General features: G+C 43.0%; 4 protein-coding genes and 1 pseudogene across 11 annotated transcripts; 2 read left to right on the forward strand and 3 right to left on the reverse strand.

Annotated features, from left to right (window-relative positions):
* Window positions 1-61,318: 61,318 nt before the first annotated feature.
* On the reverse strand, window positions 61,319-354,637 carry CPQ (carboxypeptidase Q). Of its 7 annotated transcripts, none has more exons than XR_012666912.1 (10): window positions 354,355-354,631; window positions 310,051-310,506; window positions 289,367-289,574; window positions 251,792-251,999; window positions 179,340-179,451; window positions 150,330-150,421; window positions 126,597-126,798; window positions 80,541-80,697; window positions 72,950-73,222; window positions 61,319-61,649 (listed from the first exon to the last, which is right to left on the reverse strand). XR_012666912.1 is itself a non-coding variant. In XM_075125038.1 (10 exons), the coding sequence occupies exons 3-10, from the start codon at window positions 310,475-310,477 to the stop codon at window positions 74,106-74,108; spliced, it is 1,554 nt and encodes a 517-aa protein (XP_074981139.1). In that variant the 5' UTR covers window positions 310,478-310,506; window positions 329,116-329,245; window positions 354,355-354,637; the 3' UTR covers window positions 74,091-74,105. The 7 variants fall into 7 exon arrangements, 6 of the variants coding, with proteins under 6 accessions (XP_048697241.1, XP_074981139.1, XP_074981140.1 ...); XM_075125038.1 differs by lacking the exons at window positions 61,319-61,649; window positions 72,950-73,222 and adding exons at window positions 74,091-74,253; window positions 329,116-329,245 and having other exon boundaries at window positions 354,355-354,637; XM_075125039.1 differs by lacking the exons at window positions 61,319-61,649; window positions 72,950-73,222; window positions 354,355-354,631 and adding exons at window positions 74,091-74,253; window positions 329,116-329,245; window positions 354,257-354,346.
* Window positions 62,147-62,452, forward strand: LOC125632696 (protein transport protein Sec61 subunit gamma pseudogene; annotated as a pseudogene).
* LOC125632691 (uncharacterized) lies at window positions 322,314-324,143 on the forward strand. Its single transcript, XM_075124723.1, has 2 exons — window positions 322,314-322,995; window positions 323,584-324,143. Exons 1-2 carry the CDS (start codon window positions 322,413-322,415, stop codon window positions 323,667-323,669), a joined length of 669 nt encoding a protein of 222 aa, XP_074980824.1. The 5' UTR covers window positions 322,314-322,412; the 3' UTR covers window positions 323,670-324,143.
* An 11,359-nt stretch (window positions 354,638-365,996) lies between the features above and the next one.
* SDC2 (syndecan 2) lies at window positions 365,997-471,130 on the reverse strand. Of its 2 annotated transcripts, none has more exons than XM_048841298.2 (5): window positions 470,663-471,130; window positions 382,709-382,820; window positions 371,772-371,905; window positions 368,699-368,843; window positions 365,997-367,203 (listed from the first exon to the last, which is right to left on the reverse strand). In XM_048841298.2, exons 1-5 carry the CDS (start codon window positions 470,720-470,722, stop codon window positions 367,040-367,042), a joined length of 615 nt encoding a protein of 204 aa, XP_048697255.1. In that variant the 5' UTR covers window positions 470,723-471,130; the 3' UTR covers window positions 365,997-367,039. The 2 variants fall into 2 exon arrangements, with proteins under 2 accessions (XP_048697255.1, XP_074981142.1); XM_075125041.1 differs by lacking the exon at window positions 470,663-471,130 and adding an exon at window positions 446,086-446,105.
* On the reverse strand, window positions 431,136-433,191 carry LOC125632693 (uncharacterized). The gene is made up of 2 exons (XM_048841293.2): window positions 432,300-433,191; window positions 431,136-431,711 (listed from the first exon to the last, which is right to left on the reverse strand). The coding sequence occupies exons 1-2, from the start codon at window positions 432,859-432,861 to the stop codon at window positions 431,188-431,190; spliced, it is 1,086 nt and encodes a 361-aa protein (XP_048697250.2). The 5' UTR covers window positions 432,862-433,191; the 3' UTR covers window positions 431,136-431,187.
* Window positions 471,131-560,689: the final 89,559 nt, after the last annotated feature.

Below are 560,689 nucleotides of genomic sequence, written 5' to 3' on the forward strand. Positions count from 1 at the left end.
TCCCCAAATGGGAATGTTTTGATCTGGGGCTTTGTTTCATGCCCATCACTACATATAATTTTTAGGCAATGACAAATCTGGATTAGTATGTACCAGAGAGAGAAGGAGGCTGGCAATGAAGATAGATAGTTAGATTTAACTCCCCTTCTCCCGCCGAGTTCATTGTGAACATAATATTATACAAGCACATACCATATTTTGTTTTACATACACAATAACTGATACCTTGGCCTGGCTAGCTGCTAGCTGCAGTCAATTGTCATCTTGTTCTGGGGCGGGGAAATAGTTACTAATTAGCCTGCAGCTTACAGAAAAAAAGTTATTACACAGTTATCCCGCACTAGAAGTCCAGGAACATGGATTGTGTCTTGTATGTCATTAGACTGGTAGTTCTTAAGCTACCCGATGCTCGGACTGGTGTCCATACCAAAAAGAGAAAGCTTTGCAGCATGATGTATGTTTCATTTGGAACACAGTTTCAGATAATTACTGAGGGTCATGCCAATGCCAGTGTATTTTTATTTAGATGCTCCTTGTAATTCAAGGCCTTCAAAAAAGCCACGCATGTCTTTACTTCTATTTTTCCTGCTTTGTCTCAGTTTTCCTTTATTTAAGTTCTTCCCACCACCCCTCTGGTGAAATCAGTGTGATGTTTAGCCTCTGGCTCAGAAAGTGAGTGGGAGCATCCCCTTCACCGCCACTGCCGATTCAGTGAATCATCTGTCGGGCGTGCTACTCCTACTGCTGTATGAATGATGCAATGGAAGCATCCTCCTCCTTTTCAGATTCTTAACACTTCCCACATCTGGGACAGACACACCCTGGGGCTTGGGAACCTGCAGTGTTTCCCAGCAGCAAGTCTCCACAAGGGCAGCCCTGCTGCACAACCACCACCATGATTCAGGCCCACCACCCATCTTGTTCATGCATTCACATAGCGAAGATATTACCAAATACAGTCAAGAAAGTCAGACAGTGAGGAGTCAAGCCTCCCACCCTGATCAGCCTTTATGTAATTTGAGGTCAATTACTGTAAACTATCAATTTTTCAGGAATGATATTAATTCAACTGCTATATAAACCGAGCCCCTTGTTTCTTTGCAGTTACAATGCACAAGATTTCAAACACAAGTAATCCTAGATTTTTCTCTCCAGTGTTTTCCTTTTTCTTTTCTCCCAGAATTAATGGTTTCCAGCTGTGTATTCTCTGGATATGTTTCCTCACCAGCTTTTTCCATAATATGGTGCTGGCTCACTTCCAAGCCCCAGATGTGCTGTTTATTTACTCTGAAGCATCTGGCCTCCGACATGGTCCTGTCACTGCAACGTGGCAAACTGATGAAAAACTCAGCCTGGCAGCCAGTTATCAGGCAGTACTATACTGGCAAGCAATGAGAACATTTCAAAGGAGAAAGGAAAAGGGGAGTGGGATGGAAATGAGGAGGGAGCAGAGTTCATGTTTTTCTATGCTGTACTTTCTAAGGTTGCAGATGATTAGTGACATTCAAATTGGAAGCTAGGGATTCCACTCTTTTGTAAACAGAACCATGCAGACATTAAACCCCATAGAAACAGATCAGCCTGGCTGCTGGCCCTTAAACATCCTCTCTTATAGTCTCCCTGCGGCTTCACGGTAAAGCTGTATGCAATCCATTTCATGTTGTTGTACGTGTTATGTAAGATCACGCATTTTTAAAGACCTTTGAAAGGACTGCAGTCCCTGGAGTAAATTAAGAATGGTGTGTTAACCTTCCCGCTGAAGGTTGGACAATGTAAGAAAGGCCCTTTGGGATAAATATTTTCCATTAGCGTTTTATATATCAGGCTGCAAATATCCTTTTTACTATCACAGCATAATAACAATTCCCTTGTTTTGTTTTAAAAGGCAAAATACAAGGAAAAAAACCTCCAAAATACTCTTTAAAATGAAAATTCCAAGATGGCAATTACAGTAAGTATAAATAATTGTTTAAATGATAGCACCTCTGCTTTGGCTTACATGGTCCATTGCCTTAAAGCCAAGAATCTGAAATTGTATAAGCTGCAAGGCGGCCCTGAAGAGACAGATGTTGAAGCAGGTGTCAGTGGTTTTTTTAAGAAATGGAAGGAATCAGCCACAGGTGTTGAAGGCCAAGAAGTCAAAAGTTTATTAAACCCTGCATGGGAGAAAGAAGCCTGTCATTTACGCTTCAGAGCTGGAAGGGTGTGTGCTTGGGTGCTTTACAACTGTAGTAGGAAGCCAGGCAGGAGAGGCTGGGAAAGTTCTAAGCAGAAGTTCTGCAGTGAAGCAGAGAGAGAGAGAGAGAGAGAGAGAAAGGCAGGCCTTAAGGAGAATATCATTTTCCTTATTCTAATCATGTTTCTTGCTCAGTATTGGAAGAAAGCAATTCGTTCTGTGATTCTTTGCTGTTTGTCATATGGTGAGAGAAGTATTTCCAGTTTTGTCCTTTCCTTCATGCCCCGATCATTAATCTGTCTCCAAAGATGCTTCTGGCTAGAGAAAAGGTGCATGTACTCCTCCAGCAATACAGCTCTCTAGCTTAAGATCTGGTCTACACTACAGATCTATATCAGTGTGCCTATGGATTTTTCACACTCCCGTGCCATGTTGTTATTCTGACCTAATCCCCCTCCCCGCCCCCGCGTAGACAGTGCTATGTCTCCCACAGACATCGCTATCGCCGCTTGGGGACATGGATTAACCATGCCAACAGGAGAGCTTTCTCCCAGCAACTTAGCGCGTCCTCATTAAAATGCTACAGTTAGGCAGCTGCACTGATGCAGTGTTTTAAGTGTCGACGTGCAGTGTTCTACCCACCAGCCTCAAGTCACTCCCTCTTCTGTGTCCTGTTTGCTATGAATGTGGCCATATTGTGTATGCAAGGACATATACTGTAACTTTTAATTTTCCTGGAGTAACATTAGTTGTGTCAAAAGTTGAGGGAAAGTTTTCAGCACTTTGGTTCATGAGATTTTGTACCCGCAATATTAATTTTTTCCACAGATGTTTCAACTGGAAATGTTTCTTACTGAAACATCCACACACACCCAAAAAAGCCACAATTACTCAAAAATTCACACCTGCAGGGGAGTTTACAAAGGGAGGAAAAAGAGGAAGGGGTGAGCCCCTAAAGGCAGGAGGGCATGTTAGATTGAGCCCAGTGCTGGGAGCTAGGCAGATTTTGTGTAACTGATTCTCTCACACATTTTTTAGTTTTGGTTTTGCTGGAGCGGGGGACAAATAATTGACCCACCTCCAGCTAGAACTTTCTAGAAGTGCCCAAGGCATGTGACCCAAAGGGCCACACTCTGACACTGCTGCCCTGCAGACACGAGGCCTGCCCCGAGTGCCATGGCCCAGTTAGATCCTCTTCTTACAAAGTGTAGTGCAGTTCCAGAGCATGGGAAACCACAGACCTCAGACATGCTCCCTCCTTTGAGGCACAGTCTGAGATTCTTCCCCTTTATTAGATATGACTATACATGGCAGTGGGTTCACTGGAGCCTAATTTCTGGGAGGAAGATGATGCCTTCACTTAGTCCCTTCAGGGGAGAATGGGATTTCCCTAGCTAAGTGACGATCGGGGACAGTGCAGGGCTGAGTGGTCATGGTGTCAGGATACCAGCTGCTATCTCCCAAATGTATTTTTTCCACAATTAAAAGTTTGAAATAGGAAGAAGGAAGTTTGCAATCAAAGTCAGTCAAGCAACCAAGCACTACAGCTCTGGAGAAGCTCTGCCTTTCCTTCTTCTTTCCTCCATTCCTTGAGAGGAAGGTGCCATGTTCAGGAAGCAGGGGGCCTCTTCAACTCATCTAGTGCAAAGAGAAGGCTGGAAAAGAGTGGAATATTTTGTTTTCGGGAGGTCTCTGGCTCACCAGTAAGTCTACCAGTTTTTCATTACTTCCATGGCCAATATTGCAAGAGGCCAACTCTGGATGTGGCAGGTTAGCGGTCAGTGGCATGAGTGGAGCTTCCCTGTACGAAATTATCCACTGAAATGTTTCTACAGGTATGGGAACTGTTCCTTTCCTATGTTAAAACATGGCCCAATACCTCAGTCATCACAACAGCTATTCCCAGGGGTCACAAATTATTTTATGAATTAAACACAATCACAGTCTTCCTCTGCTGTAGGAGAGCTGTTTGATGTTTTGTCAAGCAACCTTTCAAGCTGTGCATTCAATATCTGTGGGAAATACAAGTACCACTTATGGGATTGCTTACACTTGGCTTTCCACTGTAGAAGAACAATAGCTATTTGCTTTTCCATTCACTCTGGTTCTGATCTATTGCTACAATAAAATGGCATAGCAGCATAAAAAAATTACATATTCAAATACATTTATTTGTATCGTAAGTCTTGAGAACTGAACTATGCTCACGAAAACTTAATAGATCAGCCAGTCTTTCATCTGGACCCAAAAGAAAGGGAATCTTTCCTTCACTGTCCATTTTCTTTTTGTCAAGAATCACTAAAGCAAATTTAAACAGATTTTTTAAATGGGCATAGGACCTCCAGGGTCATCAAGTCCCCTGCTACCACAGGCAAATATCAACTCTCTTAGTTCCTCTTCAGAAATAGATTGAGTGAAATTAAATCCTCTGTTCCTAGATAAAGGCCAACAAATTATCATTATGAGCAAGGTAATGGTTATTTATGCCAGTGAATTAGCAAACCTCTTTATACACCGAGTGACATCAATATGGGTGATTTACTCTGTCCAGCTAATTGGCTTTGATGCAGATGATGTGTCAGAAAGATGGGAAGGTGAAACTCACCCCCCTAAACCCAAAGCCAGAGCACAAAAGGGCAGGTGTTACTCCATCCTAAGGGAGGGAGAAATGGCCCTGGCCCCCAGTGTGCTGGATTTACATGCCCCTTGCCACGCCCCTTCACCGTTGTCAGCAATAGCCCATGTGGATCTTGGACTAGATCTGACATGATGCTGAGCCTTCTGGACCGGATCCAGCAAAGCACTTAAGCATGTGAGAAGTCCTATTGAAGTCAATGGTACTATTCATATGCTTCAAAAAATAAAGCACATGTTTAAGTGCTTAGCTGGATCAGGGCCAGAGTACAGCTCTCCTCCACAGCAGACAGGGTATATACAGGCACCCTTTCTGCACGTCTCCTGCACAGTTGGGGCTTGAGTGGCAGGAGAGCCCATGCAGGTCCTCTGCATCACGGGTTAGTATCACAGGTGACTATTGACATATGCATACTTTAGGAAATCTCCATTAACTGTATTACACCTTGCTGATAAATGAAAATGGTACAAAGTTACAAACCAAATCAATCAAATTAAACAAATGCTCATCTGGCCTAGAACTGTGTATAGATGTTCTAACAACGTGGTCATTAGTAATATCATTTGAGGCCATCATTCTATTGCAGCCAGAAAGGATTTGGGTTTTTATTACATTACCTCTTCATGGCTTGATTCAGTTTGGGGATAGGATGCTGTTGGCACAAGCCAGAATGTATGGTTCCCAGTGGTGGAAAATCTCCCCGGAGGTGGGTGGCATTGTTCTAAGGTTTCTTTGACTCTTCTAGGAAGCTTGAAGCCAATTAGCACAGCTAATCATGATTGCTGTTCAGGGATATATAATCAGAATGACTGGGGAATGTCTGATTCAGCACAACTCCTGTGCATGCTCCACCAAGCAGAGGTCTCCAGTGCAATTTAAAGCTGACTTCTCCTCACACAGTCCCTGGGGTGCAAACATTGCCTGCCTTCTCCCAGGGGTGAATTCAAATGGCATAGAGGGAGGCAAATTTTACCCCCTACTCTACCACAGGTGAGTTACTTTATATACCGTCACAGAGCTCTGACCTTGTCCCCAGGGGTCCCGCACTTCTAGGTGGTTTATGCTAGCCTCAGTGGCTCACTGCAACCCTCCACATAGCCCTTCTCTCTCTAGAGCCAGGGTTACAGTCTACCAAGCCCTTTTCATCATAAGCCAGCAAGGAGGTTGGTGAGAGAACTCCCACAGTCTCTGTTGTCCCTAGGGGCTTATTTCAGAATAGTTTAGCCTCCTGTCCTAACAGGGGCCTGTCTTCCCCTTCCAGGAGGTGTTTCTGTAGTGGCAGGTTAGGGGGGAACCCGGGCCCGCCCTCTATCCTGGGTTCCGGTCCAGGGACCCTAATGGTAGCAGCTGTTGGCTTTCACTGCCAGAGTTGCTACATTTCCCTGGGCCACTTTCCCACAGCTCTCCCGCTTCTCTCTTCTTCACCCTTACCTTAGGGCTCCCTTACTGATGGCTTGAGGGTGTCTTCATTAACCAGCCCTTCAGCTGCGCTTCGCTTCGGCTCCCAGGCTTTCCTCAGCCTGACTGGAGTGAGCCCTTTTATAGTATCAGAAGGGCCTTAATTAGACTCAGGTGTTCACATTACCTTAATGGCTTCACCTGACTTTTTGCAGGTTAATTGGAGTCAGGTGTTCTCATTAGCCTGGAGCAGCCCTTGCTCCGGTCAGTCAGGGAACAGAAAACTGCTAATCCAGTGGCCAGTATATCTGCCTTTGGCTACTCTGCTGTACCCAACTGGCCTGGGTCTATCATAATACATAAGCCTTTTCACTGAGTTTCTTTTTGATGGGTATATGCTCAGACACCATCTGTTCTCAGGGATTTCACTACTTCCTCTCATGTGGGTATAGAACTCACTGCCCCCTCATTATCTATCTTGCAAATCTCTCCCCACTTTGAACTCCCCCTTCAGGCTTCTTTTTTAAAGTTATGATCGCTGCTCACCTCCATATTTATCGTTTTCCCTCCCCCCATGGTGAGCTCCCTCTCTTTGCTCTTGTAGTGTGAAAGTTCATGCGGTTATTCTTAATTATGTTTGCTTTATATTCAATACGCTTTTGTACTTCTATATAGACCTCCCCTCCCAAAGTGCTTTCAGAGTATTCGATACACAAAAGAATATTGTATTATTGAAAACCATATGAACTTTTCATAAATCAGCTACCTTGCTAAGAAAAATATTTAGGTCTCTTTCTGGAATTTTCAGATACAATAATCTTAAAGAGATTAATTCATTTTGATAAGTCTCTTAGGATAGTTTCCCTGACCCATTCTAACTTTGGTACAATAGATAGCCTCCTTGCAGGGTCCTAGAGCCCATGCTTCAGCCTGAGCCTGGAAGTCTACACAGCAATGAAACAGCTCACAGTCCAAGCCACAAGCGCCCGAGACAGCTGGCACAGACCAGCCGCGGGTGTCTAGTTACTGTGTCGACATACTTTTTTCTGTGGCTCTGTGTTCGCCAATGGAAAAAGCAATTGAGGAAAAAGTTGTGGATGCCTTGACAAAAACACAGAGTAATATGCAGCTTTCATAGCATATTTTGGGTTTACCGATCTAATTTACACTAATAAAAGTCCTGGCCTCCACAACCATGGATTATAGCTTCAGCTGGAAGGGAAAGGGACAGTGGGGACAAAGAATCTTTGGTGTAAAGAAAGGCTAAGTCATATGGTTTGGCTATATCCAACAAAAAAGTAAGAGGTGAACTAAAGCTGCCAAAATTCAGACTGAAGGCCTGTTGGTTTTGTTACAGAAGGAAGTTGAGAACAAGGTCTGATTCAGCCGAAACTCACTCGTATTTGTTGCATTTGGTGAGAAAAACAATAAAAACGTTCAATTCGGGAACTGTTAGCAGAAGTTTTCGGTGCTAGCTGGAGCTACTGGCTGTAGGTATCGATCAGTCAGAATCAGTCCCACACAAAATATTATCCTACTGTACCTAAACTTGCAGGTCTTTCTCAAGCTGCTGGGAGTTTTGAGTACAAAATGAAGGCTTTCACTCATGAGCAAAGACAAGTGCTTAATGTGTGCATAGTCCAGGCAAAAACAACCACTCTTTTAACAACTAAAGGAAGGAGCTTACATCTTTCCTGTTATAGACAAAAGTTCAGGATAAACAAGATACATGTGACAATATTGTGAGATTTGGAACTAGAGCTTGTCGGAAAACTGACATTTTTCCCTTGAGAAATTATTTTAAAATGAAAAATTTTCATTCAACGTTTCTCTTTGATTTTTCCTGCCGGAGGTTTCAACTTGATTCAAAATGAAAATGTTCATTGCATTTCATCTTAAGAACTTTCTTTCTTTCTAACTCAAATCCCAACTCCAAGTATCAAAAGGCTGCTGGAGGGATCAACTCTGCCTGGGCCCAGATGGCCTCTCCCTTCCCAATATTGCTAACCCTAAACATTCAAAATTCAAGAGTCCAGTCCCAAAAAATCATGATTACCTTAAAATTGTGAGTTTTAGTTAAAAATAACAACAACAACCACCGCCATCAAACAGTACATTTTGGCCTCTTTTTATTTGCCTTCTGATTTTTGGGACTTGAGGGTCACTTTGGGTACTCAGGTCACATTCACAACCTCCTCTCTCCATGACAGCTAGAAATGTACAATTTTTTTAACAAGAGCTGAGATTCCCTTGGAATCACTTGACACGTTAAGAAAAATATAAAATATTGCTAGATTCATGATAAAAATCACAAGGGTTAGCAACACTGCTTTCCCATTGCCAGTATCTTCAGCGCATACTTGGATACTACTCATCAGTGCTGGGACCGTTTAAATGTAACCCTTTTGGGCTTTGTCAGCTCCTGGAATGCTGGACTGAGCTTCTAAGGGACCTATCTTATGGACTACAACAACAATGGCTTCAAAGCATCTGGACATCATTTCCCAGCCTACTTAGAGTCTGGGGCAGGGAGAGAATAAACTGGAAACCCCCTCAAAAGCCAAGAGGGAAACTACAAGAATACATCCTAGCATACTTAAGGAACCGGTTGAAGAGATTTCTGAACCATTAGCATTATTTTTAAGGATTCATAGAGGGTGGGCAAGATCCCAGAGGGCTGGAAAAGGGAAAATATAGTACCTAACTATAAACAGGGGAATAAGGACTACCCAGAGAATTATAGACCAGTCATCTTAATTTTGATATCCAGAAAGATAATGGAGCAAATAATCAAACAAGGGTAAGCACCCAGAACATAATAAGGTAATAAGTAATAGTCAATATGGATTTGTCAAGAACAAAATGTCAGCAAGTCTAGTATGCTTCTTTGACAGGGTAACAAGCCTTGTAGATGCGGGGAAAGCAGAGGTGAAAGTAAGCCAGTACGCCCTGGTACGGTGTACCGGTAAGAGCCGGTGCGCCGTACCAGGACCGGCTTTCCCAGAGGGCAATTTAAAGCCCTGGGGTAGCGGTGGCGGGGCCGTGGCAGGGATTTAAAGGGCCCCAGAGCTCCAGCCACTGCTACCCCCCCGGGGCCCTTTAAATCCCCACCTGAGCCCTGCTGCCCGAGCCCTGGGGTAGCTGTTGCGGGGCTCTGGTGGGGATTTAAAGGGCCCCGGAGCTCCAGCCGCCTCTACTGCCCCGGGACCCTTTAAATCCCCGCCTGAGGCCTGCTGCCTGAACCCTGGGGTAGCGGCAGCGGCGGGGGTCTGGTGGGGATTTAAAGGGCCCCGGAGCTCCAGCCCCCCGCTACCCTCCCGGGGCCCTTTAAATCCCCGTTTGAGCCCTGCTGCCGAAGCCCTGGGGTAGTGGTGGCAGGGCTTCAGGGGAGATTTAAAGGGATGGGGCAGTAGCAGCGGCTGGAGTCCCAAGCCCTTTAAGTCTCTGCCTGAGCCCTGCTGCCCGAGCCCTGGGGTAGGGGTCGGGGGGCTCTGGCGAGGATTTAAAGAGCCCCGGAGCTCCAGCAACCGCTACTGCCCCGGCCCTTTAAATCCCGGCCGGAGCCCTGCTGCCGAAGCCCTGGGGTAGCGGTGGTGGGGCTCCGGCAGGCATTTAAAGGGCCGGGGCGGTAGTGGCGGCTGGAGCCCTGGTGCCCTTTAAATCCCCGATGAAGCCCGGCCACCGCTACCCCAGGGTTCGGGCAGCAGGGCTCAGGTGGGGATTTAAAGGGCTCGGGGCTCCGGCAGCTGCTACCAGAGCAGAGCCCAGGCCCTTTAAAGCTCTGCCAGAGCCCAGAGCCCCAGGGTAGCAGTGGCAGCCAGGAGCCCCCAGGGCTCCTCAGTGATTTAAAGGGCCTGGGGCTCCATTGCAGTAGTGGCAGCTGGAGCCCTGGGCCCTTTAAATTGCCCCCGAGCCCCGGGGCTCCCAGCCACCTCTGCAGCTGGTAGCTCAGGGTGATTTAAAGGGCCCTGGGCTCCCAGCCGCCAGTACTGCAGCTGGAGCCCTGGCCCTTTAAATCAAGATTTAAAGGGCCCAGGGATTCAAGGCCCTGCCTCTTCTGGTTGAGGCCACACCTCTTCCAGTTGAGGCCACGCTCCCTGCTCAGGACTCCAGCGTACCGGTAAGTCCTCTAACTTACTTTCACCCCTGGGGGAAAGCAGCAGATGTCATATATATTGACTTCACTAAGACTTTTGATACTGTCACATATGACCTCATAAGCAACCTATGGAAATATTGCCTAGACAAACCTACAATAAAGTGGGTGCACAACTGGTTGGAAAACCATATTCAGAGAGTAGTTATCAATGGATAATAATCAAGCTAGAAGGGCATCTGGCCTGGATCTGGTTCTATACAATATCTTTATAAATGATTTCAGTAATGGCATGAAGAGTACACTTATAAAGTTCGTGGATGATACTGAGCTGAAAGGGGTTGCAAGCACTTTGGAGGACAGGATTAGAATTCAAAATGATCTTGAAAAACTGGAGAAATGGTCTGAAATAAATAGGATGAAATTCAATAAGGGCAAAGGCAAAGTACTCCACTTAGGAAGGAATAATCAATTGCATAAATACAGAATAGGAAATGACTGCCTAGGAAGGAGCATTGCAGAAAAGGATCTGGACGTTATAGTGGATCACAAATTAAATATCAGTCAACAGTGTACTGTAACACTGTTACAAAAAAAGAGATCATTCTGGGATGTATTAGCAGGAGTATTGTAAGAAAGAAACAAAAAGTAATTCTGCCACCGTACTGAGCACTAATAAGGTCTCAATAGGGAGTATTGTGTCCAGTTCTGGGCACCGCACTTCAGGAAAGATGTGGGCAAATTGCAGAAAGTCCAGAGAAGAGCAACAAAAATGACTAAATGTCTAGAAAGCATGACCTATGAAGTAAGATTGAAAAAAGTGGGTTTGTCTGAGTCTGGAGAAAAGACTGAGGGGGGACATAATAACAATCTTCAAGTATGAAAAAAGTAATTATAAAGAAGCTGTTGATAAATTGTTCTCCTTAACCATTGAGGACAGGACAAGAAGCAATGGGCTTAAATTGCAGCAAGGGAGATTTAGACTAGACATTAGGAAAAACTTCCTAACTGTCAGGGTAGTTAAGCACTGGAACAAATTGCATGGGAAGGTTGTGGAATCTCCATCACTGGAGGTTTTTAAGAATAGGTTAGACAAACACCTGTCAGGGATGGACTAGATAATATTTAGTCCTGCCTCCATGGAGGAAACTGGACTAGATGACCTATGGAGGTTCCTTCTGGCCCTGCACCAGTTTTTAGATAGAGGAGGGGACATCTGGTCAACTTGACCCCAGAGCTGTGGAGGGCACACAGGTAAGCAGACAGGTCAGTAAAAGTCACCTGAAAAGCAGCATGGGATAGCAGTTGGGGGACTGGCACAGTAGCTTGCAGCAATGTTGCATGCACACAAACAAAAGACCAAACAAGCTCAGTTCACATCAGACTTAGTTCACTTTCAGAGAGGACTTCAGAGTTCGAAATAAATATGGAATGAGTGCACTATAATGAATTGTGTAATGTGTACACAAGCATTTTCAAACTGGTTTAACTCAACTTAGTCCATTTTTAAACCCACATGTAGACAAGCTGTAAGATAAGAACATACAGAAATTAAGGAACACACTGATATGGTCAAAATCCAAGAGTTTTGGTTAATTTTCTATATTGTGGAGGGGTCTTGGTTAAGGTTGAAGTTTTCCCTCTTTCTCTGTCATGCTTTATCCTTCTACAGTATATTAAATTATCTGCATGCACAGAAAAAGCTCATTTTTAAAAAAAGTGTAGCAGTATTCTGTAATTTGAAAAAGCTGATAAGTGCTTTTGGAGAATTTAACAAGAAAGATCCCAATAAATTGTGATGATATTTCAATTATCTGAGTTGTGTGAGCAGCATCGTAAAATGTAAGTGTATTACGGAGCTGTGACAGGTTCCCCTCGGGGTGCCACCTGGAACTGGGGTACCACTGAGCCTAGGCTCCCTCTCACACTGTGCTGCTGTGAGAAGCTGCAGACCCACTCCTGGGCTTACACTTCCACCAACATTCACACAGGTAAGTACGCACCCAGCTGCAGTTAGATGAAGGCTCTCTGACCAGCCACTGCATGAACTAACAGTAGAGGGGCTACCAGCTTTCTAGCCTAGGACCCCAGAGCTGTATCATCCTGCCCTGGTCCAAACCCTGGCCAGTATGAATTTATTATCCAGTTCGCTCCCCCTCAATGTGGAGAGGAAATGCAACAGCCTGCTGAGCTAGAATTCCCAAGCACTTCACTGCAACTCACTGGTTTAGATTAAAACATAAAATAAGTTTATTAATTACAAAAAGATAGATTTTAAGTGATAGCAAATAGATCAAAGCAGATCACCTAGCAAATAAACAAAAATGCAAACTAATCTTACCATACTAGAAATATAGGATTTGAATTAACAATCTCTCATCCTGGCTGATGATACAAGCATATTTCAGATTCTTAGGGCACAAGCTACCTTTGCTTTGCAGCTTGGAATCCCCAGGTTTTTCATACACAGGCTAGAAATCCCATTAGCCTGGTCCAGCACTTCCCCCACTTTAGTCTTTGGTCCTCAGGTGTTTCCGGAAGTCCTCTTGTGTGGGGAGTGAAGAACAACAGATGATGTCACTCCCTGACTTATATAGCTTTAGCGTATGGGGGAATCCTTTGTCCCAAACTCAGTTTGTGGAAAAACACTGACATCCCAAAATGGAGTCCAGAGTCATGTGGCCTGGTTACATGCCCTTGCATACCTTGCTGAGTCATAGTGGCCATTACTTACAAACTGTCTGGAATGTTCACAGGAAGGTTAAGTTCTTCCAGGGTCCATTGTCTTTGCTGATGGGCCATCAACACTATCTAGCTTCTTCATTATTGTACCAGAAAGGCTAGTTGTGGGTGTCACCCAGCGTAAGCACAATTGAAATATATATACATAGTCAATATTCTTAACTTTAGATACAAAAATGATACATGCATGAAAATAGGATAATCATATTCAGCAAATCATAACTTTGCCAATGACACTTCACATGACTTGTCTTGTACAAAATGCATCATAATTATGCCATAATCATATCATAATAATGTCACTGTGAAGAATATGTCACAGGAGCCTTCTGAACTTTGCTGGGAATCACCACCTGAGAATGGTCAGGAATCTTATTCCTTAAGGTAGTTAAAAATAAGAGAACCCTGGGAGATCTAAATCTAGAAATAAATACAAAAGGCAAAGAAGACACCGAGTTTATTAGAACATATTGTTTCATAGAAATCTGAGATAAAATGGACCTCAAGAGGTCATCAAGTCCACCCCCTGCACCCAGGTAGGATTAAATATTTACCTGTACCATCCCTGACAGATGGTTGTCTAACCGGTTCTGAAACCCTACTCCCAGTGACAGGGATTCCACAACTTTCTTAGGTAACCTATTCCTGTACTTAACTATCCTTGGATTTAGAAAGTTTTTCCTAATATCTAATCTAAATCTCCTTTGCTGCAAACTAATCTGATTACTTCTTGTCTCATCGTTCATGTTTTCTAAGCTTCTTCATTTTGTTGAAGACTGAAGCTACCAGTGCCAATTTCCAGCATCTGGAATAATGTCCAAGAAATTCACAACTATTCTCAAATTAGTAGAGAGAAGGGAAGTTACCATATCTTGATAGGAGGAGGAGAGAGAGAGAGAACGAGAACATAACTGGGCCAATTTCTCCCCTCTTGAAAACTGAAGTCAATGGGCAGAATTTGGCCTGCCTTACAAACTCAATTCTGTATGTTATGAAAGGCTTGCTGTTCTGTATATGCCAAGTTCTTACTTAAATCTTCATTAACTGTGGGATACTGTGTGGAAAGGGTGAGTTTGGGCTGCAAAGTCAAATAGCATGAAGTTGACAGCCTATCAATTCATCAATCAGCAGACGAATAAAATCAGAGTGAAGTCTGTGTGCAAGTACTCTGATTTGAAAAATTTAATCCTGTTTTCCAAAACAAAAACACAGTGCTGGCCTTTTAAGAACAGAGAACTACCAGCTAGAAATCTGTCACCTAGCAACTGGACACTGATTTTTCCCTCTCTCCTGCAAGCCAGTTGATAGCTACCTGCTGGCTTTTCAGCTTTATCAACGTCTCAGCCTTTTTGCCTGTTAGCTAGCACAATTCATCTCTGGTTTAAGAGATGCATTGAAGTCAATGGAATTACCCAGGGACTGAATTTGACCCCCATTTCTGGATTCTGGGAGACTGTATTTTCAACAGTAAATAACCCACAGCATGTCTGGCATTCTTTTGTAGTTTTTCAATCTTGCTACCTTTACTGTAGGACATATATTAACTCCCAGGAGAAAATAAAATACAAGAAGTAAAGGGACTTCACACATCTAAAACATATAAAGCACTCTGAAAAGACCTTCAGCTTAACAAAGATAAGAGCAGCCAGGGATGCCTGGAGAAAGCAGACTATCAGTGTTATGCAAATTAGTTTGCTGGGAGATTGAAAGGAAGTCAAGATTATAATAAAACTGCAAAGTCTGCAAAAGAATTTCATTCTGGTTTATTACACTTCAGACTGCAGAATAAAATTCCCAACCAAGTAATGTTTACTTACAGAACTACAGGCTCCATCAGAAAAGAGACATACCCATATAGATGAAGTAAGCCCTATAATTATTAAGCATAGGGTTGCCAGGGGCCTGGAGCTAAAGCAGGCTCCTTGTCTGCCCTAGTTCTGTGCGGCTCCCAGAAGTGGCCATCATATCCTTGCAGTCCCTAGACTCATGGGAGACCAGGGAGGCTCCATGGCTCTGGAGCTCCCATTCACCAGGAACCGTGACCAATGGGAGCTGCAGGGGTGGTGCCTGCAGGTGCGACGGCAGTGTGCAGAGCCTCCCTGGCTGCCCATGCATCTAGGGGCTGCAGGGACCTGGCAGCCGCTTCCTGGGAGCTGCGGTAAGCACTGCCAGGACCCCCAGCCCCTTCCCAAGACCAGTGTCCCCTCCCACACCCAAAACCCCCTCCCCATGCCCACACCCCAAACCCCTGCCGCAGCCCCACCCCACTCCTGTATCCCAAACCCCTCACCTCTGGCCCCACCCGAATCCACACTCTCAGCTAGAGCTCACACCCCCCCCCCCCGCACTCCAACCCCCAGCTCCAGCATGGAGCTCCCTCCTTCACCCCAAACCCTTGATCCCCAGTGCCACCCCAGAGCCCACACCCTCAGCCAGAACCCACACCCACTCACACTCAGACCCCCTCATCCCCAGCCCAGAGCCCTGCACCCCAAACTCCTCATCCCCAGCCCCACCCCAGAGTCTGCACCTCCAGCCATAGTCCTCATACCCCCTACACCCCAACCCCCTATTCCAGCCCAGAGCCCTCTCCTGCAACCTGAACCCCTCATCCCCGGCCCCACCCCAGAGCCTACACTCCCAGCTGGAGCCCTCACTCCATTTCCACACCCCAACCTCCTGCCCCAGCCCAGTGAAAGTTAGTGAGGGTGGGGGAGAGCAAGCAACAGAGGGAGTGGGGATGAAGTGAGTGGGAGCAGGGCCTTGGAGAAGGAGCAGGGATGTTCAGTTTTGTGTGATTAGAAAGTTGGCAACCCTAATTAAGCAACAAATATCTATGTTAACATTAAAAGTGGTACTAAAGGCTGAGAAGCAAGGCACTTCAGAATTAAGGCTTCAGCCTTAGCTCATCCTGTCATTACTAAGGGCTTGGCTACATTTGCAAGTTAGAGCACATTAAAGCAGCCCTGGGCACCCTAGCTCCCTACCCGTCCACACTGGCAAGGCACGTAGAGCGCTCTGACTCCACAGCTAGAGCGCTCCTGGTACTTCACCTCGGCGAGAAGGTTAACACTTGGTGTGCCTTGGCTGCAACGCCTGGGCGTCAGTGTGAATGAGGTGTTGCATTACTGTGCTCTGATCAGCCTCTGGAAACATCCCATAATCCCCTTAAGTCAAGTGGCCCTAAGTCTGAGGGCATGGCTACACTTGCACTTTGAGTTAAACCAGCCTTCCTAGAGCGCAGTAGGGAAAGCGCTGCAATCTATCCACACTGACAGCTGCAAGCGCACTGGCATGGCCACATTAGCAGCTCATGCAATGGCCACAGAGAGCAGTGCATTGTGGTAGCTATCCCAGCATGCAAGTGGCTGCAACATGCTTTTCAAATGGGGGGTGGAGTGTGACAGGCAGTGTGTTGTGTGTATGTGGGGGGAGAAAGTGTGGGTTTTTGGGGGCACTGAGAGCATGTCAGCATACTGTCTTGTAAGTTCAGACAGCAGCAGACTCCCCCTCCCCCCGCCTCTGTCTCTCACACACAGCATTCCACAGTAACGGTTGCTTTGTCTCGGAGCAGATAAGCAGCCAGCTGTCAGAAACGGAGCTTTCAAAGGGCATATCTGCATTCCTGCAGCTGATTCCAAACAATGACAAGAGTGGCCACTTGACTTAAGGGGATTATGGGACATTTCCGGAGGCTGATCAGAGCACAGTAATGCAACACCTCATTCACACTGATGCCTGGGCGTTGCAGCCAAGGTGCAACAAGTGTTAATCTTCTTGCTGAGGTGGAGTACCTGGAGCACTCTAGCCGTGGGGTCAGAGCACTCTATGTGCCTTGCCAGTGTGAACGGGGAGTGAGCTAGGGCACCCGGGGCCACTTTAATGCGCTCTAACTCGCGAGTGTAGCCAAGCCCTGAGAGGTGCATGAGATCAATATTTCCTGTTATAGAGGAGGGAATTAGCTGTGTACCACCACTAAACACAATTCATCTGACTGCAATTCCATTCTAACTAGACCCCTTGTAGCAGGATATGCTACAGGCAGGGTATGCTGGGACAGGTCAACCTGGCTACTCGAGGAAGAAAGTGCTCATCATTATTCAACACAGTAAGAGTGGCAGAACCAGGCCCTAAGTGAGTACATCCCATGTACTGGTTTATTTCCCCCCTTTGTTCTTTATCTGCTGGTAGACAGTGTTGTGCTTATTATTTTGTAAACAGAGAGATACCTACGTGGTTAGTAATACTGCTAGGTGCTTTGTTTTCAAAACATAGAGCAGTGGCAGATGAAGAGCTAGATAGAGCAGTAGAATTACAGATTGGAAAACTGTAATGCATCAGCATTAACTAACTTCAGATCCATAGTATACTGGTGCAGGTCCACTGGTGTAGCGTCAATAGGGCTCTAGCATTTCTACTAACACATCATTTAACCACATTCACAGACCACAGAGTGGCTCCTGAATGGTCTAACCATGGAGTTAAACATCAGAGCGATTAAAATGCCCAAGTCCTATCTATACTGCTGATTCAGCTGCAGTGTAATTTAGTTACTATAGACAAGGCCAGAAAAGTTCCATGACTTGCCCAAGGCCACACAACAAGTCAGTGTCAAAGCCAGGATTACAACTGCTCCTAGTCCATTTTGTTCAATCCACTAGATTAAGATACCTCTCGTAACTGAACTGGTAAAAGAATCAGAGATTTACAACCTTGGCCCTACAATCTGAAGGACCGGCCGTTAGCTTTCTTGACTATGTTACATCTAGCAGTTTCTGTGGCACTTTAGTCCACTTGAGAGTACATGCTTTTGTTAAGGTTTTTCCATCAATTCTGCAGCCAGCTTTGCAAGCAACATTTTCATGCAAGTTACTTTTAACAGTCACAAAAACAACTAGCTTACTGTGTTTCTCAAAGATAGAAAAAAAAAAAGATTTCCATTTCCTGGCACACACAAATATCTTTTAATCACTGATTTGGGACCTGAGCATCAGTATGACATGCAATTTGCAGTTCCTGGAAATGCCATTTACATTTTTTTGTAGCAGGCTGAGAAAAATCAGCAGAAAGATAATTTCAACCCAAACACTAATTCAATGGGCATCCCCTGAGTACCTTCTGTCACTGATCATTCCTTTATTTTCTAGATGAAAATTTGAAACAGTGTTCTTTCTCAACAAAACCCTAAAAAGCTAATGCTTTTATTTTTTTAAGGGGAAAATGGATACAAATGCCTCTTTTGCTAATACAATTTGACTGTTGGGATTTCTGCAAATGTGTTATCACTTGTCTGGGTTATTGCTGCTGTTCTGTCCATCATATTCTTAAATTTCTTCAGCTTGCATTGTAAATACAAAGATAGCTATTGGTTAGATCACTTCTTGTCCATTATGCATGAATCACAAGACTATTTTCAACCATCTGCTTGCTCACATTTAATTAGATGCAAGCCCAAACTGGAATTTTGTATCTGAACACATTTGAGCTAGATACTTTTTCTGAATTTCAGCTCAAACTAGATCCACAAAAAAGGTCAATCTTTGCTTTTGTGGTTCAGAAGTGGAAATTAGAACTTTATCCTGACCCCACCAGCTCCCTCCTCCCAGGGCACTTGTGAGGACTGCAAGGGTAAAGGAGACTGGGAGGGGCCCCAAAAACAATTTCTCAGGCTTTTCAGAGGGTACTAGCTGACCATCCCCACCTCCAGCTCCCTCTTCTTTGTATCAGTGATAGTGGAGAGACCTCACCCTTCAAACTATAGTTCCACAATCCTCTTGTACTCAGAGGTGTCTTTACATATTGCTTAGAAATGTTCCCCACTAATGTCCCCCCAGTTCTGGGGGGGGGGGGGTAGGGCTACCATGCTAGTCTTCCTCTCCACAGAAGCTCATGTAGAGAGGAGGAAGAGGAGGATTGGCCACCGGCTGTTGGCCTAGGTCTATCATGCATTCATGATCCAAAGCCTATTCACTTCAGTGGGCTTTGAATCAGGCCCTTAGTTACCTTCCAATGGAAGAAAGACAAAAGGAAAAACAGGAAATGGTTCCTTTCGGGTTTTTTTTTTTTTTTTTTAATGTTTCCAGGCTGCATTCTGCCTGCAAACATTTTCTGGATGAAAATGCCCAAAACTTGGGATTCAACACTTCCAGAAAAAACCGTCTCTCTCAGAGTCTCTTGTTCTTCTGTCTAGGCAACCTTCCATTCATTTCACTGTGAATTCACTGTAATAGCGGTGCCGATGCCTTCATATACTACCCCCAGGACTTTGCTGATCTTTGGGGAAAATGTCCCTAAGAAGCCAGAAAACACAACAAGATAAGACTAAACGGAATGTTTTCTTCCCTGACACCTGAGCTTTGAATGTATCAGCAGCAAGTGGTTCCATTTCCAGTAATACCTTGAGCTCTCTGAAGATGGTGCCAATAAAGAGTAAAACAAAGTACACTTGGCCAGCAGAAAATAACTGGTTTCCTTTGCAAAACAGAGGCCGAAGTGTATGATTTCCCAGAGCCCTTGCTCTGCCCTTTATTCATGCCACACTCTGATTGAACTAAAAGGGATCCCCCAGGGATGCTGTTTTTAGTAAATGTAATTTATCGCCATTATGGACAGGCAGTCAGGCCATCAGAAGTGAGGTTGGGTGACATGATCTAGCAGTGTAAGGAGTCTTTGAGCCTCAAACAAAAGTACCCACCTGAACACTTCTGACAAGTTACAAGCGTCCATGTGATGTGTGTGATGATGGGTCTTGTTCTCTGATCCTAGTGCAGCAACCTTTGCAAAGCTTTCAGTTTTATACAATCAACACACTCACTAGTTGCTCACCCTCCATAAAGTCAGGAGCTGAGCTGGTTGAAAAATTTCCTACATAGCAATTTTCCATCAGAAAATGCTGAGTCTACAAAGTCAAAATGTTCTGCAGGAACAGATCGATTTCAACTAGGTTTCATTTCAGAAAAAAAAAATCAAAATATTCTGTTTCAAGGAGGAAGAAAATTAGCTAAATGAAGATACAGTAAGGGATAAAAGAGCAGCAGAAGATAAGAATATAGACAGCAATGATAAAGAAAGTAAAATATTGATTGGAGTAGCAGTCAGGTAGGTGTCACAATTAGTGAAAAGCCTATACCTAATCCAGCTAGAAAACTGGGTGAGATCCTAGGGAAACACATGAGATGCTTGTAGACAAATACAAGAAGCCTGGGCAATAAAAAGGTGGAACTGGAACTACTGGTGCAGGAGGTCAAACCAGATAGGGATTATAGAAACATGGTGGAACAGCACTCATGATTGTAATACAGGTATTGAAGGGTATATGCTGTTAGGAGGGAGAGAGAGAAATAAAGGGAAAGGTGAGGGGGAGGGGAGAGTAGCGGCCGAACAGCTGATTGGCAGCAGGTGGACAAACAGCTGATCGGCCAGGTGGCTGGTGGGTGCTGAGTATCCACTATATCTTTTCTGTGGGTGCTCCAGCCCCAGAGCACCCACAGAGTTGGTGCCTATGCTACTGATAATTGTGTCATGATGGGAAACTATAATTTTCTGGGTATAGATTGGAGATCTACTAATGTTGGTAGGGCCCAACTGTTCCTGGACATGATAGAAGGGAGCTTTCTTCATCAAACAGTCACTGAACCAACGAGAGGTAATGAAGTTTTAACCAAGTTACTTGGACTTGGTAAGTGGTGAGGACATCATGGAAGAGCTGGTTGTAAGAAATAACCTTGGAATGAGTGATTATGAGCTGATTCAGTGTAAATTAAATGGAAGGATAACCAAAACCAGGTTGTTAACTACAGTTTTGGATTGACTTTGAGGAATTAAGGGAATTAGTTAAAGAAATCAACTAGACTGAAGAACTCAAGGAATTAAATGTGGAGGATGTTTAGAATTTCTTTAACTCAAGTATACAAAAACTAGCTGCAATTTGCATCCCAAGTAAGGGGAAAAAACATGAAGGGAAAGGATCCAGACCCAACAGGATGAATAACCACCTCAAAAAAGAATCGCAAAACCTCAAGCTGACTTAGTTCTTGGAAGAATGAAGACTGTCCGCTGTGCAATATGGATGGAAGGAGATTAAAGATAATCTAAGTATGGCCCTCACACAAAATGAATATCTTGCCTCGATTTTCAATAAGACTGATAAGATTGAACACAAGCATGAAGGCAGCAGGACTGATGGAAATGAGAGTATAGAAATGGAAATTAACACATCTGAAGTGGAAGAAAATGAACTTAATGCACTCACTTTGGGGGGAGGGAAACCAGATCATTCCCATCCCAGAATATTGAAAGAACTGGTGCATGAGACTGCTACTCCATTTGCAAGGATTTATAACAATTCTATCTAGTTAGAGGTAGTTCCATATGGCTGAAGAATAGCTAACATCATATCTGTATGTAAGAAAAGGCAAAAAGTGATCTAGGCAAGTATAGACCCTTAGTCTGTCCTCAGTAGTATGCAAGGCTTTAGAACAAATTGTGAAGGAAAGACTAATTAAATTCAGAGGCAAACAGGAAAAAGGAGATGTACTGCAACATGGATTTACCAAAGGTAGATTGTGGCAGACTAACCTGATTTTCTTCTTTGAGAAAGTAACTGATTTATTAGGTAAGGGAAAATACAGTAGATCCAATATATTTGAATTTCAGGAAAGCATTTGGGACTTGGTACTACATCCATATGGGAAATTATTAATTAAAGAAGATGGGGATTAATAAAGAATTGTAAGGTGGGAAAAGAACAAGCTAAAGGGGAGCAGGCAACAGGTTTTGCTGAAAGTAAACTTTCAGATAGAGAGAAGATACTAGTGGAGTTTCTCAAGGATCAGTCTTGGGACCAATCTTATTCAAAAAATAAGAGTGTGTTAATGAAAAGGGGTTATGAAACCACATTGGGAGGCATTGTCAATACAGAGGAGAATTAGAATATTATTCAGGAAGATCTGAATGACCTTGAAGACTGGTGTGACAGAAATGGGATGAAATTCAATAGTGCAAAGTGCAAGGCCATTCATTTGTGGTCTTATAATACAAATTTCTGCTATAAAGCTGAGGGCTCATCAGTTGGAAACACCAGAGGAGGAGAGAGACCTGGGTCTCTTGGTCTATCACAGGACAACTATGAGCCACCAGTGTGATGCAGCTACCCAAAAGGCAAATGCAATCCTAGGATGTATCAGGCAAGGCATTTTCAATAAAGATAGAGAAGTACTAATGCCATTGTACAAGGCCCTGGTAAGATCTCATCTGAAATATTGTGTACAGTTCTGGTCACCCACGTTCAAGAAAGATTAATTCAAACTGGAATTGGTGTAGAGAAGGGCTATTAGGATGATCAGGGGAATGGAAGGCCTGTCTTATGAGAGGAGACTGGAAGAGCTTGGCTTCTTTAGCCTAGCAAAATGAATGCTGAGAGGGGATATGACTGCTCTTTCTCTATACATTAGGGGTATAAACACCAGGGTGGGTGAAGAGCTGTTTAAATTAAACGACTATGTTGGCACAAGAACAAATGGATATAAATTGGCCATGAAAAAATTCAGGCTTGAAATTAGAAGACGGTTTCTAACCACCTGAGGCGTGAGGTTCTTATTTCAGCCTCCCAACTGGAACTGTGGGGGCAAACGACTTAATTAGTTTTAAGAGAGAGATGGACAAATTTGTATATAGGATTGTAGGATGGGGTTACTGCTGTGATGATGCAGGGGGTAGGGCTTAGGAGCCCTGGGGATCCTTTCCAGTTTATATCTTATGTTTCTAAAATCTGATGCTTCAAGGCTAAAGCCAGTCACCTGCAGGGGCCAGGAAGGGATTCCCCTCCCCTTCCCATGTATTCTCGTATTTTGTTTATTTGTTTTTGTCTCCTTCCTTTGAAACATCAAGGATGGCCAGAGCTGGAGTGGGGTGTACCAAGGCTCTCAGGTGGCACCCAGCTTTCTCTCCGTCAAGTGCTTGGCTGGCTGGTTCCTGCTCACATGATCAGGGTCTAAGTGATCCTCATACTTTTTTCCCTATGTCAGATTGGCAGTGACCGAAGGGGTTTAGCCTTCCTCTGCAGCTTGTGGTGAGGGTCACTCGCTGGGATCATCTACATATATCTCACTTAATTTCCTGTCATTATGGGGGCCTTGGGCACTGGTGCACATTGGTTCTTCCTATTCTCTGCGTGTGACACAAAGTAGTTTAGTCTCCTAAAGGACGTAATAATTTGGTCCAATTTTGGTTCTTGGGTTTAGCGTGTGGGGTTTGGGAGTTGCCCTATGAGTGACATGAAGTCAGACTACATGATCTGATGGTCCCTTCTGACCTTGAACTCTATGCCTATGACTCTAAGAAGTGGTGTTGGTTATACACAGAGACTTCAAAAAGCTCTTGACACACATTCTGCATGCATTCATCTTTAAAGATGCATATAGAATGTATCCAGGAAGTGTGTGTCTCTATTTATTCTGCCTGACACTGCAAAGGCAATATGATTTTCAAATTGTCATGCACTCCCTTATGCTATATCTTCAAAAGTCAAAGTCCTTTGCCTACTGAATTTTCTGAATAAATAGGTGTTGGTGAAAATACCAAGGTATAGATTAAATCAATATGAATTTATTAGTCACACCTCAGAATCTGTTAGTGCAATCAGAGATATTGGCTTTTGAATAGCGGAAATGTTAAGTTGTGAACTAGAGACAATTCTGCTGTTACCATTGGAGAAGTAAACAGCAATATTTTCAAAACAAGTGTGACACTTTTAAAATTAAGTGTTTTTTTAACCCACAGGACCTCCGCTTATTAAAGGTTCAGCGTGCTCTTACAGTAAACATTACAGATTCTCTGCTGATAACCCCTTCTAATCAGCACATCTTTTTACAGCCGTATTCAAATTAGGGTCAACAATTCTCTTAATTATGTGGGTACTTTTCCTTAAGCCATAAGATAATGCTTCATTTACCCACTTTTTAGCTCTTAGCTATAAAGCGAATAGTCTCTTTGGATTACTCCACTCACATAAGATCTAAGAACAAATCCAAAACCATTCAGGAATACTACAGACGTAGCACTGGGGACTTGTTTTATTAGCCCTGGTCTACACTAGGACTTTAGGTCGAATTTAGCAGCGTTAAATCGATGTAAACCTGCACCCGTCCACACAATGAAGCCCTTTATTTCGACTTAAAGGGCTCTTAAAATCGATTTCCTTACTCCACCCCTGACAAGTGGATTAGCGCTTAAATCGACGTTGCCGGCTCGAATTTGGGGTACTGTGGACACAATTCGATGGTATTGGCCTCCGGGAGCTATCCCAGAGTGCTCCATTATGACCGCTCTGGACAGCACTCTCAACTCAGATGCACTGGCCAGGTAGACAGGAAAAGAACCGCGAACTTTTGAATCTCATTTCCTGTTTGGCCAGCGTGGCAAGCTGCAGGTGACCATGCAGAGCTCATCAGCACAGGTGACCATGATGGAGTCCCAGAATCGCAAAAGAGCTCCAGCATGGACCGAACAGGAGGTACAGGATCTGATCGCTGTTTTGGGAGAGGAATCCGTGCTATCAGAACTCCGTTCCAGTTTTCGAAATGCCAAAACCTTTGTGAAAATCTCCCAGGGCATGAAGGACAGAGGCCATAACAGGGACCCGAAGCAGTGCCGCGTGAAACTGAAGGAGCTGAGGCAAGCCTACCAGAAAACCAGAGAGGTGAACAGCCGCTCTGGGTCAGAGCCCCAAACATGCCGCTTCTATGATGAGCTGCATGCCATTTTAGGGGGTTCAGCCACCACTACCCCAGCCGTGTTGTTTGACTCCTTCAATGGAGATGGAGGCAATACGGAAGCAGGTTTTGGGGACGAAGAAGATGATGATGAGGAGGAGGTTGTAGATAGCTCACAGCAAGCAAGCGGAGAAACCGGTTTTCCCGACAGCCAGGAACTGTTTCTCACCCTAGACCTGGAGCCAGTACCCCCCGAACCCACCCAAGGCTGCCTCCTGGACCCAGCAGGCGGAGAAGGGACCTCTGGTGAGTGTACCTTTTAAAATACTATACACGCTTTAAAAGCAAGCATGTGAAAGGATTACTTTGCCCTGGCATTTGCGGTTCTCCTAGATGTAGTCCTAAAGCCTTTGCAAAAGGTTTCTGGGGAGGGCAGCCTTATTGCGTCCTTCTGGGTAGGACACTTTACCACTCCAGGCCAGTAACATGTACTCGGGAATCATTGTAGAACAAAGCATTGCAGTGTATGTTTGCTGGCATTCAAACAACATCCGTTCTTTATCTCTCTGTGTTATCCTCAGGAGAGTGAGATATAATTCATGGTCACCTGGTTGAAATAGAGTGCTTTTCTTCAGGGGACACTCAGAGGAGCCCATTCCTGCTGGGCTGTTTGCCTGTGGCTAAACAGAAATGTTCCCCGCTGTTAGCCACAGGGAGGGGGGAAGGTTGAGGGGGTAGTCACGCGGTGGGAGGAGGCAAAATGCGACCTTGTAACGAAAGCACATGTGCTATGTATGTAATGTTAACAGCAAGGTTTACCCTGAAAGAGTGTAGCCACTGTTTTATAAAATGTGTCTTTTTAAATACCGCTGTCCCTTTTTTTTTCTCCACCAGCTGCATGTGTTTCAATGATCACAGGATCTTCTCCTTCCCAGAGGCTAGTGAAGCTTAGAAAGAAAAAAAAAACGCACTCGCGATGAAATGTTCTCCGAGCTCATGCTGTCCTCCCACACTGACAGAGCACAGACGAATGCGTGGAGGCAAATAATGTCAGAGTGCAGGAAAGCACAAAATGACCGGGAGGAGAGGTGGCGGGCTGAAGAGAGTAAGTGGCGGGCTGAAGACAGGGCTGAAGCTCAAATGTGGCGGCAGCGTGATGAGAGGAGGCAGGATTCAATGCTGAGGCTGCTGCAGGACCAGTATGCTCCAGTGTATGATTGAGCTGCAGCAAAGGCAGCTGGAGCACAGACTGCCACTGCAGCCCCTCTGTAACCAACCGCCCTCCTCCCCAAGTTCCATAGCCTCCACACCCAGACGCCCAAGAACGCGGTGGGGGGGCCTCCGGCCAACCAGCCACTCCACCACAGAGGATTGCCCAAAAAAAAGAAGGCTGTCATTCAATAAATTTTAAAGTTGTAAACTTTTAAAGTGCTGTGCTTAAAGTGCTGTGTGGCATTTTCCTTCCCTCCTCCACCACCCCTCCTGGGCTACCTTGGTAGTCATCCCCCTATTTGTGTGATGAATGAATAAAGAATGCATGAATGTGAAGCAACAATGACTTTATTGCCTCTGCAAGCAGTGATTGAAGGGAGGAGGGGCGGGTGGTTAGCTTACAGGGAAGTAGAGTGAACCAAGGGGCGGGGGGTTTCATCAAGGAGAAACAAACAGAACTTTCACACCGTAGCCTGGCCAGTCATGAAACTGGTTTTCAAAGCTTCTCTGATGCGTACCGCGCCCTCCTGTGCTCTTCTAACCGCCCTGGTGTCTGGCTGCGCGTAACCAGCAGCCAGGCGATTTGCCTCAACCTCCCACCCCGCCATAAACGTCTCCCCCTTACTCTCACAGATATTGTGGAGCACACAGCAAGCAGTAATAACAGTGGGAATATTGGTTTCGCTGAAGTCTAAGCGAGTCAGTAAACTGCGCCAGCGCGCCTTTAAACGTCCAAATGCACATTCTACCACCATTCTGCACTTGCTCAGCCTGTAGTTGAACAGCTCCTGACTACTGTCCAGGCTGCCTGTGTACGGCTTCATGAGCCATGGCATTAAGGGGTAGGCTGGGTCCCCAAGGATACATATAGGCATTTCAACATCCCCAACAGTTATTTTCTGGTCTGGGAATAAAGTCCCTTCCTGCAGCTTTTGAAACAGACCAGAGTTCCTGAAGATGCGAGCATCATGCACCTTTCCCGGCAATCCCACGTTGATGTTGGTGAAACGTCCCTTGTGATCCACCAGAGCTTGCAGCACTATCGAAAAGTACCCCTTGCGGTTTATGTACTCGGCGGCTTGGTGCTCCGCTGTCAAGATAGGGATATGGGTTCCGTCTATAGCCCCACCACAGTTAGGGAATCCCATTGCAGTAAAGCCATCCACTATGACCTGCACATTTCCCAGGGTCACTACCCTTGATATCAGCAGATCTTTGATTGCGTGGGCTACTTGCATCACAGCAGCCCCCACAGTAGATTTGCCCACTCCAAATTGATTCCCAACTGACCGGTAGCTGTCTGGCGTTGCAAGCTTCCACAGGGCTATCGCCACTCGCTTCTCAACTGTGAGGGCTGCTCTCATCTTGGTATTCATGCGCCTCAGGGCAGGGGAAAGCAAGTCACAAAGTTCCATGAAAGTGCCCTTACGCATGCGAAAGTTTCGCAGCCACTGGGAATCGTCCCAGACCTGCAACACTATGCGGTCCCACCAGTTTGTGCTTGTTTCCCGAGCCCAGAATCGGCGTTCCACAGCATGAACCTGCCCCATTAGCACCATGATGCATGCATTGGCAGGGCCCATGCTTTCAGAGAAATCTGTGTCCATGTCGTGATCACTCACGTGACCGCGCTGACGTCGCCTCCTCGCCCGGTATCGCTTTGCCAGGTTCTGGTGCTGCATATACTGCTGGATAATGCGTGTGGTGTTTAATGTGCTCCTAATTGCCAAAGTGAGCTGAGCGGCCTCCATGCTTGCCTTGGTATGGCGTCTGCACAGAAAAAAGGCGCGGAACGATTGTCTGCCGTTGCTCTGACGGAGGGAGGGGCGACTGACGACACGGCTTACAGGGTTGGCTTCAGGGAGCTAAAATCAACAAAGGGGATGTCTTTACATCAAGGAGTATTTCAGGCAGGACTTCACGGAGGGTTCCAATAAGAAATGGTGCACCTAAGTTATCATTCTTATTGGAACAAGGAGGTTAGCCTGGCCTCTGATTGATACATGGCTAGATTTACCTCGCTGCACCTTCTCTGTGAGTGACTGCAGTGTGACCTAGAGGAATGAGTCCCCTAGACAGGGGAGGAGGCAAATGAGTACAAAACAAATCTGGTCTATTTCTTGTTTTGACCCACTCCATCTATCTTTTACATCTTTGGCTGGCAGCAGACGGTGCAGAAGGACTGCATGCTATCCACATCTCATGGCTGCTCGGCAGAAGATGGTACAGTACGACTGCTAGCCATCCTCATCTCTTGCCTGCCTGGCAGAAGATGGTACAACACGACTACTAGCAATCCTCATCTCTTGCCTGCCTGGCAGAAGATGGTACAGTACGACTGCTAGCAGTCCGTATCGCCTGCCCGCTCACCATAAGACGGTTCAATAGGACTGACTGCAGGACTAAAGAGAATGACCTGGTCAAGTCACTCCAAATTTAGTCCCTGCGCCCATGTCTGTCCAGGCGCTCCCAGCCGACGTGGCCAGGAGCACCTCGGACATGACGATGACGGCTACCAGTCGTACTGTACCGTCTGCTGCCACAAGGCAAGGGGTTGGCAAGGCAAGGCAGCATACTGTGTAGCAATGCAGTACCGCGTCTGCCAGCACCCAGGAGACATAGGGAGACGGTTACCTGAGCGGGCTCCATGCTTGCCGTGGTATGGCGTCTGCACAGGTAACTCAGGAAAAAAAGGCGCGAAACGATTGTCTGCCCTTGCTTTCACGGAGGGAGGGAGGGAACGGGGGGCCTGACGATATGTACCCAGAACCACCCGCGACAATGTTTTAGCCCCATCAGGCATTGGGATCTCAACCCAGAATTCCAATGGGCAGCGGAGACTGCGGGAACTGTGGGATAGCTACCCACAGTGCAACGCTCCAGAAGTCGACTCTAGCCTCGGTACTGTGGAAGCGCTCCGCCGAGTTAATGCACTTAGAGCATTTTCTGTGGGGACACACACACTCGAATATATAAAACCGATTTCTAAAAAACCGACTTCTATAAATTCGACCTTATTCCGTAGTGTAGACATACCCTTAGTATCTTGTAGTTGAGTTGAATTAGGAAGCAAATAGGGTATTATTTCCCAAAAGAAGGGAAAGGCATCTATATTTTAGCATACATTTGTTAGCTGCAACAACACCCACCACTGTACATAGAAAAGACCAGAAATAGGTTAGGGCAGGGGTCGGCAACCGATGGCACGCATGCCAAACACGGCATGCGAGTCGATTTTTAATGGCACGCTGCTGCCTGCCGGGTCCCAGCTGCCGGCCCCACTCAGCCTGCTGCCGAACCCAGGCCGGGACCCCGGCAGGCACCAGCAAGCCATTAAAAATCCTGCCCGCCCTGGCCCAGTCTTCTCCATGCCCCCCCCCCGCCTCCCCATGGGGGCAGGGTGAAGAAGCTTAGTTCTGCCGGCTACTGCTGCAGGGCAGGCAAGCTCCTCCTCCCCTGCCTCTTCCCCCAGTGTGCTGGGTTCCTGCCCCACCCCCTCTCTGCCACCGATCAGCTGATGGCCCTTGCGAGGGATGGGGAGAAGGGGAGCCACAGAGCGCTCACTGCTCCGGGGAGGAGGCGGAGAAGAGGTGGGGACGGGGCCTTGGGGAAGGGGTGTGGAATCAGGGCATATCCCCTCCAGCCCCCCGCTGTGAGCCACTCTGGGCAGGGGGCTGAGAGCAGGCCCAGCCCTCTGCCTGACCCCTGCACCCCCCCACACACTCCCAACCCCTTGCCCTGACCCCTGCACCCCCTCACACACTCCCAGCCTTCTGCCCTGACCCCTGCACACCCCACAACCCCAGCCCTGACTCCTGCATCCCCCTCACATGCCCCCAGCCCTCTGCCCTGATTCCTGCACCCGCCACACCCCGTGCCCTGCCTCTTGCACCCCCCACATTCCCACCCCCACCCTTAGCACCAAACAGGAGCTCCTGCACACACATCCCTACATTCCCACCAGCACCCCGTGCACCAAATGGGAGCCGCCCAGGTAAGCACTCCACACCCAAACCTCCTCCCCCAACCCTGAACCCCCTCCCTCATTCTAGCTCTTGGCCAGGCCCTACATCCCAACCCCAGCCTGCTCCTTCACCCCAGCCCTGTGCTCAGTGCACTTCCACCCTCAGCTCAGTGAAGAGAGAGAGAGGAAGGGAATGGGCTAGAACCAGGGAGAAAGTAGGTACCCACTCTGTGTGGGCAGGGCTGGGATCCCAGACTGGCAGTGGGCTTAGTGGCAGCGGGCTAAGCCGCTCAGCCCACTGCCGGTCTGGGGTCCCGGTTCAGCCTACGGCCGGTCTGGGATTCTGGCTGCCAGCCCTTTGCCAGCCGGGGTCCCGGCCACAGGCCCCGCTCAGCCTGCTGCCGGCCTAGGTGAATGGAACCCCAGGCTGGCAGCAGGCTGAGCGGGCCAGCGGCGTAAGATCAGCATTTTAATTTAATTTTAAATGAAGCTTCTTAAACATTTTGAAAACCTTGTTTACTTACATATGACAATAGGTTAGTTATATCATATATAGACTTAGAGAGAGAGACCTTCTTAAAAATGTTAAAATGTATTACTGGCATGTGAAACCTTAAATTAAAGTGAATAAATGAAGACTCGGCACACCACTTCTGAAAGGTTGCCGACCCCCAGGTTAGGGTCTCTCTGGTCGCTCGATTTCTGATCTCAAAGTGACTATCCTTCAACAAAAAAAACTTTGAAAACAGACTCCAACGAGAGACTGCTGAATTGGAATTAATTTGCAAATTGGATACAATTAACTTAGGCTTGAATAGAAACTGGGAGTGGTTGATTCATTATAAAAAGTAAGCTATTTCCCCTTGTTTATTCCTTCCCCCCCCACCTCACTGTTCCTCAGACGTTCTTGTTAAACCCTGGATTTGTGCTGGAAATGGCCCACCTTGATTATCATACACATTGTAAGGAGAGTGATCACTTTAGATGAGCTATTACCAGCAGGAGAGTGGGGTGGGGTGAGAGAAAACCTTTTGTAGTGATAAACACCCATTTTTTCATGGTCTGTGTGTATAAAAACATCTGCTGTATTTTCCACAGTATGCATCCGATGAAGTGAGCTGTAGCTCACAAAAGCTTATGCTCAAATAAATTGGTTAGTCTCTAAGGTGCCACAAGTACTCCTTTTCTTTTTACAGTAGAATGGTTGCTGTTATTTTCTCCCCACTTTCCACTCTTCAAGGGTCAAAAACATGCTGTATAGTTTTCTTCTAGTCTGTGCAATGTGATATTTTCTACACATTGCATTGTTGGATTCTACCTCCCCTACTTCATATCTTGTGATACAACTAACCAAGCAGAAGCTAAAATGGAGAGACAAACAAAACCAGTGTTTTCCGCATTCATGGGAGCAGAAACAGGACTTGATAATACAAGACATGGATATTCTGCAAACAAGCTAAAGATACTTGTAACATTTGGTCAGCATATACGATGTGCTACATTTGTTTAGTGCTTTACTGACACCATTTTCTCCTGAAAAATTACAAAGTCAAACATATGTCTCATTGTTCCCCTGCCCCAAGAGAGCAATTAACAATTAGTTTAGTCAGCCTTTTATTCCAACGGGGGAAATAAAATGTGACAAAACTAGATATTTTTTGGTCATTGACGAAAATCATATTGTCAGAGACTGGGACCTGGGCAGTCATGCCTAGTGGTTGGAGCAGGAGTTGATAGGCAGGAATTGGAATTGACAGTCAGAACTGGAGTCAAAGGCCAGATGCCAGAGCACAGGTCAGAACCAAAGTCAGAGGTCAGGAATCAGAGCTGAAAGTCAGAGCTGACTTACCTGGAGTGAGGCAAGAGAGGAAAGGCTGGAAAAAGGTGGGTAACAAGCAAGCACAGAAGCTATTGCAGCAGTGGGCAAATGCTTTGCGCAGCTGCCAAACCCCTACTGGTGGGCTTCAGAGCTGGTCTGCTGACTCTTCCAACCAATCAGGCAGCGTAGCCAATCAGGCAGCCTACTACAGGCCAGCTGCACTCATTAGGTTCCCTGGAAACTGGCTCTGCCGCAAGCCCTGATTCCTAATACTTATGTTAATTCCTTCTTACACATATAAAGATTCCCTATCCCCATTCATTGAATCTGTTGGGGGCTTTGGCACTAACTAATACGCAGGACACTGTTACAAGTAATTGCTGAAAATACAGTGCACAGTTTAAAGAGATCACGATTTCACCCCGACATTGCTGCCTCCGACAAAATGTAGAACTTGGCCAAGTGAGGACATATATATTGCAGACCACACTTTTTCCATTTACCACAACCCATAGTCTTTGAAGAAAGGATTGTGCTCTTGTTTGTTTGACTTTCTAACTCTGGGCCCCCTGAAGAATCAGATGTCAGGGGCTAAAAACTGCCAAAATATGCCTTTACTTTAGAGCTAAAATATGGCTTGGTTTCTAAAGCACACTCTTTAGCACAATGAAACTATCCGTGGCTCACTAAAGATGATGATTGCCAAGGAAAATATATTTATATGGGTTGAATCTGTTCAGACTCTTTCAACCAGCAGGTGTTCAGACACCTGTAGGCAAGTCATGCATTTTACCTGCTTTCCCAGCCTCAGGATAAGATTGTAATGACATTTGTCACAGAGCACAAAATAATCACTTTTAGACCCTTCACATCAGGTGGTTGCATCAATTCATGACAAAACCGCATCAGCATGTTCTGACCTATCATCATGTATTACCCTAATGCTATGACAAGAATAAGCAAAGTCACAGTGGGTTGCTGCACTGGGATAGAAAATCAGAAGGCCAGGTGTTTTTAACTTTACTGCTAAGCTTGCATGGCAGGAGGTGGAATCATGACAACTCAGAGTATTCCATGGAGCACGGGCAAAACTAAAACCCAAAGAAACAGAAGACAACTCTTAACGAGGGTTCTTCCTCAAGTTTTATTTGTGCAGGTGAGAATTGTTTATAAGAGGAGATTTAAATAGAGAAAGGAAAAAATCCCTAGCTTGAGGCTCAACTGGTTTTATGACCTTCCCCTGGGTAGCTGTGCAAAGGGTGGAGGAAGGTGAACTGGAGTTAAGCCCCTGTTCCTAGAGGGTGCTCCAGCACCTTTTGTTAGGGTGGCAACCCTCTCTCTAGTGTGTACTACTGCTTATGAGGTGCTGATGTCTAGAGGCATTGCTGCCAGAGTAGGAATTCCAAAAATGAGGTCACTCTTGGAGAAAATACTAACTGGCTAATGCTGTAATATACAAAGTAGTTGACTTCTCTGACTGTTCCTTTTTGATTCAGTAAGTAGGATGTTTGGATGGTCTCAATAATACTTAGTCCTGCCATGAGTGCAGGGGACTGGACTAGATGACCTCTCGAGGTCCCTTCCAGTCCTACGATGCTATGAGTCTATGATCTTCCTTGGCACTTGGCTTGGCTGCCTATTTCGGCACTTCTGGATATGTTTACACTGCAAAGAAAAATGAACAGCACTGAGTTTCAGAGCCCAGGTGAATTGACTTAGACTTGAGAGGCTAAAAGTAGCAGTGCAGACATTTGGGCTCAGGCGGAAGCCCAGGTTCTGAAACCCAGAGAGTGGGGAGGACCTTGGAGTGCAGGTTGATCCGGGTTGTTTCATGGAAGGCTTATATTTGGGCAGGAGCATAAAAGTTTTCTTCTGGCTCCCATGTATGGTCCTCAGGGCCATAGCCTTCCCACTCAATCAGGTATAAAAGTTTACCCAGCCAATGTTTAGAAACCAAGATCTCATGCACAATATACTTCCTCATGGCTTTGTATGTGCACTGGGTAGAGGAGGCAGTTGGGTCCTGTGTGGAAACAAAAATGCTCAGTGATGGGTTTCAGGAGGGATCTCTTGAGAGATTGTGGTAGGTGTAGTTCAACGGTCACTGGGTTAACTTGGCAATGAATTCAATAAGGGCCAAGGAACTGGAAGTCCAAAGTATGCAAAGGTCTGTTCAGGCGGAGGGCTGAGAGACACATTTTTTGTCCCAGGTACTAGGCAGGGCCCGGCTGACAATGTTTGTGTGCATGTTGCTTGTAGATGGCTTTCACTTTTTCCAGGTGGCCCCTTACCTAAGTTTCCTGTAAGCTGCGTGGCTGGGCGGCCGCCTAGCAGGTTATCAAGTGCCGCACAGTTCAGATATCCCTGCTCCCACTGCCATGTGCTACTCCTGCTCTCTGCCTTGGAGCTGCTCCCAGGAGCCTCCTGCTTGCTGTGCAGTGGGGGTGTGGGGGAGAGGGGTGGTGATGTTAGGGTGTCTCCACAGAGCAGAGGAGGGACACAACAGGGCTCAAGACGGGGGGAGCTTGCTGGCAGCTGCTGCTGTGTCTGAACTTGCCAATCTACTTAAAAGGACAATGTACTTAAAGTGGGGTCAGCGTACTTAAAGGGGCAACACGTGTCTCCGTCTCACACACACACACACACATGGTGTGTGTCTCTGTCACACACACACACACTGTCTTTCACACTCACCTCCCAACACACACTTTTGTTGTTGTTATTGTTATTTCTTTTTACTTCTTTCAAAGTGTATTTTAGTTTTTTGACTGGTCTATGCATTTCATAATTTTTATTCCTCTCTTATGCTTACATTTAATTCTTTGAATAGTGAGTTCTAAAATGCCTAACCTGTCCTGGCTGGAGTAATTATCCCTATGGTAACTCTTTAAAAATATATATATTATATCTAGGTTTTTGGTTTCTACTGGTGGCGCACATCCACACATTACCTCGATAATTTGTTGCACATAACAAAATTAATTCCACACATGGATGGAAAAAATTAGAGGAAACGCTGCTTTACTTCTTCCTGGATTTGATTAATCCTTTGCACTAAGTCTGAGGTGATTTGGTTAGGAGAGGTCAAAGGTAGCTGTTGGTGGAATCAGGGGTGGGACCCATACTTGGCAAAGAAGTGGCTTTTACCTAAGGATGCGTGATCTGTGTTATTGTACACAAACTCTACACAAGGTAATAGCAAGGACCAATCATTTTGGTGGTGGTGAATATAACATCATAGGCATTGCTGTAAAATATGACTGACTTCCATCTGGCAGTCCAAATGGGGGTGATAAGTGGAGGAGAGATCTGTCTGCGGAGGCGACACGTAGGGGAGGCATTTGGGTTCAAGAGTTCCCCAAGATTTCTGCTAGCACTGAGCTGCCCTTGCAGGGCTGCTCTGCTAGGCCTGTCAGTGGGAGAGTGAGAGGGGTTCTGTCCTTCTCCTGTGCCTCCCCCCAGCACATTTGGCCCCTGTCCTGTAAGCTGGGCTCAGGCGGGGAGTGGAAGGGGCGGGATGAGCTGCTTCTTGTGCCAGGTGAGGGTGGCTGCTTAGGGTCACTGAACAGTACAGTGTGGCTGCTGCCTGTTAGAACCTGTCTGGGGAGGTGGCAGCCACCCACCTCTTCCACTCCCCACCCAGGCCCAGCCGGGGACAGGGACCAAGCAAGCCAGAGCCCCTCCTCCTCTCTGCCACATTTTGGGCGGGGAATGGAGGGGACAAGCTGCTACTGCTTCCCCAACAGGCTCTATCTCAGGCAGCTACCACACTGCACAAAGGCAGTGTGACTCAGAGCTGGAGAGCATGGTGACCCTGGGCTGAGTGCAGGGTTGGGGATCGCTGGGGAAGGTGCTGGAAGCAGGTTCCCTGGCCTCTGCTTGACCAGAGGTAGGGGCATTGCCTGCGCCCCATGCCTCCTCTGCTGAGGTGTCCACAAGGGTGTGAGAGCTCCCAGGAGACACTGTAGAGCTGTTCTCCCCAGGCCAAAGCTGGCCCTGGCCTGGCCCAGAGGCACATGCTTCCTGCTCCTGTGGCCCCAGCCCCCTCATTCCAGTGCCGACGAGATTGGTTGCCCTGGCCCAGGATGGTGGGGCTGGAAGTTCCTCTCAAACACAACACGTGGGGCAGTCACTTGTCCCCCCTTTACATTGTGCCCCTCCCCAATATCAGCAGACCATGAGTCATCTCTGTCTGTCTGGACTCCCTGAAGACATAGTTCCTTGCACCAGAATTGGGCCAACTGTGACCCTCAATCAGAGGTGACACAATCTGGTAGGCCTTGAAGACTAATCCACATGGCTAATCCCCAGATGGGCTATCTGTTCAGCAAAGCATAAACCATTGCAGTGAATGAAATGGGTCATTTGGATGCCATCAAGATTGTCATAAACCCATTAGACCCTGGAAGCTCCATGATAAAATCAAATGCAATAGAGACCCAGGGTCAGGACAGGGTGTCTAAAGGCTGAAGTAGACTGCAGGGTTTGCGGCATGGTATCTTGCCTCCAGCACACCCATTGCAGGATGTAATGAAGGCTCTGGGCACATTTGGGGCCAAAAAGAAAGACCAGACGTCAGTGTCTGAGGCTTAGAGCAACACAGATGTCCTGCCAGGAGAGAGTCACGACATGGCTGTAAGGCTGCCATTCTCACCTATCCCAGAGGAACGTAAATGTGGTTATTCATGAAAGTGACCTCTTCCCAAGTATTGTGTGGTTTCCTGTCCATAGCAGCTAGTTTGTCAGGTGGAATTCTTAAGGCAGAGGGAGAATAGAGCAGTGTGACTGGGTCTTGATTAAAAGCAGCGTTCAGGAAGTTGCAGAGCTTGAGAATGTGGGCCAGTTCCTGGCTAGGTCACAGGGTTCAGTATCAAAGCTTCAGGACAAAACGTCAGCCTTGCTGTTTCTGGTTCCAGCATGATATGTGATAGTGAAGAATAGAGACCCTCGCAGCTGCCATTGGTTTATTGCCTTCTCCCTGCACAGATATTCCAGGGTTTTTTAATAAGTGTATACTTGAACCAGATAGTGAGCCCCTTCCAAATAACATTGCCACTCCTCAAAGGCCACCTTAGAATCATAGAATATCAGGGTTGGAAGGGACCTCAGGAGGTCATCTAGTCCAACCCCCTGCTCAAAAGCAGGACCAATCCCCAATTAAATCATCCCAGCCAGGGCTTTGTCAAGCCTGACCTTAAAAACTTCTAAGGAAGGAGATTCCACCACCTCCCTAGGCAACGCATTCCAGTGTTTCACCACCCTCCTAGTGAAAGAGTTTTTCCTAATATCCAACCTAAACCTCCCCCACTGCAACTTGAGACCATTACTCCTTGTCCTGTCCTCTTCCACCACTGAGAATAGTCTAGAACCATCCTCTCTGGAACCACCTCTCAGGTAGTTGAAAGCAGCTATCAAATCCCCCCTCATTCTTCTCTTCTGCCATGGCTAGGAGCTCCTTACCCAGGATCTCATACTTCATTTCAGCATGGGCAAACTTCCATGAATAATAGGCACACAGGTGTAATATTTGTTTGGGTCCATGTCACTGGGAGTCAATGGCCCCAATTGCCTTACTAGAGGCATGAGCTTCTACAAGAAAGGCTCATATGGCATCTGAGTGGCCAGTATGGATGTAGTGATAAAGGTGAGTTTCAGCTGATAAAATGTATGCTCGATTTTGGGGGGACCACTGGAACTGCATATTCTTCAAGAGCAGAGCAGTGAGGGGTCCAGTTTGCTTTAGGAAATGTGGGATAAACTACCAATAAAAGTTGGCAAACCCAAAAAATGTTGCAGGTTGTGGGTCATGCAGGGGGGTGATCCAGTCCAGTCCAGGATGGCCTGGACCTTGTGTGGATCCATCCTGAGTCCCTAGAAGAGCAGAATAAAGCCCAGAAATTCTGTGAAAGTGTGGTCAAACACGTATTTCTCATGTTTAGCATAGAGTCCATGTTGCGATTAACGCTCAAGGACCACTTGAACATGACCAGTGTGCGGCTCAAGATGTCTGAAAAGACCAGGATGTCATCTGCTATATAGTGGTCCAATATGTCCTGAAACACATTATTTATGAAGCGTTGGAAGGTAGCCAGGGCATAGGTCAGGCTGAACAGCATCACCAGGTATTTAAAATGACCATAGCGCATTCAGAAGGTGGTCTTCCATTCATCACCTTCCCTAATGCACACAAGGTTATAGGATCCCCAGAAGTCCAACTTAGTCAATATACAGGCAGCTCCTACGCTATCCAGTAGCTTGGGAATCAGGGACAGCAGGTACCGGTTCCTTACTGTTATTTGAATTAGGGCATGGTCAATGATACAGCACTGGAGACTGCCATCTTTTTTCTTAACAAAGAGGACTGGGGCCCCAGCCAGGAACGCTGATTTCCAGCTAGACCCTCAGGCCAGATTCTTCAGAAGGTATTCCTGGAGCACAGCCAGTTCAGGTGCAGACATGGCACCTGAATGGCACTTTGCTCTGTCTGTAATTCTATGGGGCACATGTAGGCTCAATGTGGAGGGAGGTTTTCCACATTCTTTGTTTCAAACACGTCTGCATAATCCAAGGGCAGGGTTAGGAGCTAATTATCATGAATAAGGTCGGATTGGAACTCTAGGAGATCGGAGCTGAGAGACATACCACAGGTCAGGACTCAGGATGCAGTCACTAGGAATCAGGCCAAGTCAGGATAACATGAGGTCAGGATCTGTTGATGGACCCAGAGGGTTGGAACCAGGAGGCAGTTACCAAGTGTCAGGACTAGACAGGGTACCAGGAAGTCTGGATCAGAGGACAGGAACAGGTAAACACCAGGCAAATAGTCTGGGGCAGGGCGGAGCTCAGTTATGCACACGACTTCCTGATTCCTCCTTTGGCTTAAATAGGGCTGAAGCCAATCAGAAGCTTAGATCTCACCTGATCAGAGTGTTGGGGCAGGGCTAGTGCCCTAGTTGGGCTTCATGGACCCCAGTCGCAGCTGCTGTCTGTGCGCTGCCAGGTGGGTGATTAGAGTGTGCTGCTTTCCAGAACCCCCACGTGCCCGGATTTAAGACCTGCAGGGCCTAACACTAGTGTCGTATACACGGGTTTAACACGGGTGTCATTAAGAGGTGAATCGGAACCACTTAAAACCCAACCAACCAATTTGATAGAGCGCTTAAATGACAATATTTTCTCCCATAAGCATGAGCAAATTACCCAGTCCAGGAACTACAGGGTTCAACAAGAAAAGCATCATCATATGTGTAAGAGATGCATTTTTTCTATCCGCCACCATGCAGAGTTTAAGTGAGAAACAAAATGGTGGTATTTATATATAAAGAGGCAAAATTTTATTTCCAAGTAAATACATTTTTATCTCTGGGCCTGTGCTGTCTGAGCTATATCAGAAATAAAATGTTGCTTTTTTTCTATCCTGAAAGGAAATACCAACATCATTGCCAAACCTCAAGAATAACATGATCCTGTATCCTGTACACAAGAAAAAGTTAGGCGAGCATAGCAGGGAACAAATTAAAGTAATGGATCTCCCAATCCTTTTGAAGTGGGTGCAGTCTGAAATTCTGAAAAGCTTTATGGGGTGCTGGGGTGGGTACTTTTTTCCTGTAAAATTGATAGCATGAGAGATTAAAGCAATTGGTTTAGTTTCCGAAGCCTTAATAGCTAACAAATATGGTAGTGTCTAATGAACTGTCCCCTAGCTATTTTTTTAGGTATCAGGACTGCCCACTATAAAGTTGCATCAGTTTCAGCTATAAGAACTTGTGATGGGGATAGAGCAGCAAATATAGGGCACCCCAGCCTCTTTTGTCTATCACATAGGAGGCGATAAACACATTGCCAGAGTTTTCGCCTATAGCTAATTTATATACTATTTCCTGAGGCCATCTCAAGTTGACGTGCTGATTTCTAAGCATTGAGTAAATAGACATGAAGCCCATCCCAGAAGATTTGTCATAGGTTCAGTTCCAGCTACAAATAGACCCAACCTACAATGTTTGGTTCTGGATCAGACTCCCCCATAGCTAAGTGACGTTCAGATTCACCAACAAGCGTTAAGCTTATTTCTTATTTTACCTGCGTCAGTTCACTATTCAATTTCCAGGCTATTTGGATCCAGCCCTGCTCCCACTGAATTTAGTCTGAATTTTGTCATTAACTTCAATGGTAGCAAGAGCCAGCATCAACAAGCCATGTTTGCAAAAGAAGCACTGATTTTTGGATTACTCAGTTTTTGGTTGCCCAACTTGAGACTTCTCAGGCCTGGTTTTCTAGAGATAAGCACTTGAATCTCCCATTGCTTCCAGTAAGAGCTGTGCACGTTCAGTGCCTCTGAACATCAGACCTGAGGGGTGTCACATTTTTGTCAACACTTTCTATAGTTTTGTACAATAGTAGAAGCTAGGCATTAAACAATGGAGGTACCCAAAATCAGAGACCACTTGTGAAAATGTTGGTCTTAGTCCCTCAAATTTGGAACAAATAGAAAGTCAATGGATTACTTTGTCTTGTACCAGATTTTCAATGAAAATATCCCAAATTTTTTAGATAGTGGAGTTAGTATAAATTCATGGCAGCAGATGAATTAATATGACTTGCCAAAGCAGATTTTACAGACTCAGAGTCCAAATTCAGCTAAATAAGCAAGAGTGTAACACTAAACAGTAACTACCCTGTTAGGAACCATTATATTCCAGCAGGTTTTTAAAAAAACACCATTTGCTTCTGTACAATTGCCTGATTACAGTACATTTTAAATAGATTTTTGGCAAGCAGCATCTACTTGGTAGCCAAATAAATGCAACAGACCGTGGCAACTGCTTCTTTCTGAAATGTACTGGACCCCACAGTTAGATCAGGACTCTGCAGTTTCTTTTGGACAGATGATGCAGTTTCAGCACTGACAGAGCAGTTCAAAGAACTAGAAAGTTACTGAGAATCTCAGCAGTTGTTAACAGGAACAGCTGGGTATCTGAGACAGGCTCTTCTGTCTGCTTTTCAGCCCTGCTTCCTGTGGAGCACTCAATTCTGCAAGGTGCCAAGCCCCTTCTGAGAGGGCCTGGGCACTTTCAAAGGGAGTTAAGAGAGCTCAACCCTTCACAGATCTGTCTTGGAGACAGATGTGTGACCCAGTGTGTAAATATGAACTTTTTTAAAGTGACCCCCCTTACTCCGCAGGGATAAAGAGAAAAAAACACCACGGCTGATTATTGCTGATTATTGTATGATGGGAACACATATTGGCCACACCAAGATCATGGCCCATTGTGTTAGGCATTGTACAAACTTACAAAAAGAGAGAGAGAATCCTTGCCCCAAAGAACTGAAACAGAGAAGACAAAAAAAATTATTTTCCCAATTTTTTTAAAGAGATTGGGAACTGAGGCATAGAGAGGCTAAGTGATTCACCCAATGTCATACTGAAGTCTGTGGCAGAGCCAGGATTTGAACTCAGATCCAGTGTCTTCACCACAACAATCGTCCTCCCTCTTGGTTTTCTTTTAATGCTAGACTATTACAGTAAGTTTATAATTACCTGGGAGTTTTTTGTTATGAATATTAATGAGATGGTTATATAAATGCATAATTGCAGATGGGATCAATTATTTATCATCCATCTACAAAGGACTTTAAAGAATAAAGTACATTAGGAAAATAATTGTTGAATAAGGGTGGGATTTCCTCTTCCCTTCCTTTTCAAGTTGCAGTTAATTATCTGGGAGGCTAGAATAGCTGCACTGTGTGATTTTAAGAAGCATGTTCAGTCAGTCACCTGGGTAAAATAAGGCTAACCCAGTTTCATATAAGAACATAAGAATGGCCCTACTGGGTCAGACCAAAGGTCCATCTAGTCCAGTATCCTGTCTTCCGACAGTGGCCAGTGCCAGGTGCCCCATACAAGTGTATTGTGACTGCTACCAGGATCAGAAAGGCATTATCTGTCCATGTACAGTACTGCAAAACTGGTGAGGTGACTGAGTATGTGTGGATGGGAGTTTGTGGTCCTCTGGAGCAAGGCATATTAGCCACTGCTGGACACAGAATATGTTCCTGGACACTGATCCAAGCCTGTGTAGCAAACCTAAGAGAACAGCAGTAGAGGAGAACCAAGCATCAAACCCAAGAATTTTTAAAAATTATTTTGCTGATTTTAATATTAAAAACTAAAAAGGTTAGAATGGTTAGGAAGTTGTGAAGCTCTTTGAAGCGGTTGTGAGCTGGCTTTATCGCTCTAGAGAAGTTTCTAAGATCCCTGAATGAGTAAGAAAGGAAGAAAGAGAAAGGATACATTTTAAAAATCTGGTCTTATTGTCAGATGTACATGCTAATTATAAACGACTGAAATAAGGGTGGATTTTCCCATGTGTATAACCTGATATTAAAAGTGAATAAATGTCATCATGTTCGAAGAGACGAAAGAAACATGTTAGTTATGAAGCCCCTTGTGAAACGATTGTCTTTACTGTTTATGCCATGTGAAGCCTCTAATTTGGATTGAATACTGAATGGTTTTCAGGCAGTGCCAGATACATCAGTGCCAGTTCAGCTTACAAAATGGCTTCTCCTGTCAAGTTTGTCCCAGTACAACGTGTTCTTTCACTTGAGCCCCAAGCTACTTGGCAGGCTTCAGGCATAACTCAGCCTGTCAGAGTTTCCTGCCATTATCCCATTCAGTGTCACACATGGGTCTAGCATTTATGTCATGAGATATAAAAGATGGTTTGAAGGATGTGAAATTACAGGTGCTGTTCGGTCTTGCAAATCATAAGCAGAGTTAAACTAATTTTACTAGCTACCTTTTCTAGTCAGTAGGAAAGCGGGGGACAGGCTGTAATCACCATGTCACCGCCTGAAGAAACCTTGCACATTTTTCACTCTGTTTTAAAACATACTGAGACTAGGTATAGTGTCTTTGTTTGGGGGGCTTTAGTTAACTAAGGGCGCGAACCTATAAGGTCTTTCTGAACTCCTCTCAGCTCTACGTGTTTTATGGACACTATAGTCAGAACAGCATGGAGGATTTTCCTCTCTTTTACTATATATTATTAAATACACAACAACTACATTTAAAGAATATTGAGATTGCAAAAGTCAAGGGAAGTTAGGAAATGCCTGAATTATGGTTGTCCATGCAACCTTAATTCTGCCCTCTTGTGAGCTATGATACAGGTTTTAATTACACGAACAGATACTATTTTTCCCCTACAGGACTCCCCTCTCATTCAGTGCACAGAAAGACAGTCTGAGCTCTGAGGATGACTCAGGGTTGTGTAGTAAAGGAAGCTGTTGAGTGTAGGACCTCTACCTCATTTGTTGCAGATATTGGAAAGCATGTGGTGAATGAAGCACCACATAGGGAATTGCAGGAAAGGAGAAGGTGGTCTCCTGGTTAAGGCAGCTGAATGCTGCTTTGAGAACCACATTCTATCCCTGCCTCTGCCACAGAGTTCCTATGTTATGCTGGGTAAACTGCTTAAACCAAACTTTTCATAGATGGTTAATAGTTGTGTGTCCTTCAGTGTATCAGTACCTGACTTGAGGCCCTGAGGTTCTGATTTGCAGAAGTCCTGAGCTCTCACAGCTGCAGCTGAAGTCAATGGGAGCTGTGTTTTGAACATATAAAGTGCTATAGGATGCCTCTGAAAAATCAAGTTCTCGGTGTCTCATTATTATTCATTATTTGTACTAGTGTAGCACCGAGGAGCCCCACTCTGGGCCTAGGACCCCCGTGTGCTCGGCACTGTACAGAGCCAGGACCAGCTCTAGGCACCAGCAAAGCAAGCACGTGCTTGGGGTGGCACAGTTCCAGGGGCGGCGTTCCGGCCACCCCCTTTTTTTTCCCTTGGGCAGTTGCGCTCTTGGAGCTTGGGACAGCAAATTTTTTGCTTGGGGGTGGCAAAAAACCTAGAGCTGGCCCTGTACAGAACAACACAGAAGAAAAAGACATTCCCTGCCCTGAAGAGCTTACAATCCAAGCATAAGACAAGAGACAACAGATGGATACAGACAGGGGAGCACAAAAAACCCAATGAGACAATATCTCAAAATTGGGCATCTAAAATTAGTGGGTACTTTTGACCATCTCTCACTCTGTGCTTCAGTTTCCCATCATTCACAGGCATGATGTGAAGATAAATCAATTAATGTCTGTGGGGCACTCAGGTACTATAGTGCTGAGCACCTTAGAAAAGCCCATAAGGAAATTAATAATTCTGTCTTCAGAGCAGGACTTGAATAGTGTCTAGTAAAAACCAGTATGTGACCATATAATTAAAGACTGTATCATAATGCATATGCACAAGAGGGACTTAATTAAGGTTGCACAACCAACTTTGAATCTGGCATTTCCTAACTTTTAAGTATTTGACTTTGCAAGCTTAACTTTCTTTTAACATAATTTATTTGTAATAACATATATGAAATGTAATCTAGTGGGAAATTCTGAGACAAAGTTGATTCTCTTTGTCATTAAAAAAAATGGAGCATAACCCTTTTCAAAATCTGGATTGCTGAGCTTTGATCCTCACTTTAAAAATAATGTAAAAGCCTAAAGTATCACATTCATTTATCTACAGCACTTTTTGTCTGGACACTTTGTGACTCTACTCTGTCTTCCTAGACCATCCATTTCTTACAGCTATCCTACTGTACAGACCTAACTTCCTAACTACCTGCTGAAGATGATCAGCCTCCAAACACAGAACTAGGCCTTTAAGTGCCTTACTCAATCATGTGTACCTTTTGCACTGAACTTTTCAAGTCACCCCTTTGCAAATTCCTCCTGTGGGATGGCACATGCCTGCACTGTGTAAACAAGAGGCCACCACTCAAGCAAAGGCAAAAACAAACTAGGGATTGGGAGAACTTCAGTCTACTTCTCCTCCCCACCTTTATGTAAATACTGCAATGGAAATGGTCCAAAGTTTGATTATTTTATGTGAACGAAGTGCTTTGATATTGGTGGGGATGGAGCTGGGTAGACAGCAAGTCTTGATCCTGGAAAACAACAAATCCATATGTTATCAAAATCTGCCTCTGGCCAGTCCAGCATAGGTCAAGCAGGAAACTGAAACTATGTGTTGATGTTTTAGGCATTTCTTAACACTGAGGTCTTTTAATACACTAAAATATTTGTGTCATGAGATATCAGGTTCAGTTCACTTTCTATTTTCTCACACTGTTTGAACACAGGAGAGGGTTTCCCGAATGACCGCCTGGAAGGTCGGCAGGAGTGTGCAAATGCCATCATTTCCTTGCAATGGTTGCATTGCTTTTTACTGGATTCGTGTTAAAGCCTAAAAGCAAGCCTTCTGCACGTTGCTTCAGTGTAATTAGACAGTAAAAGACATAGAAATATCTATGCCAGTGCAGCAGCCAACCCAAACACATCTGAACAGGCAACGTCCCTTTGTTCTTTCTTTATTGCGTAGACTCATTGAACAAAGTGGTAAACTAGGGCCGTGTCTACACTATCGCTTATGTCAGCAAAACTTATGTTGCTCAGGGGTGTAAAAAAACCACACCCCCTGAGCGACGTAAGTTTCGCTGGCATAAGTGGCAGTGTGTACAGCGCTGTGTTGGCGGGAGAGTTTCTCCTACTGACATAGCTGCCACTGCTCATTGAGGTGGTTTATTAAGTCGATGGGAGAGCTCTCGTCCATTGGCCATAGAGCTGCTACACGAGCGAGCTTACAGCAGAGCTGTGGTGCTGGGAGCTTGCTGGTGTAGACATGGCCTAAGCGTTATGTTGCCAATAAACACAGGACTGTTTAAGGTCGGTCATGACAGGATCTGCACAAAGGATTAATATGAATCTGACAAATCATGTTTGTAAAATATATTTATTCTGTCAGATTTCATGAGTGGTAGCTATTTCTCCAGTCAAGCTGAATGATAGCATTCAGCTCTCATACTTACTCTTCTTGACAGCTAACAAGATAAACATGTCAGCATGTGATTTGCCAAATACTATCCCATGGAATTCAGACAGAAGTTGCCAACAGAGCTAACTTTCAAAAAGAGGATCATGGCATTAAAAAAAATAGCTGGTAAACAAGTTTTCAATTATAGTGGCCAACAATAGAACACTCTGCTATTCATATAAGTTCAATAGAAGCTACGGACTGGACAGTGCTTGTCAGGTGCTTGGTGGCAATGAATTGAAAGGGCAGTATTGTCAGGCCTGACATTTTACTTATCTTTTATTGTAGTGCAATTCTTAATGGACAGTGATTTTGTGATCTTTATCACACTGGTCGTTATTTACAAATTAGGAACAATTTCTGTCCTCTAAGATGAAAGGGATCAGAACACAGGCACAAAAGATGGTGCACAAGCCACAAAACTGACAGAAAAATGGCTAGAGAACACTCTGTATAGTACTGAGGTGACTTGTTATTTGAAGATACATATTTTATTTTCAGCTTTTTGGAACCTTTAACAAGAGTAGGAACCACAATGGGCTTCAGAGTCCCAGACCTACATCTCATTCAATAATGATTTTCTGCCGCCCTTGCGTATGTTGCCTTGTCATTTCAGATGGAGCCAGTATTGTTTTTTGCTTTCTGTATGCACCTGTTGGGTAGCATTCATTTCCATAGCACCTTTTAGCATGAAGGATCTCAAAGCACATTGCAAACTATGGACCTGAGCCACTGACCACTGACATCAATGGAACAAAATCTAGGCCCTAGATGTATGTTATATAGGAATTATTTCATTCACCACTGAAATAAAGCCACCTGTGGAGTGGAATGTGACAGCATAACACAGCCGGAAGGGAAGTTGGAAATACAGAGTCTAACTGAAATTACATGGGGAATTTAGGTATGCAGAATTCTCCACGCTGGATTTTGGCCAGGACACTAGGGCTAATGCCCGTATTATTGCTAAAAGTGCCAAGGGGTAAAAGGTATCTAGACAGAGCGGGATTGGCCAGCACAGGAGGTTAGTAAACTGAAAGAGAGCTCCTCGCTTCTAAGCTGCCATAGCTTGCCAGTACAAAATGCAGCTCAGGCTGTTAGTCACCAAAAATCACTGCCAACTGATTGCTGTTTGGTGACCTACATGAAATGAGCTGATAGGCTCAGTTCAGTTCCTGCTGGATGTGTGAAGACTGGGATGACATCTGAAAATAAGTAGACAAAACTGACACAAATGTACGCTGAGCACAAGTTTCCAGCAGTAGGTAAAGATTATGCTAATTTAAAGCAAAGGGATATCCTGCCTTTTCCTGAGGAACCCATTGCCAAAAGCATCACTGCCATTAGCTATTAGCAACTTTCTTTGCTCTTTTGCTGGAGAGACCAAGGATTGTATGGGTATGTAGACTGAACTAGCGTCTTGCCCAGAGCTGGTCTCATTAGGCCAGGGAGAAACACACAGATAAGTTAAGGAGTACTTGTGGCACCTTAGAGACTAACCAATTTATTTGAGCATGAGCTTTCGTGAGCTACAGCTCACTTCATCGGATGCATACCGTGGAAACTGCAGCAGACTTTATATATACACAGAGAATATGAAACAATACCTCCTCCCACCCCACTGTCCTGCTGGTAATAGCTTATCTAAAGTGATCATCAGGTGGGCCATTTCCAGCACAAATCCAGGTTTTCTCACCCTCCACCCCCCCACACAAATTCACTCTTCTGCTGGTGCTAGCCCATCCAAAGTGACAACTCTTTACATAATCAAGTCGGGCTATTTCCTGCACAAATCCAGGTTTTCTCACATCCCCCCCCACCCCCATACACACACAAACTCACTCTCCTGCTGGTAATAGCTCATCCAAACTGACCACTCTCCAAGTTTAAATCCAAGTTAAACCAGAACATCTGGGGGAGGGGGGTAGGAAAAAACAAGAGGAAACAGGCTACCTTGCATAATGACTTAGCCACTCCCAGTCTCTATTTAAGCCTAAATTAATAGTATCCAATTTGCAAATGAATTCCAATTCAGCAGTTTCTCGCTGGAGTCTGGATTTGAAGTTTTTTTGTTTTAAGTTAGCGACCTTCATGTCTGTGATTGCGTGACCAGAGAGATTGAAGTGTTCTCCGACTGGTTTATGAATGTTATAATTCTTGACATCTGATTTGTGTCCATTTATTCTTTTACGTAGAGACTGTCCAGTTTGACCAATGTACATGGCAGAGGGGCATTGCTGGCACATTCAGGGTAGTGTCACTCAAGTCTCAACCACCAGCATCCCCTTGGATATATGTCATCAGGAGGCTTGTGATGAAGTCTAAAGTGCTACCAGAAGGAACATACATTTCTGTGTCATAGAGATACTTCCAGCTACATCAGATGGTGTCAGGGAAAGGGGCACTACTTGCAGGCTCCCCTAAAAAGCCCTGGTGGCAATGTGGGGCGGAGATTGACTCTTCTCTTATGGCTGCCCCCGAAAGACGCATTTTAAGATGAAGCTACAACTTTAATAGTTTTGTTAAAATAAATCCTTAAATAGCAACATACAACTGTACATTATACTAAAGAGGTGAAAAATTAGTAGGATAAATTATGATTTCGTTACTGCTCCACTATTCTCCAGGACACAACTTTCTGCTGGGCAACAATAACCTAAGCTTTTAGTCAGCCTGTAATAACAACCATCATTAATATTATTTATATAGCAACACGTGTGCCTGGCACTCTACAGACAACATAATAATATTGTTTGCCTTTCTAGAAGCATGCCTTCCAAGCATCTCAAAACACATTGCAAACAATCATGAATAAAATGTGACAACACCCTTGTGAGGCAAGTATTACCATCTTCTTCTAACAGAAGGGGAAATCCAGGCACAAAGAGGTTAAGTGACTTGCCTGAGGTCACACAGGAAAAATGCAACAGATGTGGGAACAGAATGCAGTCTCACTCATCTGTGTAAACCACGAAACCCATCCTAACCTCTTATGCCTCCTTCCTTATTGTAATGCCCAGCCCATGGCACTCCATCTATTTCTCATATGAATAGCAGATATCTGGGCACCAAGTACAAAATTAACTAAAAGAGTAACTTGTCCACAAAGCTCTCCCAGGCACCTCCATTCCTTGGGTCAGAGTGCCTCACTGACATACAGCCAACATTTTGACAAGGGGCTCCTTCAAAAAATGCCCACCTCTGCAGTGCTCACAGCATTCCCTGCAATACTCTCAACACCCTCCTCCCAGACACTCACTCATGAAAAATCCATCAATTCCACACTCTCTTCCCCTCTGTCCCTCCCAAATCTGTTCATTTCATACCTTTTCCCTCCTCGACTCATGAACCCTTCCAGCCTCTGACCCAGACAGCACCCCTTTACTCACCATGGTTCCCCTCTAGTACCTCACTGAGGCTCCTCTTGATGGCTCCCTTCCACATAGCAGCAGCAGCAGCTGGGGCAAGTGTCCTGTAGCCACTGCCTGCAGCAATTGTGGCAATCCTGGCTCTCCAGGAGCACAGGGGTTTGTGAAATGCAAGGAATGGGAAATCTCCTTACGCCCTCCTTCCATGCCATACACTTCCACAGGGTCAGACCCAGTCTGACCTTCCACACAGCGTCCTGTCTTTTTCTCTGGTCCGTCCTGTTATTTCTGTAGCCATTTACCAACCATAGAGTGGAAGCTGCTTCTCAACTTTTAACAGCAAATGTGTACAAGCTGCAGCCAGGCATCTCCCATCAGTCAACACACTGAAATAAATACCATTGGCAGAAACAGAAGGATGATGTATGCGGTGGGCAGCTATGCTTATCCCATGAAAAAAATGGAAACTTTCTGGGCCAGCGTGTTGTTTTCGCCTGATGTTGTTTTTGCCTGTTTAGCTTCTAAGCAATGCAGAAGATCTGCTAGGGAAATCTTGAATTTTTCCATCCTTGTGCAGACATGGATCTGTGAGTGTTGCGGGGAGGGAAGGGACAGAGGGGCGGGAGCGGGAAGCAATGCGGTGTGTTTGGAGACTGCAAATTTCAAACAGCTACTGTCACTTCTTAATAGTGCAGCACCATTCAGCCTTGGAGAATATTGTCACAGCTCTTGGGAGAAAGGTTTGAAGCCTCATTTACTTGAATAGGATAAGGATTTTACCCTATGCCCTTTAACTTGCATTCTCTTAGGCCTGGTCTACACTTAAAAGTTATGTCAACCTAGCTACGTTGCTCAGGGGTGTGAAAAACGCCAAGCCCCCGTGTGATGTAGTTCAGCTGACCTAACCCCAGGTGTAGACAGTGCTAGGGCAATGGAAGAATTCTTTCATCAACCTAGCTACCGCCTCTCAATAGGTTGTCACTAGAGCTGGTTGGGAAAGAGTGAACATTTCTGAAGAAATTTAACACTTTTGCAAAACATTTTGAGAAATTTTGAAATTTCAGTTTTTCGGGTTACCCTTTTCTTTTACTGAATGAAGTAGAATGAATGAGATCCAGGATTACCGTCTCTCTCTCTCTCTCTCACCTACACCCTCTCTTCACTTTTCCTTTTGCCACTCTAACCTTTTGAAAACTTCCTCAGCTTTTGAAAAGTTGCAGTTGGTGGGGGAGGGGAGTGGGGGAGGAAATGAAGAGAAAGAAAGAGAAGTGATCAAATAAAAAAAAATCCCCTAAACATCACTCAACCTATTACATTCAGTGAGAAAAGGAAAAAGGGAGAGGAGGACGGGAGAAGGGGGGGATTAAAAAAAACAGGAAACAAAATTTGAAAATATTGAAATTTGGGTTTGATTAAAAAACAGAAACTTGGGGATGGGGGAGGGGGGCGAGAAGAGAACAAAGACTTTTCCTGAATGTTTCTCTTTGGGGAAGAAAAAGACATGTTTCCTTGAAAAAGTGTTCGAGACAAAAATTTCAGCCAACACTAGCTGTCACACATTACCCATTTAAAAGAAAATTGTGTGTGTGTATAATACAGAGTATGTGGTGCTGAACTCAGATGTTCTCCCACAAGAATATGAGTCGATACAAGTTTCAATTTATTGTACATCTTCCCTCTCCTCCTTGCAAGAGTATTTCCCTAATGGGAAAACTTTCCTATGAACAAACCTCCTTCTTGAAATAACTTAACAAATAAAACCAAAAACTGGTTATGAAGAACACATGGAAATTTCAAACCGAAAAAGGATCTATTGTTATACCAATAAAATAAAAACCAGCAGGATCTTATTAAAGGGGAAAAGGCAAAATAGCGCATTTATTGTGAATACAGAAAGAATCATAGTAAGCAGTTAGTTATAGCTATAACATTCCATTCAATCTCATATTTATTCACACATTCATACACACACACACACACACAGGTTCTGCAAGGTTGTTATCATAGTTACCAGCCTTAGAGTTGCTCATGCCAAGCCACTGGCCAGGTGGCCTGGACATGAGGAGGGAGCAGGGCCTTGTCAGATGCTCATCTGATGCTCCTGGAAGTTGGTTTGCAGAATCAGACCCCAAAGTTCTCACTTTCTAGAGTCCATTTTTATAGGAATTTCTTCCTATGCCAGTCTATGGGAATTGCTTCATCATGCTGTTGCTGAATCAATCAGCAGATGGCACATTCCTGATGGCTCCATGCTGCCAGATGTTATCTTGTTCTTTGGTTCTCCCATTCTTGAGGTTGTTGGGCGGATTCCAGTCTGCCCTCCAGGGGTCCTCTGGTTGTTTGACGCCTTCTTCAGCCGATGGACACTGGATTCTTAGGCTGGCACCTCCCTGATCATCCAGTTATTATCCACACCAAGCATCCATCCACATACATCCTCTATGTCTATTTTAATCACAATTGTTAACAAAGCGAGATAAATACACAAAAGGGCGGGGACTCTCTGTGTCCTGTTTCTGTTGTTACAAAGTATCGCTTTGAGTTTCTCTCTGTGTGAGTAGTTGTTACAAAGTATTGGTTTGAGAACAGACTCAGTTTCAGGATGTACTAACACAATTAGCAACTTGCAAGTTTCACACAGAGAGCGAGAGAAACGTAAAAATAAGAGACCAAGAGACCTCTTAATTAGTGATACCCTGGGAATTTAAACTATGGGAAATCTAACTCATTTGTGATTTTAATACAGAACTTCTTTAATATGATCCAACACTATGTTGGTTGGAGAGCAATATATCCCCATAAGAGGAGATAATGAGTCTGACTGATGCATGGGAATTTAGATATTTTTTCCTAGAAAGACATTCCATAGCAATTTCACATTACAGACATGCACTGCATAGGTCACATAGTACATAATCTGAGGCTGTTATTGTACACCACGGTATCCCATCTCATCCTGGAAATAGTGTTAAAACCAGCGGTAGATATCCAGTATTTGATTATACCATCCTCCTAGCCAGTTCTCCTTGTGCTAGTTCACACAAAGTTGGTTGATTTTTTAAAAACTATATAAGGTATTGTGACCCTAAGGACTCCTCCATAACACCTGGTAAAGGATTCACTGTTCTATAACAGCAATTCTTATCAGGCCTGACCAACTCACTACACCGAACACACTGCTTTCATAGTATTTCTCTGTAAAGAACGTCATGGGAGATTTTAAATGAAAGCCAGGATCACGCTGGTCATTAATATTGTTGTGAAATTATGTACTGACACTATGTAAGGAGTTAGGTCTGTATAGTGGAAAATATGTTTTCCAGTCTGAATCAAAGCACGGTTCTCAAACAGCTTTTTGACAAAAGATGTATATTCATCTGTTTGCCTCGGTTCACATGTTAATTAAGCATTGTAGGCCAACACAATGGAAGCTTCTTTTGCATACAAAGTCAACACAAGGATGTGAAGGCAACATGAAGTCAGCACACCAGGGAATAAACTGGGAGTGGGGGGCAGGGTGGGTATCATCCTGACTCAAGACAAAAGAATGAATTTGGGGGGATATGAAGAGAAGGCAAAAGGACATCCCCTGATCCTTCACCAAGGAAGCAAAAAGGACAGCACTTCTTGCATTCATGAATGAAGGATCCCAGCCATCTGGATGGAGATGCTGGAAGATTGCTTTATGTGGAATAAACTACTTTAGACAAGGGTTTAGCATGTTAAAGTTAAGTTTTAGACTCTAGGTTAAATTTTTTGTGTTATATGTAACAATTTCTGTTTACATTATTAACCTAACTCAGTATCTCTTGAATCTTAACCTTTGACAATAAACATGACTGTTTTCACTATAAATATATCTCAGTGCTGTTATACTGGAGTTGAGCCTCAGTTGAATCAAACAAGCTAATGTGTATGCTGACCTCTAGGGGTTCAAACACCTGATAACTTCTGTGAATGTCGGGTGGTTAAGGTCTGGACATTGCAGGGAGCGCTCTGAGGACTATGGGGTCAGTCTATCACCAGTCTGCAAAGAGAGAATGAGGCCCGCAGAGGCCTGGAAGCCAGTGCTTGTGTTGCCAGAGGGTGTTGGTTTCAGGGTGCTGAGCTACACACTAGAGACCACTTCATACTAAGAGCAGGTAGCGGTGAGGTGCCTCATAAGCCTACGTGACCTTGGGTCACATTTCATTTTGTTTTGCTTTAAAAATAAAAGGACTTATCCTGAGGCTGTTACTCAGCTAATGTTCCCATAGGCAAAACTTTCACTGAAGTCAAACTAGGGAAATAGGATTGACCCCAAATTCTCATTTCAATGTATAAGCATAGGCTATATCATAACATGGTACATATAAGTATGAATATTATTATAATAAATCCCTTTTTGTATGAAAGATTGTATTTTTTGACAAATTTATACACATAGAGACAGTTAAGGTTGATCAGTCAATTTTATCCTTTGTGTGCTTTCTCCTTCATCAACATTACATTCATGTTAAATTTTCTGAGTGGAATTTATACACAAGTATATATGTAAATATTTAATAACGTTACAGTACCCAAAATTGTGCTAGGCGCCTCACAGACACACAAAATACTTGTGGCTTCTTCCTTGAAGTATTTAAGGAAGTTTAGTTTAGTTTAAGTTTAGTTAAGAGCTAGGATTTGTGTGTGTCTGTAAAAATTATAAACTTTATACACAGAGAGAAGAGGGAGAGCACTTGATATCTCTCTACAAACTTCCCCATCTGGTTTATTCAGAAAATTTGCACATGGATAATTGAAGCATGAATAATGTGAGAAAGTTCAACATTAGCTTGTTTTGTAGATCTCAGTAAATGCTACTGAAACAAAACAAAACAAAACAAAACAAAGAATAGTTTAAAAGAAATCAGTTGGGTACTTCAAAAGTTTTGAATGTTTAAAGGATTTTGAGAACTACTGAATTCTGGAGGCCTGCGTTAGAGAAAGGTTGGGGTTTGAGTGCTGTGGTTTAAGGATTATTACTAGCTATCTTATAAGAGGATCCAACCAAACTGGGGCTTTGTTGTGCTAGTTGTGTAAAAACGCATACTCTGGACAGTCCCTGCCCCAAGAGCTGTATTGGATGCTGGAGGTACTCAGCTCTAGAGGGGAGTGAATAACTGATTTTTGATTCCGGGGTCACCCAAAAAAAAAAAACCCCAAAGAATTTTGGGTTTGGTTTGAACCTAAAGTGAATTTTTTTAGTTTTTCTCACCAAAACGAAAAACTACGAAACATTTTCTGATTCAGGCCAAACAAAACATCTCATTTAACCTAAAATGATTTTTTTTTCAATTTTTCATTTCTTCTGGAGTCATTTTCACCCACCCTTTTTTAAAGTTAACTAATTTCAAAAGGAAATGTCATGTCACAACAAAAAGCCAAAATGTTTCATTTCAAAATAGCCAAAACAAACCATGCCACATTTTTCAATTTTTTTTCAGCCAAAAGTTTTTGCTAAACATGACCTAAATTCACAGATAGTTTTTGTGCCCTGAAAAATTGTAAATTTTTGGTGAATTTATTGTTGGCCACAAAAATGTCCCCTAGCTCTACTCTGCACCTTGCAGGTTCTCACAGTGCCTTTCATGATTAGATCCCATGTGTCTATTTCTGCCAGGCAGAATCAGGTCCTAAAATATGAAACACTATAATCATTCACTTTAGTTGCTCTCTTGTTTTCATTTAGGTGTCAGTTATTGCTCAAGCAAGTATTCAGTTTTAAAGCTTATATGTACCTGATGTTAAATATACTTGACTGGGAAACAAAGCCAACATTGCGGTCAAAAGGAAACTCTCATAAAAGGCTGTAGGTGAAGGTATCATCCTACCAGTCTAGATGATGATGTGGATGTTGTCAAACACTGTTTTACAGTGCACAACACTATCTTGATTTTAAAGTGAAAAGGAGAAATACAGGATAGGAACCTATTCAACTTAAACAGAATATCAGAGTCTATAGCTTTGGTGAAAAACATCAAATGTAGAAATAAACTGTTTTCTCTTCCCTTTGTATCTCCTCTTGTCTCTGCTCACAACTCCCCTCTCTCGGTCTATGGTGCCAGCCTCAAAGACCCACTTAGTTGCTTCTCCTACAAATGTCTCTGTGTTTGCTGCTACATTCTCTCTACATTGTCCCTTCCAAGAAACCAGTCCATTGATAGTGGCTCCGTTTTGTTGTAGTTGAGAATAGCTAATTATATTTATTAAAAATACAACATTTTGATGTTTTAGAATCATTGAAAGTTGTGCGATTGGTGGTCTTTGTAACTACAACTCTTTTGTCCCATGTCAATGTAGGCCTAGGGTTGCCACTCACCTGGGTTTTATCCGGTCAGTCCAGTTTTTGGCTTCTATGTATGGCTGCAATTTAGAGTTGCCAGGTGCCCAGTTTTTGATTGGAATGTCCAGTCAAAAAGGGAACCTGGCAGTGCCTGGCCAGATGTACTGACCGGACACCAAAAGCCCGGTTACCATGGGGTGGGGGGAGGTGCCAGGCCATTAATTCATGCCAGCCCCTGCTCAGCTGGGGCCACCTTCGACCTGCAGGAAGGCTCCTTGCCAGGCTGCAGCAGCTCCCATCCCAGCCCCGGAGCAAACGGAGTCCCATTGGTGGCGGGGGAAGGGAGGTGGAGACGATCCAATAAACAATGAGAGGAGGGGAGAATAGGAGTGAGCAATGGGGGTGGGTCCTGGGGAGAAAAGGCAGAAAAGGGGCATGGCCTCAAGGGAAGAGGCAGGGCAGGGGCAGGGCCTTGAGGGTCCGGTTACCAGCAGTTACAAAGGTGGCAACTATGTAGGCCAGGGTTTGGAAGTCAAGACTACTGTGCCTTTTAATACTTCTTTTCCACATTCAGTATCTATTCTCACAGACTCCGAAGAGTGCTGTAATATACATTAACAAGCTCAATCAGTTCTCGCCCAGAATATCTTTGCTATAACCAGAAATGCAGCTTGCTCCCCACGGCATTAGAACTATGTAATACTTCCCTTGTCCTTTGCTATAAACAGCATGAACCGTCATAGGATAAAACTAAGTAGGTTTCACTGTACTTGGCACCTCTCCTGAGTCTTCTGACTGAAGAGGTCTTCTCAGCCCAGTGTGTTTGAGGAGTGTTCATTTGTGCAGGAGGGGGTGTGATCTAGGTGGCAGGGAAGAGTTTGTTTAAAAACTTTGTTTGCTGTGTTGTTCTAGCTGTGCTGGCCCCAGGATATTAGAACAGAAATTGGTCCAATTAAAAAATATTACCTCACCTACCTTGTGTCTTTTAAAAGCCCTGCTGTTTCAAAACAACAATGCAAGTATTTTACTGGGTTTAGGCTTTTGTTTAAGCTTGTTTCACAAAATCTAAATTATGGGCCAATCTTGAATGATGGTGTCCAGTTGCTAAACTTCCCTGGGTGTGAAGCTGGTCATGGGAGAGTGATTCTGTAGTGCCAAAAGAGAAATGTTGGTGAGCATAGGCGCCAACTTCTGCGGGCGCCAGTGGGTGCTCGACCCCAACCCGCTCCGCCCCCGGGCCCGCCCTGACTCCGCCCCACCCCCATTCCAACCCCTTCCCCAACTCCACCCCATCCCTGCCCCATTGGACTCTTTCCCCAAATCCCTGCCCCGGTCCCACCTCTTCCCGTCTCCTCCCCTGAGCACACCGCATTCCTGCTCCTCCCCCGTCCCTCCCACAGCTTGTTATGCCACAAAGCAGCTGTTTTGTGGTGGCAAGCGCGGGGACACGGAATGCTCAGAGGAGGAGGCGGAGGTGAGGTGAGCTGGGGCGGGGTGGGGAGCTTGGCTGCTGGTGGGTGCAGAGCTCCCACCAATTTTTCCCCGTGGGTGCTCCAGCCCTGGAGCACCCACGGCGTTGGCGCCTATGTTGGTGAGGGAAATTATTCAGATTAGGAGGGGGCAACCTCTGTACTGTCTATATTTTTAAAACTGCCCAATTTTAACAGATGATCTGTTATGACAGTGATGACACCGTTTATCTCACAACTAATGGAAGGGCCAATTGCTGTCACTGTGCCCACATGGGGAGTGAAAACAGCACCTCTCCAACTGAAAAAACAAATCCCTTGGCAGGCAGCCAGTAAATCCATAGTTGCCATTGGGAGTTAGAGAGGGTAGCTCTTCATCCAGCAAATACTGTCTATATATTTCCCCTGAGCTCTGCAGAGATTTTCCATTTCTTATGTTGCATAGGCAGTTGTAAGTGCATCCCCTTGGGACCACACAAAGCTGTCAGCTCTTTTCCAGTCCTAACTAATTAAATGCATCATTTGGGTACCTTTGAAATGCAGGGCCTCTGGACCACACATTTGTTTTTAAAAGCCCTTTTCTGCCCAGATGGGCTGTTCACATTACAATACTTTTCGGACAGGGTTTAGATGAATAGGGTGGGAAAAGAATCTTTGAAAAAATTCTCCTGCCCCTCTCAGGTCATGTGATCCCTCTCCAATGACTCTAAGCTCAGCACTGCCAGAAACAGTTTGTTTCCTATTTGTGAATAAGACAGTTGTCTCAGTGGCTACGTCCACACTGCACACGACTAACTGCGGCACGTAAGGTATGTGTAGCTATATGCCACAGTGAAAAGCAGGTTGCATCCACATTGTGCTGTATACCTAGATGCATCAATGCGGGAAGGCAGCAGGATGCTACACTGCTAAAAATAGTAGTGTAGAAAGGGGAGCCATTTAGAGTCCATACCCACAGAGTTCATGCGTGTCTTTACTATACTCGCCTAAGCAGGGCCTCGCTGGCTATTTACACCTGTGCTCGGGGACATGTAGCATATCTACTCTCCACATCGCCATAAGGAATGTGCAGTGTAGAAAGACCCAGTATTATCAGACAATGTTCCCAGATCAAACACATACTTTTTCTTTCTGTAAATGGCCAGACAGTTCCATAGGCTGCAAACATCCAACTGGAAGGCAATTTGTCTAAGGGCTTGGCTACACAAGAACGTCACACTGGTTTAATTTAAATTGGCTTTACAATGATTAGTTAAACTAAACCACATGTAGATACATTTCAGTTTAAAAGTGACTTACTTCAGTTTAGTTAAAGGTGGTAAAGAATCTGGTTATGCTAATCAGATACTCTCATTCCAGGTTCAGTGACTACACAGGGTTTTGCACACCAGTTTATCAAATCAGTTTAAAACAGTGTTAAACTAGCGCAAGTTTTTGTGGAGACAAGGACTAATAGTTTGGACATCTGAATGTGGCAGCCAATATAGCAATTCCAGCTATGCGTATTCAAGATCTAAGTCTTGTTTTAATACACTGCCAACTAGAAATGCAACGTGACACATTTTCTCAACAAAACCTGCAGTTATACTGAACCTTTGAGTTTTATCACAAATTTCATACTTGTGCCATGTTCATCATAAGCTTTGCTTACCTTCAGGAGCCTTTAATTGAAACGGGGTCAATTTACAGCTTTGATACAAAATCATGTGGAAAATTCAGGTTTCCCCATAACTTCACCTTGAAAGCAGGTGAAATGTGGCAGTTTTAACTGAGTTTTGCTTGAAAAGTTTGTGGTGCTTCTTTGAGTCCAAAACTGCAAGTACAACTTGGAAGATATGTTCTGCCCCAGTTTACTGGTTGCTCCTTAAATCAAAGCACAGAGACTCACTAATTACCTACATAACACTGATCCTTCAGGACCACATCTGTATCTGCACATCTCCCAGATTTCTGTCCTGGCTGTTTCTGTTGCTGTCTCACCTAGGAAGGATTCTCTGGGGACCAGGTCTTCTTTGTTTTTTCCAAGTCCTAGTCAGCAATATTAAAGGGATGATCCAAGGCTATTTAAGTTCAAAGCGAAGGAAATCACATATGAAGAGAAACCTTTGCACAATTCCCGGCAAAGTGAAACCTCACGAGTTTTGCTGCTAACTAATGAAAAACATGCTAGCTCAGATCAGAACAAAACAAAACATTGACAACTTCAGAAATATGTTAAAGTTAATATTGAGGTTCCAGATAGTGTTATTGGAAAATGAAGACTGAGGGAAGACTCTTGCTCAAAACAGTTGGAGCTACCATGACTATCCTGGAAGTACTTGAATGGCTCTTTGCAAGGGGAAGCAAATCATACTTTAAAAACTTTTAAATGTAATTAGGTTTTATTGTGGGTTTTGGGTTTTTTTTTAACTTTTGTTTGCTTTGAGATCTTTGGACTTGGTGAGATTCTGCAGCCACATCTGAGAGAAACAATAAGAATTTGGAAATAAAATATTATCAAGGTGAATGACTGGATGTTATAAAACACCAATAAAACATCACAGTGAATGACTTTGCATTCCCAGGAATCCTATAGTCTATCTCAGTGGTTCTCAACCAGGGGTCTGAGGCCCCCCTGGGGGGCCGCAAGCAGATTTTAGGGGGTCACCAAGCAGTGCTAGCATTAGATGCACTGGGGCCCAAGGCAGAAAGCCAAACCCTGCCGCACGGGGTTGAAGCCTGCGCCCTGAGCCCACCATCTGGGACTGAAGCTGAAGCCTGATCAATGTAGCTTTGTGTGGGCCCCAGTGGCATAAGGCCCCAGACAATTGCCCTGCTTGCTACTCCTGAACGCTGGCCCTGGCTTTTATATGCAGAAATCCAGTTATTATGGCACGGGTGGGCTGTGGAGTTTTTATAGCACATTGGGGGGGTGTGACGTTTCACTCCATACTCTTTATGAAAATATGCTCATTATATGAATATGACATAACTGAGATATACTTTATGCAAGATGGCTCATATAAGATATCTTTGGAAAGGTTATAATTTACTGCATGTGATTATCCAATTTGTATGCATGTATCATTTCTGTATCTGAAGTTAGGAATATTGACCATGTATCTGTATTTCATATGTGCTGCTTTGGGTGTCACCTACAGCTAGCCCTGCAGGTACAACAATGAAAAGCCAAACAGGGCTGATGGCCCATTAGCAAAGACAATGGACTGTGAAAGAGCTTAGTCTTCCTGTGGATGCTCCAGACAGCCTGAGAGTAATGGCTGCCACAGGCCTGCAGAGACATGGTCAGGGTCACTTGATACTGGACCCACACCCCTCCATCAGTGTTTTTCTACTGGAAGACAAAGGGTTTCCTCCATACCCAAAATCTATATAAGGCCGGGAAGTGACATCATCGTGGTTCTCCTCTGCCTCACCACCCAAAGAGACACTGAAAAACACCTGGAAGCAAGAGCTGAACTGGGGGAGAAGGGTTGAGCCCAAGCTGGAAGGGCATCTGGCTTGTAATATAATACCTGAGGTCTCAAGCTGCAGGCCGGTGCAGCTGCCTTTCAAGACTTTCTGTAATCTGACAATATTTAGAGTGAGAAATTACTATTTGTAGCCAATTTCTTTAGTGAATCAAGCTTAGTTTGCGTGTTTTGTTTTACTTGCTTAGTAATCTACTTTGTTCAATTTGCTATCTCTTTAACCACTTAAAATCTGCCTTTTATAGTTAATAAAATTTGTTTTGTTATTAAACCCAATTTATGTAATTTCTAACTGGGGGTCTAGAAGTCATGCATCTCTCTCTTCACACTGAGGAAGAGGGTGAATTTTTGAGCTTGGGCTGTGCAGATTTTTCTATACAGTGCAAGACAACATACTTTTGGGTTTCTCTCTCTCATGAGTGCTGGGGGAGCCTTCTCACACAGAACTGATTTCAGTCTGTCTGCAGCTGGGTGTGTCTCTACCTGTGTGTGAGTGCTGCAAGAGGCCAGAGAGCCTAATTCAGTAAAACAGAGAGAGGGAATCCAGGCTGGTGGAGCAGGAGAGTCTCAGTTAAACCTCAGAACATCAGGTGGCATCCCAGATAGGGTGTCTAACCCGTCACGGGTGTCCTCAGAAAGAAAAATGTTGAGAACCCCTGGTCTGTCTGGCAGATTCTTTTCATTTCATGCATTACACAGGAAGACAGTGGTGGGTACTGTCCACTCTTCCTCAGCCAAGCTGTAACAAAATAAAGCTTTTGGTACAGCCAGTTCAAGAAAGCTCACGTGTAACCTGTGGGTGGGCTAGAGTTCACTTCATTACCCTTCTCCAGTGCCTAAAAAAAACCAAACCCAACTCCCATAGAAGCGTAGTTGGAGACCCAGACTTCAGGTTCTCAGGATTTTCAGCAAGAACTGCACAGGGTCAACCTCCCCACGTTCAAGTCCCAAAAGGAACTAAAGAAATGAATTTAATTAAATAACTTTAAAAAATCTTCTGATAAAGAAACAAATAATAATCTAATTTTTACAGCATGACATGGCTATTTTATAATCCATAGACATTATCTTCAGTTATACATAAACAGAAATAAAGAAAACAAATTAAAATCTGAACAGTTCAGTCCCCACAGAAATACAGGGAGAAGAAACTGAAAGTTCCCAAAAGCTTAGGTTTTGTACACCTAAGTCTCAGTTAGATTCTTTGATCACCAAATCTATACAGTCTGATGAGTCTAAAACAACATCTTCCCTCCACTTGCATGTAGGGATCTTCAGTTGGAATCCAGGCAGACTCTTCCTCTGCTGAAATCCCTGCTAGCCAGTCAGCTAACTCATTAACCAATCACTGCGTTACCTGGATAGATTTAAAGAAAACCTGGTTACAAGAAAATACAAAACTGAGAATAGCAAAATAGAAACGACTCTTCCCCCATTACTGCACTTAAAAAAAAGTTGGTGACTCCGACGAGTTGAGACAATTTAACTAGAACAGTTTGGCTAAAATCAAAACCTTTAAAGCGTACAGTTAAAATAGAAGAAATATTTTTCCCTGCCAATTTTCCCTGGCTATAATTAGCATTGCGCTGCTTCCCTGTTCGAGGGTTAACAATATCACTGATCTGCTGCAAAATGCATCAGAGTTAGGGACGACAGCCTGCTTCCTGCTCCTGGGCTCAGCTTCTCCCAGCTCACACAGGGCACGTGGCCCCCCGCGAAGCAGCTGCCCTGACTGTTTGCCCTCATGGAGTCTGACCCAACAGGGAACCTACTGGAGCAGACCCAAAACAACCACACCCAATTCCAAAAGCTTCTGGATATGGAGTGCTTAATCTGCCTGCGCGAGCAGTTCGCTTGGCCCCGGAGCCTCAGGCAATCATGGATCAAGCAATGCAATTTGTTGAGCTCAGCCGTCACTTTGTAAACGATTCCATCGGGCTTGTTAAAAGATGCACTAAGCCGGACAGAAAAGAATTCCAGAAGATTGCCATGGCAACAGCAATAGGTTTTGCGATAATGGGATTTATTGGTTTCTTTGTGAAATTGATCCATATCCCTATCAACAACGTCATTGTTGGTGGCTGAACACTCATCAAGATCTGTTACCTGAAGTTTGGAGTGATGGACAATGGGTGTGGGGGGGCTTTTTTGCTTACTAATATTCCATAAGTCTGTATCTTGTTTGTTGACTGCTATAAACCAGGCTAAGATTAAAAAAACAAACAAACAAACAACAATGACCCAGACACAGCTCACTCCTACCTCCCCCTGCCATGGGTCTCTTAAAGAGATATCTCCCTATTAGGCACATGGGTTACACAGGCACCTCCCTAGCCTGCCTAAACACAGGGAGAGAGGGTTTTTCCAATAAGGCCATTTGTGGGACATTGTGAGGGTGAAATTGTGACTCTGGTGGAATGATTCTGAACCTCTTGTGAAGGCTCTTGTTTTGTTGATGTAAGAGGATTGTAACCTTTTGCTTTACAGAGCATGCAACCACATCTTTCCCCAGATACAAAGTATCCAGAATGCAATAGCTTGAATTCTTGCAAATATGCCAGCTTTGCAGCATATCACTTCTACTTTTACAACTTCATACTGGTGTCTAGAAGAGTCATGTATTGATTTATAAGTTCTTTTTATTCACTGACATTAAGAGACTTTCAAAGGACTTGCTACATCATGTTTCTCTGATCTCCATTCTATTTCTGTTCCAAATCATCCTTTAAGATGCAAATTGGCTGGCTATTTAATTTGCTCTGAATTTAAAACTCAATGATAATGGGAACTAGAGCTTTCCTGCAGTGACATACTCCTGAGTCAAATTCACTGTTGGAGAAAGTGGGCACAATTCCACTGACAGGAATGGCATTGCTCTTACCATATGCCCCTCGTCTCTGGAACATATATTGCTTCACCCAGGAGAACTTTTACTTCATGATCTTTACTAAAGAGTAAACTGGAAAAGAATCTTTGCTGCCAATTTTCATTTTCAATCCTGTTATTTGTCTTATAGAATTGTACATCAAGCTTTGGGTTTTATAAAAAGTATAAAGCAGTTTATTAAGGGCTAGGATGTTTTTAAAGTTTGGTAGCTCTAAAATTTTGTCCAGAAGTAAAAAGGCAGAGAGGCACACTTTTAGTCCTGTAAGGCTTCTCTAGATATATTTAGTGAGATGCAAATAGTCCAGACAACTGAAAAGCACTGTCTATCTAGTCTCTCTGCAGGAGGGTTTTATTTCATACATTATTCACGGCTTGCTGCCGTGACACCACAAAGTTGGTGCCCTTGAAAAGGGAGAAAAGAGAGCAAAACACTTGTGGGTTTTTTTTAAATTTAATTGTGAGAGTTGCTGTACATTGTATAAATAAAGCATCATAATTTGGATTCATAGCAACATGATCTCTTTTCTGAAGGCAAAAGAAAGGCCAGATTTTTGGTGACTGAAACTTCTGGTTAGGCACACCGGGCACCAATTTCACACTACTGCTAACTTACAAGCTACCCAGCAGTGAGTGACAGCAAGCCCAGCCATAAACCTTATTACAAAGAAAAGCCTCAGTACAAAGAATAAGTAAATTGGCTCTTACTACTTAAGTCTGGCTAAATTGCAATTATCTAAATTAATGGTGACAATGTTTGAAGCCGTCTCCAAAAGGAAATGTTTGACAAAAATAATTCAAAGTGACAATTTGTTTTAAAAATACAGTTTTAGTTTCACCTAGACTAGTTTCCTGTAGCCAAGTTCTGATGCAATTCCCCTTCAGCAAAGAGATGCAATTAATATCATATATCAAGTGAAGAGCCATGGATTGGCATGTGAAAAGGCACATAACTGATATATTTGGTAGTTTGAAATGTAAGTTATCAGGAAATAGTCTTCCTTCAGTCATTGGCACCACTTCAGAATTTAACATTAACTTTATATAATGACAAATTCTCGTTGTCATTAATTGTGCCTAGTTAAAAAAAAATGAAATAAAAGCAGGATGAGTTTGTAATAAAAATAGGATACAGCAGGAAATCCTGCGATATATGACGAACCCTTAAGTGCTTTGTGAGGGATGATTCTTCATTCTATGTGCTAAAAGTTCAGTAACCACAGAGAACAGAGGTAGAGAGAAGGTGTGTCCTTGATTTCAGTTGCTGTACAGCATGGTGGACAAGGGTGGGACCTATTTTTATTTGCATAACTGTCTCCCTGTTCATTGTGGCAGAGCTCAGTATTGAGAAAACATGATGATTACCTGTGGATAAAGTCAAAATTGACACTTTAATAAACTTATTGTGCATATTTTTATTACACTAACTCTCACCCCTGAGGAAAACTTCAAAGTTAACATATTTCTCCTCTTTCTAAACCTAGGGGTTTTTGTCAGTAAAACATTTCAACATTTCTTTCTCTCTCTCTTTTTTCTTTTTTTTTTTGGTGGCTTTTCCCTAGGAGTTGCAGGGAAGAACTGTGGAAATCTCAACAATTTCAGTGTGCAGAGGTTCAGTGCAGGCCTATTTTTGAACAAATAGGAAATTCTCCACAGTTCCTACATTTTGTCTGGTTTGCAGTTAAATCCGTATCAAACCAACAAGCCGTACACAGTTTTCATCCCAAACTCTTAATCAGACCGGGCTGGCTGGATAGGAAAGGTGGGCCGATGTGTTGGAATTCAGCTCTCATTCACATTTGGGATAGAGTTCAATGTCAAGGGTGAATCGGATCTAGGGCTGAGGTCAAGATGATGCTGAGAACTCACAAGCTGCACTCTGAAGATCAGCTGTTACCATCAGGTCATGGCCCAAAGGTGGCAGAAATCTCGGGAGAACCGATAATTTACCAAGGTTTTGGCCACATCCAAATGTAAATAATAGCCCCCACCTAGCAATATTGTTAACCTATCCAACTATACTCTCAGCCCAGCAGAAGCAGCTGTTCTATGTCGGGGCCTCTCCTTCTGCCCCTCCACCCCCACGAACATGATACAGTTCTGTGGTGACCTAGAATCCTATTTTCGACGTCTCCGTCTCATGGAATATTTCCAAAAAACCTCTGAACAACATACTAATCCACAAAGGTCTCCCTGCCAACACTACAGAAAGAGGGATTCTAGATGGACTCCTCCTGAAGGTCGAAACAGCAGACTGGACTTCTACATAGAGTGCTTCCGCCGACGTGCACGGGCTGAAATTGTGGAAAAGCAGCATCACTTGCCCCATAACCTCAGCCATGCGGAACGCAATGCCATCCACAGCCTCAGAAACAACTCTGACATCATAATCAAAAAGGCTGACAAAGGAGGTGCTGTTGTCATCATGAATAGGTCGGAATATGAACAAGAGGCTGCTCGGCAGCTCTCCAACACGAGTTTCTACAAGCCATTACCCTATGATCCCACTGAGAGTTACCAAAAGCAACTACAGCATTTGCTCAAGAAACTTCCTGAAAAAGCACAAGATCAAATCCGCACAGACACACCCCTAGAACCCCGACCGGGGATATTCTATCTACTACCCAAGATCCATAAACCTGGAAATCCTGGGCGCCCCATCATCTCAGGCATTGGCACCCTGACAGCAGGATTGTCTGGCTATGTAGACTCCCTCCTCAGGCCCTACGCTACCAGCACTCCCAGCTACCTTCGAGACACCACTGACTTCCTGAGGAAACTTCAATCCATCGGTGATCTTCCTGATAACACCATCCTGGCTACTATGGATGTAGAAGCCCTCTACACCAACATTCCACACAAAGATGGACTACAAGCCGTCAAGAACACTATCCCCGATAATGTCACGGCTAACCTGGTGGCTGAACTTTGTGACTTTGTCCTTACCCATAACTATTTCACATTTGGGGACAATGTATACCTTCAGATCAGCGGCACTGCTATGGGTACCCGCATGGCCCCACAGTATGCCAACATTTTTATGGCTGATTTAGAACAACGCTTCCTCAGCTCTCGTCCCCTAAAGCCCCTACTCTACTTGCGCTATGTTGATGACATCTTCATCATCTGGACCCATGGAAAAGAAGCCCTTGAGGAATTCCACCATGATTTCAACAATTTCCATCCCACCACCAACCTCAGCCTGGTCCAGTCCACACAAGAGATCCACTTCCTGGACACTACAGTGCTAATAAACAATGGCCACATAAACACCACCCTATACCGGAAACCTACTGACCGCTATTCCTACCTGCATGCCTCCAGCTTTCACCCTGACCACACCACACGATCCATCGTCTACAGCCAAGCTCTTCGATACAACCGCATTTGCTCCAACCCCTCAGACAGAGACAAACACCTACAAGATCTCTGTCAAGCTTTCTTACAACTACAATACCCACCTGCAGAAGTAAAGAAACAGATTGATAGAGCCAGAAGAGTTCCCAGAAGTTACCTACTATAGGACAGGCCTAACAAAGAAAATAACAGAACGCCACTAGCCGTCACCTTCAGCCCCCAACTAAAACCCCTCCAACGCATTATTAAGGATCTACAACCTATCCTAAAGGATGACCCAACACTCTCACAAGTCTTGGGAGACAGGCCAGTCCTTGCCTACAGACAGCCCCGCAACCTGAAGCAAATACTCACCAACAACCACATACCACACAACAGAACCACTAACCCAGGAACTTATCCTTGCAACAAAGCCCGTTGCCAATTGTGCCCACATATCTATTCAGGGGACACCATCACAGGGCCTAATAACATCAGCCACACTATCAGAAGCTCGTTCACCTGCACATCCACCAATGTGATATATGCCATCATGTGCCAGCAATGCCCCTCTGCCATGTACATTGGTCAAACTGGACAGTCTCTACATAAAAGAATAAATGGACACAAATCAGATGTCAAGAATTATAACATTCATAAACCAGTCGGAGAACACTTCAATCTCTCTGGTCACGCAATCACAGACATGAAGGTCGCTATCTTAAAACAAAAAAACTTCAAATCCAGACTCCAGCGAGAAACTGCTGAATTGGAATTCATTTGCAAATTGGATACTATTAATTTAGGCTTAAATAGAGACTGGGAGTGGCTAAGTCATTATGCAAGGTAGCCTGTTTCCTCTTGTTTTTTCCTACCCCCCCCCCAGATGTTCTGGTTTAACTTGGATTTAAACTTGGAGAGTGGTCAGTTTGGATGAGCTATTACCAGCAGGAGAGTGAGTTTGTGTGTGTATGGGGGTGGGGGGGATGTGAGAAAACCTGGATTTGTGCAGGAAATAGCCCGACTTGATTATGTAAAGAGTTGTCACTTTGGATGGGCTAGCACCAGCAGGAGAGTGAATTTGTGTGGGGGGGTGGAGGGTGAGAAAACCTGGATTTGTGCTGGAAATGGCCCACCTGATGATCACTTTAGATAAGCTGTTACCAGCAGGACAGTGGGGTGGGAGGAGGTATTGTTTCATATTCTCTGTGTGTATATAAAGTCTGCTGCAGTTTCCACGGTAAACATCTGATGAAGTGAGCTGTAGCTCACGAAAGCTCATGCTCAAATAAATTGGTTAGTCTCTAAGGTGCCACAAGTACTCCTTTTCTTTTAGCCCCCTTTCAGTTTTGGATGAATCAAAACCAGAGAGCAGGTATGGGTTTAGGGATTGCCAAGACCACACAGCAAGACAGTGACAGAGCCAACATTATAACTCGGGAGTTCTTGGCTTATTGTCCCATGCTCAAACCACTTTAGACCAGGTTTATTTGTAAAAAAGAGATTTCTCAAAAAAGCAAATTTTTATAACACCTTAGCAAATTTAAATTAGGTTAGAAAGCTGGTAATTAATGGCAGCATCCATCTTTTTTCAGAACCCATGAGAAGAGGGAGTTTGCTATTTTTTAAAAATTGAAGATCGAATGATCGCTCTATGCACAGTATATATAATATTAAATGCTGTCTTTCCACATTTGTAAATATTTCTTAAGCAAATCACCTCTGTAAATCTGCCTGATGCTCATCTGGAGTTGACATCTCATTTGTGTATTTCCCAGACTTTTAGGGCAGTGTCATTGAAAAGAATTCCAAGCCTATTTTCAATTTTAGATCTTATCCTACAGTTATTTTAAACTGTGCTAATCATTTTTTCCAGAGAGGAAACAAAAAGGGGTTTGAGTTTGGGTGGGGGAGGGAAGGGAAATCTGTCATTTAATTTGACTGCATAATGCACATTTAAGAGAGACCTTTTTAAAGGTTTTAGTTTTACATTAAAAAATGACTCCAGCTGATGCAAAAACCTTATGCCTCTATTTTAAAGGATCATCTCCCACAGTGTCAATAAAAATTAGTATATGATAAACAATGCTTGTGTAACTGGGTATTTGCAAAGTCCGCAAAGTTTGCTGAACAGTGATGTCTTATTTAATCTTACACATCAAACAGATTTAGAAGCGTTACAGTGGCATCTCCCAGACTAAAGGCAGTAGAAGTATATATCATGGATGCCTGCTCTGTCCATTACTGTGCAGCTGTGGAAGAGATGGATAAAACTTTCATAGATATCTAACAAAGAACATGCAGCAAATGTTTACTTGGTTCTTTCACTTTAAAGATATTTCAAGAGCTCTATTGACAGCCATTGCCGTTCCTGCTTGTGTGGATGCAGCTCTGAAATGGCTGAGATATAGAACATGAAAATTATTTGACTTTAGTGATTTCGCAATGTGGTGACAACTCTATAAATTACAAAACTATTGCATGTTTAAAAGTTAGACAAGTGTTGTAGTTTTTAATAGAATTCAGGCTATCAGAAAAACAAACTAGCAAACCAAAACCAAAACCAGGGAGTCTTCCACCAGGGCCTGGAACTGCTGTTGCTTGTCCTGTGGGATGTCCTCCAAGAACTCTGCCAGCTTGGCATAATTATTAAAATCATACTTTGCCAGCAGAGCCTGGTAATTCAATATACAGAATTGCAGGGCTGCGGAGGAGTACAGCTTGTGATCCTTGAGTCCAGGTACTTCACCGCCTTATCTGGATAAGTGAAGGTAGAGAATCATCATCATAGAATCATAGAATATCAGGATTGGAAGGGACCTCAGGAGGTCATCTAGTCCAACCCTCTGCTCAAAGCAGGACCAATCCCCAACTAAATCATCCCAGCCAGGGCTTTGTCAAGCCTGACCTTAAAAATATCTAAGGAAGGAGATTCCACCACCTTCCTAGGTAACGCATTCCTGTGTTTCACCACCCTCCTAGTGAAAAAGTTTTTCCTAATATCCAACCTAAACCTCCCCCACTGTAACTTGAGACCATTACTCCTTGTTCTGTCATCTGCTACCACTGAGAACAGTCTAGATCCATCCTCTTTGGAACTCCCTTTCAGGTAGTTGAAAGCAGCTATCAAATCCCCCCTCATTCTTCTCTTCCGCAGACTAAACAATCCCAGTTCCCTCAGCCTCTCCTCGTAAGTCATGTGTTCCAGTCCCATAATCATTTTTGTTGCCCTCCGCTGGACTCTTTCCAATTTTTCCACATCCTTCTTGTAGCGTGGGGCCCAAAACTGGACACTGTACTCCAGATGAGGCCTCACCAATGTCGAATAGAGGGGAACAATCACGTCCCTCGATCTGCTGGCAATGCCCCTACATATACATCCCAAAATGCCATTGGCCCTCTTGGCAACAAGGGCACACTGTTGACTCATATCCAGCTTCTTGTTCACTGTAACCCCTAGGTCCTTTTCCGCAGAACTGCTGCCTAGCCATTCGGTCCCTAGTCTGTAGCGGTGCATGGGATTCTTCCGTCCTAAGTGCAGGACTCTGCACTTGTCCTTGTTGAACCTCATCAGATTTCTTTTGGCCCAATCCTCCAATTTGTCTAGGGCCCTCTGTATCCTATCCCTACCCTCCAGCGTATCTACCTCTCCTCCCAGTTTAGTGTCATCTGCACACTTGCTGAGGGTGCAATCCACACCATCCTCCAGATCATTTATGAAGATATTGAACAAAACCGGCCCCAGGACCGACCCTTGGGGCACTCCACTTGATACCGGCTGCCAACTAGACATGGAGCCATTGATCACGACCCATTGAGCCCGACAATCTAGCTAACTTTCTATCCACCTTATAGTCCATTCATCCAGCCCATACTTCCTTAACTTGCTGGCAAGAATACTGCAGGAGACGATGTCAAAAGCTTTGCTAAAGTCAAGGAACAACATGTCCACCACTTTCCCCTCATCCACAGAGCCAGTTATCTCATCATAGAAGGCAATTAGATTAGTCAGGCATGACTTGACCTTGGTGAATCCATGCTGACTGTTCCTGATCACTTTCCTCTCATCCAAGTGCTTCAGAATTGATTCCTTGAGGACCTGCTCCATGATTTTTCCAGGGACTGAGGTGAGGATGACTGGCCTGTAGTTCCCAGGATCCTCCTTCTTCCCTTTTTTAAAGATGGGCACTACATTAGCCTTTTTCCAGTCGTCCGGGACTTCCCCGGATCGCCATGAGTTTTCAAAGATAATGGCCAATGGCCCTGCAATCACATCCGTCAACTCCTTTAGCACTCTCGGATGCAGCGCATCCGGCCCCATGGATTTGTGCTCCTCCAGCTTTTCTAAATAGTCCCGAACCACTTCTTCCTCCACAGAGGGCTGGTCACCTCCTCCCCATGCTGTGCTGCCCAGTGCAATAGTCTGGGAGCTGACCTTGTTCATGAAGACAGAGGCAAAAAAAGCATTGAGTACTTTAGCTTTTTCCACATCCTCTGTCACTAGGTTGCCTCCCTCATTCGGTAAGGGGCCCACACTTTCCTTGACTTTCTTCTTGTTGATAACATACCTGAAGAAACCCTTCTTGTTACTCTTAACATTTCTTGCTAGCTGCAACTCCAGGTGGGATTTGGCCTTTCTGATTACACTCCTGCATCCCCGAGCAATATTTTTATACTCATCCCTGGTCATTTGTCCAATCTTCCACTTCTTCTAAGCTTCTTTTTTGTGGTTAAGATGAGCAAGGATTTCACTGTTAAGCCAAGCTGGTCGCCTGCCATATTTACTATTCTTTCTACACATCGGGATGGTTTGTCCCTGTAACCTCAATAAGGATTCTTTAAAATACAGCCAGCTCTCCTGGACTCCTTTCCCCCTCATGTTATTCTCCCAGGGGATCCTGCCCATCAGTTCCCTGAGGGAGTCAAAGTCTGTTTTTCTAAAGTCCAGGGTCCGTATTCGGCTGCTCTCCTTTCTTCCCTGTGTCAGGATCCTGAACTAGACCATCTCATGGTCACTGCCTCCTAGGTTCCCATCCACTTTTGCTTCCCCTACTAATTCTTCCCAGTTTGTGAGCAGCAGGTCAAGAAGAGCTCTGCCCCTAATTGGTTCCTCCAGCACTTGCACCAGGAAATTGTCCCCTACCCTTTCCAAAAACTTCCTGGATTGTCTGTGCACCACTGTATTGCTCTCCCAGCAGATATCAGGGTGATTGAAGTCTCCCATGAGAACCAGGGCCTGCGATCTAGTAACTTCTGTGAGTTGCCAGAAGGAAGCCTCATCCATCTCATCCCCCTGGTCCGGTGGTCTATAGCAGACTCCCACCACGACATCACCCTTGTTGCTCACGCTTCTAAACTTAATCCAGAGACACTCAGGTTTTTCTGCAGTTTCATACCTGAGCTCTGAGCAGTCATACTGCTCCCTTACATACAGTGCAACTCCCCCACCTTTTCTGCCCTGCCTGTTCTTCCTGAACAGTTTATATCCATCCATGACAGTACTCCAGTCATGTGAGTTATCCCACCAAGTCTCTGTTATTCCAATCACATCATAATTCCTTGACTGTGCCAGGACTTCCAGTTCTTCCTGATTGTTTCCCAGGCTTCTTGCATTTGTGTATAGGCACTTGAGATAACTCGCTGTTTGTCCCTCTTTCTCAGTATGAGGCAGGACCCCTGCCCTCTCGCGTGCTTCTGCTTGTGCTTCCTCCCGGTATCCCACTACCTCACTTACCTCAGGGCTTTGGTCTCCTACCCCCGGTGAATCTAGTTTAAAGCCCTCCTCACTAGGTTAGCCAGCCTGCTTGCGAAGATGCTCTTTCCTCTCTTTGTTAGGTGGAGCCTGTCTCTGCCTAGCACTCCTCCTTCTTGGAACACCATCCCATGGTCAAAGAATCCAAAGCCTTCTCTCCGACACCACCTGCGTAGCCATTCGTTGACTTCAACGATTCGACGGTCTCTGCCCAGGCCTTTTCCTTCCACGGGGAGGATGGACGAGAAGACCACTTGTGCCTCAAACTCCTTTATCCTTCTTCCCAGAGCCACGTAGTCAGCAGTGATCCGCTCAAGGTCATTCTTGGCAGTATCACTGGTGCCCACGTGGAGAAGCAGGAAGGGGGAGCGATCCGAGGGCTTGATGAGTCTCGGCAGTCTCTCCGTCACATCGTGAATCCTAGCTCCTGGCAAGCAGCAGACTTCTCAGTTTTCCTGGTCGGGGCGGCAGATAGATGACTCAGTCCCCCTGAGGAAAGAGTCCCTGACCACCACCACTCGCCTCCTTCTCTTGGGAGCGGTGGTCGTGGAACCCCCAACCCTAGGACAGTGCATCTCATGCCTTCCAATTGGCAGAGTCTCCTTCTGTTCCCTTCGCTCAGATGTATCATCTAGTCCACTCTCTGCATTAGTATCTGTGGAGAGGACATGAAAACGGTTACTTACCTGTATCTGTGTTGCTGGTACATGGGCGCCCCCCTTTCTTCTTCTGGAGGTCACATGCTGCCAAATTTCTTCACCGTCCTCCTGTCCCTGCTGCACAGCCTGCTCTGAATCTTCAGAACATTGTGCCCGTAGATGCATATCCTGACGTCTGCCCAGGAAATCTTCAGTTTCTCTTATGCAACGCAGGGTTGATACCTGTTGCTCCAGACCTTGAACCTTCTCTTCCAATATGGAGACCAGCTTGTACTTTGTACAGACAAGGTCGCTTTAGTCCTGTGGAAGAAAGACAAACATGGCACATCCAGTGCAGGTCACAACAGCTGAACAGTCCCCATCCATATTACCTTCCTTCTACGAGCTCACTCAGGAGTTGTAGTAGCTACTCAGAGAAGCTGGCAAGATGTAAGCCTCAGTGGGCGCTCCCCAGGCGAACTCCCAGGCAAACTCCTGTTAGCCGCTCTGCTGTTCGCTGCTCAGCTGGTTCACAGCTGACTGGCTTTTATACAGTCAGGCCCACTCAAGGCTCACCTGGAACAAAGCACTCCCTATTCACACTTTTCAAACCACCAATCAAGCACATGGTCAAACTGTCAAACTGTCCCCACAACAGGCATTCAGATACTCATCAACACAGCCTCCTTAATGCAACCCTTAGCGTACCTCCTCTCAGGCAGATCCCAGGCAAACTCCCTCTGTTAGCCGCTCTGCTGTTTGCTGCTCAGCTGGTTCGCAGCTGACTGGCTTTTATACAGATATATAGCAAATACTATATATTTATATATATAGAGGAGTGCTCACATGCCCATTCCATGGCCACATGCACTACCGAGGCTGGGGTGGGTTAGGAAAAAAGAAAGTCAGCCCCCGTAGATGGCACAAATTATCTACAGCAGAACTGGCGGTACCAGGTCGTGCTCTGGGTCCTCTTCCGGGTCCAAGCCAATTGGTTCTGGCAGAGGGGCCCAGGTGGAATGGCGCAAGACCATCAACAGTGGGTACAGCTGGTAATAAGGGTACCAGGTAGGCCATTGCTGCCAGGAGGTTGGGCCCTGAGGGAACTGGGGGCCCCCAGGGTATGGGTACCACCCCTGTGGGACTGGAGAGTACCCTGTCTGGTGTGGCAGATGCGCTTGGGAGTCTAAACTACGTCGGGAGACTAGGGAGAAGAACTGCTCTTCTGCCGAGAAGCCCGCAGAGTCCAAAGAAACCTCCAGTCGTGGTGGAGCTGTGAATGCAGACGGTGCCGTGACTGGCAGAGGTGGGTCCCAGCTGAGGAGGATCGGTGCATATGCTGGTGTAGGAGGCTAGAGAACAGAGAGAAGTGGTGAGGGGGGTACAGTAAGTCGAAGAGTGTCACCAGGAACAACAGTTCCACCCATCCCAGTGTCCAGGGCATGTCCCGCTGGCCACTGAACTGAGGGGGTGCGCAGAGCAGAGCCTGGTGTGTCCTGACAGGTCAGAGGGGCATGTCCCAGTGGCCTGTCTCGTTGCTCAATTGGCGCAGCGGCCGTCAGCGCCAGTGCCTCTCTTTTCCACTTGGCCTTGCCCCCTGCCTTAGGGAGTGAAGTGGTGGGGTTTGCACGTGACATCTCGCCCGAACGGGCGACGCTCGGCGAGGAAATGCCGTGAATCACAGTAATCTGCAACAGGGAGCTGCTGCAGCGTCAGTTGGAGTGCTTGCAGCTCTCCTTTGCCTTGTTGGTGGTGCCATTGGATCTGGGTGGGAGGTGGTGGGTGGTGAGGTGCATCTCTCCCAGGCAGTAGAGACAATGAGCATGCTCATTGCTCTCAGAGAACGAGCGAGGGCACAAGACACAATTTTTAAAGCCCGGAACGTGGGGCATAGACACACCCAACCAGGTCGGGGCAAGCCCTGTATGGCGTGACTAGCTAAACTAACTATGCTATTTACAGAACTAATAAAGAAAGAAATGGAACGAAATAACTATATACAAACAGACTATCATTCTCATAGAGACTACGAGCATGCAAAGAGAAGATTCTGACTACGACCATGCGGTAAGAGGGAATTGACGGGGCATCAGCCCACACGGCCTCTTATAACCTCGCATGCAGCATGAGGCAAGGTAAGATGCGTGTGCGCGTCAATGGACAACTGCTGCTAAAACTTCTGGCTCCGGCGCATGGCGTGCCTGCATACCCCCACATTTGGAATATGTAAAGGGACCATCACTTGAAGAAGAATATTACTTTTGGATTTTTTGGTTTGAAATGACTGTTTCAAAATTGCCTCCAATTAAAAAAAAATATGTTAACAAGTACTTGAAATTGAAACAAAATGTTTCATTTTGAGTCCAGCAAAATGGTTTGTTTGACCCGACATTAATTGTTTTTAACTTTTAAACTCTGAAATTTTCAGAAAAATTATTTTTGGGTCTACCCCACATGGGTTTTTTCTCCTTTCAGAATTGCCAGCCAACCAAAAAGTCAGTTATTCACACAGCTCTAGTTCTGACTTCTGTTTCCATTAGTGCCACTGGTTGAACTTAACACTATTATGAATTTATATTGCACTTTACAAAGTGTTTTCTAAGTCTCAAAACACACCTATGAGCTAGGTAGGTATAATTGTCACCTTTTTACACAAAGAAACTAAGGATCACATCAGGTGACTTGCCCAATATCACACAGAATCAGTGATAAGAACCAGGATTTGAAACCAAGTCTCCTGATTCTCAGCCTTATCTCTACCTAACCAACTCACAGCAATACTGCCTAGCAGGCAAAAATAGCCTCTAATTTTGTGCACCCAACTTTAGACAGTGTGGGCATGCTTGCATTTATTACGTTTGTGCAATGCTCCGTACACTTGATCGAGTCCTTTAATCATTACCATAAGATAAATGTTAAATAATTATAATAAATCTAAGACCCAGTATTGGTCAAACACTATGTAACTGAAATTTGTCTGAACTTCTGGAGAAATGCACGTTGAAGACTGTTTTGCCTACTGCGAAGGGATGCTAAACCAGCCAAGATAAAAAGCATTTCACAAAAATGGCACGAAGACACAATTGGCTGGTTCACTTTGTGCACAAAACTTTCTTTCCAGATCTACCATCAGCTCTGACATCACTTCATTTTTCATAGAAATGCTTCCAATTCTAGCCTGGAGAGGGGAAAAGAATTCAAGTGCCTTCTGCTTCAGGAAAGTCTTGAATTTTCCCAGTTCAGCCAAGAGAGTTGAGCTGTACACACCATTAATTTCTATGCAGAAAACAACGTTCACTTCAACCAGCAATTAGTGGCAACATTTCTATCTTGTGTAATGATGAGATTTTTATGCTAATCATTAAATAGCAGTAAATTAATCATTTGGGCATACTTAGATGGGATGTATATTTCATGAGACAGATAAAAATATCGAGATCAGTTTGATATTTACTCATGGTAAATGTAAGTGTCTCAGATCATTATGAGGGAAGCATACTAAACACATATGCAGCCAGAAACGTCTGTAGCGTAAATGCATAAGAATCAGAGCTTCACCTCTAATACTAGGAAATTACTGTCCTTCTCATCTTTGTTTAATTATTATAAGGGAGGTAAAAACCCTAGGGATCATACACTTAAATCATTCCAAGATACAGTATAAATTTCAAATATCACCATCACATGAAGGACAAAATCAGTAACCTGATTTCTCATCCTATAACTCCCTCCCTTTATAAACGGAAAATTTACCCACTTTGCATTAGGCATACATCTCAATTTGCATGATAGTCCAGTCAGACAAATGAATGATGGATCTGATTTGACCCTCCCCCACCCGCCCAAAAGAAAAGTCTGGAAGCTTTGACTCCTAACGGAAAGGAAGCAGGCCTGCATCTGTCCCCTCCTCTCAGTTGATGAAGGAGATTTGTAACACCTCAAATAAAATGTTTAAATTTTCTGACACTGTTTCACATATTTTTATTACATTTAAATACCTTCACTCTTTCTTGGATTCGACACAGGAAATGGCATCCCAGAGCAATTTTGGAGGTATTCTTGTTGACTTGACGGAAATTTACATCTGGTGCATTTATTTTATCATGTCATTATAATATTTACAAGAAGCCCTGACTTCCTATTTGTTGCCTGTACATGAAAAGATAAAAAGGTTTCCCCCCTCTTAATTTCTTGTCTCTGAAGGAAGTATGACAGGTGGTCCTCACTCAGAGATCAAAGGCAGTGTACAAGTTGAAATCAAGGCTGATTCACCCAGTCCTCTTACAGATATCTCTGAATCACCTGGATAGGTGATTGCAAATGCTTCCAAATAGAGAACTGAACAACCTATGTATAAATTTAATAGCTAACACCTAAAACATCATCACTACTAAAGAACGTAACTCCTACTTTGAGCGGGAATAAAGGCAAAATATTGAAGGGGAGCTACAAATACCCAATAGAAATGGAAAGAAAAATCTATACATAAATCATTTCATAATTTTTTTTACCACTGCCTGTAGGACCTTTGAAAGAGAGGCATTTGAAGATGCAGATTTAATCAGTTCTATAGTGTCTACTGAAAAACGTAAAAGTTTGTCAAAAAAAGCTGGCATGCAAATCTCCCCTGAAGAATATCCATTCCTCTCAGTCCATGAGACTGGTGGAAGGAGTGATATTATCTTCAGAAGTAATTTCCTTAGTTTTATAGGCTCTTCCATGGAAGCTATGATCTACCATGGAATCATAAATATAGGAGTTTTGCTCTCTCTGCATCTCTGATGGTATTTCATAAAGACTGTGGTGAATTTTCTCGTTGGTCCAGTTGTGTTCAGGTAAATGTGGGCTGCCCTTTTAACATCCAAGTTGTACTACAGATTCGCTTTTGGATGGACTAAGGAAGAAGGTGGGAAGAATAATCTCTATGTGAAATCTGGAATTGCACTTTGGTATGTATCTTGGAGCTGTGTGCAGAACAGCTTGGTCTGGGAGCCTAATACAATACGGCATTCAATGGAGCGCTCCCAACTCAGAAACTGCCAGTTGACATGATGGCAGCTAACGAACATGCGTTAATTGAAAAGAATACCTCTATCAATGGCTCAAATGGGGCAGAGGTTAAGGCTTGTAACACCAAGTTTACCCTTCCTGTTGGAAACCTATGCCTGAGGAACAAAGTCACTTTGACAGACCTTGATAGACAAAGATGTGGTGCCAAAGTTCATGTAAGGTCTCAAAAACAGGACAAAGATTTGAATTTAAAGACTGACGACAGCAAAAATCTCCCATTAGTGAGGACCACCACCCATGCACTCATCAAAGAAACAGTTCTCCTACTTTTAAACTACACTGCTCTTGAAAGCTGTAGAAATTTTGTGGTTAGTTTATTTCAACCATTTCTTTTAAAAAAAGAAGAGAGAATATCTATATACAGTGTCTGTATAGGATTAGTGAAACGCATATATTAGTTAAAAATCAATATAGGAACATTATCAGGGCTCTATTGTGGTAAATCTCAATAGCTGGAAGGAAATGGATAGCTCAGATAATTATCATTCGGATACCAGAATCTTCCCAAATAGCTCAACAGTTCAAATCCATCACAGGCCAATAACAACTGGAAGTTATTGCAGATTATTGTATTAGCAGGAGTGTTGTAAGCAAGACACGAGAAGTAATTCTTATGCTCTACTCTGTGCTGATTAGGCCTCAACTGGAGTATTGTGTCCAGTTCTGGGTGCCACATTTCAAGAAGGATATGGACAAATTGGAGAGAATCTAGAGAAGAGTGACAAAATAATTAAAGGTCTAGAAAACATGACCTATGAGGGAAGATTGAAAAAATTGCATTTGTTTAGTTTAGAAAAGAGAAGACTGAGGGGGACATGATAACAGTTTTCAAGTATGTAAAAGGTTGTCACAAGGAGGAGGCAGAAATTTTTTTTTTCTTAACCTCTGAGGATAGGACAAGAAGCAATGGGCTTAAATTGCAGCAAGAGAGATTTAGGTTGGACATTAAGAAAAACTTCCTAACTGTCAGGGTGGTTAATCACTGGAATAAATTGCCTAGGGAGGTTGTGGAATCTCCATGATTGGAGATTTTTAAAAGCGGGTTAGACAAACACTTGTCAGGGATGGTCTAGATAATACTTAGTCCTGCCATGAGTGCAGGGGACTGGACTAGATGGCCTCTTGAGGTCCCATCCAGTCCTATGATTCTATGATTAGTGGCAAGTTTAGTACCTGATGTGACATTTATTTTGTTTTCTTTAGCTATTTTCCGAGTTGTGTATATCAATAAACTTAGTAGGCATGCTGCAAAATTTAAAAGCTTAAACAATAATTAATATATGCCAAAAGAACATGAGAGGAAAACATGCCCTAGAATCTCTCACAATTCTGTCATCTCCTCTTCTAAAAAAAGAACCCCATGCCTCAACACAGTGGGTCTGGAAGGCCACCCAGGCTGGGCAAGAGAAAACCAATAGTGGATGAGGGAAGTCAATCCCCAAATTCACTTCTCATTCTCAGCTACCAGCCCTCTCCGGTTTAAACTCCAACCGCCATGATATTGCATGGGAACAGAGACAGCTCAAGGACTAGAAATGTTTAGAGCTGTACAGGTAAAAACCAACTCCTTAAATTTCACCCAGGTATCAGTTGGCAGGCAGTGAAGATCACAGAACACAGCTTTCCTTTGTCCTCTGCATGAAACGCTGTGTGTGGTGGGAGAGTGTAGCCATATAAAAATGTACTGCAGATACATACAGTGAAACCTGCATTAGAAAGAACAGGATACAGCCTTCTTTCCAAAAGAAAATGACCGAAAGCACTCGTGGCAACTGCTGTTACTTGGACATTCAGAGGCAGGTTGTGAAGCTTAAAACCAAATGGCCAACAAGCTCCTTCCAACCGGGGGGTACTGACAGAATTCCCACTATTCCTTCTGTTTCCCTTCCATGATGTAAGACTTGGCTTTTCCTAGATGAAGTGTGAATTGAACAACATTATCTCTCAGCACGTGTAAGATTTCATTACGTACTGTGTCTGAAGCCTCAGTAAGGGTGACCAGCATGATTTGAATGGATTTGGAAATTTTTAAAGCTATATTATTTTAGCCATTGCACCTTTAAGACATTAAGCAAATTGTAACATCAAGGGTTAGCCTGGCCTATAACCGCAACACAATGTAAACACTGTATTAGTTTAAAAAGCTATGGAAGCATGAGATCATTTTTAGTGCTAATGTCATACTAATATCGAAACTAAAAAAATCCTTCACACATTACATGTAAACACAGTAAAACTACTATTCTGATGCAACAGATTTATTCAGTGTATTTTCCTGCTATACAGGGTTACTTATTTACAGATGGCTATTCTGCCATAATTTTAGGAGACAGACATTAGACATTGATTAAAGGGTAAAAATACTTAACAGAAGAAACATGAAATAAAAATCACAAATGGAAGGCATTACATCAGTAAACAAGACCATGTAAAAGGAATGTGCTTTGAGGTCAGAGAACAAAAACAAAAATCAGCAAAAACCAGGATGGAAAAGGAATTTCCCACAGCTGTGGACCACATGCATTAGTGGACTGAAGAATATAAGTCTTCTTTCTTGTTTTTTTATTACCTTGGCAACATCTCTTCTATGTCAGCAATTACATAGGAGACAACAGTCCAAACAGCAGCACAGAGATTCATTTGGCTTGGATCCTGAACTGTCATTGTGTCCCCTTGAGTATGATGAAACCAGAAGTATTTACTGATGTCATCACGCAAACTGGCACCTACAGAGAAAAATGGGCAATTCCTTATTATGTGAATACATATATTTTAAGATGAACATAAACATGAATTTATTCCTGTGCTGGTCTTCATTAAATCCATATGCAACAGAGTAAGTTTTCATATGATAATTTCACTGAGCCATAGAACATGGGATTTTTCAGCATTTTAGTATAAACAAATTTTACATGTTAGCAGCCTTGTTATGAGTACAAGAAACAGCAAACATGTGAATTAACATAGAAGGGAAAGGCAGTAGTTCCCTTAATATCTCTGTTGCATCAGCAGTAGTATAAATGCATTTCTATATACAAAACACAGGAATCCAACTTAAGGAAATCCAGATAATTATTCCAAGTGTGGTGGTTTTTTAATTTTTTGTTTTTAATGTTGGTGAATTTGAAATAGACTGCTTCTTTTCCTGTGATGCTAACCATCATGTATTTATTAGTAAGGCTGCGAGTCTGTCACAGAGGTCACGGAAGTCATCCACTCAACTGCTTCACTTCAGGTTCCCTCCACCTAACCTTCAGACCCTCCTCCTTTCTCTTCTCCCCTGCTCTCTCCCCATGGCCTCCCATCCCTTCAATGAGCCTGTTCCATCCCCTTGTCTTGTCTTTCCATTTAGCTAATCATTTCCTATCGAAACCTCACACAATTTAAAAAAAACAAAACAAAACAAAACCATGGCTCTAAAATGATATTTGCCACCACCACATTGATTGCTCTTTTTGTATGTTGCATCCCTTTCCTTTTGTCTGATTCATCTATTTAGATTGTCTGTGCCCTGAAGAGCTTCCAACCTGCTACTCTGTGTTTGTACAGTACCTAGCACAGTGGGGCTTGATCTTGATTGGTCCTTAGGCACCATCATTAGTAATATTAGTACATCATACATCATTAGTAATAATAATGCTATAGTGACGGGTAGAAGAGGCCCCAATCAGAAATGCAGATAGAGCTTAGAGGCTGCGCTGAGATGCACTATAGGCAAACCTCAGATGGAAGGCCATTTGATTGTATAACCTTGTGAATACATTTCTCAGATGTTTATGTCTGAGCTCTGGAAACAGTCTATATCAAATGATGAGGGCTTCAATAAACTTTTTATTAATGTTTCTAAAGCTTTCTATTCTGATTTTGCTTCGTCTCAATGAAAGGTCTCATGCCTTTGTAGAGAATGAAAGCAAAATCTCTCCGCACAGTTCTATATTCCCAACTATTCTTGCTGAAATATGTATCTTTTGATCACATCCTATAATAATTCAGCACCTAGTCCAGTTCTCACTGAAGTTAATGGGAATCTTTCCATTGACTTTAATGGGAGTTGAATTAGGATGTCACTGAGTCTGATGAAATGAGCTCTGAATTTCTGTTATACATTTCTCATAAATGAGATTGTTTGTTCTCACTGCTATTTTAGAGTGTGAGGTGAGGGGAAGAAAAGGGAATGAATTTAATAATACTGTCAAACAGGAAGATCCTCTTTACAAGGTGACATAAGATACAAAAAGAAAAAATGCTAAAGCATGCTGTTATCTGGGTTTCCTTTTAACACGTTCCTTTGGCACTTGTGCCATATACATAGGCAGTATAAGTCAAATTTGCCGCTGACATCCAGTGTGATTCCACTGAAGTCAATGGGGCTGGGTGGGTAATAAGTGCTGAATATGGTCCTATAACTTTGTGCAGATTTATAGAAGTTTTTGATATACTCCAAGTACTTATTAAGATAAAAATATAAACACATGTTATTGTGGTAAATATATTAGCTGCTGAAAATACTTCACTAAAGATGCACTTGTAGTCAAACAGCTGTGGAAAATCCATTATATCTTTGTAAACAGATCTTTTCCAGGAACCAGGGTACAACTTACTTGCCTGGAAGGTATAATAGACATTCCACAAATAATTATTATGGGTTTATAGAATAGTGCTTTATCCTGGGTTTATGTAATAGTGTTTTCCTTAATTCAGAGAAAAATACCTTTCATCTTGTAAAGTATAACCCACATAAATGCTAAGATACGTTTAATTTTTTGTTTCTTTAAAAAAATCATAAAATGATAATACTCTGTCACCAAAACAATTAGACAAGTGGGCTTGCAGATAGTGTTTTTTTTAAAAGAGAACACAGAATATTGAGAATACAACACAAATTGCACTCACTGTACTGCTTTTTCTTTAATGGCTTATACTGTATATCATTAAAGTCAGGGATCAATTGCATCTTATAAGGTCAATGGAAAAACTCTAAGACAACAGCTATGTAAACAATTTTATACATAACTAGAAACACAAGAGAAAATCCATGTTCATGTCTGAGTGAAAGAAAAAACTTTCCAAGCTATGGGTCCAATACTCAGTTCTAGTTAAGGACTGCTTGCAAGTGCAAATGTAGCTCTAAGCCATCTTCATATCCTCCCTCCCCAAACCTGGGGCCATTCTAAATTCACACTATCGCTGCCAGTGACTCCAAAAGGCCTTTATGGCAGCCAGAGACTGATGTGGTGCAGGAATGTCTTGGTCACACTTCATGCATGAGGAGGGCATATGCTGCAGGAGGGCCTCTGGGCCACCATGCAGAGATAATCCTCCAGTGGCCAGGTAAACTGGCTTTAGGAACATTTTGGGCTGCTCCATCAGCACAAAGCCATCATGATATAGGCAAAGATCTGACCCCTTTAGTTCTACAAGATGTGCATTTGGATGTCTATAGATGTTATCCTTTTTTAATTAAAAAATCATCCTATAGAATTTTATAAAAGGGATGTACCGGTAATAATCTTAAATTCTATGCAATGATTCACAACATATGAAGATTTTAGTATAAAATGTTTTTCTGCACAACTTTTCCATATGGATATGATTACAAGGAATCCTGGAATCTCTTAATCTGTATTAACATAGCAGCTCTGTTATCAAGCTTTTCTGTTTGTCAAACAAAACCCACTCAGAAGTCACCAATCTCGCCACTTCAAACAGCTTGAAAGTAAAAAGAAATGAAGCTGAGAAAACCAGCTGGGCATAAATTCTCCATTTTCCTGTTTCTAACCCAATCTGTTGTTCCCTACAGAATTGACTGAAGTATTTCTTTAGATTATGGCATTATCTACTGAGCACATTAGACATTAACAAAGGGAAGGTCCTTAATGCAAGGAGTGTTTTCTAATGGTTAGAGAAAGAGACTTGGAATCAGGCCTCCTGTGTCCTGTTCTTTGACCTGCCAATAACTTGCCACTTGACATTGGGAAAAACACTTAATCTCTCTGGCTTCATGCTACCTATCTGTAAAAAGGATAGCAAACATGCCTTACAAGGGGTTTTGAAAAACTTAGAGTGCTTTGAGATCTTCATGTGGAAGATGCTATAGAAGTGCAAAGTATTATTTGCTGATCCTTTTCCAAAGGATGCTGATTTGCAAAGAAATACAGCTCACATTCAGGAGACAATTTCCCTTTTTCTGGACTTGCAGTCTGAGAAAGACACAGTCAGTACTGATTATGAGATGATTCATTCTGAAACAGATATGAATGCACTCTTATTAAACAAGATATTGAACTGGCCTCTTCAAAGACAGTTTAATTAAAAACAGAAGCAGCTCTGAAAAGGAAAGTTACTATACATCACATCTTTAGAAGTTTAATAGCACAAAAAACATGTGTAGAGTGTTCACTTGGCTCTTCTTTCCACTCTCCTCCATTTCTTACATATCAGAGAGCACTAACTTGATAGATCTCACTGCTGCTGAGTTTCCCGCTCTTACCTGTTCTCCTTCAGCATCAGTCCATCAGCCCTCTCCGCACTTACTCTGTCACTCAGCTTCTTGTCCATTCTCAGCCTTCTCCTCCCTGACCTCTCTTTCTCTTGATATGGCTGATGATTTCCTTCCTTCCTTCCTTCCCTCCTCTTTAACTTTTGCCCTTCCCTCACATCTGCTCTGCCAACTTCCAGCCCTGGCTCACCTGCAACATCCACTTCCTCTACTCCAGTTCTTACACTGCAGAGAGTCTCTGGCAGAAACCTTGTGACCAGGCTGGCTTCATTCACTACAAATTAGTTCTCTCCTCATTTGGTTCTACCTTCCTAGCCATAAAACCTCTATTTTTCCAACTTAATTGAATTCCATGCCCACAATCCCTGCTGCCTTTTTGCCACTTTTGATTTCATCCTCAAACCCTCCCCCCATCTCCTCCTTCCTTCACTGCTCTCTCTGCACGGGATTGCGCCAACTTCTTCCATGAGAAAATAGACAAAATACAATGTGCCCTTCTCTCTGCCTTTGACTTTCCTTCTCTTCCCCCTTCTCCTACCACAACTCCCTCCTTCTCCTCCCCTGTCAGAGATGCAGAAGTTTCTCAGCCGCTCTCCTTCTCTAACCCCTCCATTTGCCCCAGTGACTCTGTCCCGATCCATCTCTCCTCACCTCCCTCACTAGGCCAATTACCCTATCAAAGAAGGAAATTATGTTGATTTGGCATGATTTGTTCTTGACAAATCCATGTTGGCTATTACCTATCACCCTATTGTCCTCTTGGTGCTTACAAACTGATCATTTAATAATTTATTCCAGTATCCTGTATATCATAAGCTGCTTGTCTTCACTTCCAAGGCCCTTTATGGTCTACACCTGCCCTGTCTATCATCTTGCAGTCAGTATTGAAATGTCGACTCCTGCCTCCGATTGGCCCACAGTGCCGTCACCTCCATCACCTACTTGTTAAATATCCAAACAAGTGCTTTCATGCTTTCTCCCCTGCTGCCCCTCATGCTTGGGAGGAGCTCCCAGTAAATGCCACACAGTTAACTCATTATCTTCCTTCAGATCACTCTTGAATAGGAGAGGTTGCTCACCTTGCACAATAACTGGAGTTCCCTGCTGAGGGGTGCTCCATGTCAGGATGTGCACATATCTGTGATCTCTTGATCAAAAATTTTAATCAGCACTGTCCAAGGGTCAGTGCTTGAGCCCTAGACACCTCCATTCTCCAAAATGAGGACATATAGGGAGGGGTGGACTTGCTGCCACTCTAGTTCCTTCTCAACCACAAAGTCCAATGAGAGACTCTGAGGCAGAGGAGAGGGAGGACGGGTACTGGAGCATGATAAGGACACACATCTCAAAGAATTCCAGTAGCTGTACAAGGTAAGTAACCTCTCTGTCTTCTTTGAGTAGTGTTCATGTGGGTGCTCCACATCAGGAGGCACCCAAGCAGTACCTCCATCAAAGAGGAGGGTTCTGAGGAGGTGGATTCCGTACAGAACATAGAACAGCCTTGGTGAAAGCCATGTCAGCTCTGGAAGTAGTCACAAAAGATAAATGCTGGGAAAATGCGTGTACCAAAGACCAAGTGGCTGCCATGCAGATGTTCGAAATGGGTATGCTTTTCAGCAGGGTTGCTGAGGCAGATTGAGCCCTGGTGAAATAAGCAATGACTCCTGGAGGAGGGCAACCCCCTAACGTTTTGTAACAGGTTAATATGAATCATGCAACCCATTTGGACAGTCTTTGGGTGGAAATCACCTGACCTTTCATGCATTCTGCAACTGAGATGAAAAGCCTGGGTGAAGCCCTAAAGGGTCTAGTCCTATCTAGGCAGAAGGCAAGGGCTGTTCTTACATCCAGTGTGTGAAAGCTTGATTCTTCTCTTGAAGAGTGAGGCTGGGGATAAAACACCTGTACCTGAACCTCCTGGTTGATGTGGAATTCTGAGGAAACCTTGGGAAGAAAGTGAGGTTGCGGACATAGCATCATCTTGTCATGACAGAACACTGTGTACAGTGGATAAGGCTCCAAGTTCCCCTATCCTCATGGCCAAGCTGATGGCTATGAGGAATATAGTCTTAAGGGAATGGATGAAGGAGGGAACAGTTTGCCATAGGTTCAAATGGGGGTTTCCTCAGTGCGTTGAGAACTAAGTTGAGGTCCCAGGGTGGAGTTGATTCCTTACCAGCAGGCAAGAAGTTGAAGAGATCTTTGATAAACCTTGTCGTGGTTGGGTGGTCAAAAACTGAAAACCCCTCAATTTGGGAAGTGAAAAGCTGTCATAGCAACTAGGTGAACTTTGCTGGAACTCAACGATAATCCTGAGGCTTTTATATTGAACAGGTAATTGGGAATGTGTGTTAGATGAGAGACAAGAGGAGGTGTAGATTGGTGACTGCACCAAGTCTTGAAGCATTTCCACTGCTGGAGGTAAGTTTTCCTTGTTTTAGGTTTTCTGCTATGAAGCAGTACCATTTGTATGTCTCATTCTATATCAGAGAGCCATCTAGTAGCCACGCCATAAAGTGAAGTGCTGAAAGATTTGGATGAATGATCAATCCCAACTCCTGGGTGAGAAGAATCACCACTGGGGAAGGCAGATAGGCGGTCGGTGGAGACATGCGAACGCGCTCCAGGAACCACAATTCTCTCAGCCATGATAGTGCTATAAGGATGGCTCTAATTTTTCTTCTTTCAATTTGTTCAGAACCCTGAGCAGTAGGGGAGTCAGGGGATATGCGTATAGCAGTATGCAAGGCCAAGGAATGATTAGGGCACCTCCCATCCATGCCCTCCCCTCAAGCAAAATGGTCTGCATTTTGGATTGGATGGAGTTGCAAAGAGATTTATCAGTGGGTGTCTGAGGTAAGACATATCTCTCAGAATACCTCGTTGTTCAGTTCTCACTTGTGATCAATGCTGAAATATCTGGTGCAGGAATCCCGCACTGTATACTTTAGTCCTGGAAGATAAACCGTTGAGATCTGTATGTGGTGTGATATACACTAGTTAGATAGTTTTATGGATTAGGTACATAAGGACTGGGATCTTGCTCCTCCGGGATGATTCATATATTGCTGCTCTGTTGCTCAGCATTATTCTGATCAGGTGGTCCCTAGTGTGTGGTAGGAAGTGTTCACAAGCATAACCAACTGCTTTGAGCTCTAATATGTTGTTATGGAGGATAGCCTCCTAAGGGGTCCATCTTCCTTGAACTGTGAGGTCCTGGGAATATGTGTCCCAGCTTATTAAGGAGGGGTTTGTAATGCTGATTCTTGGGAGAGGAGGCTGCAGGAACAGAACTCCCAATCACACCATTTATGGTTCTTTCCACCAACTGAGAGAGGTGAATACCCTTCAAGGTACTGACTGACAACTGTTTGCATACACTGTGCTTAATGGGAGTATAAATGGGTCTCTGCTAGGCCTGAAGACTTTGAAAGTACAGTCTTGGTAAGGATGTCACAAACATACAGGCTGCCATATGGCCCAGAATTTGTAGGCAAACCTCTGCTGTAGTTCGTGGGATTTGTTGTATCTTTGAAACAAGTTGGACTTGGTGGTAAATCTGTCCTTGGGTGAGTACACCCTGGCAGTGGAGTCCAGAGTAGCCCTAATAAAGTCTATGTGCTGAGTGGGTACGAGGGTAGATTTTTCCATGTTGGGGTGGAGGCCAGTGAGTGGAAAAAAAGATAGGGTTTTGCTGGTTGCTGTCTGAGCCTCTAGAAATGAGCGCCCATTGTCAATTGTCCAGGTAGGGGAAGACAATTATTCCCGTTTGGTGAAGATGGGCCGCGGTGACCCATAGGACCTTAGTAAAGACCGTTTGTGTGGTGTAAAGGCTGAAGGCTAGGACATAATACTGGTAGTGGTTCTTGACTGCCACAAAACATAGGAATCATCTTTATGAGGGATGCATGGCGATATGGAAATAGGCATCCTGAAGGTCAAGGGAAATAAACCAATCTCCCAGATCCAGAGAGGGATTTTTCATTGCTCAGGTTACCACTCTGAACTGTTGAGCATGGATGAAAGTGTTCAAAGTTCTGAGGTCCACAAATGGTTTCCCCCCATCATTTATCTTTTGGAATAGGAACTATCAAGAATAGAGCCCTTTTCCAATATAGTCCAGTGGAACAGGTTTGATCACCCTCAGTGATAGGAGGGACTGTACCTCCTCACTCAAGAGATCCCTGTGAGAAGGGTCCCCAAAGAGGGACAAGGAAGGGACAACATAGGCCAGATGGGCCAATTAACCTATTAGGCTGCAAACCAGGGGATATTTAGGCTAAGAAGAAAGCTCTAATCAAGGACAGCTCTCTTGTGAGGGAACAGACGGGGCTTCTATAAAGGCAGGGAGCTGTAGCAGAAAGGAGGCTGCAGCGGTGAGGGCTGCTGTCACTGGGTCGAGGGAGACAAAGGGATTTGGACCCAAGAGCAGGGGTTTATCTAGAAGACCCAGGACATAGGGGTTTAGCTAGAAGAGTGGAGAATGTAAGCCTGGGATAGGCAAGGTAGGAAGTAGTCCAGGGGAGTGACAGGAAGGTTCATGGTAGTACTGACCTTAGCTGCTGGACATATGGACCCTGGGCTTGAACCCAGTGTAGGAGGTGGGCCTGGGTTCCCCTACCAGGCACAGAATGAGTGGCACAATCTGTGCAGTGAACTTGGAGACTGTCTGTTCTAGCCATGGAGGCAGTGGCAGAGCCATGGCAGTGGACTTAAGGATTGTCCGGGACAATGTGGAAGACTTTGATAGTACCCTAGAAGGGGAGGACTACTGCAACTTGGCTAGAGGGCTAAGCCATGAAGACGAGGAGCGTTAACTCCTGAGGAGCAAGAGAGGGGCCACAGAGTGAGAGAGTGAGATGACGGACCGAGGAACTGCGAGAAGAGGGCATCAGGCTGGCAGAGTTAATCCCCAGACATGGCCAGTGAGAAGAGGTACACAAAAAGCCTTGACAATAGTTAGTCTGATAGTGTGCTGATACCACAGGCTATTACACTGACCAATACTGTCTCACTGTTCCTTTGTATGCCCCATCAATCTGTATCCATCTGTTGTCTTTTGTCTTATACTGTGATTTCCTTAGGCAATAAGGCAATACAAATAATATCAAAGGAAACTATCTTGGGTACTTAAAACTCAGCGTGCATTTGCCATTCAACAATATATATGGTCTGCCCACTAATATACTAAACTCCCACTGTCTCCACCTTCAAGAAAACTCTTGAAACCCAGCTATTCCATTAAACTTTCAAACTGTAATGGATACTCCCCACACAGTGTATATTCTGTGTTGTTTGTATTGTATCTTCATGGTTCAGTACCTCTAGATTGTAAATAAGACCTGCTAGATGAAGGGTACTGATTTTCTACGGTACACTGGTGTGTCCATCTAAGTTGCTAAGCAAATGAACGATAAAGATTTATAAGCAGCTAATTATTATTTGTATTATAATAGTTCCCAGAGGAGCTCCATTATGTTAGGCACTGTACATATACATATTAAGAGACAGTCCCTGCATGGAAGTGTTTACAGTCTAAATAGGCATGAGGGAGAACAGGGGAAAGAGGTACACATAGGAGAAGTGACATCCTCAGTGTCGGATAGCAGGGGAGTGGTTGAGCCAGGAACAGAAACCAGAACTCCTGATTCCCAGGGCAGTGCCCTATTCAGCAGACCATGCTACCTTTCATTGCTTGCTTGCCCAAACAGTAAGCAAAAGTCTGAAGGACCTTGACAAAATCCCCCAAAATCTAAAGCTAAAATAAACCCTGTAAAGAACAACTTACAATGAGCTAAAGCTACTCCCCTCACATCTCCCAAACACCTTTATACAGATGGATCTAGAACATATTCACATCCATTCCCATAGCAGCAGAGGGAGCCTTTGGAAAGCTGGTAATTCAAGCACAAGGATTCAAAAAAAGCTAATTTTTGTTGATGAAGTTGCTTTCCCCACCATGCTGAACACATGCAGTTTTGTTATCCGGTAAACAAAGGATTATTTTAAAAAAACAACATGAAAATCTTTAGACCTGAACATCAACCTCAAGTTCTCCTTGACTTTAATGCCGCTACTCAGCGGAGAAGTGCAAACACTACTGAGTCCTAAAAGGAATGCAACTTTTGGGAAGTAAACCATGAGATATGTAGAAACATATGATACTGTACCTCTTTTAAACAGAGTACACAGCATAAGAATACATACATAAAGAGGAAACCTCAGCCTTGGCATAACTGTGCTGTGCACTGGGAAGCTCACAAGGTCCTGTGGAAAGGGAAATTTTCCTCCTCAGATCACAGAGCATGAGCACAGCCACTCCACATTGTGCTTGGCATTCCTACATGGACGAATACCTGGTGGATCCATTTAGTTGTAGATTCAATAGCCCCAAACTCCTGTGCGTTGGTGCACAGGAAGTTTTCAGGGGTGGACCCCATGTGCGTTCTTGGGCATCTGCAATTATGCAGGGAAGGGGAGATGTATGATTTGCCTTCAAAGGAATAAACTTTAAAGTGAAGAGTAAAAGGAAAAACTGATCTGTTAAAAGATCTGTACAGTAATAATGTCTTGGTTTTTTGACAAACAAGAATTTCACAAATATCAGCTCCCCTGAGGCAGCTACACTTTTAGAAGAATAGGTGTTTTCAGAGCTACTTTGGGTATAAAGTTATCCATTTTAAAATGGTATCTATTGTATTGCAAGTGATGTTTAGCATTTAGATTGCAAATGTAGGTGTTCCACAAATGGTTTTTGACCTGACTTTGGTTAATGCAATCATCAGAACAATTATTGTAATGAAAATCCACCTATTGTAGCTGATCCCTGAAAACATTATGTTGCATCCGATCAGCTGCTTCTTCCCTGGGATAAACCGTAGATCATTGCTGATTTTCATCTAATGAATTTAGGGTAAATTTTACAAATAAAGCAAAGGTGATGGAGGAAATTAATATTTGTTTGGAGAGGGGAAACAATGCCATTAGTTCTATCATTTAGTTTAAAATGCTGAAATTACAGGGTAAGGTGCTTGAGCATCACTGCTACAGACGATGAAATAGTTTCCAGCACAGAGCTTATACATAGTATCACGTCATGCTGTATTACCTCTTGAGTCATTTCTTTTGAAAGGCTTTAAAATTCATGATTTATACAGAAAAGTAAAAGGAAAGCATTCAGTCAATTGCTTCCTTGGCTAACTAAATGAGACCACAATGTAAGAGAGACAAAAACTGAAGTATGCATTATTTCTTGTTTTATTTGATGTATATGAGCGTTAATCCTGTGGATACACTAAACAGACTAAATTACAGTTCAGGATTATTGCAGTTACTTTTACAGCATATTAACCTTTCACTCATTGCTCCAGAGCCACAGTGGCAGCTGGGGAGACTTGCATTAAATTGTATGAAATCAGGTCTCAGGAAAGGAAGTGGTTCTGCTCTGTAGAACATAGGTTAACTGGAATCTAATACAACATATCTTAAACTGCTCCCAATTTACCAAAAGCAGATTAAGCTGCAACATTAAAAGTGTTCTGGAGGCCGTTTCTCCGCCCACCCTCTGGTTTTAAATCAGCACAGATTTAAAACCAAACCAAACCGGGGGGTACTCAATCTCAAACAGCACAGCTTGAAATGGGACCTCATGTTTGACCCACCATCTTCAGCCTGTTTCGTTATAAGAATACGGTGCAAAAAAATGCTTCAAAATGAAGACTTGGTGTGGAATGTTGTGAGGAGAAAAGGCAACGACTATGAAATAAAAACTAACAGTTTGTAAAGGTGCTGTGTAATTGCTGATCAGGGTAACAAATCCATCCCATCCCCCCTTCTCAACTAGTTTATCAACTACAGTCACTGTTTTAATGGTAGGAAATGTCAGTGTGACAAACAACTTTTCTCATGTATCTGAGTAAAGTGTTGTTACCAATGCCCCAAGTGAGCAAAGCACTTACAGAACTATGTGATGTAAGTAGTCCCACTGACTTCAATGGTACTGCTCACAAGCTTATGGCCCAGATTTTTAACAGTATTTAAGTGCCTACCTCCTATCTGAAATCAATGGGAATTAGGCACCTAAATGCCTTTAAAAATCTGTCCCTATGCTATGTCCTTAAATGCTGTGCTGGATAGGGGCCTGTACAAACCATCTTTCTGACTAACTGCTCTCCCAAAATTTAAATTTCTTTAATTTTTCAAAGTAATGACTGTCCTCACTAACTTGTTGCATCCTTATCTAAGACTAAACTGTAAGATACAACTGTACAGTGCTTTGCACAATTTCTGCCCCAAACTACACACTACTGAAATGGAAATTAAGAAGTATATTTTGTTACTCTGACTACATAATATACACCTGAGTTGTAAAACAATGGTGATTACTCTCCTAATATAAATATAAATATTTTGGATACTGCTGCCAAAATGCCTCATGCATCTGACCTCCCAACCAATGTGTGTTCAACTTACTAGTACATCACCAACAATTTTAACTGAGATATGCCTGAGCCACAAAGTTCAGATCGGGGTCCTATCTTGAGGTTCACGGCTCTTCAGATCTGGGGTTTGCTTCAGGCTCTCTTTAAAATAAGGCTGTGGGTCATTAATCTCTTTCTAAAAAGAAAAGGAGTACTTGTGGCACCTTAGAGACTAACCAATTTATTTGAGCATAAGCTTTCGTGAGCTACAGCTCACTTCATCGGATGCATACTGTTGAAAATACTGAAGACATTTTTATACACACAACCCATGAAAAAATGGGTGATTATCACTGTAAAAGGTTTTCTCTCCCCCCACCCCACTCTCCTCACCAGCAACCACATACCATACAACAGAACCACTAACCCAGGAACCTATCCTTGCAACAAAGCCCGTTGCCAACTGTGCCCACATATCTGTTCAGGGGACACCATCACAGGGCCTAATAACATCAGCCACACTATCAGTGGCTCGTTCACCTGCACATCTACCAATGTGATATATGCCATCATGTGCCAGCAATGCCCCTCTGCCATGTACATTGGTCAAACTGGACAGTCTCTACATAAAAGAATAAATGGACACAAATCAGATGTCAAGAATTATAACATTCATAAACCAGTTGGAGAACACTTCAATCTCTCTGGTCATGCGATTACAGACATGAAAGTTGCGATATTACAACAGAAAAACTTCAAATCCAGACTCCAGCGAGAGACTGCTGAATTGGAATTCATTTGCAAATTGGATACAATTAACTTAGGCTTGAACAGAGACTGGGAGTGGCTAAGTCATTATGCAAGGTAACCTATTTCCCCTTGTTTTTTCCTACCCCTCCCCCCCCCAGACGTTCTTGTTAAACCCTGGATTTGTGCTGGAAATGGCCCACCTTGATTATCATACACATTGTAAAGAGAGTGATCACTTTAGATAAGCTATTACCAACAGGAGAGTGGGTTTGTGTGTGTGGTGGGGGGGAAGAGGGGGGGAGAAAACCTGGATTTGTGCTGGAAATGGCTCACCTTGATTATTATACACATTGTAAGGAGAGTGATCACTTTACATAAGCTATTACCAGCAGGAGAGTGGGGTGGGGGGAGAGAAAACCTTTTGTAGTGATAATCACCCATTTTTTCATGGTTTGTGTGTATAAAAACGTCTTCTGTATTTTCCACAGTAAGCATCCGATGAAGTGAGCTGTAGCTCACGAAAGCTTATGCTCAAATAAATTGGTTAGTCTCTAAGGTGCCACAAGTACTCCTTTTCTTTTTGCAAATACAGACTAACATGGCTGTTACTCTATCCCTTTCTAAGACACAAGCCACAATTCTCTCAGTGGAGTTGAACAGACAGAAGTAGGCAGGTAGCAAGTGGTGGGTTCTAACTTCCTAAATATTCCTGAACTATAAAGTGTATATTTTTCTTCAGCTACATTTCAAAAAACCAGCATACTTCAATGGAAAAGGAATCTATATGCAATTAAAACTCCTCCTCCATCATTGTCGACAGATTGCATTAGCTTTTTTTGTTTACATTCATTCATGTAGCAACACTGAGCCAAATTAAGAAAGGGGGAAAGAAATGCAATTCAGTGAATTCGGTGAGGGCAAGGGGCGGGCTGTTTGAACTTCCTTACATCAGTTCTGAATTTGGATCACTGGATGTAGCTAGTTGCTGATTGCATATGAATTCCAAGTGATCTACATGAAAGAACAAGACTAACATTAGGAAAATAAACAGTAAGTAAAGCATCATTGCTAACTAAACTAATTCTTTCTGGATGCAAATTCAGGATGATATGTTCACTATCCTCTCATGACAGATGATACAGATGATACAAAACTACTCAAGATAGTTAAGTCCCAGGCAGACTGTGAAGAACTACAGAAGGATCTCTCAAAACTGGGTGACTGGGCAACAAAATTGCAGATGAAATTTAATGTTGATAAATGCAAAGTAATGCACATTGGAAAACATAATTCCAACTATACATATAAAATGATGGGGTCTAAATTAGCTGTTACCACTCAAGAAAGAGATCTTGGAGTCATTGTGGATAGTTTTCTGAAAACTTCCACTCAATGTGCAGCGGCAATCAAAAAAGTGAACAGAATGTTGGGAATCATTAAGAAAGGGATAGATAATAAGAAAAAAAATATCAAATTGCATATATCTAAATCCATGGTTCAACCACATCTTGAATACTGCATGCAGATATGGTCACCTCATCTCAAAAATGATATTTTGGAATTGGAAAAAAGGTTCAGAAAAGGGCAACAAAAATTATCAGGGGTATGGAATGGCTTCCTTATGAGAAGAGATTAATAAGACTGAGACTTTTCAGCTTGGAAAAGAGATGACTAAGGGGGGATATGATAGAGGTCTATAAAATCATGAGTGGTGTGAAGAAAGTAAATAAGAAAGTGTTATTTACTCCTTCTCGTAACACAATAACTAGGGGTCACCAAATGAAATAAATAGGCAGCAGGTTTAAAACAAACAAAAGGAAGTATTTTTTCACACAACGCACAGTCAGTCTGTGGAACTCCTTGTCAGAGGATGTATAATAGGGTTCAAAAAAGAACTAGAGAAATTCATGGAGGATGGGCTGGGATGGTGTCCCTCGCCTCTGTTTGCCAGAAGCTGGGAATGGGTGACAGGGGATGGATCACTTGATGATTACCTGTTCTGTTCATTCCCTCTGGGGCACCTGGCATTGGCTGTTGTTGGAAGACAGGATACTGGGCTAGATGGACTTTTGGTCTGACCCAGTATGGTCGCTCTTACATTCTTATGACACAGACTGGCTAAATTACCTGGAATTTTCAAAGACACATAGGGCAGTTAGGTGCCCAACTCCAACTGGCTTTCAGTGAGAGCTGGATACCTAATTCCCATTGGTGTCTTTGAAAATCTATCCCTAGATAAAGCATTACCAGCTCCTCTGTGATCATACAATTGTACAATTCAGGAAGCAATGCAAAAATATGTATTTGGCAACCTTTTTGGATAAAAATATCTTTAGCCTAATTTTGTATTTCATGTTAACATTGCTCTGTACAACCTTTATACAACTTTCATGAGCTGCTTGCTACAGGATAATTATGATGCAACTAAAGCAGATATTTTGATAATACAGGGCTATCTTGTGCAACACAGAGTAAACTAACCTTGCCTATTTTAAACATTTGCTACAGTCCCTATGATGTACTGTGACCCTGACAAAGTCTAGGATGTCATTTTTCACTGTGCAAGTCTAATTGGGATATTTCCCCATTTTTTATTTAAGAAAAAAATCTAATGTAAATAAATGTTGCTGAAAATTTTTAACTTTTGTTTACATAATATTTTATCTATGCACAATGCAAGGAAAAGCACAGTAGACTAATATTGACATCTGACGATGGGTAAGAATACCAAGTGATTCGATCTTTTATAGAAACTCACCATTGAATAATGATCTGTAGATTTTGATGGGGGATAGTAATTCAACACATTCTTTAAAAAAATCTTAATTTATGCATCACTGGACTTGGCTCCCACTGCAAAAAGTCATAATTCCAATAAGCAAGTCTCCATAATTAAGAGTCCAATTTGACTGGCATCTGGGAAATTCAACTTGATTGTTTAAATCTTAAGACACTGTGGGAAACAGGTTTGCAAGTAACAGATTGCATTTAACTCATTTCCCTCCATCTACTGTCCTCATCATCTGGCCTTCCCTCTCTTCTATTGTTTTTACTCTTTCCTGCATTATCCTCTTCTCCTGGTCCAATATTTTCAGTAATGCATCTGTTTTTCCCCTTTCTTCTTTCTTGCTGTTTCCTTCATTTCCTAATTTTCTTCCTCTCTTCCACTTCCTTGTAGCCTCTCTCCCCCTCTAGAATTTCCATTCTTGTTCTCTTCCCTCCCACCACCTGTTTTCTCTCCTCCTCATCTTTGCCCTTTCCCGGTTTTTAATTCTTGTCACACTGCATCCTCCTTCGCTTCTATCCTGTTCTTCTCTTCCTTTATCAAAAAGCAATGTGTTACTCCCTCACAATAATGGCACATTCTCATGAGATTTTTGTACTCAGAAAAACGTTCAAGTTTATTTAAGAACTTCTGGAGTTGTCTAATCCCAAGAGAAAAGTTCTTATTATACCTTGAGCTGTGAAATGAAACCTCACAGTTTACCTTCATTCCAAGGATTATTATGTACAGATCATAGAACTGTCTAACAAAACTATCTTTTCTGTGAAGCTTTATTTAGAAGGTCATAACAAGGCAACCTGTCAAACTGGGCCTGACAATCACACCACCTGAAATGTTTTGAGTTCCTTCATGTTTTTAAATCGTTTTGAGGACTGGGAAAGGCATAGAGATCGTTTTGGTTTTGTTGGTTAATGATCTCCTTTAGTCAATGAATGAAGATCATTGGCTAGCTGGGAAACTAGCAGAAGTCTTTGACAATATTAACTGTGAAGTATTTTTAACATAAGTGCAAACCTTGGCAGGGATGGCTGAAATTTTGCTTGAGTGGCTCCATTCTTCTCTTTTGGAGAGGAGTGAGAGATAAGTATGAGGCAATTGCTCATCTTCTGCAACGGCTCTCTCATGTGGGGTATCAGAGCTCTATCGTACCCAGTTTTCAGTGTGCATGTGAGACTGGTAGAGAACATAGTGAGAGGGTCTGGGCTCCTGTGGAGTCATCAATATACTGATGAGTCAGCTCTCCGTGGGATCCTCATGATGCATTTGCTCCACTTTCCTAATGCCTGGTCAAGACTGGGGTTTGGAGGAGAACTAGCTGGTTGAAGCTCAGTCTGGATGAAAAAAAGAAGTCATGTTGGTGGATTGGGGAGAAAAAAAATCAATCCAAAGAAATGGTGGATGGTATCTACCCATCCATTAAAAAGTATGCTTGCTCTTTGTTATTCAGGTTCACAATCTAGAAACCACATTGGATCCCCTGCTGTTTCTGGATGGTCAGACAGCAGTGTGCTGGATAAGACTTTTCATCATTTTCATTTGAAAAAGAAGTTGCAGCCCATGTCACTTCTAGTTTAGATTATTGCAGTGTATTCTCTGTGTGGAACTACCTTTCAAAGATTGCTCAGACATTCGCTGATACAAAATGTGATGCTATTTCACATATGCAGCTTATTGTACCTCAGACTGTATGGCTTCCAGTTTTTATTTTCAGATTGGACTTAATATTTTGACTTTGATATGGAAGGTCCTCTATGGTTTGCAGCCTAGGTATCTTTAGAGAGATGATCTCCCTCTTTGTATTTTAACCTGGCTGTTGAGATCAACTGAATATACAAACTGACAGTTCTTAAGTAGAATTTGCTTCCTTATTTGGCTCCCTAAATTTGAGCTTGACACTAAATTTTGAGACACAAATATATTTCTCAATCCAGCTGAGACCCTCTCTACTCAGTTCCCATCATTAAGAAAAGCCTGATTAAATAGACAGGCCTTACAAAATAGCCACAAGATCAATAAACTCAGGCTTCTCAGCCTGAGATGGAAAGCAAACTTCAGATAAGACATTTGCCTCCCCCCAGATGTGCAAATTTACAGAAATTTTGCATGCATGCACACACCGCTACATTTTAAATCCACACAGAAGTTGAAATAAATGAACTACCACAATCTGCCTTAATCAAGTGGAATACGCTGCCATAAAACCACAAGCTGCACTACCTGCCAATTAGCCTTTGAGTGCAATTTAAAGTGTTCATTTTGCCCTACAAAAACAAAACAATTGGGGAACACATTTTTAAGATTATATCCTTTGCCCAAGTAACTTTTCATACTTGTACTCCATCTCTTGAAGCTTTTAAGTCAAGACAGAATGTCTTTCTAAAAGATATGCTATAGCTCAAAACAGAAATCATGGGCTTGAGGCAAAAATTATTGGGTGAGGTTCCTCTGCCGGTGTTTATGCAAGAAGTGATGATCATACTGGTTTCCCTGGTCTTAACATGTATGAATATAGAATAATCTTGTCTGTTTCTCAGTTGAGCTCTGTTACGCTATTCTGCAAAATGTAAGATCACAGGAACTGACATACATGGAGCAGTCAAAGGCTGTCTGTCTGGTATTCTTTTTCCAACCATAGCTAATACTGAATGCCTAGAAAGAGAGGTAAAAACACTAACCTCTCTGCAAATTCAGATGTTAGAGAGTATGTCTGCACTGCAAGCGAAGGTGTGACTGTAGCAGGGGTTGGAATATTCATGCTAGCTTTAATTCTAGCTAGCACGGGTAATACTAGGAGAGAAGTAGTGGCAGGGACTAGCAACCAGAGTCCAAGCCCATTGGGGACCCTCGGTATGTATTCTGGTTGCTAGATCTTTAGTCCTATTGTTACCCGTACAAACTAGATTAAAGTTAGACCAGTCCACGTTACAGTCAAGCACATCTTCACCTGCAGTATAGACGTACCTAAGAAGTATTGATGCATTGCCTGGAGGACTGATAACAGTCTGAAGTCATGTGTCTTCAGGATCAAAAAACATACAAGGGAGAGTTCAAAAGAGTCACAGCATTAGAGCTAAGTGCAGTCAAATTGTTCCTGAGACTGCCCTCACTTCTCACAGTTGTCAGCGGAGTCCAGATCTGCAAATGTGGCTTTGGGCTTTCAAAACCCCAGCTCAGCAGAGGAGGCAATACCTACTTCAGTAATTAGGTTCTGTCACGCTCTGTATATCTAGGGCCCAGGGCTGATTTGGAAGTTGAAGAGGCACCCAGAGTGCTTTTAGAGCAATCTATTTTAGTGAATGTTGCAGTCAAATATCCTTTTCCTGAAACAGGGAAAGGACAATCACACTGTTTTCAGTTTCAGTTAATTTCAAAAGCATTGCAAACCAAAAGAAAAAGGATTGAACAGAGGGAGAAAGCAACTGACATGGAATAATGCTATCCAGGAAGAAATCCACTTATTGGATATTGCCCTATTTTTCTGAAGAGGGGACAAGTCGCATTCATCAAATTGCACATAAACCACGCTGCACAGGAAATGTGAGGAGGAGGAAGTTCTTTATACGGCTTGAAGAAGCTGAAAGGAAGCAATGCAGATCTGCAACAAGGAGTTATATCTAGTAGGCTCTATGTAGGGACACAAGGACTGGTGAGTAAGTGGGTGCAAGGAATCTTCCCCCAGCCCTTCATTCCTAGGCAAGGTTGAAACACAAATGGTGTGGGAAATGCTGACAGTTGTGGGCTAGTGACCCAACTGGAGGGGAGGGGCAGCGTTCCTTTTTGCCTAATAAACCCAGCAGAGCTGGCCCAGTGCATGGGGGCGGGGGAGACTTGCACTTCACTGTGTTACAAGGTATTTATTAGGTTTACAAGGTTTATTAAGCAAGGTATTTTTGCCTAATAAACCTACCAGAGCCTCAGAAAGAATGCCGGCTCAATTTCTCTGGGGATTTCAACTGCAGTGTGGCCCCTTCCAAATTCCACTCCCCTTATCACTAGTAGCTGAAAGCCATAATTTGGTTCAAGTGATATTAAGAAGTAGAGTTACTAAATAGGGTATTCTGAATAAAGAGTTTCCAAAAACATCAAGAACGCCATTATCAGAAAGACTGAAGTGATGCTTTTAAAGTGTCCACATCTGTTTCACAACTGAGACCTCAGAGAAGCTACTCCCCCACCTTGCAGCCTACACTAAAGAGAGAATTTAAGAAGAAAGCAGAGAAAATAAAAACTATGTTTCTTCACCATGCTATGGCTTTTCTCCCTACTCCCAACTACCCTGAAATAAAAGATGTACATGCAGAGTGTTCAGCACAATCAAACCATATCCAATTTATGTGTCCCAAACTATGATTATCCACAAACAGCTGTGCTATCCCTAGCCAGCAGCTTTTTGGTGGACGAGGGGAAACCCATCCACAATCATTAGGAAAGAGAAAGAGAAGCAGACTAATTAACTCTCCTCACTGCTTCCTGTTTAGCACTTACTATGAAAATGAGATGCATAATCTGTGATGTTTTCCAGATAAAATGTTTAGAACATGAAGGGCTCAGGATTGGTTGCACAGTGGAATCTGCAACACAAGTCTTGGACTGTTCAAGTACAAAACAGAAATTTTTGGAGCGGGCTTTAGATATTAATATATGAAATCCGCTAGACTTTTTGTCATGGAAAAAAACCGAATCATGAGTTAACTTTGTGGCCTTGTCTGTACTGGGGATTTTCACCACCAGAGGCCATCTATCCATGTAGCTGTACCTAACTCCTGCTTGAAACTCAAATAAACTGCACAAGTACAAATTGCAGCTTATAGCCGTTCTGCCTATGGTAGGGTTTGCATTGCTGCAACTACACTAGTGTCTAATCATCCCTAATGGTTTTAACTGTGGCACATCCCTAGCATAAACAGGGCCTGAGCTATCCTGTCAGATGGACTTGATTTGTTAAAGTCTGAGTGAGAGAAAAAGATAGATAATGGCTGGATAGACTTCAGCATTTTGCTTCCAATGAGATTTCTTCCAGTGACATACTTTGTACATAGAAGGGGTTTTAATTCTGCCCTTGAAATGTAAATGAAGGAATACTGCCAGCACAGACTTCGATTTCAAGCACATTCTGCTTTTATTGGAATCTGTGTATAATTTAGAAGCAAGGTTTCTACTGCTGCAGTGTCTCATTTGCTTGCAAATTCAGTTAGCATTTTAAGCATGTGGCAGAGATATCAATAAATAACCACATAACAACAGCTAGGCAGGTGGCCAGTAGGGATTACAGATATCACTAATGATTCTTGTTTATTCATAGCCTAAAACTGATAACAAACAAAAAGACCCTTTGGCTTGAAAGCAGATAGTTGTGCACATAGTTAGTCCATGTCACCATATAATACTGTCACAGTTACTCTCATCTTTTCCCTTCCATTTCTTTATCTGTGCATCTTGCCTTGAATTAGAGCCAGAACCTGCAATGGGGTCTTACCTACAGAGCCAGATGCAGGCACAGCTGCCCAGACAGAGCCAGCTGCAGGATAGGGGCCTTAAATTAGAAACTTCTGGGGGCAGGACTGGCTCTTACTGTGTGTTTATACAGTGCTGAGCACAATGGAGCCCCATTCCTGGAGCACTACCATTCATTTACATTTGAATAATATGAATGAAGGGCTGAGTGATGCACGTGTTGATTATTCAGAAGATAATCTTGTGGCAGTGTTTTTCTGATTTTTGAGTACAACATTTTAGTAAACTTTGGTGTTTCACTGAATGCATGCATGTTAGGTCCTTGGTTTACCCTGAATTAAAATGCCACTGACATCAGACTGAGATTGTGACTCAGAGCTGAGACTGAGTAATAATTTATTTCAAATTCAAAGGAAAATTCTAGTATTTTAAATAATATGCCTAATAGTCATTGGATCAGAAATCTGGATCTGATTGAACAAAATAGCAGTAGCCCAGTTCTTCCTTATTACTGCCTGCTGGTGCTGTTTGTATACACTGCCACTCTGCCTAAAGTTATGTTTTGTTCCTGGTCCCCCTTTAAGACAGAAGAGGATAATCTGATGGGGCTAGACAGTACCTACATTTGGGGTATTTACTCATATCTGCATCAACTCCTGGAGCGTACTTTGTGCATGTGTGGATTGGTTTGTTTAAATTAATTGTGTGCAATCACATTCCACCACTGTAGTAGTGAGAACAGCATTTGCACTGGGATCCTAAGAGAGGGGTGGCCTGGTGTTGAAAGGCAGTGCTGGGGAAGAAGGGGATTTTCCGTTGCGCCAGAATTCAATGATTATGATTTTTTTTCTGTTCTGAAATGGAACAAAAATGAACATGTGAGTGGTAGTAATAGGAGCCTGGTGAATCTGGCATCCAGCTGTTCAGCGGCAGTTTCCAACATACCGATGCAGATCCTGAGCTAGTGCAGAATTATCATAGCACTGTAGACTTCAATAATCCTATGACAATCTACAACAACTAAGGATGAAATTTTTTTTCCAGCTTTGCCTCAAAGACCCAGAAACGTTTACCCCTTCACATAGGCTGTCCTTAAGACACATGGGCCCTTTCAGATACATGGGCCAGGATGGTCCTCGGCATAAAACTTTCTAGTATTCTGCCAATCTCCACCAGAAAATTCTCTCCTTGTAAGAGTGCGACTTTAGCCACAATGGTGATTAAGTCCAGCAAAATACAATATGCCCACAAATTTGCCTGTCGTGATCTCCTTAGAAAGGCCCTTGATGATGCCACATCACCTCCTGACTCAGTTTCTGCAATACAGTCCAAATAGGTGTCAGCCAAATGATCAATTTCAGATCTCTGCCTTCGGTATCTACCACAATTTGATGGGGGACAATACCACAGTACAGTATAACAGAATACTCTGGCCTAAGTAGCAATCCCCTGCAGATAGAGAATGCCTCTGAAGTAGCTTGCAGTTCCCCTACAGGCATCAGCAAAAGCTTGAAGTTATTATATAGTCTTTGGAAACTTACAGAGTTGTTTGCAAATATCTTTCAAAAATAAATCCTGAAGGCTATGGTTATGCAGTGCACAATGCCAATCCAGTGAAGAACCTCCATATAAGAGCTGGAGAAATTGGTGAGTATAGAATCCAAATAGCAAAAGCTGGAGGCTGCCTTGACAGTTTCATTATTCAAAGAGATTGGAGTCACGGGTGGACCTGATCTGATGTTTAGCAAGAGCTAACGATTGTCCCAAAGAATAACTCATCCCACTGGGATGAGATGGAGGTGAGGTGAATTTTTTCCTGGTCTACCAGTACTGGCTTCGTGCTGTGCGACCCGAGCCATTAAGTCTTTCTCAGCTACTTCCTTCACCTGAGGTACGAGGCGCCGCCCGCATTGGCCATCATTTTCAGGGTTCTTATTGGACTTGTCCACCTCACATAATGTCCAAGGCGATATTTTGGACCAGCCTTCAGAGCTGATGGCATAGCTCCAATGAGCAATCCCCTCCACCACAATACAGGTTGGACTCTGGGGGAACGGCTAATTTAGACCCCATCATTTTGTATATATAGTTGGGATTATGTTTTCCAATGTGCATTACAGGTAGTCCTCGGACTTGCAACACAATTGTTTCCTGAAAATTGCGTCATAAGTCTAAACGTTGTAACTCGGAACCACAGTATGCTCCATTGCGGGACCAAGCATCGTAAAGTCGAAACCAATGGTCATAAGTCGAATCAGGGTGTCAATTCAAAAATGTCGTAAGTGCCGTTCGTCTTAAGTCCGACATTGCAAAATCAAGGACTGCCTGTACTTGACATTTTTCAACACTGAATTTCATCTGCCATTTTGTTGCCCAGTCATCCAGTTTTGTGAGATATCTTTGTAACTCTTTGGACTTAACTATCTTGACTAATTTTGTATTGTCTGCAAACTCTGTCACCTCACTGTTCAACCCTTCCCCAGATAATTTCGGAATATGCTGAACAGCACAGGTCCCAGTACAGATCCTTTGGGGACCCAGCTATTTATCTCTCCGTTATGAAAGACCATTTATTTCTACACTTTGTTTTCTGTCTTTCTGTTACTGACCCATGAGAGGACATTCCCTCTCATCCCATGACTGCTTAGTTTGCTTAAGAGCCTATGGTGTGGGACTTTATTAAAGGCTTTCTGAAAATCCAAGTACATTATATCCACTGGTTCATGCTTGTCCACATGTTTGTTGACCCCCTTAAAGAATTCTAACAGATTGGTGAGGCAGGATTTCCCTTTGCAAAAGCCATGTTGACTCTTCCCCAATGAATCATGTCCATGTATGTGTCTGATAATTCTATTCTTTACTGTAGTTTCAACCAATTTGCCTGGTACTGAAGTTAAACTTACTGGCCTGTAATTGCCAGGATCGCCTCTGGAGCCTTTTTTAAAAATCAGCATTACATTAGTTATCCTCCAGTCAACTAGTGCAGAGGGTGATTGCTCACGTTTAATATAATTAAATAGAACTAAACTCACTTATAAAATATAGTCCAGCCAGCTCACAACAGGAACAGGGTTTCCAAACTCTACACAGAGATTGAGACACCACTGTGTCACAGCACTGCTGCTGGCTCTGGGAGAGTGGCTTTGCGAGAAAATCAGTCTGAATCCGGTTTTCTGGCACTCTTCGGGGAGTATATGCAATATATTGTAGCTTCTTTATATATCTGTCTTTTGCTTTTGGACAGGTTTGTTTTCTCAGTATCCTCTATCACAGACTCTTAAGAGGCTATATTTAGAGTTCCATTTCGTGTCAATCACTAATTTCTTCACCTCCTCTTCACTAGACTTCATTGACTACATTCAGCCCTGGAGTAAATGGATGCAATGTTTGCTGACTTCAATGGAAATTGGGCCAGTTAATGCCAGGGCTGAACTAAGTCCAATAATTTAGTAGTTAAAGCTCTTTCCCTCTTTCAAGCACTTTACAGAAAAAGTAATCTTCACAACACCTCTGTGAGATAGATACTGTCCCCCATTTTACAGATCCATCAGGAAATGTAAAAAGACTTGGTGAAGAAAGGAGTTCATATCAGAGCTGGAATGATAATTCTGTAGTTCCTGGCTAGCAGTCTTGTGCTTAGACCACAAACTTCTCTTGATGGCTCTCTACTGCAGGTTACAGACTTTATTCTCATTTCCCCTCCATGACTTACAAGTTCCTGTGTAACTCTCCATAAAACTGTGCTCTGACTTGAAAAGCACGGTGATCCTGTCAGAAAGACTGCAGCAGCCTGAGAAAACTGACAGCTTGACATAGATTCATGTCTTAATTGGGATGGGAGAGGGTGTTCTTAACTCAGGTTACAGTAGTAGTGAAGATACTGCAACTTAATTCCGCCCCCCCCCCACTACTATTTTAACCCATGTTAGCAAACTCAGGTTAGCTACCCAGGTTAAGAACCCACTTTGTTTCAATGAAGAGATATCCTTAGATTCACCACCACAAGGACCAAATCCTTGGGGCCCAGGTCAAAAAGGGACCTGCCGCCAGTCCTGTGAAAATGAGCGAGTGAGTGAGGGTGGGGGAAAGCGAGTGATGGAGGCAGGGGGGGATGTTGTGAGTGGTGTGGGGCGGGGCCTCAGAGAAGGGGCGGGGCACGGGTGTTTGGTTTTGTGCGATTAGAATGTTGGCAACCCTAGGCTGCAATGCTCCAGTCTTCGAGAGTTCAAACAGAAGCTTTTAACTGTTTAGGACTTGCTGCAGACTCTCTCTGAAACCATTTTAAACTTGTTCCTCAGGGTCAGAAGCCCACTGCCCTCCCTAGGCTTCAGAGCCTTAGCTCCAGCCCAAGTCGCAACTCCAAAGCACTGTTTACATAGTTATTTTTAGAGCACTAACATGAGCTCTGCTAGCCTGAGTCTCTTGACCCAGGCTGGGAGACTCATTCCAAAATGGTATGTAGACACACCAATACAGCCCTCTATCAGGCCTGTTGGGAGGTAGCTAACTAGTCACAGGTGAATTGGATCCATTCCTTCTTAAATGGGCCAGTCGCCTGGTTTCACACTATTAAAAGGCTCGTTGTGCCTCTGTTCCCTTTGAGGTCTCTCTGAGTGCACCCCCTCAGTTCCCAGATCTTAAACCTAAAACTTAGATCGACCTACCCATGTTGCTTATGGCTCTGAAAAATTTCACACTCTGTGTGAGGTCTAACCTCCACTGCCAACACAGCTAGGTTGAGGGAAGAATTCTCCTGTCAACTAGCTACCACCTGTCAAGGGGGTGGATTTACTAGTGACAGAAGATCCCCTTCTGTTGTTATAGTAAATGGCTACATTGCAGTGTTGCAGCTGTGCTGCTGTAGCACTTGTAGTGAAGATATACCCTGAGACTGGAGCCTGGCCTACATCACCCTGTGTGTCAACTCTGCTTCCCAGCAGGTCTGACTGGATTCAGCACCTGTGGATCTTCCCGTCAGGAGTCTGTGACCAATGGTGTATATAGTGACCAGACAGTCTTCTCAAAACCAAAGAACTGTTTATTTTAAAACTACCTGCAGTCTATATGCATGTCTATCTTACTTAAAGGCTGTCCATCCCCTGATGGTAACCTGGGCAGGCCTAGCTTCTTCAGACATCCCAGCCTGTGCGTGTGCCTTAGTCTGGTTCCCCCAAGTTCCCTCCTATTTTGAGATGGAGAACCCCTTTTTATATTGCCATAGTCCTTTTGTTCTTCTGTGTCCCCAGGCTTTGGCACTTCCAGACCAAATTAGTCTTCAAAGCAAACAGTTAGGGCCCTGCCACTTACCAGCCCTGAGGTGTTTGCTGAGAAGTGGCTTATCTCGAGCCTCTCTTTTTCCTTCCTGCTTGCTTTTTCCTTACAGCCCCCATATAAACTAAACCAATATATGCATATAGTAAACACCCCAATAACTGGTCCTCATATTACTATATTATTATTACTGAGCAGCTCCACTTAAATCAGAAATAAAATGAAGGGGAAATGAGAGTGTATCATACAGTTGCTATGTATCTATTATTACTAATTCTTTGTATTACAATAGCACCTAGAGGCCCCAACTGAAATCAGGGCTCCATTATGCTAGGCACTGTACACACACAGCCCCAGTGAGCTTACAGTCGCTAAATAGACAAGACAGACGAAAGATGGAAGACCAGAAGGACACAGTTTGCAGATGGGGTATTGAGACAGATTGGTTAAGTGACTTGCCCAAGCTCCTAGAGGAAGTCTTTGATAAAACTGGACACAAATCTCCTGAATTCCAGTCCAGTGCCTTAACCACAACACCCTCCTTCTTCTCCAATTTCTATCTAAATTCTTATTTAGTACCCATCTGTGTTGGTTATGTGTATCTCTCTCCCTCTCTCTACCCTCCAGGTATCAGGATGGTGGTTTTTTGGGGGAGGCTAGGTTGAAGAAATCGGTTTAGCATTTTGTTCTGAAGAAGCCAAGGTTTGTGATCCTCCCAATATCTTCCTGAAGCGAGTTGTAAATTAGAGGCTAATCACTCTTACTGTTGACAGTTCTGCTGCAGTGGAATGCAGCTGCCAAAAGAGGTCGCAATTACAGAGGGTGAGGAGACCCATCAAGTAGCTTTGACCAACATAATGGAGGGCTTTGAAGATAAGGACCAACACATTAAAAGTGACCACATATTGAACCTGTGAAGAAAGAGCACTGGGATGATGTGCTCTTAGCCCTGGTCTACACTAGGACTTTAGGTCGAATTTAGCAGCGTTAAATCGATGTAAACCTGCACCCGTCCACACAATGAAGCCCTTTATTTCGACTTAAAGGGCTCTTAAAATCGATTTCCTTACTCCACCCCTGACAAGTGGATTAGCGCTTAAATCGACGTTGCCGGCTCGAATTTGGGGTACTGTGGACACAATTCGATGGTATTGGCCTCCGGGAGCTATCCCAGAGTGCTCCATTATGACCGCTCTGGGCAGCACTCTCAATTCAGATGCACTGGCCAGGTAGACAGGAAAAGAACCGCAAACTTTTGAATCTCATTTCCTGTTTGGCCAGCGTGGCAAGCTGCAGGTGACCATGCAGAGCTCATCAGCACAGGTGACCATGATGGAGTCCCAGAATCACAAAAGAGCTCCAGCATGGACCGAACGGGAGGTACGGGAATTGATCGCTGTTTGGGGAGAGGAATCCGTGCTATCAGAACTCCGTTCCAGTTTTCGAAATGCCAAAACCTTTGTCAAAATCTCCCAGGGCATGAAGGACAGAGGCCATAACAGGGACCCGAAGCAGTGCCGCGTGAAACTGAAGGAGCTGAGGCAAGCCTACCAGAAAACCAGAGAGGCGAACAGCCGCTCTGGGTCAGAGCCCCAAACATGCCGCTTCTATGATGAGCTGCATGCCATTTTAGGGGGTTCAGCCACCACTACCCCCGCCGTGTTGTTTGACTCCTTCAATGGAGATGGAGGCAATACGGAAGCAGGTTTTGGGGACGAAGAAGATGATGATGATGATGAGGTTGTAGATAGCTCACAGCAAGCAAGCGGAGAAACCGGTTTTCCCGACAGCCAGGAACTGTTTCTCACCCTAGACCTGGAGCCAGTACCCCCCGAACCCACCCAAGGCTGCCTCCTGGACCCAGCAGGTGGAGAAGGGACCTCTGGTGAGTGTACCTTTTAAAATACTATACATGGTTTAAAAGCAAGCATGTGAAAGGATTACTTTGCCCTGGCATTTGCGGTTCTCCTAGATGTAGTCCTAAAGCCTTTGCAAAAGGTTTCTGGGGAGGGCAGCCTTATTGCGTCCTTCTGGGTAGGACACTTTACCACTCCAGGCCAGTAACACGTACTCGGGAGTCATTGTAGAACAAAGCATTGCAGTGTATGTTTGCTGGCATTCAAACAACATCCGTTCTTTATCTCTCTGTGTTATCCTCAGGAGAGTGAGATATAATTCATGGTCACCTGGTTGAAATAGAGTGCTTTTCTTCAGGGGACACTCAGAGGAGCCCATTCCTGCTGGGCTGTTTGCCTGTGGCTAAACAGAAATGTTCCCCGCTGTTAGCCACAGGGAGGGGGGAAGGTTGAGGGGGTAGTCACACGGTGGGAGGAGGCAAAATGCAACCTTGTAACGAAAGCACGTGCTATGTATGTAATGTTAACAGCAAGGTTTACCCTGAAAGAGTGTAGCCACTGTTTTATAAAATGTGTCTTTTTAAATACCGCTGTCCCTTTTTTTTTCTCTACCAGCTGCATGTGTTTCAATGATCACAGGATCTTCTCCTTCCCAGAGGCTAGTGAAGCTTAGAAAGAAAAAAAAACGCACTCGCGATGAAATGTTCTCCGAGCTCATGCTGTCCTCCCACACTGACAGAGCACAGACGAATGCGTGGAGGCAAATAATGTCAGAGTGGAGGAAAGCACAAAATGACCGGGAGGAGAGGTGGCGGGCTGAAGAGAGTAAGTGGTGGGCTGAAGACAGGGCTGAAGCTCAAATGCGGGGGCGTGATGAGAGGAGGCAGGATTCAATGCTGAGGCTGCTGCAGGACCAAACCAGTATGCTCCAGTGTATGGTTGAGCTGCAGCAAAGGCAGCTGGAGCACAGACTGCCACTGCTGCCCCTCTGTAACCAACCGCCCTCCTCCCCAAGTTCCATAGCCTCCACACCCAGATGCCCAAGAACGCGGTGGGGGGGCCTCCGGCCAACCAGCCACTCCACCACAGAGGATTGCCCCAAAAAAAGAAGGCTGTCATTCAATAAATTTTAAAGTTGTAAACTTTTAAAGTGCTGTGCTTAAAGTGCTGTGTGGCATTTTTCTTCCCTCCTCCACCACCCCTCCTGGGCTACCTTGGTAGTCATCCCCCTATTTGTGTGATGAATGAATAAAGAATGCATGAATGTGAAGCAACAATGACTTTATTGCCTCTGCAAGCGGTGATTGAAGGGAGGAGGGGCGGGTGGTTAGCTTACAGGGAAGTAGAGTGAACCAAGGGGCGGGGGGTTTCATCAAGGAGAAACAAACAGAACTTTCACACCGTAGCCTGGCCAGTCATGAAACTGGTTTTCAAAGCTTCTCTGATGCGTACCGCGCCCTCCTGTGCTCTTCTAACCGCCCTGGTGTCTGGCTGCGTGTAACCAGCAGCCAGGCGATTTGCCTCAACCTCCCACCCCGCCATAAACGTCTCCCCCTTACTCTCACAGATATTGTGGAGCACACAGCAAGCAGTAATAACAGTGGGAATATTGGTTTCGCTGAGGTCTAAGCGAGTCAGTAAACTGCGCCAGCGCGCCTTTAAACGTCCAAATGCACATTCTACCACCATTCTGCACTTGCTCAGCCTGTAGTTGAACAGCTCCTGACTACTGTCCAGGCTGCCTGTGTACGGCGTCATGAGCCATGGCATTAAGGGGTAGGCTGGGTCCCCAAGGATACATATAGGCATTTCAACATCCCTAACAGTTATTTTCTGGTCTGGGAATAAAGTCCCTTCCTGCAGCTTTTGAAACAGACCAGAGTTCCTGAAGATGCGAGCATCATGCACCTTTCCCGGCCATCCCACGTTGATGTTGGTGAAACGTCCCTTGTGATCCACCAGAGCTTGCAGCACTATCGAAAAGTACCCCTTGCGGTTTATGTACTCGGCGGCTTGGTGCTCTGGTGTCAAGATAGGGATATGGGTTCCATCTATAGCCCCACCACAGTTAGGGAATCCCATTGCAGCAAAGCCATCCACTATGACCTGCACATTTCCCAGGGTCACTACCCTTGATATCAGCAGATCTTTGATTGCGTGGACTACTTGCATCACAGCAGCCCCCACAGTAGATTCGCCCACTCCAAATTGATTCCCAACTGACCGGTAGCTGTCTGGCGTTGCAAGCTTCCACAGGGCTATCGCCACTCGCTTCTCAACTGTGAGGGCTGCTCTCATCTTGGTATTCATGCGCCTCAGGGCAGGGGAAAGCAAGTCACAAAGTTCCATTGAAGTGCCCTTACGCATGCGAAAGTTTCGCAGCCACTGGGAATCGTCCCAGACCTGCAACACTATGCAGTCCCACCAGTCTGTGCTTGTTTCCCGAGCCCAGAATCGGCGTTCCACAGCATGAACCTGCCCCATTAGCACCATGATGCAAGCATTGGCAGGGCCCATGCTTTCAGAGAAATCTGTGTCCATGTCCTGATCACTCACGTGACCGCGCTGACGTCGCCTCCTCGCCCGGTATCGCTTTGCCAGGTTCTGGTGCTGCATATACTGCTGGATAATGCGTGTGGTGTTTAATGTGCTCCTAATTGCCAAAGTGAGCTGAGCGGCCTCCATGCTTGCCTTGGTATGGCGTCCGCACAGAAAAAAGGCGCGGAACGATTGTCTGCCGTTGCTCTGACGGAGGGAGGGGCGACTGACGACACGGCTTACAGGGTTGGCTTCAGGGAGCTAAAATCAACAAAGGGGGTGCCTGTACATCAAGGAGTATTTCAGGCAGGACTTCACGGAGGGTTCCAATAAGAAATGGTGCACCTAAGTTATCGTTCTTATTGGAACAAGGAGGTTAGCCTGGCCTCTGATTGATACATGGCTAGATTTACCTTGCTACACCTTCTCTGTGAGTGACTGCAGTGTGACCTAGAGGAATGAGTCCCCTAGACAGGGGAGGAGGCAAATGAGTACAAAACAAATCTGGTCTATTTCTTGTTTTGACCCACTCCATCTATCTTTTACATCTTTGGCTGGCAGCAGACGGTGCAGAAGGACTGCATGCCATCCACATCTCATGGCTGCTCGGCAGAAGATGGTACAGTACGACTGCTAGCAGTCCGTATCGCCTGCCCGCTCACCATAAGACGGTTCAATAGGACTGACTGCAGGCAGGACTAAAGAGAATGACCTGGTCAAGTCACTCCAAATTTAGTCCCTGCACCCATGTCTGCCCAGGCGCTCCCAGCCGACATGGCCAGGAGCACCTCGGACATGACGATGACGGCTACCAGTCGTACTGTACCGTCTGCTGCCACAAGGCAAGGGGTTGCTGCTACTGTGTAGCAATGCCGTACCGCGTCTGCCAGCACCCAGGAGACATAGGGTGACGGTTACCTGAGCGGGTTCCATGCTTGCAGTGGTATGGCGTCTGCACAGGTAACTCAGGAAAAAAGGCACGAAATGATTGTCTGCCCTTGCTTTCACGGAGGGAGGGAGGGAACGGGGGCCTGACGATATGTACCCAGAACCACCCGCGACAATGTTTTAGCCCCATCAGGCATTGGGATCTCAACCCAGAATTCCAATGGGCAGCGGAGACTGCGGGAACTGTGGGATAGCTACCCACAGTGCAACGCTCCGGAAGTCGACTCTAGCCTCGGTACTGTGGAAGCACTCCGCCGAGTTAATGCACTTAATGCACTTAGAGCATTTTCTGTGGGGACATACACACTCGAATATATAAAACCGATTTCTAAAAAAACGACTTCTATAAATTCGACCTTATTCCATAGTGTAGACATACCCTTAGGGTCCTTTGTTGCTCAGATCAGGGGCTGCTGTATAGTTTCAGACTGCAAGATCTTTATGGACTTGTAAGACAGATCTCTGCTCTAAGATGCCCAGCAAACTTTTGAGTGTTTAATAAATAATGAAAGTGACATGACAGTGGTTTCCAGTTTGATAGTTTTTTAGGAAGTGCTCCCTTTGGTGAGCAAAATTCCAGCAACAAAGGACACAGAAGCAATGGTCCTTGTAGATTTGGTCAATGTGACAAACTACTAATACCTAAACTGGGTAAAGTTTTTAACTCCCTTTTTCATTATATTCATCAATGAACTTTATTTCGGTAGAATATAATGGATCACTGAGGGAAAAAGTAGTACAAATACAGTATTACATATAGCCTAAATAATGAAAGAAAAGATACAGAAAACCTACAGCAAGTTTGTGTTGAGATTGTATCTTCCCATGGTATATAAAGAAATCTCTGCTCACTCAGTCAGAATTTAAGGCCAGAGGGACCATTAAATCATTTAGTTTGGCTTCCTGTATGTCACAGGTTATTACATTTCTTACAGTTACCTCTGTATTGAGCCCAATAACTTGTGTTTGGTTAAAGTATCTTCCAGAAAGGCATCCAGTCTTCATTTGAAGATCAAAAGATAGTTTGTTCCAATGGTTAGCACCCTCAATTAATATTGTGTCTTATTTTTTATTTGAATTTGTCTGGCTTCAGCTTCCAGCTGGAGGTTCTTGTGTCTTTCTCCACTAGATTAAAGAACCCTGGTATTTTCTCCCAATGTAGGAAGCTATAAACTGATCAGCCAGTCAAATTTCTTTTTCTACAAGAGAAACACACTGAGCTCTAAGTCTCTCGCCGTTAGGTATTTTCTCCAGGCCTTGAGCAATTTTTGTGGCTTTTTTTGTGAACCCTGTCCAAATTTTCAACATCCCTTTCAACATGTGGACACCAGAACTGTGATATTGATGTAAAAGCAATTTGTGCTCCAGAAATGAAATACTTCACTAATATGCCTTAACAATAATACCACAAGTATTAATAGGTAGCCGCTCTTAAAAAGTAGCCTTTCTGAATCCACAGACATTTATCTAGAAAAATTCAGCACTCCCAACTATTAATGCACCTAATTTCTTGTACAACAATATTCCAAAAGGGAACAATTAGAGAAAAGAAAATTAAAATAGTTACATTTAACTTCCATAATTTTCCATTTGGAAAATACTACTCTCTTTCTTCCCATCCCTAACTTTCTTAAGGAGCTTAAACTAAGACAGCTTTGTTTCATTTATTCCATCATTTGTGTTTCAGCTTCAATGAAGATGGAACAGTTCAGGGAATAAGGTTTGTTTTATTAACTTGTTACTTCTAAACGGCACATTGCCGCACATCAATACTCAACGTTGTGTTTTAATGTAGGACACTGCATGTTACTTTTTAAAATCAGCTAGCAGTTAATGATCACATATTAAATGAATAACCATTCCCACATAAAGAGTATAGTTTCCTGTATGCTGAACAGTAGAGCCACAATGTGTCTCAGGCTTGCTCTACACTATGGAGTTAGGTCATAGAATCCTAGAAACGTAGGACTGGAAGAAACCTCGAGAGGTCATCTAGTCCAGTCCCCTGCACTCAAGACAGGTCTAAGTATTAGTCAGGACTAAGTAAGGCCGCTTACATCAACCTAATTATGTCAGTGTACACACTGTACAGCCTTGCTCCTCCCAATGTAAGTGTCCTACTACACCGAAATAATAACAACTCCACCGCCACGAGAGGCGTAGGTGTTATGTCGATGTAGTTAGGGTGACTACTACTTCAGTTGTCAGCTGTCATTCTTGTCAGTTTCATGGCTCCATGTGAGAGCTGTGAAATTGACAAGAAAGAGAGGTGGGGGTGGGGGCTCCCTGCTCCCCGCCAGGCTGCTGCCCAGGCTCCCCACTCTCAGGCTGCATCTGCAAGACTCCCCACCAGGCTGTCCCCACGGTCCTAGCTCCCCACTCCCAGCCAGGCTGCTGTCCAGACTCCCCACTTCCTGCGGGGAGCTCGGCTGCACCGAGGCTCCCAGCTCCACACTCCCTGCTGGGAGCCTGGGTGCTGCCCTAAGGCTCCTGGCTTCCTGCTCCCCTGAGGCTACCAGCTCCCCACCAGGAACACAGCATCCACCAGGGCTCTCGGCTTCCCGCCAGGAGCACAGCAGTCACCCAGCGGGGAGCCAAGATCTGGACGTGGGGGCAGCTGTACTCCTGGCGGGGAGCCATAAGCTTCAGGGCAGCAGAGAGCCTCATGGCAGCATGGCTCCTGAGGGGGGGCGGGGGAGGAGGAAGCTGCGTTTGGAGCTGAGAGCACAGTCTCTCAGCACCTCCACACTGCCCCTCAAGTCAATGGAAGCACTCCTGGTGAGGATACACACCAATGACAGAAGAAGGGCAGTATGGACATGAACCATCACATTCATTACTGTGGTGGCTGTAAGTCAACCTAACATAGACACATAGACCCTCAAAGAGACACATCTGATCTTCCTTAAAGAGAGGGGTCTTCTGAGTATTAATCAATTGATGCCTTTGAAATGTTTTGAGACCTTCATGTGGTTAAGTGCTTAATGTGTTTAGCATTAAGTGTTTTTATTCTAATCCATGTCATATTTCCACAGCCCAAAACAAGGGAACAAGATGGAACATTTGGACTGGTATTCACAGAAGTAACAGTGACCACATAGCTAAAATAGAGGCAAATCCAGTAACAAAAAAGGATACGAGAACAATTGGAAACGACAACAGTCTTTAAATCTGTTAATTCTGCTTTTCACTGTTAAACCTAATGTGTCCATTTAATATTTATAAATATTCATATGAGATTCTTTAAGGGCTGCTTCCTCTCTTTAATAAGATAAATGGTATGTTATACCGTTGTTAAACCAGTGTGTTGTAGTTCCTTAGTCTATCGCCACCAAAGAAACACTACCAATTAAAATGCAGTGCAAGTGATTATAAAAAAGAGAAAAGCCATTAATAAAGCAGGAAAATCGAAGTAATGCAGCAACCATTTATAATTAAGCTTTCCACGCAGTTTAATTTTATAGTTTAACTCTTCCAGAAAGGGTGAATTTAACAGCACCGCTTTCTCTGTATTAATTAGGATTCTCAAATGTAGTACATTTGCACATAATAAAAGATAAAGCTCCCTTGATATTGAAAACCTCAAGTATATTTGAGATGGCTGAGAGTTAAAAGTAAGGAAGCATCTTTTTATATCAAATGTTTATGAGATTTACTTATAGATTTATATATTTTTAAGGCTAGAAGAAACCATTACAATCATCTAGTCTGACCAGCATAACACAGACCACAGAACCTCAGCCAGCAACTACTGCATCAAACCCCTTACTTCTGTGAGTGAGCCATGGCCAGCAAACAACTATTCCCATTTTGAAGAAGAGAAAAAGTAGCGATGTTTTGAAATTTGTTTTTATTCTGCATTGGAACAAAGACAAAACCTTTCGACATTATTTGAGAAAAAACATGAGTGAGAGAGACCAAGAATAGACAATAGCCCAGTGACAGGGCACTCATCTGGGATGTGAAAGACCCGGCAGAACAGGGAACTTGAATCTAGGTCTCCCATCTTGCAAGTGAATGCTCTAACTACCAGGCTATTAGTGGCGGCGGCGGCAGGGGTGGGTGGGAGGAGGGACAGCTCTCTCCTCTCCCTTTCTGCTCCTCTCTCCACAATCCTGGACCTGAGAAACCTTCCCTACACATTTTGATCTAAACTGAACTGGGGAGAGGGATCCTAGCGGGAAGGCTTTCCAGCTAGCACAGACTGCTGTAACCTTTTTGGTGAGAGAAAGCTTTTTGCTTATTAGCCTTGGTAAAGTTTAGGAATTAGCTGGCGTGTTTATCCTTTTATTTCTTTTGTAACCAATCCTGACTTATATGCAGCTATACTTGTAATTACTTAAAATCTGTCTTTGTTTAGTTAATACATTTGTTTTATTGTTTTGCCTAAACCAGTGTGTTTTGGTTGAAGTGCTTGGGAATCTCTACTTAGGTCAACAAGCCTGGCGCATAGTCATTACCCACTGTTGGAATGACAGATTGCCTATAAGCTTATACTCTCTAGGAGGGTCCTGCACAGTATAAGACACACATTTCTGGGGAGCAAGCCTGGGGCATATGCGGCTCTCGCCCTCTATGTAATTCATGGATGCCTGGGCATAGCATTCATGTATTCAGCTGGGAGTGACAGTACATGCTGGTGGCTGTGAGTGAGCAGAGTCTGGAAGTGTTTGCTGCTCATCAGGAAAGCAGAGTAAAAAGCATCCCAGGCTGGAGAATCAAGGAGACACAGCAGTCCAGAATGCACCCCAGGGAATGTCACAAGGATACAACAGCCTTTCTTATAGATAGGACAAGTTTTGAAAGGTTAATATAGACGTGATATTATGCTAAACAGTGAGCATTTTAATAATGCCCTATGAAGTAACCTACATCCACTTTTATAAAAGTTACAGTACATTTATTTCATTTAATTACAGCACAGTAATTCCTAATCCTAAAGCTTATTTTTTATGGGACAATGATAAATGAAAACCATAGATGAATTATTTTACAGGTTAATACTCATGGCTCTAAATTCAATCAAAAGATTTTAAATGGTTCTAATAGATGTAATAGTTATAGCAGGTTCTTTAAGTGCCAAGCAATTAAAATTGTTCTCTTAGCATACTGCTTTAATTTAATATCTCCCAAGTTACACAAAATTTGACTTCTGCTGAGAAACATGCTCATATACTACATTTTCCTCCTGTACCACAATAAAAGACATTAAAAGAGAGACTAGGTGACTCACAGAAGTTGATACATTGATGCCAAGATATGACAAATATATGCCACTTGTCTAAGATTTAGTTTTACTTGTAAAAATAAATGGTACCTAAAGATAGGCACCTAAATATGGCTACAGAGCCTAAGTCAGTGGCCCAGTGGGGTACTTCTGAATGTTTGGCTTCTTATTTAGGTGACAGACATGGGCTTATGAATCTAGTTTTTTTTTAAATCTTGGCCTTGATGTATGTGATCTATGTACCTGAGAGGAGTTGTTTTTAAACGGTTGGAGATTGTACATAAACTACTGCGTAACCCCAAACTGCCACATTATCACTCTAAGCAAGAGCTGCATCAGGATGTGTCTCAGATTCACTGAGGCCTGATCTACACTACTAAGTTAGGTTGATGTAAGTCACTCTGTATCGACCTAGTTGTACAAGTCTCTACACTCAAATTTGTCTCCTGTCGATATAAGCACCCTGTTATGGCAATACAGTTAAACACCCCCACTCCCCACCTCTGCCCAATGGCACTGAGCCACGGTCAAAGTACTGTGGTCGATGCAGTGCAAGTGTGAACACCATGTGACCTATGTCGACCCTGACAGTACTCCAGCAGCAGTCCCACAATGCCAGACACTGACTGCTCTTGTCACAATTGTGAACTCCACTGCCCAGGGGTCACAGAGACTGGAAGTCACCACTCCCTACACCCCACCTTTAAAAATTCCATGTACTTTTGAAATACTTGTCCCGATGCCCTGCTTGTAGAGCACAACTTGCAGCTCTCCCTTGTTGTGTGCAACTGCCCTGCTGACCATGCCAGCTACATACTTCAGATGCATTTCTGCCTAGAATAGACAGGAGGCATTGGATCTTCTGGGCCTGTGGGGAGAAGAGACTATGCAGGAACAGTTACGGACTAGCCATAGAAAGGTGGACATCTAACGACCAGACTGATGGGGGATTCAGGTGAAGGGGTATGACAGGGTGTGACGTTATTGACATGAACTGTGACCGTATAGATCATTGACGCAATCAAGGTCCTATAGTTGCACCAAATCTTGTACAAAGGAGGTCAAGTAAGGTGTCTATAGAAAGGTTGTAATTTTCTCATTATGATTATGCTGTCTGTATGTGTGTAAATTTTTTTAATTTGAAGTTATGAATATGGGCTATGTAGTGGTATCTCAATGTGTTTGCTTCTAAATTGCCTCAGTGAAGCATTTGGTCAGCTTCTTGAGAAAGGACTATTCTCAGTAAGTGCCCAATCAAGAAACACTTAACTGACAATGGACTTTGGGAGACGCCAATCCACATCTGAGCTTTTCTGGGAACGTTCAAACTAACATGTAAACAGTGGCGTTGGCCTGCAAAAAGCTGACTCATTCATGGACATGTGATTTGCCTAGGTGGCTACAAACTCGATCTTGTTGCTGTGACTTTGCACAGAAGAAGAAAGGGGTTTCCGCCCACAAGAGAGAGAATATAAAAGGCCCTTTCCATTTTCTCTTCAGCTGGCTCAAGAGATGGCCTCTCCACCCCAAAGAGATGCTGAAAGAAACTGGGACAAAGGGCTGTAACTACACGGATGTGAGTGATTGCTGGACCCAGGCCATAAACCACAACGTTGGTCTGAAAAGGATTGGTCCCAGACTAGGAAGGAATCTAGTCTGTGAAAGGAGCTTATTGGGACATCTCTGAGGGTGAGATTTACCTGTATTCAGTTTCTTAATGTATTAGGCTTAGACTTGCGTGTTTTGTTTTATTTTGCTTGGTAACTTACTTTGTTCTGTCTATTATTACTTGAAACCACTTAAATCCTACTTTTTATACTTAACAAAATCACTTTTGCTTATTAATTAACCCAGAGTAAGTAATTAATACCTGGAGGAGCAAACAGCTGTGCATATCTCTCTATCAGTGTTATAGAGAGCAGACAATTTATGAGTTTACCCTGTATAAGCTTTATACAGAGTAAAATGAATTCATTTGGGGTTTGGATCCCATTGGGAGCTGGATGTCTGGGTGCTAGAGACAGCAGAACTTGCTAAGCCATTTTCAGAGACAGCAGAACTTGCAGCTTTGGGGGCATCGGTCAGACCCTGGGTCTGTGCTGCGGTAGATTAGCGTATCTGGCTCAATAAGACAGGGTTCTGGAGGCCCAAACTGGCAGAGAAAACGGGCTCAGAGGTAGTCTGAGCACATCAGGTGACAGTCCCAAAGGGGTTTCTGTGATCGAACCTGTCACACAGGGATCAGGAGCAGTGCCAAGTGAAAGCAAAGAAACTGTGGCAGGCATACCAGAAGGCCAGGGAGGCCAACAGTCTGCAGCTTTTACAATGAGCTGCATGCCATACTTGATGGATTCCCCACCAGCAATCTGTCTTCCACAAAATCATTATGTCCCCTGCTGCTGTGTTTCTTCTAGCAGCTCTGCAAATAGTGGATGATCATTCATCCTGTGTTTGCAATGCTCATGACAACAGCGCAGCACTGTATGGGCTCCATGCTTCTGCCAGAGACAGTGGGCAGCAAAAGATGCTGCATGGGCTTGTGGAATTTAAAAAAAAAGGTGAGAAAATTATGGACTATAGATGGCATTGTGGGATGGAGAACTCGACCCCTTATTTCCAGTCATCCCTGATTACTTGTTTCTGCCCCACCCATGGATTGCCAACATTTCCCAAAAGATTGGATACAATGGTGAGTGGCAAACTGGGACACCTACTCATAGTGCACTGCACCGTGTATCAGCACAAGCACTCCTGGTGAGTATGGCATAGTGCTGATGCAAGGAGTTAAGTACGCACCTCATAAATGATATACTAACTCTGGCATCTTTACCCCAATGTAACTTGTGTTGAACCAAGTTTGTAGCATAGACATGACCTAATCCAGAATATAGAGGCCAACAGAAAGAATTGGGATAAACAAACTAGCAAATGGTATAATTGACTCAAATATCTATGTATAGAGCTTATTTCTGGCGACCGGTGATTGACATTTTTGGAGTTTAGCACACTTAGCTATGTGCTCCTGTGAAAGAAGGAGTCATTTTACTCCTGCTTAGTTGCTGGAGTTGATGTTCAGAGCGATAGTGTGTGACATCCTACATTGAATATTTTATTTTGCAATTTATGAAAATACTAAAAGTTAAAGGGGGATGCTGTTTTCTACATTTTTAAAGAAAGCTTTTATTTTCTGTTCCCTCTCCCCACCTTCAAAAAATCTCCCTTTCAAGTAAAACAATTCTTGCCTATGCCCAACTAAAGCACAGATGCTGCAGGCCTGTGCTCAGAGCTCTGACTCATGGAGTCACATGATTATATCAATCCTGGTTTTAATTCAAGTTTTTAGCCCTTGTAGTTACAAGGAAAAGCTTGACAACTAAATCTAAGTGTTGCCAATTCAGTGACAACCGCTTGTGTCTGCAGACAGCCTGAAGCAATAGCTGTGAGGGAGGGACAAACTTATGCATCTCTTCAAAGCGTTACCTCCAAAAGCCACGGCTATGGGGAGGACTCACCGATACCAACTCAGCACGGAACTCTGTATGTAGCAGGAAAAGAAGAGAACAATCGGCCTGGCCTGCCCACCCTCCCACCCACCCCTGCAAGCATACCCTGAGTTGCCGGGCGTAAGTGTAACCCACACACCTTCTGGATGTGGTATTCTGTCCCATCTAGTGGCACTGAGACCAGAAAAAGACAGAGACAGAAATAAGAAGGGAGTGCAGGAAGCACACACTGCCTCTCTCATATATCAGATACCTTGTTTTCTTGACTAAAATATTAGAACATCTGTCTAGTTAGGGTCAGTACATGTCTTTCCACCTGTTCAGAGACCAGACAAACCTGTTATAACACAACATGTGAAACAATATAGTATACTTGCAAGTGTTGACCAAGCCTCTTGGTAGAACACATGTGCTGTAATAAAAGGCATTATGTGTATATAGAGTTTAGAAATAAAGCTTAATTGAGAGAAAGCAGAAATGTGTAATAAAAATGACTGAAATAAAGGATTTTGGAAGACAATTGAATAATTAACAAACTAGTTCTTTAAGACGAACGGCCATCTCAAATCACTAGATCATCCTAAAATAGACTTTACAGCATTCAACTGCCTTTGTCTACCGCTTTATGAAAAAGCAACACAGTTATAAGACCACAAATGTTAGAAACACAATATTGTCTGATTTTACAAAGATCACATGATTGTAGAGATTTCTCATTCTTGGTTCAAATTATTCTCCAAATTGTTGAATATAAAGACCACTGCAGGAAAGCTCTCAAGCATTCAGAAGCTACATAATGTATTAAATTCCACTGCTGTGTTCTTCCACATAGATTCCACCTCTTGTACCACATAGGTGGTGTTTGGACGCTTAATTAATGTTTTTAGATCACTTCGCATATCTGTGGCACTTGACAGTAGTTAGCGCTATTATTACTACAAATACGGGTACTCTGTGAAGTTCCACAATTTAAGGGAAAGGATAAATGAGTGATACAATATTCAATCATACTCCCATGTAAAAGAAAATAGCTTAGACTCAGAGAAGCAGGAGTGCAGTAGTCTGAACCAGGAGTGGGTGGGAAACAAAAATCCTGTTTTGTGAAAAATTTTGCGGTTTCAGAATTTTTTTCATTCCAATGCTGAATGAAAATGAGATCTTTTGAAATTTTTGTGAAAAAATATGAAAGACACTCACCTCAGAATAGCCAGTAGTTTGGTGGCTGGGGCACTCACCTGTCATGTGGGAGACCTAAGTTCAAGTCCCTACTCTACCTGATTCAGAACTGCAGCTTGAACCCACGTCTCCTGTATCCCAGGTGAGTGCTCTGGTCTAGAGAGTCAATCCCACCTGTTGGAGAGATCTTTCTCTCCTATTTATTTGTATAATTAAATATTAATTGGGCCAGAGAGTTGGTCCCTTCTCTGAATTAGTAAACCTTCCAGACAAAAGAGCCAGCATTCTTTTGTGGATAAATTCCTGACTAGCTAAACCTAATCTAAACCTTCACCAGACGTAGTAATGAATGAATGTAAAAAGCACAAGTAGTAATGTTTTCACTGGGGTTTTCTGACTCAAAGGAGAAGGTGGATTTTAATACTGGGAACAGAAGCTACTCCTGAACTCTAATTAATACAGTAAGAAATTAAATTATAAGAAACTTAATTTTTTGGGTCACAAATTCGTATCGCTGACGTATTCCATGTTTTCTGTAATGCATTATGGAAACAAAATAGCCAAGTGTATTTTCAGAAAACTATGTAAATGAAATTGATAAAGTGTCAATACTTGACTGCTTGTTTCAATTGGATAACATCGGAAAAGCTGTTATAGTATGTTCAGATTGTTACAATATTGTCATATACCATAAGTGTTCATTTGAACAATGAGAATACTGCAGACAAAGCGTGAAGCTTGCAAGATGTTTAAAACATTCTCTCTGATACAGTATGATACAGTCTGAAGCAGCAGTTCTTTTAATGGAGTTAATTCTTTCAGTCCGTCTCTCAAGGGGAAAGCACCATACTTTGCATTGTGGGGGTACTTAGTGATTCGCTTAGCAGGAGGTTAAATGAAGCCAAGTTTCAGACAGCAAAGAAATAAACCAGCTCATGCTCCTAATGTTTAATGTTAAAGGTTAACTGAATTTCAATTGATGAAAATTGCTACGTAACAGCAAAGTTTAATTATTGAGTGGGTTAAATAGATTTGAATCTTAAGACCCTCCCCCCCCCCCATACAGTTTCTCTCATCATGCACCTCACAAACAGGTGAATTCCTCTATATTCCCAATGCTTCCCCTTCAGCCCCTCTGATGCTCCAATCACAGACAACAGCTGGGGTTCCAGATATTTCTACATACCCATTCACACCTCTGCAACCAGGGGCATGACCACAGATGTAGGTGGTAAAGGCTGTGTTAGGTGGCAGCGTTGGTGGTTGGGCACTGTCCCAATCTGTCAGGGACACATGGAAATAGACAATATGGGGTGGAGGGAGGAATTCATCAGCCAGTAACAACCCCATGGCTGAGGGAAAACTCTCCCTTTTCTTTACAGTGTATTGGTCCCTAGAAAAATCCATCTCTTTATAAAAAGGGATCTTTCTTCCCAAATATGCCAAAGCATATTTTACCATGACAGCATTTCTGCCCCTTTATATTTTCTAAACATGCACCAGATATACTGGGAAATTCTCATATGTCAATGACTACACAGATACACAGATCATCTAGATCTGAAGTCCAGGAGCAGTGGTACATATGCACAGACTTTCAGAAGAAAGGGAGATGAAGTGGCATGGTTATTGACCATTGGCAGCTCTTACCCATCCCCCAAGTTAGCATATGTTTATGCTGCTGTAAAATATATACAGTTAGAGCCTAGGATCAGGGATGTGTAAATTACAGGGTTACAACAGTTTGACATGCCACTTAGTAACTTGTGCATGGAACAGAAACATGAGCAGCTGGTGACCCGGCCCTTGGGGAGGCTAGCCCCCAGCCCCGCTCTTTCAGTCCGAGGCCTCTCCCCTTCTGCCCCGCCCTTCCCCGCAGAAGCCCAAAGCACACTGACCATGGGCCCCGGCGTCGGACAGCCAGGCAGCATGGTCACAGTGCCCCCTACCAGGAGCACCAGGTGGCGCAGATGCAGCGCCCCCAGCCCTGGAGCACCAGGTGGCCGAGTCAGAGCGCTGGGCGGGCAGCACGGCCCTTGTGCCAGCCTCCCCGAGTCCCCGCGGCACGTTGCCCAACCCCAGCCAGCCTGGGCCAGGGCAGAGTGCCGGGAATTGCAGGAGTAGGCCTGGGGGCGGAGCATGGGAGGGGCTACGCCAGGCTGTTCGGGGAAGCATAGCCTCCCCTAGAGTGACCGGATGTCGCAATACAATCGGAACTGTCCTAATATTTAACTCTTTGTCCTGACCAATGTGCGATCAGGATGCCATTTGTCCTGATATTGTAGGGTTGCCGGCTCCACGCAGCTCCCTCAAAGTGGTGACATCTCCCTCTGGGTCCTAGGTGCGGGGATAGCCAAGGGGGCTCTGCATGCTGCCCCTGCCATGAGCGCCAGCTGGAACCACAGCCAATGGGAGCTGCAGGGGCAGTGCCCTTCAGACGAGGCTCTGTACAGAGCGGCCTGGTCGCGCCTCTTTCTAGGACCCAGAGGGAGATATTGCTACTTCTGGGGAACCACCTGAGTTAAGTGCCTCCTAGAGCCCATACCCCACACCTCAACCCCTGCCCCAACCCTGAGCCCCCTCCTGCACCCAAACTCCCTCCCAGAGTCAGCACCCCAAACCCCCAGCTCCAGCCCTGAGACCCCCCCGCCTTGCGGTGGGGGCCGGACCTGGAGCTGTGCACCACCTACCTGCGGCTTGCGGAGGGGGCTGGAGCTGGGGTTGTGTGCCTGTGACCTGCAGCTTGTGGCGGGGGCCAGAGCTGTATGCCCCTGACCTGCGGCTTGCTGGGAGGGCCGGAGCCGGGCCCGCGACCTGCAGCTTGCAGCATCCCCTGCCCCCATGTGCGTCCCCCACCCCCATGGCTCCGGTGGGGGCTGTGAGCCTGTGGCTGTCCCCCCCATGTGTCCTGATATTTTACTCCTGTGCTCTGGTCACCCTAGCCTCCCATGAGTAGAAACAGTGCAACTAAGATCTGAGCCCTAAGCAAACAACATTTCCCCAAAGTAAGAGGCATATGCTCCACAGCCCACTGCAGTACCTATCAACCTTCCACAAGGTTAGGAGAAGAGAGAAGCCAGAAAGATTCCAAAACTATCTGACATGTATCATTCCCGTATCACAAATAGACAACAAAGTACTTTAGACGTAAACCAGCATAAAGAGAAAGCTTTTGTTTTGTTTTTAAATACCAAAACCAAAAACTCTTCTGCTATTATTCAAGTGTTGAAAACATGGTAAAAGCTCAGTTAGTCTCAGATCCTTCAAGCCTATAGCCTGGCTGTTAGGATGCTCACCTGGGAGAGGGGAGATCTGAGTTCAAGTCTCCGTTCCGGAGTTGAGATTCAAACCTGGGTCTCCCATATCTGGGCAAATGCCTTAACCACTGGCTAAAGTTATACAGGGACAGAATGGTACACACATGGCTAAAGGTTATAAGGGGACATACACACAGTTTGCTGGCCCTGAAAAACTTTTCCCCAGCTGAAGCTATCACGTCAAATTTGCAAATACTTTCTGTCAACCCGAAAATGCATTTTTTGGCAAATAAACTATTTGTCCAAAAAGTTTTGTCCTGCTCCAGTTTCAAGTCACAGTACTTTTGCAAAAAGATTGCTACTTGTACGAAGCTCAGAAGTGTCACTGAGAGTAAATGTAGAACCTATTTCTCAAATACATTTACAGGGTTTTGTCCTTCACTAGATTTTAGTGCATCATCACCTTTTGGTCTTTGAATGCTGAATCCCCACAGAATAAATTTATTGAAAACAATTAAATTTTTTAAATGAAATTAAATAAGAACAAGTGAGAAGTGGGCTGAATTTCAAAGGGATATTTTTGTTTTGGGGTCCTGTATTAGAATAAAGCTGAGGGAATTCTCTACTATTTTTAAACCACTGGTACAGGAAAGATTAATATAAATTGTAAAGCCTAAAAGAAGATTTTAGGCCTGTTGTCCCATGCATAATCTAAATCTTTATTAAACTGATGCTTAAACACACATTCTGTCCTAATTCTGTGGTTAGTCTTTAAATATTTACACATTTCCTCTCTAACAAATATTACTCAAGAAAAAGATTTTTTAAAAATGTTGTCAAACATCAAATAGAGCTACAACCAGAATTTAAGAAGTAACAGCATACAGAAACAACCAGGCCAACTCAGCCACTTTGTCTATGACTTCATCCAGCATTCTTACCTGGTACTCCATTTCTCACCCAATAATCAGTGTCTGTTTCACCACCATTTTCATAAATATTTGTAACATTGATAGGCTGCAGCAGCTGCATAATCTCCTTCAGGATGGCACGAGCTTTATCACTGCCTGTAAAAGCCAGGCCCATCGGCATGAAGGTACCTGAATCAGACTCCATGACGATGTCAAAGTTGGAGATGTTACCCTGAACACATAAGAAAAGAACATTTTAATATTTATTTGCAGACTATTTTTGTAAGAATCCAATATTTGCCATTAGCTACATGTTACTGACAGAGCATGCAATACCAAAAAATTAAAGAGAATGCAGACAAGATATATATATATATATATATGTATATGAACTATATAAAACAGAAAGCCTCATTCCTCGTATATGAATTGCTGATAAGTCTCTCCTTCCTGAGGAAACATAAAACATAAAACTGAATGCATCCGATGAAGTGAGCTGTAGCTCACAAAAGCTTATGCTCAAATAAATTTGTTAGTCTCTAAGGTGCCACAAGTACTCCTTTTCTTTTTGCGAATACAGACTAACACGGCTGCTACTCTGAAACCTGTCATAAAACAGAAGGCTTTCACAAAATAGCCCATCTGGTGGCACAAACTCATTGCACTACTAACTAGTCCTCTTAATAACCCGACCCTGATGAGACAGTTTAGAACTAGTTATACCTGAACTGTCTTGAAGGCATCTAACAGAACACACTCAATCCTCACAAGTTAGAGGTTTTGCTTCTATGCACATGTCTGGGAAATTCATGACAGCATAAGTAAGTGTTATTGGGCAGTGCTTCCCATGAATAATAGACCCATGCGAAATTGACTCACTGGTAACTATGAAAATGATCTCACACAAATATTACCAGCAATGAATGTTCAAAACCTGTCACCCTGGTGCCACAGGTTTCCTGAAGTTCAGCAACAGAATGTGTTGTGCATGCTCAATGTACTATTTTTAATTGCCTTATCTTGGTTCTTTCAAGATCTAAGTATTTCAGATGTGGCAAAAATAGGAGTTCCTAATTCAGGAATGGGTAGGCTAAAAGTTTTAAAAGAAAAGTCTTTGAGATATCTGAACACACGGAAGTGTCTGAAAAGCAACTTAAATAAAGACTAAGGGCTTGGCTACGCTTGCAGATGTAGAGCGCTGGGAGTTAAACCAGCCTTCAGAGACCGCAGCAAGGAAAACGCTGCCATGTGTTTACACTGTCAGCTGCAAGCGCACTGGCGTGGCCACGTTAGCAGCTCTTGCAATGCCACAAAGAGCAGTGCATTGTGGGAGCTATCCCAGTGTGCAAGCGGCTGCAGCGTGCTTTTCAAATGTGGGTGGGTGGGTGGAGCGTGACAGGGAATGTGTTGTGTGTATGTGGGGGGAGAGACAGTGTTTTTTGGGAGGCAGAGTGTGTGTCAGCATGCTGTCTTGTAAGTTCAGACAGCAGCAGACCCCCTTTTTCCCCCTGCCTCTCTCTCTGACACACACTCACAGCAGCAGCATTCCACAGTAATGGTTTGCTTTGTCCCGGAACAGATAAGCAGCCGGCCGTCAGAAACAGAGCTTTGAAAGGGGATATCCGCATGCCTGCAGCAGAGTTCAAAAGAATGAGACGAGTGGCCACGTGACTTCAGGGGATTATGGGACGTTTCTGGAGGCCAATCACAGCACACTAACGCAACACGTCGTCCACACTGACACCCGGGCGTTTCAGCTGGGGCGCAGCAAGTTCTATGCTTCTCGTGGAGGTGGATTACCAGGAGCGCTCCAGCTGCAGAGTCCAGGCGCTCTACGTGCCTTGCCAGCGTGGACACCTCAGGAGTTAGGGTGCCCGGGCCTGATTTAATGCGCTCTAACTTGCAAGTGTAGCCAAGCCCTAAGTCACCTCCCCAACTGTTGGACAACAAAATGGCTAAACAAATTAAGATATTTTTGAAAATAATTAACTTCTTGGCTGAGTTGAAAAGCCTGAAAGGTTTCATTCTAGAAAGGTAAAAAAGTTACAAGTAACTGGGAACAGAGAATTAGAATGGAAGTGTCCTCTCAGCCCTATCTCCAGTGCAATGGCATAGGTCATGGGTTCTCACTCTGGGGTCACGACAACCCTCCCTTTCCTTATGGCAAAATGAGAAGAAGGACCAGAAAGTGCATTCTGTTGCAACGTGCTAACAGCATTGGAAAGGCTGAAAACCATGGGTATAGTTGATAGAATGTGTAAGACACTAAGCTTTAAATTTCGGGCCGGGTTAGCTGCCAGAGATAGTATGAGAGAGTGTTCAGGACAGCATTAAAACATTTCAGTCCCCTGGGGCATGAACACAGATGTACAAGGTGTCACAGTTCCAGGGTGATTGCACCTGTATTCCCCCTCTGTGGTCTGCTCCAGGAGTGCCCAATCAGGTCTCAGGCCTTAAGCCATCAGCTGTCTCTGGTCCCACTCCTTTCTGACCAGAGTTTTAAGGCTGCACATCCCCCTGTCGTACACAGTGATATCCTCAGCAGCTCTCAGATGTATCCAGCCCCCTGCTCTTTACTTTCACTGCCAGAACAATGACAGGGTTTTTACCAGTGACCACACAGCTCTTAGAAAGCAAAGTACATTTATTTTTAAGGCAAAAGCGTCACAGAAAAAACATATAAAAATGATAAAAGGATGTAAATGCTCACTAAACATACCAGGACTCTCCCATCTTCTACATGGGAAGTCTGTTAGGTCAAAGTCTTTCCAATCCTTCTGCAAGGGTTGGAGCCACCCTACAACCAAAGGTCCTGTTTGCTGAACCAAAAGGAAGGCCCTGAGTCTGTTTAAACTCAGCCTTTTATACCAAAAGTCTTTCTTTATCCTCCAGCCTCCTGAAAACAGTTAAAACCAGACCCTCCTGCTCTTTCCCAGCAGGAGAAGCTTCAAAAGATGGAGAATCTACATAGCCAGGCTTGGGATTTTGCATTAATCACCTCTTAGTGATCCCAGATCCCGCTGGATCCCCCACCCCACCCCCAGTGATCCAAGATAGCACAGGAAACCACCCCTATTTCCACCCCAAAGTGAGCCAGGAAAACACAGATACATTTGTATTGGTACAAAGGACTATTCTACCAGCTCAAACTGTGCAGCTCATCTCAGTATAATGGCTTTTTGAGGCTTTCATGCTTTCTATGTACAATACAATATGGTCCCCAAAGATACCGCATGTGGCTGCAATATCTATCACACAAGAGTTGCCAGTTAAAAGACAATATTTGCTACAGTAACCACATTTCTCTCCTGTATTAGGTGTAGGAGGGAAAAATCTAGGTATCATTCATACCACCAAACTGGCAAATGCCAATGTTTTAATGCTGACCATTGTATCCTATTTGGCCTGGAACAGAAGCATTTCAAACACTGGCTCTTGAGCAGCTCCGCTGGATGCCTGTGAAGCATTGGCTATGTCTTCAAAACAATAACTCTGCTCAAAACAGTACTCATGTTTAGGGCCCTACCAAATTCATGGTCCACTTTGGTCAGCCATAGGATTTTTAAAATCATAAATATAATGATTTCAGCTATTTAAATCTGCAATTTCTCGGTGTTGAAATTGTAGGGGTCCTAACCCAAAAAGGAATGGGGGTGGGGGGGATGGCGCAAGGTTATTGTGTGTGGGGGGGGGAGGGGGGGAAGGTTGTGGTACAGTTATCCTTACTTCTGCACTGTGCTGGCGGCGTCACTGCCTTCAGAGCTGGGCAGCTGGAGAGCAACGGCTGATGGCCTGGTATGGTATTGCCACCCTCACTTCTGCGCTGCTGCCTGCAGAGCTGGGCCCTTGATCAGCAGCTGCCACTCATTGGCTGCCCAGCTCTGAAGGCAGCGACGCAGAAGTAAAGGGTGGCATGGTATCGTATTGCCACCCTTACTTCTGCACTGCTGCTGGCGGGGCACTGCCTTCAGAGCTGGGCATCTGGCCAACAGCCACCACTGTCCGGCCACCCAGATCTGAAGGCAGTGCAGAAGTAAGGATGACAATACCGCAACTCCCCTAAAATTACCTTGTGATACCACCCCCCGCCACAACTCCCTTTTGGGTCAGGACCCCCAATTTAAGAAATGCTGGTGACCCCCGTGAAATCTGTATCATATAGGATAAAAGCACACAAAAGAACAGATTTCATGAGGGGAGACCAGATTTCATGGTCTGTGACACGTTTTTCATGGCTGTGAATTTGGTAGGGCCCTACTCATGTTATAATGGGTTTCTAGTGCAGTAAGAGTGATCAATAGCATGTAAATGAATTGAGACAGACTATCTGTGGTTGGCAGAGTGAAGTGTTGGTGGGAATGGAAGAAAGGATATGGGGAAAAAGATTATCTGAAAAGCAAAATTGGCCACACCAAGCAAACTTCAATATATCAGCAACACGCGTGTGCAGAAAAGACCAGTTAACCATTGTAGAATTATTTTATAAGTAACAATATGGCATTCTTCAATTATTTTCTATTTATATAAATGTTCACATATGTTTTCAATATTAAACTGACAAATGAACCACCCACAGTACACAACACTGCCTTTTCCCTCCTCGTTTATATTGTAACTGTTTAAATATTAGCACATGCAGGAGGGGTATGAAAACAGAATGTCTTTGCACAGAGAAACCAGATCGGGATGGGGGTGGGGAGGAAGAAACAGGCCACAATGGTTAGAACTGCTCTTTCTCCTTTTTAAAGCATTTTGTCCATTAGAATGTAATGAGTAATTACAAGTATATGCATAGTGGATTTAGAAAACAACAGTAATGTAGGCTCCCCAAGAGGTGGTCTGGGCTGATTTCACCACACCAACTTTAGCATTTGTAATAAGATACTAAGGTTCCTACGTATGAGGGAAGAAATATGTTTCATGTAAGACTATCCTTTATTTCCTTTAGATGGTGCAGAGATAAGAGGCTGAGGCTGCATTTTGTTCTCATATGTAAACTGTTGACTATAACTGTAGGATTACAGAATAACTGTGGTCTCAGCTGTTCCCTCCACCTCTCCCTGTGCTAAAAATTTAATTCATATGCAAGCTTATTAAAAACTCAGGCCACTGAGATAATCACTTTTGTCAGGGACCAATGTATTTGCTGCAACTCGCAATAATGCAACATACTTAATGGTATAATTCTTACCATTGTACACAGCACAGAGGATTAAATGAAACACACTGGCCCTTGTTAATGGGAGTTGCCTGCTTAACTCTCTGCACACCAAGGACATTTATCCTTTACATTCCTGTGACTTGATCCTGTCCACAAACCATATTTAGTACAGGATGAATCTGCCACAAAAGAGGTAACTTTTTTCTGGCTTATTATGTCTATTTCTTACACTGAAACTTTGAAATGCATCAACGTAGAGTTTATTGCTTGCATATGCAAATAGACTGATCCCTGCCAGTATTTTCCCAACTTTATTTTTAAATATGTATTCCTATCAACCAAAGCTAAAACACATTTTAAGCATATATCCCCTCCTCCCTTTCAACCCATAAGGCAAGCAGCTAAAACCATGAAATCACAGCCAAGTCCTTTCAATCTATAAAAGGAACCAAAACATCTGGATCTCATGAGCCTATGAAGGTATTGATTCTGTCAGAAAGGTAACAAGCCCCACTAAGGCTAGGAACTGGGAATCTTAGTCAGCCAGGAAGCCAACTGTTTAGTTAAAAAAAACCTTAATACTTAACAGGGATAATGATGCTTGGTCAGGCATAAGACTCAAACCATGTTCCCAAAGTCTCATGACTTTGAGTCACTGAATTTCCTCTTTCAGAGCTGCAGCACTGGGAGACCAAAACTCCCAGATTAAACAGGGGTCGGGGGGACCAAGCTGTTCTAAAAGGCTTTGGCAGCATTTGGGCTATTTAAAATACACTTATCTCCTTTCTATAAATCTGAGAATCTTAAAGATAATTTGGAAAAAAGAAAGAAAGAGTCCAATGGCTTAGCTGTTATTGACTGGTTCTACCACCAGTCCGAATTAGAAGACTCACCGCTTCACAAGGAAAGCACTAAAATGTTCTTTTATGACAAAATATTGCCTTTGATTTGCAGGCTACATATATGTTCCAGTATATGGGACGTGATGTGAGTTTGGCAGTCTCCCTCAAGATTTCTGTTACTGAATTACGCTTAGCATTAGGAAACACCTACACTTGTATGTCAGGATTTGATCCTAAGCAATTTGGAGCTAAATATAGTATTGCAATAACCGTCTTATACCAGATATAGTCAAATGAAAATCACCTCAGTCAAGTAACTATATACAACACTACAGGCTTATTAGCCTGGTAACTAAGAGTACGGAAAATGTGGTAGGAAAATATGCTAAAAGCCTAAGTGTGTAACTTGCAGGTAAAAAAGAAAACAAGAAAATTAATTAGATTATTTTTAAAACTCATATATCACTATAATGTCAATTTGAGTTGCTATTTTTAGCCAAGCTCAGTTAATAAAGCAAAATGGCATACATGGAAACTGAAGAAAAAATTCAGAACAGCTGTTAGGAAGTAGAGATGAGCTGGTCTCAGAATACAGTAGCTGGCAACCACAAGTACAAAAGCACAATTCATACTCCAAAAAAGCGAGAACTGCAAAAGTACAGGAAAGTGTGACTGGGAAAATTTCCACACAAGTGACCCTGTTATTAAATGGGAGAACCTTACTGTGAGGCACTGTACAGGGAGGATTCTTTGCCCCTCTCAACAGTCAGGTGTTTTCTGTTGCACTTAGTTTGACCTATGTTTTGTACCTCTAGACCAGTGGTTCTCAACCTATTTATCACTGTGGGCCGCATATTGCCTGGGCCACAGATTAAGAACCACAGTGTGCTCCCCACCCCCTCCCACAGATCCCTACGTTCAGAGCTTCCCACCCAGAAATCCCTCCACGAAGTGGAGCCCTGGGCAGGGGGCTGGGTGGCAGGAACCCCGGACCCCTCTGTGCAGGTCCAGGCAGCAGCCCTGACCCTGGACCCGGCTGTGAGGTAGGGCAGCCAGGTGGCAGCCCAGATCCCGACCTCGTGGGGTTGGCAGCCCCAGACCCTGGACCCCACCGTGCGAGGATGGCTGACAGCCCCGGGCCCCAGACACCTGCTGTGTGGGGCTGGGCAGAAGACCTAACCTCAGATGCTGCGGGGCCAAGTGGCAGTCCCAAACCCGGACCTCTGCTGTACATGGCTAGACGGCAGCCCTAGACCCCTGCTGTGTGGGGCCAGCTGGCAGCCCTGATCCCAGCCCCCCAACGTGCTAGGCTGGGCAGCCCACACCCTGCTGCCCTGGGCAGCTAGGAACCCGGAACCTGCCGCACAACCCAACAGCCTTTAGCACCCAGCTGGTCTGCAGCTGTGTGCTAATTGGGCCACGTGGCCCACGGGACATGGGTTGAGAACTACTGCTCTAGATCAGCAGTTCTCAAACTATGGGCAGGCCTCCCCAGGGAGGCGTGAGCTGTGTGCCCTCTGAACCCCACAGTCCCAGCCTGGAACACCTTCCTGCACCCCAAATCCCTCATCCCCGACCCCACACCAGATCCTGCTCCCCCAGCTGAAGCCCTCACCCCCTACACCCCAAATCCCTCCCCAGCCTGGAGCCCCCTCCTGCACCCTGAACCCTTCATTTCTGGCCCCACCCCAGAACCCACCCCCCCGGCCCAGAGCCCATATCCCCTCCCAAACCCAAAACCCCTGCCTCATCTTGGAGCCCCCTCCCATATACCAAACCCCTTGGCTCCACCTTCCAGCCCAGAGCCCTCTCCTGCACTCCAGACCCCTCATTCCTGGCCCCATTCCAGAGCCTGTCCCCTCAGCTGGCACCCTCACCCCCTCCAATACCTCAATCCCCTGAGCCAGCCCAGTGAAAATGAGAGAGTGAGTGAGGGTGGGGAGAGTGAGCGACAGAGGGAGGGGGGATGGAGTGAGCAGGGGCAGGACCTCAGAGAAGGGGCGGGGCAGGGGGGAGGCCTCAGAGGAGAGCCAAGGAAGGGAGTGGGGCAAGGGTGTTCAGTTTTGTGTGAATAAAAAGTTGGCAACCCTAATCTTTCCTCCATAGAATTCAGTGACAAAACTCCCATTGACTTGAATAAGGTTCAGATTTCCCCTATAATCTTTTTCTTAATTATTACCATTTTGCTTGGTGAACACAAATTACCAATATGTCTATGTGTTTTGTAAGCGCACTATTGTTTCTCTCAGTTTGGCAACCCTCACAGACAATACAATTTGTTGTTATGTGTTTTGAGTGTCAGTCTCAATTGATATAAACGGCAAAAGGAAAAGGAGATAGCGTTAAGAACAGCAACATGCTACATACAGTAACCCTTGAGATTATCCATGGGCTTATTTGTGGCCATTTTTTCTCTTTTGACCATTTTAGTATAGTAGAGAGTTTTGCCAGTGAGAGATTTTTTTATTCAGACCTGGATACTTATTATACGCAAGCCCCTTTATTGTGCGGGAGTAGAAATAGTCAACATTTTCTGAATGTTATTTTTTCAATCACTGGCCTTTTTACAAACATTTTCTTCCAAAATACTGTCAACATTATTAATGTTTTTCAATGTAAAAAATTATGGCTTTTTCATGTTACCCCCAAATTTTTATTCAAAACATCGAACTGGTTACCAATTTTTTAAATTTCCTAAATCATGGGTTTTTAATCAATGAAAATTTTGGTAACATTTTAAATAATATTTTTAATAAAATTAATTGATTTTTTGGAACAATTGAAAACAAACAATACTTTAACATTTCCTAATCTTTTGCAAAAATAGACTTTCATTATTCAACCAGTTCTGCTCATGAGCCAATGCAGTAAAATGAAACTAAAGTATTGAGGAAAAACAAAGTAGGAGCAAATAGAACATGTGTTCCTTTCCAGCTCTGTCATCTCAGACCCCTTTCTACGGGTGGAGTCTGTCTATCCCTTTCTCTCTTCGTTAGCAAACAGACAAACTTTGGCTCTTTCCACAGTCTGTCCCCAACTTCAGGACAAAGGAGCTCTGAAGTAACTGTAAAGCAGCCCATGTCTCCCAGTGACAAGATGGTAGCCAAAGCTGTGGAAAAATCAATGGCAGAATCGGTTTTTCAAACATTGTAAATGCTTATCCGATGCACATCCCAGTAGTAGCTCTACATCACCCTGCTTGTAACTTGGGGCAGAAAGCCATCCATCCTCAAAAGCTGTCTCCGTGTTAACTCCAGTGAGCCTCTGGATGGGAGAGCAGGAGAGGAAGACTTGATGGTTCCTCCAAGGAGCCAGGGTGTGCTGGCAGCTGCAGACTGTGGAAGCTAAAGAGGGATCAACAGGCTGCTTGTACACACTTTGAGGCTGTCCTCCTTGCAGCTTAGGTTTATGAACAATAAACAAATTGAGCACATATTCCCTATTAAATGTTCATTATATTTATGTTCTACTGGGCAATGCTCTCCAGGGGCCAATAGATACAGTCTACTAGGTATTACTTATATTTTTAAGTGTTTGTCAGGGGTACCCAGGAAAGGGCACTCATATAGTTAGTACAAGTCCCACTAAAGTGGTACAATAAGAAGCCTATGAGACAGATTCTCCAGTCTGCCAAGTTTATCTTGAGGCACTTGTGTGCAAAGTGAATTTAAAGCATACATAGGCTTGCACTGGAGAATACCCCAGGTTTAGGTGGATTCTCTACGCGTCCAAAGCTAGCTGAGGTGGCTTCTGCTACCCAGAGTAAAGGGAGGGAAAAGGTGTATCGCAGCGTAGAGGAGTGGGGAGGTGGGGGAAGGGCAGGTCAGAGGAAAGGAGGGGAGGGAAGGAGGCACGGTGGAGCGAAGTTCTACTAAACCTGATTCCCCACTGGCTTTGAGTACCTGAGGGGCATTTTGCCAGCAATGTAAATTAAAACTGCCCACATGCTGCTTAATTTATGCTGGGACTATGCAGCTGAGAATCATACAGCCACGACTGGCTCCTTGTCAGTCCTCATTTGGGTACAGTGGAGAATCAATCTCTTTTTGTGTTTTATAAAAGCCTGCTTTTCCATTAATGTCTCCTTTGGAAAAAAAATCACAATTTAATATTAAGAAATGTATATTATAACTCACTAAAATCACTGTTATGCAAATATAATTGTTCATGTAATTATATCTACATTCAACTCATTAGCACAATAAGTGATAGTAATAAATATTAACTGTGATTGTAGAGAATTAAGTAGAAGTGGCTTTTTCTTTTTTGCATCTTTATGTGTGAGTTTCAGAGTAGCAGCCGTGTTAGTCTGTATTCGCAAAAAGAAAAGGAGTACTTGTGGCACCTTAGAGACTAACCAATTTATTTGAGCATAAGCTTTCGTGAGTTACAGCTCACTTCATCGATGTAGCTCACGAAAGCTTACGCTCAAATAAATTTGTTAGTCTCTAAGGTGCCACAAGTACTCCTTTTCTTTTTATGTGTGAGTATTTTTTCTTATCCGTTTCTTCCATTCTCATCCTGATGACTCACAAACGAATGCTTAAATAGAGATATCAAACTGATCTCCCTAATTCAGATCTCCATGTTACATTATTTGCCTAAAACATATAGGACAATATAAGTGAGAGGGAGGTCATACCATTGCCAAAATAAGCACTCAAGAAACAATTAGCTGAAGCCTGAGGCATAAAACCTATTTGTCTTTCATTCTTATCTTTTTTCCTCTCCTGCACTATTATCTTCTCCTTTACTGCAGCAGCCATGTATTGACAGAAAAAAACTCTTCCAATTAATTTTAAAAAAAGTCACCCTACCTGTTTTTACAGGTACAGAACCACAACAAACACACACTTCTATGCAACAAGATATGAAATAACATGCTCATTGCGAATCCATAGCACACACATCCTGCTTTCTTAATGAAAGGAAACATCTCGTAAGCAGGGGTTATTAGATTCCTAGAGTTTTCATCAAATACCTAAAAGGAGAAATCCTATTATCCTCATCTCAGCAGCAAGAGAGAGCAATCCTCCTTACTCTCAAGCCATATGATTCCCTTGTGAGCGTGCATGCAAATAAGGACCAAATTTTTGAAATTTTCTGTTAGCAGAAATAACCAAGTAGGGCAAAAGATGAAATCTTTTTTCTAGTAAGTACAAAAGTAAATCAAAATAAGTTGTTCCCATTAGTATCTTTGATACAGTTGAGTCTTAATCTAAACGTTACAACCATGCATTACGGGCTAAATAGTTTTACATTACTTAACTAGAGATAGCAATACTACTACAAAGAGTTATTGTAAGAAAATTTTCTTTAAGAGGATTTGAGTTAAATTTACACTTGATGTAATGCTTCCAATGATTTCAATGGAATTACAAGAGTATGAATTTGGCCTATTGTCTCTTAATTGTAATTTTCTGTATTTTCCAGTTGTAGAGATTGTATTCAGTGTTGTTGTAGCCAGGTTGGTCTAAGAGGATATTAGAGAGACAAGGTAGGTAGGAAAAACAATTATTTGTAAGCCCTTGTCTCTCTCACCAACACAGGTTAGTCCAATAAAAGATATGACCGCATCCACCTGGTCTCTCTAATTGCAGAGATACTTAGTTTCCCTTGGAGTTTTCCTCTATTCCTAAATAAATATGATTTGCCACTCATGTTTTCTTAAATTTATCTACAGAAAGAGCCACAATATGGGTGCTGATAACCCTTCTTATGACAAGTTCCTTCCTCTTAGCCTATGGAATTGGGAAAGAATAGCAGTATTTGTGATGTTTTGTGTTTTTAGAATTTTTTTTTATTATTTGTATAAAACCTAGGGGCTATACAATCAGGGCCCCAGTGCATTAGACACTGCACAAACACTAAACTCCAGTCCCTGCCCCGAAGATTTAGGGCCTGTGATGGGGTGCAACTTATCACTGTGCTGCCTCCTGCTGGCTGTCCAGGGAATTAGTGCTGCACCCTCTCTTGGTGGTGTCTCGCCCACTGTCACCTCCGTTCCTGGACCCACATCACTCCCAAGACCACGGCGTCCACGTCAGTGGCCCTGCCCTCCCACTGTGCCACACTCTATGTTCCCCTCCTTCCGGGGGGACCTGCAGTCTACTGTCCGGCCACTCCCTTCAGTGGCAAACTGCAGTCCACTGTCCAGTCACTTCCTTCAGTGGCTCCAGCACCCTCTTTGCCCTTGCATCAGGGCCTCAGTCTGCAGATCCCTGTAGCCTGCCTGGAGCTGCCTTTAGCTCTCTGGGTCTCTGCCTCAGTGCTCTGTCCAGGGTGCTTTCTGCCCTTTGCCTGCAAGGAAGCCAGTCCTCCTCCCTTCTCAAGCTCCAGAAAGTGATTGAAATGCTCTGTCCTGCATTCCTTCTTATATGTGCCAGACCAGCCCTGATTGGCTGCTCCTATAAGCCCTTCTGTGATTCGCTGCCTCCTGCACAGCCTCCCTAGGGCTGCTTTTAACTCCTTTTCTGCCAGTGTGGGACAGATGCCCCATCACAGGGCCTGATTCTCATTTACACCACAACTGCCAGAGTAAAGGGGCCTCAGTGAAAATGAAAATCCGGCTCTTTAAGATCTAGGAATCAGTCTCAACTTAAATGTAGCAACTAAAAGCAATGACCATTTCAGCTGGTAATACTTTTATGAGCAATGGTGCTGGTGATTCAGTATGCAGACATCTACCCTTTGAGTCAATACTGACCAAGTGCCTTAGTATGGTGTTGGTAGGGGACACTGCACTGTTGGAGGTATTGTTTTTCAGAGGCAACACCTGACCAGCTATATTCATATATTAAATATGCTGTGGCAGTTAACCCTGGTGTCCTGGCCAAAACCTTAGGGATGCTGTGATGGGACTTAGCCCTATCACCTATTAAAAATATTCAAAAGCCCTGAGGTATGAGGATGCACAGGGAGTAGCTTAGGCTCCTGTGAAGGAGGCCCTGAGGTAGGGTCAGTTAAGAATACTTTAGCAGAGCCCAAGAGGTATGGAAAAGTGGTTAGACCAGCAAAGAAAGGAGAAGCTTGGAGGATCTAGGGAGAAGCCAGAGAATCAAAGGGAGGCTGAGTTAAACACAAGCTGTGGGGAAGCAGCACATCGGGCTTGGAGGTAGGAAGTAGCCAAGGGAACCAGTAGCATATCTGAAAAAGCAGACCTAGCTCCTTAATACAGGGTCCCTAGGCCACAACTCAGAATAGAGGGTTCCCCTGAGGAAGGGGCATGCCAGCCCAAGAGAAGAAATATTGAACTAGGGTGGAACTGAAGACTGTCCCCAAAGGACAAGTCAAGGAATAGCTGGGGGTGCGGGGGGAGGCGCTTTTGTGTTAGGATGCTTTGTGAACTTTCAAGTTGGACCTTTCTGTTATTCTGGAAGGGGACTGAACTTTGTGAGACTCGGCCAGTAGAGTGAGTCACAGAAGACCCAGTGAGAGACATGGGCTTATAGGCGGTGCCAAAGACAAGGACCTCCAGTATCATCACACCCTGACACAAGAGGGCACGACAGGTGATGAGTACACTACTTTGCAGTCGCCATTAGGTCAGCGTGCAAAGGGAGTGAGAGACCCTCTCCATAGAGCACCAAATAGCCTGTACACCCCGTCATTAATGCATCTAGTGCGCAGATACTGCAATAATGGGTGCCACATAAATACTTAAGAGTGTTACAAATAAAACTGTACATAGGTCTATGAGTTACTTACTACTAAAACATTATCTCCCTAGTAGCTATATCATCTTTATTCTGTTGCTACATCAACTATGTCAGAACTGTACGATTCCCGCTATAGTAATGTCACCCTTCAAGGGTCTATCTGCCAGAAAATAAATATTCTTGGAACCGAAAACTAAATTGACAAAGCAAAAAAAGTAATCTATTCAATTCCATTTTATGCAGCTAAACTGTACATACAGAATCTTTAAAATCATACATCTACAGTACTTATACTTGTTCAGCTCTGTTATCTTCATTATTCTACCCTGCCACATGGGAATAGTGCATTTGCACTCACACAAACACATTTCAATTTCAAAGAAAACCATGTCCTGTTCTGTGCTGACTTACAGCACCTTTAAAATATTTCTTTTATTTGACTTTTAATCATAACCACCAAAAAGTAGTTCATGCTATCATAATCCTATTGCCCGAAATCAGCACAATAAATCATTAAAAGGTTAAGATATTTTTCATGCTCAAATAGAATGTACAGAATTAATCTGCTTTATTTGGTTACTATGTATAATGAGGATTTCTTGTAGCTAAATTATCAAGAAGGGGAAAAATAAATACAAATGAGGATATGATTCTTACTTATTTTTTCCAATTAAGTATTAAATGCATATTAGGTTAAACTGTGCAGTCTTCATAAAACAACATCCAGAGCTGAACCGCAGTGGCATAACAAAAATTAACATCATTTTTTCTGCCAAATTAAAAGTGAGTTAGGTATCATTCACCCCCTTTATTTACTAATTTGATTATTAAATGTAATCATTGATAATATTTCTCAATCTACACCTAAAACCAAACAAGACTAGCCACAGCAAACAAGCACAGACCTCTTGGCAAAGCATGGGAACAGAATGACATGATTCCATATAGTGGTAACATTTCTTTTTTAAGAGACTACTAGGCTAGCCCTGGCAGATCCTATTCTCTTTATAGAGTGAAAATGGGTGATAACTTCACCATCTGTTTTGGCAATGTTCCCTTTACCAGCATCATGCATACAGTACAGTGTGTCTGCTGTGTCTCCATCTCCTGCATACATAGATTTTTGTAAAGGATTTATATAAAAATCTTGTTATATAGTCTCCTGTTTTGTTACATCTTAGTCCATCTGAACACCGTAGTGTCAGTGATCAATCCAGCATTTAAGAGACACTATCCTCCTCCAATTATACCACAGCAAGCCTGTCCAAGTGTCCTCTTTGACATATCTACCAACTGAGGGCTTGTCTACATGGGGAGTTTAATTCACAGTAAGCTACTGTTTGTCAACAAAACTGTGTAGTTTAGACATGGCCTCACTCATGTTACTGAAGGTTAAACCACCCCCTTCCCATGTTGACAAGCCTTGAGAAGTCTAAAATGTCCTAATAGCGTTGATATAATAGGTGCGTAGGAATCCACATTATCCAATGCCTATTTTAAAGCATACTAGTAAAGAAGCAAATTGGGACCCACTCCCTCTGTTCCTTATATGGCACCATAGTGATGTTAACTCAAGCCACTATATCATTGCTTTCCACTACATACAATCTGATTTAATTCCATTTATTTTTTCACAGTGAATTTTTAATTCTGTGCCTCCCTCTCAAAATGAAACTTCCAGTTATTTGTTCTTTTAAGTTAAATAATGTTATGAGCTAAGTGAAACCTTGTTATGGGCTGAATTAAAACCTCATTCACATAGATGTGTGAATGAATCCCCCATTTAAGACAGCTGTAAGAGACAGTTAAGGGGCCACACCTCAAACAAAAATTTTTAGGATCTACCCAGAAAGTAGGTCAGTGGTGGTGGGTTCAGGTGTGAAGAGGCGGTGCGGAGGGGAGAGAACACACAGAAAACTGAAAAAGAGATAGACCGAAGGAGCTGCTGAAATCACAGTGGCTGACTAGAAGAAACCTGGGAAGTGGTTTTTGAGCAAGCTGAAAACAGTGCAAGTTGAAAAGAGTGCTCTTGGTGCTGTGAGCAAAAAGAAGCTGTTTCCTGCTATTTGATTCCTTCTGTGTTCAGAGACACAAGACTTTGTGCATTCTTTTTAAATAAACAAGACTTCATCAGAAAAAATACCAGACTCCATCTACTTCTACATTCCCTGAGCCCTGAAATTCAACTAGCTGCTGGGATCAAAAAGGGGCAGAGAGGTGTCAAGAGAGGGATCCAGCTTCCAGGGAGACAGAATGTGAGCTGGTATTCCTGTTGACCGAAAATGGAACAAATAATGGAGATGCTTGCAAAAATCAAATATGGCCAGTGGGATTTAAAACAAGATCTAAAACAAGAGCTGGTGAATTTTCAAAAGGAATTCAGACAAGACCTGCAACAAAAGCTGGAGATGTCCTGGAAAAGGCTCAGAGAGGATTTGTAGGCTGAGATGAGATCTATGTTGGAGCAACAACTACAAAGTACCTGGACAGATTGGGAAACCCAGCTGCAAAATACTCAGGCTGGGACAGTAAAATGGATTCATGAGGTGACCAGCAAATTATCTCAGTCATACACCAGAAAAACTGGAGACGAAGCACATTTCAACCAACTTGGAACTTGCTAACAGAGATGAGCTGCAGCAAGGACTTATGGAGCTAAAAACTCAGATACATAAGGAATTCAAAGAGTCGATGATCACAGTGGATGGCAGCTACCTGGATGATTAATTGAACCAATCAGATGACTAGGGTTAAGACTGGACATTAACAACAGTTTTCTACCTCCTTTGTTACTCACAGCGGCCCAGAGGGGAGAGGTCAGGCTGTCCCAGCTCAAATAATGCAAAATCCCACTCACTATCTTTAAGGGAAAAACTCCCTGGAGGTTATTTGGTTCAATTCAGTGTTCTACAGTAGCTCAAATGAATGGCTGGGAAGAAGGACTAAAACAGGAGGGGTTACTAGCAGCCAACGTTGGTGGCCCAGCTCTGACTGTACTGCAGAGCTTACCACCAGAAACGAGACTGAGTTATCCAGATCCAGTACAAGCCCTTGACATGCAATTTGGAGTTAGTCATCGATCTAAGCTGTCAGGGGCACAGCTAAAAACTAGAATGAGAGGACAGAAGAAAACCCACCTGAACTGGCTGACGACTGGCAGAGACTTGTGTTCCTGTCATACCCAGATACCACCAAGGCCTTTCAGGATAAACTAGCGCTAGACAGAGGACAGCAACAAAAATGATAAAAGGTTAAGAAAACTGGGCACATTTAGTCTTGAGAAAAGAAGACTGAGAGGGGACCTGACAACAGTCTTCGAATATGTTAAGAGCGGTTATAAAAAATATGGTGATCAATTGTTCTCTATGTGCAATGAAGGTAGGAAAACAAGTACTTGGCTTAATCTGCAGCAAGGGAGATTTAGGTTAGATATTAGGAAAAATGTTCTAACTACATGGGTAGTTAAGTTCTGGAACAGGCTTCCAAGAGAGGTTGTGGAATCTTGATCACTGGAAGTTTTTAAGAACAGGTTGGACAACACCTGTCAGGGTTGGTCTAGGTTTACTGGGAACTGCCTCAGTGCAGGAGGCTGGACTTGATGGCCTCTTGAGGTCCCTTCCAGCCCTACATTCTATGATTCTAACAGTTCTGTTAAAAGCTGGTTGTGACAGTCTGTACCTCTAAGTTCATTCCTTTTACAGACTCTGTTAAATTTTTTACAAGTTGCATTTTACCTTTTACTTCCTTGTAACCAATTCTGACTTGTATGCCTCATAATTTGTAGTCACTTAAAATCTGTCTTTCTCTAGTTAATAAATTTGTTTTGTTGTTTTATCTAAACCAGTGTGTTTAGATTGAAGTATTTAGGAAACGTCATTTGGGATAACAAGATTTGTGAATATCATTTTCTATTAATAAAATGACAGACTTTATATGAGCTTGTATTGTCCAGGAGGGTGCTGGGAAGTACAAGACGCATATTTCTGGGGGAAGTCTGAGACTGGGAGTTTGCTGGTGTTTCCCTGCAGTGTAATTCATGGGTGGCTGGCTATAGCACTCATACAGTATAGCTGGGAGTGATTTACATTACATACAGCAGACCAGTGTAAAAGGCACTGCAGGCTGGAGAACTGAGGGGACACAACTATCAGTCCATATTGTACCTGAGGTAATATCACGCTAGTACCCTCCCACAAGTGTCTAGAGAAAGCCTCCCTCCCAGTTCAGGAAACAAGCTGAAGGGGCAAAGCTTGGAGGTTCGAGGATCAGTCTCACAGTTTTTGTTTGTGACTGGACAGTTAAACAACAATAATGGGAGTTTGTCTATACAGTGTATAATAGGATCTGTGAGGTGTATAGGGATAGTTGATACAGGTTCAATCATAAAAGAGTTATTAGACCAGACATGATGAAAAGATAAGGGAATAGGGGATCCAGAACTGAACTAATTGGTCTCACATGGAGATAATGACTGGCACAACAGCACCCATCTAAAAATTGGGTTTGACAATTGGACCTTAAATTTAAGCAAGAAGTCTGGGTGGCTGAAATAGTGGATGAGCTAGTAATTGGCTTAGATTCCATTATGGCTGATAACTGTAATCCATGCCAGGAAAAGGGTCTTACAGATTCTGTCTGTGGAAATTCCCTTTAAAGATATGGCCCAGGTGGGACAAATGGTTTGTAGATAACTGGTTTGCAGTGAAAGGATTGTCCTGCTCCAGGGGCATAACCCATTACAACAGCTGCATGCTGTGGTAGCTTTCCAGCAAGGGAAAGATGGGGAGTGGCTGAAAACTGTTCTGAGAGCCAGAGTTTCAGGGGAATCTTAGCTGCTAAAGCTCTTGTGGATACGAAACAAGAATTAATCCCTGTTTGTTTGATTAATGTTTCTGACAAGCAGCAAATAGTAAAAAAAAAAAAAAGGACTGCAATCTCAAAATGTGAACCAATGGATCTGTTAAATCCTACCATAGAAGAAAACTGCAAGGGGAAAGGTGAGCTCCCAGAGTTTCTACTGTACTTGTTCCTGAGCAGTGCTGTACACTTAAATGGGGAACAGCAGAACAGTCTAAGAGTTTGTGGTTAAGAATCAGGAGTTGTTCTCTTGAGCCAATAAAGATATAGGTTGTACTGCACTGATTCAGCACAAGACTGATACTGTGGGAAACCAACCTATTGAACAGCCACCTCACCAGTTGCAAATAACAAAAAAGGGAAGAGATACTCCAGGCCATTGAGGAAATTTATCACGAAGGCATAACTGAGCCTTCAACCAGCTCCTGGGCCTCACCCATAGTGCTGGGTAAGAAAAAGGATGGCAGCACCCAATTCTGTGTGGACTATAAAAAATTAAATGAAATCACTTCAAAGGTTTCTTATCCATTACCACAAATAGATGATACCCAGGATGCAGTAGCAGTGTCAGTCTGGTTTTTCACAATGGATGTTAAAAGCGGGTATTGGCAAGCAGAGGTAGATCCAAACAACAGGGGGAAAAACTGCTTTCACAGCAGGACAAGGCTTATGGCTTAAAGCGATGGCTTTTGGCTTGTGCAACGCATAAGCCACATTTGAGAGGCTAACAGAGATGGTATTACGTTGCATGCCCTTCTCAGCCTGTTTGTTATACCCAGATGATATCCTGGTACATGCTAAAACCTTTGAACAAGAACTAAAATATTTACAAATGGCCTGTGATAAGCTGAAGAGGGACAATTTGAAACTGAACTCAAAGAAATGTAAGGTGTTCCAAAAAAAGTTAATCTACCCCAGACACACAATTAGTGAGGAGGGAATGTCCACTGACAAAAATAAAACTGAGGATGTAAAAAGCCAGACAACTTCCCAGACACTCACAGATGTGCAGAGTTTTATAGGCCTCTGCTCCTGTTACAAAAAGTCCATTTGTGGGTTTGCCAATATTGCAAAATACTGCATAGGTTGTGTGAGAAAGGGAAACCATTTCAGTGGTCAGCAGAGCAAAGATGTAGCATTTTGAGAGTTAAAAAAGGCTCTACTGACCGCTCCTGTTTTGGCCTATCTGTGTTTCAAACCCTTTTCATATTTGATACAGATGCTAGTAACTAAAGTCTGGGGGCAGTATTGGCACAAGACAACAAGGGGCTTGAGAGGGTGGGAGCTTACTATAGCAAAAATCTAAGTTCTCCTGAGAGAAATTACTGCACCACCAGAAAGGAACTCCTAACAGTGGTTGCATCTATAGAAAATTTTCATCATTGCTTGTATGGGATGAAGTTTCTGGGCAGGACAGGACAGGCTTCCTTGCAATGGCTCATTAGATTCAGGAATCCTGAGGGACAGCCTTTACTGTTGGCTGGAAAAATGTCAGGGTTAGGATTTCACAATCAGACAGTGGTTAGGTCATAAGCATGGTAATGCTGATGCCTTGTCCAAACAGCCTTGTTGGGAGGCTAATTGCAAACACTGTCCCAAGCAGGAGAGCAAGGAATTAGTTGCTCAAGGTAATGGATGTGGCTCTCTTTCTTGATTTTTCAGAAGTACCTATGTTCTTAATTCATCCCTGGAACAATGGGGATGGAGCTGCAGGAATGGACCCCAGAGCAGTTAAAACTTCCCCAAAGAAAGAATCCTCATACGGCGATACAGTGTGAGTGGAAAATCAACTGGCAAATGCAGCCAGCCTAGAATGCAGTGTCCCCTAACACCACCACAATAAAAGGTTTCTGGTCACACTGGGAAAACTTGGAATTTAAAGTTGAAATATTGTACAGAAGATGGGAGAAACCAGTGGGTGATGGATACAGGCACCAGCGGGTTGTCAGATACATTGAAAAAAAGAAGTTCTGAGGTTATGTCATGAGATCAAAACTGATGAACATTTTGAGGTTGCAAAAACCTTAGCCAAGCTAAGGGAGAATTTCTATTGGGTAAAGTTCAGGGAGAATGTAGAAAGCTGGTGCAGGAAATGTGATGCTCACATTGCAAAGAAAGGCACTGGGAGTACCCCTTTGCAGCAGTATCTTGTGGGGACACCAATGGACTGCATTGCCATTCATGTTCTTGGGCCCTTGCCTGAGACAGAGACAGCCAGTCATTATTTGCTGGTAGCTATGGACTATTCACAAAATGGCCTGAGACTTACTTAATAGGAAATTAAGAGGCTGTGACAGTAGCAGTAGTTCTAGTGAATTAATTCTTCACCAGATTTAGGGTCCAGGGGGAGGTACTCACTTTGAATCCAAAGTGTTTCAACAGTTTTGAGGGATTCGGGGAGCCACAAAACTCCACCATGCCTTTATATTCTGCATGTCTGGGGTGGTGCAAAAGGTTCAGTAGGACTTTGGGGTTTAGCTGGTAACCTTTGTAGAACAGCACCAAAGGGACTGGAACCAGTATATCCCATTCTTTCCGATGGCTTATAGAACAGCAATGAGATTACAGTGTGCCCCAGAACTCTTCATGTTTGGGCAGGAGCCAAGGAACCCAGCAAACCTTTTGTACGGAGTTTCTGAAGAGGAACAAAAGGAATTGAACCATTTGGACTACACAGAAACCCTATAATACAAAACTGAAAAACTTCACACCTTTGCTACGGAAAATTTTTGGATAGCCTCTGATAAAATGAAGAGACTCTATGATGTAAGGTCATATGGGGAAACTTTTAAAAGAGGGAACCTTATTTGGTGAAAGAAGGGTAGGAGCCCTAAGAAGGGTAGGAGCCTTGGGAGGGACCCTATACAGTAGTGACGCAAATAAAGAAAGGATGCAGTTGGGTCCCAGGACTAAACCCAAAGTTATCCATAAAGGCCATTTAAGGCGATATCAGGGGGACAGGATTTCAGCATGGCTGCTCCCTGAATCTGACAACTGAGGATGCTGAGGCTGGGAAAGTTGTGACCGTAATGAGTCTCCCCATTCTGACAGAAAAGAGCAGGAATTGTTCTTGGAACTGTTACAGCCACCAAGTTCCACAGAAACAACAGACATACCTCAGGAGCACAATTAAAAGAAGTTCAGGGAGAGAAAAGCCCCAAAGCCAGGTTTGGGTGGGAATCCAATCCTTTTCTGTTTGTGATGTGAAACTTTCTTGACAGAAAGACCCTGAACATATGTAATAGGTAAGTGTGTATCATTAGTAATTTGTTAAATTATTTCTTTTCTTTCTGTTTGGGATGGGTTATTGCGGGTCACCATTTTAGGCCTCATCGAGATGATGGGCAAAGCTCAGGTGGGGATTATTGTTATGAGATGGGTGAAACTTTGTTATAGGTTAAGTTAAAACCTCATTCAAACAGATATGCGAATGGGTCCCTCATTTAAGACAGTTGTAACAGACAGTTAAGGGGCTACATCTAAAACAAAGCCTAATAAAGTCCACCCAGGAGCTACCACCAGGTGAGTGGAGAGTTCGATAGGATATCGTGGCCAGGTGGAAGGGAGAGAACACTGAAGGTACATCTAAACTTAAAATGCTACTTCAGTATAGACACTCACTACGGCAAAGGGAGGGGTTCTCCTGTTGCTGTAGTTTATCGCCTCTCAAGGAGGTGGACTGCTAGGTCAACAGAATTCTTCCATCAACCTAGCGCTGTCTACATGGGGGATTAGGTCAGCATGGCTATGTCTCTCAGGGGTGTGTATTTTTCACATCCCTGAGAGACTTTGCTATGCCGATATAAGCTTTCCTGAGTAGACCAGCCCACAGAAAACTGAAAAAAAATGACAGAGTGAGGAACAGACTGAAGGAGCAACTGAAATCATAATGACTGTCTCCGGAAGAAACCTGGGGAGAGGTTTTTGGGCCAGGGTGCAGGCTGAAAAGAGTGCTCTCGGTGCTGTAAGCAAAAGAAGCTGTTTCCTGCTATTTAATTCCTGCATTCAGAGACACAGGACTTTGTACTTCTTGGTCAATAAATAAAACTGTATCAAAGAAAATACCAGACTCCATTAATTTCTGCTTCCAACGAGATCATCAATGGAATCCTGAAATTTTACTAGCACTTGGGTCAAAAAAGGAGCAACAATAACATCATAAACGCTCTGCCAGGAATTTTTATTGCAAGACATGGATTCTGAAAAAACCTGCTGTCATGGTAGAACAAAAACTTTAAACACATTTTTCTTCATCAATTTCTTGGCTTTGCATTGCAGGTTTAAGCATTGTTGAGATTAACTACTACCAAATAAGGGATCACAAAACACAGATAAAAATCAGGAGTTAGTTATATGATTACAGGGTTAGCTTCCTACAAAATGTTTATATTTTGAAAATTGTTGGCTCCAGGACAGTTTTATGAAGTTATCATTCATGTCATGCAATCCTTTGAAGAGACAACTGTGCACAGCTAATATGGAAATAATATTATGTGATATTTTCAGCCTAATTACCAGTCCTAAAAAGGAGTTTTATAATTTTACTTAGCATAAATCAAAAATAGCTAGTGATGGCATTTAAAATGTCCTTGATCCCATACAGTAAACAATAATTGGCAGAAAGCATTTTAGATCATACTCACCATTAAAATGTTATATATCTGTGCTTCCAAAGAGAGTTCTCTCTTTACTAGTTTATTCATTACATTTTAGTGGACTATGCAACATGCAGTGAAACAGAAATGTAAAGGGTAAATTAAATGGATTAATATTGACAAAGTGTATGGATTGCTCACCCCATTTGAGGGCAGGCAGTTAGCTGTTTTTTGAAAGCCACAGCAGATATCCTCATGAAATATTCGCTTCATAACAGCTTTGTGACATGGTATGGTACATCAAGTAAAGTACCTGCAGAGCTTATCATACCCATTAACTTTTGACCTTCAAATGAGAAGTCCCTACCATTTTTCCCTTTTGCAATCCAAATGAATGTCTGAGTCAGAGAGTTACATTAACAAACCAATGGAAGAGAAGCACAAGAGGATGGAACTTCCTTTTTTTCTAAAAGGACTATATTAAAACACAGAGTATTTCACAACATCTTGCACATAAAGTTGTGCCTATGTATCTGCAGGCAGAACTGGACCCTATATGGTTAGACGAAGAGTCTGACATTTTGAAAATCTAGTATTCTCAGTCAAAAAAGCAAATACTATAACATGGATCATTTTATTACATTGTTTACCTTGTGTAACTGGTAGTACTGCTCAGCACCCACCCCTCCTGGTTCTTCTGCAGTCCATAGCACCAACCGCAGAGTTCTCTTGGGGCGGAGCCCTAGGACATACAAAATTAAATATGGCTTTTAGTCCCAAACGTTCTATTTGTCTAAACAATTCATGTGTTGGCCTCCATTTCCCCAGGGCAGCTGCATATGAATTTCCATCAAACAGCCACCTTTGCTCTATGACCGCAACAAAAAGCGAGCATTAATACTTTTACTGCTGCAGAGTAGAAGATGTATAGCTGGGGCCACTATTAGTGTGGTAGCAGGGGAAGCTGCTGTGTGTTACAGCCATCTGTACAGGCCTGAACAACAGAGGCTCCATGGTCACTTCCTTACCTAGGTCTCTTACATGGCAACATGTACTACTTCCCCTGTCATTCCTGAAATCAATCAACTAATCATACCGCTTTCAGCGGACTTGCTGGTAAGGATCCTCATTACCGTCACCTTAATTGAAGATATGCTATCAGATTTGTATGAGAAACTCTAACGGTTTTAAGTACTAAAGGACAGTAGGATATAATTTTGCCATTCATTACACATTACTAAGAATGAAATAGCAGAGAGAGCTGTACTTCAGATCCTGATATACAACCAGCTGCTGAGCATATGCAAAGCTTTTTAAAGCAAGGAAAGTGCAGGACAATTCTGTGAGAGCAATGAGAAAGGAGAAGCAGAAAAGTAGAGTCTACCCTGCAAAAGAGGGTATTGCTGTAACAGATCCAGGCAGATATAAATTCTGGTCTTTGATTTATGGTTAATTAATTCAGTTAATTAAATCTGGTAAATCAGTTCATGAATGATTATATTTATTCTGTGCATCAACATTTAACACTTAAAAAAAAATGCTTAGAGCTCCCCTACAGTATAATTTTTAAGAATGGTCAAGAAAAGGCATAGGGGGAAGCCAGTTGTGAAAAAGTTATTGGAACGTAGTCATGCACATCTCTTTCACTAATTATAACCACCACCATCCATTTTTCCCCACCTGAAAGAAATCAGGAATACAAACAGATTTGACCCCCCCCCATTAAAGTTCACTTTCAACATAAATGAAGAGAAGCAAAAGGTTTGCTATTAGAAATAACACATTAGGGACCCTAATAATTGAAGACAGACAACAGAAACAAAATATGAAAAACTTACACTTTCCATTATTCTGTAATTCAGGAATTACAAACAATAGAATCCAGTAATTAAAACTACATTTTCTAAATGCAAGTCACCTGACTCTAAATGCAGAAGAACCCTCATTTTTTAAAAACAACCCCCCCCCCAAAGTAATTACAACACAGGATTAGTCTCCTTCCTATTTCAAATCAGCCAGATGGCCAATGATGTCATATTATGACAATAATATAGATATCACATTGAAGTTAGCAAGACTATGGCCACAAAATAACCAAATGTGGCAGCAGCTTGGTTAATAAAAAAGGCCACTCTAAGTCATAAATCATTATCTGGCCCCAAAACCACATCAGAAGAGTGTGTGTCATGTTCCAAAGGGTGCTGAAGGTTAAGACTTAAGTGACAATTAGATACGATATTTGAAAGGTTGTTTTTACTTAACTATCACATCACAAAATACTACACACGGAGGGCCAAGTCTTCGTCCACTGCATAAAGTGTATATAAAAGGGCTTTGTGCAAGGGTATCTCTTGATGGATGGCACCAGAATTTTCCCTCTCTCCCTAGGCCGTGGAGCACCAGCACAGCTGCTGCTATACCGCAGAGACTTGTAGTAGCCCCTGCTGCCACTAAAGTTGCACTACATGGGTGAAGGGTTTGGCCAGTAGCTTCATGTGGTCATGTTCAAACCTGCACCCCTCCAATGGCTCACCCCTCATACTGCTGTGGTATGAGCTACTGAGGTGTTCTGTTCCCTGGCATAAAAGGAGTATGAGACCCTAGTGTGTGGCCCCTTCTTAGGCCTGTCATTCCACCTCTCCAGTGCAGTGGAAGAATAGTAGCTACACTGAATCTGGGTCCTTTCACGCCTGGAAGTGGGGAGAAAGGATCTAGCACTGAAGGCCTAAGAGGTTGCTGGGAGACAAAGATTTGGTTTTGTGTTCTACTGAATTGTAAAGTACATGTTAAAAATATAAGCTATTCAGGTTTGGGTTTTTTAAAATACAGATGAGGTAATTTAAATTCCCTCATTATCAGACTGTAAAAAGTCAGACTGTAAAAAGATAACAAATATTTCTCTACCTGATATTCAAAAATAACTCTTGTGACCACAGACTATCAAACAAATCCAATATTCACAAGTTAGCAGAATTGCAAAGAAAACTGCTCTGTGCCTGCTGTTATTAAAAAGGAAATTATTTGTTTAAGGCACATTCTTGTTAATCAAGTTTACTATGGCTTAAATAAGGGTTTTGTTTTAAAACACTGCTTCCTAGTAAGGTATAATCCACCAGAACAGCAAGAGATTTTTTTTGTTGATTAAGGCACAATATCATCTAGTAAAAGTATTGGTAAAATGTAATTTAGCCTAGAAAACCATGTTCTGTGATGATTAGAGTACACTATATGGAGAACTGTATGGCAAACTTCAAGCCAATCACTGCTTTAGTGCACAGAACAAAAGCATAAATAAAATAATGTGTCTCTGCTTTTCCACCTAGATAAATGATAGAATATACACTTTAAATAATGACAGTAGAAAAAGAAGATTTTTTTATTTAGATGTTATATAAACATAAAATAGGTCACTCTTGCAATCTGTAGCTGGTTATAACATTATTTTCTTGATTTATTAATGCAATGATCCTATTGTGTCCTTACTGATGCCATGTATACCTAATACCGGTATGCAATTCAAATGAAAGTGGAGGAACCTGACATTTGTTCAAACCATACAAAGTCAATATTCCTCATTCTGAGAGATGTAACGCATCCAAATAAGACTGTCTAGCACTGGAAGAATGTGGGCGGATAAGACAAAGATGATATCCAAAAGGGGATGGAAGGCACCCAAAGTAATAAATAATCTCTGCTTAATCATGCATAATTAAGAACACATCCAAGGTAACCACAGAACCCTCCTCTAGGAACAGATTCATTCAAAAGTCAGCCAGGTTCCAATACAGCAGAAAATTAACTGCACTGTGTGGAATCTCACCTTTAACTAGGAAAAGTGTTCATTCACTCACATTTTGAACAAGTCCCTTGACTTTATTCAAACACATAGGGCCGGATTCTGATCACATGTTTCAATGGAGTTGTTCCTGATTTACCCCAATGAGAGTAAGAGAATAGCCCCATACTGTACAAATGCTTGTCACACAACCTGGTTACCACACTAGCTTGGTAAAATGTCACAAAAATGCATTTTACCTGGGGTGACCAGATGTCCTGATTTTATAGGAAAGTCCTGATATTTGGGGCTTTTTCTTATATAGGTGCCTATTGCCCCCCTTGTCCCGATTTTTCATACTTGCTATCTGGACACCCTATTTTACCCCTAGTTTCTATACCCACATTGCCCACTCTGGGCAAGAGAAATAATAGAGGGGCCAGGCCCTCAGGATAAATTTTAAAAGCCATTTCAATCTACCTCATTTTTAGGGTGACTAGAGCTAAGTTCCCTCCAACCTGCACAGCTGTGCAGCAGGCTATCAAGGGCCACGCAGGCGGGGAGAGGTGTCTCTCTCCGGCACTGGAGCTGCCCCGGTGGGGAGAGGTGCTCTCCTTTGGCCCTGGGCTGCTGAGATGAGAGAGTGCTTGGGGGAGTCCTCTCTCTTCACTGCAGCGCTGGGGCAGCCTCCATCCCAAACCCCTCATCCCTGGCCCCACCCCAGAGCCCACACCCTGCGCCAGACCCCACATCCCCCAATCCTCTGCCCTAGCTCTGAGCCCCCTTCCGCATCCCAAACCCCTCATCCTCAGCCCCGCTCCAGAGCCCACAACCCAACCATCTGTCCCAGCCCCTGAGCCCTCTCCCACACTCTGAACCACTCGACCCCACTCCCACCCCACATCACCTCCATATTGGTGCACATGGTGCAAATTCATTCCACATATGGATGTAAAAAAATTAGAGGAAACATTGGACTGGAGGTAGAGGTGTGTGTGAGTTTCATGCCACCACTTCTGTCCTATTACATCCTAGATGCCAATGCAGTTAGTCGGCATTCCTCAGCATCTTTTCATTGGACAGTACTTTACTGTAATCACCCCCAAACACTGCAGTATCACTAATGTAAGATGCAATCCTTATTGATGTCATGTTCTCTTATCTCACTTAAGCAATCCTAAAGCATGCACCAACTTCAGTGGGAACAAGATCAGACCTAATATCAAATAACCAAACCAAATGAGTACATGAGAACCATTAAAAACCTGCCCTGTAATCACATTGAAAGTGTTTGCTGGATATTCACAAAAGTTAGTTTTATAAGATTATCTTTGATCTGAGTGGCCTCCCACACTGCAACCAAATGCATTAATAGCAGTGTTTATGCCATAATTAATTGAAAAGTTGATTGCTAGAAATATGGAGACATGTATATATGCACTATTTGTTAATCTTGAGTTGCACCTGGATGCATTATATATCTTGATGTGCTTATTGTTACCCCATATATGTTATTACAACCCTGGATTAGTTCCCCAGGTGAAAATGCACCATGCTGCTGTACTGGACCGAAATCACGGATCCCATGTGCTCCTAGTTTGGTGGAGCTGAGCAGAGTTTAGGTGCTGGGCCTCTAGGTACAGACACCCTTCTTGGGAGTCCAATTGCCTAGACCTTGAAACTACTGCTTTTGCTCCAAGCCTCCCCAGTAGCTGCTACACTTTCACAGAGTTCTAGTCAAGCTGTGGACCCTGTGGTTTACAGTTTCCCTCTTCAGAGGCTACATGACAGTAAAAGCAAGTAATACAACGACTCTGCAGAGGAATGTTTAAACGCACATATACTTAGACAGCAAACGAGCCATACAGGTCTATGGAAAAACAACAAAACCTGCACACAAATCCCTGCCTCAGTTTCCCCAACAGCCATGTGGGATTTAGTTAGTCTCTCTTCCGGGGGTTCAGGATTTATCTTCTCCTCCTTCTCAGCCATGTCTGCTTCTGATCTTAGTCTTCTCCCCTTTCAAAATGGCCAGCGAGAGCACCTCCCTTTTATAAATTTCCAATCCTCCCCGCCCCCTCCCCCGGCCTCTGCCCTTGTCAGATGAATCTCCTCAGTGACTTCAAGTCCCTCATCAAGCAATTGCTTGGCTGGTTACAAGCTCGCTTAGGGTATGTCTACACTGGCAAGTTTCTGCGCAACAAGTTATACCTCTTTCATTAAAGCTCTGGAATTAAAGTGCTGTTGCGTGCCCACACTGTGCTCCTTGTGACCCTGGAGCGCATCCACATTAGCAGCTCTTGCAACGACAAAGAGAGCAGTGCATTGTGGTAGCTATCCCACTGTGCAACTGGCCGCAGGGTGCTTTGGGAAGGGTTTGCAATGCCTCATGGGGAAGGCACAGCGTCACATGATGCAGGTTTCCCAATCCCATAGTTCCATGGGCATCCTACTACATTGCCAGCTGCTTTTCAACTGAAGTGTGCGGGGGAGAGTGTGTGACAGGGAGTGTGTGTGTGTGTGTGTGGAGGGGGGGGAAGAGAGACAGTGTATTTCGGGGGACAGAGAGTGTGTCAGCATGCTGTCTTCTAAGGTCAGACAGTGGCAAGAAGCAACACACACACACACACACACACCCCTGCCTCAGGGTTCAACAGCACAAGCATTCCACATTAATGGTTTGCTTTGTGTCCAGGAGCACAATATGCAATGGCTGTCAGAAACAGAGCTTTGAAAGGGGAGAGGTGCCTGTCTCCCGGGAAGCCGAGTTCAAAACAATGAGCAGAGCAGCCACTTGAGGGATTATGGGACACTTCCGGAGGCCAATTGATTGCTTTCTGGGCTGTAACGTGTTTACACTGCCAATACAGCACTGGAGCCTCTGCGCTTTGAGGCTTACGACTATCGTCGAGGTGGTTTTTTTGCAACGCTGCAACTGGGGAGTTTCTGCGCAAAAGTGGCTTGGCAGTGTGTACATGTCAGGAGTTACACTGCAGAAAGCTGCTTTACTGCGCAGTAACTTGCCCGTGTAGACAGGCCTTAGTTGAATGGTTGCATGGGAGGCTGCTAGCTTGCCACTTATATGAGTTCATTCTATTGGTGAGGAGAGCACACTGATATTTCTCCCTCTCTTGCACAGCAAGCATAAGGGCCAGGCAGAATTACAGGCGGAAGTCAGCTGCACCTAATAAAAAAAGCATAGCAGCAGATGTACAGATTGTGCCTGGGAACTCTGGAAGCTGGGATGCCTCCCAGGGCTCCCTCTGGGGTATTGCAGCTCCACTACCGCCACAGGGCTCCGCCTAAATGGAACACTTGAGTCTCCACTGAATACCAAACTGGTACAAATTACACTACATGACTACTTACTCCACTGTTTAAGCTACTGCTGTATTTGTTACAGAAATTTCCATGGAGCCGCACTTGCTTACACCAGCTTCAAGTTTGGCCCACTGTTAAATTTAGCATTTTTTTCCATTAGTAGCCTACTGTCTGGGTCTGCTTTTATAAAGTACATTTACGTATCTGAAACAAGATACAAAATGTACAGCATGTTCCATTGTTGTTACTCATTAAATCCTTACTGCATCCTCTATGTTGTTCAGGTTTGTAGGGTGATCTGGTTTCATTAGAATAAAGAGATTCACTGGATGACACTAGCATTTAAAGGCCTGGCAGGCAACTTGAGACATCTTTGAAAAATGCCTGATGCCAATAAAAGAGGAAGATCTAAATTCTCTGTGTAGAAAACACAAAAAGAAATGTACGACTACATGCTTGGTTAACAGAAGCCTCAGAATTAGGTGCCAAATGCATTCGTAAGATTTGTGTATGTTCAGGCACCAACATGGTTTCCCTAAGTAAAATTAAATGGTACACTAAATATGATTTCCTATGGGGGTTCTCACTGTGATATTAATGAGTTGTTTTCATAGTAGTTTTCTCCTGATTCTACTCATTTACAAAGGTGTAAGTTAGGAAAAACTCCACTCATCACTAGTTTGAATTAGTTAAGCAAGATAGGTTTCAGAGTAACAGCCGTGTTAGTCCGTATTCGCAAAAAGAAAAGGAGTACTTGTGGCACCTTAGAGACTAACCAATTTATTTGAGCATGAGCTTTCGTGAGCTACAGCTCACTTCATCGGATGCATTTTTCCATGGTATGCATCCGATGAAGTGAGCTGTAGCTCACGAAAGCTCATGCTCAAATAAATTGGTTAGTCTCTAAGGTGCCACAAGTACTCCTTTTCTTTAAGCAAGATAATAATCTTACATAGCAAAAAGTCTGTGTCTCTAACACCAGCATACTATTTGCGTCTGTGTCCCATCATCACTCTACTGTTCCCCAGAGTTGACACCTATGTTCTCCTTGTCTAATGGTTTGTATCTAGTAGTTTGAGGGCCCATTTATTTTCTCCCAAACACATAGTGCTGAGGATTCAACACTATTAATTAATATGCTGTACATCGTGCCATTCCTCTAATTCAAACAGCCTAATACCAACAATTAAAATTAAGTGCCTGATGCACATCCGATGGAAGTTCCTATTTATATTTGTCAAATGATAGTGGCCCATTTTAAAAAGGAATCCTTTGATCCTGGGTATGAGTTTAGAATCTGAAGTTGAACACAACCTCTTGCTTACAACCAGTTAAGAATTCATTGCAGGTGCAGGAAGGCTAGGAAACTGTCCCTTTTATGAGAAAAATCTATTCACATTAGAATAAAAGAAAAGGAGTACTTGTGGCACCTTAGAGACTAACCAATTTATTTCAGCATAAGCTTTCGTGAGCTACAGCTGCTGTAGCTCACGAAAGCTTATGCTCAAATAAATTGGTTAGTCTCTAAGGTGCCACAAGTACTCCTTTTCTTTTTGCGAATATAGACTAACACGGCTGTTACTCTGAAACCTCACATTAGAATAGCATTCACCTGATTGAATGACAACTTTAGGAGAACAGATAGACAATATTCAACTAAGTTATACAACATATACAATTCTTTTGCATGGCAAGCCCCTACCCTATAACAAAACAGAAGCTTTCCATTGACAGTCAATAGAACTAAGCACCCTAGGTGTTTTTGGAAATCCCACCTGTTCTGATTTTAAAAAGTCTCTTTGCATAATTGTGCAGAAAATTAGCAGGTGGGAGAAAGAAGGATTTTTTTTCTTCAAAATTAAGGGAGAAATTTAAAGGGTTATTTAAAACCATTAAAAAGAGAAAGAACTTGATGGAAAAACACATTTACATATTCCTATCCTTTAAAGCCCAACTTTGGATTACCAATATCCCAGTTAAGTTAAAAACTGGGAAAGGAATATACCTTTTTGGGTTGAAAAATGTAGCATGCGTGTGTTTTTTAAAGTAGATCATACAAGTTGCTTTGTTTGTTGCTGCTTTTGCTTTGTTTGTGTGGGTTATTTTATTATATTTTATTTTTGTTATGTTCAGGCCCAAAAGCAGGAGTAGACAGTGTTGGAGAAGATATTAGTGATAGGAATCTAGCAAAGATGCAGTGAATTCTGAAGATGGTTTGAGGGAAGAGACTGAGGATTCTTGGACCTCAGGAACAAGGGAGGCTGTTGCAGTCGTATGGGTTAACTTGAAAAGAAGCAGAGTCATGAGTGGGAAAACCCCACCAAAGGTGTAGTAGGCAGAATGTAGAGGAGAAGAAGAGGGAAAGGAGGAAGTGAAAACTGAGATATAAGCAGTGCTGATGAGAGCTCTGGAAGTGAGGACAAAGTTTAAATGTGATCTGGGAAGAGTCCAGTGAAGGGATTATAATGTGTGTGTTCGGTGAGAGAGAGGAAATTACACTGTCAGAGTGATGGGACAGGAAGATTATTTCAGCTGAGCATTCTGGATACACTTCAGAAAGGAGGCTGGAAAGGAGGAGGCAGAGCATGAGATAAGGAAAGTACATGGAGTATGGACAGAACAGGAGGGTTGGATTTTAGAAGTCATGTAGAGGAAGAAGGGAAACTGCATTTGGTTACAGTGTGAATGTGGGAAGAGAAGGACAAGGAGAAATGGAGAATACTCCAAAGACTTTGAGCTCAGTGGCAAGCAGCGAGAGAGAGGGGGAACCATGAATTTGTCATTTGTTATAGAGAACAAAGGGAACAGAGATAGGGGAGGGTTTAGGAAGGAATCATGGGAAGCTTACTTTTGGCATGCTTAGTTTTGGAAAGTGATGGGATATCCAGGAGGAAATGTTAGAAAGGCAGCTCCTTATGCAAGACTGGACAGGACAAAGGAGTAGATTTGTGAGTAATCTGTAATCATGGTCAGTGGTGGATTAGCCACTGGGGCCCGTGCCCAAGGGCCCCAGCCAACTGGAGTGCCCCTGCGCCCTGACCTGCTCTGTCTGCCCGGCATTCCCCAGCAGGAGCGCTGGGCGAGCAGAGCAGAGCAAGCCCCTGCACCCCGACCCTCTCTCCTGGTGGCAGTGCTGGTGGGGGGAAAGACTGCAGGCGGAAGGGGTGGGGAGAAGCCCCCACTTGCTCTGGTCCAGGGCCCCACAAAACTGTAATCCACCCTGATCATGGTAGCTAAAGCCATGTGAATGAGATCACCTAGGGAGGGGGACTATTGGAAGAGAAATAGGGAATCAAGGACAGAGCCCTGAGATCTCACCTGAAGAGAAGGACACTGAATGAAAATGGTGGGAAGAACCAGAACAATGGAGTCACTGAAGCTAATGCTTATTTAAGGTGCTCTTTTTACAGTGACTACAGGGCCAGGTTAAGTGAGTGTTACAGAGCAATATACTGAGTAGCTGTGCCTTCCTATATCTGGGGTTTTAAACAGAGAACCAATTAGTGCAGTGCCTCAACAGCAATACAATTCACACCCTCAAATACTTCCTATTACTCTCTCTTCCTGACTAGTAGCCAGTGTACATTTAAAACAAACCCCCCCAAAGTAAAATTATACACATAAAAGACCGAAGTGCTGTTTCAGCCACCTCCCTGCCCCTATGGAAGGTCCAGGTTCCTGAGCAAACCGCAACAAGCAGAGAGACATTCTCCACCTGTGATGTTCATTTTTTTCCGCTTGAGTTATCTAATTTGGGGACTCCCGTCCTCTCTTCCAGCAGCAGATTATTAGAAATACAGGAAAGCATTGTAAAAGTCTTGTAGAGCAGAAAATACCATGTCCTCTCACTCTCGTTCCAACACTTTACGAAGAGTGGCTGGGATGTTAAAGTAGTCTCAGCTCTGCCTCTTGCCTCTGTTGTACTTTCTGTTTTTGAAAAGTAGATTGGAAAAGCAGCTCAGTCCACACTGCCTTTATCTTCCCTCAGTCTTGATGACACAGACACCTGTCTAGTGCTAGGCTAGGCTAGGCTATACTGAAAATGTATAAATAAAAAACACCAAACAATGAGAACAAGATGATGCAGTGACCTCATTCTGAATGGTTCTTTGCATTTCAGTAGCTCCATTGGGTTTTGCACTTCGAAAAGGCTGAATTTCCCTCTTGCACCAAGCTTTTAAGACTTTTTTTTTAAAATATAAATAAAGAGCCGTTCTTTCACTTGAAGCTAGTGAGTACATTTGAGTTTGCAGTGAAGAGGAAGCCATCAGAAGAAAGGACAATAAGCATATAGGGGTCTGTTTGCCTAAATTTACCAAAGCAGCAAAATACTTTATGGCAGGACCACAAATATAATCATTCCTTTAGTATACTGTATTAACATGGGAACTAAGTATTCTGTTATTTTCTAGATGTGCAGTTCAGCTTGGATGTTAAAATGAAAGCATGAAGTTACTTTCCACACTTAAAATAAGAGCAGCACAGGGAAAGATTTTTCCTATTTAGCAGATTCAAAAGTTACTTTCTCCTTATATAAAAAGCAGTCACATACCAAAAGATGCAACTTTTGGAGGGAGAGTCTGTCAGAACAAGGAGGTAATATCAGGGATGCAGATATTTTAATTAAAAAGTAACTATTGTAAAAGGTTTCAGAGTAGCAGCCGTGTTAGTCTGTATCCGCAAAAAGAAAAGGAGGACTTGTGGCACCTTAGAGACTAACAAATTTATTTGAGCATACGCTTTTGTGAGCTACAGCTCACTTCATTGGATGCATTCAGTGGAAAATACAGTGGGGAGATTTATATACACAGAGAACATGAAACAATAGGTGTTACCATACACACTGTAACGAGAACGATCAGGTAAGGTGAGCTATTACCAGCAGGAGAGTGGGGATGGGGGAGGGTGGGTGGAGCAGAGCAAGCAATCTAAAATTATGTTAGATGAAATAGAATATTGCACCAACAGAAAAGGAATTACTTCAGTAAGAAGCATTTTAAATAGATAGCTTCAGTCCTCATGTATTAAGTCAGCGAATATGAAATAAGAGAATAAGAATAAGAGAAATGTGAATTGACACACGGGCTACAGCAAACGGAACAGAAATCTATTCTATGTAATACTTCCTGACTTATAGTTTTCCAGACACATTAGCCAAGGCCATAATTCAGGAAACAATTTCAATTACAATTTTAAAAAGTCTTAAAGGGACACTGTCAACTCCCATTCTTGTGAGTTCCAAAAATTTTAATATAGGTAGGACCTTGCAGTTCATGCCCATGTTGTTTTTAAAACATTCTTTTCAAGTGTAGTTTTCTCTGGGTTTGTCCACACTAGGAAACAGGAGTTTAGTTTTACCAGTGCTGACCACGGTTGTCCTTGTTAACATTTACAGCTAATCCAATTGCTGAAACCGTGCTATTTCTCATTGTACACATGGTCTCTCACATGTGTATATATATTGCACCTGTCAGTGTAGTTTGTGTGGGTCACACAGCCAGTGAGCGCATGCAAGCTTTATACGCAGGGATCCTAGTTTTCCATAATAAACCCCCCATAATTCTCTGATTAAAACCCCCCCATAAAAATCCATGTTTTCCACGATTAAAATGAAACGCTGAACTTTAGTTCCCTAGCCATAGTATATATAGGTATCAGTTGAACACATTTTATTGATATATTTACAATTTTTAAGCAAGTTCAAGGCTTACCAGTGCCATCAATCATTATAATAAAATAAAATTAATAGAACTGCCATTTGTATTTGTCTACCTTCAAATGTCATTTACAGCCTTGCTGCATAAAGTACAGAACAGAACATTACCATCAATGTGAAATGTAGTCCTTGCCAAACTCAGTGACACTGTCTTTAAGGGTGATTTTTAACATTTTTAGAACCTTTTCATAACTTTAATTACTCATGTCTGGAGGCTGAAGTGAAATCTGAGCTGCATTAAAACACAACCCCCTATAGATTGTTCAGTAACCTCTATACACCAGAAGCAATTTATTGGAATATGTTTAGCTAGGTAAATTTAAAGTGCATTCAAAAATCAACTACAACAGGAGGAACACGCACTGAATAAGTGACACTGGTATTTTCAGTAAAATTTAGTTAATAGTTAATATATGTGTGACACTACACCCCATATTCATGCTAGTAATATTATGATATAATTATGCATAATTGTGATGCATTTTGTACAAGATGGGTCTTATAATGTGTCATTGGAAAAGTTATGATTCACTGAATATGATTATCCTATTTGCATGTGTCAAGGTTCCTTCCCCACTCTGAACTCTAGGGTACAGATGTGGGGACCTGCATGAAAACCCCCTAAGCTTATTTTTACCAGCTTAGGTGAAAACTTCCCCAAGGTACAAACTAATTTACCTTTTGCCTTTGTACTTTATCGCTGCCACCACCAAACGTCTAACAGATATATAACGGGGAAAGAGCCCGCTTGGAAACGTCTTTCCTCCCAAAATCCTCCCAAACCCTACACCCCCTTTCCTGGGGAAGGTTTGATAAAAATCCTCACCAATTTGCATAGGTGAACACAGACCCAAACCCTTGGATCTTAAGAACAATGAAAAAGCAATCAGGTTCTTAAAAGAAGAATTTTAATAGAAGAAAAAGTAGAAGAATCACCTCTGTAAAATCAGGATGGGAAATACCTTAAGGGTAATTAGATTAAAAACATAGAGAATCCCTCTAGGAAAAACCTTAAGTTACAAAAAGACACAAAAACAGGAATCTACATTCCATTCAGCACAGCGTATTTTCTCAGCCATTTAAAGAAAACAGAATCTAACACATATCTAGCTAGATTACTTACTAAGTTCTAAGACTTCATTCCTATTCTGTCCCCGGCAAAAGCATCACCCAGACAGAGTGAGCCTTTGTTTCTCCCCCCCTCCAGCTTTGAAAGTATCTTGTCTCCTCATTGGTCATTTTGGTCAGGTGCCAGCGAGGTTATCCTAGCTTCTTAATCCTTTACAGGTGAAAGGGTTTTTCCTCTGGCCAGGAGGGATTTTAAAGGGGTTTACCCTTCCCTTTATATTTATGTCAATTACTATTAGACAGAGGGGATTTGGGGATCCAAACCCATTCTCCTTCCATTGTATTATAGTTTAAATAAATTGCCAAAATAATTGAAACCAGTGTGATTATATTGTGTTATTTTGACAAATAAAATATGCAGAATTTTATAATATTCTACGCATCATTTCTAATTTCTTGGTGAAGAATTCCCCCAGGAGTAAATATAACTACTACTGTGAGTTATTGTGGGAGCACAGGACAGCACATGGAGTAATATGGTTGTATTAAATTGTATGCAGTTCACTCTGAAATTAGTATTCACCTACAGCTATCTGCCATGGATCCTATTTAGTTTCCTTGTGTAAGCCCATGCTCATATGTAAGACAGTATGCAGTACACCCTTTAAAGTTGATATTTTCTTTCTTAATTGTGTATATCAGTGGTTCCCAAACTTGTTCCACCTGACCAGTAACTGCACAAAATAAAGAGATCTGGTTTCCATTCCTACCTCTGCTACACACTTCCTATATGACTTTGAGCAAGTCACTTAGCCTCTCTGTGCCTCAGCTCCCAATCTGTAAAATGGGGATAACAGCACTGCTCTGCTGCACAGGGTGCTGTGAGGAAATAAATACATTAAAGGTTGTGAGGCACTCAGATACTGTGGAGATAGGGGCCATAAAAATACTTGACAGATAAATTTTATTATTTCATGGGCTCTTGTTAAGAGGTGCAGAGATACCTGGTTTACTTAGCAAATACTTTCAGAAAGTATATACAGTTAAAAGCTGCTTCAAGGATATGACAAACAGCACTTAACCTCATACTTAGAGCTCACTCAACTATTTTGTTATGAAGCTAGCCTTTTTTTAAATTTAGGAAATTGTTTACAAACTGATATGATTTTCTTTCAATATTTGTGTGAGGCCAGTGGATTCACAACTACTTTACATTGGTCCTTTGGCCATTCTCTAAGTATCTTTTTTAATCTTACCCTCAGGAATTTGATAACTCAACTGTTTCAGTTTTACCAGTCCTTCCACCTTCCCCTTCCCTCAGAAAAACCCAAAAAACAAAAAATAAAAAGACAAACTGGAGCTAACAAGCAAATCAGCCAAACACATATACACAATGAACAGCTGAGAATTTCTTTATAAATACAGAGCCTTCCCATAGCTAGCACATATAATTAGTGACAACAGCAGATGCAAGACCACAACTGTACCATGGCTAGGTTCTGTTAGATCAATGGAAAAGTTTACATAGTGTTATTATTCAAACAACTTTGTAATAATCAATGAAAGTGCCTCATTTTAACAGAATCAACAGTGTACAACAGCTCCATCATATAAACAATCAATCAATAAATTATTCTAAAATTCATAATCCAAAATGCTCACCTCCCTTTAAAACAGTCTCACTTTGCCATTGATATTGGAAAGCTAGTTTTTATACTCATACATATGATAATTTACAAAAAACCAACAAAGCAATGCTGAGATGTAGCTTTCTATATCTAGAGAGAGAACCAAGACAGCACATTAGGAATCTACAGTAAGCAATAGAACTTATGCATGTGCAAACAGACAAGTCAAATTATGCAGTGCTTTTATATCCTCTCTGGACTAGACTGAGATCACAAACTCATTTCATTGGGATCCAAGCTGGATATGAAGGCAGGTCTTCATGGTTCAAAAGTAGTGTTTGAACTCACTGTTCTATAGCTAGCCCCAAAGTTAAACCATATTCTGTGTGTTTCATTCTAAACAAAGCTCAGCTTGGTTCAATAATTTATTTGTCACATAATTTATGCATATAGAATTTTGCTGTCATTTATTGTGGAATATTCTGTTCTGTGCATCTGAATTTGTAAATCTTGCATTAACAAACAGGCATGGGAAGGTCAAATGCACACTATGTTGGTATAACAAGAACTTATGTAATGGCAAACCAGAACAGAGGTCACCAGCAAAGACTCTAATAATTCCCGACTGAGAAAAATAGGACTTTGCCACAAGTTTTACAGTAAACAAAAATGCCACCCAACCTACTACCCGAGGAAATCAAATATTTCAACGAGGAGTGAGCAATGCATTTCATTCTTGCATGAAAGGAAACCTACTGAACAAAAGTTATACGACATCACTAAGAACTTGCCCTTAGCAGATACAAAACAGTACACTCTAAAGGGCAAAGTCAGCAAATAAGAAACTTGATATTATTTGGGGTGGGGGGAAGGGGAGGGACTATACATGATTTTTTCAAGAATCAAACAAAAGATGACAAAAAACAATTTGAAAGTAACTAAGAATTCCCCCATAGAAAAACTGAAAATGATTTTACCCCTCCTTCTCCCCAAAAAACAAAATCAAAAACAAAAAATCCCCAAAGCCATAAGCTAAATTACTTTTAGTCACAGACTTTACTCTATTTAAATCTTCTTTCTGCGGCCAGGAAAACAAGAGAGAAAGGTTTCAAATAAGCAAAAGGAAAGATGCGCTTATTTATTTATTGAAGTGTCTGGCACTTGTCATCGTTGTAGTATATGAGTGGCTAATAGCATAACAGAACACTTAACATCCTTCTCCCCCCATTACTTAAAGCTGCCCTATACAGAGAGTATACACAATCTGATGGTTAGAGCCCCAGATAAGCAAAACACTTAAGGACTTAGACCCCTGGGACTTAGACCCCTGAATAAGAACAGAAGAAGATGCTTAAATTGTCTGCTGAATTGGGGCCAAAATGCAGAAGTATTTTACACAAGCTAGTTTTCACAGTTGTGATGCTATAGACCTTTTATGGGCCAACTTTGAGCGAATCCTAAAAGTACCATCCTTTTGCAAGTGAGGCACATAGATGTAAGCAGTGTCAGAATGAGCTCCAACCTGACATCTGGTGGTGAGGTGTGGCAAGTTGTGGAAAAGAACTTCAGGGGCCGATCTCATTTGCATAGGCACACCCACCCTGCCTAGAATGAGGCCATAGCTGCCCAAATGGTCACTTTGGCTGCTGTGGGATCCCCAGTGTCTCTGTTATTGGGGCAGGAAGAATAAATTGTTATTACCCTGATTATGGGAACTGTGCTTGGAACTGTACTTGGCCTTTTGTTATGATGGAGGGACTCACCATCAACTAAGTAGCACTCGCTAGGCAAGGGTCATGGGTTTTAAAACTCTGTGAATTGAGAGAGGCTGGGGACAAGTATTAATACTTGGTGGCATAGGCCCCTTGGTGAGGGCCTTACATGCTAATTGCACTTCCTCCTCTCTCCACTGTGGAATATCAGAGCTAATTTTGATTCCATTAGGAGTCTAGTTACAGGCTGCTGAGCTCACTTTGGGCTAATGGTGCACCAGCACTGAGGCTCCCCTACTACAAGCTGAATTCACCAAAGAGCTGAACTGACTAAGAGCTGAAATCACTGAGCGTTGTGTTAAGTAGTGGGGGAGCCTGAAGATATATTGTGGAGCAGTTTGCGGGATGGCTGGAGTGCCTTGTGGACAGGCTGGTGGAGCAGTTTGTAGGATGGCAGGAGCTGTTGGTGGGATGCAGAGCAGTTTGTGGACCGGCTGGTGGAGCAGTTCGTGGGACGGTGGGAGCTGCTTGTGGGCCATGGAGCGGAGCTGAGCGAAGGAGTTCGTGGGGCGGCTGGCGGAGCGAAGCGAAGGCCTATGGAGCTGTGGGGCGGTCAGCTTCAGATCATGTAAGGTGCCTCTTACCCCCGTCCCATCTCCACCCAGGTTGGGAGGTAAAGTTCTGCAGATAAACTTTCAAACTCTGGGGCTGCCCTGACGAGGGACAGAGACTTTTGGGTCACTGGACTTTTGGGACTTTGGGTGATTTCGGGTTGCTGGACTCAAGAACCAAAGGGAAAGGGGCATGCCCCAATTTGCTTGGGGTGGGTTTTTTTTGCTCATGGGTTGTGTTATGAATCCTGTTGGTGGTGTTTCCCCAACATAATGCCACTTTGTTTCTCTCTGTTATTAAAAGGCTTTTTGCTACACTCAGACTATGTGCTTGCGAGAGGGGAAGTATTGCCTCTTGGAGGCGCCCAGCGGGGGTGGTATATATTTGTCCCAGGTCACTGGGTGGGGGCTCGAGCCGGTTTGCATTGCGTTATTGAAATGGATCCCCTAGATATTGAACCCGGCCCTTGTTGCTGCCAACTCTGACGGGCAGAAGGGTTACATTTTTGGGGGCTCGTCCGGGATGCCTGGGTCAGTACCCCTCACAAGCACCTGTTGAGTGATCTACTACATTAGGATACAATTTATATATTTTTTGTTTGTGCTTATATTTTGAGGAAATTACTGTTTGTATAATGGCTAATATGTCAGGTTTGTTGGGCCCTGGCTCAGCAGCTTCTAGCTCAGAGGCTGCAGCCTCGGCTGATGATTGGACAAAAGCTCTGGGGCAAACATTGGAAGAGGTTGTGCTGTCCCATGCTGCGTCAAACTCTTGTCGTAAGTTAAGATTATTTGCTGGGGAGGAGGAGTTTGAACCCTGGTAGAGCATACCACTGAAATGCTGCAAGAGTGTGCCGTACCAGATGCAGAAAAGCGAAGATGCCTCATAGAGAGCTTTGGCGGCCCAGCATTAGATGTGATTCGCACCCTGAAGCTCATTGACTCTGGGGTAGTGTGAAGGACTGCCTAGAGGCCCTTGAACACAACTTTGGGAGCGTAGAGGGCCCTGAAGACAGCTACTGTAAGTTCCTTAATTCCCGACAACAAAAGGGCGAGAAGGCTTCAGCCTACATACAGAGACTGGAGAGACTGCTTCAGAGAGCTGTCATGAGGGGAGCAGTGACTGCTGAGCAGATGGATCGGACCAGACTGGCTCAAATTGTACGAGGAACTCAAGTATCAGAACCCGATTCTACTTCATCTCCAGCTTAGAGAACGACAGGAACATCCCCCAAGTTACTCCCAGCTGATAAAAGAGGTCAGAGAGGAGGAAGAAAGGCAGGCAGCCAGTGAATTTTGGGAAGCCCAAACATTGGATCCAGCCAGCACAACACCACTGCAAACGGCCAGTGTACTGATGGTGAGCACCAGAGAGGAACTTGCCCAACAAATGCAGGTCCTGACGGAACGGATAGCTGAGCTGCAAAGTACCGTTGACCGAGTTAAGACTTCCAGGAATAAGAAGCCTCAAACTGTGGCGATTGAGAAGCCCGCACTTAGAGCCACCATCCCACCCAGGCGAAGGGGGAAGGGTCAGTTCTTCTGCTACCGATGTGGTCAGGATGGACACAGTGCTGCCAAGTGCCATAATGAAGAAAACCCCTCCTTAGTGTATGGAAAGCTGAGGATCAGTTGGGAGAGATCCGGTAGCTGCCAGAGGGTCTGGGGACAGGGACCCGCCAGGTCTTCAGGATTTGAAGATTCCCCCAGAAAAGACTGTCCAGCTGGGATCCCCGCAGGACTGATAGGGCCTCAAGCAGAGGTCATGGTGAGGATTGAAGGGGTGCAGTGTAAAGCAGTGCTTGACACTGGATCTCAAGTGACTATTATATTTCAGTCATTCTACCAACAGATGCTTAGGCACCTGCCTATACAGCCACTGACTGGCCTTGGCCTGTGTGGCCTCAGCATGGATGAATATCCCTACCAAGGGTATGTCATAGTGCACCTGGAATTCCCAGAGGAGGTTGCTGGGGTAAGAGAAGAGGTAGACACAGCTGCCTTAATATGCCCTGACCCTAAAGGGACTTTTGATGTGTCTGTGCTGATAGGGACCAACTCCAGTCTCTTCAAGGTACTCACGGATTACTGCAGAAGGCGGGCTGGGGACCAGTACCTGAATACCCTGATGATCCATACGCTTTGTGCTGAAGCCAATAGGAAAATTGAGAGCGCTAAAAGGGACACATCTGAGCTACCGCTTGGGGCACTGAAGTACGCGGGCACGACCCCCTTAGTAGTGCCTGCAAGGACGCAGCAAGAAGTGCTTGTCATGAGTACCTGTCTGAAAGGCAGTAAATGGACGTTAGCAATGATAGAGCAGCCGATGGGAGGAGAGCTCCCTGAAGGAGTGCTGGTCCCCAGTGGAGTCATAACTCTACCTGCTGAAGCCCAGGAAAGGGTGACTATACTGATTGCTAATGAAACGAGTTGTGATGTTGTTGTGAAGCAAGGACAAAAGATAGCAGACCTCTTTGAGCCTGAGTCGATTGTAAAACCCCAGTGTGAAACTCAAGTTCCGACAATAGACCCAGCAAAGTTTGACTTTGGAGATTCACCAGTGTCCGAGGACTGGAAAGATCGCCTGAGGAAGAAACTTTGTGAAAGATCCAAGGTGTTCTCACTGCATGAGTGGGATGTGGGATGTGCAAAAGGAGTAGAGCACAATATCAGACTACATGACTCTCGACCTTTCAGGGAGAGATCTAGGAAGATTGCTCTCTCTGAGATGGAAAATGTGTGACATCATCTTCAGGAGCTGGCTGCGAATGGCATCATTACAGAGTCCCGCAGCCCATACGCCTCACCCATTGTGGTAGTCCGTAAAAAGAATGGGAAAATCCGGATGTGTATTGACTACCGCACCCTAAACAGCTGTACTGTGGTCGACCAGTACACTATGCCTCGAGTGCAAGATGTCTTAGACTGTTTGCTGGGAAGCCAGTGGTTCTGTGTTGGATCTTCGAAGTGGATACTACCAGATCCCTCTGGGAGAAGAAGATAAGGAGAAGACAGCCTTCATCTGCCCATGAGGGTTTTATCAGTTCGAACGCATGCCCCAAGGGATTTCTGGAGCACCTGCCACCTTTCAACGTCTCATGGAGAAAGTTGTGGGAGACATGAATTTACTGCAAGTGTTAGTTTATTTGGATGACCTGATTGTGTTTGGAAGAACCTTAGAGGAGCATGAAGAAAGACTTCTTAAAGTGCTTGATAGGTTGATATGGTCTGAAGCTTTCAATTGATAAATGCCAGTTCTGCAGAACCTCAGTGAAGTATGTGGGTCACATCGTGTCCCAAGAGGGTGTGAGTACTGATCCTGATAAAATAGAAGCACTCACTGCATGGCCGCATCCAAGTAACTACAGAGAACTCAAGACCTTTCTTGGATTTAGTGGCTACTACCGCAGATTTGTGAAAAACTATGCTACGATTGTAAAGCCTCTGAATGATCTTACCAGGGGACATCAGTCAAGCAAGAACAAATCTAAGTCCAAGAATAAGGGGAGGTCACCAAAGCATCCTGTGCAGAGACACTATGGCCCCTTTGAACCATTTGGGCCACGGTGGGATGAGAGATGTGAAAGGGCTTTTTGAGAAATCATTACTTGCCTAACTCATGCTCCAGTCCTAGTTTTTGCTGACCCAAGCAAACCATTTATCCTGCATACTGATGCCAGTTTGGAGGGTCTGGGAGCAGTCCTGTACCAGGAAGTGGAAGGCAAACGTAAACCTGTAGCCTTTGCCAGCCGAGGATTGTCTGATAGTGAAACTCGCTATCCCACCCACAAGCTGGAATTTTTGGCCTTGAAATGGGCCATCACTGAGAAATTTCGAGACTACTTGTATGGTGCTCAGTTCCAGGTGTGGACAGACAACAATCCACTGACGTATGTGTTAACAAGTGCTAAGCTGGATGCTACAGGGCAGAGATGGCTGGCTGCCTTGGCTAGCTATTAGTTCAGCATTCAGTACCGATCAGGGAGAAGCAATGTAGGTGCAGATGCATTGTCCAGGCGTCCGCAGGCTCCAGAAGTTGCTGTGATACCCACAGATGGAGTGAGAGCTATTTGCAGTGTGAGTCGCCGAGAGCCAGAGGCCCGTGAGAGCCTTCAGGGATGTGTTGCAGAAGCTTTGGGCCTGCCCCCTGAATGCATGCCTTCTGCTTCAGTGAACTATATTGCATTGGATCAATCTCCTTTGCCCATGCTCAATGAGGCTGACTGGCAAGAAGCCCAGAGGCAAGATATTGACATTTGTGATACACTACTTGCCAAAAGGGAGGGGCGAAGCCCAGTTGCGGTTGTCCCACCTAACCCGGAGGGTAAACTACTATTGAGAGAATGGACCAAACTAAAACTGATTCAGGAAGTGCTACACCGAATGACCAATGACCCTTTACAAAAACAACAAGCACAACTAGTACTGCCAAAAAAATACAGAGCCCTGGCCATGAGGGCCCAGCATGATGACTCTGGGCATTTAGGGATGGAGAGGACCCTGGAACTTATTCGTAGTAGGTTCTATTGGCCCCAAATGGCTGAAGATGTTCGCAGGAAATGTGAGACTTGCGCTCGATGTGTTCAAAGGAAAACTCTGCCCACGAGGGCTGCATATCTCAAGAACATCACCAGCAACAAACCTTTGGAATTGGTATGCATTGATTTCTTGTCTGTAGAGGTAGACAAGAGGAATGTTGGGAACATTCTAGTAGTGACTGACCACTTTACACAGTATGCACAAGCATATCCCACACGTGATCTGAGGGCCACCACCGTTGCTCGAGTATTGTGGGACAAATATTTCTCAGTCTATGGATTCCCGGCTCGGATACACTCTGATCAGGGGCGGAATTTTGAGAGTCACCTTCTGAAGGAGGTCCTGAAGATAGCAGGAATTAAAAAGTCTAGGACAATGCCTTATCACCCCCAAGGAGATCCTCAGCCAGAGAGGTTCAACTGAACCCTATTAGATATGTTGGGAACTTTGCGACCAGAGCAGAAGGCAACCTGGAGCCAGCATGTCGCATTTCTGGTGCATGCTTACAATGCCACAAAGAATGATGCTACGGGAGTCACCCCATATCTCTTGATGTTTGGGCGAGAACCAAGATTACCCATAGACTTGTGCTTTGGTGTATCAGAGGATGGAGATAGCTATGAAACTCATCAGCAATATGTATCCCGACTAAGATAAAAGCTGCAGGATGCTTATCGCTTAGCTACCGCTGCGGCTCGGAAGAACGCAGACCGCAACAAACATCGATATGATGCTAGAGTGCATTCGCAGGAGCTCCAGCCGGGGGACAGAGTCCTGCTGCGAAATTTGGGTATTGGTGGCAAACACAAGATAGCTGACAGATGGAAGGCAATACCTTACCTGGTGATGGAAAAGCTGGGAGATCTGCCGGTCTACAAGATCAAACCTGAAGATGGTCCAGGGCAAATAAAGACGGTGCATAGAAACCTTTTGCTCCCTGTGGGGGAATTGGTAAGCACCCCTTATGAGATGGGTCATGACAGGGCAGCTGGGCAGAACAGAGGTGCTAGACCAAAGCCGCCATCCAACACAGACAGCGTGCCCTGTGCAGCTAACTTACCCCTATTCTGCACATCTGAGAGTGAGTCTGAGGAGGAAGACACAACACTGGTGTATCCTGGGATGGAGACAAGATTTCAGTCTCGATCAGCTGAACCAAACGAGAGTTTTCCCTCTTCTGCCCTAAACCCCATGGCAGAATTATTTAGGCCCCTTTCTGACACCCCGGTGCTGCTGATGAGACCCCCCTGTGATGACACACACAGGTTATTGGACAATGGGGACAGACAGGTAGAGGATGTCTTGGGCACCTTGGACCCTCCAGCGTTAGAACTAGGAGTGCAGGGGCCTACGCCAGTAGCCGAGGGACACTCCAGGGAAGCCTCTCCATCCGTCACTCAAGAGGATGTTCCCCCTACCTCGGCAACAGAGATTCTCAATAGACGAGACAGGGTGATAAGACCAGTGAAACGGTTAACTTATGATGCACCTGGGGTGACTAGTGAGGAGCCAATACATTTAGCCCACAGGCTTCTGGAAGTTAAAGTGGGCTTCCTGAGGCCCTTTGGAGGAAACCAATGAATTGGTATAAAGGGAGTGTGATTTGTCGGGACGACAAATTCTCGGCTGGGGGGAGGATGTAAGCAGTGTCAGGATGAGCTCCAACCTGACATCTGGTGGTGAGGTGTGGCAAGTTGTGGAAAAGAACTTCAGGGGCCGATCTCATTTGCATAGGCACACCCACCCCGCCTAGAATGAGGCCATAGCTGCCCAAATGGTCACTTTGACTGCTGTGGGATCCCCAGTGTCTTTGTTATTGGGGCAGGAAGAATAAATTGTTATTACCCTGATTATGGGAACTGTGCTTGGAACTGTACTTGGCCTTTTGTTATGATGGAGGGACTCACCATCAACTAAGTAGCACTCGCTAGGCAAGGGTCATGGGTTTTAAAATTCTGTGAATTGAGAGAGGCTGGGGACAAGTATTAATACTTGGTAGCATGGGCCCCCTTGGTGAGGGCCTTACATGCTAATTGCACTTCCTCCTCTCTCCACTGTGGAATATCAGAGCTAATTTTGATTCCATTAGGAGTCTAGTTACAGGCTGCTGAGCTCACTTTGGGCTAATGGTGCACCAGCACTGAGGCTCCCCTACTACAAGCTGAATTCACCAAAGAGCTGAACTGACTAAGAGCTGAAATCATTGAGCATTGTGTTAAGTAGTGGGGGAGCCTGAAGATATATTGTGGAGCAGTTTGCAGGATGGCTGGAGTGCCTTGTGGACAGGCTGGTGGAGCAGTTTGTAGGACGGCGGGAGCTGCTGGTGGGACGCGGAGCAGTTTGTGGACCGGCTGGTGGAGCAGTTCGTGGGACGGTGGGAGCTGCTTGTGGGCCGTGGAGCGGAGCTGAGCGAAGGAGTTCGTGGGGCAGCTGGCGGAGCGAAGCGAAGGCCTATGGAACTGTGGGGCGGTCAGCTTCAGATCATGTAAGGTGCCTCTTACCCCCCGTTCCATCTCCACCCAGGGTGGGAGGTAAAGTTCTGCAGATAAACTTTCGAACTCTGGGGCTGCCCTGACCAGGGACAGAGACTTTTGGGTCATTGGACTTTTGGGACTTTGGGTGATTTTGGGTTGCTGGACTCAAGAACCAAAGGGAAAGGGGCATGCCCCAATTTGCTTGGGGTGGGTTTTTTTGCTCATGGGTTGTGTTATGAATCCTGTTGGTGGTGTTTCCCCAACATAATGCCACTTTGTTTCTCTCTGTTATTAAAAGGCTTTTTGCTACACTCAGACTATGTGCTTGCGAGAGGGGAAGTATTGCCTCTTGGAGGCGCCCAGCGGGGGTGGTATATATTTGTCCCAGGTCACTGGGTGGGGGCTCGAGCCGGTTTGCATTGTGTTATTGGAATGGATCCCCTAGATATTGAACCCGGCCCTTGTTGCTGCCAACTCTGACGGGCAGAAGGGTTACATACATAAAACTAAACAGCACTTTCTGAATCTGACAACAAACACATTTCCAACAGTTCTGAGGCTGAACCTGATTGAAGTAGTGTAAGGGCATTTCAGCAAAGGGGATTTTGTATTGTTTTATTTTCAAGCATCTTGAATGGTGGAACTACAGACACCATTTTGGAGTCACTTTTTCAGATGAGTACCCATGGGCACGGCTACTTTCATAATTTCCTTTTCTTTGCACTCAGAACTTCTGTTGTAGCGGAATGTCACAGTTTTCAAAGCACAGAAACACCATCTTTTACAAATGACAGCATTATACGGTTACAAGGTGGGCGAGATAATATCTTTTATTGGCCCAATTTCTGCTGCTGATAGAGACAAACTTTCAGGCTACACAGAGCTCTGCCTCAGGTTTGGGAAGAATGCTTAAGAGTCAGGCTATGTCTACATGGCACAGCTTACAGTGGCACAGCTGTGCTGCTAACGCCTTGTCGCTGTGAGATATACAGTGTAGCTGCTCTTTGTTGAGCTCTCTCCTGCTGAAAAAATAAAACCACCTCCAAGAGGACAGCTCTACAGTCCCTGAAATCTAACCACCAGACAGCGATCAAACCAGCAAACAAAGGGGGCACCATTGTAGTCCTCAACCATGATGACTGCGTGAATGCAGCCAACCAATAAGTCTCCCACACCACCTACTATAAAGAACTCAAAGAAGACCCCACACCACAATTTACCAAGGAATTTAAGGCTATCACCAAATCCTTCCCCAAACAATTCCAGGAGAAATTCTACTACCTCATCCCCCACAAGCCCACCCCAGTGACCTTCTACATGCTTCCCAAGATACACAGACAAGGGAACCCAAGCGACCCATTATATTGGGCCACAACACTCTTACTGAAGGAATACTAGGACTCATAGAAACCATTCTGTGATGGGATATACTCCCCACACTAGTCCTGAGAGGGCTAAATTAGGCCAGGTGGGCCCAATCACCCAATTAGGCAGCAAATGAGGAAGACTGAGGCTGAGTAGAGAGCCTTGATTACAAAGAAGCCCACCTGTGAGGGAACAGGTGGGGCTTTGATAAAGTCTGGGAGCTGATAACAGATGGAGGCAGCAGAGAAGTAGGCTCCAGTCACTCCCTGGGGGAAAGGATTGTGTGTTTGGAAACTACAGAGTGTAAGAACCCAGGAACTACAACCCAGATCTGCAGAGCCTGGGATGTCTGATATTCATGCAGTGCCACTGGAAGGCCATGCAGAAGGACAGCCAGGGAGCACTGTGGAAAGTAGGCACTGCAGGAAGTACCACCCACAAGACCCAGAGTGTCAGTACCCTGCGGCCCTCTGACTGGTCAAGTGTCCCTACTTAACCACAGGGGTTACTCCAGGAAGTTGTGTGGGCAGCCATACAGATCTTGGCTTGCTGCAATGCCAGACTTTGCCTGGTCTCCAGTCTCTCCCTTCAGCCTGACTTCAATCCAGACTCCTGCCTCCAATTCTAGCCCCGTACTGTCTCTGATATCCACTCTCCGACTTCAGCCTGACTCTGACCTTGATTCCTCCCTATCGATTCTAAGATGGTACTGCCTCTGATCTCCGACCCCATCCTGACTCTGACCCTGACTCTTGTTTATGGGACCTGGCCTTGCAATTCCTCCAACTCCTGCCCCAAAACTCCCATCCCTGGGGGGCAGACCTCCGCCCAGCTGTTACTGCTAGGCCTGACCACCTACACCCCGGTCCCTTACACAGAAGCAGGTAGTCTACAGTTACTCCCTGGAAGGAAGGACTTGGAAGGCTGGTAAACCCAGAGTGGGGAGGAAGCCAGACATGTAGGCAAGGCTCAGGGAAAGTGGCAGCAAGGTCCAGGAGAGAATAGACCTTGGCTGCTGATTAGAGGGACTCTGAGCTGGAACTCAGAGTAGAGGATGGGTCTGAGTTCCCGCACCAGAGGAAAACTGCCTGAATCTGTTCTTAAGAGACTGTTATACCCCAGAAGGGGAAACCTCTGAGTGACCTGGCCAGAGGGCCAAGTCACGAAGAGGCAGCAGCAGCTCCTGGAGCGAAAGAGGGGCTGCAGACAGAGAGAGAGGCAGAGAGATGGGGTGCAACCGCAGGAAGGGGCGTCGCTAATCCCCAGGACAGCTAAGAGGAGGCTCCATCCTAGCAGTGAGTAAAGCACCCCCACCACACACCCTCAAACCAGTCATCACACAAAGGGCTAGCTTCTTCCAGGACACAACCGACTTCCTCCACAAATTCTGCAACATAAACAACCTCCCTCAGAACACCATCCTATCCTTGCCACCATGGATGTCACTTCTCTTTGCACCAACATTCCTCACAATTACAGCATCGCTGCCTGCCCCAAATATTTAAAAGACAATGGACAAGCCTCAGAAATCCACCCCAAACACATCACCAAACTCATCCATTTTATCCTCACTCTCAACAATTTTACATTCAACAACAAACACTTTTGTACTAGGATGGCTCCCCAATATGCCAGGCGCTTCGTGGGCCACCTTGTAGAAGGATTTCTGGAAAAATGCACCACAAAACTAACGATATACCTGAGATATGTCGATGATATTTTCATCCTCTGGACAGATGACAAACTCCCTCAGATTTCCACCAAAATTTTAACCACCACCACCTGTCCATTAAACTCTCTCTGGAACATACCCATGCCAGCATCAAATCATGGTCTTAACAAAGAGACTGCATTTATGGCTTATTACAACGATCTGTAACCACTCACTCCCCTCTTTGTCCTATGACTACAGAGGTGTTAACACTTCACCCTGAATGGTCCCTTAGAATATGTTCAAACTACTTATGTTAAACTATCTGTTTGATAGTGCATTTAGCTGATACTAAGGCTTTGCCTACACTACAGAGTTTTGTCAAGGCAAGTTAAGCAGACAATCAAAAACTGGTATAATTACAACACCTGTGCATGTTCACACAATGCTCCTTTTGTTGGTGGAGCATGTCCACAGTTGGTACTCTAGCACTGACAGAGAGCAGTGCACTGTGGGTAGCTCCAATATGTTTGCATGGCACTGATGCGTGTCCCGTTCCTAGCCCGTATCCAACAAGCAAGAGAAAGCTGACTGTAGGTATTGAAGTTCCTACGGCTGGAGAAGAACTGGGATTGCACAGCCTCCTCTCTCCACAGTGCCAGCAGATCCAACAACTCAGGTGTGCTCCAAGTGGGAGAGCACTTGCTGTGTGGAGCCACCATGGTTAGCAGGGAAGATGCAATGTGAGCTGTCCACACTGAGCAAACAGGAAGTGGAATTTCAAAAATTCCTGGGCCTTTAAGTGGGGTACGGGAGCAGGGGCGCTGATGCCTGCATACCTGACTGTGGGGCAGCCAAGTTCAAACTGTTGACCAGAGTGGTCAGGATGGGCATTGTGGGACCACCTCCTGGAGGCCAATTATAGCGACATCCCCAAGCAGAGTGTCTACAGAGACACTTTGTTGATACAACTTTGCCGCAAAAAGCTCTATGCCTATCATTTTATTTTGTCGGCAAAGCAGGAGAATTTTGTTGGCAGAAGGAACATTGCAGTGTGTACAACTCCACTGTTTTGTCGATGAAAGCTGACTTTTTTGTCAACAAAACTTTGTAGTGCCTAAGTATCTTTCCCAGACCTGAGGAAGAGCTCCATGTAGCTCAAAAGCTTGTCTTTCTGACCATCAGAAGTTGGTCCCATAAAAGGTATTACCTCACTCACCTTGTCTCTCTAATATCCCGGGACTGACACAGCTACAACAACACTGTAAAGCACTATAGAGTTTCTCTCTGTCAATAGTTCATTCACTTTTTTACTATCTTTCCCAAAGCTTAGTGTCCAGGACAATCACAGCCAGACCCCATGAATGTTGTTCCTTCACTTTACCAGCAGTGGGACTGTAGGTTTTACTGTTCAGAATGGATCTGTCCCCCCACTTAAATGGTGCATACACAGTTAGAAAATTGTATTCTAATTATTTGAGCTGTCAAGCCAACAATATACATATCACAGAGTGTCCTTATTCTAACATACATTTATTTACAAACTTTCATTATATTTTGGTGATGGCTATGAATATTCAAAGCACTCTTTATGCACTCTTTTTTATTTTGGGAAGGTGACTAATTTGTTCAGTCTTCTGAAGAAGGTGGCATAAGAGGGAAATCTTTAGGAATATTTTTCTGGATGGTGACTATTTGTGCTCAGAATGGTAGAGCTGATGACTATCTTCAGTTTAAAAAAATTACACTGAGAGTCTTAGAACCTTACACATTAGAACATTTCTTTAAATAAATATTTACCAAGATCCTTAATAAGAGATAATGCTTCCCATGATATAAATGCTCCACCACCGTCATCCATGGCTCCCTGCCCAACATCCCAGCTGTCCAGATGTCCGCTGACCACTACAACCTAAAAATGCAATCAGAAAAGGACAGTTATATGAAAATATCAAACTAGATAAGTCATACAAGGTGCTTCTACCTATTGTGGTACAAGCATTCATGGGGTAGATATGCCCCATGTTGTCTAAAGATTTTCAGAGTTCTGCTTTTTAGTTTAAGACAAGCATAAATCGAGGACCCCAGTACTTGCCATACTGGCTCAGACCATTGGTTTAATCAAGTCTGGTGTCCTATATCTGCTAGTGACTAATAACTAATGCTAAGTGAAAGGTTTAGCCCCTCACTGCATGCCTAGTAATCTTTAGTGATCAATTTAAACTCTTAAGCATGAAAACCATGATTAACCTTATTTTAGGATGTGTAACTAGTAAATATGTACTTAGATTGTAGGGTCCCCCAGGCAGACACAGTGATTTTATAACACTTTTGTGCAATGCCAAGCACAGTGAGGCCATGGTCTATGATTGGAGCCCCTCCCTGCATGCTACCACAATATAAAACACCACCACCCATCTACCCCCATCACTGTGCCAACCTCCAGCACCATGTAGTTTCATAATTACACTAGTCAAATGGAAATTTTAAAATAAATAACATATGAGTTTAGAGTTTTAGGAAGACCCTTAAATTATTATAAGTAAATATTTGTCAATATTATCCAGTTCTTTCTGATCCTTATAACTAAAGTATTTAATTCTAATATACTATAGCTGTGAATATCTTAGGTTGGCTACACACTGCAGATGAAATCTACCCTACACAAAGCCTGAGTAACAGCTTTGAGCAGGAGACAATTGCTTTCAAACATTTCAACTGAAAAAGGTATCCACCAACATATTTAGAGATAGGGTATGCAGTACATGTGGTGACAATGACCATCAAAAAAAGTGTCGAGGGTCTCTGGTATGCAGACTTCATGAAGTAATACTGCAGCTAGATTGGCATAGGTTCATTACTGTCCACTGGATCAGTGATCTGCAAACTAAGAGGATTTTAGAGAAGAGATGTAAGAGCTCTGAAGGAGATGTTAACTGTCTAGAATGTCAAAAATTGTCTGTGCCACAACTTTAACATGGCCATAGCATTTTAACCAACAATTGGTTTTGGAAAGATAAATATTCACTCCTGGGAAATATAACTTCTGGCTGAAGTGAATTGAGTTTAAAGTTTAAAAACATATTGAAAACTGACTTAATAGATGTAATGCCTTAACTTCAGCAGTGAAAGAATGCCTCACTAACACAGGATGATGTTCCCTGGCAACAATCTCTACACAAGAGTCTGATAGGGAATTACTTCTCATTCCTCTGAAATAACATATATTGCAACAGCAGGAAACTTTGAATGAGACAATGGTATAATCCCTTTTGGATTACAGAATCTAATCACAAAGCATCTCTCCCAGCTTCAGAACATTACGCCAAAACAGGCTAAGGTTCAAGTGGATTGAGAAAGTCAGAGTGTTTTATGGATGAACTTTTACTTATACTAATGCCAAGAATAATTAAGTAAATGCAATCAGTGTACTTCTAAGAAATTTTACAGTATACAACTGACTTTTAACCAACTACTTCTACAGTAACCACTGTTATGGAGAGTCCCTCTAGGAATTCTCTCTGCACTGTTCAATGGTTATACACATGAACACACATTTATTTTGATTCGTAAAATATATTGTAAAAGGTGACCAAAGCTCTAGGCACTTTTGACATAAGTTACAAAAAATGTATAGCAACTCAAGCTATCAGCCAACCTCCACTGAGAGCTTCTCCAACCAAACAATCCCCAGGACTCTCACAAAAACACTATGCCCGGCCATCCTGATATATGCCCATCCAGACATATGGGTAAGGGTTACAGATGGAAACATTGCTGCAGGGAGTTCCCTTTTAAAATAATATGGCAGTCATTTGAAGTGGCTTAGGGGTCTGTGGATGCATTTGTGGACTAAGGTAGTTCAGGCTATCAAGAATGTATGATAAATGAATTTGTCACATACCTTTCCAATTTGTCACATAGCTGTCACCTCCACAGATGTGCTACATACTTTGTATATGTACATACATATAAAGATTTTTAAATTTGCACCAAATTTCCATATATAACTGTCTGCTGGTGCAGATAGAACGTAAGCATGATACAATGATATAAGTAATCTATTCAGTTTCACTAATAGAGAAACCACAAACATCTGTGTAAAATAGCACTGGACTACATGCGCCAATTCTATAAAGATATTTTTAGGATTAGATAGGTTTCCATGCAACATGACAGTCTGAGCTTTGGCTTTTCTGCAGTTTCACCATGAAGGAACTTTCTTTCTACCACAGAATCCTTATAAAGGGCAGTAGGGAAAGAGAAATGAAACACAGGAAATGTTATTCTATTTTCTTGCAGGCCAGCATTGTTGACTGATACCAGATGCCTATCAGTCATATACGGAATTCCTATAAATCAGGCTGCACTTAATATGAAAGCTAGGCAGAATCGCTATCTAGCCATACATCCATCAGAGCACTCTCCTTTTCCACGTCTGAGTGTCTTATGACACTACAAAACAATTCTCCATGCCATATTTGCTCAGACCTACTCCAGTCATTATGCAAAAATTGTTTGTAAGCAAAATGTCAACATCTCCAGTAGGAAGATAAGGTAAAAGCTTCCATTATGTGTGCCACTTTCAGACTCCTCTCAAGAAACCCTCTCTTGACACTGATACTCTTCCCAATTACCATCTTGTCTCAAATCTTTCCTTTTTGAGCAAGGTGTCTCTAATAGTTGTGGTAGAAGGGACTCTGCTGTTACCTGGAGTCATTAGTTTAGGCAATGTGGGTAACTATGCCTAAAGTTACGGTTGCTCAATCACTTGGCGTGAAGTTTTTCCATGCCTTGTGTCTGTTTCAGGCTGCCTTTTTTTTTTTTTTTTTTAAATTTCAGCTAAAAGTGCTCAGCGGTTTCTGAGAATGAGTCGAGGGGGAAATGTATTGTTTTGCCCATATTGAAATATTCTTACAGTTTCATTAAAATGCTCTAGAGCCTCCGTGATTTGGAACAGAGGCTTGAAATTAGGCAGGGGAGGGAGAGTGGCCTGATATCAGGGATGTGCCTTTTGCTGCCCCCATGAAAACTTCAGTTGACACATGTTCAGTAGAGACTTGTTAGAGTTGGAAAGCTAAATTCTCCAAACATTCTGTCTGCACTGAGCATGCTCCAGTATGGGGCTGCAGGACTTTCCTTGCGATGGCTGGCATGGCACCCTGACTGAAATGCAGCGGGTTGACTAGATGAGGAGAGAGCATGTATGGGTGGCTGGGATGAGGAGCCAAAGGTGGAAGTGGGGCAGGAAGGCCATAGGCAGACAGGTCGGTAACTGAGCCCTGGTCTACACTGGGGGGAGGGAAATCGATCTAAGTTACACAACATCAGCTACATAAATAACGTAGCTGAAGTAGAAGCTCTTAGATCGATTTACTGTGGTGTCTTCACTGCAGTGAATCAACGGCTGCCGCTCCCCCGTCAACTCCGCCTGTGTCTCTCACGGCGGTGGAGTAAAGGAGTCGATGGGAGAGTACTCGGAGGTCGATTTATCGTGTCTAGACTAGACGCGATAAATCGACCCCTGCTGGATTGATCGCTGCCTGCCGATCCTGGAGATCCTGGCCAGCTGCTCCCGGGAGCCTCCTGCTTGCTGTGCAGAGCAGAGTGGGAGGGGAATGCTGACGTCAGGGTACCCTCCTCCCCCCTCCTTTGCCCTTTTACCCTATCTCTGCACAGCAGGGGAGGGGGACATGACAGGGCTCAGGAGTGGGATGGAGGAAGCTTGCTGGCGGTTGCTGCTTGGCTGAACAAGCAGGCTTCAAACTGGTGAGTTCCAAACTACTTAAAAGGGCAGCATACTTAAAGGGACAACACATCTCTCTCTCTCACACACCACATTGTCTCTCTCCCTCTCACACACAACACACTGTCTCTCTCTCACACTTGCATGTTGTTGTTGTTGTTACTTCTTGATACTTCCTGCAATGCACATATATTCTCTGTAATTTTATTCTTTCAAAGTGTGTTATTTTAGTTTTTTGACTGGTCTATGCATTTCATAATTTTTATTTCTCTCTTATGCTTAAATTTAATTCTTTGAGTTTTAAGTTCTAAAATGCCTAACTTGTCCTGGCTGGAGTAATTATCCCTATGACAAATTTTTAAAAATAAATATTTCTATTATATCTAGGTTTTTTGTTTCTACTGGTGGCACACATCCATACATTACCTTGATATTGGTGCACATAATAAAATTCATTCTGCACATGGATGGAAAAAATTAGAGGGAACATTGGTCTGTAACCATTAGAGGTTACTCCTCTCAGAACCTGGAATAGAACTCAGGAGTCCCAAGTCTCTGCATGCCTCTGCTGTCAGCAAATAGACTGTGCCAGCAGGTTTCATAACTATATCTCATCCCCCTTTAGTGGCTGATCAATATACTCACTCAACTACTGCTGTCAGTGACTCTCATATCTTAAGAGGCAGAGGTCTGTGCTGTGAATCTAAAAGGTTCTAATCATGCTGATGTATCATCTTGGAGTCAATGGATGAAATCTGTAGTTTTTTCAGTTTGATTTTTAAAAAAAACCTAAGAAATTAGATACCAAAAGCTACAATAGAAGAATGTGATAGTTGCAAATTCAATCACTCATAACTTAGGAAGTACCAGAATTAAGGTTGCTTGTGCAACCTTAATTGTTGGTCCCCTTGTCGTATACACATTAAAATAAGGTCTTTAATTATATTACCATATTTTTCCCCACAGGAATCTTCCACAAGAAATCAGAAAATTTGCGAAGTAACTTCCATATTGGCACACCAAATGCAGTTTTTTTGTATGCAAAATATGCAGGTTCAATTTTTGAAGGCAGCTTGAGGCCATCTGAAAATTCAGATCACTAGATTCAATTCAAAAAAGTACTTAAAAATTTCTTTACCCCCATTTCAGAAGTCCTTCCCCCTTCCACAAATCAAACCAAACATGATACTACTGTATTTCATAGCTAGGACTTAAATATTGTTAAAACAACTCCTCAGATGGACTCTTTGCTACTTCCTCAGATGGAGGAACCCACTTACAAATTGTGTCTGTGTGTTTAAGAACATACATGCATAAAGTGTGTGTGTCATTATTTATTTGTGCCGTAGTGCCTAGGAGTCCTATTAATGGACCAGGATCCTATTTTGCTAGGTGTTGTACAAACAGAGAAGAAAAAGAGTGTCTTGTGTCCTGGGTAATTTGTCCACTCTGCCAGCATGGCCACCGTGAGCAGGCACGTTTCTGCAATTTATAAAACTCCAAGGATTCTCTTTGTTTTAGTAATCTACAAGTTTATGAGAAATACCAAAAGAGCAGGGACAGAACGTTATATGCATTACCAACAAAAAACTGATACATTTAGGCCCACCAGAGTCAACAAAGTCCTCTAATTAGTACAACATCTTCATATACATGGAGTACAAATGTGACACTGCTCTCAGACACTCTTTAGAATATATCATTTATAATATTAGTAGCTTTAAATATGGGAAACGCTGGAGTACTGTATTGAAATATAGTATATAGACAGTAGTATCCATGATCATCTCTCTCTCAAATTATTTCCTAATCTATTGGCTGTAATATAAAATATGGCCTCTGCTTATTTTGGGTTAGTTTACACTGTTGTCTTTTTATGCTTTTTTGTGCATAGACTTTTACCCTGCCCAAAAAAACAAAACTAAAGGTGGTCTACCCCATTGCGGCAACCCTCCTCAATCCATACAAAACAACTTCCTGTCACAATACCCTACATTCCTCATCTCCAGACCAGTTTTTAACTCTATTACAATAGTTCCTTATGTGTATAACGCAATGACATTTTGTAAATCAGTCAGCTGTCTATTCCATCAAAGGCCTTCCTGAAATCCAGATAAATTAGGTCTTTTCTTTCATCCTTCTCCAGCCTGATAATGTGCTTGAAAGACTTGAAGTGAATTTGTCAGGCATGTTCTTCCTTTCATGAAACCAATCTAACTGTTCCAAGAACAGAAGAGACATTGGTGGATGAAAGAAAAAACATCCGCTATTAGCAGACTGTTTCAGGAAATGCTGCATAATGATTGTGACCATTCAAACAGACAGCATATTTGCTTTTGAAAGCATGCAGCATTCTACACCATTACTATCAGTAGTTCTTAGCAAAGTTTGGAGAAGATTAATTTAATTTTAAACATCTTAAGGTGTAAGAGGAATTTTATGACTAGTATTGTTGTCCCTTTTTGACCCAAGTGGCTGGTCACATTTCGGGGCCTTGGGGATATTCCAGTTGAGAATAGAAATTTGTGGTAGTCAGGTATTTCTTTGATGCAGTTTTATTTACAAAGAATGTACAGAGTCCAGTGTCCCTGAACACAGAGGGAATCAAGAACTTAAGAGGAGTAGTTTCTTAGCTTATAGTCCCCAAGCCTCTTTTGCCAACAGAAAGCCCAAAACCTCATTCTCATTTTCTAGCTTTTTCCAGGGTCACACTGTGTTTGCTGCTGCTTGGCTTTCATAAAATCATAGAAGATTAGGATTGGAAGATACCTCAGGATGTCATCTAGTCCAACCCCCTGCTCAAAGCGGAACCAGCCCCAACTAAATCATCTCAGCCAGGGCTTTGTCTAACCCTTTCTTGCCTCCCCTTCTCTCTCTGTTCTTTTCTGAGCTTTTTATGTGTTTTTCCAATCCCCCATCCCCATCCTTCCACACACACACCTAATAACAATACCCAGTCGAACCCTTCCCTCTCCCAGCATGGTGCTAGTTTCTGGGCAGACTCAATTAGCATTTGTTTAGGTGTGCCCCTTTAATGGTCTCTTACAACTATCTTAAATGGAGGACTCGTTCACACATCAGTTTGAACAAGTTTTTAATTCAACCCATAGCAAGGTTTCATGCAGCTAACAACAATATGTTGCTAGTGGACAGCATTACATATATCACTAGATCATCATAACACAACATACTTGTCAAAACATACATGAGCTCATTTCTCCATTGCCTTACCTTGTGCAGAGTAATGTAATAAGCTACTACTAGAGAAAGACCTTGTCTAGACATATTTAAAACCTGGTTTATTCATCCACAATGTAATTCCATTGACTTCAGTGGATAAATTCAGCCCATAAAGGGTGGGTGTTTAGTTTTTAGTTTTGTTTTTTAACCTTGAGTTAATCAATTGCCAATTAACTCAAGGTAAATAACTCTTTTATAAAGGCCACCCTGGATATTCTTCACTTGTTTGTTACAGGCTTCAAACATTTGTGATTTACCCTGGGGGTCAGCCTAGGGTAAATCACAAATGTTTGTCGCCTGGAACAAATGTTTGGTGAGTGTCCACACTATGATTTACAAGGTGTTAACTAGCTTGAATTAATTAGCAGTTTACTCAAGTAAAAAAGTCTAATGAAGACATGCCCTAACTGTAAATCGAGAACATTAAAATTTTTAATTGATTTTATTTGTATCTAAAACAAATTTTCCTTCAAATTCAGTTTTCTGCTTTGGTCTCCAAATAATATGACTTCACCCTATAGCCCCTTTTATTAAATTTCACAAGCATTCAGAATGGCTTTCAAACAATCAGCCTAGCTGTCTTAACCAATTTGCAGTCCTACAGATACGGTGATGTTCAGAAAGAAAAAAATGCTTAAAATAAAAAAAACCCTGTCTATTCTATTTAATATCCAGTGTAATAAATCTCAGCTTCCAGGCTCCTGATTAAATGACATTTCTGTTCGTGAAACAGAAATGACACACTCGGTTGCACAAGAATCAAAAACCATTACTGCTAAGAAGCTGACTAACCTTCAAAGCATCTCTGTATCACAACATACATAAAACATTTTGTATGTTGAAGTTTAGAAAACATGAAGTGATTTGAAGTCTGGTGCTACCTGAAAGTATACTTTTCCCATAAAATATTGTAACTAAACCTCTTCTTAACCCTATTAAAAGAGAATCTCAAAAACACTGAGCTGATACCATTTGTGACAAATGGGAAGGTCTGGGAGAAAATTAATCTAAATTTGTCTAATTAGAAGCTGTTAGCCGATAAGGGACATGCAGTAAAGATAGGGTTGGCAGAATTTGATTTTTTAAAATATAATATTGACAGATATTTTGTTTAAGCATTTTAAATTTTTAAATCAATTTAAATTTTCATTGCTGTGGGAAATTATGGAGGGGGTCAGAAAATAATTATTTAGTGACACTAGGTGTTGAGCTTTCACCATCAAAACACAAATGGTCAACATCATGTATTACAATATACAAAGTAAGTATCCTTAGATCAAACTCTAAGTTCTGAAGCAGATTTTTCTTACTTTGCCTAATTGTAAATTTTGATTATCATCGACAGAAATATATTTTTTCTGTTGGTATATGGTGAAATTGATTTTTAATGACACTTACTGACAAAAATCTAATCCTTTCAAGCTTAAGTAAAGATAACAAGACAGAGACTAGATGGAATTTCTACTTAAAATTATTACCATTTTCCCATTAAATGATGGATTTTAAACCTCACCATTTCCATATGCTTAACATAGTTTAAAGTTTATAGTTGCCTAACTCAATATTTCCTAGAGCTCTCATGTTTCAGAAAGATTGGGTGGTGTGGGTGGCCTGTGATATACAGGAGGTCAGACTAGATGGTCTGGTGGTCCCCACTGGGCTTAAACTCTATGACATCAACACTGTTTTAAAGGTAATTTTTCCAAAAGGCATGACGTTTACACAGTTAACTCCATTTTAAATACCGCCTTGTCTGGGAATAGTATGAAGAATAACATCTTAGTAATAAACAACTAATCATAAAGGAAATATCACAGAAGTGAGACACTTTCTCTCATTCAGAAATGCCAGTAGCCACATATTACTCATGCTCCCAATTTAAGGATTAGCACAAGCAGAGTGTGATGAGTGTTCTGAGCTGGAGTGTTCTGATGAGTCATTTAAGGCAGTTACCCATGAGTCCCAAAGGTTCAGCCAATCCACAAACAATGGTGTAACTATGTGACACTCCCCCCCCCAAGGTACATATACAGGCTCCAAAAAAAAGCATCCTCAATCCAGTCTGCTCAATGTTGCTACCTTGTTGGGGATACGCCCAGCTGCCTGGTAGTTGTGATAGACTACTTCCGCTCCAGCCAGAGCCTGTTCCCTGCCCCTGATCCAGAGATGGACAGTTGTCCAGCCTGTCTTGACACAGAGACTCTGCAAATGCCCCCATGTAGAGGCAACAGTTATCCCTGAACTAATTTGCAAAAAGGCGCAACTACCACTTCGGTTTTAACTAAAGGTGACCAGGATTCCTGTTTTGATCAGCTCTAGTTAAGGGTAACCCGAGTGTCTGGGTCAATAATTTCTCTGTTAATCCCCAAAATTCTAAAAAAAAATTTCCTCTAGGGATATATATGATACCTTTCTCTCCTCCAGTCACACAAGTCACTGATGTGAATTTGCTCCAGGTTTGTGGTGACTACTAGCTGATTATGGATGCTTGGCTACTGTGTGTGGTCGCAAGTCTAATTCCTAGTGGACAGATGTTTATATCACACTCGTCACCCACATAGGCAGTCTAAGAAGAGAGGCAATAGACTTAATGGCCGTGGAGAATAAGCTAATCTTACATTCACAGACATGGTCCCTCCAAACCAGGGAGAAGGCACCGTGACAAGGTAGCATCCCTTGCAATGCCTCTGACCATACTGTTTATGCTTTGTGGATAGCAAGGGGCAAGGGTCAGCAGGGCTCTGGCCAGCTCTGCAAAGTGGGGTCCATGGAGGGAGCGCCACCTCCATCCCCGACTCACCTCAGCAGGCCACCACCTGTCTGGGGCTGTGTGCCGGTGGCTACTCCCCGAGGGCTCTGCTGGGCTCAGAGCTGCCCGGGCAGCTCTGACTGGCTGCGTGAACACTCAAAGTGGGGGCTGGGAGCTGAGGAGCAGCTGCAACCCTTGGCACCAACAGCAGATGGGGGAATGCCACGGCTTCCCATTCCATGGCACCACTAGCTAGAAGAGCAGCAGCCTCACACTGCCTGGCTCTGGCTTTCTGCCAAGGACCTGGCCAGAGGGCGGGGCCTGAGGGGCGCGGGGAGAGGAGGAGGTGGGGGTGGAGCTGCCCCCAGGACTACCCCACTTGGTAAGGCACTGCAGTTTGGGGGGGCACCTCCCCTTCCAACGCTCAAAGTTTCAGTCCCACATCGCTCCTGGCTGCAGCTGGGGGGGTTGCGGGGAGAGGGGAGCTTGGCAGGCTCCCCCCCTTCAGCCCCGCTTCTGGACTGGGTTTCAGCTGCGGGGCTCTGCAGACCCCGCGAAAGGGCTTGTGGATCCCCGATTGAGAACTGCTGTTCTAATCTACATGAAAGACCAAACTAATGGATCGGGGAGCATGAGCTGGTGGTGGCAATTCCCCAGGTGCAGCTTAGCTGGACCCAGGTATCAGTGACCTGGAGCATTATGAGATACAGTATCTCATTAAACTCTGTTAAATAGTTCTGAGAAACTGAACCAACAGCTTTGTGCTGGCAACTCACTAGTCTAACTCATCATTTTTGAGCTCCCTCCCTAACAACCCTGCATCTATAAAGCTCTTAAATATCTCAGTCAACTTAAACTTAACATTTGACAGATAGAAAAGCAGTACTTGTGGCACCTTAGAGACTAACCAATTTATTTGAGCATAAGCTTTCGTGAGCTACAGCTCACTTCATCAAATGCATTCAGTGGAAAATACAGAAGATGTTTGTTTTTATACAGACAAATCATGAAAAAAAGGGTGTTTATCACTACAAAAGGTTTTCTCTCCCCCCACCCCACTCTCCTGCTGGTAATAGCTTATGTGAAGTGATCACTCTCCTTACAATGTGTATGATAATCAAGGTGGGCCATTTCCAGCACAAATCCAGGGTTTAACAAGAACGTGGGGGGGGGGGGGTTTAGAAAAAAACAAGGGAAATAGGTTACCTTGCATAATGACTTAGCCACTCCCAGTCTCTATTCAAGCCTAAGTTAATTGTATCCAATTTGTAAATGAATTCCAATTCAGCAGTCTCTCGCTGGAGTCTGGATTTGAAGTTTTTCTGTTGTAATATCGCAACTTTCATGTCTGTAATCGTGTGACCAGAGAGATTGAAGTGTTCTCCGACTGGTTTGTGAATGTTATAATTCTTGACATCTGATTTGTGTCCATTTATTCTTTTACGTAGAGACTGTCCAGTTTGACCAATGTACATGGCAGAGGGGCATTGCTGGCACATGATGGCATATATCACATTGGTAGATGTGCAGGTGAACGAGCCTCTGATAGTGTGGCTGATGTTATTAGGCCCTGTGATGGTGTCCCCTGAATAGATATGTGGGCACAGTTGGCAACGGGCTTTGTTGCAAGGATAGGTTCCTCGGTTAGTGGATCTGTTATGTGGTTGCTGGTGAGTATTCGCTTCAGGTTGGGGGGCTGTCTGTAGGCAAGGACTGGCCTGTCTCCCAAGATTTGAGAGAGTATTGGGTCATCCTTCAGGATAGGTTGTAGAACTTTGATAATGCGTTGGAGGGGTTTTAGTTGGGGGCTGAAGGTGACGGCTAGTGGCGTTCTGTTATTTTCTTTGTTAGGCTTGTCCTGTAGTAGGTGACTTCTGGGAACTCTTCTGGCTCTGTCAATCTGTTTCTTCACTTCCGCAGGTGGGTACTGTCGTTGTAAGAATGCTTGATACAGATCTTGTAGGTGTTTGTCTCTGTCTGAGGGGTTGGAGCAAATGCGGTTGTATCGCAGAGCTTGGCTATAGACAATGGATCGTGTGGTGTGGTCAGGGTGAAAGCTGGAGGCACGTAGGTAGGAATAGCGGTCAGTAAGTTTCCGTTATAGGGTGGTGTTTATGTGACCATCGTTTATTAGCACTGTAGTGTCCAGGATCTCTTGTGTGGACTGGACCAGGCTGAGGTTGATGGTGGGATGGAAATTGTTGAAATCATGGTGGAATTCCTCAAGAGCTTCTTTTCCATGGGTCCAGATGATGAAGATGTCATCAATATAGCGCAAGTAGAGTAGGGGCGTTAGGGGACGAGAGCTGAGGAAGTGTTGTTCTAAGTCAGCCATAAAAATGTTGGCATACTGTGGGGCCATCCGGGTACCCATAGCAGTGCCGCTGATTTGAAGGTATACATTATCCCCAAATGTAAAATAGTTATGGGTAAGGACAAAGTCACAAAGTTCAGCCACCAGGTTAGCTGTGACATTATCGGGGATAGTGTTCTTGACGGCTTGTAGTCCATCTTTGTGTGGAATGTTGGTGTAGAGGGCTTCTACATCCATAGTGGCCAGGATGGTGTTATCAGGAAGATCACCGATGGATTGTAGTTTCCTCAGGAAGTCAGTGGTGTCTCGAAGGTAGCTGGGAGTGCTGGTAGCATAGGGCCTGAGGAGGGAGTCTACATAGCCAGACAATCCTGCTGTCAGGGTGCCAATGCCTGAGATGATGGGGTGCCCAGAATTTCCAGGTTTATGGATCTTGGGTAGTAGATAGAATATCTCAGGTCGGGGTTCCAGGGGTGTGTCTGTGCGGATTTGATCTTGTGCTTTTTTAGGGAGTTTCTTGAGCAAATGCTGTTCTTAACCTATCCAACTACACTCTTAGCCCAGCAGAAGCAGCTTTCCTGTCTTGGGGCCTCTCCTTCTTCCCCTCCACCCCCACGAACATGATACAGTTCTGTGGTGACCTAGAATCCTATTTTCAATGTCTCCGACTCAAGGAATATTTCCAACACACCTCTGAACAACATACTAATCCACAGAGACCTCCCTACCAACACTACAAAAAGAAGGATTCTAGGTGGACTCCTCCTGAAGGTCGAGACAGCAGACTGGACTTCTACATAGAGTGCTTTCGCCGACATGCACGGGTTGAAATTGTGGAAAAGCAGCATCACTTGCCCCACAACCTCAGCCGTACAGAACACAATGCCACCCACAGCCTCAGAAACAACTCTGACATCATAATCAAAAAGGCTGACAAAGGAGGTGCTGTTGTCATCATGAATAGGCCAGAATATGAACAAGAGGCTGCTCGGCAGCTCTCCAACACCACTTTCTACAAGCCATTACCCTCTGATCCCACTGAGAGTTACCAAAAGAAACTGATAAGAAAATGATAAACACCCATTTTTTCATAATTTTTGTGTATAAAAACAAACATCTTCCGTATTTTCCACAGTATGCATCCGACGAAGTGAGCTGCAGCTCACGAAAGCTTATGCTCAAATAAATTGGTTAGACTCTAAGGTGCCACAAGTACTGCTTTTCTTTTTGCGAATACAGACTAACAAGGCTGTTACTCTGAAACACTTCACAGATGAAGCTCCTTGTGTTTCCTCCCAAGCCCTGCCATTTCCCCCATTCCCTCACACTACTGACAACACCAGCATCCTTCCTAACTGGGAGCCATTTCACTTTGTCCTCTCTTGCTCCACAAATCGCTGCTGTAACCAAATTCTTATCATGTTTTTCATAGATTAATAGACTCTAAGGCCAGAAGAGACCATTGTGATAATCTTGTCTGTCCTTCCATATACCACAGGTCATAAACTTCCTCAAAATAATTCCTATGGCAGATCTTTTACATATCCATTACAGTGACGATCTCATTATCCATGTTGCTAAAGTTCTCATCCAGGCCTCATCATCTCCTCTTTGACTACAATCTCTTTTTCTCACCTTGCTTTCTCCCTGTAGGGAGGCGCATGCTGGGCTGCTCTGGTTTTGGCCCCTGTTGCCTTCTCCAATCAGTCAGGAATGCTTCAGCTTGATGCAACACCAGTGTTCTTTATTTACAGTTGTTTTCCCACCACCACTTTCCACCTATGTACAGGTTTTGCAGCCAACTGTGCCAAGTGCAGGCTTGGCCAGCAACAGACCAGAAGGCTCCCACCTCCCTCTGTGCCTAGCCTTTCTCAACCCCTGCTCCCCTTTCCCCTAGCTTCCTCTCAGCTTTTATAGCCCTGGCTAATAAGGCTGGCACGTGCTGCCTGTTACCAGGCAGACACGGGGCTATCCAACCAGCCCCAATCCATTCCCCTAGATTGGGGCTGGAGTGGCAGAGGCTGATTAAGTGCTTCTCACTCAGCACCCTGTCACACCCCCACATAACCTACTAAGGTCCTCTCAAAAAGCTGCTGGCTAAGATCAGCTTTCTTGGTTACTGCTGGCTATTGGGGATCACTGATATGTATTATTTTTTAAAATTAGTTATATTGACTTCCCCCCACCCCTTGTTCCTTTATATCAGTGGTTCTCAACTCTGGTCCACCGCTTGTTCAGGGAAAGCTCCGGAGCGCTGGGCCGGTTTGTTTACCTGTCGTGTCCGCAGGTTCGGCTGATCGCGGCTCCCACTGGCCGCGGTTCACCGCTCCAGGCCAATGGGGGCTGCAGAAAGCACGTGGGCCAAGGGACCACTGCTTTATATGTTGCTTCTCTCCTTACACTGTAAGCTCTTCACAGCAGGGACTGTGTCTTCACATCTGTTTTTGCAGGGTGCCTAGCACATTGTGGGCAGTACTAGAATGAAAATAATAATAATGGAAGCATCCCAATTTCATCTATTTCTAAGTCAGACATGACCAGTAACAGAAAATCACTGGCCATTTCAGAAGCATAAGAATCAAGCTTACATTTTCTGTTTCCAGTAGAATCAGGACCTACATAGTAATACTAAAGGCAAAGCAGTTTGTCAGAAAGCTTAGCAATTACTAAATAACTTAGCCCCTGTGCAGTCTTGTACTAAAGATTTCACAGTTGCCATTAGTGGTATTCCACTTTAAATAAAAGTCCAGTTATCCTATGATATATGGTTTTGAGTAACTGAATAGAGGCCAATATGTGTCAAAGTTATCTTATATGATAAAATATTTTAAATGGGAGCCCCTTTGTAATGAGGACATTGATTTCAGAATTAATAATCCACATTTTTTTTTAGTTCCACACTAAATGTTGTTGTCAGTGAAAGAAAGCCGTTAAGTAGTACAGAAATTAGGGACCAATTCTGGAAGGTGCCAAGTGCCTCCCTATGAGATCAGGCACTTAAGGTACAATTGCAGCTGTCTCTCTGGAATATTTTTACTGTGTAATCCAGTACTGAAGCGATCACAGGCCCCCAGTTCTACTTACAGTAGTCTTTATTGTGGTGCAGAATTATGTGTCTTAAAATTCAGTTCAAAACAACAAAGTTCAGGAAGCATTTGGAATTTTTGTTTTATAAATCAAAGTGAAAGCCCATGAAATGCTGCCATTTTCTATTTAGGGAAAAATACAAAACAGTCTCAATCACATTTTTATCTACTTACTAAACCACACTTTTAGGATCTCAACATAATTAAATTTTCAGCTGGAAATCCATAAAAGGTGAATATTCTTTCTTCCCCAGTAGTTTTCTTTATATAATATTTCTATAAATGACTACAGTACTTGTGAAATGTCTAGTGGATTGAACACAGGATTGGCAACCAGGTGTTTCTCATCTGGGGGGCCTTGGGTGAGATTGTTAACTATGCTGCCTCCATTGCCCCTTCTGTAAAAGTGGGATAATAATTTCTTAACATAAAGGGATACTTTGAAGAAAAATGTATGTTTGAAAATGCAGAATGAATATAAAAGTGCTAAAAAATGTAGATCTAAATTCCCTGCTGTTGTAAATTGAAGATAAGGGAACTGCACCGATTTACACCACCAGAGAACTAGGTACATTATTTTTAGTGTCTATCCACAGCCCTGGGAACTAAAGGCCTCTGCCTCGAGAGGCATATTAGGGGCAGCACTAGCAAGTAACACAGACAGGTTTTCCCACACTATCCCATCAACATACTTCAGCAACCCTGACTTGGAAAGATCCCCTTTAGATATGAGATGATGGTTCACTCTCCGTGTTAATTCAGTTTTGGGCATCTCTGCTTAAATACTGTGGTAAAGACATCAAGGTAAGAATCTAGACAGACAGACCAACCAAAGGTGTCAATTAGTGCCAAGTGTGAAGGTTTGGGTGATGTGGACAACTTATTTTCCTAGGCCATTAAAGAATTATCAAATAGTGATCACTTCTATCTACTGCCATTCTAGGTGGGATTTGAACTGCTGACCTTCAGTTGGAAGGTTCTAAATCCCATGATGAATCCCTGGAGTCACCTCATCTCCCAACATATTTTTTTTTCTTTTTACTTAATGCTGCTGCAGTAATAAATACCATAAATTAGTTACTACTTAATTTCTTTCCCCCCCAAACGCCACATGTGGGATGAGGCGTCCACACCACACAAGGCCTGAAGGGGTAAATTAGACCAATTACCCTATAGATTGCACCTGGAGGAAAGCCAGACAGGCTAATGAAGTCCAGCTTGGGGGAGGAGCTGGGCCTGGTATATAAAGCCAGGAAGCTGGCAACAGAAGGGGGTTTCAGGGAAGCAGTCTGCAGTCACTGTGTGGGAGAAGGAAGGTGTGTTTGGGACGACAGAGGGTAGTCTACAGTTACTCCCTGGGAGGAGGGAGTTTAGGCTGGCAAACCCAGACAAATGGAAAGGAGCAAGGAATAGGATAGTGCAGACCTTGGCTGCTGATGAGAGGACCTCTAAGTTGGAACCTGGAGTAGAGGGCAGGACTGGGTTCCCCTACCAGCCACTGGGGAATTGGCATAGACCAAGCAGTGGAGAGTGGACTGCCTGAGACAACTCATGCTGGAAAACGTTGATACCCTGGAAGGGAGGAACAGGCTGAGTAACCTGGCTGGGGGGCTGAATTGTGAAGAGGAGGCAGTGGCTCCTGGAGTGACAGAGGAGCCACAGATGGCGAAAGACAGAATATGGCAGAGGGTAACTGCAGGAAGGGGTGTCGGCCAGCAGAGCTAATCCCCAGTACTGCCAGGAGACGGCACCCTCCAGCGTTGAGTAGAGTGCCCCATCACAATATGCAATGTTAACTTCAGACAATTTTTAAATGTTGGCTGTTGATCAGTTTAAACATTCTGATAGCACCTATGTTAGTGATATCGAGTGCCATTACCTCCATCCTCAACAGCCTCCAAAAACCAATGTTATTTTAATACAGAGACTTATTCTGCCAGGACAGTTGGGTCCAACACAGATTGAGTTTTCTTAAATGAAGATTTTTGTAGTATACTTAAATTGCCATTCCTCTTCCATTTGTCCTTCATTTCATATCATGCTCTGTGGTAAAAGGGATTTAATTTTACCCCCAGGCTGTGTTCTCATGGGCTGTTATTGAAGCAATATTAATATTTGTACCTACAGTTTTCACAATTTAACACAGAAATATGCAAAACTGATACATATTGGATTAATTACCTTGAAGTGCACTGTTAGCTAAGAATATCAAGGGACCTTATTTGTTAAAATATTTTAATGCTCAGATGTTGAGTGTGACAATTACTTATCCTTTAAAATAAACTTTTGACAAGACTGAAAGCATAATGTTAAATATTAACACTTTTTTCCTGTATGATACTTTTTGCAACGCACTATTACATAAACACATTTGCAAGTTCAGAGTAAAGCTGGATAGCCATTTGATTTTATAAAGAATTAGCTATAAACTATCATTAGCTGAAGAATTTTACTTTTCCATACAAATGGAAAGTAAAATTTCCTAAAATAGGAGAAAAGCTAATAACATATAAAAATCAGAATGTTGAAGGTTTATAATTAAAAACCTCAATCATATCCTACAATAAAGTATATAAATATAATGTGTGTATTCCTTATAATATCTCTAGTCATGAATAATGTAACTATCAAATTTAAGGATAAATATCAGTCCATATTTCTACCTGCAATCTGAAATTAAAATAATTCAGAATAACTATGTACATTAGTGTGACCCTTTTTCTATTGTGATTGATACAGTATTATTTTAATACACTTATATTTTAAAGTATGTATTTTTATTACAGTATTTCTATTTTTCGTGTACAGCAACATTTTCCAAAAAGCGGCCACTGATTGTGGGCAGCTGAGTTCTTGGGTGTCCATCTTGAGACAAACTTGGGCCTGATTTTCAGAGGTGCCCAGTACAAGTGTCATATATTCTCTCTTGCTTATCAGATGGATCCTGAGTTACCAAGGGACAACGTGTATCTCCAAGCCTTGCTTACCCTCTCCTCCCTTCCACCCAGACTCTGCCCCCTTCACCTGCAGAGACCTCAGATCCAAGGAGCACCATCCATAATATCCAGGATGCCTGAGAGAGAACTTGTGCCAGAAAGATGGCTGACATCCCTACCATCTTCTGCACAGGAGGGTAAGATCCATGCGCAGTAAGTTCCCTTTATGCACGGATCTGGATGGGGAGGAATGTTGGATGACCTGAGATGACACTGCATTTCTTTCTTTAAACTAGGTAACACCTGAGGACACTGAAATATGGCTTTACACAAAAAAGAAACAGCTCTCCACCCTCACAAATATCCATGTTCATAGATTCGTGGCTTTTAAAGCTAGAAGGGACAAGTATGCTAATCTAGTCTGATCTGCTAAACACAGGGCAAAGAACCTCACTCAGTAATATCTGCACCAAGCCCACATTGACTGTTTAAGCTACAGCATATCTTAAAGGAAGGCATCCAGCCTTGATTTAAAAACTTCAAGTGACAGAGAATTCACCACATCCCAAAGCAAATTGTTTCAATAGTTAATTGCTCTCACTGCTAAAAACATGCACCTTATTTCTAATCTGAATTTATCGCTTCAGCTTCCAGTCATTGGATCTCATTATGCCTTTTCAAGTAGATTAAGGAACCGTCTACTATCAGAAATCTCTTCCCCATGTACACCTTTATCAAGTTGTCTTTAACCTTCTCTTGGGTAAACTAAATATATTGACTTTTTGAAGTCTCTCACCATAAAGGCAGGTTTTCCAGACCTCTGATCATTCTTTTAATTCTTTTCTGAACCTTTTCCAGTTTGTCAGCATCCTTTTTGAAGTGTGGACGCTAGAACTGAACACACTATTCTAGTAAAAGTCTCACAAATGCCATATGCAGAGGTAGTATCATTTCCCTACACCCATTTGATATTCCCTTGCTTATGTGTCTGAGAATTGTGTTTACCCCTGTAGCGCTAGCATCACATTGGGAACTCACACTTAACTCGTTTTCTACCGTGACCCCAAGTCATTTTCAGTGTCGCTGAATTACAGCATACAGTGTCTATTTGGTAAATGTGAATGACATTCTTTCTTCCTAGATATGTGACCGTACCTTTCGGTATGTCTACACTTCAGGCCGGAGGCTAAATTCCAGCTTGTGGAGACAAAGCTGAGCTAGCTCTGATTGAACTAGCACACTAAAAATAGAAGTGTAGCTATGGTGGTGAGTGGCTAACTGCCCTGACTACATGCCTGCTATCTTGACAGGACTGTACTCAGGGTGGCTAATCCCTCCTACTGCCAGAGCTACCCTCTATGGGTATAGGTACGTCTCCTTGATCTGGAAATTAGATCTCTAGCGCAAAGTGTAGACGTAGCTTTTGAGTCATAGCTGCCTAGTTACTGTCAAAAAACCAAAATCCTACTAGTGTCAGCTCTAAAAAAGTATATATATGGAGTAAGATGTATAGCATCCCATTCTCTTTCATGCATGAGTAAAACTGATAGCTCAGTTCCTATTTCCAAAGCTTTATTACTGGGGATGGTTAGAGCAAAGACAAAGAAGGAATAACACAACTTAATTTTCAGATGCCAGGTTCAACTACAGTAGCACTACTGATATAAAATTGCCTGTCCTGACAAACAAAGAGTACAAATTTGACATGGAAGTCACTGAGGGAGAATAACTATGAATGTTAAGGTGCTATTTTTCTCTCTCTCTAGCTGCTCTTTAATATACTGCTGAGATAAAACTACCCAAAAGCTTAAAATGCCTCATACAAAAGTTCACAATTATTTCTAGTTAAAAGTAAGTTTTTAAAAGTTTTGTGGAAGAAGTTAGGAAGTAGTAGAAATACTGAAGCAAAAGACTTCAGTAGGGTAAATGGAGTACTGCAGAAAATACTTTGTTGGGAAATTCTGCAGAAAATATTGACACAATCATTTATGTCACCCAGAGTTGTCCTGATTCACTGCCAGTACTATATATTCAGGGCAGCTCTTGAGACTTTGAGAGGAAGAAATATAGAAATTGCTGCTTGGGAACCGAGCCTTGACGCTCACATAGTGGCAGGCAGTGTTTCAGCATGTCATATGCTCTTACTCTGCGGATGTCACTACTGCAGCTGTGATGGAATACTGAACGCATCACAAAAACTTTAAAAAAGAAACTATAAGTTAGGTAGAATTGCCACAACCAAAACCTATATTTATTAGCTTACAGTGGAGTCTTCTAACAAGGAAAGAATCCCTCTCAAGAACTCTGGGGAAAGACTGAGAAACAAGAGCAGAGCTAAAGAGAAGACCTACAAACTGTGTCGTAAAAAAAGCTTTCAAGTAGTTATGAGAGAATTAACTTTCCTTTGGGAATAAAGATGAAGAATGATGAAAACTCAAAATACATTGAGCAGCAATTGTGCGGGCGATGGATGGAATACACATAGAGATTGTGTAATAACTGTAGTCACTCCATAGTTATATTGGTCTGTGACTTTCCATCAAAAACCTAATTTGGCTGCCTTGGTTATGTGCCTCACAACAGCTTCTTTAAGAGCTGCTGGAACCTGGCCCATACCCACATCCCCGTAGGGACACCTGACTATGTTGACGGACAATGGATGCTGTACTTCCCCATTGGCCTTCCCCAACCAGGAGGGACAAGGATCTAGCTCACAGGCTGTGACACTAAGCTGCCTCAGCACCTTTAACATCAAGGTGAAATTCTGAATTAATGTTAAACCGACAGACCAAGCGTTTGTCCCCCGAAAGACAGTTCTGCTTCCATGTCTCAGTCTAAATGAGAGAGGTTTTATCAGAAGACTAACAAAAAACTATTCACAACAATAAAAACTCAACTCAACAACCAAACAGAAACTGCAGAGATTAAAGTTTAAGGGCTTTCATCACTTCCTTGGGAAGTTACTCGATTATCAAATAAATCTTATCATTGAAAGTCTCATCCCTTCGCCTCCCCCAATGTTCAACTTAAAATTTCCTTTCAGTTAATTCAGCCCTTGAATTTTAGGCCTCAGCAAGTGAGGCAGGAAACACCTTGCAGTTCAGAAAGACGTGCATCTTCAGGTATTTGTTGTATTCACATTATACATTTTGTTTATCATGTTTTCAAATGATTCTGTTGTCACTTTATCTACATTCTACACTGTCAGCCACTGAAAGTACACAAAGGTAGGTAGGAAATACAAATTGGTTTATGAGGACTATATGGAAGCTCTCTCTTCAGAGGCTGCAGTTCCAATTTTTATATAACAAATGCTGGACATGAATAGAGGCTAAAGCCCTATCTATCTGCAGTAGTTATATGGCTCCCATTACCATAGTATCTCAGCATCTCACAATCTCTGATCTATTTTTCCTCCCAACACTCATGTGAAGTAGGGAAATGTTATGTCCCTCTCCATTTTACAGAGCTGCGAACAGAGGAGAAGCCAACAGAGGGAGGTTCCCTGGGGGGAGGTCCCACAGAGTTTTTGCCTTTCAGGCTTCTGTGAGCAGTAAATACAACATCTGAAGTGTCTCTTAGAAAGTGAGTGATCAGCTCTTGTGACCTGCATAGGATGTGCCATATTTGTCTTTCTCCCAGAGGATAGAAGTGACTTCATCCATACGAAGGTCTCCATATTGGAAGAAGAAAAGGAGTACTTGTGGCACCTTAGAGACTAACCAATTTATTTGAGCATGAGCTCAAATAAATTGGTTAGTCTCTAAGGTGCCACAAGTACTCCTTTTCTTTTTGCGAATACAGACTAACACGGCTGTTCCTCTGAAACCTGTCATATTGGAAGAGAAGGTTAAAGGACTGGAGACCCAAGTAGCAACCCTGCGTTGCATCAAAGAAAATAAAGACTTTCTGGATAGAAGTCAGTGTTTGGTACTGCAGGCACAGCATGCTGAAGAATCAGAGAGGGCAGAACAGGGAAGAGAATTGGCAGCATATGACCTCCAGAAGAAGAAAGAGGAGAACCCATGTACCTCCAATGCAAATAGAGGTAAGAAACCGTTTTCAGGCTCTCTGCACAGGTACTACGGTGGAGAATGGTTTGAAAGAGTCATCTGAGGGAAGGGATCAGAAGGAGACCCCATCGATCAGAAGGCATGGGATGCATTGTCCTAGGGATGGGGGTTCCACAACCACCACTCCCAAAAAAAGGTGGTGGTGGTCAGGGACTCCATCCTAGGGAGACTGAGTCATCCATCAGCCTTAGGAAACTTGAGAAGCGTGCTGCTTGCCTGGAGCTAGAATTCAGGACGTGACTGACTGTCTGCAAAGACTGATCAAGCCCTCGGACTGCTACCCCTTCCTGCTTCTCCACGTGGGCACTAATGATACTGCCAAGAATGACTCTATGTGGGTCACTGCAGACTATGTGGCTCTGGATAGAAGTATAAAGGAGTTTGAGGTGCCAGTCATGTTCTCGTCCATCCTCCCTGTTGAAGGAAAAGGCCCAGGTATGGATCATCGAACTATAGAAGAAAATGCGTGGTTACACAGATTGTGTCGGAGAGAGGGCTTTAGATTCTTCGCCCAAAGGATGTTGCTCCAGGAAGGATTGCTAAGAAGAGATGGGATCCAAGTAATGAAGAGAGAGAAGAGCATCTTCAGAGGCAGGCTTGCTAACCTAGTAAGAAGGGTTTTAAACTAGGTTTGCTGGGAGATGGAGACCTAAGCCCTGAGGTAAGTGGGGAAATGGGATACTGGGAGGAAACACAAGGAGGAGGGTACAACAGGGGAGGCCTCCTGATTCATACTGAGAAAGCAGGGCAATCAGCTAGTTATCTTAGGTGCTTGTACATGAACGCGAGAAGCCTGGGAAACAAGCATTGGAAGTTCTGGCACAGTCAAGGAATTATGATGTGACTGGAACAACAGAGACTTGGTGGGGTAACTCACATGACTGGAGCACTGTCATGGATGGGTATAAACTGTTCAGGAAGGATGGGAGGGGGAGAAAAGATGGAGGAGTTGCACTGTATGTAAGACAGTAGTATGGTTGCTCAGAGCTGCAGTATGAAACTGGAGAAAAGCCTGAGAGTCTTTGGGTTAAGCTTAGAGGCGAGAACAACAAGGGTGATGTCGTGGTGGGCATCTGCTATAGACCCCCAGACCGGGAGGATGAGGTAGACAAGGCTTTCTTCGGACACTTAACCGAAGTTCCAGATCACAGGCCCTGGTTCTCATGGGGGACTTCAATAATTCCTCCGCTGGGAGAGCAATAAAGCAGTGCACAGACAATCCAGGAAGTTTTTTGGAGAGTGTTGGGGACAACTTCCTACTGTAAGTGCTGGAGAAACCAACTAGGGGACACGCTCCTTTTGACCTGATGCTCACAAACAGGGAAGAATTGATAGGGGAAGTACAAGTGGCTGGCAACCTGGGCAGCAGTGACCATGAGATGGTAGAGTTCAGAATCCTGACAAAAGGAAGAAAAGAGAGCAGCAGAATACGGACCCTGGATTTCAGAAAAGCAGACTTTGACTCCCTCAGGAAACTGATGGGCAGCATCCCCTAGGAGGCAAATATGAGGGGGGAAGGAGTCCAGGAGAGCTGACTGTATTTTAAAGAAGCCTTATTGAGGGCACAGGAACAAACCATCCCGATGTGCAGAAAGAATAGCAAATATGGCAGGCTTAACAGAGAAATCTTCGGTGAGCTTAAACACAAAAAGGAAGCTTACAAGAAGTGGAAACTTGGACCGACTACTATGGAGGAGTATAAAGATATTGCTCAATCATGCAGGGGTGTAATCAGGAAGGCCAAAGCACAACTGGAGTTGCAGCTAGCAAATGATGTGAAGGGTTTCTACAGGTATGTTAGCAACAAGAAGGTGGTCAGGGAAAGTGTGGGACCCTTACTGAATGGGTGAGGCAAACTTGTGACAGATTATGTGGAAAAAGCTGAAGTACTCAATGCTTTTTTTGCCTCGGTCTTCACAGACATAGTCAGCTCCCAGACTGCTGCATTGGGCAGCACAGTATGGGGACGAGGTGAGCAGCCCTCAGTGGTGAAAGAGCAGGTTAAGGACTATTTAGAAAAGCTGGACATGCATAAGTCCATGGGGCCAGATGCAATGCATCCGAGGGTGCTGAGGGAGTTGGCTGATGTGATGGCAGAGCCATTGTCCATTATCTTTAAAATCTCGTGGTGATCAGGGGAGGTCCTGCACAATTGGAAAAAGGCAAATATAGTGCCCATCTTTAAAAAAGGGAAGAAGGAGAATCTGGGGAACTACAGAGTGGCGAGCCTCACCTCAGTTCCCAGAAAAATCATGGAGCAGGTCCTCAAGGAATTCATTTTGAAGCACTTGGAGGAGAGGAAAGTGATCAGGAACAGTCAACATGGATTCACCAAGGGCAAGTCATGCCTGACCAACCTGATTGCCTTCTATGATGAGACAACTGGGTCTGTGGACATGGGGAAAGTGATGTACGTAATATACCTTGACTTTAGCAAAGCTTTTGATATGGTCTCCCACAGGATTCTTGCCAGCAAGTTAAAAAAGTATGGATTGGATGACTGGACTATAAGATGGATAGAAAGCTGTCTAGATTGTTGGGCTCAATGGGTAGGGATCAACGGCTCAATGTCTAGTTGGCAGCCGGTATCAAGCGGAGTGCCCCAGGGGTCGGTCCTGAGGCCGGTCTTGTTCAACGTCTTCATTAATGATCTGGATGATGGGATGGTTTGCACCCTTGGCAAGTTCGTGGATGACACTAAGCTGGGGGAGAGGTACATATGCTGGAGGGTAGGGATAGGGTCCAGAGTGAACTAGACAAATTGCAGGATCGGGCCAAAAGAAATCTGAGGTTCAACAAGGACAAGTGCAGAGTCCTGCACTTAGGCCGGAAGAATCCCATGCACTGCTACAGGCTGGGGACCGACTGGCTAAGCGGCAGTTCTGCAGAAAAGGACCTGGGGATTACAGTGGACGAGAAGCTGGATATGAGTCAACAGTGTGCCCTTGTTGCCAGGAAGGCTAACGGCATACTGGGCTGCATTAGTAGAAGCATTGCCAGCAGATCAAGGGAAATGATTATTCCCCTCTGTTCTGCGCTGGTGAGGCTACCTCTGGAGTATTGCATCCAGTTTTGGGCCCCCCATTACAGAAAGGATGTGGAAAAATTTGGAGAGAGTCCAGTGGAGGGCAACAAAAATGATTTGGAGGTTGGGGCATATGACTTATGAGGAGAGGCTGAGGGAACTGGGCTTATTTAGTCTGCAGAAGAGACGAGTGAGGGGGGATTTGATTGCAGCCTTCAACTACCTGAAGGGGGTTCCAAAGAGGATGGAGCTAGGCTGTTCTCAGTGGTGGCAGATGACAGAACAAGAAGCAATCGTCTCAAGTTGCAGTTGGGGAGGTCTAGGTTAGATATCTGGAAAAACTATTTCATGAGGAGGGTGGTGAAGCACCGAAATGGGTTACCTAGGGAGGTGGTGGAATCTCCATCCTTAGAGGTTTTTCAAGCCTGGCTTGACAAAGGCCTGGCTGGGATGATTTAGTTGGGGTTGGTCCTGATTTGAGCAGGGGGTTGGACTGGATGATCTCCTGAGATCTCTTCCAACTCTTAACTTCTATGAGACTAAGGATGCATCCAAGATTATAAAGTCAGTTTGTGTCACAGAAGGGAACTGAACTCAAGTCTCTCAAATCCCAGGTCAGTGCCTTACACTGGATCATGCTTCCCCCATGAAGGAAGTTTGAAAATGTGACAGTGGGACTTACAGATTGCTGCAGGCTTAGGGTATTATTGCCTACTAAAAAAGTTTTAGACAGCACTGGAAATGAACTCTTCTGAGAGGATGAAGCACTATATTGTAAAACATAAATTATCAAGGCCTTAGGGGATAATTGGAATTCAGATAATCAGAAGCCAGACAGCAAGTTTTGTAATCTTCACCCAGTCTTGGGTCAAGATCCAAGGAGAGAAGGGGAACTCTGGGAATCTTGAAGGTCTGCTCCTGGAGAGTTTCTGAGCAACCCAGGAAAGGAGCTTGTCAGCCAAAATACCTCTTAAAACAGACCTTCAGTTAACTAGGGTTATATTGCATTTCCTGTAGCATATACGTACACGTTCAAGTCATTACATTTCTAGGCTATTTAATCTTTCAGAAGCAAATTTCTTATATTCAACCCTAAGGCTTCAAAAATCTGAATCAGTAACACCCTAACATATAAAGTAAGAAGCACGATTTTTCCAAAGTCTATAAACATAAGGAATGTGTACACACACACAAAGCACAGTACTATTTCTTGGGTGTTACAAGATTTAGGTTTCCCTATTGTGAAATTCATAGCAAATACATTTTTTTAATAAACCTGCAGCACTTTGAATTATATCTAGTCAAAATATTAAACTTTCTCATACTTGAAGAGGAAATATTGTGCTAGGTCACCTAGATCAGTACTAACAAAGTGCTAAAGAAAAATAAATACCCTACGTTAAATACTCTCTGATTATGCTTAAATAACCAATAACTATTTCTGAGAAGTATTTGTCCCAAACTATTATGCAATGAAAAATGGGTCATCAGTAAAGCAGCAACATCAAGTGTCAATATTCATGGCTTTATAGAAGATAACTTCTCCTCCTGTTCTTACATCTAGTAAGTGAGCCTTCTTAGATATTTGTAAAGGAATTTTCCTCCTATCAATTCTCTTTCACATTAGAAGCAAGGGTGAACCATGGCAAAAAATAATAATAATTAAAAAAAAATCAGTTTTCCCCTGAAGTATTTTCAGTAGAATTGAAACACATCAAAAACAATTATATTATTACCATATTTAAAGAATTTGTTAATGGTGACGTTAAGGTTAATGCCACATTATCAGTGATCTGAGTCACAATGGGCACACATTTATGTGAAAGGGATAAAAATTATACAATCAGATTTCAGCCCTAAATATTTTGGACCCAGATAATGGATTATAAAAAACAGAGTACTCGGAAAGGCACATGTGAGCTAAACATACTTCATTCTAATTGCCCCATTTTCAGTCATTTGTAACTTTTTCAAAAAGTTCTTAGCTGGTCAACATGATTTGCAGGGTTTGGAACTTGTTTTGCCTTGAAGTCATTTTCAGCCTCCCTCCCCCCTCCAGTTTAACACGCCACCTAAGATTTTTCTTCTATTTTATTTAGTTTCCATCACCACGGTGTCTGAATGCTTTCCAATAGTATGCAACTGTCATGTGGTGTTCTTCCGTTTCTATCCACAGGGGGGAAATTGTTGAAAAAAAGTTAACGACTACTATGCTTTGCACATTTCTATTAGTAAAGGCAAAGTCAAAGGCACTTTGCACTTGGAAGGGATGGTTGTTATTCTGGAATGATTCAGAGTTTTGGACCAGTCCCCAAGAAAGCTTCATCTCCTGCACAAGTTCTACCCTTGTATACACATCTCCATTATGCCAAAGGATAGCAGTTGTCAACCACACTACTTGTCCCAGAGCTTTAGGTCATCTTTTAAGTATCGCAGGCCTAGCTCATTGATAACCTTGAAAAGAACGGAGATCTTGATGCAATACTCTATGGGGAGCTGGCACAGTGAGTGGATGACAAATGTGATGTTTTTGTTTCTGAGGGTGGTATATTATTAGATTGGTTTTAATGTTTTTATCATGTTCTTATACATTTACAGAATTAAATTATAGCTCAAAGCCCCAAGAGCCTTGGCAGAGGATGCTTTATAAACTGAATTATTATTAGTTAGGTTTTATACTTGAAAATACCATGGAACATGTTAACCATACACACAAACAGGCCATTGTGCATCTACATGTTTTGTGGTTTTCTCTGTAGTTTCCCCTCTCACTCCAGACAGATGCACTATTCTAATATGAAGATTAAATCCAAACATACCACGGCCACACACTTAAATCACATAGTAGATGGCAAATCAACTAACATCGCCTGAACCCCAAAACTACAATGTGTAAACTTGAACAGAAAAAAAAAAAAGTTTTACAGATTGCTGCATAATTTAAATCTTCCAGGACATGGAGGGCTCAGAGCTAGAAGTGCATGTCTGCAGTAGACAATTGTGGATGGGAGCAACTTGCCTGTTATGAAAGGAGAAGCATAAGTGAGAGAGGACTGGAGGAATAATGTGTGGAAAAAATGATGCGAAAAAGTACACTAATGACAACTGAGTGAGAAGAGAAAGAAAGGCACGTTTTTTTCCTCAGGGCTACAGTGAAAGAAAGCATAAAAAAATCTGTGTCTGCTTAAAGCCTTTGAAGCTAGATTTAGGCCCTTCTACAATTTACTGAACCCTGTATAAACCTTGTATGCACTTCCAAATAACAGTTTAAATATGGTTTTGGCTAGCAAAGATGAACATAGCCAGACTGAATGCTGTTCAGAGTATTTATTATTTATTTCAGTTTCCAAAATGAGTTCTGGTTACATGTACATCAGTATACAAACAGCAGTTAGGATCAGTGTCCAACAATTAGACTCTCCACAAATTCCCAGAATTCTCCGGGCCACCACACAACAGACACCCAACTCCTCATACTCATTCCCTCCTTACAACAATTCATTCCTCCTCCACATGAGAGAAGCTTATATCTAAATTAGTTAAATCACACCTTAACCCCCACCCAGGCTAGCTGGACCAACTGTTTAAAACAATTTAGCTGCTTTAGCACAGTTCAGCAAACTGTTTCTGACAACACAGGTGAGGCTTTAATTAGGAGAAGTAGTAGTAACAGAGTATGTAAGCCACAAGGGCTTGGTTTGGTCTGCCAAGAAGAAAAAGTCGGAAAAAGACAAAAATAAGACAATTCCTACAATAAGTCATGACAAACACCAGATATAAGCCTGGTGAGAACAGATTCTCTCAGAAAGAGAGTCCTCACCCCCAGAAAGCTGCTCAAAGCATTCAGGTGAGTTAAATTCCACTGAAGCACAAGAGACTAAAGAATTTGATGGCTAAGAGCAAAACAGGTTAACTACAAAATATGAATACTTAGAAACGAGAGTCATCAAGGATGTATAGTATTCAAAGTGCAAGGCCAGGACATATTCAGCCAATTCCGAAAGATTGTTAAAGAAGTCTTATTTTTTAAATGCATTTTCTGCCTAAAGCTGATATTAATAATACCACCTAGCTTTTATTTAGTGCTTTTCATCCACAGATCTCAACACGCTTTACACAGGTTATCAATATCATTATGTAACTATTGTCCTACCACATATAATACAATTACATACATTGTATGTGGCCAATTACCAGGCATAGGGTATTCTCTTACAGATCGTACGTACAGACATTTTGGGAGTCCCTCGGTTTTTCATTAGTGCATTTTCTCCCAGCCTCTTCTAGGTCACGGAAACATCAGGCACTTCACTTTAAAAAGACATCTGCCTTGCTTGAAGGAGCCGCATACAAGATTACACTGTCAGACAAAAAGCAAAGCAGACACAAGGAAACAATACAGAACCAGCCTTAAGCACAAACAACTATTCAGGCAGGAGTCCTCACTTTTTGAGGCGCATGCATTAAGTAGATCATGGTGCACAGGTCCACGAGAGACGTTATTAAGGGAACAAGAGCAAACTATGACAATGCATAAGAAAGATAGGAAGTTCATAAGAAGGTACCCTGGCTTAACTTGGACATCTTCAATGACATGAAATTCAAAAAAGAGTCATAAAAGAAGTGGAAATTAGGTCAAATTACACAGGATGAATATTTTAAAAAAACCACCATGACCATGTAGAGACAAAATTGCAAAGATCAAGGCTCAAAATGAGATTAAACTAGCTAGGGACATAAAGAATAACAAGAAAGTATTTTACAAATACATGAGAAGCAAGAGGAAAACCAAGGACAGGGTAGGCCCATTACTATATGAGGAGGAAAAGACTAACGGAAAACACAGCAATAGTCAAACTGATAAATGTCTTTTTTGTTTGTTTTCACCAAAAAAGTTAGCAGTTATTCGACAATTAACATCATAAATATCAGTGTAAATGGGGTAGAATTTGAGATTAAAACAGGAAAAAACAAGTTAAGAACTACTTAAACAATCTACATGTCTTCAAGTCAGCAGGGCCTGATGAAATACATCCTAGAATACTAAAGGAACTGGCGGAAGAGATCTGAGTCATTCGTGATTATCTTTGAGAACTCATGGAAGGTGGGAGGGATCCCAGAGGACTGGAAAAAGCACATATAGTCTCTATCTATTAAAAGGAGAACAAGGACAACTGGGGAATTGCAGACCAGTCAGCTTAACTTTGGTACTGAGAAAGATAGTGGAACAAATAATCAAACAATCAGTTGGCAAGTACTTAGAAGATGATAAGATAAGTAACAGTCAACATGGATTTGTCAAGAAAAAATCATGTCAAACCAACCTAATATCCTTCTTTCACAGGGTAACAAGTCTTATGGATGAAGGGAAGCAGTAGATGCCAAATCTTGACTTTGGTAAGGCTCTTGATACTATCTCACGTGAAACTTCCCATAAACAAATTAGAGAAATATAGCCTAGATGAATCTACAATATGGTGGGTGCACAACTGCCTGGAAAACCATACTCAGAAAGAGTAGTTATCAATGGTTTACAATTGAGCTGGATGGGCATATCAAGTGGGATCCCACAGGGATCTGTCCTGGGTCTGGTTCTGTGCAATGTCTTCATAAATGATTTGGATAATGGCATATAGAATACATTTATAAGATTTGCAGATGATATCAAGCTGGAAGGGGTTGTAAGCTCTTTGGAGGCCAGAGTTAGAATTCAAAATGATATTGACAAACTGGAGAAATGGTCTGAATTAAATAGGATGAAATTCAATTAGGATAAATGCAACAGACTACACTTAGGAAGACATAATACTGGGCTAGATGGACCACTGATCTGACCCAGTATGGCCTAATGTTCTTATGTTCTAATAATCAACTGCACAAATACAATATGGGAAGTGACTTCCTCGGAAGGAGTACTGCAGAAAAGGATACGAGGGTTATAGTGGATCACAAACTAAATATGGATCAAAAATGTAAAACTGTTGCAAAAAAAGCAAACATCATTCTGGGATGTATTAGCAGGAGTGTTGTCAGCAAGGCACGAGAAGAAATTCTTTCACTCTATTCAGCACTGAAAAGGCCTCAACTGGAGAATTGCATCTAGTTCTAGATACCACACTTTGGGAAAGAAGTGGACAATTTGGAGAAAGTCCAGAGGAGAGCAACAAAATGATTAAAGGCATAGAAAATATGCCCTATGAGGAAAAAAATGAAAATATTGGGTTTGTTTAGTCTGGAAAAGTGAAGACTGAGGGGGGACATGATAACAGTCTTCAAGTACATAAAAGGTTATTATAAAGAGGAGGGTGATAAATTGTTCTCTTTAACCACTGAGGTCAAGACAACAAGCAATGGGCTTAATCATTGGAGGTTTTGAAGACTAGGTTAGACAAACACCTGTCAGGAATAGTCTAGATAATATATAGCCCTGCCTCAGCGGAGGGGACTGGACTAGATGACCTGTCGAGGTCCTTTCCAGTCCTACATTCTTATGATTTCTGCATATCATAAGGCTGCTCCCAAACAAGTAGAAGAAAGCTAAGCAAAGCACACTTTATCTGAAATGAACAAAGGAAAGACAGGATGTTCTACCCAAGTAACAGCAGGTTTAAATGACAAAAATGCCTCCAAGTTAGAGGTGGATAAGACCTATTATATCATTATTATCCATTACATCCAGTGCATCTGGTGCATTTTTGATGACATTTATCCTAAATTCTCCCTTTCTTAATTTCATTCCATTGCTCCTAGTATTTCCTGGTATCTCAAATAGTTACTTATTCTGCATACTCTTCTTTCCCCACAAAAAACTGTCTCCTAGCCACGCTATACATAACTAGCTACTTTTAATACTTCTTCACTGTCAGTCCCTCCAGTCCCCTCTTCATTTTTGTTACTTTCCTCCAAACTCCCTTCATTTGGCCTATACTATCCAAAGCTGAATGCAGTATATTTTGGATGAAGTCACATCAGAACCCCTGTAATGTACAATGATGGCTCAAGGGAATCTTGTACAGCTATTCTACGTTAGCTAGGAGAAAACTGACAAACTAAACATCTGGAAGCTCTTAAAAGCTCCGCGGCATAAAAGGGCACTGTGTATTTAGAATTTTGATCCAGCGGTAAATGAAGAGAGTCGTGCAAAGAACCAAGGAGAAGTATGCATCACAGGTTCTGTCTACACTAGCGACTGTACATGTGTCTCTGTATGTGGTTGTGCCATAGCTACCCTACTGTCCACTTCTAAACCCCAGAAGCACATAGAATCATAGAATACCAGGGTTGGAAGGGATCTCAGGAGGTCATCTAGTCCAACCCCCTGCTCAGAGGAGGACCAATCCCCAACTAAATCACCCCAGCCAGGGCTCTGTCAAGTCTGACCTTAAAAACTTCATAGGAAGGAGATTCCACCACCTCCTAGCGAACTCATTCCAATACTTCACCACCCTCCTAGTGAAAAAGTTTTTCCTAATATCCAATCTAAACCTCCCCCACTGCAACTTGAGACCATTACTCCTGGTTCTGTCAGCTGCTACCACTGAGAACATTTTTGAAGGCAAGTAGCAGGTGAGTAAGCTAGCACGCCTGAGGGGTGTGGGTAAGTACATTCCTCAGGCTATGGCCCTGTACCTGTGCCAGTGTGCAGCATGAATGGGGGCAAGAGTCGTATATCACATCTCAGGTTTCTATAGTCCTCCACCCCCAGTTCCACAATGCACTGAACCCTTTTCTTCCTTACCTTTACCCAAACTATAAAGGTCCCTGTCCCCCAATTTTCACCAGTATTAACGAGCTGTGCTGACCATATCAGAACAGCTTTCTGCTGCACTCTGTAGATCAATACAGGTGAACATAGATCCTGTTCTGAGAGTAGCCACCTGACCTGCCAACCACACCCCAAACATTAGTCCTGCAATAAGGAACAGTAGCAGAACCATATCACCATCCCATTGCTTCACGTCTTCCACCCAGTTTGGCACGGGGGAGACATGAGTGGCCAGCAGCAAATGTGGAAGGCAGGGAACTGTGCCAACAACACACAGTGACAGTGTGGACAAGGGTATACACAGCATAAATGGACACTTGACACAGGTATAAGGAATATACTCAAGCATGTAGGTAGACAAGTAACCAAGTATGCATGCCAGTATAGACAGAGCCACAGAGGTAAGCCAGGGAAGGCTGACTGTCCAGAGACCTTAAGATTCATATTGGCTGCAGGAAATGTTATGGCTCTTAAAAGTAGACCAACTGCTGTTGTGGAGGTTTTGGCCAATTAGTGAGATTGTTGGAATATATCAGCTCCCATTTTCCATCCTGCTCCTCTCCAAATACTGTGATTTCAAAAACGTCGTTTTTTTTCCTCTAAAGCTTTTCTAATATCTGCCTCTTCTTCTGAATTCCCATTGTTTACATTCTGGTTCATGGCCTTGATGTTCTCTCTCGATTACCATAATAACTTTCTTCTCCCTGGCCTCCCCAACACTTCATTTCAACAGGAAGCAGCAAATAACTTTTCTTTTCCATTGTCCCAAGCATATCAGCCCCATTTCTTAAATCTCCCTCGCTGATTATAAACTTTCAACTCTCCCACTTCTATTGACTAGCTTTCCAAACCTGATCTGCACATGACAGTGGGCTACTATTTCTCTTCTGCCCTGCTTTATTCATGTATTTGAAAATCCTGTACTTTCAAACTTTTTACATAGTAGGTTTTGCATCTTCCCCATTTGTGGTTAGCCTCTTCACTCATCTCTCACTTCTCATGCAAACTCTTCAGGCCAGGGAGTGTTTTTTTAATCTGTTTAAATGTCATAAAAACTTGCAACATTATACCAGTGATTATGTTTGCCTGCAAGTAGCCACGATGTTGAAGAGTGACGAGTTACTCACTCGTAGCTGAGACCACCATCCAAACTTTTTTGGTTGGGCCTCATAACCTATCAGATGCTAAGGATTTAAAGCAAAGATCAGTGTGTCTGGCTTGCAAGACTTTTGACACCTGAGCCTGAAGCCTTCAGGGCTTAAACTCCAACTAGTATAGAACTTTGCAGTGCATCTCCTCAGCAACATGGGCTACTATGAACTCATCAAAACCTGTCTTGTGCCATCTACACTGGCTTCCCATAGAATATCAGATCAAGTTCACTGTCTCAGTCCTTATCTTCAAGGCACTCCCTGACCAGATCCAGTATATAAAAGAATACTTGAAGCTCCAGGATGAAGACAGTAGTCAAACATGGTCCTCCAACACGATGGAACTCTCTACTATAAGCCTAAAGCTTATCTGTACAGATGATGGAACTTTCTCAAGGGCCAGTCCAAGACTGCGGAAAGAACTCCTTCAGAAACTAAGGACCATCACAAACCCCACCACCTTCAACTCAAAATGCAAGACGCACTTCTTTGGCCTTGCTTTCTATAACATAACATACAGTAACATTTACATACATTAAAAATACCCTACTAAAACAAGATACTCTACTGTACCACTTCTCCGCCTGGGAAAGGACAAACACCACATGACAGATGTGTAGTAAAATTTCTTAGTATGTTCCTGGATGGCACTCAGGTACTGCAATGATGAAAGTGGTATAAAAAATCATACAAAATAGGAACTACCAAGTACACTAATTGCTATGGTGTGTTCAAAATGGTGCTAGTTAAAACATGTTTGTTAACACAGTTTCTATCATAATGCATTTTCCCAGTGCAGACATGGCCTAAAGGCTCTTAGCTGTAAGCGGGAGTGATGTCTGATGAGAAATGCTGGTTTCTGACACAGGGCCACTCTCGTGAAGGGAGAGAAGTACCTTTCTCATCAAAGAATATCAAGACCATTTACCGAGGGAAGTTCTTCTCTCCCAGAGCAATGGCGGCAGAATCTGGCCCATAGAATGCAGAAAAGCTCGTCTTTCAAATATAATCTCTCCATGCCTGATTTTAAGTACGGACAGCGGGTAGAAAGTTTTCAGCAGTTACTACTACATGTAACTAGAATACTAAAAACAAAGACATTGTACCAAATATCTAATACTGTAGCTTTCAAAACTGATCAAACAGCACTTTTAAAACCAATATTTTTCCCATTATGCAAATGTCTATTGAAATGTTTAACTATGAAATATTCATCACAGATATGCACCTCCAGAAGGCCCAAATAAAGCTTTGAATATACAAACATGAGATTTTAGATATAGATATGTAATGTCTTGTTTATCCAGACTCAGAGTTGGTATTCATCACAATTTTATCAGAGAACTGATACTAGTATCAGAATTTTTTTTAAAAAGTTGTGCCTTAGTCCCATCCCTCCTAGTTAACACAAAGTTGGACACATATCTATTTTTCATATCGCTTCTCAAAAAATGTCTTATGCCCCCTGATCTTAACTTTGGAAGTTCTTGTTACCCACCCAAATTCGTAATCTTATTTTGAATTTTACTATGCTCTCAGCTTCAATAATATTTTGCAGCTATATATTTCACAGGTTAATTACAAGAATACATAGGAATACCTGATTTACCTTCCATGTATCATTTATCACAGGGTCACCCCCAACAATCCCTCAGTACCGAGGGATGTCATTGGCCATCATGCTGTGTAGTTGGACTAGGTATTTCTGGAGTTCCTCACACAGTCTTCCCTAGTCTTGACTAACTTAAATATTGTGTCATCTCCAAATTTTTCCACTTCACTGTTCAACTGATTTTTAAAGATAGGTACAGTAACTCCTCACTTAATGTTGTAGTTATGTTCCTGAAAAATGCGACGTTAAGTGAAACGATGTTAAGCGAATCCAATTTCCCCATAAGAATGAATATAAATGTGGGGATAGGTTCCATGGAAATTTTTTTTTGCCATACAGTACAGTACAATAGTTGGGAGGTGCCCTGTCTTAGCCCGCACAGGCACAGCCCACTGGCACTGGAGATGAGGCAGGCAAGGAGGCTGAAGGTGCTGTAGGCTAGGAGAAGCACGTTGTGCAGGAGCAGTGGCAGCTTCCCCTACTCTGCAAGCACCAGGGGCGGGGGGCTCAACCCTCAGCCTGCTCACTCCACCCCTTGCCCCAAACCCCCACCCTTAACCCACCTCTTCTTCCCCTCTCACTCCCTTTAGTCCGCATGCCATGTCCTTGCTCCTCCCCCCTCCCTCCCCTGCCTCCTGCCCGCAGCAATTGAGTGGCTTGCGGTGTTCGGGGGGGGGGGGGGAGGAGCGAGGACATGGCGTGCAGGCTCGCCCTCCCTCCCCTGCCTCCTGAACACTGCAAACCAGCTGATTGCCATGGGCAGGAGGCAGGGGAGGGAGGGGGGAGGCGCGCCACATCCTCGCTCCTCCCCTGTGCCCGCATCTATCAGCTGGCTTGCGGTGCTCAGGGGGCAGGAGGGTGGAGGGAGGAGCGAGGACTTGGCATGCAGCCTCCCCCGCCGCCTGCCGCGCCAATCAGCTGGTTTGCGGTGTTTGGGAGGCAGCGGGGGGAGGGGGAGCCTGCGCGCTGAGTCCTCACTCCTCCCCCCTCCCTCCTGAACGCCGCAAGCCAGCTGATTGCTGCGGGCAGGAGGCAGGGGGAGGAGGGGGAAGGCACTGATCTGCGGGGCCTGCCGGTGGGAGGGAGGTGCTGTGTGCTGGGGCCATAGGGGAGCTGATAGGGGGGCTGCCACTGTGGACAAAGCAGGCAGCCAAACGACGTTATAGAGAAGCATTGCACAACTTTAAATGGAGCATGTTCTGTAACTGAGCAGGAACATAAGATCGAAACAACGTTAAGCGAGAGGATGTTAAGTGTGGAGTTACTGTACAACATTTGCTGCACTCTAGTCCTCCTGTACAGAAACTTATTTTAATGAGATTGGATTTATTTTCCCAGCCTCAGCCACTACATTTAAGAAACTGTAGCCCTTTAATGTCTGTGTCCTTCCCAGTTTTCATAGTTAACTGATCCTCAGAGTTCACTGGAAAGCCATGTGACAAAAATATTCAGTACAATCCAGGAAACAAAGTGCCTGCTTGTAAAACATAGTGAAAACTCATCCAGGTTTTTTTAAATCAAAATATATTTGAGGTTTTAGAAATGTACTGACAGAACATAATGCTGAAAAAACATCAGAGAAGTCAAGACAAATAATTTTTTCACTTACTTTTGACTACTTTAACTGCTAGCTAGAGAGTGTAATTTGCTCTAAAACGTTTCAGTGCTGGATTCCCATATTCTGAGCAGCTTTCAGTCCCATGAACAAAGTAAAGTGGTCTCTGTTTTTTAACTGCAAAACTCAGTGATGTGGAGAACTTTGGCATCGCTACAAAGGACAGACAGAATGGATGCAGTCTAAACAGATATGGCTGTTTGGTTTCTGTTCCGGAACTGCTGAACATAGAAGTAAACTGTAGGGACCTTGTTTGTTTGCGCTAAATATCATAAGCCGAACTGCTTTGATGAAGAGTCCCACTTTCCTTCTACTGCAGAAACAAGCTCATAAAATGAAGTCTCAGTGTAACAGTTGTTAAATATCCTATACTTGCGAAAGTACATTAATTGCAATTACACACAAAAGCTAAACAGAAATAGGATTTTACACAATCCTCATCCAAAGCCAGAACTCTATCCACAGATATTCCATGGACTGCTCTCAGCACTGCCCAAAAGACAGAACTCTTTCCAGTCTGCTTTTGTACTGGGTTCCCTGAAATTTTTGGTCCATATCCTACTAACTGAGATAGTCAACATCTCTTTTAAGGAGAAAAATCTACCACCCACCAAAAGCACACCATAAATCCAGGCCGTGCTTAAAATACCAACACAATTTGCACCTCTACCTACCACCTAGTATTAATCTTCTGTTTCTGAGCAAGTTAATAGAGCAGCTCACAAAGGGTTATCTTCTACTCCATCTAGACCAGGGATTGGCAACCTTTGGTGCGCAGCCTGTCAGGGAAATCCGCTGATGGGCCAGGATGATCTGTTTACATGCAGCATCTGCAGGTTCAGACGATTGCAGCTCCCACTGGCCACGGTTCGCCATTCCAGGCCAATGGGGCCTGTGGGAAGTGGCGGCCAGCACACCCCTCGGCCTGCACCGCTTCCCACAGCCCCCATTGGCCTGGAACCTAGGGAGGTGGTAGAATCTCCTTCCTTAGAGGTTTTTAAGGTCAGGCTTGACAAAGCCCTGGCTGGGATGATTTAACTGGGAATTGGTCCTGCTTCGAGCAGGGGGTTGGACTAGATGACCTTCTGGGGTCCCTTCCAACCCTGATATTCTATGATTCTATGATTCTATGGAACGGCAAACCATGGCCAGTGGGAGCTGCGATCGGCCGAACCTGCGAATGCTGCAGGTAAACAAACCATCCCAACCCGCCAGCGGATTTCCCTGACAGACTACATGCCGAAGGTTGCCGATCCCTGATCTAGACATTGCCAGTATCCTGGGCCTCTCCTAATCAGGCTAGGACACGGAACAGAGATAGTGCTAATGACACTGATAGATCTCCTCTTGGCCCTGTGCTAAGGCCCCATTCACACACCTCTCCACACTACTTGACAGAGTTGACCATGGAAAACCGATATCCTGCCTCAGGGATGTGGCAGTGGTTAACAAGTGCACACTGAGGTGACTTCAAAACTCATTTCAGACTTCACCAGACAGTGGAAAGGGGCACCTGCCTGTCCACAAATCTCCTCACTTGTGGCACTCTTATCCTCCCCCATGTCCAACATCTGTATGAAAAAGAAATCTCACAGTAAGAGGATTTAGCGTTTAACAAACTGACAGATTGCCTTTCAATTAAAGGCAGCAACATTTTAAATAGTTCATTCAATTATAAAATATCATCTCGAGTAAAGCAAACAGCAACAGGTTTTTAACAGATCAGTTACAGCAAAAGGGATTCTCTCCAAGTTAATAAATCAGTAATTAATCATTCTGTTTACCTACTAACCACATTTCAGCCACACAAAATGCACGGAATAAAAATCATACGTTCTTTCCCCTCAATAAATTTTCCATGGGTATGCTGGTATCCATTTACCCCATAAAAAATCAGCTAGTGACAGGGCTGGCTTTTAGAAGAGTTACAGTATGTGGATGTAATTGCTTTCACTAAAAACCATCTCACACGTCACAGAGTATTCCTTTCAAATGATACCTAATAAATCAAACGAACATGATTCATGTTAGTTATGCATCTACTTTCAGTTGCAATATTTTTAGAGTCCACATATGCGAGATGAAGAAGTTGAAAATAATGCTATAGTCTTCATATCATAGGAAGACTCTTTATTCTAAACAAAAACAAAAAGCCAAAAACAAACAAAAAAGATACTTTCAACACTGCATTGTGTTTTTGAACATGCATTATGCTCAACATTGCAAACACTTCAATTTCACTTTCTAGACTCTCTCCCTACTTTGCAGGGTGGATTAAATGGATAATAGAAACACAGGAACAGTGATTTTCTCCTTCTTAAAAAGTAGGTCTGCCAGAGAGCCCACTGCATAGAATCATAGGCCTAGAAGGGACTTGAAAAGGTCATCTAGTCCTGTCCATTGTACTCATGGCAGGACTAAGTATTATAGACCATCCCTTACAGGTGTTTGTCTAACCTGCTCTTAAAAATCTCCAACGATGTGGACTCCACAACCCCCTAGGCAATGTATTTCAGTGTTTAACCACCCGGACAATTAGGAAGCTTTTCCTAATGTCCAACCTAAACCACCCTTGCTGTAATTTAAGCTCATTGCTTCTTGTCCTAGCCTCAGAGGTTAAGGAGAACAATCACAGAATCATAGAATATCAGGATTGGAAGGGACCTCAGGAGGTCATCTAGTCCAACCCCCTGCTCAAAGCAGAACCAATCCTGTTTCTCCCTCCTTGTAATGACCTTTTATGTATTTGAAAACTATCATCTAGACCTTTAATCATTTTTGTTGCTCTTCTCTGGACTTTCTCCAATTTGTCCACATTTTTCCTGAAATGTGTCCAGAAATTGGGTGAGGCCAGAAAACATCCTCAAAGCGTCAGATTGAATATAATAACTGGGTTTCAGGAGGCTGTGTTTAAAATCTATTGCTTTACCTGATGGGTCAAAGGTCATAGGTCTTTATTGGTCTTTAATACTAATCAATATTATACAATCATAGAACAGTCAAAAGATTTCTATTACTTGACTTAGGTAGTTATTTGTTAAACTCTTACCCACAATGGAGAATTTTTTTTAAACCACAGCAATATTACAGTTTATACCAAGGTTTTATATTTGAATCCAAGAGAGAAGTCAAAATGAACTCTTTGCTTACATGCTCATTCAGTATCTAAGGCTAAGTGCCTTAAATTCACTGTAAGTGTAGTGTCTCAATTACTAAAGATATAGTAAACAGAAAAAGAATTAGTGGCTAAATCCATGTCTGATTCAGTTACTGCACATTGTCCTCATCACATGCTGTTGAGTAAACAGCTTTACAGGCCAATACTAAACTGAGTTTGTAGAAATAATTTTGGTTATAAGTTACAGTTTAAAAACCCTCCAATAATGTCAACTTGTAAAGCATTCTGGAGGTTGGAGCAGCATCAGAAGTTCCGTAAGGTTAGAATTTCAAGGAAGAATGCGTTGGCCTGAGTTACTGGTCTATAAATGTGCTTTGGATCATTTCCAGCTCTGAACACACTCACCAAACATACTTATGATCGGATGGCCAGAAACAATGTAATCGCATACACTATGCTGTAACACTCAGAAACAACGAAGCACTCCAAGCCACAAAATTTCTTTTACAATTCTCTCATTGCTCTTGGAGTAACCAAATGGGTGAACTGCACAGCTTTCGGTGAATAGAAGCAATTCTATTTCAGTGCTAACCGTGTTTTCATGCAGACCTAAGATTTTATCAGAAGTGAGTTAACAGTGAGGTTGTGCAACAAAAGACCTCCAACTAGCAAGAAAAGATAGATTCACCTTTTACGGCATTAATTTTAAACAAAACTCTTTAAAGCAAAGTTTAGAATCCATCTTTTTAGCGACTGCTAAAGCCCACATCACTATAGTAACTAAATACCATTCAAGAACTTTTTTGAAAATAGAAATCTCTCTTCCCTATTCTTCTTTCCCAGAAGACAGTAGGAGAAATAAGTGATTTGCTTATAGACTTGTCTTGTTGGTGTGTGTGAGAGAGCTTGTGTGTAGACGTTATCGAGAGAAAGCTAAACCAAAGAAATGAGTTTGCTTGTGTGGTCTGGTCATTTTTCTTGTAGGAATGCACTCCACAGTCTATGTTAGCTCCTGTGAAAGTTCTGTCTTCTGCCCTCCACCTACTGATTGTCAGTTTACTTGTCCCAGATGTAAATGTGATGGAGGGCATGGCTGCAGATAAACTACAGATCTCTCAGGCTACAGCCATTTCCTTATAGGACGCTAAATACCAGAACAGAGACCTTGAATGGGATTCCATTCAGTGGGGAGTCAGTGCAGACAGAGCATTCGGATGGTGAGTTCATGGTGACCTGTGCTGCTAGGCAGATGGGCACTATGTCTTCTCCCAGATGAAGCTTTGTGAAGGTGTGTGGTTTAATTCCCAGCTGGGAGTTGCAATAATTATGTGGCTGTCACAAATATGTGGTTCACCATTTGACATAGATCTAGCCATTAGATGATGCACCATCTTCTGGTCAGCTGCAGACTGAAGAAACGGTTTACCTCTACCATGCATGTTTGGGCACTCAACAGAACTGAAGTCCAAAAGAACCACAAGGCTGTGGAATTACTTGATTTGAGGTCAAAGGTGGAAAATCTGAATAGGAGGTTTTGGGCTCAGATATTAGAGGATTCATTCATGTGGAAGATGACTTCCTCCAAGATGAAAACTTTTGTGAACTGTATACTATGTCAGATACCTCCATCTGTTCCTCTGGAATGGACAATGAGTTCACTAAGCCATGCACTGCGATTTTTTAACTGAAGTTTCTGAATAAGCCCCATTACTGCTGGGAGGACATAGAGGCACTGCTTCTGGGCACCTCCGATGGGAGCTGAGAATGCTCTGACTGGCTGTGGCCCTTCCTTGCTGTTGCTGCTCAGTGGCTCCCCCACTGGCCACCAGGTGAATCAAAGTGAAGAGCTCTGGCCGCTTTATAGTGAGTCACAGGCACATAATGGCTCTATATCCACTGTAGACTCCCCCAGAGCAGGGGAAAGATGTATCAGGGGACTTGCAGGTGGTTTCATTGACTATAAGGCCAGAAGAGAGGATCACATCATCTAGCCTGACCTCCTGTGAAACACAGCTCATAGAAAGAAAAGGAGTATTTGTGGCACCTTAAAGACTAACCAATTTATTTGAGAATAAGCTTTCGTGAGCTACGGCTCACTTCATCGGATGCATACTGTGGAAAATACAGAAGATGTTTTTATACACACAGACCGTGAAAAATGAGTGTTTATCACTACAAAAGGTTTTCTCTTCCCCCACCCCACTCTCCTGCTGGTAATAGCTTATCTAAAGTGATCACTCTCCTTACAATGTGTATGATAATCAAGGTGGGCCATTTCCAGCACAAATCCAGGTTCCCCCCCACCCCAGGCCCACCTTGATCATCATCGGGGAGAAAACCTGGATTTGTGCTGGAAATGGCCCACCTTGATTATCATACATATTGTAAGGAGAGTGACCACTTTAGATAAGCTATTACTAGCAGGAGAGTGGGGTGGTGGGAGAGAAAACCTTTTGTAGTGATAAACACCCATTTTTTCATGGTCTGTGTGTATAAAAACATCTTCTGTATTTTCCACAGTATGCATCCGATGAAGTGAGCTGTAACTCACGAAAGCTTATGCTCAAATAAATTGGTTAGTCTCTAAGGTGCCACAAGTACTCCTTTTCTTTTTGCAGATACAGACTAACACGGCTGTTACTCTGAAACGGATCATAGAGTTTCATTCACTTACCCTGGTTATTGACACCATAAACTTACATTTGGCTAAAGCACAACTTCCAGAAAGGTTTCCCTTACTGACCTAAAGACAAAGATGGCAAATCCATGACTTCCCTTGGTAGTTTGTTGCAATGGCTCACCACACTCATGTTAAAAATTTGTGTTAATTTCTAATTTGAAGTTGTCTGGCTTCAACTTGAAGCCATTGGTTTTTGTTACGGCTTTCTCTGCTAGATTAAAGAGCTCTTTGGTACTGGGTATTTTCTCCCATGAAGGTCATTTGCAAACTAATCAAATCACCTCTCAATCATCTTTTGATCAAACAAACAGACTGAGCTCTAGATCTCTCATTGTAAGGCATGTTTTCCAGCCCCTGAATCATTTTTGTGAGTGTTCTCTGCACCCTCTCCAATTTTCCAACATCCTCCTCAACATGTGGACATCAGAACGGGACACAGCACTCCCATTACTGCACACAGAGGCAAAACCACCTCCTTATTCCCACCCAATAAACTAAACCCCGGCCTATACATCCAAGGACCACAACAACCCTCCCTGTCAAACCATCGCACTGACTATCCACCAGGACTCCCAAATCCCTTCCATATCCAATACTTTTCAGGACAGTTCCCAACTGCAGGCATGGCCCGTACTCCCCATTCTCAGATTTTGCACTTGACTGTACTAAAAAAGCATTTTGTTCTAATGGGCTCAGCCTACCAAGTGATCCAGATCATACTGTATGGCTGCTCATCCTCACCATCTACGACTCTGCCAATCCTTATGCCATCCACAAATCCCACAAGCCATGACCCCATATTTACTTTCAGATCATTGATGTAAATATTGAATGGATTGGGCCTAGCATCTGATCCCTGCAAAACTCCACCAGAACGACTCTCTTCCATTCACAATCACTTTCCAAGATTTGCCAGCCAGCCAGTTCCTAATCCACTTAACATGTGCTTCTTTGATACTGCATAGCATCAATCCTCTCATCACAATATTGTGCAATACCAAGGCCAAGGATACCACATCCACGCAGCTACTTGAAATCTCATTCAAGAATGAAATCTGACCTGTCTGATAAGACCTGTCTTCCACAAACCACGCTGATTGGCATCAACTGTATTCCCATCCTCTAATTCTGCATCTCTTGAATCCTACATCAGCTTCTCTATCATCCTGCCCTGGATCAATGTCAGGCCAACCGGCCCACTGCCACACAGGACATCCTGCTTGCCCTCTCCAAACATTAGCACAACATTAGCACTCCTCCAGCCTTCTGGAATCTCCTTGGTATGCCAAGATTTATCACAAATCTATATCAGAAGGCTGTCTGGTCTGACACACATTCTAATAACATCATGGAATCATAGAATATCAGGGTTGGAAGGGACCTCAGGAGGTCATCTAGTCCAACCCCCTGCTCAAAGCAGAACCAATCCCCAATTAAATCATCCCAGCCAGGGCTTTGTCAAGCCTGACCTTAAAAACCTCTAAGGAAGGAGATTCTACCACCTCCCTAGGTAACGCATTCCAGTGTTTCACCACCCTCTTAGTGAAAAAGTTTTTCCTAATATCCAATCTAAACCTCCCCCACTGCAACTTGAGACCATTACTCCTTGTTCTGTCATCTGCTACCATTGAGAACAGTCTAGAGCCATCCTCTCTGGAACCCCCTTTCAGGTAGTTGAAAGCAGCTATCAAATCCCCCCTCATTCTTCTCTTCTGCAGGCTAAACAATCCCAGCTCCCTCAGCCTCTCCTCATAACTCATGTGTTCCAGACCCCTAATCATTTTTGTTGCCCTTCGCTGGACTCTCTCCAATTTATCCACATCCTTCTTGTAGTGTGGGGCCCAAAACTGGACACAGTACTCCAGATGAGGCCTCACCAATGTCGAATAGAGGGGAACGATCACGTCCCTCGATCTGCTCGCTATGCCCCTACTTATACATCCCAAAATGCCATTGGCCTTCTTGGCAACAAGGGCACACTGCTGACTCATATCCAGCTTCTCGTCCACTGTCACCCCTAGGTCCTTTTCCGCAGAATTGCTGCCTAGCCATTCGGTCCCTAGTCTGTAGCTGTGCATTGGGTTCTTCCATCCTAAGTGCAGGACTCTGCACTTATCCTTATTGAACCTCATCAGATTTCTTTTGGCCCAATCCTCCAATTTGTCTAGGTCCTTCTGTATCCTATCCCTCCCCTCCAGCGTATCTACCACTCCTCCCAGTTTAGTATCATCCGCAAATTTGCTGAGAGTGCAATCCACACCATCCTCCAGATCATTTATGAAGATATTGAACAAAACCGGCCCCAGGACCGACCCTTGGGGCACTCCACTTGATACCGGCTGCCAACTAGACATGGAGCCATTGATAACTACCCGTTGAGCCCGACAATCTAGCCAGCTTTCTACCCACCTTATAGTGCATTCATCCAGCCCATACTTCTTTAACTTGCTGACAAGAATACTGTGGGAGACTGTGTCAAAAGCTTTGCTAAAGTCAAGAAACAATACATCCACTGCTTTCCCTTCAACCACAGAACCAGTAATCTCATCATAAAAGGCGATTAGATTAGTCAGGCATGACCTTCCCTTGGTGAATCCATGCTGGCTGTTCCTGATCACTTTCCTCTCATGCAAGTGCTTCAGGATTGATTCTTTGAGGACCTGCTCCATGATTTTTCCAGGGACTGAGGTGAGGCTGACTGGCCTGTAGTTCCCAGGATCCTCCTTCTTCCCTTTTTTAAAGATTGGCACTACATTAGCCTTTTTCCAGTCATCCGGGACTTCCCCGGTTCGCCACGAGTTTTCAAAGATAATGACCAATGGCTCTGCAATCACAGCCGCCAATTCCTTCAGCACTCTCGGATGCAACTCGTCCGGCCCCATGGACTTGTGCATATCCAGCTTTTCTAAATAGTCCCTAACCACCTCTATCTCCACAGAGGGCTGGCCATCTCTTCCCCATTTTGTGATGCCCAAAGCTTTGCTAAAGTCAAGAAACAATACATCCACTGCTTTCCCTTCATCCACAGAACCAGTAATCTCATCATAAAAGGCGATTAGATTAGTCAGGCATGACCTTCCCTTGGTAAATCCATGCTGGCTGTTCCTGATCACATCATATAGAGGGAAATCACAATGTCACATAAAAGGTTAACACATGCATCTGACAAAGATATTAATAACCAGTGTGTTATTAATTTTCAAATGGTACCTCACAAGGCATATTTTGTACCAATATCTTTGCAGTAGTGTGTAGGGTGTGAATATAGGGGTGCCTGGGGTCACAGGGATAAATACTGTTCCCACCTAAATAAAATGCTCCAGTTTGGGATCTGGAAGGAGAAAGCCCTCTCATTTTTCCTTCCTACTTCCCCACCAGCTTCCTTCAATCCCTACCCAAATATTTGCAAAGTGAGGTCCAGATCAGTGTTCAAACTTTTCCACTCCAAAACTATGATCAACCTACATGTAAGAGTAACAGGTAGTGGAGGAGTGGTGGGGTGGGGAAATAAAGCTTGCAACCTAAAGCCCCACCTGTTATTTTGGGCATCAACTACTATTGATTCAGGTTGCGTGTGGAACACTAGGTGAGCCTACAGAATACATGCCCTTCTAGATCAAACAGCTGATCTAAAGAGGAACGGGTAAGTGGCATTTTTAGAAGTTTTATAACATTTTATATTCCTTTAGAAAAAACAAAAACACGCCTTTTGAAACAACACCCCATACTAAGAAAGAAAAAAGAAAAACAACACCCCATACCTCAGCCCTCTAGATACAGTTAATGTAGAAGGGCAGAGAGGTAAGCTCCAATACTTCAAAATGACACTTCTGTCATTCCTTCTGGGGCACTCAGCAGGACAGTACAAACTAACTAGGTTGAAATTAGTCATGTACTGAATACCTCTCCCTTCCCCTTGCTAGTCTGAGCTTTCAGCAAGTAGCTCTACTGTTAGCTTCTTTCTGAGAGGAGAAAAAAAATCTTTACAGGTCCTTTCAATCAATCAAAGAGCAGTTATTTTAAGTCTGTAATTAAACAAACGTGCTTTACATAGTTAACAAGGTGTGGCTCATATAGGTGTGGCATAGTTAACTTTACATAGTTAACAATGTGTGGCAAGTCAGCAATCAACTGGGAAGTAAAAATGTCTTTAGAAACAACATGTGGAGGATCTTCACCTCTGATTACCTTCGATCTTCCCTATAATTTATCCCTGCACATGGGGGTCTCCCCAGGACAAACAACCATGCTAGATGAAGACACATTCACTGTGTATACTGGGACTCGGCAGTGGCAGGGCAGGGTTTACATTTAGAGCATCATGAAAGGGAACCATTTCTTCCCTACCAAGAAGCATTGCTGCATGACAGGAAGAAGGCGGCAAAGATGAGAAAACTGACATGACACTACATAGTTTCCAGCAGCAAGTTGGCATGGATATTTCAATACAGCCATCTGGATTAAATTGAGCTGTGCATATTCATATATATTCATTCCTGGCATACATCATGACAGCTCCTTCAGGGCTGATAAAATGCAGTGGTTATTGAACTCTCCTGTTCAGTACACCACTTGGGAAAAAGAGATCCTCTCTCTCCCCAATGTCCAAATCCCTCTATGGCTTGGCTCTCAAAACATTTAAGACTATGGACCACCACGGTGGTCTCCAAGGATCATTGGGTCTTTCCAGACCATAGTTTGAGAACCACTGCTGTGTATGCAGACAGCAAGATTTTGTATTATAAGTCAAGAGAGATGTGAAAAAGAAGTCTGCACTACTTCAAACATGAATGTGATATTCCAGAACTGTGCAGTACAGAGAGTAGGGGAGTCTGGCGGTTTATGGTGGTGGGGAGATTGGGGAATAGGGTGCTGGAAGGCTGCCATCCCTACTGGGGCAAAGTTAAAGTTGTGGTCTGTTGTCTCTGGTATGGGGGTTGCTCTAGTGGTGAGATGTGTATCTCTGTGTGGAGGACTAAAAACATATGTCATGTTAAGATGTCTTAAGTTTTTATTTCTTTGCCTTTGTGATTTTGTATTTGGTATGTTACATATAGAATCACTTTAGCTCAAGGCATAATGTGGTGTTTTGTGTACTATGGTAGGAATAGGAAAAAGTTTCCAGTAACAACAGAACCAATGCACACCTTTGGCCAGAACTTGAAACGAACCTTTTGCCAGTTCAAAGAAAATGTTTGGATAGCTTTTCAGGATTATTTAATTCCCTACAAGAAAATCCATGAAAATATACTGGAAGAGAAGCTGTTTGCTTTTGCAACAACTATCACCTATCCCAGCCCACCAAAGTTTCCATTAAGCATCTAACTATGTGGGTGCTTACCTGAAATGTAATCTCTGCAACATTTTAGGTTTTCCCATCCGCTAATTTCTCTCTCATTTATCTTTATCAATATTTATATACATTCTTCAGCAACACCAATTTCAACCATAGAACAAAGGCTTTAAAAATCAAACTATATTTACACTGTACTGTAACCTGCATTATATTTATTTTTAAATGGCAGGCATGATGTTGGAGCTAATCCATGCCTCTGAGATACCATACAGATCTACAGATAAAATGCCAGAAAAAACAGGATTCCTAATGGGTATACTCAAAGTTCCTTAACTAAGTGGAGACAGTAATAGGTATCTAATTCAATAAGCCACAGTTTAATTGTTTAATCAGCTTCAGTTTTTGAATCTGTAAAATGGGGCTAATACTAATTATTTAGGTTAAGCCCCATGCCTGAGAGGGACTGTGATTTGGTGGGTTATGTAACAACATCAGAGCCAGGAGCCTATGACATTGTGCTGGTATATGACTGTGGGGAAATCCCTTAATGTCTCTGAGGCTCTATTTCCCCATATGTAAAATGTAAGTAACATTGATGACCTACTTCACAATTAAAAGAGGTTATGTAAAATGCTAGGTAAGTGCCAGTCAGTGCTAGGGGTGGGGTAAAAAACATTTCCCACAGACTCCCAAACCCATAAACCCCAAGAACATAAGAATGGTCCTAATGGGTCAGACCAAAGGTCCAACTAGCCCAGTATCCTGTCTTCCAACAGTGGCCAGTGCCAGGTGCCTCAGAGGGAATGAACAGAACAGGTAATCATCAAGTGATCCATCCCCAGTCTCCCGTTCCCATCTTCTGGCAAATAGAGGCTAGGGACTCCATCCCTGCTCATCTTGGCTAATAGCCATTGATGGACCTATCCTCCAGGAATTTATCTAGTTCTTTTTTTAACCCTGTTATGGTCTTGGACTTCACAACATCCTCTAGCAAGGAGTTCCACAGGCTGACTGTGAGCTGTGTGAAGAAATACTTCCTTTTATTTGTTTTAAACCTGCTGCCTATGAATTTCATTTGGTGACCCCTTGTTTTTGTGTTAAGAGAAGTAGTAAACACTTCCTTATCTACTTTTTCTAAACCAGTCATGATTTTATAGACCTCAATCATATCTCCTCTTAGCCGTCTCTTTTCCAAGCTGAAAAGTCCCAGTCGTATTAATCTCTCCTCATACAGAAGCTGTTCCATACCCCTAATAATTTTTATTGCCCTTTTCTGAATCTTTTCCAGTTCCAATATACATTTTTTGAGATGGGGTAACCACATCTGCACACAATATTCAAGATGTGGGTGTACCATGCATTTATATAGAGGCAATATGATATTTTCTGTCCTATTTTCTATCCCCATCTTAATTATTCCCAGCATTCTGTTCGCTTTTTTGACTGCCGCTGCACATTGAGTAGATGTTTTCAGAGAACTATCCACAGTGACTCAAGATCTCTTTCTTGAGTGACAACAGCTAATTTAGACTCCATTATTTTATAAGTATAGTTGGGATTTTGCTTTCCAATGTGCATTACTTTGCATTTATCAACATTTAATTTCATCTGCCATTTTGTTGCCCAGTCACCCAATTTTGAGAGATCCTTTGGTACCTCTTCACAGTCTGCCTGGGATTTAACTATCTTGAGTAATTTTGTATCATATGCAAATTTTGCCACCTCACTGTTTACCCCTTTTCCCAGATCATTTATGAATACGTTGAATAGGTCTGGTCCCAGAACAGACCCCTGGAGAAGACCACTCTTTACCTATCTCCATTCTGAAAACTGACCATTTATACCTACCCTTTGTTTCCTATCTTTTAACTAGTTACCAATCCTTTAGAGCACCTTCCCTCTTATCCCATGACAGCTTACTTTGCTTAAGAGCCTTTGGTGAGGGACCTTGTCAAAGGTTTTCTGAAAATCTAAGTACACTATATCCACAGGATCCCCCCTGTTCACAAGTTGGTTGACCCCCTCGAAGAATTCTAGTAGATTAGTGAGGCATGATTTCCCTTACAAAAGCCATGTTGACTCTTCCCCAACAAATTATGTTCATCTATGTGTCTGACAGTCTTTTTCTTTACTATAGTTTCAACCAGTTTGCCTGGTATGAAGTCAGGCTTACTGGTCTGTAAGTGCTGGGATCACCTCTGGAGCCCTTTTTACAATTGGTGTCACATTAGGTATCCTCCAGTCATTTTTTACAGAAGCTGATTTAAATGATAGGTTACAAAGTACAGTTAGTAGTTTTGCAGTTTCACATTTGAGTTCTTTCAGAACTCTTGGGCGAATACCGTCTGGTGCTGGTGACTTATTGCTGTTTAATTTATCAAGTTGTTCCAAAACCTCCTTTAATGATACCTCAATTTGGGACAGTTCCTCAGATCTGTCACCTAAAAAGAATGGCTCAGGTTTGGGAATCTCCCTCACATCCTCAGCTGTGAAGACTGATGCAAAGAATTCATTTCGTTTCTCCGCAATGGTCTTATCGTCCTTGAGTGCTCCTTTAGCACCTCAATCATCCAGTGGCCCCACTGGTTGTTTAGCAGGCTTCCTGCTTCTGATGTACTTAAAAGAAATTGCTATTACTTTTTGAGTCTTTGGCTAACTGTTCCTCAAATTCCTTTTTGGACTTCCTAATTGTATTTTTACATTTCATTTGCCAGTGTTTATGTTCCTTTTTATTTTCCTCACTAGGATTTAACTTCCACTTTTTAAAGGATGCCTTTTTGTCTCTCACTGCTTCTTTTACTTTGTTGTTTAGCCATGGTGGCACTTTTTTGGTTCTCTTACTATGTTTTTTAATTTGGGCTGTACATTTAAATTGAGCCTCTATTATGGTGTCTAAAAAGTTTCCACGCAGCTTGCAGAGATTTAACTTTTGGCACTGTACCCTTTAATTTCTGTTTAAATAACCTCATTTTTGTGTAGTTCTCCTTTCTGAAATTAAATGCTACAGTGTTGGGCTGCTGTGGTGTTTTTCCTGCCACAGGGATATTAAATTTAATTATATTATATGCACTATTACCAAGGGGTCCAGCTATATTCACCTCTTGGACCAGATCCTGTGCTCCACTTATGATTAAATCAAGAATTGCCTCTCCTCTAGTGGGTTCCAGGACCAGCTGCTCCAAGAAGCAGTCATTTAGGGTGGCAAGAAACTTTATCTCTGCATCCCGACCTGAGGTGACATGTATCCAGTCAATATGGCGATAACTCAAATCCCCCATTATTAATATTGAGTTTTTTATTTTAATAGCCTCTCTAATATCCCTGAGCATTTCACAGTCACTATCACCATCCTGGTCAGGTGGTTGGTAATATATCCCGACCGCTATATTCTTATTATTAGAGCATGGAATTTCTATCCATAGAGATTCTATGGTGCAGTTTGATTCATTTATGATTTTTATTTCATTTGATTCTACTCTTTCTTTCACACCAGCATGACCTGTTTTGTCCTTCCAATATGTTTTGTACCCTGGTATTACTGTATCCCATTGATTATCCTCATTCCACCAAGTTTCTGTGATGTCCATTATATCAATATCCTCACTTAATACAAGGCACTCTAGTTCACCCATTTTCTTATTTAGACTTCTAGCATTGGTATATAATCACGTTAAAAACTTGTCTCCTTTTAGCTATTTGCCATTGCACAATCTAATTGAATGAGATTGTAGGGAAAGCACCCCTGCACAGATTTGCCAAAATGTATTTAAAATACCATGGTAACTTTATCACCAATTTCAACCAGCCCTGCAGAAAAGCTATGGATATTATGACAATATATACACCTGAATTAAAATGATATTTTTATAAAGAAAGCAAGCCCATTACAAAACAATATACTTGTATTTATATATATACTAACAACATTGAAGCCATAAAAATGTTAATGTTAGCCCTTTTTATCCAGTATTGTATAGCTGCTCTTTCCTAAGCTATTTAGCTGCTAGAGGATCATCTCTAAAATAAATGCAATAAGAGACTCTCAGATTCATGGGGGAAGGTCACTTTTACATCTAGTTTTCCCAAGCTGGATAGGAGTTTCTTCACTGGAAACTCAAATAGAATTTTCTTTGTGCTTTAAGCACACACTTTAATTTATTGGGCAAAATCTCTTCTTCCCAGGATATTACTTTATTCTGAGGGATGCACAAATTATACATTTCCCCCGCTATATTTTATGGGATAAATCTTAAATAAGTGACTTTCATGGACAGTTTGTTATGGCCAAGATGTGTCTGCTCACAGAGCATGAGTAGATTTTTATAATAGTAAAGGTGCTGTTTAGATCATTAGAAAAACAAAGTTCTCTCTTTTCCATGCACACTTCCAAGAAACTTCAGAGTTGCAGCAATTACAGTACACTAGGGGGTTACACACTTCATAGCTTCTGTAGGCCAAGCACATTGTGTGAACCATGGTCTCTTTGCATCTCTCCATTGCACCCCACTAGTTCCCCGTGTCCAAATCTCACATCACCCTCTATTTCAGGGACTCAATGCAACCCATGCCAGGGGAACTGTGTTTCTTCCCCCCACCACATGCCAAGAGCACTGTGACACCCCCATTCCACCCAATACCAGGGTCCCCCAGTCTCCTCCCCACAAGGGTGTGAAGGGGGTGTTCATTCCACACAAGCCCTGAGCAGGTTAATGTGGGCCAGAAGGAGCCAATTAACCTTGTATGCGGCACACAAAAGGGAGTCAGGGCTTGATAAAGCCTAATTGCAGACAAAGCCCTGGTGGGGGAGGAGCTGGGCTAGGATTACAAAGTTAGGAAGTGAGAGCAGGAGGGGCTGTAGGGAAGGAACCTACAGTCACTCTCTAGAGGGAAAGAGAGTTGATCAGGAACAAGGAAGAAGTGAAGTGGGACAGTAAGCTCTGGGGTCCTCCCCTGGAGCGGTGAGTCCAGCAAGAGGCTGAGAATGCTGAGGTACCCATGGGGGCAGAGGAAGCTCTGATACTAAACCCAGAGGTAGATCAGAAATAGAGAGGAGGGGTAAGGAAGAGCCCAGGGAAAGAGCAACAGGGAGTGACTCTGAGCAGACCTGGATTGCTAGTCATAGGGTCCCTGGGCTGGAACCTGTGGTTGTGGGTGGGCCTGGGTTCCCCTACCAATCGCTGGGAAGTGGCACAAGACCTTGAGTGGAATGGAAGACATCTGAGGCAGGTAGTCTAGTGGGATTTTGATACCCCAGAACGGGAGACTGTACAGTGATCTGGCCAGAGGGCCAAGCCATAAAAAGGGAACATTTCAAGTCACAAAGAGAGAGAGGAGACAGTAATACCAGGGTACAAAATATATTGGAAGGACAGAACAGGTCGTGCTGGTCGGGGGGTGGCACAGTATGTGAAAGAAAGCGTTGAATCAAATGAAGTAAAAATCTTAAATGAACCAAACTGTACCATATAATCTCTATGGGTAATAATTCCATGCTCCAATAATAAGAATATAGTAGTAGGAATATATTACCGACCACCTGACCAGGATTGATAGTGACTGTGAAATGCTCAGGGAGATTAGAGAGGCTATAAAAATAGAATACTCAATAATAATGGGGGGATTTCAGTTACCGCCATATTGACTGGATACATGTCACCTCAGGATGGGATGCAGAGATAAAGTTTCTTGCCAACTTAAATGACTGCTTCTTGGAGCAGCTAGTCTTGGAACACACAAGACGAGAGGAAATTCTTTATTTAGTCATAAGTGCAGTACAGGATCTGGTCCAAGAGGTAAATATAGCTGGACCGCTTGGTAATAATGAGTATAATATAATTAAATTTAATATCCCTATGGTGGGGAAAACACCACAGCAGCAGTTAATTTCAGAAAGGGGGACTACACAAAAATGAGAAAGTTATTTAAACAGAAATTAAAGGGTACAGTGCCAAAGGTGAAATCCCTGCAAGCTGCAAGGAAACTTGTTAAAGACACCATAGCAGAGGCTCAACTTAAATGTATAGCCCAGATTAAAAAACATAGTAAGAGAACCAAGAAAGTGCCACTATGGCTAAACAACAAAGTAAAAGAAGCAGTGAGAGACAAAAAGGCATCCTTTAAAAAGTGGAAGTTAAATCCTAGAGAGGAAAACAGAAAGGAACATAAACTCTGGCAAATGAAGTGTAAAAATATAATTAGGAATGTCAAAAAAGAATCTGAAGTAGAGTTAGCGAAAGACTAAAAAAGTAATAGCAATTTTTTTTTTAAAGTGCATCAGAAGCAGGAAGCCTGCTAAACAACCAGTGGGGCCACTGCACGATTGAGATACTAAAGGAGCACTCAAGGATGATAAGGCCATTGAGGAGAAATTAAATGCATTTTTTACATCAGTTTTCATGGCTGAAGATCTGAGCGAAATTCCCAAACCTGAGCCATTCTTTTTAGGTGACAGATCTGAGGAACTGTCACAGTTTGAGGTATCAGAGGAGATTTTGAAACAAATTGATAAACTGGACAGTAATAAGTCACCAGCACCAGATGGTATTCACCCAAGAGTTCTGAAGGAACTCAAATATGAAACTGCAAAACTACTAACTGTACTTTGTAACCTATCATTTAAATCAGCTTCTGTAAAAAATGACTGGAGGATACCTAATGTGACACCAATTGTAAAAAGGGCTCCAGAGGTGATCCCGGCACTTACAGGCCAGTAAGCCTGACTTCAGTACCAGGCAAACTGGTTGAAACTATAGTAAAGAAAAAGACTGTCAGACACATAGATGAACATAATTTGTTGGGGAAGAGTCAACATGGCTTTTGTAAGGGAAATCATGCCTCACTAATCTACTAGAATTCTTCGAGGGACTCAACCAGCTTGTGAACAAGGGGGATCCTGTGGACATAGTGTACTTAGATTTTCAGAAAACCTTTGACAAGGTCCCTCACCAAAGGCTCTTAAGCAAAGTAAGCTGTCATGGGATAAGAGGGAAGGTGCTCTAAAGGATTGGTAACTAGTTAAAAGATAGGAAACAAAGGGTTGTATAAATGGTCAATTTTCAGAATGGAGAGAGGTAAAGAACGGTCTTTTCCAGGGGTCTGTTCTGGGACCAGACCTATTCAACATATTCATAAATGATCTGGGAAAAGGGGTAAACAGTGAGGTGGCAGAATCTGCAGATGATACTAAATTACTCAAGATAGTTAAATCCCAGGCAGACTGTGAAGAGCTACAAAAGGATCTCACACAACTTGGTGACTGGGCAACAAAATGGCAGATGAAATTATATGTTGATAAATGCAAAGTAATGCACATTGGAAAGCATAATCCCAACTATACTTATAAAATTATGGGGTCTAAATTAGCTCTTATCACTCAAGAAAGAGATCTTGGAGTCATTGTGGATAGTTCTCTGAAAACATCCACTCATGTGCAGCAGCAGTCAAAAAAGCAAATAGAATATTGGGAATAATTAAGGAAGAGATAGACAATAAGACAGAAAATATTATATTGCTTCTATATAAATGCTATATAAATGCTTGAATACTACGTGTAGATGTGGTTGCCCTATCCCAAAAAAGATATATTGGAATTGGAAAAGGTTCAGAAAAGGGCAACAAAAATAATTAGGGATATGGAACAGCTTCTGTATGAGGAGAGATTAATAAGACTGGGACTTTTCAGCTTGGAAAAGAGACGACTAAGGGGGGATATGATAGAGGTCTATAAAATCATGACTGGTGTGGAGAAAGTAAATAAGGAAATCTTATTTACTCCTTCTCCTAACACAAGAACAAGGGGTCACCAAATGAAATTCATAGGCAGCAGGTTTAAAACAAACAAACGTAAGTATTTTTTCACACAACACACAGTCAACCTGTGGAACTCCTTTCCAGAGGATGTTGTGAAGGCGAAGACTGTAACAGAGTTCAAAAAAGAACTAGATAAATTCCTGGAGGATAGGTCCATCAATGGCTATTAGCCAAGATGGGCATGGATGGAGTCCCTAGCCTCTGTTTGCCAGAAGATGGGAACGGGAGACTGGGGATGGATCACTTGATGATTACTTGTTCTGTTCATTCCCTCTGGGGCATCTGGCATTGGCCACTGTGGACCTTTGGTCTGACCAAGTATGGACGTTCTTATGATGACAGGGGGCACCATATGGGGTGATCTAGCTGCAAGGAAGTGAACCTGAAGTTAGTGCAGCCCTTTACATAGGGGCTTTGTGTGCCCATCACATGCCAAGGGCTCCTATCCTCCCCCTATGCCAAGGGTTCTGTATACATCCGCATTCCCCTCTTGTCCCCCCCTCATCCCTCCCTTCTCCAACATGGCAGGAGCTCTGTGTACACCCCCCTTCCCCGTTTTCACCTTCCCCAGGGGATCTTTGTGCTCCTCCAATACCAAGATCCCTCTTTCTCTCTGTGATCCTTATCCCCCCACATCGTCTCTGTCTGTCTCTCTCCATCTTCTTCTTTTCTTTTTAATCTATAGAAAACTACAGAGGTGGTTGAAGCTGCTGGCTCTGCTAGCCAGATGCCACGGACTCCATATGTCTCCCATTTTCCTCTTTTGGATTTTCCAATTTTTGCCAAAATCAATAAGGTTCTGCCATTGATATCTAGAACATTCTTTGAAGTTTTGGAATTTATTAGCTGGCGTTGATCTTTGCTCAGCCCCAAAAGAAAAGATACTGCCCTCGGTGCTCTAGTACAACTCCAGTGAAGCTTACTCAAAATTTACACTAATGTAAATGAGGAAAGAATTTGGCCAAAAGTACTGGGGATATTTTCTTTTGTTCTCTCCCAGGTCAAAACAGAAGCACTAGCTTCTCTTTATGATATTACATTCTCCATCTCAACCCTGGAATAAACTATACCACCCCTCCCCCCCCCCAACCCTTTCCGCGAGAGGCAGGAAAGGTTTATTTTTATTACTTTGTTTCTGTCACATGACATTATTTTTAAATCATGTACCTTACATAACTTTCATATAACCCAAAGTACTAGAATCACCAGTCTCTTGTGTAAGAGGAACAAACAAACTGTAGTCGTCTTTTCAGATAAACACTCTTTCCTTAAATCCAGCATCATTCTTACCCATATATATCTAAAACAGTGCTGACTTAACCAATGAAAACTGTGCTACATTTAGTGGATGGGAGCAGAATTCAATTATTTCTTCTTTTACAGGTCTTATTTTAAAGATTAAACCCCCCAAAATTAATGAATGAAAAGAAGTTTTTGGACTTGGGCTTGTTTCCAAAACCTACTTATAAGCTATAGCCTATTTTTATGTGGTATTACAGCAGCAGACTTCTAAAAATGCAGAGTACAGGCTAAGGAGACAGTGAAGCATCTTCTAAATATTGTGCCCGTTAAAATGAACAGCTCCCTGGAGCACTTTGGCATATAAGCAAAGCTCAATGGACACCAATCAGAAGACATGAAAAAGGATGGAATGGAGATCCAAAAAGTTAGGATGTCTGTGAATACAGATAAAAAATATGAGGAAGCAAAATTGTACCAGCACAATGAACCAACTGCTGTAAAAAGCCCTCATCAGACAAGACAAAATAAGAATAACTGTCAATAGTTCAAGGTCTCTTGCTTCCTTCTCACTCACACACACAATTAACTTGATCTGAACTCCTATTCCCAATTACTTGATAGAAAGGGAAAAACAAGAGTATTTCATGTTCTATGACAGGAAGAACAGCACATTGTGTCACAATTCTTCTTCTTCAAGGACATATGAGATTTGTCTGATTTCACAGATCATTTTGTTGCCAAGAAGTCAGATGATAGCTGCTTCCACATTTCAGACTGTAGCATATGCCCTAATCTACTGAACTGCACATCACAAAAGTAGGTCTCTAAACCTATCATTATATCTTACATCAACAAATTCCATTAGAATGCAGAAATGTTATTCCATTAAAAACCTTCTCTTGCAAGCAGCATATTAAACTGCTTTCCATTTGGCACAAGCAGGGATGAGTAAATCTTTGTCCAGTTGACATCACTGAAACCAAAAATTTAGCACCATGGTAATTAGCCCCAGACATACAATTTAAAAATAAAGCCCAGAATCCTAAATGATACAAAAGTACTAAGGCAACATAAATATTTTCCCTGCTGAGTTCAGATGTTTAACACAAGGAAAATGCTATTTCTATTTAACATTTTTAAGAGCTCCGGGGGAAAAAAACAAAAAGATCTTTGCAGCATTGACTCAACTCCACTTTCTAAATCAGTACAGGCTAGAGCACTCTGTTTCATGACATAATACTGTTCCATCTCCACCGCCGTGTGATAACGTATGCATGGTTAGATGGACTGTGACAGAGGGATTTTCTTTAGGCAATTTACACTTGAGTATTCGACAATGTTCTTGGTACTTGCCCTTTACAATGACCGTGGTTGAAAGCTCACAGACTGTGACAGATATCAGAGACAGCATTATGAAGACTGAATGTAGCTACGAATGCTTTTTATATATATAAAATGATGATAATGGGAGGGGTCTATAAAACATGGGTTGGGAGTTTGTCCAATGCATAGGAGAAGCAATTGAAAAGAACAAAATCAAACCAATACTGGTATTCCTCTTGTCAAAGTCACAGGAGCCCCATATTCTTTTGCAATATCATTTGCAAAAGAATATGGGGCTCTGGCTAGCCAAGTCCACAGGTTCCTGTGACTTTGACAAGAGGAATAGCAGTATTGGTTTGATTTTGTTCTTTTCAATTGCTTCTCCTATGCATCGTCAACCTCCCAACCCATGTTTTATAGACCCCTCCCACTATCATCTTTAAAAGAGATTTGAATACGGAGAGGTACTTCTTCCATGACTCCCATGTGTGGGGAAAAAGATGAATTAAAAAAAATCTCCTAGATAAAAAGTCTCTGGAACATGGATTCTCTTGATAACTGGTATCTTGCACAGTGAAAGCACACAGTCAGTGCTTACCACATAAGCTTATTATTATAGCCACTTGATTCTTTCTGTATGTGCATGTGGATATTTTAAGCTAATCTCTGACATTTGGCACTTATATTTCTGGCACTTATTTATTCAGGATGAAAGGTACTATATAAATATATAGTTACTGTTTTACACAGCATAATGTTCTGCTCTTTTCTCTTTGATGCCTCAGGCAAGGGTTACAGCAGCCAAATGCTGAACGACCTCACCTACTCCTGAATATCAGAATGCAAGAGGGACTTAGGATAATTTTATAAAATAAAAAAATCTTCAACGGTAGAGAAACAAAGCTTCTGTAATTGTTCTGTAGAACCTACATATGTTTGGAAAATCCCAATGTAATTCTGTCAAATGTTGTGTGGGAGTAGAAACAACAAAGGAATGGGTGGGAAGAAAAATATTACAGTGCATCTGCTTATGCGCTTACAATCAATCAGCAGGACTACAAGTCTATGCACTACTCAGATAAATTTGCTGGCCAAGAAAATAAATTCCTTCAAGGTTACATTTCAGATTCTAATGCCACAATTTTTGCAGCAGTTTGGTGTAATTTGGGAAAGGTAGGAGCTATACACTCTTCTAAACACTGGACAGTAGAGTGGAGGAGCAAAGCCCTAACAAGGAGCTGCAGGCGAAAATCTGACTTGCTTCAAAGAAAAAAAAAGAAATTGGGATGGGCAGATAGCTGAAATGTACACGTTATCAACTATGTCTGAAAGGAAGGATAAAGTCCAGAAAGCGCTTTGCCTTGTGGCAAACCTCCTGCATTTACAAGTTATCAGAGTGAAATGAAGTACAGCAGAATGACTGCAGCACTGAGCTCAATTCATTCTAACATTTAAGCTCTACTTGGTGTTGGGGATGGTCAGGGCCAGATTAACCTGTTGTGCGCTCGGCGCCAAACTTATTTGTGGGCCCCCCATGGGGGCAATGGGGCATGGGTCAGTCCACGGAGCGAGGGGCCAGCCAGGGGTAATGGGGCATGGCATGGCAGGGGCAGCCCCGCTCTGCCCAGCCCAGTGCGAGGGCACTATTTACAAACTGGCAGTTGCCAGACGCACAATGGCCCGCCGGGCTTTGTGCTACCAGCATGCCCCTTCCCCTCAGGGGTGGGCCCATGTCAGGCCACACAGCCCCCCTTCCCAACACCAGAACATCTCCCCCAATTTCTGATAGCCAGAGCCCCCCCCCCCCCTCCGGGACCCGCTATGCCCAGTGCCTTCCCAGACCCTGCCACAAATGCACAGCGCCCTGCACACCACCACAACTGCCCAGCACCCCACACAGAACCCCCACTCCTTAGTGCCACAAACCAAGAAATCTTCCCCGCCCCCTCACAGCCCAGCACCTCCCCCCAGGCTCTCCAGAGACCCACTCCCCCATGCCCTGCCTCCCGGCCACACTCATCGGCCCTGCTGGAACGTGACTGTGTCTGCCAGGCTGAGCTGCCAGTGCAGCCTGGGCTGGTCCCGGGGTGGGGAATTGCTCCAGCCCCTTGGGACTGGTGAGATCAGCCAGGCCAGGACCTGCCCCACCTGGGCTCCCTCGGGACCTACTTGCCTGGAGGGGCCCAGCCAAGCCCCCCAGCTCTGTCCCTTCCCCACCCCCGCAACTGGCTGAGACTAGCCAGGCTTCTGCACCAGTCCCAGGCGGCTCAGCTCCGGGGAGAAAGGTGGGTCCCCACAGGTGGTGGGAAGCAGAGACTGCCTGGAGCTGGCAGTGCACTGGAGTCTGGCCTGAAGGCAGAGAGAACTGGTGGGTGGGGCAGGGGGTGGAGAGGAGCCCTCGGTTGGCCAGTGGGCTGGCCGAGAGGAGCAAGTGGTGGGCGGGCAGCAGGGGAGCCAGCGGGCTGGTGGGGTGTCAGGGCGCAGTGCAGGCCGGGGCCCCTTCTGAGTTTGGGCCCGGCTCTGTGGCACCACTGGCGCCATTGTGAACCGGGCACTGGGGACGGTAGCTGTGAGGAAATCAGTTATGGCTCCTGATCCTGGCCCAGCATAACCCTGGCGTGAAAGTAACTAGTAACTGTTCTTTTGCCACTGTCCCTTAGGGATCTTATGCCAGTACAGCAGGGGTGGGGCAAACTTTTTGGCCTGAGGGCCACATCGGGGTTGTGCAACTGTATGGAGACCAGATAGGGAAGGCTGTGCCTCCCCAAACAGCCTGGCCTCCCCCCCATCTCCCCCCTCCCACTTCCTGCCCCCCCTCAGAACTCCCAACCCATCCAACTCCCTCCCCCCGTTCCTTGACCCCTGACTGCCCCCTCCCTAACCACCTCTTGGGACCCTCCCACCCTGCTCCCTGTCCCCTGACTGCCACGACCCCTATCCACACCCCTGACCGGCCCCCCGGGACTCCCATGCCTATCCAACCCGCCCTGTTCCCCATCCCCTGACCACACACCCCCCGAACCTTCACCCCTAACCGCCCCCCCAGAATCCCACCCCCTATCCAAGTCCCCCTGCTCCCTGTCCCCTGACTGCCCCACATCCAACCGCCCCCCCGCCCCTTACCATGCCGGAGCCAGCCATACCGCTGTGCTACCCGACAGGGGCAGCGGGCCAGAGCGGTGGCGTAGTTGCAGGGAAGGGGGGCAGCGGGGGAGGGGCCGGGGGCTAGTCTCCCCAGCCTGGAGCTCAAGGGCCGGGCAGGAAGGTCCTGTGGGCTGGATGTGGCCCGCGAGCTGTAGTTTGCCCACCTCTGCAGTAGAGGATCAGCATAGCAAAATTCTACTCTTCCACATACCCCAGCTTACTCCCGAGTAGTTTGTGCCAGTAGAAAATTCTCTTCAGCAAGGGGGAATTCTTCACTGACCATTTCCAGCCAGAATTCAGACACTTTGTACCATCTGACCATTACAAAATGGCCACAACCCATTGTTTGTTACACCAATATCTATAATACTGTTTGGAAAACACATGAAACAATATAAATGTTTTAATTATTATTGTCCCTTTACAGCATTAGCCACACTGAAACAAGTCAGTTAGCGTGTAGAACTGTTTCTTACAATGATGTAGATATGATGTTTCCAATATAAACTATTTAGGGACTCAGAAGCCATTCACAACTGCAGGGCAAACTTTGCACTAGTACTTACCCAGACGCATTCTTTTAAATGGTTTCAATTAGCTCTTGAATTTCAAATTGACAGTTTTGGTTTTAGATGTTTTTGCGAAGCTCTAGACCATGAAATTTATCGTACTTTTAAAGTCTGAAATTAACTAGGCCCCTTTGGCAGTTTGGAAAAAAATGTTTTTCAAGCAGCCAAGTTTACAAAATTAACTTCGGTACATCAACTGCTTGGTGTTTTTATTGTGACAACCCAACCTTCCTTTGAAATGAACTGTAGGCATTACTGTCATCACAAACCATCTTTTCCCCATAAGATCCATCATATTAAAAACACAAGAACATAAGAATGGCCATAGTGAGTCAGAACAATGGTCTATGTAGCGCAGTATCTTATCTTCTGACAGCAACCACCACCAGACACTTCAGAGAGAATGAACAGAACAGGGCAATTTATGGAGTGATCTATCCCGTCCTCTTGTTTCAGATTCTCCCTGTCAGACGTTTAGAGACACCCTGAGGGGTTTCATCCCTGATCATGTTGGCTGATAGCCATTGATGGACCAATCCTCATGAACTTAACTAATTCTTTTTTGAACCCATTTATACTTGTGGCCTTCACATCATCTCCCGGCAACAGGTTACACAGGTTGACTATGCATTGTATGAAGAAGTACTTACTTGTGGTTGTTTTAATCCTACTTGCCTATTAATTTATTGGGTGACCCTTGGTTCTTGTGTTATGAGAAGGTGTAAATAACACTTCCTGATTTACTTTCTCTACACCAGTCATAATTTTATAGATCTCTATCATATCCTCCCTTAGTTGTCTCCTTTCTAAACTCAAAGCCCAAATACACTGTATCAACTGGATCATAATTCTGTTCTTTACTATAATTTCAACCAAATTTGCCTGGTATTGAAGTTAGAGTTTTTTTGGCCTATAATTGCCAAGATTGCCCCTGGAGCCTTTTTTAAAAATTGGCATTACATTAGCTACCCTCCAGTCATCTGGCACAGCGGCTGATTTAAGCGACAGGTTACATATCACAGTTAATAGTTCTGCAATTTCATATTTGAGTTCCTTCAGAACTCTTGGGTGAATATCATCTGGTCCTAGTGACCTATTACTGTTTAATTTATCAATTTGTTCCAAAACCTCCTCTAATGACACCTCAATCTCAGACAGTTTCTCAGATTTGTCACCTAAGACAACCTCAGTGTGGAAATCTCCCTTACATCCTCTGCAGTGAAGACCTATACAAAGAATTTATTTAGCTTCTCTGCAACGGCCTTATCTTCCCTGAGTGCTCCGTTAGCACCTCAATCATCCAGTGGCCACACTGAGTGCTTGGCAGCCTTCCGGCTTCCAATGTATTAAAAAGAAAAATCTGCTGTTAGTTTGTGTGTCTTTTGCAAGTTGCTCTTCAATTTTTTTTTTTTTGCCTGCCTAGTTATATTTTTACACTGACTTGTCAGAGTTTATGTTCCTTTATATCTTCCTCAGTATGATTCGACTTTCAATTTTTAAAATGTCTTTTTGTGTTTGTGATGGATTGTTCTCCCCACACTTGCCCTGAAAGGGTTAAGGCAGGCCAGAGGGACCAATTGCCTAGTAGGTGGCACACTGGGGGGAATTAACACTATGAGAGAAGCCTTAATTAGAAGAAGCTCATCTGTACAGGAACAGGCAGGGCCTGTATAAGCCAGGAAGCTGGCAACAGAAGGGGGCTGCTGGGAAAGGCTGCAGTCACCCCGGGGAAGATGGAGGAATATTTGGAGACTGCAGGGACATGTAGCCAGTCAATATGTGGATAGATGAAATTTCTGTTTTTGTACTCTTTCTAATCAACCTGAACATTTCACAGTCACTGTCACCATCCTGATCAGGTGGTCGATAGTATATTCCGACTGCTATATTCTTATTATTCAAACATGGAATTTCTATCCATAGAGATTCTATGGTACAATTTGCTTCTTTTAAGATTTTTAGTATATTTGACCCTATGCTTTCTTCACAGATAGTGCCACTCCCCTACCAGCACAACCTACTCTCTCTGTCATTCATATATATTTTGTATCCTGATATTACTGTGTCCCATTGATTATCATTGTTCCACCAAGCTTCTGTGATGCCTATTATATCAATATCCTCATTTAATACTAGGCACTCAAGTTTACCCACCATAGTATTTAGACTTTTTGCATTTGTATAGAAGAGCTTATATCATTTGCCAATATTTAGTTGTCTGCCTTCATATTAATCCTGGTGACATGCCCAAGTCCCACAGAAATGAAAAAATAGGGGTACCATTCATTTCATTGGGAATTAACATGAACATAAATCTTAAAGTAAAAATTTAAAAAAACCCTGATTATATTAGCTCATTTAGTTACATTTTCATCTCTACTTCCTCTTGCTATTAGGCTGTTCCTTCTATGAAGTGATGAATTGGCACTTTCAAAAAGCCACACCTCCTTGTGATGACTGAAATTAACTGCCAAAGTCTTGTTAGAGGGAGGTAGGGGCAAAGTCTCAGTATACTGCTACAGGAAAGAGGCCCAAATGGCAGTGCTTAGAAACAGTGCTTACAAACATTTTGAATATGGTAACTGAATGAGAGGAGTGAGAAAGCCACAGTGCAAAAATTTAACAATGGAATCCACAGCTTCATGGCAACAGACTTGTAAAATGTCCTTACTCACATTTTTATCATATGCATGATTTGGTCTGATCAAATGGATTACTGGAAGCCACATCAAAGGGCTAATGGATAAACATTTTGTGAACATATTTAGAATTGATGACAGCCCATAAAACAATACCCTGAAGAGGAGGGTTATATACCTTCAGTGAACTACCCTGTTTTCAAAGGTTCCAGTCTTTACATGCATGCATTTATGTATGTGTATCAGATCCAAAACATGGACATTTTTCATGTTCTGTTATTCCCTGGAGTTTTTCCCAGTATTGCAAATTGCAGGAGAAGATTGTTTTTTTTAAGTAGGGAGAAGAGGAAGAATGCGTAAGTATATAAAATGCTATTTCCCTTGTGGAACAGACTCTGTTATATCAATCATTTATTGGGAAGGAACTTCATGTTCCAGTATCTTAGCATCACTGTAATTCAGGCCATTCCTAGGATTTGTCACTTAGAAAGTTCTGTCCAATCTAAAATTTGGCTAAGTGGAATAAAGTATTTATTAATACATTTTGTGCTTGTAATACTCAAAGTAGAGCCACACTTATTCTGTAAAAACAAAGGCGCAAAAAGGAGGGAGAAGCAGTCCTGCAACTGTTATGCATGGTCCTAAATAAGCGAATGATACCCTTCTGTTATGTTGTACAGTATTTATACTAGATCACAGAATTAGGAGCCATTTGAAATGTATATTCTCTGCACCGTACTCAGACAAGCATTTTTCTCCACTTATTAACTGGAAAATCAAGTAGAGTATGCACAAGTTATCAAAGGATGAGTATGTGGGAAAGTTATGAGTACTCTGCTTTGAAAACTTTTCAGTAGATTGACTATTTTGCATCTTCATGGTTAGGGAATTAATAACAGGCCTGTAAGTTTCCTGGATCACTTTTTTCCCCCTCTTAAAAATAGGAATTATATTAGCAATTCTCCAGTCATAGATTACGACCCCCAAGTTTACAGATTCATTAAAAATCTTTGCTACTGGACTTGCAATTTCATGTGCCAGTTCCTTTAATATTCTTAGATGGAGATTATCCGGTGCCCCTGATTTAGTCCCTGTAGTGAGGCGGTGTGGCTTCCCACCGCCCTGGAGAGGGACAAGCCCATCTGGGTGCCGGAGTGGGTGGAGCCAGGGAGCTCTGCGCTCGCCCCTCAGAGGGTCAGGCGGCGACCCGGAAGTATAAAAGCTTGTCCTCAGAATTCAGTGGGGGCCCAGCTGCCGGAGAGGCCAGACGCCTCCACCCTGGCCCACGGTGCATGCCAGGAGTTGCCGGACCTGCCCTGCAGTCGCTACCCGGAGGAGTTGCTGGGCCTGTCGCTTGCCAGCTGCCCTGAGGAACCCATGGTTCTGGACACCCCGGAGGACACCGCCTGGACCCAGGTACCCGAAGAGGGGGGATTAGGAAGTAGCCCAGGGACAGCCGACCCTAGTCTGGCTGTAACACTGCCAGAGCTCATGTCAGTGTCTGACACAGCAGTGGGTCTTCTGCCGCTGCTAGGGCCCCGGGCTGGGATGCATTGGAGTGGGAGGGCCTGCGTCCCCCCTGCCATCCAACTCGTCGGTGGCAGTCTCCCCCTCTCCCAGGTCCTTTAGAGGCCTGGGCCTGCTAACATTGAACTATTTGCTCAGCCCCTGTCTAAGGGCCGGAGCTACTGATTTTCTTGCCCCACCCTGACCCAGGGCTTGAGCCTATTTCTATATACTGTTTGCTACTGTTCAGCCCCTGCTGGAGGGCCTGAGCACCTGACTTATTGTTGCCCCGCCCTGACATAGGGCCCGGGTTTACGGTGCTTGTTTCAGTTGCCGCAAGGGCCGCCGAGGGAGACTCCCGCAGCCAGACTAATTTCCCCAAACATTATCTGTGTGTAGTGAGCCGGTGTGGCTCCCTGCCGCCCCGGAGAGAGTCGAGCCCCGGCTAGCCGCATTTGAGTCCCATTAAGCTCTTTGAGTTTGACTTCCATCTCAGATGCGGTCATTTCTACCGCCACACCCTCGTTTCTGTTAGCCACCCTGCTGTTACCCCTAAAATCTTCACTAGCCTCATTAAAAAACTGAGGCAAAGCATTTGTTTAGGTGTTGGGCCATGCCTAGATAATCTTTAATCTCCACCCCATCCTCAGTGCTTAGCAGTCCCATTCGTCTTTCCTTGTTTTCTTTTTATTTATATGGCTATAGAACCTCTTACTATTGGCTTTCATTCCCTTTGCAAGGTCCAACTCTGCATGGCTTTTGGCAGTTCTCACTTTACCCCCTATGTTTTCTGACCTCGAAGAGTAACTTTCCTTGCTGATTCCCCCCATCTTCCATTCCTTGTAGGCTTTCTGCTTTCTCTTAATCACCTGTTTCACAAGCTTGTTCACCCATCTTGGTCTGCAAATCTTCCCTATGAATTTTTTTCCCCTTGCTTGGGATGCAGGCTTCAGATAGCTTCTGCAACTTTGACTTAAAATAATTCCAAGCCTCCTCCACATTCAGATCCTTGAGTTTTTTCAGTCCAGTCCACTTTCCTAACTAATTCCCTTAATTTTTAATGTTAGCTCTTTTGAAATCAAGGACCTTGCTGTAGATCTATTTTTGTTTATCCTTCCATTTAGTTTAAACTGAATTAACTCCTGATCACTCAAACCAAGGTGGTCTTCTACAACCAGCTCTTCTATGAGGTCCTCACTACTCACTAATACCGAATCTAAAATGGCTTCACCTCTTGTTGGTTCAGTGACTATTTGGTGAAGAAATCTGCCAGCTATCACACCCAGGAAAATCTGGGCCCTACCGTTATTAGTAGCACTTGTCCTCCAAGCTATATCTGATAAATTAGTCTCCCATAATCACACAATTCCCAGTAGTATTGTTTTAATTAAAAACATTAAAGAGGTCTCCTATCCACATCCAAACCAGATTCTGGTTGTCTGTCATACACCACAAATACTATGTCAGGGGAACCTCTAGTAGCTTTCTTCCCCAAAGTGATTTTGGCCCAAACAGACTCTGTCTTATCCATTCTCGCAGCTTCATGTAATAATAGTAGATAAAATTTTCAAACCAGTATGATTTAGGTTTGTGGTGGCCCTTTAAAAAAAGCTACAAATCTTTTGAGAAGATTTAATAAGCTATTACCTGTAACTTCATTATATAATGGCTCAGGAGCACTATTACAGGTAAGGTGGCATCATATCATTTCCTTAAAAGTGGATTTGTCTAAGTCCTCTAAAATCAACAGGCTTCATTGTATTTCTTTGACATTTGGAGTGTCTCAGGAGGGTTCAGTGTAGAGTTGATGTTCCAAATGTGGAGTCATTTGAGCCAGGGGTTCTGGAGATAAAAGCTGCCAACTCCCCTAGCAATTTTTTAAAAAGTTTCTAGTTTGGTCAGAGCTAGAGATCAAACTATAGTAGTGATGCAGATCAAAAAGCTCTCAGTCTATCAAGTTTTACCCAAGGTAGTACATGGCACCCACTAAATATTTGGGGGACCCAAACTCAGAATGGTATTTAAGAAAATGTACATATATTACAGTGTGTAAGAGCCAATATGGAAAAAAGGCCAAAGGGTTTCCATTCCTGCTATTTTTTGCATTTTAAACTCAATTTTTATAAGTGCTCTAAAACAGTGGTTCTCAAAGCCGGTCCGCCACTTGTTCAGCACTTCCCTTGGCCTGCGCTGCTTCCTGCAGCCCCCTTTGGCCTGGAGCAGCGAACCGCGGCCACTGGGAGCCACGATCGGCCAAACCTGCGGACACGGCAGGTAAACAAACCAGTCCAGCACATCAAGGGCTTTCCCTGAACAAGCGGCGAACCAGCTTTGAGAACCACTGCTCTAAAATCCAAACAGTTACTCAGATTGCCTTGAAAATTGGGGTGCCTCATAGGGGTTTCTGGGTAGGGCTAGTGATTCAAATTTGAAGTCATTTGACCAAGGGATTCCTAAGTTATTGTGCCCCTCCAAAAAAACCAACCCTGTTTTCTTCTGTTGTCTTGTACTGTTAAACTGAGAGGTACTAATGACTGGATGAATCACAAACATCTTGATGGCTGTGAACTCACCCTTCAATTAACGTATCTAAGGATAAATTAATCACAATCCCCCATGTAAGACAAGAGTTTTGAACAGAGTGGCTAGAGGTGGCTGCACTTTGTGAATAATGGGTGGCAATTTCATTCTGGGGGAATGTAATCAAAGTGTTTGGGAGAAAAATTAGACATGTAAATGCTTCTTGAGAGGGGAGAATGTTAGGAGTTTAAGTGAAGGAGATATGGCACTCTTCAGCTCTGCCAGTGCACCCCAACCCCACTGTACCCCAACCTTCCTGCACACCAACCACCTGAAGCCCATCCTTCCTGCACCTCCAGGTCTGCCAGTGCACCTAGCCACCCTGCAGAAGCCCATCCTTCCTGCACCTCAAGGTCTGCCAGTGCACCCCAACCCCACTGCATCCCAACCTTCCTGCATGCCAACCTCCTGAAGCCCACCCTTCCTGCTCTTCTAGGTCTGCCAATGCACCCTAACCATCCTGCAGCAGCCCACCCTTCCTGCTCCTCTAGGTCTGCCAACGCACCCTAACCATCCTGCAGACCCACCCTAATTACATTTTCCTTTTTTTGTCCTTTTAATAGATGGAATCCTGTAGGTGAGAATGAATGGGTTGTAAGAGGAGGAAAAGAGCTTGTACTTTTCAGCAGTTGTGGGGTTGGCGAAGTAAAGGTACACGTGTTAATGGGCATATAGGGGCATTGCTGAGTTAAGATTGCTTGGGCAACCTTAACATCACATCTCCTGGTGTTCATAAATTTCAGTTTTGCTCAACTCAGTGTTCTGCAAAGGGGTATCATATTGCCAAGCAACCTTAACTTTATGTTAACATTTTTTCCCATTGCATTGTATTAAACTCTAGTCCATACCACAGCTACTGTTACCAAAATCTCTAATGTACAAACACTGATACACATTACAATGCACAACATCAGACTGGCTTTGCATCATGCAGTGATCTTCACAGACAAATACATACCTTAAATTTTCTACCTTAGGTGCCCAACTAGTTGCACATTTGCTAATGGTGGTGTTTTGAACGTCCCTGTTTACTGTTCAAAACATATGGCTTTAGAAGCTTTTATAATACTTATGTCACCCACTGTTGATTTCTCACTCAGGTTCAGAAGGCTAAATTTGCTATTGTTTTAATGCAAAACTTTAATTGAGACTTTGGCTCATAAAAACAGCACCTTTCTATTCCATTGAGTTTTTAATGCATTCCAAGATTCTTTTGCATGAAGTGCATCCTAAGAGTTTAATTCTACATTGCATTTGATTGCATGAATAGTTAGATGATTCCAGTTTTTACCAGAGTAACAATGTATCATTTGTATGGCAAAACATGCATTAACTTCCTGTGAAAAACAAGTACTGAAAACCCTCAATGTTCACTTGTTTTATTTTCTGTTTCTTGGGTTACATTTTAAAGGTGTATATGCCACCACTCCCATTAACATCAGCGGGGATCTTGTGGCTAAATCTCCACCAAAATCTTTGCTGCTCAGTTCAAGAAATTTCTCTTGTTGGGCTACTGAAAGAGACAAGTGAAGATAGCCACAGAGAATATACATGGGCCTTCTACTTTAAATCTTTTAGGTTAAAATTTTTTGATATTATAACGCTTGCAGTGAAATACTATAATTTTTATGTACATCAAGTATGATTCAGGAAGGATAAATACAATAGCTACTCAGAAGTGTTGCTAAAAAGTCACGTGACATAAATTAGGATACAGCTAACAATCTTAAGAGTTAAGACTTTGTTCAATAAGGTTGCATTTCATGTGGCTAAATTCATAACTGATGGCATATTAACCACTCAACCACAATGGTCATTGCAGAGTTTTCAGAAGCTTCACCATTTGGCAGGAAAAAGGGTTACACTAACTTCTCTCCAGGGTTCCTAGCTGTCATAATTCAAAGCCGTAGCTGAAACTATAACACTATTAAAGGACAAAACAGTATTAAAGCAAATAAAAATATGAAACAAGTATGATTTTTTAAAGGACTATGATAAAGATATAGTACTCCTATATTTAATTAAAATTAGAAAACTGAAGTTTAAAAAAGGATTCTGGCTTCGTAGCTTGATTTTAGCAGGGATTTCTAGTGCGGCCATAGTTAAAGGTTGCATCAGCATTTCCATTATAAATGTACAACCAAAAAGAGTATCCCATGATGTAACTTGGCATTAAAAGGCCCCATCTCAGGCACAAGTTTTCTACCACTACAAATTTGGTTTGGCTGATTTTAAGCTATAAAAACTGGAAATTAAAAAATAGAGAAAGTGGAAAAAAAATCTTGAGATAGTAGCTTTCAATTTCAAACCAGCAACATTTAAACTGAACTTGCAGCTAATTAGTTAGGTTCACCAGAACATTACTCTAGTTTTACACTGGAGTAACTCCACTGAAATACAGTGGTGATGAGAACCAATGAGATCATTAAAGGGCTAATTGTTTTTTATGTTAAAAACTAAGTTAATTCAATAGCTGATATTTATCTTTGCTTGGCTTTACAGCCTCTCTTCAAAGTATTTTGTACTTACAGAAGGACTTCATTTATTCACACTGACTAGAAGACCTAATGCAGATTACCAGATCAGTAAATGATCAAGGCAGTTCAAGGGCACTACATGGCCAAATATAGTTTGTTTGTTTTATTTTGACACCAACTAACTTGTCATTTAAAATACTGAAACTTATTTTACTAGCATTAGGATTTAACCTCTGTTAACATAGTTCTGTTTTGTTTTGTTTTTTTGTGAAAGGCAAATATCCACATAAGGAATGCACCCCTTTCATAAAGATGAACTTGTGACATAGCTGAAAATAAAGAGGATCAGTTCAAGTTCCATATTTTACCTGAGCTCTCTCACCTTAGAGCCCAGTAGTCCTTATGCAGGTGTACCACACTCTCCCTTACACCAAGGCTGAATTTGGCCTGCTGTTTTGAAAGCAAATAAAGCCAAGATGTACAGAGAGCAGTAGGCCGGCAAATGAAAGTTATTAGTTTTCAAATATGAGTCACTCTTTTTCCAGATTCACACTAACCTGTTCTGGGTACTTGCTCCCAACTATTTCTGCCACGGTGTTAAACGAAACAATATCGGTATAGGTCTTGGCTCCCATCTTCAGGGTCACAACAATCCTGGTGCCTCGGGATGACATCCGTGCCATCATTTCGGCATCTTCCACTGAAATGCAAGCTGTAGGAATCTTTGGCACATCAGATTGGTACCGCTGCCACCCAGTGTGAGGGCTACAACAACAAAAAAGACTGCGTTAGTTATCTAATTTTGCAGTTAATTTTAACTAGTCTAGGATTATTAACAGAGCACACTTTGTGTAATTAATTATTAGCAAATAAAACTATATTCACTGGCAGTTAAGGTTGCAGCAGGTTGAAATAAGAAGTTGAGGGAAAAGATTGATGTATTCCTTTCCACCTTCATATTGCCTACAACACTACTGATGACGCATGCCAACCCTCCTTAAGACTTTCACTTCCCCTCCAATAGATATCCAAAAGCTCTACATACTCCAACTCGATCAAACTTGTACTCTAACACAAAACTTTAACGGTAACCTCGTATACTTTTATAACCATTGTATCAATAGATCAGCACATCTGACTGTCTCACATTTGTTCGCTTGGGAAGTTATTCTGTCTTAACTAGTGTGGCCGAATTCAATTTAAATGACAAATGTTGGCTAACATTGATTTCAGCTGACACACTGAAATTGATGAAAAAAATCCATCTGTAAAGGTCAGGTGAGCACAGCTTTCTCAGAGCACCTTGTGCCTGCAGGGATCAGGTGTCACTGGCCCTGTGGCAGGGCAGGGAGTCCTCTGCAGGAGTGAGTGAATAGGGCTGTGACAGTAGCGCTGCAGAGGGCTCCTTGCACAACCACAGGGCCAGCAACTTCTGAACCCTGCAAGCACAAGGAAGGCTGTGGTCCTGGTGGGACAGAGCAGAGACCCCCAGCCAGGATTACAAGGAGGAGGAGCCCTAGACTGTGGGGGAGGCCATTCTACTGCAGAAGGGATCCCTATCCAGGCAGGAACTGTTCAGCAGCCGGGTGGCCTGCCCCACAGCTGAAGGCTTGTTCTTCTTTCAGCCTGGCTGGGGGTCTCTGCTGTGCCAGGTCAGGACCACAGACTCCCCACACCTTGTGTTCCAGTGTCTGGGGCCCCTCAGTCATGCAGGGAGCCCCTTGCAGGCCCACGGTCAATGCTGGGAACCCTTGGCCGCCACACTATCAGTACTGCCCTAACCCCAACCCTACCCCTTCTTAATTTCCCACAGTTGTAAAAGTAAAAAGTTTAACATTTAAAAAAATAATAAAATTTGATATTAATCATCAAAATTGCAAAGAAATAAAAAAAAAGTATTCTGCCAAGGCTAGACTTAACATTGCCAAGGTCACTGTGACCCAGGGACCCTTGATGCCAACCGGAAGAGGGCACATAGGGTTTTACAGGGATCCCCTGGGTCAGATATATGCATAATAGTTCACTGGAGGGTGTTGTGTGAGGTCACTACCAAGAGCCAGTAGCCCACTAGTTGTCAATCGTTCAGAAATGGATGTACGGATAATACTTATGGAGTTATGTACCTATACTAAAATTTGTGTGTTCCTAAAGTCTTGGAGTTAATGCAGGGCACCAGGTGATCTACCTTGGAAATGTTCCTTTCAGACAGGAGGTAGCAGACACCTATCTCCTGGTCTGGTCATTTGTGTATGGTATGTCTCACGATGCAGGTCTACTTGCATATTGAGCCAGAGAAGAAGAGGTTAAGAAATCTACAAGATGAAATCAACAACAAGCGGTGTCCTGTTTGTGAATAAAGACAAAGGATGGAACTTGTACATCTTGTGGAGGGAGCAAAGGAACATTCTGGGTCCTTCACCTAGGAGGCAAGCTGACAACGTGTCTCATGAAAGCAGGATCTCAATCAACCTGGCTGTAACACGCTGCAAGGATTTTGGTGAGCGTTACTCTACAAGATATGAGAGTATCTACCCAGTCTAGAATGAGTTATGATTTTCTTTTATCTGTAACCATTTGTTTCCAATACTTGCTATTACTTGGATCTCTCTATTTTACTTGCTATTACTTGGATCTCTGTACTTTCTTATGTAAACTTGTTTCACAGATCTAATTGCTGTGTGTTAAGTGGCCTGGGTATCTGAGGTAGAACTGGTAAGCTGGGGTGCACGGTTTCTTTGTAAGTAGTGAATCTGTGAATACTGTAAGTGTCCAGTGCACCAGGGGCTGAACACTCCAGGGGGATGCTCGGAGGTCTCAGGAGTTTGAATGTGCCTATTGCTAACCTGTAAGGTCGAGTACAGAGTACTCTAACCTGTAAGGTAGAGTACAGACACTGCACACCCAGATAACAGGGATATAAATAGCAGTGTAGAGAGTGAGGCACTGCTTAGGCGAGTACAGACACACCAGAACACAGCTCTCTATGTGCCCAAGCAGTGCCTCCCACATCTACAGTCAGCAATGTAGTGTCCGCTGCTGGAGCCTTTCCATTACACAGTGAAAGGCTCCAGATGTAGGCAAAGGCTCCGCAGCTCCCCACTGCTGGAGCCTTCCCCTGCCACAGTGAAAGACTCTGGCAGCATGGAGCATTCTACATGCCACCTCAAACGTAGACAAGGCTGTAGAGAGACAGTGAGGCCAGTGGGGGGCCTAGAGGGGACTGCTTGTATTGCTCGTGGAGCGTGGGAGCTGACCTCTGGCAGGCATAAACAAAGCTTCATCACATTAAGGGCAGGTAATAGCAAGGTGCCTGATAATCCCGAGTATCCATAGGAAGCACAAGTCACTGCTAAAGCTTTGCGTTTGAGTGGGTTCTTGGAGGATCGCTACTTGCTGACTACTATACCAGGAAGAAAAGTGGAAAGTATTCAGGACCACAAAAATAAGTGTTTCGTTTTCCAATCTTACAGAAAAGTGACAGACACTGAAATTTAAATTCACTATCTTATGTATTTATTTATGTCAACATCAGCGTGGAAAACAAGAACGTCTTTGAAGAGCAGTCATATGAGTGACTTCAGGGGAAATTAACACACTGAGACCATGAATAAATATGATGTCCGTCTCAGAAAACTTCAGAATCCAATCACAATCTGGAGTCCTGGGAAAATGAGTGTTTTAATAGACTCTAGGGAACTAAATAGCACATCCATGTCTCTCCTGAGCAGGAGAGAAGAAACTTCGCAAGTTTCAGCTCTGAGTTTCTACTCATTCTTTTATCAAAGAGAGCACTGAGGGGACATAGTTCCCATTATAAGACCTTGTTTCCAGTTGCTTATAAACTTGGCCATACTAACTATTTGGGATGAAATTTTCCATGCCGAGTGTGTGCCTTAGGGAGTGGTGGGTTGTTTTGGTTTTTGTGGAAAATTTCAGCCAAAATGGTTCACCATTTTCAACAAGACTAGTGAAAAGTACATAATTTTATCCCTGTTACGTTCTGGTGACTTTTTCTGTGAAGAACTCTAGTACCCCCACAAGTTGGAGCAGGGTCATAACCTTGGCAGCCAGATGGCCTATGTGTTACAGATCCCCATCCCTGAGAAAATGCACCCAAATTTGGCCAAATTATAAACTTTTTAAAAAATCACATGCTCAACAGAGTCCTATTACAACTTTACAGCTAAATTCCCCCCAAAATTCCATCGGCCGTGGACATGCTCCTGCCTGGGGCTGAGGCAGGACTTTCCCTTTAACTGCAGCTCTGGTCTGCTGGGGCCACCTCCAGGCACCCGATTTGACAGCAGAAAGACACTCTCTCTCCTGTGCTCTCAGTGCAAGCCCTGGTGGTACCAAGGCAGCATGGAGGAAGAAAGTACCTGATTCAAATGCAAAGGAGAGAAGAGCTGGAGGGAGGAACCGATTACAACAAGGAGCTTAGCAGTTATTGGGAGAAAGGAAAACCGGGATAGGCAGGGCAAGGAGATGGGTAAGGACACAAATGGAAGGGGGAAGAGACTGAGATGAGAAGGTTGGAGAGACTTGGTCTGGCTGGGCAAAGACATTGGAACTAGGAACCAGGGGGCCAGGAGAAGGGGAGACAGATGCGAAAAGGAACCAGAGTGCAGGAGAAAAACTAGGATTATTGGACAAGAAGATTGGGGCTGGGATGAGAAGTCTGAGAAGTAGAGACTGGGCATGGCTAGGGAAGGAAAGTGGGAATGGAACAAAGAGCCACATGTAGGGAAGACACATAACAAGGACAGGGTATGAATGGAACCAAAGATTCCTGAGTCTCACCATTCCTCTGCTGTCAGCAAATATCTCTGAAACTCAGTGGCAAAGTGTCATCCTCTTGGGGGGATGAGCTATACAATCTACTATTGCTATCAATTATTGCATTAGCTCACATGACAGAGGTGGTACGGTGGATGTAAAGGTTCCAAGTCTGCTGATGGTCCAAATGGATGTCAATATGATGCCACAGTTGGAATTTGTGTTTTCAGTTTGCTTTTTTTAAAACCCTAGGAAATTATACACAAAGTTAAAAGAACATTAAGGCTGCAGAGTCAGGCACTCAAACTTTTGCTTATTGTCCATGACCTGTCCATGACTTTTACTAAAAGTACCCATGACTAAATCATAGCCTTAATTATATATCACTGTATATGTTCAAGGTGCAGCTCCCATTGATTTCGGTTGCAGCTGTGAGTGCTCAGCAGTTCTGCAAATCAGAACCTAGGGTCGCATGTTAGGCACTCAGAAAATGAGGAACATACCATTAGTGACTGCCTGTAAAAAGCATTGTCTAACATTGTCATTGCCCAACATCACAAAGGAACTCTGTAGCAGAGGAATCCAGTTACCCAGGGCAGCATTCTACTGCTTCCAACAGGAGCTCATCCTTTCTGTGTCTGCAACCCGCTGCCTCATTCACTATACACCATCCAAATTCTGCAACAAATGAAGCAGAGGTCCTACAGACAACAACCCCCTTCAATACCCCACTCTGATTCATTCCCAGAGCACTATCCATCCTGTGCACTGAATGAGGAAGGGGACCTGTATGGGGAGAAAATAGTATGATCATGTAACGAAAGACTGTATCATAACGAATATGCACAAGGGGGCTGAATTAAGGTTGCACAGGCAATCTTAATTCTGCTATTCCTTAATTTTTGAGTGATAACTACGTAATCTTAATAATGTTCTTTTAATGTAGTGTTTTTGCATGTGTAATATAAAATGGTCTGGGAAAGATATCATTTTATTACATGGACTTCACTGAACACCTTCAAGTTAGACCTCCACATAAGTAGCAAAGCCTGGCTCTGGTCTTGGCAGAATGCTTGTCTCCTTCATTTTTCGTAAGCATCATATTAACAACATTATTGCAAATGGTAGCATGAACTCAACTCATTTATAAAGCAAAAGTAGTTCAACAAAAGATGTCAAATTAGACAAAAAAAATTACAAATTCTCACACAATACACCCTAAATATTGTATACAATGTAAGCAATAAAACTCTTTCACTTAGCTATCTGCTGACCAAATAATGCAAACACAAAAAACAAATTCTGGACTCATGTAACAAGGAATAGTTTCACTGAAGTGCCTGTTTACATCAGCGTTAAATTTGCTCAAAGTTTTCAAAAACCAGAATGAGACATCTTATCTTGTCTCATGCCATTGCTGATTTTTTAATAAACAAAACAGAACCAGGCAATAGAGTCATTATGGACCAAAACTGTACATCAGTAACTAGCGCTTTCAGCACTTTATATTTCAGATGTATTTGGGAATTCCCAAATTTCAAAGAAGCCATTTGAAGCAATGTGCAAAATACAATATGGATGCTTAGTGGTCCCTGTTTATAACTATTTGTCTCACAATTATACAATGCTGACTGGAATGACAAACATTAACATTGCAGTGAGACCCTGCCATGACTATTAGGCAGGACTCTGAAAAGGCTGAAAACTCTGAAGCTAACTCTTGTTTCTATGAACTTCCTAACTAGTAAGGTATGGTTGGAAGGACAGATTTTATTGCTGCTTTCAGACCAGATCATGGGCATACATACTGACCATTTACTGAGTAGTGTATTTTTTTTTTATGTTAAAAATGCCTCACTCTTGGAAATGTTAGTACTGTGTTTAGCAATTAAGCATAAAATTTGTAAGAGTTGAGTATGTTTACATTAAACTAATCTCACACTTTCACACATTTAGCAAGAATTCAGAAGAGAAATGCTACTTTCTCAAATTCTTCCAGACTGGATAAAAACACTAGAAAATACTATTGAGGAAAAAAATTCCAATGGCTAGGGAATTAACTTGATGACTTGGACAGATCTTTTCAATGTTTTTCATATAAGTCTATAAAAAAGCCTCTTGCAATCTAGACAACACTAATGAAACACACTACACTGATAACACTCTGCCTTTAGAACAAACATTTAAGGAACACCATCAATTTTAGAACGAACTAAAATAGTTTTAGTATTAGAAGTGTTGAGGCCCCCTTCTCCAACCAAATTTCTTTACCTTTCTAATCACATTTTCCTATTTCTTTTAAAATGTTTTTATGCCACAATGGGGATAAGAGACCTGCACAAATACGAGGGGAGACTGACTGTCTTTAGTGACTAAACACAAATTGTTGTAAAATGCACAATTATTGGTCCTCAGGATTTTTTGAGCTACAACAGTCTTCATTGTTACTTGTAACTATAGTGAGTACATCATTTTCAGACAGAACTGGGATTTGTAAGTTGATGGTGTCCTTTTCAATCAGTTTAGTAGCTTTCTCCTAAAGGGCTCAAAATACTATTCAAAAACTGTGGTCCTGATTCAGCAGAGTACGTTTCAATACTTTGCTGAATCAGACCCTACCATCCCAGTTCCGCAGCCCTATTCGGTCAAAACTCTGTATTCAGTTGAAAAGATTAAACTAAGTTAATAGCATTTTGCCTAAGTAATAACAGCAGTGTTGTGCCTATAGGCAAAGAGAGATACTTCACCCACCACTAAATTTCAGCCATCTGAGTGTGAGGCAGCACGATGTACAACAAGGAAGTAAGAACGTATTTTGGCCAAAGGTGCTTAGGTAAATCCCTGATCTTACAAGAAATTCCACAGGGTCTCATAGGTCCATGTAGAGCTAATGTGATTTCAATTTAAGTTCTCATCTGAAAAGATATACACAGTTACATTACAGGGGACCAGTGGTGCAAGCAGAATTCATTTCTTACCGGTACGCTGCACCAGCTAAAGTGGGGGCACGTGACCTCCCCACATGACTCCTCCTCACCCCACCCATAGCCTGGGGCCCCACACTCTCTTCCTCCCCTCCCATGATCCATCCCACGTTACCTGGGGAGGGCTCTGTCCTTCTTCCACTGTGCCAGAGACTTCTGAATAGCAGGGCTCTCCAGCACCGCAGCAGCAAAAGGAGCAGTCCCGCCCCGAGCCCTGTCCTCCTGCAGGGCTGCTATACAGACCCCAGACAAGACTCAGGAGACACAGCTGCTTGGAGGGGCTGTAGGCGGTACAGCTCCTCCTGTGTCTTTCCAGGACGGAGTACCGGCTATAAATATCTTACTGGTACGGCGTACTGGACTGTACCGCCCTTCTTGCATCACTGCATGGGGCTCAGTACTCTGGAATTATAGAAAGTTGGCAGAATCCAGATTGATGGCCAAAGAAGTCTATGTTTAATGTACTATACCATCCTCTCTGGGTAGGATATATTCATTTTGACTCATTAGCCCAGACCTTGCATAATTATTTCTGTTTTGTCCATTAGCATTCTGTAATGTCACAAAAATAATACATTTTAAAAGTATGAGCAGACACAAAAAACACATTTTCAAATTATAACAATTTTCAGCCACACTGCTAGAAATTATGTTTAATATTCTGTGGCATGTTTGGGGCTTTACTCAAGACGCTGATGATGAGAGTTTCCAAAAAATAACCGAGACAAAAGATAAGTCACAACTCCCCTTATATCTATTCACATTCTGAGAAAGCACGCAGTGCAACGAGTGATACAAAATCAAGAACAATTTCCAAACCCTCACATTTTAATGAATCCATTCACCTGGGTTTCCTGGCAGCATTGTTTCTTAGCACCAATAGGCATAAAAGCATACACTGCACTGTCATAATTCAGTTTTATCAGCACCTGTATTGATTTTTCTTCTACTGTGATTTCCCAAATGTTCAACTAAAAACTAAAAGCATATTTGTTTCTCCAATATAAATAGTGATTACATTTCCTTCAGATGCTCCATCCTAGAAGTTATTCTGTAAGCGTGACTAAAGTTTCTAGATGACAAATTAAGATGTATACATCCTCGAGCCTCATGGGTAGTCTAACATTTTCAGGTAAAGTTAAAGCTACATCCACAAGCTATTTTCTTCACTGTTAAAAAAATATTAGATGGTACTATTAGCTTTTTCAACTAACTTCTGTGTTGCTAAGAATTTTTTTTTTTTTAAAGCAGCAGAGTACACATAACAAGCTTAATTTGCTGTTGGCAGACAAGAAATCCCCTGGCAAGCAACTAGTTGGTATCAGACTCTGCTACTGTCTCAAAAAGTGCAAGTTATGGACTCGAAGCATCATCAACCTGAAAATGAGGCAATGCCCCAGTGCTGTATACTCCCAATCCTAGATCAAACATATTGTTAGACTGGAAAGTGTTAATGGCAACCATCAAGCAAATCTTTGATTAATAATCAATCACGGAGCTGGTTAAAGTCGATGGGTGTGCAAAGCATGCTTCATTCAGGTTAAATGGAAGGAGCAATTAAGCCCCTTTTATATAATGGTAGCTGAAAAAGCACAAGCCATCACCCAAGGCTCTGGGCTACCTGGCAAGATGTGTGCAGAGATGCATACATAAAACTAGAAGGGGACACTGATCATCTAGTCTTGTCTCCTGCATAACACAGGCCATTGGACTTCCGTGTATTAATTCCTGTTTGAACTAAAGCATATCCTCTAGAAAAACTTGATGTAAAAATGGTCAGTGATAGAGAATCCACCACAATCCTTGGTATATTGGTATATTGTGGTAAGAGCAAGAACCAACACAAGAAGGGTTTCCCTGGGACTGGCTGCAAATGCAGGGGTTATGGGATGGTTTAGCAAGCTGTGCATGTGAGGCAGAAAGCTGACAAAGTCAGGGAACAGGAGAGAAGTGAGTTGTGAGAATGGTCCTGAGAAGGAAAAGAGAGACTGAGCTTCCTGGAGCACAGAACTCACTGGAGAGGCAAGTTTGGAAGCTGGGAGCAAGAAAATGGTGTGCTGTTTGTTTCTGTTGTGTTCAGGGAAATGAGACTCTGGGTATGTTCTTTGTAAACAAACAAGATTGCACCACAGAAAATACCTGACTATCATCAATTTCTTCTCAAAATGGAAACAACATAGCAAGGCTATGAATATTGGCTAACTGCTGGAACCAAAGAGGTAACAGTATTAAACAAAACCAGACTAACACCAATTCTTGAAACTTCCTACTTGTAGGTGGGCAACACTCACCTTCAACTGATCCACTACCATATATCTTATCTTAGTTTATTATCCATCAGCAAGTCCAGTCAATGTGACAGTGCTCTCACCCAATGGAAAAATAGGAATTATTTTTGTAAGCGTCTATGGTACATTAACTCCTGCAGCACTTAGATACCACTATGATAGGTGCTTTATTGATAGATTACTGTAAGTCCTAAGATGTTAGATCTATCCAGTTAATTTCTTTTTTGTAGTTAGAATTAGTAAATGAAGGTAAGTGCATCTAGCAAGATTTGTCCTTTACAAACCCAATAAAAGTAATATAAAGTCATGCTTTTCACTCAGTATATGCATGAGAATCCTGAACAGTTGACAAGAATGAGCTAAGAAAAAACAAAAAATGAAAGAATTTTTAAACAAATCCAAACACATACCAATTATGAGATGCTTGAGGGTTAAGCAAACTAGCAGCGGAAATTCAGGAGGCTCTGACAATAATTTTCACTACATGAGTGTAAGGAAATGTAACTAGAAAAAGACAGACATGGCACATATCAAAAGGATGGTAGAAAGGAAAAAAACCCAAAAAGAACAAAACAAAAAAGAAAAAGAAACTGCCACTCAATTAGTCTGCTGTCCATTCCAGGTAAAATAGACCAATATGGAGTCACTAAAGGATGAGGAAAAACAGATGTGCTGCTGCAGTGCTCCTTGCAGAAGTCAGTTCTGACAATTTGTATTGGAGTTTTTGACCTTCCACAGCCCTGTTACTTGATTACTAATCCTTATCTCCAAGAGCAACCTAAAATGCCCAAGAAACAAGCTTCACAGAAACCGCTGTTTTAACTTCAATCAGATGCTGCCAAAGAAAATGCCTCTCAAGTCAAGGCCTTATAATACCATACCCTAGGTGGAAGGGTAGATGTGTCTTTATAAAAACTCCACTAAGATTGTAGAAGGAAACAAACTGACGACTGGAATGAACACTGGAATGTTTACAAGAATTTATTTTGGCCATTATACACACAACTATGTGAAAAACATTCAGATTGCAAAGTCAAGCACTCAGAAGTTAGGAAATGCCAGAATTAAGGTTGCCTGTACCCCTTCAATTCGGCTCCTTTCTGTATATGCCTTGTAATACAGTCTAATTACATGATCACATACTATTTTTTTTCGCAGGAACTTACCCTCATTCAATATGGCAGTCCCACAGAAATTAGTGATAAAATAGCTGGCCTAGAACTTTACACAAAGGGGCATGACAATTATTATTATTAGTGAGTTAATTTAAAAAAAATCTTGAGAAGAATAAATGGTAAGTTAGTTGCCTATTCCCATAGCAAGTACATCAGTTCTCATTGATGGGATCATACCCTTTTAGTGCCTGCAGTTCTCCATTACAGATCCTGCATTTTGTGAGGGATGGAAGGTGCAGAAAACAAACACATAGTAATGATAACCCAGAAAAGACCTAACCTAATATTGGGCAGGCATAGGGTGCATCAGTCAAAATAACAGAATTTCAACAAATTAAGCAGCAAAATCTGAAGTGTGGAATGCAAGAGAAGCAAAGAAGACCAACTTCCTGCCTGCAGGTTCTCTTCAGACTGCTCCAACCCACAGGCAGCCAATCTCAGTTCCTCCTACAGGCAAGACTAACTATCCAATCTGGGATAACCTTGTAAAAGGGAGCCCGCTCACCGGCTATATGCATCCCATGGAGAATGGCCTATGTTCTCCCCTACCCCAGAAACATGTCCTGGCTAGAATGGCCTAAGTGTCATATTATGCAACAATAGAGATAGCCAATTGTTCACATAAAAGCATTTTTCACTGAGAAATGTCCTTTTTAAAAAAAAACTTCAAAGATGTTCACGAAAAAAATAGAAAAAAATAATTGATTTCTTTTTTAGAACATTTGACAGAGATTCTGAGAGAAAAATTTTGCTTGCTAGTTGTGTGTGTGTGTGTGTGTGTGTGTGTGTGTGTGTGTGTGTGTGTGTTCAGTAGTCACCATTTCTCATGTGGGCTACAGGGGCAGCTTTTTCATTTATTTGTTAATTTTTCTAATTTACTGAAATTGGAGGTTGTTTCTACATTGGGTTTTGTCAAGTTTGATTTGTCAGCTTAGTGACAAAATGGGATTTTTACAAAGCCAAAAATCTTCATAACTGAAAAATACAATTTTTTAAAAAAATTGCTGAAATTGTAACAGACAAATTCAAAAACTAACAAAAATACTTTTGTATATTTTTGACTGGTCTCAATCAGTAGATCTGCTCTGTCTATACATACTGAGTCTTCTCTGCTGACTTCAGAGCACAAAAATAAGCTTTTACTATTTTTTATTCCCATTAGCACTACAGAACAGCTATGGGATTCCTTTCTTACATGTGCAGAGTTGCTAATAAATTCTAGTTGAAGGCCCCAATTTTGCCTCCATTTATAAACTTGTGAAGATGTTAATATGTTTATAATTGCTTCCTGGTTCCAAAACATGTGACATTTCCCCACAATGCACTTTGATTGCAGCAGATTACTGGTTGCTAAAATAAATAATAAGACTCTTGTACTACCATGTGCGAAGGTAATGGTTCCTGTTATCAGAGACCGATTACTCACGTTGTACTGCATGTTACATAACCCTTTCAAGATTATTTTGAACTAACATTTAATTGATGCAGTATCTGTGAAAGTATTTGGAAAATCCTAACAAACAGTATGAGATACTCAGGGCTAGATCTCATAGACCTTAAGCAGGCAAAAGTTTCATTTCAGAAAGAGTAGGGTATCAGTTCCTCTACCACATGGATGCCATTATGATTAAGATTTAGGAAGCATACATGTATCCAACACTATATGTTCATTAAAATTAGGCTCTGCCAATCAAATCTAACAGCATTGACATAATTATTGATTTACTAGACAAAGGGAATGCGGTGAATACATATTTGTATTTCTCTAAAGCATTTTCTTTAGTGCCACATAAATCAAAGAAATTAAAACCAGATAGATTTTTTTTTAAAAGCTACAGCATAGATTAGATATGGTTTGACAAACAAGGAGCAGAGAGCAATTATCAATGGTAAAGCTGCCAAATGGGAACCATATCACATGGAGTCAGTACTGGAACTGTAAGGACTGTTGTACCAGGGAGGAAGAAAAATCTGCACAACCCATTTCAGTCTTCAATATAAAATAGAAGTTCACATCAGCCATACTTCAAATAATACTTTCTGCATCTTATGGTCATTCGGATGATCTTCCAGCAGTGACTCCTTAAGGGAGTCAGTTAAGTAATACACCTGTTTGGCCTCCTCAGGCTCCTATCATGAAGTACCCAGTCTTCTTCCTCCTGAGTTTATATCTCTGCCACCTTCTGGGAATGCAGCTTCCTGCTGAAAGTTACCCTCCCTGGGTATACCAGCGGTGGGATACTGAAGGGAATGCTGCTGACAGACTTAACTGTCCAGCAGCTGTGAGGCTTCTGTCTGTACTTTTTGTTTGTTTAACTCTCGGCTTTCCAAGGCCTAATGCAGGATCCTTGTTTATATCTTCAGTGACTCCACACAGGAGAACAGATTAAAAAACCTGTGCGAACAAATGTAAGTCATACACCTCGAAGAAAGATAAACAGATCCCAACTGCGTGACATCTTCAGTGTCTGGATGGCAGAGAGTTTGACAAAAACTAACAACCAATAGGGCTAACAACATAAGAAAACTAAACATAAGCTAGCTAGAAGGCTTAACTATTATAGCACAGGGTCCTCAGTATCATCTTCATTTAACAAAGTTCACTACTATGGATAGGGGGCAACCATTACAAAAGCTCCAGAGATGGACAAATGGAGAGAGAAAACACAGCTTCCATCACATAGGGACACATTCCTATGTTCCCACATTCAGATCTGCACTGGGGTTGTGGATAACACCAGCCAATGGGGGGAAGGGTACAAGTGGTTTGGTCAAGGTTTCCTATAGTAAAGCATATAGACACTAACAGAGGGATATTTGGCATCTGAGTCCCCCTGTTGTGTGGTACAGTAACTCCTCACTTAACGTCCTCCCACTTAACGTTGTTTCAAAGTTAGGTCGCTGCTCAATTAGGGAACATGCTCGTTTAAACTCGTGTAATGCTCCCCTATAACGTCGTTTGGCTGCCTCTCTGTCCACTGCATGTAAGGTTTTGTGGAAGAGCAGCGACTTTACAAGGGAGCATTGCACAAGTTCCTCTTCTCTGCCTCCTCCCCGTCCCTCCCAGCGCTGTCTTTCCACTCCTCCCCTTCCCTCCCAGAAAGTCCTAAGCACCACCAAACAGCTGTTTGGCGGTGGGGAAGCACTGGGAGGGAGGGGGAGGAGTGGGGAAGTGCCATGTCTCCATTCCTCCCCCTCCCTCCCAGAAAGTCCTAAGCGCCACCAAACAACAAGCGCTTAGGACTTTCTGGGGAAGGGAAGGAGCGGGGATGCGGCGTGCTTCGGAGAAGAGGTGGAGTGGGGGTGGGAAGACGTGGGCCTGCAGTGGAGTGGGGACGGGAAGAGGCGGGCCTGGAGCATCCCCCAGCAAAGTCAGTGCCTGTTCTTCTCTGGGTAAGCTTCCACTGCTGCTGCGAAGGTGCTTCCTAGCATCCTTGCCTGCAGCGGGCTGTGCCTATGTGGGGTAAGCCAGGGGCACTTCCCAACCACAGTACAGTACAGTACTGTACAGTATATAATGCCTTTTGTCTGCCCCCAAAAAATTTCCTTGGAACCTAACCCCCCACATTTACATTAAATCTTATGGGAAAACTGGATTCGTTTAACATCATTTCACTTAAAGTTGCATTTTTCAGGAACATAACTACAAGGTTAAGTGAGGAATTACTGTACAGAGTATTGAGGGGAGTGTCAGATAAGGTATCCCACCCTCTTGAAAGATAGGAGAATGGGCCGCTTTCAAAGAGCTGAAAGGGAAGCAGATTAGTTTGGTGCCACTGAAGAAACTGACAGGAAAGGGGGTTACACTTCACTGAGAGTCAGATCCCTCCAATCAGAACAATTCAAAAGGTAAATAGAGGGTAAATGAGAGAAAAAGGGCTATGGAGGTCTGGTTGGTGGGGGTTTCTCTCTGAGGTGGAAAATGAATGGGGTTTTTCCTCTCCCCTCCTCCATTCACACTGAACACGATTCAGAGCAGCATTCACTGTCAGTGTTCCCTTCATAAGCTCTGCAGTGCAGATGCATAAACCCATGTTATGCAGAAACACACTCAGGAACAGTTTTAGCTAACATGGTTGGTACTGGAATGTGGGCAGGCCCAGGAGAGATATAATTATAGTCGAGAAACAGGAGACTCAGGGGGAACATGAGTGCAGTCTAAAAATCCTTAAAAGTAACAATATAAATGAAGGAAAGGAATTCTTCAGTCTCACAAGATGGCAGGAGAAAGAACAATATCCTAACACTGAAGGAAAAGGTTTAGGCTAGATAACAGGAAAAGTCCTTAAGAATAAGAACTGTGCAGTAGAACAGGCTACCAAGCATCCAAGGCATCATCACTGCAGATATTTAACAAGGGGAAGTACAGCCATTAGTGGGAATAATAGAGCAAATGTACAAAATATACACAAGACTAGATAATTCAGTGATCTTGTATGCCCTACTATTTATGGGTTTAATCCTGATTCTACTGACATCCAGGGAAAAATATTCATTGACTTCAGTGAAAGCAAAGATCAGATCTTATAAACTCTATGTTTCAATGAGCAGCTAGGAGGAAGAACACGTGTTTGAAGTTACAGGTTGGAAACTGAAGATCTAGTTCCACTAATAAATGGCCCTTCATGCCTACATTAATATCTAATATCTCACCAAGCAGTAAACAAAATAAAAACAGCAACCGGAACCTCATCCACGTAGGCTGCTTTGTTCTGTGAAAAGACAATCCAATTACAAATATCTTTGTTTTGTAAATGCATCCCTCATTGATATATGCTTTCATTTCTATGTAATATTAAACTCATTTTTGTTCTATTTAGCAAGAAAAAAATCTCAGCAAAATTCTCTATATTAAGGTAAAGAATCTACAGTATAAGAGAATGACGTATTCTAATAAAAAAACGTATTATATGAGTGTGTGCCATTAATTGCCCCTCAAAGAGCAAACTTCAGTTGATCCACATTAAGAGCACTAACTCAATTATTAGGTAAGGTAGAGTGAAATAAATGCTTGAATTATCATCAATATTTGCTTAAGGTGATATAAGTATTTAGCACTGCATGTTACATTTGACAAGCTTGTTCTTCAATAAAGAGATAAGTTATTCCGTGGTAATAGGCAGGGAAACTTCTGCAGTATATCTCACTAAAGTATATATGTTACCTCTAGATAAAATGATTGAATCTAGAAACTGCTTTTTTCTCTTCTATTGTCACTTTTCAAAGTCCAAACCTTGAAATCTACTGTAAATAAAAAAAGTTCCTTTTAGACACAAAACTTTTGTTTAAAGCCTATTATAGTATTACATTAACTTTCTTTATAATACTAGCATATCCTGAGCAGTGAGGAAGGATGGCAGGCAGAACAAAGTGAAAAAAAATATTCCGTCACCAGTCTGAACGAGCACCACATTCTCCCTTTCACTGAAAGAAGGCACCTAGTTTCATAGAACTATTGAAGTTTCCTTCTTGTCATTCTCTTGGGAGTTGGAGGACAGGATTTTGCTCCTAAAATTTTGACATTCTAAACTAGATGAAGCCCAGAGATTTCCCCAGATCAGCATAGTTGCTCCACTGAGCTTGTCTCCCTGGAGTTAGTACTATATGGGCTTAAGCAAAGACTGGGAAGAGCAGAAAGATTTTATAGTAAAAATGACAGAAAGGAGAAAGATTCATCAGGAATGTCCTGTGAATATGGTGGTGATCAATTCTAGATCTACAGAAGATAGGAAATTCCCTGCTAATAGCAGTTTCCATTGTGAATCAGGTTTGGGGACTTTCTGGAAAATGTGTTCAAAGCCTTCAGAACTAGGACATCATGAGAACTACAGTCTCTTTTGGGAACATTCAAAAGATATATAGAAAAAACCTGAAAGTTTCTTCTTCTAAGACAGACACTTTCTTCAATAGGTGGAAGTGGTAGACGCAGTCAGTAACTTCCACAACCTGAGCCACAGATGTCTCCTGAGTACTATGTTTGGGCCAGAAGCTCTAGAAATAAACCAAAAAGTCAATGCTTACCCGAAACAAGAGGTACAACAGCAGATATTTTCTGCAAGATGGATCCGAACTTCATTTTCAGCGATAAAGAATGTAGTTATGTAATCATTTGTCCATGATTAGAAACCCCTGCAAAGCATTTAGATGGTGCTTAAGCTATCAGGGCTAGAGAAAACATCTCAATATTTCATTTTAAGAAACACTCTGCTATAAGCAGCAGTCTCCAGTCTCCCTCTCACTAGGGAGACAACAGCAGCACTGATCTTAGGAAGGAGAAAGAGAGTTCAATTTCCTTTTCTTTACTAAGCAGATCTTTTGGATTTTCCTACTGAGTCTTCTGGCCTTATCCAGTCATTTCATCTCAGTGGCTATGGCTACACAAGGGGATGAAAATAAAGGAATCTAAATGCTTTCTAATTTTGCTGTCAGACTTGATTTTCATATTGTCTTTCTTTTCTCTTGATTTCTTTGCCTCAGGCTGAACGTCCAGTGTGCTAATAACCTATAACATGGTCTTGGAAGATTCAGAAGAAAACAACTTACCATGTACCTCATGCTACGAGCCCGCAAGCTCAGAGTCAGAAAGTTTCCCTTCCTCAAAAAGGAAAGAAGCCCTGCTGTTGGATAGGGAAGCCATTCTCTGGTGCTTTTTTTGTCTTTTTATAATTCTTTTAAAAGACTGATTGAAAAACTTCACCACAATTCTTTGTTCTTTCGTCCTTTTTAATCTTTGAGACCTTTAGAACCTTCAACATCAGTTGAAGGAGGAGAAGGACTTATATCAATCCTCCTCTTAAATTTTATTTGATTTATTTTTCTTTGTTAAGAGAGAGCAGGAAAAGACTGTCCAAATCAAAGAAATGTTCTTTCCATGCACTTGTTCATCCAACTTGCTGAAGAAAATGTTTTCTGAGGATGAGGTGGGCTAGTGATTTTCATTAGAATGTAAAATAGTGATCATCATCTTTATAAGCAGTATGTTCAAATCTAGCTAGTTTGGGCCCTGGAGCAGTGAAGCTGCATCAGCAGACACTAGCTTCGCAAGCAATCACCCAGGGTTATGGGCAGGCTGGTGCAGATTAGATTAAAGATAGCTCTGGTGTGTCTACCTGAGTTGCAATCACATCCCATCATTGCCATCTAGACATGCCCTACAGGAGCATGAAAAAAACTCCAAATCACGATAAGATTGTCAGATGTAGGTCAGATAGAGAAAGCCCAACCTGCCTAATAGAATTCTGATATAACAGAGTTGTGGAGGTGGAAGATAGAAAAACTGTACATTCTCTCTACATGACATGGGGGTCAGAGACTTCTGGTCTTGGGCTACTGCTAGGAAAATTTAAGTGAAGGAAAGAGTGTTCCAATGAGACAGTTACACACAGAGACACACTCAAGACAGCACCAGTTTAACATCAGGAGAACAAAGTGCTGCAGAACACTTCTCCAGCTAAACAACAAAAGCAAAAGGTGGAGCTTTCTTCTCCCCCGCTTATTCACTTCAGTGAGGTGCAAGACCTAAAGTCTCATGAAACAGTAGGCAGGGCAATTTTTACCTCCTGAAATTAAATACAAAAACTATGTTAATGGTACATTAGGGTTACAGATATACACTCATGCATAATATGAATAGGCAATTTATGAGGATATTTGACTGTCTACTTTAGAAGCTGCAACTTACAATTTTAGAAGCACAACTATATTTTACAAATAAATATCCATATGCAGAATTCATGTCTTGCTATCAAATAAAATCCATCACTGTAAAATATTCTGCACTATATACTTAAAAATACTTCATAGTAGAACTCACTAAATTATTCTCGGAAAATAATATTTGTTTGCAAATTTTGTTCATTTTCCTGTTCATAAACCTATTGTGATTTCTACAAGTCAGTCCTGAATGTATATCATTCACAAGTATTCATTAAATAGTTTATAGGGACAGTATGCAGCCTATGCTGTTCATTCAACTGTTTGTTTCATCTGTCCGTATGTATTATTTGTGGTGTGTGATTGCGTACAAGTCACATAACGTTGTTTCTACTCCATAATTGGATGACAAAATTTCAAAACTAGAGAACGCAAGTGGATCAAAGCATTTTTCATCTGAATTTGCTGATTTGTCAAACTTGAAATGTTTTGCAAGGACAGTTCAATTTCAACAAAGTTCTGACAGAAGAGAGACAGGTTTAAAAACCTGTCTGGTTTCCTGCCAGCTCACCCGCCTGGCTGCTTGACAGTCTGTCTCAGAGCTAGGGCTCCATTCCCTTTGCTCCTCCCCCACCCCAAATTAAGATTTTCTCCAGTCAAATCTTTGTACCATCAAGAAATTAATTCTCCTGACAAGAAAAAAATTGAAGTCTCTGAGATACAGTGCTGGCAAAGACTCTTGCATATCTTCTGGATAGAAAAGAAAATGAATGCTTATGTTAGAAATATTATTGAAGAGAAGCAGCCCGTGCTGCCAAAAATGAACAGGCACAAACTTGACAAACTTGGTCACATCAGGTACAGAGATGGAAATAACTTCAAGAAAGTTATCATGGAAGCAATAGTGGTAGGTCATTGTAGTAAGGGATGGACCAGCGAAGAGACGGATAAACGGTGTGTAGCAGATCATTGGGAGGTCAGCTACTGAGTGCTCGAAGCTACTGATGGATTGAGAAGGCTTTTGAAAATACTGCTCTGATGTATGTCACCAATAGTCAGACATGAATAAATGGATTTTACTTACTTGCTTACCCAGATCTAGTAGAGAATAACGAATGTATAGCACATGACAAACAGCATACTGCTGGTATGAATTTTTAGTCAAATGAACATTCAAGCCAAAATCCTTGAGTCTTTCAGGTTTCTTTCATGCCTCTATAACCCAGTAGTTGTCTGAAATGTGTCAAGCTGAACATTATGCTTTTAATCGTAGTTCAGGTTTTCTATAATCAGCTAGCTCTACATTATAACAGTTACCCACATTGCACATACTATTCACTATACAACAAAACGTGTCATGCGGATGAGTTAGTATTACTATGAGAGACTTAGCTTTTAGCTTTCTGATTTGTTTATTTAAGTTTATGACCTTTGTTGCATTAACTTTTTTCTTCATTTAATATACACTAGAGGGAGATTTTCAAAGGTACAAATGGGACTCCCCTTTCTGGCCTCTGAAAACCTTCATACAGAAGAAGCAATGCCTACAGGCTGCTATAGGCAATGATTTGCAATGTGGTTTGGGCCTAAGGGCCAGCGTGTGACACTTTTACCTTACCTAAGTGGTTCCACTGACTCAATGGGAAATTAGTGGAGTGAGGTACTACGCAATATAAGAAAAGGGTTAAAGGAATCCAGCCCTAAGCAAGTTTTACTGAAGAACAGTTATGCTTCTAACATTATAAATTGCAGCTGCATTCACTATTCCAAAAAGAAAAGGAGTATTTGTGGCACCTTAGAGACTAACCAATTTATTTGAGCATAAGCTTTCGTGAGCTACAGCTCACTTCATCGGATGCTGTAGCTCACGAAAGCTTATGCTCAAATAAATTGGCTAGTCTCTAAGGTGCCACAAGTACTCCTTTTCTTTTTACGAATACAGACTAACATGGCTGTTACTCTGAAACCTGTCACTATTCCAAGTAGCTATGCTAGTTTTCTCATGGGTATGTCTAGTCACAAAGCGTCTTTGGCAAGTTTGAAACAAAGAACTCTCTCTGACATTCTGGGCTGTACTATTTCTACTTTCCAGCACTATGAATTATGAAGAAAAGGAAGGAGCATCATATAGTTAGGGCCCTACGAAATTCACAATCCGTTCTCGGCAATTTCACAGTCATAAGATTTTAAAAATCGTAAATTTCATTATTTCAGCTATTTAAATCTGAAATGTCATGACGTTGTAACTGTAGGGATTCGGACCCAAAAAGGAGTTGGGGGGAGGGGCTCACAAGTTTATTGTAAGGGTGGGTTACGATATTGCTACCCTTACTTCTGCACAGCTGCTGGCTGCAGCACTGCCTTCAGAGCTGGTCAGCTGGTTGCCACCCTTACTTCTACGCTGCTGCCTGCAGACCTGGGCCCTCAGTCAGCAGCCACCACTCTCTGGTCGCCTAGTTCTGAAGGCAGCACAGAAGTAAGAATGGCAATAACATAACCACCTTAAAATAACCTTGCGACCCCCCCTGAAACTCCCTTTTGGGTCAGGACCCCCAATTTGAGAAAATGTCTCCCCCCTGAAATCTGTTTAGTATTGGGTAAAAGCACACAAAAGACCAGATTTCACAGGAGGAGACCAGATTTCACATCCCGTGACACATATTTCATGGCCATGAATTTGGTAGGGCCCGACATATAATGTTGTTACAGCCTTGGATCAGTGACCCTTTGTGGATGCTCACTAGGTTGCTGTAATAGACCCAAAACTTGGATCCCATTTGCTTCTAGGCTAGTGAGTTCTGGACAGATTCATCACTCCTCAAGCTCTGGGCTTCTAGGCAGAGTCTCGGAATCCAGATCCTCTATTTAGCACCCTTTCCTGAAATATGGGAACTATGCATTCCAACTGTATAGACTCTGAAGGAAATGCTGGCTCTCCCAAGCCTCGCCAGTAGCAATTGCATGTTCCCAAAAGTTCCAGTGCCAAGAACCCTCTAGATTATGGTTTCACCCTTTGGAGACTACATGACAGTTAAAGCAAGGAACACCCAGACCTTGCAAAGGAATTTCTAGACTAAATCACATTTTACTCATACACAAAGCACAAGAGATACACAGATCTCTGAAAAAAAAATCCTACATAAAAATCCCTCTCTAACCACGCTCTGAGCCTTTTGGGTTTTGGTCAGTCCTTTCAGAGTCCCAAGAGCTGCCGTCTGCTCCTGCCCAGTGAGAGAGAGCCCTTGCTAAGAGCAGATCCTCAATGGTTTCCCGTCCCTTGTCAGGTGATTTGCTTTTTGGTTACAGCTCATCTGAACAGTAGACTGGGAAAACTGGTTCCCCTGGGCTCATTGTTCGAGGTTGCTGCCATCTGAATGGAAGACCATCCAGGTTAATCATGACTGATTGCGCTCTATTGCTAACCCTCTATAGTAGGCACATAGAGTTGCTGCTAACACCTGAATATCCCAGTCCAAGATGCACTAGTGAAGGCACAGTGCAATTTACAATCAAAATGGTGTTTATAAAACAAAATAGAGTATGCAGATGGAGACATATACAGACACATGTTAATCTGTCACAAGCACCAATAATAATTATACTCAGCACTTATCATGGTTACTGTTGAAAGGCAATATATACCAACAGCACCCATGCAGTGACATCTGATTGCATGATTATTTCAGAGTTCAAATACAGAGAAATAATTGCACAATCTCAGATACTACCACACAGTAATATTTGATAAGTGTTGACTTTTTAATAACAACTCCTTTACCTCTTCAAACACTGCACAAACAGAAATTAATCCTTATAACATGCTTAAGTATTTACCCATTTTACAAACAAATTCCTGGATTTAATTCTCATGATCCTTCTAGTCTCTCTATACTACGTAGTCATTGCACCCGTGCAGATGGATGTAAAGTGCTACCAAAGCAGAATGATAACATTTCTACACCAGCTTTACAGAGCTGCAAATGTCTACATAAAGTGCAATGCAGTGAAGAATCAGGCCTATTGCACCTCCATTTATCCCCAAAGAGTCTTTTAACTCGGCCAGGATCTCCTTTGTCATCTCCTTACTTATGGATGTACCACTTCACACCACGCAAGCATGACACCCATATTTTGGTATGACAAAGGTGATGGCACTAGTCACTAAAAGGCACACATACTGTGGCAATGAGCAACACCGCAGTTCCTATATGTAAATAAAAGTTAAAACATGAGAGCATCACATAATATAAGCAAGTTTTATTTAAATTTTCAGAGTTGCCAGATGTAGCTGGATTTCTAGAACTCTGGTTAGTGTCAGCAATAGCAACAACTGCATGTATTAAAATCCCCAGCCCTGCAATGACAAAGCAAGGTGAAAGGAAGAAACAAGGTAGATGGGTTAGAAGCATTACACTAAATGAAAGAAGAAAAAAGTATAACTTTATGCCCAAATAAATGTTTAATGCCACAAATATCCTTTAACTTGTATCTTATTTTGGAAAGTATTAAATACTCTCAACAATTTTTCCTGGCACAACAGGTTTGTTAAAGTGCCATTTAAATGCTTGTATTTGATTTTAAAAAAAAGAAGCTCTACTTAGATAAGTCATTTCTATCTACAGGATTTCAATAAGCATGTTTATGCACACTACAGTAATACAATAAAAGTAAGTAAATTCACTTGCTCACACGCAACAATGATCCATTTAAGTTTCTTTCTCCTTAGCAGGTAGAGAGCTTAAATTTTGGCTGCCTGCCTTCGTATTGGAATTGAAGTCTACATTTTAGCTGTCAAGCTTCACTGAAATCTCTTCACCTGCTAGGAAATGGACCTGTGAAATTGAGCCTCTATCTGACTGCTGTAGAGGACAAAACACCACAACATGATTAAAGTACTATGTTGCACATGTAGGTTTCCTAAAGGGCTCGCAGTTGTTTGCACCGAAAAAAATCCAATTGCAGTATTATGTAGAAATGATTTTTTTTAAATTAGATATTCAAATGGAAAATCTTTTACTGGTATAAAGATTTGTGTTTTGGAAACTTGAAAAGTGTAAATATGATTTGGATTGTCTATACAATTAATCTTGGCTTTTTCCACTACAAACTGTACAATTCTTCTCAAACCCCAAGAGAATGAAACTCAAGATTATTTAATTAACCAAGAAACAGTGAAACAAGTTCACAGATGGATTAGAATATATCCAATTTCTCCAGATTTGGGAGCCTAGGGCAAAAGCAAAGAAGAATTGTGAAAAGGAAGAGAGAATAGGATTGTAGGAAATTAACATACATACAAAATCAGTTTAACAAAACAGGAGTAACCCCCAGCCCTTGCATGGCCCCAACATCCCACACCCTCACACACCAGCCACACCTGCTAAAGTCATTTGGTAGGCTGTCCAGCTGGTGTCCATAACATTGTCAGGTTTCAGTAGCCCAACAGACCACCCTTATGCGCTGAATGCGGCCTGTGGAAGGTAGTTCTAAAAAACAAAAACTCCTAGTAATTCTAGTTAGTTGAAATAATTTATTAATTAAAGAGACAGACACCTTACAAAAACAAAATATCACTCAAGTCTGCAAATTGTTTACCTACTATTTTAACAAGATAGGCCTATTACTATCCTTAAAAGACCAAAGATTTAAAAAAAAATTAAAAAGTTTGTTTTCTATGTGCATTGTATAACACAATACTTCACTGTAGTCAGATTCCTCTTTGCCATATGGCAGCATGCGAGACACCAACAAGACAGAAACCAATAAAACAACAAGCATGGTTGTACTACCACAAATACTGGCAAAAATGTAAGGGCTGATGTATTGTTTGGAACCATATTTTTTAGCCACTGGTTGAAACGCACTACATTCCAAATTTTCAAATTGAGTGTCCTTTTCAATTTCATCAGTCCTGCCCTGCTGTTCAAGTTAATCTTTAACTATTTACTTCCAAGCTTCTTTACTCAGTGTTTAAGCTTTTCTGTGTGAAAATGTTAACTCTCTTGTTGTGCATCTAAAAAAGCACTTACATCTGTTCTTTCTCCCTGGTGTTAAGCGAGACAAACATCTAGCTAAAGGATAAATTAGTAATCCTATTTACTTTTATGTGTCTAAAAATCTTTCAGTCTTCCTAGACAGGTGTCAGATACACAGTACAATCTTAGTTAAAGTCAAATGTCTAGGGAAAACTGTAATTTGTTCAGCTGAACATCAGTTTGCATGATAACTGCTAGACCACAACAGATGGTGTTACTGAAGAAAAAGTGATGACAAACCCAGTTCATGTTGTGTGTGTACTGTATTCTTGTTTATTTACCATGATGTTATTTATTACAGAAAACTAAACTGAGAGTTGCAAGTAAAAATGAAATGACAAGTTGAAGGTTTCATAAGAACGTTTACAATTAAGAGTAGGCTAGGTTTCAGATATTTAGTAACAGTCACAGTCTAGCCCACTGGACCTACTGCCTGTTGATCCAGGCCACTTGCTGGGTTACAGGGCCAGCCTTCTGCTTCAGAGTGGGAGCTTTGATACATGCTCTCTGTTTGGCTCTCAGAAGATACAGGAAATGGAGCCCCAGGTCAGAGCTCATACTCATTTACTCTGCCTCAGACCTGGAATTTTAGGAAAAGGAGGAAAATCCTCCCACCAACACATGCTCCCCCACAGGCCTGGAATCAGTCAAAATGCTGGAGAGGGGGGGCATCAAGAATGTATACAAAAGGGAGCTGGTGAATAACACCAGTGTTTGTATGTGACAGCAGGGGCAGGGCACCCGTACGTGCACCGAAAAAAATGGGAATTTTGAGAGAGATTGGGGATATGGAAAGAGAAGGAGGAAGAGAATGAAAACCATTCAGGAAGGAGGAAGAGAACATTACAGGGAAAGCAAGAGAATAAAGGGAGAAGGAAGGAATAATTAGGGTTTTAACTTTTACATCGTACCACCTGTAGCAGAAAAAACAGCAGAAACTAAAATGGAGTGAAGGGACAGAAAGGGGGAAAAGAAGAGAGAAAGCAACAGAGATAAAATAAAGTTAACTTGCTTTCATCTAATAACATTAAATGCTAAAACCAGAATGTTTGATACACAACTGAATGACCTATAAAACCTTTACCATAAACCTAAAATCTACCAGCACCATTTGCACATTTACACACACACACTCTCTCTCACTCACTCAGCTTTGGGTATACAGATTTCCTCCCTCTGCATCCAAGGTACTTCCTAGGCTACTTTTCATGTTGGGAGGAGGATGGCCAGCTAATCAAAATAGTTTCTGCTTGGGAATAGCAACAGGGTGCCAAATTTGGACAGAATAAGACTTAGAGGAACCTGGCTAGGAGAAAGTGTGCATATCAACAAGTTGTGGCCTGATGAAAAGATAGTACCTGGATTGCTCTATATTTTCCAGTGTGGCCCTGCTATGCACGTTAAAAACATAAGAACAACCATACTGGGTTAGACCAAAGGTCCACCTAGCCCAGTATCCTGTCTTCCAACAGTGGCCAATACCAGGTACCCCAGAGGGAATTAACTGAACAGGTAATCATCAAGTGATCCATCCCATTGCCCAATCCCAGCTTCTGGCAAACAGAGACTAGGGACACCATGTTACCAGCTTGCTTACTTAACTGTTGCAGCAAAAGACTTTGCATTGCTTTCAGGCTGTAGTGAACATTTTTAGAAGATTCATTTGGTTCTTAGCATTTAGCTGTCACATAGACCTTTCCATTTTTTGAATCCCTGAAAAGCACTCAGCTTTGTCCCCTACTAACTGCTCACAAAGGGATCATTAGATAAAGTTATGATACCATATAGTGTAAATCTCCTCTTCCTGCAGAAAAGAGGAATTTTTCTTTTAACTTTGTGCTTGATTTTTAACAACTAGCATAAATATCACTGAAACATTGCAACTGCTGAGAGATGTAGTTTATATAGATATATAGATGTAGTTTATATATATTTGTATTATGGAGATCATATTTTAAAACTTATATTTTCCTCAAGATTTGTAGATTACTATAAGTTACAAATTCTTTCTTAACCTTATTTTTAAGGAGTGTTTTTGCCACAAAATACCCACTGACAGCTGATAAATCCTGCATTAGGTTTCCTGTACACTCACTTTGCTGTACATGTTTATAATTTCTGAACCTTACATTAGTCTATTAATCATTGCACAGTCAAGCTACTCAAAGGGCAAAACAAGTAAACATTTGGTCTCTCCAAAAAGCCAAATACTGTTTATTGATTTAAGTCAATATTTGTTTACATGAAAAGGTTTATTTTTTTCCAATTTTTTTGTTACTGTTGGCCCAGGGTATCCACCTTTGAAAGTCTTCTGAAGTGTTGACAATTTGGTGATGAAAGTTGCTATAGGGAGAAAGGCTGATTGTTGGAGAGAGAGAGACTCAACGTTTTCACAAACAAAGTTTCCTACACATTGCAGCAATTTTCTACTAAGGTCAAGTCTAAGCCCCATCAAAAACAAGTTACAAAATCCCCTTTCATGAGATTATGATTTGGCCCTGATGCATTAGTGTGGGGATATGTTTGGATCCCTACTTTAGCGACAGAATTACCATGCAGTGTGGTAGTACACACCAAATAACCAACTGCAAGCTCATCCAAGAGGGAACCTGGCAGTGGCAAACAGTAACCACCGTTTCCTACCCACCCATTAACTGTCTCCCCAAAAAGCCACATGCATCCACTGCTGAAAGTAGAGCAGTGACAAACCCTTCTCCCCCACCCGCAAAAGTCCACCAGCCCTTGCTCAGTGGAACCCTTCAGGGGCGTGGGTTCGTTAACATCTGGAGCAGAGATCCCCCATCATGCAGTGCTTCCCTGCTTTTCTGGTCCCAGAGTTCAGTGCGGTTCTTGCCTTGGAATCTCTGTTCTCCATTCTATGTGCTAATGGGGATGCCTCCCTGTCCCATCTTCAGGGGGGAGGGATAGCTCAGTGGTTTGAGCATTGGCCTGCTAAACCCAGGGTTGTGAGTTCAATCCTTGAGGGGGCCATTTAGGAATCTGGGACAAAAATTGGGGATTGGTCCTGCTTTGAGCAGGGGGTTGGACTAGATGACCTCCTGAGGTCCCTTCCAACCCTGATATTCTATGATTCTATGACTATAAATCCTGCTCTGACAACAGCAATCTAGCAATTACTTGCCCTAAATGGACCAAGGATGAGCTGAGGAGCTGCAGAGAAAGAAAAACTGGAAAAATAAAAAGTTGATTTAACTCCACATTGGGATTTTACTGAGTCTGTCTTTATCTTGCTACTCTTTAATAAGGAGCCTTAGTAATCTTAAAGTGTTGCTCTACTGCAGAGTACTGATTTTAAACCCATGATTATTATTTTATGTTAATATTGCATTATCGCTTAAAAGCCACAGTGTTCTAGGCACTGTACAAACATATAATAAATGACAGCCCCTAGCTCAATGAACTTACAATATGAAAGACACAATTCTGCTTTGTGAATTGCTACTCCTCTATTCATCTGGGACAACTAAAATATTGCCACTATTCCAATCATCACGGAAGAAGCAAGCAAGTGGATTTTGTACATGGGCAAACAGATTTTCAGGATGACTTTGATAGGCTGCTATAATTCAATGTATTAGCCATTAATAAGTATATATATTTTAATATTCTGGGCCAAGATATAAATGTTCCAGCTGACAAAGTTAGTGAGATTAGCAGGGCATTGTATGAGTTGCATAAGTACAGGCCCGCCCTTTCAATACTGAGGAGAAATCTGTCACTGACTTTTCTCCTGTAGCCACCAGCCCTCCCAATGTGTTGCTCCCTTCACTGATGTAGCATTTCCCATTAATCAGTAAGGAAAAGCAATGCAACTTGAATGGACAATGGTCCTGACACTGATTGACAAGAGGTAATGCATCCAGCAGAGCTCATTCAGCATAGCTCATCAGGAGAATGGACAAAGAAAGGTGCAGGAGTTGGGTAAGAGAAAAAACAGAAGGAGGTGATGGAGACAGAAAATGCATCTTGGCCTGCACACTAACTCTTTTCAGTCACAGACAAGGAGAGCAGATTCAGGCATGAGGAAATGGCAGGAATGACAGGCTAGGCCCAAACCACCTACCTTCAAACAGGAAAATATATTTTAAAAAATAGCACTGAATGAAGAAAGAAAGAAGGGACAGCCTCATTCCTTTTCACATTCAAATGCCCAGTTGAAAAGGGACCCTGGTGGCTCTGGGCTGTTAAAAGTCTGGTTGGCGGCGCAGGCAGGCTCCCCACCCAGCTCCGTGCGACTCCCAGGAAGTTGCCGGCATCTCTCTCTGGGTCCAAAGCGGAAAGACAGCCACAGGGGTTCTGCATGCTGCTCCCACCCCCAGCAGCTTCCATAGGCCAGGAACCACAGCCAAATGGGAGCTGAGGGGGTGGTGTCTGCAGGCACGGGCAGCGCGCAGAGCCATGCGGTCGCACCTCCGCCTAGGAGCCGGAGGAAGAAGTTGCTGCTTCCTGGGAGCCGCCTGAGGTAAGCACCATGTATAGCCTACACCCGCTCTTATGCCCAACCCCATGCCCCAGCCCTGAGCCCCCTCCTGCACCCCAAACCCTGGCCCCACCCCTGAGACCCCAGAGCCCATATCCCCTCCCACACTCCAACCCCCTGTGTCAGCCCAGAGCCCACTTCCATGCCCCAACCCTCTGCCCCAGCCTGGAGCCTTCTCCTGCACCCCAAGCCTCTCATCTCTGCCCCACTCCAGAGCCCTCACCCCCTCTCATACCCCAACCTCCTGCCCCAGCCCGTATCCCTCTCCTGCACTCTGAACCCCTCATTTCTGGCCCCACCCCTGAGCCCACACCTTCTCTCATAGCCCAATCCCCTGCCCCAGCCTGGAGCCCTCTCCTGCACCCCAAACTCCTCATCTCTGACCCCACCCCAGAGCCCACACCCCCACTCAGAGCACTCACCCCTCTCACATCCCAACCGCCAGCCTGGAGCCCCCTCCTTCACCCTAAACCCCTCATCTCCAGCCCCACCCCAGAGCTCACAGCCGGAGCCCTCACCCACTCTCACACCCCAACCCCCTGCCCCAGCCCGGTGAAAATGAGCAAGTGAGTGAGGAATAGCGTGCAATGGGGGGGGGGGGGCGGATTGAGTGAGTGGGGGTGTGACCTCAGAGAAGGGGCGAGGCAAGGGGTGGGGCAAGAGTGTTCAGTTTTCTGCAAATAGAAAGTTGGCAACCCTAGATGTATCCCCCATTCTTTTGGTGTTCAACTGATACTCTTTGGAGAAATCAGATAAGATACTATTGAAGATATAATACTTGTTTTGCTATTGTTTTAAAAAAAAAGGAATGTGAAGTAAAATATTAAGTCAAATTACTATCTCTGTTAGCCATTTACTTAAGTTTTAACAATAGGTTCTGCTTAAAATGTATTTTCTAATATTATTTTAGTTATCATCATAGTGTCAGAGATTCCATGGTGATGGAGACAGTGAGTGTATTTAACTCATCATGAAGGACACACAGAGTTTATTTTCGAGGCGGCATTTTAAACAGAGTTTCATCATGTGACAGTATCCTGAATTAGCAGAGCTATAGCCAAGCTTTGCTCCTTGTATAGGGCATGAAGCTCAAAGACTCCAGCAGAGGAATGTCTAGCCATCTTCTGGTTTGCACTCATCAGTTTCTCTGTGGACAGCTGCTATAATAAAAAATCATGTTTGCACTTCTGTATTTATAACTGCCCAATCTTTGTGAAAAAAATGACAGGAACTATGATGTCAGCAGCATTTGTGCAGAAGACACGTATGCTAGCATTGGCCTTCTGGCATTTCTTGAGCTTTCTTTTTTTTTTTTTTTTTTGAAGTATCAGAAATGGTAGAGTCTGCATACTTCCTGTATCAGTGTGAATGAATGTGCAGAATGAGATCTCTTTTGATAAATTAGTTATTCATCCAATGAGCAACTAGATGGAGGAATAAGTGTATTATAATGTTTTGGGTACACCTCAGCCAAAAAGAAGCCAATGTTACAAACTGAAACTCTTCTCACTTTCATAAGTTTCAGGTAGCTCTTCAAGGAAGCCTTATGGAAAGGATTTAATAACTATAATATGAGTAGGCAAAACCTGCGTCCAACTTCAAATAAAGCCCCAATTGTGCAATTAGCTTCACGTAAGCTGAGTCAGTGAGGTTCTGCATGGGTTCAGAGGTCCATCTTCATGGTTCTCTGTGCAGGACTGGGATCTGGGCTGCATATTTAGAATTCAGCTCAGCTGTCAGACTGTGGGTCATCCAACCATCTGTAGATTTTACTCTACAAAGCATTTTCCAGGCAGCAAGCTCATCAATAATGTATTGATCTTTTTAAAATGTTATGCTTAAAGTCAAAATGTACCTGTCACCTTTTCTCTGTATGCCTCAATTTGCTTGCCTTGCAAGTGTTTCATCATGACTGTTGTGATGCCCTCTGAGCCTGTGTTTCAGTGTATTATTAGGTTTTGAGCTCGTCTTTAGGAACATCTGCCTCTCAGACAGTAAACAGCTCCACATGTATTGTGACAAATACTGCAACCACCTGTAGTATCTTTGGGGGAAAATACTGTATTACATTTATTAATGGTTTATATATCATTGCGAGCCAGTATTATATGCAACTCCCAGGGGCTGGTTTGCCACAGATTCTCCAGGAACTAAAAACAGGATGGGTGTATTTAGTAATGCAAATCACTCAGGCTGTAAACACCTCAAAAGAGGTACCACCCTCTGGGTGGTTTTGCATATACTGGTTCAAACAAGGTTTTCCAGAGACTAACAGACAAAGAAAGGGCTTTTTGTACAAATAGCCTGAGTTTAAACTGATTCAGTGCCTTCTTTCTGATCCAGCAAACAGATAGGACCTTCTATTCAAGGGGGCCTCCCAACCCTTGTGGAAGGGTGGGAAAGACTTTGGCCTACTAGAGCTCCCATAAAGCTTATGGGTGACCTCTGGTAAGCTTTTAGCATGTGTATAGCAACTTTTATTCTTTATCTGTTTTCTCTATAATGCTTTTTACCTTAAGAATAAATGTGCTTGCTTAGAAAGAGCTGTGCAGTCACTTGTAACAGCTGGCAATATAGTGGTCATAGCCCTCAAAGAAAGAACAATGCACAATAACTGGCTTTAGGCAGACTGGCTTGCTGGAGATACCACAGTGGAGGTCAGGGGGCTGTGCAGCCTTAAAACAATCAGCAGGGAGTGGTACAAAGGTCCTTGCCCACAGACAGGTGACCAACAGAGATCTGAGACCTGACTGGGCATTCCTGGAGTGGACCACAGAGGGGGATACAGGTGCAGTTACTCTGAAACTGTGACACATATCTCCTCTCTCTCTCTTTCTTAGCCTGAACAAATTCAAACATGGAAGCCTCTCACCAAATACCATGACTGGACACTGTACATTCAAATAACCCAACTGCTATGTAAGGTTACCATACAATGGTCCATATTAGCTCTACTGTGCCCTGGTGCTCAGTGCTTGCCATCCCACATATATTACAGATAATGTGGTTATTTTAAAAAAAAATTGTGGATAAATGTTTGACAAATTCAAATCACATTCCTCACAAACCTAATCAGAGGTTTCAGAGTAACAGCCGTGTTAGTCTGTATTCGCAAAAAGGAGTACTTGTGGCACCTTAGAGACTAACCAATTTATTTGAGCATAAGCTTTTGAAGTGAGCTGTAGCTCACGAAAGCTTATGCTCAAATAAATTGGTTAGTCTCTAAGGTGCCACAAGTCCTCCTTTTCTTTAAACCTAATGAGAACATAAAATATAATAGGCACTGGACATGATTCCAAAAAGTGGTGAGGATCTGCTAAATCAATATATTTTTGCCTGCTCCATCAACCTTAAAAAGTTCTCCAGAGGATACATAGTTTTCACATGGAATAAAATTTGGTGAAGGTAGGTCTGCATTTTCAGTTCTAGCATAGGTCATCTTTGATGGTTATCACAGCTGCTTACATAGCAGTCACTGGAACCTTCCTATTGTCACTGCAATTTAAGTGCATTCACGTTAGTTATTATTCTCTCACATCTCTATAATCTCTGTTAAGATCTATCACGGCACTTTTTTTCTTTTGAAACAAGTAGTATTTCATAATAAAGTTATTGGAATAATTCTGTCTTTATGCAAGTCATGTCTCATTTGTTTATACTTGTTTTAGTTTCCTTACCTTCTAACAAAATACTAGAGAGACAAGGTGGGTGAGGTAATATCTTTTATTGGACCAACGTCTGTTGGTGAAAGAGACAAGCTTTTGAGCTTTCACCAACAGAAGTTGGGCCAATAAAAGATATTACCTCACCCACCTTCTCCCACCAATATCCTGAGACTAACATTGCTACAACTCTGCAGACAAAATACTAGTCATTTATCACATTAGGAAAAAAAAACAAAACACACAGTGATTTTTCTAAGAGACAAATAAAAGCGGATGATCAAGCTGTTGAACGATGAAGGAAACGGAAATGTGCCTGATTTATATTGGTGTAACTGACAGCAGAATTTGACCTGATGTCTAGCATAGGTATGTGTTCCACACATGACCTTCTCTCAATGGGTTATTTAAACTTCTTTTTAAAAATATTTATTGTTTTATAGTATTAACAAGGATGGAAATGAGAGAATGGGAGCACTAAGCAAGAGAGAATATAAGAGAGATGAAGAGTATTGTAGGGCCTTGAAGGTAATTACAAGAAACTTGACTTTGATGCAGGAGAGAAGGGTGATGCAGTCAGACTGGTGAGATAAGATTATCTTAGTGGGTGCATTTTGTCTGAATGGGGAGGTGGGGCAGCTACTGAGTGACAAAGAAGAGGCTACAGAGATCCGGACTCAAGGGGAGGGTGTGGATCTGAATTTTAATTGCGTAGACAGAGAAAACAATTGGTCACAGAAAGATTTGGTAGGAAGAACTGGCAAGGTATGGACATTTCGTGAATGTGGGGCAACAAGAATGGGAGTGGAAGATGACCCCAGTTTACAAACCTGGGTGATAGGCAGGATTGTGGTGTGCATAAACAGTGACACAGAAGTGGAGGGGTGTTCCTTTCCTCCCGTTTTCTCTCGTGCTGAAGACAGCGTAAGTTGACCTCCTGTACTACTATTAAGTTACGGTGACTGCTTCAACATATATATACACACACAAACCTTATGCTGCCATCTTTATACATCACAAAGGAGCAGTAAAGGACACAGCACATGTAAATGCCTCTTAGCAGCCTAAAATCTTTTTCACTTAAAAATAAAATTGCTTCAGTATTACCAATGAAAAGTTTGTTAATGTACTGAAAGTTTAAATAAGGGGTGGGGTTTTTTGTACACACAGGTGAACATTTTAAAGAATAGAAGCCTGAAATTAAATTTCTAAATCCATATTTAGGCACCTAACAGTGGGATTTTCAAAAGCACTTAAGTGGGTTGAGAGCATAAGTCCCACTGACTTCAAACTGCAAACCTCACAAGAGGAGTGTAGCCGGGTTAAAACATTTCAGTTTTCTTGATTTGTAGAAGCAGAGTGTATTTGAAGATGGTGTTGGTTCCGAATATACCACAGGCTATTGGCTTATCAGTTTATGTTGTTTGTGACAGCTGTAAGCATGGAAACTTCAAAGACTACTCTATTGAGATGTGCCACACACTAGATACATAGCATATTCATAGGCTATTGAATCAATAAAGGGAGTGTGTATCTTCGTGTTCTGGATCACTGGGTGGGTCTACTGTGGTATCTGGCATTGCTGGAGTGTAATTACTACAAATTCCAATGCTGGTTATGCACATGCCCAATATCTTGAATCTTCAGTGTCAGGAGATAGCAGGATCGCAACCGCTGAACTAAACACCAGCTTTCTATGGGGATCACAGTGGGCTGCAGGAGGAAACTGTAGCCTAAGTCGCCAATCTGGAGGAAGAGGAACACATGTTTCCACTCTGAGAAAGTCTAGAGGCCTGAATAGGGGTGCCCTCAAGGAGGCCATAGAGGAGTTAAGGGTGCTGTTGCCCCAGAACTGACACACATGGTGGTAGCCATGTGATAATATAGTGTTTACCAGTGACCATCCAGCCTTCGTAAAGCAGAGTGGAAGATGTATTCAGAACAAACCCATTACAGAGAAAACATATCTTAAACAATGAACAGTATACACCAGAGGTGGGCAAACGAAGGCCCGCGGGCCACATCCAGCCCGTGGGACCGTCCTGCCCAGCCCTTGAGTACCACCCGGGGAGGCTAGCCCCTGGCCCATCCCCTGCTGTCCCCCCTCCCCCACAGCCTCAGCTCGCCACACCGCCAGCGCTCTGGCCTGCTACTCCTGCCAGGCAGTGCCACGGCGTGGCTAGCTCCGGCTGGGTGGTGGGGCTGCAAGGTCCTGCTGCTCTGAGTGGCATAGTAAGGGGGCGGGGAGCAGGGCTAAGAGGCAGGGAATCTGGGGGGCAGTCAGGGGACAGGGGGCGGTTGGATGGGGCGGAGGTTCTGGGGGGGGCGGTCAGGGGACTGAGAACGGGAGGGGGGTTGGATGGGTCGGGGATTCTGAGGGGGGCAGTCAGGGGCAGATAGGGGGCGTGGCCAGGCTGTTTGGGGAGGCCTTCCTTACCCGGCCTTCCATACAGTTTTGCAACCCCAATGTGTTTGCCCACCCCAGTCTAGACTCATGCTAAGCTTACCAGCTATTATCCGTCATGCGCATGAAACCCTGGCAGTTCTGTACACAAGTTTGTCAGTTCTTTGTTCCAGAGTGAGTCTGCCCTGAGCCAGACTCACACAGTTTTTGAGACCTTTTTCTCCCAGGCCTTCTGACCTAGGTAAAACCAATCTCTGCCACTTTCCCCAGGGACCAAAGCTTCAATGGGCAGGGTATCTGCATAACTGGCATTGGGAATTTGCAATAATTACCCCCTTCCTCCCCACAGTGATTCCACAGGAAACCCACTCAGAGAGCCAGGAACACAAAGATATATTACACTTATTGATACAATAGTCCATGAATTTCCTGTGTTCCCAAGGCATCAGGCACATCTCAATACATTAGTCTTTGAAGCTTCCATGTTGCCAAGATCTCACATCTGTCTCACCGTTCTCACAATTAAGGTGTTAATGAAGCTCGGGACTTGTCTTTCTAAGCACAGATGACCATTTTAAGTGTGAGCCTGTGATTTTTAGAAAAATTCAGGTAAAATCTGAAATTCTATTAACAATTAGGAAACTAAAGAAACAAGTACAAAGCATCCACTTAAGCACTTTAAGAAAAAAATCTATATGTTGGTAGAACTTTAGTAAGTCATGGGTTTTTTGGTTTTTTTTTAAAGTTAGTCAGATTGAGGATTATAAGACCTATTTATAGGAGACCAAAATAATTACACTAGTTGTGAACATTTACTTCATCCTCCTGATGTCACTTTAGGGTTATGTGATTGCCCATGAATATTAAAACAACATGCCTTTATTCTCCTTAAACATACAGAATTCTGTATTTCTTAAAATCACCTGACAATTTGCCTTATATTGCCACCAGAGAAGTATTGTATATTGGTTGATTTGAGAAAATTTATGGTAGCATCAGGGATGTGAAAAACTCTTAAAACTTTTTTAAGAGAAAAACTCTTAAAAGCGATCACACAAGATCTGGAGTGGTGATGAGGAAAACATGTTGAAAGCACTGGAGGCAGTTTGGAACAAATAGTTTCCAAACCAAACACCCGCGTGAAACTGGACAACTTCACACGTTACAACAAAGTGCCTGCCCGCAAAACCATATAAAGTAAAAGGTGAAATGTGAGTCAGTGTCCCTTCCACCCTCTCTCTCTCTCACACACACGCCCCCCACATCCACTGGTAGATCTCCCTCTGCTAGCTTGACGCTCACCAGGCTGCTGTGTTTGGGCCCTGTGCTTTAAGCCTCCTGAGTCTGAAAAAGAGAGTCCGAGCATGGTCTCTTACCAGGGTCTCCAAGCACACTGTCAGAGAGCAGATCCTCTGTTTTAGGATGGCCATACATCCCATTTTGGCTGGGACAGTCCCTTTTTTAAGCCCTGTCCCAGGCGTCCTGAAGTTGCCAAATGCCCACTTTTGCGAAAAAAAATTGGGGTTTGGGAAGAATGAGCATAGAGGCGAGTGGTGATGCCAGCCCCATGCAGAGGGAGGAGGGAGGCAGGGCTCAAGCAAGCAACGACGCCACCCCAGCCTCACACAGTGGGCAGGCAGGGCTCGGGCGAGCAGCAACGCCAGCCCCAGCATTTGGGAACTATGGTCACCATATCTGTCTAGCACCCCTTTCTAAGAGCTGAGGCCCTGTGGTTCAACTGCCTACACCCTCTGAGTAATGCTGGCTCCCCAGACTCCACAGTGGCTTAAGCACACCATCTCTCAACTGCTGCCCTGTGGGTGCTCCAGGTTCACAGTTTAACTCTTCTGGGATCCACAACAGCCTAAGCAGACAGATGCACAGACAGACTTTGCATAGGATTCTAAGGATAATTATCCTTTACTTAAGTAGTACAAGATATACCTTATACAAAATAATAAACACACCTGTTCACATTTCCCTGTCTCAGCTTTCTCGCCATGCTGGAGAGTTCTTTAGGTTTAGGGTGCTGGACTAGATGACCTCCTGAGGGCCCTTCCAACCCTGATATTCTATGATTCTAGGGTACAGTCCTCTCAGGAGTCCAGAATCACCCACTCCTGTAGTTCATGGCTTCTCCTCTGAATCATGGAGCCTCTCCCCCCGACTCTGACCCCTGCAATCCATGCCCATGCTTCCTCTAAAATGGTAGGTGAGAGACCCTTTCTTTTATAACCTTCTGTTTCCTTTAGCAGTAACATAACAATCAGGCTTATTAGGTGAGCAAAGTCCCCTACCAGGTGATCCCTTGTTCTGTGTCCCCCACCCCAGAGTTCAGACTTGAAAAACTGGCTTGCCCTAGGCAGCAGCCATCTCTTTGTCCAAGGATGCGGCATTTGAACGGACTATCACAGTTTAACAACCTTCTATTGTTAGCCCTGTGTCAGGTGCAAGAATTTCTCCTGTTAGCCACTGTGGGTTTTAGCTCAATATGGAGAAACAAAGACAGTTGAGAAGACAAAGGCAAGCCTTACAATCCAAAGAGAGTTTGCACCCTGACACGTACAGAGTTAATAATCTCAATCAGAATTCATCAGTGGTACCCTGTCAGATTCTCCAAATTGTCACGTACAGAGTAAGTAATAAGTTCCTACCTATTAATAGAAAAGGAAGCAATGGATCTGATAAGGGACGCCACCGCTCCAACTTTACCAGCTTCAACTGCTCCCAGTAATCTGTATTTGACAGTTTCTTCATAACTGACGAAAGGCTGGTTGTAAACAACAATCTTCCCCTTGGCATCTTGAGATCTTTTGTGCAATTCATCAAAAGACGTGACCACTAGGACTTCAGCAGTAATTCCTAGAGGAAAACACCACAGTAGTTTTAGATGTGTTATCCTATCACCATCCCCAAGCCACTTTGGCACATACAAAAATACACACCCTGTACAAAATGAAAACCTTGTACTGGAAAAGATTGCATGTAAAGTACTTCCTCAGAAGTTATTCAACATGTATAACCATGTCCTTCATATAAATCCTGCTATCAGCTGATGTTAAAATTGAAACTGAAGGCAAGAGGAGATGTGAGAAAAGACTTTTTCCAAATAGGCTTTAATGCATGAATGCAATTATTTAAAGTGCAAAAAAACATTTTGAAAGACTTTCTATGGCATTTATAAAACAAATATTTAATCTTCTCTTTTTCTTTTTGTGGATACAGACTAACAGGGCTGCTACTCTGAAACTAATCTTCTCTTGTAATTGTTCTGATATGTTGCTAAACAACTTAGTCTGAAATGGCCCACCTTGATTATCATACACATTTTAAAGAGAGTGGTCACTTTGGATGGGCTATTACCAGCAGGAGAGTGAGTTTGTGGGGGGGACGGGGGACGGAGGGTGAGAAAACCTGGATTTGTGCTGGAAATGGCCCAACTTGATTATCATACACATTGTAAGGAGAGTGATCACTTTAGATAAGCTATTACCAGCAGGAGAGTGGGGTGGGAGGAGGTATTGTTTCATGGTCTCTGTGTATATATAATGTCTTCTGCAGTTTCCACAGTATGCATCCGATGAAGTGAGCTGTAGCTCACGAAAGCTCATGCTCAAATAAATTGGTTAGTCTCAAAGGTGCCACAAGTACTCCTTTTCTTATCACACCCATGAAAGTACATAGTTTCGGAATGATTCACTTAGAAACTGATGCATTCCGTGAATCAAGCTTTTCACAAATGGTTAATGTGAATATTTACCATTCTTGAAGACAAACTGCTGTAAAACCCTTTGTAGTATATTTAAAATCAAAAACATTTCCCATGCTTAATTTACAGTACAAGTTAATTGCATCACAGAGGAAAATTTACCATATTTTTCAAATGAACTATTTTGTAAACATTTTGAATTTGCTATAATCTTATTGCCTTGTCTGAGGAAACAAAGGCATTTAAAAGTAAGCAGGTTCTCCCATACCACAGAAAGTTTCCCACATCTCAGAACATTCATTTGGAGATTACCCTTAGGCTTGAAAGGATTAGATTTTATCAGTAAATGTCGATTTCACAGCATGTATGCAAAGCCACGACAAAATATTTCCATCAGTAAGAACTGATATGTACAGCTAGGCAAAGAAAGAAAAATGGTGCTTGAAAATTTAGTCAAATCCAGTTATTAGACTTTTGGATTAGGTTTGTTACAAATGAACTAATGAACAAATAGTAAGAACGGGTATGATTTCTTGATTTAAGGATATTTACTTTGTATGTTTTGACATGCTATGTTGACAATTTGTGTTCATAACAGTTTTTATAAAGGTTTAATTATTTGCATTTCAACATCTAGTACCATTACATAAATGTCTGGCCCTCCCATAATTTCCCGTAACTGTGAAAATTAGGAAAAAAAGATCAAAATCTAAAAAAAAAATGCTTAAAAATAAACAGATACTATCTGTCAAAATTATTTTAAAAATTGAATTCTACCAAACCTAATGGATTTCATGGCTTTTGAGAAATCATTCACAAAATGACCACAATGCTTACGATCCAATCCTGTGGATTGGTTACAGCGATAAGTGGAAACTGTTTAACAACCAGAACCAGACTTTGCTGCTAAATATAGAAGCAGTATGGATGCCTGGAGTTTTAGTGCTGTACATTTGACCGAGAAGCCACAAAACACATCAGTAAAAATTGAAAGTAATAACAAATGCTTGGCCAGCTTGGTTTGTTCTGCAAAATTAAAAAAGAAGCTGGGTATCCTTGCAAGTCTTAAATAGCTTACCCTAAAACATTATTAAAATGTTATTTGGAAACGCGTTTAAGTTAATTGCATATGCTAAAGAATACTTAATGCTGTTATCTGATGCACACTGATATGACTCTCAATCTCTCTCTTGCTTTGTCTCTCAGCATCAATTTACCCGAGTTAAATGCTCAATTTATGGTTTTGGGGGTTTGTTTTTTTAAGGTCAAAACAGTATAAATTGCCTTCCACACATGAAAGAAAATGTTTCACATTTAAAAAGTCTGTTTCTTAAAATACACAGTTGTAAGAATGCAGCAAACAACTATTAAATAGAAAAAAAACCCAGGGGTTTTAGCTGCAGAATTACCCTCGTGTGAAACGTGAAAATTTTAATTGGATAGCTGTTCAAACTTCCAGCTTTACAAAAAGGGCCACAACAGGCCAAACCAAAGTATTACCTTCAAATTTTACTGAAGTTATAGTTGGCTTGAAGGTGAAGTGTACTGATAGGTTCCAGCAGCTTCTAATGAACAACAGGTTTAACTGTATACCTTAAGACAGGATCATTCTGAAGTCTGGAACTGTGCCACTGGAAATAAAGCCAGGTATCTGCAAAATTTCACTTTCCACTGGAAAAATCAAGGTCACAGCAGGCTGGTACTGCAATCCGCACTTCATATTAGCTTTTGTAACAGATGAGAGAAAATGACACCATCTAACTCACCCCAATGCTCCACTTAGATGCCATACCAAGCATTAGAATGACATGCAATATACTACTGATTGCTCATCAAGGGAAGCAAGGAATGGAACTGTTCTTGGCACTGCCTTATTGCATTCATGAACAAAAATACCATCTCTGGGTGTTGTTTTTTTTTGTTTTAAGGCAAGGTACTTGCTATCTCTAGCAATCTATAACTCCCCAAGCAAATTCATGCAGAATTACCTTTATGATCCTCAAAGAAGCTAGGTATCAAGGAGCTTTGTATTGTGGAGTCTTAATTTTTTATTCCCAAGAAAGAGAATGCAGAACGACAAACTTAATTCTCTAGCCTTATACTTCCACTTTTGATTGTTCCCAAATAGGTTTGCTTTATTTAGTCTTCGACAAAATAAAACAAAGGTTGCCTTTCCATGTTTAACTTAATGGCAGCATGATAAGCACCGAGAAGTCTGCTGCTTGCCGGGGGCTAAGATTCGCGATGTGACGGAGAGACTGCCGAGACTCATCAAGCCCTCGGATCGCTACCCCTTCCTGCTTCTCCACGTGGGCACCAATGATACTGCCAAGAATGACCTTGAGCGGATCACTGCGGACTATGTGGCTCTAGGAAGAAGGATAAAGGAGTTGGAGGCGCAAGTGGTGTTCTTGTCCATCCTCCCCATGGAAGGAAAAGGCCTGGGTAGGGACCGTCGAATCGTGGAAGTCAACGAATGGCTACGCAGGTGGTGTCGGAGAGAAGGCTTTGGATTCTTCGACCATGGGATGGTGTTCCAAGAAGGAGTGCTAGGCAGAGACGGGCTCCACTTAACGAAGAGAGGGAAGAGCATCTTCGCGAGCAGGCTGGCTAACCTAGTGAGGAGGGCTTTAAACTAGGTTCACCGGGGGAAGGAGACCAAAGCCCTGAGGTAAGTGGGAAAGCGGGATACCGGGAGGAAGCACAGGCAGGAATGTCTGTGAGGGGAGGGCTCCTGCCTCATACTGGGAATGAGGGGCGATCAACAGGTTATCTCAAGTGCTTATATACAAATGCACAAAGCCTTGGAAACAAGCAGGGAGAACTGGAGGTCCTGGTGATGTCAAAGAACTATGACGTGATCGGAATAACAGAGACTTGGTGGGATAACTCACATGACTGGAGTACTGTCATGGATGGATATAAACTGTTCAGGAAGGACAGGCAGGGCAGAAAAGGTGGGGGAGTAGCACTGTATGTAAGGGAGCAGTATGACTGCTCAGAGCTCCGGTACGAAACTGCAGAAAAACCTGAGTGTCTCTGGATTAAGTTTAGAAGTGTGTGCAACAAGAGTGATGTAGTGGTGGGAGTCTGCTATAGACCACCGGACCAGGGGGATGAGGTAGATGAGGCTTTCTTCCGGCAGCTCACGGAAGCTACTGGATCGCATGCCCTGATTCTCATGGGTGACTTTAATTTTCCTGATATCTGCTGGGAGAGCAATACAGCGGTGCATAGACAATCCAGAAAGTTTTTGGAAAGCGTAGGGGACAATTTCCTGGCGCAAGTGCTAGAGGAGCCAACTAGGGGGGGCGCTTTTCTTGACCTGCTGCTCACAAACCGGGTAGAATTAGTGGGGGAAGCAAAAGTGGATGGGAATCTGAGAGGCAGTGACCATGAGTTGGTTGAGTTCAGGATCCTGACACAGGGAAGAAAGGTAAGCAGCACGATACGGACCCTGGACTTCAGGAAAGCAGACTTCGACTCCCTCAGGGAACGGATGGCCAGGATCCCGTGGGGGACTAACTTGAAGGGGAAAGGAGTCCAGGAGAGCTGGCTGTATTTCAAGGAATCCCTGTTGAGGTCACAGGGACAAACCATCCCAATGAGTCGAAAGAATAGTAAATATGGCAGGCGACCAGCTTGGCTTAATGGTGAAATCTTAGCGGATCTTAAACATAAAAAAGAAGCTTACAAGAAGTGGAAGGTTGGACATATGACCAGGGAAGAGTATAAAAATATTGCTCGGGCATGTAGGAATGTTATCAGGAGGGCCAAATCGCACCTGGAGCTGCAGCTAGCCAGAGATGTCAAGAGTAACAAGAAGGGTTTCTTCAGGTATGTTGGCAACAAGAAGAAAGCCAAGGAATGTGTGGGCCCCTTACTGAATGAGGGAGGCAAACTAGTGACAGAGGATGTGGAAAAAGCTAATGTACTCAATGCTTTTTTTGCCTGTTTTCACTAACAAGGTCAGCTCCCAGACTGCTACGCTGGGCATCACAAAATGGGGAAGAGATGGACAGCCCTCTGTGGAGATAGAGGTGGTTAGGGACTATTTAGAAAAGCTGGACGTGCACAAGTCCATGGGGCCGGACGAGTTGCATCCGAGAGTGCTGAAGGAACTGGCGGCTGTGATTGCAGAGCCATTGGCCATTATCTTTGAAAACTCGTGGCGAACCGGGGAAGTCCCGGATGACTGGAAAAAGGCTAATGTAGTGCCAATCTTTAAAAAAGGGAAGAAGGAGGATCCTGGGAACTACAGGCCAGTCAGCCTCACTTCAGTCCCTGGAAAAATCATGGAGCAGGTCCTCAAAGAATCAATCCTGAAGCACTTGCATGAGAGGAAAGTGATCAGGAACAGCCAGCATGGATTCACCAAGGGAAGGTCATGCCTGACTAATCTAATCGCCTTCTATGATGAGATTACTGGTTCTGTGGATGAAGGGAAAGCAGTGGATGTATTGTTTCTTGACTTTAGCAAAGCTTTTGACACGGTCTCCCACAGTATTCTTGTCAGCAAGTTAAGGAAGTATGGGCTGGATGAATGCACTACAAGGTGGGTAGAAAGCTGGCTAGATTGTCGGGCTCAACGGGTAGTGATCAATGGCTCCATGTCTAGTTGGCAGCCGGTATCAAGTGGAGTGCCCCAAGGGTCGGTCCTGGGGCCGGTTTTGTTCAATATCTTCATAAATGATCTGGAGGATGGTGTGGATTGCACTCTCAGCAAATTTGCGGATGATACTAAACTGGGAGGAGTGGTAGATACGCTGGAGGGGAAGGATAGGATACAGAAGGACCTAGACAAATTGGAGGATTGGGCCAAAAGAAATCTGATGAGGTTCAATAAGGATAAGTGCAGGGTCCTGCACTTAGGACGGAAGAACCCAATGCACAGCTACAGACTAGGGACCGAATGGCTAGGCAGCAGTTCTGCAGAAAAGGACCTAGGGGTGACAGTGGACGAGAAGCTGGATATGAGTCAGCAGTGTGCCCTTGTTGCCAAGAAGGCCAATGGCATTTTGGGATGTATAAGTAGGGGCATAGCGAGCAGATCGAGGGATGTGATCGTTCCCCTCTATTCGACATTGGTGAGGCCTCATCTGGAGTACTGTGTCCAGTTTTGGGCCCCACACTTCAAGAAGGATGTGGATAAATTGGAGAGAGTCCAGCGAAGGGCAACAAAAATGATTAGGGGTCTGGAACACATGAGTTATGAGGAGAGGCTGAGGGAGCTGGGATTGTTTAGCCTGCAGAAGAGAAGAATGAGGGGGGATTTGATAGCTGCTTTCAACTACCTGAAAGGGGGTTCCAAAGAGGATGGCTCTAGACTGTTCTCAATGGTAGCAGATGACAGAACGAGGAGTAATGGTCTCAAGTTGCAGTGGGGGAGGTTTAGATTGGATATTAGGAAAAACTTTTTCACTAAGAGGGTGGTGAAACACTGGAATGCGTTACCTAGGGAGGTGGTAGAATCTCCTTCTTTAGAGGTTTTTAAGGTCAGGCTTGACAAAGCCCTGGCTGGGATGATTTAACTGGGAATTGGTCCTGCTTCGAGCAGGGGGTTGGACTAGATGACCTTCTGGGGTCCCTTCCAACCCTTATATTCTATGATTCTATGATTCTATCCATTACAATACTTTCCACAGTACAACCCAACTTCCCTCCTGAGTAGCTGCCAACTAATTCAGTGTCTCATTAGCATATTTAGATCACATTCTATAGCATATCAATTGTATCTATTAACGAAGTAATAGGAGCATTTCACTAAACAGAGACAATAGGGTTTCAGCTGTGAAGGTAACAATGAGACCAAAGGCCAAGTAGTTCATCCCAAAGAGGCTAAACCAAAGAGGAGCAAGTCTAGATTGCTGCCAGAAAAATGGGGTATTGCCTTACTGAAGCTTTGCATTCGTTGGTGATGAACTGTCCCCCATTCCTAAAATCTTAGTGTCTCACCACTCCATTTTCTTGGTTAATTTTTAAAGACATTCTTCAATCCATTTCTTATTCCTACCATTGCCCGTCACAGAAGTCAGATACAAGCTGCACTGTGGATAAGCTCAGACAAGCTATATGAGGAGGGCGCTGGACTGCTCATACTACAGAGGACAGATAAAGTAAAAACCACATGGGGGTGAAGAAGAGTGAGTGGCATTTTCAGAGACTGGCCAAGAAAAGGGAATAGATGGTACTGTGGGGCTGAGAAATGAGACATGTTTTCTCTGGATGAGGTTGAAGCCCCCCATGTTAGACACTGTTGGTGGGCGTTACACAGCACATGCCTATACAACAAGTGAAGGTGGGACTGTAACATGGGTAGACATACCCGCACTACATTTAATCTAAATAGGACGGGTAGCAATAGTGAAGATGTGGCAGCACAGGCTTCAGCATGGGCTAGCCACCCCAGTATAAGCCTGCTGGGGACCCTACATACATACTTGTCTTGCTAGCCCCCAGGGCCACAGAGGTTTTGGGAGACCCAGGGCAAAATCTGAAACAATCACACTCCAGAAAAACAAACAAACCTACTACTGAAGGGAGACACTGGGGCACGAGGGGGTTGGAAAGTGAGCCTGCCTGCAACCACCCCCCCGCAGCAGCTCCTATGGTGTGGACCCAGCTCCCTGGTTTAGGCATTGCAACCTGGCCCATGGGATTGCAGCACCACTCAGATTTGGCCTGGCTACCTCACCATCATGATGGAGAGACACTTGGGCCAAATTTGAATGAGTGCCATTGTGACCTGGCCCATGGGGTTGCAGCACCACTCAAGTTTGTACCAGGTCACAATGCTGCTCAGTTTGGGAGAGCCCACGACAAACTGCACTTTTTGCACCCCCCACCTGTGGGCGACACTAGTAACCAGTGCAGAAGCCCAAATCACCACATCTTCACTACTACTGTTACCTATTCTAGCTAGATTAAAGCTAGCATGGCTATGCCTACCCATGCTACAGTCGCACCTTCACTTGCAGTGCAGACATACCCTTAGTAAATTTCCACCAAGTACTCACTGTGAGGCAAATTACATAAATTGTAGGGCATACAGCTTTGGGGTGTGCCACTACCCAACCAAATCCACTCAAACTCACGAGGGGCTCAGGTGAAATAATAATTAGGGCCATGTTATATATGGGGGTGGGGGAAGATGAGGAAAGTGGAAAACAGTGGGAATAAGCAGACTGGAAACAATCTTCTACTGCAGGCCAACTTTTATACAAAAAGATTACATTGCACAAACGTAGGTTCATAACTAATGATAAAAGCCTGGCTAATACAAAAGTTTGCCACAGCACACAGGTAACTATAGTAGACTGTGCATTAACAAAGCCTCAAATCCTTGTTTAGTCCGGAAGGCTGATTAGAACTATTCATTCACAGGCCAGGAAAGGCTAAAAAACAAATCCTACCTGTAAATCTGATTTCTGCAAAGTTGTCATAACACCACATGTCTGACACCTGTCATGAAAATTCCATCTGGAGATTCAGCTTCCAGCACCCGCCTGCCAGATGTGACACTAGAAGCTGATCAGTTCAGATCGACATATGTAGAATTACCCCAAAAGACAATTTTACTCACCCCAAGGTTAAATCCTTTACCCATTTAAATCATTGTAGGGGTCAACACCTAGTACCCTGAACTGGACAGCTGTTTGTATCATCAATGAGTTTCAGATTACAGTAATAATGAAAGGTATGTTTATTCCCAATTATAGGAATTCAAGAATTCGCAAATCTCTACCAGGCAGCCTGATGGCAACTTCTGTATAGACAGACATTTTCTCACTTCCAACAGATCATTGATTCTAAGAGAAACTCCCTGGCAAGACAAGGTTGAGTTCACAGTGTGCTAAGCATCAGAACTGTCAGAGGTTTGTTGTTCTAGTTCGCTTCTACTCTCTTCAGAGTATTTATAATAATAAAAAAATACCTATTCTTACATATATACAGATTTAAAACCGTCCATTACAGTCAATCTAATTATGTATTCAAATAAGAGGTCAGCAGTATTGAAGTGAAATGGAATGTGTGTCTTTTTTAAATTGCCGGGACTGGCCAAGAAAATTGCCGGGGTTATTAATTTCCTAGTTACTCAATTAGGACCCAAAGCCTTTTCAATGAGAATTTTGTCATTGTCTTGAACAGGGACAGGCTGTTGGAGATCTACTTCCAGAAAACAAATGCAACCCTCATTGTTATGACAACATTTTAGCTAGAAGCAAGTGAGCTGCTCAAAACTGAAAACAATCCACAACTTCATCTATTTCAAACTCTGCTAATATGGGATTATGATTTCTTTTACAAATCACACCATGGAACAGCTATTCTGCTGATCTAGACACACAAAATCTCATTACCAAATAAATAAATTGACATACCAGCCAATTTTTGCTCAGAATGGGTGCCAAACTTCTAGGCCTAAGAAAGCAGCAGATTCCATCACCCAAGCCTGCATTAAACTTCCCTGTCCATTACACAGCTTTACTTACACCACATAACAAACAAAGGTAAACTATTGCCTGCAAACATCAATATATAAGCATTGATGTCATTGATACAAAAATCAATGACATCTAGCTCCAGGACTCAGAACTCCCACCCACTCCAGGACCAGAGCAAGGGCCACCCAGCCTGATGCACACACCACCACCCCAGCTGTGGAGGGCTAAGGGGAGAAAGAGTAAGGCCCCCATTCACCTTGGTCAGAGACAGCCATCAGAAGCTAAAAGACTCTCCCAGCAGGAGGAAGAGGAACAATGACAGGAACAATGAACAGCAGCAAAGTAAGGGCTGGAGGCTGTGAGGCCTAGCCAAAATCTTCACCATCAGTGATATCAGACTGTGCTTTCTTTAGTTTGGATTCAGAATTTTTTTTTTTCCTTCTCTGCTGCTTGCCTGTTTTCTGTGAGTCTTTCTCAGATTTCTCTCTGGCCCCATCCCAGCCCCCATGCTCCACACACACACACCACACAGAGCTGGCCCAATTCTCTTCACTCCCTCATCTTCCCAGCCTCCCTTCCATTCCACCCCCATCAGTGTACCCTTTCCCTTCCTTCTTTCCCCAACTCCAGTGCTCCTAGTTACATCCCATCTACCATCTCCCTCCTGCAGAGCTGGAAAACTAAAACCTGTCACTAGGATGATATTTGCCAGGAATCTGTTAGACATATCTCTGTATGTTGCACTCCTGTCCCTCAACCCATGTCTTATCTGTTCAGATTTTAAGATCCACCCTAGATTATAAACCCTTCAATGCAGGAATGTCTTCCTATATGTTTGCACAGTGCCTAGCACAATGGGGCCCTACTCCCAACTGGTGTCTTTGGATGCTGTTGTAATATAAATATAAAAAGTAATAAAAGAGCTCCTTTCCAGTGTAGTTTGCTGCACAGAAGGAACAGGAGAGAAGCTCTGCTTCTGAGTATATCCTAAACTAAGCAGGAGGAAAGCTGCTCTGCAATAGTCCTCAAAAGGTCCATGGTGGTTGGGCTCACCCTTGCACACCTTAGACAGGGAGTTTAGAAGGTGAGCCACTCAAATGGGCCTACTCCCAGGAGTTTCCTAAATTGGGTGGGGGAAAGGACCCTGCTTCTACTGAGCTTTGAGCTCTGCTGCACAGACACCTTCTTTTCTCAGCATTATTCCTATCTCAAATTTTAGACATAAAAGGACAGAGATATGTGTGATTCAGAGCTGAAATTTGACACTTTTTCACTATGATGCTTTCCAGCTGAAAGGGAAATCAGCTCAGCTATGCCAAAGAGCCCCACAGAACTGAGCAAGTCTTTCAGCAAATCTGGCCCAGGTTTCAGTCTTCCAAAGAAATAAGGCAAGTTAAACCTGATGTCAAACTGCTAGAAGAAGAAAAAAAAGTTTCACATCCTAGATTTTATCCTTCTGAAAACTATTACTATGTATTGCAATATAATTAATTATACTTACAATTAATCCTCAGAAACAGCTCTGCTAGGCCAACACAAAGAAATACGTATTGAGGATAGTTATATTACAAAGAGATGGAGGGAGTAAACATTTTAAGGGGGATGGGAGGAAGGAAGTGCAGACCAAAGTAGGAAAATGCAGTGAGGCAGAAGGCTTTTATCAGAGATTCTGTAAAATCAAAAGATGCTTTTGGAAAATGAGAGTTCACTTACCACCTGGAACAGCAAGAAGAATTACTTCATAAAAATAAAATTACATAGAAAGGGTATCCAAGAGGATATGAGGCTGTTTGGCTATGATGATGCATAGCTCACAGACTAAATGTACTGTACACATCTTTAAATAAGAAAAAAGAAAAAACCCTATGCATTATAAAAAAAGACTATTGTTTACATCTTCCAAAAATACTAGATCTTATTGTAGCAGTTTGGTTTAAGCAAATTCAGAGAACTGTGCTACATAATTATGGCTAGCATAGTTTTTAGTGGGTATTGAACCTGTCCCCAAACACAAGGCTTTGCACCAAGTAAGCCAAAAGAATAACGTTGTTAACTGTAAGTAACAGGGTGTTATTCACACTGGGTCACTACGCCATTGTCTTCAACAAGCTTGCTCTGCATGTCCGATGCTCACACAACCTGAAGTCTCATCTTGGTGGGATTTAGCAACAGAGTATGACTATCTATATAAAGATATTATGGACACCTGTAGGGATTGAACTAGAAATTGTCAGTACCCAAACTGCAGGCTTCTACTACTCGACCTAGAGTATGTGTGTCTATATGGTTACAGTTTGTTAGACATAAATGTAAAACTTTCCAAGTAAATTTTAATGTCAGAGAAAGAAAAGGAGTACTTGTGGCACCTTAGAGACTAACCAATTTATTTGAGCATAAGCTTTCATGAGCTACAGCTCACTTCATCGGATGCATGTTTTCTGACATCATTTGTGGTATCTACTTGTGGATCATGTCAGTACTCATACACTAAAGGAGACCTGCAAACATTATATTTAGAAAAAAACTAGAAAAAGTAGAATTATGATTTTTGATAACTGTAGGAAAAATGCGACTTTTTATTGTTAATCACTGCATAAAGTGGTGCATGAAATACCGGTATTACAAGATCAACATGAATTTATTGGTACCACTCCAGGTTTTTCTTTACAGTTCAGTGTCCACTTGGCCAGAAAAAATAAATGTGACATCTGGATATTTGATTTTAAAGATTTAAAGACACCACTTTGTGTGCTGTGCGCTATTCAATATTTAATTCACTGTTAATCACTCTTTCATTTGAGTTCTAAACCTCCAGATGGTTTTGAATACATTACATTTTCACAACACTTTGGAAGCTACATAGAAAAATTCACTAGAAAACCAGTACAATATTTGACTTTCCCTTGAAGCTTGACCAAAAAACTCCCCAACATTTACATCTTTAAATAACACAGATCTGCTAATTTAATACCCTCGTGTGAATTTACTGGAGTCAAATTAGGACTGTCCCAGTGAGGTGCAATAAGGTTTACGAAGGGTCCTTGCTAATGTAATCTCTCTTCAAAATTTTACATGTTGTTCACCCATTTGATTCCTTTGTTTGGAAAAACCAATAATTTTGTTGATTTGCTTATGAAGCTTAATGTTAAACAGACAATTTGTTTTTGCATAGCCGAATGTACTCACTCTTAATAGCATCACTACAGATGTCAACACAATTTTAAGAATAATAGGGCTATTCCCACTAAAGTAGGTAGCAAAACTGCCACTGACTTCAATAGGATCCAGATCAGAGCCAATAATTGTTTGTTAACAGTGTTTTTAAACAGCCACAATTGGTTTCTGCTAGGGCTGTCAAGCGATTAAAAAGATTAATTGCGATTAATCGCACTGTTAAACAATAACAGAATACCATTTATTTAAATATTTTTGGATGTTTTCTACATTTTTAAATATATTGATTTCAGTTACAACACAGAATACAAAGTGTACAGTGCTCACTTTATATTTATTTTTATTACTAATATTTGCACTGTAAAAAACTTAAGAAATAGTATATTTCAATTCACATAAGACAAGCACTGTAGTGCGATCTCTTTATAATGAAAGTTTCACTTACAAATGTAGAATTATATACAAAAAATAACTGCATTCAAAATAAAACAATGGAAAACTTTAGAACCTACAAGTCCACTCAGTCCTACTTCAGCCAATCGTTCAGACAAACAAGTTTGGTTACAATTTGCAGGAGATAATGCTGCCCACATCTTGTTTACAATGTCACCTGAAAGTGAGAACAGGCATTTGCATGGCACTGTTGTAGCTGGCATCGCAAGATATTTATGTGCCAGATGCGCTAAGGATTCATATGTCCCTTCATGCTTCAACCACCATTCCAGAATACATGCATCTATGCTGATGATGGGTTCTGCTCAATAACGATCCAAAGCAGAGCGGACCAACGCATGTTCATTTTCATCATCTGACTTAGATACCACCAGCAGAAGGTTGATTTTTGGTGGTTTGGGTTCTGTAGTTTCCGCATTGGAGTCTTGCTCTTTTAAGACTTCTGAAAGCATTCTCCACATCTCGTCACTCTCAGATTTTGAAGGGCACTTTAGATTCTTAAACCTTGGGTTGAGTGCTGTATCTATCCTTAGAAATCTCACATTGGTACCTTCTTTGCGTTTTGCAAATCTGCTTTGAAAGTTTTCTTAAAATGAACATGTGCTGGGTCATCAACCAAGACTGCTATAACATGACATAAATGGCAGAATGCGGGTAAAAAAGAACAGCAGACATACAATTCTCCCTCAAGGAGTTCAGTCACAAATTTAATTAATGCATTTTTTTTAACGACCATCATCAGCATGGAAGTATGTCCTCTGGAATGGCGGCCGAAGCAGGAAGGGGCATATGAATGTTTAGCATATCTGGCAAGTAAATACCTTGCAACACCGGCTACAAAAGTGCCATGCGAATGCCTGTTCTCACTTTCAGGTGACATTGTAAATAAGAAGCAGTCAGCAGTATCTCCCATAAAACAAACTTGTTTGTTTTAGCAATTGGCTAAACAAGAAGTAGACTTGTATGCTCTAAAGTTTTACATTATTTTGTTTTTGAGTGCAGTCATGTAACAAACAAACAAATCTACATTTGTTAGTTTCACTTTCATGACAAAGAGATTGCACTATAGTACTTGTATGAGATGAATTGAAAAATACTATTTCTTTTGCTAATCCTTTTTACAGTGCAAATATTTGTAATAAAAAAATAATAATATAATGTGAGCACTGTACACTTTGTATTCTGTGTTGTAATAGAAATCAATATATTTGAAAATGTAGAAAAACATCCAAAAATATTTAATAAATTTCAATTGGTATTTTATTGTTTAACAGTGCGGTTAATCAGAATTCATTTTTTATCGCAGTTAATTTTTTGAGTTAATCGTGTGAGTTAACTGCGATTAATCAACACCCCTAGTTTCTGCTAAAATATTATACCTTCCTCTCTTTATATTTCAGTTTCTTTGAAATAAAATAGAAATAGAAATCAGAAAATATTCCTCGCTATAGGAACTTTTTAAGTTAGGTTATATTTGGGGGCTTATTCTACTAGTCAGTGTCCCTCTAAAATGAGATGACAGAGTGAAGATACCTATCAGGAAAAATAAAATTCATTTTAACATACACAAATACGAGTTCTTTGATAGCTTCATGGTAGAACATCTGCTAAACTACTATTTTTACTCAATTATGGGATCCCCAAGGCAGCAATTATATCTATTTTCCTTCAAAGTTTTTAGGGTATAATCAGTACTACTGGAAATCAACACAGTCTCTATATAGAATCTGTATGTTTTGCCAATATTGAAGCACTGGAAATAAGATTGGGACAATTCCTAAATATGGTAATCCTCTAGCTTGTTAGCTCTTGGTAACATTCAATTTAAAATGCGAGCTCTGAACCCAGCCCTATGAGGTGCTGAGTATTTTCAACTCCTGCTGACCTCTTTGGGAGACTGTCAAGGTTCCTCCCCCACTCTGAACTCTAGGATACAGATGTGGGGACCTGCATGAAAAACCTCCTAAGCTTATCTTTACCAGCTTAGGTCAAAACTTCCCCAAGGTACAAAATATTCCACCCGTTGTCCTTGGACTGGCCGCTACCACCACCAAACTAATACTGGTTACTGGGGAAGAGCTGTTTGGACGCGTCCTTCCCCCCAAAATACTTCCCAAAACCTTGCACCCCACTTCCTGGACAAGGTTTGGTAAAAAGCCTCACCAATTTGCCTAGGTGACTACAGACCCAGACCCTTGGATCTTAGGAACAATGAACAATCCTCCCAACACTTGCACCCCCCTTTCCTGGGAAATGTTGGATAAAAAGCCTCACCAATTTGCATAGGTGACCACAGACCCAAACCCTTGGATCTGAGAACAATGAAAAAGCATTCAGTTTTCTTACAAGAAGACTTTTAATAAAAATAGAAGTAAATAGAAATAAAGAAATCCCCCCTGTAAAATCAGGATGGTAGATATCTTGCAGGGTAATTAGATTCAAAAACATAGAGAACCCCTCTAGGCAAAACCTTAAGTTACAAAAAAGATACACAGACAGAAATAGTTATTCTATTCAGCACAATTCTTTTCTCAGCCATTTAAAGAAATCATAATCTAACACATACCTAGCTAGATTACTTACTAAAAGTTCTAAGACTCCATTCCTGGTCTATCCCCGACAAAGACCAGCATATAGACAGACACACAGACCCTTTGTATCTCTCCCTCCTCCCAGCTTTTGAAAGTATCTTGTCTCCTCATTGGTCATTTTGGTCAGGTGCCAGCGAGGTTACCTTTAGCTTCTTAACCCTTTACAGGTGAGAGGAGCTTTCCCCTGGCCAGGAAGGATTTCAAAGGGGTTTACCCTTCCCTTTATATGTATGACAGAGACTCATAGGGATATTTTTTGGCCTGACTAATGCAGACATAAGAATCTCGGCATTATGGCTAGATCAAAGGAAAAGTGAAAACTAGGTCTCTGATGAACCTCCATTATTGAGCCCAGCCTTTCCTTGAAACTGAGCCCTGCAGACCAATGTCAGAATCACAGATTTCTCAAAGGAATTAAAGCACCTCAAAGGAATTAAAGGGAACTGTGTCAACTTGGGGGGAAAAACAACATTTTTCTCTGAAAGTTGGGACCTACTATTTGTTACAAGTACACCACTATTACTGAAATTGAAGAAGCTTACAAAATAATATGTTTCTGTATTGTTTCCAGGCTGCTTATTTTCTATTTCATGTCTAGTCAATTTTACTGTTCCCTATTTACTCTGACAAGGATGAAACTAACTGAGAAGACCCTTATAAAAATCAGCTTTGGAGCAGAAAAACCTTTATAAAAATAACAATAAAACATTTTAAAAATGAAAGGACAATTTAAGACTGTAAAACAATTTCCATTTTAACCTCCTAATAATTGCCTAAACATTTACCTTTGGGGATGAAATTTTCCCATCTTTACTTTTTGCTCAAAGGGGAATTCTTTCATTTGAGCAAAACACCTTAAAATCTTGGAGTACACAAAGTGAAAATACATTTGTTCTTTATTAAAGCATTCTAGCCTTCCCTCCCTACCTCTTTTTATTTTATTTATTTATTTAAAGAGGCTGAATTTGGAAACATGGCATCTTGACATAATACTTAGCTCAGGTAGTACAACACTGAAGTAGGTTAGCAGTAAGTGTAGCTATATTACTCATACAGAAAGAGTGTAAAAAAGTATGGAGATTGGAGTTCAAAAATGGTCTGATCCTTGCACCATCTTCCTTGGACAAAAAGGCTCTGCTTTCTTGACAAACTGCATCAGATCCTAAGTGAAAGTGCTCATTCCCCAGCAGGGCAAAATGTTGGGAATGCTCCAACATCAAATGAATTGTTCTATGCATTTCCTAAAAAAAGAGTCTTCAGACAAGCTATTCTGTAAAAGTTTGGAGAAAATCAACATTACACGGATTGGGAAGTTCTAATAGCTGAATCTGTAGGTTTACAGCAATGTCTCTTCCAAAGAGATGCTAAGCATGAAATTTGTGGATCTTTAAAATGCTCATTTCCATGAGCCAATAGCAATTCAATGCTAGAAGACTCAGATGTTTCTTCACGGACTTTTAGTTACTGTATTTCAAGCAAAGGATGAATTACTCCCACAACTTCTTGGATAAAATGAAAAGTCAATAATGCTGATGAATCTCTGAGGGGACTAATTAGAATATTTCACAACTGATTTACTGTAGCTCCTTCCTTCCTTCTTTTCTGGAAATTAGGACACAGGAAACAGCACTATCTGGGAGAGAGGGAGTAGGTCTGGGAAATGAATTGCCCAAGAGTCAGAAATGACAAACACCATCTTAGAAAACAGTCTGAAACCATTTAAGTTGACCTAACTTACATCGGCATACAGCCACCTCAGTCATTACATGTTACTTGTGCATGTTTCCACTTTGCTCCTTGTGTCAGTGGTGCACGTCCTCACCAGAAGTGCTTGTATCGATTGTACTGTCAGCATGGGGCATTGTGGGATGGCTCCTGAAAGGCAATTACAGTTGACCTAACTATCTCTACGCCACTCGTGGAGGTTATGAAGTCAGCATAGCGAGGCAGTTACTTCGGGGGGAGTGAACTTGCATAGTTAGGTCAACGTAAGTTGCCTTATTTCTACCTGACTCTGTAGTGTAGACCAGACCTGACAATATATTTTCAGTCTCAAGTTTGAAACTAAGGTGCTTGTTAGGGTGGGCACCTCTCTAAGCAGCAGTTTCTAAATCCCCTTGTTGGCTTGTGTTAGGAGCCCTGTGCAGTGGGGATTTCCCTTCCAGGCACCTCCTAAATTGTGCAGTTACTTCAACTATCCGAGACAGTGCAGGTCAGGCACTCACTAATACTTAGCAATTCTGCATATTTTCCCCAGTGTCAGAGCCCAAACAAACAGACTGATCTTGGGGTGACATAACGTTAGCTAAAGTTGGCTGGGTGCCCCCTTTCAGCCACCCCCTGGACTGCCGTGAGGGGAATCCAAGCCTCTGAGTCCCTAGGTGTTTTCAGCTTACAAAGCCTGAACAGAGCCCAGCCACTGCCCCAATCCCAGGGTCCCTAGGCACATTCCTATAATGCATAAATCACAACCCCTTAACTCCCTCCTGAGAGTTGGAACCGGCAGTCCAGCCACGTAGACCCTCTGGGCAAAATCCAGACTCCTCCAACTCCCCTGTACTTAAATACTCCAGTTCCCAGAACTCCACCCCAAAAGTTTGAAGCTTCTAGTTCATAGTTTACTTTCCTTTGGAGGCATGCAGTGATTATGAAGCACATGACTCACACTCAGAATCTTTGCTCAAGTCTAACACATTTGCTCCTTTACTTAATCAAATAATGCACAAGAGAATATAGATCACACTGAAAAATAAACCCTATACATCTCTCTGCTCATTTTCTTCCCCACACCATTCTTTGGGGGTGGGGGAGGGAGTCAGTGTCCCTTGGACTTTCCAGAGTACTTCTGCTTCACTGCATGGATTGAGGGCTACAATGTGGAGTCTTTTTCTCCCTAGGTCAGCCTGCTTCCTTTGCCCCTGACTATTCTGACTTCTTCTCTTGGGAGTCCTGAGGCCAACTGAGCACAGGAAAGCAAACAGCCCCTTCATGCCCACATCTAATGCAGGCCCCTACATGCAGGGTTGCTTCTCTCTACTTTTCAGCTAGAAAGAAAATGGCCAATAACCCCAGAAAGACCACGTCCTCCGGCTTTCTGACTCTCTCTCTTTGCCAGGTGACACTCTTGCCAGCTTCCTCATACATGCACAAATGGTGACTTTGTTGCCAAGCCGACCTCTCCCGACAAAACAGTTCTCCTGGCTGGGAGCCAGACTATTGTCTACAGCAATTACCTTTCAACAGTCAGAGCATTTGAAGTCAAATGAAGGAGAAGAACCTGATTAGAGGTAGAGCCCATTTAAAAAGGTGCAAACTTAGTGTCTCCCTGAAAAACTAGAGAAGTAAGACAAGGCAAGTGTAAATAACTGAGGAAGGCAAATTGTGCACAGACTAGTTTTCTTACTGAAGTGCTCCTCAGTGACTCTTGATTGAGAGTGGGAACATGGTTTTCATTTTCGTTTTCTTTCTAAGTAGCTTGGATGGGAAGTGGAATGGATGAAAGAAACCTAAAACACTGAATGAACTAAAACACCTAATGAATCTACACTAAAAAATATGTTTTACAAACACTAAGCCTTATAAATATTATGGGCTAGTTTGCTGATTTTACTAATGTTTCTTAATTGTTTTTTGTTTTAGACACAATTTTTTCCCTATTGTACGGTTGCCAACTTTCTAATTTCTGAAAACCAGACCTTCCCCCCCGCTCCACCTCTTCCCCCAGGCCCTGCCCCCAGCTTGCTCCTCTACCCCCTCCCACCATCTCTCACTGCACTCTCCCCACCCCCACTCCCAGCTGGGCTCCCTCTGCTCAGGGGGCTGGGACAGGACCTGCAGCCTGATGTGGAGCCTGCTGACTAACTGCCCATGAGATGAAGGTAGGAGGTGGCCCCAGCTGAGCAGGGGCTGGCGCAGGTTGATGACTCGGCATCTCCCTCCCCCATCTGTAACCAGACTTTTGATGTCTGATCAGTACATCTGACCGGACATTGTACAGGTCCCCTTTCAACCAGACTTTCTGGTCAAAAACTGGGCACCTGACAACCCTACTATCATCTCCCCTTCCCTTCCAAAATTGACAAATGTATAGTTGCAAGTTGTCCTGACACCAAACCATGACACTGATTCCATTTACATTTTAAATTTCCAATTTGTCCTGGGTCCCTTACTTGCATGCTGTAATATAAAATTTCCCAAGCAAAAATGAAATTGCTTTTACAATGTGTATTTCAGTAGTTCTCATCATGTGCTAGGCGCGCCATGAGCATACACATACCTCTCTCCTGCCAAGATGAGTTTACAGTTTGAGAAATAAAATCAGTCCTTATTAAAATGTACTGATCAGCTTTCATAACTAAGATTATTTTCACAGAGGATAATACTAAATAGCATAAAGTATTATGGAAAGAAGACTATATTAGGAACACACAACAGTTGCATATGGTAGGACTCCCTAGACAATGCTGCCCCATCCCTTCTGTCTGGATTAGAAAGCTGAGTTCACAAGGCATTAGCATTTGAGGCACCACGTTTAGTAAACTGATTTGAGGAAGTCTAAACTTCTCTAAATTACCAGAAGCACAATAGTCACTGAGGCAGACTACCATTTTGCCATTAATTGGCAATCATGGCAAAACCTCAAGCAGACAGGTACAGAAAGAGATGGCTTCTTTTGAGAACAGGCTACAGTTTTAGTGTTCAAAGAATAATAAATTAATAATAATAATAAAATCAGGCTAAATTTAAGGAGCTTATCAACTCCAGTTAAATACAGTGCAAGTTCCTAAGGTAACACCTCACACAGAAAGTTCCAGCAAAATAGTTCTCTCTGGCTCGCAGCATTTTTATGGCAGAAGGAGAGGACTAGCTTGTCTACTGACATGATTTGGGGGATTCTTTTCGTACCGTTATACATTTTGGTTTTTAAAAGCAACAGATAATAAAGTCAAAAGGTAGTAAAGTGTTACCTTCTGGAGGAGTTGCAACACTGCTTCCAAGTCCTAATATTGCAATGCTGTGGTTCCTTGGTGCCAACATCATAGCAGACTCTTCTCCCCTCTCCCAGTGAGGCACTTTTACAGGCTCCAGGTGGACATTTTCCACCCCATCCTCCTGCAGGACACGGAACATGTATTTGATAGCCATCTCTAGATTTTTGGAGCCGCTGAGTCTAGGTCCAATGGTGTCAACAAAATTTGCCAGTCTTTCATAGGATCTGTTCTGGGCATTGCCATTAACAGCAAGGTTGATAATAGCCTTGGCAATATCGGAATACCCAGCTATTTCTCTTTTAATTTCTTCGAATGTGTGTTGGTGGCAGTCATCCCTGATTAAAGGTTTCCCGGTGCATTGTGGTAAGAGATAGATGAAAACTATTAAGAATAGGAATTTCATTTTCCTTCCTTTTCTTTTACGCAGATGCCCTGTTGGAGGGGGGGAAAACACAATTTTAAATCATTCAGCTATCAGAAATACTCTTGTTATTTATCAAGCAGGCTAAGATAAAAACAAATCTGATCAAAGCAAACTCAAGTGGCAGAGAACTAAACTCAACTTAGAGACAGAATTATTGAAGACAAATGCAAAAAGATACTTAAGCAACTGGACACAAACTTTATTGCTGTTTTAAAAGACATTTCACCCACTGGAATGCAACATTTCTTTAAATAATAGTGTTCTGCACTAAATAAAAACTCAATGCTGCTTCCATTTAAGTCAATGGGATGTTTATCACTGACTCCACTGGAAGCAGGATTGGTCCCCACTGCTAACCCAACACAGGACAAAGTGCATTACTATTGTCAGAACACAATACATCTGGACAAAAAGTCTTCTGAATCTCTTGTGAATAAAATTGTTTCAGACCTACCAGCTCTATAAATCAATAATATGCACTTTATATAGTACTTTTAATATCAAGATTTCAAAGCAATTTACAAATGTTAAATAAATCCCAAAGCCACCATGAGATAAAAATTAATTTCCCCATTGCAGAGATGTGAGGTTAAACTGAGAAGTAGGTTTCCTAGCCAGTCACTTGGGGCCGGAATTTCTGATGTCAATGGGAGCAGGGGGTGCTCAGCACCTCTGAAAATCAGGCCCTATGTGACTAGTTCAAGGCTTCTCAGCCCACAAAACCCAAACTTCTACCCTTGAATAATATTTGACAATTCAGTAATCTGGAATGCATACCAGCCAGGTATCTGGTATGCACTATGCAGTACCCACATTCCTGTAATCTCTTATTGTAGTCTGAAGAATGATTATAAAATTATCAAAAGATTACTTCTCTTCTGATTAGGATGTTGAATATTGGCATTCTCTAGGCTGCCTGTCATAAATATAAAGGGAAGGGTAAACACCTTTAAAATCCCTCCTGGCCAGAGGAAAAACCCTTTCACCTGTAAAGGGTTAAGAAGCTAGGATAACCTCGCTGGCACCTGACCAAAATGACCAACGAGAAGACAAGATACTTTCAAAAGCTGGGGGGAGGGAGAAACAAAGCAGCTCTCTTTGTCTGTGTGATGCTTTTGCCGGGGACAGAACAGGAATGGAGTCTTAGAACTTAGTAAGTAATCTAGCTAGATATGCATTAGATTCTGATTCCTTTAAATGGCTGAGAAAATAAGCTGTGCTGAATGGAATGTACATTCCTGTTTTTGTGTCTTTTTGTAACTTAAGGTTTTGCCTAGAGGGATTCTCTATCTTTTGAATCTAATTACCCTGTAAGGTATTTACCATCCTGATTTGACAGAGGTGATTCTTTTACTTTTTCTTCTATTAAAATTCTTCTTAAGAATCTGATTGCTTTTTCATTGTTCTTAAGATCCAAGGGTTTGAGTCTGTGTTCACCTATGCAAATTGGTGAGGATTTTTATCAAGCCTTCCCTAGGAAGGGGGGGTAAGGGTTGGGAGGATTTTGGGGGGAAAGATGTTTCCAAACGGACTCTTTCCCAGTAATATACCAGTTAGACGTTTGGTGGTGGCAGCGATAAAGTCCAAGGGCAAAAGGTAAAATAGTTTGTACCCTGGGGAAGTTCTAACCTAAGCTGGTAAAAATAAGCTTAGGAGGTTTTCATGAAGGTCCCCATATCTGTACCCTAGAGTTCAGAGTGGGGAAGGAACTTTGACACTGCCAGTCAAATAACACTTAGAACATGGCTTCAGAGGGTGACCAGATATTTCACAATATAGCATCTCTATGTCTGAGTCCAGATATTTGCACAAATGTGATATTTGTTTTAGGTACCTATTTTTATCTTTGTTAAACCATATGCCATTAGCCACACTATCAGAGGCTCATTCACCTGCACATCTACCAATGTGATATATGCCATCACATGCCAGCAATGCCCCTCTGCCAGGTACATTGGCCAAACCAGACAGTCTCTACGTAAAAGAATAAATGGACAAATGTTGTACCAATAAAATAAAAACCAGCAGGATCTTATTAAAGGGAAAAAGGCAAAATACCACATTTACTGTGAATACAGAAAGAATCATAGTAAGCAGTTAGTTATAGTTATAACATTCCATTCAATCTCAAATTTATTCTCACATTCATTCATACAAACATATACACACACACACACACACACAGGTTCTGCAAGGTTGTTATCATAGTTACCAGCCTTAGAGTTGCTCATGCCAAGCCACTGGCCAGGTGGCCTGGACATGAGGAGGGAGCAGGGCCTTGTCAGATGCTCATCTGATGCTCCTGGAAGTTGGTTTGCAGAATCAGACCCCCCAAAGTTCTCACTTTTTAGAGTCTATTTTTATAGGAATTTCTTCCTATGCCAGTCTATGGGAATTGCTTCATCATGCTGTTGCTGAATCAATCAGCAGATAGCACATTCCTGACGGCTCCAAGATGTTATCTTGTTCTTTGGTTCTCCCATTCTTGAGGCTGTTGGGTGGATTCCAGTCTGCCCTCCGGGGGGTCCTCTGGTTATTTCCACTTGACGCCTTCTTCAGCCGATGGACACTGGATTCTTAGGCTGGCACCTCCCTGATCATTCAATTATCCACACCAAGCATCCATCCACATACATCCTCTATCTCTATTTTAATCACAATTGTTAATACAACAAAAGGGTGGGGAGTCTCTGGGTGTTGTTTCTGTTGTTAGAGTATTGCTTTGAGTCTCTCTCTCTGTGAATTGCTTTGAGAACAGACTCTGTCTTAGAATGTACTAACACAATTAGCAGCTTGCAAGTTTCACACATAGAGGGAGAGAAACAGTACCAAAAACCAAGAGACTTCTTAATTAGTAATACCCTGGAATTTAAACTATGGGGAATCAAACTCATTTGTGATTTTAATACAGAACTTCTTTAATATGATCCAACACACAAACCAGACGTCAGGAATTATAACATTCAAAAACCAGTCGGAGAACACTTCAATCTCTCTGGTCACTTGATTACAGACCTAAAAGTGGCAATTCTTCAACAAAAATACTTCAAAAACAGACTCCAACGAGAGACTGCTGAATTGGAATTAATTTGTAAACTGGACACCATTGCATGAGGCTTGAATAAAGACTGGGAGTGGATGTGTCATTATACAAAGTAAAACTATTTCCCCATGTTTATTCCCCTCCACTGTTCCTCACACGTTCTCATCAACTGCTGGAAATGGCCCACCTTGATAATCACTACAAAAGGTTTTTTTTTCTCTCCTGCTGGTAATAGCTCACCTTGCCTGATCACTCTCATTACAGTGTGTATGGTAACACCCATTGTTTCATGTTCTCTGTATATATAACATCTCCCCGCTGCATTTTCCACTGCATGCATCTGATGAAGTGAGCTGTAGCTCACGAAAGCTTATGCTCAAATAAATTTGTTAGTCTCTAAGGTGCCACAAGTACTCCTTTTCTTTCAACTATCTTCATTATTCCTACTTTAGATGTTCTCAACTGATTTTATCTCCATCAAGTTGTCAACCTCTTTAAAAAAGATTCATAGATTCATAGATACTAAGGTCAGAAGGGACCATTATGATCATCTAGTCCGACCTCCTGCACAACGCAGGCCACAGAATCTCACCCACCCACTCCTGCGAAAAACCTCTCACCTATGTCTGAGCTACTGAAGTCCTCAAATCGTGGTTTAAAGACTTCAAGGAGCAGAGAATCCTCCAGCAAATGACCCGTGTCCCATGCTACAGAGGAAGGCGAAAAACCTCCAGGGCCTCTTCCAATCTGCCCTGGAGGAAAATTCCTTCCCGACCCCAAATATGGCGATCAGCTAAACCCTGAGCATATGGGCAAGATTCACCAGCCAGATACTACAGAAAATTCTTTCCTGGGTAACTCAGATCCTACCCCATCTAACATCCCATTACAGGCCATTAGGCCTATTTACCACGAATATTTAAAGATCAATTAATTACCAAAATCATGTTATCCCATCATACCATCTCCTCCATAAACTTATTGAGTTTAATCTTAAAGCCAGATAGATCTTTTGCCCCCACTGCTTCCCTTGGAAGGCTATTCCAAAACTTCACTCCTCTGATGGTTAGAAACCTTCATCTAATTTCAAGTCTAAACTTCCCAATGACCAGTTTATATCCATTTGTTCTAAAATACAAGTAAGCTGACTCAGGAACTTCTGTAAGCATTTGAAAGGCTTGCAAGTTTCTTAGTTCTGTGGTTTTTGTTATAAAAGCATTGGAAGATAGAATATGTAAAACTCTTTATTCTTATACACAAGAAGCTAGAATTGTTACACTTTCCTTTGAATTTAAATTGAGCTTCTATCTGAATGCTAAATATTATGCTCTTAGATGTTAAACACTTTTAAAAAGTTTAATAATAAAAATTAAAACCCTTTAGATGGTCCTAAATCTACAGATGTTCAGAGACCTTTTTAAAAATAAGAATATGATGCCAATTAGTCCCTGAAGGGTTTGATATACTCCTTTCAAACATTTATGCACTCTTTATAACCAGTAGTAAGAAATTATATTGTTCACAGAGAAAAAAACATGTTTTTTAGAAAAACCTTAATTGTAAATGCAAAATGTAGTTTACTCTACAAAGGATGTTATTCTTGGTAATAATTGTTCTGTGCAGGGGTGAGGGACTAATTGAGTGAATGTTTGTAAAGTGCTTTGAAAATGAGAAAAAGGGCTCTATTGCCAAAGCATTATTTTAAGCTGTCCACATTATATTTTCAGGTATTCTTCACCTCTACAATTTAACAAATATTTCTGGACATGTGTACTATTAATTTTATCATCACTGACTTGAGAAATTTTTATGGACACATAGATACCTACGTGGATGTTACCAGTAAAAACAGCAGAATACTCAAATATACTGCTGTACAGGTTTTCAAAGCACTATAAAAACATTACTTTATTAATTCTCAATAGCCCTGTGCAGTAGGTAAATTTTCAGCAAGGCTCTATGACTTAATAGATTATAAATCCAGAAGGGATTGCTGTGATCATGTAGTCTGACCTCCAACACAGGCCATAGGACAACCCTGAATATATTCCTGTTGCTCAAAGTCATACAGCAATTCAGTGGTAGAAGTGATGGCTGTCAGACATACACCAAGCTAATACTCAGTTTTTAAAACCCTTAACAGCAAATGCCCAAACTATAATTAAGAACTCCTCAACCCTTTTTCTGAGCAAACATTTCTTGCAGTTGACCCTATGGTGATGTACTCACTTCTCCTCGACATCCATCTTGGTCCATTTCTCAGCACTTTTTTTTTTAAATCCATCTTAGAACTTTATCATTCCAAAGGTGCTTTTTAATCTGACTACTGCTGACCCCATATCTATTCTTTTTTCTACTCCTCATGCCCTGAACCCTTTCTTCTCCTTCATTAGTTTCACCATCTTTAAATGTATATTTATATTTCCACACAAAAATCTTTGTTTAGGTGAAGGTTGCAGGCACACTCTGGCTTGACTATAAGCTATTACCAGCAGGACAGTGGGGTGGGAGGAGGTATTGTTTCATATTCTCTGTGTATATATAAAGTCTGCTGCAGTTTCCACGGTATGCATCTGATGAAGTGAGCTGTAGCTCACGAAAGCTCATGCTCAAATAAATTGGTTAGTCTCTAAGGTGCCACAAGTACTCCTTTTCTTTTTGCGAATACAGACTAACACGGCTGTTACTCTGAAAACTGGCTTGACTGCATATTACCTTTCAAGAACCACAGAGTTAAGAACAACAGCAAGCCCTCTAAATATTAGATACCCAATACATTCAGGTGTTAAACTTACAAGAAACCTAGACCCCTTTAAAATTTGGAAATGCACAGCAGCCAAGGTATCCAAACTATAAAGATACTTTGATGTTTCTCAGGATCTTACTGCAGAATCATAGCCATCCAGAGCAGTCTCAGTGACCATAAAAACTACAATACCTTACTCTTATCATATAGCAACTATGAGGGGATATTCTCCTTCCCCATGTAGACCCTCTCTTTTCCACTCCCTCCAGGATGAGCACATTGGCATTCATATATCCACCACAGAGACAAAGGAAAGGGTTTAGGGCTCAAGGGGTCATCTTTCTCCCATATCGGGTCCTCTGTGGTAAGGAGACCACTAGATTGGGAGGGTCTGGCTTGGTAGCATGTTAGAAGGAAGTGGAGCAATAATTTCAGTAGTAAGTCAGTAAGCATTTAGGACACGTCTATCTTGCCTATTTGCTACTTAAAGAAAACATGTGTATACCTAAACAGATGGAAAAGTAGCATAGCCTGTGGACCTTGGAATCAAAGGGAATAAAAGAGGTCAGCTCACATCATTTTTGGGAGACTCAATTACTAGACTTTTAAAATTGAGACCCAGAAGAGGATCCATAATCTCTTCTGGGATGCTGACAGTGCAAAGGCCTTAGAGGCACAGAATGAAAGAGCAGAGGAGTTTGAGGATTACCTCAGGGCATTCAGAGAGGGAACTATAAAGGCAGAGGTACAGATTTAGTTATTATTATATGGTTACACTACAGCCAGAATACAGTATGTATTACAATACAGCCAGAAGCAGTATGTTTTTCCCATGTTCCTTCTCCTTGGACTGATCAACTACATGGTCCTAGCCACCCTCTGGTAGAGACATTAGTAATTTTCGCAGGACTGCTCTGTTCACTTTCCTCTGATTTTGCCAAGCTTATCATCCCCACAAACAAGTAAATGAGCTAATCTGATTTTCGCCATAAGCGGAAGTTCTGCAATGTGGAATAAGACACGGATTTAGTAGAGTTAGCATCAAGATTGGAGAGGTTTTGGGCAGGGAGGTTTAGTGTTTGCAAATCCCCTGAACAAAGCTGATGTAGTTAGGAGTTTTTATATGGGAAACACAGGTTTAAAAAAGTAATGTTTGCAAATGCATCTAGACACAAATTTTCAACTTACTGTATTTTTTTAGTTGGAAAACTGAACCCCTTAACTCAAAAATGCAGTCTTCACTAGGAGATTGCTGCTACAGTAACTCCCTGCTTAACGTTGTAGTTATGTTCCTGAAAAATGCTACTTTAAGTGAAATCATGTTAAGTGAATCCAATTTCCCCATAAGAATTAATGTAAATAGGCAGGGGTTAGGTTCCAGGGAAATTTTTTTCGCAAGACAAAAGACTATTTATACATACATACACATATACATACACACACACACACACACACATATATGCACAGTATAAGTTTTAAGCAAACAATTTAGTACTGTACACAGCAATGATGATTGTGAAGCTTGGTTGAAGTGGTGAAGTCAAAGGGTGGAAGAGGGCGGGATATTTCCCGGGGAATGCCTTACTGCTAAATGATGACCTAGCACTCGGCTAAGCCCTCAGGTTAACCCATTGTTGTTAATGGAGCCTCACATTCTACAGGGCAGCACGAATGGAGGGAGGGGAGACAGCATGGCAGACAGAGACAGAGACACACATGGGGTATGAGAGAGAGACACGCATAGCCTTTTTACCTTTTTACGTAGATCAGCAAGTTGAGACAGCAGCTGCTGCCAACAAGCTCCCTCCATCCTGATCCCTGTCGTGTCCCCCCATCTGTGTAGATGGGGGGCAGAAGCAGGGGGAAAGGGGGACACCCTGACATTAGCACCCCTCTTCCCCCCACCCCTGCACAGCAAGCAGGAGGCTCTGGGAAGCAGCTCCAAGGCAGAGGGCAGGAGCAGCACATGGCAGTGGGGGACGGGACAGCTGAACTGCGGGCAATTGTTAGCCTGCTGGGCGGCTGCCGCACAGGGAACTCAGGGGAGCAGGGAGCAGATGAGGGAGGCGGGGGCCGCTGCTGGTCCGCGCTGGTTCCAAGCCCCCATCACTAGCTCCAACGGGCTGCTCTTTCTGCAAGCAGTGGACAAACAAGGCCATAAGGGAGCGTTGCACAACTAATTGATCAGCAACGTAACAACCGGGACGACGTTAAGTGAGGAGTTACTGTACTGGTCCCACCCCAAGGGGAGCTCCATGCAGAATTGTATCTAGGTCCCAGAATTCCTCTTGAAGCTTCCCAATGCACAACGGGAGCACATGTGCGGCTAAAGGCTTTTGCAAATGCAGCATACTCCCCATCATATGACCCAGCAATTCCATTGACCATGCGTGGCAGAGGTCTAGCTCACGGCTCTGCTTCCTCCCTTTGGGAGGAGCATAAGAATAATGATTGAAACTTGTTCAAGGGTGCAAGGATCACAGCGAGGCTTATAATGCTCTCCTGGAGCAGCCCAGCAGGATGTAGTCAGTCGTTAGTACATTGTAGGAATCACTCATTACTTGACAAAGTAACATCATACTCTGTTATACTACAATACACCAAGCACTCTGCTCCTTATGCAGAAGGAGAAGAGAGCATCTGTTGTCTCAGTCCACGGAAAATGAAATTCAGCATTTCAGTGAATCGGCTGGGAAAATAACGTGCTGATCCTTACATAATCCACTAGTCAGATATTAATCAGATTTAGCAAACGAAAACAACTGTACCAAAGAGATTAACAGTCATAGGACTTAATGATTACTCAGCATATTTAATCAATCATTTGAAAACAAAAATCAGCACTTTGTTAGAACGTAGGCTACAAAATGAGACACTAAAAAGCAAAGCAAGTGTTCAGCAAGTACATGCTTCCAACAGGGAGTTCGAATAGGGTGTTAGAACCAACTTGCAGACTCTTCACTACAGAAAAACAAAGGTAAGATGAGAAACTAGGGAGATTTAAAAAAATAGAAACATGAAGACTTGTCCATAAGGTGCATTGATGTGCACCACTTGGGGTGTAAATTCTAGTGTGCACCAGCACATTGTGCACCAACTGTACCTGTGGACCCTGCTGGTACGTATTAAAAGTTCCCTAGTGCAAAGCCATTTCTTTGCCAATTACAAATTTCATCCCCGCTTTCATCCAGACTTCCCTGTGGACTCTCCAGCTCCTGCAGCATATAGCTGGGTTAAACACCTACTGCAGGACACACCCGGCTTTGCGGTGGGGGACAAGGTCTACCCGAAATGTAAAATCCAAGCGCCCGTCAGCAAAATTGGATCACTAGTATAATGGTCCCTTCCCAATAATTAAATAAATCAACCCACTACCTTTAAGTTATAGCTTCCAGAATCTGAAAATCCACCCCACCTTCCATGGCCCTCTCCTGACACCACACACAGAAAACCCATTTCCGGACTGCTTCAACCCGCTGCCTGCACTGGTAACTGTCCAGGCCAGGAAAAGTATATAGTCAAGCAGATTCTATACTCCCATGGGTGCAGGGCAAGCTATTCTACTTGACAGACTGGCAAGGCTAGAGTCCAGATGAACAATCTTGGGAACCTGAGAACATTCATGCCCCAGACCTAGGGTTACCAGGTGTCCGGTTTTTGACTGGAACTCCTGGTCAGAAAGGGACCCTGGCGGCTCCAGTCAGCACTGCTGACTGGGCCCTTAATAGTGCGGTCGGCAGCACAGCGGGGCTACGCATAGGGGCATAGGAGCCGGAGGGGGGACATGCCGCTGTTTCCAGGAGCCACACGGAGCCATGGCAAGCAGGGAGCCTGCCTTAGCCCCAAGTGCCGGCTCCACAGCTCCCATTGACCAGGAACCATGGCCAATGGGAGCTGTGGGGGCGGCGCCTGCGGACGGGACAGCACATAGAGCCGCCTGGCTACACCTCCACATAGAAGCCAGAGGGGGGGACATGCTGCTGCTTCTGGGAGTTATTTGAGGTAATCACCACCCAGAGCCTGCACCCCTGACCTCCTCCCGCACCCCGACCCCCTGCTCCAACCCTAATCCCCCTCCTGCCCTCAGAACTCCCCGATCCCAGCCCGGAGCACCCTCCTGCACCCCAAAACCTTCATCCCTAGCCCCACCACTGAGCCCACACCCCCAACTAGAGCCCTCACCCCCCCTACACCCCAATCTCCTGCCCCAGCCTGGAGCCCTCTTCCCCCACTCTGAACCCCCCAGCCCGAAGCCCTCACCTGCACTCCAGATCCCTCATCCCCAGCCCCACCCCAGAGCCCGCTCCCCCAGCTGGAGCCCTCACCCCCCCTGAACCCCAATCCGCTGCCCCAGCCCACAGCCCCCTCCCACACCCTGAACCCCTCATTTTAGCCCCACCCCAGAGCCTGCACCCCATTCTGCACCTCAATCCCTGAGCCAGCATGGTGAAAATGAGCGAGTGAGGGTGAGGAAAGCAAGCGACAGAGGGAGAGGGGATGGAGTGAGCTGGGGGACAGGTCCTCAGAGAAGGAGTGGGGCAAGGGTGTTCAGTTTTGTGCGAGCAGAAAGTTGGCAACCCTACCCAGACATACGATGGGTTTTCCACCAGGCCCATCCTGACAGGCTGGATCCAAGGGCCCCTGGAAGGCACCCCATAAGGAGTGGGGTACTGTCACCCAGATGCAGCTCATTGCCCTCAGCTAATTCAGCAAATTAACCCGGCTCCTGATTGCCCGAAGACTCCATCAGGCACCTTCTTAAACTCTGCAGCAGCCCTGTGTCCCTGGCTGCCCAATAGCATTCCATGCCTGCAGCTGTGTCTCTGGTCCTGCTTTTTGCTCCTGGCCCTTGCTCAAGAACTCTGCTCCAGCTGATACTCTGGCTCTGACCCTCTGATCCTGATTCCTGGCTCTCAGCTCCAGCTAATCCCCTGTGCATGGTAATGCAGCTCCTGATTGGGCTCTGGTCACCTCTGCTCCAACCACGAGGCCAGCCTCCTGCTATGACCATTAGGCAAGACCACCCACAGCCTGGTGCATAACACAGAGAGAAAACTTAAAAGAATAAGTGTCTGAGAAACTCTTCTATTCTACTGTGGTAAGGTTTCCCAAAATCCCAGTTGAAAAAAAATACAGACAGAAAGAACACAGTTCACAAGGGTCATGGTTATGGGAAATGAGGAAAGGAAACAATAGGTTTAGGATAATAACCACTTAATTGCTAAAGGTCTTCTAAATCTGTGAAGTATTGTTTCCCCAACTATGTAGAGTGTGATTGTCCTCCAAGGAATGCAGGAAATCACATATCTTGAAATACATGAGTTGGTTAGGATAACATCAGATTACACTAAATAGCCCCAGGCTTAGGAGAAATGTTCAGCGCAGTTTTGCCTTTCCACTTCAGTATACATTATACAATGGTACTTTAAATACAGGTATAAAAAGGTTACATTCTTCAACTGGGTAGCAAGCAACTGTACCTGTAACACTTCTTCTAGGCAGTCTCCAAACTCAGATCCCAAATCCTTTTTAAACACTTCATTTCCTATAATGTCCACAGTAGTCATTTTCATTGCCTACAAAGAATACTTAAAAAAACAGAGATGTCTCATACATTTAATGACACGTAAGAGAAAGTCTGTTGTGACAGCTGTGGAGTAAGATGGTTTGAAAGTTAGTTAGATTTGCAATATTAGAAGGAGATTTCCCCTTTAAAAAGTCACAGGGTTCTTCCATCACATGGAAAGAGAAAGCAGCATAAAAGCTTAAGCCCTGGTCTACACTAGGACTTTAGGTCGAATTTAGCAGCGTTAAATCGATGTAAACCTGCACCCGTCCACACAATGAAGCCCTTTATTTCGACTTAAAGGGCTCTTAAAATCGATTTCCTTACTCCACCCCTGACAAGTGGATTAGCGCTTAAATCGACGTTGCCGGCTCGAATTTGGGGTACTGTGGACACAATTCGATGGTATTGGCCTCCGGGAGCTATCCCGGAGTACTCCATTATGACCGCTCTGGACAGCACTCTCAACTCAGATGCACTGGCCAAGTAGACAGGAAAAGAACCGCGAACTTTTGAATCTCATTTCCTGTTTGGCCAGCGTGGCAAGCTGCAGGTGACCATGCAGAGCTCATCAGCACAGGTGACCATGATGGAGTCCCAGAATCGCAAAAGAGCTCCAGCATGGACCGAACGGGAGGTACGGGATCTGATCGCTGTTTGGGGAGAGGAATCCGTGCTATCAGAACTCCGTTCCAGTTTTCAAAATGCCAAAACCTTTGTGAAAATCTCCCAGGGCATGAAGGACAGAGGCCATAACAGGGACCCGAAGCAGTGCTGCGTGAAACTGAAGGAGCTGAGGCAAGCCTACCAGAAAACCAGAGAGGCGAACAGCCGCTCTGGGTCAGAGCCCCAAACATACCGCTTCTATGATGAGCTGCATGCCATTTTAGGGGGTTCAGCCACCACTACCCCAGCTGTGTTGTTTGACTCCTTCAATGGAGATGGAGGCAATACGGAAGCAGGTTTTGGGGACGAAGAAGATGATGATGAGGAGGAGGTTGTAGATAGCTCACAGCAAGCAAGCGGAGAAACCGGTTTTCCCGACAGCCAGGAACTGTTTCTCACCCTAGACCTGGAGCCAGTACCCCCCGAACCCACCCAAGGCTGCCTCCTGGACCCAGCAGGCGGAGAAGGGACCTCTGGTGAGTGTACCTTTTAAAATACTATACACGCTTTAAAAGCAAGCATGTGAAAGGATTACTTTGCCCTGGCATTTGCGGTTCTCCTAGATGTAGTCCTAAAGCCTTTGCAAAAGGTTTCTGGGGAGGGCAGCCTTATTGCGTCCTTCATGGTAGGACACTTTACCACTCCAGGCCAGTAACACGTACTCGGGAATCATTGTAGAACAAAGCATTGCAGTGTATGTTTGCTGGCATTCAAACAACATCCGTTCTTTATCTCTCTGTGTTATCCTCAGGAGAGTGAGATATAATTCATGGTCACCTGGTTGAAATAGAGTGCTTTTCTTCAGGGGACACTCAGAGGAGCCCATTCCTGCTGGGCTGTTTGCCTGTGGCTAAACAGAAATGTTCCCCGCTGTTAGCCACAGGGAGGGGGGAAGGTTGAGGGGGTAGTCACACGGTGGGAGGAGGCAAAATGCGACCTTGTAAAGAAAGCACATGTGCTATGTATGTAATGTTAACAGCAAGGTTTACCCTGAAAGAGTGTAGCCACTGATTTATAAAATGTGTCTTTTTAAATACCGCTGTCCCTTTTTTTTTCTCCACCAGCTGCATGTGTTTCAATGATCACAGGATCTTCTCCTTCCCAGAGGCTAGTGAAGCTTAGAAAGAAAAAAAAAATGCACTCGCGATGAAATGTTCTCCGAGCTCATGCTGTCCTCCCACACTGACAGAGCACAGACGAATGCGTGGAGGCAAATAATGTCAGAGTGCAGGAAAGCACAAAATGACCGGGAGGAGAGGTGGCGGGCTGAAGAGAGTAAGTGGCGGGCTGAAGAGAGTAAGTGGCGGGCTGAAGACAGGGCTGAAGCTCAAATGTGGCGGCAGCGTGATGAGAGGAGGCAGGATTCAATGCTGAGGCTGCTGCAGGACCAAACCAGTATGCTCCAGTGTATGGTTGAGCTGCAGCAAAGGCAGCTGGAGCACAGACTGCCACTGCAGCCCCTCTGTAACCAACCGCCCTCCTCCCCAAGTTCCATAGCCTCCACACCCAGACGCCCAAGAATGTGGGGGGGGGGCCTCCGGCCAACCAGCCACTCCACCACAGAGGATTGCCCAAAAAAAAGAAGGCTGTCATTCAATAAATTTTAAAGTTGTAAACTTTTAAAGTGCTGTGCTTAAAGTGCTGTGTGGCATTTTCCTTCCCTCCTCCACCACCCCTCCTGGGCTACCTTGGTAGTCATCCCCCTATTTGTGTGATGAATGAATAAAGAATGCATGAATGTGAAGCAACAATGACTTTATTGCCTCTGCAAGCGGTGATTGAAGGGAGGAGGGGCGGGTGGTTAGCTTACAGGGAAGTAGAGTGAACCAAGGGACGGGGGGTTTCATCAAGGAGAAACAAACAGAACTTTCACACCGTAGCCTGGCCAGTCATGAAACTGGTTTTCAAAGCTTCTCTGATGCGTACCGCGCCCTCCTGTGATCTTCTAACCGCCCTGGTGTCTGGCTGCGCGTAACCAGCAGCCAGGCGATTTACCTCAACCTCCCACCCTGCCATAAACGTCTCCCCCTTACTCTCACAGATATTGTGGAGCACAGAGCAAGCAGTAATAACAGTGGGAATATTGGTTTCGCTGAGGTCTAAGCGAGTCAGTAAACTGCGCCAGCGACCCTTTAAACGTCCAAATGCACATTCTACCACCATTCTGCACTTGCTCAGCCTATAGTTGAACAGCTCCTGACTACTGTCCAGGCTGCCTGTGTACGGCTTCATGAGCCATGGCATTAAGGGGTAGGCTGGGTCACCAAGGATACATATAGGCATTTCAACATCCCCAACAGTTATTTTCTGGTCTGGGAATAAAGTCCCTTCCTGCAGCTTTTGAAACAGACCAGAGTTCCTGAAGATGCGAGCATCATGCACCTTTCCCGGCCATCCCACGTTGATGTTGGTGAAACGTCCCTTGTGATCCACCAGAGCTTGCAGCACTATCGAAAAGTACCCCTTGCGGTTTATGTACTCGGCGGCTTGGTGCTCCGGTGCCAAGATAGGGATATGGGTTCCGTCTATAGCCCCACCACAGTTAGGGAATCCCATTGCAGCAAAGCCATCCACTATGACCTGCACATTTCCCAGGGTCACTACCCTTGGTATCAGCAGCTCAGTGATAGCGTTGGCTACTTGCATCACAGCAGCCCCCACAGTAGATTTGCCCACTCCAAATTGATTCCCAACTGACCGGTAGCTGTCTGGCGTTGCAAGCTTCCACAGGGCTATCGCCACTCGCTTCTCAACTGTGAGGGCTGCTCTCATCTTGGTATTCATGCGCCTCAGGGCAGGGGAAAGCAAGTCACAAAGTTCCATGAAAGTGCCCTTACACATGCGAAAGTTTCGCAGCCACTGGGAATCGTCCCAGACCTGCAACACTATGCGGTCCCACCAGTCTGTGCTTGTTTCCCGAGCCCAGAATCGGCGTTCCACAGCATGAACCTGCCCCATTAGCACCATGATGCATGCATTGGCAGGGCCCATGCTTTCAGAGAAATCTGTGTCCATGTCCTGATCACTCACGTGACCGCGCTGACGTCGCCTCCTCGCCCAGTATCGCTTTGCCAGGTTCTGGTGCTGCATATACTGCTGGATAATGCGTGTGGTGTTTAATGTGCTCCTAATTGCCAAAGTGAGCTGAGCGGCCTCCATGCTTGCCTTGGTATGGCGTCCGCACAGAAAAAAGGCGCGGAACGATTGTCTGCCGTTGCTCTGACGGAGGGAGGGGCGACTGACGACACGGCTTACAGGGTTGGCTTCAGGGAGCTAAAATCAACAAAGGGGGTGTCTTTACATCAAGGAGTATTTCAGGCAGGACTTCACGGAGGGTTCCAATAAGAAATGGTGCACCTAAGTTATCGTTCTTATTGGAACAAGGAGGTTAGCCTGGCCTCTGATTGATACATGGCTAGATTTACCTCGCTGCACCTTCTCTTTGAGTGACTGCAGTGTGACCTAGAGGAATGAGTCCCCTAGACGGGGAGGAGGCAAACGAGTACAAAACAAATCTGGTCTATTTCTTGTTTTGATCCACTCCATCTATCTTTTACATCTTTGGCTGGCAGCAGACGGTGCAGAAGGACTGCATGCCATCCACATCTCATGGCTGCTCGGCAGAAGATGGTACAGTACGACTGCTAGCCATCCTCATCTCTTGCCTGCCTGGCAGAAGATGGTACAGTACGACTGCTAGCAGTCCGTATCGCCTGCCCGCTCACCATAAGACGGTTCAATAGGACTGACTGCAGGACTAAAGAGAATGACCTGGTCAAGTCACTCCAAATTTAGTCCCTGCGCCCATGTCTGCCCAGGCGCTCCCAGCCGACGTGGCCAGGAGCACCTCGGACATGACGATGACGGCTACCAGTCATACTGTACCGTCTGCTGCCACAAGGCAAGGGGTTGCTGCTACTGTGTAGCAATGCCGTACCGCGTCTGCCAGCACCCAGGAGACATAGGGTGACGGTTACCTGAGGGGGCTCCATGCTTGCCGTGGTATGGCGTCTGCACAGGTAACTCAGGAAAAAAGGCGCGAAACGATTGTCTGCCCTTGCTTTCACGGAGGGAGGGAGGGAACGGGGGCCTGACGATATGTACCCAGAACCACCCGCGACAATGTTTTAGCCCCATCAGGCATTGGGATCTCAACCCAGAATTCCAATGGGCAGTGGAGACTGCGGGAACTGTGGGATAGCTACCCACAGTGCAACGCTCCGGAAGTCGACTCTAGCCTCGGTACTGTGGAAGCGCTCCGCCGAGTTAATGCACTTAATGCACTTAGAGCATTTTCTGTGGGGACACACACACTCGAATATATAAAACCGATTTCTAAAAAACCGACTTCTATAAATTCGACCTTATTCCGTAGTGTAGACATACCCTTAGAAACCTGAAATGTGAAGTAGTAAAACAGATATTTCTCCAGGATTGCTCTCCAGTGTTGCCAAGATTTGCAAATGAAACATCGTCCTAGATAATAATCAGTTAAGGCTCTTGGCTCTGGGAACCCACCCAGCCAAAGTTAAAATTATGACTTGAACTACAGAGTCCTTCTCATTAACTTTTTTGCATCTAGAACTTGGGGAGGGAAGGAAACTGGATACAACTCGGAAGTCTTACTATATGTGGACCTTGAAGCCTGACACAGCAGATATAGGGCCAGCTCTTGAGCTGGTGTGTACCAGCATAGCTCCATTGACTTCAACAGAACCATGCTGATTTAAAACAGCTCAGGATCTGGCCTGTAGGTTGTTGGGTTTTTTAAGTATTCTCTGTAGGCAATGAAAATGACTACTGTGGACATTATAGGAAATGAAGTGTTTAAAAAGGATTTGGGATCTGAGTTTGGAGACTGCCTAGAAGAAGTGTTACAGGTACTGTTGCTTGCTACCCAGTTGAAGAATGTAACCTTTTTATACCTGTATTTAAAGTACCATTGTATAATGTATACTGAAGTGGAAAGGCAAAACTGCGCTAAACTTTTCAACAGAAAGCCTCAGGCTCTCAGTATGATACTTTGATGTCATTTCACTCATGAGCTGCTACTAAAACAGTTGACAACAAGCCTGGAAAATCACACCATGAAATAACAGCAATGGTCAGTCTGCAATTTGTCCAAGAAACAGTGAAGGCCAAGACAAAAAAAAAAGAGAAAATGGACAACAGTTAATCAAAGAGCAATGCTTAAACCAAACAAAAGCTGAGATAAAATAGCAGAAATAACTGTCAGTGAAGTATCCAAGATTAAAAATCCTTGCCAAGGAAAAATGTCATTCTTTTGGATTAGAGGCACAAGACCAAGATGTGAGTCAAGTGGGAATCTCAAATAAGGAAGTAACTGAATGAAACACATTCAATGGGAGGAGGAGATTTGTAAAGCAATAACCCTAAAAGAGGCACAATGATGTGAATGTTACAATGGATATGACTAATAGTAGATACAAGCTAGTGGTATGAAAAGGCAACCATAAAATCAGTGGAGTTTTGGATAGCATACACAAATACATCACATTACAGAGTAGGGAGGAAACATTTTCTCTCTCTCCCATGTTGGCAAACACCCCTCAAACTGTGAATTCAGCTTTGGGCGAAATCTCTATACTAACAAGATATTTACAAACTTAAGGGAAGTCACAGAAATAAAATTACAGAGTGGATTTGAAGGAACTGATTTTTGAGAAAAGACAAAAGGATGCATGTATATTATAGGGTGAGATGACCGAGAGTGACCTCTTATATTTAGGGCATATCACACTTTCCATTATAAAAAAATTCTTGCAACTTTTTGTCTGAGAATCTCTAGTACCTTTATTGATTAGAGCAGGCCTGGGAATACATGCACACCTTTCATTTCTCCATGACATCCAGTTTGGGTTTGGTTGAGCTATAAACTGTTAAGAATTATCATTTACCTTCTCTTGTTTGAGTTTCTCAGGAAACTTTTGGCAGCAGGGAAAAATAATCAACATTCGAAAGAGCGGAGCCCACCTCACAACAAAACCAGCAGACAATGCACTGCAAACACGAAGCTGCTGGAGCAGAGGCAATGGGTAGGGACATGGGAAGGGTGTGAGGTGGCCAGATATGTGGGTAGACTTTGCAGCCTTTTCCACAGGAAGACAAAAGCCATCTTGTACAACTGACCAAATAATAGCATCTCACAAAGACCTTCTCCCTCATAACTCCCTCCTGTGGTTTTTACCTCAGGACAGGATGATCTGGACCATGGCCAAGGATGTGATCAATTGAGAGAAAAGAAGAGGCTAAAGGTTGGAGTTTTGGGGACTCAAAGACTAAGAGAATTTACACTTAAGAGGCAAAGGGACCAATACTAAGAGATCAAATTCTGAACTAGCTACACTGCTTCATCATTCAGCCACACTGAAAACAAGGTCAAACAAAATGTCTTGTATCCTGTATTTGCTAGTTAAGATGTACTCCTCCAGCTCTGATGCCAAATATTTTGATTTCAAGGATTCCACTCTAAGACTAGCAGAGCAAATCTGGCTGAATAAAGGGAAACCTACATGCCAAGATAAAGCTGAAAACAGGAACGGTAATCTATGGAGCAACTGATCAACAAATCTCACCTGGATAATGCAAGTCTCTGAGGTTGAGGGGTGAAAGTTCTGTTGGGATTTTACCAAGTTTCCTCAACAGCAGTCAATATGGGGCTGTGACTTTATCCGTCAGACTCCTGCACGGGCTGGTCTGCTAACCCTGTGGAATTATGGAAGCTGAATACAATCAGTTTGCCAAATCATGCAGCAGTTACAAAGACATTTCTTGGAGCTCCTCCAAGGAGCATTCCACCAGAGAGGCTGTTCAGCTTTGCTGAAGATAGGTACACTCAACATTGCAGCATACTTTTGACAGAAAATGCCAAGACTCTCTTTAATGCAATTTGCCAATAGTTATATTTCAGTGCTAAGGGAGAGTATTTTCTACTAAAGCTTTTTACCAAAAATAAGAATTGGACAAGTGAAGTACTGCAAAGGGAAAGGATCTAAATTACTTTCTTTTTTTTAAAAAAAAGTGCTAATACATACTGTTCAGTGGACGAAGTTCTTTTCTGGTGTAACTTCACTGACTTCAACGAAATTACACGGGTGGATAATTTGACTTAATAGTCATAAAGCACTCTTATAATATACTACATCTTTCTAAGGCCACAATCCTACAAAGCATTTCACCAGCTGCTTAATTTTGCTCACTGGAGTATAAATCACTGAAATCAATAGAACAAGAACTAAGTTATTTGTAAATGCTTTGAAAGAACAGGCCCATAAGATTAACACCAAAATTTTCAAAAGCATCCAGTGATTTTGGCTGCCTCAGGTGAGATACATAGAGATTGATTTTTCAGACTTGTGGAGCATCCACAGTCCCAAATGAAGTTAATGGGCGCTGCAGATTATTCAGCATCTCTGAAAAGCATTAGAGATTTCAACACAATGCTACAACAAACTTTACAGCTCAAAATATTAGTTGATCTGATCATTATTCGACTAAGACTGCTATCTTCTTTTTGTTGTTGAAACTTCAGAAAAAATAGGTTAATCACATTCCTAGGGTGCTTACATGCAACTGACTATGCAAAGTTGAAAAGTTTGCTGATTCCTGGTTTAAAATATTGCTGCACTTATTGGGGAAATTGGTATCTGGTCTTTTATTTCTTTGTCATAAGATATGCCTTCAGGGCCTCTCTTTCCACCCCCAACACAAGTGGTGGATTGACAAGCACCAACTGTACGAAAAGAACATAAGTTAAATTATTTCCTATTGTGTTGGAGATCTTCTCTCCAGCAACTATATACAAGCTTGTTAATTAGCATTATGGATAAAAAAGGATATTTATTTCAATTATGTGTGCTATCAGTTATGAGGTTTATGACAAGGGCAGAATGCTGCTATGTAAACAACATATTCTGATATAGTAATACTAACAATAATATCAACTTATGTGTATCGTATTAGTTGGGCCAATATTCCCCTTTTTGTTATACTGCAACATACCAAGCTAAAGAAAAGTTTTTAAAAACCTAGATGGAAGAACTGGAGAGCAGGTACTGTATTGACAAGAATCACATACAATAAAGAAATATATTTAAGGTGTTTATAAATAGCCTGAAGATAGTTCTTCAGCCCATTTAAAGAAACAAGCTTTTGAAACAAGGTCCCTTTCTTTTTGGTGCTGAACTTAACTCCAACAGCACTTGTCAGCAAACCCTATTCCCAAAGGATAAGTTTTCACCATGTAGTGGACCTTTCATTATTCTGATCAGTGTCTACCAAGAACAGAGAGGGGTTTTTTGATTTTTGATTTTTAAAGTGGAGGGCTCTAGATTGTCTATGTATTCAGTCACTGAAGAGAGTTTTCGTTTCCTTCACTACCGCACAGACCAAAAATGAACCGAACAGAATCATTTGCATTTTTGTAGGAGAAGGGAATTCAGTTAGTACTCAAGATACCTAATATTATTAATTATTATTTGTAATCTATTACCACCTAGAGGTCCCAGCCGAGATCAGGGCCCCATTGTGCTCAGCATGTCATAAACATATAGGCTATGTCAACACTTCAATTAGAGGTGTGACTGCAGCATGTGTAGACATACACATTATTCTAGCTGTGATCTAGTTAGCCTGAATAACAATAGCAGTGAAGACTCAGCAGCAGGGCAACAGCACCGGCCAGAATACATACCCAGGTCGGCTTGTACAGCCTGTGCTACCGTGACTGAATTGTGACTGCAGCACAGATCTATATGGAGAGACAGTCCCTGCCACAAAGAGCTGACAATCTAATTAGACAAAAGAAAGGTTGGGAAGAGAGAGGCACACAAGTGACTTGCCTAAGGTCACATAGCAGGTCAGTGGAAGAATAGCTCAGTCATCATGTCCATTCAGTCTTTGGCTTGTCTAATGAGATTGCTAGCATACTGCCTGTTGTGATGGTGGTTTTTTGTGATAGGGCCACTTACAACTGGAGTCAGAACACCAAGAATCAGGGTAACTGCACTTTTATTCCCCCTTCGGGGTCCACCAAGGGCACCCGCTTTAGGCTCCCAGCTCTAACTGTCACCTCTCTTGGACAGAGACCCACGTCTCACTCCCTCCTGACTGGCGTTTTAAGGCTGCACTGTTCTCTAGATTATAATGCAATATGTCCAGCAAGCCACACTTCCTCAACAGACCAGCGTCTATACTTTGCCTACTCTCCAAAGGCTAGAACCAGTGTGTTGCCCACAGTTATAAGCTACTATCTGGCCTTTTCTGAGCAAGCACATTTATTCTTCAGGTAAAAGCATTACAGGAAAAGCATATAAAAACCTACTTGCTTGCTAAAAAGCTCACCAGAGGTCACCCATCAATCTCACAGGGCCCTAGTAGGTCAAGTCTTTCCAATCCTTCCACAAGGATTGGGGCCCCTCCTTGTGCAGAAAGTACATTTCCTGCATCAGAAAGAAGGCCCTGAGTCAGTTAAACTCAGGCTCTTGATCCAAAAGCCCTTTCTTTTTCAGTTGGTCTCTAAGAATCCAGTCTGAACCAGTATATGTAAGCCTCTCCAGGGGGCGGTGTCAGGAATCAGAGCCTACAGCAGAGCCAGCTCTGGCCAACCTAACGAGCACAACTGGCTTGTAGTAGGCAGCCTGAGTGGTTGTGCTGCCTGATTGATTGGAATATCATTAGCAGACCAGCTCTTACGCCCAGTAACAGTTCAGTTGCTGCTTAAAGCATTCACCTATGGCTGCGACAGTTCCTGTGCCTTCTCGTCCACAGCCCTGCTCCTGTCTTGGACACAGCCATGCTCCTGCCTTGCCTCACTCCATGTAATCCGGTTCTGACCCGCAGCTCTGATTCCTAACCTTTGACTTCAGCTCTGGCATCTGGTCTCGAACTCCAGTTCTGACCCTAGGCTCTGACTCCCGTCTCCCAACTCTCACTGTGACCCTTGGCTTGGCTCTGATTCAGGCTCTGACCTAGGCCCCGATTTCTGTTCTAACCACTAGGCCTGACACCCACTCTGACCATTAGGTATGACTCCTCCAACCACTAGACATGACTGCCCATGTCCCAGTCATGTGACAGGCAGTACTTCTCTGAAGGTGTTAGAACCTGAATGAATTTGCCTAATCACCTCCCACTGTTAGTTGTAAAACACAAACCATTCATTTAAATCAATGGATCCCAAAGATAGATATTGTAACCTCACGCAGTATCGCATTCCGCAGGTTACACACAATCCCTGCCCACAGTAATACATAAACTTAATAAAATAAGGTATTTCAAAGACATTGCAGGAAATTGCCATATTTGTCACAATATGGACACTCACAACTGGAAAATGAAGTAACACTACCAAATGTCAACCAGATATTAACAACTTTAGTGACTACTGTCTGTGGCAAGAGTCAGACCAGCCATTTACATGTCATGATTCGAGACCCCATTCCTAAACTCCTAAGTCATGCAATCGCTCTTCTGAAAAGCGTTTTTAAAAATTGACTTTCATATTCTGAGTTGTAAAATGTAATTATTTTGTTCCAAGCTTTAACTCTACTCTTGTATTTTTCTAGTAAGAAAAATCTTCAAGGCAATTATTTTTAAATGTAAACTGTAGCCACTCATTATATATCCCAGTAATAAACATCTCTAAATCTTTGTTCTCAAGGAATATTTGCTCACACATGGAAATGAACTAAGGTAACATTTAAAATTAAGTTTAAGCATTGCTTGTTTTCAAACATGATGCCTCTGTGCTATGTAAGCCTTTGGAGAGTAAGCTTGAAACCACTAAAATATTAGGGGCCAGGAATGAGAAGGGGAACACAAAAAATTATTCACAAATGAATGCATATTATGCAGAGTAGAATACACATAAAATGTCTATGAATCCCAGGTATCAGACTGAAAAAGCAGAGTTAGAAATGACAGACCCTTATCTAGAGTAACCCTGATGTAACAGTATAATCCTGAGTAGATTTAAACAGAGTTAAGGTTCCAAGACACTTAATAGAGGATTGCTCTTATTTATTACTTAGTGCACAATAGCACCAGCCATGAGAAGTAATTGAATTATCATTTTTACAAGTTTAAATCTCATTTATGTGCGAGACATACAAGATATTTAATTAAACAATATAGCATTATGCTAATCATTTCAAGTATTATATTAGTATCATACACGTCATACATACTATATTGTCTACTGAAAACTAAAACCAATAAGATACTATTATATTGGATTATCTACAAAGATAAACACAAAATGTACTTACAATACTGTTTTGTCAATTTAATCATACTTCCTGTTGCTCTTAACTGGTGTCCTATTGCACAAGACTTCCAAAACGCTTGACAAACAGCAAGATCCTATGAATACCTTTTCTTTCAGACTTTCCTCAAAGGAAAAATCTTTTAGAAATATATATAAAAATGGTACAAAAATAGTCTCTTATTAAATATTGTTAATACAGATCAACTGTTATAGCAGAAATACATCTCTTAACAATTTACTTTAACACAAAAACAGGTACCAACAAAAGCTTTTCAATCAATGTAGGAATAGCTACAATCCCCAAAAAGTTTAGCTTTAGTCCACCAAGGAAGAGTTTTCCAAAATTCTAAGAATATTCACCAGGGCGTGGCTAATTTTGTAAACTATGAAACAATCTTCTCTCAATAGATTCATTGATTGAACCTCATGGTATTTAAAAAAAATAATAACCAAAATCAGTCCTTAAAAATGTTCACAATTTCCTTGTCCCAGCTGCCAAATTATCCATTTGTTTCATGGTCTTAATAGGACAAGGCTAGAACTGTACTCAGGTCATAAACATTATGGGAGGATACTGCTCTTGGCAAGTAAAAGCTGTTTATAGGATTACATATGCCATCTTGAGCCATATATCTTACAACACTGGTGACAGCACTAAGGATTGTGAAAGTGTATATAGAAAGCCCTCTCTCCCTCCCCAAATATATGCTAGCCCTTTCCCTCCATCTTTTCAGTAACAGATATGTTCTACCATTAAACATGACCAGTAGTATTCCTCAAGATAAACTAAGTTAAACCAAGTACAATAGGAAAGAAAACAGCAAGGGGAAAAAATGTTCATCCCCAATGCCTAAGGCCATTTCTACACTACGAAAGTACTCCGATTTTACAGAAGTCGATTTTTAGGAACAGATTGTATAAAGTAGAGTGCATGCGTCCACACTAAGGACATTAATTCGGTGGTGTGCATCCACAGTACTGTGGCAAGCGTCGACATTCCGAGCGGTGCACTGTGGGTAGCTATCCCACAGTTCCCGCTGCCCATTGGAAGTCTGGGCTGAGCTCCCAATGCCTGATGGGGCCAAAAATTTGTTGCAAGTGGTTATGGGTAAATGTCATCAGTCAACCCTCCCTCCCTCCGTGAAAGCAACAGCAGAAAATCATTTTGCGCCCTTTTCCCTGGATTGCCCGAGCAGACGCCATAGCACGGCAAGCATGGAGCCCGTTCAGCTCACCGCAGCAGTTATGACCATTGTAAACACCTTGCGCATTATCATGCAGTTTATGCAGAACCAGAACCTGAAAAACCAGGTGAGGAGGCGATGGCAGCACGGTGATGAGGACATGAACACAAATTTCTCTAAAACCGCAGTCCCCGGCAATTTGGAGATTGTGGTGTTACTGGGGCAGGTTAATGCCGTGGAACACCGATACTGGGCCTGGGAAACAAGCACAGACTGGTGGGATTGCATAGTGTTGCAGGTTTGGGATGATTCCCGGTAGCTCTGAAACTTTCGCAAGCGTCAGGGCACTTTCATGGAACTTTGTGACTTGCTTTCCCCTGCCCTGAAGCGCAAGAATACCAAGATGAGAGCAGCCCGCACAGTTCACAAGCGAGTGGCAATAGCTTGCAATGCCAGACAGCTCGGTAATCAATTTGCAGTGGGCAAATCTACTGTGGGGGTTGCTGTGATGCAAGTAGCCAACGCAATCATTGAGCTGCTGCTATCAAAGGTAGTGACTCTGGGAAATGTGCAGGTCATACTGGATGGCTTTGCTGCAATGGGATTCCCTAACTGTGGTGGGGCTATAGATGGAACGCATATCCCTATCTTGGCCCTAGACCACCAGGGCAGCTAGTACATAAACCGCAAGGGGTACTTTTCAATGGTGCTGCAAGCACTGGTGGATCACAAGGGACGTTTCACCAGCATCAACGTGGGATGGCCAGGAAAGGTTCATGACGCGCACGTCTTCAGGAACTCTGGTCTGTTTAGATGGCTGCAGGAAGGGATTTACTTCCCAGACCAGAAAAGAACTGTTGGGGATGTTGAAATGCCTATAGTTATCCTTGGGGACCCAGCCTACCCCTTAATGCCCTGGCTCATGAAGCCGTACACAGGCACCCTGGACAGTAGTAAGGAGCTGTTCAACTATAGGCTGAGCAAGTGCAGAATGGTGGTAGAGTGTGCATTTGGACGTTAAAAGGGTCGCTGGCGCAGTTTACTGACTCGCTCAGACCTCAGCGAAATCAATATTCCCATTGTTATTGCTGCTTGCTGTGTGCTCCACAATCTCTGTGAGAGTAAGCGGGAGACATTTATGGCGGGGTGGGAGGTTGAGGCAAATCGTCTGGCAGCTGAATATGCGCAGCCAGACACCAGGGCGGTTAGAAGAGCACAACAGAAAGTGCTGCGCATCAGAGAAGCTTTGAAAACCAGTTTCATGACTGGCCAGGGTACTGTGTGACACTTCTGTTTGTTTCTCCTTGATGAAAACCTGCCCCCTTGGTTGCCTCTAAATTCCCTATAAGCCACCCGCCCTCCCCCATTCAATCACAGCTTGCTTGCAAAGGAAATAAAGTCAGTATCGTTTAAAAAACATGTATTCTTTATTAATTAATTATAAAAATAGGGAGATAACTCACAAGGTAGCCCGGGTGGGGTGTGGGAGGAGGGAAGGAAAAGGCCACTTCAAAACTTGTTGAATGACAGCCTTCTGTTGCTTGGGCTGTCCACTGGGGTGGAGTGGTTGGGTACCCAGAGCCTCCCCCCCCTCCGCATTCTTGGGCGTCTGGGTGAGGATGCTCTGGAACTTCGGGAGGAAGGAGGGCCGTTAAACGGGGGCTGCAGTGGCAGTCTGTGATCCTGCTGCCATTCATGAACCTCCACCAGATGCCGGAGCATGTCCATTTGATCCTGCAGTAGGCCCAGCGTTGCCTCATGCCTCCTCTGATCTTCCTGCCACCACCTCTCTTCACATTCATTGGCCACTTTCCTGTACTCTGCTATTGTGTCCCTCCACACATTCTGCTGAGCTCTGTCAGTGCTGGACGACTGCATGAGCTCAGAGAACATTTCATCGTGCGTGCGTTTTTTTCGCTGCCTTACCTGAGATAGCCTTTGGGACGGAGGCCTGAAACATTTACAGCTGCTGGAGGAAAAAAAGGGAGTGAAGTATTTAAAAAGATACATTTTACAGAACAATGGCTATACTCTTTCACAGTGAACACCACTATTCACATTACAAAGCACATGTAGGGGGAGGGATAGCTCAGTGGTTTGCGCTTGGCCTGCTAAACCCAGGGTTGTGAGCTCAATCCTTGAGGGGGCCATTTAGGGATCTGGGACAAAAATTGGGGATTGGTCCTGCTTTGAACAGGGGGCTGAATTTGATGACCTCATGAGGTCCCTTCCAACCCTGACAATCTATGATTCTATGTGATTTTGGTACAAGGTCGCATTTTGCATCTTATATTGAGTGCCTGCGGCTTTGGTGTTAGAGATCACACACGCAGTGCCAGGCAACAGAATTCGGCTTGCAGGCAGCCATGGTAAGCCATACTCTTTTGGCTTCTGCAACCTTCATAACAGCAGCGCCCTCCCATACCAAGCAAAGCACATTGAGTTGGCCATTTAGTGCTGTGGTTTTCCTGTTAACGTGCAGCAGCAGAAACCAAACTAACCTCCCCTCCCCCATCCAATTCCCTGGGATAATTGCTTTACTCCTCACCCCACTGCGTAGCTGGTATCAGGGAAAATCCCTGCTAGCCAAACGCAAACAGCTCAGCACCAATGCCCAGCCCCCCCCACCACCACCACCACGTGGCTAACTGCGGGGAGGATTTCTTTTCAGCCACAGGCAAACAGCCCAGTAGGAACGGGCACCTCTGAATGTCCCCTTAATTAAATTCCCCTATTTCAACCAGGTTACCATGAACGATATCACTCTCCTGAGGATAACACAGAGAGATAAAGAACGGATGTTGCTTGAATGCCAGCAAACACCGGGACCATAGGCTGCCAGGCTTTGTCATGCAATGATACCAGATTACTTTCTACTAGCATGGCGTGATAAAGTGTCCTACCATGAAGACGGAATAAAGCTGCTCTCCACAGAAACCTTCTGCAAAGGCTTTTAGAGTACCTCCAGGAGAGCTTCATGGAGATGTCCCTGGAGGACTTCCACTCCATCCCCAGACATGTTAACAGACTTTTCCAGTAGCTGTACTGGCCACAAATGCATCCCAAGTCCTCAGGGCTACTTAATCATTAAAAAACGCTTGCTTTTAAAACATGTATTATATTTAAAAAGGTACACTCACCAGAGGTCCCTTCTCTGGCTTGGTTGGGTTGGGAGGGTATTTCAGTCAGGGTGATAAAAAGATCCTGGCTGTCAGGGAGAATGGGGTGCTGTGTGCTCTCCTCAAGCTCATCCTCCTCATCTTCCCTGTCCGCAAAATCCTCAGGCATGGTGGAGAGTACCCCATCATCGGAGTCCACGGACAGGGGTGGGGTAGCAGTGGCAGCCCCCCTTAGAATTGCATGCAGCTCAGCGTAGAAGCGGCATGTCTGGGGCTCTGTCCCGGAGCATCCGTCTGATCCTTTGGTTTTCTGGTACACTTGTCTGAGCTCCTTAAGTTTCACACGGCACTGTGTTGTGTCCCTGCTGTAGCCTCTGTCCGTCATGGCCTCGGAGATTTTTTGAAATGTTTTGGGATTTTGTCTTTTGGAACGTAGTTCTGAAAGCACGGATTCCTCTCCCCATACAGTGATCAGATCCAGTACCTCCCGTTCGATCCATGCTGAAGCTCTTTTTCGATTCTGGGACTGCATGGTCACCTGTGCTGATGAGCTCGCCTGGCCAAACAGGAAATGAGATTCAAAACTTCCCGGGGCTTTTCCTGTACACCTGGCCAGTGCATCCGAGTTCAGAGTGCTGTCCAGAGCGGTCACAATGGTGCACTGTGGGCGAATACCGTTGAATTGCATTCACACTAACCCTAATTTGAAACGGTGATGTCGATTTCAGCACTAATCCCCTTGTCGGGGAGGCTCTTAATCGGTTTTAAGAGCCCTTTATGTCGACAAAAATGGTTTCGTTGTGTGGACGGGTGCAGAGTTAATTCGATTTAACGCTGCTAAATCTGACATAAACTTGTAGCGTACACCAGGCCTAAGTGCTGCTCTGGAGCTTCAGCTGTCTTTAACGTACCCTCTTAAGTATTTCCAGTTACTAGAGTTTACGTTAATCAGACTTCCCAGGCCTGTTGGCCCATGACCATTAAGGGAATAAAAGTTTTAGACTCAATTCCCTCTGGACACTTCTCTTCAAGTTAGTTACACACTATTGGTGATTTTGAGAAATTGCTCATCTGCTCATCAGACTGGAACTGCATGAACACCCACCCCCTCAGTAAGTCGGTGGGGTATGAGATCTCTACTGCAGAGGAATAGTGAAACTTTTTGGCTATCAACATGCAGGCAAAATGCAACCTCTACCTTGCCAATTGCCATCATCAAACCCAAATAATGCAGCTTCCATGCTTTTTTCAGTTTCTTGCTGAGATAAGAGTTTGGATGACCAAAAGCTGACTAAAACTCAATCCAAAAAAAGGGGGAGTTGATGCAGGAAGGTTGGGAGAAACATCAGAAGGGTACGTGAACAATCCTTCATTCAAGAGGTTTACAGCCTTAGACTGCTGATAGTTACATGAGAGCCTTACCCACTTTCGATTGCTCCTAGATTCACAGGTGGACGAAAGCTCCTTTTCTTTTTCTGATAATGCAGAACATTATGGGGAACATTTATCTCTGGCTGTGGACTTCACCACATTTATCCATGCTTTTGAGACATCTAGATTAGATTAACTCTACGTGGAGCAATCCTTTGAGAAGCCAGTGCAGGATACGAATGCAGTTTGGTCAAGTTAACTGTATTTCGGCCTCTCTCTCTGATAACAACACTGACTTCCTGTTTGCCAAACAGTGCAATTCCAGGTGGCAACAATGATCTATAAAGGCCTATACAGAGCGGGTCCTGGCTACCCGAGATTACCTCATTCCATGTTTACCACTGCAAGTGGAGCTCAAAATCCCTACATGTGAACTTCTGGAGGTTACGCAGCCTCACTGGGGTGCTCTCAACTCTGAAGTTGACTTTCCCCATTTGGTGCAGAGCTCAAAGCCTTGTCTACATGGCAGTACTGTTTGCTTCCAATGGGTACAGCTGAGCTGGTGCTGAACGTGGTTGCTTGTGGAGACGCTTGCAGCCAACTGTTTTAGCTGCCCATACTGCTGATGCCCATTGTCACCAATGAATACTTTTCATACTGTAGAGAAGGATGAAGCGAGCTCACTTTTATACCTTCTCAGGCTTTTGTCAAAGGATATAGAAGAGTATAAGGGGCAGTGTTGCTTTTATGGTACAATTGAGGCTGGGGGTGGGAAGTTAGACACCATCCACCCTAGTTAATATTATTTGTGTGGGTTTTTAAAATATGGTATATGTACACATAGTTTTATCTATAAAACAAATAACAGTCTTCCAACACACTTTTACAAAACTCCCATTCAACAATTATCAGTTGCAGCGTGAATTCCGGAACTTCAGAAACCAAAATTCTAGACAATTCAATTTCAGCACCAACACACAGAGAAAGAGCATACGAGAAGTCCCAGTTTCCCCAGCCTTGCACAAACAAAAGGAGGACAACATTTATTTCAAGGAACATAAAGTGAGGTATAAAACAAAAATTAAAAATGAAATGTAGTCTTCCGTCTGGCATTAATTATAGGCTGGGTTAATAGCATGACTTATTATTAAGGGTGTCTGGCATGTCCATTATAGACCTTACTTTCAGTATTATAACTTTCCCAAACATTTACCATTTGGGATCAGATTTCCCAGACTGGGGATCTGCTTCAGACACAGTTCTTTGGGAAAAGTTTAGAGAAAGCAGTTTGGCTGTTCTTGAGAACAAAAACAACATTTTTCCAATGTTAAAAATTTCAGGTGACTACCTTTGAAAAGCTGTAACATGCATGTAATTTTAGAGAAAAGGACTTGAAATTTGGCAGGGGGTGGCCCTTCTGTCAGGGATATGCCTTTTGTTTTCCCCATGAAAATCCACCCACATTTAGCCAAGCTTTAAGCCTTTGAAAAATCATAGCTTGAACATATTTAGGAGAGACTTGCTGAAGCTTTGCAGCTTCATTCCCCTGAACTTTTCCTACATTTCAGCTCTTAGCTAGTGTGCGCTATGCTTGGGCTGGGCACCAGAACGGAGAGCAGGGAGCCTGTCTCTTCTGTGCCCTCAGTGCCTCTCCTTCCCACTCTGGGCTCAAGTAGCATGGAGGAAGAAGATGCCTGATTTGACTGCAGAGGGAACAAAAGGCAGACCAGGAGGGGATCCAAAGAAAGAAATAGTATCCTTACCCATGGTCAAGAATCCCATTCTGTAACTGGAAACCTGAACCAGTCTAGGTACCTGTATTGTCCACAGCCTGGCAGATCCAGGTAGCGAATGGGTCATGAGGCAGCAGGGACTGAATAATGGACATTAGGCTCTCATTTACCATTCTGTTGGGAAAGCTGGATGGTTGAAGGACTGTCAAAAGAGGATCTGTGTGGGATTCAATGTACTCATCTTTGCGGGCTGAGATCCACCCTTCCATTTCTAACACTCAGGTGGTAAGTCATGACAAACTCACATCAGGGGACAAATAGTGACCAATCTGATGCTGATTTAAGTTTCAGGCTGTACAGAGATATTCCAAGTTCTTGTGGACAGTAAGGACTTGAACTGGGAACCAGGTTCCTTCCAGAAGGTGATGTCATTCTTCAAAGGCTGTCTTGATACCCCATATGTCATACTTCCTTTCTGCCAGAGTTAATTTCATGAATAAAAAGCATGTGGGTGGAGCGGATTATGTGGACCCGTTTGTTGCGTCTGTACAGCTGTCAAACTTTGCAGTGCAATCCAGACCAGTGAGGGCTTGTGTCACCACCTGCCTTAGAATCATAGGACTGTTAGGGACCTCAAGAGGTCATCTAGTCCAGTGCTCTGGACTCATGGCAGGATTAAGTAACCTTAGATGCATTGTAACCTTGTAAACCTTGGTGCCTTAAAATATTCTGCTGCTGTAACTCCCTTGTCCGGATGTTCCCAGCCAGCATACAAGCATGCACTGTGTGTCTATGTGATAAGCAGCTCTGGTCCAGCAACCTGCTTGTTACTGTCACCGGGAGCTCCACTCACTCCTTGTCTGGCACCTCCTCCTGGTCACTCGGGGGATTAGCTCTCGAGGTCAATACACCCTTCCTGCGTATGCACACCATCACTCCATCTCTCTCTCTGGTCTGCAGGCCCCATCCTGTTCCAAGAACCACAATCTCCTCTTCATGACTCAGTCCTCTGGCCAGGTCACTCAGCGTTCATCCCAGCTCTGGGGTACAGTCCTTTAGTACTCTGTCACTCCCACAGTGACCCAGGCAGTCTTCCAGTTCACTGCCCTGCCAGTGCCACTTCTCCAGTGGAGGATAGGGGAACCTGTGCCTGTCCTCTACTCCAGATTCCAGTCCAGGGACCCTCAACCCAGCAGTTCTGGGCTCTACTCTCCCAACCCTCACTGATCTTTCCCCAGAGGAGCTATCAGGTAGGAAAACCCCTTGATAAAATGTCAGTAAAAGTTGGCAAAACAGGAATCACTGTACCTCCCACAGGCCCCTCAGAGCTGTCCACTCAGAGACAGTAGATATCTTATGTGGATCCATAGTCAGCCCTTCAGGTGACATAATGTACCCCAGGAACTGATTGTGCTCTGACTGAAATCACATTTCTCTAACTTATCAGTAAGACGGTTCTGTTGGAGGCTTTCCAAGACATGGCACATGTTAGTCATGGAGGACCTGGTTCGCTGAGAAGAAAGGATATCAAGGCAAATCATGATGAACGAATCCAACATGTTTCTAAATGTATCAAGGCCACTGCACAATCCGAAGAGTATTACCAAGTACTCGAAGTGCCCATAACAGCAGAAGGCAGTCTTCCACTCATCCCCTTCCCAAATACAGACCAGTTTTAAGCTCCACAGATGTCCAGCTTCATAAAGATCTTAGCAGAACAAAGTCTCTCAAATTGCTCACTGATGAGTGAAAGTATATCAATTCTGGATGGTTATCTTATTCAAGGTTCAATAGTCTATCCATGGGCACAAGGAGCCATCTTTTTGGCCTTAAAAAAAAAACTAGGGCTCCTGCTAGGGCCATAGATGTGCAGGTGAACCCCCTTTCCAGATTCTCTTGAAGGTATTCTTGGAGCACCTGCAGCTCAGGCTCTGAGAGGGAATAGGTACATCCAAAAGGAACCTCAGCTCCTGGCTGAAGGTCAATAGGGCAATCATAGTGGCAATAAATCAGTCGTCTTCTTATTGAAGACATCTGCCCGATTCCTGTACTTGGTTAGTACAGCTGGGGCCACCAGTGGAGCTGCAGCTGTGGACAGAGGTTCTGCTGACTTGATCCTCCTCTATTCCGAGATCCCCAGGGGTGTTGGGTTTCTTTGGGTTTAAACTACAAATGGCCTCCATCACAGAACTGAGTTCAAGGAAAAAAGAATGCTGGCAAAATGCCAAGCAAAAACAGACCATGTCTATTCCCTAGTGAATAGACGGAGCACGTCTAGTGAGCCATGAGATGCCAAAAGTGACTGGGAAATGCAGGGAGCAAACTAAGCCAAACTGAAAGGTTTCAAAATGACCCTGAAGGGTTGTGACTTCCAAGGGCGCTATCTCTTGCATGACAAGCCAGATGAGAGGAGGGCCCCATCAACAGATTCCACAAGGTCAGGAACAGCCTTGCTGTGTGTCAGGATCCCTTGTGCCCAGGCAAACTTCAAGTCCATAAAGTTCCTAGAGAAGCCGGAATCGACCAGCACTTCTAGACTGACCTTCTGCATGGTCAGACAAAACGGAAGCTGGAGGGACGTTGGCCACTGGTGGATGTTATAAGAGCTCCTGTAGACAGGTACGTGCTCTGCATACTAAAATGAGGGAAGGAAAACTGGTCTCGCCCAGACTCCTCTAGTGTGGCTGGTATGTTTCTGATCAAGATGTGAATCGGGCCTTCCATGAGCAGAATGAAATGTAATTTCCTAATTGTCCACAATACGGACAGGGATACCTCCCACCCCACCCACCGTTGAGACTTCTCCCCTTCAGAAAGGGTGCCTAGGCCATATCGACCTGCATGGGTTCAGTCTGTGAGGTGGGCACAGGAGATTGATTGTCAAAACCTGCATGACTCAGAGCACCATCTTTCTTTCTTGGTGGTATTTGTCAATTTGAATTCACAGATCAATGAAAGGCAGATATTAATGTACAGTGTCATGGGATGCATCACTTGCTGCTTGTCTGCCACCTCCTCCTGGTCGCTCTGGGGATTAGTTCTTGAGGCAGACACCCCTTCCTGGGGTCACACACCATCACACCCTCTCTCTCAGGTCTGCAGCTCCTCTCTCATCCCAGGAACCGCAGCGTCCTCTTCATGACTCAGCCCTCCAGCTACATCATTCAGCTTTTTCCCCTTCTGGGGTATATCAAAGGCTTTCCTTCAGCACTCCTAAGCAGCCTTCCCATCACTGCATCAGGTACCACTCCAGTAGCTGGTAGGGGAACCTGGGCCCGCCCTCTACTTCAGGTTCCAGTCCAGGGACCCTCAACCCAGCAGTTCTGGGCTTTAATCTCCCAGCCCTCTCTGCTCTTTCCCTGGACTGCTTCCTACCACTCCTGGTTCCCCTTCTTACTCTGGATGGGCCAGCTCCAAACCCTCCCTTCCTCTTCTCAGGGAGTGACTGCCCTTTCCCAGCAGCAGCTCCTGCCTGTTGCCAGCTTCCTGGCTTTATAGGCCCCATCTATTCCTGCACAGCTGAACCTGCTTGCAATCAATTCCCTGCTCCTTCCTCCAGATGCAGCTTGTGGAGTTTATAGGCCTACCTGGCCACCTTAACCCCTTCCAGTCCTGTGTGGGTGGACACCCTATCACACACAGATCAGTAAAAACGACCAGGCCAGCCAGAGCCCCTATCTGAGCCATCTCATCCTTAACATTATCATTAAGACTATGCCAAAAATGACGGCACTGAGCGTAATTATCGGCTATCCCTTAGGGTCCGGACTTCAAAACTCTGCCCTGCAAAAGTGGTTCGGGTCACCAAAAATCACCAACATGGCTTGGACAAATTCCTCAAACTGCTTCAAAAGGGGACTGGACTTTTCCAGGACTGGGGAGGCCCAGGGCAATGCCCCCTCTGTCTGTAAGCTGATAAACGCTGCCTTGGTCTTGTTGGTGGGAAATGTCTGCAGGCACATTAGGAACAGGAGATGACACTGGTTTAGAAACCCACAGAATGTCCCCCAGTCACCATAAAGCTTGTTGGGTAAAGGTCTCTTCAAGTTCTCGGTAGGTCTGGGTCACAGGTGACACAGCTTGAATTTGCAAGGTGGCATTATGCACCTGCAGGGCATTGATCTGAGTCTGTAGATTCTTCAAGGTGTCCACTAGCTCTGCCAAAGAGATGTTGGCTTTAATGAGGTCCATCCTAGCAGCTAACCCAGGTTCTTTTGGGCTGCTCAAACTGTCAGCACTGGGGCATTGGCAGTCATGCCTAGTGGTTGGAGTTGGAGTCAGGAGTCAAGAATCAGAGGCAGGAATCAGGAGAGGAGCCAGGGGTCAAGCAGAGCTAGAGCTGGGAGTCAGAAGCAAGCAGGGCTAGAGCAGACTGAAGCAAAACTGTGAGCAAGGCTGGCCCAAGATTGATCACATCTGTGGGTATACACATAGAGCTGCCATTGACCTGCCCCTGGGCTTAAAAGCAATCCTCCTGGCTCCCTGGAGACAATCAGGTGGGCCAACCAATCAGGTGATCCTACTGCAACCCAGCTGAGCTCCTTAATTTGCCAGGAGCCTGGGCTGACTAGTCCTCAGGCTCAGCTGAAGGGAGCTCACTCCTGACACAACCCTGCTGATATGACCCATATGGATGTCAATAGGATGACACTTGATGGAATTTGTTTTTTTCAGTTTGCTTTTTTAAAAAGCGGAGTGTTACCTAAAAACTAAACCCAAAACACTATGTTGTTAGAACATTATTAAGGCTGCAAAGTCAAGCACCCAAAAGTTAGGAAATGTCAGAAATAAAGTTGTCTTATTTATTGCACACTATTCAAACCCTGCTCTGAAGACAGAATTATTTATTTCCTTGTGGACTTTTCTCATCACAGGTGCTTATTACCATAGTATCTGAGTACTGATAACAATTTTCTCAGCACTCCTATGAGGTAAATTGGAATCATCCCCAATTTACACAGGAAGAACTGAGGCACAGAGAAATTAAGGCCAAACTTATCAAGTGTCCACTAATTTTTGGGTCCCTAACGTGAGTCACCCAAAGCCCTGATTTTTCAGAGCACTTGGCACTATATAGCCCTTTATATGTTCAAAGCACAGCTGCCATTAATTACTTCAGTTGCAGTTGTCAATCCTCAGCATTTCTGAAAATCAGGTCCCAGGTGTCTCAAGTTGGGCACCCAGAAAATGAGAAACATACAATTAGTGACCATCTGTAAAAAGCCTGGTTTAAGTGACCTGCCCAACATCAGAGAGGAACTCTGCAGCAGAGGCAGAGATAGAAGCCAGTTCTCCAGGGCATCCTTCAATTGCCTTAACCATGAAATCATTGTCCTCATCACAGGGCTAGTAGCATCTGACCCCCTTCTGGTCTCACTCAGCACACCCTCTCTTGTGTCAGGCCTTGTGCCTTTATCTATTCCAGGATAAATTCTGCATTTCTCCTACTCTTAGACCAGGTCTTAGGCTACACTGCAGTACCCTGTATATCAATCACGCTTATCCTGCAAGTTTGACTGGGTTTAGTATCTGTGGTTCTTCCCTTCAGGAGTTTGTGATCAGTCGTGTGCATAGTGACCAGACAGTCTTCTTACAACCAAAGTATTGTTGATTTTAACAGTAAGTACAAAGCATTTCAAGAAAAGGGATTTTAAAACAACATACATGCATGTCTATCTTACCTAAAGGCTTACCCTCCCTTACTGGTAGTCTAAACACGCCAAGCTTCTTCAGACACTCCAGAGGACCCTGTGTCTCCATCTGGTCCCCCTCAAACAACATCCCTCCACCACCTGAGAGTGTTCTTTTTTAAACTGCCAGTCCTTTTAAACTTCTGGATCCCAGGCCTTGGCCCCACAGGTCAATCAGTTCTGCAAATCGGCTGGAGCCAAGAGGTAGAGCCATGTGGTCACACCTCTGCTTAGGAGCTGGAGGGAGATACCGGCAGCTTCCTGGGAGCCGCCTGAGCTAAGCGCCACCTGCAGCCTGCACCCCCTCCTGCACCCCAATCCCCTGCCTGGAGCCCCCTCCTGCACCCCAAACCCTGGGCCCAGCCCAGAGCCCACACCCCAACTCCCTACCCCAGTCCGGAGCCCTCTCCTGCACCCTGAACCCCTCATTTCTGGCCACACTCTAGAGCCCAAACCCCCCAGCCCAGAGCCCGTACCCCATACCACACACCAACTCCCTGCCTCAGCCCAGAAACCTCTCCTACACCCCAAACCCGTCATCTCTGGCCCCACCCCAGAGCCAGTACCCACAACTCTTACCCTCACCCTTACGCCCCCCACACACACTCCAAACCCCTGCCCAATCCCGGACCCCCCTCCCAGACCCTGAACCCCTCATTTCTGGCCCTGCCCCAGAGCCCACACCCCCAGCCCAGAGCCTGTACCCCCTCCCGCACCCCAACCTCCTACCACATACCAGATCCCCCTCCCACACCCTAAACCCCTCATTTCTGGCCCCACCCTGGAGCCTGCACCCCCAGTCCAGAGCCCGTGCCCTGTCCCACACTCCAACCCCCTTCCCCAGCCTGGAGCCCTTTTGTGCACCCCAAACCCTTCATCTCCAGCCCCAGCTGGAGCCCTCACCCCCTCCCGCACCCCTGCCCCAGCCCAGAGCCCTCTCCTGCATGCCAAACTCCTCATCTCTCGCCCCACCCCAGAGCCCGTACCCACAGCCAGAGCTCTCACCGCCACTCCCCCCCCACACACACACCCCAACCTCCTGCCCCAAACCAGGGAAAATGAGCGAGTGTGGGGGAGAGCAAGCAACAGAGGAAGTGGCCTCAGGAAAGGGGCGGGGCAAGGGATGGGGCAAGGGCAAACACATTTCACAAAGTGATCACTCCATATCTGAGCTCTCAGATCTTGCCCTTAAAGAAAACCTGCACAGCTTCAAAAGATAAGCCGGGGAACTTACATTCAAAATTCTGCTGGACACTAAAAAAATTCACTTAACAGAGACATTGTGGCTCATTACAGAAACTTGTAATATACCCTGCTGCTTCCTAACCCTGAATTGTCCACTTCCTTTTATGTGGCATCTGTGAAACCCTCATGCTTAATATGTCCCATCATAAATTTAGCACAGGCCCTCTGGTTATCTTCTCCAGACCTGAGGAAAGCTTGTCCCTTTCACCACAGAAGTGGGTCCAATAAAAGATGTTACCTCGCCTACGTTGTCTCTCTCTTTACACTCCATCTATGACAGTATAGTAGAAAACCTGTTGCAACCTGTTCTTGTCTGTCTTGGTACTTTATTTTTATGTTGTTAACAATAGTTTGAATACCAAGGAACTAGCCAAGGCAATCCAAAGATTTGGCGTGAATTTGCAAACTTCTGCTGGCCAAGACTTGGGTCTGTCTATATTTGACACAAACCTCATCTGCAAAACAGTGTCCAACCAGCTTTAAAGAACTGTATCCTGGGCAATACTCATGGCTGTCATCTAAGCCACAGCAGACACAACACTGGAAGAAATTAGTTTAAGTTTTCAAGAGACCAACAATACATAACTGACATTTTATGAAGTGGACGCTTTTTATTCAGATTATAAAGTTATTTCTGAAGAACCTGAGACAATAGACCACCCTAGGAATAAATTCCAATAAGAGCCTGTATTCTAACCCGAACACCACCCAATCAAAATCTGACCAGCCTTTTTCACCCTAGCTTTACACCTACATGCTGCTAAGACTATTAGTAAGTCCTCCATCCCAACACATGGACTCAGTCTTGCTCATGGTCATACCGAGAGCTGCACATTACACAGGTGCTATACCATATCATGTGTTCCTGGAAGTACATTTGTGGAGATACAAATCTCAGGGTGTTAAAAGAAAGAAATTAAAGTGGGGAGGGGGAAAGAGAGTAGGAAAGCATAACACACACACTTTCCCTTTGCTGAGGATCTGTGAATTATTATAACAGGCAGGCAGGCACATCAGGCTTGACTTTCAGAGGTATTAGAGTCTAATAATTAGACATTCACAACTCCAGGTGAAATCAATGGAAACTGCACACGTTCGCTACCTTTGAAAAATCAGGCCCATAGTAACCAGGCAGTGGGAATGTTGCTTTTCATTTTTCCAAAAGTGCTACTGATTTTGAGTGCCTCAGTTTTTGGGTGGCCAACTGAAGATACCTGGGGCCTGATTTTCAGAAGTATTATTTACGGCTCCTATTAACTTCAACTGGCATTACGAATGGTACCTAAGCACTTCCAAAAATCTGGAGATCCTTTAGGGCACGTTGAATTAAAAAATAAATAAAAAAAAAAAAAAAAACCCCACAGTGGTTGCATTTCAAAATTTTGCCTTTAATCTTTCTCAAAAGTGTAGGAACATGCTCTCCTTTGAAAATAGGTTATTTTTTGCTTCACAAAAGACCACTGGTTTTCCAATTATTCTCCTTGAAGTACAAAAAGTATCCAAACTGTATAATGCGTTCTTAGAACGTGGGTCACTCTGTATCAGTCACAGGTTTTGAATCATTCTATGATGTGCATTTATATCCAAGAGCTGCACCTTAGCTTTCCACTATCCTGATGTCACTTCTCTCTTCTTCTCCATTCTATACTTGTCTCTCTTTTGCATAGTTCTCAAAAAGGAAATCTTTGAGCATGGTAGCAGGCCCCTTAAGCGAAATGGGGTCCAGCACTCCTGTTCCAGTCTGAGGGGAGCACGGCTGCCCTGAGAGGTAGAAATGAGAGACAGCCCAAAGATAAGGGGAGTTCAGAACCCACAGAAGGAGCTGCAACATGAGCTCACTGAGAAAAGCAGAACTGAGAGCTTCATGAAGGAGACACAGGTAAGAACTCCCTTGTGAGCAGGGGAGCCAGATAAGGCCACTTAAAGCAGAAGACAGGAGAACAGTTAGGGTGGGTCTCCTACAAACTTCCCCAGGCCAGAGAGAGCTGAAGGCTGAAAGCAACAGCAGCAGATGCCTGCTGGCTCTCTGAGCCAGAGAGCTGGATCTGGAGGGCCAGAGAATGCTATGATCTGGTGAACGATAGAAGGGTAAGCTGGGGGACAGCTAGAGCCGGGCCTGGAAAGGAAACAAGGTGGAGAAACACCCCAGCTACAGTGTCTGGGGTGAGGCACAGTGAGAGAGTTGTGGTGAGCAATGCTGAAGCTATACTGGGTATGCTGGGGCTTGAAAGATTGAATGTACTGCTGGGGCTGTGCTAGCAATATTTGCACCAAACCACCAAAACAACTGAACAGGTGAAAGAGGCAACAGAGTGGCACAAACTGATAGCAGGCACTGAGTGCCCGGTACCATTTTTACCATATGAGCCATATGGAGCCACAGGTGAACAGAAGACTTGTTGGTAGAACCATTTCAGCTGCGGGCTGGTAAGAGCAACCACCGAAGCCATTCAGCCAAATAATCACACAGTGTCCCATGAACAGGAGCCCTTTAAGTGCTTTTTAAAAAAATGGCACCAGGTGGTGACTGAGCAGAACCCTAAGTGCAGCCTGGCCCAACAGCACAGAGACCTGTGGAGAAGCCAAAGGAAGGATGGGGTGCAAAGGACTCTGCAGCACTAATGCACCCCCAGACAGTGCCAGGTTTACAATGGCGTCAGTGGCTCCATGAAGCTGGGCCCATGCTCAGAAGGGGCCCTGGCCTGCTCTGCTTGCACTGTGCCCTGAGAACCCACCAGCTCCCCCACCCCACCCACCACTTGCTTCTCTAGGCTCGCCCACCAGCTGGCCGAGGGCTCCTCTCCACCCCCTGCCCCACCCGCCGGCTTCTTGCTGGCAAGTTAAAGTAGTATGGATCGGATGAATGGACTATAAAGTGGATAGAAAGCTGGCTAGTTCGTCGGGCTCAACGGGCAGTGATCAACGGCTTGATGTCTAGTTGGCAGCCGGTATCAATTGGAGTGCACCGGGGTTGGCCCTGGGTAGTGTTCCCGCTAATTTTTCCCGCCCATGTGCGGAATTAATTTGGTTAATTTGGTGATACGTGAGGGTTGGGGTGCAGGGGTGTGAGGGCTCCAGCTGGGGGTGAAGGCTCTGGGGTGGGGCTGGGGATGAGGGGTTTGGTGCGGGAGCGAGCTCCCGTGAGGCGAGGACTCCCCCCAGCTCTCTCTCCCTGAAGCAACACCTGGGCTGTGAGGGAGAGGTACCTCTCCCTGCTGCGGCAGCTCTGGGGTTGGGGCTGCAGGATAGGCGCCCCTGCCCTGGCCCCAGCAGGTCTGGGCTGGGGCTGGGTTTGGGCCAGGAAGGGGTGCTCCAGCTGCACCTGGGTCCAGGCCGCACTGCCCTGGCCACATCTGGGGCCAGGCCAGGCCAGGCCACGCCAGGTGCACCTAGGTCCAGGCAGGGCCACTCTGGCCGTGCCTGGGTCCATGCCGCCCTGGCTATGGCTAGGGCTGGGATGGGCCACACTGCTTCGGCCATACCTGGGCCTGGATCTGGGCCGGGCCAAGCTGCCCAGGCCACACCTGGGTCCATGCTGCCCTGGCCGCACCTTGGATCCATGCTTGGATCTGGGCTGGGCCAGGCCACTTCTGGGTCTGCACCGCCCCAAGCCACACCTGGGTCCGGATCAGGCCGCTCCAGCCACGCCTGGCTCTGGGCCGCTCCTGGGTCCACGCCATGGCTGGGGCTGGGCCGCCCTGGCCGGGCCGGGCACCCTGGCCATGGCAGGTTGGGGCCGGGGGAGGGGCGCCCTGGCCGTGGCAGGTTGGGGGCCTGGCTAGGTTGGGGCTGGGAGAGGGGGAGGGGCGCCCCTCCCCCAGCCGGTACCTGGCCACAGCAGGTCTCCAGGAGGGTTCCCTGAGCACCCGTGCGGTGCTAAATAGGCTGCTACGTGTTGCGCAGCTTACAGGGAACTTAGGTCTTGGGGTTAGTTTTGTTCAACATCTTCATTAATGATCTGCATGATGGGAGGATTGTATTCTCAGCATGTTCGCGGATGACGCTAAGCTCGGGGGGGAGGTAGATATGCTGGAGGGTAGGGATAGGGTCCAGAGTGACCTAGACAAATTGGAGGATTGGGCCAAAAGAAAACTGATGAGGCTCAACAAGGACAAGTGCAGAGTCCTGCAATTAGTATGGAAGAATCCCGTGCACTGCTACAGGCTGGGGACCAACTGGCTAAGCGGCAGTTCTGCAGAAAAGGACCTGGGGATTACAGTGGGTGAGAAGCTGGATACGAGTCAACAGCGTGTCCTTGTTGTCAAGAAGGCTAACGGCATATTGGACTGCATTAGTAAGAGCACTGCCAGCAGATCGAAAGAAGTGATTATTCCCCTCTATTCCACATTGGTGAGGCCACATCTGGAGTATTGTGTCCAGTTTTGGGCCCCTCACGACAGAAAGGATGTGGACAAATTGGAGAGTCCAGCGGAGGGCAACAAAAATGATTAGGGGGCTGGGGCACATGACTTATGAGCAGAGGCTGAGGGAACTCGGCTTATTTAGTCTGCAGAAGAGAAGAGTGAGGGAGGATTTGATATCAGCCTTCAACTATCTGAAGGGGGATTCCAAAGAGAATGAAGCTAGTCTGTTCTCAGTGGTAGCAGATGACAGAACGAGGAGTAATGGTCTCAAGTTGCAGAGGGGGAGGTCTAGGTTGCATATCAGGAAAAACTATTTCACTAGAAGGGTGATGAAGCAGTGGAATGGTTTACCTATGGAGGTGGTGGAATCTCCATCCATAGACATTTTTAAGGCCCAGATTGACAAACCCCTGGCTAGGATGATTTAGTTGGGGTTGGTCCTGCTCTGAGCAGGGGTTGGACTAGATGACCTCCTGAGGTCTATTCCAACCCTAATCTTCTGATTCTCTTTGCCCCCTGGCCAGACCCCAGTGCACTTCCGGTGCCGGAAGTCTCTGCTTCCCACCTCCTGTGCGGCCCCACCTGCCTCCCTGGAGCTGAGCCGCCTGGGACTGGTGCAGAAGCCTGCCCAGTCTCAGCCAGTTGATGGGGGGCAGTGTGGGGAGCTTGTCTGGGCCCCTCTAGGCAAGTGGGTGCTGAGGGAGGCTGGCTGGGGCAGGCCCCAGCCTGGCTGATTGTGCCACTCCCGGGGGCCCAGAGTGATTCTCCGCCCCAGGACCAGCCCTGACTGCACTGGCAGCTCAGCCCAGCAGACACAGCCGCCTCCCAGCAGGGCCAATGAGTGTGGCCACGAGGCAGGGCATGGAGGAGTGGGTCTCTGGGGAGGTGCTGGGTTGTGAGGGGGCAGGGAAGATCTGTGTGTTGGGGCACTAGGCAGTGGGGGTTCAGAGTGGGGTGCTGGACAGTTGTGGTGGGGCTGTGAGCAATGGGGCACTGGACAGGGGTGGTGGTGTGCAGGGCGCTGTGCATTTGTGGCAGATCGGGGGGGGCCGGCGCACTGGGCAGGACCGAGGGGGCTCCAGCCATAGGGAACCAGGAGGTGGGGGGGAGCGTTCCAGTGTTGGGGGAGGAGGTTGTGTGGCTCGGCATGGCCTGTCCCGTGAGGGAAAGGGGCATGCTGGCAGCACAGGGCTGGGCAGGCCACTGTGCATCTGGCAACTGCCAATTAGTAGATAGTGCCCTCGCACTGGGCTGGGCAGAGCGGGGCCACCCCTGCCATGCCATGCCCCAGGCCAGCTCCTTGCTCTGGGGGCTGGCCCCACCGCACCATGCTCCATTGCCCCCATGGGGGCCCACAAACATGTTTGGCACCAGGCCCACAAACGGTTAATGCGGCCCCGCCCCAGGCAGGCAGTGCCCCCTGCCCCAGCACCGCTAAGGGAGCACAGACAAGCAGCAGGGCAACCGCTGGGCGCCCACGCAGCCCTGGGAAGGGGGGGTCCCCTAGCGCCAATGCAGGCACCACTGGTGGCTCTGCCCGTCACGGGGAGGCGGGGGGCAGCGCTCCCGGGACAGCACTGGGGCCCGGGCCCACAGCCCCGGCAGCGGCAGAGGCCAGCGACGACCCCTGGGGCCGAGCAGGCAGGCCGAGCCCCGCGCCGGCTTCTGCAGCAGCAGCAGCAGCCCGGCCTCCCCCGCAAGCTGCAGCAACAGCAGCCGGAGGAGAGAGAAGCGGCTCACGCACCTTCCCCGCGCAGACCCACCGCTCCCAGAGCCCCGCAGCCGCTCAGCCCGACGCGCTGGCTCGGAGAGGAGCCCGCCGCTGCAGGCGGCGCCACCTACCCTGCAGATCAAAGCGCGGCGGGATGGAGCCGCTCGGCGCTAACTAGAGCTTCCCGCGCCCCGCTGCGCTTCCTCATCCGGCCGGGCTCAGAGCCGGGCCCGCCCAGAGCGCCAGGCGCAGCCGCTGCGAGGCCCGCCGGGGGTGTCCGGCAGACCTTGCCCGGCCGCGAGAGCCGACGCTAAGGGAGGGCGAAGAGAGAAGCAGCCGTCTCCGCCCTGGGTGGGGGCCCGCTCCCCTCTCCGGCTCCAGCTCGGCCGCCTCTCCTTCGGGGCCTGCCCGCACACGGCCCGGCCCGGGGAGCAGGCTCCTCACATGCCCCACTGCTTGCCGCTACTCCGGCTTCTGCCGCAGGCTGCTGCCCTTCCACTAGCTGTGAGGGGCTCGGCTGGGCGAGCAGGAAGCTCTTCCCCAGTGCTTAATTTGTGCCAGGGCTGGGCCCCGGCACCGCCAGCTTTGGCCGTTCGTAGCCCCGGCACCTCTGGGCTTGCTGCATTGGTTATGAATGGAAAAAAATTGCTTGAGCCCTAGGCACCACTTTCATTACAGATTAAGCACTGGTCTAAAGTCACATTCTCTGCTGGTGCCCTTCCATTGACTCCTGTAGAGTTCACCAAGAACATGGGCGATGGGTGTCACAGGCCAGGGCAGCTAAGCCTCCCCTGACCTATGCCGTGGCCCCACCCATGTTGCACCCTGAGGGTCTACCTGAAGCTGGTGGGGGCTTAGCTCCAGCTGGCAGCCCTGAGCTTAGGCACCAGTGCTGGGGTCAGTGGTGGTAGGGGGGGGTTGAGCTGGTGGCTGGGGCCAGCCTGGCACTTGGGGGGGGGGGGGCAGTAGCTCAGCCCAGTGCTGGGGCCAGTGGCTTGGCCTGGTGCTAGGGCTGGGCTGGCTTAGGGCTTTGGTGGGCGGGACCGCCCAGAAGTGGGAGCTCACCTACCGCCTATGCCAGGAGGGAGTTTGGCCTTTGAAATATTTTTTTTTTTTGCCTGGGTTGTTACAGATTCTAAGGCCAGACCATTGTGATCAGCTAGTCCAACCTCCTGCATCACACAAGCCGCAGCACTTCCTTGATTGTAAACTTGGCACTGACAGGGAGTCCACCACAACCCATGGTGATTTGTTCCAATGGTTAATTACCTTCACGGTTAAAAATGGCTATGGTATTTATTACTGGATGAAGGGAGTTGCTGGAATGGCCTAGTTCAATAACTGTAGTTTTGAAAGGTCAGTGAACACCTATATCAACGGAGAGATGCTCCTTTTAATGGAATTAGCACGTATGTCAGAAGACGTTACATCAGAATTCCCTATGTAATAAGCTCCTCTGCATTCATATCCTGCTTGCAAAATCTTTCAGTAATGATAATAGAATATAAGTGGTTGATTGTTGCCAGGGTGCTCTGAACAGTCTTTGCATTGGTTCTCTCTGACAACTATGATGTACAGCCACAGTTCATTATGCTATGGCCTAGTGTACACAAAGTTGCATTGGTTTAACTAAATGTGGGTGTTTTTAAACAGATTTGCTTATACTGATGCAGCTTGTGTGTTTAGAGCAATGGATCTCAACCATGGGTTTATGCATCTTTGGGGTACACAGAGGTCTTCCAGGCAGTACATCAACTCATCTAGATATTTGCCTAGTTTTACAACAAGCTACATAAAAAGCACTAGTGAAGTCAGTACAAACTAAAATTTCCTACAGCCAATGACTTGTTTATACTGCTCTATCACTATACACTGAAATGTAAGTACAATGTTTATATTCCAGTTGATTTATCTTATAATTACATGGTAAAAATAAGAAAGTAAGCAATTTTTCAGTAATAGTATGCTGTGACATTTTGAATTTGTCTGATTTTGTGAACAAGTAATTTTTAAGTTATGTATAACTTGGGGGTATTCAAGACAAATCAGACTACTAAAAGGGGTACAGTAGTCTGGAAAGGTGAGAGCCACTGGTGTAGACAAGATCTTAGAAGACAAACCTAGGCCTTGATCCTGCAAATACTTTGGTATGTGTTTAAGCACGAGTAGTTCCAATGTAATCATTGAGACTACCCCCATGCTTAAAGATAAGCACATGCCCAAGTGTTTGTAGGATCAGAGCCTTAGAAAGCAATTTTATGACAGTCCAATACATAATGGTGAAGAACTTCCCTCTACAATCCAACATTATGCTCTGATTCCCATAAATTGTATCATCTAGTTGGAATGGAAGTAATGCTAATGAGCCTCACTGAAGTGTGTTTTGAGGAGGGATTTGAAAGAGGAGAAGGTATTACTATAAAAAGTCACTCCATCTCTGCCAGACTGGCCCCTCCACCTGGTTATTTTGTTTGTATTTATTGTAATACGTTGTGTCTTCCTCAATATATGGAACATTGCACATAAACAGCATACATTAATACATCTCTCACATTTAAATTGTCACAGTTTTTGAGAATTCTGTTTAGGCAAAGGAAGTAACTGTTTTAATCAAAATGTTACGAAACTAACCTGTTGTCGTGACTCTTGTCCGTCTTGTTTGTTTCCTGTGGTTTCTGAGTATTCATTGCATATCCTGCCCAAGAAGTTTTGTGTCACACATTGCTGCTGGTCCAGTGTCTCTTAGTGGTGAGTATAGATAGTGATTAGTGAGATCATAAATGTCCTATTGCAACTCAAACAACAAAATATTCTCTGAGAGAGTGATTGTAGCGCGCACACACAGCACTTTAAAATTAACTGCCAGTGAACGATTTCCTTCTTTCCTTCCAATTAAAGGTGAGATGTGGGGCAGTTCTGCCTGAGGGATTTTATGTATGCAGTGTTGTAGCCCTGTCAGTCCCAGGATATTAGAGAGACAAGGTGGGTGAGGTTATATCTTTTATTGGACCAACTTCTTTTGGTGAGAGAGACAATCTTTTGAGCTACACAGCTCTTTTTCAGGTCTGGGAAATGTACTCAGAGTGTCACGCTAAATACAAGGTAGAACAGATTGTTTAGCATAAGTAGTTAACACATATTTCAAAGGACCATTTAAGGTGAAGTGGCCTGTTAACACCCTCCAGTCATGGGTGGGCGAGGGGGAGGAGAAAGGGAAGGGGTGTGTGGAAGGCAGTTGTGGGGGGACTGATAGTAGGTTATAGATTGTTGTAATAAACCACAAATCCAGTGTCTCTATTCAATCCATGATGTTTAGTGTCTAGCTAAGTAAATTTATGTAAATTGCCTTCTAACTATATTACAATCCTGTGATTTTCATCACCAGTTTTAGGATTTGGAGGGGCTTCAACACAGTTATTCTTGATGGGATCTTATCACCTCACTTTCTCCGTTCATTCTTCTACTAATTCCCTCAACCTCTTTTTCCTTCTTTCTCCATTCACCTTTGCTGGCCTAACACTTTCTTTTAGTCCTTTCATAATCAAAGAGTTAATGGAAAGGAGTGATGGTGGATCTCCTTTTTTTCCCTTGCCACCATGTGATCAGAAGAAAGGAGAAGTTGCGTCCATTCTCAGAGGGCCAGAGAACATACTGACCTTCCCTGTGCTAGCTTTGAGTAAGTGTTTGCACCACAAGCAGATGTCACCAACCAATAGACTCAACAACAGAACCTACAGTTTTATGAAATTGTTTTGTTGTTTTCTCTCAACCATGGGTTGAAATCCACACCAACTTCCTTCAATCACCACCACACAAAAATCTGTCCCTGGGCTCGAAACACACAAATAACCTACCAGTCCCAAAGAAGTTATTCCCATTCCGCCAATCCCATATATCAGGGTTCTCAAACTGGGGGTTGGGAGGTTATTACATGGGGAGTCACGAGCTGCCAGCCTCCAGCCCAAACCCTACTTTGCCTCCAGCATTTATAATGGTGTTAAATATATAAAAAAGTGTTTTTAATCTATAAGGGGGGGGTCGCACTCAGAGGCTTGCTATGTGAAAAGGGTCACCACTACAAAAGTTTGAGAACCACTGCCATATATATTTTTCTATATTTTGCACTGTCCCTTGCTAAATATATTATGATACGCTCTTTTTCTCCCTTTGCAGTTATAAGACTTGATTGTCTCCTCTGCACATCTAGGGATCATAACTGTTAAAGAAGGGAAGGATGGGTGTTATGGTTAAAGCACCAGAGTGGGATTCAGGAGACCCGCATTTAATTCTTGGCTCTGTCACAGACTTCTTGTATGACACGGGCAACTCTCCTAGGTCCCAGTTCTACAAATACTTACACCTGTGCTTAAGGCCTTGTCTACACTGCAACGTTTTGTCACCAAAAGGCAGGAGAGGAGACCCCTGGTAAGTGGTTTTGCTTTGTGAATTGCGGAGGTGGGTTGAGGGCACAGAAATGTACAAACCTGGCTACGTTTCTGTTTGCTGACATTTCCCTGTGCAGCTAAGTAGCATGGCAGAACAGGGTGTTGATGCACACCGAGATTTCACAGGAATCCTCCAGAGAGATCTCTAGGAAACTTTCCTTGAGGTACTCGACAATCCTTCAGAGGCATCCCCTACGCCCTGGTGGAGTGTCTCTGTAGACAAGAAAGCACCTGAGACAGAGCAACGAAGAAGTTTTCCAGGAGATGCTGCAGTGCTCAGATGCAGAAAAGAGGGAACACAGGCAGTGTAGGGAAAATGGAAAGGCAGGACAAAAGAAAATGAGGCCTTCCTTAGGAATGCAACTAAGGGGATGATTAAAGTTATGGAGCAGCAAACTGAGATGCTGAAGTCCCTTATAATGCTCCAGACAGAGCAGATGTGTGCTTGCCCTCCCCTTCAGCACATTCAGAACTCTTTCCCATATCCTCCCAAAACTCTACCCATTCATTCCTTTCCACTTTCTGGGACTTCTCACTTTCCTGTTCATCCCACCGGACACCTTTTCAAATGATAGCTGGTCTTACTCACAGCTCTGAAAGTCAGCCCTTTGCTGGTGCCTCCACTCCTGCCCACCCAAGCATTTGTGTGTGTGTGGTGTAGTTTTTTATGCAACAAAAGCAAAGTTTTTTGAATGATAAGCAATCTTTGTTTCCTGCGAATTGTGATAGTAGGTGGCAGCAACAAACAAACAAGTAAGAGTAAGCAGGATAGGCTTGGACAGATTTCCCATTTGCTAGCTAGCCCTGCGTAGAAAGATAATCCCTATTTTTTAATAAATTATTTACCATTTGTTCCACAGTGTCTCCAAAAGTTCTCCTGGGTTCAATGTATTTCAATGGCATTAAAAGATGTTTCCCCGTTTTCCTCTTCAAAGGTCTCTATGTAAAGCATTTCCTACGGTTGGCAGATACTTATGTGTATATATAGACAGACCCATAAGTAACTGAGCTTTCCGATTTTATTTCCTTCTGTCAGTCTTTGCAGTTTCAATTCAGTCAGAAGAGAGAAATTTCTAAAGTTCCCAACAAATGCTGGCATTCAGCTACTACTGGAATTTAAAGAAAGCACTGGAGCTCTGCCCTCGCTTAAGGCCTTGTGCTTCCTTCCCTTCATGCAACACCATGGAGAACACACATCCTAACAGTGCACAAGATTGGTGCAAAGGGGGGCAGAAGGGGAGTATGAAAGAAAGCATAGTGGAACTAAGGCACCAGCAAACCAGCATGATTTTATACACCATGAGTGGTGAACCCTAATAGAAGTGGAGGTTTACACAGATCTGGGATGGGGGTGCAGCTTAGAGAATGAGGATCTGGTAGAAGAATTAATTTTGAGCCCCTGCACCATGAGGGGAGAACTCTGACAGAAGGGAAGAAGGTTCACATAGATCCAAGAAAGGGTTGCAGACCTGAGTGTGAAGAACTGGATAAAAGACTGCTCTGCTGGAGTTTCATTTTCTTTGCCCAAAAGGCTAACACATATTACTAGCAAAGGGAGACTGAGTCACCAGAAGCAATTCCTTCACAGTTGGATTTTTAAAAAACCCAACAAAATATTAAGCTGCCTGACTTCAGGGCTGATCTGTTAGTTTCAGAAGGAAGCTTGCTCATTTTGTCCACTTTTCTTTCTTTCTAGAATGAACTCTCTTTCTTTAGTTTTGTAGTAATAGAAATCATAAGGATGAAAGACAAAAAGCAAACTTTAAATTTTTCTTCGAGGGAGGGCTGAGAGTAGAAACAAGTGTGTGTCAAAAAGTTTTCACAGGAACTTTGAACCAAGACTATTGCTGCACTTCCTGTGCTTCAAACATTTTAAAGTATCGTCATATTTTCCCAGGAGAATACTACAATCATGGAAAAGATAATACCATTTAGTGTACAAGTTGTTAAATCAACTTTGTTCACTTTTTTTTTTTTAAGAGATAAAGACAAGTTTTAATACCACTGTTGTGACACAACAGACGAAACACAAAAAATAATCTGTTCCCATTTCTCCTAAATATCCTCCTAGAGCTCTTAAAAGCTGTTGTGTTTAGAGAGACACTTCCATTCCACCAAGGAATACTAAAAAGAATGCACCAAGGTTTGTTTATACCCTCAGACCGCAAGGGGACTCATGGAGTGGGAGGATAGGGAAAAATTCTGTTTCCGAGTTAACAGCAAGCTCAGTTTCCCACAACAAGAGAAGCCCCAAGCTGCTATTGGATTACAATTGCTGTCTGGTGGAAATTATTGTTCTATATACTTCCATGTTAGATGCACTTTATTTTTTGTTTAATCCAAAAATGTCCTTGGCACACAGCAAAGTAACAAAAGATCTATGAGAAAAAAAATCACAGAACACCCACATTAGAAATTTTAGAGCATTAAAATCACACCCTACAGTGAATTTAGGGTCTATTTATGTAAAACAAACAATTAGATGTATTGTAATATTTTTCCTGGATTTTTTTTTTTAGAACAAACATTCCTACTTCTTCTCATTCAGTGTTGGAAGTGAGTTGTCAGAACTAGGGGCCACGTCAATTTATTCAGCTTGACCTTTGGTCAAGAGAGGTTGTGGACTTCAACCCTGGCCTACTTACAACAATTTCCAACCACAACATGCTGTCACTTTACTTCAAAATCTCCAAACTCCATAGGCTACTCTGTAAACAAGTATTATTTCAAAGGAATTAGTGTTTAAGCCAAACATGCCCAAGCTAATGCAAACTCTAGAAAGTAGGAGAACAACAAGATATGGAATACCTCATAACCATACCTAATGCCCCATAATCCCTCCCATGCGTATGATAAAAGGTACAAGAGATGCAAGTCCACAGCATGTTTGCTCTCAGAGATTGGGCCTGTTTCTGTGCAAATCCGGGAGAGCGAGTAGCTTAAAGAAGTTAAGGTTGGGATCTGCAGCAGACAACAACTCCTCTGGCCTTCTACATAGCAACTCCCTGGATTAATGATCCTCTAAGGTACGCAGCACTAACATCAGCCCACTCTCCTGCATAAATATTGTCTTCATTAAGTACCAGGGAAGGAAAGTCACTGCAGTTTGACAGCAACTCCAAATACTGAATGCTTTGTAACTTCCAGTGGAGAACATAGGCTGTCAGGACTTCGTCTCCCTTTGTCTTTCCTCCTACTTGCCCAAAATTCCAGTTTTGGGATCATTCTCACACCACCTTTAAAAGCTAAACTCTGTCATACCAAATACAGAGGAGAGTTAGATGCCCATGTTTTCCATAAATCCTTTCTTCTGTATGCTTCGAAACCACCAGCTGAATCATTTCACTTCTCCGTCCTCCAATCCATATCAGGTAATCCTCCACACCCACCCACACTTTCTTTCCGACATGAAAAGGTGGGGGTTGGGGGGGATGATTGCCATCTCAGTTGCACATATCTCCAGGATTGAGCTCAGCAGGTCTGGCTGCATGCTGGAAGAGGGAGTGGAGACTGCGGGAGGTTGGGAACAAGGCAAGGGGACATGTTTCTTCTCCAGCCCCACAGAGCGGATGCAGAAAAGATACTGTTTAGGCCTGCATTATTTCTTCAGCTGAGGAAATCTCACTGAGAATCTGTTCAAGTGGGGTGGCTGGGACAGGGTCTCCCTGCCCACACCCCTCACAACCCCTGGAATGGGCCTCATGGCCTTCGCCCCAAACCTGGTGATCCACAGGAATCAATAGGAAACCAGATACCTCAGTATCGGCTCTGGCCCCTTGGGGCCCTTTCCAGCTCTGGGCAATGCATCTCTATTGGAGCCATGGCTGGTCACGGGACCTGCCCAGTTACAGGGGGAAAGGGCACTCATCCTGTCAGTTTGTTTTTACTGAAAAAATGCTCCGTGGGCCAGAGGAGAATTGGAGCAATACAATGCTACCATTAAACTAATTCTACAGTATCCAGCCATGGTTTGCCAGTAAATCTGTTTTCTATCAGTTGCCTATAATGCATGGGTGGGAATTAAAATTGTAGCAAAATTAATTTAATGGAAAGTTCATTTAAAAATAGAAGGGACAACCAAGTTGTAAAGCATGAATACATTCAAGTTTTGGAGTCCCCGTTTTACTTGTTGTTGAAACCAACAGAAAAAAGTTACTTGCATTTACAGGAAGTTTTAATAACTCAGTTTGGTCAAGCATAGGTAAGTGAAATAACTGATTACAAATTTAAGAAAAATAATTTTCCTGTTTGCTTAATTCCCCCTGGACACCTCTACATAATATGAATAAGAGTTCCCTGTCACAGAACTGCTAGTTAGTATTTAGAGATGCTTGTTCTTTCCCCAACCCCTACTCCCCTGCTCTCTTAGGCCCAATCTACACTATAGTTAGGTCAATATAAGGCAGCTTACGCTGACCTAATTCTGCAGCATCTACACTAAAACACAGCTCCCACCAATGTAATTTGCCCAATACACTGACTTAACTCTGCCTCGGTGAGAGTTGTAGCACTTAGGTCAATGTAGTTAAGTCGATGCAGTGTCAGTGTAGACAGTGCACTGCTTACATCAACTGTTGCTGCTTTTCAGAAGCCATCCCACAATGCCTCACACTGACAGTTAAATTAGTGCAAATGCTCCTGGTGAGGATTTAATTATTGTGGTTGCTGTACGTCAGCATAACTTAGGTTGACTTAATTTTGTAGTGTATACAATATACATTCCATATACAATACTGTTCTAGCACAATCCTTCCAATACCAACAGGTTATATTTGACAGGAATATTTTTCTAAATTCTTCCTTTTCTTAGACAAAATGGTTTCTGCACTCCAAAGAATCAGAAGCTTTGTTTAAAAAATAAAAATTCTGTTTAAGCAGAACTCCCTATTGATTTCAATGGGAGTTCTGTTAAAAACTGATGGTAAGATATGACCTAAAGTAATGAATCAAATACCTACCAGCAGTTAAATGGTAAGTAATTTTTCTGAAACTAGAAGAACATTTTACATGTTCTTTCTTATCCAATTACTTTTTTTTTTTTACTATGACACTCACCAAAAAGAGAAAAACTTAAAAATATGGAATGGCAAAATGTATGGAGAAGCAGAGGTTCCAAGATATCAACAGTTTGAAGTATAACTAATATTCTTTCATAAAAGAAATGACATGAGATGGACACTTAAGTTAATGACATAGGACTTCATCTGCAAAACTATAAGAAGGAAGCAAGGTCTTTATAGTCAAGACTGAGTCACAATAAAACTGCATTGAGACAAGCACTATAACTTATCAGTCACAAGGAAATGCTGTATCAGATTGCTAAGGAGTTTCACAGTTGCTACAAAAGCACTAGTGGGGGCCAGCCAAAAGGCCTTAGAAGAAGCCAACCCATATATAGAGATGCCACTGCTGGAGAGGGTGGTGTGGGGGTGGGGGAACTGTTCCATAGCTTGACATCTGAGTCTAGCAGCTGCCAAGCAACATTCCTTAGGAGCCGGAGTGCTGGCTGCAGTGCTAGAACACATCCAGGAGGAGAACAAAGGACAGCAAACTGAAGACACTTGGAAATTTCGGTCTAAGAGAAGACTGAAATGGTGCACAGATGCCAATTTCCTTTTTAATACCATTGCTAGAAAACAGATGTTGTTGACAGAAGCCTGATCTCTAGATTTATGAATGAAAACTAAACTGTTTGTAATCAAGATGAGAGCTTTGTTAGAATTTCGTTCTAATAGCACAGTGCGGCATTGGCAGTGGAAAGGAGGAAAGGTCAGATTGTGACTCAAGGCAATAAATAATGTTGTTATTTTCATTCCCACTGCAGATTGCTTTGTTAAACAAATGACATTTCAGGAGGGTTTGGGGCTCTGTTAAACTGCCCACACAGTTACAAGCTTTCCAAATTCCGCTGCATATTATGGGCTGTGTTTGAAGGGGTGATGTCTAGGGGAAAGAAGAGAACTCAAATAGTCATTGCTGCTGGTTGTAAACAAATCGGAGATATGCATAATAGAGAACTTGTGTAGAACCATTTTAACAGAAATAATGAACATCTATGTTATATATGCTAAAATGCTGTATACAATATTTACAGTAGCTGGAAAGCAAAGGATCTGAAATTCAGAAGTGAAAGGTTGGTTACTCAAGCAGTTTAATAATGATCTGCTTAGGAAGAAAAAGTAGACAACCTGTCACGCATTTAATGTTTACCACTAAACTAAATAGCATTCACTGCACCTTTAAGAAAACTCAATCTACTGAAAGTAATACGGGCTTGGAGAAGACTGGATGCCAGACTATACAAATGAAATATTAGTGTAGGCACGACAGACTTGATTTTGGCACTTTAACAAATATTTTATTTTACAGCAGTGGCACAGCCTTTGCCTGAAATTTCCTTTTCTTGGCACAGTTGTTTCAAGCAGTTATTTTATTGACTGAATTTCACTAAATATTGCACAATGAGATATACCTGTTAAATACTGACCCTGGTTTTAATTGGTGAAGATCTATGGCTTCAGAAAATCTACCAGGAAGTGTAAGCAGTTAAAAAGCAACGATTATAGTGCAGAATAATTTTAATTTTTCCTAAATGACCACTGAACTTGGGGCAGCAGCAAATAGAAGTTATGAGATTCTTTTCTCTGGAGACCTCCGATATTGTATATACAAAGATATATACTTGTGAGAAGTAGTTCAGCTCAATCTTCTGCCCACCTAGTTTTGAAATTAAGAAATCAGAAAAGAAAAAATTAACAGACCTGAGGACGGAGCCTAACATAGGCAAGCATGCTGCTGTCATCTCCATATGTCTATCGGTTGCACAGCTATTTGAATCCTAACCAACAGAGCCCTTTCTCTTCTACTTGGAACATGTCTGTCTTCTCATATAAAGATATTCCACTTCTCAATTCTCCTTCTGGAGTCTGAGTTGAATCAAGCTGAGGTCCTCCAAAGGTGGAATAAAAGAACGAATAAAGAATAATATCCATAATAAATGAAACTCTACGTACTCCTTTGAGTTTTACAACCTGAAATTAACATTTGCAGAAAGTCTATGTCTGTGCCAATGCTGCCATTGAATATAATGCAAAGATTGAAATCCTCATAATTAAACAGGCAAGTTCCAAGCATGTACACGAAGAAACATTGAGCGTTTTCCCTGCCACTTCTGAATCTCTGTTCAAAGCATGAGTTTCATCAATACCTTTTTTCTGGTCTTGGCTTCCAGATAACATCCTCCAAGATTTAATAGGCATAATTTGTGATATTAAACATAACCAAGTAGGAATAAGATGAAAAAAGTACAAAAGTATATAACTATGACATTTCAGTATTAGGCCACATGATTTATTCAGTAGTGTTTATGTTCCCAAATTACAGTTTATGTCTATCCATGTAAGACTACAAAAGTTACCATTAGAACTGGCTGTGCTTATAAAATACCAACATTTTCTTTTACTGTTATATATTCATTAACACCAGTCTGCGACGAGTTACATAGAATCATAGGCACTTCAAAGGCTTTAAAAGACGTTTACAACTTAAATGTATTTTTAAGAACAAAAATTGATTTTTAAACCCCTACTTATAACTTCAGATTGCAAGAAATTAACAAATACAGTGGCCATAGATATCTGCAGCAACTTCTCAGAATACTGTTAGAGTCTTTGGGTTTGCTTAGGCTTGTCAGTAGCTTACTTCAAATCTTCCTTAAAGATTTGTTTAGTAAGGATATGACTATACAGTTTGTAGTAATAATCCAATTTTACACATTAATTTGCTGTTACAATTTCACTGAAGCTACAGTTACATTGAGAAACAATGCAAAGTGTAAAATTGATATTCGGACACAAATTTATACAAAGTGAAGATTAACGTTTACATAGCTGAAAAATTACATATACACTAAAAGTTACTGTTATCTGAATTATCCGAAGACAAATTGCACCATGACAACTACAAAAAGGCATTTTTTTGGAAACAGATAAATTAATGAAATAAAAACTAACTTGTAAGATCAATCTGAGTCATGCTGACAAAAATTAAACAACTTTCATTGAGCCATAGGATAAAACAATCATTTTCATTATTTTATATTTATGCATAAAGTTTTAAAAATGATTCAGTGAACATCAATGGTTTTATAAAATAATGCTTTACCACTGTTATTCACAGAACACGGCAAATGTTAAGTTTTCATTTTACATTTTTTTTAAAGGAATACATGAAAAGTTTTAAATACAATGGGATTTTATCATAAAGGTGCCATAATGGCTCTTTAAAGAAAAAAAGATCTTCATTATTCTATGCAAAAGCTTTATTTAAAAGAGTTCAGTGATCTCATAAATAGAGACACTAAGTAGGAATTTTATGCATAAAACTCCTTAGTAGGTGCCTTTTGATAGGCAGCACTGGATGGTTTACGTTCACCAAGGTCGTAGCTGCCTTCATCCTTCTTCCTCATGCGATATACCAACAGCAAGATAAGGAAAATTGCGAAGAGAAAACCAATAACTCCACCAGCAATAACAGCTGCAATAAAATGAATAAACATTCACAATATGCCAAAATAAGACCCGTAGCTCCAAATTTGTTTTCCAATATAGCAAACAACTAGTAAATATTTTGTATCCTTTTAAAATTTAAAAAACTGGCTCCAATTAAGTCACAATCTTGATTGGCTTTTTTAGAAATCATTGTAAATAGATTTTTAAACAGAAAAACATTTCAGTAGTTTTGTTTAAAAGTCAAAGACACAATACGGCCCATAGTTCTAAAGGAATTAAAAAGTACAGCTCAAAGTAGTAATATTTTTAGTTAACAAAAAGTTAATAATGCTCCCAGAGCATAGCAACAACATGATCAAATGTAACTATAAAATCTTAGCTGCTTCTGAACTTACTTTTAACAAAGGGAAGTAACTTTTCTAACACTGAAATTACATATAATTTATTCTTGATTACTACTCTGTTTTACCAAGGAAGAAATTGATTCATGCCACGTCTCCTTCAGTCTGTTACACCATGACCTAAGCCTAAAATACATTTCTTGATGATAAACATTGTATCCCTTTCATGTAGCCCAAAAATGAGGACATTTGTCATGTATTTGCCAGCGTGCACAAACTAACAATTCAAACTACACTTATCAAAATGAATATTTCCACTGGATATGCTATGTCAATGCTAGTTTTCTTTTATCCAAACCCCTTGAGCTTCAGGGAAATTCAGATCCAGAATTTTGTGGCTTGAGCTCACGTCCATGGCTCAAACACCATCCCCTTTTTGGTATATGCCACAAAAATAAATGCACTTTCAGAACAGTTTGGATGCCAAATTTCAACCGTTAGTAGGATTTCACAATTATAAATTCCTGGAAATCAGTGCCGATTATAAGAAAAACAGTACAGCTATACTAGTGTGACACTATCTGGTGCTGCTCTGCTATAAGCTACACAAAATGAGGGGCCAGCTTGTCTCTCCCTGGTCCACACATGGAGATAACCCTCCATACACAGACATCCCTGCTTCTCAGTGGAAAGAGAGGTTGGAGCTTCCTCCAGGACATCATCTCCCCTGCCCCCCAAACAGCACTCAAGAAGGATAGAGCCTGCCAGGAGGAGGGACTGAAGGTCAGGCAGGTTGGGCACAGATCTATGCCCTACAAGTTATCATGGAAACCCAAGTTCAAATTGCAATTCTCCCTTCCTGGGTTGTGAAAGCTAAGAATCCCCAGGAGGAAGCACTGAACTTCTGGGGGATGGAATACCTTGCAAATAATCAGCAAAAGGGTAGGCTATAGATTAAATAACTCTGGGTGAAGCCCATCTAATTCTTCACAAAGGAATACTGGCTGCTCTGCAGAAACATATAATCCTCAGGGACCCCACAGCAATGTGGAGGGTAATACCTTGGGCACAATATGAATTTTGATGTTTATATTATTCTGCAGGTAGCATCTTTGTATTTTCTACATTTTTTTTCATATTACCTTGTGATAAAAGAGGCCCTAACTAGCTGCTCCTTACCTGCAAGTACTTCTGTTCTCTGAAAGAGGTTTTCTGAGTGCTTCTCAGTAAATACGTCAGTGTCATCACCTGGGTCGTTCTTATTTTTGTTAGCGTTAGAGTTAGTCTTGTGAATTTTCTCTTTGTCATCAATTTCTTCAGGTGACTATAGTACATTTAAAAAAGCAATGATCACATTTCAAAAATGTACCATTCTGCACTTTAAATGGTACTTCTTTAGCCTACATAGTCAGAAAATCGTATCTAAACATGCACATTCCAACACAAAAACAAAGTAGAGAAGCAGTAGTAAATTTATATAAAACTGATACAGTCATCATTTTGTTGAAACATGAAACCTATACCTATAAGATCTGTGCAATTATATTTTCCACATCTGTAAAAGTGCATTGAGTTAAGTCACAAGATGAAAAGTCCTAAATGCCCACAGAATTACTAAACATAAAAAACTAAAGTCAATGAAAACGCTACATCTGTTCAGTGGTCACATCACGGTGAGATCAGCATTCAGCATCTATATTGCTTTGATTCTCAGACATCATTCTCCTGGACAGGTTATCCCTGATGAAACCGATCAGCAACAAAAATGCAGTTTCACTGAAAAGCCAGTTAGGAGGGACAGCTAACCGCAGGGAAGGTAGAGTAAAAATACAGCAGGATTTACAGACAGTACAGAATTTGGCAGAAATCAATACAGTGTGATTTAATAAAGATAGATGAATGTGCTTTACATGGGGAGAGAGAATATTATCCACATGTATGAAACAAGAGACTGAAAGTTAGCAAACATAAAATGGATTATATGCTGATAAACAAAGTAATCATGGGTGTGTAAATACTAGCCCCCCCAGCATTATAATAGTGATAATATTGTAATAAAATGTATCAAAGATATTACATGCAAGACCAAAGAATTATTAGTCGTCTTTGTAGAACACCTGTGAGGTTACATCTGACATACTACAGGCAGTTTGAGGTTCCACCTTGAAGTTAGAATTTAAAAGAGGCAACTAGTAACGAAAGGTGTAGAAAACATGATTTATGAAGAGAGAACAGAGTCTGTACAGTCTAGAGAAAAGACTGAGTCTTTATGATAATCCCTCACGTATTACATAGGCTAGTAAGAAGGAAGTAGTAGTCAAAGCACATTTTTACAAAAGCAGGAAAGGTCTAAAATGAGGCAAGAGGACAGAATAATTAGTAATCACTATCATAGTGAGGTCAATGAAACTTCATTAAGACCACCATGGAGTCACCATTCCTGGAGACTGACTCAACAAACAAGATTATTATATATTTATTACTTGTATTACCATAGCACCTAAGAGGCCTAGTCATGGACCACTGAGCTAATGTGATTCTGCAGAAAGCTATGAGTAATACTCTTCAAGGATACAGAAAGACAGACTAGATCATTCAAGAGGACCTTGTTTTCAGAGCATTCAAATAATACCAAGCCTCAACTCCTGATAATTAGTGGTACTGTGAGACACCCCTTTTTCACTGAGTGATAAGGGAGCAAATTTTAATCTTTCCCTCAGATTTAGAAGTCTGTCAGCTAGTTTGTCTTTGGAATGGATCTATAACCTGAAACAGCAGCACATAAAGATCAGTCTTCTCTATTCCACACTTATACACCAATAAAGGAAGATCAAGCTTTTGGTCCTCTTCTCTGAGCCCCTTCACAGAGCTATCTTTCCCTTCCCTGCTTTTCTCTGTATCACGCAGTCTCCATGTAAATACTTTAATAGTAAGTGCAATTATCTCTTTCCAAGAGTATTTTCCACATTGCTTTCAATATTTTTTAAATTTTATTGTCCATACACAAAACACCCAAGCACAGAAATAAGCTATTAAAACATTAGCAAAATCTTTTCAAAGTACAGAAACTAATTGAACTGGTTATTTTATCGTTTTCCTAACAGCTGTATATGTGATTAGCTCTTCTTTTTTGAAAGAAACATTCATACTCAAAGCTTCTGCCCCATGGTTTAATAAGCACTGGATTCAGCATGCCCAAGCATACCTATTAACAATGGTTTTAATAATCTTATTTTTGCATGACCTTCTTTATATTTTATTTTACTTTTTTCCTCCCTCTATACAAAGAATAATAGATAGTGTCCTTATGTAAACTGACAGGCTGACAGCCCTCACAACCAAAGGGAAAGATGCTCAAAAGTGTCTAGACATACCTTGAAAAGGGTCTGATATGCAGAGCACGTGCCCTCTGTAAATCAGATCCTCTTCAACATGTCAAGTTAGGCACCCAAATCACGAGCCAGTTTGGAAAATATTGAGACTCTCCAGCCACAGAAGATGTATAGGATGGGCAGCAACAGCACAAACTTCCCCATAGTACTAGGCCAACAAGTCTCGGATGTAAAAGACCATCTCTAAGCACGAAGGAGCAGTTCTTGTCACAAGCATTCAATCCTGGCATCTCTGGTACTTCTTTCAGCACGTGTCTCGCTTATAATAGTGGTTCTGTGATGTGAATACCTGTCAACTATTGTTTTACCCATTGTCATCTACATTGTTTTCTACCTGTGTGCCAATGGAACTGGTGAATGACATAGTAAGCACTGCAAAATACCATGTTAGAATTTTAAGGATGGCATTTTCCTCAAGAGAAACCTGGAGAAAAGCACAAAAGGTACCACAAAAACGAACAAAATTATCCTTTTTATGGGCGAGTGAGGGGAGGCAGCTTAATACATGGCTTATTTAGCAACCCTTTCGGAGACGTAATAAGGTTAAGACTATATTTCATGTTCACATATACCTATGTGTTCATGAGAAGATGTGCTGTCCTGGTTTTGATACTCTTCTTGGAAGTGAAATCCAGAGTTGGTACACTGGCTCTATACTGGGAATTAGAAGCTCTATGGCCAGCTCTACATTTGATTTAACAGAGTGTAGTAATATTAGGTAAGGTTTTTATGATTATTATAGGCATAACCATTCACCAAGTATGTTTTCAAATAACCTTTTAAGGCATACAGAATTATGTTTGATTAAAACCATGTAAAAAGTATTACTCTGCTGCAGTAAAAAGAAATTGCCCACAAACCTTGGTTTGTGCAGGAATCTTGGTCTGTGTTTTCAGTGTAGTTGTCTCAGCTTTAGGCGCATCACTAGTTGATGGTATCTTTGGAAGTGTTCTAGACGTTGCTATCACGGTGTTACCTTCATCTTCTTCAGCTCCTAAAACAAAACAATGATGTTCAGGAAATCTCTGCATGAAAATCATCCGTATGCATTACATTTTGACTGTAGTAGAGTTCCGATCAATAAAAATAAATGATGCTCTGCCCACGATTATTCATAAAAACCTTGCTTTGCCACAAAACATTTGAGATAAACGGCTACAATCCACTGTAGTTACCAAAATGTTTCTGCCATTCTCTATGTCAGTTACCAGGCTTTTAGAGTTTAAAACCCTCTGAATATTTTTTTAAAAGAAAAGAAGAGAGCTTTCAGAATACAGATATAGAATATAAGATGTAAAGGTCTGAATGAGAAGAAAGGTCATCCCAGAATGACTTCTTGGCAGATAGATGAACTGACTGACAACCTGAAAGTCAGACGGAAGTTTGGATCCCATGACCAAGAACTATCTGGTTTCAGCATTGTAAGGAACGGGTTCATACCACACAGTAATTAAGTACAAGGGTATTGGATTCAAGAAAAGCAAAAGTGAAGGAATTAAAAAAAATAAATTCTAACTTGCAATGTAGTATATTAAAATCCACCACTCTGAAAGAACGTTAAGGGAATTCTAAAACAACATCTTAATTAAGGCATAGACAATTCCTCTGAAAAAGACTGCATGAAATATGTTGTCAATATGGGGCTTCATGAAGGACTGGTCAAATATTTGAAAACAATACCCTGTAAAGAAAAAGAAGAGGGGAAAAGCATCCAATAAGAAAAGGTATCCACGCTTACCTAAAAATTTCCCTGCTTAAAATAATACGGTCCATAGATACACTACAATAAGTACTTCAGCCCTCTTGCATCTTAAGGGCAGAATCAGGCCTGTAATACACGGGCAGCAGGGGATTGTCCCACCCCCAGAATGTCCCTCCAGTTAAGAAAACTTCCGTAGCTAAATTAATTCCAATTCTACTTACTTAAAATTACAGAATGTGATAAATACACTTTGAGAAATACATTCCTACTAAATTCCACCTGACAACAAACCCAAATCCTCGAATATCAATTTTCATCTCTATTCTGGATGATCCATTTGTCTCCAGCGTAGGCTGGATTTTTGGACCTTATTACTGAAAAAGAAAGGAATTTTTCAGGTAAGCATTGATGTATTTTCATAATCTTCTTTGTGCTAAGGTCCGCAGATCTGTTATGATAGTATTTTCGTAGCTGAGTGCCTCCAGGGTGGGAAGCAGGATCGTCCTTTAAATATGGACACCCAAAACAAGGTAGATTATATAAAAATATCATCTTCTTCTCTCCCTAGTACTATGGCCTGGAGAAGACTTCTGCCAAGAGAAAGGGACGTTGACTAAGATTGGATGGTCAATATGCATAATTTGGTTACCTAGTTGCTGTCTAGCAGATCTCAATACAGGAAACATGATTCTTTTGCTTTGAGACTGTCAGTGCTCCTAAGGAGTGAACTTTCATGCTTAACTGGAGGACTATTTCCTGATTTTACTTATGGAATTAATGTTAGGATACCTGTGAGGACTACTTGTCTGAATTAACAGTACAATACTGGGCCTCATTAGAGAAAGCTCCCAAATTCAACTACCCCTCCCCCCATCTGATTGGAAATAGCAGCCATCAGGCGGCCTACTCTAATGGATAGGAAGTATGACAACACTGTCTGCCTGGGTTTCATCTGGGTAGTGCACTAAAGGAACAGAATGAAGTTATTCTCTGTGACCTGAGAGGGATGGAATAAGGTTGATGCCCTAAGGAATCCAACAGTGGTCCGGATGTGCTTCCCATTCTAGGAGGGATGTATCAATCACCAGAGTCTTGGTGGGGAGAATTAAGGGAATAGTACTCCCCCTTTCCAGTTCAGTGAGGAAAGGGCTTTGGGAGGAATTTGCATAGATACGGCATACGAGATGATGTCCGCTTGGTAGTTCACCAACTTCAGCAAGTTTTACATACAACGTAGATGTAGTCTGGCATGCTGCATGATGAACGTACAGGAAGCCACACATTCAAAGAGACTTGAGCAAATTCTCACCAACGTGCATAGTTGATTTGGCAGCTGGCAGATGAGAGCGGTCATGCGTTTAAATCTGTCTTGTGACAGGTAAGCTCTGGCTGTCGTGGAGTCTGTCACTGCCCCTATAAACTCTAATCTATGTGTAGGGTTGTGACCATGGTGCCTGGATGAGCCACGCTGAAGATGCCAACTCAGGGCAGACTGCAAGAAATAGGACAGACGATATCCAAGACTGGTGATTTATTCTATAATTAGATTTACCAAGCCAATAACAAAGCAGCTTCTGTAATACCACACTGGTTAACCAGAAGCCAATTACAGTCCCCTTTAGGCAATCCAGCCTTTGGCACCTATCTAAACATCCAAGTATAATACAGTGACGGGTTAGTAAAAACCTTATTTGCCATACTTAAATTTCTACCAATCCCAAAGGACCAGATACATTGCGCACCAGGTCAATGAATATTTCAGAGCTCACCCAAATACATACTTTCTGCCAATCCTTATTAACTAAACCTAAGATTTATTAATAAAAGAAAAGCGAGTTATATATGGTTAAGAGATTAATATACATACAAATACAAAAGTCCTTAGGTCAGTTTCATAGCAGAGATGGTGAGGTTGCTGATTTGTAAGAGTCTTTCTGGAATCAATTCTGAAGGTTAGAATCTAATAGGCAGTCCAGGTATACAGTTTGTTAAAGTTCTTCCATGAGAATTCCAGGGTGATCCAGGGTTCACCTGGAGGCCTCAGTTTTTAGGGTTTAGACCTTCCCTGTTAAAGTTTAAGATGACCTGAGATGAAAAGGATCATGCCCAAAGCTTCCTTTATAGTTGAAGCAAGCTGGGTGCTCACAGGTAACTCTACCATGTGGGCTTTGATGAAAGTGAACTGACAGTTTGATCTCTATTCAATGGGTTCTTTCTCAAACAATACAGTTAACAATAGCCATTCAAACTATTAAGACAGTTCACAAGTAGTTTACTGTGGGGAATTACAAGCTTCCAGGAGAGATTAGGACAATAATATTCTGACACCACAAGTTCCATATAAATAATAATATCCCCTTTTGATCTCCAAGTCAATAGAATACAGTAATGAAGCATTACAAGACAGGAACAGGATTTAGCATCTATAGGCTAATTAGATCACATTATTAGATTTCTAATAGGATGCAGGTAAAAAGACATATTTAGCACTTACTCTTCGATTCTCGAACAATACAGGCAAACATGTTAAAGATTCTAGTCTACTCAACAGGGCTTTGATGACTATCTACAAGAAATGGCCTTGATAAACTACTGCAATATCATTTTGATATGTTCTTAAGGGTTTCTTTACAGGTCAGCCAGCTTGCTGACTGTTTAACCTTCACTGGCCCAGCGTTACAGGGGTAAAAAGATTTCTCTGTGTAGATCTTCAGCCCTAACTTGAAGAGTCTGAGAATTTGATGACCCGAACCTCCACTTGCTAAGGTGACTTTACTCAAATCAGCCAATTGTGGAGGTATTGGTACACTATTAGCTCTTGTTTTTGGAGATGAGCTACCACCATTACTAGGCATTTGATGAAAACTCCTGATGTAGCTGATACTCCAAAGGGTAGTACCTTGTGTGGTGATAATGTGCTTGTCCCACCAGTAACCTCAGGGACTTCCTGTGAGCAGCATGGACAGAGACATGGAAGTAAGTATCTTGCAGGTTGAGAGTTGCAAACCAGTCCTGTGTGTTAACGATGGAATTATGGAGGCAAAGGTTACCACTTTGAACCTGAAGCAACAAAAAAAGGCATGAAGTCTCCACAAGTCCAGGATAGGGCACCATCCCCCTTTTTCTTTGGGATTAGGAAATAGTTGAAATAGAAACTGTACGGGAATCCCTCCCATACTGTAGTGGAACTTCTTCTACTGCCCTTAAAGTGAGAAGGGATTCCACCTCTTGAAGCAAAGTCTCTTGTGAGGGGGGACCCCTGAATAGAGACAGGGAAGCAGGAGGGGAGGGTATGAAACTAAAGAGTTTCCCACAGAAAGTGTAGAACTCAGCAGTCTGATATTATGAAATTCCACACTTCCTGAAAGAAACAGAGGTGGTGCCCAAATGGGGGGGGAAGGAGAATTGAAGGTTCTGTAGACTGGTAGTGCACAACCCTCAACCAGCCTGACAAAAGGGGTGCTTGGAAGTGGTCACAGCATGAGAGATCACTGATGTAGAGGCCTGAAGTCTTCTCCTTTGAACGCATTGACATCTCTTCGGAGGCTCGGTGGACCTCTAGTGGTAGAAAGTACTGGGGGGATGGTCTCTGCCTGGAACATGAAGGTCTTCCGTGCTTCCTTCTAGGAGCTGCTATAAATACTCCTTGTGAATGCAGAATAGCCTGGGAGTCCTTCAGTGAGTGGAGAGAGTCAAACATCTTTCAGTTAAAAAAAGTTCAGAGCCCTCAAAGGGGAAGTCTTCAATCGGATACCTGATGCCAGGATGTTCTCCTCAGGACAATGAAGGTTGCCATGAACCACAGTGCATCTGAGGAGGCCTGCAGACACATTTTAGCTATCTACTGCCCCTCAGAAATCAGGGACTTGAACTCCTCAGGCTCTAGAGGCAGCCTGTCGGCAAACTCAGCTTTTCTGCCAGTTGAGATACTCATACTTTGCAAAGAGCGCTTGGTAGCTAGCAATTCTTAATCTGAAACTGGCGGATGGACCACTCCTGCTGCCAGGGCTTTTCTTTAGCTCTTTATCTTTTGGTGTCAACTTTGTTTCCTTCTTGAGCTGCTTCAAGGGAACTTGGCATGGTGTGGGTTTTAGAACTGGTCGGAAAATGCTGGAGTTATTGTAGTGAAATGTGTTGCCAAATCTATTACAGATGCAATGAAAATTTTGCCAAAATACAAGCAGATTATCCACTGGAAACCTGCTAGCATTTTAGGGTCTGCTGCTCCAGCAGGAAGCCTGCTAGCCCTCTGGACCCCAATCTGCAACCAGGGCTCTATGGGAGCAGGAAGCCTGAGGTCTGTCCATTCTCATCTTGTTCACCACCTTTAATGTTAGGGGCACTGGGAGAAATGTATACAAAAGTCCTTTCATCCAAGTTAAGAGGAAGGCATCTTCTCGTGTGTGAAGGCCCTTTCACCCCTTGAACAAAACTTCTTGTTGGTGATGGTGGTGAAGAGGTTCACCTCTGGAATCCTCAAGGTCACAAATATATGGCTGAAAGTCCTAGAATCCACCTCCCACTCATAATCCTTGGACAGTCACCTGCGGAGAGAGTCAGCACTGACGTTCTGAATGCCTGGAAAATGTCTTGCCAAAATGAGGATATGATTAACTATGCACCAATTCCATAGCTGTATGGCTTCAGCACTAAGAGAAGGGCATATTGCTGCCTCTTGTCAATTTATGTAAAACATGGAAGCTATGTCATCTGTCATAATTTTGATAGAGTTGCCCTTGATTAAAGCAAGAAAGTGAAGGCATTCCTGTCTGCCCTGAGCTTCATAAGGCTGATGTGCAGACCTGGGCCAACAGTCTGCTCTGAACAGTGAGAGTCCCTATATGTGTCCCCCCACCTTCAGCCCAATGAAGATACATCTGTTATGGTAATGGTTGGGAGTGGCTGAATAAAGGGGATGCCTGCACAGATGTTGCAAGAATCCTTCCACCAGTTGAGGGAATCTTTCATATGAAACTTGTCTGTCTAGACCGTTCTGTCTAGACTTGTTTGGTAGATAGAGACTGTTTTTGGTCACCCATGGAAACAATTAAGGCATAACCTTGCATGACTTGTTACAAAGCTGCAAGCTGTCACGTACTCCAAATGTTGGAGACATTTTCTCATGAAGGTCTGTGGGCTCATTTGAATCCTCAGATCAGAATCTGATAGTGTCATGAACCTGTCCATGGGAAGGTAGGCCCTGGCTGTTATAGCATCTAGGGATGCCTCTATGGATTCTATTCTCTGCACAGGAAGCAACATAGACTTCTCAATTTTGGAGGTTGAGACCTAGCCTGAGGAACAGGGTCACGGCTGTCAGTATAGTTGAAAGAACCTGGTCATAAGACTGTTCCTTCATCAGCCAACTGTTGAGGTATGTAAAGACTATCACCACTGCACGAAGAGGTGGTGACCACTGCCCAAACTTTAGAAAATACTCTCAGAGCAGAGGTAAGCCCAAATGGGAGAACCCAGTATTGGAACTGATCCTGACCTATCACAAAATGAAGGAAACATATCAGAGCTGGGTGAATTACAATATGGAAATACACATCCTGCAGATCAAGGGCTGAAAACCAAGCCCCTAGCTCCAATGAAGGGACTACAGCTGCAAGAGTGAGCATCCTAAACTTTTGTGCTCTCATAAAGTTGTTTAGCTCTAAAACAGGGTTTGATTTTCTGTGTCAACAAGTGATTGTAAGAGGGGTCCCTGAAGAAAGACAGGGAAATGGGTGGGGTGGACGAAGGGAAGCAAAAAGAATAGAGTAGCCTGATTTTATAATCTCCAAGACTCAGTAATAATTTGCTCAAGAAGGAAGGTGGAGAACTGTTGCACCTGGAAGCCCAAAAAGTAAAGACAATTCAGACCCTCGACCAGCCTGTCAAAACTGGTGTTTTGACAATGATGAAGGCTGTGTGATTAGGCCAGATATAGGGGTTGATCTCTTTCTCTGGAATCTAGTTTTTTTCCTTAGGGGCACTGTACATCTTTGAAACACAGGGAGCTGGATTGGGGGGGCGGGGATTTCTGGGCTGTTTGGGATCTACTATATCTCAGTTTGTTTACAGCTCTGTAGATCCCAAGAGGTTTCAAGGTGGCCCTGGAGTCCTTCAAAGTATGTAGAGACTTGGCCACAATGAGTTTCAAGCTATCAAAGGGAAGGTACTCAACTGTACTTTTGGATCTCCCTGGGGAACACAGAGAGCTGGACCAAAGATGCCTGCCGCATGACAACTGGCAGTACCAGCAGCATCCATAGAAGCCTGTAAGAACATTCTAGTGAGCAGCTAGCCTTCTGCTATAATGGTCTGAAAATGCTCATGATGCTCAGTTAGAAGGTGTTCAATAAATGACTGAAACTTAAGAGCCGTTCGTGTGATTATACTATCCCATTAGAGCCTAGTAATTAGCAATCCTAAACTGCAGGGTCACTAAGGAGTAGCTCTTGTGTCCAAAAAGGTCAAGGCATTTTTGGGCTTTGTCATACAGCATTGACTAAGTGTGATGCTGCCTTCCATGTTCATTGACAACTTCTATGACCAATAAGTTAGGAGAAGGGTGGGAAAATAATTCAGAATCCTTGAATGGGATACAGTATTTTTATCAGCCCGCTGATAAGTGCGTGGTACCATTGCTGGAATTTGCCAGATAGTCTTGGCAGTATCCAAAAGTGCCTCATTAAATGGGCAGGGTAACTTGAGCAGACAATGCTGCCTGTAAAATATCCAGCAGCTTGTGTTATGACTCCTTGACCTCTTCAAAGGGTATCTGTAAAGAATCTGCCACCTATTTTACCAAGTCTTGAACTGCTTAAAGTCATTAGCCAGAGAGAGTGGGAGAGTCATGACAGTGTCATCAGGGGCAGATGAGATATCGGTCTGCAGCCTGAGCTCCAGCTCCTCAAATGTTTCCTCCTACTGTTCAGGTAACTGAGGAGAAAGAGATGGGAAGGGGACTGTCAGTCTCTGCAGTTCCAGCAAGCGAGGCTAGAATCTCTAGAGAATTGTTGACAATATGGTTACTGAGGGGAACCACATGGAATAAGGGGTGGCATCTATGGCTGCTCATACACCCAGGAAGGCCTTCATAATGTCTCCCCCAAGCATCTTCTCTTTCTTTGTAGCTGTCAGAAAGAGGTGAACAGGAGAACCTGGTCAGATATTTGAGAGATGTGCTCCTCATCATCATCCACAGGAAGAGCTTCACCAGAAAGTGGTGGTGAATCAGGCAGTAGCAGAGAAAGGTGCAGTTGTGGTAACTGTGCAGATCTCAGTACCAAAAAGGGCTTAGTACCCCTCAATAGGGGAGACTCCAGTTCCTCTGACAGGAAGTTCCTACATTCCAGTGGTACCAGATGAACTAATGGTATCAAGGTGAAGGTCTATTTAGGCAGGCCTCTGGAAGAGGAAGCAGATGGTATAATTTGAGGCAAAAATAGGCTGAGGTGGCCACTTAGCTCTCTGAGGTACAAAGGGCCCCACTATGTTGGGTACTGGAGGCTGGAGTGTGTCTGTCAGTACTGGTTTGCTGAGAGCAGACTGTCTCTCCCTAATGCCTTGATCATGTCCTGACATTATCAAAGATGTTTTAGCTACTGGAGTGTGGCTGGAACCATGGCTTTTAGAGGAGCCCAGAGACTTGGCTGTGCCATCACTCCCAGGGGAGCCTGGAGACTCAATGGTACTGGGCTGAGAACCCAAAGGCTCAGAGATAGTCAACTTATGAGGAGACTTCAGTCTTTTTGGTGAGGGTTCTTTATGAGGCGATCCAGAGTTCCTTTTCTTAGAGCCCCTTTCAGAGATCTCTAAAGTTTTTACTTTAGAAGGTCTACGGGAATGTTAAGCTGAGGATGTAGGAAGCTGAGGAAGAAACATTTGAATCCTGGTGATCTTGGCATACTTCCCCACGAAGGGGGTGGGGACAGAGAATTGAAAGGACAAACAAAAAATCCTCAAAAACAATGCTCTATAAAAACTAACACTAACTATAAAACACCAAACTAATCTAATCTCTAATGCTAACATACTAGCCCAGGCACGCTTGACCGACAAAAGCAGTTATACTGAGTATTCCACCTCAGGCCAAGGTGGCTGAAAAGGAACAGAGAGCAATTTACCCGCACAGCCCTCTGTAACCTTAGTGCAGTGCAGGAGGATGTGTAGAGTGCATGCATGGGATGAACAGGCACTGCCACTGAAAATCTCCGATTAAAGGTGCCCGGCATGCACGCGCAGCCAAGGTGGAGTATCCACAGGGCCACCACTCAAAGAACTTTTCAGCACCATGGAGAGCAACAACAACTTCGACTCTGTTGTAATCTGCAGATCCCCTGGTACTGTGTATGATCTCAGAACAGAGACAGCGTGCTAAAATAAGTGGTGCAGAGGTTCATAATGTCCAAGTAATCAACACCAAATGTGATGGTGCTATAGCACATGGTGACAAATGAGATGTCAGTAACGGAGGTAATTATATTCAGTGTCCAAGACAATATTGGAAGTCCAGTATTGTGCTCCTTCAGGCCTCCAGTGGTACCCATTTCAGTCCCTGAAGTCCACTCTTCTTGGGTTGATCAGTTGAAGGGAATCTGTCCTTGTGGTTTTCAGAGGAACATGCTGCCCTACTAGAATCCATAGTAGGACAGGTTTAGAAGTAGCAATTCAGGAGCTAGCTGATCTGGAGCTCACTAGGTATTTTCTGGACTTGGCCCCACTGGTCCAGGAAAGGGTCTTGCCCATCCAGCGCTGATGTGGGTTGCATAGACCTGTCTAGTAAGGACAAGGGGTGGGGGGGAAGGTGTATATGCATGCCCAGAGGAATCAGAATGTCTATGCCCTGGTCTTTCAGCACTGATCTGCTAGGCTGCAATCTGTGAAGCTGAGCATGGGAACCATGCACTGAAGTTCTGCCCTGTTGCACTCTGAGGGTGAAGAGAGGAAACAGCACCCTCCTAAGTACTAGCCTCTGCTGAATCAGGGAGCAAGCCACATGCCAGGCAATGCACACAGCCATTTGACTGGTCTTCACTAAGTCACACACATTATTACTTACGGGTATAATAGTGTGTGTGTGCGCACAGCTAAGTGGCTGGTTTTTGATTTACTGAGGATTTCAGTAAAACGTGGACTCTAATAAACTTTCCCCATATAATGAACCAGCACAGGGCAGCTTTCATTGGGTCATATTTTCTAGTATTAGTACTTACTTTCTTCTCTGCAATTTTTGGACTACTTATCTTTAATCACATGCACTTATTAAAATATTTATATTTTATATGATATTTATATTATATTAAAATGGTTTGCAGTACTGTTGAAGCCATGTTGGTCCCAGGATATTAGAGAGCCATGGTGGGTGAGATAGTATCTTTTATTGGACCATCTTCTGTTGGTGAAAGAGACACACTTTGAGCTTACACAGAGCACTTCTGGCCACACAGTCTCTCTGTAATGCAAATGTAATTCATACAATATAACCTTCCTTGCCTACATTTGATTACATCTGTCCAAAAGGCCTCAAAACAGACCTGTCAGTCTGTACCTGCAACTTTATAAGGAGAAATTACATCAGAAAAAGCTATCAGATTTGTATGGCAATATCTAGACTTCTATTAAAAAGATGTAAATAGATTTATTAACAACATTTATCTAAATGTGTGTGTGTGTGTGTACAAGAAAAATAAGACTGGATTAAACTAGTATCCTGCTAGAAACATTTAATATCAAAGATTAGGATACCCAATTAGGATTCAAATCTGCCCATGGGGGAGAGAACACCTGCCCAAATCTCTACTTTCTAAACTCTAGAAAGCTCAGCACACTATAGACAAGATACAGGGAAATTCAGTAAAATGATATAGCTATTGGACAAATTGAGTAGTAAAAGCATAAGAACACAAAATTAAAATATAAGGGATAAATCTGGAGAGATGCTCAGCACAATGCATGTATAGAGCCAAGTGCCCTGGACTCCCAACTAAAGCAATAATTTCAAGGTGATGAATAGCTTTCAGGTTTAGACAGACATTCTTGTACTTTCCGAAGAAGAAAAAAACGTTACAATGAGATGAAAAAATGTAAAGAGACATGTCTTACCTGAGCCGGACCCAGAAGAATAATCGTCGTCGTCAATTGGATAGACACCTGATGCTTCTTCAACAGAGCTGTTGTCGAGATACAGGTCTTTATCAGAGGTCAACTCTGCTCTCTGGAAAATAGGTAAGAACGAACCATTAAAAAGGTAGTTACTTATATAATGCAATGTTTTCCTCACTTTTATTCTTATTTCCAAAGCTGATGGTACGCTGTATATATTCCCAGAATTGTAGAAGTGTAGGACTGGAAGGGACCTCAATAGATCATCTAGTCCAGTCTCCTGTACTCAAGGCAGGACTACGTAATAACTAGACCATTCCTGATAGGTGTCTGTCTAACCTGTTCTTAAAAACTTCCAGTAATAGAGATTCCACAACCTCCCTAGGTTAGAAAGGTTTCCAGTTAGAAAGACAGGTTAAAGTCAGCAAGATGAATTGCACCTAGAAATATTGAGTAAGACAGGGTTGTTCATGGAGCATTATGATATTTGTGGTTAGACAAGAACTGTGCCTACAGAATTATGCTCAGACAAGAGGCTCTGATTCCTTAAGTACCATGTCTTTCTTAAATACTGGCTCCATCAGAATACCCATTGTCTCAGTTTTCTTGAGGTCTTCCATCAACTTTCGTTATCTTTTCCAATCCTAGATGTAATGTCTCCTCACCAAAACTGATCAGGTGGTAAAATGGCTTTGATGATGAAACAAAGTACCAGTAACTTTTTTTAGGTTGACTATAAACCCCAGATTGTGAAACATTTCCACCACTTTGTACACAGCTGTTTGTGCTAGCAAAAGAGCTTTTCTGATCATTTAGAAAAGTTGCTTACTGCTAATACTACTAGCACTTCTGTGAAGACGCCAAGACAGAAAGGAAGCAAAACGTTGATTGCCAATTACAAACTGAAATTACACCTCACTGTGAATCAGTGGAAAGCATTATGCACAAAGGCGTAATGCAAACCTAAGTCATGTAGTTTAATTCCAGAGTCTGTTGCTCCAGTCTGCGCCCTAAAGTTTTCTTTTGGCGTTTATTTTAGGCCTAACGATAATTATCTAGCCATTTGAGTCCAAAAGTACTTGATTGATCCCTCTTGAACTACTGAGGAACAGAAAGCAAAAAGCAGGCACACTGCTGTGCTTTTCTATTCTGCTGGAAGCCAAAAATCTTTTAATATTCTAGTACAAATTTTTCCAGGCCTGTTTTTGGAAAACTGTGCAGCATACATTTTGGAGTTTTATTTATTTAATTTAAGGAGACTTTTGGCAACTGATTCCCCTTCCACTCTACCAAGCACCCTTTTGGCACGGTTACCTACTTTGTTACAAACTGTTCTTCAGTTTGAGCTAAAATATCAGAATCCGCCTCCTAGAGGAAAGTGCAAAGGCCAGCCTGACATGGCACAAAGATCCTTTTAGAGCAGGAGGAATCAAAACCTTGGCCTCTGTGCCTGCTCTTTCCTGGATGAAAATGCACCTAAAATTTGAGAATGTGAGCCAATCTAGCTCTTCTCAGGATTCTTTTTACTAGGTGGGCTTATTTAGCTAAATTCTACATGAGGAAACATATCCTCTGATGAATGTTCAGAGGCTCTAGAGCTACCTGACAATTCTTCTGGAGGATCTAGGCTAGAAGAGTGCTATCTTACTTTTATTCCAGGCAGGAGGAGAGGAGTCGTACTGGACTCAAACAAGAACCATGGATTGCAACTTTTATCTGTGGAATTTGCAAATTAATTTGTGCTTAAATACAGCTTGTAGAAGACCTATTCTCAGCAGCCACTTTAATTAAATGGCATTTACTTAAAGCTGCACCAGCCAAGTGTATAAGCTGGAGGAAACAGTATGTCCTACAACCACAACTTCCTTTGCTCTAAGATGTCTCTGGGAAAGTCACCAGACTGCCATTATCCTAGATGGGGGGGCGGGGAATAAGAATCAGTTGAAGCTGCCTTTCATATAAAGGAACAAGTCTCTGTCACAAGACAGACACACATACTGCTACTGATATGATTGCCGAAGAGGAACAGATCAGTTTTCATATGTCTTTCTTTTTGATTTTTCAGCCATACCACTCTATTAAATACAAAAACCATGCAGCACAATGTAACGATTGACAACATTCGACAGTGTGAGTAGCAGAATGGAGAACGAGTAGCAAAAAGGAGAATGAGAAACAATGGAAGGTTCAGCTCATCCAAACTCCAAAGCATCTTGAAAAACATCAGCCTGTCCTGCCTGTTCTGGCTCCTGCTAGGGACAGCTTGAGTGATAATCCAGCTGTCCATAGACAGAAGCCACCATGCATAAAAGACCGTTCTTCGATCTTAGAGAAAAGTGGCAGCATATTTCAAGAGAAAGTGCTGCCAATGACTATGACTAAGCAGCAACAAATCCTGCAGCAGAAAATATACACAATATTATTAAAAAAAAAATAATCAGAAAGTACAAAAATCCAGCAGCATCAAATTGAGAATACTTAAAGATTTACCTGTAACTTTATTACATGGCAAATGTTGCCATACAAATTGGTTTCTTTTCAAAACAATCAGGTGAGAAAAACAAAACACAACACTAGAGAGGATGGGAACTGGTTTGTATAAAATAAGAAACAACCCAAACTTGTGCCCAGAACTTTTAACGTTAGAAAAAGCGTGGGTAACTTATTTTTCATTTTTTATTCCCCACTTCATTTCCTGGTTCTGGCTGAAATCAGAAGCAAAAATAGTTCAATTCTGCAAGAAAAGCTGTTCTGCTAATGCTTCCAGTCTCACTGGAAGCAGGAAATATTGAAAGTCAATCACAAAAGCTTATTCTGATGAGATTTCCTGCCCAATTTTGCAGACCCCATCCAATGTTATATAAAACACTCAAACATTTGAGTGCTTTGCCAACCAAATCTTCTAATTACCATATGGCTTCCCCCACCTCCTGGAATAATATTTTGGCTGCCAATATTTTGAGGACTAGTACAGCTAGAAGCTAACGCTTTATACCATCTGAATGCAGAGAAGATGGAAAAAAGCAAGATAGTATTAAGCAGCAATTTTAACTTCATTATATTTTATTCTGCTAGTGCTAGAAATGCCAATCTAAAGCACCTTATAAATACTCAGCATTGTGGCAGGGTATACAAACCCCACCCCAGGCCAGACAGGGTTAAAGGACAGCACTGGGGCCAGGTAGCCCCACCCCTTCAGCCCTGCAGAGCACTTGAAAAAGGAGCAGTCATGCTCAGAAGTGGGGCGGCTGGGGAGGAGGACAGACCTGCCCTTAAGGCTCCTGACAAGAGCACTGGAGAAGCCTCCCTGAAGGAGTAAGGCAATTTGCTGAGCACGGCTGTGGCTGACAGTTCGGTTACCTTTTGATTTTCTTCTTCACGTTATCTGGGACTGAAAGCGAGGAGAGAAAAGCAGCGATGGGAAGTGACCCTGGGAGTGTAATTCAGAGGGCACTTTCAGCGGCCAGAGAGGTGGAGTGGGTGGAACTGGGCTCCCCTACCACTGCCCCCATGACAGGAGGGGCTCACACAGCCTATCCACCACACTTCTGAATAGAAGACCAGGACCCACCAGAAGGGGGTACTAAGTACACTAATCACTGGGCCACCTAATTCACCAAGGACTCTATTATAAGCACCTTGATATTCGAGTGTTTGTGGATGAGCACCAATACCTTCACAACAAGTAAGCTTTTGAAAGTACTGGTTCTGGACCAGCTCACTCAAAGAAAAAAATGGTTTCCCGTAATAATACTACACGCTGTATGAAGAGCTTTAGGTTTCAGGGAGTCCCGACTAGTTTACTTCAAATTCTGTGATGTGTGGGCCTGCAACTTGTTTTGGATGAGGAAAGAGATTCTTGATCCAGCTATTGTTTCCCATTCAAACAATTCTTCTCTAATATAAAACTTTGGCAGGCCATTACCCTAGTGTTAACTTGGGGCCCTAGGATCTCAGGTCAAGGGAACACAGTGCATCAGATTTTCTAAAAGTGGACTGGCTATCTGTAGGAAGAGGAAATGCAGAGCGGGATAGGGTCACTCACTTGACCACCATAACATAAATGGTTTCCTCTGATCACATAGCTACCTATATAGTTATATGCATCATGCTCAGAATTCAAACACAGAAAACATTATTTTTAAATTTCAATACCTAGCAAAAAAAGTATAGCAACTAACATCAAGGTTAGACTTAGCGAAAATAGAACTTATCCTTAAAGCTAAAATAATTTTTCCAGGGGCTGATATGCCTTAGATACTTCATGTGACCAAAATGAATGTCAAGTGCAGAAGCAGCAATCACCTCACAGTTTTGTTTCATGTAGCGAAGGCCTCTTATTGCGGAGTTGTACTATCCAAATCTCACTAGTCCTTTAAAAGTTTGGCCTTTGTAGTAACTATTTCCTTGGCTAATATTTGAAACAATTGTTGACTCCTGACCTGATCAAGGAGGGTTTGCAATTTTGGGTAAAATATAATCTATCTGCTAAGCATGCTTACAGAAATAATGGAAATTATTGACGCTATAGAAGCAAGTAGAAGAACCAAAATGTATGTATGAAAAATAGGCCTGGCTACAGGTCTTTAGCATTAAGTGTTAAGGGCCTAGACTGAGGCCTGGTAGAAACTGGCAGTTGCTATAAGATAGCATGGACATGTTGCTTGACCAAAGGTTACAGAATGATGAACTTGACTTAAGGAAATAAAATTTAGCAATATGTATGTTGTGTTTGTTTCAAAATGCATCTGGTGCTTAACAGGCAAACCACAAACAAACAGACGGTAGCGTTTTAGGGGCTTTTGCAAGAAGAACTCACTGCCTGCTTTGGTGTACTATTGGAAAAGGGACTGACAAAGGTTTGGGTTAACGGTCAGAAATGTCAACCATAACACTTCCCGGAATACCAGATCTGAATCCGGGGCTGTGACTTGACTTGACCAGACCAGTTATGATCCCAGATGTATGTGGGTGGAATCGGAAGAGGTGTATAAAAAGATTGTCAAGACCAGCTGTGACACTGAGATGGTGACACAGAACCACCAGGTAGGAAGCCTGGCCCAGCACCTTCCTCTTGGGGGTGATCTCTTCTTAATTTTACTTCCATCTTTGTTTCTAGTGGTCTCCATAAAGTGGTAAGTACACGCAGTAAGAATGAACAATCCAGAAAACCATTTTATTGTACTCATCTTATTCTTATACTTATCTACATTTTTTATTATTTCACTTATATTTGTCTGTATTCAGTAAAGTTCAAAGCTTGTGTGCATGCACTGCACCAACTTCATCTTCTTAATTAATGAAGTAGCTGCGTGAATAAATAGCTTGTTTGTGAAGCGGACATTTTCTGTAATAGTTTTTATGAATCCCATGTGCACCTCAGTTTCCCTCTATACTTTGCATTGCTATCCAGTGGAGTGGGGGGCAGAGAAGGACTAAGTTTGCTCTCAGGGCAGACTAAGAGACATACGTGTGCGCGCTTGTGTGTCCGTCCATTCATCTGTCCTCACTGTCTGGGTGGAATGAATAGAGTTGTTAAAGAATTAGTTGAAACCGACCCAGATCAACACAGAGACCTGAGACACAATGCAAGCTCAAATGACTAATGAATGAACTTAACAGTGGGAAGCACCAGCCGGGGGGGTTGTGAACACAGCATGGGCCGGCCTGGGCAATAAAGGACTGAGCTATGACCAGGAGAGGATAGAGTTGCTTGGGCTCTGGCAGAAGTTTGCAGCTCTCATCTGGGACTGACTAAAGAAGTCACAGAGAGACAGAGCTTGACATGGAATCCACTACAGCAGAGGTTCTCAAAACTGTGGTCTGTGGACCATCAGTGGTCCGCAAGCTCCATTCAGGTGGTCTGGGTTCCCTCTAAGGTGCGCACCTGGGCAGCTGCACACGAGAGAATGAAGGGCCACTCACCTAATTAGTAGAGCTGCACAGACATGGCTCCACTAATTAGGTGCCTGGACCCTGGAGAAGACGCACATGCAAGGTGACTTGACTTGATCAGTTATGATCCCAGATGTATGTGGGTGGAATGGGAAGAGGTGTATAAAAAGGTTGTCAAGACTTGGGGGGGAATAGAAGGTAGGTGGGAAGGGGCTGTGGGGTGAGAAGGGCGGGGGGGGGGGGAGAATTTGGGACGTGCAGGGCTGCAGCGGCCAGAGAAAGAGACGACTTTCCCCAGCTCCAGGGCTGTGGCTGAGGGGGAGAGATGGCCCTCCTTCCCAGCCTCAGCTCTGTGGCGGGGGAGACCGCCCAGTCTTTCCCAGCCCCAGCTCGGGGCTGCTGCAGCAGGGGCAAGAGAGCACAAAAAACGTTAATTATTATTAAGGGTTTTCTTAATATAGCACTTTTATCCAAAGCGCTTTACAATAGTTAGCTAACGGTACAGACAACATTTGGAAAGATCATTAAGTGGTCCGCTGAGACCCTCAGCAATTTTCAAGTGGTCCGCGGAAAAAAAAGTTTGAGAACCACTGCCCTACAACTTGGCTGGTGGTTTGCTCTGGCTTAACCAGAATGGGCTATGCTTTAACCTTTCTTTCTCAATGCTAACCTCAGGACTTCCAATGCTGTGTGTTCCAGCTGACTAATAAATCCTACTGTTTTGAAAGCACTGGTTGGGTGTCACTCCAAACACTTGCTTGGATGCATTAGTCCCTGAAGAGCCTGCAAGTCTCTGCCAGGAGTCTGTCTCAACTGGGCTTGCTGAGTAGAGCTCACAGAGTAAAGCCGGCTGAATCCAGAGACTCCAGTCTAGGAAGCGGTAAGGCTGCAGGTCCTACCCTGAAGGAGAAGTGGGACCCCTTGGAGGCCTGCCACACTGAAAGAGCTGTTCCAAGGGACTGTTTAAAAGCTGAGGCATAGCCCAGATCCTGTGGATCCATGACACTTATTTGTGACAGGTGCACTTTGCACCCTACATTGATCCCAGGCTACACAATAGACATGTTACTTATATGCAACAACAACATTTCCAGAACTATTAAATGGCAACGATACTTGGCAAGGATGTTCCTTTTATAAGATCTTTATTCTAGCCCTGAAGCCACAGAAAATGCTCATTAAATCCCGATTGTGATCCCATCCATCAGTTGTTACCCCCACTTACGTTTATATTCCAAGGATATATGCTACAAAACCCTGTGTCCTAAATAATTAAACACATTACAAGCCAATGATCATTGGAGCTCAGTCTGGTTATTGAATAAACTGGAACACATCTAAAACTAGTCAATGTACCATAGATTAACATAATTCATGTACTAGATCAGTGGTGAGCAACCTGCAGCCATGAGACATTTCTTTACATTGACAGTCTGAAGGAGCGGCCGCCCGCAGCTCCCAGTGATTCGCTGTTCCCGGCCAATGGGAACTGCGGACCGTGGATGTAAACAAACTGTCTCGTGGCCCACGAGTGTATTATCTTGATGGGCCGCATGCGGCCAGCAGGCTACAGATTGCCCACCACTGTACTAGATACTTCTGTTCCAAATACATGTTGAGTTTGTAAATCTGAAAGTAGTTAGTTCGTTATAAATCATTAAAAATTATTTTATTGGAATAAATAAATAGAAACATAAAAATAAATTATTTTATTTTATTGGAATCAGATTGTGGCAGATAAGTATTTGATAAAAATGCTCTCCCTGTCCCCGATACAAAGAAGAGAAAGTAAAAACAGGGTTTTCTAGTTCATTGTTTCTCTTGTAGAACACTTATTTATCAAAATTAGGGCTGTAAAGTTTGAAAAAAAGCTCTTCAGAGCAATAGAAAGAAGATGAAAGGAGGATAAAGAGACATTAGAAATGAAAAACATTTCCTACTTATCCTAATAGACATTCACTTCTACAATACTGGTGTTGCAGACAGTTTTCCCCATGTATTGGAGGTAGGCAATAGCTCTATTTGACTGCTAGTGTCTTAGAACATTTAAAGCACGTTGGACTTTGAGTGCTATGGCAATAAGCAAGTATGACACATGGTGGGAAAAACTATTATTTACAGATGCACTCAAATTTCTGTTCTTTTTTGGTATAACTATGGGATATAGAATTTGAAGTTTGCAGCAACATTAATTAATGATATATTGTTGCTCCTCTTCGCAGACTGAAGTGTTTTATATGTAATCCCATATGACCACGGTCAAAACAGCTTGAAGAAGTGATGTTATGTCACAGTTTCCAAGTCACACACACTAGAAAGATGCAGGCATTATAGTCATAGTACAGTTAGAAATATGTCATTGTGTGTGAGAAAAATAAAAATGACGACAGACTTTAGGCCATCGGGGTCTGTCCTCTACACGCTTGTATACAATAAGTTATTTTGTGAAACCAATTGAAACTTAGATACTGTGCATTTCCTGGTATTTGGGAGAGACACAGGGAACATGCTCATCTGAAAAAGAAGGCCATTACAGAAAAACTGTCCCTGCACTTTAAGGAGCTCCCTTAATGCCTAACGTTCTACAATCCATATCCAATGAGTAGTTACAAAGCAGCTTTTGATTAGAAAAGTGTTTTGTTTACTAGCCATATTTAGGCAAATGATTATACCTTGCATTTGTATCAAATGCATGATTTTGAACCATTGAAGAGGTGCTGTCCTTTAAAAGTAACTTCGTCCTATCCATATAGATGTCTTTATTTCCTTGAAATGTTGATGGCACTATAGCTGGCTCAGGCAAAAGGGAGAGGAATACTACAGAAAATGAAAAGGAGTACTTGTGGCACCTTAGAGACTAACCAATTTATTTGAGCATGAGCTTTCGTGAGCTACAGCTCACTTCATCGGATGCAATGATCTTCTTCTAAGATCTTTGCTCCAGACACAGTGACATTTATTGAGCATTCACTCTCCTCCACATTGTGGAGCAGAGGCAACAAAGGCCCAGGACATCTGTCTGAAAAATGTCTCTTCTAAAGGGGATGAATAGCCCTCAAAAATCTAATTAGAATTCATTTCTTCATCTTCCAAACATTTTGTAGTACCACTTGAACATAAAGTATTGACAGATTTTAAGCTCCTTAAGACAGGGACATCTTGGAATGTATTGCACTGTGCTTAGCACAATGGGGTTTTGATTCTGACGGGGGGCAGGGGGGAAGCATCTTTGGGTTTTTATTGCAATATTTTACTAATAAGATAAACAAGGTATTTAAGTACGCCATACGGAGATTCCACTTTTTTCCCCTTGGTCAAGCTGTTCGCCCTCCCTACATAACTGGGCAAGCACTGGAATAGCTACAATAAGGCTGCTCTGGGGAACAAACAGTCTGCAGAATTGTGGTCATAGTAAGATATTCTTTTCATAGCAGTGAGCCAAAGATTTGACAGGTACAGGTCTTACAGTAATAGACATTTGCCCATATCATATAGAAGCTTGCACCTGCACTTACTGTACCCCTGCTGCAGTTATTATCCACCAGTTTTACCTAATAAATGCGTTATAAACGCCCTAATAAAACTTCTCAATGCCCAATTAATTTTCTGTGCCAGCACTACGCCATATCTCTGTGCAAAGAGTGAAACACTGACTGAGTGAAAGCGACACAAACTAGTACTAAATTTTTTAGGCTGCCTCTCAGTTCTTCTGATTAGACAAGAAGTTTTGACTTAACAGAGTGAAGAGCTTATTTTAAAAGTGCTTTAAAATGGAGGCCATTTGCAGCTCTTCCTTATGTAAGCAATGAAACAATAATAACTCAGCATTTGTATGTCCATCAGCCCTAGACCTGTAACTCTTGTATTTGCCTGTGGCAATGAGCACGCAGCCTTGGTGCTGAAAGAAGTATTTTGGACTAAAGGCTTGTTTGGCTCTCTCGTCCAGAGTTACTATATTGTCTAGAAAATATGCCAGAAAGATTATTCACGCTAGTTGTTTCTAATATAGAACTTCCTGATGCTGCATAAAAACTATAGCTTCGAGCCCTGAATCACTCACTGCAGATAAAGAAACAGTATGACTGTCTCTGGCTGCTGAAAAAAAAAATTTGGAGCCCAAAATAAACAGAATTACTGAAAGCCAGTTCCACTCCAGGTGGTAAAAGGAAAAGACTTAAAGATGTAGGAGTCAGATTGGAAATATAAAAACTGGACCACATCTCTAAATGCAGTCTGAATGATCACAAAACCGTGTGTAAACAGGTATCTCTGTTTTATTTTTATGAAATATATAGAAAAAAGAACAGAACCAGTTGCCAGATTGTTTTTAGGAACTAGAAGTATAGTTGATAAAGGCATAATTAATACAGAACAAAAACATGACTGCACCGAAGTTTCTTCAATCTGATGGCTCAAATTAAAAACACAGCAACAAAAGGATCTTGGGCACTTAAGGTGAAATTTTTCAAAGGCAAAAAGGGCATTAGGGCACCTCACTGTCCTTTGTGCCTTTGAAAATCTCCCCATAATGTATAAGTTCTATATAGTACCTTATATAATGACAGGCCTTAAAGAGATAATATTTATCCATCCTTATATGACAATTACTTTTCTCATATGAAAGTTCACAGATCCTGAAAGTAGGTTTTTGACCTGTTTGCAGTTTTGGGAGCAGAACTAGATCTGCATCGAAGACAGAAAGGGGCACCCCCTCCAACCACTAACGATCTGCCCAGTATGAGGTAACTTCCATTGTTAAAGCTACTGTGTTCCAACATAGCAAGGAACCAAAACAGCTAGAAGGGAAGCTGTGTGTCACTTAGATTTAAAGGGCATCTCTACACTTGCCATTTAAAGCTGAAAAAGTCCTTTTTTTGTGTGCAAAAACCATGGGAGCATCTACACTTGCTTGTAAGGTAACTCCCTTCTCTTCATGTGCTAATATATATTTATGCCTATATCTGTAATTTTCACTTTATCCATCTGAAGAAGTGGGTTTTTTACTCATGAAAGCTTATGCCCAAATAAATCTGTTAGTCTTTAAGGTGCCACCGGACTCCTCCTTACATTTGCCAATGACTTTTTGTGGTAAAACTCAGAAGTTTCACCGCAAAAAGAAAACCACCTCCACGAGAGGCGTACAGCTCTTACTGGTAATGCTTTTGCGGTGATGTGCAAGTGAAGACACGTTCTTCCTGTTTACACAGCTTTTAGCCTCCGGAAGATATTCCACAGTGCCTAGGTGACCGCTCTGGCCAGCAGCTCTGCTGCTCTGATGCCAGGTAAACAGACATCCACCCTTCCACCGTAAAGCCCCCAGAACTTTGAAACTTCCCTTCCTGTTTTCTAGGCAAGTGCTCACTTATCATTTGACCCCTATTCCATGGAGCAAACGATCCCCTGTTTGGAGCAATGCTGAGCTACTGGAGCTGATCAGTGTTTGGGGAGAGGAGGCTGGACAGGGACCCAACATGCCCCGCGATCACACACACACCCCTTCCCACAAGACCTATCATCAAAATAGAGATCTGCACTGTGGGATAGCTGCCCTCAGTGCGCTGCTCTCATCAGCGATGGAAGCGCTGCAAATGTAAACGCACTCTGACGCCTGTGGAAGCATGTGAGAACACAAACCAGTACTTTTCTTTTCCCTATCACCGGTGAAACTGACAGAGCAAAAACTCTGCAAGTGTAGACATAGCCTAAGTTGCTGAAGAGAATGCAAACAGGCTCTACTTCGGTTCAGGAATCTGATCTCTTGTTCTAAAGTCAATTTGACCAGGATGGACGAGATCCTAGGGCCTTCCTAGTAGAAGGAAGGAAGCAATCAGGTAAGAACGGACAAGTTTTTCTGTTCTCCTGCACAGATCCTAGCAATGGGATTTGTCATCACTAAGACTTCAAGAACAGACAGTGTCCTTCTCGAAGGCCATGTCTCCATGGGAATACTCAGGAAATTTAAGGCAAATCAGCTAAAGATGTGAAATCAATGCACCTAAAGATAAAGCATGTTAAACCCCCAAGGGATGCTCTCATTCAGGAATAAAGTGGACTTAATTCTCTGTAACAGATTATACACGGGTTGATGGCTGTTCTCATGTTTGTTCTCTTCTGGCAGTTGCTGAAGCTAGGCAAATTTGATCAGCTATTGAATAACCTTTCTGGTCTCTATGCCCAATTTGGTGTTTGCCTATCTGACAATCATTGACTGGCTGGCCTGAGACCCTGTATATGGATCTGGCTGTGTGTTGCAGAAGATGCTCCATACATACATTCAATTATGTGGAATTTGCAAGAGAAGCAAACCTTTGCCTTCCCAGTTTTTTCAGTGCTTGTCTGCCATTATTACCCACTATAAAATGCTGTTGCACCTCAGGGAAAGAGGCTCATCTTCCAGCTGGGGAACCTCTAGGAAAAAGTCCCACAGCCTACCTACACAACTAGGCAAATAAAAACTGATTGGATTATAGTATTCAGAATATTTTTTTAACATTTTATTATTATTATTGAAAACAACTATAAGTTTTTCAACTTTCTGTGGTGGGAAATCTTGAAAAGCTTGCAACAGCTAAAGAGGCAGAAATTAATTGGTTTGCTTGGGTGTGTGGGGGTGTGCGTGTCACTTTTTCCCTTATTAGCTAGGTATGTAGACCCACAGGTTAAGATCAATTAGCCTTCCTATGCAAAATAAAAATTACCTGTGTGTGCTAGAGGGAAACAGCAATGCAATATATTAACTGAAATAGATCACATTGTTGAGCTGTTGATGTAAAATACATGTTAATACATTTCTTCATACTTCTAGTGATTCTGCACTGACAGGATTTTTTTAAAATCACAACAACAGAGCCTAGAATTGAGTACTATAGCTTAGTTGTCTCTTTTACCTTGTAAACTAAGGTTGCTTTTCAGCCAAGCATACAACACAACAATTATAGCATTCCATGTAAAAGCAGAACTTTAACATTAAGTTTCCCTGACAATCCTGGAATTAAAATGCTCCGAGCCCCTGCAGTACTTTCATTCAAAGCCATCATCAATCAGTGTTGAGAAAAGTTTATTCTTCAACTGTGCCTTTGACAAGGCTGGAGTATGAGCAGTCCTCTTTGAAGAAGCTAGAACAGGGAAGCTACTTTACAGAGATTAACTGTAATTCAGTTTCCGAAGTGTTACTCCAGTTTGAAATTTTAAAGGACAAGTTGCACTCTGAATGGTTTCAGCAGCCAGCTACCAAGACAACAATATGCGTCAGATTGATTTGCCTCACTTAGCATAGCAATTTTCTGCACATTTTCCAAAAAGCACTGATGAGTTTCACCCCAAAATAGAAAAACACACCATGCAAATTGTTGTCACATATCAAAAATGCTAATCAGATTTTAAAATGTAGATCAGCCCTTGTGCACACAGGAAAAATCGAAGGTGCAGATGTGACCCAGACACTAATTTAATACCTTTTAAAGTACTGAATGAAGATGCTAACATCTCTTTATAGTACCAAAGTGCCCATCTGAGACCAGGGAGAGGGGCAGGCAATTTTCTATATATAACTCAAATGCACATACCTGCCTTCAGTTAGTGGGTTTGAATGTAATGTGCATCAATTTTTCTACCCTCCTCTGGCTTTGCTGATCCTTTTTATATCATTCAGAAGAACACTTATATTTCCTTACTGCTCTAGAGAATGTGGCTGAATGATTAAAGCTGCCAGGGTAACCTCTTTGGCATGCATGCCAATAACTCCCCACCTAATAGCCTTTCCTCTGCCTCACCGCCCTGCTCCACTGGCGATTACTACAATACCTTGGAGTGGTCAAATTACAGGGCAGCCCCCATGGAAACCTATTTGGAACTGCTGAAGCTCATACCAAAGAATGATGTTTTTAATACAGATTGTTCTTTTTAAAGCCTTACAAAAGCAGCTGTAATCAATCGTACTGGGGCACTGCAAAAAATTACCGTTTTCAAAGCCCTGTATTGATTCTTTTCCGGTTCATGGTTTTCAAGAAAATAACCCCATGCAAAGAACCATGAATCAATTTTCCAGACTACGCTAACATGAAACAATCCAAATTAAAAGATATTTTTGTAAAGAGAGAAATAACAGAAAAACCCACATATCAGCTACAAAAATCCCAGTTACATCCCTTCACGTAAGTGGGGGAAAAAAATAAAGCCAGAGTAGCTGAACAAATTCACTAATTAAATACTGATTAAATCTCAGTGGTCATTGTAAAAACTGTGTATTGTCAAAGGATATGCCAGATTCGGCTTTGAAAGTTTGCATTTCTAATTCTTAATTTGTAGCACAATAGGAAAATTTGTTTACCTGAAAGTTTCCTTTCTTTGAGTAGTAAGATCCACAGATCCATTACAATGGGTACTTAAGTCTGTTTGCAGTTTGTGACAGAATCAGGACTGGCATGCACCAACAACAGGGGAAAGTCCATTCCCTGAAGTTCCCCTCACTCAAGAAAACTTTCACAGACAGATTAATTCCACTTTGTTTTCCTACATTAAAGTTAGCTAACACCATTTATAAAGAAAAAAAAACAATTTCTCCTACTGCAGAGCATGGGGTAATTTCCCCTAACTAAATAAAGTTGAATCTTTGGATATCAACTGGATAGTTGTATTCTTGATGATCCATTTTTCTCCAGGGTAGACTGGACCCTGTGGACCTTATTACTTGAATAACCATCTAAATACAGAAAGAAAAACATCCCTTGTCTTCTAAGAAAAGCTGCCACTGTGGATAGACATTCTGTAAAGACTTGGTGCGTAGCAGTGAGTGCAAAGGGGAGGACCATGTATCAGAAATGGTCCTACCCTATGGTTACACAAAGATACTTCCTGTGTGATGATCTTGTCAAAACATGAAAGTAAGTTTCCTTCAGACTGAGATGCGCAAGCCAATCTAGATAGGAAAGAGAGGGTTAATGGATCCTAGGCTTTACATTCTGAAGCAAAACTTCCAGATGTACAGCTTCCTCAGATGTAGGACTGGACAAAGACCTTCATCTTTCTTTGGAATTAGGAAACAGCAGAAGCAGAAACCCCAATTTCTGAGTTTTTCTGGAACCTCCTCTTCTACTGCTCTCTCCTCAAGTAGATAATTGATTTCCATTCTTAACACAGACACGTGAGAGGGGACCCTGAAAAGGGCGGAAAGGGGAGGTCAGTTTGGAGGGAGGGTTTCAAACTCAATCTTTTATAGTGCCAAAAACCCATCTGTACGTGTGATCTTTTGCCACTCTCTGTAAACAGGGTAAAAATAATCTCCAATAGTTAGAAAAACAGAATTCAAAGTTGGTTTGTTACTCTCAAAGGTCACAACAAACCTGAGGCCTAACTGCTGGTAAAGAAGTAGTAGAAGATGAATTCTTGTGTCTTATCTTGAATGTAAAGGGGCATTGTTGCTGAAAAGCAGTGGACTGATGTTGACGTTGCTGCCAGTAGTGTTGTCTGCCTTTGTTGAAATCCAAAGATAAAGAATAAGGTGGACAATATTGCCATTGCTACCTAAAGGTTGGTAGAAGAATTCTCCTCTTAAAAGGCTGCAATAGACCCAAAGATCTAGCTGTTTCTCGTGTCTTATTTTCTCTAAGTCTTCATCCATTTTAGAACTAAGAAGTCCATACCCTTCTTCAGTCTTTGACCTTGTTTTGGGGGGGAAGGGAGAAGGAGCGTAACCATGCTTGTCTTCTGAGACTTACCTCTGCAGCTATCTATTCTGAAGATGCATCAGATACATCTAAGGTGCACTCAGCATGCGCTTAGCAACATTCTGCAGCCTATAATATTGCAAGTCAGAGGTCACTCTGCAGCACCCCTCTTCGGGGCCCTCTAAGAATTCATGGTTCAAAGGTGGTTCAAACAATTCCCACAAGGGGTCCCATTTAATTAGTCCTCTGATACATACTCTGGCCCTCTAGGCCCAAGTAGTTCAGTCGCTCATGCTTGATTAACCCAAAACTTCACAAAACACAAACTCAGAGTCTTCATCCCAGCTAACCTTGACAGTCTCTCCCCTGCTTGGACAAGGTCTCTCCGAGGCCTCTGCACTTGGAGAACTCTCTCCCGATTCTTCAGCCTTCCCCCCGGTTAACTCAGAACCCTGCAGGAGCTTCTTGCTCCCTTCGGTGTCTACAGACCCTAGCTGCAGTTTACTGCTCTTTTTATACTGGGACCATCTCACTGAACCCAAGTGTAGCTTGTCCTGTAATCAGGGTTAGAATCATAGAACCACAGGGTAAGAAGGGGCCACAAGGGTCATCCAGTCTAAACCAGTGGTTCTCAAGCAAAGGTATGCGTATCTCCAATAGTACGCAGGTCTTCCAGGGGGTACATCAACTCATATAGATATTTGCCTAGTTTTACTAGAAAAGTCAATACAAACCAAAATGTCATATGACTCATTTATACTGCTCTATATACTATACACTGAAATGTAAATACAATATTTATATTCCAATTGATTTATTTTATAATTATATGGTAAAAATGAGAAAGTGAGCAATCGAGCAACTGTGCTACGGCACTTTTGTATTTTTATGTCTGATTTTGTATGCAAGTAGTTTTTAAGTGAGGTGTAACTTGAAGGTATGCAATACAAATCAGATTCTTGAAAGGGGTACAGTAGTCTAAAAAGGTTGAGAGCTACTAGTCTAAACCATCCAAGACAGGTTGCTATCCAGCCTCTTTTTGAAAACCTCCAGTGAAGGAGCTTCCACAACTTCCCAAGGCAGTTTGTTCTATTGTCCTACTGTTCTTACGTTAGGAAGTTTTTCCTGACATTTAATCTCAAACTGCTATGCTGTAGTCTGAACCCACTGCCTCTTGTCCCACCATCTGAGGCAAGAGAGGACAACTTTTCTCCATTTTTTAAGGCAGCCTTTCAAGTATCCAAAGACCACTATTATGTCCCACCTTAATCTCCTCTTTTCCAAACTAAACATACCCAGTTCCTCCCAGCCTTTGCTCATATAGTTTGCATTCCATCCCTTTGATCGTCTTTGTTGCTCACCTCTGAATCCTTTCCAGATTCTCTACATTCTTTTTATATACTGATGACCAAAATTGGACACAGTAATCCAGCTAAGGCATAACCAGCGCTGAGTAAAGAGGTACTATCACCTCTCATGACTTGCATGCTATGCAATTTGACATCATTCTACTAACAGTTTACTTTTTGTTTGTGGTTGTTTAACCAGTTATGATGGTTCTACTGAGCCCACATTTCTCCAGCTTACTTATGAGAATATCACGTGGGATGTGTCAAAAGCTTTGCTAAAGTCCAAGTATATTATGTCCACTGCATTCCCCCTATCCACCAAACCAGTTGCCTTGTCAAAGAAGGAAATCAAGCTGGTTTGGCATGATTTGTTCTTGGTAAATCCATGCTGGCTGCTAGTAATCACCCCTTCATCCTCCCACTATTTGCAAACTGAATGTTTTATACACGATGGCTTGCCCCTTGGGCTGGAGAGCCATCGTGTTACAGCCTCCTTAATAAGGGCATTAATCAGTCCGCCGTGCTCATCCGGAGATTCTTGGTAAAAAGTGAAATCTTGTCCCACAGGTGAAACTGCCTTGAAGACTATGTAATTAGCTATCCTCACATTTAAAAAAGATAAAGAAATTAATTTTCCTCCCAAAAAATTGAATTTCCCCTCCCACCCTTGTCACTGGGAGTGGAACAAATATTCCATTCTTGGTCGATGCATTGTTACAACCACTATCAGAAAATTAGAGGGAGGAAGTATGTGGACACAAGAAGACTCCTCATATGGAATCTGATAACGCTTATCCAACATTTAGCCGTTGGTTGACAGGAAGATGGATTAGTCCCTCAGATTTTTCTGGCTTCCAGAGACCCTCCAGAACTGGCTGAGAAATGTTAAGGTATTTCCAAGGATGCCAGAGATAGAATGAGGATTTTTCCTCCAGTGAAACAGAAGGTAGTTTTAAAGTAGAAACTATTCTGATGAGTAACTTGTGTAACTGGATGCAATCCTCAGGATGGCACCCACGTTTTAATTGGGAGAGGAGCAACCTATGGATTCCTGGCCCTGATGCAAGATGTCTTGTATCAGCATAAGGGACTCCTCTTTTGGTATTAGGTCTGTTGGCATAGGAATCCGAGTGCCCCAGATCCACAGAAACATCCCTGCGTCAATGCAGAACAGAGGTTGTAGCTTTTGAAGGACGCTGATATGGAAACCCTGGACTTGGCCAGTTTGGCTACTCCTGCCAACTTTCCTAGATAATGTCAGTTAGCAGGATACATGTATTTAGAATAGCCCATCTCGAAAGAAAAGCCCTGAGGAAGCTGAGGCTCTGGATAAATGGGTGGATCCGGCTCCTCCTCTGAATGCAGATCTGAGCTGGGATCTGACAAGGAAATAACTGGGAATACTGCTGAGGTAGAGATCAACAACAGCAACAAGGAGATAGAGTTCTCCTAGGGGTCCTGAGGAGGTGGAGATAACGTGACCAAGGACTGATGGTGAGAAATCAGCTTTGTGTTTCTTTTGCAAGGAAGAGAACATTGTGACAGATCCTTATCCAATCATCTTTTTTCTGGTTTTGGTGAAGAACTGAGAGGATTCGAGGGATGTGGTTCCGCATGTACCTGTGCGTAACCACATTACGTGGTATCTGTGGCAACAGAATACTCAGATCTGCCTATTTCTCATGAACCTCCCAGAGTGGATGATCCACTGATAGTTTCTGGGGAGGGATTTTTTTTTATTTGGTTTTTTAAGATCTCTGATCTTCATGTTCACAAACCAAAGGATCCGATGGGTCACCAGAATGGGAAACAATCCCAAGCACCAAAAGATGTTGTCTTTGCCTTCTTTTTTCTTGGGACTGAAAATCCCAGTTCCGCAGAGCCCTCAGGCATAGACTGTCTGTTGTCCAAGCTTGTTTCACTTATCATCAGTACCTTCTGGGAACTGAGCCCAAGGCTTTTGCTACTGAATACTCAGTCTTTTTGGATCCGGAGCTCAGTGCCAAGGCCAATAGTTTGGAACCAGAAGGCTTCCAGAAACCAGAATGTCCCAGAGACAATTCAGAACTTTATCTCCCTTTTCAGAAGCCTCAGAAACCTTGCCTCTGGAGGTTTTACGTGATGAGACTTCTTGCAGAAGGAGGTCTGGAGTCCAGCAGATAGAAGAGAAGCACTCCCCTTCCTGTTGCACTAAGAATTTTAGGTGCTAAGCATGGGCATCTGTTGTGGGGTGTATAAAGCCCACACTGGAACTGCAGGGGTTAAAGAGCAACTCTGGGTCCAGGTGACACCACCCATCCCCACCTGCAGAGCATTTTCCACCTGGAGGTGGAGCTTAAAAGGGAGCCAAACAGCTCAGAAAGGGGCTGATAGGACAAGGAGAGAGACCTAACCTGAGAGCTCCCGGAGAAGGGTGCTGCAGAAGCCTTTCCCCAGGGAGGAAGAGCTTGCCTGCTGAGCCCAGAGGGGCTGAAGGTTCAATTACTCTCATTTTCTTTACTACTTTGTGCCGCACTGGAAGACTTTAGCAGGGGAGACAGTCATAGGAAGTAGCCCAGGGAGGCAGCCTTAAGCGTGCCTGGGTGCTAGACAGCGTTGCCTCTTCCAGGGCCCTGGGCCGGAGCCTGGCGGAGTGTGAGGCCCCGGGCTCCCCTACAAACCACCCATTACAAAAGAACACAACCTCCCCTGCCCTGTTTCCAGACTCCTTGCACCTGTGGAGAAGCGAGGGGAGGGTAAAGAATTTTTAAACTCCACAACTTGGACTTGAGACCCGCAGGTGTCAATAGACGGATGAAAGTTCATACCTCCTCCTCCCGTAGCCCCAGTGGGAGGGCAGAAGAGCCAATATCTTCCTTGAGATTCTGTGACCCCAGAAAGGAATAAAGCTAATTGGTAACCTGACTGGAGGGTTGATTCAACACCCACAAAACAGCAGACTGCCCTGGGGCAGGACAGTGTCCAAGAGAGACAGAGGAAAGGAAAGTGCAAATCTAGTGCCCTAACCACTAGACAATCCCACCAGCAAACACCGCCCATCACCACACCTGATGCTGGGAAAACTGACAGGACACCGTCTTTTAAATCAGTGTTTCTTGATCTTCAGATCCGCCATCGCTAATTTACTAATTGTAAAACTCAACACTAACTCTATTAACAATTAACTATTAAAAGAGTAAGGGACTTATCTAACTTGCTGACGCTCTTGAATCCAAAGGCGGTTCACATCCATTTGTGGTCAGCAGTTTGAAGGAACTGAGGCAGCAACTGCTGCTGGGCTCCCTTTCATAGTCCTGCCCTCAGAATGTGCTTGAATGCTGAAGGAAAGAATGTGGGGTGCGTGTGAGCGCCTGAATAGGCATTTCTACGAGAAGGCTGCACCATTCAATGGCACCACGCGTAACATATCCCAACAGCGGGAATATGCAGAGGACACTCAAAGAAGAAAGGAAATTTTGAGGTAAGCATAGATAAATTTACCTATTCTTCTTATGCAAGGTTCACTGATCTGCTACAGTAGGATTTTCATGCAGTCTATCTCCAAGGTAGGAAGCAGGATCATCTTTTAGACATATAAAACAAGGGGAAATATATATCCTCAATCTTTCCCTAGTGCTGAGGCATGGAAAAGACTTATACTGAAAAAAAGGCATTGGCTGAAGACTGGATAACTAACGTAGCATTTGGCAAATGTATGTATTGATGGCTATGTGGCCACTTAGCTGATCTCTTTATAAGAGCTATGACTTCTCTGCCCCAACATTGTCAGTTCTCCTGCAGATCGGATTTTTGACAAAAGAAAGAATATTTCTTAAATTTACTTTGGAAACACATGGTATAACAGTTCTGAGGAGTACTTGTCTGAATTAAATGTACAATACCAGGTTTCATCTGAGAAAACTTCATAACTACTATTTCCAATCAGAAAACTTTACCAGAGTGTACTTCCATGGATAATAAGTATTAAACCACTGTAGGAGGTGTCATTGGGATAGTGCTGGGGGGGCAAGAATGAGGTTCCAAGCTCTATAACCTTGTGGGGATGGAATCAGGGTAGTTGCCCTATGGAAGCATTCAATGTTGAGATTTGTCCAAGCAAAAAGGTCAATTCACTGTAGTATAATATTTTCAGCATGTTCAAGAAAAGCAACTTTTGTACAATCTCATACACTTACATTAGAGCTTTCCTGGAGGAATTCAAGGCTGTGCTTCATTTGTTTAATGTGTTAGTTGAACCTTGGACTTTGCTTCAGCCAGCAGAATTTGTTGACTTCTTTTTCGACTCCATTAGAGTGATAATCACTTCATCCAAGTATCTTATTTTGAACCTGTCTGGTGCTGGATAGAAGACTGGTTTTTGGAACAGCAGACCTCCTTTGTGAAGTAGAGACACTGAAAGGTCCAATGCGAGGTGTAACCAGCCCTTGAACTAATACACTGAAGACAAATCCTAGGCCTACGTTTGACTTCCCTGGCATCATATGCACGTATTTACCATGAGTCCAAGATACTCCAGGAACCCCATCATTATGCATTCCAGCTTGTGTTCTCTATTCAGAATCCTGGTCAGCAGAATTTTCCAGGAGTGAATTTCCATTTTCCTTAAACCCATTATTAATACTACCACAATCCAGGAAGAGTCCCAAAGTGATAGCTGGGGACAACAGGCCACTAGATGGGGCATAGCAATCCGCAGTGGTAACTGGGGAAAACAAGCCAATACTGAGCTTTAAGTATGGCAAGAAATCCCCATTCTTCTATTATGATATCTTCCCAGGAAACACAAGGAGGGATAAATAGCTATTAGCTTATCTAAGGCAGCTGCAGACCTCCCAAACTTAGTTTCACTCAGCCTGAAAGAGCCTATCCTCTTTATTTTTTGGTTTTGGTTTTTTTTTATTGTGTGAGAGAGCACGAATACACACACAAACACACACACACACACACAAGCCCATGCTGTTGCATGAGTGTAATTCATAAAGTCAAAATGGCTGAGAACTTAAAAACTGAAACGTAACAGACCACAAATACCAGTGATGACTGAACCCAGTGAAATTCTAAACAAAGATCTCTCAATCATGCTTGTGGCTCTTTCCATCATTTCATGCTAACTCAACAGACAGTATAGGCTTTAGAGTGATGTCTGGTGTTATTGTGTGTGCTAACTGTGTTGCTGGACTGTGCTCATTTGAGGGCAGGAAGGGGTGTACTGAGATAGTTGTGTCAATCTGTGCGGGTGGCAAATGAGGGAGTGTGTGCTGTGGTAAGGGGCTGTGTGTGTTTGGGGTTACTGTGTATGCTGGTTGTGTTGTTGTAGGAGTGGTTGTGTTGATGTGTGTATAGTCGGGTTGTGCAAGGAAATCTGTGTTGATTTGTGCAGATGGCAGTTGAGCACATGGATGTGGCAGATGGCTCAAGTAATCTACAATCTGTGCAGTCACCCTCACACAACTAATGACACTGTTGCATGAAAATCAGCTACAGAGGAATGACGGTGATTGGCTGAGTTACTTCTAATATAACAATGGTCTAGAGAGCACAGACACTTGCCTTATTGCAACTGTACATCACACAGGTGTAATTCTGGAAGTCAAAATAGCTAAGAACTTAAAAACTGGATAGTAACAGCCCATGAAATCCAGTGATGATTCAATGCTGTGATATTCCGAACAAAAAGAGCCTTCAACCATGCTTTTGGAGCTGTTCCATCGCTTCACACTTGCACATAATAGGCTTCAGAGTGACTATCCTGGAATCTTATTATATAGATTATTTGATCTCCTACCTCTCGTTCAGACAACTGCCTTTATTCCCCTACAGAGGAAGAATTCCCTATTTCTTCTTTGTGTGGGCATACACACCCGAAGGAACCAGCACAAATATTTACCTTGGTGCTTTCTGCATTAATCTGCTATACTGCACTCCAAGAAGGTAAGCAGGAAAACCAGAAGCTGAGTATTTTCTTGCTGCACTCTCTGAAGGTGAGCAGGGAAAAACATGCTGATTTTATTTATTTCCCCTTTGTTCCTAAGATCCTGCTTTGGAGTGGGGGGAGCAAAATTGGATTCAGACATTGCTCCAAAAATATTTCAAGTGCTAGTGTTCCCATGCCTTCAAAGAGGCTGGACATAGTGCCTCCCCTACCGAATTCCCAGGGAAGGTACCTCGGTGTAGGATGGGCACAGACTCTATTCTTTCTATTGTATAGGGTCCACCTGGGCCAAATGGGTCTGTGTTTCTCCTAGAGACTGCCTATCAGTAGGGATCACCTGGGGTGGGAGGCACAGGTTGTACAGGTGGCAGCAGGGGAAAAGAGCTGGGCCCAAAGGCCCCTTACTGCACTCTCTGATATTATCAGTGTTCATGCTGTATCAAGTGCCAAAGGAGAGGCAGTACAGGAAGAAGTGTCTGGGCTCCACAGTCAGAGGCTGCAGGTGCAGGCTACAGGGACTGAGGTGCGATCCTCCACCTGGCGCCCTGCCCTCTTGGCTTCACAGTCCTCATTGAGATTGGGAGGATGGGCTGCCTGCCCTGGAGCAGGCAACTCTAATTCTGCCTGGCTCCTTTCCAGCCAGGAAGCTGCAAACACCTCAGAAGAAGAGGGTGAGGGGACAATCTTCCCAAATGGCAAACACAGCCCTGGGACACAGCTAGGAATTGGATGGACACGTCACTGAGCCAAACCATTAAGTCAGAAATTTGAATTAAAGTTTGGGATTTCCCTCTGAAAAAGCTTTGCAGCAGAGAAGACCTCTGGCACTGGGGAGGCAGAGAAAATGGAGGGAGCTCCAGGGGGCACAGCACTGCTCTGCTACCAGTGACTGATAGATCTGGTTTCACTGGGATTATACAAAGGAAAACATTTTGACACATTAAAGTAAAATTTGAAAGCTGAGGTCAATGCAATTCGGCATATTCAATTTAAGATTATTGGGCTAATAGCAAAGTTACTTACCACCTACGATGAGTGGTCCCTTCTAATCAGAGTTAATGAAAATATTGATAAGCACGTTTCTATATTTAATTTTAGAGAAAATAATGTATAGCCAAACTAAAGAGTGAGCACTTTTTTCAAGTTTATTCCCTGAATTAATGAAACTCAAGATAGTTATATTGTATTTTGTTTCAGAGTAACAGCCGTGTTAGTCTGTATTCGCAAAAAGAAAAGGAGTACTTGTGGCACCTTAGAGACTAACCAATTTATTTGAGCATGAGCTTTCGTGAGCTACAGCTCACTTCATCGGATGCATACCGTGGAAACTGCAGCAGACTTTATATATATACACAGAGAATATGAAACAATACCTCCTCCCACCCACTGTCCTGCTGGTAATAGCTTATCTAAAGTGATCATCAGGTTGGGCCATTTCCAGCACAAATCCAGGTTTTCTCACCCTCCACCCCCCCACACAAATTCACTCTCCTGCTGGTGATAGCCCATCCAAAGTGACAACTCTTTACACAATGTGCATGATAATCAAGTCGGGCTATTTCCTGCACAAATCCAGGTTTTCTCACATCCCCCCCACCCCCATACACACACAAACTCACTCTCCTGCTGGTAATAGCTCATCCAAACTGACCACTCTCCAAGTTTAAATCCAAGTTAAACCAGAATATCTGGGGGGGGGGTAGGAAAAAACAAGAGGAAACAGGCTACCTTGCATAATGACTTAGCCACTCCCAGTCTCTATTTAAGCCTAAATTAATAGTATCCAATTTGCAAATGAATTCCAATTCAGCAGTTTCTCGCTGGAGTCTGGATTTGAAGTTTTTTTGTTTTAAGATAGCGACCTTCATGTCTGTGATTGCGTGACCAGAGAGATTGAAGTGTTCTCCGACTGGTTTATGAATGTTATAATTCTTGACATCTGATTTGTGTCCATTTATTCTTTTACGTAGAGACTGTCCAGTTTGACCAATGTACATGGCAGAGGGGCATTGCTGGCACATGATGGCATATATCACATTGAGCCCTCTGAGGCTCGTTCACCTGCACATCCACCAATGTGATATATGCCATCATGTGCCAGCAATGCCCCTCTGCCATGTACATTGGTCAAACTGGACAGTCTCTACGTAAAAGAATAAATGGACACAAATCAGATGTCAAGAATTATAACATTCATAAACCAGTCGGAGAACACTTCAATCTCTCTGGTCACGCAATCACAGACATGAAGGTCGCTATCTTAAAACAAAAAAACTTCAAATCCAGACTCCAGCGAGAAACTGCTGAATTGGAATTCATTTGCAAATTGGATACTATTAATTTAGGCTTAAATAGAGACTGGGAGTGGCTAAGTCATTATGCAAGGTAGCCTGTTTCCTCTTGTTTTTTCCTACCCCCCCCCCAGATATTCTGGTTTAACTTGGATTTAAACTTGGAGAGTGGTCAGTTTGGATGAGCTATTACCAGCAGGAGAGTGAGTTTGTGTGTGTATGGGGGTGGGGGGGATGTGAGAAAACCTGGATTTGTGCAGGAAATAGCCCGACTTGATTATCATGCACATTGTGTAAAGAGTTGTCACTTTGGATGGGCTATCACCAGCAGGAGAGTGAATTTGTGTGGGGGGGGGTGGAGGGTGAGAAAACCTGGATTTGTGCTGGAAATGGCCCACCTGATGATCACTTTAGATAAGCTATTACCAGCAGGACAGTGGGTGGGAGGAGGTATTGTTTCATATTCTCTGTGTATATATATAAAGTCTGCTGCAGTTTCCACGGTATGCATCCGATGAAGTGAGCTGTAGCTCACGAAAGCTCATGCTCAAATAAATTGGTTAGTCTCTAAGGTGCCACAAGTACTCCTTTTCTTATTGTATTTTGTGTATCCATATTGCATTTGGCTTTAAGAAAGGTTATCCAGATAAAAAAAGTCAACTGACAGCATATTCAACAATTGTACATTAGGGTGTAAAGTAAACACAACAACAACTTCAAATTTTAATTTTATTTAATAACTATTAGAGAACTTTAATTTTTCCAGGGTTCAAAACTCGGGCTTCTGTTGAAGGGATAAACAATTCAGTAGTTATATACCCAGCTCCAAGTTATCTGAAAATATTTCACACAAGGTGTTTCAGCACTACCAATGCAAGGTCTGTGTGTTATGCACAGCCAATCAACAGTAACTGATCAAGGGACTAAATCTTTTTAAAGCCTAGATGTCTACAACCCTCCTGGAGCTGTTACACATTGAGGATTTCACAGCATTATTGATCTGGTCAGCCTTTTTATCCTTAGTAAGTTATTTTAGTCAACTTTCTGTGAGCAAGGAAATCTCTTTGTTAGGCTTTGTCTAGATCACTGCACAAACCCTGCTTACACTACAACACAAAACAGGTAACTTATTCAGGGGCAACAAGAAAGAGGTCTGTTGGCATTCATTTCTTGCCTACAGTTTTCAATCCTTCTCTTCTCTACAGATCATTGCAAAATTGCGGTTAGAAATATGGCTGAATATCAAAGCTACCTATCCTGTCTAACTTTTGTGTGGATGAAAGTTCTGTGTAAATAATACATCACACAGAACATTCAGTTAGACAGAAATTATATGACTAAACCAACATATGGCCTTCTCTATCACTCTGAACATTTTTGTCTTTTAGGCAATTCTTTACACTGTAGAGAAGCAAAGCATTATCTGGTACTTGCATTACACACAAAATAGGCAAATGCACTACCAGAATGGTAAGGAAAAAAATGCACTGCATCTCACACTTAAAACAATTATTCTTTGTTTTGTTTTAAAAAATTTTTTTATAGTATAAGCTCTTCAGTTTGGGGAATGTGCCTGGTATCAAAAAACAAGCTTGCACCCAACATATACTGCCATACATTCCACAGCAACTTTCCTGGATTTGTGCAGCTCAATCATGAAACTAGAGGCAAAGTGCTGGTGTATGATTCTAGCCTTCAGGTTACTTACAAACTGAAGCCTGTCTACACTACAAAATTAAGTCAATCTAAGTTAGGTTGACTTACAGCCACCACAGGAATTACTGCAGTGCTTCAGGTCCACACTACCCCCTCTGTCGGTGATGCGCATCCCCACTAGGAGCGCTTCCACTAACTTAACTGTGTGAGGCATTGTGGGGCGCTGACAGCTGGAGGACACCCCCCACACTTCCAGAGCTATGGGAGAAAAAGAGGGCATAGGATAATCAAAACACTTGGGGGGGGGGAAGAGAGAGAGAGAGAGCGCGAGCAAGTGTGTGTGTGTGTGTCAGTCACCCCTGGGGCTGACTGCCAAGCTGTGAGCCAGGCGCAGGGCTCAATTTCAGAGCAGGAAGCCTATCAACAGTGAAACTGACATTCTTATCAGTTTCATGGGTGCTATTATTTCGCATTTGGTCTCCAGCTCTGGCTCTCAGCCCCAGGCAGGGCTCACAACTGGAGTCCCATCCCGTCCCCCCCGCCCCAGCTGACAGCTGGAGCTCAAATGTGAAATAACTGCAGCTGTAAAACTGACAAAAATGTCAATTTCACAGCTGGTAGGCTCCTTGTGAAATTGAGCCCAGTGCTGGGCTCATGGCTGGGGCTGTCAGCCCTGGGGCAGGGGGGAGTTCCAGCTGTGAGCCCTGAGGCTGTCAGCCCTAGGGTGGGGAATTCCTGCTGTCAGCTCGGGCTGTCAGCGCTTGATGCGGGAGGGCTCCAGCTGTAGTCCTGTCACCCGGCTGACAGCCCAACTCAGGCGATCAGTGCCAGGGGAGAGGGTGGCTGACTGACAACAGGGGATGTAAATAACAGAGTGTCTACATGGGCACTGCATCGCCCTAATTACATCGACCTAAGCGCTACACCTCTCGTGGCGGTGGAGTTATTAAGACAATGTAGTGGGCAACCTAGATCAGTGGGAGCACCACTGTAGTATAGACACTGACAGAGTTAGGTCAGCATAAGCTGCTTTACCTCAGTCTAGCTTTGTAGTGTAGACCAGGCCTGACAATCAATTAGCTTAGGCCCCTGGTTTTGCAGCCTGCAAAAACCTACATATTTTGTTTTCAAAACAAATACTAAAATTGTACTTTTACTCAGAAAAATGACTATGTTCAAACGATACCCTCTTACCGAAAAGAGCAGTATTAAGTTGCCTCTGCGGAGTAAGAAACATACCCAATTTTGGTGACAAAAGTAAGTTTATACTACTTGTTACTCTGTTAATATAGTTAACCTGGATTCTAGTCTGATTTCTGTATCAGACTTGTTAACTAAGTTCTAACTATAAGATCAAATTATGCCTTCAGTTCCACCTGTGCAACCCCCAACAAAATACGGTTGGGCAAAGGTAACAGAAGGCTGAAGTGTCCTTGCAGAATTACTACTACTGGCAATGACCCACAATCCAGCTTTCCAGGTTAAATCTGCAGCACTTTCAGTCTGGGAGAGAGGGGTAGAAGCCATCTCCCTACTCAAACTCATCAAACACACACACACACACTCTCCAAGTGTTTTGATTATCCTATGCCCTCTTTTTCTCCCCTAGCTCTGCTTCATAAATCTGGGAGGTAATTTACATTTGTTAGCTTTCAAACAGAGCTTTCAAACAAAACACAGGATTATTTACTGTACTGCTTTTGTCCAAAGCTGTTGCAATGAATATTAAAATGCCATCCTTAAATGTATATCAATCAGGAATTTAGCTCATAACATTCCAGAGGGAAAAACAAATTGTACACTGAAGGCATTAGAAAGCTGTTTTATGTCCTGCCTATATTGCTTGACTAATATGATCATTTACATTTTTCAAAGTGTAACTAGTCGAAATGGAATGAGCAATCACGGTTTCACCAGCCTAAGCATCAAGGATCTAAACTATTCAATCGACCAACTCAAACAGAATAAGACAGTTACCGGTTTCATAACTGATGTTCTTTGAGATGTGTTGCTCATGTCCATTCCATATTAGGTGTGTGTGCTTGCCACATGCACAGTTGCCTGAAGATTTTCCCTCAGTGGTATCCGTAGGGGACCTGCTCTGGTGCCCCCTGGAGCAGTGCGCAAATGTTTCCTCCAACCTCAGTTCCTTCTTGCTGGAAACTCCAAGAGTGGGGAAGGAGGGCAAGTCATGGAACGGACATGAGCAACACATCTCGAAGAATACCAGTTATGGAAAAGGTAACTTTCTTTTTTCTTCGCGTGCTTGCTCATGTCCATTCCATATTAGATGACTCCCAAGCAGTGCCAACGGAGGCGGGTAGGAATTCACGGATGTGTAGTTTGCAACACAGCTCTGCCAAACCCTTCATTGTCTCTGGCTTGCTGAGTGGTGGCGTAGTGCACTGTGAATGTGTGAACTGAAGATCATGCCGCAGCTCCGCAAATGTCCTGGATGGGAATGTGGGCCAGGAAGGCAGCTGAGGATGCCTGAGCTCTGGTCGAGTGGGCTCTCACAATCAGAGACAGCGGGACCTGTGCCAGCTTGTAAAAGGTCCAGACGCAGGAGGTGATCCAGTTGGAAATTCTCTGCAATGACACCGGAAGGCTCTTCATCCTGTCCGCTGTTGCAACAAAGAGCTGGGTCAACCTGCAGAAGAGCTTGGTATGCTCCAGGTAAAACACCAGAGCATGTCTAACGTCCAGGGCATGCAGCCTTCTTTCCTCCCCAGTAGTGTGCGGCTTAGGACAAAACATGGGGAGGAAGATGTCCTGGTTAACATGGAAGGAAGACACCACCTTTGGCAGAAAGGCTAGAGGGGGTCACAGTTGAACTTTATCCTTGTAGAACACTGTATACAGTTGGGGTGTAGGAGATGTCCGTGATCCTGCGAGAGCAGATCCGGTCGATCAGGACTGGGCCAGGGAGCGGCTACTGCCAGGTCCATCAACGTTTCAAACCAACGTTGGCGCAGTCTCGGGGCGACCATGACGACTTGGGTCTTGTCTCTCTTGACCTTTGACAGGGCTCTGCTGATGAGCGAGATCGGCGGGAACGCGTACATCAGCAGGGCCAGTGCAAGGAGGTTTCACGCCCTAGGTGAAACTTCCACCTTGTGCCGCCCCCTACCCCCCACCTCCCCAGCCCGGGGAGCCCCCCCCCGCAGCACCTCCCCACCACCCAATCCCTCCCTCCCTCCCCTCGGCCCGGGGAGCCCCCCCTGCGGCAGCTCCCCGCCCCAGCTCACCTCTGCTCTGCCTCCTCCCTGAGCACGCTGCTGCTTCTCCCGCCTCCCAGGCTTGTGCCGCCAATCAGCTATTTGGCGTGCAAGACTGGGAGGGAGAGAAGCAGGGCGGGGTGGGGCTCAGGGGAGGAGGCAGAGAAGAGGTAAGATGGGGCGGGGAGCGGTTCCCCTGTGTGCCGCCCCCCATCCCCTCTTTACTTGCTGCAGGTGGCCCTCCCCGCGCCCCCCCCCCCCGCCCAGCTTACCTTCACTCCACCACCACCCCCAACCACTTGGTGCCCTAAGCGACCGCCTAGTTCACCTAGTGGTTGCACAGGCCCTGTACATCAGACCCCCCCGACCATTACAGGAGGAAGGTGTCTGAGAGGGAGTCTTTGCCCATGCCTTGTAGGGAACAGAAGCGATGACATTTCCTGCTCTTTCTGGTGGTGAACAGGTCCACTTGGGGAGTTCCCCACCTCTGAAAAAGGCCCAGGCTACCTCTGGATGGAGTGACGACTCGTAGTGAGAGGAAAAGGATCTGCTGAGGCTATCTGCCAGTGTGTTCCTGATGCTGGGGAGGTGACAGGCCACCAGTTGGATCACGTGGTCAGTGCAGAAATCCCAGAGGTCAGAGTGCTGCTTGGCAGAGGTGCCGACAAGCGTGCTCCCCCTGCCTGTTGACATAGAACATCTAGGTCATATTGTCCATCAACACTCTCACCACCTCTCCTGCCAGGTGCGGTAGAAAGACGCCACAGGCCAAGCATACCGCTCTGAGCTCCTTGACATTTATGCGCAACGTAATCTCCTCCGGGGACCACATGCCCTAGGTCTGGAGGCCTCCGTGATGCACTCCCCAGCAAAGGTCCAAGGTGTCTGATATCAGCTTAACCAAGTGACAAGGGCTGTTGAATGGAACTCCTTCCAGGATTGATCTACCATTGTAGCGAGGTAAGTATCATCAGTGGGATGGTAACAACCTTTTCCAGGTGATCTCCGGACTGGGAATAGACCGTTGCCAGCCACTGCTGTAAGGGCCGCATCCTGAGCCTGGCATGCTGTACATACATGCTGCCACGTGGCCCAGCAGGCACAGCCAAACCCTGGCCATGGTAAGGGGGAACGCGGAGATTCTCGCAGTGAGGTCCACCATTGTCTGGAACCTCTCCTGCAGTAGGAACGCTCTGGCGCAAGTGGAGTTGAGCACCGCTCCGATGAACCCTATCCTCTGCACCAGAACGAACATTGACTTTTTGTCATTTACCAGCAAGCCCAAGGATCAGCACATGGCCTGTAGCACCGCGACATCCCTTTGAACTTGGGACTTGAGCGGCCTTTGACGAGCCAGTTGGATACCTCGACATCTGAGGAAAGCGACTACTACCGACATGCACTGAGTGAACACCCTCAGTGCTGTTGCGAGGCCGAATGGGAGGACTGCAAACTGACAGTGGTTGAGTCCCACCATGAAACATAGAAAGCATCTGTGACCTTGAAAGACTGCTAAATGGAAATATGCATCCTTCAAGTCGAGGGTGGCATACCAGTCTCCCGGATCCAGGGAGGGGATGATGGAGGCCAGGAGACCATGCTGAACTTCAGCTTCTTTAGGTATTTGTTGAGCTCTTGCAGGTCCAGGATGGGCCATAGACCGCCCTTGGCCTTCGGGATTAAAAAGTACCAGGAATAGAACCTCTTGTTCCTGTACTTGCGAGGAACCTTTTCCACCGCACCCAGCTGCAACCCTTCTACCTCCTGTGCAAGAAGTCTCTTGTGAGAGGGGTCCCTGAAGACAGACAGGGAAGGGTAGTTGTAGGGGGGGTAGAAAGAAACTGGAGAGTGTAATCCTGTGCTGCAGTATTGACGACCCAGCGATCTGAAGTTATAGTGGTCCAAGCAGGGGGGAAAAAAGAAAGGTGGTTGGAAAACAGAGGGAAAGATGAATCCAGGGTATAGTATGGTAGGTCGCCCTCAAGCACACCCTTAAAACACTCGCTTGCCCCCCTGCTTATTGTGGGTTGAGCCTGATTGGGCAGAGGGTGGAGGTGGGTGGTTCGGACAGCATTTGTAGCCCCTACTCTTCTTAGGGGGCAGCTCCTGCTGGGGTTGGCTCCCTTGCCCCTGGGATGGTTGCAGTCTGAACCGCTTATGGACTGGACCAAGGATGTGCAGCCCTAGAGCTTTCAGGGTAGTGCAGAAGTCTTTCAGTCCATGCAGCTTACTGTCCATCTGCTCTGCAAACAGGGCCTGGCAGTCGAAGGGGAGGTCCTGCCTCGACTGCTGAACCTCAGTCGACAGACCCGAGAGGAGCACCCAGGATGCCCTCCATATGGAAATGGCCGAAATCATCGGTTGAGCCGCGGAGTCTGCTGCATCTTCGAGAATCTCCTGGATCGCCGCGGTGCCTCAACCTGTTTGATAGAGACAAGTCCCTTGCACGGGCCCTCTGGGATCTTTGGTGATCGGCGTTGGTAGACCAGTGAGCTACGCCTCGCGTTGCTCGACCGGTGCCAGGACCTAGAGCGGGACCGGGAGCCAGAGCGGGCCGGTCGACAGGAGGATCTCCCCGACCGTGGGGATTTGCATCTCGGTGACAGGTGCTGGCAGGCAGGTGACCAGTGGCTCCGTTCAACCGATTGGTTGTGTGATCAGTGCAGAGGCATTGGAGATGGATGCTCATGCTGGGGGGCACGTGCCCCCACATGTCTGCACCAGGTTACCGGCAAGCCTCGCCTCAAATCCCACTGCTGGTCCCCAGGGTCCAGAGACTGAAGGCGGCTTCTCTAAACCTGCCTCCCTACTTCCGAGGCATGATGGCTCCGTGCGGGTGAGTGCTGGCGGGATGTCCCCCGTGATGGGAAATGATGCCGCTGAGGCGTGGACACGCAGAACAGTCCCAAGGCTGGTTTACCCCTGGACTTGGGTTCAGTCGGAGCTGGTGTGGACAGCACTGGCAGCGTAGGATCTTCTGCCCTGCCTGCAGGGCCTCGGGCATTGACGGGACTTCTAGCTGACGGAGGCTCTCGTCACTGTCCGGTGTGGCAGGCACAGTACAGGAGGGGCTAGACCGCCCGACTTGAGCTGGGGCCCGACTCCCTGACGGAGGTGTTGAACCGCCCAGCATGGGTCTTGGCTCTCCTCCAGCCATCTCCTTTCCCTTAAGGGAAGTGAGAGATCTTCCCCTTGCGGTCGTCTTGGGCTTCTTGGCCAGGGATCGGTGCCGGCTCATAGGCAGCGATGGTGGGGCACTCCGCACCAAGGCTGCAGTGCTCGAGACCCAGCCAGATCTCTGCTCCAGTGCCGGGGTCAGCACCAACTCCATCAGGAGTGCCCTGAGACAGATGTCTCTCTCCTCCTTTGTTTGGGGTTTGAACAATTTACAGATGCAACACTTGTCGCTTGTGTCTTTCGCCTAGACACCTTAAACAACTAACATGTGGGTTGCTGATGGGCATAGGCCGCTTAGAATGATCACATGGCTGAAAGCCTGGGGACCAGGGCATGCCCCGTGGCTAGGCAGAGTCCCATCTAGGACCAACTAACTAGAACTAACATTAAGGGTAACTGCTAACTATATACAAATACTTTACAGGAAAACACACTTGAGAGACACACTGAACAAAGCGAAAAGCTAGCCAAAGCAGCAGACATTCCAGCACTATCGCTGGTGGCAAGAAGGAACTGAGAGTGGGGGGAGCCAGCAGCATCCCTTATACCATAGCATGTGCACGCCGCTTCAGGGAGCGCCAGAGCTGGTCCCCTACAGATACTACTGAAGGAAAAACTTCTGGCACCGGTGTATGTGGGGAGCACACACACCTAATAATGGAATGGCAAGCACTCAAAGAAGAAACAGAAGTTATTAGACATACACATAAACCTGTTCAGCTGAGAATCTACACAAAGATCAACAACAAATAAAACAAGGAAAGTTCCAAACCAAACTACACAAGGCTGTAACCTAAGGGATCTGTTAACAGACACTGTACAAGAGCTTAGACTTGACACAGTTTCATTGAATATCTTGCATAGCAGACTTTAAAAAAAAAAAAACACACACGCATGTGCACACACTTACTTTGTGGTATACACATGCATATGTATATTTAAGAACCTGAAATTATTTTGTTCTTAAACATCAAATGGGAGCAAGACAGCATTAACGTGAGTGGAACACTTAAACCTAATATTCCAAGTGTGTAAGTGAAATATATTGATAAATACACATATTCCACATATATACAATACATATACACTATATATATTTATTTATTTGATAAAGCTAACCTTCTATGTAGGTTCTAACATTGTGCCATTGCACCATGGTATATCTAACATAGTAAATCCTTTGAGCTGGGCAGGAATAGAGCCCCACCTAGAAGAGCATAGCAGAATTTTTTTTCCAGAAGTTAAAGACAGACCAACCTCATGATAAAATGAACAAAATTAGATTTTTGCTAAGAGCTCCTTGACAAGTTAGATCAGTTTGTTATGTTTGAGTATTAAACTTGTCACAGCAGGTTAGGTCTCCACAAGCCGTGTAGATAAAATGCTCTTCATATTATCGGATTTTTTTAAAAAAATATCCGCAATATTCTACAATTGGCTACCATGTTCTAAGAGACACTTATTCATCCAACATCTTTGACAGATGCCCATAACAATTCACTACTACCAACTGCCTGCAAAACTGCAGAAACATTTTCATATTCTGCTTTAAAAAGAAAATTAATGAATGAAGCAGAACAAATCCAACAAGAAGAGGATGGAGAAAATGAAGCACTCTTTGCTGAAAATAAAATTCATTTGAGTAGTTAGGGTCCTTTCAAAAAGTCGCACAGAGGTTTTTTTCTGCTTCAATATAATAATCTTAACCTTCTTTTTAAAGCGAAGGACACTGATATGGTGAAGTTATCAAAGCACTTTATTCTTCAAAATAAAAATAAAGCCTATATCAGACTTATACTGCACATATTTATTTCATCAGGCTTTAATGGTGATAAAGAATAGCATTTCTTTTACCAAAAAATGGTCTCCATAAACTGAAGTCCAAGTTAATGCTTCCAGCTGAACTTTGCTGAAGTTATTCATTTAACTTAATGGCAGAGCACCATCCCTTTAGAAAGATAAAGATCCTGATTCTAATCCCAGCAGTCATTTTCTTTTCTCCATTAATTATGTGTATGCACACATATGCTCACATTACAATCCCCTGGGGAAACATGTGATGGTCTCAAAGCACAGATTACTGGTTATGGCTCAAATATAGCAGGTTATGTAACTAAAACCCTTAACCAGCTTCTATTTTATTCTTTTAAAATTAGTTTGAGAAAAAAAGAATTATCAGGAAAAATTACACTAACAATTTATTTGAATCCAAGAATAATGCAACCAAGCTGCAGTACATACTTTAATTTGTCAACAATCCCATCTGCTCAGAATCTACTATGAATCTTCAAAGTAAGAACTTGCTCTTTAACTTTTACCCAAATTTTTCTTCATTAGTTTATTTATATTTTTAAAAGTGAAAGCAACATTCTTAAGTCTAACATTCTTCCCAGCTTGGAATCCAGTATGAAAGTTATTTCAACTTCCAAAATACTGTGCAGCAGTAGGGAAAAGGTTAAGTATATTGAATCTCCTACGGAGTCTAATACAGCAGAAGCCACCTGTCACTCTCACAGCAACTGCTGAGAGAGTGGCACAATGTAATGCACAATAGGCCAGAAGAGTCTAGGTCTAAAAATGGAATAGAATGGCAACAGGGTGCTAAAATAGGTATTATGGGCAAGCCACTGACTGCCTGCCTTTAAAACAAGAATGAACAATTCTCTGTCCACATTATTTGTCCACTAAAGCTGGTTAAACAAAAAAAAAAAAATTCACCATGAAAGTCACATTTGTCATAGAAAGTTTTCCAACCAACTCTACTTGCTATTTTTTTTTAAAGTTGGAAGAGATGGGAAATCTAATTGTGTGACAATTACTTTTATTTATCAGTTTTCTAATGAAATGCTAGCAAGGAAGTTTCATAGAATCATAGAAGCTCAGGGTTGGAAGGGACCTCAGGAGGTCATCTAGTCCAACCCCCTGCTCAAAGCAGGACCAATCCCCAATTTTTGCCCCCGATCCCTAAATGGCCCCCTCAAGGATTGAACTCACAACCCTGGGTTTAGCAGGCCAATGTATTGAGCACATACAAATTGGAGGTTAACTTGTCCTAACTCAGTTTCCAATGTCTCTGCAGTGGAGGGGGAAATCGCTTACTAACCTGTTCCATTACTGTTGTTCAAGATGTGTGGCACATATCCATTACACTTCAGGTGTGTGCAAGCCCAGTGCAGATGCTGTTGCACTGGTCGCACATACATCTGAAGTGGAATGGGCATATGCAATCACTCAAAGAAGACATCCCACTTGAAAAATTAAGCAGATCCTATTTTGCATACTGCATCTGAGTACGGAGATAGAAGACAGAACTATTTAATTTTTGCCTCCTATTACACATGTAATTCAGTTGAAGTAAAGATGAAATAAATGTCACCTTGCACCCAGCCACAAAATGCTGTCTGTTTCACAAAAAGAAAAGGAGTACTTGTGGCACCTTAGAGACTACCCAATTTATTTGAGCATGAGCTTTCGTGAGCTACAGCTCACTAAAGCTGTAGCTCACGAAAGCTCATGCTCAAATAAATTGGTTAGTCTCTAAGGTGCCACAAGTACTCCTTTTCTTTTTGCGAATACAGACTAACACGGCTGTTCCTCTGAAACCTGTCTGTTTCACAATTACAGAAGTGCCACCATATTTCTTCAAAGTTGTTTTCTACTTATGGATCTTTGTGTTGCTTTACAGTTTGTGTGGCAGCAAGAGGCTACAGATTATATGGGCTTTGTCAGTATATGCTCTTGGGAAGAAACATAATCCTCCCCCAGCCAGAAACAATTCCAAAAGCCCAGATCTAAAAGTGAGGGGCAACGGGATTTCTCCATCCAGTTCAAAAGTAAACTCCATATTCATATTGCTCGCTGCCATTCTGAGACTTCACAAAGTAAGAGGCATTTGCTACCAAGACTAAACTGCATTTTAAAGTTTTTACTACTACTAATATATGACACTTTACAAGTAGAAAAGTAAGCAGCAGTATTCCTGTTTAAATGATAGGGAAACTAAGAGCCAAATTCAAATGGGAGTCCACATGACTAAACTGGCATAACTTATACCTTCTTCCAGTTCCCTTTGTGTTAGACTCAGCTTGCTGGGAATTTGAGTCTCAGTGCACGTATTTACTCTTTGCAGAGGAGCCAAAACTGAGCAATATAGCAAGAAAAGCAACAAAAACAAAGTTTATAATAGTACAAATTAAAAGTCGGCTATCCCCTTGTTTAAAACTTACACCCTTTTCTAGCCCAGCAGTGTTGAAGTTAAATCAATTTAGACTCCTTTACTGATCCAAAACGAGCACCGCCTTGTACATCACCTCTGAACTTGGCCTACAAAGGGAAATGACTTGCCCAACTTCATAAAATGGATCAGGGACAGAGCTAGGAGTAGAACTCAGGTCTCCTGACTCATTCCCACACTTAATCCACTGTGACTGCTAGACCAGGCTGCTGGAGGCCGTCTTCTTGCTGAAACGTGATGTCATTTGTGCCACTATGCAACAGTGCGGGAACCAAATGATCGAAACCATAAAAGCTGCTTTTCCACCAGTCTAGTATAAAAGTGCTTAACATCAAATAGTGTTTAATACTTAAAATAAAATATCTGCAATTGCTGATTTATAACCAGGAAGTATTCAGTCCTTGTGCTGAACTTTCTATTGCTTCCCTGCCAACACCTGGTGAAGTTTCAACGACATATATTTCTCTTCTTCTGCAGGCACTTAGTATTACTTAGAGGAAAGTCAAAACAGATGCAATTTTCTCATTGACACTCAGGCTGACACATATCAACTCCTGGGGTCATGTTTTCCAAGCAGGATACAGTAGTATATGCACCACGAAACCCCTCATTTACGCAGGCAATGGCTCATGTAACTACTCATTGTGTGCAAAATGACTCAAATGAATACATCTGGGTTTATGCAAGTGCTACTTGTACACATTTTTATGGTGCACCATTATGCCGTGCTTTGAAAGTGATCATTTAGAAGACAGATGAAAATTTGGGAATTATGTTGTGATCTTGTGCCGTCTATACAATGGTAGTTTTTAGACTTGAAACAATACCATGAAATGCTATGGCGTTTAGAATTTTCTCCAGACTTCTTACTCAAAGTTGAAATGACTCGGGGATTACAACTGTCATCTTCTAGATTTAAGGGCTTACTTATGATTTCTCTTTTATTTTGACACACTTATCCTTGTGACATGCTAACATTTCAACAAAAATAGATCTGCAGTATAAAATAATTTTACCACAGTTTACTCCTGAATAGCTACTTACTCTGTGGACTTCCATATCACTGGGCCGAGCAAAACAGAGCCAGTTTTCCTTTAAATGGGTTAACGCTAGGAAGCGGATGTCACTGTTCTAGTTAAGTCATGGGACTCACATTGGAATTATGCCAGAGCTCAGGACAGCTTGCTTCCAAAGGAGCCATGGCACCATATTATGAGCGGTCAGACTCAGCTAACCTTCTGCCAGCTAAACTATAACACTGCATAAATCATCCTCCCCTTCTATACATGGGGTGGGTTACAGAGCAGATTAATACAAAAACGTCAACTGTCTACTATGTATCTGAAGGTATAATATAGTGGAGTGATGTTGGCTATACACTTACAATGTGATAATGGATTTTGTGAGCAACATACGCAAGAGTCCCCATAATCTAGAGCCCTACTGACAAAAAAATCAGTGGCAAACCCACCATTCACTTCAACGTAGCCAGTCCTTAGTGCTAATGTGCAACACAAAAAAACCCAGACAAAAGACTCAAGTGAAATCCAGTTTCTATGCTCCTAGGGCTGCTTATAGTTCACATGATTTACTCCCTCCTTTCAGCAGAAGTGGAACACACATCTAAGAATGCATTTTAAGACATCTCAAGGCATTACTGAATAAATATACTATCTACTGCTGAGTATCAGTAACTTCCATTTCAGTTACACAGGATCGGTTAAAACTAAAACCTGTGGGGAAGGAGGGGGAAATTAGGTGACAGAAACAAAACCCTAGTAGTACTGTTACTATGCCCTTTCACCTGACCCGTTCGCATTCATTATCCTTGAGACTGCTCGGAATATCAGGATCTGCTTAAGGATTTTGTTGCTTTTAATATTTAGAAACCTCACTTGGTTTATAATTTTAATATAAATCAAACTTACAAATTAATTAATTTTTAAAATTGCAATGAATAACCTCCGCCTGACGTATGAGGAAGGTCTGTAAACGAACAGGGTGGTTACCCTATTGTTTGATCAGAATATGGACCATTTATCATGGACACCAACAGCACACTATAGTTGCCACAGAAATGGCACACTTTCCTTGCAACATAACCACACATTCGTGTAAATACTTTATAAATATTTTTCACTTGCCATTCTGAAACTGACACTCCAGGCACAGGTTATCTGGCTCTGAGCTTTTACAGACTCTCACTGTCAATCCAAATAAAATACTGTACAGTCCTTGCTTAGCCTCATTATGTCTACAGAAGTCTAGAACCCTCTTTAGCTGTAGGGAATGGCAAGCATCAAACACACTCCTGGCCCTTTACTACATATGAACCAATGGTTAATGAATTGAGTAGTCAGTCAAATTTTAAGCGAAATAATCAAGTACACAAATACAGATTAAGATATTGAGTGAAAAATGTAAAGACAAATTCCGTCAGGTCTCATATGAGGGTTGAAATAGAGTGGCATATGTACACTTCAGACATCCAACTAAGCTTGACATCTGAAGCGGAGCAATTACTGTGGCCACAGAAAAGAAATCTCAGCATCCTAGTGCTGACATAAGCTGTACTTTAAAAAAAAAAAAAAAAAAAAAAAGCTTCAGAATACAGCCCTGTATTTTTGTAATTGATGGTTACACAGTAACTGACCCCCGTTCATCTGTAATGACATATTATAACCAGACTATAGTTGGATCATCACTGAACTTGGAAAGTGGCACTCATTTCTCTGGCAGCTTTTTAAATATGAAAAGATGTAATTATGGTATAATTCCTAACGATTACCTTCAAAAACAGAAGGTGGTAACATTTGTGGTTGTGTGATCACATATGCCCACTGCAACTAATTCAGCTATGTAGTGTGCAAGCACGCAGATACCACTGCGATGTCTGCACTGCAAGTACTTACACATAGATGTCCAATTCAATACGTTAAAAATTAGTGGTAAAGCACTGTCTGGGGGAAAAAAAAAAAGTTTCCTACACCTAAAAACACTTTTTACCTACCACTTTGCTACTTACATACTCTTTGGTGGTTGCTATGAAAGTTCCTTCGTGGTAATGTTCTTAGCAAGTATAATGTACCCTCCAATTGCTATATCCAATATAGTTATTCAATGAATAACCAAGAATACTACTCTGAGCACACAAAAGAATGCCCCAAACAAACCATTAGGAAGGTCAAGAAGTGGCACCTAGAGGAAATAAAATTCTTATGCATGGTTTTAAAAGTAAATAAAGAATGCATAGAATATCAGGGTTGGAAGGGACCTCAGGAGGTCATCTAGTCCAACCCCCTGCTCAAAGCAGGACCAATCCCCAATTAAATCATCCCAGCCAGGGCTTTGTCAAGCCTGACCTTAAAAACTTCTAAGGAAAGAGATTCTACCACCTCCCTAGGTAACGCATTCCAGTGTTTCACCACCCTCTTAGTGAAGAAGTTTTTCCTAATATCCAACCTAAACCTTCCCCCACTGCAACTTGAGACCATTACTCCTTGTCCTGTCCTCTTCTACCACTGAGAATAGTCTAGAACCATCCTCTCTGGAACCACCTCTCAGGTAGTTGAAAGCAGCTATCAAATCCCCCCTCATTCTTCTCTTCTGCAGACTAAACAATCCCAGCTCCCTCAGCCTCTCCTCATAAGTCATGTGTTCCAGACCCCTAATCATTTTTGTTGCCCTTCGCTGGACTCTCTCCAATTTATCCACATCCTTCTTGTAGTGTGGGGCCCAAAACTGGACACAGTACTCCAGATGAGGCCTCACCAATGTCGAATAGAGGGGGACGATCACGTCCCTCGATCTGCTTGCTATGCCCCTACTTATACATCCCAAAATGCCATTGGCCTTCTTGGCAACAAGGGCACACTGCTGACTCATATCCAGCTTCTCGTCCACTGTCACCCCTAGGTCCTTTTCCGCAGAACTGCTGCCTAGCCATTCGGTCCCTAGTCTGTAGCTGTGCATTGGGTTCTTCCATCCTAAGTGCAGGACCCTGCACTTACCCTTATTGAACCTCATCAGATTTCTTTTGGCCCAATCCTCCAATTTGTCTAGGTCCCTCTGTATCCTATCCCTGCCCTCCAAGGTATCTACCACTCCTCCCAGTTTAGTATCATCCGCAAATTTGCTGAGAGTGCAATCCACACCATCCTCCAGGAAGGCAAGAGAAAGTAGCTGCATTATAAAGCCCATACTGCAATTTCATCTACATTAGAATCCACAAAATGAAGACTATTTAGGTTTATACTATATAGGAAAGGATGTTATGTTATGTAATCCCTGAGGACTGTATAAACAAATTTAGCATTCTAATATGTAAAGAGCTTGAAATATAATCAAAGGATTAAAATTCAACATCCCATTTCTATTATGCAATGAACCATAAACCAGTCAATCACGCAAAATCTGCATGAAGAAAATTCCTTTTTCCATGGAAATGTCACCTTATTTCAGAGATCAATAAAGGTAATAAGCTTGACCTCTAAATGTGAGTTAAACAACTTCTTCAACACATGGAACATAGTTTACATCAGAAATCTCCCAGATGTGAAATGAGAAACTGATGGAGTTTGCTGGTGGTCAGAAGCATCAAACCAAGTTGTGCTACAGGAATCTGCTACAACTGAATGTGCTGATTCTCATAATTTTATACGTGCTACCTACTTGTGTTACTACTTACAAAATCCCTGATAGACAATAAATATGTAAAACTTTGGTAAGATGTGACAGACCCATTTCCCCCTTAAGGACAGTACGATCTAATGGTCAGTCCACCTTACCACCTGGCATGGCTCTTTCAGAGCTGAAAGATCCAATTATAGACACAAAGACTTGGGAGATACTGGGAGAGAGGAAGTGGTCCCGGGGAACAAACAGGGAGGAAACCCTGGTTTGGGGCCAGGAGCCTTGCAGAGAAAGCAGGGCAATACTCCCCTTTCTCCCAACTCATCCCCAATTGGTCGGGAGTATGGGAACAGTATAAATGCCGTTTCCTCCCTCATAGCGGGGCAGATGCCTGCAGACAATGAAAAGGGTAAGAAGGCTCCTGCGGTGCCCTGAGCTAGCAGGGAGCAAACGCAAGCAGGGGCAGGCTGTCAAACCACAGGCTCTGAGCCTGAGGACTAACTGGGGCCAGGTGAAGGAGACAAACTGCAACCCAGCTTCAAGAGGAGGGCTAGGGACGCCTGCCATAAGTCAAAGATACAGAGACTGAGAGGTAGTCTTAAGACAATTAGCATTTGAATTACCCAGCTCCAGGAGACATGCAGGGGCTCTTGCCATAAAGAGAGGCATAAAGGCTGAGAAGATAGCCCTGAGGAGACTGGGAGCAGAGCTTAGAGGGCAGGAACGCTGAAAGCCACAAGCTTTAAAGTCAAGTATCAGGAGTGCTTAAAAATGGAGTCACTGGCTTCCTGAGAAGGGAAACTGAGACAGGGAACATGCACAATGCCACACTGACTCAGCAGGGGCGCTACAGAGGAGGCATGCCCTATGACGTAAGAGCATAAAGAATTACATACATATCAATTACAGGAGAACAGAGGGGTTGACTGAATGCCAGCCCTTAAGAGTGAGGTGTGTTTGCCCTCTTTGAAATAGGATATCCTCACCTGTCATTAGCTGTGTTTCTTTTATCCCACTCCATGAATGGAAAATGAATAAAACAAGGTTTTGTAATTGGCATTGGCCTGCAAGAATCCCACTAGGCTAAGTTCCCCTCACTTCTTCCAATCACCTAGAAAGCCCTTTACCATTTACAAGCAGCATGATCCCAGCTGTGCTCATGCACCACAGACCTACCTATGCAACACCAGCAGCTACAGGACAATGAGCATACACACCCTTGTCAGCCCCAAAGTGTTGCTGGAAAGAGGGATCCACTATGTACAGCATGCACACAGGCAGAACTGCATTGTGTGTAAATGTTGGTCGTTAGACCCTGAGGAAAGAATCTATGGAGTTAGAGAATATGGGGGGAGGGTAGAGAGCAAAAGGGTCTTCTGACAACCGGACCAGCCACTAGCTAGTTAAAAGACACCCTGCCTACCAGACCTCAGACAAAATATGAAAAAATCCTGCAAATGAGTAAATTCCAAGTCAAGGCTGACATGCCATCATATTAAAAAAACACACATTATGGTGACTTTTTAAAGAACATTCGTAAATACACGAATTAAGAATATTGTGTCAACCTTTCCTCTAATGTTGAGTAACTCAGGAGTGGAAGGGCAAGTTTCTGAGTAGATTATGTGGAGTCACTCAATAAGTCCTCAAGAATACTGTCCAAGATGCTAAAGAAAATACTAAAGACAGCCCCCTGAAGATTTTATATCAAAACTTCACCCCCCTTTTTAAGAACAGAGAAAATGCATGTAGACAAATAAAACTTCTACACCAGTAAAGCCTAAAACGATTTGTGCCCTTCACGTATATCATGCAAAGCATAATCATATAACTTCTTTTTCCAATGCTCGTCATGTTATGACAACCAATTTTGAAGAAGTTTATCCTACATGTTCAATAATTGGTTAAATAATTTAAACAGCCATGTGTTTATGAACAATTAAAAAGGGATACTGTCAGCATGAAATCTAATCAATTAAAAAATATACATAAAAGCACTTGACAGGAAGTACACTTGTCTGGGAGACCTCTTGCCAATGCTCAAGAAGAGCTGGGGGTAGCTTGAAAGCTTGCCTTCGGACCAACAGAAGTTGGTCCAATAAAAGATATTACCTCACCCACCTAGTCTCTCTAATATCCTGGGACCAACACAGGTAGAACAACACTGCATATTTAGATTGTAAGTACTTTACAATGAGCTCTTATGTGCGGTGCAAATTAACAGGAATCATTTTCATTTCTACATCTCTAAAAACAGATAGCACTAGAAATATCTACACTAGCATAGATTATACTACCCAATAATAGTGCACAGCGCTATACAACCTTCATACGGGTTGGGACCCATATGTGCCACTATATTAGAAATAAGATAACAATAATCCATTGTGTGATTACAATATACTTTCCGTGTATCTAAGTTTATAGAAAATGAATGACTGATATTTTGTATTTGGAAAAAAAACCAGTATATGACTGTATAATGAAACCCTAAAGCATAAGAAACATACACAAAAGAGGACAGTCAAGGTGTAGAATGCCATTTCATGATATGTGGGTGCTCCACTTTGCAACCTTAAATTTTGCAGCAGTTATAAGAGGTCATGGTCACACAAGATAACAATGAGCCAATTCCATGGAAGACATTGAATCACAGGATCATAGGACTGAAATCTTGAATTTGATCCCCATATTAAACAGGGAACCAGTGAAAAGAGCTAACTACTGGGGTGCAGTACTCTCAGTGACTATTGTGAATCAACAATACTCCTCCAAGTTTGCAGCATTTCATACCCAAGTACAGAGAATTAAAAATAAAATTCAGCCTGGTTATCTGGCACGCACAGGACGCAGATCATCCAAGATACTGGCAATATATAGATGGAGGTCAGAAGAAATTCTTGGTGAGCTTCTGAAGACGCTTGGCTCAGGAATGGAAAGTTTAATATTAGATGGTACCTGCAGAGGTCAGGTGTGCTGTGGAATGGTTTTTAACTACTGGCTAGATTATGTTATGCTTTGATAATGGAGCAGGGGTAAGTTTCAGTCTTCTAAACAAGGTGCTGAGGAACTCCGCTAGTAAATCACAAAACAAACCCTAGCATGGTATTTTAAGGTAGAAGCATATTCCAAGGCACTCAGAATTCATAACAATGCTTTTGTTCTCATACTACAGGCCAGACATTTCAGACCATGGCTGCACTAAAACCTTAACAGGAAAGGTTACCCAGTTCCTTCCTTCCCAGTTCTTGCAAACACCTAACAGACATTTTTCTTAAACATAAACCATCACCTACTAACCAAGTACACCATGATAATCCATAGATTTGCATAAGCAGCATAAGAATTACCGCACGACCGAACTACTACATTTTACATTTATTTCTACTAAAAACAGACTTGTTGCTGTATTGTAATGATTATAAAGTGCAAAAAGGGCATAAAGGGCAAAAAGGATTTTAAAATAAGTAGCCTTTTATCCATATCATGTATGAAATAGAAAAATGGGTCCCCAGAATATTAATTCCTATGTAGTCTTCAGATGTTGATTAAGTTAAGACAGATGCAGTTCACTTTTATATCAGGAATATGTAAGACTCTCGGTATCTTTAACTCAGTAAAGCTATTAAAGCTTGCTACTTAATATGCATTTATAACGCCGACAGACCAGGGTAATCGGTGGGTAGGATTGAACCTAGGACCTCTGAAGCTTAGGGTATGTCTACACTACGGAATAAGGTCGAATTTATAGAAGTCGGTTTTTTAGAAATCGGTTTTATATATTCGAGTGTGTGTGTCCCCACAGAAAATGCTCTAAGTGCATTAACTCGGCGGAGCGCTTCCACAGTACCGAGGCTAGAGTCGACTTCCGGAGCGTTGCACTGTGGGTAGCTATCCCACAGTTCCCGCAGTCTCCGCTGCCCATTGGAATTCTGGGTTGAGATCCCAATGCCTGATGGGGCTAAAACATTGTCGCGGGTGGTTCTGGGTACATATCGTCAGGCCCCCGTTCCCTCCCTCCCTCCGTGAAAGCAAGGGCAGACAATCGTTTCGCACCTTTTTTCCTGAGTTACCTGTGCAGACGCCATACCACGGCAAGCATGGAGCCCGCTCAGGTAACCGTCACCCTATGTCTCCTGGGTGCTGGCAGACGCAGTACGGCATTGCTACACAGTAGCAGCAACCCCTTGCCTTGTGGCAGCAGACGGTACAGTACGACTGGTAGACGTCATCGTCATGTCCAAGGTGCTCCTGGCCACGTTGGCTGGGAGCGCCTGGGCAGACATGGGCGCAGGGACTAAATTTGGAGTGACTTGACCAGGTCATTCTCTTTAGTCCTGCAGTCAGTCCTATTGAACCGTCTTATGGTGAGCGGGCAGGTGATACGGACTGCTAGCAGTCGTACTGTACCATCTTCTGCCGAGCAGCCATGAGATGTGGATGGCATGCAGTCCTTCTGCACCGTCTGCTGCCAGCCAAAGATGTAAAAGATAGATGGAGTGGATCAAAACAAGAAACAGACCAGATTTGTTTTGTACTCATTTGCTTCCTCCCCTCCCCTGTCTAGGGGACTCATTCTTCTAGATCACACTGCAGTCACTCACAGAGAAGGTGCAGCGAGGTAAATCTAGCCATGTATCAATCAGAGGCCAGGCTAACCTTCTTGTTCCAATAAGGACGATAACTTAGGTGCACCATTTCTTATTGGAACCCTCCATGAAGTCCTGCCTGAAATACTCCTTGATGTATAGGCACCCCCTTTGTTGATTTTAGCTCCCTGAAGCCAACCCTGTAAGCCATGTCGTCAGTCGCCCCTCCCTCCGTCAGAGCAACGGCAGACAATCGTTCCGCGCCTTTTTTCTGTGCGGACGCCATACCAAGGCAAGCATGGAGGCCGCTCAGCTCACTTTGGCAATTAGGAGCACATTAAACACCACACGCATTATCCAGCAGTATATGCAGCACCAGAACCTGGCAAAGCGATACTGGGCGAGGAGGCGACGTCAGCGCGGTCACGTGAGTGATCAGGACATGGACACAGATTTCTCTGAAAGCATGGGCCCTGCCAATGCATGCATCATGGTGCTAATGGGGCAGGTTCATGCTGTGGAACGCCGATTCTGGGCTCGGGAAACAAGCACAGACTGGTGGGACCGCATAGTGTTGCGGGTCTGGGACGATTCCCAGTGGCTGCGAAACTTTCGCATGCGTAAGGGCACTTTCATGGAACTTTGTGACTTGCTTTCCCCTGCCCTGAGGCGCATGAATACCAAGATGAGAGCAGCCCTCACAGTTGAGAAGCGAGTGGCGATAGCCCTGTGGAAGCTTGCAACGCCAGACAGCTACCGGTCAGTTGGGAATCAATTTGGAGTGGGCAAATCTACTGTGGGGGCTGCTGTGATGCAAGTAGCCCACGCAATCAAAGATCTGCTGATATCAAGGGTAGTGACCCTGGGAAATGTGCAGGTCATAGTGGATGGCTTTGCTGCAATGGGATTCCCTAACTGTGGTGGGGCTATAGATGGAACCCATATCCCTATCTTGGCACCGGAGCACCAAGCCGCCGAGTACATAAACCGCAAGGGGTACTTTTCGATAGTGCTGCAAGCTCTGGTGGATCACAAGGGACGTTTCACCAACATCAACGTGGGATGGCCGGGAAAGGTGCATGATGCTCGCAACTTCAGGAACTCTGGTCTGTTTCAAAAGCTGCAGGAAGGGACTTTATTCCCAGACCAGAAAATAACTGTTGGGGATGTTGAAATGCCTATATGTATCCTTGGGGACCCAGCCTACCCCTTAATGCCATGGCTCATGAAGCCGTACACAGGCAGCCTGGACAGTAGTCAGGAGCTGTTCAACTACAGGCTGAGCAAGTGCAGAATGGTGGTAGAATGTGCATTTGGACGTTTAAAGGCGCGCTGGCGCAGTTTACTGACTCGCTTAGACCTCAGCGAAACCAATATTCCCACTGTTATTACTGCTTGCTGTGTGCTCCACAATATCTGTGAGAGTAAGGGGGAGATGTTTATGGCGGGGTGGGAGGTTGAGGCAAATCGCCTGGCTGCTGGTTACGCGCAGCCAGACACCAGGGCGGTTAGAAGAGCACAGGAGGGCGCGGTACGCATCAGAGAAGCTTTGAAAACCAGTTTCATGACTGGCCAGGCTACGGTGTGAAAGTTCTGTTTGTTTCTCCTTGATGAAACCCCCCGCCCCTTGGTTCACTCTACTTCCCTGTAAGCTAACCACCCGCCCCTCCTCCCTTCAATCAGAGGCAATAAAGTCATTATTGCTTCACATTCATGCATTCTTTATTCATTCATCACACAAATAGGGGGATGGCTACCAAGGTAGCCCAGGAGGGGTGGTGGAGGAGGGCAGGAAAATGCCACACAGCACTTTAAGCACAGCACTTTAAAAGTTTACAACTTTAAAATTTATTGAATGACAGCCTTCTTTTTTTTGGGCAATCCTCTGTGGTGGAGTGGCTGGTTGGCCGGAGGCCCCCCCCCCGCATTCTTGGGCGTCTGGGTGTGGAGGCTATGGAACTTGGGGAGGAGGGCGGTTGGTTACAGAGGGGCTGCAGTGGCAGTCTGTGCTCCAGCTGCCTTTGCTGCAGCTCAACCATACACTGGAGCATACTGGTTTGGTCCACCAGCAGCCTCAGCATTGAATCCTGCCTCCTCTCATCACGCTGCCGCCACATTTGAGCTTCAGCCCTGTCTTCAGCCCGCCACTTACTCTCTTCAGCCCGCCACCTCTCCTCCCGGTCATTTTGTGCTTTCCTGCACTCTGACATTATTTGCCTCCACGCATTCGTCTGTGCTCTGTCAGTGTGGGAGGACAGCATGAGCTCGGAGAACATTTCATCGCGAGTGCGTTTTTTTTTTTTCTTTCTAAGCTTCACTAGCCTCTGGGAAGGAGAAGATCCTGTGATCATTGAAACACATGCAGCTGGTGGAGAAAAAAAAAGGGACAGCAGTATTTAAAAAGACACATTTTATAAAACAGTGGCTACACTCTTTCAGGGTAAACCTTGCTGTTAACATTACATACATAGCACATGTGCTTTCGTTACAAGGTCGCATTTTGCCTCCTCCCACCGCGTGACTACCCCCTCAACCTTCCCCCCTCCCTGTGGCTAACAGCAGGGAACATTTCTGTTTAGCCACAGGCAAACAGCCCAGCAGGAATGGGCTCCTCTGAGTGTCCCCTGAAGAAAAGCACTCTATTTCAACCAGGTGACCATGAATTAGATCTCACTCTCCTGAGGATAACACAGAGAGATAAAGAACGGATGTTGTTTGAATGCCAGCAAACATACACTGCAATGCTTTGTTCTACAATGATTCCCGAGTACGTGTTACTGGCCTGGAGTGGTAAAGTGTCCTACCATGAAGGACGCAATAAGGCTGCCCTCCCCAGAAACCTTTTGCAAAGGCTTTAGGACTACATCTAGGAGAACCGCAAATGCCAGGGCAAAGTAATCCTTTCACATGCTTGCTTTTAAAGCGTGTATAGTATTTTAAAAGGTACACTCACCAGAGGTCCCTTCTCCGCCTGCTGGGTCCAGGAGGCAGCCTTGGGTGGGTTCGGGGGGTACTGGCTCCAGGTCTAGGGTGAGAAACAGTTCCTGGCTGTCGGGAAAACCGGTTTCTCCGCTTGCTTGCTGTGAGCTATCATCTTCTTCGTCCCCAAAACCTGCTTCCGTATTGCCTCCATCTCCATTGAAGGAGTCAAACAACACGGCTGGGGTAGTGGTGGCTGAACCCCCTAAAATGGCATGCAGCTCATCATAGAAGCGGCATGTTTGGGGCTCTGACCCAGAGCGGCTGTTCACCTCTCTGGTTTTCTGGTAGGCTTGCCTCAGCTCCTTCAGTTTCACGCGGCACTGCTTCGGGTCCCTGTTATGGCCTCTGTCCTTCATGCCCTGGGAGATTTTCACAAAGGTTTTGGCATTTCGAAAACTGGAACGGAGTTCTGATAGCACGGATTCCTCTCCCCAAACAGCGATCAGATCCTGTACCTCCCGTTCGGTCCATGCTGGAGCTCTTTTGCGATTCTGGGACTCCATCATGGTCACCTGTGCTGATGAGCTCTGCATGGTCACCTGCAGCTTGCCACGCTGGCCAAACAGGAAATGAGATTCAAAAGTTTGCGGTTCTTTTCCTGTCTACCTGGCCAGTGCATCTGAGTTGAGAGTGCTGTCCAGAGCGGTCATAATGGAGCACTCTGGGATAGCTCCCGGAGGCCAATACCATCGAATTGTGTCCACAGTACCCCAAATTCGAGCCGGCAACGTCGATTTAAGCGCTAATCCACTTGTCAGGGGTGGAGTAAGGAAATCGATTTTAAGAGCCCTTTAAGTCGAAATAAAGGGCTTCATTGTGTGGACGGGTGCAGGTTTACATCGATTTAAAGCTGCTAAATTCGACCTAAAGTCCTAGTGTAGACCAGGGCTTAGTGTATGAGCCTCCACTGCAAAAGCTAAAAGCCACATGGCTCCTAGCCAAGGCTGTACCAGATTCATCAATCTCTAGGTGGTCTAGTCAGCATTTCTGAAATGCGGCCACCAGGGACTTTTCTTGCAGCCACAGCCTCTGGAGCTGGGGAGGAGGGGCAAAGTTGTGCCCCTTCCCCCTCCTTGTTGCTCCGCCTTGGTGTTGATTACTGTGGCTGCCAGCAGGGGTTGGGCCCTGCCCCACTCCGGAGACACCTGGAGCACAACGCTGGAGGAGCAGGCACCCAGTGAGTTCCCCACCTTCCCAGGCTTTGGGATTCAGCCCTGGGATGGCCGCGGGGGGGGGGGTGGGGGGGCTGGCTTGGGCCGTGGGGTTTTGGGCTCCAGTCCCAGACTCCGGCCGTGTGGCAGCAGACCCCAGCGGCAGGGCTTCAGGCTCTAGCCCCCCGGCTGGTTCCCCTGGCCCACCCCCACCTAGGGCTTAATTTGTCCCCAGGCTTGCCAGGGCTGAGTAAGTCTGCTGTGAAAAGTGATACTTGTATGGTTGTTAATATCACTTTTCCAAAACAGACTTACTAGCTAGCCATAAATAAATTACAATGATTTGGACATGTATGTGCGCATATTTATTGGTTTTTCCCCAAAGCAAAGTATGCATTTTAGGAAGAAGTGTGAGAGCGGCCACCAGCAAGAGTTGATGGCCGCACTCTCCACCAAAAAAATGTCTTGAGAACCGCTACGTGCCACTAAAAGGGGACAGAGCACCACACCCAGCAGGCATAGAATTGTGTAAATGTGTAACCTTTTCTACCTATACATTTACTGTCCTTTGGTTTTCACAAAAAGATACAAGTGAAAAATTCTCACACAGGTTTAAGGATCAGAATGTTTTTACTAATTAAAAAAGTGAATGAACTCTAAAATTTCCGTGTAATTTCATGTTACAGAAGTTATAAGCAAAACAGTTAGAAATTAAAAGGAGTTTATATAAAGTCACGAGCATATTGCACCATGGCCTACATTAGTGCTTTGTCCTTTAAAAAAAAGGAATCCATATTTTCCAGTTACATCTTGGTCTTTTTGAAAAAGAGCAGAGAACTTTAGATCTATAAAATGTATATACCGGGGTGGGCAAACTATGGCCCCCAGGCCACATCCAGCCTGTCAGACCTTTTAATCAGACCCTCGAGCTCCATTGCCCCGCTCTGGCACTCCAGCCGGGGAGTGGGGCTGGGGGCTTGCCCCACTCCACTCACCCAGTGGTCCCGCCAGGGAGCGGGGGCTTGCCCTGCTCTGGCACTCCCACGGGGGAGGGGGTCAGGACCTGCGTGACAGGCGTGAGGGCACGCACATTACTCTGGCTGCACAACCCAAACATGCCTCACACGCCATCAGAGCCTGGAATGTGCAAGCCCGTGTGCCTACTACTTGTTGGCTTAGGTGACACTGATGTTTCCATTGTTAATTTCCTAAGTATTCTTGGCCCGCCATACAATTTCTATACCCAGATGTGGCCCTCAGGCCAAAAAGTTTGCCCACCCATGGTACATACTGTACCTATAAATGTTTTTATCCCTTAACATATAGGCATGAACTCACACAGTAGGAGTTTGTTAGAATAGTACTGTTTCAAGGAGTAGTGTCTCTTTAAGGAGGATTCACAGCACTTAAACTAAGACACTTGCTTTAGTAAAAGGTAAATGAGAGTGTACATCCAAATATGCTTCACATCCAAGTTATATACTTTTTGGCCCGATCCTGTAAGGTTCCCAGTATCTGACATGCTTCTTAGCAAGCACACCCATTCACCAAAACTCTTGAGTGGAAGCAGAAGGTGCTCTGCACCTCACAAGAGGCACCAAGCACCTTGTAGGATCAGCTCTTTTAATTATAGGATCTTTACTATCAAGTAAATTCTAATGGATATGACTATTTACAAGCAGGGAAATGGCTTTTTTTTTTAAATAGCTTTCCTTTATTTGGCTGGCAACTTTTAAAAAGTTTTTGAAACTGAGTTTAAAAAAAAAATTATTCTGATGCATTTTCAGAAAGGTAACAAAGCAAACTAACATTTTGTTGCCTAAATCTGTTGCTGATGTAAGCATGAGTACTGTATTTGTGGAAACACTTAACTGAAGATTATTTTTCTAGGTATTTGTAATAAAGCCCTCCTTGTGGGCATCTGACCCGTAAGTCACTTACAACGTGTGTGTGTATAAACTTCTCCCTTGTTATCAGCCAGTTTGGGTTGTGAAAAATCTTGTATTGATCAGTGTTTGGGAGAGAAAAGGGGAGAATAAAGTCTCAACAAGTTTTAGGCTTTTTAACATATTCCAGTAAGGTTACATTTTACCTAACCCTGTGTTTTCCTGATGCCACAAAACGCAACTTTTTCCTAATGTGATAGATGTTAACTGTGGAATTGGAAAATAGTGGGACGCCTTAAGTTGTAATAGCATACTAAATTTTAACAGAAGACAAAAATTATAAAAGGAATAAGCCTTAGAAAAATATTAACCACGGTACAGTGAAAATCCGTGTTTGTTAAACAATCCAATCAGGAATGTCTAACAATTACTTTATTATGAGGTTTAAAGTAAAACTGAACACCCGGCTCAAGAGAATCTTTGTTTAAAAATTAAACAAATAAACTGAAGTACAATAAGCCGTTGTGATTTAAAGACAATATAATGAAGTACTGTAATAAAAAAGTAGAATTATGGTTCCTTCTCCTTATCATTTGCGGTTCCTTTAAAAAGATAAACTATTAGAGCGCCTAATCTATTATGAGGGACTGCAGCAATTCCTGCCAAATGCACAAGCTGTTCAGAAGATGACAGAAGTTGATATAACCCAACTTATCTGAACAACTTCCTATTAGCAATATCACTTCCTAAAAGGAAGACAAAGTTACTGAACTCTTAGCTACAGCAAGGATTCATTATGTGGAACAAACATGAGTTTACGAGAACATTTTTGGTTTTCGAAAGAATAATAAACTCTAGCTGCTTTTTTAAAAAATCAGAACGAATTTATGCTACTCACTAGAAATTTCTATAATGACTTTATAGCATATTATAGATTTTGCAAAATATTTGTTTGAGTAACTAAAATGAAATTGGTTATCAAATTGCTGGGGGTGGGGGGTATTTTAATGTCTCCATTTATTTCTGGTAGTATTATCCCTTTCAACTTTTTTTTTTTTTTAAAAACCTCAATATTCACCTTAAATCTTGTTGTCAAAGACTGTATTTTTACCTTTTCACATCACAGCTTTATAGTTGGTAAAGTTAGAGTATCAAGTTTTAGCAAAGAGCACATAACACTGAGCTCTTAGTATTCACATCTCTTGAAACTCAGATTACCAAGAAAAATGCTCTCCCCTTATAAGCTCTTTATTATGAAATAGCTATTCATAGATTCCTGAAATACCTACAATTCTTTTCATTCAGTACCAAGAAACTCTTATAAGCTTAATGAATTGAACAAACATTATACCCTAACAAAGACAAGATGCTTCAAGAAACAGGAGGAATTTTCATTCAATATTTCACACAAGTGAAAAATCACTGAGAAAAGTTAAAAACACATGAAAGAAATATATGTAAAGGGTAGAGAAGGTAGGCTGTCTTTACGAAGTTACAGAAATATAGTTAAGAATGTGTGTCAATTACTACTATTGAAAGTTATTGCAATTTCCCTGATCACACATATTTTCATAACTATTTTATGCACGCTCAGTGGTAAGGCAAGCACACCCCGGCAAAGCCTTTTGTGGGAACCCTTTCTAAAGTAGGATGTAGTTGCCTGCAGGTGGAGACTTTGTATTTTCAATGAAAAAAAATGTGTCTTTTAAATACGGTTCAAAGAAGGTATTGTTTGAACTGCTTTTACATTTCTTAAAACAGGCAGTCCATAGGCTGAAACATCAACTGAAGTCCCCTTACATATCTTAACCTGCTCTTCCAGAAAAGCTGTAAAATATATTTATCACACACACCTACATACTTAGTGTAGTAACTGTACTAACATCCACCTGGAAATTAGATTTTCAAGACTCATGAAGCACGACCTCCTTGATCAGGCTGAAACAATTCCGCTGTTGACATTTAAGTCAGATAGAACACAGCAGACCATCAAGCCTCCTCCATTTCTTTCAACTCCAAGACATCACCACCCTCTTTCCTTCCCAGGGAAGGCACTTTCAGAAGAGGTCTAGACCTACAAAATCAAGTGCGGATGAGCTCAGTAGGAACCATGTAAGGTGCTGGGAACCCTTCCAGAGTGGGCCCAAAATGGGCTATATAACTTGGATCTGAAGCACTTGCTGATCTTTTACTAAAGTAAATGCTAGCCAATTGCTAATGGTGATATCTGTGGAACAGCCTTTCAAAGGGATGTGGCAGATATCTCACCACTTTAAGATCTTTGAAATTGGGCTGGATGGGGAAGGAAAAAAAATACACTGGAAAATATATAATAGGGCGCAATCCTCTTTTGCCAAGGAGATGGACTAGATGACCCAAAAGGTTTTTCTGATCTCAAAATTTTATGAAATAACTGCTAATTCTAAGAGGACTGGCACCAGACTGAGCAACTACAAGAAAAAATCCTGAAACTGTAGAAAGAAGGTCTTTCACAGCTATTATTGGCTGAGAGGATAAATTATGGTGAAAACCTTATTACATGGAAAGTCAGCCACCTGGGGGTTCAAACTCTTAGAAGCCAGATCTATTTTTAATCACATTCATCTGCCGGACCTTAAATCAGAGAGAGAACAGTCCAAAGTTTTTTGTGGATCCTTTGGAATGAGACATAACTTATACTGGCTTAAGGTACAAACTAAGAGTGTGTATCTACAAAACTTTGTCAGTCCTCCATTTCTGGGGTGGAATACAGTGTCTGGTGAACAGGGAACAAGAAAGATTAGGATTGAGCAGGAGAGACCATTAGCTCCAAGCCCCTCCCACAACTCAAACTGTAAAGGGAGCTGCTGTATTCAAGGCAACCAAATAGATGTACAGACACAGGTCTACCTTAGGGTGCCATTGCCCCAGTTAGACCACAGTATTAAGCACTGAGTAACTCAGTAACAAAGTAACAGTAAATCCAGAAATTTCTGTTATTTACTAATATATTAATTCATATCTGGCTACAGTTTGATATGGAGAACTGCTGGGGGGAGGAGCAAGATTCATAAAAATGTTTTGTTGAAATGTTTTCTTTAAAATGTTGTAACAGCCCTCCTATACAGATCAAATAAATTTTGTGCTTATGTTTTAAACATGAAAGTGCAATTTCACCATATTGGAGGGGGACATATCCAGTCAGTGTCACTTTTAGTGCTCTAAGCCAGTGGGTCTCAACCTTTCCAGACTACTGTACCCCTTTCAGGAGTCTGAAGCCCATGCCCCACCACCCAGGACCAAGGTATGTAACTTAGCTTAGCAAGGTCCTATGTGGCATGGAGAATTACAGGGCAGGCACAGCCTGAGACAATATTCCACAGCTTAAAGGTGTTTATTCCATGCCTTGTGATCACAGAAAAGGTTATACTCATTACACTAGCCATATGGCTGTGCCGAAGACAACTGCTATAAACTGGATAATCTTCATTGCTTATGCATCCAAGAGAAAGACCTTGCACCACCTTTTGATGTGCAGACAAACAGAAGAAATCACAGCAGTAAAACTGCTGATGATATGTTATTAACTATTTATTAGTGCTACTCAGCTACCAGCACTTTTTCTGGGCAAAGGATTAAGCCAGTGCTTCCCAAAATGGTGTGAGAGATTGGCAGGAGGAACAGAATGACCAGCCAAGAGACACTGGCAAGCTTGAAACTTGTTTTCCAGCACCTCAACTCTTCTGTTTGTTTTGTTTGCTTGCTTGCTGATTTTGTTTAAATCGAGCCTAACTGTTATGGTTATCAAGAAATCTTTGACAACATGATCAAAGTGTAAACCAATGCAGCAATGCTGGCTTGAGTTTGCAGAAAGCCTGAAACAATAGCTCTGAGGTCTGAGCTACCAAATTCAATTCAGTGGGCACTAAACACAAGTGCCTGTGAAAATACAAATCCATGATGGGAACTCCTACCTCAATACCCACAGCTAAATGATGAACAGGTACATTAGCTGAAAATTTCTCATAAAATGGTCTGAATAGTTCACAATGGTCACATTTAAAAGACATCACACTAGGTTTAGGTTTTCTACAACGTACTCCATGTAAATATTCTACTACATATGCTAAAAGTCCTGTCCCCTTCCTTGCAACACAGCAGAAAATTTAAAAATGCTCTAGTTACACACTAATTTTTCCTCTCTAAAGCCTGTCACTAATTCATCTCCAACCTACTGTAGCAAACACCAGTCTCATCTTTGTTCTTCAGTTATCACTACAGACACTGCATGCCAGGTCCCAAGCTGGTGAAGTGTCGCTCCATTGAATTCATTGTAGAGGGAACACACATGCAAAAGTCAGTTTATTTTTCACCTCCTTTTAGGCATATTATTACCATCTTCAGAAGTATTAGAGTGGGTGACCATCTTTTCATTGGAAGTCTGAAGGATTCCTTCTCTGCTCACATCATTCTTTTCCTAAGTCTTACTGCTCCTTAATTATTTCAACAGGAACACACTTTGTACAGCATGCTGAATGCTACAAGTAGCATTGTAATCTCATTCCCTAATTTATTAATTTTAACACTGACAGTGAAAGTCCATGGCATCTTCAGAATGGCAGAGTTATTACAGGTAGATAAGATGGGGTGATAGATGGCTTCAAGTACCGGGAATAAGATAAACTGCTTTCTGACCCAAGGTAGTGCTGAACAAAAGGGCCAATAACCAAGACCTTAAGTGGCCGCAGAATCAACCCTTAGCCATGGAACTGTACTGTACTCTAGAATTTAAGACTGAGCTCTAAAAAAGTGACATTTCTAGAATTTCCAGCTGCAAAGTCTCAAAAACACTAACTGAATGTAAATCAAAGAAAGCATGATCTTCCTGAGCCTGAAACAGGCCAACAGTCTGAAACTGACCCCATTTCTCTCACTAGAATGAGGACTTTCAAGTGTATTGGCAACAATTTTTTTTTCACTTGTGCCATCTGTGATGACTTAGATGGGTAAAAACCTCCTGATTCTAAAGAACTGTTAAAAATATAAGTCTGATGAGCACGTCTTCACATTCTCAGCTTGTTACTCACAATATGAATTTTTATTTAGGTACTGGGTAATGTTATCATAAAAACACTGTGCACAGTTTTAGGTAGAATACAGAGGATGGTAGCGTTGATCATGTGTAAGTTAAGCACGTCTTTGCACAATGCGGAGTCCCAGTGGGACTATTCACCATAAAGTTAAGCAGGTACATTAGTCTTTGGAGGTCAAGGCCCAGGTTTTAATTTTTAAAGATTCATGATGTTCAAAAGATACCAGGTTTTCTACATTTAATTTTAATTAAAAAATTAATCTTTGCAATTTAATTCCCTCACACATTTACTCAAGTAGTCATGGTGTGTATACATTAACTCCTTTTAACACGTGCTCTTCCTACTTACAGGATCTAAACTGAACTAAACTAGATTATAAAGTATCACAGAAAGTGAAAATAAAGCAGTTGTAAGTGGAACACAGAATTCATTTAAGTTTAACAGTACTGTATTCCCCCAGCTTCCCAGTAACACACATGCTGTATGTTTTTACTACACATTGAACAAGTTGAAAAGCCTTGTGTATGTTTTCAATATACTTCTACTACAAGATTCCACAGAACTCTTAATAAAAGTTGACAATCACACACACAACCCCCCCCCCAAAAAAAAAAAAGGTTAAAGGAGGTTAACTGCTCCTTGCTGCTGATTTAAGGCAAATACCAGAGTGGGCTTCTTTCTAGGCTGCTGGTGTTTACATACTTAACACTAATGACTATCAGTGAGCATTTCCATACTGTCCAAAGTGGATACCCAAAGACAAATTTTAACCACCCGCTGACTCATTCTTCCTTCCTATTCTCGTGTTGTAAAAAGGTTACCTTTTCTTGCCTACTGAATAACCCTTGCTTCTCTTACTGGTATTAGCATGAGTGTCTCCTCATTTGTCAACAGTTAATCAGCCTTTCTGAAAGCCCAAGTGCACTATATCCACTGCATCACTTTTGACCACAGGTTTGTGAACCCTCTCAAAGAATTCTAACAGATTGGTGAGGCATAATTTCCCTTTTAAAAAGCTATGTGGACTCTTCCCAACATATTGTGTTCAAAGATATCTGATAATTCTGTTCGTTAGTAGAATTTCAACCAATTTGCCTGCTACTGGAGTTAGGCTTAATGGCCTGTAATTGCCAGATCACCTCTGGAGCCTTCTTCTTAAAATTGGTGTTACATTAGCTATCCATGAGTCATCTGGTACAGAGGCTGATTTCAATGATAATTTACCTATTACTTTTAGGTAATTCTGCAATTTCATCTTTGAGTTCCTTCAGAACTCCCAGGTGAATACCATCTGGTCCTGGTAACTTACAGTTTAATTTATCAAAGTAACCTTCTAAAACCTTCTCTGTTGACAACTCAATCTGAGACAGTTCCTCAAGTTTGTCACCTAAGAAGAACAGCTGAGTTGTGGCAATCTCCCTCACATCTTCTGCAGTGAAGACCGATGCAAAGAATCCATTTGGTGTCTCTGCAATGGCCTGGTCTTCCTTGAGTGCTCCTTTAGCACGTTGATTGTCCGGTGGCTCCACTCTTTGTTTAGCATGCTTCCTGCTTTTGATGTACTTAAAATCATTTTTGCTGTTAGTTTTTGTATCTTCAGCTAGTTCCTCTTCAATTATACTTTTACCCATAAGCTGCCAGAATTTGTGCACCTTCTTATCCTCACTAGGATTTGACTTCCAAATGTTAAAGGATGCCTTTTTGCCTCTAACAGCCTCCATTACTCGGCTGTTTAGCCATGCTGGCATTCTTTTGGTCCTCCTGATTGTCTTTTCTGATTTGGGGTATACATTTAGTCTCAGCTTCTATTATGGTGTTGTTAAATAGACCCCATACTGCTTTGCAGGCATTTAACCCTTGTCCTTTTAATCTGTCTAACAAGTGTCCTCATTCTTGTCTAGTTCCCCTTTTCAAATGTAAATGTTACTCTGGTGAAGTTTTTTCGTATTATCCCCCCCACAAGGATTTTAAGTTTAATTACGCCATGGTCACGAGTACCAAGTGGTTCATCTTTGGTCTACTTAGGACTAAATCAAGAATTGTCTTTCCCACTGTAGGTGTTAGGACTAGCTGCTCCAAAAAGCAGCAATTTATGGAATCTAGAAATTTTGTCTCTACATCACACCCTGAGTTGACATTTACCCAGTCAATATAACGATAGCTGAAGTCACCCATTATTATTGAGCTTTCTGCTTTTGTAGCCTACCTATCCTCCCTGAGCATTTCACAATCTGCACCATCCTGATCAGGTGGTCGGTAGTATAAACAGTAGAACCTCAGAGTTACGAACACATCGGAAATGGAGGTTGTTAATAACTCTGAACAAAACCTTATGGTGGTTCTTTCAAAAGTTTACCACTGAAAATTGGCTTAACACAGCTTTGAAACTTTACTATGCAGAAGAAAAATGCTGCTTTCCCTTTATTTTTTTTAGTAGTTTACGTTTAACACAGTATTGTACTATACTTGCTTTTTTTTTTTTTAATATATATTTGTCTCTGCTGCTGCCGCCTGATTGTGTACTTCCAGTTCCAAATGAGGTATGTGGTTGACTGGTCAGTTCGTAACTCTGAGATTCTACTGTATACTCTTTTTTTAAATCAAGCATTCTAAATGGAGATGAGACCTGTTATATCTCTCCTCTCAAGGTGCTCAGATACTATAGCCATGGGCACTGCAAAAATGCTCTGAATAAGATTAATTAATGCATCTCAGATACAAATATGTAATAACAGCGAGCAAAGCTGACTTTTTTTTTTTTTTTTTTAAGAGGACCACCCTGTCAATGACACTTTATGAACATCTGTTAAATCTTTCTTTCATTGGAGTGAATTTCAACAGACTCAAGGTCCATAAATCCGCAAATGCACAGGCCATTCAAAAAACAGTAAGACGGTATTTGGATTTCCAAGTGTTGCCTTCTTCACTGAGACGCCACTAAAATATACTCTGCCATTCTTTATATATCATGCTTGAAATCTATTCCCCGCCACCACCATTCATTTCCCTCTTCTCCCCCAACAAAAGGCATGAAAATAGATTTTCACATAGAAAGGCTACTGCTAGGAAACTATCAGCTGCCCTTTGTCACAAATAGATGGAACTACATTAAATTAGAAGCCACAAAAATAAAGTGAAAGGATTCTTCTGTTTTACAGTATGAGTCATCTTTTCAACTGCCTACGGTGCATTCTGTTATCAGTTAAAATGGCATTAAATGTTCCTGCAGTACAGAGCAGAGCAAAATAGTTTATTCTCCAGTCAAATAGGAGACAGGTAAAATCTAGTCAACTGGCAGCAGCTGTCCTGCTCAAATTGTCCTAGTGTGGGGAAAAGAAATAAAAAAAGGTATTCACTGAGTTCAAAACTCACTGTGCTGAGGACTCCCTACGGTGTTGTTGTATTTTCTTCGTTCATTTAGATTAATTTGGGGCTCAAGAAAGGTATCGGGTCAACAACCCTAAAACGAGGTGATACAGTGCAAATTCCCTTGTACTATACTGGCTATAATGGGATCTAAAGGGACCTCTGCTCCTACCTCTGAGGAGTAGGAAACTCTCTTGCTATGATTAATAAATCAAATATTTCTGCCTACAAGAAAACCAAATGTTTTTGTAATATGAACACACAAAACTGAACAGTGCCCACCAACTCATACAGGTACAGCCCCTGCATGTGGTGACTCTTGGTTATGGAAGATAGTCCAAATTGTTTTTACCTGCCATTAAGAAAGCTCTTGAGCCATCCAAGAGCATCACAATGTCAAATTAAGCACTGAATAGGAAAAAATTCAAGAGGAGTGCAAGGAGGGGTTATCTTTGTGATTCTTTTTCCTCCATTGCAATAGCAGAACTTTTCAAAACTGATTTAAAATTATTTCAAAAGGTTAGGTGGTGCAACCTCTTACAGAGGAACTATTTTCTCAGTTTGCCTAATCATTAAGGCCTGCCCCTGCAACTGACAGTACCCAGGCAGACTGCTGTGCCCAGGTAGGGCCACACTGACCTCAACGAAGTCCTGCCTGGGCACAGCTGTCTGCCCATGCTTTGTACACCACAGGATTGGGGCCTACTTTGATTTTTGCTGTATTCCTTGCTGTTAGAAGTTCCAGAGCTTATTTTAGGAGTATGTGTTAGCTTCTATCAAAGACATGTACATCACACTAGCTCAGTAAATGAAAGTAATTCAAATGTCAGACCGTATCTGTGACCTTAACTATGCTGGTCCTTTTTCTCATTGGCAAACTGACAAAGTTCTAGGACTTAAACAATAAAATATGACTGATATTTATTCACAGCGAGAAGTATCACACACGTAACAGAGATAGACAAATCTGCAAGTACCAAAATTACACTTAGTGATTACTGTAAATAAAAAGGGCGGTAAGAGTCAAAGAAGCTGACTAAACGGAATTATAAGATATCCAGCCAGGAAATGATTGAAATAGAAAGGAAATTACATCACGAAACATGCAATAAAGAAGAGAATTTTTCAGTAGGATTTTATTTATTTGAGTTTAAAGACTACTGCAAGGATGTACATCTCTTCACCCATTTACTGCACAACATATCCACTACTGCCAAGTTCTTCTATTTCAAGTTTTAAATGTTTTTTTAAATAATTAGTAAAAAGAAAATCTTAATTTCTCTAAACTGAAGTAATTAAGGAAAAGTATATAAATGTAGATTCCACACATATTTCCAAACGTTTGTCAACAAACACAAGAGAGCAAATGTTTCTTGTACATTTTCAATAGTGAATTATCCACACAAGTAGAGTATTTCCCCCAAGTTACAATAATCAAACCCTAGTGATTCATTGCCTACATTCTAATTTCCTTAATCACTTCACATCTGTGAAGTGAACATGAAGTTTGGACAAAGGAAGGAGATTTTTTCTGCTCTATGTGAATTTAGTGTTTTTGTAACAGAATTCCATGTCAGGATAATTAGGTCACCACTTTTTAAACCTCAAAAGGGTGAAAGTGAAACAAAACAAAACAAAAAACCCCACACAATTAAGCTTGGTAGGCTTTCTGACTTATGCTAAAGGGACACACTATTCCACTTGAAATGTAGTCAGCTAAGAAAAAAAATTGACAATTTCATCTGTTTCTTAGGCCCCCTGCCACTTTCTGTGGTTTTACAAGCATGTTCCTGTTTTTATGGTGGTGTTCTTTCCTTTCTTGCTACATTATAGATCCAAACAAATCAGAAAGGTCTATACTGAAACAATGAAACGGATTATGAGAAAACACAGTCAAGTGCCCAAAGCAAACAATGAAAAAATAGAGAAAACTACTTATCAAATGATCATCCGAGGGGTTACTTGCAGCAATATCAGGTAAGAATTTTTTCAGGCAGAAAAGAGACTTTCAAGATGCTGTTTTTTAATAGGAACAGACAAGCCTGCTAGCTGATATATTTTACTATTAAAGGGAATACACATTTTACTGCAGTGAATTAATTAAACCACTATGTAAATTAGCCTTACTACACCCTAAAATATATTTACTCACTCTTAATGGCATCTTATTAGGTGGGACACCATCTAGCCAATCCTCTTTTCTTGATACAGGGAAGCTCTTTAATTTGAAGTTCCAAAACACTAGTGTTAACACGGGGGTTAACCGTGCTGCCTTTACTCACCATTGTAAGCACTCATTCTCTGGAATGGTTCCGCTGAAGCAAGCCAATGGGCCTACTTTCACGAGTAAGTGTTCCCCTACACCTGTAAAGGCTCCTGAATCCAACCTACAGTAGCTTTAAAAAAATAAATAAATAAAAAGACATTTACTCAATTTAAAGTGAGAGGCTGTTTCCCAATCATCAATTAAAACTTCGGGTTTTGTCAAGGAGATATGAAAGCAACATTTTCAGTTAAAGGATTTAACAGCCTACAATTTGGAGCTTTGGCATGATAATAGTATTTTATCCATTAATTCCTTCTAGACTAGCATACCAGTCACCTGAATTATGTTAAATATTTTAAAGACATATTATTGTTCTACAAAAAGCACGTACTAGATTAGAACATGAAAAGACTTTCTCCTAGAACTATGAAATTTCATATACTGGGCTGAATTCTCTCCTTATATCAACAATGCAACTCGCTGAAGTCACTGAGATTTACATGGATGTAACCGAGCAGAGAATATGGCTCACTTCCCTTAGTAGAGTATTCCCATCCCATAAGCACAATGAAAAGGAAAGATTTTGTTTGGATCCCGGTAGAGAAATATTTTTCACATATATTATTTGCCTTGTGCTGCTCAATGTGTGTGCCCTGTTGGGCATGGCAACCGCAAATTTCTCCTGAGTAGAGCTGCCATTCTTCTAATAAGCCTATCTATTGAATGGCTAATATCCTGAGGACATTTAGCTCAGGGTAATACGGTGAAGTGTGTTTCTGCATGAGAAGGGAGCTATACCTCTGGATGATTCTTGCTACTTCCTTGCTTGCTGATAAAATCACAATATGAAGCAAAGTCCGATCAGTACGGGTTTGCAGGAAGTAATTTTTTTTTTTATTAGAGTATCTATATCTCCAGCTGTTTGGCATGCTCCGTTCTCTCAATTTTCCTTGGGTCATTTTGTTCCTGACTGTTTCCACTGGTGTGCAGGCTCTCTCCAAGTAAAACACCAACCAATATGACAGTAATGTCTTCATCCCACTTTCACCTAAGGAGCAGAAGTGTGTGTCGTTCCCCCTCCCCTTCACCCCCCAAAAATGCCCTACATTTCAGAACAGCTGTACAGGACAAGAGACTAAACTAACATTTGCACTTGAGGAGAAAGGATTCCATAGTCTTATGTGACTGATTAAATAGAACTGAAAAATCAATCCCCTCTCAAACATTTTGATTTCACCCTAGATGAATAAAGCATGAGCCTCCTGCTAGTCGAGATTCAAAATAAGATCTGCAATGAAATTCTGTAATATTCACAAGAGTTTGACAGTGCCCTTATCTCACTCAGCTAAGCAGAAAAGCAACACCCCACCCCACCTGCCACCATCTACATGATTAGCCTACCCAGATTTTGGGTCCAGTTATAGTGCAGAGGCTGCTCTGCTCTGCAAATACTCCCCCAGGTAGCAAGTGGGCTAAGAGTGGATGGAGTCTTGCGTCAATCCCCAATCATAGAAGATTAGAGTTGGAGGAGAGCTCAGGAGGTCATCTAATCCAACCCCCTGCTCAAAGCAGGACCAACCCCAACTAAATCATCCCAGCCAGGGCTTTGTCAAGCCTGACCTTAAAAATCCCTAAGGATGGAGATTCCACCATCTCCCTAGGTAACCATTCCAGTGCTTCACCACCCTCCTAGTGAAATAGTGTTTCCTAATATCCAACCTAGACCTCCCCCACTGCAACTTGAGACCATTGCTCCTGGTTCTGTCATATGCCACCAATGAGAACAGCCTAGCTCCATCCTCTTTAGAACCCCTCTTCAGGTAGTTGAATGTCTGGCCAGAGTAGCTACCCAGATGTGAGATGGGGAAGAGGCAAAATGCACCCATTTAAAGGGCTACAGTAACTCTCTTCCCAGAAATTCCACTATAAAAAAAAAATCCAATATGCAACTACTTTACATCTGAGTTCCAATTCATCTTCACTTTCTATAGAACCTAAATCAATTATACAGATGAATCCATTTAAGAAAAAAACGTTTTCAGTGTAGTCTTTTGTTATTTAACAATTTCCCTTTGCTATAATCAAGTTTTATGTTCACTTTGTTGAACACTCTGCTAACAGGTACGTTTCATGTACATGTATCCAGTACTGATGCCTTCAAATCTAGAAACATCCATGTGTACCCAATAGGGCTGTCAAGTGTTGTGTATTACCCTCAATATACCATCAAAGCACTTGCAATAAGAAAAGACTTACAGGCTATCATTGTGTAGGCTATGAATGTGGGTTAACAATAGCATGCATTCCATTTTGTCTATGGCTCTGAATACCAGTTCACAGCATACTCCAAAGCCACCATTAAAATATACTGTATGCTGTGAATGCATGTTAACCACAGTATGAATTATGCATTTTCTATTTTTATTGTGTTCAGATGGTCATGTGCGGTTGAAGACATAAGCCCTGGTGTAATCTCTAAGAGCAAAAAAGACTTAAAATATAAATGCAAGCCTCAGGGTGAGAGGAATGAATGAATTGTAATGGGTAGCCAATTTTAAACAGGTGGTTTGGTTTAACTATTAACTTTTGCTGTACGTAGTGCCTCATTCTAAGGACAATCAAAGCTACATATTGATGCAGTTTACAAAACAAATAAAATCTGGATGGTGAAAAGTAGTGAGAACTAAGTAAATTATAACTACATTCTTCAAAATTATTTGTAATGATCAAAGTTTAATAAATATACAATAGTCACCATCAAAACCACAACACCTACAAAACAGTTGTTTAGGAGATAGAAAAGGGGAATAATTGCAATATCTAAAATATGATTATGTTGCAAGTGCTGACTTTTTGAAAAACAGTGACCATTATATAATAAACACTTTAGTCATTCTATGTAGTTAATTGACTAGAACAGCAGTGCTCAAACTGTGGGTCAGGACCCCAAAGTGGGTTGCGACCCTGTTTTAATGGGGTCACCAGGGCTGTCAGACTTGCTGGGGCCAAAGCCCAAGCCCAAGCCTCATCGCCCAGGACCGAAGTTGAAGCCCAAGGGCTTCAGCGCTGGGTGGCAGGGCTCAGGTTACAGGCCCCCTGCCTGGTGCTGAAGCCCTTGGGCTTGGACCTCGCCTCCTTCCCCTTCCACCTGGGGTGGTGGGGCTTAGGCTTTAATCCCCCCTCCTGGGGCCGTGTAGTAATTTTTGTTATCAGAAGGGGGTCTCTCTACAATGAAGTTAGAGAACCCCTGGACTAGAAGAATCTTTAACTAACAGCTATAAAGATCAAACTGCTCTATACTGTATAGTTTAACAGGATATGTGGAGATGAAGGAAACCCAAATTGAATTTTCAGTAGCTGAACACTACATCTTGTACAATTCTCTAATTTTCCCCCCTTGAATACATAACAGTTGTTTCTTAGCTATTTTAAAGAGTGGGCGGAGGTGAGAGAAAGATTTCACTACGCCAAGTTATCCGTACCCTTACATACAGGGAGTACAACAGAGGGATTGAGCATCCATAAATCCCAAGGACTTGCTCTAACACTTCAGGAATGCAATGGAAGCTGCAGGTGCTCAGTCTCAGGATCAGGCTCAGCACAGGAAGTCCCTGAATTGCTAAAAGTGTTTAATAGGATACTTCTTTGCATTCTAAATGTGAACTCCAATAACCTGGTTTCATTTTGAAGGGAAATTTATGTTCAAGAAATCCTGTCTCATGCAACCATCCAAGTTACCAGCAAACAGTTGCCTTAAATAAATGAATGAATGAAACCACACTCTTTAAAATGCCAGGAAAATTGTACTGGTAACCTTGGGAATATGCTCGCGTAAGACAAGGGGTGCCAGATAGAGACCAACATTTGTACAACTCCTTAAAAAGTCTGGCTGGTTTTGACAACAGTTCAACAAAAATTCTGACAAAAAAGTATTCTAGGGTAAAACAGATCCATAAACAAATGCTTTACTAAATGAGACCACGCTTTGGCATAAGGTGGTTTTTTTTCCCCTATACATTTGTTTCACTGGAAGCCACAAAAACAAAGTAGTTTGGTCTACAGCCACTTGCTTCATTCTACATCCAGAGAACAATAAAAAAGCAAGAGAAGGTTTTCTGTATGTGGGTCCTTGCATCTTTTAGTCTTGGAGAAAACTTCTCTCTCGGAAACCATATAATATTTAGTAAGCATTAAGACAACTGAAGCCATCAAAAATATCACCACTAGCTTAGGTAACACTAATATTAAAACGCTACATATCGCTGGCATGTTTTAAGTAGTTCTCACCAATTTCTTTCTTGTGCTTTTACTAGATTAACTGTAAAGAATATCAGTTGATCATAATGTAATTTTGATAGGAAGGATAAGATTGAGCTATAGCTCACGAAAGTTTATGCTCAAATAAATTTGTTAATCTCTAAGGTGCCAAAAGTCCTCCTTTTCCTTTTGCGGATACAGACTAACACGGCTGCTACTCTGAACGCATTCATATGTGTGTGACTGAAGTAAACAATGTATATTTTCAAAAAGGTTTGCAGAACTTTATCTACTTATGAAGTGATGGCTTACAAAATAAAAGGAGAACCCAGGAGAGATCTTTATTAAACCTCAACTAAAGATCTCTCCCCTGGGTTCTCCTTTTATCAGTGACATCACATTAGCAGATAACACAGGTACAGTACATGATGTATCATTGCCCAAGGAGACTATAAACAGAAGTTCAGTTATCTGTTTTACCTACTTTCAGGCATGATGTTTTCCAAGTATTATATCTGATTGTCAGAGGTTAAGTCATTGAAACAGTGTCCTAGACAATCTTATTTTTTTAAAAAATCCCACAGCTACAATTTCTGTTTGCAGCTGGATCACTCCAAAACTACATTATGATCAACTGAACTAATCACCTTTTCAGTTTTGTCAGGTAAAGTAAACATTAGGTTTCCCTCATGAAAAGCAGATAAATGCCCACTATCTATATGGGGGCTTGCTCAGCCTTCAGGTCATCCTAGAAAATGCAATCTGTATGATCAATAAATCCATCCCACTGAGATTAGGTTTAACTAACAATACTGAATATCCAGTTTGCATTACTATCAAATTTTCTTTAAATTTAAAGGAATCAATTTCTGAATACATTTTTTAAAAAAACCTTAAAAAAAACCTATAAAAATTAATTCTGAATGTTTAGACCTAAAGCAGATCTTTTTTTAATGAAACGTTCAGAAATCCAGTTTTAAACCATTTTTTTTGTAGTTTATACATTCACGGATTTGAAATCTGGGGAAGCAATTATTTCATCAGTTCAATGGATGATCCATTTCAATCCTCACTGTGAATGAACTGAATTCACATCTGCTACGAGGATTTGTCCTTGAAGAGCTACACAGCTTCTGTCTGCTGGGAGAATACTAGGATACCCACATCTCCATCCAAACTCAAAGTGACAAGCAAGGAAAAGGAAAAATTCCAACCTCAGGCAAAAAGCAGCAGGTGGGAAGTATTTTTCATTTATGTAAAACTATGCAGGGAGATTGCTTCCTAACTGACGCTGCACCTAGAAGAATCTCATTTACTATTTTCAAATGTTGATAGCTAATATTTACTATAATAAAGCATTCAGAATGGATAGCCCAAACTATGTCCAAGTCCCTGAAATTAAATTATCTCACTGAAAAGTGCACAAGTGTATAAAAAAAAAATCATAGATTCATAGTAAGCTCAAGTATATACAGAATACTTCCTGAAGCAGTTAATCCCTGTCTGTTTATAATAAGAGATACACAGCGGATGAGATAATATCTTTTATTGGACCAAGATATCACCTCATCCACCTTGTCTCTCTAATATCCTGGGACCAACACAGCTACATCACCACTCTAATTTCCATCTCTTATTATAGAAGTACATTATGCAGAAATATATTCATTGTGGAGTCAGATTTGCTAAATGCTAAAACTTTGCTTTCCCCAACTTAATGATCCAGCACAACCTGTTGCCCTATTCCTCACACTGAAATTAAGTAGTTCTCTCCTACCATCTAACTTAGGAGTGGGCAAACTATGGCCCGCAGGCTGCATCTGGCCTGCCAGCCATTTTAAGCGGCCCTCGAGCTCCCCCTAGGGAGCGGGGTCTGGGGCTTGCCCTGTTCCGGCACTCCAGCCATGGAGCTGGGTCAGGGCCGCTCCACGTGGCTCCCAGAAGCCGTGGTATGGCCCCCCTCTGGTGCTCCAACGGGAGTTGCAGGAGTGGTGCCTGCGGATAGGGCAGCATGCAGAGCCACCTGGCCGTGCCTCTGCATAGGAGCCAGAGAAGGGACATGACACTGTTTCCGGGAGCCACTTAAGGTAAGCACCACCCAGAGCCTGCATCCCCCCCCGAGCATCTCCCCATGCCCCAACCCCAGCCCTGATCCCTCTCCCTCCTCCCCCTCTCTGACCCCTCAATCCCAGCCTGGAGCACCCTCCTCCACCCCAAACTCCTCATCCCCAACCCCACCCCAGAGCTCACACCCCCAGCCGGAGCCTGCACCCCTTTCCACACCAGCCCCAATCCCCCTCCCACCCTCCAAACCGCTTGGTCCCAGCCCAGAACACCCTCCTACACCCCAAACTCCTCATTCCCAGCCCCACCCCAGAGCCCACACCCCCACAGAGAGCCTTCACCCCCTCCCACACTCCAACCCCAATTTTGTGAGCATTTATGGCCCGCCATACAATTTCTATTCCCAGATGTGGTCCTCGGGCCAAAAGTTTGCCCACCCCATACATAACTGATGCACGTAGTTTCTGATTTGCATATATCCTCAACTTGGTTGTGTGACTTAAGTGCCATATCTTGTATACTCCTACATAAAATCCAGTATTAACTCTGTACCCATCTTTCACAGTAGTGCTGTTGACCCTATAGTTAAACCTTAGTAACAGCTTCCATTATAAAGCTATTTTTTCTAGGATTTGGATGGCTCAGGGGACTGGTAATTTGATATGAAGCAATTCATCTCTAGGTTACTCATCTGAATTAGCTCAGGTCACCACTCCCACTTGCTTTACAGGGTCTTAGTCCAATTCGTAATCAATCACAAAAAACCCAACATGATCACTAGTTGCACCAGCCTACAAATACTGAAAAAAATGGATCAAAATTTAGAGTTATGACACAATTTCTTACCTTAGGTCAAGCTACTGGCCCTCATCTACTGCTCTACCCACTTCCAAGGCCTGTTTCCCACGTGGTAAATCCTCACTTTTGCCTAGTTCTCTCTTCTTCCCCTCTTGCCCAACACCACCCAAGTTTCTTACTGCGCTCCTCTATTCCCATATACTACTCGCACTTAACAGTAGCATGGTCTTCTAGCACCATATGGCAGAGTTCAACTAGTGTTTTCCTCTGACTGGATTTGGGAGAAGACAGGTTTAAAATGCTTGACCGGTCTGGTGTACATCCCCATGTCACAAGTGTGCAATCCAAGATGAACCCTGCAATTGTTACAGTTGTTGTCAGTCTCAGAAGAGAGGCCAAGGATAGAAAAGACATGGACACTGAACTGCCCTCTCACCCCTAGACGTGGTTCCATTAGAACAATGCTGGGTTCCACTGACAGAGCTGTGCTAACTTGTACTGTTGATACGTGTTGTGGACAAAGTGTGTTTCAGTTTCCAGGGTGATAGAACAGAGATGTATTTTAATTTTTTATTTTCAGGCTGCCAAACACCCAATAAAAAGCAGCTATAGGGAAATGGGTCAGAATGACATCTGTGATCTATCAGAGACCTATGGGAACACACTAAGGACAGACCAATAGTTGTTTTCAGCATTAGGCTCCTTACCAAAATACATATTTACTTGTTAGACCATGACGCCACCAAGAGAGACATTCCGTTCTTTCGGGAAATACCACCCATTTTACAGCTTCCCCAAAAAGTATTTCCTTTTACTTATTGTGGATTTTTTCCAAACTATCAGTAAAACAAGCATGATATGAACATCAAACATACAAAGAGTTTCACAGTAAACCACCACAACAGTTTCTCAATCACAGCTTTCTTTCCCTAAGCGTGCTCTCTCTCTCTCTATTTTATTATTTTTCTAATAGAAGTGGAACTGGAAGAAAAAGTGTCCCTCCACTTCTAGAAAAAATAAAGAGTTAATTCTGGAGCAAATATTCATCATGGGGCAAGCCACCTGTTCATTTTTAGTTCAGACTCAACAAAAACAGCATCATCTACTAAATATTCAGCATTCAGACTCTTCTGCTACTGCCAATTCCTAAAAACCAACAAAAAATTCCAGAGGAAAGAAAAATATTCCTATTTAACTCCTCTCCCCTTCATTTCTCTTGTGTTTGTTTCCTCCCACCTTGGAAAAAATTAACACCTCCCAAGAAAAGCCAGCCTTGCAACAGGACGATTTAATCACACGGTAAGTAAACTAAAAGTTTCCAAAGGCAGCAATGTACTGTACTCACACTGTATTCATAGGGATTAAAACACCTCACCATCCATTCCTAGAAAAAGCTTGAGATAAATATTTCCTGCTATAAAAGTATTGGTGCTGCTTTTACAGTCTTTAAACTGGCTTCCTAATCATCTTCAGAGAATGTTTGTTGCTGGCTAACCTGCCTTTAGCAGAGCAGAACTCCTTAGATACAAAAGCTCCGTTTCAGATGTTGCAACTTCTGCACTACTATAGCTCCAGAAGTAGCATCCTCGCTTTCATGGTAGCATACCTTCTCATCTAGTGTCTCAACCGTTCTGTCTTAGGTGCTACTGCAAAAGGCTAAATTGGATGTTTATAACAACTACATGTTTGAAAGCCAGGGAACTTGGAGTTCATAGTCTATTAAGACCTTGACTCTGATCTGGTACCCCTGCACTCTCTCTGCCTAATAGGAATAACATTTCTCAATTGTGAAGTAGCTCTTTGGGAATATTTCACATTCTCGATCAGAAATGAAATGAGAGGTCATGTGGTCTTCCACAAATTGACTGGAGAAGGGTCTGTGGCCAATATGAGGCAAGGATCTGAATTCTATTGGAAATATAGATGGAGTATGGTAGTCATGAATAAGGAGGATGACAGGGTCAGAGTTAAGGCTCTGCAGAAAAATATGAACCTCAGATTTTTCCTGGTTTTGCAACATGTTTTATTAACTAAACCATTCCATTATTTTAAACTAATGTATTTTAAAATGATAATATATTAACTATAGTTTGTCTAAAATTCCTTCTTTCTGAAAGTATTTTAAACACATTGATGCATGATAATAAAATGCCTTGATTTAAACTTACTGCTACAAGCTTCTCGCTCTGGCAAGTTTGACTGGCAAAACTTGTTAGGCTAGGAGGGGGAATGGTGCATAGGATGTGACAGGGAACAAATTACATTGTGGGGGGTTGAGGAAGAAACAGTGACAACACTGAAAGAGTTAAACTTGCTGAAAAATGAATGAGAAGATTGTGGTAGCTCACCTCCATTCCCTGATAGATTCAGTCCTTCACACACACAAGTTTTCCAGTTCGGCCTTCCTTCCTCTAATTTTTTCTTTCGCTCTCTGACTGCGATAGACTTTCCAAGGAGAACAGGAGGAAGATCTTCCTTTCTTTGAAGAAAGCTGGAGTTCAACTACCTGTGCTTGCTATTGAAGTGAGCAGCTGGTGACCAAAAACAGAGTTTACGGCTGCACCTCCCTTTCTACTCAACTGTGGCGTTCCAACTGAAACTTCACAGTGAACAGGTTCAGTTCCCAAGGACTTAAAAAAGCCACAAGAGCAAAGTGTGCACCCATTTAATCATCATCATTAAAGGGGTATTCCCTATTAAGTGATTTGTACAAAAATATAAAGGCATATGGTATGCCTTTAAAAATCTACTGCACATAATGGGCACTGTAGGCTCAGACATGTAATTATAGCTTAAAGATCTATGGACCCTCAAATAGGATTGTTCCTCAAATAAGCGTCCTTTAGAGCAGTGTGTCAATCCTATCTTGGATTGCGCCTCCCAGTTTTTACCCTTGAATTCCAAGTGTGTCTTTTTAGGCAGCTAAAGTAGAAACTGTCACTTAAGAGTAAGTGTAAGTATCTGTGAGGGGTCTGAGGGTTAATAAGTTGCTCATGATGCAGGGTGTGCATAAGCAAGCTCTCAGATAGCAGCTGCTGAGCTGAGGATAATCCTTCAAGAGTTCTGCCACAGAACCCTTCTTTCTACCCTAGTGAAATTGCTTGGCTGCAAGCCTGTGGTGGTAGGACTGTATCTTCCAGACACATTACGCTAGTGACTGGTGTGGAATTGACTCAGAGAAAGTCAGGATCTTTTTAGATTTGTTCTGTAGTGCACATGCATGTTTATATAGGCTGTCATGGTAGAGTAACAGTCATTTTTTCCTTGCAGAATCCATGGAAAAAAGGATAACCAATGAAAAACTGAAGTAATAAACTGCACTACCATGCTGCCAATATTGAAGCACTGTGATTAAAATAATTTGCAGGCGATTCTACGTTTGTTTGGGGTTTGTGTTTTGTCTCCCCCCCCCCCCCCATCTTGCAATAGTAACTGTGATTAAAGTGAATTTACAATTAGGTTAGTGTCGAATAGTAGGCACCCTTAACTTGCTATTTCTTGCTTTAATCAATTTTTATTTACACTGTGCCTTCTACCTTGAAATCACAGTTACTGTTTTTATCCTTTACACAGTCAAGTTCAGTCAGACTATGTTTCGAAGGGCACCCAATGTGTTGTGCATCATTTGAAAAATGTCATCTCTACCAAAACATTGCACCTGGCCCCCAAAAAGTCATTATTCAGTAAATCCTAAGAGTTGAGATAAACCCAGAGCTGGCTCTGCACACTAGTTTTCCAAAAGTTTTTCAGGGGAGGGGACAGTGATGGAGGGTTAAGGTGTTCAAATCTTGTTGGGACCCATCTCTGGTTAAAAATTTGCTTAACAGGATTTAACACTATCAAATATCCATGCTTGTCAAGCTGGAAGAGGAGAAAGACTGAAGACATTCTGAAACAGGGTTAAGGTATCTGGTAGAGCACTGTAAACTCCCTCCTATCAGTCCCATGAATATTACAGAGCTGGCACAGTAAGGAGCAGCCTTGAATTCTGGTAGTGATTAGTTTGGCAGAAGTAGGGAGCAGCTCACAGCTCCCCACAGCCAAACCATAGAGCAATGGCATTTTGTGATTATGGTATCCTAAGTAAGCACATTTTCAAAAATGGGAGAGCACAGGAACTGGATATGAAGCAGCACCAAAGTGTAAACAGTAATTAAGTATTTATATTGCCTTACTAACTATAAACTGTGGATTACTGGTCATTCCTAAACCAAGGCAATGCACCACAATAAAGCTGAGGCTATGATGGAAAATTTTGTGATAATTTTCCAACAGCCTGGCAGCTAGACTGCGCTAGCAACAGTACCAATGCTAGCTTAGACAGGGTTTAGGAGTCTGGGATTTTGGTGTTTATTTTGAAACATCTTGAAACAAATACAGGAGCTACACCAACTCTGGCACTGATTCAACTGTGCCGTTGTTGAAAAGTGGGACAAAATTTTCTAGACATAGCCTAACTGAGCAATATTTAGAGACATAATCAAATCACATCTGTTGTTAATTATTTAGCAAGAAATCAAAAAAATTAAAGCATGTGCAACAAAACTAAGAAAAGGGGACCCTATTCTGCAAATAATTAACATTTCAGAATTTGGTGCTTTTGCGTCAGTGGAAAATGAAGTAACCATTATTTTAACTACTTACCATTTTTCAGAGAGACTCATTAAAATAAAGAGCAACATGACAACATTAAAAAACCTCCTCCTCATGTATGTACCACACTTCAGGTTCAGCTTCCATTCACAAAAGTCTCAAGCAAACAAGTCTCTCATAATAAAGGCTAATTGACAACTGCAGAGTACAAAATAAGAGACTGCCTCTACTTAATTGAAGGTCATTCCTGTTAAGCTGTATGCTATATTTAACACTAGCTTTGTAATGGCTGCTTCTGTTCAAATGCTCTGCGGGGGTGCGGGGGGTGTAAGAAATGAAGAATCTACCATCAAAAACTTTTGCAACAAATTAGCAGGACAAGGCAGGCTTGCGCACTTCCTCAACAAAACTAGGTCAGGACTGCTTTGAATGGGTCCATTTGAAGACTATACCAGACTTCAGATCAAATACCTTTTAGTGGATTAGAACTAACAGTTTAAGAGGTGAATTTATATACCACTAATTATTACTAGTATTATATATTGCTGCCTGCTTCTCCACCTGTGGACAATTAAATGGCCTATTTTCTAAGTTCTCCAGAATAAGTCACTGGATCAAAGAGTAGTATTTATTTCAGATTCCAACAAAGGGGGAAAAAACATAATTCAAGAAGCAGCATTTCAGCTAAAAGAGTGAGTGAAACCTACCACAGAAAAACTGGAAAATTAGTTAAATGCCCTCTGTATATGTGAGAAGAATATGTATGTAACATATACTTATATACTCTAAAAAAAACTACACATCAAGATTGTGGTAAACAGTTCAAAGCCAGGAAATGTCAAAATTAAAGATACACATGTCACCTTATCTCTGCTCCCTGTGCGCAGTCTTTAATTATATGATCAAATCCTATTATTTCTGCAGGATCCCTGCCTCACTTACCACACAGTTTGGAAAAGTATCAAGTGAAAAAAACTGAGATTTGGAGAATCCCTTCTTCATTCAGTGTCAAAATTCTGTTCTGAGTAATCTTCAAGGATATCCCCACATAAAGCACACTTCAGTAGCCCAATTTAGGTCTGTTCCCAGATACCTAAAGTACCAAGTTATATATTACATTATCTTCCCAACTAAGCCTCATCCTTCATGCCAACCACTAACAAGTATGGACAATAGGCCATATATTCCAATTACCTTGTTCCACTCATGCATTACAGACCCCAATATGACAAATGCACACATGCTTAACCTCACAAACAAGTCGTCCCTCTGACTTGTGCACATACACAAGCGTTTACAAGATCAGGATCACAGCCATTAGTCTTAACCTTCAAGTGATAGACCTTGGTCTTCATTCCTCCCAATATCCATGCATAGAGATTCACGTCTGCACAGAATAGCTATGGACAGCTTTTGTTAATTCTTTGCCCCAAATACACCAATGACAGTTAATAAATAAATTATACCGACAGACAGACAAAACAGGTGGGTTTTTAACAGGGATTATGATTGTAGAAAAAAGTGTTTTTAGAGCAAAGTATAATTTATATTAGAATTGTTTTATAAAAACAATGATCATTACAAAGTCAAGCTATTCAGAATTAAGATCTAAAATTTCTTAGAATTCTGATTTTTAAAGTAGGAAAATTCACAGTTAAATTCACCAAGAGAACCTTAGCTATTTCTACACACACAAGGTCTACCACTGGTTAGCACTTTGGGTTTGTTTTTGTTTTGTTTTTTGGCACATCCCCTGGCGCTACCGGCTAACACAGCTGTAGAGGTTTTAGGTTGGGTTCCCAATTCAATTGTGTTAGCTAACTTGGTTAAGCTAACTCAGCAGAAATAAAGCTTTTACATTTTTTATTTATTTATTTAGGCTGTACAGATCCATAGAGAAATCCTGAGGAAACAAAAACAAACTACTGAACAACCCTATCTCAGAACAGTTTCATCTCAGGAACCACAAAAACTGGAATGTGTTACTCTTAAATCATATAGTAGTTGTGCCAACTCCAGCCTTCTTTACAGCCATAGTCTGCAGAAAGATGTACTTTACAAATTCCTGGCTGAACAAACAGCATTTCCTGAAAGTGGTCATTTCTCACTCTTCTTTGAGATTCCATGCACCAAATGTCACTACATGCACAGCTAGTATATCAATATATAAAATTCTAACACTTACAAGAAAGGGCAAAGGTTGGTGCGGTAAAGGAAAATCATACTGAGCATTGAGTCATTTATGCATTAAATTAGTCCTCTTAGTTTCAATACTCTTCTTGTAAAACTGGAGAAGTACTAAGTTAAGAAGTCTCCAAGTTAGATTTGCACAGCCATAGACTACAAAGGTCCAAAGTGGTTACAGGGAGCTTAAAAAATAAAACCAACTGATGATGGGAAGGTGGCAGAGTATGGCCACTGTACCAGCTCAAGATGTTCACAGGCACGAGTGTACTTTAATCACAGAAAAGATACTTCAACATCTTATAAAGAAGGTATTGAGTGGCTGCGTTCACTAAAGGCCAGGGTCTGACACACTTGTGTTCATTAACTTACTCCACTGAATTGAATGGGACTATTCATGAAATAAGGTGCTCCATCAGTAAGCATACAAGAATCTGACCCTATGCAGTCATTGCAGCTTCCTGATGAAGTTTGAGAAGTATAATTCAAAATTATAATCCAGTTATCCAGCTACAGACATTCATCACCAGAAAAGAAAGATCATGATCTCCTAGCCGGACGGGAGGGATGGGGGCAGAACAGCAGTATTAGTTAAGAGCGATATCTGGGAATCCAGCAGCAGCCAAGGATACAAGAAGATTTTCTGCATTTGAACCACAGCAATAAAAGATGGTCATACCCCCAGAGCATTACTGTGGGGTAAGTGATATTTTCAGCTTGGCAGTAGTGTAAAACAGAGTGATCTCACATATCATTTAGGTCCTGATCCTACAGTGGCATTCACACAAGCAGAGCTTCATGTACGTGAGTGGAGACTGGCGTAAGTACAGGGGTTTGCCCACGAACATGTCAGTACAGCATCTGAGCCTTCGTGACGCCATATGTAGAAGTATCTTACATTGTGGAAAACAGTATTGTCCTTGAAATATGTATTGTCAATGGTCTCAAACAACCACCAGTAAGACACACTGTGTGATTTACCCAGCCCTACTCCACCGGTACAGGCCCAGGTGCCCACAGTAACCCTAGTACATTACTATTCTTAGGTGATACGGTGCTGTGAATGGAGTACTGTGGTGATCGTGTTTAGTTTTTAAAATGGTACCCATTGTATGAAGCTCTCATTGCTTCTCCTTTAACCTCAATCCCTGCAGAGTCTTCAACAGTTCCCAGGGAGGATCCAAATATTATAGAGTAGGTTGGAGATTAGGTACAGGATGTACATAGTTAGATCAGAGCAATCAGACCAGCAGAGTCCAGTTACGCTTTTTCAATCAACCAGGCAGTGTCAGGTACAGCCATAAGAAACTACACTCTAAACGTGATTCTGAGGTGTTTCGTTAGCCAGAGGTTCACCTATTTATATACCTAGGCATCGATACCACGTTCACCAGTGTGTAATTGAAACACTTATCCTGTCACTACAGTTCAGAAGGGCAGAGGTGATGTTGAAGAAGGGGGTAACTCTACAGCATTCTCCCATCGGCATACTTACTCCACCTCTTCGAGAGGCTCTCCTGACGACATAGTGCCAGGGTAGATAGCGCTTAGGTTGCTGTAACTTGCATCGATCGGGGGTTGTCTTTTGCACATCCTTAAGTAATGCAAGTTAGATCGACTTAAGCAGTAGTGTAGACCTGCCCTAAGAGAAGAAGCATGAACTCGACAGGACTGGATAACATTTTAAACATACAATTAAATAGGACTTTTTAATATATATTGTAATTTAATCAAAACTTTAAAAGTATCTCATAAAAGATTCTCAAAATTACCCTCTGTGTATAGTGTATTTAGCTTGTGGAATTAAAGGAAAGATGCTCATGCTGTCTCTAACTTCCAGGAATGCTAGAGGTAAGAGTTTTGAAGACCAAAAGCAATTTTTTTAAAGCAGGTTTTTTCCAGGCTTATTTAACTAGCTGTCTTTCCAATGTTCTGTGGGGGATTTCTGTGGTACTTTAAAGATCTACTACATTTCTAAAAACAAAAACAGCTTCCAACTTTGAGCCACAAGTGGGAGTGTAACAAACAGCCAGTTCAACACTCAACAATATAAAACACTCTCTGGAATATATCATTTCTGCAGAAACATGGCAGCTTCATTATAAACCACTCAATGTTACAGTCAAAAACATAGCTTTATTGCTGAGAAATAACCAAATAACATGCTGAGGAAATTGTAAACAATCCCACTGAAGACCAGAGACTGGAAGCTGCATATGACATTTTAATACAATAGACAGATATAAAACGTTCACTGAGTTATTAAAGCAGCAGCAACACCCAACCTCATCCCCAACATTCTGTACTAATCTACCTTGGGACAGACAATGTTTTCTTCTGTTCCCTCCCTCCCCTTTTAAATGTATTCTCCATATACATTATCTGCTGCGACTGCATTTTTGGAGAACTTTTTACCATCAACTTTATGTAAGCAATCTATTCATGTCACTAATTTTTTATATGCATCTATCCTACTCCTGGACTCTTCCTCTCCTTGCTGCAAAAAAATTTACACTGATAACTTTCACCATTGATACAAGAGACCCATATGTATTCCCACTTCAATAAAATCATAGAATATGTTTCATGTCCCTAATCCACAGGAAATTCACAAAGTGTAATGTACACCCAGCAATGTTAGCTTGGCCCATTGAGGCATACAAAGTATTTTGCATTACTGTTTATGATGCTAAATGTGTGCCTCAAAATGCATGTGCAGTGTGGCAGATTTAATGTTAGTGTGAGAAGCTTAAATTTTGGATTCCTGACTTATGGTATGTTTACATTACACTGAATTAATTTTTTCCTATACCTTCTTTGAAGGATTTTTTGTTTTTCAAATACCAGAAAAACCCATCAAACTGACGTATTTATAACTCCATATTTGACTGTGGGATCACACAATATGGAAACGTACCAAAAATGGTCTGACATTAAATGAAAAGGGATGTTTATGGTTTGGAAACAATTTACGGAACACTCTGAACCAGGGAGCTCTCCATCCAAAAAGGAGTAGGATTGCTTAACTGAGCAAAAGGAAAATCCACACTTTGAATGATGGTCCACGGCCTGCAAGCACTCTCTTGTAATTTGCCTCTACAGTCTCCCATCTGAATACTGATCAAGCCCAACCAAGCTCAGCTTTTAAAGTCAGATGAGATAAAGCACATTCAGACCAGCACAAACCTCGATTGAGGTGTTCCATTCAGCCAGAAGTTACCTATTTATCTAGCTAGGCATTTATATCATGCTCACCACTGTCAAATCTGAACACCTACCCGTCACTAAAACTCAGGCAGCAGAAGGAGGCAGACTGACCTACAAAACAGATTCCCCGTGGAAGGAGAGGAAGATTGAAAAAGACCTCTGGAAAACTGTTCTTACATTGATGAAGGACCCATTTTGTTGATTTGTTTGCGGATGCAGGTTTGGGGAGGGTACCAAAAGTATTCTTCACTTAGGATGCCAATGCCCTTAAAGCCAGGCTGGTCAAGCATCCAGATGCTCTCTGAAAAGGGCTACAACTCCCATAATTTATCAATTGGCAGTATTTTTTAAATTACATTAGCCCATTAGCTTAACATTTCTGAATTGTCTTGCAAGTGAGAAGTTAAGGATGGTTATTAGATACACGAAAAGATCTGAAAGACTACAAGCAACCCTCAATTATATACATACTCCTCCAGAAAATGTTTTTCACAAACCTATGAAACTATGAAATAATAGCAACAAGAACATTTGACACATCACATAATATTTAAAATACAGGTGGTACTAGACTTGTGGTTAGTGGATTGGAATGCTCATGGATATTTTGGTTCAATTCCTGGCTCTACCACAGAACTTTGGTTTTATCTTGGGCAAATCACTTAATCGTGCTGCGCCTTTAGAGAGTACAGAGTGTTTATTTGTTTTCATGCACATAATGCAAAAGATAGAACAGATTTTATCTAAACTTCCCAAAATAAATTCACCTTTGGGCTGAAACAATTTAGCCTAAAAGGGAAATTTGAGTAAATTGTGTATAGCACTAAAATAGGGATTTAGAATGAAATGCCCAACTCACACTTGTGTTAAACATTGCTTATGTGGCATTATAATAGCTTATTTCCTGACAAGGACAAATTCCACAGATTCATCACTGCACTATTAGTCATTATTTCACTCTAAATGAACCCACTGCTCCAGATCCAGACAAAAATAATTCACTCAGTGTAAGTATGTCCTCCAGTACAATGGTTTTCCCACTGCTGTTGCAGAGCACACACATTTCAGGTTGCTGCCTGTAATATCTTTTGATATTATCTCTCAGGACCATGCTATTCAAAAAAATAAATAAATAAAACCACTCAAAATAGAGATGGTTATTGTTACAGGGTCCGTCATTAATGCACTCTTTTTATTCAAAAGACTTCAAATCATGTTTCAATCTGAACAAGAGAAATCATGTTCTCAGATCAGTAATGCAATGTAATCTATGCATAAATTACCAGATCTGTAAAGATTACCACTTGTTTTGTAAGCATGAACTAAAGAGAACTAAACAAAATCTGTTCACAGAACAGCCTAAAGTAATTCTCCCATATTTGCTACAAACAGGAAACCATGTCATGCCACTCTAGTAATGTGACTTGAACCAAGACCAAATTGCTCACTTATTGCTTGCTGCAGTTAAGACAAGAGGCACAGCATAAAAGACATCTTTATGGCTTAGATACAAGCAATGTCTTACAGGGGTCTAGAATAAGCTTTCCATTCTCAAAAAATAACATCTCTCTGTTAAAAAAATATAGTCAGTCAAATCTAGTAAGATTACAAAAAGGTGCTTTTCCAGAACTAGACAAGCACTCTTTGTTCAAAGTCTGAGCCTCAATAAAGCTAGTAATTCTTTGCCATAAGGAAAATGTTTGAACTAGTGAATGAATGGCAAAAGTCAATTTGGAAGGATAATCTGATTAATAAATGCCATCCATATGCCACTGCTGCTGTTTTAAGACAATTGGTGATGGAGAGAGAGGCATACAAAAAATCCGTTCAATATATCAATTAGTTCCTAAGGTCTCCTGCTTGTCCCTTTAAGAGGCTCCTCTGCATGCCCAAGATTCCCTGCTTTACAAGTTACACACAACATTTAAGGTAGCAATCCTCTTCTGATGAAGGACTGGATCATGGATGTCTTTTGAATCCCTCAGATGTCTCTCCTCTTAATTAGCTGGAGGAGGTCTTTGCTGATCGGTATAAAGAAATGATCTCTAATCAAGAAGGAATCTGTCAGGAGCCAGGCAGGGCATTAAAAGGCAATGGTATTAGATTTATGTTTAATGGACTGTTAAAAAGTGAGAAATATCCAATGTTCAGAGACACTAAAAACCACAGGAAAACAGGATGCAAAACACAAGCTGGGGATTTAAAAAATCCACACCTCTACTATCCAGTCTGGCCTTGTTTTGGTCATCTTGAGTTTTAGTGATATACACATATAACTGGGGGGAAAGGCAGAAAGTGTTATATAAATCCATGGTACACCCACATCTTGAATACTGCATGAAGATGTGGTTGCCCCATCTCAAAAAAGATATATTGGAATTGGAAAAGGTTCAGAAAAGGGCAACAAAATGATTAGGGGTATGGAACAGCTGTCATATGAGAAGAGATTAATAAGACTCGGACTTTTCAGCATTGAAGAGAGACAACTAACTGGGGGGATATGATAGAGATCTATACAATCACGACAGGTGTGGAGAAAGTAAATAAGGAAGTCTTATTGACTCCTTCTCATAACACAAGAACTAGGGGTCACCAATGAAATTAATAGGCAGCAGGTTTAAAACGAACAAAAGGAAGTATGTCTTCACACAACACACAGTTAACCTGCGGAACAACTTGCTGGAGGATGTTGTGGGGGCCAGGACTGTAGCAGAGTTCAAAAAAGAACTAGATACATTCATGGAGGATAGGTCCATCAATAGCTATTAGCCAGGATGGGCAGGGATGGTGTCCCTAGCCTCTCTTTGTCAGAAGCTGGGAATGGGCAATAGGGATGGATCACTTGATGACTACCTGTTCTGTTCATTCCTCTGAAGCACCTGGCATTGGCCACGGTCAGAAGACAGGATAATGGGCTAGATGGATCTTTGGTCTGACCCACTATGGCCATCATTATGAGGTCTAGATCCATACAAGGCAGATTTGCTCTTCAGTGGTGTGAGGAAGATCCATGCAAGTCAAAGTCCATCTTCATCACACCATTTGAAGCAACTAGCCAGCCCAAACCCACCACAGCAGGCAGCCAAGCCACAGTAACACCTCTGCCTCTATGTCCAAGCATCATCCAATTGTGGGACCAGATCCCAAAACACCAAGGAGTTTATCTTAATCTGTCCCTGAATATTAGGCTCTCATCTACTTTCTAATAATTATCTATTCAGTGACTACAGTTTAGAGAGACATAAAAGACGTCTCAGCCCCTAAGGACTTCCAAGTATTAAATTAGATGCAATGCTGGCTTAATGGCTACCATGTTCAAAATGGAAATTGGTTTATGACCAAAGGCCAAATAGTCAACTGGTTTCAATATTTTTTAAGTTTAAAAACCATGTATTGAACTAGGAAAGCCTGGAGGTTTAGCTCAGCCCAAACTACCCTCTGACAAATGAAAATATTTCCAAGTACATGACGGTGCTAAAAATATATTAAAAATACACACCAGCATAAGTCTGCCAAAGCACAGCCAGTATCAAAGTGGTTCAATAATTTCAGATATTTAAAATACCTTGTTAAACATACATGGATGAAGGACTGGGATGGGTCTAGTCGGAAATGTAGCTAAAGTAAGAAAGAGCAGCTTTGACACACTATGTTAGCATGCAACAGATACTTAACAAGACACTATAAGGAAATACTCCAGCCTCTGGTTTGGAGTAAATAGCTCACGAAAGCTCATGCTCAAATAAACTGGTTAGTCTCTAAGGTGCCACAAGTACTCCTTTTCTTTTTGCGGTCCACCCAATGTGTCTTTACAGTCTATGTATGTACATTGGGAAAAGCAAAATTTAAAAGTAACCTTTGTTTAGAAATGCAGTGAGATACTCCGAGTAGCCCAGCAGATTAAACTAAATTTACTGAAAATGGACACTCTCCAGATAAACCTAACATGTGACTCATTACTTCATTTTTTCCTCTCCCCTCTCACTCAGATATCTGTCTCCAAAGTCCATATCATTCCTTCTTCTCAATTCAACACCAAACAGCCCAAAACTCGTGGGCAACCAGGACACAACAAGTCAATACAGGAAAAGATTTTAGATTCAAGCTCTTAAGAGGTCAAATATTTTTCAAATAATACTGGATACTGCCCTGATATTTGTCCTTCTAATGGCTGAAACACACTGTGTCAAAGTCTGTTCTGTATGTCTACTTCACAGCAATCAGACTAGAAAGAGGGAAAACACATTGCAGAGATTACTAAATTCATGTTGATATATCATTGTACAGTGTTATTTTGTACTAAAAACTAAAGACCAATCATGTGCATCTTTGGGCTTTTTGTAATAAACCACAGGGCAGAGATTCAAAACATACTGTTAATTTCTAGTGAAGAGCAAACAGAATCACTCCTTTTTAAATTTATCTCCATAAAAAAGGAATGCTAAAGGTTCTTGTGTATTCTTGTCTCTTTTTTTTCAGAAAGCTACTAGAATAAGACTTACAAACAACTACTGGACAGTGCCCCCTGAGAACTGATAGACTTTTAAACATCCATATAAATTCCTCTTATCTCCAAGATTCCTTTATTTTATTAAGAACTATGTTTATAAAATCCTCCTCTATCTTTTCCTAAAGATAGCTCTAAGAAAAAACTTAACTAGAGAGGACAGTACATACTTACAGCCAGATACTAGAAACACAGTGAAAGAGCAATTAGTCCTCCTTTACTTATACAATAGTTTCACAACTTTCTTCCAGCTGCAAAGGCACTGCACTAAAGGCAAGCCGCCAGCACTGCTCCCCTAGATACTTTATGCTGCACTTCCATTAACCCATAAACCAAGCAGCACTGATACATTCCCACAAACTGGCCTCATGGCTCACAGCGGAAGAAGGCAATAGTCCTAAGGCAAAACATAAAACTTAATACTTTACTAATTGCTGTGGCATTTTAATGGTTACCACACCATCACAGAACTTCACAGCTATGGAACTTCTAGAAGCAATTATAGCTGTAAAATTTAAATAGAAAGTATTAAAATATACTGTACCTCATTAAAGACTTGCTATAATGAACTGAATCAAATTTTTATTTTTCATAATACAAACTAAAATCACTAGTTATGCTGGATTGCATTTTTTAGTTATTTTAAAAAAGTATTAGCCTTAAATGGCTTTCATGAACAACCAGCTGACCACTAAACAAGAGATCCTTTATTGTGTTCATATTTAAATAATATCTAAAACACTTTCAAAAGATATTGCACTTGAGTAAGATTGTTAACCACAGTGGAGCAGCAGTTCATTGTAATTGAATTAAATTGTCAGGGTACCTTAATTTCATATTGAGAAATGTTAAAGATCCTAAAAATCCTGAGTCACCTTCCCTCAGAGAATTTCAAAGCACTTTACAAGCATTAGTGAAAAAGCCTCAAATGCTAGTAAGGTATTATTATCCCCATTTTATGGAGAAAGAAAGTAAGACACAGAAGGTAAGTGACTCTTTCCCTACAAGGGATTCAAATCCTTGCAGCTGACTTAATTAACTAGAGGGCCAAAGTTAGTGAAAATACATTTGTGATTTTTGAAAGCATACACAGCAACATTAGACTAAGCTTCTCAGAGAAAAACATCTGTAAAGTGTTATCAGCGGAAGAGTCATCCTTAAATCTCTCCATGTTTTGAGGAGGCTCCACTTGTATGTTTCTCTCACAGAGGAGCTCTTGTTTTCCCTGACTGTGATTTTAGATACCAGATTGCCTGGAATGTTTCTCAAGGGTAAATACTCGTTCTACACTAGGAAGCTCTTTTTTCAAAGTATAAAATAGTCTGACAAGCTCAAATTCTCAATTTTATTTAAAAAATCCTTAAATGAAACGAGGCAAGCTGAGATTAACAACATCACTTTATGTGCTAAAGAAATGAGGGTAAAAGACCAACTTTTCTGAGCTATTGATTTTTTTTTCCAGTAGTTGTGATGCAAGTGTTACACAGAAAGCTGCACAGGGAATACAGAATGCAAGCAAATCCCTCCAGGGAGTCATGTTGACTCCAAATTTCACAAACTTGAGAACATTACTTCTAGCCTCAAAGTAAGGGGGGAGGGAGGAGAGAACACAAACATGCCTCATGGGAGCATTTTTTGTAGTCTTCTTTTACCTCAAAAGTTATAACTTAATTAGGTCATATGGTAGATAGTGGAGATACAAAATGCAGCCCTCTTGGGCAAGTAAGTGCTGTAGCTGAATCCGTCAACTCACAAGGGCATTTTCAGGAACAGGGATATGAGTTATTTTGTAAGGCAACAATTCCCTTCACTGCAGAGGAAAGAATGAGAGGCAGGACAGTCTATTGGAGAGCAAATCAGAAAACACATACCGTTCTTAAACCAGAGCACAGGAGTCAACTGAGTACCAAACTCCTACTACTTAGGTGGGAGAAGGAGGGAGGAAAAGCAGGAGACAGCAGTGCAACCACTTAAAGACCAAAAGTCTTCCACTGCCCTGAGCACCATTGTTACAGCCCAGAGGAATCCCTGGTGGTTTCTACAGCTAAAAAGCTGTTAGTGACTGGAAAACAAGCAGGAAAGAGCACAAGCCAGACATATTTTCTACATTCTAACTGTGCCAACAAATGCCCCTCTCCGCGCCACCAAAATGTATTAACCAGAAGGCAATCATTTTTGCAAGTCACAAACCTCCAAAAATACAGCTTCTGAGAGAAAGTACTGTCCTATCATTATACACAGCGAGGTTAATCTAAATGCAAGACGATTTTCAAACTTATTTTTAGTGCAAGGCTGTGTGAATTCTGAGCCCCGTCCCACCACGTTCGCCTCCAGTCCGCCAACAACGCTGCGGCAGCAGAGCCCGCAAAAACACCAAACTTTATCTTCTAGGGTGCGACGGTCACACCAAGAAGAGTCAAGTCTCTCATACACACACAACTCCCCCCCCCCCTCCCCGCCACGGGCTGGCCCAGGCTGTGTTTTTGTTGTTAAGAAAAAAAAGTCTCCAGCTCCCACCAGATGTCTGTCGGAATCATAATGTACAGCCCCGCGCAAAGGGGGAAAACACCCCTTGGGCAGATCATCGAAGTGACTTCGGCAGTCTCCTGCCCAGCAGAGGTAGCAGCAGCTCGTCCTGCCGCCCCTTTCCTGAGACAGTATGGAAGAAGCGGGTTTCTCCCCAAGGCAGCCTTGAGGCTGCTCTGCCTCCACACCCCCCACCAAAAGTCTCCCACCAGAATGGGGGGGGGGGGGTATTACTGCACAATCTCCCTCTCCCCCAGGACTTTGTCTAGTCACGGCAAAGACTCAACAGGAGCGGGGAATCGCTGCACCTCGGCAGAGTAACTCCTGCCCCCCTCGGAACGACACTGTGCCCGGCGGGGATACAGGCTTGTTTGTCTGCAGCTTTCCCGGGAAAGCCACCCAGGGCTGGTGCTGCCACCCGCAGGGGAACCCCGTCCCCCACTCCCACCCAACTTACCGACTCCCCGGACACGTAGGCCACCAAGCCACAAGTGAGCAGTATCCACGCGCTCCGCATTATTCCCGGGGTGCAGGCGAGGCAGCTGCCGCTTCAGGCAAAACCCAGCCGCCGAGCAACCCCCGGCTGCTTCGCCACCACCAGAGCCCGCAGCACCAGCAGCAGGGACCCCGGGCGCTCCCTCCCTCCCGCGGCCGCCTCTGGCGCCGCCGCTTCTCACTTGTTGGCTGCCTGCAGGCAGGAATCCCACGGGACCCGGGGCGGAGTTGGTCGGTCTCCCTCCTGCCCGGGGTGGATTTTATTCTCCCTGACACCGTTTCAGCTGCATCAATAAATGAGGGAGCAAAAGTTTGGGAGCGCGGAGGCAGCGGCTGGGAGAGCAGAGCTCTGTGCAGGTCCCTCTCTGCTCCCTTCTCCCTCAGTCCAGAGCCTGCCTCCGCCTCTGCGTGTGAGAGGAGGCAGCAGTGCGACTCCTAGTTAAACCCAGGAGAAATTCCTGCAGGATTACAGCACCGATTGGCAGCTCAGGCAGCCAGTGGGAGGAGGGAGGATTTGCAGCAGCTCTCTTTTCTCCTTACACACATCCAAGCAACTTTTGGTTTTGGTGCCCTCCCCCCTTCTATTTTTTGCCCCCTTTAATACAAATGAAAAGCATTTGCAACGCCACGGGGCAACCGAGGGGGAAATGTTCAGCACGTTTTTGCTTTGAAGCGTGAGAATTGGGCCGATTCCCAATAATAAACTTGGAAAGATTTTTTTTTTATAACTTTGCAATCTGACTTTTTTTTATGCTTTCAGATCCTTGTTTGGAGCGGTGATCTCCCTTACCCCATCCCTCATTACATGTTACAGTATGTTAACATAATGGCATGCAGTATTGCCAACTCCATTCCAACATCATGAGACTGGCTAAAAAAACCCAAGATTGTTGAAGACTAGCATCTAGAGGTCGTTTTATTTGCTCTTTGGGGTTCAGATTGTCAAACTTTTCTGTATGACTGAGGGCTAGAAATTTACTTTAACAAAAATGAAATCTGAGCTTCAGGTGTAATCATACAAAATCCAGGAGCTGGGGCTTTAAAAAGGACAAATAGTACAGTGAGCTCCACCATAAATATTGCAACACCTGGCACCCTATGAATACATACTTTGACTAGACAGTATCCATGAACTGTAATGGACCTGTAATTGTAATGGGATACCTGTAAATGTAATGGAATGTAATTTGGATACCAACTGGGAAAGCATACGGTTTCACCCCCTTCTACAAATTGCCCCATGTGACTTAATTCAGGAACTAATGGTTGACATTCTGTGGCCTGTATTATGCAGGAGGTCAGATTATCTGATCATAATGATCCCTTCTGCCTTAAAAATCTCTAAAGACTCGGAATGGTGGAGAAGAAAGCTCAGTGAGGTTCTCCTTGCAGAGTTTTCCACAAATCCTGTGTCTCCTCCCCACACTCTATGGTTTGGATGCTGAGGGCATAATAATTTTATTAAGATGATGTTAAAATAAAAAGAAAATGGTACAGAGTTTAAGCATAGAAGTTTCTGGTTATCAGGGAATAAGGTACAGATTATCAAGGGGTGCGAAGTTCGTTTTAGGAACAAGTGGCATAAGAAATACATAATCTGCAATATCCCCGATTGGGGGTAAAAGGTTAACGGGTCAAAGTACAGACATTGAGATATGGGGGTATGTTGTTCATATAATGGCTATGTTCAGGTGTGGAGTATAATGAGTGGATACCATGATGAGGATGGATTTACCCTCATTTGGTGAGATTTAATGTTCAGTGAGTTTATGGTTCCAGTTCATATGGTGTAATGGAAAAAGTCTCTCGGTCCCTTTTTCGTAGTGGATGCACGATGTCGTACCGGCTCACACCTCCTGGTACTGTCGGTGGCCGGTGAAAGTGTTCGATGTAGATGTCCCTGGACCATCAGATGGTGTCCGAGACCATGAGGCGCCGCATGAGCCATGCATAGCATCGACCGATCCCACAGGTCCGCAGCACACGCTCGTTGCAGGGGTCCCAAGCGCCCAGAGCTCCGACGATCAGGGCGTCCATCTGCACCTCGTAGCCCTTCGCTCTCAGGGTGTCGGCCAGGGCGGGAGTATTTTTCCAGCTTACGAGCTTGGGCTTCGCGGAAGGCCGGGGTCCTGTTCTCAAAGGAGACCGTGACGTCGACGAGGATGGTCTTTCTCTGGGCCTCATCGGTGACTACCATGTCAGGTCGCAACTGTCTGTCAGTACCGAGGATGGCGCAGTTTACAGTGATCTCCCCCAGGCGCGGTGAGATGGCTTTCACCAGGTGGTTCTGGGTGGCATCATGGCGCAGCTGCCAGGCTCTGGAGTGGGGCTTGCAGCTGCACAGGACTTGGGGCAGGGTCTCGTTGAGTAGCCATATTTCCTGCAACGCTTGTCTCGGTTCCTGTGGTGGACAGTTCCGTGTCTACACTGCAACAAAACCCCGGAAGAATCAAGTCTTGGAGCCCAGTTCAACTGAGTCACTACTCCCTGGTCTCATGGCTTTCCTTGAGCATATCCCCTACCAGCGCAAAAGTTCACACAGTACAAATGTAACCGCTGCCCCTCCCCCACCAAATCCCTTCCTCACACATAGATCCACAGAGAAGCCCCTGTGGCAGGAACTGAGGCAATTGGGCTGTGGGCGACTCCCTTCCATACCAACCGAGCAGAGTAACTGTCACATCCCCTCCATGTGTGTGGATATGATCCTGAGACAACATAATAGTAATAATACTCATCTAAATACTGATTTTCAGAACATATCTTGTCACCACTTTTTACATAGCACTCCCTTCTGAAATCCACTTTGGCCTTTTTTATTTTTTTTACATCTTCAGAGCTTTGCGCTGTACAATCATTAACCAATCAATGGAGAGTTCTGAATAAAAACTGATTGCATAATATATCACTTCATCTTCAAAGCACACGGTAAACATTAAGGCCCTGATCTGGTGATGTAATGTGGGTGGGCAGGCCCCTGCAACTGCATGAAGCCAATGGGTTCTGTACAGATGGAGGGGTCCACTCAGAGTTCTTGGCTGGACTGTGGTATAACTATTAATAATTTCAACAACCCTGTGAGGTAGGTCAGTATTATCCTTTACAATTGAGGAAAGTGAGGCAGAGGGTTTAAGGCTCCCATCCTGCGAGCTGATCCACACAGCCAAACCCATACACCTATGCAGAGTTCCATTGACGGTGCAGCAAATGTCCATCGGCACGGATCAGCTTGCAGGATCGAGGCCTGAATGATTTGCACAAGATGAAAGAGGAGCTACAATTAAAGTACAGGACTGTTAGGTATTTTCTCTGGTTCCTTAGTAATGGCTGTACATTATGTTTAAATGGTAAAAGCAGTATACAACATTAAAAACAAAAACAACATAGAGGGAAGAGCAAGAAAGAAAACCCATGTGCAGGAAGTGCCATAAGGAATCTGAGTATTGTTTAAAAAAAACCAAAAAACGTTACTATGGTGGGTTATTTTAGCCTTCATGTGCATATGTTTTAAACACAAAAAAAACTTCATTTGCATTTTTGTTCCAATCCTTCTTGCTCAGGGATTTACCTATTCTGTTCTAAAATCCACTCCAGACCAAAACAAAGGCTACTGTTGACTAAGGCCTTTATCTTGCAAGGAGCTCCTCATGGCAGATCCCTGCAGTAATGGGGCTCCTCCTTGGCCCCAAGTGTCTATCAATAGAGTCTAGTACAGATTTGGGGCCTAAAACTTAGCATTTGTGGCCCCAAATCTGCAAACATTTATGTACATGCTTAAGTTTACACACACATGTAATCCCACTGAAGTCAAGCATAAAGTTAAACATGTGCATAAGTGTTTGCAGGATTGGGGCTCAAGATTGCAGATATAAAATAATTTTGTAAAAAAATGAAAGGGGGGTAAAAGTGACTGTAAATAAAAAGAAAAGAAATAGTCCTTTTGAGTCACAGCAAAAATATGTCCTGAGAGTCACTTGCTGCCTTCCAGCATTCCTAACACTATCCTGTCCAGAGCTCCATCCATATTGCAACAAAAACATTTATATGTGTGGCCCTATTCCACAACAGCTGTGCTACATAATCATAGCCAATTGTGCCTGCACCTGCTCCTGTTGTCGCCCTGATTTTATAGGGACAGAGGCAAGAGGGAGGCCCAGCACGAAGCAGAAACAAAGTGTTTTTCACCCAAAGGAAGTGTGTAATAAGAACTACAATGGGAGAGTAACCAGAGACAGGCAACATAACAGAGCTGCCAAGAAAAAGCTGCAGGCCTGGGACACTTGGGATCCAAACCTCAGTCATTAATCACTGTGTTGCCTTTGTGTTAAAAACAGTTCACCCACTCCTCTTTTAGGCCCCTTAGCATCTGTATTATCGTAGCAAGGGTAATGGTCAAACCAGGTTATTATAACATGGTTTGGATGGCTAATAGGGACAAGGGCAAATCATGTTAAAGACATTTTTAAAATGTGCTTAGCCCAGGTAGACTACAGCAAGGTGTTTTCAAATCTGATTGTAGACTAAAGATAAGGCCAATACACCAACCCTTACGAAGATCTAAATCTGAACTTCATTGTTTGGGTGGGTGGAGATCTTTCTCTCTCATCTATATATATATATGGGGAACAAACCCCTGAATTTGGGGAAAGTTTGGCCATGAACCCTGGATTCATGGCTTGGAATCATTCACATTGGCCAGTCAAAATATGGTACAACCAAAGCAACTACTAATCTGCCTAAACCAGGCTAAAGTGCAGTTGTTTGATAGTGTAGACATGGGTTTGAAGGACTTTTCCTTTAGGATGTAAAGTGGTTTCTCTTGTATTTCAGTGAATAGTCATGGTTAGAGACAGATGGCATAAAGAGTGGGACTGTGAAAAGACACACAAGGCTTTGGAGGAAGTTGGTGAAAGACTTAGATCAATGGTTCCCAAATTGTAACACTTGCTAGGACTCCGCAGAGAGCTATCTGGTTACCTGGTTCTGGCATAGCTTCAGCCGCTGAATCACATTTAAATATAGCTTTTAAAAGTCACTAAGTATTCTCCTAATATTAATTTTTCATGTGGTCAACTGCTGCAGTTGCCACAGGTGTGTTATACAATTATAAATGGGAGGGGAGGAGATGCGTACAAGTCTGAATGGGAAAGGAACTGCCAACAGTACAATCTATCTATTAAGATGTAGCCAACACTATAAAAAAGCTGGAGAATGCCAGGTTGAAAGCATCTGGAGAAGTATAGAGAGCAGATCTGAAAGCCTCACAGCAGCAATAAAAGAGGCGGTGCAGAGTAGTTGGTTGCAGCCAACATTTGTTGTATAAATGATCGGTGCCTTTACTTCCGCTGGGAATGGAAAAGAGTTGGCATCACATTAAAAGTAATAAGAGGTCATAAGTTCTCCTGGATAACTTATACAAAGAGGAATAAAGTATGAGACAAGAAACAAAGTAGATGATTTTTTTTTGAGCCAATGTGAGTAATTAATTATCTGAAGTAAACTGATTAAAAATACCCCTGCTGTTATCTGACCCTCCGTGAGTGGAACTTCTCAATACAATCCAAGAATTATTATAACAGAATTCAGTACAACCCAGGAATTAGTATAACATTGTGAAATTTACCCAGTCCCATGCTTTTATTATAAGACCACAAAAATAGTCCTTCTCTATGAACATATGAATAACGCTAAAGGTGTTCAAGGACTATAATGTTCTTTTGGCTTCCTTATAAGCATGAAACCTAAGCAGTGGTGAGCTGGAGCAGGTTTGCACTGATTCGCATGAACTGGTTGTTAAATTTTGAAGCAGATTTAGAACCGGTTGTTAACCCGCTTCCCTGCAAGGGGGCACTGAGGCTTTGATAGGCTCCGGCGGAGAAGTGATGTAATTCCTCGTCCGGCCGCTGGGGGCGCTGTGCTGCGGGAGCCATGTGGGCTGCCGCCTGGCCCTGGACATGAGCCCTGGTGCGGCTGCTGCTCCCCCGACCCCTGGCCCTGGGGCTCCCGCTGCTGCCTGGTGGGTCCCCGGCTGCTCTGCTGGGCTTGGGCTGCGTCCTGCTCCTCGGGCCACTCCGAGCCACTCTCCCCATGAGCACCCACCACCCTGCCCACAGCCAGCCCCTGCCTCCAGCCACCCCCACACACCCCCGACTGCAGCCAGCCCCTGCCGCACCCCCTGCCCTGTCTCCAGCCAACCCCTGCCGCACGCAACCCCTGCCCTGTCTCCAGCCCGTGCCACATCCCCTGCCTACAGCCAGCCCCTGCCGCACCCCCTGCCCTGCCCTGTCTCCAGCCAACTCCTGCCGCACGCACCGCCTGCCCTGCCCTGTCTCCAGCCAGCCCCGCACCCCCTGCCTGCAGCCAGCCCCTGCCACACCCCTGCCCTGTATCCAGCCAACCCCTGCCGCACACACCCCCTGCCCTGTCTCCAGCCAACCCCTGCCGCACGCACCCCCCGCCCGAAGCTAGCCAGCTCCACACCCCCCATCTCCAGCCAACCCCTGCCACACCCCCCTGCAGCCCTGCCCAAAGCCAGCCAGCCCCACACCCCCTGTCTGCAGCCAGCCCTGCCTGCATCTAGCCCGTACCTCCAGTCAGCCCCGGGACAGGAAGCAGCTGGGACCCACACATGTGCACACCCTAGGGTGACTAGACAACAAGTGTGAAAAATCAGGACAGGGGGTGGGGGGTAATAGACGCCTATATAAGAAAAAGATCCCAAAATCAGGACATCTGGTCACCCTAGCACACCCCCAGGGCGTGGTGGGGACCCACACATGTGAAACGGAGCTCATTTCTATTTCAGGCCCATCTTTTTAAAAAAGAACTTTAGGTAGGGTTAACATACATCCGTATTTTCCCGGACATGTCATACTCTTTGGTTCTTAAATCACCATCCGGGAGGAATTTTTAAATTTTAAAATTTCCTCCCGGGAAAATAGAGACGTATGGTAACCCTACTGGTACAAAAAATACATACTGTGCACATCCCTTAAATCAGAACTTTTTATAGGGAACCGGTTGTTAAGATTTTGGCAGCTCATCACTGAACCTAAGTATCAGGGGGAAAAAAAGAGAACAGATGGATACAATAAGCAGACTGCGGGGGGAAGGCACAAGGAAACAATCAGACAAAACCTGACAGCATGAAAAGCAGTGGTCACTTCAGACCAGCTCCCTAACTGTCCATTTTTTTAAAGGCATCATGGCAAAAGAGAGTTTCAAGGAAGACTATGAGGTGGTTTTGTTTTTACAGGGAGCTCCCCTCATGCTTAGGGGGGCAACATGGGAGAAAATTCAGAGGTGCTCCTATGAAATTTAACAAATAAACTATGAAGGCCAGCATCAATGGCAGAGCAGAGGCAAGAGTCAACATCTCAGTAGTGTACAAGAGAAAAGTAGGGTGGGTTTAGGCTATGAAGAACCTTAAATGAAGATGAATAGTTTGTGTTTGATGTGGTAGAGAAGGGTGATCCAGTTGCAAAATGCAAAGAGAATTAACATACCAGCTAGTAAATGCAACAGAATATGCCCATCCCATCCCACCCCCACAACCCAAAGCCCCATGCCCTCAGTCCTCCTCAGATAGATGGTTTTGGCAGCATGCCTTGAAGATCAGCAAATTCAGGTCTACTTAAGAACAAAGATGTTACTTAAGTGTTTGTCATCATGTATTTACTTTTAGGTATGTGAATAGTCCTGTTGACTAAAGAAACCACATACTTAAGTGTTTTGTTAGACGGGGGACAAAGTTGGGGAAGCTAATGCTTTAAGTGATATAACTGAAATTTTGAAATACTGTCCTATACGCAGCAGAAGGGTCATGAATACATACTCTCAGGGCATTAGGAAGATTAGAAAGTTGTTGGGCCTGTGATGAGGGTGGCATCAAAACTATTCACTAATCCAGATACAAAGATCGCACTAAAACCCCTATTTGCAAACCATGCTTAATTCCATTCGGATTAGGAAAAACATTTAAATGTATTTCAATTAAGCACATATGTAAGTGCTTTGCTAAATCAGGGCCTAAGTGTTCCATTGGAGACTCTAGTAAAATAAAACAGAAATAGTGAAAGTAGTATCCCGGTGGCCATAGTTACCAAAAATCATGAAGCATAGAAAGTAAACTTTATCTTCCAGACTATGAAACTGGATAGTCAATACCACAGAACTTAAATGCATCAGTTCAGTTTATCTTCCAAACAGAGTAAATTTTACCCATTCTGCCTGGGTAGAACCAATGCTATTAGGCTTTAATTTTTATAACCACAAAATGTTCCCTTAAAATACAAGAGAATTCTTTGTTTCTGAACATTTAATTTAGAACCACTGCTCAATGTTTGCTAAGAAATTAGCATACCTCCTCATACACGACAATCCCTACAAATGAAACATTGTTGGTTCAGCTTATTATTATGGAAGATTGTATCATGGATATTGTTTGCCTGTACCACATCAAAGAAAATACAGGAGGGCTTGGCTGAAAGACCTTTTCTTTCAGGTGCACTGCTGAAATTAATGAAAATCAATTAGCTACAGCAGTCAAATGTAGGTCTAACTCAATAATGGAAGTAATAACAGAGCTATCTATTCACAATTCCTGATGAACATAAGTAATTCCCATTCACTCTAAGAAGTGTCGGATTCACAAATTATAGGTGGAACTGATAAGGCTACCTATAGTTAAAGTTGCCAGATAGTTTGCATTAAAAGACCCTATTATCAGTTGCTTTTAATTTTGCCAAACTTTAACCATTCCGGCTAAAATTCATCAGGCTGATTTCTTTTTCTTCAGAGTTTCAGCTAAAATGGATCCGCTGTGACCAAGAATGAGATTAGGGAAAAAAAATTAATATGCGCAAAACAATGTATATTCTTCCAGCCACTTTCAGAAGTTTTAACACCTTCAGGCTTTGGAGCAGGGATTTGAAATTCAGCAGGGAGGGTGGCCCTGGCATTGGGAATGTGCCTTTTGCCATTCCTGTTAAACTTCATCCTTATTTGGCTAAATTATAATTCTCAAAACAAAACAAAACAAAAGTCACAGCTCATAAATCCCCAGTAGAGACTTGTTAAAATTTGGCAGCTAAATTGTCCAAAGATTCTAATTTTATTGAGCATGCTTCCGTCGAGAGCTGCAGGGATAGAACAGTACTTTAACCTGAAACTGCTCCTCTTGGCAGCTGAGGGCTGCTGTGGAGCTGGGCACAGGAACTAGAGCAGGGAGACTGTCTCTCCTGTTATCTCAGTGCTTCCACTGATGGTGCCCAGGCAGTGAGAGGAGGAAGAGGTAGTCTGGTTAGAATGCAGGGATAGGGGGCTTTCAGGTGCCAGAAGGTGGACAGCATCCAGGGGAGGGGCATAGATTGGAGCAGAAGGATGGTAATTTTACTAATAATAAACACATAAATAATGATATCACCTCACCCAGTGGTGCTGGAGCAATTTGCATAATGGGGTGCTGAGAGCCATTGAACCAAATTATAAACCCTGTATATGATGGAAACCACTTCAAGCCAGGGGGTGCTACTGTAACCCCGCTTCCCTAGTTCCAGCACCTATGACCTCACCTCAGAGAGGGACTATGAAAATAAATGCATTCATGGTTGTGAAGCACTCAGATACTCTAGTGATGACAGCCTAAAAATTGCTCATGAGGAAATTTATTAATTTGTATTCAATGCAGGGTTTGGCTGGCATACAGTAAATGGGCTTGAAGTCCACTGATTGAATGAGGAAGATAAAAATATATATTGAATAACTACCCATTCACTAAATGAAGCAGGGGATCCTGAGGAAAATATAGAATGATCATGTAATTAAAGACTGTATGAAGCAAAAGGAAGGATTTTCACACAACACACAGTCAACCTGTGGAACTCCTTGCCAGAGGATGTTGTAAAGGCCAAGACTATAACAGGGTTCAAAAAAGAGCTAGATAAGTTCCTGGAGGATAGGTCCATCAATAGCTATTAGCCAGTTTGGGCAGGGATGGTGTCCCTAGCCTCTGTTCGCCAGAAGCTGGGAACAGATTACAGGTGATGGATCACTTGTTCATTCCCTCTGGGGCACCTGGCATTGGCCACTGTCAGAAGACAGGATACTGGGCTAGATGGACCTTTGGTCTGACCCAGTATGGCCATTCGTATGTTCTTATGTAAGGATTGACTGTACCTATCATTTAGCACTATTACAAACTAGTCAGATTAGAGATTTGATGTACTGATTAACGCCAAACCCTATTAAGCATTGGGTAGAGATAGAACAAAGTTATTGTCGTGTAATCAACTTCCACATGATCCCCTGGATAAAGAAATCTTAGAGGTCATCATTAATATAAATCATCCTTTTATGAAAGGAACAATAGAAATTTGGAATAATTTATTCAGAAAGCTAAGCCCATCCCCAGCACTTCTCAGGTCTACAGTAAAGAATATAGAATTTTTAACTCCACAATAAGCCTGAGAGTTTGGACATTTGGGAACGTACAGGTTTATCAACATTTGGCCAACTGTTTAGAGACCATCCATTTAGATCACTTCATGGAAAACAACAACTTGCAAAAGACATCAAAATTCCAGGATACTAATATCTACAATTGAAACATTTTTCAAGACACCTCGGAGAAAAGGCAAACCTATGCAGAAAATTGATATAATTTGAGAAACTACTGAGTATATCCATGAAACACAAAGGCTTACCTGCCACTATACAAAATAATCTCTAACTGTTATTTAGAGGAAATAATTATGTTCATAAACAGAAAGTTGACATAGGCATAGACTTAAGGAATGGGAAAATATATGGAGCAATGGTCCTCATACCTCAATAAAAACCATTAATAAAACTACATTAAGGTTCTTTAACAATGGTTAAAATTACACAAATGTATGGTATAAGGATGGGCAAATTCTGGAGAGAAGGTAATCAAATGGGAGGATTTCTTCATATATGGTGGACATGCCCCCCCAAATAAGGCATTTTGGAAAGCCATTGGCGAGTCCATAAGGATGATAACCAGGTGTCAGCTGTCAATAACCCCATAGGACTTTTATTAATATGCCTGAAAACTCTTGTTGTATGAAAGCCATAAAGAACTGATCACTGATCTCCTAGTTGCTCCTAGAATTATCACAGCAAGGTAGAGGAGAGGAGAGAAGAAGAGAAGAGAGGAGAGACTCCTAAAACTGTTGACGGATGTAAAAAAGTTTGGAAAATTCTGGTATTAGAAAAATTAACTCATCAACTCAGAGTTCTATAGGGGAGAAGGGAACAAAAAAAGATACTGTATCTACTTAGAGATATGGTAGAACTAATTGGAGTTTGCTGGAAAGGGGCATCCATTGCCTGCAAACCTGATAGTTTGAGAACTTCTTTTTAATACTAAGGAAGAGAGAGAACCCTTCATCAATAGTCAAAGTTAATCTCTTAATTCTGAGTTTAAAATTAGAGGAAACCTTAATACTTGTAGAGTTTTGATGGGACAACTAATAAACAGGTTACACATCTAAATTTGAGAAACAGAATTGTAGACCTAAACTTGAGATAATGAAAGACTTTAACCAACACTATCAGCAACAAGACAGAAGAGGAAGATAAACATTAGAAAAGCATCAATGACAATATGATATCAAGACCACAAAGTTGAAGAAAGTGACTGGTAGCAACTTCCACTCTATACAGACATTTTGAAATGAAAGAATGCTGAAGACATTCCTGACACTGACCAATTCTTTACTGACAGTAACGTGGGCATTACTTAATTATGTGAAATACTCCAAGCAAAGGACAGACAAAATGAGTTCAAGGTATATAATTAAATAGTGATAGAAGTTACAGTTATAATTCTCCTCTCACTGTGTAGACCAGGAGTAATTCCATTGGAATCAGTACAGTTCACTGGTGTATAATGGTGTAAGAGGAAAATCAGGCCCACTGTTCTCAGAAAAGCTCAGTGATAAGACTTTAATTGCTAAAATGAAAATGCCATCAAAAGGGTTTTAAGTTCTTTGCAGGATCCAAGAGACAAGCTCATTAAATACCCTATCATACAGGGAATTAGTTCCACATTTGTGAATACAGAGAAGGCAAATACTGAAGTATAGCTAAATGGATGAGCATTCTGTAAGCCTATATTTCAGAAGGTCCAATTTCTCTGGGAATGAGCCCCATACGCTACATCCAGAGAGGCAGAACTAATCACCTAAAATAAATCACCTGAACCTTAGTCCATCTCATATTGAATCCAAGCAAACCCCATTTTTTAAGTTTTGGAAAAGTTTACTTTACTCCTCTTCTTTCCTTTCACATCCTAGGTATGACTGGGTCCAAAGAAGAAAAGCTTATTTACCATTAGAACAGCTTCTTGGACAGTGTTTTCAACTGGATCAGCAACAGGAAGTACTGGAAATTTTGCAAAAAAATCCTGGCATGAAAATGAAATGTTGGCTCCACTGAAGTCCCATTGATTTGTAATGAAACCAGGATTTCACCCATAGTCTTACAATATTTCTCTCCCAGTTTTGCAGATCCCAGAAGTTTGGACAGGATTCACCAAGTGTTTGAAGCTTTGATGCTTATTCAAACCAATGCTAAAGAGCCTCTAGAAATTTTCTCATCATTAAACCCATCCCCAGGGCATGGAAGGCTGAGTAATGCACAAGAGAGAATATCAGAGAAATCACTGGGGGACAAGGGTGACCATGAAAATTACTCAAAGTTCTGAATATAAAATGGTTTTTCCTGGGTCTGGTACTATTCAATACTTACATTAATGACTTTTATAATGGAGCGGAGAGTATGCCTATAAAATTTGCAGATGACAAGTGGGGAGGGGTTGATAGCATTTTGGCAGACAAGATTAGAATTCAAAAAGATCTTGACACATTGGAGATGGTCATGATGAAATTCAATAAAGGTGTGCAAAGTACTACACTACGAACAAAAATAAAGTCAATGCACAGCTACAAAATGGGGAATATCTACCTAGGCAGTAGTACCGCTGAATAGCGTCTCAAGGTTATAGTGGATCACAGATTGAACAGGAGTCAACAATGTGATGCAGTGGCAAAAAAAAAAGGCTAATATTGTTCTGAGGTGTATTAACAGGAGTGTCGTATGTGAGACAGGGGAAGTAATTGTCATGCTCTAGTCAGGTCTGGTTTAGGCTGGAGTACTGCATCCAGATCTGATAAGAAAGATGTGGACAAATTAGAGGGGGCCCAGAAGAGAGCAACAAAAATTCTACAGGTTTCAGAGTAGCAGCCGTGTTAGTCTGTATCCGCAAAAAGAAAAGGAGTACTTCTGGCACCTTAGAGACTAACCAATTTATTTGAGCATAAGCTGAAGTGAGCTACAGCTCAAATTCTAAAGAGGTTTAGAAAACCTGACCTAAAGGAAAGGTTAAAACAAAACAAAACCCTGGTCATGTTTAGTCTTGAGAAAAAAGACTGAGGGAGGACCTTATAATAATCTTCAAATATGTTAAGGCTGTTATAAAGAGGATGGTGATCAATTGTTCTCCATGTCCACTACTGGTAGGACAAGAAGTTATGGGCTTAATCTTCAACAAGGGAGATTTAGGTTAAATATTAGGGTACTTAAGCACTGGAATAGGCTTCCAAGGGAGATTGTCTAACCTGTTCTTAAACCTCCAATGACGGGAATTCCACAAACACCCGTCAGTGATGGTCTAGGTTTACTTGGTCCTACCCAGAGGTGAAAGTAAGCCAGTACGCCCTGGTACGGCGTACCAGCAAGAGCCGGTGCACCGTACTGGGGCAGCCTGGCTTCCCCAGGGGGCAATTTAAAGGGACTGGGGCTCCCAGCAGTGGCTGGAGCCCCAGGCCCTTTAAATTGCCTCCAGAGCCCCGCTGCTGGAGCCCTGGGGTAGTGGCTGCAGGGCTCCGGCGGCTATTTAAAGGGCCCGGGGCTCCCCTGCTTCTACCGTCCCAGCCCTTTAAATAGCTGCTGGAGCCCCGCTGCTTCCCCAGGGCTCTGGGGGCTATTTAAAGGACCGGGGTGGTAGAAGCAGGGGAGCCCCGGGCCCTTTAAATAGCCCCTGGAGCCCCGGGCTGCTGCTGCTGCTACCCCGGTGGAGGGCAGGGGCACTCACCTTACAGGGTGGGCTGGGGCTGGCTCTGACCCCCTCAGCCCTGCCCCTTCCGTGCTAGGCCCCGCCCCTTCCAGGGGCCAGAGCTGGCCCTAGCGTACTGGTAAGTCACTTGACTTACTTTCACCCCTGGTCCTACCTCAGCACAGGGAACTGCACTAGCTGATCTCTCGAGGTTCCTTCCAGCCCTATCTTTCTACGATTCCATGCAGCCTCCTTGCAGCCTGAGTTGTCTGCTGCTTGTCCACTGAGCACTCATCCTTTCCTTGCTAATTGTACATCACTTACAACACTGAGAACCAAAAATAAGGAGCTACGCGGTAGTTGGCTACAATTCTGGTACTCCAAGCCCAGGAGGCACTGTCCAGAAACAACCAACTACAATGCTGGCTACCCTGATCTAATTATATAGTCAATCAATTAATTTACATGGATAATGTGTTGCTTGTCCGCCTCCCCTTCCCCCACCCCCCCATTTTTTGAATGTTCTGCTTGTGGTAGTCATTGCAGAAAAATGAGTTCAAAGGAAAGAGCTCATCATGTGACGCCAGCAGCAGTCCCGATCTTCCACCCAAACCATGTCTTTGCTTCTCCATTGTTCAGATGTGGTTGACTGCTGAGTCACCACTGTCAAGACCTCATCAAGCTATGTAAGCCCTCTGGGTTAGCTTATGCATTGGGGATAGAGTCGCCAGGGTCAGGCACACAGCACATGGGAAAGTACACTGTAGGTTGCCCAACTGCACAATTAGAGGAGGGGAAAGGACTTGATCTTTTACAATGACATGGGTAGGGGTGCCAGTCCATACTGTAAAATAACTGTGTGCCAGATGAGGCTGGTAGCAGAAGTGGCATAGGACTAAGTCACTGGCTGCAAATTATTATTTTGCACTGTGACAATGACCTGTGCATTTAGCCAGCTGTACCACTAACCAGTTAACTGCACTGTAAGAAGTTGCTTTCTGCATGCAGCCTCAGACTACAAGGGATGAATTCTGTCCTTAGTTACACCATGCATGATCCCACTGAGGTCAGTGGGAGTGTTTGGGTACAAGTCAGGGCAGAATTTATCTCTAAGCAATTTGGGGAAGGGAACATGTCTTGTTATTTGCTTGTAAAGCACCATGTAAATGTATAGGGCATTCTGTGTGATTTTTTAATAATAAATGAAGAGAGAAATTGTCAAAAGTTTATTTTCATTGTGTGTACAAGGGCATCTTTAAATGGACAATAGGGAGATTAACAGTGGAAAAATTAAAACAGCTGCTAACGTCAAAGTCATGGCTGCGCTTTTGCAGTGTCCCGTCACTGGGCATCAGCCAGTCAGCATCATGTCAGTTCCAGTGTTTTATTAAACTGCTGAATTGGGAGCATTAATTAAGCATATTCTGATGATGGTTTTAACAGATGCCAGCTGGCCCCCATCCAGTGTCAGAATAGAAATGCTGTGCAAACTCATGGCCAATGATGACTTTGATCTTTGAAGAGCTTTGTAGTAGCGGAAGGAAATGGGAGGTTAGTAGTGTGGGAATTAAAAATAAATAAATAAATAAAAAAGAGTGACATGTGATGGAGCGGGAAAGGTCTCCTGCAACTTAAAAGATGAAATGGTGTTCTTTCTTCCTCCCCCTCTTTCTTCAGATTGGGTGATAAGCATTGTCATAAATGCCATCACACAAAGCAATGTTTATTGCTAAGGGCCTAATCGTGCAAACACTCACCCGTGTGAATAACATTATTCACACGAGGTGTTCCATTGCCATCAATGGGATTGTATCTGCAAGTAATGTTACTTACATGCATAGCTACCTACCAATGTTATATTAAAATGGTGGCATAGACACTGAACAGAGCTGCAGACTGCTTCAATAGAACACAGAGCAAAGTAAACTGAAAGTTACAAGCAACATTTTTAAATACCTGAGAAAACTATTAATATTTATATTATTTTATTTATTCATCATAAAATGTGCTAGGTACTTTATGAACCAGTAAAAAGACGCTATCCTGCTCTGTGGAATTCACAATTTGATAGACATCATATGAACTCAGGGATGGGAAAGGTAGGCAACAAAAACTAGCATGAATAAGCAGTGAAGAACATTGTGTCTTGTTAGTTCCAAACATTTTTAATTCACATACTGTAATAGGTTGATTCTTTCCCATGCTAACAATTAGTCATAGGTAGTTGAGGGATTAATTTGTTTTTCTTGTTTAAAAAAAACCAAAAACTGACAGACCACTTTTCTGAGTTCAAGGTAGCATCTCTCCTCTTCTGGGTCAGGAATGAACCAATGTCCCAGCATTTTGCTAGGGGATTCCATCATGTGCTGTCTTTCAGGTGGCACTTAAGACTGAGATCCCAACCATTTGTGGTCATTAGTGATCCCACGGGACTCTTCACAATACTCAAGTTAGCTCTGCAATAGCAGCCTTGGCACCCTGGCAATAGAACATGAGAGCTGGAATTTTAACATCCCACCTACATACAAATGGCTTCTGTAGCTACAATTCAATAAATTCTACACTTCTCATCCTAATTTCTAAACTAATGTGATGATATGACATTTCCCCCCCATTCTTTTCTGTAAAAGGAGACAAAAATTTTAAAGCATTAGTTTCTGCTTCCAGAAGGAGAATTTAGCAGAGCAGAAGTTTCAGCATGACTCATATAGGTCATTGACTTAAGTGCTTTTAATGGCTTTCAGTGACACCTCTAAATATAGTTTGCCCAAGGAGGTAATTCCTACCTAGGTTATAATTGCTCAGCCTCCATTCTATTGAAAAGTGTCTGGGAAAGCCATGGAAAAGGCTCTTACACATTTGAAAAAAGAGAAAAACTTTTATTTTAGATTCAGAGAACAAAACAAGATGACATATATATATAGTCTCTCTGAGAGTGCCCATGTCTCTTCCAAGAGTGGGCCTTGTCTCCACACAATAGACTTAATTAAAGTCAGTTTGTAAATCTATCTTTTATATACACCAGTTGTCACAGCTCTGCTTGAGCACTCTCCAGACTGCTGTGAGGGGAATACAAGCCTATAATCCTTGGGGTTTTAAGCTTCCTGTCTCAGCAAGCTGCAGCATGGTTTCCTCCTTTGGCCTCTCTGGCACATTTCCTAGGCATCGACTCTTAGGCTATGTCTACACTACTATTTATGTTGGTATAACGTATGTCGCTCAGGTGGGTGAATAAACCACCCCCCTGAGCAACGTAAGTTACACTGACATAAGCACTGGTGTGGACAGTGCTACGTTGGTGGGAGAGCTTCGCCCCCTGACATAGCTGCTGCTGCTGCTCATTGTGGGGTGGATTAATTATGTCAATGGGAGAGCTCTCTCCTGTCCGCATAGAGTGGCTACACTAGAGAGCTTACAGCAGCACAGCTGTACCAATGCAGCTGTGCCATTGTAAGCTCTCGAGTGCAGACATAGCCTTAGTCTGTTTCACCTGCACAGAAATGAATCATAGAATCATAGAATCATAGAATATAAGGGTTGGAAGGGACCCCAGAAGGTCATCTAGTCCAACCCCCTGCTCGAAGCAGGACCAAATCCCAGTTAAATCATCCCCCAGCCAGGGCTTTGTCAAGCCTGACCTTAAAAACCTCTAAGGAAGGAGATTCTACCAGCTCCCTAGGTAACGCATTCCAGTGTTTCACCACCCTCTTAGTGAAAAAGTTTTTCCTAATATCCAATCTAAACCTCCCCCACTGCAACTTGAGACCATTACTCCTCGTTCTGTCATCTGCTACCATTGAGAACAGTCTAGAGCCATCCTCTTTGGAACCCCCTTTCAGGTAGTTGAAAGCAGCTATCAAATCCCCCCTCATTCTTCTCTTCTGCAGGCTAAACAATCCCAGCTCCCTCAGCCTCTCCTCATAACTCATGTGTTCCAGACCCCTAATCATTTTTGTTGCCCTTCGCTGGACTCTCTCCAATTTATCCACATCCTTCTTGAAGTGTGGGGCCCAAAACTGGACACAGTACTCCAGATGAGGCCTCACCAATGTCGAATAGAGGGGAACGATCACGTCCCTCGATCTGCTCGCTATGCCCCTACTTATACATCCCAAAATGCCATTGGCCTTCTTGGCAACAAGGGCACACTGCTGACTCATATCCAGCTTCTCGTCCACTGTCACCCCTAGGTCTTTTTCCGCAGAACTGCTGCCTAGCCATTCGGTCCCTAGTCTGTAGCTGTGCATTGGGTTCTTCCGTCCTAAGTGCAGGACCCTGCACTTATCCTTATTGAACCTCATCAGATTTCTTTTGGCCCAATCCTCCAATTTGTCTAGGTCCTTCTGTATCCTATCCCTCCCCTCCAGCGTATCTACCACTCCTCCCAGTTTAGTATCATCCGCAAATTTGCTGAGAGTGCAATCCACACCATCCTCCAGATCATTTATGAAGATATTGAACAAAACCGGCCCCAGGACCGACCCTTGGGGCACTCCACTTGATACCGGCTTCATGGAGCCCCTCAGCCTACCTGCCTTAGGCCCCGAGATCTAGTAGCTTAAAGATACGCTCTGCCAGACTCCCACTGGAGGTGTGAGCCTTCTAGGTGACAGGAGGCATGTGTTAGTTGCAAAGCATATAACACACACAGTCGCTTTGCCCAGTTTAATACATTATTTGCTCTTAATTACATGAGATTACACAGATCTACACAAATAATAAAAAACCCTACAAATATTTCTCTTCAAGCTGGCTTGCCCTTCCCGTGGGCATGGCATCTGCGTTCAGATAGGTAGGCAGGGTCCCACATGCTGGGCGGCTTCCCCCTCATCTCCTCTTCAGCTACAGAAAAATGGCCCCTGAGCAGCTCCCGCCCTTTTATAACTTCCAGTTTCCTTTGTCAGGTGACATCCTGATCAGCCTCCCCAGGTTATCATGGACCTTTGCCACCTGACAGTTGCCAAGGCAACCTCCCCCCTGAATTCAGACTTGCCAAACTGGTTTGCTCCGGGGCAGCAGCCACTTCTGTATCATTAGACAGCTAATCTTCAACATTTAACAATTCTATAGTTAGGCCTTTGCCACTACCCATGCTAGAGTTTTAGTCCAAAATGGAGGCAAAGAATAGGAGACCACACAGAGTAGACAAACAAGCTGCACATTCAAAATGGAGTTTGTAGCTTGATGATACATACAGAGAATTCATAATCTCACACAGAATTCATAAACTGTCACGCTAGTGCAAACCTCTGTATGGACACATATAAATCAATTTTTGACTGGCCAATATCAATTTAGTTGAAATCAATCAATATAAGCCACCTGTAAACCAGTTTAAGTGTATCCAGACAGTGTTCGCACCATTTAATAAGATGGATTTAAACATTTATTTTAGTGAAACTGGTGCAGCTTTTGTGTTTAGGCAAAACCTCTGCCTCCTCTAACAGTCCACCCAGATCTCTGGTAATAAAAATGGCTGCTGAATTCTACCCACACAGATAGTACCTAGAAATATAAAGGTGTAGTACACACAAAACAAAAGGCATCATCACCGCTTGATAGCTACATACCCCATTGGATTACAGTGATGTGGTCTCCAAAGCACAGGTTCATAGCAGTCATGTAGTCTTACATGCACTTAATATATTTGTTTCATGAGGTAGTTTGAAAATGGCAAATAAGGATTGGTGGCCAGGAGATCAGGGACTGAATAAAGGTCAGAGAAGTTATAGAGGGAGAACAACTGGGAAGCTCTGACTCTCCCTCAGAGGAATCCATATGCTCAGACACAATCCAGCGGTGTCTGACTGCTGACTTAACAATGGGCAATGAAACCCAGCAAGATGGGTAAAGCTTTTTCAATCTTGTGAAAAAAATCTAGCTTAATAATTTCTACGTCAATAATTATTTTAGATAAACAAGGTCAAAATTAATTGTCTGCAAATGACAAGCACAACAGACTATTCAGATTGCACTGGACTTTAGCATACTGAGCAAATAACATTTTTACACCAGCCAATTATCACCTCAGATGAGACTCATAGGAAGCACTTCCACCTAGTGCCTTTTTGTGTTTGTAAACATGTTCTTAGGATATTGACTCTAGTATTGTGCCAACATTGCCCTGCACGGTGTGTTTGCAATATTTTGACCCTCTGACATTTTTACAGCTGCATATGCTATGAATAGACACGGTCTTGGACTCTCTCTCACACGCACCCCCTGTTTTATTAGGTAAAACAATATTAAACCCAGAGAACGTCATTAGAATCAAGTTCTCACTGACTACATGAAAAGGGAAAAAAGCTCAACTACAATAATTAATTACAATCATCTTGACACAAATGAATAGAGTATGGGCCAGAGAATCCCTGTCTTTAGCATGGGTATGCAAGAGAATTGGATGCAAGATGGTGCCTCAAACTGTGCTCCTCAGGCAGCAAGCATGCAGCAAGCATGCAGGGCAAAGTGAGTGTAAAATGCTACCACATCAGAATGGGACAGCAGTTACACCCCCATTGCACTGGTGTAAGTAACTGCACAAACTTCACTGCAAAGGAGAATCAGGCCTGAGATAGTTAAAAGTTTTTTTTTTAAACTACTTTTTAAAGGTGCCAGAAGGCTTGTAAGGAAGGATGGGCCAGTGATTAGGGCACTCACCTAAGTCTTGCGAGACTGGCATTCAGCTCCCTGCTTTGCCAAAAGTGCCCTGGGTAAGTCACGTGGCTCCAAAACCTCAAAGGTATTTAAGTTCCTGACTACCACTGATTTCAGTAGAAGTTTAGCACCTCAATACCTTGGATGATCAGGGCTTTAGTCTGTGCCACAGTTCCCCATGTGTAACATGGGGATAAATAGCACTTCCCAGCCTCACACATTTCACTGGAGATTGTGTGGTGCTCATATTCTATGGAATGAGGGCCACATAAGTGCCTAAGATAGTTATGGGGAGGGTGCTAGCTGCATCAGGTGAGACCATGCAGTAGGATTAGTGATTTTGTACCAATTGCAAGAAGTAAAATATTATACCTGGTGGCTCCCTTGTCTATCGTGGTGGAAGCTGAGACAGTACAAGCTTGTCTACACTACCACATGGGGTCGATCTAAAATATGCAACTTCAGCTACATGAATAGCGTAGCTGAAGTCGACGTACTTAGATATACTTACTGCGGTGTCTTCATTGCGGTAAGTTGACAGCTGACACTCTCCTGTCGACTCCACTTACACTTCTCGTTCTGATGGAGTACTGGAGAGCGCACAGCGGTCGATTTATCTTGTCTATACTAGACGCGATAAATCGAGCCCCCTGGACTGATTGCTGCCCGCTGATGCAGCAGGTAGTTCAGACAAGCCCTGATTATTTTCTGTGTAGTCCATACACAAGGTGATGATTTGCTAGATCAATATCTTAGTCAATCCTTTCCTTGAAAACCCAGACACCTAGATTACTGCAGCCCTTACTCTGCTGGGAATGTTTCTCCATCCACGTAAATGACAAAAGGGAGCTCCTGACAGAGTGTCACATCTTAACAGGTTTCTCTTTTTTAATTAAGAGCTCAGTGGCTTGCAAAAGCTACTCCTCCCTTAATAAGCCTCTCAGGATCCAGCTGTATGTTTTTTCCAGATGCATGATGCATACATGGATCTGCTTGGCACACTCCCAAGTCTTTTCAAAGATAAAGTGTGAGATGAGCATCTGGTTCACACTATTACAATCTGTATTAAGACCTAATTTCTTCTCCAGAATAGCACCATCTGCCATAGTTCAATCCCTTATTCACTCACACAGCCACTTTTCTAGGAACACTCAACCAAATAAATTATTACAGTTTCCAGAATCTCCCTTCCTGAAGGATTCAAATATTTTTATCTGTTTCAAGAAATCATGCACATTCATTGGACCCTACAAGAGCCCATATTAAGGATATTCTGAATATTACTTCATATTCCAGGGGATTCATTTCAGTGTTTGCTAAGTCCATCATTTGATGTGTTATCTGCTTAAAACACTGAATTTTCTCTTTGTGATGTTAAGCATGGAGGTATGCAGGGAAGTACGGAGGTTGATCATGATATAAATACACAGCCATTTTAACTACATACTCATTTAGTCCCCAGTCTATGGTGGCACTGCCAAAATGGCTAGCAATTATGATTTTTGTGAGATAGATGCATTCTTACTGGGAACTGGACTGATATCCCCAGCCCACTTAGATAGGGCACCAAAGAACTAGGCAATAGTGACATTTTCCACCAGCCACGGAGAACATGGAATTCTCTGTAGGAGTAGAAGAAGAGCACTGTTTCCAACATTCAGTCCCATACTTGCAAAGGTTCGGAATAGCTTCAGCCCTAAGACTGGTTTCTTTTGAGGGGTATTTAGGGATTTACCTCCACTCAACTGGGGAACCAGATCATTGCACTTGACTGGGTTCTCAAGACTCTTATTTTTCCTCATGGCTAAAACATTACAAAAATCAGAACGAATGTTGACAAGAAATTAAATTTGATTTTCTGCATGTCAGTGTTTTTACCTGGTGACAATATAATTCAGTATGTGTATTAATATTACTACTTTGTACCTGTAGACCTTACATCAAACAGCCTCAAAACACTTTGCAAAAATGGAGAAACATTAATACCCCCATTTTACAGATATTGGGAATGGAATAGCAAACAGGAGATCACTTTAATCAGTTGCCCACATCAGCATGGCTCCCCATGGTGCTAGGTCAGTGCATTGCAGGGGTCCCCACAACTAACAATCTGTTGATTGCTGTTTTAATTCTACTGCAGTCAGCATCTTCCACATTGTAGCCCTCCAGCCTGGTCACCTTTCAGTGATGTCCCTTTTTACAGTAACAAAGAGTCCAGATGAACGCCCAGAGTGACCACATAACAGGCTTTCAGCCCTGTGCTGTGTTCCATAGTTTTTGCTCCTTTCCCTGAGGCTTACACCACCCTGCTGCAAGGGGACTATAGGACAAGGGTTTTCAACTCACAATAGCGAGAAGGCCACATTTGAGTGCTAATAATAAATGTTACATCCCATCAATCTCCGGCTCAGGTTATGATAATATGGATGCCACCATCTCCATTGTTAATGAGCCTTTAGCTAAATAAAGGGCTCTGATCCTGCAACCAGTGAAGATAATAGAAGTTGCCATTAACTTTAACGAGTGCAGGACTGTGAGCCGCAGTGAGCCCCCAGCGGAGGGACGGCTGGGCCAAATTTAAGTGAGTGGCATTGCAACCTGGGAGATGCTCACCTGATTTTGCTGTAATTATTGACTTCTTAGAAGGATCACCACACTGTCCCAGAACTCACCCTCCCTGCCACAGAACCTTTGGGGTAGGGAAACTGAGGCCCACTCTTCCCTCAAAAAAAAGAAGCAGCGTGGGGGTAAAGAAAGTGCTAGTAAAACAGTAAGTACATTGGACCAGTTCCTCAGTGATGTAGGTTGGCTACCCCAGTTTATACCAACTGACTTGCTATAGATGGCCTTTATATGGGTAGGTCAGACGAGTTGTTGAGGGAGGATTCCCTTTTTCTAGAAAACATGGTTGTCTTAAATTTGAATTACCATCTAGAAAAGAGCATTGCTTTAAAATTACAGGGGGAAAAGTTGGTGAGTTTTCGTGACCCCCACACCTGTGACTCACTCACTCCCAAATAAAGTTTAAGGGGTTCATAAAACCTCTAACACCATAAGATTTGTCGTTCCCCAAGGAAATCTGTGAACAAACAGGAAAGCCGTCTCTCTTTCTGTAAAGATGGAATGTAACTACATTCCACGCACTCACATTCACATACTGGCTAGATACTGTAAAGTGTGTTTGGTTGCCTTTGTTACTGTGCTATTGATATTGTGACAGCCTGTGAATTGCTCTTGCCAGGGTGCATAATAATATGAAAATATGGTCTTTGTGGTTGGGCCTCACGCCATCTGTCTGAACCTGCTGTTGTGGAATGAATGCTTTCTATGTACTGTGAATGATGTAACATTGCCTGTAAGCTATCACTGGTTGTATGAATTTACAAAGTTTTTACGGTCACAATAAAAAAATTAAATAATAAAAAGTGAAAAATTACAAGTCAAGAATATGACTCCCCTGGTGAAACTGCTCCAAAGCATTTTATGTACTATACTTCAAAAGTTATATATTTCAAGTCAAGACCTGCTCTTTGAAGAATTAGTAAGATGTACCAGATGGCAAAAACATACCTGATAGGCAGTAGGTCTTTTTAATGGGGTTCTGAGATTAATCCCAAATGGGCTGCAAACATTCTAAGAGTGCTGGGCAGGAAGTGGGGGGGAAGAGGTAGAATGGATTATAGGATTTTCATCAAAGTTATGCCTAGTGGGTTGAAGTTCCAGTCTACAGCAGCCTGGCAATAACTATCCTAATAAAATAAGTAATATTTCAGCATATTCCAAACCCAGAAGGGAACATTGTGATCATCTAGTCCAACCTCCTGTATAACACAGGCTATTGAACTTCCCCCAAAATAATTCCTAGAGCATCTCTTAGAAAAACATCCACTCTTGATTTAAAGATGGTCAGTGATGAAGAATCCACCACCACCCTTGGTAAATTGTTCCAATGGTTAGTTACTGTGGCTGTCAAAAATGTACCCCTTATTTGCATCCTGAATTTGCCTCATTTCATCTTCCAGCCCTTGGATCATGTTACATCTTTCTCTAGTAGATTGAAGAGCCCATGATTAAATATTGGTTCCCTGTGTAGATATTTATAGACTGTAATCAAGTCATCCCTTAGCCTTCTCTTTGATAAGCTAAATAGATTGAGCTCCTTGAGTCTCACTATAAGGCACGTTTTCTAAGCCTTTAATCAATCTCATGATTCTTTTGTGAATCCTGTCCAACTGATCAACATCCTTCTTGAATTTGTGGGCACCAGACCTGGACACAGTATTCTAGCAGTGATTGCACCCATGCCAGTTACAGAGGTAAGACAACCACTCAAGATTCCTCTGTTTATGCATGCTAGAATCTCATTAGCTTTTTTGGCCACAGCATTACATTGGGGAGCTTAATCACACATGAGCTTGGAGAAGTTGCTCAATAAACTAATAGTCAGGACAGTGGTCTGATAGTAATACCGAAAGTCAGGAACTTCTGTGGACTTGGACTAGATGCTCATGGTGCTATCCTGGCACAGATCACTCTCTCCTTGGTAAAGTCTGCTGGAGGGCGCTCCCAGGGAGAGATCTCTGTGAGGATCTCCTGCAAGGGATTCCCCATAGCATCCCATTGGAGAAGATGCAGTTTGTCCTTCCATGGAAATGAATGCAGGGCCCACCCCAAATAAAGGGATTCATAGAAGGCCAGGGCCATTGATGGGTAAACCCTTTGCCTTCATAGCAGCTCCATAACTGGCAGCCTCAGCTCCTTGGTACCAGGCCCACACTGAAACTGTGGTACCAGAGACTCAGCATAGCTTTTTCTGCCCTAGGTCCACATTAACTTTTCTGGGGGGATTGCTGTGGGGTCAAAGTGGAGATGATGAGTATCCAACCCCAGTTCACCCAATGTCCACCCCCACGCTCCAGCACAGACCCTGCTGGGGTCAGGGAAAGGGCCATAGAGGTGCCTAACCCCTCCCCGCTCCCTTCTCAGACAGCAGCGGAGGGGGTCCATGTACAGTTCAGGAATGCACATGCAACCATCATTTTAAGACCACTTTTACACTTTGCTGCCATTCCTGGTGCTGCTGCCATGCAGGGCTGGTCCCTCTGCTTAGGGCTGGAGCAAGCTAAAGGCTGCTTTTACTTACACCAGTTACACCACCAAGGGGCCCCAACCACGGCTGCTACAGTTCAGTGGTGTCTGAAGCCAGTCCCCTTTCCTCCAGCCATGCCCCCCCTTTGTCAACAGCATGGAGGGGGAGTGGCATACGTGGCTTACAATGGCTCCACATCACTGAAGGAGCACTCGGGTAATCATGCTTGAGCCACTTACACTGGCTTTAGGGACAGATTCCACTGGTACTGGAGCAGAGAACAAGATTCACGACATTCATAAATCTGGCCCTAAATGATAAAAGGAGGGGGGTGGGAAATGCGTTTAAGGATGGACAAGAGTGGCCACACTGTGGGAGCGCTGCTGCCTTGCCAGTCATGGCATGTTACAGTGTTGCCAACTTTCATGAGTCTCATGAGAATTATTGTTCTTTTCCTTAAAGCCCCTGCTCCTGGAGTCATGTGGATATGGGATGATTTCAACCTTTGTTTCTTAAAGAAAACGTAAGTTTCTCTAGCCCTTGTGGCTGTTGAGAAAGCTTCAAAAAGTGACCCCAGTGCACCCTAAAAGCTCAAAAAGCAGAAGGCAAATAAAGAGAACACCGAATCTATTACTTTTACATAATCTCATGATTTTAAAGCCAATCCCATGGTTTTTGGTGAGCCTGCCTCATGATTTTTGAGCATTTGGGGTTGGCAATGCTGCATGTAGAGCAGCTCACTCCTCAGCTAGCCACTGTCTCTGCCCTAGCCATTCGCCAGCCTTTTCTACTCAGGCAAGGATCCCAGCCGCACTCTGCCCCAAGGCTTTTGTCTCACAACTGCCCTAGTCCCAGGCAGCGAGCATAGAATTCCTTCTTCCCCTCCCTGCAGTAACTTTCCACTACAGATTGTCTGCCTTTATAGTAAGCTCCCAGCTCCTTCCCCAGTTAAGTTTAGCCCATCCTCCAGCTGCAGCCAAGTAGCATAAAAGGCCTCTCAGGCCCCCATTAGCCCATTCAGGGCCTGTGTAGGGTACATACCCAGTCACAGAGGACCCCTGGATTGGTTCAACTACAGGAAATTACTGAAGACTGGCTTAATTGTTAGCTGTCTTGTCAACTAAAAATCAAGTGTCACGCCTGGCCTCAGGCTTACACCCTGTGCTCACACTACAACATAGTGCTGGTAAGCAGTTGCACTGACAGTTACTTAGGTAGATTCTTTGCATAAAATGAGGTTATAGGCTGAGGTCTCTGTGTAGCTCTCCAGGTCAAAATTCAATCCCATGGCACTACTGAAAGAAATAGTCAATTCCTAATCCCAGTAATATGGTCAAGATTCCTTTTCTGGGTATGTCTTCAGTGAGACAAAAAATAAATGTGTTCTCAACTCAGGTTAACTAACTCAGGATAACATTGCAGTAAAGACACAGCAACTCAGCTTTTAACTGAGATTAGCAGCTTGAGTTCGATGCCAGTTTGAGCAGACACCTTTTTCGGTAGTAAAGACGTACCCTCTCAGTAAAACAAGGTGAAACATGCAATAATGGGTGCTATTTACCTGCACTACAGAGTCACTCTGCTACCGGCATCCGATAGGTTTGCAAAGCTGTTTGAGATACCTTTCACATTCAAGGTGCTATATAAAACCAAAGGTCTTTTGCATTTATTTCTTGGTGGTCATAGAACTATACCGATGTTACAGTCATGTCAAGCAAAGCAGGTGAGGGAAAATGACAGAAAGAGATGGGAAATGTAGTTTCGTAAACAGTACTTTCTACTAGAAATACATTTTCAAAAAACTGGGTTTGCCAAACATTTGCACAGACTGACGAAACCAAAAGTGACACACTGTAAATGTGTTCACTGAGTAATTTGTGTGAGCTCTTTCCACATACTGAGTCAGGAGATTACAGGAACTTGCTGCACTGTTAATTCCAAAGGGGTATGTGAAGTTTTTATCCTATTGCCTCAGGGTAGTTTGGTCACTCTATTAAACACCTTATAGCGAAGAGTTTAATTTAGGACTACATACAATATGCTTTATGGGAACATCTGGCCATTTAAAAATTTAAAACAATGAAATATTTAATACCCAAGTACTTCTTTTCCATACAATATGTTTTTTTCCCCTCATGGAAGATCCAATTTCCTGAGTCTTTTATACACACTCTTCTTCTTGTACCCAAATTAACATGGTTGCTAGAGACCAGTTTCTCGAGGTCCTAAAACTATGCACTCTGTGTAGCTATTCAGTGCATCTATGAGATGTTCTTGATTTCACAAGCACTTGAAATGAATTGCTGTTAATCTAATCAGAAAAGTAAATAATATTTGTATTTAGCTATTTGATGCATTTGAATCACAAGCCTTTTTCCAAGTGAAAGTATATGGAGGTTTGTAATGCAACTCACAGCAAACACCAAGATTATAAAAATCACACTTGTTCACACAGGGTTAGGAAATGTGTTTTAGCAGACTTTCCAAGGATTTCAAAGAGAAAATAGCACTTTTTTTTCCATTGGGAAAGTGGAAAGTATGTGATGTGTGGACATTGATTGTACTTTTTCAGATCCCTAAGGTACTACGCAGTCCACATTCATGCTGTTTTTCAAGTCAGACTTGCCATTTACCTTCCACACAATATCCTAGTCTTGTACCATTCACTATACTTTGTCTTCAGCAATCACTTAAACTTTATTTTCTTATAAAAAGTGGAAACCAACAAGGAAAAAAGTCTATTTCTGGCATACAGTGTTGGATGAAAAACATATATTCAGAAGCTCCACATCCCTTCTGTTCAAGCCCTCCTAATTTGTATTTTTAACAGACAGTACATAAAACATATTGATGAACAAAGGAGAGGTTTCCATAGTCTGAAGTTTGTCTTGAAGCTCCAACCCTTACTTGTGCAAATAATTTACTCATATGAGTAGTTCCATTGAACCACTTAAGTGGGTTGAATCCCCAGCACCCTCTCCAGCCTAACCCTGAATTCCATCTCTCTGACAAGCCCTCAGTATCCCTCCTGTACCTGTCTCAGGTGCCTTCCCGAGGCCTCATTCTTGTGTTTTCATAGTTTCCTGTCCAGACCCCTAATCAAAGATCAGGGCGAGCTGTCTTCGCTGCAGACAACCTGACTTCAGTCACACTGAAAACAATGGTAGTGGCAGTCATCTTTATTATGGGCAACCTCTGTTCCACATGGAAAGACACCACCAGAACTGCTCTGGCTTGCAGGCATGGGATTTATCACTCTGAGTACAATGGAGGCGTTAGAGCTTCTCAGAAAAAGATAGCAAGAGTCTTTTACAAAGAGAGGTGTTAGGCAACCAAAATAAAGGGATCATTACCAATTATTATTTTCTAGGTGAAATAATTTGGCTTGTATATAATGCCATATACTACAACTAGCCTTAATATATTAGTTAGTATTTAGCCTTATTTTTGGATCATTCACAAACCAATGCTGATTTTGTGAAAATGCATTTGCTATTCATATGTGTTCACTGAATTGCTTGGGCAAATATTTTTCAGATTATAGATTAGCTGTTCACAAGTTGTTTGCTTCATCCACTATTCCTTATTCCTGTTTTGTGGTTTCTGCTCCCTGATTAGATGATTGAAGTATTTTAAAAAGAGAAAACCCAGTAGAAAATAGCACAGAACAACCAATGCACTTTTGTTTCAAAGAAACATTAGTGCTAAAATTCAGGAAACTTTGGACAACAAGCAGTTGTCCAAATCCAATAATATAATCCCACAAAGATATAGCAAATCAAACACAGTGCTTTTATTCAAACATCTAGGGTTCTTTTACTATTTAGCAACTTTTTGTGAGTGTCTGTAGTAGTTACAAAGACACAGAGAAAATATTAACCTTGTGCAAATACTATGCTTTCGCTATGAAAATATATTTTGCAACCTTATGCATAGTCTGAAAAACGTTTAACATAACCGATGACAGTGTCAATTCTCTGAAGGAGCCCTTAATTTACTGCTGTTAACAACCAGTAGTTCTAGCCATACCAAGTCAAAAAGCTGCATTTTTATTTCTTGGAGTTTCTTAATGTCTGTGTTCCAGATCAAATAATATTTAGACAGCGTGATAGGATCTAATTACTCCTTCTGCCTTAATTCATGACTCTATGGTGCTCTGAAGATCTTAGATAATAAGAGGGAAAATGTATTATCCCATTTAAAACCAGGCTATTACTATCAACAAAAGCCCTGAAAAGAAATAAGGAATATTTATCCACACTATATTTCCAAAAAGAGGGATACTGATACCAGACAATTCAGTTATGGAAGTGCACAGCGAAGTACACATTCTCTGAATTATACCTCTACTTCTGCAAGTCTTGGATTCTTCCCATTTATATGTTTTCCACTGTTTTTTTTAGGGCTGTCGATTACCTAACGTGATTAACTTAAAAAAATGAATCATGATTAAAAACATGAATCTCAATTTTAATTACACTGTTAAACAATAAATTTCAATTGGTAGTCTATTAAATATTTATGCATGTTTTGATTTCTATTACAACACAGAATACAAGTGTTCAGTGGTCACTTTATATTATTTTTAATTGCAAATATTTGCACTGTAAAAGTGATCAATCAAAAGAAATAGTATTTTTCAATTTACTTCATAGAAGTACCGTAGTGCAATCTCTTTATCGTGAAAGTGCAACTTACAAACGTTGAGGTTTTTTTGTTACATAACTGTGCTCAAAAACAATGCAAAACTTTAAAGCCTACAAATCCATTCAGTCCTACTTCTTGCTCAGCCAAACAAGTTTGTTTACATTTATGGGAGAAAATGCTGCCCACTTCTTATTTACAATGTTTCCAGAAAGTGAGAACAGGTGTTTGCATGGCACTTGTGTAGCCGGCATTTCAAGGTATTTACGTGCCAGATGTGCTAAACATTTGTGTGCCCCTTCATGCTTTGGCCACCATTCCAGAGGACATGCTTCCATGTTGATGACGCTCGTTTAAAAAATAATGTGTTAATTAAATTTGTGACTGAACTCCTTGGGGGAGAATTGTATGTCCCCTGCTCTATTTTACCCACATTCTGCCATATATTGCATGTTATAGCAGCCTCGGATGATGACTCAGCATGTTGTTCATTTTAAGAACATTTTCGCTGCAGATTTGGCAAAATGCAAAGAAGGTACCAATGTGAGATTTCTAAAGATAGCTACAGCACTTGACCCAAGGTTTAAGAATCTGAAGTGCCTTCCAAAATCTGAGAGGGATGAGTTGCGGAGCATGCTTTCAGAAGTCTTAAAAGAGCAACACTCCAATGCGGAAACTACAGAACCCGAACCACCAAAAAAGAAAATCAACCTTCTGCTGGTTTCAGAGTAACAGCCGTGTTAGTCTGTATTCGCAAAAAGAAAAGGAGTACTTGTGGCACCTTAGAGACTAACCAATTTATTTGAGCATAAGCTTTCATGAGCTACAGCTCATTTCATCGGATGCATACTGTGGAAAATACAGAAGATGTTTTTATACACACAGACCATGAAAAAATGGGTGTTTATCACTACAAAAGGTTTTCTCTCCCCCCACCCCACTCTCCTGCTGGTAATAGCTTATCTAAAGTGATCACTCTCCTTACAATGTGTATGATAATCAAGGTGGGCCATTTCCAGCACAAATCCAGGTTTCTCCCCCACACACACACAAACCCACTCTCCTATTGCCACAAGTACTCCTTTTCTTTTTGCGAACCTTCTGCTGGTGGCACCTAACTCAGATTTTGAAAATGAACATGCATCAGTCTGCACAGCTTTGGATCATTATTGAGCAGAATGCATCATCAGCATGGACACATGTCCTCTGGAATGATGGTTGAAGCATGAAGGGATATATGAATCTTTAGCACTTCTGGCATGTAAATATGTTATGACATCGGCTGCAACAATGCCATGTGAATGCCTATTCTCACTTTCAGCTGACATTGTGAACAAGAAGCAGGCAGCACTATCTCCTGCAAATGTAAACAAACTTGTTTGTCTGAGCGATTGGCTGAACAAGAAGTAGGACTGAGTGGACTTGTAGGCTCTAAAATTTTACATTGTTTTCTTTTTGAATGCAGTTATTTTTTATACATAATTCTACATTTGTAAGTTCAACTTTCACGATAAAGGGATTGCACTACAGTACTTGCATTAGGTGAATTGAAAAATACTATTTCTTTTGGGTTTTACAGTGCAAATATTTGTAATCAGAAATAAATATAAAGTGAGCACTCGACACTTTGTATTCTATGTTGTAATTGAAATCAATATATTTGAAAATGTAGAAAAACCATGCAAAAATATTTAAATAAATGGTATTTTATTATTGTTTAACAGTGCAATTAATCGCACAATTAATTTTTTAATCGCTTGATAACCCTAGTTTTTTCTAGTCTAGCTCAATTGTCTAAGGTGACAATTCATCCACCACTTTCCTTGTAGGACTCTTCTACTTCAGTCTAATAGACCATGATGAATTAAATAGGAGTTTAATGTAGGTTAGAACCAGCTGACTTCCATCACAGAATCAACAAGAGCCTTCTAGTGAGGAGGGAGGGAACATTTTATAATGTCATGGAGACAAGATCTGCTCTCACTTGCCATTCAGTAACTCTCCTGAATTCAATTGGTTTGCATGGGTATAAGAGAACAGAACTTGTCCCATTCCATTTGTTACAAAGCAGGAAGCACGTTCTAATGGTTAAAGTCGAGAACTAGGAATAAGAGCTGGGGGTTAAATTACCTGCACTGACAATGATGTGCAGTGTGACCTTAAGCAAGTCACTGAATTTCTTTGTGCCACAGTTTCTTATCCATAAAATGGCAATACAACTACTATGGAACCTCCTAGAGAGATCATTGATATTAATTCATTAATGTTCCTGAAGTGCTTTGAGAGCCTTTCATTGAATGTAAACATTATTATTTAGTATTAGAACAGAAGTGAAAACACACTATGCACGGCTGCTACTCTGAAACCTGTTATTCTTTCTCTGTAATCCCCAAAAATCTATGTAGTGGCAGTTCATATTTTCTTGAACAGCAGCCCCTCTCTTGGACTGGTTTATACTACTTGCTCATATTATTTTCAGCAGTTGTTCTATATTTCAACCTCTCTTAGAACTCTTCTCCCAGAGATACGTGTGTATTAACTAAGCATTTTGAACATGCAGCACTTCTATAAGTCTTTGTGTTTGTGAGCCAGATTCTGTTCTCCGTTACACTGTTGTAAATCAGGAATAAATCCATTGCAAGCAACTGTAAAATTGGTGTTCATGAGAGGAGAATCAGCCCCAGCATTTCTAACATTCATGAAAGTTACATGCAGTCAAAGTTGGAATAGCACCACAAATATATTGATGCAGTCCCCCTGACTGATTTCTAGTTTACTTCCCTTTTTAACTTCAGTCTTTGACCTTTTGTTTTTGAATAAGTAAAATGACAATCCACCCATTGTCAGGAATTCAGGGTTTCCTTTTGCTTATCTTCTAAACCTCTATGAAATGTATTAGAATTATAGGCCAAGTCTGGCTAATAATCCCAAGTATGTAGTTGCAAATCCTCCATGGTCATTTGCTGCATCTTTTCAATCTATGCAATTTTCTTTTTGAAAATAAAGTGACCAAAGTTGTACATATTGTGACAAAGCTCTGTCCTTGTCTCTGTGGGTCCTGCATTTCCTGGCGGATTTCGCTAGCCTCAGAGGCTCACTGTGACCCTCCACATAACCCTTGTCTCTCTAGAGACAAGGGTCACAGTCTACTGAGCCATTTTCATCATAAGCCAGCAAAGGAGGTGAGGAGAAGCTATCCTCCTTTGCACAGTCTCTGTTGTCTCCCAGTCTCAGTGATTAATCGGGGGGAGGGCAAAGCGGGGAGCCAGGGCCCGCCCTCTACTCTGGGCTCCAGCCCAGGGACCCTAATAGTATTAGCTATGGTAGCCGACCTTTTAGAAACATGACACGTACAATTCCTTGGGCTACTTCCCCACAGCAGCCCCCACTTCCTCAAGCTCCACTTCACGCTTACCTCAGGGCCTCCTTCCTTGTGCCTGATATGGTGTGTACTGCTCAGTCTCTCCAACAGCACAACTTCCTCCCACAGCTCCTGACATCCACCCCCACCTGACTAACTGGGAGGCTTTTAACTAGTTTCAGCCAGTCGCTGATTGGCTTCAGGTGTCCCAATCAACCTAGCGTTCTCCCTGCCTTCTGGAAAGTTCTTAATTGGCCCCAGGTGTTTTAGTTGATCTGGGGCAGCTTCCATTTAACTTATCCTGGTACCAGGGATTTGTTTAGCCTGGAGCTAATATATCTATCTCCCACTACTTTTCTATAGCCATCTGGCCTTGCCCCTCACAATATGCAGAGCCAGTGCCACAGCTAGTCAATGGAACTATATGACGATTTACTCCAGTGAGGATCTAGCTCACAGTATCTCCTGTAGTGTCAGAAATTCTAGCCAAGCCTATATAGTAGAACCTCTTCCCATACATACCTAAAAAGCCCTGTTGTTGTTTTTCGATTGCTTGCAAAACTTGGACCAATGGATCTGGTATTATTCTACCCATAATCACCTTTAGGTTACTTGCCTGATTTCTATTGTGCTTACTTCTAGACTAAATTCAATGATTTTATTCTTAGTCTCCATATGCTGGTCTTTGCTCTACTAAGTTACATAAATTTTCCTTCTTCTCTGGAGTCTAGCCAAATAATCATAAAAATGCTTGATTAGCTACAATTCTCAGTTCCTGCTTCCCCACAAGTCATGCCAAATATATTTTTTCACTTTAAAAGTTACACTCTATTTAGGCAATTCCCCTCCCTACAAGCCAGAAATCTTTGAGACTGCATTGTTCTAGTTGTTTACTTAAACATGCCTTGCCACTTGCCCAGAGTTGTTTCACTAATTACATCATGTGAAATGGGTGGTGGGTTTTCAGATGCAATGAAGCCTAATTTGACTTTTCTGTGATTTAGAGAGATTCTGTACATTACACAACAATTTTAGCATTGTACTGTGAAATTAATATTTTTATTACTTGAAATTAACACTGTACCTTTCCAGTTTAGTTTGTTTATTGTTAGTGACCTCATTTTGGGGTTTCATTTTTCCCTTCCTAGAGGATGAGGCTAATCTAACCTTAACCCAACAGAGCAGGCTTGTTGAATACTTAGGGGTTCTCAAAGCTTTTCATAGAGTGGACTTCATCTTGCTAGAGCGATTGCCCAATGGATCACTTTCCCTCTAATTGGCAGTCCAGTAAAATTCCACTAGCAGCTACTGCAATTACTTACATGGAAGAGTAATATTAGGAAATATTTATGTATTTTCAGCTCTCTTCTAATGCAATGTAGCAATTGGAAACAAGGAAGGAGAAACAGCACCATGGGATCAGTTCACTAACAAGTTCTCTGCAGACCACAATAGGGAACCCTCTGGTATACCAGTAGCTTCTTCAGAAAACAGACTCTAATGCTATTCTCTGAATCAGCTGGCAACATAGCATAGTGAATTCCCATCAGCCCTTCTTGACCTCACTTTCTTTTTAGTGATCTGTCTACAGCTGTCATGGGATAAGAGGGAAGGTCCTCTCATGGACTGGTAACTGCTTAAAAGATAGGAAACAAAGGGTAGGATTAAATGGTCAGTTTTCAGAATGGAGAGAGGTAAATAGTGCTATCCCCCGGAGGTCTGTACTGGGACCGAAACTATTCAACATATTCATAAATGATCTGGAAAAGGGGGTAAACAGTGAGGTGGCAAAATTTGCATATGATACAAAATTGTTCAAGATAGTTAAGTCCCAGGCAGACTGCGAAGAGCTACAAAAGGATCTCTCAAAACCGGGTGACTGGACAACAAAAAGGCAGATGAAATTAAATGTTGATAAATGCAAAGTAATGCACATTGGAAAACATAATACCAACTATACATATAAAATGATGGGGTCTAAATTGGCTGTTACCACTCAAGAAAGAGATCTTGGAGTCATTGTGGATAGTTCTTTGAAAACATCCACTCAACGTGCAGCAGCAGTCAAAAAAGCAAACAGAATGTTGGGAATCATTAAGAAAGGGATAGATAAGACAGAAAATACCTTATATTGCCTCTATATAAATCCATGGTAAGCCCACATCTTGAATACTGCATGCAGATGTGGTTGTCCCATCTCAAAAAAGATATATTGGAATTGGAAAAGGTTCAGAAAAGGGCAACAAAAATGATTAGGGGTATGGAATGACTTCCATAATGAGGAGAGATGAATAAGATTTGGACTTTTCAGCTTGGAAAAGAGACGACTAAGTGGGGATATGATAGAGGTCTATAAAATCATGACTGGTGTGGAGAAAATAAATAAGGAAGTCTTATTTACTCCTTTCTCAGACCACAAGAACTAGGGGCCACTAAATTAAATTAATAGGCAGCAGGTTTAAAACAAACAAAAGTATATAGTTTTTTACAGAACGCACAGTCAACCTGTGGAACTCCTTGCCAGAGGATGTTGTGAAGGCCAGGACTATAACAGGATTCAAAAAAGAACTAGACAAATTCATGGAGGATAGGTCCATCAATGGCTATTAGCCAGTATGGGCAGGGATGGTGTCCCTAGCCTCTGTTTGCCAGAAGCTGGGAATGGACGACAGGGGATGGATCACTTGATGATTACCTTTTCTGTTCATTCCCTCTGGGGCACCTGGTTTTGGCCACTGTCAGAAGACAGAATACTGGGCTAGATGGACCTTTGGTCTGACCAGGTATGGCCATTCTTATGTATAGTACTGTAGCTCTCACAGTTGGATTCTCAAGTTTGGTCCACACTATGAGTTTAGGTTGAATTGAGCAGTGTTATCTCGATTTAACCCTGCATCTGTCCACACACTGAAGCCCTTTTTTTCAACTTAAAGGACTCTTAAAATCGATTTCTTTACTCCACCCCTGACGAGGGGATTAGTGCTGAAATCGGCCGGGTTGAATTTGGGGTACTGTGGACGCAATTCGACGGTATTGGCCTTTGGGAACTATCCCAGAGTGCTCAGTTGTGACCTCTCTGTACAGTGCTCTCAACTCAGATGTACTGGCCAGGTATACAGGAAAAGGCCCATGAACTTTTGAATCTCATTTCCTGTTTGGCCAGCATGGCGAGCTCACCTGCACAGGTCACCATGCAGAGCTCATCATCCCAGGAGACCATGCAGTCCCAGAATTGCCGAAGAGCTCCAGCATGGACCGAATGGGAGGTACGGGATCTGTATGGAGAGACGAATCAGTGCTGGCAGAACTCCGTTCAAAAAGACAAAATGCCAAAACATTTGAAAAAATCTCCAATGGCACAAAGGATAGAGGCTATAACAGGGAACTGCAGCAGTGCTGCGTGAAAATTAAGGAGCTCAGGCAAGCCTACCGAAAGAGCAGAGAGGCAAACGGCCGCTCCGGTTAAGAGCCCCAGACATGCCGCTTCTATGATGAGCTGCATGCCATTCTAGGGGGTGCAGTCACCACTACCCCAACCATGTGCTTTGAGTCTGTCCAAGGAGTGGGAGGCAACATGGAAGTGGGTTTTGAGGGTGAGGATGATGATGAGGAGGAGGAGGCTGTAGATAGCTCACAGCAAGGAAGCAGAGAAACCGTTTCCCCAACAGCCAGGATCTGTTTATCACCCTGGATCTGGACCCAATACCCCCCGAACCAACCCAAGGCAGTCTCCTGGACCTTGAAGGGGGAGAAGGGACCTCTGGTGAGTGTACCTTTGTAAATATTATATATGGTTTAAAAGCAAGCGTGTTTAATGATTAATTTGCCCTGGCATTCGCGGCCAGTACAGCTACTGGAAAAGTCTGTGAACGTGTCTGGGGATGGAGGGGATATCCTCCAGGGACATCTCCATAAAGGTTTCTTGGATGTACTCCCAAAGCCTTTGTAAAAGGTTTCTGGGGAGGGCAGCCTTATTCCGTCCTCCATGGTTGGACACTTTACCACTCCAGGCCAGTAGCACATAGTCGGGAATCATTGCAGAACAAAGCATTTCAGCATATTGTCCCGGTGTTTGCTGGCATTCAAACAACATCCATTCTTTATCTCTCTGTGATACCATCAGGAGAGTGATGTGATATTCATGGTCACCTGGTTGAAATAGGGTGGTTTTAGTAAGCTGACATTCAGAGGTGCCCGTTCCTGCTGGGCTGTTTGCCTCTGGCTGAACAGAAATCTTCCCCTGTTAGCTGTTAGCCACGTGGTGGGGGGAGGGGTGAAGCCATCATCCCAGAGAACTGGGTGTGTGTGTGTGTGTGGGGGGGGGGGGGGGGTTAGTTAGGTTTCTGCTGCATGTGAACACAGAAACCGCAGCCCCTCCTTTTAAATTGCCAGCCCATTTTTAATGGCCAACCCAATGGCTACTTTGTATGGGAAATGAGGGCACTGCTGTTTGAAACCCACATGTTATGAAGGTTAAAGAATCCAAAAGACTGTGGCTTACCATGACTTCCTGCAAGCCGAATTCTGCTGCCCGGCCCTGCGTGAGTGATCTCTCACACGAAACCGGCATACCCTCAATAAGAGGCAAAATGCGACCTTGTAATGAAAGCACATGTGCTATTCTATGTAATGTTAACAGCAAGGTTTCACATGAAAGAGTGTACCCATTGTTCTATAAAATGTGTCTTTTTAACTACTACTCTCCCTTTTATTTTTCCTCCACCAGCTGCATATGTTTCTCCTTCCCAGAGGCTAGTGAAGATTAGAAGGCAAAAAAAAAAACGCACTCGTGATTAAATGTTCTCTTAGCTCATGCTGTCCTCCCACACTGACAGAGCACAGCAAAATATGTGGAGGCAGACAATCTCAGAGTGCAGGAAAACACAATATTAGCGCGAGGAGAGGTGGCGGGCTGAAGATGGTAGGTGGCGTCAGCTTGCTGAAAGAAGGCAGGAGTCAATGCTCAGGCTGCTGGAGGATCAAACTCATATGCTCCAGCATATGGTTGAGCTGCAGGAAAGGCAGCAGAAGCACAGACTGCTGCTACAGCCCATGTGTAACCAACTGCCCTTCTCCCCAAGTTCCATAGCCTCCTCACCCAGATGCCCAAGAACGTGGTGAGGGGGCCTCCGGCCACTCCACTCCAGCCACTCCACCCCAGAGGATTGCCCAAGCAACAGAAGGCTGGCATTCAATAAGTTTTAAAGTGCTGTGTGGCCTTGTCCTTCCCTCCTCCACCACCCCTTCTGGTCTACCTTGGCAGTTAGCCCCCTATTTGTGTGATGAATAAATAAAGAATGCATGAATGTGAAGCAACAATGACTTTATTGCCTCTGCAAGTGGTGATTGAAGGGGGGAGGGGAGGGTGCTTAGCTTACAGGAAAGTAGAGTGAACCCGGGGTGGGGGGTGGGGGCGTGGTTTCCGTCAAGGAGAAACAAACAGAACTTTCACACTGTAGCCTGGCCATTCCTGAAACTGGTTTTCGAAGCTTCTCTGATGTGCACCTCACTCTCCTGTACTCTTCTAACCGCCCTGGTGTCTGGCTCCACATAATCAGCGGCCAGGCGATTTGCCTCAACCTCTCACCTCACCATAAACATCTCCCGCTTACTCTCACAGATACTGTGGAGTGCACAGCAAGCAGTATTAACAATGGGAATATTGGTTTCACTGAGGTCTAACCAAGTCAGTAAACTGCACCAGCGTGCTTTTAAACACCCAAATGCACATTCTACCACCATTCTGCACTTGCTTAGCCTGTAGTTGAACAGGCTGACTACTGTCCAGGGTGCCTGAGTATGGCTTCATGAGCCATGGCATTAAGGGGTAGTCTGGGTCCCCAAGGATAACTATAGGCATTTCAACATTCCCAATGGTAATTTTCTGGTCTGGAAAGTAAGTCCTTTGCTGCAGTTGTTGAAACAGACCAGAGTTCCTGAAGATGTGAGCGTCATGTACCTTTTCCGGCCATCCCACGTTGATTTTGGTGAAATGTCTCTTGTGATCCACCAGTGCTTGCAGCCCCATTGAAAAGTACCCCTTGCGGTTTATGTACTTGCTGCCTTGGTGCTTCGGTGCCAAGATAGAGATATGGGTTCTGCTATTGCCTCACCACAGTTAGAGAATCCCATTGCAGCAAAGCCATCCACTATGACCTGCACATTTCCCAGGGTCACTACCCTTGGTATCAGCAGCTCAGTGATAGCGTTGGCTACTTGCATCACAGCAGCCCCCACAGTAGATTTGCCCACTCCAAATTGATTCCCGACTGACCGGTAGATGTCTGGCATTGCAAGCTTCCATAGGGCTATCACCACTCACTTCTCAACTGTGAGGGCTGCTCTCATCTTGGTATTCTTGCACTTCAGGGCAGGGGAAAGCAAGTCACAAAGTTCCATGAAAGTGCCCTTATGCATGCGAAAGTTTTGCAACCACTGGGAATTGTCCCAGACCTGCAACACTATGCGGTCCCACCAGTCTGTGCTTGTTTCCCGGGACCAGAATCGGCGTTCCACACCATGAACCTGCCCAATTGACACCATGATGTGCACACTGCAGGGGCCCGTACTTTGTGAGAAGTCTATGTCCATGTCCTCAACACTCTCGTCACCTGTGCTGCAGTCGCCTCCTCCTCGCCTGGTTTCACTTTTCTTGCAGGTTATGGTTCTGCATATCCTGCCTTGATAACGTGCGTGCTGTTTATAGTGCTCATAATTGCCACGGTGATCTGAGCGGGCTCCATGTTCCCAGTGCTATGGCGTCTGCACTGAAAAAAGGCATGAAACGATTGTCTGCCATTGCTCTGATGGAGGGAGGGGTGACTGACAACATGGCTTACAGGGTTGGCTTACAGGGAATTAAAATCAACAAAGGGGGTGGCTTTGCATCAAGGAGAAACAGAATGGCCCCTTCAAGGATAGAACTCAAAACCCTGGGTTTAGAAGGCTGTTGATTTCACGGAGAGAGGGAGGAAGGGAGGAGAAAATGAATACAAAACAAATCTGGTCTATTTCTTGTTTTGATCCACTTCATCTCTCTTTATACATCTTGCTGGCAGCAGATGGTGCAGTACGACTGCTGGCCATTGTCATCTCCTGGGTGCTTGGCAGAAGATGGTACAGTATGACTGCTGGCCATCGTTGTCTCCTGGCTGCTCATTAGTAGGACTGCTGGCAGGACTGAATTACTATGAGACGAAACTTAAAAGGGAAATGACCTGGCTGAGTCACTCCCATGTTTGTCCAGGCACCCCTTACCGACCTCACCGAGGTCGGCTAAAAGACCACCCTGGAGTATGGCAATGATGGCTTCCAGTCATACTGCTCTGTCTGCTGCCAAAAGGCAATGAGCTGCTGCTGTGTAGCAATGCAGTACCACGTGTGCCAGCACCCAGGAGACATACGGTGACGGTGAGCTAAGTGGGCTCCATCCTTGCCATGGTATGGTCTCTGCATGGGTAACCCAGGAAAAAAGGTGTGAAACGATCATCTGCCATTGCTTTCATGGAGGGAGGGAGGGAAGTGGGGGCCTGACGATATGTACCCAGAACCACCTGCAACAATGTTTTTGCCCCATCAGGCATTGGGATTTCTACCCAGAATTCAAATGGGTGGCGGAGACTGCGGGAACTGTGGGATAGCTACCCACAGTGCAACACTCTGGAAGTCGACGGTTGCCTCGGTACTGTGGACGCACTCCGCCGACTAAATGCCGACTAAATGCACTTAGAGCATTTGTGTGGGGACACACGCAATTGACTGTATAAAACGCTTTCTACAAAACTGACTTCTATAAATTCGACCTAATTCCACAGTGTAGACATAGCCTCAGATTGCACTTCAACCCAAAGAGATGTATTTATGCCACACCCTTTGTTTGTCCATAAACGTAATTGTATTTGATTTATAAAAAAAGTTCTTTCTTGGTTGGCTGTAGTTATATAGAAACATCTTTCATGGTGGTCTGGATTAGATTGTACAAGTTTCTTTATAAACGCCATGGCCATAAGCATTTACTAAGAAGTGAACTATGCTAAATCAGTGCTCACAGAGTGAACACTCTAGTTGTTGGTGGTGTATTTAAATCACTTTCCCAAAAGAAAACAAAAAGATAATTTTGTAAAGTGACACAAGTCTAAATAAAAGGAACCGTGTAACAGTTTACAAAGCATATTTCAAAATTTGACAAATGAATGCCATATTCTAGTTAGAATTGTGGGTTTTTTAATAGCTAAGCAATTGAGGTTTTAAATGTGTTCACTGGGAAATGGAGAGCTCAGATGATTACAGAGAGGTTGTTTGTACTTAGTGATAATCTATGTATTTATATGGTATTTTATACTAAAAACACAATTGTTAAAGATCTGTTACCATGACATGGTCAACCACCACCTTGACCTCTTTATATATACATGTACATATTGTACCCCCATTTCCCTGCCAATTGCCCATGTGTCTTTTAGATTGTAAGCTTTTTAGGGTATGAATTGTGCCTTCTTTTATGTTTGGAAATCATCTAGTTCAGTGTTTCTCAACCTTTTTGATACCAGGGACCGGCTTGCTACCTTCCTAAACTGTGTCAGAGAAATCTCAAGGACTGGCACCAGTTCACAGACTAGTAATTGAGAAACACTGATTTGGTACATCATGGATACCCTTGTAAACAAATAAAAATGTTAATAACTATCTCAGATTCTGTAGCTGGTTTTGCAACACCCATGGTATGTATCAGTGTGTCCTTGTCTCAAACTCTGCAATTCATTGACATAGTCAAGTACTTGTGGACTGTGGCAGCTAGTTAGGAACAGCATGTAAGCTTTTAATTCCTGGGTTTTGTTGCTGAATCTCAGAACCTCAACATTATTTAAACAGTATTTATTTGGTAAATGTTAGAAATCGATAAAACACTGTCCACTAGAATTTTATGAGGTAAACATTTATAATGCAAGTGGGCTAGGATTGTAAACCACTCTGCAGACAATATACAAAGGAGGGAGATGGGTCGAGTGATGTTTGCATTTTTTATTTAAATTGTTGCAGGTCTTGGGGTTGACTTGCAATTAAAAATGTCCAAGACAATAGTCCTGTGAATGTTGTGGTATCATTCTTGTCTTTCAATGCCACAGTCAAGAATGCTGTAATTTCAGTAAGCGTTATTCACAACCTCTTGCTTATCAGAAGAAACATGCCATTTAAATGTAACTAGAGGATAAAATATGAATGCAGATTAAGCTACAAAAGCTAAAGAGGATTATTTAGAGCACTTCCATTAGGTGAAGCCATTAATATTTAGACATTCATGAACACTTATATAACTAATGCTTATTTTAATGGTCTCATATCTTGCTTTGTTAACAGGCTGACGAAATGTAATTTAGAAGCCTCACGTGCAGAAGTAAGGCTACAATTCACACGGTGCTTTGGCTTCAAGGCTTAGGAGAGGATGGTGATTGTGTGGCAGAATGCAGCTTTCTTAGGGGTATCCAGATATATGCCACTCTAACCCTTAAGGCAGTGATAAGCACTGCAGACTGCATCACAAAAAGATCAAAAAGAAAAGGAGGACTTGTGGCACCTTAGAGACTAACACATTTATTTGAGCATGAGCTTTCGTGAGCTACAGCTCACGTCATCGGAAAGCTTATGCTCAAATAAATGTGTTAGTCTCTAAGGTGCCACAAGTCCTCCTTTTCTTTTTGCGAATACAGACTAACATGGCTGCTACTCTGAAACCTGTCATAAAAAGATCAGTTTAGTTACAGCTAAATCAACATGACGGCAAATTCACAGAGGAAAAGACTATGCGTGAAATCTTTGTTCCCACCACTGAAAAGACAAAATCTGCAGGGACTTCAGCGGGGCCAGGATTTTACCCTATGACCTTGATTTGCCAATGCATTATTCCAGTTTTACACCTGTGTAATTCTACTGATTCCAGTAGGGTTACACTGGTGTACAGCTGGAGTAAGGCAGTGATGCATCAGACCCAGTATTTCTCAAGCAAATAAAAATGCAATCATGGCAGACATTCAGAAAGGGGATTGAATAATTGATTGTTTATTGGGAAATCAAGGTTATTAGTTAACTTTTGTTTTCTGCTAAGCCAGACTGAAGTTAATAATTATTAAGCTTATTTTTCAAAAAGGCAGGGGGAGGTTTTGACCTATGTTAAGCATTAATGTCAGAAACAATTACCCAGAATAGTGTCTGATGTGTCCCCTAGGGGCCTGGTTTGGCTGGTGAGACACAAAGGTGCAGCTGGTACACCTGTGTGACTCACATACCCCTAATTTGCATCAGCACAGCTATTTTATGGTCTAAGGCACTTTTTATCCATTAATCTCATTAGATAGTCCCTAAGGTAACCCTTCCCTTTTACTGAAGTCCCACAATCTGGGCATTTTTGCAATCTAACTAAAGGCAGAGTCCAATATTATTTCTCCATTCACAATATTATTTCTCACCTGTCACAAAATCTTGTTCCAATGCTTAATAGCAAAGGGCTTGACGGGTGCTCAGATCACCCCCAGCCACAGCGGAGCACCACAGTTGCGTTAGTAGCAGCATCCCTCCTTTATGCTGCACCATACAGACGGCTCTCCAGTGTCCAAAGCTCTATGTGGAGGAAGGGGGCAGGTGGGCTGACGGGGGCAGGCCAACAGTGGAGCCTGCAGGGAGGAATATGTTGTCCACCATCCTTCTATCAAATCTGTGGAACCCAGGGAAAAATATGATAGAACCAGATGTGGTGTTACCATTTGTGTGACCTCGTGCCCCACCCCAGGCAGTAGGGATTCTCCTATAAGGGTGGATCACTGGAGGCTTCCTCAGCCTATTGCAGCCTGGCTTCTAGCAGCAATGGAGGCATCTACCAGAGACCCACTGTCAGTGTGGAGGCACAGGTGCAGAAGCTCCTGCTTATCCCCTAGGAACCTTAAGGCTCGGGAGCCAACCCTGTAGCCTATTCCATGGGATGACTGGAGAACTCCATGGAGATTTCCCACAGGAAGCTGTATGGTGAGATGTTCTAGGCTCCTACCTATTGGTTTAGGATATATTTTTCTGATCTTCTTCAGTGTCATTCATGGGGTAGCTACACTTTTTAAAATATGTTTATATTCCTGGTCTAATCCCATTCTCTCATCACTTATGGGTTATAGACAAAAGAATCTGAATATAAAAATAAAATGAAAGTGAGGAGAAGTGCACGCTGCATACACCACCAGGGTCACCTATTTGTGACTGGTCTGTGAGTAGTCCTGCAAGGTGGGTGTGCAGCCAGAAAACTCTAAGGGGCTACGTCATGCCCGTTTTCTCCAGAGGACTTTATTCCATCCCGTCATGGGCTCTAAAGGTTTCCCCAGAATGCCATATTTCTTCTGTGCAGATCTAGGAGCTGGGAATGAAATGAACAAGGTGAATCTGGGAAAGAATGAGCAGGAAAGGAGGATTCTGTATTGGCCAGCCTTTCATATACAAATCCTAGCAATCATAAATAAGCGTGACGTCAGTCTTTGATATTCACTGCCTCTTGAGGGAAGGCAAAGTGGGAGTATTAATCCAGGACTCTGTATATTAGGGTTTAGGACATGCCCGCACCTTCCCTTTTGGGGGCTGGATCAGCAATTCCTATCCTGCAGTCTTGTCTTCTCCCTTTAAGGTGACTAATCCTCAGTGTACAACGTGCACCTCCCATAGGTGCAGAATTCGTCCTTTACTCAAAACCTCACCATCATCTTGACACCCAGTATCCAAGTGTAAATGCAAATCCCCCCAAACTAAACCCACCAAGTTAAACCCCTGCCCCAGGCTGGCACTAAGGCAAGTAAGCACCTGAATCACCTACCAGGGTCAGCCTCTGGCTCACAAAGATAATCTATTCCATAAAACCATCACACCAGTATCAAAGACAATTCTACAGTTAAAAAGAGGCCTGGCTGACTGATATAAGCCAGCACACCCAGTACATTTAACAAACCAGCCACTAAGTATGAAGGGTTTTCCCTCCTTTGTAATAGAACACAAATGCCTTAATACTATATATAGAGAAAACAACCCCAGTCTAATAGCTGAGCCCAACATAAACCTCTCCTCAGTGTCACAAGGGCTTCTCTCTTCCCGGCATAATCGTCTCGGCTCCACAGCCACCTGGAGAGGGAAAGGTTGCTATTTCATAGGCGGGGCTGTTTCTCCAACTTGCAAGGAAGGACTCAGTCTGCCTCCCCCTCAGTTTCCACTGCCAGTAGGTAGGGTGGAGATCTCTGAGTTGCTTCTCCGTTTGCTCTTACTCTGCTGCCAGAGGCGGAGAAGGGCCCAGAAGGGCAGGCAGCTCACAGTCTGATGTCTGGAATGGCAACATGAGAAAGCCAGTGTGTTGCAGAGTCTGTGTGAGCCTCAAGCTGCCATTACTGAAACACAGCCTCACCTGTGGTAACAAACCCAATTCAGCTCTGACCACTACTAGTTTCCTTTCTAAATCCTTGCTGTGATGAATCAATCCATCCCAGCACCCACCAGCCCTTTGCTCCTGACCCCACTAATGCGGGCATCTTGCGTGTTTATAACACACGGGACCAGAAGGACAACCCATACAAAAGTCACATGTAAAATGGCTGCCTCCCTCCTGAGCACATCAAAACAGAGTGCAGAGAATGGAGAAAAACAAAACAAAAAAGGGGCACTACAGGTGATGCCAAGGACTCTACAAAAATCACAGTGAGACTCTCTGACACTACAAAGGTCTATTTCCGCTAAATATCCTGGGATATTGCACCTGCTTACACTAGCAGGGATATTGGCCCTTTAGGTCTAACATTGCAGAAGTAATTTACGTCCACATTTTAGGTGGAACTCTGTATCTTTCCTTAGCTGTGCATGTGCTCACATGTGTTCTTTTTTTGTAAGGGCACTGGAGAAAGTGACGCCCAGTGCTGTATTGAGGGGGGACAAGGCTGTTCAGTGAATACCTCTTGGTGCTGTTAGTGAGTAAAAACAGAATTATTTCCCCCAGTGTTAGACATTCTGCAGAAGCAACATGCCCTCACTGGTGTGAGAAGGTTTATTCTCTAACATGGGAATACCTGTCCTAATATGTCAGCTCAGCTCTGTCATTGCATGATGATGACTCTCAAACAAGAAGGGGAACATTAACTGTTGTAATGGCAGTGAGCACATTTGTTTGCTACCTGTTGTGATGGGTCTGTATCTGTACAACTCATGAATTCTGATTGATATTGTGAAGTTGTGTCATGAAAATCTGTTGTGTTGTGAGGATATGTCTGGGGATCAAGCATTGCTGACAAATTCTGTAGCACATACACACCAGACAGAGATACAATGGGGGGATGGTGCTTAGGACTCAGCATCCCTAGTCAGGTGCAAACACCTGAACAATGGGTGAACTGAAAAGGAGGACTTGTGGCACCTTGGAGACTAACCAATTTATTTGAGCATAAGCTTTCGTGAGCTAACTGAATCCTTAGAAAACCAATTTTAACTTAACTCCCCTGAAAGAGGGGGCTGAGGGGGAAAGAGGCAGGATCAGTGAAAAGTTACCAAAAAGACAGAACAAAGGAAGCCAGGGTTTAAATAGCAAATCACACAGGAACAGGTGAGCCACACAGAAAGGCGTGGGGCAGGAGAGAGCAAGATCACAGAAGCTGGATAGGGGGCTCTGTAAAGGATTGGGGGCTGTCTTATAGCACTCTCCTCCTGCAGGCCCCAAGTTGGCTCTTGCTGATCCTGCTTCTTCCCTGGCGAAATTCTGTCTGGAGCCCTCTCACAGAATCCAGGGAAGGCAGTTTCCAGCAGGATTAGTAGTTGTGAGTTTTACCCCCATTTTATTTCAAGCCACCTTACCAAGACGAAAGCTTCACAGACTCTTCCCTCAGTGTCCACACAGGTTAAGCTGTCCTTTCCCCAAGCCTTTCTCTCACACCATCCAGAAGTTCATCAACCCAAAATTTCCTGGCTCTTATCTCAGTGGTAACAGGACTTCCCACAGTCTCCCTTCCGCCCATCTGTGTCTTAGAACAGTTGCACCTGCTGCAGTTTATCAAACACACACAGCCACTAGCCCCTCAGTTTTCTGTCAGGTGTTGAAGCTCCCTTCCCCTTTTCCTGCTGCCTTCTTTTTTGAGGATCAGCCAGTTACGTTGCAGGTCTTTTCCCCCAGGTGCAGCAGGCAGAGATAATAAGCCAGCCAGCTGCCAGCCTCTGACCCCCCCCCCCCCCCCCCCCCCCCCCCCCCCGGGGGAAAGGTCTCCCTTATACCATCACAGGCTCCATGAGGTGCAGAGACCAGTCAGCATGCAACAGCCTGTATGAGGAGGGGACATTCTGCCTACCTGGACCCCGATGTTCCCCAAGGACTCCTAAGGGAAGGATGAGCTAGAAAGTGAGGGATGTTTGCAGCATCAGATGTTTATTGTTTTGTATGATCTGTACTCTCCTGTGCTTTACATGATTAAGTGCATGTACAAAGTGATGTGTGTGATATCCTCCACAACTAGTGTGTGCCTCTGAGAGAGATGAATGGAAAACCAGAAGCTTCACACCTTTGGGGTGTGAGTTCTGGGATAGGGGTGTATTAAGTACAGGGCAGTCTGAAGGGTCAGCACTGCACCCAGAGGGGCAAGGCAGCTGGACAGTGTTTTCCAACTCTCAAAGAGGGGGGGAGGGTGCCAGATAGAAAGCCTGTGCCCTGCGAGTGTGCCTAGGGACCCTGAGACTGGACTCCAGTCAGGCTGTAGAGCTTGAAACACCCTGGGGATTCAGAGCACAGAGGTATGGATTCACTCACAGCCGTTCCAGTGGGTGGTTAGGAAGGGACACTCAATAGGATCTGTGACACTTGTGTAGTAATGATGTGTAAAATTGCTTATACTTTCTAAATAAACACTCACAAACTAAAAGGTTTCAGAGTAGCAGCCGTGTTAGTCTGTATCCACAAAAAGAAAGGGAGGACTTGTGGCACCTTAGAAACTAAAAAATTTATTTGAGCATAAGCTTTTGTGAGCTACAGCTCACTTCATCGGATGCATGCAGTGGAAAATACAGTGGGGAGATTTTATATACACAGAGAACGTGAAACAATGGGTGTTACCATACACACTGTAATGAGAGTGATCAGGTAAGGTGAGCTATTACCAGCAAGAGAGGAAAAAAAACCTTTTGCAGTGATAATCAAGGTGGGCCATTTCCAGCAGTTGACAAGAACGTGTGAGGAACAGTGGGGGGAAGAGAGGGGATAAACATGGGGAAATAGTTTTACTTTGTATAATGACACATCCACTCCCAGTCTTTATTCAAGCCTCAGTTAATTGTATCCAGTGTCATTACACAAAGTAAAACTATTTCCCCATGAAGAAAAGGAGTACCTGTGGCACCTTAGAGACTAACCAATTTATTTGAGCATGAGCTTTCGTGAGCTACAGCTCACTTCATCGGATGCATACTGTGGAAACTGCAGAAGACATTATATACACACAGAGACCATGAAACAATACCTCCTCCCACCCCACTGTTCCGCTACCACCACCAAACTAATACTGGTTACTGGGGAAGAGCTGTTTGGACGCGTCTTTCCCCCCAAAATACTTCCCAAAACCTTGCACCCCACTTCTTGGACAAGGTTTGGTAAAAAGCCTCACCAATTTGCCTAGGTGACTACAGACCCAGACCCTTGGATCTTAAGAACAATGAACAATCCTCCTAACACTTGCACCCCCCCTTTCCTAGGAAATGTTGGATAAAAAGCCTCACCAATTTGCATAGGTGACCACAGACCCAAACCCTTGGACCTGAGAACAATGAAAAAGCATTCAGTTTTCTTACAAGAAGACTTTTAATAGAAGTAAAGAAATCCCCTCTGTAAAATGAGGATGGTAGATACCTTACAGGGTAATTAGATTCAAAACATAGAGAACCCCTCTAGGCAAAACCTTAAGTTACAAAAAAGATACACAGACAGAAATAGTTATTCTATTCAGCACAGTTCTTTTCTCAGCCATTTAAAGAAATCATAATCTAACACGTACCTAGCTAGATTACTTACTAAAAGTTCTAAGACTCCATTCCTGGTCTATCCCCGGCCAAGACAGAATATACAGACACACAGACCGATGAAGTGAGCTGTAGCTCACAAAAGCTCATGCTCAAATAAATTGGTTAGTCTCTAAGGTGCCACAAGTACTCCTTTTCTTTTTGCGAATACAGACTAACACGGCTGTTACTCTGAAACCTGTCATTATTTCCCCATGGTTATTCCCCCCCGCCCCCACTGTTCCTCACACGTTCTTGTCAACTGCTGGAAATGGCCCACCTTGATTATCACTACAAAAGGTTTTTTTTCTCTCTTGCTGGTAATAGCTCACCTTACCTGATCACTCTCATTACAGCGTGTATGGTAACATCCATTGTTTCATGTTCTCTGTGTATATAAAATCTCCCCACTGTATTTTCCACTGCATGCATCCGATGAAGTGAGCTGTAGCTCACCAAAGCTTATGCCCAAATAAATTTGTTAGTCTCTAAGGTGCCACAAGTCCTCCTTTTCTTTTTACAAACTAAAAGGGAAACCAGGTGTTGCTGCTTTGGATTCTCCTACTGTGCTCAGTACATCAGGCACTTTTAAAAGTGGCACTTATTGCTTTGCGGGGAGCTATAGTAATAGTAAATCAAAATAATAGCAATCATGCATGAAGACAGACAGGCTGTTCAATGAAGATCTGCTGCTGTTTGAGTCTCCCACTAAAATGTTCCCCCAAGCTTGTTAATTAAAGGCACTTTTGAAAATGCCCTTCTGTTCTCTACAGCAGTGGCAAGCTTTTCAGTAAAGTCCTGTGGTTAAGGCTGGGTCCAAAACTCATTGAAGTCAATGGAAAGATCCCAATTGGCTTTGGAGAAGATCTTTTACTACTTTGGAACCTACTAATGAAATGTTCATAATACTGTCTGGGGCATCAGAACAGGAGCCTTCATTTGGAAGATTAATTCTGTCCCAGTGGCACCTAGAGTTGGGATGTCAGTATGATTATTTTAATCTCACTTTTTTTTTATTCTGAACAGGGTAGTATTCCTCTGCGTATCAGTCAAGATATCATACATCTGTAAATTTTTATGTGCAGCACGGCATCTTCTATTCATCCCTTGCCTAGAACATTTGTTAAATCTACAGCAAAAGTTTATTCATAAATTATGTTTGCCACAAAACTGTAGACTGGAAATTTAGATTTTAAAATGTAATTTAATTCTTCCCAAGCAACATGAAAGCCATCACGCTGTGGTTCTACATAAAACCATCTGTAGTATCCAGATCCTTTTTACGACAACATAAAAGCCAGATCCCAGTAAAAGAAAAAGGAATTTTTCATTTTATTTTCCAAACCCATGTCTTTACATTAGTGGCTTTCTCTCCCCTTCCTCTGACTTATTGGTATAACAATAACATTTATTTTTTCCACACACTCAGACCTTTTTGGCCCCAGACACAGGCAAATTGTTGTCTCTGAAATCTCAATCTTTCAATCTCCCATACATTTTCCATCCAAATGATAACTCTCATATTTGCCAAATATAATCCCACCTGAGCAGCAATGAGGCAGGATCTTTTAAAGTTCCTTTAGTATATGATGAATAATTATAGTCAAAACCCAAACTATTTAATCATCACCATTTTAACTCGATTCTTCTTAGAGAACCAAAGACTTCAGGTGCAGTAAAGATGTAGTCGTTTATCCTGCTAGGGTAGGACTTTTCCTTATGGTATAATTTCTACTGCTTTATCCAATCTAGTTTCATTTTTAAAATACTTTCATGATCATGGTTTGAGCATCAAGAAATGGTGCATCCCTTAGGAAACTTGTTCCATGGTCTAATGGTCTTCCTTACTAGGAGGATGTTTAAGGTATTCATCTTATTTTTCTTTCCTTATTTTCTTCCCAGTAATGAGCCCAGTTCTTCAGGCTCTGTGCAAGCAAAACTCCCATTGACTTTTTCAGGAGTATTCTATGCACAGGTCTGCGGGATCATAGACTTTAAGGCCAGAATGGACAATCATGATCATTGAATCTGACCTCCCGCACATTGCTGGCCACAGAAGCTCACCCACCCACTCTAAGGTTGTCAGCCCTCCCAGATTGTCCTGGAGTCTCCAGGATTTAAAGATTAATCTTTAATTAAAGATTTTCATGTGATGTAACCTCCAGGAATACGTCCAACCGAAACTGGCAACCCTAACCCATTCCTGTAATAGACACATAACCTCTGGCTGAGTTACTGAATCAGCTCCTTAGCTTTCAGGTTTGGTCTCAGGATTTGTGGAGAGGAGCAGTGAAATGAGTCTTTGATGCCCCCAGAAGCTACAATGAAAGAATCCTTTTAAATAAGAACATGGGAAAGGAATTTTCAGGCTGCCACGAGCTTTGTTTTTATATTCGATAATTTCTGCTCCAAACCTTGACACCAATTTAAAATATATTGGTGATGAAAATGCTCTAGAACTAAATATGTAGAATTCCATAACATCAGCTGTGAAAATGGATGCAAGGCAATTACTTCCTGTTCCCAAGGAAGAGGACAATCCCAGAGGAGTTTTTCCTGAGTACGAACTGCAGGATAGGCTCCATTTTCATTTCAGAATAAATAAATAAAGCTAGAGTCATGAACAATTTGTTGTCAGTTATTAAATACAAGATGCAGAGTCTGATTTTCCTCTCACTTTATACAATTATTCCCAATTCACACCCATGTAAGTGAATGGTGAATCCACCCCCCGACTCCACCAGCCTGATCCTGTTCCACTGAAGTCAATAGGAGTTTTCCCAATGTCTTGAATGAGTGTAAGATCACTCTCTAGGGGGTGTGTGCATGCGCACACGCACAGTGTACCAGATACACAGATGTGTGGATCCAAAGAGAATTTCATTACTTTCAAAAGATGTATCATAGAATGAAGTACAGTAAATTTATTTATTCCCATGCAAATGTGTACAATCAGTTTTAGGAACTAGACATTTCCTGCATGTCTGTTTTTAATGGAATCCTCTACATTTTATATTCTTTAGCTGTGTGTCTTCTCAACTATTAACTGTACTGTCCTTATAAGGAAGTCATTAGCTAAACACATTTCTTATAGTGTTTTTACACCGTATGCACAATGAAATAAAATTCTTTATAAGCTAAATAGCCCTAAGTAATAAACAATCCGTGTCCACATATGTAACTAGAAGAGACGATGAGACCCTCTAAAAATGTATGGCATGTTAAAACACATCCTTTCTGTTTGTCTGCCTTCCAATAGCTTCTAATGCAAATGTCACATATTTAAACAATTTATTTGAGATGATTGGATCCTGGGAATAGTGCTCATACATCAAAAGCATGGCGTATACAATGACATTTTCATTGTAATTTTAAGGAGAGAAATGATTTTCATATTCTGATATGTTCAGCATCTACAAATGATGAGTCAGTTTTCAGTATTGGGTTCACTCAGTAGTAGTGTCTGGAGCCAAAAGAATATTATTCTGGTGATGTTTTCCATACACAAAGTACAATCATACAGTTTCAGTCTAAATGATCTATTTTAGATTAAGGGAAAACAGCAACAAACAAGAAAGATCAAGGGTAAAGTTTCCAGGAAGGGGCCCAGTGTAACTCCCACCCTCCTCAGTAGCATTCTGTGTCTGAACACAAAGCGAAGGTACTGCTGGCAGATAGCAGACACATATAAAGGTGCTGTACAAAGAAAACAAGGTCATTCATAACCATTATCCCCACCACAGTCCTGATTTATGAAGATCACGGAGAGTTTACTTTTGAGCTATAGATCTGTGATGTGTCACTCCACATTCTTTATGAAACTATGTTTATGATATATGACATAACTGAGATATACTTTATGCAAGATGGCTCATGTGAGATATCATTGGAAAGGTTATGATTTACTGAATGTGATTATGCTATTTGTATGCATGTATTATTTCTGTATCTGAAATTAGGAATATTGACTATGTATCTGTATTTCAACTATGCTACTTTGGGTGATGCCCACTGCCAGCACTTCAGATACAACAATGGAAAAGCCAGACAGGGTGGATGGCCCATCAACAAGGACAATGTACTGTAAAACAGCTTTGTCTTCCTGTGAAGTATGGCTACAAGGGCCCTACAGAGTCAGGCAGTCTTGTCACCTGATACTAAAACATTACCTGGGACTTCTTATAACTTTCCACTGTAAGGGAAGGGAGGTCAAACTAGGAAACAACAGACTCCCACCTTATGCAAATCCTATTTAAGGGTGGGGAGTGAGGTAATCCTGGTCGTCAGTTCTCCCCTACTACACCACCCAAGATGACTGCTGGAAACAACTAAGACTGAACATGAGGAAAGAACTGGGCCCAGGCTGGAAGGGCATCTGGCCAGTGAAGAAGATTATTAGAACTACCTTTAGGGTGAGAACTCACATGTAACCAGTTTCTTTAGTATATTAAGTTTAGTTTGCGTGCTCTGTTTTATTTTCTTAGTAATCTGCCTTGTTCTGTCTGCTGCCTCCTTAACTACTTAAAATACACCTGTTTAGTTAATACATTTATTTCTGGTTTATAATATAACCCAGTTTGGGATTTCTAACTGGGGTGGGGCATAAATTGTGCATACCCTCTTCCACATTGAGGGAAGAGATGAATATAATACATCTTTGGGTTTGTACTCCAAGGGAGGTGGACATCTGAGTGCTAGAGCAAGTGAGTATTAAAGACCTTAAAATGAGTCTTCCCAGAGTTGATCTACAGCTGGGTGTGGCCCTGCCTGTGTGTGTGTTAGAGGAGGTTTTAAGAGCCTGGTTCAGCAAGAGAGGTTAAAGGGGGCTGACGCTGGCAGAACAGGTAGGCTCAGTGGTATCTCAGCACATCAGGTAGCTTCCTAAGGAGTCCAACCCGGCACACGATTTTTTTTAAAAGGACACATACAGAAAGAAGCAGTCTTTCCTTACCTATTGGTGTTGTATTAAGCTAACTTATTGTTCAGCAAAATAAGTTATCTTTGACATAGCCACTTTTCATGACTCGTGTATTTGAACGGTAAAACCTCTGAGAGACAATGATCATTCCAATGTCCATTTACTAGATCCATTTCCTCTGCAAGGACTAAAAAATTGTCATTACTGTTTTCCACTATAGACATTTGCTCCTTCAGATTTATGAGGGACCTAATCCAAACTCTTGGAGGGAATTTAGTACACATACAAGTGGTTCCAGACATGCCAGAAGTTAGAGGAAATGTAATTTCCTTCTTGTGGGACTCAGTCTTCTAAAGTTGCCCAGCTTTAATGGACGCTGCACATACATATTTTTCAGTCTGTTCTCCACCCATTTTTGTGAGCTTCCCATTAGCACCCTGGAGTTGGCAAAGCAAATCAGCTGGGTCAGCAATGAAAAGAAAGAGTCTTTCAGTCAGGCAGTTTTTTCTCTTCATCGTTTGATTCTTGGGGTTTTCTGAGCACAGTGGTTAAAATTAGAACAACAAAACCAACATTGCTTTGCATCACCAGGGCAAACGGCACTGTGGGGTGCACCCCAGCATTGTAACAGCTACTGCTAGCACTCTGCTCCCTTCCTACCCCGTGACGGTGTTACAGAATTTCCTGTACACTGCGAGACTGACTGGGCTTCCCAGGCCACAGCCTGGCTCAGTGCTCCACCTGTTTGCTGGAAAACTATCAGAACTTCCAATTTCTGTCACACACACTCCTTGGGGGAAAAGAAATTGCACTGGGCCTTTTCCCAGTGTTTGTGCATCAGCAAAATGCTGAGGGTTAGGCACACACACAGGGCACACTATTTTGGATAGTTAGTGTGACACTTTTGGGGTTAACTGAGGTGTCCGGGTGAATCTCTACCATGTGCTCACAACAAGAGGGAGTCTTTTCTGTGCCCGCAGAGGGCTGTTCTCCCTAAGCTACAAGCTGCAGGCAATATAAGCATTCCATTCTGGCTACCACAAGCCCTGCTCATGCCCTCTTCAGGTGAGCAATTTACACTCCCCACCTTTTTCCACTTGAGTGCCCAGTCCCTAGGCTTCTGGACACCTGCAATGTACACAGATCCACTGCTTCTGGGAAAGCAGCACACCTCAGTTTACTGGCTTCACCTCAGTGCAGCACTCTCCCTCACACAAGACATTTAGATGTGTCTATGGAAAAACCAAATTGAAGTTTATTTAACAGGGCTTGAGTTAAAGATTCACATAAAAGCAAGTAAATGGATTTGGAAACATAAGGTTATAGGTAAAAGAAAAACATACCATGTCATCTATAGCTAACACTTAATAAGTTACTTTCCTGTCTAATAAGGTATTTCTCACCCAAAATTCAGTCCACACCACACTTGTCTAGTTTGGAGAGCTGGGCTCCGCTTTTCAGGAGACACTCACCCTGGCAGAATGTTTCCTCAATAAAGGATAACATTGTGTGCCCTTTTTTCTTCTCTTTTATAGTCCAGGCTTTTGCCTCTTTTGTAATCAGGGCATTTCATTAACTTCAGCTTGGTCCTAATGGTTCCCCCCTTCAGAGTCTTCCTTGGGATTCTTTTGTCTCAAGCCTGGATCTGGTCCAGACAGTAAACAAAGGCTGGGCTGGATTGATGGATGTCAGTTGTTCTCAATGTTGTTTGAGTCAGCTCTGAGACCCACCCGGCCTCAGGTGACATGCTTCTTTTCCAGCAGTTTTGGAACCCAATGATCTGCTTATTACATAACGCTAAAAATGTTCCCACACAAACATCCCGCAAGAACCATGGTAACTAGTTAGTTCTTAGCTTTTGGGGTGAAAGGGAACAGACTGTGCAATGAATGGGGTTCTTAGACTGTAAGCTCTCTGGACAGGCACTGACTTTTTGTTCTGTGTTTGTACAGCAGCTAGCACGCTGGGGTCCTGGTTCATGACTAGAGCGCCTAGGCGCTACGGTAATACAAATAATAATAATAATATCAGTTCCCAAACCAATAGCAGGCAGGGAGTGGAGCCAACATAGCACCCCACAAAACCCCTCCATGAGAACATATTATGGCTGGACAGCAATGGCTTTTGTGCTGGTATGCTGGGTCAGAAGAAGGTGGAGACCTGAGAGGCCAGGAGCGGCAGGTACAGTGGCTATACGTGGCACCATCCCCTGGCAATCCCATGGGAACTCCACTGGGAATCAGAGCTGTTTATTGCTGCACTAATTTCTGCTCCAGGCCCACTGCCCCTCTGGCAGGGGAGGTGAGTAGGGTGCATGTGCACATGGAACAAAAGACTGGAGTCTAATTCCTGAGTAAGCCATCTTGCCAGAGCTTAGTTCTATTCTATTCTATGCAGGTCCGTATACCACACTTCTCATCCTAGTATCTGAGCAGCTTCTGGTGGTGCATTAAACAACGTGACAAACATCTGTCATGCGTTTGCTCTCTTATCATCTCCCTAGGGGGAGACCTTGAGAGGCTCCTGGGGAACAGTGAGGAGGGATAGGTCCTGTGTGGGGGTGCTTTAAGATGCACTAGTGTATTAACAGGATACCTCATGAATCCTTGCTCTCCTTGCAACCAAGAGGCCACACCCCCTGCTTCCCCTGCGGACTGCAGAGTCCAAGAGGATGATAACTAGGAAAATACAGAGTGAATCATACAGAGTCTTCCCAGTAAATCTTCCTTTCCTATGTGCATTTGTGCACAGAAGGGGTGACTGGACTCTATTTTGTTAAGGGGACACTTGCAAAGTTGCTGGGCCTGACCTCTGACTTATATTTTTTATATACATTTTCAACAGCTACATAAACTTGTGTGTGTATTTTTTCTTTTTCACAGCAAAATGTTCACCGGTGTGTTTCCTAGCATTCACAAACAACCCTCAATAATACTGTAAGTGACTGGGAGTGGTTGGGCCCTGCTCACGCACACACTTAAGCATGAACTTCACATGAGTAAGGTTATGCATGCTTATGTAGCTACAGACTCAGAGCCTTGATGAATGACAACAACAATGGAAGAAAACAATTCCATGTGAAGCTTCCAGAGGGCTAGTGTACAGAATAGCAAGAGGAAAAATGTCAATAATTATGGAAATTACCTGGAAAGTGGCCTTTCAAAAATAATAATAATAACTGGAGCTCTTTACAAACATCTTACATTCAAATACATCTTTTCATTTACTAGTTCGTGGCTTTAACTAATTTTGTAACAAACAAATAAAAAGGTTTGTCTGGAATTCTGGGATGAAAACTTGTGCACTGAGGATCTGAACCAGCTCCCATTAAAGTCCAGAGATAAACATTTTTAGATTAATTATTAGATTGCTATTGTGGTAATGTCCAGAGGCCCCACTCAGATTTGGGACACTACTGTACTGGGTACTGTATAAACTCATAGGAATGCACAGGGCCGAATTCACTAGTTCCCTACACCTTGAGGAGCCGTTTACACTAGAGCAAAGCAGACATAGAAAGCTACCATTTCAACTAGGTTGCATTTGACTCTTAATTTGCACAGGAATAAGTCCCAGCTCCTCAGCGGTGTTTAGCCACCAATGGGGCCTAAATGACTATTCATGGTAGAAGATAATGGTGAACTGAGCTCACAGTCTCTGCCCAGAAAACCTTACAAGCTAAGGCACTGAATCCTGGTGTCAGATCTTCATGAGTGTATCACTGCTCTGAGCTTGGGGAGGCATTACTGTCCAATGGTGCCCCCAGGAGGGCAGTGATCCATCAGTGCAGATCAGATTGCTTTAGCAGGGCCTACTTGACTTCATTGGGATGATCTGAATGGACAAATGCTATGAAGTTGCTTCCTGTGAAGTACTGAGCATTCCAAGCTCCCAGTGACAGCAGGGCAAGGTGAGGGCACTCAGCACTTCCTATGATGAAGCTTTAACTTTCATCCCAGTATGTTGTGTAACACCCGCATTGTAAACTCCTGAAAATGTCTTACAATGGCATTGCTGGCAGCACTGCAAAGCTGGGGGAGCTAGGAAGCTGCTGTCTTGTGTAAAAATGCACTGAAAGAAATACATATAAGATGTAGCTTTTAATTACATTCATGCATTTGAGCTACAGAAATAAACATTCCTAGGGATAGAAAGATTCATGCCAGATGGGATGACATTCTTTACACTCACATCAGATCCCATCCCTAGAGAAAGCACAGCTAGAAAGGGCCTTCACATCTGGAAAACAGCTGATGATGACTCAAGGGACTCAATCCAAATATCCTGGAAGAAATTTTTTCTGGGGGGGGAGGTCAGAGCACAGACAATATTATCTAGGCACAGCTGGGAGTTCATCTCTCTTGTGTGAATACGAAATCCACTCTGTACTGGGAGCTTTCTTTCCCTGCTGCGTGTGTAAAGCAAAAATGGAAGTAGTCACTCCTCCTTTTTCGGACAATGAAAATAAATGCAAACTAATATGTCCATGTTTAGATAGGTCAGCACATCTCATACTTGGGAGATAGCATCACGCACTTGGCAGCAATGACCCTTTTGTTTGTAGAAATAAAAATAGAACGTGAATAACACTTGGAGTCGATGCTTCCATCAGATGGAACTTGGTTGGAATATAAAACGACAGCCTGATCCAAAGCCCACTGATGTCAATGTTAAAATCAGGCCTTGTAACAAGACTCAGAAATAACTTGTTTTCTGTTGGGAGGGGGCTCAGGTGTCTTTGCACACCTGCCAAAGCCCTCTGAATTCTTCATACTCCCTTGCTTTTCGATCCTGCACCTTGGATGGCCCAGGTTATGGCCAATATTCTTCAGCCCAAGGAGGGCTGGAAGGGAATCTCTTTGGAGCCCTCCAGCATTGCATCTGTTCAGTGAGAGAGGTTGCTGTTGAATGATATAAGGCTGCACCTCCTTTGCACTCGGGCTGAATGCACTGCCACCGTTGGCTGTAGGATCCAGACTCTCATTTCCTGCCTTGCAGTGCAAAGCAATATCATTGGGCTGTCTGGCAAAAATAAGTGCATCTTCTATTAGTAGCACAGGTGCCTTTAACAGCCCTGTGTTGAGGATGGTGTGGAAGTGCCTGCCCCTGGGGGAGCACCACCAGGAGCCATTCTGAATGCCTACCAGAGCTCACGGATGTAAAGGAAGAGGGGGGCATCACTACACTCCTTGACAGAGTGCAGCATGCTCCCTTCCTCTCTGCACTGTTCTAGCCCTGCAGGCCACTGTGGCGGGGCAGAGATCATGGTAGTGTTTCCCCAGCACTCCTCCCTGTTCTGTTGGGGCATTAGGCAACCACCAGGAAGGACAGAGGTAGCAGCTCTCGCACTGCCCTTAGCAACTGTGCATGGTCCTTGGGAGGGCTGTGTATGGGTGCGGGAGGCACCTGCATAAGGCCCAATCTAGCCTAGAATGACTATGGAAGGAGGCTGAGCAAAGGTCTGGGAACTGGGAATCCCAGGGTTCTATTTCCAGCTCTGATCTAGATATTGTCCTGTTACCTTTAACATAACATATCTTTCTTAGGAACCTGCATTATCACCAATCACAGCAGTCTCTAGTAACTTCTGTGCTTCATGTTCCTCCACCAGTATAGTCACCTACCTCACAGTGATGTTGGAGAATTAACCAGTTAATGTCAGTAGGCATCAGATACTGAGAAGTTGATGGTCAGGCCTAGTGGATGAAGTGATTGAAGTGATGAGGCTCAGTGGTCAGACCAGGGACTAGAGCCAGGGATCAGAGCAGGAACTGGGAACCAAAAGTAGGGTTGGAACAAGGGTAGAGCAGGAGTAGTCTCTCAAAACCACCAAGCAGTGCAGGGTGGGGCATGGAGGTCGAGATACTTTTGGTGGGTAGTAGCATTGAGCAGAATGGAGTGGCTGCTCTCATTGGGAGCCTATATCCCTGGCCTTGGGTCACCTGGTTAGACCTTCACCTGTGGATTGGCTGAGACCTGGTTGACTGACATGGAATCCTCAGGTAATCAGGCTCTGGCTGAGATGACTCATCAGGTATAGCAGCACTCACCAGGCTCAGAGATGACTCATTACTTACCCGCCTACCCCACTTCAAAAGGTGCCTACTAGGTGTCTTCGGACCAGGTTTATTGGGATATAACTGATGGAATGTTCAAAGCAGGTCAGGTACATGTGTGTTTTTGGCTGGCTCCTATGAACTATCAGCTGGACTACACCTGTCCCAATCAACAAGATACATGAGCTTTCCTTGGAGAACATTGCAGTCCAAAAGCTAGTCCACCAAATATTCCCCATGCCCCGGACCATGATGGGTGGAGGTGGCAGTTATATTAATCCAAAAAGGAACTGTCAGTATACTTTTTTCGGCAAGGAAACGTGGATTACTGGGTGCATTTTCATTGCCCTAGGAAGTTGGAGTTTGAAGGCCATAGGGTTGATCCACTGGATGACCCAGAATGGCCCAAGATATCAGTAATCTAACTTCCTTGAAGGCTGGGTAGAGTCAAGGTGCTGTGCTAAGAGCCATATTTTATCTCCACCTGTGATCTGAGGGGTTGCCTGCTGATAAAAGTCACTGTAATGCTTGTCATCTCTTTCTGGCTGACTGTAGGTGACTTTTCAATTCTTCCTGGATGTGGGGTTCAAAAGGGAGCTAGATAGATTTCTGGAAGATAGATCCATCAATGGCTATTAGTCAGGATGGGCAGGAATGGTGTCCCTGTTTGCCAGAAACTGGGATTGGGTGACAGGGCGTGGATCACCTGATGATAACCTGTCTGTTCATTCCCTTTGGGAAACCTTCCATTGGCCACTGTCAGAGGACAGGATACTGGGCTTGATGGACCTTTGGTCTGACCCAGTATGGCTGTTCTTATGTTCTTATGGTGGAGATATTTGACTAGGTCAGGGGCTGCAGGTTCATAGGAGGCTTGTGGCATGGATGAGTGAAATCAAGGGTGGAAACCATATGTGGCAGAGCTCCTTCTCCGCCTTGGTGGGTTCTGTGCTTCCTCTTAGCGGCGGGCTGAGGGATTCCTCTCTCCCTGGGAATTTCCCCACACCCATGGGTTTTCTGCCTCCACATTGTCTGGACAGGGGTTCCTCCCAGCCACCCTGACAGGGGGCAGGGTCTCTTCTCCCCTAACCTCTGGGGTCTGGAAGGACTGTACGCCCTGTTGGGCAGGGTTTCCCCTGCTCTTCACCTCTGTACCTGTGAGGTCTGTCTCCAGTGTTTGTCAGTGTCTGCACTGTCCGGCTCTCCAGTAGCATGCTTGCTCCCCACAGCTCCTATTGTGTGCACCTATCTGACTGGAGGGGAGGCTTTTAACAGCTTCTGGCAGGCCCTTGATTGGCCCCAGGTGTCCTAATTAACCTGGTGTAAATCCTGTTCAATTACCAGGGGAAAAGGGACCTGCTTATCCTGGGACTAATATACCTGCCTTCTATCACTCTCCTATAGCCTTCTGGCCTGACCCCGTCACACATAGTTGGCATAAAAAGGACTCTGGCAGATTGACTGGTGGTCAGAATTACTGTATGCGAATTTGGCTAAGGGAAAGAGGGAAAACCAGTCATTCTGATGAAGATTGATAGCGCAATGAAGGTATTGCTCAAGAATTTAGTTCACTCATTCTGTCTGTCCCTCAGTCTGGGGGTGATAAGCTGAGGAAGCACATAGGTCACCATCCAGAAGCTCGATCAGCTCCTGTCAAAAACGTGAAATGAACTGTGATCATTGGTCAGAGGTAATATTAGATGGTAGGCCATGGAGTTTGAAGATAGAGATGAAAAACAGTTGTCCTGTTATCTGTGTGGTATGAATTTTAAGGCACGGCATGAAATGAGACATTTTCATAAGTAGGTTGACAACAACTAGCACTTCAATATGGCCCTGAGAATCAGGGAGGTCAACAATAAAATCCATGGAGATGGATGGCCAGGGCTGAGATGGAGCTGGAAGCAGAATCAGAGCACCAACGGGTTTGGTGGTGGTGGGAGGAGGTATTTGTTTGAGCACGGACACCACAGGAGTTGATGTATGACTCAGTCGACAAATATAGTTTCAGCCACCAGAGATATCAAATGACCAGTTTCAATGTTTTCCAGTGACCTAAATAGCTGGCCAGTACAGAGTCATGGCATAGCTGGAGTATTGCTAAGTGCATTGCAGCATCAGGGACATAGATCCGGTCCTTAAATATGAGAATCCTGTTGTTGACAGAATTTTGAGTCTGAAGTTAAGTCTGCACTGGTTGAAATATGGTTTTCTGCAAATGGATTGTGGGATAGGAGGAGCTATATGACAGACAGCAAGTCATTGTTCCCATCACATTGATGAAGTGGAAGGGTTTCAGGACTGTGGCAGGTTCTGGAGCCATATTTTTCTTGTCCAGGTACTCACCCTGGTGGCACAGAGCACTGGATTTACCATTCTGGGTATGCGGATGATAGGTCAGGGTTAAATTGAACCTGGAGAAAAAAAGGGACCACCAGATCTGATGTTGGTTGAGAGGCCTTGCAGTTTGCAGGTACTCCAGATTGTTATGGTTTGTATATACCTGGACCAGGAAACATGCATCTTCCAGGTGATGACACCATACCTCAAAAGTGGATTTGTTGGCCAGTAGTTTTGTCATAGATTTCATAGTTTTGTTTCACCAGCATCAGTTTCCAGGAATAAAATGCACAAGAATGGAGCACATTCTGGGGCCCATGCTGCTGTGACAACACCACTCCAGATGCATAATCGGAAGCATCTGTTTCAACAATGAAAGGTTTTGCCAGGTCCAGATGTACCAAGATGGGTGCCGATGGGAATGTTTCCTTCAACAACTCAAAGGCAGATTGGGCTTTCTGTGTCCAAGTAAATGTGGTGTTCTTTTGAAGCAGCTGGATAAATTGGGGTCACCATCTTCAAAAGGTCCTTGATGAACTTCAGTAAAAATTAGCAAACTCCAAGAAGCACTAGACATTGGGGATGTTCCTTGGAGCTGCCAGTCCACAATTGTGTACACTCTTGGGGGGTCCATACCTATTCCATCAGGGGACATGATGTGGTCTAAGAATTTGACAGAAGGGTAGTTGAACTCACACTTCTTGGGTTTTATCTACAGGCTATTCACTTGGAAGTGCTCAAGTAGGTCGTGAAGACTTTAATTTTCCAAGAAGATGAGGATGTCATCTCGGTAGATCACCACAAAATGGTTTAAAATATCTTTGAAAATGTCATTGACAAAGTGCTGGAATGTGTCAGGGGTGTTGAAGAGACCAAAATTCAAAACCACATATTCAAAATGACTATAACAGGTGCGAAATGCTATTTTCCCTTTATCGCCCCTCCCAAATACAAACTAGGTTGTAAGCAACATGCTTGGCAAATATGTTGGTGGAAACAATTCTTTCCAACAGCACATTGTTCAAGGCAAAAGAGACTTGTTCTTGACAGTGATTTTTTTCAATGCATGGTAGTGAATGCAAAGGTGCAAGGAACCATCCTTCTTTTTCATGAACAAAACTGGGGCCCCAGCGGGAGACCAGCATGGATGGAAGAAGTTCTTTGCAAGATTCTCATCAAGTTGTTCTCTGAGGGCCCTGAGTTCTGGTTCTGATAAAGAGTAAATCTGTCTGAATGGAATGTTAGATCCTGACTGGAGATCAGTGAGGCATCTTAGGAGCCATTCAATGGTAAAATATCAGCATTCCTTTTATCAAATACATCAGTAAACTCTTGAGATTTTGCAGGGATTAATAAACCATTGGCTCTTTCAATCTGCTGGACACAGAAGGCAGTGGACTTCTCAGTGCTGGTTCTTGTTTCCTTGTCCCCTGATTTAGCTAGATGTGATTGTCAGCAGTAGCTTGTCTCAAATTGTGTCTCAAGCATCTTCTATGAAATGTTTGGATCATGCATTGAGAACCAGGGAATACCGAGCATAATCGGAAAGTGTGGTGACTTAATTAAATTAAACTGCAGTGGCTTTAGAAGATCTTGGATTTCAACCCGGAGGGGTACAGTTTGATGGGAGAGCATACTAGCTTCGATCATTTCCACTAGGGCTGGGGTAGACTTCTTTTGCACCAGAAGTTGATTTGCCTTAGCGAATCCAGTGTCCCTGAATTGCTAGAGGCACCAGAAAACATTAGCACAAGCTGGGAGCAATTCATCTCAGGTGTCAGAGAGGAAGAGGGTAGTTGGGATCCTGGGAGGAAGCAAGACCTGCAGATGTGGCTGCCAAGATACATGTGGGCAGAAGAGGGGGCCTGATTGGAGGATTTGACTTTGAGGTTATGTCCGGCCACAAATCCTGTAATGGGGCTTGACATGATTGTTTCCCCGGGTATGTCAAAGGTCTGGATTTAAGGGTCCATTCAGTGGAAAAGTGTAGCCAATCAGGTCATGGGTGATCAGGCCTACTGGTTAGAGCTGGTTAGAGCTGGGCAGAGTCCAGGAAATGAGCTGAGGATCAGTACTGGAGGGACAGAAGCCAAATGCCAGAGCTGGAGGATAAACTGGAGCTGTAAGCAAGTGGCAGAGCTGGGGATCAAAGCCAGACATCTGAAGCCAGAGTGGAGCATGGGCTGGAGCAGAAGAGGAGCAGGGATTGGAAGCAGGAACTGAACAAGGGCTGGAAAAAAGCAAGAGCAGGGACTGGAGCAAAGGCAAATGCAGCTGCAGGTGTGGTACATGTTGAGCAGCCACGAATTTGCTGTGGGGGCCAGCCTTATAAGCAGGGCTGTTAAACCAGCAACCAATCAGGACCTGTGGCCACTCTGTCAGTTCCAAGGCCATGCAGATGGGCTCATTGGTTGCCTAGCAGCGAAGTTAGTCAGGGAGCAAATAAGTGGCTGGCCCTAGCTGGTCAGGCCCCTGACATGAGGTGGCCCCGCTTCGCACAGTACAGGCAAAGACCATTCTGCTGCCAATACTCCTTCTGATCCATGAGGAGTCTTCACATCACATTGGTCTGTGTAGGCTACAGCTCTGGGGATAGCTTGAGGGGATGGCTGGAATGAAACAGGACCAGGCTGGAGTTGAGGGTACAACCTCTTCTTTTCTTGTTGTCGTTTGAACAAATGACTGCCAATCTGGAGGCACAGTGTGATGCACGAGTCCAAACTAGTGGGAGGTTCAACTTGTGCCAATTCATCTTTCATGTTGTTGATCACACCAAGCTGAAATGGTAAACCTGTGCTGCCTCGTTCCACACTGTTAGTGACCAGTCACTGAAAATGGACAGCATGGGCTGAGACAGGCTGATGGCCTTGCTGGAGAAACTGCAGGGTGGCTTTGGTGGTACAGGCATCATTTGGATCATCAGATATTACAGAGAAGGCCTGGATGAACTCGTCAAAGTTACGGAGAATTGGGTGACCCATTCCAGGAGTGGCGAGGCCCAGTTCAGGGCTTCACTCGTCAATATACTGATAATAAGCCCCACTTTGGTCTGACCATTGGGATACATTGCAGGACGTAACAGGAGTGAAAGGTGACACTGATTAAGAAAACCACAGAACTCCTGATGATGCCTGTCAGATCTTTCCAGCAGTGGAACCTTTGGGCCAGGTTCTAAAGGTACCAATGTGGAACCTTTGGGCCAGGTTCTACTGGGATTACCAGGGCAAAGGGAGGGATTCTCCAGATGCAACTTGGTCCTGAAGGCTGTGGACCAAATCTGTCATCTCAGTGATGAACATTCCAGGGGGTCTCCATCTCAACTGCTGGAGCAGGGCACAAAAGAAGGCAGTCTGTTCAAACTGTCAAAAACTGAGAAGTAGATTGTCAGGCCTAATGGTTGAAGCAGCAGTGGTCAGGCCAGGGACCACAGCCCAAGGTCAGAGCAGGAATCAGGAACCAAGAGCAGGGTTGGAACAGAGCAGAAGGCAGGCAGAGGCTGGTGCTGGTGCTGGAAAGGAGCAGGAGCCGTTGGGCAGAACCATCAAGCGGCGGGAGATACTCCCAGTAAGGTAGCAACGTTGAGCAGACTTGAGTGGCTATGCTCATTGGAAGTCTATATCCCTGGCCCAGAGGTCACCTGGTTAGACCTTCACTTGTGGATTGGCTGAACCCTGGCTGATTGACATGAAACTCTCAGATAATCAGGCTCAGGGAAGACTCATCAAGCTCAGGCTGAAGGAATGACTCATTAGACTCAGCAGCACTCATCAGGCTCATAGAGCATCCTTCAGGCTCATTACAGTCTGTGCTTTAAAGTTTGCTACAATAGTCAAATGATAATTATTATTAGATATTAACCTGTGATGCATTTTTCTTAGCTAATCATTGCTCGCAGTATAAAAGCAAAGAGGTCATTTTATTCCTGAACTCATGTATATTTCATGTATATTTTCTGGGATATTTGCTCACTTATTTTAATTTCAAAAGAGGAACCCAATGAACCAAACAGCTTCAAAATCAACATTTATCTGTGTGATATTCTCCTAATTCATCTTGTGGGAAACTGCTGCTATTGCCCGCTTTTGTGCTTATCTCCATAAGACTTTTCCCCCCAAGGTTGTATTTAGTGAAACACAATCCTGGAATTAAGTGCAGTGTTTTCAAGGTGCGTCAGATCATTTCATTTGGTGGCTAGATCTCAGACGTAGGTGTGCTCAGCTCCACCATTCCTGGAAAATTAAAACCACCACCTTCTAGTTTATTGGGAGTGATTAACTCCACTGGGTGAAGTTAATTTTGGTAGTGAGGGAAATGGGAAAATGAAAAAATGGCAAAAACGAAAAAAGGGGGAAGTTGCAATTCAAAATTTAGAGCATATAGGATTGGGTGAGGTCCCGTGTTCTGATGTAAAAAATCTTGTAGTATGCAGCTCAACAACTAAGCTTTGATTCTGCAGAAGGAGTCCAAGGGGTGAACACTGATACCTTCATGAAGTCCTATTGAAGTCAGTAGGATTCGGTGCTGGTGCCTGGGCCCACCAGTTGGGATTTGCAGGATCTCTGCCTGATGTAAGAATAGTTGGAATTAAATGTTTACTAGGATGGAATGGGGAGTGTGATCAAGAAGTGAGAGGCTAGTCTTGGGAGATTTTATCTTTTAATAGCCCAATTTTTTTAGGCTGAGCAATTTCCTGTGGTCTATAATGTATTTCCAGACAGGAAACACAAATTCTCTGCTGTACTACCCTCAGTAACTGCCACCAAAAAAGGGGAAAACATCAGCAACTTCTGCTCACTTCAACCTTCCAAAACAATCAAGCTCCATGCAAATCAAATATGCCTCTCAGTCAAAGCTCTCCGTGTGCCTACTGAGCTATAAAATCACTTTCTGTGGTTAGAATAAATATGTTTTGTATATTGATTTCAGTCCAGGATCTGTGGAGAGGTGCCCACATCAAAACAATATTACCATTTCACACACATTTCAGTTAACCCTCTTCTTGATACCTTCCAAGCCATTCTCTAGCCAGGAGAAGGAAGGCATTAGGAAGGCTCTGATTCTGGTATTCAGTATTACGAAGGGCATAGTGAGAAATGACCAATGCCCTCCTCTTAGGTCAAGTCTACACTACAAAATGTTGTCAGTTGTCAGCTACATCGGTCAGGAGCAAGAAAAGAACCACACCTCTGACTGGCCTGGCTATGCTGGCAAAGCCCACTCACCCCTTCCCATATACTTCCCATTTTAAAAGTAAAATGAAAAGAAATTGTACAAAAGTTATTTTGAACTGACAAATGCTAACCCTGATTAAATCCCTGATTGAAGAAGGCTCAAGGGCCGAGTTAAAACAGAGAAAAGAAAACCACAGAAATAAAGGCATGTAAATCTAGGATAATATGGGTAACGCTGTGCACAGTAAGAAATTTGGCTTCACTTTCAGTTTGCATTAACTGTTATTAAATGTCAGTGGAGCCATTATGGAAATATGTGTGAGCCACATGAAATACTTATAATGAAAGCTGGTACAGTAGGTTCCAAATGGGCGCTTAATGAATGGACACCTGTGTGTTACTGAAAATGCTTCTACTGCTCTCCAGGCTTCATCGGCTTTGTACTCTGTAACATATCAACTGGTTTGGAATGGATCCGATTGGAAAGTAATTTGGAAAACTCTCAGCACACTAGACACACAATTTCCATAGTGATTGCTAAGGCACTTTTTGAGGGCGAGGAATTTTGAAACACAACTCTGTAGTAATGTTTTATTTAAACACTTTTCAGAAAAAACAGATTGTTCATCAAGAAAGTTGGACTAAAGTAAAAGTCCCAGTTTTAACCACATATGAGGCCAGGCAACTGAAGGCATTCATATTGCAGATGGTGCATGCAATAAATATGAAGCAAATATTAAAACTCTACAAGTGGAGGCAGTTTAGCTTTAGCAGAGCCTTTTTCATAGCCTACATGTTACCTTCAGTTATATTACAAACAAGAGGCTCCCTTCACATATGGTAGTGACAGGATCAGGACACCTTACCAGGTATGCACATTTCAGGCTGCTGGCAGACAGGAAGGGTGGCCAAGTGGTTAGAGCACTAGAGTGAGACTCAGGAGAGCTTGGTTCAATTTCTTGTTCCAACACAGACTTTTCATGGGCAAGTCACTTAGGCCTTCTGTGCCTCAATTCCCTATCTGTAAAATGGGGATAATAACACTGCCTTGCCTCACGGACGTGGTGTGAGAATAAATACATTGAAGACAGCGAAAGGCTCAGTTATTATGGCAATGGGGGTCATAACAGTACAGCTGATAAAGTAATTGTCCCTTTAAGTCATGGACAGGCCAATGAAACTGCAAAAGGGCAGATAGTGGGTTAAAATGTAAAGCTGACTTTGGTTAACCTGTGAAATATTAGAAGAGCAAGAATTCAAGTGCATTAATTAATTCTTCCAGCTTCACATTTTGAAGTAGAGGATCTTAAACAAAGTAGCTTCATAAGGCCTAAAAGAATAGAACACAATCCCTCCCTATTTCATAACCTCCACTCCTATTTCTTCTCTCTCTAGATAGCAAACACTGTCTATCTGCTCTTCTTTGATGATGTAGGCAAGACCATTATTGCCCAGCTACCATTTGTGATAACAAAGAGTTTGTACTGGCTCTGCCTTCTGACCTGGCGTAGGGCTGGAGATCAGTAAGTACATGAACCTGCTAAAATCCCAAGGGCAATGTTGGGGGGTAGGGGGGAAAATATTGATAAGCATGTGGCCTTTATCTGGTGAAGGAAAACATAGGCCACCGTGTTGAGTGCTGTTGTGTACTGTTCCTTTGTTTCTAGTTAACATGAGGTCAATTCTCTGTAAAGTGCCTCCTCTTGATTACCCCATTTGTTTATCATGTGTTTAAAAAGAAAAATAGAGCCAAGGTTCCTTTTTAACGCTCAGTAATACTGGGCCTAGTGAAAATGTAAAATGTTTCTCAAGGGTAAAATCTGTGTGGGTGGATTCAAAGGGATGAATGGAATTTAGGGATTATGGTACAGAATTTTGCAATCATTCTTTTATTCACATATGGGTATTTCAATATATTAAATACCCATTTTGTTGTATCCCCCACTGCAAAGGGGGATGAAAATAACAGAAGTCCTTCCAAGTAATGACCTTAAGTAGTAATTAGGAGCTTTAACCTGTTGGTGTGAGTGGTTCCACCTGTAAAGGACCCCAATATATAATAATAATAATATAATATACCTTATTGTACAGTGCTTTATATCAGCAGAGCTCAAAGTGCTTTACAAAGGAAATCAGTATCATTATGCCCATTTCACAAATGAGAAAACTGAGACACAGAGGAGGTATGACCTGTCCAAGCAGAGCAGTGGAAGAACCAGGAGTGGAACCCAGCTCTTTTGAGTGCCACATCAGCGCTCACGCCACAAGGCATCACCTCCTCAATGCCCTTGGAATGTAAAATTAATTAGACACATGAAGATGAAAAAGTATAAACTAAGAAAACCTTGTGCCAGCTCCTCAGTCCACTGAAGTCCATGTATGCAGAGATGGTTCACCATGTGAAATTCAGCTGAGGACTTTCTTAAAGTCCCATGCTGTTTGGATCTGGGGTTTTTGCTTGGGCCTCATTACACCTAGAAGCAAAAATGTTAAAATTAAATATAGTATTCAATATTATAACAATGTTTTTCTTTAAAGTAAGAGAGACAGTAAATCGTATTTCTCTGTAGTCAGGTCTGTTTTCACTGCCTGACTGATGGTGCAGTTTTATTTAAGTCCTTGGATTGGGAAGAGGGTAGAATTGTTTCTCTTTCCTGCAGAGTGATGAAGGACAGAATGGGCAAGAAGAATGAACTACCATTTCCACACTGAAGTTTGGGTCAGGTTTGAGGCACGGTGAGGAATCTTGTTCTTACTGTCTACCTTATTTCTATGGCTAGAAGACTCCAGGGTCCTGACTGAAGCTGACTGTCAACATTTTTAACTGGAAAATGGCATTTTGATTAAATGGAAATTTGTGGAACACAGTTAATCTGTTGTTGTTGAATATGGTCAGGGGTTTGAGGTTTGATGAAAAACCAAACCATTTCAACAAAAATTTTGAGAAGAAAAAAAACCAAAAAACAAAAAAATACCCCAATTATTTTCCAAATCACTCTAGTCCTGATTCCTTGCACCTGGTGTAGTCATTTACTGCTGTAAAACAAAAACCACCCCCAAGAGTCAGGCCCTGAGGCTTTTAATCTGGTACCTTTCATGAGCACTAGATTTAAGGAATTTTAAAGAGAGAAAAATACACTATCTCCCTGGGTCATAATTTACTGCCCTGGAATTTTATTGGGTGGCCCTTTGTGTACATCTTATCCAAAGGAGTTAGGAGTGGATCATCAGTTTTTACAATCAATGGCCAGCTCCACACTTACGCTTCTCCTTTCTAGAGAATGGCATGGAATATATTATTTAAAAGGGGAGTGGATAATACAAAACCTTGCCAGTCAGATGCCACTGTGTATTAGAGAAGCAGCTGCAGAAGAGAAAAGCTGCAACAACTATTAGGTTTTGCCATTGACAACTGAACAGCTAATCACTGAAACGAAAACCAAATGAAGTGAATGAAGGTCTGTAGAGGAGTTTCAAATGTTCTTGGTAAGTACACCTAGTGGAATTGCCGTCTCTCTTCCCACAAGAAACAAAAACCCTAATCAAATGCCAAGAAGGCTAAACATTCCGTTCCCACACCCCCTTGCCACACCCCGACATTTTCCCTGCATGAGCACAGATCCTCTGGCCAGACTCCTGAAGTATCTGTTTTCCCACTGCCATGTATTTCTCTGCCCACTACAAAGCCAAACTGAGATTTCAATTACACACCCTGCAATCCAACTGACTGCAGTGGGATGAGTGGGGCGTAAGTCATATAGAATTCAGACATTAATATCCATCCTTCAGTTCTTCTTGATTTTGAAGAAGTTGTAAATTTCCATTGTCTCAAACTTCTTCTCTTCTTGACTTCCCTTGTATTTCAAGCTTTTTTCTTCATCATACTCTCATTTTCCTGAGAATAAATTTGATACCATCTTCAAGCCCTACTGGACACCTGACCCACAGTCAAAGGCAATCAGAAATAACACTGGCAAACAGTCAAACCAGTGGGCATTGTAACAGCTTTGATAATTCTCAACCAAAGTTTGCAAAAGGATTTAACCGAAAGGTCAATGAAAGAATCTGTGCATATTGCAAATCCAGTAATCAGGATAAATTTAGTTTGTTTAAACTCAGGGAAGAGCCAAAGTAAACTCTCTAAAGAAATTGGCTGTATTTCTGAGGCTAGCAGCCTGACAATAAAGAACAGAAATATGTACATGGTACCTGTTGCGGTAAGAAAACGTAACCTTTGGGTATTGATATGAGGTGATTCTTGCTTCCGCATGAATATATGCCTGCAAGTGTATTTATTTGTTTTAGAAAAGTTAACTAAATATATATACGAACTGAGATAAAAGAGTCATCTGGACTACATTAGGCCAATCTGTGATACAAGCAAGGAGAGCATGCACCATTTGATCCAATCATGTAGAATTGAAATAAAAGAAAATGAGCAATTCCTACTAAATAATTGGAAAAAGTTTGTAATGTGTGTCACTAAGAATGAGCCCAGAATACTGCATATTGGGAAAGCTTCTTCAGCATATAAACTAGGCATAAGGTTAATTAAATCCACTTTCTTTTTTAATCAGTCATTGGGAGTTATCGGTGCTCTGCACTTTTTATGATCACAACCAGGCCCGATGGGAGGCGGCGGTCTTTGGGGGCCCCGTGGGCTGGCGTGATTGGCCAACTCAGTGGATCCCGGAAGTGACGGATTGGTCCCGGAAGTGATGGATTTGTCACATTTTATTTTGTTTTGATCAATGGTTTTCATTTTATTTTGAGTATTCTGGTATGTGATTTTTCACGGATTCTTGGCAACAACTGCAGCAAATTCTAGGATGTTTATAACAATTCAGCTGTTATATAGGAAACCCAAATGTGTCAGCAACAGCACACAACAGAGCAGAGATGGGGTACCCCTTTGGAGTGGCTGCTGGGTGGGTAGAAGTGTTTCAAGCTGGCGATGAATAGCTCTAGACTGACATATTAGTGAGTAACCAAACCCATGTGTAATCAGAGTCTGAATGAGCTCTCCCCTGACATATAGTGATGAGCTGTGGAAGAGGACTTCAGGAGCTGATCTCGTTTGCATGGGCAGACCCACCCTGCCTAGGTGCTCAGCATGATGGGATAGCTTGCCCAATGGTCACTTTTGGCTGGTGTTGGATTCCCAGTCTCCTTGTTATTGGGGCAGGAATAATAAAGCGTTGTTATCCTTGTTGTGTGAATCCAGGGCAGCAGAACTGTACTTGGCAGTTCCCGATTGAGGGACTCACCCTCAGCTAAATGGCACTCACTAGGCAGGGGACATGGGTTCCAAAGCCCAGTGAGTTGAGAGAGGATATGGTTAGTCTGTAAGGGTTTTTGACATCATTTGATCCTTTCTGTCTGTATTGTGTAATAATAGAGCTAACTGAGAGTTTTGTTACCTGCTGCAGAGCTGCAACCACTGCTACCTAGGTCTAAGTATTAGACCTGCTTTGGGAAAGTGCCTCTGATGCAACAGACTACCCAGTTTGAGAGCAGTGAGGCTCTCCCACTAACAGCTGAAATCACCGTGTGCTGTGTTAATTGGGGGTCCTGAAGACATCTCGGAGAGGGTGGAGAGGCATGGTGAGTGGCTAGTAGGGTGGCTGGTAGAGAGGCATGGTCAGTACGGTGGCTAGCAGAGAGGGGTGGTGAGCAAGTGCTTGAGCAGCAGAGCGAGTAAGGTGCCTCCTTACCCCCCCTCCACCTAGGGTGGGAGGTGAACTCTGCAGATGCACCTCTGAACTCTGGGTCTGCACTGTTCAAGGACAGCAACTGTGAGTGGGGTGTAGAGAAGGGATGGGTAAGTTAAAGGGACTTTTGGGTTGCTGGACTTAAGAACCCGAGGGGAAAAGGACACTGCCCAACTTACTTGGGGGTGGGTCTTTTGCTCATGGTTTATGTTTATAAACTCTGTTTGCAGTGTTTTCCCAAATTAATGCCACATTATTTCCCTCCTTTTATTAAAAGTCTTTTGCTACACTCAGACTCTGCTTGTGAGAGGAGAAGTATTGCCTCTTAGAGGCGCCCAGGGGGTGGTGTGTAATTGTCCTAGGTCACTGAGTGAGGGCTCAAGCCGCTTTTGTGTTGTATTATTGAAAAGGAACCCCTAGATACAGAACCGGGCCCTTGTTGCGGCCAATTGTGACTGGCAGAAGGGTTACACATGTTAGTGCTATTCCAGTATATCTCTTACATATGGCACCATAGGTGATAATCTACTTTTTCGAGGCCTACAGTATCTCTGATTGTTACATATATATGAGGATTGTGTATTGAATGGAAGTGGAAAGATGGAGTTACATTCAGAATGAATTATCACTCTACTGCTTTCGTATAGTATATGACAAAGCTAAGGTTATCACTACATATGGTACTATGGGACGGTTCCAGGTTCTTTTGCAACTACCACATGATAACACTGTCAGTGTAGAAGGGGAAGAGATTTAAGCTACAATTTTTTTTTAAGGGCATAGCGAAGCAATCCCCTTTTTTCAGGGATCTAAGTCTTGCCAATGTGTGCTGCTTGGTCTAGAAGAGGGTTAAACCATCTCACTAGAAAGCAGAGAACTTTATCATAGCTAAGTAGGATTAATTCTGGGATAATCCCTGTACAAAAGCTATTTGTCTTCCAATTCCAGTGCACAAAAATAAAAAAAGGATTGACTCAAAATGTTATTTTCACCTCTAATTCTAGAACAATGACTGTTAGGATATAGATATTCAGGCCTGTCTGCAAAGAATTTAGAATTTTTTTAGAATTTAGGTGTATTCTTATCACTTAGCTAGTTATAGAGGTATAAAAGAATCAAAATCACTGTCTGCCAGTGTAAGAGCCTTCTCTTACTGTGACAGTCCGAGGCCCTGTTCTTAGGTTAAGGCCTTTGGCTAAGCAGCAGAGGCAGCCATAAGCTGGGAAGCAACCGGTCACATCCTTACATTCCAAACTAGTCACATTGAAAGAAGGTGCTATTGGGCTGTTAGGAATACAATCCTGTCCTGATAATGCCTATCACCTCCAGAGAAAGGGAAGTTCCTAGAAGATGTGAAAGGAAACTTAGTTTGATAGCATCCTTTCTGGCAAGAACTCACTTATCAATAGCTGGGATGTGAAATCCTCACTTCTGTATTGTTTTGTCATTATAGTTCCCACTTTGCTATTGTTTGTCCGGTTCTGTGATTGTTTCTGTCTGCTGTATAATTAATTTTGCTGGGTGTAAACTAATTAAGGTGGTGGGATATAATTGGTTACATAATCACGTTACAATATGTTAGGATTGATTAGTTAAATTTCAGGAAAATGATTGGTTAAGATATAGCTAAGCAGAACTCAAGTTTTACTATATAGTCTACAGTCAATCAGGAAGTGGGTGGGTGTGTGGGAGGGTGTGGGGAGGGGAAATGGGAACAGGGAATGGGGGTGGGGAAATTGGAATTATGTTTTGCTAAAGGGGGAAATGGGAACAGGGAATGGGGGTAAGGAAATTGGAATCATGTTTGGCTAAGGGCAGGAATGGGAACAGGGACACAGGTGTAAGGCTCTGTGGTGTCAGAGCGGGGAAGGGGGACACTAAGGAAGGAAACTGGAATCATGCTTGCTGGAAGTTCACCCCAATAAACATCGAATTGTTTGCACCTTTGGACTTCAGGTATTATTTCTCTGTGTTCATGGGAGAAGGACCAGGGAAGTAAGTGGGTGAAGGAATAAGCCCCCTAACAATAACCATATTAACTAATTAAAGGTGTCTAAACAAAGACTGGTGGAAGATGTATGATTAGCTACAGTGAGGTGCCTAGTTGTTTTCTTTAGTTAATTTATTTGCACCCTGGGTGGGATCCCCTAGAATTTTTATATTTGAAAATATTTTGTAGCTGTGTCAGTCATTGCAGGGGGACTGGGAGTGGGGCAAAGTGGGCAAGGAAGAAAAAAGGGGATCCCTTTTTATTGAATGAACATACAGTATAGTTTATAACAGGATTTCAGGCAAAAAAGGGGCCTTCTGAAAATGCTGGCAGGCTTTTCTTTTAGGAGGATTTTAATTTTCTCAACAGGGCAAATTAACTTTGTAAACCCATTCTCTAAGAATAGCATTGCTTTTATTGTGGTGGAGGCTAGAAGCCCATTGTGCTAGGCACTGTACGGATATGTAACAAAGACAATCCCTGTTCTGGAGTGCTTACACTCAAAGTATAAAATGAGAGGCAGTAGGTGGATAAAATAGTGAGGGGAGCACTAGGCCACATTGAGGTAACTTACAATCACTGTATCCCTCCATTTGACCCTCTCTGGGACATACACAAATCTAAGGTTTAGAGCATGGCAACTGCAGGGGACTCGACCGCCTCAAAAATATATTCTTCATTGCTTTGGCTTTCCTGGCGGAACAGCGATGTCAGGGCCACTGCTGAGTGCACCGCAGTATGGAAAGTATGTGCAGGAACTGATTTTTATTTGCCTTCCCACTGCTGACTCTTTGCACACCCCAAATTGGGGCAGGGACAGAGTAAGTACACCCAGGGTAATCCCTTCTGCAGCCCCTACAAAGGGAAAGCCACCTTCATTGGAAGACTCTTGTGTGTTGTTTAATGAAGAATTGATGTCTTCAGTGCTTTTAGATTTAGACAAGAGTCTAACGAAATCCAGTTCCACCTGATCACAAAATAATCAAACTTTTCTCTTTGACTGTTTTAGTTAGAAAAAAATACAGTCCTATTCAGCCCTGGTGTTAGGTCACTGAAGTTAATTGATTTGACCCATTAACTTTAAACTGAATTTACTCTAACACCAAGACTTCTTAGGTTAATCATGATTCATTTATATTTTATTTTGATTTAAATAACTATCTAAAAATTGCCTACATGGGAGATCGAGGCACCCTGATGCTTACTTGATATTACAGCATAATATGCCCGGCAGCATTAAAACTAACATTCAAGAGGAATGAAAAAAAAACAAAAAACAAAAAAACCCAGCTCAGGCAGGGACCTGCTGTAGAAAAACTCCAACCATCCTCACCTTTGCCCCGAGTACATGCCTTCACCCCACTACAAAAATCCAGTCAATTAGATGGCCTTCACTGTGGGCCCAGAAAGCCATTTCAGACCAAGGGAGAGCAAATACCAGAGCCTGGATGCACTCAGAGGATTTCTATCATCAGCCCCCCCCCCATACAGAATGAGGTGCTTCAGCAGTATGTGGTGCCGTACGTGGCACGTTCAGTGACACAGACTTACATGTTTTCCTCTAAAGCAGGAAATCTCAAACTTTGCCTTAATAGAGACAGCTGGTCTTGTGGAACCCACACCTTCCCATTCACCTTCTTCAACCCAATCATAATTCATATTAAATAGCACTTAGAGTTGAAGGCCAGAAGGGACCATCCAATAATCTAGTCTGACGTCCTGTGTGTCACAGGCCATTACATTTCACCCAGATACTCCTGTACTAAGCACAAAGAGTTCAGTTAGACCAAAGCATTTCAGTTCTCAGGGCACTAAACTGTGTGCCACAGGGAGAGAACAAGAGCGCGCTAAGGTGCCACCAATGCCTGAGGCCCCTGCAATGGCAAGGAGTTGACAGATGAGATCCACGCAAATGATCCCAGCAGACAAACCACAGCGGTGCTTCAGAGAACATAAGAATTGTCACACGGGGTCAGACCACTGGTCCACCTAGCCCAGGACCCTGTCTTCCGGCACCAGTCACTGTCAGATGCTTCAGAGGGAATGAACGGAACAGGGCAATTTATCGAGTGATACACCCCATTATCCAGTCCCAGCTTCTGACAGTGAAAGGGGGAAAAATTGAAGAATTTTTATGAGGTCATGGATGGAAAAAAAAAAAAAAAACCCTCACAAACTTTTTGACCTGGTAGAAAGTCATTTGGTTTTTCTTTCCCTTGATTAACCTAGCTGTACCGCTAGGTAAATGGAAGACACCCGAAAAAATCATATGGTGCACATGAGGTCAGATCAGCTGATTGATTGAAAAAAAATACAAAGACAAGAAACATGAAGGGTCTTAAATTATTTGTATTTATGGTGGGGGCAGGACTGTGGCCAGACTGCAGACAGATGTGTAGTTTCCTGTAAACAGATACTAGAAAATACGTGTGCCCATGCATACAAAGCCAAACATAATCCTGCAAACAGGATGCACATCTCTGCAACGCGATGGAGTTAGTTGTAAAAGGGGAATAATTCATGCCGATTTAAAAACGCAATGGCCAGAATCCAGCACATCCTCAGCTTTGAGGTCTCAGGTTACAATGGCTTCTGAGGAGTGGCAAAATCAGTTCCAGTGCTCCACATTATTTGTGGGACTGTATTTACCAAGTTAATGGTTGTTTGGAAGTGCTGTTGTCACATGGGCCAAGGAGTCATGGTACCACAGCAAAAAAACCCAACAAAAACAAACCACAAACTCCAAAAAACATGATGGCAGTGACTGTCTTTTTGTTCTGTTTGCACAGAACCTAGCCCAATGAGGCCCTGGTCTGTGACTAAGGCTCCTAGGTGCTATGGTAATATGAAATGAAAAAAAAATTGGCTGGAAGGAATATCAGGCTCCGCTGAGATTGGGATCCAAGCTGCAGGAAAAAGACATAGGAGGAGTGTGTTGGGGTCTTGCTGGCTCACCTAAGCAGGGTGTCTTCTCTCAGAAAGGGTCTTTGAAGTTAGGGTGGGGAATGCAGTCAGAGGTCAAGCAGCTAAAAATCACAGAACTAGCGGAGATCACCAGGCAGGTCCAAAGCAAGAGCGAGGTTCCTAGCAGGGAAGAAGCTGCAGTCAGAGACAAGCTGCAAGAGACAAATGGGAGCAGGGTGATTGTGGCTCTGCCAAACTGGTGACAAATGGAAGTTCCAGAAGAAAGGAGCCTTGAATTAACTCAGACCCAAGAATTGAGGGTTTGAGCATTTCCATGGAGACTGTGCCCGAGAGTGGAGTTCTATTATTGTCTTATTGTTTCTTTTGTCCCCTCTCCCAAACTGTCTGTATCCAGCTGTCATGTCTTGTCTTATACTTATACTCAGATGGTAAGCTCTTTGGGGCAGGGACAGTTTTTTCTGTTCTGTTTGTGCAATGCCTCGCACAATGGGCTCCTGGTCCATGACAGACTCCTAGGCACTACAGTAATACAAATGAAAAGTTTGCGGGACAGGAAGTCTATTCATGCAGGCATTTAGGTAAGCAGCAAGGATTTCAGGAGACTGAAAAAACAGTCTTCAGAGTAACAGCCGTGTTAGTCTGTATTCGCAAAAAGAAAAGGAGTACTTGTGGCACCTTAGAGACTAACCAATTTATTTGAGCATAAGCTTTCGTGAGCTACAGCTCACTTCATCGGATGCATAAAAAACAGTGTGTAAAAAAACAGTTCCAAAATCTTGTTTTTCAGGTATTTGGGATTCATAGTGGATATTGCACATAAAAAGAGAGAAGATTTCTATATGAAGCAGATTCAGACTCAAAAGCATTGTAAGAATCCTACCACCACACTCCAGACGATGTTAAATCTGTAGCACTGATTCATAGTCAGTAGCCTTTAGAACGGTTGAGCTGTGAAAACCTCAAGAATGCGGATACAATCTTCACATCCTTGTGGTCTGATTGCTTAGAAACAAGGGAAGTCCAAGCATCCCAGTTCCATGTTTTCTCTCATTCAAGCATTTAGAACTCCTACACTTATTCAGAGCCACAAAGGTCTGATACACTTTACAGGAATGAAAAAGTGCAAATCACTCTGAAAGGCAAGAAGACAGGACTAACCCTGTTCTAGATAGAAGAAAGGATATATTAAAATGGAGTCTGACATTCTCTCTCCTTCCCTCCCCAGATACCTTTAAAAAAGTACTAATCATTTTTAAAACAATATCATTTAAGTGTACATGGAAGCTTATTGACAGAACCCTGCAAAATACAGTGAATATGAGAATTGAGAATATAATGTGGTGGGCACCTCTCTCCCTCCTTCCTTTGTCGGTACTGTGAGCTGTTTTTTGTTTTAGTATTGAACAGAAGTGGACAGTACTCTTTTGTTTACTTTAAAAGGGATAAAAAACAAATCCCAAGATGGTCGTGTGGTTAAACCCTGGGACACAGGGGCCTTGGATTCTATTCCGGTCTCTGCTTCCAGCTTCCCTTTCTACCTTAGTCCTACTTTCCAATCCAGAAGATGAGATTACTCAGCAATATTGCAGGGGTGGCTGTGAGGCCTAATTCATTTGTTTTGGGGCAAAATGCTTCAAGATCCCAGGATAGAAGATAGGGATAGAAGTGCGCTTTATTGCATTAAAAAGCAATTTCATTATTCACAATGACATTGCCTGGAAATGCAACAAGACTGTACATTTAATTACACAGTGTTTTGTAGGATCACATTTTGTTGTACGTGCTACATGAAGTATGGGGTTTTTTACACGTTTAAAAAAGTGGAATACCAAGATTGATGGGATATTTTGGGGCAATTGAAACTGGCTGCGGAGTATAATATCTAAGAGACATACAAAGATGGAGTAAAACCAAGAAAAAGCATTGTGTTGTGGTTGCACACATTCCTCACCCTCCAATCTTCTCCTCACACATCCCCCAAAAAGATCATCTGTGCCAGCGGCTCTCTACCTTTCCAGACTACTGTACCCCTTTCAGCAGTCTGATTTGTCTTGCGTATCCCAAAGTTTCACATCACTTCAAAACTACTTGCTTACAAAATCAGACATAAAAAAAATACAAAAGTGTCACAGCACACTATTACTGAGAAATTACTTTCTCATTTTTGACATATAATTATAAAATAAATCAGTTGGACTATAAATACTGTACTTACATTTTAGTGAATAGCATATAGAGCAGTATAAATGTCATGGTCTGTATGAAATTTTAGTTTGTACTGATTTTGCTAGTGCTTTTAACGTAGCCTGTTGTAACACAAGGCAAATACCTAGATGAGTTGATGTCCCCCCTGGGAGACCTCTGTGTACCCCCAGGGGTACGCGTACCCTTGGTGGAGAACCACTGATTTGTGCAACTGCAAAGCTACTAGCATCATTTTTTGGTTACAACGGCAGTATTTCTATTGCTTCTCAGCTTTTTTCAATCCGTTTCCCTGCTACTCTTTAAACTTATTCTAAACGCGGTCAGATGGAATGTGCTGATCCTAGCAAACTTGTGATCCAAATGTGGAAAAACAAGCTGACCTGCAGAACTAAATATATAAATATAAAAACCATGTAATGGCAACATTGTGTGCTTTGGGACACCTACTGTTCTTCCAGCACATGTAGAGAAAAGAAACCACATCATCTTGATTAATTTAATAAAAGGGATATCAAGTTTTGGCAGAGTACATTTTTGGTTAACAAAAATATACCTTAGTTAGTTCATTCACTGTACTGTTTCTCCTCCATGCAGGAGGATCAGTGCTAAAAGTCAGGTTAAAACAAAAAAGCAACGCTGTACATTACCCTCTGTGATGTAGCAATATAGAACAGAGTTAGGGACTATGAGGTTTTGGGTTTCCTTTTCTCAGAACCGTGGGCTGTTGATTCTTCAGGCAACTTAGATGGTCAGGTGCTTCATATCACTCAGAACTGAAATGGATTTTCTTAGCAGCAGCTAGGATCATTTAGACATTAATACGTGAACGTGCCTCAATACTAACTTCTACAAAGCAGCTGTCATTGATAATGACAACCCACATTGAGGTCTCTATTATAAATAGCATTTTCAAAACCTTTTAACACTTCTTGGCTTTTACCAGAAAACATAAAAATTATTTAGCAGCGTGAGAAGATTTAAAATTTGCCACAATGTAGTGACTTCTCACCAACTCCAGAGCACATAATAGAGGAAGAAATAATATTTTGTATTTAGTTGTCTCAGGTTCCCCAACAAGACCGGAGATGTGAGAATAAGAGAGTGAGTTTCAAGCAAGCAAGCTTGCTGCCTCATTACCACAGCCGGAGACGCTGGCTTCTGTGAAAGAGCACAAGGCATTGTGGGTCATGGTATGGCACACTACAGACAGCATGAGAGTTTTCCTCAGCAAAATTGAACAGCCTTTTCAAAGAGCAGTCATCCTCCTAGCTCCACATCCCACCCAATGAGTGTTGGTAATGGGAGGAAAGCCAGAGAGCCCTGCCCACAGATCCCCTCCCAAAGGACTGTTGGAGAGATCTGTACTCCCTTCCAACAGGAAAGCTATTTGGACAACAAACTGGTGGTTGTGGCTGTGTGCTGGAAACTCAGTAGAAGTCTCTCTCCAAAGACTATTTTTAAGCTGTCAAGGTGAAAGCTACCGTTTAACATTTTAATTAAAATGCTTCCAAAACCTATTCGTGTGTGTGTGTTTTGCGTTGGTTATTTTTTTAGTAAGTATAACATTCTTTGATAACAGTAACAGTTTGTAGGTCTGTGTGGACAGTGTATGTAATTGAAGTCAATGGGAGCTGCAGATTCCTTTGAAACATCAGGCTGGGATGAATGAAGTTAGCCACCCAAAATTACAAAGCAACTTTTGAAAATTCAGGGCCTTATTTTGTATTTGTAAGAAGGCATCACCTAGAGGCCCCATCTAAGACTGGTTCCCGCTTGTGCCAGGAACCATATATATACACAGAAGGGAGACCGTTCATGCCCTGATGAGACAACAATTCAAGTTGATATCAAGCGTTTTGGGAAAATACACACTTGGGATATTTAGATGAAATTATGCAGATTTTATCAATGTGCATTTTCAAAGCAAGTCACCAAGCACTTAAAACTTCCCCCATCTGATGTAATATCTGTTTATCTAAAGCTCATTCTGTAAAGTCCATACAAGTACTGTGTGTTTAAAAAAACAAACAGAAAACCCACACAAAATAAGTCATCAGGACCCTTCATTTTTATCTGCAACCTTAAAAGTATGAAAAAATACTAAAATTAAATCCATATGGTACACAGCAGTATAGTCTGGGACTTGCATTATTGCTGATTATAGGAATTCAGTGTTTATAATTTGCATTCTTTCCCAGGCCTTTTTTTGGGGGGGAAGTGAAGAGCTGAGGTTTATGCTCTTGCCAGATCATAAATCAGACTCTAGAACAGAGTGGGAGCTTTAAAGACCGCCCCGTTGGGTGAAGTGTTATGTTCCCAAGCTTGAGGAGACCAGGCCTGCAGTTTGACAATGGAAACACTAGGATAAGATCTACAGTGGAGACACACCGGGAGCCTATGACAAAGCGATCTTGAAACACTTTATAAGTCTATGCCGCTAACTCGGAGTTCAACATGGAACCACACTGTACAATAAACCATAAATTTTTTAAAGGATGAGGAAATTCAGGATTTATTACACAAATTCTACTGAGGATGAATCCCGTTGTCAGTAATGAACCAACATATGAAGAACAGTGAAAATACCAGTGCAACCATGTAAACAAAACAGAGCTGAGCTCACTACAGTTCACAGCTTTCAAGAAGGGAATGGAAGAATCATTCCTCTCCAGTTTCCAGTGAATGTGCCTGAAAAAAATTTAGAATCAGTCTTCAGTACGAGCTGTGAAAGTGGAGAGGATAAGCGAAAACGTCCATTGTTCCAGAGATTATTCAATAAGGGCCAAATCCTCCTCCCACTGAAATCAATGGCATCCATTACCCATTTTGCTGTGAATTGCGAGGTTTTATGTTTTGAAATCTTTTGGGGGAGGTACTCTGAGGCCTTCCTGGCCTGTGATTAACGTATCATAAAAGCATAAGAACACAAGAATGGTCCACCTAGCTCAGTATCCTGTCTTCCAATAGTCGCCTATGCCAGGTGCTTCAGAGGGAATGAACAGAACAGGTAATCATCAAGTGATCCATCCTGGCACCCATATCCAGCTTCTGGCAAACAGAGGCTAGGGACACTATCAATGCCCATCCTGGCTAACAGCCATTGATGGACCTATCCTCCGTAAATTTATCTAGTTCTTTTTGAACGCTGTTATAGTCTTGGCCTTCACAACATCCTCTGGCAAAGAGGATTATATATATATGACAATACAACTCTTTTTGCTTTTCTACTTTTCACATTTCCTTCTTTTTAGCATTGAAAACCTCTCCTGTTCCTGAGAAAAGATACACACAGTTAAACAAGCAGAGCTGTACATATTGTTTGTATTCACTATCCAGACGCAGCAGTGCACATGGCTGGTTGTAAATTACAAGTCCTGTATCTCATATGTAAAACAGGCCGTGGTTTTGCAGACAGTGAGTATCAGCATTACGAGTGTGTCTTTCAGAAAGCTTCTCATGATAGAACATAGGCCTCAATTTGTGCCTGCAGTGTCTAGACACTGTGCTGCCTGGTGCTTTTAGCATATTTCAACAGCAAATAGCTACCTTTAACACACAGTTTTTATACAGTATAAGAACAGTGCTGCTGCAGCAACTACATCGGCTGTGAAAACTAAGCCTAAGTATTCCTGTTATCCAAATGTTGCTATTGTACTTCACTGATGGAGGCATGAGCAAAAGCCCACCTTCTAATAACCTGGGTCTTCCAGTTCCTCTATGAGAAACCTTTCTGTTCACCTAAGAAGGTCTGCAATCAAAGCCACTATGTGACACTTCTTTCCATATCTTTGTGGTCTGCAATAATAAAGTAACATATCCAAAATGCAAAACGAATAGCCAGGTTTACTAGAACAGCGGTATTCTGCCTGCTAGAAACCTGAGAAGTAGCGTCAGAAACAAGAGAAAGCTCTGATATTGCTGATGTATTTTAAAAGTCTGCTCTCCTCCCAAGTAGCAGATTGCAGTGAGACCTGAGAGTGCTTGAGCCTTGGTTCTGTGATGGAAGTGGATGAATGTGTCAGCCTGCAACTAGGCATATAAAAAATAACAGCTTCCAACAAGTGATCACCTGCTGTGCCCTGTTGTATATAGATGACAAACGCATAGTCGTGACATGAGTTGTTTTACTGAACTACTGCAAAATACGATGCTTCGCAATCAGTACAGAGCAATTCTATTGAAAACAATGTTAAATACGTGGTAATTGGTATTGGCACATATTGTTTGTATTCACTATCCAGACGCAGCATTTACTACATTATCACACTATCTTGTAATCATGTAGTAAATACCAAGGCTTTAATAGATGAAGCAGCAAACTGTTTTCTTCACAGCCGAGTAACAAAAGAACAACAGAAATCAAGCTCCTCCATGTATTTTATTAGATACTGTGTTTGATTTACACAGCTCTCCATCCAGCTTTAATACTGGCAGCTGGTAGTGAGGTTCACTTTTGGTGGCTTCCGGTTCATTTTATACCCTTCCAGCATTCCCCATCCTGAAAACTGTCTACTGCTATTAAATTCACTCAGTGTTGTAAAGTGTTGCCACTATCCTCTGCTTATGCCATGCTGGACTGAATTAGCCCCCCTTCAATGACTGACACTGAGTAACGTCTCTGGAGGGCAAATTCAGTCCTTTCAACGGCAGGGAATAGCTTGTTTTAAAACTGGAGGACAGAATAATAGGAGAGAGAAAAGAATAAAAGGAAGGCAAGATGAGAAAACATGGAAGGACAAAGAATGGGTAAAAAAGGGACAGTGCATTTGTAACAGTAACAATGACTATTCAAGCAGCAGAATTCTTGATACAAGGAAATTAGTTAATGTAACAGCTCAAGTTATTCATCATTCTCACTGGCCATTGCACATGGACTGTATGTGGAGTTCAGCGATAAGGGGGGAAATTATAATTACTTCAGATTTACAGCAGTGATCAAAAGCACCATCCTATCTGTGCCAATGCAAGGCCCATTGCCATGGAAAATGGAGTGGAAATAGCACTTGTCAGCCAGAGGATTAATTGTCAGAACACTTGTCAATCTCAGCCAGGATTGCTGGTGGAGTGCAGAAGGTGCCATTTTCCAAACTGCGTAAAAGACTCTACTTAATTCCCCCCCTGCATCCCCAACTCTCCCTTTAATTTCAAAAAAGTAAAAACAAAAAACATACTGGGAAAACGTGAAAGATGTTTTTTCTGCACATTCCTTTTCCATAGGCATTATGAGTTGAAGGTCCTGACCTATGTTTTACTGGTCAGACCTGTGCTAGTGTAACAGAATTCAGAAGTCAGAACCTTCAACAGATGAATCATAGAATCATAGAATATAAGGGTTGGAAGGGACCCCAGAAGGTCATCTAGTCCAACCCCCTGCTCAAAGCAGGACCAATTCCCAGTTAAATCATCCCAGCCAGGGCTTTGTCAAGCCTGACCTTAAAAACCTCCAAGGAAGGAGATTCTACCACCTCCCTAGGTAACGCATTCCAGTGTTTCACCACCCTCATAGTGAAAAAGTTTTTCCTAATATCCAATCTAAACCTCCCCCACTGCAGCTTGAGACCATTACTCCTCGTTCTGTCATCTGATACCATTGAGAACAGTCTAGAGCCATCCTCTTTGGAACCCCCTTTCAGGTAGTTGAAAACAGCTATCAAATCCCCCCTCATTCTTCTCTTCTGCAGGCTAAACAATCCCAGCTCCCTCAGCCTCTCCTCATAACTCATGTGTTCCAGACCCCTAATCATTTTTGTTGCCCTTCGCTGGACTCTCTCCAATTTATCCACATCCTTCTTGAAGTGTGGGGCCCAAAACTGGACACAGTACTCCAGATGAGGCCTCACCAATGTCGAATAGAGGGGAACGATCACGTCCCTCGATCTGCTCGCTATGCCCCTACTTATACATCCCAAAATGACATTGGCCTTCTTGGCAACAAGGGCACACTGCTGACTCATATCCAGCTTCTCGTCCACTGTCACCCCTAGGTCCTTTTCCGCAGAACTGCTGCCTAGCCATTCGGTCCCTAGTCTGTAGCTGTGCATTGGGTTCTTCCGTCCTAAGTGCAGGACCCTGCACTTATCCTTATTGAACCTCATCAGATTTCTTTTGGCCCAATCCTCCAATTTGTCTAGGTCCTTCTGTATCCTATCCCTCCCCTCCAGCGTATCTACCACTCCTCCCAGTTTAGTATCATCCGCAAATTTGCTGAGAGTGCAATCCACACCATCCTCCAGATCATTTATGAAGATATTGAACAAAACCGGCCCCAGGACCGACCCTTGGGGCACTCCACTTGATACCGGCTGCCAACTAGACATGGAGCCATTGATCACTACCCGTTGAGCCCGACAATCTAGCCAGCTTTCTACCCACCTTGTAGTGCATTCATCCAGCCCATACTTCCTTAACTTGCTGACAAGAATACTGTGGGAGACCGTGTCAAAAGCTTTGCTAAAGTCAAGAAACAATACATCCACTGCTTTCCCTTCATCCACAGAACCAGTAATCTCATCATAGAAGGCGATTAGATTAGTCAGGCATGACCTTCCCTTGGTGAATCCATGCTGGCTGTTCCTGATCACTTTCCTCTCATGCAAGTGCTTCAGGATTGATTCTTTGAGGACCTGCTCCATGATTTTTCCAGGGACTGAAGTGAGGCTGACTGGCCTGTAGTTCCCAGGATCCTCCTTCTTCCCTTTTTTAAAGATTGGCACTACATTAGCCTTTTTCCAGTCATCCGGGACTTCCCCGGTTCGCCACGAGTTTTCAAAGATAATGGCCAATGGCTCTGCAATCACAGCCGCCAGTTCCTTCAGCACTCTCGGATGCAACTCGTCCGGCCCCATGGACTTGTGCACGTCCAGCTTTTCTAAAAAGTCCCTAACCACCTCTATCTCCACAGAGGGCTGGCCATCTCTTCCCCATTTTGTGATGCCCAGCGTAGCAGTCTGGGAGCTGACCTTATTAGTGAAGACAGAGGCAAAAAAAGCATTGAGTACATTAGCTTTTTCCACATCCTCTGTCACTAGTTTGCCTCCCTCATTCAGTAAGGGGCCCACACATTCCTTGGCTTTCTTCTTGTTGCCAACATACCTGAAGAAACCCTTCTTGTTACTCTTGACATCTCTGGCTAGCTGCAGCTCCAGGTGCGATTTGGCCCTCCTGATAACATTCCTACATGCCCTAGCAATATTTTTATACTCTTCCCTGGTCATATGTCCAACCTTCCACTTCTTGTAAGCTTCTTTTTTATGTTTAAGATCCGCTAAGATTTCACCATTAAGCCAAGCTGGTCGCCTGCCATATTTACTATTCTTTCGACTCATCGGGATGGTTTGTCCCTGTAACCTCAACAGGGATTCCTTGAAATACAGCCAGCTCTCCTGGACTCCTTTCCCCTTCAAGTTAGTCCCCCAGGGGATCCTGGCCATCCGTTCCCTGAGGGAGTCGAAGTCTGCTTTCCTGAAGTCCAGGGTCCGTATCGTGCTGCTTACCTTTCTTCCCTGTGTCAGGATCCTGAACTCAACCAACTCATGGTCACTGCCTCCCAGATTCCCATCCACTTTTGCTTCCCCCACTAATTCTACCCGGTTTGTGAGCAGCAGGTCAAGAAAAGCGCCCCCCCTAGTTGGCTCCTCGAGCACTTGCGCCAGGAAATTGTCCCCTACGCTTTCCAAAAACTTCCTGGATTGTCTATGCACCGCTGTATTGCTCTCCCAGCAGATATCAGGAAAATTAAAGTCACCCATGAGAATCAGGGCATGCGATCCAGTAGCTTCCGTGAGCTGCCGGAAGAAAGCCTCATCTACCTTATCCCCCTGGTCCGGTGGTCTATAGCAGACTCCCACCACTACATCACTCTTGTTGCACACACTTCTAAACTTAATCCAGAGACACTCAGGTTTTTCTGCAGTTTCGTACCGGAGCTCTGAGCAGTCATACTGCTCCCTTACATACAGTGCTACTCCCCCACCTTTTCTGCCCTGCCTGTCCTTCCTGAACAGTTTATAACCATCCATGACAGTACTCCATGAACCTTCAACTTTCTTCATATTTCCTTTTTAAAATTTTTAGGGTCCAATTCACAAATGTGAGCACCAATTCTGCACTTGCAAAACATTCACATATACCCACTGTGTGTGGGAAATGGATAACTGTACACATAAGCCCCAGTTTACACAAGCCACGGTGTGTTTTATATGTACAATGCGAGTATGCACATATTTTGCAAGTACAAAACAGGCTCTTACCTTTGAAAAACTGTGTCCTTTAAAATAAAAATTATACATGTGACATACAAAATGTAAACATGATGTTAAACTTCAACTTCCTGCTTTGGTACTGAATCAATAGGAAAAACAATTCACAATGCCATCCTCAGTCTTGCAGTGACTGAATTATAAACAAGTGACATATAAAAGTAACAAATTCGAATAGCCAAAGAAACTTGCAAATACATTCAACAACAAGCAGCATGCTAAGAACAAATGGAGATGCCACAGACCACAGCTTTGGTAATATAAATGAAGAGAATTTTTGTAGAAAAATCCAAAGAAGTCTTCCAGGCCTTTTTTCCTATAAAATTCAACATAGTTGCAGAAAAATGACATAGCAGCCTTCAATACAATTTAGTTCTTAAGTTGTACATTTGTGTTGGACTGAAGAAAATTAAAAGGGCTTCCAATGAGTTAGGCAGCAGCATAAGTGTATTCCAAATGTTGATAATCTGTGGCACATAGGTCGTCATGGAATACACATAGGATGGTTTTCCTATTTACAGTATCATACACTTGTATGATAAAGTC

This window comes from Caretta caretta, chromosome 2, assembly GCF_965140235.1.
Source record: "Caretta caretta isolate rCarCar2 chromosome 2, rCarCar1.hap1, whole genome shotgun sequence".
In the NCBI taxonomy this organism is placed as follows: Eukaryota; Metazoa; Chordata; order Testudines; family Cheloniidae; genus Caretta; species Caretta caretta.

Excerpts from the sequence above, each read along its gene's own strand:
- LOC125632693 (XM_048841293.2), bottom strand. The coding sequence starts at position 432,861 with ATGCAGAGCTCATCAGCACAGGTGACCATGATGGAGTCCCAGAATCGC. Across the intron at positions 431,712-432,299 it reads AGGCGGAGAAGGGACCTCTG|CTGCATGTGTTTCAATGATC; the intron begins GTGAGTGTACCT and ends TTTCTCCACCAG.
- LOC125632691 (XM_075124723.1), top strand. The coding sequence starts at position 322,413 with ATGCAGAGCTCATCAGCACAGGTGACCATGATGGAGTCCCAGAATCGC. Across the intron at positions 322,996-323,583 it reads AGGCGGAGAAGGGACCTCTG|CTGCATGTGTTTCAATGATC; the intron begins GTGAGTGTACCT and ends TTTCTCCACCAG.
- SDC2 (XM_048841298.2), bottom strand. The coding sequence starts at position 470,722 with ATGCGGAGCGCGTGGATACTGCTCACTTGTGGCTTGGTGGCCTACGTG. Across the intron at positions 371,906-382,708 it reads TTCTTCTGGGTCCGGCTCAG|GAGCTGAAGAAGATGAAGGT; the intron begins GTAAGACATGTC and ends GTTTTGTTTTAG. Across the intron at positions 367,204-368,698 it reads GAGAACAGAAGTACTTGCAG|CTGTTATTGCTGGTGGAGTT; the intron begins GTAAGGAGCAGC and ends ATTTTATTGCAG.
- CPQ (XM_075125038.1), bottom strand. The coding sequence starts at position 310,477 with ATGAAATTCCTATTCTTAATAGTTTTCATCTATCTCTTACCACAATGC. Across the intron at positions 289,575-310,050 it reads TGTTGCAACTCCTCCAGAAG|GAATTACTGCTGAAGTCCTA; the intron begins GTAACACTTTAC and ends GTTTTCCTCTAG. Across the intron at positions 74,254-80,540 it reads ATAGAAGAGATGTTGCCAAG|CCTCCTACACCAGCATATGC; the intron begins GTAATAAAAAAA and ends TCTGTTCTCTAG.